Source organism: Budorcas taxicolor, chromosome 18 (genome assembly GCF_023091745.1).
Source record: "Budorcas taxicolor isolate Tak-1 chromosome 18, Takin1.1, whole genome shotgun sequence".
Lineage (NCBI taxonomy): Eukaryota > Metazoa > Chordata > Mammalia > Artiodactyla > Bovidae > Budorcas > Budorcas taxicolor.
Genome location: NC_068927.1, coordinates 41238017 through 41814732, shown reverse-complemented (window position 1 = coordinate 41814732; position 576716 = coordinate 41238017). Strand labels below are relative to the sequence as shown.

The 576716-nt window shown below is 43.4% G+C and overlaps 6 protein-coding genes across 6 annotated transcripts; 2 read left to right on the top strand and 4 right to left on the bottom strand.

Moving 5' to 3' along the window:
- The first annotated feature begins 25604 nt into the window (after positions 1-25604).
- C18H19orf12 (chromosome 18 C19orf12 homolog) lies at positions 25605-37655 on the top strand. The gene is made up of 3 exons (XM_052655945.1): positions 25605-25661; positions 30418-30603; positions 35235-37655. Exons 2-3 carry the CDS (start codon positions 30444-30446, stop codon positions 35498-35500), a joined length of 426 nt encoding a protein of 141 aa, XP_052511905.1. The 5' UTR covers positions 25605-25661; positions 30418-30443; the 3' UTR covers positions 35501-37655.
- A 20063-nt stretch (positions 37656-57718) lies between these two features.
- On the bottom strand, positions 57719-66651 carry PLEKHF1 (pleckstrin homology and FYVE domain containing 1). Its single transcript, XM_052656432.1, has 2 exons — positions 66563-66651; positions 57719-59283 (listed from the first exon to the last, which is right to left on the bottom strand). Exon 2 carries the CDS (start codon positions 59267-59269, stop codon positions 58430-58432), a length of 840 nt encoding a protein of 279 aa, XP_052512392.1. The 5' UTR covers positions 59270-59283; positions 66563-66651; the 3' UTR covers positions 57719-58429.
- Positions 66652-102729: 36078 nt separating this feature from the next.
- Positions 102730-111752, bottom strand: POP4 (POP4 homolog, ribonuclease P/MRP subunit). The gene is made up of 7 exons (XM_052656340.1): positions 111519-111752; positions 109499-109551; positions 107814-108037; positions 106149-106226; positions 105936-105997; positions 104170-104271; positions 102730-103233 (listed from the first exon to the last, which is right to left on the bottom strand). Exons 1-7 carry the CDS (start codon positions 111523-111525, stop codon positions 103097-103099), a joined length of 663 nt encoding a protein of 220 aa, XP_052512300.1. The 5' UTR covers positions 111526-111752; the 3' UTR covers positions 102730-103096.
- Positions 111753-164883: 53131 nt separating this feature from the next.
- On the bottom strand, positions 164884-482260 carry HYDIN (HYDIN axonemal central pair apparatus protein). The gene is given in 86 exon segments (XM_052656756.1): positions 164884-165366; positions 167102-167326; positions 169276-169506; positions 173551-173701; positions 174481-174644; positions 175725-175937; positions 177541-177760; positions 178552-178829; positions 179833-179988; positions 181727-181925; positions 185311-185480; positions 185954-186175; positions 186681-186888; positions 187584-187731; positions 190134-190299; positions 191339-191477; positions 191946-192158; positions 193418-193625; positions 194418-194515; positions 196762-196922; positions 199796-200014; positions 202444-202586; positions 204612-204890; positions 205116-205218; positions 206330-206519; positions 206631-206782; positions 209290-209525; positions 210256-210460; positions 212686-212803; positions 213903-214141; positions 214652-214820; positions 216398-216497; positions 217940-218039; positions 220110-220308; positions 220924-221096; positions 221201-221360; positions 224297-224416; positions 225251-225433; positions 225670-225890; positions 227992-228213; positions 229937-230472; positions 230475-230562; positions 232443-232605; positions 234421-234562; positions 237142-237325; positions 240577-240714; positions 241903-242120; positions 245115-245285; positions 247978-248151; positions 248594-248773; positions 250798-250966; positions 253372-253611; positions 257715-257864; positions 258193-258387; positions 258536-258663; positions 258892-259028; positions 259457-259584; positions 265081-265208; positions 266880-267057; positions 270268-270405; positions 272737-272946; positions 273193-273312; positions 275221-275302; positions 275998-276105; positions 300934-301247; positions 310685-310828; positions 318288-318431; positions 320559-320832; positions 325026-325264; positions 342402-342554; positions 343909-344073; positions 353186-353321; positions 355342-355442; positions 357892-358127; positions 364941-365008; positions 373863-374086; positions 378592-378710; positions 398096-398195; positions 419076-419259; positions 426564-426765; positions 444225-444349; positions 452363-452562; positions 468385-468519; positions 472019-472138; positions 477317-477442; positions 482126-482260. Coding segments are annotated over 86 exon segments (15333 nt in total).
- Positions 431630-432425, top strand: LOC128063123 (proteasome assembly chaperone 2-like). The gene has a single exon (XM_052655714.1). The coding sequence runs from the start codon at positions 431630-431632 to the stop codon at positions 432308-432310; it is 681 nt and encodes a 226-aa protein (XP_052511674.1). The 3' UTR covers positions 432311-432425.
- An 87672-nt stretch (positions 482261-569932) lies between the features above and the next one.
- On the bottom strand, positions 569933-572233 carry CMTR2 (cap methyltransferase 2). The gene has a single exon (XM_052656694.1). The coding sequence runs from the start codon at positions 572231-572233 to the stop codon at positions 569933-569935; it is 2301 nt and encodes a 766-aa protein (XP_052512654.1).
- Between the last annotated feature and the right edge of the window lie 4483 nt (positions 572234-576716).

The window sequence follows — 576716 nt, the reverse complement described above, 5'->3', positions numbered from 1 at the left end:
TTAATGTATTAATTTCTAGCTTATATTTTTAAATTGTCTCAAACTTACATAAAAATTGCAAAAATAAAACAAAGAATTCCTATATATTCTTCACTCAGATTCTCCAACTGTTTTCATACTTCCAAATTGTTTTGAAACAAAACATTCTCTCCTGATAGATAGATAGATAGATAGAAAATTTCCTTCCTGAAACACTTGAGAATAAATTGCAGATGGAATTCCCTTTCTTCTTTAACATTTCTGTGTATATTTCCTAAAAACAAGAACATTATCTTCCATGGAATTCTCCAGGCAAGAATATTGGAACGGGTAGCTATTCCCTTCTCCAGGGCATCTTTCCAATCCAGGGGTCAAACCCAGGTCTCCTGCATTGCAGTCAGATTCCTTAGCATCTGAGCCACCAGGAAAGCCCTTATTTTATACAACCACAGTTCAATTATCAAAATCAGGAAATAACCACTGATTTGGTACTATAATCTAATCTATGGGTCTTATTCAGATTTCACCATGAGTCGCTGTTCTTACCCTGTGGGAATCTACTTTACGTGGCAACTTGACTGATGTCTTGGGAAGAGTTCGAAGGAGATGGAATTCATTCATATGTTCATCTATCCATCCATCCAACATTTACTGACCCCTTGCCATGTGCCTGGAACTCTGTGTCAGTGGCGGGGTGGGTGGGGGGCGTAGCAAGGGGGCTCAGAAAGGATTCCTACATAGACCTTCTCCTTAAAATGACTATTTAAACCAAGAATCAAAATGTCATGTATGAAATAATACTTGTGTGCTCTTCATTGTAGTGTAGTCTGAACAGCACAGTGGTGCCCTATTATGACATGATGCCAAGAGGACCTGCTGAGTGCCGAGGAGAGCAGCAAGCACTGGAGGTCCTAGTGAGAAGCCACTTACATGCCAAGGGTAGAAAGTAAGCCTAGAAGCATTAAGGGTGCATCCACATTGGCAAGGTTTTCAGAGGTCCCACTGGTCTGGAACAAGCCAGATGTCTCTTCTAAGCTAAAGCACATGTAGCAGAAATGTTGTGTCATCTGCTACCAAGGAAGAAACACAGGGCTTGGTGCACCCAGCCCCTGTGACTTTAGGAGCAGCATACACTCCAATATTCTTGCCTGGAGAATCCCATGGACAGAGGAGCCTGGCGGGCTACAGTCCATGGGGTTGCAAAGAGTTGGACACTGAGCGACTAAATACAAATTTTTTCTTTTCTTCCGGGGAAGTCCACTGGGAACATACATACAAGTTATATGAACAGGTGGCCTAGACCCTCATGATCATTTATCTTTGCAGTGACGTTTCTCCCTCAGCTCACACTCAGGGCCTGCTATGTTCTGAATATCTGTGTCCTCCCAAATCCACACATTGAAATCCTAATGCCTAAAAGTGATGGTGTTAGTAGGTGGGGCCTTCTGGAGGTGGTTAAATCATGAGGGTGGAGCCCAACAAACCTCTAGAATGAGATTTGTTGCTTGTTTTTTAGCTGCTAACTCGTAACCAACTCTTTGCAGCCCCATGGACTGCAGCACACCAGGCTTCCCTGTCCTTCACTATCTTCCGCAGTTGGCTCAAACTCATGTCCATCCGATCACCTCAGCCTCTTTCGCACCCTTTTCCTCCTGCCGTCAAGCTTTCCCAGCACCAGGGTTTTTTCCAATGAGTCGGCTCTTCCCATCAGGTGGCCCAAGTATTGGAGCTTCAACTTCAGCATCAGTCCTTCCAATGAATATTCAGTGTGGTAAAGTGATGTCTCTGCTTTTGAATACACTGTCTAGGTTGGTCACAGATTTCCTTCCAAGGAGCAAATGTCTTTTAATTTCATGGCTACAGTCACAGTCTGCAGTGATTTTAGAGACCAAAAAATAAAACATGCTACTTTTTCCACTTGTACCCCATCTATTTGCCATGAAGTGATGAGACCAGATGCCATGGCTCCTTTTTTTTTTTTTTTTTACTGTTGAGTTTTAAGCCAGTTTTTTCACCTTCATCAAGAGATTCTTTGGTTTTTCTTCACTTTCTACTATTAGAATGGTATCATCTGCATATCTGAGGTTGTTGATATTTCTCTCAGCAATCTTGATTCCAGCCTGTGATTCATCCAGCCTGGCATTTCGCATGATATACTCTGCACATAAGTTAAATAAGCAGAGTGACAATATACAGCCTTGACATACTCCTTTCCTAATTTTAAACCAGTCAACTGTTCCATGTCCATTTCTAACTGTTGCTTCTTAATCTACAGTCAGGTTTCTCAAGGGGCAGGTTAGGTGGTCTGGTATTCCCATCTCTTTAAGAATTTTCCAGTTTGTTGTGATCCACACAGTCAAAGTCTTAATCATAGTCAATAAAGCAGAAGATGTCTTTTGGATTTCCCTTGCTTTTTCTATGATCCAGTGGATGTTGACAATTTGATCTCTGATTCCTCTGCCTTTTCTAAATTCAGCTTGTACATCTGGAAGTTCTTGGTTCATGTACTGTTGAAGCCTAGCTTGAAGGATTTTGAGCATTACCTTGCTAGCGTGTGAGATAGTTTGAACATTCTTTGGCATTGCCCTTCTTTGGGTTTAGAATCAAAACTGATCTTTTCAAGTCCTGTGGCCTTGCTGAGTTTTTCCAAATTTGCTGGCATATTGAATGAAGCACTTCAAGAGCATCATCTTTTAGGATTTGAAATAGCTCAGCTGGAATTCCATCACCTCCACTAGCTTTGTTCATAGTAATGCTTCCTAAGGCCCACTTGACTCACAGTCCAGGGTGTCTGGCTCTAGGTGAATGACCACACTATAGTGGTTATCCAGGTCACTAAGACCTTTTTTGTATAGTTCTTCTGTGTATTCTTGCCACCTCTTCTTAATCTCTTCTGCTTCTGTTAGGTCTATACCATTTCTGTCCTTTATTTTGGCCATCTTTGCAGGAAATATTCCCTTGGTATCTTCAGCTTTCTTGAAAAAAATCTCTAGTCTTTCCCATTCTATTGTTTTCCTTTATTTCTTTGCATTGTTCACTTAGGAAGGCTTTCTTATCTCTCCTTGATATTGTTTGGAACTCTGCATTCAGTTGGGTATATCCTCCCCTTTCTCCTTTGCTTTTTGCTTCTCTTCTTTTCTCAGCTATTTTTAAGGCCTCCTGAGACAACTACTTCGCCTTCTTGCATTTTTTTTTCTTTGGGATAGTTTTGGTTACCACCTCCTGTACAATGTTATGAACCTTCTCCATAGTTTCTCAAGGTCTCCTGAGGAGGCGTGGATCGGTGGTGGCCCGTTACAAGGACAGAGGCACTGGCAGCAGCAGTCCTGGGAGATGAGTGTTGGCATAAGTCTTTTCTGGAGATTGCCAGTAGCCCTACCATACGGCCTGTAGACTCCAGAAGTGGGTCACCTCAAGCCAAACAACAAACAGGGAGAGAGCATAGCCCACCAATCAGCAGACAATTGGATTAAAGATCTACTGAGCATAGTCCTGCCCACTGGAATGAGATCAGTGCTCTTTTTCTAAAAGACCCCTGAGAGCTCCCTAGCCCTTTCCCCTACGTGATAACACAGCGAAAGGCTGGCGGTCTGCAACCCCGAGAAGCACTGTCACCAGGCACCGAATGTGCCAGCGTCATGATACTAGACGTCCCAGCCTCCGGAACTGTGAGAAATAAACATCTGTTGTTTATAAAAGCCGCCTAGTTATAGCAGCCTGAAAGGACTAAGATGTGGCCTTATGGGCAGGGGAGGGGGAGAGGTGTCCCCATGCCCAGTGGAGTTAAGAATAACTGCTGCCCTCAGGGCGGGAACAATGGCAGGGCTCATCTTGGGTGAAAAATTTATCAGTAGTCAAGATAAAAAATATGTTAATATAATATTTAAAAAGTCAAAATTAATGCAAAAAATCCATGATGAGCAAAATATCAAAGTTTTAAATAAAGACAGCATCAGTAACAGTGCCATGCTGAGCCACACTGCAGCCTGAGGCAAAAGGAAAATCAGTGATACTCATCTGTGGAAAATGGGCACCTGCAGGCCAAACTTTTGGATTTATGCAAAGGCCCCCTAAAAAGCATCTCCTGCAGAGGAGACATTTAGTAGCTAGGTAGACAAGATGATTCATCCTATAGAGCCAGCATCAGTCACCTCATGCTTGGGCAATAAGTAGTCTCATGAATGGTGTAGCCATGGTGTCAAAGATCAGGCTGTGCGTGGGCCCAGCATCAGAGTTCTCTCTTATTAAGGATGATCTGGCCACTGCCACTGCCGAATACCTTACTTGCCATTAATATAGACCAATACTGTGTCCTTAATATGACGCCATTTCTTAAGGAGACCAGGCAGCCACTGGTGAGAAGTTAATAACATGAGATCCCTTCCACCATAGAGGACTCAGTGAGTGGTTCTCACCAGAACTGACACTTACTCTAGACAAGGAGTCCCTTCCCTACCATAGTGCCTCCACCAGCATAACTATCCAAGGACTTACACAGGCCTAGTTGATTGGCATGAGATCAAGGAACTTTACTGCAAGCCAAGAGATCTGCTTTGATTCACAGCAAAGGCAGTAGACAATGGGTTCATGACAACAAGATCCAGCCAAAAGCAGCTGGCCTTAGAGAACGCCAGAATGGCATATTTCAGGGCTGTGTGAAGGCAAAGCTTAGGGACAGTACCTTGTACAGTTGGGGTGCTACCCTCTAGACTATAGCCTGTGTGCTCTGCCACATATTGAGCCTCTGTTCCCAACAGCTGAACATATGGGTCTGGGCTCCTTTCCCCATCGCTCTCAGTGGCCCACTTGGGAAATGTGTGCTTTGTGCCCCTACTTGGGTTGGGTTCTGGCAAATTAGCAGTCTTGGGAGTGGAGGCAGCGGAAGGAAGGTGGACTATTCTACTAAGGGACGTCACAAATTCCACTGAACTTCAAAACATAACTACTGCATGGTCACCTTGAACTTCTCATGTAAGTGAGGCAGAAGGGAGGACAGAATAGGAGTGATTAGGACCACTGGGTTTCCACAAGCAGAAGAATTAAGAATTAATTATCTACCTCACACAATATACAAATTTTAACTCAAAATGGATCGATGGCCTGAACATGAGAGCTACAACCATACATGTCTTAGAAGAAAACATAGGGGTAAATCTTTATGGCCTTGGATCTGGCAATGGATTCTTAGATACAATGCCAAAAGCACGAGCAACAAAGGAAAAGATAAACTGAACTTCACCAAAATTTAAAACTATTCTGCATTAAAGGACATTATCAAGAAATTAAAAATATAACCTCAGGAAAGGCGAAAATATTTGCAACTCATATAGCTGGTAATAGTTTAACGCTGTTGTTCAGTCTCTAAGTCGTGTCCTGCTCTTTGTGACCCCATGGACTGCAGCACGCCAAGCCTCCCTGTCCCTTACCAGAGTTGTCCATGGAATTCTCCAGGCAAGCATACTGGAATAGGTAGTCATTCTCTTCTCCAGGGGATCTTCCTGTCCCAGGGAACAAACCCACGTCTCCTGCATTGCAGGCGGATTATTTACTCTCCAAGCCACCAGGGGAGCCCAATAGTTTAATACCCAGAATATATAAAGCACTCTTACAAAACAGCAACAAAGAGAATCAACTCAAACAATTGTCCGAAGCACATGAAAAGATGCTCAACATCACTAATCATGCTGCTGCTGCTGCTAAGTCGCTTCAGTCGTGTCCGACTCTGTGCGACCCCATAGATGGCAACCCACTAAGCTCCTCTGTCCCTGGGATTCTCCAGGCAAGAACACTGGAGTGGGTTGCCATTTCCTTCTCCAGTGCATGAGAGGGAAAAGTGAAAGTGAAGTCGCTCAGTCGTGCCTGACTTTTAGCAACCCCATGGACTGCAGCCCACCAGGCTCCTCCGTCCATGGGATTTTCCAGGCAAGAGTACTGGGGTGGATTGCCATTGCCCTCTTGCTCACTAATCATGAGGGAAGGACAAATCAAACCATTATGAGATACCACTTCTCACCTATTAGAATGACTACCACTGAACAGAAAAAAAAGAACAAGAGTTGGCAGGGATGTGGAGATATTGGAGCCCTTGTACAGTGTTGATGGTGGTGTAAAATGGTACAGTTGACATTGAAAATAAAGCATGGTGTCTCCTCAAAAAATTAAAAATAGAATTACTGTACAAACCAGCAATTTCATTCCCAGGCAAGAATACTGGATTTCCTTCTCCAGGGAATCTTCCTGATCCAGGGATCGAACATGCATCTCTTATGTCTTCTGCATTGGCAGGCAGGTTCTTTACCAGTAGCACCACCTGGGAACCCCCTCTGTTTCTGGGATCACCTCTTAAATAAGCTATGCTTGCTTCAAGTCTTTTTTTTCAAGCTCTGCTTTTGGGAAGGACCCAGGTTAAGACAGTGTCTGCAAACTCCAATTTGCCCTGGGAAAGAACTAAAATATGTAAGTGGGATTTTTGTTCATGAGCATAAAGTACTTAAAATACTTGGTGTTTATCATACAACCTCGGTTCTTTAATTTGGAGCCAGTATTGAAATTCCATGTAATCACAAGGGTACATAAATTTATCAAATTGAGAACATATAGAAAAATTTCATTGTAGCATAAATAGTGAAGACACAGGCCATTTCAGTGTACAGTTCTCACAAAGTGAAATGCTTAGTTTGTTAAGATGAAATTGGGTGCGTTTTGAGTTCTCCCCAGCCAACAGTTCCTGGATTTCCTGATCTCGAGCATCCCCTAGTGGTATCTTCAATTCATGTCCTGAGCTCTGCAATGAAGCCTGGAATTTGGCTTCTGCAAAAGCTGAATTAGTGGAAATTTGTTATAGGAAAAGCTGCTTTCACTGCCTTTTCTCTAAGGAGAGGTCATGAGGTGTTTGACTGTTTGGAGGATAAATCTGTCCCACCTCTATGTGTAAAATAAAGTGTCATGTTTTATGCTTTGCTTCTCCAGCAAATCAATGTTGTGGGTCTGTGTAGTTTGTAGAAGACACCATGACTGAATATGAGGTTTCAGCTGAAAATCCACCCCCTTCCTGGGATGAACAGTGAGGAAGGGTGCCAGACCAGTGTCCAAACAGGTGCTGCGGGGAGACAGATGCCGCTGTCTGCCTCAATTTCTCATCAGAATTCAGCATCCTACCTGGCTCAGGAACAGAAACAGGGAGCATATGCTCTCTTTACAGTTCCTCCCACAACTGATTTCAGTACATCTGTGCAAGGGGATGTGAACTATCTTAAATGTCTTATAAAATAAAAAGACACCTTTGCCTTAATCAGGGCTTAGCAGCTTTAAATGTAGTTAAGTTAAGGCTTTAGCACACTCCAATGGGGTTGATTCTTACACACTTTGGGTAATTCATATGCATGAGAAGACATCATCATTTTTTGGTGCAGTTCTGAAAGGAAGTATTAAGGGCGAGAATTTGATTTTAAGTGATGGGAAGAAAAAAAAGGTGTGAATTTAGCTCCAGACTCTGCAGAGGATGAAAGAAGATGTTATATTTCTGTTTGAGATGTTGCAAATCACTCAGGAATGCCCTCTGAACTTCTCCCTCAGTCCACCTGTCCACAGAATGTCTGGGATTCACTCAGTTCTGCCACTTCTCTGATAAACAGTGTTTGAGACCACACAATCTTTGAAAGCCCCTAAAGTCACTACATGGACAACAAATTGTTTTGCAAAATGACAGTATATAATAGCTCAAAAGATCTTAAAGAAACATAATTAGCAGTCTTGAGGGTATGTATGTGTATCTACATATAACCAGAATGAAAAATTGCTATTAAAAAAAAAAAACAGAAATATTGACTACAGTGATTGTGTCTTCCAAAGAGAAGCTGGCAGGGCAGGGGTGGGGATTTAATTCATTATGGGAACAGAGTAAACTGTTATACCCACTGCTTCTCTCCATTTAGAAGAAGGTTAGATATGAAGCCTAAAATTTTGGCCATGCTAAAGGCAAGGTCTCAGTTCAGAGCTTTGGACTCCCAGGACTGAGGCCCACATGAACATGTTAATGATACTGGCTATGGGAACAGGAACCCAGGCAGAGGGTGGGAGTGAGTTGATGTTGGCCCATCGGGAAGAGACTAGTAAGAGGCCCCCCCAAAAAAACTTAGGAGAGGCTTGCTGGGTCTCACTAACTTTAAAGAATCTGGGTAACTCAATATCCCCTCTCATGCTCCTTGATGGGTCACGTTATTCCATGGAAGTCTCTCTAGACACTGCAAGTCCGCAGCCAAAGTCTGCAGCACAAGGCATCTGTGTTAGAGATGCTTTGGGGAAGTGCCTGGGATGCTCTAGAGTTCCCCCATTCATTCAGTCCAGGCAGGCTGAGCCGGGAGAGGGTTGCTGATATAGGAGCTGGCAAGGGAGGCTAGGAGAGGAGCCAGGAAGTCAGGCTCCAGGGACTTCCTCTCAGGAGAAACGGAGTTTGTTTTCACTGCACCTATCAGCAGTCTCTGGGATTCAGTGCGGATGTTCTACTGTAAGTGGATTGAAAGCTTGAGTCACTTTCATTTATTAATGTTTAGGGTGACTTCCATTAAGCCTGAAAGACCTGGGGAACCAACTGGCTAATAGCTATTAAATAATCATTACTAACGGTAGTCATTAGTGAATGCCAGTTACATACTAGTCATTCTTTAGGCACTAGAGACCCAGGGGTAAATAAGACAGAGTTCCTCTCCTGTGGATATCACACTGTGGGAGGGAGAGTGTTGTATATAATAGGGGTGGTCCGTGAGGGCTGTGATTGTATCAAAAGTCCATTTTATCTAGGTTGTTATTCTCCTAAAAGGTTTAGCTGGCAGCCACCTTAATGTGATGCCGGGGTTATTGGAGATTTCCAATTTGGGGAGGATCAAAGTATACAGGGGCTTCCCTGGTAGCTCAGCAGTAAAGAATATGCCTGCCAATCCTTAGGAGAGGTGGGTTTGATCCCTAGGTCAGGAAGATTCCTTGGAGAAAGAAATAGCAGCTCACTCCAGTACTCTTGCCTGGGAAATCCCATGGAGAGAGGAGCCTGGCAGGCAACAGTCTACCAGGTCACAATGAGCTGGACATGACTGAGCAAGCACATGTGCACATGCTTCCATCTTGACAAATGCTAGACTACGTAATCAGTAGGATGTTGAGAAAGTGATGCTGTGTCACTTTCAAAGCTAGATCGTAAAGATATTGTGCTTCTGCTTTGTTTCTGGATCATGGGCTCTGAAGGAAGCCCACTGCTTAGTGATAAGGGTGGACAGGATAGGTGTGGATGTGGATAGGCAGATAGGCGCAGGTGTCAAGGAACCGAGGCCTTGGAAATGAACCCTCCTGTCCCAGTCAAGCTTTCAAATGACTGCAGCCTCATGAGATAATCCAAGCTAGAACTACCCAGATAAAGCACTCAAGAGTTTTGTGAGAGATGTTAGATGTTTACAGCTGTCTGAAACCACTAAGTTTTGGAGCAATTTGTTATGCAGCAATAATAACAAATACAGTGATGTTACCCTGTTCTTAAATCCAACTATTGACACTTCCTCAGTCTTGCACAAATTTTAGAAAGCAAGTTTTAGAAAATATTGTCTTTAAAAAAAAAATGCAACATAAAACCCTAGGAAACTTAGGGTGTGCTTAGTTTGCAAATTCAACTTTAAAAGAAGCTCTTTAACCCCCCAGCTCCTTCCTACAGCATTGTTCCCGGGAGCCCCTCCTACACTTAGATTTTTGGAGTTTCCACCGCAAGAAACTTAGGCTAAGACAGAAGAGGGCTGACGTTCTAGTTTATTCCCAGAGCCACTGGGGACAGCGGGAACAAACGACGGGCGTCCCAGGAATCAGCAATCCCGCTCAGCACACGGGAAGTTGAGATCTGGCCTGCGCGGGAGACCTTCCCTCTGGCCCACGGTGCACCTAGCTCGGGACAAATTATCTCAATAATAAAGGAAAGGAAGCCCTCATTTAATGCAAATAAAACAAAAACTCGGCCATAATTCATTTATTTTATTGAAATAGTATGCAAATTACTTGATGACACTGAGCAAAAGTCAGCCCAGAGGAAACAACAGGCATTGTTTGGAGCTCTTCCCATCGGTCTCAAACCCACACCTGACACTCCATCCGGTCCGCCCTGCTTCCCCACCGCACACCCTCCGGCTGCTGCGCCGTTTGTCTGGCTGCTCTGCTTGTTGCGCGTGGAGCCAGCAAAGCTCTCCACCCCCTCACCCTGCACCGCCCCCTCCTGCACGCCTCCCTTCCCCGACAGGCCTCCAGCCTTTGTTTTCCGGGAGAAGCCACGCCATGGGTGAGCCCGCACTCTGCCGACCTGGGCCCGCACGTAGACCTAGAGTGCCCCGCGACCCCGCGGCCCGCAGTCTGCCGCATTATCCGCATTATCCGAAGCCGCTTTGCTTGCATTGTGTGGGCGCTGTAATCTCTGAGGTTTCAGGAGCTACTTTAAGGAGCTTACTTAAGTGAAATCTCTTGGCTAGCTAGGATCACTCTCCACGAGTCGCTGGCACAGGTAAGGCCATCACCAAGTCATGGGTCTGTGATCCCAGCCCACCTGACTGCCTCCTGCCCTGAGCCACAACAGCAAAGCATGATGGCAGCTGAGAAAGGTGGCAGGGATTCAACCAAGGAGGGCGAGGGCCTAGGGCCTAATACCTGCTGGGGCCTTGGGCAAGTGGAGGGGGTCTCAGGTAGAAAGAGCTACTGGTGCCCTCTGCACCCCTGAAATCCTGTCCTACGGAAACTGCCAGAGACAATACATGCTTATCTCCCCAGACCATCACCCCAAAGTTTGCCTTATCAGGGCCTGAACACTGAGGTCAACGCAGCATCATTGACCTGAGGTCCACAGGTGGATAAGCATGGACAGAACAGGGGACAAGTCTCTGCTTTCCTAACAGGGATGTGGCCTGCAAAGGGGCCAAATGTGTACAAAGGAGATCCCTTTCCCCACCGGTGTCTTATCCTGAAGTCAGGACTGTGTTCCCACAAGGCAGTTGGCATTTTGCAGTGGACACAACACTGTGGGATAGGAGTGTGGGGAGGGGAGGAGGCAAGATCTTTGGATCCCATCTCCCAGTGCCTCTGAGCCTCAGAAGACTGCCTTGAATTCCAAAGTCCCCTCTCTTCTGGGAACTTCAAACTACCAAATTGCTTTCTATGTTGGAAGATTCCCTGAACAGTTCTCCTTTCCAATTTTTCCATATTTACTGTGTGTGTACGTTTATCCACCACCCTGCCAGTCTCCAAGGGGATGTTCAATGTTCAGCACCCCCACCCTCAGTACCCTCCAGGGTGTCCTCTCTTTCCTGCTGGAGACTGTGCTGTGGGAGGAAGAGAGGCTGGGAAGCCAAGAGGTTTGGACCATGATTCTGTTACTCAGTGTAACCATGGGAAGTCCCCTCCTCTCTGTTTCTTGGGAAACTTAAGAAATCGTTTGGAAACCTGAGTGCCTAGATAATTTGAGGTCTGTCTAGTTAAAGACTGACTGGGGATCCTCTGTTTTTCCCAGGGCACCTCCATCCGTAGTTCTGGACTCTAAGCTAGGGAGTGTGTTCTACCAGGGACACGTGGAAATAATGGCTAACCTTAGAGGCAGGTCCTGAGGGTGCTAGACCAGTGGGCAGATTTTGGGGGACCTTTCATGTAGACAGGTCCACTGGGCAAAATCACCTTTTCTCCTGAGGTGGGATCTTCCTATGGAAGAGTCAATAAACATGCTTCCAGACCCCAGTTGGGGTGCACTAGCTGAGGGGGTCTGAGGTCAGTGAATTAACCAAGAAAAACTCCAGCCCCTCCCTTCTCCCCCAGTGGGGCTACCTTATGAAATAGGATATTACCTAACCTAACTATGCTTGCAGTCTCAAGTTCCTTCTCAAAATATAGTTTATTAACTTTATTTAATACACGGGCTCTGGTAATGTCTTCCACAGTAATAATAAAATTTATGTAGTGTTATGGACTAAACTGTGTACCCTTTAATTCATATCAGTTCAGTTCAGTTGCTCAGTCATGTCCAACTCTTTGCGACCCCATGAACTGCAGCACACCAGAACTCTCTGTCCATCACCAACTCCTGGAGTTCACTCAAACTCATGTGCATCAAGTTGGTGATGCCATCCAGCCATCTCATCCTCAGTCGTCCCCTTCTCCTCCTGCCCCCAATCCCTCCCAGCATCAGAGTCTTTTCTAATGAGTCAACTCTTCGCATGAGGTGGCCAAAGTACTGGAGTTTCAGCTTTAGCATCATTCCTTCCAAAGAACACCCAGGGCTGATCTCCTTTAGAATGGACTGGTTGGATGTCCTTGCGGTCCAAGGGACTCTCAAGAGTCTTCTCCAACACCACAGTGCAAAAGCATCAATTCTTTGGCGCTCAGCTTTCTTCACAGTCCAACTCTCACATCCATACATGACTACTGGAAATACCATAGCCTTACCTAAATGGACCTTTGTTGGCAAAGTAATATCTCTGCTTTTGAATATGCTATCTAGGTTGGTCATCACTTTTCTTCCAAGAAGTAAGCGTCTTTTAATTTCATTACTGCAATCACCATCTGCCGTGATTTTGGAGCCCAAAAAAATCAAGTCTGACACTGTTTCCACTGTTTCCCCATCTATTTCCCATGAAGTGACGGGACCGGATGCCATGATCTTCATTTTCTGAATGTTGAGCTTTAAGCCAACTTTTTCACTCTCCTCTTTCACTTTCATCAAGAGGCTTTTTAGTTCCTCTTCACTTTCTGCCATAAGGGTGGTGTCATCTGCATACCTGAGGTGATTGATATTTCTCCTGGCAATCTTGATTCCAGCTTGTGCTTCTTGCAGCCCAGCGTTTCTCATGATGTACTCTGCATAGAAGTTAAATAAGCAGGGTGACAATATACAGCCTTGACGTACTCCTTTTCCTATTTGGAACCAGTCTGTTGTTCCATGTGCAGTTCTAACTGTTGCTTCCTGACCTGCATACAGGTTTCTCAAGAGGCAGGTCAGGTGGTCTGGTATCCCCATCTCTCTCAGAATTTCATGCTGAAGCCCTAATTCTCAAAGTGATTGTGTTTGGAGACGGGGCCAAAGGAGTTTATTGTTGTTGTTCAGTTGCTCAGTGTTCGGCTCTGTGCAACCCCATGGACTGCAGCAGGCCAGGCTTTCCTGTCTTTCACCATCTCCCAGAGCTTGCTCAAACTCATATCCATTGAGTCAATGATGTTATCCAACCATCTCTTCCTCTGTCTTCTCTTTCTCCTCCTGCTTTCAATCTTTCCCAGCATCAAGGTCTTTCCCAATGAGTTAGCCCTTCACATCATGTGGCCAGAGTACTGGAGCTTCAGCTTCAGCATCAGTCCCTCCAGTGAATATTCAGGATTGATTTGCTTTAGGATTGACTAGACCTAGTTTTACACACAGCCATTCTCTCCCACCAGGAAGCTTCCACAAGCCCCTTATCCTCATCCATCAGAGGGCAGACAGAATGAAAACCACAATCATAGAAAACTAACCAAACTGATCACATGGATCACAACCTTGTCTAACTCAGTGAAACTATGAGCCATGCCGTGTAGGGCCTCCCAAGATGGACAGGTCATGGTGCAGAGTTCTGACAAAAAGTGGTCCACTGGAGAAGGGAATGGCAAAACGCTTCAGTATTCTATCCTTGAGTACCCCATGAACAGTATGAAAACGCAAAAAGATATGACACTGAAAGATGAACTCTCCAGGTCAGTAGGTGCCCAATATGCTACTGCAGAAGAGCAGAAAAATAGCTCCAGAAGGAATGAAGAGGCTGAGCCAAAGTGGAAGCAACACCCAGTTGTGGATGTGTCTGGTGGTGAAAGTAAAGTCAGATGTTGTAAAGAACAATACTGCATAGGAATCTGGAATATTAGGTCCATGAATCAAGGTAAATTGGCAGTGGTCAACCAGGAAATGGCAAGAGTGAACACTGACATTTGGGAATCAATGAACTAAAATGGACTTGAATGAGTGGGTTAATTCAGATAACCATTATATCTACTATAATGGTCAAGAATCCCTTAGAAGAAATGGAATAGCCCTCATAGTCAACAAAAGAGTCTGAAATTCAGTACTTGGGTGCAATCTCAAAAGCGACTGAATGATCTGTTTACAAGACAAACAATTCAATATCACAGTAATCCAAGTTTATGCCCCAAGCAGTAATGCTGAAGAAGCTGAAGTTGAACAGTTCTATGAAGACCTATAAGACTTTCTAGAATTAACACCAAAAAAAGATGTCCTTTTCATTATAGGGGACTGGAATACAAAAGTAGGAAGTCAAGAGATACCTGGAGCAACAGGCAAGTTTGGCATTGGAACACAAAATGAAGCAGGGCAAAGGCTAACAGAGTTTTGCCAAGACACTGCACTGGTCATAGCAAACACCCTCTTCCAATGATACAAGAGATGACTCGACACATGGACATCATTAGATGATCAATACCAAAGTCAGATTGATTATATTCTTTGCAGTCAAAGATGAAGAAGCTCTATACAGTCAGCAAAAAAAAAAAAGACAATGATATGACCATGGCTCAGATCATGAACTCCTTATCGCCCAATTCAGACTTAAATTGAAGAAGGTAGGGAAAACCACTAGGTCATTCAGGTATGATCTGATTCAAATCCCTTACGATTACACAGTGGAAGTGACAAATAGATTCAAGGGATTAGACTTGATAGAGTGCCTGAAGAACTATGGACAGAGGTTCATGATGTTGTACAGGAGGCAGGGATCAAGACCATCCCCAGGAAAAAGAAATGCAAAAAGGCAAAACGGCTGTCTGAGGAGGCCTGACAAATAGCTGAGAAAAGAAAAGACACTAAAGGCAAAGGAGAAAAGGAAAGATACCCATCTGAATGCACTATTCCAAAGAACATCAAGGAGAGATAAGAAAGCCTTCCTCAGTGATCAATGCCAAGAAATAGAGGAAAACAATGAAATGGGAAAGACTAGAGATCTCTTCAAGAAAATTAGAGATATCAAGGGAACAATTCATGCAAAGATGGGCATAATGAAGGACAGAAATGGTATGGACCTAACAGAAGCAGAAGAGATTAAGAAGAGGTGGCAAGAATACACAGAAGAACTATACAAAAGATATCTTAATGACCCAGGTAACCATGATGGTGTGATCACTCACCTAGAGCCAGATATCTTGGAGTGCGAAGTAAAGTAGGCCTTAGGAAGCATCACTACAAAGGTAGTGGAGGTGATGGAATTCCAGCTGAGTTATTTCAAATCCTAAAAGATGATGCTGTTAAAGTGCTATACTCAATATGCCAGCAAGTTTGGAAAACTCAGCACTATCCACAGGACTGGAAAAGGTCAGTTTTCATTCCAATCCCAAAGAAAGGCAATGCCAAAGAATGTTCAAATTACTGTACAATTGCACTCACTTCACATGCTAGCAAAGTAATGCTCAAAATTCTCCAAGCCAGTACCTAAACTGAGAACTTCCAGATGTTCAAGCTGGATTTAGAAAAGGCAGAGGAACCAGAGATCAAAATGCCAACATCTGTTGGATCATAGGAAAAGCAAGAGAATTCCAGAAAAATATCTATTTCTGCTTCACTGACTACACTAGAGCCTTTGACTGTGTGGATCACAACAAAATGTGGAAAATTCTTAAAGAGATGGAAATATCAGTCCACCTTACCTGCCACCTGAGAAATCTGTATGCAGGTCAAGAAGCAACAGTTAGAACCAGACATGGAACAACAGACTGGTTCCAAATCAGGAAAGGAGTATGTCAAGGCTATATATTGTCACTCTGCTTATTTAACTTTATGCAGAGTATATCATGAGACATGCTGGGCTAGATGAAGCACAAGCTGGAATCAAGATTGCCGGGAGAAATATCAGTAACCTCAGATATGCAGATGACACCGCCCTTATGGCAGAAAGCAAAGAACTAAAGAGCCTCTTCGGAGAAGGCAATGGCACCCTACTCCAGTACTCTCACCTGGAAAATCCCATGGGCGGAGGAGCCTGGTAGGCTGCAGTCCATGGGGTCGCTAAGAGTCGGGCACAGCTGAGCGAATTCACTTTCACTTTTCACTTTCATGCATTGGAGAAGGAAATGGCAACCTACTCCAGTGTTCTTGCCTGGAGAATCCCAGAGACGGGGGAGCCTGGTGGGCTGCTATGGGGTTGCACAGAATTGGACACAACAGATGCGACTTAGCAGCAGCAAAGAGCCTCTTGATGAAAGTGAAAGAGGAGAGTGAAAATGCTTGCTTAAAACTTAACATCCAGAGGGGGCGGGCTCCCAATCCAATTCCATCCAGTTCTCCCACAGCCCATTCCCCTACCCCCCACCCACCGTGGGTCCCAGCAGCTCGGAAGAGAAGAGGAGAGGCAGTGGTCAGGCTATTCATCTTCTGGAAGGTTCTTGGCCTACCGTGGCTCTCAGGCACCCGGCTCTCACCCGTCCTGCCACCAGGATGCCCAAGAGGAAGGTCAGCTCTGCCGAGGGGGTGGTGAAGGAGGAGCCCAAGAGGAGATCTGTCAGCTAAACTGGCTCCTGCAAAAGTGGAAACCAAAAATGGTGATGGGAAAGGATACATCTTCAGGCAAAACAGTGCAAACAAAAGAGAAGAGAGGAGCAAAGGGAAAACAGGAGGAAATGGCCAACCAAAAGACTAAAGAAGACTTACCTGCAGAAAATGGAGAGACTAAAAATGGCCTCTGGTGTCGCAGAAGAGAAAGAAGCCAAGTTAGATTAATACTACACACCCAGTCCTATCAGTGGCCCCTGTTTCCCTTCTTGTACAGTTCAGAGGAAGATTTTTATCAACTATTTTGTAAATGCAAGTTTTTTAGTAGCTCTAGAAACATTTTTAAAAAGGAAGCCCATCTCATCCCATTTTTTAAGTGTAAATGCCTGTTTTTTAAGAGGTGAAGTAATGTGCTGGTTGTTTATTTTTTGGTACAACCAGAAAATAGTGGGATATTGAATATAGGAGGCTTTGACTGTCTTGGGTGCCAGCTTAACATTCCACAGATTGGGGGGGGGGGGGGTAGCGTTTATATCGTATAATACAAAAGCATACTAAAAGGCAATTTGGAGTCAGTTGTGCATTTAATGTCTTAAACACTTTAAAGTATTTCTCTTCCCATATTGTTTCGGTAGAATTATTTCCTACAGCAAACCATTCCTTGATCTTGGCTTCCCCGGTCAGAATTTTGTGCACTCCATTAACATCTTCGGTCATGGTAGCCCAGTTTTCCTATAACTTGGTTGATGTGCTGTGAATGATTGACAGTTTAAGTATGTAGTGTATATGATATTAAATTGTGAATCAGTGTGACTTATGATATAACAGCATATCAATATATGAGGATATTGATGCTTTCTAACCTGTTAAGGAAAATGTCCTCCAAATTTTAAGCTGGAAAGTCACTGGAATAACTGTTAAGAATCACAACTATGTGATTTTTTAGATTTTTCATATGTATGAAGAATTGTATACAAATTGGAATATCTTTGTAGAGATCCTCAAAACAATCAATAAAATCTCAATTATGAAAGAAAAAACAACAACATTCAAAAAACCAAGATCATGGTATCTGGTCTCATCACCCCATGGCAAATAGATGGGAAAGCAATGGAAACAATGACAGACTTTATTTCCTTCAGCTCCAAAATTACTGCAGATGGTGACTGCAGCCATGATATTAAAAGATTTTTGTAATGCTTGCTCCTTGGAAGAAAAGCTATGACAAACCTAGACAACTTATTTAAAAGCAGAGAAATTATTTTGATGACGTATGTCCATAGAGTCAAAACTATGGTTTTTCTAGTAGTCATGTATGGAACTGAGAGTTGGACCATAAAAAAGGCTGAGTGCTGAAGAATTGATGCTTTTGAACTGTGGTGTTGGAAAAGACTCTTGAGAGTCCCTTGGACTGCAAGGAGATCCAACCAGTCCATCCTAAAGGAGATCAGTCCTGAATATTCATTAGAGGGACTGATGCTGAAGCTCCGATACTTTGGCCACCTGATAGAAAGAGCTGACTCATTAGAAAAGACCCTGATGTTGGCAAAGACTGAAGGCAGGAGGAGAAGGGGATGACAGAGGATGAGATGGTTGGATGGCATCACTGACTCAATGGACATGAGTTTGAGCAAGCTCTGGGAGATGGTGAAGGACAGGGAGGCCTGGCGTGCTGACAGGACTCAGCGACTGAACAGCAACAGCAACAACAGGATTGACTGGCTGGCTCTCCTTGCGTCCAAAGGACTCCCAAGAGTCTTCTCCAGCACCACAGGTCAAAAGCATCAGCTCTTCAGCACTCAACCTTCTTTATGGTCCACATCTCACATCCATACATGACCACTGGAAAAACCATAGCCTTGACTAGACGGACCTTTGTCGGCAAAGTAATGTCTCAGCTTTTGAATACGCTGTCTAAGTTGGTCATAACTTTCCTTCCAAGGAGTAAGCGTCTTTTAATTTCAAGGCTGCAGTCACCATCTGCAGTGATTTTGGAGCCCCCCAAAATAAAGTTTGACACTGTTTCCACTGTTTCCCCATCTATTTCCCATGAAGTGACGGGACCAGATGCCATGATCTTCGTTTTCTGAATGTTGAGAGGCCTTAGTATGAAACCTATCCTTGCCATCACCATGCTCTTGGACTTTCAGTCTCCAGACCCTGAGAAATAGATTTCTGTTCTTTGAGCCACTCAGTCTATGGTATTTGCTATGGCAGCCTGAATAGGCTAGTGTATTCAGATATATTTAGAACAATCTAGATGGCATTAAAAACTATCCTGTGCACTACATGCCAAGAACAAACAAACAAACACCAGGGGTAACTTTTCAGGCACAGTATGTATTGGAGCAAAAGAAAACATTCTGCCATTGAACAAAGTCCCAAGCAGACCACAGTTTGAAAAATAAAAAACCAACAAAACCCAAAGCACTATTAAAGTAAAAACTACTTGGGAGAAAAAATTTCCATCCTATGAGCAATTTGAAATAAAAACTTCAGAATCATAATAGTGACTCTACTATAATTTTCTGTAATAAAACATCTATTATAACAGATATGGCAATACAATAAAAGTCCTATTGTTCCAGAAACTGTATTATAACTGAAACAGGATAATTATAGAAATACTTGCGTGAGAATTGCATGTTCAACAGAACCATTGAAAATCATTGTTCTCAGGCTGAAAATAAGTCTTCTGGGTACAGAAGAACTCTTCAGTGAGATCTGAAATGGAAGACAAGGTGGATTTTTTTTTTAAATCTTTTATAGCAGCATAACCTTCCAAAGCCTCCTCAGGGCCATCTGTAACATGTCTCCAAGGGCCCATCCAGCTCTGAGTTCCACACTTTATTTGGAATACTAAAATCTAATAGTAGATTTTGAAGTAGGGCATCTCTATATTCTTTCAACAAACAGATTTTAGGGTGAATCTCAGTTCTATCAAGTTCATTTTGTAAATTCTAACTTGGAATTTGTAGCTGTTTCGAACAGCTGACCCCTGGAACTTTCTGCAGAATCGAAACGTATGTTGAAGGCATGGCTGGTACTGCCACTCCCCCTGCTTGTGGTTTACAGAGCACTTTTCCACTCTGTTCCTCACGTAGTCTTCATAGTAATCCCAGGTTGTTGAGAGTGGGGGATCTCAGCCTGATTTTATAGTTGAGGAAATTGAGAGTACCTGGATGGAAGCGGGGGCAGGGAGATCTGACTGGAAACTTAAAATATTTGCACTGTAAACACACTCTTTTTACTTAGGTTGTCTATTTATTTGATGTAGCTTTGGGGAAACTGGCAAAAATGACAAAGGATTTTGGACCTGCAAGTCATCTCTTGTCACCACTACTGATTTCTAAAATTTCATGCCAAGGAACTTGGGACTTGAGAGGCTGGAGACCTGGAGGAAATTCACATAGCAATGATGGTGGCTATGGGACTAAGGGAGTGTGTCACGAGGAAATAATAATAATCATCATGACAATGAGGATAACACACACTCAACACCATGGCAAATATGTAGAGTGGTGCTAAGTGATGACTAAAGGGACATGATAACCATCTACAAATATTTGAAGGATGTAAACACTAAGGAAGAAGATGAATTAATTATTTAGAAGAACAACGAGGAAGCCCAGAAGGAGCTCATTACCAATCCCAAAGCCACCTCATCCCTCAACAACCTTTTTGGAATTAAGCTCTCCCAAGACTAAAAGCAGGCAGCTGGATGGCCCCCTGCACACATCAACCTCAACACAAGGCATGGCTGAGAATGGTATTTTTTTCTCTCTCTTTTAACAAATCTTCCTTTTTTAATTATCTGGTTGCACCGGGTCTTGGTTGCTGCATGAGAACTCTTGGTTGCAGCATGCGGGATCTAGTTCCCTGACCAGGGATAGACTCCAGGCCCCCTGCATTGGAAGCGAGGAGCCTTAGCCATTGGACCACCAGGGAAGGCCCTGAGAAAGGTATTTTTATCATGCTTGCAGGTCCCCATGTGCCTATTTGGATAATAATCATCATAGGTGGCATTTGCTGACTACCTGGTATTATGGATTCAATTGTGTCATCCCAAAATATATGTGAAAGTTTTGACTTCTCGTACTTATGAATATGACCTTATTCGGAAATAGGGTCCTTGCAGTTGTAATCAAGTTAAGATGATGTCATTAGGGTGAGCCCTTACTCCAATGAGATGGCAACTCGCTCCAATATTCCTGCCTGGAAAACCCATGGTCAGAGGAGCCTAGTGGGCTGCAGAGCACTGGGTCACAGAGAGTCGGACACGCCTGAGTGAGCACACACATTAGTCCAGTATGACTGGCGCCATATAATAAGAGGGACATTCGGACACACACAGACACAAGGGAGAACGTCATGAGACGAAAAAGGTAGAGATGCAGCTTCAAGCCATGGAATGCCAAGGACTGGTGACCACCACTAGAGGCTAGCTAGAACAGTCGAGGAAGGGTCCTCCCCTACAGGTTTTAGAGGGAGCGCTGCCTCCCAACCCCTTGGACTTCTTTTTTTAAAAAACCATTCACTTTTATGAATAAACATGTTAAGTACACATATAGTCTTAAGTAAAGCTTTTCACAATCCATCATATAATCCTCAATCAAAATTCAGATTACAAGAACTCAGAAACATTCTTTTTCTTCTATTATAATGATCTGAGAATTGTGATTTCTATGGTGTACATATTTAGTAAACAAAGATGTACATTATTGTTAGACAATAAATTTCTCTTTTGAGCCACACAGTTTGTGGGACTTTGTCATAGGGCCCTGCAAGCTAATACACCTGGTATGTGCCAAAAAGTGTGCTGAACACTTCACAGGTGAAGGTGAGTGCAACCTTGGGGGAAGGACTGGGAGATGAGGAGACTTCCTTTGCCTCCAGGGCTAAAGACTCAGGGGTTCTTAGGAAAAGTGCCGTGGACACAGCATGTACCTCTCCGGACCCAAAACCTTGGCTCAGTGAGTACCTTGGGATAAATGACTGTCTTCAAGGCTAGATCAAGATCCCCAGGCATCCCTAATCACCAGACAGACTATGGTGTCCTTAGTGAAAGTGTTAGTCACTCAGTCATGTCTGACTCTTTGCGATCCCATGGACTGTAACCCACCAGGCTCCTCTGTCCATGGAATTCTCCAGGCAAGAAAACTGGATTGGGCTGCCGTTCCCTTCTCCAAGGAATCTTTCCAACCCAGGGATTGAACCCAAGTTCCCTGCATTGCAAGCGGACTCTTTACTGTCTGAGCCACCAGGGATACCCAAGGAGGTAACTTAAAGAACACGATTTAGTTTTCAAAGTGACATCTGGTTTATATGTATGCTGTTATTAAGAGATTGCAGGAGTTTAGGTATGTGTGGATCATCCAGCCCCAGGTCTGGGTGGGTTTATCCTGAAAGAGTTGTGTAAGTTCGGAGCCCCTCACTCATCTTCTCAAAAAAGGGGAGGATGGGGTTGCTGGCCTCAGGGGATCCCACCTGAACTTTGACTCTGGCAGCCTCTCTGAACACAACCTAGCATCCTGGGACCATCAGGCAGAGGGTGCATTGTGAGGGCTGGGGTAGAATTGCATTTCTCACCACTCTGGGCATATGAGGCTCATACTGGGGAATCTGGACATTCATTTTCATAATTTATGATGTAATCAAGAATATTCTAGATTCCTACACATTATCTCCTTTGATCTTCAGAACAATTTTATGAGACAAGCACTATTATTACGGTCATTGGCCAAATGAGGAAACTGCGGCACAGAGAAGTTGAATAACTTTCCCAAGATCATCCAGCCAGACCTTAAGATCATAAGCACTATGAAAGCACTAAATGGATGCTTGGCCAGTGGAAAGTCACCACACCATGATGGAGACCCCACTGTGCTCCTCATTCATGGAACCCACTTTGCAGGAGGCTCGGCTGCTGTTATCATGTGGGACGGCGTGTTACATTTACGGGCTTTGGTATGTGCATATGACTTTATTCATATCAGAATGAAGGTCTGAAGTTGCTGATGGGTTGAATGTTTGCAGGACTTCTTATAGCTAACCTTCTCTAGCAGGCTCTGCCCTTGAAGTTTCTTTCCCTTCCAGCATTTTCCTCCAACCCTGTCCTTTCCTCACCATCTCTCCGGGAGTGAGAGGGCCCAGTTCCTTAATGTGCCACCAGAGGGAGCTGGCCTGCGGAGAAACAGGAGAATCTTATCCAGGCCCAAGCCTGGAGACACCCCAGGGAGTTGGGCTATTTTTCACCTTGGTTAATTTTCACTTTCAGTTTTGGAAAGTCACCCAAACTCATAAAGTTCCTGTTCAGGAACAAACGGAGTTATTTCAGGAGAACTTCTTTGTGGCAGGGGAACTCTGGTTAATGCTATAGGCCCTTTCTCACATTAGGGACAGAGTGGAAACAGAAGTAACAAAACAATAAAGAATACAAAGTTTCAGTTAACTAACTTCAGTTCAGTTCAGTTCAGTTCAGTCGCTCAGTCGCCTCGGACTCTTTGCGACCCCATGAATCGCAGCACGCCAGGCCTCCCTGTCCATCACCAACTCCCGGAGTTCACTCAGACTCACGTCCATCAAGTCCATGATGCCATCCAGCCATCCCATCCTCGGTCGTCCCTTCTCCTACTGCCCCCAATCCCTCCAAGCATCAGAGTCTTTTCCAATGAGTCAACTCTTCTCATGAGGTGGCCAAAGTACTGGAGTTTCAGCTTTAGCATCATTCCCTCCAAAGAAATCCCAGGGTTGATCTCCTTCAGAATGGACTGGTTGGATCTCCTTGGAGTCCAAGGGACTCTCCAGAGTCGTCTCCAACACCCACAGTTCAAAAGCATCAATTCTCTGGCGCTCAGCCTTCTTCACAGTCCAACTCTCACATCCATACATGACCACAGGAAAAACCATAGCCTTGACTAGATGGACCTTAGTCGGCAAAGTAATGTCCCTGCTTTTGAATATGCTATCTAGGTTGGTCATAACTTTTCTTCCAAGGAGTAAGCATCTTTTAATTTCATGGCTGCAGTCACCATCTGTGGTGATTTTGGAGCCCCAGAAAGTAAAGTCTGACACTGTTTCCACTGTTTCCCCATCTATTTCCCATGAAGTGATGGGGCCGGATGCCATGATCTTCATTTTCTGAATGTTGAGCTATAAGCCAACTTTTTCACTCTCCTCTTTCACTTTCATCAAGAGGCTTTTTAGCTCCTCTTCACTTTCTGCCACAAAGGTGGTGTCATCTGCATATCTGAGGTTATTGATATTTCTCCCGGCAATCTTGATTTCAGCTTGTGTTTCTTCCAGTCCAGCGTTTCTCATGATGTACTCTGCATATAAGTTAAATAAGCAGGGTGACAATACACAGCCTTGACGTACTCCTTTTCCTATTTGGAACCAGTCTGTTGTTCCATGTATTAACATATATAAATTCTAGAGATCTACTTGGAGAAGGCAATGGCACTCCACTCCAGTACTCTTGCCTGGAAAAGCCCATGGACCGAGGAGCCTGGTAGGCTGCAGTCCATGACGTCGCTAAGAGGCTGACACGACCTAGCGACTTCACTTTCACTTTTCACTTTCATGCATTGGAGAAGGAAATGGCAACCCACTCCAGTGTTCTTGCCTGGAGAATCCCAGGGACGGGGGAGCCTGGTGGGCTGCCGTCTATGGGGTTGCACAGAGTCAGACACGACTGAAACGACTTAGCAGCAGCAGCAGCAGAGATCTACTATACAGAATAGTATCTGTAGCTAACAATACTTATTGTACACTGAAGTGTGCTAAGAGGGTAGATCTTATGGTAAGTATTCTTACCACATCCCCCCACACAAAAGATAGTAATAATAAAGGAGGTGGAAGGAAACATCCAGAGGTGATGTATATACTTATGGCCTTGATGGTGGTGGTGATTTCACAGATATAAATTCATCCCTAAACTCAACTTTTGTATACATCAAATATGTACAGCTTCTTGTACGAAAATCATACTTCAGTAAAGTGAAATATCTATCTATGTATCTATAAGTGAAGTCGCTCAGTTGTGTCCAACTCTTTGCAACCCCATGGACTGTAGCCCGCCCCACTCCTCCGTTCATGGGATTCTCCAGGCAAGAATACTGGAGTGGGTTGCCACACCCAAAGGACTTTCCCATTCAGAAAACATTTTTTAAATTGTCTGGTAGTATGAAAGAGGTCGACTCTCTGCGTGCCCACAGCACTCAGGAAGGCAAGCCAGAGGGCAGGTTACAAGCGAGGCTTTGAGCCAAGTGGACCCAAGATGGAGTCTGGACCCTGACACTCCCTACCTTGGTGGCCTTGGGTAGATCACCCTCTTTGAGCCTTGGTGCCTCCTTTCTCCTGTCTGTGATATGGCAATGGGAACCAGGCCTACGGGGCAGGATTGAAGGAAATAGCCCACGGAAATCCCCCAGAAGCCTTTCTCAGCTTTGAGATGGTTCCAGGCCAGCCCTTGAATGTGGGGGTTGGAGGAGATGGGTAGAAGGCTCCTCCACGTGCTACTCTAAAGTATCCCCTGGCCCTTCTCTTACCTGCCTCCCAGGAGGCTCCCCAACCTCAGCTTTTCCCTGGAAGCTGGACCTTCTCTTTCCTTGGAACCCCAGGAGCAAAGGGGCGCAAGATCTTTTCAAACCCCCAGACCCAGAGACCGCCGGTGTCTGCACTGCGGCCGGCTGACGTTTGACTTTGCCGGGTACATTCACCGAATATTAACTCAGACCCCTCGCCGAGGCCGCGGTGTTCCCTCCGGAGCCGGGACCCGAGGGGTGGGGGAGTGTCTCGGTCCTGAGTGAAAGGCCAAAGCGAGAGAGGGCCTCCCAGGAGGCCCCCGGGCTTGAGCAAGAACTGAGGGAACTCCGACCTAGTACGGGTGTGAGCGGGTGGAGGGTAGGGCTGCGCGCGGCCTCGGGGCCCCAGCGGTCCCGCTCCAGGCGCCCCATCCTGGCAGGCGCTCGGAGAGCGGAGCCGGGGCCGCGAGCGCCGCGGCGGGGGCGGCGGCGGCGCTACCGGTGGGCGGCGCCCCGGAAGGCCCCGCGCGGACGAGCCGGAAGGCGGCGGGGTGGGGCCTGCGCGCCGGCGGGGAGGCCTGGTGTCCCCGCGCCTGCCGGCCTGTGACCTCGCGGCGCCGCCTCCGCAGGTAAAGGGCCCCGAGCCGCCGCCGGAGCCAAGGGCGCGCCCGGAGCAGCGCCAGGGCAGCCGGTCTTAGTCCATTTATTTTCCTTGTGCAGAAACGGGGGAACGAAGGGATGTGTGTGCTGTCTCCGCCCGCAGGAACTCCTGTGTGTGCGTGCGCGCGCGCGTGTCGCTTCCCGCAGGAACCGGGGTGCGCGTGTGGCGGGTGTTACATCCGCAGGGTGGGGCACTCCTGGCCTTGCCCTCTGGGGAGAGAATTTGGACGCCAGATTAGAGATGATGAGGAAGGGATGTTAGTGATTTAGGGGCGGGGAGATTAGCCTTGAGGGGACTGATAGCTTCTTTGTCCTTTTTTTTTTTTTGCCTGCACTGTGGGGCATGTGGGATCTTCGTTCCCCGACCCAGGATCAAGCCTGTGCCCCCTGCATTGGGAGCGGGGAGTTTTAACCGCTGGACCTCCAGGAAAGTCCCTCTTTATCCTTTTTGTTTGTTTGTTTAAAGAAATAGGAATAATTTGAGAGACTGTTGCTCAAGGGCCAAGTAGGCAGATAAGGTGTGCTCCAGTAGGACCCTGCTCAGCTCTGGCCTGGATTGCTGCAGAAGGCGGATCCTGTGTGCCTTGTACTTTTGATTTTTCAGGAGAATAAGAAATCTGAGGTGTTTGTGAAATCTCATGATTTTAAAATTATAGCAACTATTTTATTTATTTGGCCTCAATTCATGTGGGATCCTAGATCCCCCAGCAGGGATCCAACCCTCATCTCCTGCACGGAAAAGTGAAGTCTTAACCACTGGACTGCCAGAAAGTGACAGTGTCTCAGTGGTGTTTGACTCTTCCCACCCCATGGACTATACAGTCCATGAAATTCTCCAGGCCAGAATACTGGAGTGGGTAGCTGTTCCCTTCTCCAGGGGATCTTCCCAACCCAGGGATCGAACCCAGGGCTCCCACATTGCAGGCAGATTGTTCACCAGCTGAGCCACTAGGGAAGTCCCTAATTCATTTTTTAAAAGTCTAATCTGACTGTATTTGCTGATGGGATCCAGTGTCTGTACCGGGCATAGAGAGGTGGAAAGACATAGTTTATAGGAGCCAGAGGGCACACTGGAGCTTTATAATAAAGTTCACCAGAGAAGTAAAATGTACTGAGGATTGCAGGTGAACAACATCACTGAATCTTAAGAGGCCCTGCTTTTTTAATTTTTAAAAAGAGCTATGTGCATGGAGGTCTGTGTTAGCTCTGCAGCCTTCCTTTCCTCATCTCTCACAATCTGGTCCATCTCAGAAAGCCAGGCTGCAGTCCCAGGGCCAGGCTCATCTCCCTCTCCCCCAGATCTGTGCTATAATCAGCAGACCAGCCTGGGTGCTTGCAAGAAACCAGGGCTTCACGCTGGCATTTGCCTTCCCTGTGGCTGGCAGATGGACTTCCTGTGACCCGAGCCTGTTTCATGGACAAATCTGATTCTGAAATAGGTGTGATATGGTTGTGGAGGGGGCCACCCTCCCACCCCACTGAGGTCTGTCCCAACAGAATGCTGCTGCCTCGTCCTTCTTCACCCACTTCTCCGCCACTCACTGACTAAGGTAGCTGGAGTGGGAGAAGGAAAAACGGGACTGGCTTCCTTCCTCAATCAGGCAACCCTGGAGAAGTTGGGAGGCTGAGCTTTTTAGCAGGGGCTCAGGAGATGGTCGGAGAAGGCAATGGCACCCCACTCCAGTACTCTTGCCTGGAGAATCCCATGGATGGAGGAGCCTGGTGGGCTGCAGTCCATGGGGTGGCTTAGAGTCGTACACGACTGAGCGACTTCACTTTCACTTTCCACTTTCATGCATTGGAGAAGGAAATGGCAACCCACTCCAGTGTTCTTGCTTCCTGCCTGGAGACTCCCAGGGCCGGGGAAGCCTGGTCGGCTGCCGTCTATGGGGTCGCACAGAGTCGGACACGTGACTTAGCAGCAGCAGCAGCAGGAGATGGTGCTGCAAACTTTTCTTCCACAACAAGGATCTGTTGATGCTCCAGCTTCTGAAATGATTCTTACAAGGAAATTAAACCAGCAGTCTCTTGGATGGAGGCAGTCACAATGCCACTGGTCTACTCATGGTGTGGATCCATTGAACCCAGCTGGAGTTGGGCCACTTCTCCCTCCCTCCCACACACCATGACACCTGCTGGCCCGCTAGTCATACAGAGCTCTGGACTTGCACCTTGTGCTGGCTCAACTGGGCTAAGTGGAGGTTAAAAGTGGTGTTTGCACAATGATACCTCATTAGTCCCAGTGGGTTTTGACTTAAAGTCATTCAGAGGAGATTGGAAGCTGATTTTGGTTGTTTTTGTTTTGTTTTTAATAGACCATAGCGGGTGAAGTGGGTATATATCTCCAGCCCCTTTTACATGCCTTTTCTTGCTATGCAGAAACTGTTTGGATAATACAGATCTGTAATTCTGCAGAAAACCTGGCATATGGGCAGAATGTGCTGGCCTGGAAACCAGCCTTGCAGATCAAGCATGGCAAGGCTCAGGGTCTTCATGCCTCTGGGAATGCAAGGGGCCTTCCCAGGACCTGAGTTTCATCTCCCTTTTTTCTGCAAAACTGACAGATAAAAAAGCTAGATGTAAATCAGAGCTAAGCTAGAAGGTGATTAGGTATTTTACAGGGTGATTTTTAGGTTTTTAAAAGGTTTTATCATGAGATTAATTCCTTTGGTTATCTTAATAGGTATCTGAAATTAAACATTTTGTTTGCATAGCTTTACAAGCCCATGGCTATTGGGTAAATCAGGTTACTTCCTCCCTCCTCCCATCCCTAAGTGCAATTCCTTTCCTGTTATAATGCTATAATGCTATCTTGACGTTTGTGCCTGGAAAATTTTTGACTTCTGGAAGGGTGGAAGGGGGCTCTCTTGCAGGTAGGAGGGGGTTGGAGCACGTGCTATGCCTACACGTGGTCACCGCTGGTGAGCAGAAGGGCCTGGAAGCCAGGAGGCATTTTAGCAGATCCAGGACACCTGGGAGCCAGAGCAAGGACAAGCACACCTGAGTTTTCCTCTCATCCCTTGGGCAGCCCTGCAGGAGCCTCTTGCATTCTGAATTCAAGGACTGAGTAGCAGATATCAGACATCTCAAGTCATTCTGTCATAGAGTCTTGCTGTCCAAAAGTAAGGGCAGAATTTCAGCTGGAGGCTTGTAAATACAGAATCTCACCCTACCTGTATGGGTAGTATTTAACAAGGTCTTCAGTGACTCCTGTGTGCTGGTGGTGGAAAATCACTGATATCAAGAATATCAAAAGGAGGAACTTCCCTGATGGTCCAGTAGTTAAGAGTCTGAGCTCCCAATGCAAGGGGCTACAGGTTCAATCCCTGGTTGGGGATCTAAGATTCCCCATGCCACATGGCATGGGCCAAAAATAAAAAGAATATTAAAAGGAAACAGAGTGGAAATGTTCAGGGCCTGGAGAAGAGGATCCCACTGACCTCCCCTGGGTCTACGAAGAAGTTCTGACTGGTGTAGATCCACAAATTTGTTCTAAAGGCTCAGAGTTCTCTCTCAGAATTGGGAGGATAATTTTACATTAGGGTAATTCTGGATTTTCCTTGGGCTTAAAAACAACTCATATATCCAAAAGATATTGAACAATAGGTTCTGCTCCAAACTTCCATAATCAGATTCCTCGTAAATGTCTGTGTCTCACAGCCTTGATTGAAAAGGGAAGTGGTGGTGAGAGAGGAAGGTGCCCACCTAAGCCTTGGGTCCAGCCAAAGCTGGAAAAAGAAGCACCACTCACTGCTGTTTTGATTTTACTTCCTGTCCTGCCCTGTGGCCCATCAGTGCCAAGGTTCTCCATTCCCACCAACCTTGGGGTAGTTAGTGCTTGCCCTACCTCCACCCTTGCCCCTGCCTGTTTTTTGCCTCTAGTGTGGCAAACAGTTTCCTGACCCCAGAGAATTTTTCTAAAGGTCATTGTTCCAAAGTCTGTCCATCCATCTATCATCTGTTCATCCATATGGAATTGATTTCTTTTATTCTCTGGTCATTTCATCTTACCATATCATCCTGCCCCTGCCTTTAATATCCCATGAGTAGAACTGGATTGTCTCTGAGTGGTTGCTTGTTGAAGCCATTGGTATATGTTAGGAAGAGAATGTTCATTTAGAATCATCATGTCTGAGAGTCTGCCGTGTTAACAGTCTTGCTCCAGGTGAGACTTTGCATCCATTCTGCTTATACCTTGTAGGGATCCAGCCTGTAGGTGGTTTATCTTCATCTTACAGGTGAGAAACCTGCCACTCTGCTGGGTCATCCCGTGGCTACAAGGCTGTGTGGTTACAGAGTCCGTGCTTCCCCCTTCTCTAGCTTGGTGGGAGCTGAGGTACCCTGTCACACAGAAGTGGACTCAGCGCTCGGACTTGTGCACTCTGCCCAGCTTTGTGCGTGGGGATTGCCTGGGCTAGCTCAGAATTGCATCACTCGTGATGAACTGGTAGAGCATATGGGCAGGGTTGTTCATTAATCTGTCATAAATCTGAAGTTAGAGTGCAGAGAAGACCTTTCACCCACTCTGCTGATCCTGTCTAGTTAATAACTGAAGGCTGCCCTGCTTTCTGTTTGGCAAAGGATTTGCCACACGACTGGGGGTGCTGTCCATCCTGCACATGGCAGAGATCCTGTTCTCTACCAAAAATGGGGAACCTTCCTTAAAACTTTAGGAACAGTAGCTTTTGGGTGGAAAGGCCCTTCACTCATTGCAACTGTCCTTAGGAACTCTTACCCCGAGGTCTGCCGCGATGCCCGTTGCGGTGGAGGACATCATGAGGTTGCTGTGCTCCATCTCCGAGGAGAGGAAGATGAAGGCGGCCGTCAAGCACTCCGGGAGGGGCGCCCTAGTCACCGGGGCCGTGGCCTTCGTTGGTGGCTTGGTGGGCGGTCCACCAGGACTAGCCGTTGGTAAGTGCAGATGCCTCACAGGGACAGTGCAGTTGTTGGGAAAAGGCCTTTGAAACCACAGAGACATCATAAAAGCCTCTGTCCTGTGTAAGAAGTTTGTCGAGTTGAGGTCACTTCTGTGAAGCGATCTTTGGGCACATAATCAGTGCTGTTAACAACACCAGCTTCTGCGGGAATGTCTCAGAAGTGCAGGGCCAAAAGGCATCTGTGTCATAAAGGCTGGTGGACACCCTTCTCCTGGAATGTGTCCTAGAACCAGAGGATTTCAGGGTGTCCCGGGTTTTGGACAGTCTCCCTCCCCCCATCACTGTTAGACATCCAGAGAGGAAGCTGAGATTTGCCGCGCACCTACTGAGGGGTGAGGCTGTAGAGCCACTGGACATGAACTCATTCACAGAGTGCGTCCCTAGTCCAAAAGCAAGCAGTCCAGCTCAGGAAAGCAACAAGCTAGCTCCTAGCTGGTCATCATCCCTGCCCCTTCTGTTACCACCTGCTTCTCTTTGGGAACTTGTTTCTGGCAGTAAATGAAAGTTTGGCTGATCTTCCCATCATTCTCTGTAGCTAGAATGAAGCTTCTTCCTTTGGATTAGGAGCAGAAAGAATTCCTGTGTGGTCTGAACTGTGGGTTGGGGGTGTTATCAAAGAGCTGGCTGCTGTCCAGGCCTGACCTGTAGAGGGGCCAGATAAGGTTTCCCTTGAGGTGTGTCCGATGGACCCTGCAAAACAGGGCTAGGTCTGCTACCCTGGGCTCAGCAAATATTTGCTGAATGCCTCCTTTGTGCTGGGTAGCTTATGCTGGGGATACAGGGCCTGAGAAAGTTCACAGGCTGGTGGAAGCGCTTTCTATGTGGCTTGTAGTCTTCACATGAATACAGGCTAGAGAGATGACTGCTTTTCTTCTGAGGTTGGCTTCTGTGTCCCAGCTCACCAGAAAGGCTTCCCGTTCTCCTCTTCCCTCCTGGAGCAGGATTGACATTCGAGGACATTGTATCAAGCTGAGGCCACACTGAGGAGAAAAAAATCAGCTTGCGGGTGACCCTAGATCTCCCATCTGTTCATTTCCATTTCCAGACTCTGTGAGTTAGTGAGTCCTGTCTTCAGCTTCTTGCCATCCAGGAAGTATTCTCCTGGGGGAGGAGACAAAGCCGTTGCCACCTTCCTCAGTGACATCCTTTATATCTTTGTCCCACCCCATCTGATGTGCTCAAAAAGGGCTGCTGCTGCTGCTGCTAAGTCGCTTCAGTCGTGTCCAACTCTGTGCGACCCCAGAGACGGCAGCCCACCAGGCTCCCCCGTCCCAAAAGGGCTAGCTGGGATCATTTATCACATAGCTGTGCCCAGATGCCATTTTGGGAGCGCATATTTTGTTCAGATTGAGCAAAAGCTGGTAGAGGACAAGCTGTCAGCAAAGGGAACCCTGGGGATTGGCTACTTGCAGCCCCTAGGTCATGGGCAGGAGCATCATTTTACCCAGAAAACAAAGGAATTTTCTCCTCTCCAAAGAGTTGGTGATTTCTTGGTCGATACTTCCTGGCGACTTTTTGCATTAAGTGCTGCTCTAAATCAAATATTGATGTTCTCATAAAGGTTTAGTGCAGATGAGAGCAACTCTTGTCAGCACTAAGCGTTTCGCTGGTGTCGTGGGGGAAAGTTCACTGAAACTTGTAAGTGACTGACCCTCCCTCCCTGGAATGCTCCTGCCCTTCAGGGTGGGGGGAAGTCTGTCCAGGGCAGTGTTCAGCCTCCAAGACATCAAGCTGGCCAGTCCCCTGCATCTTAGGGGGTGTGCGCGACCCGGTGCTTCCACACTTGCTTTCCTGAAACGTTGCCAGATTTACTTCCTGATGGCTGCGTCCAGCCTGCAGATGGGTTCTCTCTGGCCCAGGCTGCATTCTTTTGGGTAAACTTTTTATTTTGGAATAATATTAGATTTACAGAGAAGTTACAAAGATAATGCCGAGAATTTCCACGTGTATCTCATCCAGTTTCAGTTCCCCTAATGTTCACATCTTATATTAACTACAGCACAAGTGTCAAAACTAAGAAACCCACGCTAACATTACTGTTAACTATTCTTCAGACTGCTTGGATTTTATCAGTTTCTGCGTCCAAGGTCATTTTCTGCCCCAGGTCTAGCTCAAGACAACTCATTGCACTTAATCCTCATGTCTCCTTAATCCTCTCCAGTTTTGTTATTATTTTTTCCACTCTTTATTTCCCCGCCATGTAGGCCATTACAGAGAATTGAGTTCCCCGTGCTATACACTAGTAGGTCCTTATGGTCTGTTTGGTAGAGAGTAGGGTATCTATGTCAGCCCCAGTCTGCCAGCTTATCCCTCTCTCTCCTCATCCTCTGGTAACCATAAGTTTCTTTTCTATTTCTGTAGTAGAAAACCCCCATAACTCTATTTCTGTTTTGTAGATAAGTTCTTTTGTACGTTTTTTTTTAAGACTCCACGTGTAAGCGGTATATGATGTGTGTCTTTCTCTGTCTGGCTGACTTCACTCAGTACGACAGTCTCGGTGCATCCGCGTTGCTGCAGATGGCATTGTTTTGTTCTCTCCTGTGGCTGAGTGATATCCCGCTGTATATAGCACCACATCTCCTTTATTCAGTCTTCTATTGATGGGCATTCAGATTGCTTCCATGTCCTGGCTATCGTAAATAGTGCTGCAGTGAACGTGGGGGGTGCATGTATCTTTTCAAATTATGGTTCTCTCCAGGTATATACCCAGGAGTGGGATTGCTGGATCATATGGTAACTCTGTTTTTAGTTTTTTAAGGGATATCCATGCTGTTCTCCACAGTGACTATTTGGCACAGTGGTAACTCACATCTCAGGGACACAAGAGATGCGAGTTCAATCCCTGGGTCGGGAGGATGCCCTGGAGAAGGAAATGACAACCTACTCTAGTATTCTTGGCCTGGAACATCCCATGAACAGAGGAGCCTGGCGGGCTATAGTCCATGGGGTCTCAAAGAATCAGACAGGACTGAGAGCAGCACACAGCACATCGTGGCTGTACCCGTTTGCGTTCCCACCAGCAGTGCAGGAGGGTCTCCTTTTCTCCACATCCTCTCCAGCGTTTATTGTTTGTAGATGTTTTGAGGATGGGCTTTCTGACCAATGTGCGGTGATCGCTCTTTGCAGTTTTAAATTTGCATTTCTCTAATAATTTGTGATATTGAGCACTTTTTCATGTGCTTTTTACCCATCTGTGTATCTTCTTTGGATAAATGCCTAGTTGGATCTTCCATCCACCTTTTGTTTGTTTGTTTGTTTTAATAATGAGCTGCATGAGCTGTTGGTATATGTTGGAGACGAATCCCTTGTCGGTTGCTTTCTCCCATTCTGAGGGTGTCGCTAGTCTTGCTTTCTGCTGCTTTGATACTTTTGAGGAATACTGGTCAGGTGTTTTGGAGAATTCCTCTCAGTTTGGGTTTGCCTGATGTCCCTCTCATGAGTAGACTGGGGATCTTTGGGCAGAATACCGTGGCGCTTCTCATCACACATTCCAGGGACACGCGGCATCACAGGACCTCCTCGAGATGCTCAAAGTGATCGCCTGACTAGTGGCGTGTCTGCCGGTTTTCTCCACTACAGAGTCACCGTTTCCCCTTTCCTACTCTTCTCTTTTGAAGAAAGTCACCAAGTCCAGCCAGCCTGCATTTTTTCAGTATCTGATCACCAATATTTAACTTGTAAGACTTCTAAAAGATACAAACGTGGTATTCCATGTGGCAGCAGTTGGCTGGCATGGGGTGGCCACTCCTTTAGCCACGTACCTAACTCTCCAGGTCACCCCAGTCCCACTCAGCCCACTTCACTCCTTTCAGTTACCTGCCTGGACCCTGTAGACACTTAAGTTTGAGACCCTTTCCCTAAGACATCTTCCTGTAGCAGGCTTCACCTGACCTGCTTAAATATAACTTTCCATTGAACTTGGGACTCTTCTGGTCCCAAGATAGCATGCTTTAACTTTGATAATAATAAATTTACATATAAAAGTAATGTTTGTGCCCTTTTGGGGTAGCAGAAAAAGAAATAGTTGAATACATTAAATTTGTTATTTATCATCATACAACTTTGGAAGGATTGTATGAAAAACATTGCTTCAAGAGAAGATGCCTTGTCATCTGTCGCTGTCCCCGCGGTCCTTGAACCTTGTGGTTCCACTAGAAATTTCAAAGCTCAGGGCTCAGGCACATGTTAGCCACCCAGTGGAGGAAACTCAGCCTCACCACTGAGATGGTTCTCCCTGAAAATGCATTTGCTTCTCAGCCTTCTCCTTTGAGATGAGAGAGATTTTTATGGAAGCATGGAAACCTTCAGCCCATGAAGAGGATTTTAGCTAGCATAGCTCTCAGGGGGTGAGATGCTTCATGTTGCACCATGAGCACAGAGCTTAGGAGAGGGCATGTGTGAGTGTCAATTATCTGAGCCAAATGGATCAAAGACCACGTAAACCTTTGCCCTCCGCCCTGCTGGTGGAGCAGACACAAAGCCGAGCCCGTCCTGACCCGCTCATGAATGTGCTCGCTCGTCATGACGGTGGACGTGTGCTCAGCGAGAACCTGTGGCCATCATTTATGAATAAGGCCGACTAATTGAGTCCTTCCTGTTTCCTAGGGGGGGCCGTCGGGGGTCTGTTAGGTGCGTGGATGACGAGTGGACAGTTTAAGCCAGTTCCTCAGATCATAATGGAGCTACCGCCTGCCGAGCAGCAGAAGCTCTTTAACGAAGCCACTGCCATCATCAGGCACCTGGAGTGGACGGATGCTGTGCAGCTGACCATGCTGGTCATGGGCAGTGAGGCCCTGCAGAAGCAACTGCTGGCGATGCTGGCCAACTACGTCACCAGGGAACTGCGGGCGGAAGTGCAGTATGACGACTAGGCCTCTGCCCTGGGAAGGGGGGGGTCTCTTTGGATGAGTCCCCCGACTCATGGGAGGTGACTGGGGAGCTACGGGAAGTCCGCATCATCAGAATGTCACCTAAACTGCAGCAGCACCTCCTGCTGAAGAGGCTGCTGCTGTGCTAGGTCACGTTGTGGAAATTATTGGAGAAGATGCTGCGCTTTATGGCCGTGTGCACCTGTGTGTCCTGACAGCCTTTGAAAGGGAGGCTGGTGAATAGCAAAGCTGTGCCTGCTGCCATGGGGTGGCAGTTTTTTGAATCCACACTTGCTCACACATGAGCCAGAAGAAGGTCATCACCTTCAGTCTCATCTCATCACAAGAAGATGACGCCTGTCCAGGCACCCATTTCAGGACCTCCCCCCACTCCACCCCGCCTCTTGGGACCTGGGGGGCTGGCCCCTGTTGGAATCCTGTTTGCCTCTTGATTATCCATTCACCACCCAGTGACTTCTGAGTGGCCTCAGGGAGGGGGCAGTCGGCCTGCTGAGTGAAGCCAAGAACGCCAGTGGCACTCAGTTCCTCCCCCACTAGCTGCCAGACTGGCTTCTCACCCTCCCAGGGGGCTTGCTTTCCCCAACTGAACAGTCACAGTAGTTCTTGTGTTCTGCTTTTTAAATTAAATATTTTCAGGAAAAGTATTTCTCTTTCTGAAGTGGTAGGATCATAAACTTACCTAGACACAGGAAATGTCTCCATCCTAAATTTCCCTAATACTGTTTTTGCTTTGCTTTCAGCACCACAACTTGACTGTCATCAGATTACAGTAAATGTTTTCTGAATAGTCCTTTTCTCCACCTATTTTGTGTAAAGGGTCTCTAAGATTCAAAGTCGTGTGCTTGGAACGTAAGGAAGAGAATGGATTTGTGGCTTTAAAGAGTGAATGAAAGCTGTGGATTTCTGGGCCCGACACCTGAGCCTCCAGGCTGCTGTGGTTCCCTGTGCTGCCAGTGTGTGCACACTGCCCGGGCCTCCCCTGGCAACCACAGGCATCCCCTGGGTCTCTCCAGGGAGCTGGAAGGAAGCTTCACTGGCCTCCCTGGGATACAGCGGAAGGCACTCACGTGGAGCAGAGATAGTATCCCGCACCTTCTTGTGGGTCAAGAAAACTTCAGGGCAAATTTGAACCCTTGGTGATTAAGGAAGGATCAGGCTGTTATCTCAGAAAAGTTGCTCTTTGTCTGGCCTCATCTATTACTCATCAGGTGCCCTTCACAGGTCAAATGCCTGGGGTTGATGAGGCCACTTGGTCATTTGCCCTGCTTGGGTTGATGAGGGAGCAGGGCAGGGCCCTTTTAGATGATTCTCCGACTCATAGAAGGTGATGCGGAGCTTGGGGGGATCTCACCCGCTCATTGCTTGTGTTGGGTCCTACTCTGCCAGGCTCAGGGGACACAGGTGGTCCCAGCTTAAAGGTTCTACACCAGTGTCCACTGGATCCCTCCCCTGGCCGGCCTGCCTTTACCCCCGGGGAAGCCACTCTGGGGAGATGGCCTGATTCCCAACCAGAGGTGTCAGATGAAGCAGGCCTTACAGAATGAAGTCACTGGCCTAGGCAGGTCCCAGGTGACTTGTGGTGGACTCTGGGCCCAAGAGGAGTCCAGACCTTGAGTCTCATCTCTCCCAGGAGCTGAAAGCACTTTCCTTGCTTTCCTTTCATGCTCTCCTCACAGTGACTGTGGCTTAGTATTTCTTCATCTTTTTTGACAATTTTTGACTTATTTATTTTTGAAACTTGGAAGACACCAGAAAGTATAAATGGAAAATGAAGGCATCCTCCTCTGCTGCCTGCTGCTCCAGCCCCTTTCCAGATGCAGCCACTTACCAATTTCTTCTGTATTCCTGTTTTTAGATAGTCTTTTGTGTGTCAGTGTTTATTGCTGAAAACAGAAAGACCCAGAAAAGTACAGTGAAATAAAAACCATTAAATTATCACCACCCCAATAAAACCTACTGTTAACACATTTGGCATACTTTGTGCAAACTTTGTAATGGTATGTATGCTTCTAACCTATTTACATCTTTACTGTTTAGACCCTTTGAACACTTTTACCAATTAACATTAAATAACACCTGTGATGTAATTTGAACTCCCTTGTGAACGTATGTAATGGTTTTATAATATTCCTTTGCATAAACCATATACTGGCTATAGTATCTTTTATAAGTCTTTACTATTATAGTATTAACATTTTTATGAACACTTTTGTGTTAATATTCTGTTCATATTTTAGATTACGATAGTCTGTAGGATAGATTCCTCAATGTGAAATTGTTGCATTTAAAAGTATGTAATATTTTTTACAATGGGTGGATAGCATCACTGACTCAATGGACATGAATTTGAGCAAACTCCAGAAGATAGTGAAGGACAGGGAAGCCTGGTGTTCTGCAGTCCATGGGGGTCTCAGAGAGCCGGACACAACTTAGCAACTGAACAACAACAACAATATTTTTAAGGCTGTTGTTATATTCAGCCAAAATTCTTTCAGAGAGGCAGTATCAATAATTTGTCCTTCCAACAGCAAGTTTTGGAGATGCCCATCTTACCACATCCTCACCAGGAAATAGAATGACAGTGTCTTAAAGCTTTATGAATGTGATGAGTGATTACTGACATCTTGGTTTGATTCATTTATCTTTGCATTATAAGTGAGGTGGACAAGGTTGGGGTGAGCTCCTGGGGGCTACCTGCCCAGGTGGTGCTGAGAGCTCCAGGACCCTGGAGCCCAGGCCTAGCAGAGGGTGAGGGGGTCCTGGTGTGAGCAGACAGCCGGCTGGGGCAGCGGCTGGCCAGGCAGTGGTCAGGAAACAGCAGGAGAGTGCCAGCAGGGTAAGGAGGCAGCTGAGGAGGAAGCCTTGGTGGGGGACCCAGTAATTATAAAAAGAAACCATCTGCTCTGGGCTGGTTATTAACCTGGTTCGAGTGTTGCTGTGACAGTGCCGGGCAAGATTTTTCTCAGGCAGATGGTATATTTTTAGCTAGAATGAACTTTTTTATTTATTTATTTTTATTTTTGAGATGTCTGGCTTGGAAGTAAACACTAGGGTGTGTTGCAATGCTGGAGGCTGGGAGGACCGGCGTGCGGGGTGTGGAGGGAGGGTCCTCTCCGCATTACTTATTGAGAGGCGCCATCTAGCGGGCAAGCGGGCACATCCTTTCTCCTCTTCCCTCAGCCGAGCCTAGAGAGCCTTCTTTGAGTACCCAGCCAGGCCAGGATGTTGCTCCGCAAGGATGCTGTTTTATGAGTTCCCCTCAGGACGGGGCTGCGGCCTTCCTGAGGTTTTAATAAGCTGTGAGCGAACATCAACCATGTCTCCTGCAACCTTTTTGCATATAAACCAGGGTGTCTCTCAATCCCAAACAATCAACATATGGCAATTAAGCAATGCCAGAATTCATCTAAACCACACAGGGGAAAGGGACTGTCTGATGTGTTTTCAGCTTGTTGGGAGGAGATAAATGACTTTATTAGCCGGAGGTGGCTTCTCAGACCATTCAGTAACAGTGGGTCAGGAGTCAAAGCTTGGGCCTGGCTCCCTGCATCGCAGGTTCAGGCAGCTATGGTACCACAAATGCTGGCAAGTGGAGGAAGTTGAGAAGTGTTTTTCTCAGCTGTTGAGGTGGTGGCTATTTCCTTAATTTTCGTGGGTTTTCAGGGGAGGACTTTACTCTCATTCGAATTAAACAAATACAAGGATAATATCTAGGAGATATCTATTACATGCCAATTAATTAGTATAAGTGAATACAAATGATCAAACCCAGAATGGGCAGGACTGTGGGTAAACAATGTATATACCTACACACATACACTCCACCAGAGGAAATACACAGTGATACAGTCTTTGGGGAGAGTGATTTGAAGGAAAAAAGTCATAGGTATCATAAAACTGTATATACTTTCCAGCCCACAAATTTCACTTCAGGGAAAACATTACAATAAAATAATTCACATGGCAAAAAGATAAATTCATAGCAGTGCTGTTTATGATAGCAAAAAAAAAAGGAAAGCAATCCCAATGTTGAACAACAGGGAAATATAAACTGTACATGGACAATATGATGAAATTGTTCAGTCGCTAAATCACGTCCGACTCTTTTCAACCACATGGACTACAGGGTGCCGGGCTCCTCTGTTCTTTATTATCTCCCAGAGTTTGCTCAAATTCATGTCCATTGAGTTGGTGATGCCATCCAACCTTCTCATTCTCTGTCATCCCCTTCTCCTGCCCTCAATCTTTCCCAGAATCAGGGTCTTTTCCAGTGCGTTAGCTCTTTGCATCAGGTGGCCAAAGTATTGGAGCTTCAGCTTCCACAACAGTCCTTCCAGTGAATATTCAGGATTGATTTCCTTTAGGGTTGACTGATTTGACCTCCTTGAAGTCCAAAGGACTCTCAAGAGTCTTCTCCAGCACCACAATTCAAAAGCACCAATTCTTAAGCACTCAGCCTTGTTTATGGTCCAGCTCTCCTATCCCTACATGACTACTGGAAAAACCATAGCTTTGACTATAAGGACCTTTGTCAGCAAAGTGATGTCTTTGCTTTTTAATATGCTGTCTAGGTTTATCATAGCTTTCCTACCAAGAAGCAAGTGTCTTTTAATTTCATGGCTGGAGTCACTATCCACAGTGATTTTGGAGCCCAAGAAAATAAAATCTGTCACTGTTTCCACATTTCCCCCTTCCATTTGCTGTGAAGTAAAGGGACTGAATGCCATGATCTTAGTTTTTTCAATGTTGAGTTTTAAGCCAGTTTTTTTAACTCTCCTCTTTCACCCTCTTCAAGAGGCACTTTAGTTCCTCTTCACTTTTTGCCATTAGAGTGGTATCATCTGCATATTTGAGGTTTTGATATTTCTCCAGGGCTTCCCTTGTGGCTCAGCTGGTAAAGAATTCAGCTGCAATGCAGGAGACCTGGATTCAGTCCCTGGGTTGGGAAGATGCCCTGGAGAAGGGAGAAGGCTACCCACCCTAGTATTCTGGCCTGGAGAGTTCCATAGACTGTATAGTCCTGAGGTCGCAAAGAGTCAGACACGACTGAGTGACTGTCACTGTCACTGTCGTATTTCTCCTGGCAATCTTGAGTCCAGCTTGTGGTTCATTCAGCCCAGTATTTTGCATGATATATTCTGCATAGAAGTTAAATAAGCAGGATGTCAATATACAGCCTTGATGTGCTCCTTTCCTAATTTTGAACCAATCCATTGTTCCATGTTCTAACTGTTGCTTCTTGAACTGCCTACAGGTTTCTCAGGAGACAGGTAAGGTGGTATTCCCATCTCTTTAAGAATTTTCCACAGTTTATTGTAATCTACAGCCAAAGGCTTTTGCGTAGTCAGTGAAGAAGAAGTAGATCTTTTTTTCTGGAATTCCCTTGCTTTATGATCCAACGGATGTTGGCAATTTGATCTCTGGTTCCTCTAACTTTCCTAAACCCAGCTTGTACATCTGGAAGTTCTTGGTTCATGTACTACTGAAGCCTAGCTTGAAGGAGTTTGTGCATTACTGTGCTAGCATGTGAAATGAGTGCAATTTTAATAAGTAGTAATTAGGGGTGGGTATATAAAAGTCAGTGGAATTTCTCCATATGCATTATTTGCCTTGTAGCAACTTCATATGTCTGTGCTTAGGGGGAAGTAAAGAAAAAGACAAGCTGTGCTAGTGCTGGCAATGATCCCAGGCCTTCTAGCGCCCCAAGGTTGTGGCTCACAGGAAGCAGCAGAGGTGCAGGAGAATCTGAGTGTGGGCATCTTGTGCCTGAGGGGAGTCTAGTGTTTAAACATGTGAATTAGATACCAGTCCAGAAACCAGACAAGAACCAGCCTGGTGCCCAGCTCCCTGGGGCTGTTGCTGCCAGCAACAGTTCAAGGCCACCTCACGAACCCACTGTGGAGCTGCCCCTCCAGAGGGGAGGTGCCACCAGAGCACAGGGTTCCAGAGCACAACCCCGAAGGGTGGTCCATCTGCCACTGACCAAGGCAGGAGGGCCAGCTGCGTGGGAGCTGTTTAGACATAGGGTCTTTTCTCTAAGGTCTGTCCAATAGAAATATAATACAAGCCACAAATATATTTTATTTTCTAGTAACTACATTTTTTAAAAGTAAGAAATAAATTTAGTAGTATACTTTAACTGCATATTATCATTTCAAATATAATCAATATAAAAGATTATTGAGATATTTTCCAATTTTTTGATGTTATCTCTTTGAAACTCAGTGTAGATGTTACACAACACATCTCAAATCTGTGTTTTGAGATTTGTCAAAAAGACACATGTCAAATCACGTGTGGCCAGTGGGGACCTCATCAGGCATCACCACTCCATAAGATACACAATAGAAAACAAAAAGATGAAAGATGTTTCTTTTCCACCTGGGTTGCCAGTGATACAGACACATCACTGTAAGGGCCAGCAACCTCTTTCGGTCCTTTCTCTGTTCTGAAGTTCAGCATCTGAACTTGTTTGGGGTCCTCATTAGAGGTCAGGGTCTGGATGATGCTATGGATGGAATTGTGTCTCCCCCAAATTCATATGTGGAAATCCTAACCCCCAATGTGATGGCATTTGGAAACGGAGTCTTTGTAAGGTAATTAGAGTCAGATGAGGCCCTGGTGGAGCAATCCCCCATGATGGGATTAGTGTCCTTACAAGAAGAAACAACAGAGAGCTTCCTCTCTGTCTGTCTCTCTCTTTGCCGTGTGAAGACCGAGAGGAGAGGGCCATCCAAAAGCCAAGAGCCCTCACCAGAACCTGGCAATGCCGGCACCCTAATCTTGGGCTTCCAGCCTCCACAGCTGTGAGCGATACATGGGTACGATTAAGCTGCCAGCCTGCAGCGCTTTGTTATGGCACACAGAGCAGACTGGGACAGGTGGGGAGCAGGGTGGGTGAGGGCTTACTGAATCCCTGAATTCTAACCTGATTTAGGGGCAACAACGTTTTTCTCCTGCCTGGAGATGACAAGTTGAACAGTGTGTGGGTGTAGACCCCCCTGGATGAAACTGAACATCCTCAGCCACTAAGAACCAGCCTTGACCTTCTGTCCCAGGTGCAGGTGGCCCTCAGAGGCCTCGGAGGATGGCACCCCTGAATCTCTACCCCCTGCCTGCCTGCACCTGCCGAGCTGGATGTGGCTAAAGAAAACACCTGCCCACGCTGCTGGTCTCACTCAGCATCGCTGTGTTTTCCCATCCACTTCCTCTCCCTCTGCCTCTTTTCAGCGGCCAACACTTCCTCCTCTGTCATCCCTCAGGTCACGACCTTAGTTCCTGTTTCCTTGAGAAAAGGGATTAACCGGAAGAGAATGTTCACTCCCTACAGACTGTGCCCACCTGTCCTCCTGCTGTTACAAACTGCCCTTGTTCTTGACTCAGGCCAGCCCCTCTACTGGACACTGGATCCCACCCCCTCCCTCCTGAGGGCACTGGTCCAGTCATTCTCCTTCCTCCTCTTCATCCCCACATCCCCGTCTGCACAGAACTTTCTCGTCCGTGGGCACAGGTGAATGGTTTCTTCCATATTAAAAACAACACAGATTTCAACAAGGATACCAGGAAAACTTGGTGGGAAAGAACTGTCTTAAATGGTGTAGGGACAACATGTAAAAAAAATGAACTTGGATAACCCCCTACCTTTTACCATATAAAACATTAACTTTAAATGGATCATACACCTAAACAGAGGAGCTAAAACTCTGAAACTCTCAGATGAAAACAGGAATAACTCTATGACCTTGGATTAGGCAATGGGTTCTTAGATAAGACACAAACTCATAAGTGACAAAAGAAAAATAGATAAATGGGAATTCATTAAGATTAAACACTTCTGCGCTTCAAGGTGTCAGGCGAGCGCACAGTCCTCTGTTCTGTGTCACAAAGGAGATTTGGAGTGATGGACATTAAAGCCCTCGGCGTGTCGCAGCTCTCAGGCCTTGGACAGTGTTATAGCTCTCAGGTCGGGAACGGACCGTGCTATAGCTCTTAGACAAGTCAGTGTTACAGCTCTATTTTATTTAGATAATAACAGGAAAATCCATCCTCGAGGGGTGAGGGCATGTCAACCTAAAGACGTGAAGAGGAGAGCGCCCCAGCGCGCGGTAGAGAGACCCAGCCCTTTGGCTCCTCTTTTGATATGTTCTTTTTTCTCTCTCTTTCCCCCTGGGCCTGCCCTATGTAAATTGGGTTAGCCAGGAGGTCCTCACTCAGGTCCTCAGACCTTTCTTTGTTCTATTTTCGAGGGCTTTTCTCTTCCTTATCTTTTAGCCACCATTCTGGACTCCTTTTCCCTATTTTAACTACCTAACAAAAGGGCGCCATCAAAAAAGAGAAAACACAAGCCACAGATTGGGAGAATGTAATTGCAAATCATGTATCTGACAGGGGATGAGTATCTGGACTACATAGCTTCAGGTTCAAGATGGCAGAGTAGAAGGATGTGCTCCCATCTCCTCCGTGAGAGCACCAAATTTGCAACTAGCTGTTGAACCACTATCGACAAGAGGATGTTAGAACCTACCCAAAAAAACATACCCCACACCCAAAGACGAAGAAGCTGCAGTGAGATGATCGCTCAGTCGTGTCCGACTCTTAGCAACCCCATGAACTGCAGCCTACCAGGCTCCTCCGTCCATGGGATTTTCCAGGCAAGAGTACTGGAGTGGGGTGCCATTGCCTTCTCCGAGTGAGATGGTAGGAGGGGCAAAATCACGACAAAATCAAATCCCATACCTGCCAGGTGGGTGACCCACAGATCAGAGAACAATAATACCAAAGAAGCTCTCCCACTGTTGTGAAGGTTCTAAACCCCGTGTCAGGCTACCCAGCCTGGTGATCCGACAAAGGGACTGGGAATCCCCTGGGAATCTGACCTTGAAGGCCAGTCCTTCCAGAGGACTGGGAGAAACAAGAGACTCCAGTCTTGGAGGGTGTGAACAAAATTTTGCATGCACCAAGATCCAGAAGAGAGGAGCAGTGACCCCATAGGAGACTGAACTAAAACTACCTGCTAGTGTTGGAGGGCCTCCAACAGTGGCTCACCACAGGGATAGGGGCACTGGAAGGTCTCCCTTAGTGATACTCTCTTGGAGTTTGCCATTAACCCTACCACACAGCCCTAGGCCCCAGGCCAAACAACTACCAGGGAGGGAATGCAACCCCACCCATCAGTAGATAATTGGATTAAAGTCTTACTGAGCAAGACCTGGCCCACCAGAGCAAGGCCCAGTTTTGCCCATTGCCAGTCCCTCCCATCAAGAAGCTACCACAAGCCTCTTAGCCTCACTCAGAGGGCAGACAGAAGAAGAAGCACAGTTGCACAAAAACCATATTACAGAAAGTTAATCACAATGAAAAAGCAGAAAGTTATGTCCCAGATGAAGGGACAAGATAAAATCCCAGAAAAACAATTAAATAAAGTGGAGATAGGCAACCCTCCAGAAAAAGAACTCAGAATAATGATAGTGAAGATAACCCAGGATCTCAGGGAAAAGTGGAAGCAAAGATTGAGAAGATGCAAGAAATGTTAACCAAAGACCTACAAGAACTAAAGAGCAAGTGAACAGAGATGAATAATACACTAGAAGGAATCAATAGAATATATAAAGAGCTCTCACAACTCAACGATAAAAAGGCAAATAACCCAATTTAAAATGAGTAAAGGATCTGAACAGAAATTTCTCCAAAGAAGATATTCGAATGGCCAATAAGCATGTGAGAAGATGCTCAACATCAGTAGTCTTCAGAATCACAGTGAGATACCACTTCTCCTCTACTCGGATAACAAAAATAAAGAAGACAATAACAAATGTTGATGAGATTGGGAAGAAATCGAGCCTTATATGCTGTTGCTGAGAATGTAAAATGGTACAGTCATTTTGGAAAAGTTTGAGAATTCCTCAATATATAAACATAAAGTTATCATATGATCCAGCAATTCCACTCCTAGGTATATACCCAAGAGAACTGAAAACATATGGCCACACAAAAACTTGTATATAAATGTTTATTGGCAGCATTTTTTATATTAGCTAAAAAGTGTTAACACCCCAAATGTTCATCACTTGGTGAATGGATAAAGAAAATGTGGCATATGTATTGTATATAGCATACAATGAAAGAAGAATATTTTGTGTATAATGATATATTTTGTATACGATACATGGATGAACTTAAAAAAAAAAATATGCTATGTGAAACAGCCAGTCACAAAATACGACATATTTGATGATTGAAGTGGCTTCCGTGATGGCGCAAACGGTAAAGAATCGTCTTGCAGTGCACAAGACCTGGGTTCGATACCTGGGTTGGGAAGATTCCCCTCGAGAAGGCAATGGCAACCCACTCCAGCATTCCTGCCTGGAAAATCCCATGGACGGAGGAGACTGGCAGGCTACATCCATTGGGTCGCAAACAGTTGGACACGACTGAGCGACTTCGCTAGCTAGCTAGCTGTTTCTTTGAAAGGTCTGGAGTAGGTAATTCCACAGGGACAGAAAATAGAGCAGTGATTCGGGGGCTGGGGGAAGGGAGGAATGGCTGCTCATGAACATGGGGTGTCTTTTTGGGGTGACAAGAATGTTCTGACTCTAGGTAATGGAGACGGTTGCACAATCTGGTGACTGCACTGAAACTACTGAATTGCATACTTTAAAGAGGGGGAGTGTCTTTTCTGGGGTGTGAATTATATTTCAATAAAGCTGTTGCAAGAATTCTCTGGCCCTGCTGCCCCATCTAGCCACTGCCCCGTTTCTCTCTTTCTCTTTGCAGTGGGATTCCTCCCAGGAGTTGTCCACACTCACCGTCAGCAGTTTGTTGCCCCTCATTCTAGCAGGCATCTGCCCCTACCCGCCTACGAAACGATCTCCTGCCAATCACTGTCTTCTATGTTACTAAGGCCAGCAGTCCTCATCTTACCTGACCCCTGAGCAGCCCTTGGCCCGATTGGCCTTCCCCTTCCCCACTTGGCCTCCTTCACCCTGTACTCTCCTGGCCTCCTCCGGCCTCCCTGGTGGCTCTTTCTTGATCTTTGCTGCTTCCACCCCCAGTCCTGGTTTGTAAACACTGAAATGTCTGAGGTTCATTTCCTGACCTCTCCCCCTCTCTATTGAGGTAACACTGGTATATAGCATTATATAAGGTTCAGGTATACAATATTATATTCAACATCTGTGTTCATTACAAAATGATCATCACCAAAAGTCTAGCTATCATCCATCACCTTACACTTGACTCCCTTCATCCATGTTTTGCTCACCTCCTCAACCCCCTTCCCCTCTGGAAACCACCAATATGTTTCCTGTGTCTATGAGTTTGTTTTGTTCTTTTATGTGTTCAGAGTCTTCAGAGTCTTGTGTGGTTTTTTTTTTTTTTTTCATTTTTGTTCTTAGATTCTATATACAAGCGATATTACACCATATGATTTTCTCTTTCACCTTCCAACTTTTTTCACTCAACATTTTATCCTCACAGTCCATCCATGTCGGATGTTGCAAATGGCAAGATCTCACTCCTTCTCGTGGCTGAGTAGTGTCTCATTGCATGTGTGCACCACATCTTTATCCATTCATCCATCAGCGGTCACTTAGATTGCTGCCATGTCTGCACTTACCCCTTTCCTTTTCTATCTGCATCACTCCCTCATGGCTCTCAACCTGTGCACAACTTGCTCACTCACTGAAGATTCCCAAGTGTTCGTGAGTTCAGAGTTTCTTCCTGCAATCTAGTCCGTTAAGTACAACTGCCCGCGCAGTCTTCCCAACTTTACATCCTGAAACGGAGTTCCCGATACCAGATTCCCCACTCCTCAAAAAACCCACAACTAGTAACAACAATGAACAGCTCCTCCTTCAGCCTTCTGGATCTCAGAAACCAGAGGCTTTATGCCTCTAGATGCTTTGATGTCTTTCTTTCTCTCACATTCCATATCCAGTCCATTAGCAAATTCTGTCTGTTGGTTCTTCCTTCAAATATATCTGTGATTTAGTCTCTTCTCAGCACCTCCACTTGGGCCCTGGACCAGACCACCATCATCTCCCCCTCCTCGATGGTCTCCCAGCTGCCCTCCCCACCCCTTTAGTCAGGCTTATTGTAGCCAGTGAGTCAGCATGTGCCACTTCTCAGCTGAAAGCCTTCCCATGACTCCCATTGTCCAGCTCTAGAGAGAAGCCAGTCTTTACAGTGCCTCCAGGCCCCTATTTCACCTCCCTTCCCCTTACCCCTTCTTCTCCTTCATCTCTTCATCTCTGGCCACTGGCTCTGGCCCAGCCACTCTGGTTTCCTCCATGCTCCTGGACCAGGCCAGGGACCTTCCCACCCCAAGGCATTTGCACTTGTTGCTTCCTTCTCCCGAACATCTGCCTCATTTCCTTCAAGTCTTGACTCAAATCCTACCTGGCCACTGGATCTGAAACTGTGGCTGCCCAGCCCTACCCTGCATTGCCCCTTTCTCTGTGCTATCATCGTCTGTAGCACTCAGTACCTATGAATTTACTCCATTACAGAGGTTCCTCCCCCACCCCCCACCAAGATGATCTATATCAAGAAGAGTGTTGAGATAATCTTTTCAAAAAACAAAAGAAAAAGTACATTAGCAGAACTGAATGAACAAGGGAACAGGCATGAGCATTTCCAAAGAGTGTGGCCCCTCTTGGCTGGAAATCACCTTAGTGCTGGAAAAGATATCAGAGATAGAGTGTAATGTACTTTTTAAAAGTTGTATTTGTCTCTTCACTGGAGGATGAACTCTGGGAGTGGGGGTGGGGGGGGGGCTTTTTGTCCAATTTGTTCACAGCTGTATTCCCAGCACTTATAGGTTCTCAATCAATACTTGCTGAATGAACAGATAAAAATTTAAAAGCTAGCAGGCAGATTTCCTCCTATTTCATTTTGCGTCCCATATGCAGACATTTTGCAGACCAGACCTAACTCCCACACCATGTCCATCTCACACTCCCACTCCATCTGAGGGTGAGAGAAAAGGCTGCCTCCTGTGTACCTGGGGATGCTGGCTCTAATGTCAGGACAGTGTCTGAGGCCTGCATGCAAGTAATCTTCCAGAAGGATTGCAGTGGGAAAGACAGACAACACCAACTGCTGGTGAAAACATGGAGCAACCAGAACTCTGATCTACTGCTGGTGGTTTGCCTCCTGCCAAAAGCTGCTGGGTAGCATCTGCTAGATACATACATCTATCCCATGGCCCAGCAATACCACTCCTAGTTCATGTCTAAGAGAAACGAGGGCTTATGTGCACCAACAGACATCGATAGGATTGGTTATGAATCTTCATTCATGATAACCCTAACTGCAAATGCCCAACAACAGAGTGAATAAACAACCGTGGAGAGTTCCCAGTGTTGTTGTTCAGTCACTAAGCCATGTCCAACTCTTTGCAACCCCATGTATTATAGCATGCTAGGCTTCCCTGTCCTTTGCTATCTCCCAGAGTTTGCTCAAATTCATGTCCATTGAGTTGCTGATGCTATCTAACCATCTCATCCTCTGCCGCCCACTTCTCCTTTGCCTTCAATCTTTCCTAGCAGCAGGGTCTTTTCCAATGAAGCGACTCTTTCCATAGGTGGCCAAAGCTTTGGAGCTTCAGCGTCAGCATCAGTCCTTCCAGTGAATATTCAGGGTTGATTTCCTTTAGGATTGACTGGTTTGATCTCCTTGCTGTCCAAAGGACTCTCAAGAGTCTTGAGCACCACAGTTCTACAGCAGTGTAGAATACTGCAATGAAAAACAACCACAAACACCCACAATGATAGGGAGGAATTTCACAGACACGATGTTGAGCAGAGAAACCTGAACAAAAAGATATGTACAGTGTGATTCTAGTTATATTGTCGACAAAAAATTAATCAGTCAATCTAAGAAAGAAAGTTTTATTTGAACCGAACAGGATTATAAACCGAGAACAGCCGTTTAGAAAGCTCTAAGAACTTTTCCGCTCATTAGAGATCAAAGCATATTTACACAAATTTTTGAGACAAAGGGCGTTAAATGAGGTATTATCGACAGTTTACACAATCCAGACCTGAGGACAAAGTGAGTAGAGGGTAATGGGTCATCATGGCCCCTTGCAAGATTAAGAAGGAAGATTATCTTCTAAAAAGTTGTGACCCTTGATGAAATTAAGGAGGAATGTTATCTCCTAAGGTGGTCTGGTTAATCCAGATGCAAAACTCACATTAAAGGGAGGAGGCTCAAATGGGCAGAGAACATTTTCATATTTCAATTTTTCTTGTCTTGCCATAAAATATGAATTTGATTTCATCAAATGAAGTTTAAAGAGATAGGAAAAAAATCTGTGGTGACATAAATTAGAACATCAGTTACCCTTGGAGGCAGGTACTGTTGGGAGGGACTGAGGGAGGCTTCTGGATGCTGGAGATGCTCCACCTGGGTGGTGTTAATAGGTGTGTGTGTGACAGTGTGCATAGTCTCACTGAGCTGCACATTTGAAATTTGTACACTTTTCTGAAGGGATGTTAGACATCAACAAGAAAGAAAGGGAGGAAGAAAGAAAGAAAAAAGAAACCGAAGTCCTAGGGTGGTAACCCAGACATCTGCTCTATCTATATACTGACCCTACGCTAATTTCCTCCTTGTAATGCTCTGGAGACTTGTTGATTTCCCTACCTGTGTGCTCCTTGACCTTTGGAGAGGAGGTCGATGTGCAAAAATGCCTTGGACCTAACCCTGGAAGACATGGTGCTTTCACAAAATACATCCTTGAAGAGCTTGGTCTCTGCATCATTACTCTCCTAACCTGAGGAGGGCTGGACAGGCCTTGTTGCCCAAAATCAGATTTTCATCTGAATTATGTTTGTTCCCCCACTCATGTGATCATCAGCTTGAGAGACAGCAAGACTGCCTGAGATGTTGCATTGTTTTTGACTTGAATAAAGGAAACAATCACTGTGAATGTTCTGTTTTCATATCTCGGAGCTGTTCATCATTGAGTGGATTTCTCCCTAATTGGATTGAAATCTGAACAATGTCTTGGCAACAGCATCATACTGGGTGTAAATCAGGGCCCCAAGACCCTCACCTAGCCCCTTTCCCTAGACTCCTTGGTCCTCTTCTCTTGGGCTGAGACCCCCTGTCACATGACTCCGGACCACTCTGCTCTCTGCAAAGGTAGAAGATGTGGCCGTGGACCCTCGAAACTCTCAGTAAGTCCCCTTAGTTAGTTCCACAGTTGCACTGGTTGTCCAGACCCTCGTACTATACCTGTTTCTAGAGCCAAGATGTGAGTGAGTCAGCTGTACCAAAATGTGTGGCTGAAGGTAAGGAATAGGGCTTCCCCAGGGGCAAGGGGAAACCACAGATTTCTTTACTCTCACGCTAATTCAACACGTGCATTTTTGACACCAGATGTGCGGGGGTTCCCACACATCGCACCAAGTAATTCTCTGCCACACCAACGGGAGGTCCTATGACTCAGTTCTGTTCTAGCACTAACTGATGCTTGTGCAGACCTTACAGGTCAAGGGCTCAGTCCCGAAGGCTGTCCCCAGTTCAGATGCCAACCCCAAGTCCCAAGTTGTCACCTGTGCTTCGGACAGACTGGCTATCAATGGAAGTTTCTCTGACCCTCCCCGTGGGTTTGATAATTTGCTAGAACAGCTCACAAAATTCAGGAAAATACTCGTCTGTTGGTTTATTATAAAGGATTTAATAAAGAACAGCCCGAGGAAGTGATGAGTGCAAAAAGAGGCGGAGCTCAGATGCCTTTCCCGGTCCATCACCTTCCTAGCACCTGTTTCAGAAATGCTTCTCTTAGTGCTCTTATCACTTGGGAAATTACAAAGGTTTTAGGAGCTCTGTGCCAGGAACCGGGGACAGAGACCAATATGTAATTTTTGTATTATTTCACACCAAGGAATACCAGAGAGTGACCACCCACAGAAGGAACACGCACTCAGGTGAGCCACAGGTACCCACCACCCCATGAACTCACTCCAGCAGTCGGGGGTAGGGAGCAGTGAGCAAACTGATGATCCAAGTGAGGACATAGCATGAGTGCAGAAATGAAAGCGTTGAGGAGACTGGGCCTCTCCTGGGGTGATGATCTGCACCCCAGCCCCACCCAGGGCTGGGCCCCCTGTGAGCCCTGCCTCTGCTGTGGCCCCCAGGCCCCACCCACCCCCACTGAGTGCCTTTGTTTCAACTCTGACTTCTATTCCAGTTCAGGTCTTGGGAAAGAACGTGTCAGCTAGTGGCTCGTCCTGGCCCAGGGCTGACTCGTTTCTCCCCTTCCTGGGTGCGGGCTGAGACTTGGTTGGGATACCAAGCAAGGCATTTGGCATTTTAGAATGTTGGTAATTTGCAAACTGCATAAAATCCGTGTGTGTGTTCCAGAATCCTGGAACCGCTGATTTCCACAGCCCTGGGCATTGCTGTGGGCATCTAGAGGACCCCTGGCACTGAGAAAGAATGGACAGCAAGGATGGGTGGCCTCTGACACCCATTGCCTCCCCAACCCCCCATAACCCCGCTTGGGAGCCACAGTGGGCAGGAACTAGTCTCTGGGAAGCCTCTTCTTCGGGGTCAGAATATCTGGCAGGATCCCTAAGCTGACATTCCAAGGATTGAAGTTTCCTCTTGTTTTTGCCCAGAAACATCTGGCTTGGTCTGCCCTCGCTCTGTCCTCCCCGCCCCCACCCCCCTGACCCCGCCTACCAGCCTGCCTTTCTGTCTTTACATTGGAACATTCTAGTAAGAGCTGGGCTCCGTGGTGTGGGGCAGCCAGCAGGAGATAGGATCTGGAGGACTCAGGACACTGCTTGGCCGCGGCTTCTCATGAGGCTTTTACCCTGATTCCTGAGTGCTGGGGATACACCTGCCCCCAGGGCCCGAGAAGGGAGAGGGAAGAGCTCTCAGAGCCTCCTGTGGGCTTCACTCTCCTCTCCTTCCCGGGTCCTCACTGTCTGTTCCTCCCTTCTAGATTGATCAAAAGCCAGCCTGAAGTTTTGAGATGAGGAGCCCAGAAGGGGGGAAGTGGGATGCAGAACAAGGGATGGATGGGTGTGGGGGAGAGGGCACAGCCTGGCCCACACTCACCCCCATGGCCTCGTGGGAACTGCTCCCTCCGTGGTCCTAAGAAAGCTCCTTCAGTGCCTTGGAGCATCAAAGGCCGCCCCCCAGCCCCCAGTTTGGACCTGGGTTGCCTGGATGGGCATAGGAGGGTGGGAGACAGGCAAGGGAAGGGCCCAGAGACACCTCGGTGTCTGGCTAGAAGGCCTGAGCGCAGGTGCCAATGGAGGCCAGACAAGCAGGTTACGCAAAGCCAATGGGGGCGGCTGTGGCCACAGGGGCTGTCCCTGCAAACCCAGCATCCTGCCAATGGCCCCCAGGAGCTAGGAGAGGTCAAGGCCATCTCCTCCTAGAAGAGAAGCATCTACAGAATGGGTAGTGGCACAGGGCCCAGGCTGGGAACTGTGGGGGGGCCACAGATGAATGATGACTGAGCTGCCCCTGACCTTGAGTGGCTCAGGCTTGAGGGCTGGCTCTGATGGGCACAAGCCCACACAGGCACCTCCTGGAGGGTGGGGAAGCTGGAGCAGGGCTGCAGGTGCTCTGGGAGCACAAATGGGACAGCCATGCTGATCTGGGGCATCCCAGGAAGGCAGCAGAGTGGAGGTGCAGCTGCACCGGGGGTTCACAGGGGAGCTAAGTCCATGGGCGGAGGTGGAATGGTGGGCACAGAGCCAGCAAGCCCCGAGAAGCCCAGAGCCTGGATCTGTTGGGCTTGGTGAGAGAGACCCCTCCCCCTCACCTCTGGCCCTATGTTCTGCCCTCTGAGCACAGGTCCCACTGAATCTGCTCAGGGCTGAGGCAGGGCGGGCATGGGGAGGGTGGGGACCCTTCACAGATGACGGCTCAGGTACCGGAAGAGGCAGGGCCAGCCTACAGGCTCTGAGGAGGGAGGCTTGGGGAACCCAGAGAGCCTGCTGATCAGATGGGAAAAGCCCCAGACACAGCCGGGGCCCTGCCCTGCCTGCAGTCCTCAGAAAGGCTACTTCCTGCAGGCCTGGGACAGAGGGGGACCGGCAGAAGTGACTGCTTTGCTTTGCGAGCGTGGCCTGAGAGACCCTGGGTTCTGGCTGGGTCAACCTCCCACTCACTCACACCCTGCCCAGCAGCTGAAGCCAAGAGAGGCCCTGGCCTCCCCTGCAGCCTCTTTCTGTCTGTGTCCCAGGGAACAGGCTGGGGCAGGAGAAAGACCAGGCCGCCAGAAATCCTCTGATGCCAACCTGGATGACACCCCTAGTGGAGCCACTGGACCTCTACAAACAGGTGTGATGACAGCTTTCCAGAAAGTTCTGCCTGGGTAGGGATGGGTGAGCACTTCCTGCCCTGCCTGAGAGGGCAACAGTCAGTGTCTTGGGGGACACTGGGCTAGTCCTGGGGGACACTGGGCTAGTCCTCAATCCTCCAGAAAGGGGCCAAGGTTCTCACCCAGAGCTTGACTGGAGGCTCCAGGAGTGAGACCCAATTCCCATTTCCTTGTCATCCCCTCTGCCCCAACGCCCCAGCCCATTTCTTACTTGATTCATTTATTCAATCAACAAATGTTTAATGCCAGGGACGAGGGTACGGTTAACAAAAAGACCCAGACTCCTAGACCTCATGGGGACTACCACCGTCTCTGATAAAGTCCTGCCCATCTCTGAGGTTCAACCCAACACCACCTCCTCCAGGAAGCCCTCCATGACCACACAGCTGTCCTGGGGCCTTGTGTGATTGGGTCTGCTTCCCTGGAACCAGTGCACAGGTGGGTCTCAATAAGTGGCAGCCCAGCTCCCATCAGCACCAGTACCCACCATCATCATCATCAATGAGAGATAATATTCCTTGGGTCTTGTCAATCCCTTGCCTGCCTGTGGCAGAGAGCACCCAAATGTTATCAGCACACATGCAGTGGGCCCTATTCAAGAAAACTCAGCTCTAAAAATCCCAACAGCCAAAACTTACAGGTAGAGGGCACAGGCTCACCCCCTGAGGAGGCCTCCCCTAATAGCTGAGTACTGCAGGAACATGGCACCTAGGGCTGTCAGTCCCCAAATGGCCTGAGGTCACCACTGCAAGTTCACTTTCCACCTGGAGCAACTTCCACCCGGGCTGCTTCCAGCAAGGGCGCTTCGGACAACACTAACGTGGTGGGGGCTCCAAGCCCTCTCAAATGCATGGGCCTGGTCCTCAGACCCTCATCCATCTTGCCCCTCTGAGGAGGAGGGGCAGGGCAGGCCCTCCCAGGGCTCAAAGCCTATTAGCATCCTTAGCTGCTGGCAAGGACACGGAGTCCATGCTCAGCTAAAGGGAAAGATTCCTGGGTGATGAACTGGAGCACTTGGCTGGCAGGACCGTTGGCTCTTGTGCCCTTGCCAGGCCTGTAAGTGAAGCCCCAGGAGAGAGTGTGAAGGCCTGGATGAGGCCCAGCAGACCCAGCCCTGCAGCCAGACTTAAGGCATCATCCTGGGGAGAGAACATCCATGAGCAGCAGGCACTGATTCGGCCTGAGAGCTCCTGACCTCTTCCTCCACTGGTGGCCAAGGGCAAGGCTCAGCTGTGTGATCCTGACTGAGGGCAGCTCGAGTCTTGGACGACACCTGCTACTGGGGAGACGGGTGAGGAAGGTACAGACCCCTGCGGCCTGGCTGGGCAGCAGGCCCCTCCTAAGAACAGTGGTGGGGGGTGGGCGGTGACGGATGGGGTGTGAAGCAGGGTGGAGCCAGGACCTGGCCTGACCCTTGACCCAAGTCAGGCTGATGAGGTTGTCTCTTTAGGGAAACAAAACTGAAAGGAGTCAGAGATGGGGTCTCCAAAGGTGGTGCCTTCCCTTCCTGGACCCACATTTTCCCTCTCCGGAGGTCCTGACTCCTCAGGTACATTCCTCTCCATGCTTCAGAGGCTGCGGCCGATCGCTGCTCCACCTTATGTGCTGACCCAGGGCAAGCATTCTGCCCAGGGATTTTACTTTGCTTCCAAGAGCACCATCTGTTATCATCAGAGCATCTTGCAGAACAGGGCATGGGCCAGCCCTTTGGGATAAGTTTAGGGCAACCAAGGCATGCCTTCTGCCATCTACTGTGGTAGGCAGATGTGGCTTTACAGAAGCCATGCCCACCCCTTGAGGACCTCAGGGGGAGCAGGAGTCTTCCCGGACACTCTCCCAACTCAGTCATCTGTATGCAGCCACCAGAGCAAGCTCCTGAAAGCAAACAGCAGATCTGCCACCCTGCTGAAGGCTCCCATAGCTTCCAGTGCATCCCACCTGGTCCCCCACCTCCGCCCCACTCTCTGGTTTCAGTCCAGCCAAGCTGCTCCAGAACACACAGGCTCCTCCCCTCCTCACGGCCTCTGCACTTGCTGTTCTGAACCTAATGGAGTCTGGAATGCCATCCCGGCTCCCTGGCCTCACTCACTCATCTCACCGTTCGGGGTGAGCTCACACCTGCCTCCTCCCACATGCTGCCTGCCCCAGTCCATGCCCCCCTCACAGTTCACACCAGAACCAATGCCTCCTCCTTCTGGACCTCTCGGTCTCCCCTGCCAGGCTGCACGTTCGTTGAGAGCTGAGAACTTGAGCCTTTCACTCAGGCTGTCTCCAGTCCCCGGTACAGCATATGCCCATGAGTGAGTCTGCGTGAATGAAGGCCCTCTAAATGCTATTACTGGCCACCCGAGCCTTTGGCTCCTTCCAGGACCTAACGGCTCAGGGCTCAGGGAAGCCACAGTCTAGTGGCTGGGGTCACAAGGGAAGCAGACCTGAGGGTGGAAGGCTGAGGGCCGAGCCAGCCCCTGCCCAGGGTGGTGAATAGGGCATGGCCTCACCTGCCCCAGTGCCCTGTATCCCTCTGGCAGGCAGCTATGAAAAGGCTGCTGGTACCTGGAATCAGCTGTGGAAATCTTCTCCTGTCCAAAGGAATGCTGTCCTGGTGCTTCTCCTCCCTGTTTACCAGGCCAGAGAGGTTCTCAGGGGGTGGGGCAGTGCCCAAGAGACTGGTGGCTGGAGCTGGGCACTCCCTGCCTGGGCACCGACTCTGGGTGAAGGGACAGAACTCCCTGGCCAGGCCTTCCAAGCTGATCCAGCTTTAGTTGCCCTGCACCCTGGAACCTGCCCTGAGCCCTCTGTCCAGGCAGAACTGCCTGAACCAGTTTGGGAGGCTCAGGGAGGCCAAGGGCTTGTAAATTCTTGGAAGCACTTCTGACCCTTCCTACCTGGTCCCTCTGCCCTGCGGGTCAGACCATAGGCAGGCCCTGGGTGCCTCACACTTTGCCTTTCCTGCTCTCCCTCACGGCAGTGGCTCCACTCAAGAGCCGGCTGGAGTGTTGCCACCCCTGGCAGCAGGCCTGGCCTGCTGAATCAGAGTTAGCACTTGAAGGAGATCTCCAGGGTTCTGTCTGCAAGTGAATGACTGAGAATGGGGCCAGAAGGACAACTGCTCACCCAGGGACTGGAGCCGATAGTGGGGTTTCAGGCACTGCACCGTGTGAGCTGGGGGAGCTTTCCTTCCCCCAAAGACACCACTTCTAGCTGACAGTGACCCCCTCTCTGCCACAGTGGCTAAGGCCAGCCAGGCTATGTGGGGAAGGGCTGGTACAGGAGACTTGTCTTGAAGGACCACAACTCCATGGCTGGGTGTGGGCCAGGCATCAGGAGGCTGCCATTCAAGCTCTAGCCCCAACACACATTTGCTGAGCAAGGCAGCTTGCTGCACTTGGGATTTCCCCACTCAATGGCACCATACCCAGGGGCAGGCCTGGGCAGGAGACCACATGGGAGAGCTTTAAACCTGGAAGGCTCATACAGAGCTGGCTCCTTTTCCTTACTTGCTGCCTGTCTGTTTAGATAACTCACACCAGGTGAACAGGGCTGCAGGTGCTAGGCCATAGTCACAGTGCCTGGATGTCCGGGGCTCCATTCCTGGGAACCAGCCATGGTGAGGTGCTAACATCTGAGCCCACTGGAACTGCCAGCCTTCTCAGGAATGCCCAGCGTGGCGGACTGTTGTTGACATTGGCCACTTAGCATGGTTTCAGTCCTTGATCACAGAGTTGCATCTGAAGTAAAAATACTCCTGGACTTTTCAACCACGAGTGAATAAACCTTCTTTTTATTATTAAGTCAGTCTGGATAGGGTTTCTGTCACTTGCAATAAGAGTCTTAACAGAAAACACTGCTTTCCCCAGCAGAGGGAGGGAGGAAAACAGGACTGAGAGGCATCAGATACCTAGAGGGAGCTCAGACTGGACCAGAGGCCTGGGCAGGCTGCCCTGGACCATGGAGAGCTCAGACTGCAGTCCCTGGGGCTGGCGGGCATGCACAGGATGGCAGTCTCCTGCCTTGCTCTGAGTGAGCTCACATGCCTGGCCTGACAAGGCCCAACCAGCCAGACAGGTGGGCATCAGCAAGGTGGGTGGGCAGATGCTGGTTTCCTGGAAGCCTCTCTGGACCCACAGTCTTCTCTGCAAGGGGGCAGGGCCAGGTGTGCTGGTTGAAGGCCTCAGAACAGAGACCTCACTCCAGTCCTACGTTCTCTCTTGTCCCTAAAGGTGCCTGGGATCGTCTAATTCTAGAGCTACAGCTCGAAGGGCTGAGAAAGGACATTTGTTCCCAAGAGGCCTAGGTATTTGGGGCTTGCTAAATGAAAAGGTAATTACCTTAAGTGGAACTAGAAAGATGCCAATATCCAAAAAGAGGCACTGGGGGTTCGGAGGAAAGAAGCCACTTCCGCTGTGCCCTCTACCCATGGGGTAGGGTCCCCTGGGGGTAGGGAGGGCCCTTCGGAAGGCTGGGCAGCTTGGGGAACTCTGCCCTCTCAGGGGTTCGGGCAGAGGCATCTGCTTGGACCGAAGTGACAAGGGAAGCCCTCCCTCATGGCTGCAGACCTGGGGTCAGCTGTGGAAGGATGACCAGGACACGCCCGAGGCGTAGAACTCCACGTGGCTGGGCCAGTCCCCATCTCCACTGCCCTCCCTGTCCTCGTCTGAGTCATCGTCGTCTCCACTGGACGCCCCGCAGACGGCCCCCGCCAGGTAGGCCGACGGCCCGGGGGACCCGAGGCCCTGCTCCTCCACGTCCTCCTTCCGCTTCTGGGCGGCCAGCTCGCGGAAGCAGAGGCTGCAGACGCGCAGGGGCTTGGGCGAGAGGCGCGGCAGGAGGAAGCGCTCGCGGGAGCACTCGGCGCAGACCACGAAGCCGCATTTGCGGCAGTGGTGCCGCCGCGTGAGCGCCGAGAAGCGCGTCTGCGTGCAGCGCATGCAGATATCCGTGGCCTTGTCGGGGATCCAGGGCGCCGCGTGCTCCGTGCTGGGCTGCAGGCCCGTGGCCAGCAGCTGCCGCCGCACGCACTCCTCAATGTGGCTGATCCACTCCTGGCGTTCCGTGGCGGAGGCGGCTGACACCACGAAGGACTTCTTGGCCGTCTTGATCATCCAGCGGTTCTTGGCCTGCAGAGTCTCCGGCAGCGTCTCCAATGTCACCTCCTCCAGCGGAATGATGTGCTGGCTGCGGTACTTGCGCTTGTTCAGCACGATGCTGCCGTACACCAGGATGTCGTTGAAGAGGAAGAAGATGCGCGGTTTGGCCTTCTTGCGGCACTCCTTGGTCAGCACGCCCTCACCCAGCAGCACTCGGCCTGGCAGGGCAAGTGGCTGCCCCGATGCCCCGAAGCAGCTCTCGACAGCCGCGATGCGCTGGCTGTTGATCTCCGTGTTTGCCAGGTAGTCCACCATCGTTGGCCACTCGGCTGTGGGAGGAGCGGCAGAGGAGGTGTCAGCTTGCTCTGACATAGCTTGGGGTCAAGACCACCCCCAACGCCCAGTTCCCCAGCCCATAGGCCAGACAACGCACTAATTACCCCCGCTGCAACCCAGGAGGCCCAGATGTGCCACTCAACCAAGGCAACTGGCTGCTCCAGAAGCCACCCCTTACACATGGAGTTACTGAGAGGTAAGGGGTGTGTGGAAGCCAGTCCAGGATGGGAAAGCAGTACTAAAGATGTGTGACTGAGTGCGGGCAGGGTGGTGGGGGCTCAACCCTTGGGGAGCCTTGGAAGACAGGGTAGAACAAGCCTCAACACCATCCACCGCCCAAGGGACAAGGACACTGAGCCCCAACTCCCATCAGGGGCTTCCGGGAGCACTAACTACCCAGTGCTTTGGGCCTGTCTCAGGCAGAAGGGTGCAGGAGCCTTCTGGGGAATGCCAGACAACGGAGTGCTGCAAACCCAAAGGTCACTGACTCCCCTATCTACCAAGCCAAAGCATCACAGACCCTGCAACCCACTCACTCAGCCCGTGGACCCATTCACGAGCCACTCAGGAAGCAACTACCGTGTGCCTAGCACCGTTCCATGCACTGGGGATACAGTGAATAAGAAAAGGCTCCTGTTCTGATGGAACACCACCGACACCAGCATCACAGGCACCACTGCAGAGTGCTTCCATGTCAATCAGGACTATCTCAACTTGTCCTCACACCAACCCTAGCTCGTAGAATTACCATTAACAGAAGGAAACTGAGGCTCTGTTAGGAATCAGGCAGCCCAGAGCCTGCACCGCTGGAGACCACACTGCCCAGAGCCCTCCCCCAAGGAGCAAGAGGCCTCTATCCTCCTCTGCCAAGCACTCCACATGGTAGCCCCAGCTCTCACCTGGGCCTCCTCTGCTCTGTCCACACCTACTCCTCTTGACTCACCAGACTCACAGCATTGAAGACACCCAAACACTGCTGACCCAGGTCAAGCCTGCAGTCCCAGCTCTCCTCTGAGCTGCCCCTGTGACCTCCCACCAGCTCCTCTTCTTTTCAGAAACAAACCACCATTCACCTAGCTGTGGAAGCCTGAAATCTAGGACTCATCCTTGAATCTCCTCTTTCCTGTACTCCCAACATTCAACCAATGAGCAAGCTCCATCATTTTTCTCTCTCACACTTGGCCCTAGTTTGCGCACTTCTCACCACGCAACTCCAGCAAGGCTATCTCCCTTTCCGAAAGAGTCTCTCTGACTCCAGCTCAGGCAGCTTCTCCCCCAACCCAGGAAAGGGTTGGCAAATCATGGCCTGAAGGTCAAATCTGGCCCACAGCCTGGTTTTGTGAATAAAGCTTTATTGGAACAGAGCCATGTCATTCATTTACAGTGGTCTCTGCTGCTTTCCTGCTGCAATAACAGCTGAGAGCTGTGATAGAGACCACATTTACTGTCTTTACAGAGAGCGTTTGCCAACCCCTTCTGTAGGATGTTACCCTATTTTGCTTTTTCTTCACAGGATTTATCAGGAGCTGATATTTTCTTGTCTATCCATCATTTGCTTCCATGTTTTCTATTTCCGTCACCCACTTCTAGATTCCATCAGAACAGGATTCTTTTCTTATTCACTGTATCCCCAATACCTGGAACAGTGCTAAGCACACAATAGGTGCTTCCTGAGAGGTTAGCAAATGACTGAACCAAAGCTCCCTCAGGCCCAGTATGGGAGGAATGAGCCTCCGCCTCCTGTCTCTGAAGAGGAAGCAGAAGAGAGCGGACCCCACAACCGCCGCCGCCACCACCACCACATGCATACAAGCAGAGAGCACGCCCCTGACCAAACCGATCACACTCATAGAGTTTCTAGGTCACCACACCACAGTTCCGTAAGTCTGGCCACCTGTGGGAGGCTGGAGTGGGGCCAATGCAGGGGCTGGATGTGTTACACAACAGGGGCGCTCAGCCCTGAGGCGCATATCGCTTGCTCCTCTCAGACCACAAGCTGTCCTGAGAAGAGCTGTCCACACCACCTTATGTAAGAACCACTGTTTTTAGGCTGCTGAACTGGGCTGCATGTTGCAAACCCAGCTGATTATCAGTGACAGCCCTGGGCCATCCTGTGAGGACCAGTCGCCACGCCCCTGTTGTGGACAGTCTGGCAACATTCCAGAGGCCACCCCCAGGATCCCTGGGACGGGCTAGATGAGGGTTCCGCTGGAGAAGCTCAGAGCAGAGCCAAAGGAGAGGCACCAAGAGCAGTGACTTTGGGACCCGTGGCAGCAACAACAGAGATTCTTGGCAGAGGGACAGGGCAGAACAAAGGGTGAGCTGGGTGCATTCACACAATGGGCTACTGTCAGCACCCAATCCACGTGGGTCAACATGGAGCGACAATAGACACCAAATGCTGAGTGGAAAAAGCGCCCTGCAGAACGATCTGACCCTGTGTATGCAGAAATTCTGCATTTAAGAAGTGTTCACAAACTCTATCTGTAAATAAAAGTGGACAGGATGGAGCCTTGCACCCATGAGGATGGCTGCTATATAAAAAAAACAAAAACAGGAAATAAGTGTTGGCAGGGGGACGTGGAAAAGTTAGAACCTTTCATGCACTGTGGGTGGGAATGTAAACTGGTGCAGTCACTGGGGAAAAAAGTATGGAGGTCCCTCTAAAAATTAAAAATAGAACTACCATATGATTCAGCAATCTACTTCTGATTATTTATCCAAAGAATTGAAAGCAGGATCTACAAATGGTATTTGCACACTCATCATAGCAACATTATTCACAACAGTCAAGCAGTGGAAGCAACCCAAGTGTCCACTGATGGATGAATGAATGGATAAATAGAATGTGGTATGGACACAATGGAATATTATTTGGCCTTAAAAAGAAATCCCATCACTCGCTACAATATGGATGGATCTTAAAGACATTATGCCAACTAATATAAGCTAGTCAGAAAAAGACAAATACCACGATTCCACTAAAATGATATATCTATAGTAGTCAAACTCATAGAAACAGAAAGTAGCAAGGTAGTTACCAGGGCTAGGGGTGGAGAAGGAGGAAGAGCAGGGGAGGAGGGGTGAGAGGGAGAGGAGAGTTGTTATTTAATGGGTTTAGCATTTCAGTTTTGCAAGATGGAAAGAATTCTGGAGATATTTCACACCAACAGGAGTATACTTAATACTACTGAACTGTAAGCTTAAAAATGATCAAGATGGTTTACAAAAAGAGATGGACACAAAGCAAGATCAGGAGAAAAACGGGCTAGGGGAGGACACCTGAATATCATTAGGCATGTTGGATCAAAGATTTCAGCTTTATCTACAATAGTTTATTTCTTTCATTAAAAAAAAAAAGGCAGCAGCATATGTGATAAAGTCCCAGTACCAATCAATTCTGGGAAGTGGGAACATGAGCTTTCTCTTTCTCTCTCTAAATATAAGGTCCTCAAAGAGGAAAGAATTACAGTATAATGTCTGGGTCAACAGCTGTAGGCTCTACTGGCCTTGCAGTGAGTGACCTGGCTGGGCCTCCCCTGAGCACACAGCAGCAGGGCCCAGGCTGCAGGACATGCTAGGATGAACATCTCAGGATGGAACACCACCTGTTCCCTCCAAAACTCCTGGGTGTCGCCACCTGGCAGAAGTGGGTGGAACCCCAATCTTGCAGCCACACACCGAGGCCTAACACACAGCGCCAAGCAGATGGACTTTATGTGGAGAGAAGAGCAGGTGTCCCCCCCCCACCACCCCCCCTCCCCGCCGCAACCCTGGCCTGGTGGGGTTGGTTGAGCTCTGGAGGCACACTTGCCCAGAATCCACCTCTGACTAGATGCTACCCTGGTGGGCGGCACCGAGGAAGTGAGGGGCAGTGCCCATGAAGGGGAGAGCTTTGGGCAGGGGAAGGCCTATAACACTGCCTCCCTGTCCCTTGTAGGAGGCCCCATGCTGCTGGGTCCCTCGTCAGTGGTTTACAGACCCCCTCCAGGCCCTGGTAGGCCCCGTTCAGCTGTTGGCAGCAAAACACGGCCCAGGAAGGATGGGGAGTACCTGGCGACCATGGACGGGGTCTGGTCTCTGAGCTGAGCCCACACACAGACGGGGTAGAGGGAGGGCCTCCTCCTCCATGTGCCTCCAGCAAGCAGCAGCTAGGGTGAGGGGCCAGCAGATGGCATCCTCCTGGGGAGCTCCCCGACATCCGCCCACCACAGCTGCCACCACAACCAGAACTTCACTTCACACCTGGTTTAACATGGCCTGGAGATTTGTTTTCTTGGCCATGTCAACAGCTTATTTCCCTGATCAGGGGTCCAACCTGCACCCCCCTGCAGTGGAAATGTGGAGTCTTAGCCACCAGACCCCCAGGGAAAGCCCCAGGAGATTATCTTGGTAAATGTGGCAGCAACCCCACCTCCCCATCCCCCACCCCTCCCAGCAGATGAGAAATCCTCCTTTTCTCACTAAAGAAGTGAACTACCCTCCCTTAGGACAGGGCGGAGGGAGAGCCGAGCCTGTGCCCGTTCCTTTTGTGGCTGCCTGCCCCAGGACAGCCTGTGCTGACCCCTGTGTGGTACCCCAAGTGCTGACAGAAGATGGACACTCATGAAGGGCCAGTGTCTGGGAGCAAAGAAGTAAAGAGGCCAGCTCTTTCTTGCATGTTTTTGAAGTGGGGCAGGCTCCAGGGCTGGCCTTCCTGAACACCAGGGATCCCACCATCTGAATTAGGCCAACGGCTCTCTCAGTGAGTAAGTCATGCTCCAGGTGTCACTGGGTGGCCAGGGTTCTATGCCTGACAGTTGAGGTGTCACACGTGACCTACACCAGAGGCAGCAAATCTACACCAGGTCCGAACCACTGCCAGCTTTTCCAAAAACAATTTATTGGAACATAGCCATATGCAACAGTGATTGGCCTGCAAAGCCTAGAGTATTCACCATTTGGCCCTTCACAGAAAAAGTGTGCAGACCCCTGATCTATACCACCCCCCCCCACACACTGTCAAATGCATAATGTGCCTGCTCCAGGGACACACCTGACATGGGGCCATGTCCTGATGGAGCTAGTCTCCTCCACTTGGACACAGCCTTTGAGATTCAAAGAGCTGTCTGGGGCCCCAACCTGGGAACCCTGTATAGTAGGACCTGGGAGGCACTCAGGTCCACCCTCCCATTAAGAGTTACAGTTGGGGACATTGCTTATCAGAGAGGACGTTACCTGGCCAAGGTCACAGAGGGAGTCAGGGTGTTGGCCCTTTGGACTACCCCTTGGCTTCCCCTTGGGGCAGGGCTGATTTATCACCTGACCTTCATTCCCTCCAGTCCCAACCCGGCCCACATAGTCTTCACGCCTACCTGACTTTACCTTCTAAATATTTACTAAAGTCCTACTATGTGCCTGGCACAGTTCTACTAGGCAGGACTAGGCACCAGGTTACAGCCGGGAGCTAGGGACCAGACCTTTCAGTGTCACACAGCCTGGTGCAACAGCCAGACTAGAAAGTATCACTAAATCAACACGGTGATTTCTGACTGTGAATGCCACAAAGAAAAGGGCTGATGTGCTGAGCAAGGCTAGGGTGAGGGTGGTAGTCAGGAAAGGCCTGGTGAGGAAGTGACCCTGCACCAGCCTGAATGTGAAGGATTTTAGCCATGCAAAGGCCTGAGGGGAAAAAGTTCTGGGCTGAGGGAACAGCTCAAAGACCTGACTATGGAGACAGGAGGAGTAACAGGTAAGGTTAAAGGTGCTGTAGGAGCCAGTCTTGCAGGTCCAGAGGCCAAGATGAGGATCTGAGTTTCTCTCCAAGTACAATCCAAGTGTCCTTTCCTTCCAGAGGGGCCACCCCTCAGGCTTGTCCAGTTCTATGCTTCCTGGAAAGCCCTCCTCCATGAAAAGAATAGTAATAAGGAAAATAAACCAGGGGTGCCATTAACTGAGAGCTTACAGCTTACAGGCACAACGGTAAGCACATTGCAAGTATTATCATGCCGACTCTTCACAAAAGCCCCAGGGGGGAAGGTGCCACCGCCATCATCCAAAGTCACTGCCCAACGTCCCAGCTCCAAGACAACCATGAGCTGCTGAAGACAGAATCTGAAATCCTCAGATTCAGAGGGCAGGGCTCCTCTCCAAATGCCTGATCTCCAACCCTCAACCCTCTCCACCCAGGTCAAGGGGTGGCCTGGGCATGTCCATTAGCTTGGCTGAGCTGCCCAGTCCCTTCCTTTCTTGTACCGGGCTGGGTTGCACAAGCCCCTTAGCTCAGCTGGGCTGCCTCAATTGCCCATCCTGGCAGCCCTAGGGGCTGATGTGTGCAGGGACACAGACTGAAGTCAGAGACAACCCCAGTGGAAACTGCAGGCCCAGGAACATGCCAGCATTAAGTGGAAATTCGCCAGCAATTATCCTCCCCTCTTCCCTGGCTTCTGACCTCCCTGGTGGTGAGATAACAATGCTGTTCAAATTCCAAACGAATATATATACCTGATCAAGTTACAAAGTGACTCAGGGAATCCACTTTCCTATCTGAAAAAGTGGCTGGATGACAACTCTCCCCTGCACAGCTCTTTAGGTGTTCAGGGAGAGAGAAAGGGAAGGAGATTCCGGGTGATTCCAGGCTGGGAATTGCCACCTCTTTCTGGGTCAGCCTCAGTACTTCCTCTGTGAAATTGGAGATTAAGCCTGGCCTTGTTTCCTTTGACAACTCCCACCAAAAGTCACAAACTCAGAGGCTTCAAGGGCCAGCGAGCACCCAGGCAACCGGGAAAGCGCTACCACCCTGCCTCTCCTCCCGGCTTCCCTGGGCCAAACTATCCCTGCCCACTGCTCCACACCCTGCAGACTGGGACCAAGAGTGGCGGCCCCCACGATGGCGTGAGTCAGGAATCCCCGAACCCTCCCCAGACAGCAGGAGCGCTGAGATCCTTGCTGTCCCGGGCTTCAACGTCCACAGGCGTCTCCAGACCGTTTCTGCTCTCACTTCGTGCATCCCCCCAGGCACCCTGCCTCGACATCGGAGACCCCCATACCTGTTTTCACCCCGCTGTCCTTGGAGCTCCTAGCAGCCCCCCGCCCCTCCTCCAACCCCACCAGCCAGCAATAAGCGCCTTGGTCCGTGCCTTTGCTCAGGGCCAGAGTCCGAGATGGCACCGGCCTCGCGACCGCCCCGCCCGAGTCCAGGGGCCACCTAGACGAGGAGCCCGGGGTAGCCGGGAGGCAGTCGCCAGGGAGCCCGCCTGCTCCGGGCGCCCCGGCCTGGCTGGTGACCCTTACCTCCTCAGCCGGGGGCCCTCGCGTCTCTCGCCCCACCAGGCAGCCGGCCAGACAGACCGCACTCGGCTGCCGCGTTCCGCTCGCCGGAGGGGGCCAACCCCCGCCGCCCAAGCCGCCGCGTTCCAACTCTCCTGGACACGCCCCCCTGCCCAGGCGGCTCCGCCTATCGGAGCCTGGGCGCGAGGCGGGGGCGGAGCCTGGACGCCAACTCTCGGAGTCCGAGTTCCAGAGAAATGTGAGCGTGCCGAGCGGAGTGCGTTTGGGTGTGTTGGCGCTGCAGGCGGTGCGGGCGGGGTGCTTCCTTGTCGCTCTCTCCCGGGACTGGCAACCCAGACTCAAGCCCCCCAGTCTCCCTTTCCGCCACCGCGCTCCGCACGCCGGACCCACAGAAGACTTCGAAATCACCCAACTGGGGCCTTCGGGCCAGGGAAGGGGCTGGGGAGGGAGGCGGTGGCATTACTGTGCCTTCCGCCGCCGCTGGTGGGACTCCCTGCTGCTGGCTGGCATAGTCCTGTCTCAGCAATCGAGAGATTGATAATCATAATATTAAAATTCTTTAGTATTTTATGTTTTATATTTTAAACTTGTATAGTGGAAACTTTCAAACATACACTGAAGGAAAGAGGCTAATGGACTCCAGGTATCCATCACCTAACTCCAACATTATCTACCGGTTTCGCCCTTTTTCTCCACCCTCCCCCACCCACTCAGCAACACTGAGCTGAAATGAAAGTCATCACTCCTGGAGGGTTGTCTTAACCTCCTTCTGGCCTCCCTCAACACTTCATTTCACACTACCTTCTTCTTCCTGTTCCTCAAAACCCCAAGGTTGTTCTCACCTCTGGGCCTTTGCACTTCCTTTTTGCCGCCAGATCTTCTCATGGCTGCATTTTTGGCATTGAGATCCAACTCAAACTGTCACCTCCTCAGAGGCTTCCCTGACCTCTGAGGTCACCCTCATCTGCCTCACTCCCGTTTTGTTATTTTGTAAACCACATCTCCCAACCTGAAGTCATCCAATTAGGTCGCTTGTTTACATGTTCATGGCTTGTCTGCCCCACCTAGACTGTGAGCCCTGTGGCTGAACTGTACCCATCTTGTTCATTCCTTTCTTCAGTGCTGAGTGTGGAGTTCAGCCTTTAGTAAATGTCTGTGGCACGGATGAGTTTGCCTTGCCAAATAGGGCAGAGCCAGGTAACTGTGAAGAGGGGCTGGCGCAGGCCAGGGCAGTGCCCGCTGGGCCAGGACCAACGCAGGAGGAAGCTCCAGGTGCCTGGGTCCAGACCTCAGACTCTGCCCAGGGCTGGGGCCTGGAGGGCTGGTGCTGGGAGGCATGAGCTGATAGGGGGTTGACCTGCTCTCCTGGGTGGTGTGGGCAGAGGCTGTGAGGTGGGGCCCAGTGCTGGGGATCTGTCTTTGCCAGCCAGAGTGGAGTGGGGCCAGGACATGGGCACATTCCCACAGGGGAAGGGGTTGGAGTGAGGGAGGAGAGAGCAGGGAGAGGCTAAGAGAAAGAGGGGAAGTGGAGGCGATTGATGGGCAAGTAAGAGGGCCACCACCTGTGACCTTGGAGAGTCCACGTACCCCACCACAGCATCCCCAACTCCACCACCTTCCCAGCTATTACCCTCACCTAATTGAAGCCACAGCCTCACAAAAGTACTTAAACACTTATAAAATATATTGCCAGCACTTCATCTTGAGAGATTACACAGAAATATCAGGATTTTCAGCTCCTCTTAAATCAGGATTTGAAAGACTTGGTCCCCTCTCTCCATTCAGGGCTGCCCCCTTTAAATGGGGCACGTGTTCTCCCACTCACCTCTGTCCCCACCATTCTCCATGGCTTCCCTCTCACCCCACTTTGCCCGCTTATGTACCTGCAATTGAATAGCATTTGAGTTTATGACTTCCGGTGGTGAAGTCAAGCCTCTGCACCAGACAGAGGAGGGAGAGACAAGGCCCCGAGATCCCAGAAACTGAGTTAGAACCAGGAAGGCCATTTGGGACATTGAGACACTGGGAAATCCCATACCAAGTGTGTACATGCTTGTCACCCCAGGGGGCAGGGATGGGGGCACCTGGAGGTTAGTTTTCAAGGCCATGTTGGTGACTTCCTCAGTGCTAGACCTGCCACCTCCCTTACTAGGGGGGGCTTCTCCAGGCAGGTGGGCCTGCCTGGGGTGGGGTGGCTGTAGGAATGGAACTGAAAAGCCCTGTGAACAGGTCTCTGGCATCTGACTGTACGCTTGGCACAGAGCAGGTGACCAGGAAAGGGAGGCCTTTATATGATTCTGGAAAACCAGAGGCAATATGTACAGCTGTTGGTTCTGGAGTCAGGAAAGCCCAACTAGCCTTTCTCACTGCTGGTGCAGGACCCACGGGGGCCCGTCTCCTCTTCTGTCTTTCCTTCTGGTGCTGACCTTCTACAGAACTGTGGGGAGCGCCAGGAAACCCCGGGAGGCAGCATGGACTCCAATCCTCTGGCTGTCTGCTGCTTCTCACCAGGGACGGGCTGTGGGTGGAGAAGACCGGGTGGAGGGCCGACTCCTCCAAATAAGAGGAAAAACTCGTGACTCAGGGAAAGGCAGAGGCTGAGTCAGCCAAGCCACAAGCTGTGGAAAAAATGAAGTCTGCCTGAAGGTTTTTCTGCACCTCGGGTAAGAAGCCCTTTCTCAGGGAAGGCTGGCTTCCAGACTTCAGGAACTAGGCTTTCAGGAGAGCACCAGGCTCAGATTAGGGGTTCTAGTAATCACTTCTGTGGAAAATGCCAGGAACTTTTTAATTGGAGCAATTCTTAAGTTCCATGTAAGTGTCAAGCAGTGTGTGCTAAACACTTCACATCCTATCTCTCCCCAGGCTGGACCTGTCATTCCCAGCTTTGGGCTAGAGAAAAGTGAGACAGAGGCCAAAGCTTGGAATGGTGAATTACTGAGATGAAGGTGCGAATGTCTCAGCAAGAGGGAGAGAAAACAGAAGGGGCAAATAGTAACAATTGATGACCTTTAGGTCAGAGGTCAGTAAAGGGTCAAATGGTAAACATTCTAAGCTTTGGGAGCCAGGATCCCTGTGGCAACTACCCTCCTCTGCCTTTGTCCAGGGGACAGGACATTGTGTACAAGCCCTCGGTAGACTTCACTTGTCTGGTTGTCATGTCATTTTCACGCGTCTTGAAAGTTTCTTCTGAGTTTTTTCCAACCACCTAAAGATATAAAACAAGCGACAGGCTGGAGTTTGCCGAGCCCTGACCTACAGCTGTTCATCATACTTTACCTGCAGCTCTTCCATTGGTTTGAAAATATTCAAAACAGAAACTGGGGGAAAACAAAGAAAAAAGGGAAACAGGGGCCATCCTACTTATAACAGGCAGATTTGGAATTAGTCAAATTTTCATGACTCTCCATGCTGTCTTCTTTGTCAGTGACAGCTGAGACTGAGTCTCAAGGCTGTGGAAATGTGGATATTGGGGGAAAATTTCTATTCGAATGGTTATGAAGATTGGTTTTAAGGAAGGACACCTGAGATATTAGGAAACTATGATTTCAAAGGAAAATATTTCAAAATGTTTGGATTTTGGATTGCTGAATTATTGGATTTGAAACCGCAACGACATCTATACTCTGCTAAACCAGGGAACTGGGACTGCAGCGGTTTCCCCTCCCCTCCCCCCGCTGCAGTGTCAATATTTATTCTGTTCTGTGTTTAAGTTTGCCCCGTGTTTGTCATTCCCAACCTGCACATCCTTTTCACGTTTGTGGGCATTTTTGTTCCTGTTTCTCATCATGGGTGTCTCCATGAGGCTCTGACTGGGCCAAACGGGAAAACAAGAAAGACGAAAAGAAACAATGCTCTTTGAAAAATGCTTCAGGTGACGGAAATATACGCGTTCACCTAAATATATTCTTCACAGTGATTTAGACACACCTAGCTCCTCAGATGGAGGAACGCTAAGAGGACTCTGCCAGTACTGGTTTAACAAGGTTCTAATGCATCATCCATTCATTCAACAAACAGTTATTGGATACTCTTTTTGTCACCCCAAGCAGCAGATGCCATGATGAATGAGGCGCTGTTTCTGCCCTTGAGGCACTCACAGTGAAGCAAGGGCAGACCTGTGAACACAGGCTTATCCTTGAGGAGTGAGAACTGCTCCGCCCCGAGCAGAGGGCAGAGGTCATCTCTGGTGAGAATGGTCTTGGTTGGATAACACATCTTGGAGCATTATTTTGGCATTAAAAAATTCAGCTTTTGGGGACTGGCTGGCAAAGAATTCTTCATCAGAAGCATTTGTGGCAAGAAGAATTTTAGGGATCAGGAGCAAGAAAGCTAGAGAGAGGAAAAGGCCTAGCTCAAGGTGCAAGAGAGGGCCAGGGGAAGCCCTCTGAGAAGTGCAACCAGAGAAAGTTTCAAACAGCAAGGATGGGTGATATTCCATTTTTTTCCTTCACTTTTTTTTTCTTTTTAAACTTTTTACTGTATATTGGAGTACAGCCAATTAACAGTGTTGTGATAGTTTCAAGTGAACAGGGAAGGGACTCAGCCACACATATACATGTATCCATTCTCCCCCAAAGTCCCCTCCCATCCAGGCTGCCACATAACATTGAGCAGAGTTCCCTGGGCTGTACAGTAGGGCCTTGTTGATTATCCATTTTAAATAAAGTAGTGTGTACATGACCACCTCAAGTTCCCTAACCTTCCCTTCCCTGCATTTTTCACCTCCCCCCCCTCCCCAGCAACCAGAACTTGTTCTTTAAGTCTGTGAGTCTCTTTCTGTTTTGCAAGTAAGTTCGTTTGTATAATTTCTTTTTAGATTCCACATGATGTTCCATTTTAATTACTTACTAAGCTGCCCAAGAGGTTCCACATTTTTGGCCATTACCCCTCTGCTGCTGCTGCTGCTAAGTCATTTCAGTCGTGTCTGACTCTGTACGACCCCATAGACAGCAACCTACCAGTCTCCCCTGTCCCTGGGATTCTCCAGGCAAGAACACTGGTGCTTCATAAAACCCACACTTTTGCTGGTGGGAAGGTTAGTTGTTCTAGCCAGCCTCCATGGACAGCAATGCAGCAGCAGCAGCTACCACTTGAAAGAGGTCAGGACCCTTCTGTCCAGCTAGTCTGGTCTAGACATGTACGTCTAATAAATTCTAGATATTTATTCTAGTGCAGAAGGACTTGTGCTCATTTATCCACTGCAGCTTTGATTTCAGCAGAGAAGCAGTGAGGATAACCCAGATGATAATCAATAGGAGAATGGTTAAACAAATTATGCATGCCATAGAATGGCTTATCACACTTAAAGGGAAAGAGGCAGGTCATTATGTCCTGATGTGGAAGGATTTCCAAGATACATTGAGTGAAAAAAGTAAGGTGCAAGAATAAGTGTGATTTCCTATGTGAGTATGAATGAAAAATATTGCTGGCAGAATTCACAGAAAACTGGTCCCAGGGGTTGACTGTGGAAGAGAGAATTAGTGACTCAAACCCATGAGAGGGAGACTCACATTTTATACCCTTGTGATGTTCACAGTCCACATTGGATAGTGTGAACCTATGAGCCTGTGTGACCAATAGGAAATGACAGTATGTGACTTTTCCAAAATATGTCATAAAAGACATAGTGTCTTCTGCCATGCTGTCTTGGATCACTGGCTCTGGGGAAAGGCAGCTGCTTAGTCATGAGGATGGTGAGCAGCCCTGTGCAAGGAATCCCGTGGTGAGAAACAGAGCCCTCCTGCCGACAGCTAGCACCAGCTTGCAAGTATGTGAGCAAGCCAGCCTGGAAGCAGAGCGTCCAGCCCCAAAGAAGCCCTGAGGTGGCTGCAGCCCAGGCTCTTATCTTAACTGCAACCTCCTGAGAGAACTTGAGGCAGGACCTTTCAGCTGAGCCACTTCCTAATTCCTGACCCACAGAAGTCATGTGGTATAATAAACGTTTATTGTTTCAAGCCAAAGAATTTTGAGTTAATTTATTATGTAGTACTAGATAACTAACAGGTCTTTTGAAATCTGCACCTTTTTCATTTGTGCATGTCCAAATAATGGTGGTGGTGATGATGACAATAATCATAATCATATTAATAACCTAATATACACCATGGACTTTGTGGGCAATAATTCAAGGATATTTCTGTTGGGTAGATTTGGGGTGGAGAGATGGGAACCACTGCCTGGGTGATGATCCCTGGACTACGAAGCGACTCCACCTGGATGCTCGGAGAACCTGACTTCCAGGTGTGTGTGTAAGGGATGGGGCAATGGAGAGCCCTTTGGGGCAGAGGTTTCATACTAGCTGCCTGCAGGCTCACAGACCCTTTTTGCTTGGCTAGCACATTGGATTTTGTCTTTTTAAATTAAAAAAAAAATTATTTATTTTTGGCTGTGCTAGGTCTTCGTTGCTGTGTGCAGGCTTTCTCTAGTTGTGGTGAGTAGGGCCTACTCTCTGCCATTAGAGAAATGGCAGAAAGTGAAGAGGAGCTAATGAACCTTTTGATGAGAGTGAAAGAAGAGAGTGAAAAAGCTGGCTTGAAACTCAACATTAAAAAAACTAAGATCAATACTTAATGTATAAACTGGAAGTGCAATTAAAAACCAGCTTCATTGTTAAAAAACAAAACAAAACTAAGATTATGGTATCTGGTCCCATCACTTTATGGCAAATAAGAAGGGAAAAAGTGGAAGCAATGACAGATTTTATTTTCTTGGGCTCCAAAGTCACTGCAGACATTGACTGCAACCATGAAATTAAAAGATGCTTGCTCTTTGGAAGGAAAGCTATGACAAAACCTAGACAGCATATTCAAAAGCAGAGACATCACTTTGCCAACAAAGGGACAAAGGTTCATTTGGTCAAAGCTATGATTTTTTCAGTAGTCATGTATGGATATTAGAGTTTGACCATAAAGAAGTCTGAGTGCTGAAGAACTGATGCTTTCAAACTGTGATGCAGAAGACTTTTGAGAGTCCCTTGGGCTGCAAGGAGATCAAACCTGTCAATCCTAAAGGAAACTAACCCTGAATATTCCTTGAAAGGACTGTTGATGAAGCTGAAGCTCCAATACCTTGGCCACCTGATGCAAAGAGCCGACTCACTGGAAAAGACTCTGATGCTGAGAAAGATTGAAGGCAAAAAGAGAAGGGGGCGGCAGAGGATGAGATGGTTAGATAGCATCACTGACTCAATGCACCTGAATTTGAGCAAACTCCGGGAGATACTGGAGGATAGAGGAGCCTGGTGTGCTATTGTGCATGGGGCTGCGAAGAGTCCAACACAACTTTATGACTGAACAACAGCAAGGGGTATTCTCTGGGTTGTGGTGCTCTGGATTCTCATTGCAGTGACTCGTTGCAGAGCACAGCCTCAGTAGTTGTGGCTTGCAGGATCAGGGAAGTCTGCATGCCATGGAGCAAGTAATCCCTTGTGCCAAAACTTCTGAAGTCCATGTGCCCTCGAGCCCATGCTCCACAACAAGAGAAGCCACCACAATAAGCCCTCACACTGCGATGAAGAGTAGCCCCCACTCACTGCAGCTGGAGACAACATGCATGCGGCAGTGAAGACCCAGCACAGCCAAAAATAAAGCAATAAATAATTGACAGATTAAAGGAAAGAATCGTCAGCTTTAAAAAAAAGTGCACAATGTGAGAGTTGGGAGTGACATTTTTATTTGGCACAAAATGAGGGCTGCAGCCTGGGAGACAGCACCTCAGATAGCTCTGAGAAACTCCTCCAAAGAGGCAAGGGGGAAAATTCAGTATATACGTGATTTTGGTGAAGGAGGAATGCATGCAACCAAGCACATATTTTTCCAAACCTTTCTACTACTCTTGTGAAGCTTTTGCTAGTCTAGAGGAATAATCATCACCATAAAGGAATTTAGTGCTTTTCTAGATATGGGAGATACAAGAATTGGGCTCATAAAATCTGCTCCTGAAAATATCTAACTATCTGAACACTTGTCTTGCCTTTTTTTTTTTTTCCCGAGCCTCATTTCTGCTCTCCACCTTGAAGGTGTTAAAGGTCAGCAGTTGCAGCAGCACATGATTTAATCCTTGGAGAGGTAGATGGCAAGTGCCCATGGCAAGCGCCAACTTGTGGTTGACAGAATGTTACAAGAACATTATTCATAATAGCTCCATAATGAATATAACTCATGTCCACCAACAGTAAATGGGTAATAGACAGTGGTGTATTCATATAATTGGATACTCCTCAACAGTAAGAAGACTCTGCATGTGTGTGTGTGTGTGTGTGTGTTAGTTGCTCAGTCATGTCTGAATCTTTGAGACACCATGGACTGTAGCCTGCCAGACTCCTCTATCCATGGAATTCTCCAGGTAAGAATACTGGAGTGGGTTGCCATGTCCTCCTCCAAGGAATAAAATTACTGCTATACAAAAGAAAATATGTATCTCATAGGGATGAATGTCCCAGACACTATCTGGATTTTGGTGATGATTCCACATGTGTACACACACCTAAGGGGCTTCCCTGGTGGCTCAAATGGTAAAGAATCTGCCTGCAAGGCAGGAGACCCGGGTTCAATCCCTGGATCAGGAAGATCCCCTGCAGAAGGGAATGGCAACCCACTCCAGTATTCTTGCCTGGAGAATTCCGTGGAGAGAGGAACCTGGAGGGCTATAGTCCATGAGATCGCAAAGAGTCGGACACGACTGAGTGACTAACACACGCAAACGCACGTGCCTATATAAACATTTATAAAACAATCCACTGAAGTTTGAACATAAATCTTAAGACTGATCCTCTGTATTACACATATGTTATACCACAATAAAGTGAAATAGATGTAGCTTTAAAAAATCTGCTCTGAGTGCTATTTGAGGGCATGCATCCCCCAGTCCAGCTCCTCCCCAGTGTTTGGACTCTGAAGACTGAGTGTGGTTCTCGCAGGATGTGCTGTCTAGGGTGTTTCCCAGTGCCTCTCCTGGAGCAGCACTGGAGTCTGTGCGGGGCAGCCAACTAGGGACAGAAGAGAGCAAGCAGTCTAACTGGGGCTTTCTCCCCTACGCTGTGCCCAGACAGTGAAGGCTGAATGAAAATGCACGTGACATGTGATATTGTGATTTACAAAAAATATGTATTTCGTCAGTCCCCTGTTTCTGGTACAGAGCTCCTAAAACTCTTGGTGTTTCCTAAGTGTCCAGAGCTATAAAAATGTCTCTTGTTATGTTAATGAGGTGGCCTTTGGGATGCACCTAGGTTTGGGGGCAGGTTGCTAAGAGAACCAACTGCTTTCACTTAGGCCCCTGGCAACCACTGTACTCTATCTATGAGATTTTTTTTCTTCTGGATTCCACATAAAAGTGAGATCATACAGTATTTGTCTTTCTTTGACTTATTTCACTTGGTTTAATGCCCTCTAGGCCCATCCATATTGTCACAAATAGCAAGATTTTTTTCTTTTTCTATGGGAGCATAATATATTCAACTTACATTTATACTGCGTCTTTGGGCTTACCAGGTGGTGCTAGTGGTAAAGAACCTGCCTTCCAATGCAGGAGACATAAGAGACATGGGTTCGATCCCTGGGTGGGGAAGATCCCCTGGAGGAGGGCATGGCAACCCATTCCAGTATTCTTGCCTAGAGAATCCCATGGACAGAGGAGCCTGGCTGGCTGTACTTCATAGGGTCACATAGAGCGGGACATGACTGAGGTGACTTAGCACATATTACATGTTCATTATTCATCTACCCATAGACACTTAAGTTGCTTCCACATCTTATCTATTATAAATAATATTTCAGTGAACATAAGGTGCATATATCTTTTCAAGTTAGTGTTTTCATTTCTTTTCAATAAACATCCAGAAGTAGAATTGCTAAACCATATGGTAATTCTATTTTTAATATTTTGAGGACTCTTCATACTGTTTTCCAAAGTGGCTGCACCAATTTACATTCCCACCAACAGTGCCAAAGTGTTTCCTTTTCTTCACATCCTCACCAACACTTGTTATTTCTTGTATTTTTGATAATAGCCATTTTAACAGTTATGAGGTGATAAATCATTGTGCCTTTGATATGGACTTCCCTGCTGGTTAGTGATATTGAACATCTTTTCATGTATCCACGGCCATCTGTATGTCTTCTTTGGTAACTTGTCTATTCAGATCCTCTGCCTATTTTAAAATCAGACTGTTTGTTTGCTATTGTGTTGCATGAGTTCTTTATATTTTTTGGATATTAACTCCTCAGCAGAAACATGGTCTGCAAATATTTTCTCCCATTAGACCTTTTCATGTTGCTGACAGTTTCCTTTGCTGTGCAGAAGCTTTTTAGTTAGATGCAGTCCCGTTTGTTTATTATTGTCTTTGTCACGTTTGCTTTCGATCTTAAGTTAAAAAGGTCATCACCAAGGCCTATGTCAAGGAGCTTACTACCTATGTTTCCCTCTAGGAGTTTTATGGTTTCAGGCCTTACATTTAAGTCTTTAATCTATTTTGAGTAAATTTTTGTGTATGGTGTGAGAAATTTTGTGTATCATATGTCCAGTTTTCCCAACACCATTTATTGCAGAGACTGTCCTTTCCCCATTGTATATTTTTGGCTCCTTTGTCCTAAATTGATTATATATTCATTAGTTTATTTTTGCACTCTCAATCCTGATTCACTAATCTTTGTGTCTGTTTTTATGCAAATGCTACAGTGGGTTTTGTTTGTTTTTTCTTTTTTTTCTCTTTTCATCCATGACTTGTGGGATCTTGATTCCCTGACCAGGGATTGAACCCAGGCCTTGGCAGAGAAAACACAGAATCCTAATCAGTGGACCTCCAGGGAATTCCCTGTAGTGGTTTTAGTCTTTGTTCGAGTATTTTTCATGTCTTTATTTACAATCCATATATATCCATTGGTAAAGCTTCTATCGGCAAATTTTGACTGCATTTTAATTGGGCTATTTCCTTTTTTGTTGAGTTTTGAGAATTCTTTATATATTTTGGATCTATATCCCTTTGTCAAGTATGTGATTTGTACGTATTTACCCCCTGTCTGTGGCTTTTCTTTTTATTTTAAAAGTGTCTTTTACAGAGAAAAAGTTTAATTTTGAAGAAGTGTAATTTATCATTTTTTCCTATGTGGATCATGATTTTGGTGTCTATCCTTTGCTTAACCCAAACTCACAGATTTTCTGTTTTCTTCTCAAAGTTTTATAATTTGACATTTTACATTAAGGTCAGCAGTCTATTATGAGTTAATATTTGTATAAGACATAGGTCAAGGTTCATTTCTTTGCTAGCTATTCCAGCATCATTTGTTGAAAACATTGTCCTTCTTCCTTCTTTTCTTTAAGGAGTCTAAGCAGGGCGTTTTCACGGGGCATTTATGAAGATGCTGCTGTAGTTTTTCTTAAGAAACAGCAACAGAATGCTCAACATCATTATACGTTAGGGAAACAATTGGATACCACTGCATACCTATCTGAATGTCTCTGAAAATCAAACCAGAACCAAAAAAAAAAAAAGCGAAATGGTAATACTGGGTGATGGTGAGAGTGAAGATCAATTGGACAGTCATACACTGCTACGAAGAATGCAAAATAGTGCAAAAGCTTGAGAAACAGTTTGACAATGTCTTAAGAAGGTAAACATACTCTCACCTGTGACCCAGCAACCTAATTCATAAATATTTCCTCAAGAGAAGCAAAGAGCCTTTGAGTCTGGGATTTTTTTTTTTTACTATGATGCATTTGAGATTCATCCTTGTTGCTGGGTCTACGATAGTTTTTATTCCCTATTTTGACTGAGTTCCTTTTCATTTAATTGTATTGATATACCATCCACCACATAAAGGATTTTTAGGCCATTTCCAGTTTCTTGTTTCTATTAATAAACCGGTTACAAGTATTTGTTAACGGATTTTTCTGTAAACAAAAGACTTCTCCTAAGAATTCTTCAGCTGTTTCCTGACTAGGAGCCCAGGAGTTAGAACTTCCGTTCCCTTTTCCAAAGTCACAGAAGGGAATTTTCCAGGTAAGAAGTCAGAATTTCCCTCTCTTGAATCTTAGCAAACAGAACACTGAATAAATAAAGATAAATCAGCAAAATCAAAATCAAAGACATACAGCAATAACAAAATGCACAAACCTCCCATATCAAATGAAATAAAGCACCACTAGATGAAACAAAAAGCAACCTAAGAATAGAAATGGTCTTGCAAAGCCCGGGGCAAAATATCCTGCCAAAAATGTTTCTACAGGAGCAACCAGGGACTTCCCTGGTGATTCTATGAGTAGGACTCCACCTGCCAACACAGGGGACATGGGCTTGACCCCTGGCTTGGGAACTAAGATCTCCTATGCCATGGGGCAATTAAGCCCATGTGCCACAACTACTGAGCCTGCCCAGGCGCTCTGGAGCCCCTACTGGGTAACAAGAGAGGCCACTGCAATGAGAAGCCAGGGAAACTGCAGCTAGAGAGTAGCCCCTGCTCGCCATAACTGGGGAAAACCTGAGCACAACCACCGAGAACCGGTGTAGCTAAACATCAATCAAGCAGTCTAAAAAAAAAAAAAGGGAGCAACCAGAGTTAAGAGAAACAAAATTTCAGAAATGAACCTAGTTCCTAACTCTTCCCTAACTCCTGGTCTCCAAACCTCAGAGCTATAAGGGAGAAGAGAGAGTGAGAGGACAAAATCCTAGCAGGACTACTGAGTAATACCTTCCAGTAGAGAAAACAAGACTGAAGCTGTCAGCAGGCATGACTCTGGGAAGAGACAGAAGTTATGACTGTCTTCCACACCCCTGCCATCCCCTGGATCTCAGTGTAGGAAGCCACCTGCTCTCCCTCCTCATTTTGACTTTTCCTGAGGGGCAGTGCAGTTAGAGATGGAGCACAATCATGTATCCATTGCTCTAATTTTCTCCAGCTACAGATTCCATAGGGATTCAGAAAATAGATGACTGCCAGCTGAAGAAAAATGTAGAAATATCTCCCCACCTAGAACTGCACTGTACTTTGATTTCTTTTAATTGCAATGAAGAAAAAAAATCTAGATCCCAGGGCAAAACTGCTCCTATTTCCTGTTTGAGTCAGTACTAAGCTTTGCACAAGGCCCATGAGCTGTTCCAGCCTGGGAGGGGGAATGAAGGGAGGGTTCGGTTAGTGTTTCTCCATGAGGGAAAGACACTGCCCATCTGTGCTAGCAGGCCTCTCGTCTCAACTGCTTTGCCGTCCAGAGTGAGTATTGTTTATTTGGTAACTAGGAAGCAGACCTCAAAGCTTTGCCTGTAGGAGCTATGGGCAACAGGTTGACTTAACCACCTAATGGAGAGACACTGACCCAACTCTCCCTTCATTCCCCCTCCCCGGAACAGCTCACAGGGCAGTTCTGAAAGCCTGGCATGAATAGAAGAAATTACCCAGAGAGTTTGACACGGCTAGTGTCAGCATTAGCCTTTGCATTGCTTAGTGAAATTAGAGTTAGTCCCTCAGTTGTGTTGGACTCTTTGCAACCCCAAGAACTGTAGCCTACCAGGCTCCTCTGTCCGTGGAATTCTCTAGACAAGAATACTGGAGTGGGTAGCGATTCCCTTCTCCAGGGCATCTTCCCAACCCACAGATCAAACCCAGGTCTCCTGCCTTGCAGGCTGATTCTTTACCACCTGAGTCATCAGGGAGGCCCTTGTGTTGTGTAAAGATCCTTGAAAGTGTGTGTGTGTGTGTGTGTTTCTGAAATGAAAATACTGCAAAACAACAATAACAACAACAAAAGAGTAATCCAAAATCCAAATGTTCTACCAAATTGAATTGCAAAGTTTAAAAATGAAAACAGCCCTGCACCCAAAGGTTTATCTTGATGTACCTCTTTCACATGTCCTACTCACCCCGACTCAGCCACTTTGAGCTCATTTAGGTATTTTCTCTCAGCCGTCTAGGCCTGGAGAAGGAAATGGCAACTCACTCAGTATTCTTGCCTGGAGAATCCCAAGGACAGAACAGCCTGACTGGCTCCGGCGATGGGGTCACAAAGAGACAGACACCACTGAGCACACACACTGACTGATGGTCAATCTCAGACTGGACTGAGGGCTCCCAAGTACCTGTTTCAAAATTAGGAGAGGAGTGTGTCAAGGCTGTATATTGTCACCCTGCTTATTTAACTTCTGTGCAGAGTACATCATGTGAAATGCTGGGCTGGATGGATCTCAAACTGGAATCAAGATTGCCAGGAGAAATATCAGTAACCTCAGATGTGCAGATGACCCCACTCTAATGTCAGAAAGTGAAGAGGAACTAAGGAGCCTCTTGATGAAGGTGAAAGAGGACAGTGGACAAAGCTGGCTTAAAACTCAGCATTCAAAAAACTAAGATCATGGCATCCTGTCCCATCACTTCATGCCAAATAGATGAGGAAACAATGGAAATAGTGACAGACTTTATTTTGAGGGGCTCCAAAATCACTGCAGATGGTGATTGCAGACATGAAGTTAAAAGACACTTTTTCCTTGAAAGAAAAGCTTTGACCAACCTAGACAGCATATTAGAAAGCAGAGACATTACTTTGCCAACAAAGGTCCATCTAGTCAAAGCTATGATTTTTCCAGTAGTCATGTATGGATGTGAGAGTTGGGCTATAAACAAAGCTGAGCGCTAAAGAATTGATGCTTTTGAACTGTGGTGTTGGAGAAGACTCTTGAGAGTCCCTTGGACTGCAAGGAGATCCAACCAGTCCATTCTAAAGGAAACCAGTCCTGAACATTCATTGGAAGGACTGATGCTGAAGCTGAAACTCCAATCCTTTGGTCACCTGATGGAAAGAGACAATTCATTAGAAAAGACCCTGATCCTGGGAAAGATTGAGGGACAGAGAAGGGAGCTACAGAGGATGAGATGGTTGGATGGCATCATCAATTCAATGGACATGAGTTTGAGCAAAACTCTGGGAGATTGTTATGGACAGAGAAGCCTGGCGGGTTGCAGTCCATGGGGTCGCAAATAGTCGGACACAACTGAGTGACTGAACAACAAGCACTTTGAGGCAGGGGACTGAGCGTGAAGTTAAGGACTGAATTTTCTGCTTCTTCAAGGTGGAGGTCATTCAAGTTCAGAGTGGGTGAACTGACACACAGGAAGTGTCTACAGCAGGGCAGGCATATAACAGGCTGTGTGTACGGATGAGCTATTTTTATGACTGCTTTCTGCATTGTGATCTGAGAGTGATTTGGGAATATCTATTTCCTCTTTAAGAAAGTAGGTCCCTTCTGCTTTTCATTCTCTGGTATTATGACTGCCCTGAACCTTCTGTTCCCTTCCTCCCTGCCAACATGAGCATCAGAGTCACATGGGCCTCTGGCTACAGTCAGTATCAAGATAGGGTTTCACCTGTCCAAAGCCTGTTTGAATTTCTGGAGTCCAAACCTTCTTATTCAATTTACCATTTCCTGAATTCATCGTGTAAAGCAAAAAACAGAATTTCCCAATCGGCAGTATGGCATCATTTTCCACTTTTCTTTGGTTTTGAGCATCCCCTAGTTCTGAACCCAGATGGGGTTTAATGGTCATTGCATACAGTTGGGAGGTTGGTCACTGCACAAAGATGCCCAGCAGAGATGAGAAGGCTGAAATCCAATCTTTACTTGCCACGCTGTGTCTTATAGGCTACGTGAGTCCAGAGAGGGCGCTTTTCTTAGGTTGTCAGTCTAGAAGGGGAGTTTGGAGGTTATTTTTTTAAATCTACTGCCCACAACACAATCCCCTTTGAATTTTATAGGACTTCTCATTGAGCAAAACAACCCTTCAGGCTTATATGAGCAAGTCAGGCCCCTGGGTCTCTTGAATGGCCTAAAGATGTTCCTCATGGATTTATGTCTAAAACCAATGGTGTTCAAGTGTGGATGGTTTTCCTCCCCAGAGGACACTGGGTAAGGTCTGTGAGCATTTCTGGTTGCCACAACTGGAGGGTAGCAGTTCCAGCTTCTAGACAGAGGCCAGGGATGCTGCTAAATACCCTACTATGCACAGGGTAGCCCTACAACAAATTATCTAGCCCCAATGTCTGCAGTGCCTCTGGAGAGAAACCTTATCCAAAGTGAATGGAACAAAGCTACCAAATAAAGTGGGTTAGATTTTCCTGTTGTAGTTCTGAGAGCCCAGCTTATCGCCAGCTCCATTGACTGTAGCCACGGCCACAGTGACTGCTGCTTTGCTTTTTTCTCTCTTGCTCCTGCCCAGCTTTGAGGAAGGTCTCGCAGCAGTGTGGGAGCCTTGGCCTGTGTCCATTCTCAGATCAGAGTGCAGTGGTTGACCAGGGCCCTTCTGGACTCTGCTCCTTTTCACAGAGGGGCGGCAGGAGGTGGTGAGGACCCTTGGGGAGGGGGACACGTGGACGGGAGCTGCAAGGCCCAGCTGCCTCTCCTGGGCTTCTCCACGGGTATCACCTTGGATATCCAGGTCTGACCACAGAAAGCTGGGGCTTCCACACATACTGGCAGCCATCTGAGGCTGCTTCTTCCTCAGCACTCAGAGGCTTGGACAACCAGAGATCTGACACTGGATATGGGGCGGTTCTTCTTCATGCGAGTTAATACCCAAGGCTTGGTTCTTCCCCAGGGTACAGACTGTCAGCGGCCCGGCTAGACGTGCTCAGCTGCCCTCTCACATCTCTGAATCTCCGCTGCTTCCTCTCCTGAAACACCCTTCACTCTGAGGTTCGCGTGGGAGACCCAGCCTTCAGGCCTCAGGTGGACCGTCCCTCCCGCTGCAGAGGCTTCCCCGACCCCTGCTCCAATTCCTCTCTCCACCGCGTCCTCGCTAATCCCTCTCACTGCTCTGCTGCCCAGCAGCGTGATCTGCGATTCTGCTTCCTTGGAGACTAAGACCCAGAGGACAAGTGACTTGGGTTCACTCCCCATGTGCACACCCATAACATGCAACGTTGTTCCTGTTGTGGTTGACTTGAGTCTCCCTTAGGAGCATGGCAGCCCACTCCAGTATTCTTGCCTGAAAAATCCCATGGACAGAGGAGCCTGGTGGGCTCCTCCAAACCAACACGACTCAACCTTCGTTCATCCTAAGTATGTTTGGGTAGTTGCAAGCATAACCCACGTTTTGTTAAATGGAAGCTAAACATTTTCATCCTTTTATTTCCTTGTCTGAGGGTCGTAAAAGAGTCAGACCCAACTGAAGTGACTTAGCATGCACACAAGCACGTAGGAGCACAGGCTAGAGTTAGGGAATGTACCAGAAATGTTCTGGCGCCAACATGTTGAGCTCTGCTTGAAGTTTCAGCCACACTCATTGCATTCATAACTTGTCTTCTTTAAGAGGGATCCCTCTTGACTGTTGGCATCACAATTGCTTGCATATGTCTACTATTTATGAGCATTCTTTCCCTTAGAAATTTTCTGATGGAGCATGAAATTTAACCTTAGAACACATCTGTACCTCTCTTCATTACACATGTCCTCATTATCTGAGGAGAACCACTATCAGAGAAAAGCCCCCGAAAGTGAGTCAGCTCAAATGGGGACACAATAAGAAAGAAAATTTAAAAAGAAAAAAGTGCCTTTGTGTTAAAAAAAAAAAAAGAAATAAAATTATGAAAGTGTTTAGCTTCCATTTAACAAAATGTGGGTTATGCTTGCAACTACCCAAACATGCTTAGAAAAAACAAAGGTTTGAGTCATGTTGGTTTGGAGGAGGCATATATCTTCAGACAAAATGTGATCACTTGATATGACATGCCCCTCTTCTGACTCTTTCTTGTGGGTGACAAGGGACAGTTTTGAAAAAAAATATATATATATATATTTAATTATTTTATCAGTTTTATTAACCCATTGACATTCAAATCATTCCCTTTTGAAGCAACTGTCCTGTCACTAATCTAGTGATTTTCTCCAACCGTTAACTGGTTTATTATATATATTTTTTTTTGATGAATTTTTTATCTTGTCAAAATGAAATATATTTTAAAAAACACTTAGAGAGAGATGAGAAATGAGAAACAGAGAGAGATGAGGATAGATGTTCGAAAATTCACAGACGTTAACACTTTTAGTCTCTGTAGCACTGGTGAGGTGCTCTGAGCTGCCCTGGGAGAGAGGACAGCTTGCTGCTCCTGGCAAGAGAGGAGAAAGTATCTTAAAGTGGTCTTTCCTTGTATCTCCCCCCCATTCCCCTGGCCCACTTCCCTGATGACATATCCTGTTTCCCATGTATAGGGACCCATTTGTTTTGAAAGATGTTCGCATCCATCCGGCTTGGTGGGTTCCGCCATTCGAGCAGGTGTGGTGAAGGAGGGGAGGCAGGGGCAGGCAGCTCAGGCCCTGAAGTCACCCTGACAGCTAGAATCGGCGCTTTCATCTTTTCCAAGCTGCAAAGGCACTCCTCTCCCCTCCTGCCAGCAGACTTTTTATAATAGCAATAAGACAACTCTGGGGAAGATCATCTCGTATTAACTCCGGGGAGTAATCATCTAATCACATTCCAGGCTGATTTGAGGCACTCATCTGGACCGAATGCCTCCCCACACCCCGGGAGCAGCTTTATGAGGCAGCAGCCAGGCCCCATCGAGCCTTATTGCTTAATTAAAAACAAATTCCGGAGTAATTTATTTTTTTGGGTTTTTATTATTTTTTTATTTTTTGTCTTCCCATAAAACCTCCAGCCGCACAAAGGGTGAGGGAGAGCCCAGGAGCTGGAAGAGGAAGCAGAGATTTATAGCTCTGGCTGCTGTGCTGGCCGCTGGCATTCAGGGTCGAGGCTAAACAGGAACATCCTGCGAGGCCGGTCTGCGGGCTGTGGAGGGTGACGGGCTGGGAGGCACGTGGGCGGGACACGTGGGTTATAAAACAAGAGCAACCCTCAGGCTTGACCCGGTGTTGGGATGACAGCCCTGTGCTCTGACAGACCCTCCAAAATGCCACAACCCCAGCTGGGGCCTTAACTTGCCTGCCCAGGGCTGCTGGAGGAGCCCTAAGAGCTGCCAGCCCTGCTCAGACCCTGCCCAGGGAACCCCAGTGGTTGGGGCCTGGCACCTGGAGCTCCCAGGATGCCTCTGGGCCGCTTGCTTTTTTCCTCTGGGTCTCAGTTTCTCCAAGTGAGCAGTTTCCCACCTGCCTTACAAGGTGATGAGGGGATCAGAGTGGATGGCGGTGCTGGAGAGGCTGGGGCCACCCTCTCACATGTGGGGAGTGAAGAAGACAGTGTGAGTGGTGGCTGGGCTTTAAAGGAGGAGATGAGGGATCCAGCACCCAGATGAGGCTGTGAGTGCAGAGCCTTCCCTCAATTGTCTGTGCCAGGACTCACCACAGTGTGGGAGAGAGGCTGCAGAAGGGATCGTGTGTGTGCTTGGGTGCACCGAAACACTGGAGGCATGTATGCATGTGTGTGGTGGGTGGGAGTGTGTCTGCAGAGGCCCAAGTGCCTCCCTATGATCTATCTGTGAATGGAGAATATCATTAAAGGGCCCATACTCTTAGGCTAAGCTGCCACAATTCAAATCCCAGCTCTACTTTGGGCTAGTGACTTAACCTCTCTAAACCTAAGTTTTCCTATTTGCAAAATGGGAATAATGATGGCATTGACCTCTTTGGGTTGTTGTGAAGCTTAAATTTGTTAATCCAAGCAACGCTGCCTGGCAATGCTTCATAAGCGTTCTGACATCTATAAGTGTGTGGATGTGACTTGTAAAAATTATATGTAATACAAATGTCTCCAACTTAAGCCACATTTCCCCATAGACTTTAATTTTTAAAATTAGGGACGAGACTTCTAGAAATAATTTTGTTCATATGATAAAATAAAATCACCAAAAATGTGGCTAATCTTTACAAGTCATGATTTTTACAGGAATGAGGATGGCTTAGATTGGAGTACTAACCAGGGAGAAGTTGAACCCCAGACTGAAAATAAAGTTATTTTCTCTATCTCACAATTCTGATTGACTGAAAAACTGCATCCTGAAATTGCAGTTCTGTAGGAGAGCTAAGCCCCAAATGCTTGTCTTCTCCTCACTCTCCTCTCCTCCCACCCCCATCATCACTTCAGAAATGAGCCAAGTGGCCAAAATCAGCTCTGGGAAGATTGCAATCAAGAGCGGAGATCTTCAACCACTTCAAAAAGAGGCAGACTTTCCTGGGAAATTTAAGGGTCATTCATTAGCATCTGCAGAAAAACATTCCTGAAAAGAGACTCTGGGAAGAGCGGCTATCACAGAAGGGGAGGCCTTGACTGTGATCACAGTGGGTGCAAAGAGAGCCCAGAATCAACCTAGAAAGTGACTATTGGTAAAGGCAGGCCCTTGAGGGTCTCTGAAGTGGCTGCTCAGTTTTCCTTCTCTGAGAAGTTGGCAGAGCCTGGTGGTGGCTTAAAATAACCCTGATGAATCTGTGGAGTCTATGGGGACAGTTTCCCTGGTGACTCAGATGGTAAGAATCTGCAATGTGGGAGACCTGGGTTCGATCCCTAGGTCAGGAAGATCTCCTGGAGAAGGGCAAGGAAACCCTCTCCAGTATTCTTGCCTGGAGAATCGCATGGACAGAGGAGCCTGGCAGGCTCCAATCCACGGGATCACAGAGAGTCGGACATGACTGAGTGACTACACTTTCTTCTTTCTTCTTCATGGGGACAGCATTGATCTCAGAGCCACACGTCCAGGATTCGAATATGTACCCTTTCATCTCACCAGCTGAGGGCCACTTTCTGAGGCTTTTCAGAGCACTTAGATGTTGAAAGTTGCCTCTCTGAGTTGTTGGTAGGATTTGAAGTGGTTACTTGTATAACAAACAGTGCTAGCCTAATCAACGTTAATTCTGTAACAGATACTTGGTGCCCACTTATACCCTGTAAATTGAAGGCCAACAACCAGTCTCTGGGTCTATTTACCAGAGCTCACTGGTAAATTCCAGGACAGAAAATCCACAGACATTCCAGGAATCAACCTGCTGTGACAGCCCTGACCGCTTTGGCGAATTAATACCCCAGCTTCCTCACACTTCAGGTAGGATGTCTGAGGTGGGGTCTTCCTGCAGTTGCTCACAGCTCCAGCATGCCTGGAAACCCTTTGTGGGCAGCCCTCTTTTACCTGTCTTACTTCCTCTCTCCCTTGCCAGTGTTTGTCTTTACCTCCCAAATAAACTACTTGCATTAAAAGCCTTGTCTCTGGCTTTTTCCTGGTGAACAGCAACTAACATCCCTGTCCTAGCCCAGCCTCCACATTAAAACCAAGTATACCAGGCCTACACAGACACCTTTATTCACTGTTTTCTTCTGCATGGCGTCCTCTCTCCCTTCTGGCAGAAATAGCCGTTTTCTTTGGGGAAACTAAGCCTTTCTCTCCCATCATTCTTTTCATTCCGAGAGGATTGACCCCAGTCTTGGCCTGGAGGTAGTTACAAGATGTAAGTCTGTGGACTAGACAGCTGTGTCCTCCACCTGCAGTTGGTTCAGGGATGTGCACCCGATCTGAGCCAGGCCAGGATCCGACTCAGTCCCGTTGCTATGCTCCTGAGAAAGAGCTGTCCTGACACTGGGAAGCTTATATCCAATCAGATATGACCAACATTCCCCAAGATCAGTTGACGCCAGTGAGAGTAAAGCTAACATGGAGGAAAACATGGTCGAGAGACGGGGAAAAGCATATTCCTAACAGAATCTTTGAGCCCTGAATCCAGCCATGTCTGAAGTTACAATGCCCCCATCCTTTTCAGTCACATAAACCAATTTTTTCTGCCCTCCACACTTTGTTTCCACAGGAGCCAATTCTGAGTTTGGTTTTGACACTTCCAACTGACTAATACATACTTTCATCCTTCTTAGCTTTCAGATCGGGAGGAGAGGGTATGTGGCTTTGAGAGTTTTCTCCTTTCTGGGTGTAGATGCTTCAAGGTAAAGCTGGTTTGAAACTAATCCCTTCAAAAGTTGCCTGAGGAAGAAGTGTGTCCACACCATTTATCAGCTGGGGTGTTTTTGCTTATTTATTTTTTAACTTTCTGTTTTTGTATTGGGGTATAGCCGATTAACGATGTGATAGTTTCAGGCAAACAGTGAAGGGACTCAGTGATACATATATATGGATCCATTCTCCCCCAGACTCCCTTCCCATCCAGGCTGCCACCTACCATTGAGAGAGTTCCAAGTGCTATACAGTTTTTCAGTCACTCAGTCACGTCTCACTCTGTGACCCCATGGACTGCAGCACGCCAGGCCTCCCTGTCCTTCACCATCTCCTAGAGCTTGCTCAAACTTAGGTCCATTGAGTTGGTGATGTCATCCAACCATCTTGCCCTCTGTCATCTTCTCCTCCTGCCTTCGATCTTTTCCAGCATCAGGGTCTTTTCTAATGAGTCGGCTCGTCACATCATGTGGCCAAAGTACTGGAACGTCAGCTTCAGCATCAGTCCTTCCAGTGAGTATTCAGGACTGATTTCCTTTAGGATTGACTGGTTTGGACTCCTTGCAGTCCAAGGGACTCTCAAGAGTCTTCTCCAATACTACAGTTCAAAAGCATCAATTCTTCAGTGCTCAGCTTTCTTTATGGTTCAACTCTCACATTCATACATGACTACTGGAAAAACCATAGCTTTTACTAGATAAACCTTTGTTGGCAAAGTAATGTCTCTGCTTTTATAAATACACTGTCTAGGTTGGTCATAGCTTTTCTTTCAAGGAGCAAGCATCTTTTAATTTCCTGGCTGCAGTCACCATCTGCTGTGATTTTGGAGCCCAAGAGAATAAAGTCTGTCACTGTTTCCATTGTTTCCTCATCTATTTGCCATGAAGTGATGGGATGGGATGCCATGATCTTAGGTTTTTGAATGTTGAGTTTTAAGGCAGCCTTTTCACTCTCCTCTTTCACCTTCATCAAGAGGCTCTTTAGTTCCTCTTTGCTTTCTGCCATAAGGGTGGTGTCATCTGCCTACCTGAGGTTGTTGATATTTCTCCCAGCAATCTTGATTCCAGCTTGTGCTTCCTCCAGCCTGACATTTTTCATGATGTACTCTGCATATACAGTAGAGGGCTATACAGTAAATCCTTGTCAGTTATCCATTTTAAATATAGCAGTGTGTACATGTCCATCCCAAACACCCTAACTGCACCTTCCCACTGGGGTGTTGCTGGATGCAAGTAGCAGAAACTCCAACTCCAACTGGCTTAAACAAGAAGGGATTTCATTACCTCTCATAACAGGAAGTTGAATGGTAAGAGAGTTTGCAGGGCTGTTTGACTCAGTGATTTGGCCACATCCATCAGGATCCTGTTTCTCTCAGTTCCTCAGCCGAGAGGTCTTCAGGGTGGTGGTTCCCTGTCAGGATGGAGGCTGAATTCCAGACTTCTCATCCCTACATAGCACCATCTAGAGGAACAAGAAGGGAGTATTGGCTTTCTTTCTACATGTACCTCATAGAAAGAAACACTGTCCCTGAGCCCCTAGTAGAATTTTGTCTCAAAGCAATAACAAAAAACCTCAAAGTGCTAGTGACTTAAAACTACAAAGTTTCATTTTCACTTATGTTGAGCGACAGAGCAGATCTGCAGAGGGCTGTCTCGCTGAAGTCTTTCAGACACCTGGCTGAGGGAATAGCCGCCATCTTGGATGTTGTTGGTTGCTGTGTGAAGGGCTCTCACCAGCAGTTAAATGCTGTGCCTCAGAAGGGACACACAGAGCTTTGCCTCATGACTCATTGGCTAAGGTTAGTTTGATCAGCCCACTTGACACAAGGAGACCAGGAAACAAATATTCCCCTGCCAGAAGTGGGAAGAACTGGAAACAGTGCTAACGATTGTCACAATTGCTCTTGTTGGCCAGAACAGGCCTGTTTATAAACCAGTCCCTGCCAAGGAGAGTTGGATGACTATGATTGACTTAAAGCCTTGTTTGGATGGGGCATGGGTTCTGGCTAGTTAACTGCAAAGACCTCTACCTCTATAAATGTATCTGCGACCACATTTATAGATAGTGAGATACACACAGTGAGGGCATTTTCATTGGCATAAGCCAGGGGAGGGAGGTGGCAGTGGCTGTGGGGGAGATATTCTTCACCCAGATGATCCTATATCCTGATGGGGTGACTCTAATACAGGTTTTCTACCAGGGCCAAAGCTTCTTCCAAGGACTTGCATGTCTAACTAAAGTGGGGTGACCCAGGAATCCTTGTAGGCAAAGGGGAGAAGGCTGCTCCCAGCATTGGTCCTATGTATCATTCATAAGCTCATCAGGATAATTTCAGAGCCAGAAGCTCAGACACTGTTGCGTCAGGGGTCCATCAGAGGAGCACAACCTCTGTGAGACTATATGTCATAAAGGATTTATTATAGGGACTTGACCTCATCCTCCTGTGGGAGTTGGTTAAACAGATAGCATGAGGCCATTACTTCTGTGTCTGATCCTGGAACCGGGAACCTGCAAGGCAGGTGACTGGGAAGGGATGATGCACACAACATGTGTGTGTGTGTGTTGGGGTGGGTGATGTAAGGATGAAATGGCCCTGGGAGGTTGGCACTGCATCAGGCCCTCACTGTGTCCCCACCTCCAGTTTCACCCATGAGGGTGTTCTGCAGGAGATGCTGGCATCCTCCTTAAAGGCACAGGACCAGAGAAGCTGGAGGAGGACCCAGCAGGAGCTGGAAGCTCCATAGACCTGGTTGCAAGCTGCACCAGTCCTGTGAGCCAGCAGATCCTGCCAATGTCAGCAACAGTGGCACCTCATGACCAGCACCAACCTCAGAGCTCTGAAGAGACGCGGCTGCTGTGCTTCCACCTCCAACTCTCAGGCAGAAGGCCTCTTGTGGCCTCTCACACTGAGACCATTCATGAAAGGGAATGCTGGGAAATGTAATTCCAGCTCAGCTGCACTGTTGCTACCAATCCATCCCAGAGCCCCTCATTGTGCTGCAACTGGTTCCTCCTTTAAGAGCTCAGTGGAGTGGGCATCTATTACTATTATCATTGACACCAGCATCCATCCTCCTTTCTTTTTAAAAACAACTCCTTGATGCCTTTCAAGGACCATCCCCTGTCCCATAATCCATTCAGGTGTTTCCAGGGCAGAAGCATGTGACCTAGGCCTGACCAATCAGTGCCTTGGATGCCCCAGCCACAGAATAGGGAGACAGAGACCTGATCTAAATGGTCAAATCAGGGTGAAGGAATCCTGGGATTGGAGGAAGGGCTACCAGAAAGAAACATTCCTTTTGTTTCTAGCTAGACCTCAGCTAGACTGAGAGAATGTGCGGATTGCTGCTGCTAGGAAGGGAGAATCTGTCTGAGCAAGCAGACAGCACAGAGCAAAGATATGACAAGAGAGAAAGGGATCTGAAGACATAGTTTCATTTGGATGAAACCATTCTTGAAGGCAGTTCTACTCCGACCTTCCAATTATGGGGTACAATAAATTCCCTTTTTGTTTCACCAGTTTGAGTTGGGTTTTCTGTTATTTTCAACCAAAACAGCCCCAGCTGACTCACTCAGTGGTCGAAGGCCAAAGTCAGTGATTCCTGGAACTGCAGCTCAGAGACCTTGTATGCATGGGACCAAAGTGGAGAAGACTCACCCACCTTAGTGCTCCCGAGCCAGAGTAGGTCACTGAGTTCCGCAGAGGAGTGGATGAATTAGGAGAATGGTAATGGAGCAAGAAACTGGAGCTGAAGTCCAGCTCCAGTCTTGATAATCTGTAATACCCTTCGCTTGACCCCTCACTCTTCTGAACACTATTTTCCTGTTTATACGCCGTCACTGTCCCTTGTACCAGGTGTTGGTGCAGAGCTCCCTACCATGGACCCAATTCAATGTTCCTTGTGCCTGGAGACCTCTATTTTCACATAGAACTAAACAAAATGTGAGGAAATAAAGTTTCCTGACTTTATTATAACGAAATGTGCAATTTGCTTTGGTATCTTATTCCATAATTTATTCTATTTTTTTGAAAGAGAAAAAAGAAAAAGAATGATTGTCACCACCTGCTAACATTGATTCACTGAAGTTTTTGGAATAGACTTTTTTTTTTAAAAAACATTTGCCCAAAGTGTCCTCTGCAAGGCATGCTTGGACATGTGCTGGCCTGCAGGTGGGTCACTGGGTGAAGTGTTCAAGAGAAGCTTCTCAGAAGCACGGTCCTGCCACAGAGATGGCTTTGAGATGATCCACGAGCACCTGGCTAAACGTGCTGTCAGTGCCCTAGCTGACACCACCCCCCCGCATTCACTCTCCAAGGACCTGCACGGAGCCTGCTTTGTGCTGAGCCCTGGGACTCAGAGTGGGTTTCTCAGAGCTCACAGTCAAGGAGGCAGGGGTGTGCTTATAACACCTGTAGAAGGGTCATGACAAATCCAGGCCCCTGCTATCTGGACTAAGGGGCACCTAGCCCAGTCTGTCGGACCTGGGTGGAGCTGTGGTCACCTTGGAGACCTGGGCCACATGTCTGCAGTGCCGAGGTGCAGCTAATTCCAAAGCCCCAGCTCTTGGACTGGTTCTTTTTTTTTTCCAGATTGGTTCTTGATGCTCACGAACTATCCATTCAGCGGCAGAAAGAGCCAGGACAGAGCAAATCTTAATGAGGCTTACTGTGCCTGGCCCTCTTCACTTTTTACAACACAGGGGAGACATTCCTGCTGTACGGAGAGGAAGTTCCGACTCTCAGAGGCCAGTCTCAGTTGGCATGTGAACCCAGATTTTTTTTACCACTGATTAAAAACATGCAGATGCCAGGGCCCTGCCCCTAAGGAATTCTGGCTTAATTTTGGGAAGGTGAGGTCTTGCCTTTGGAACTGTTCTGGAAGCTCCCTGGATGGTTGAAATGTGCAGCCAGGATAGAGCAGCCACTGACCTGGATACAGGTTCTTCTGAAGAGAGGCCAGCCCCAACCTGTCCTGTGTGCCAACCATGACTGGGGCAGGGAAGTGTGGGCAGCCACTGCAAGGCCCAGCCATCGTTGCAGGGTGGGGACAGACCTGTGGGCTTTGTTCCCTAGCACTGGGGGGAAGGGGATCAACTGAGGCAAGGTGGTCTGGGAAGGCCTTCCTGAGACGGTGGCATCTAGTGTGCTCCCTACCCCCAGGAGCTAAAAGGAGCCAGACAGTGAACAGGAAAGTCCATCCTGCTAGATTTGCTTGGGACTGCACAGTCTGGGCAAACTTGGACAAGTTGGTCCCCTAGTCTGGAGGTGGGGGTGATGTGAAGCTGGAGGGAGACAGGAATTTTAGGATTTCATTCTCTGTTCAGTGTTTCTGGGAGAAACATTCCTTGGTCTCCCTGCAGGAAGGCCTAGGAAATGTTGCCACTGGGTTTCAGGGAACAGTTGAGCCTCTGGGTCTGAGAAAAAAGAACCTTGGTGGGAGTGTCTCTCTCATCTGATCTGGGGCCTTGAGACTAAGTTCCCTCAGTTCTTGGGGCCCATTAGCCCTCTGTCTTCATTATTTAAGGCCATGACTTACCTGTTACTCCACAAAGTCAGAATGGGGCTGCCACCATAAATGCCCCTGGAATGGGGCCCGGGCGGCTGGCAGAGCCTCCTCCGAGAAACATCAGCCTCGGTGAGCGGACGGTAACTATCATTTACATTAATTAGGCAGCCGGATAATAGGATGTTCAATAGTTATTACAGCCTGTAAATTCTGCAGCAAACACTGCTAGGAGCCAGGAGCTGGCAGGGGCTCCTACTTTGTAAAAATCAGTCCTGTTCTTACCCTGGCAAGCAACACCAGGGCTTTAAATTCAGGGGGAAAGGGAGTCTTTATCAAATTCCAAAAGAATAGCTGATGTCGGGAGAAAGGCCTACCCACGTGATCCAGCCACCATTGTGCGATCCTGGGTGGATTAATCTCAAGTGTCCCTGGCCAGCAAACAGATGACCAGTGCCAAGGCCCCACCAAGAATGTAGTCCCAGAGAGGCAGCTTGGACAAGTGACAGCTCCTGTGTGTTTGAATGAAGAGACCATAGATTGTGGGAACTCTCCAAATTTGGGGGTGATATGCACAGTAAATGGAGTAGGAAATGGCAACCCACTTCAGTATTCTTGCCTGGAAAATGCCATGGACAGAGGAGTCTGTCGAGCTACAGTCCACGGGGTCGCGAAGTTAGTCAGACACAACTGAGTGACTCAGCACACTCAGCACACACACACACATACACAGTAAATCTTTAAAAATTATTTATTTGATTGTATTGGGTCTTCATTGAGGCATGTAGTCTCTTTGATGCAAAGTGTGGGCTTCTCTCCAGTTGTGGCGTGGAGGCTTAATTGCCCTGCAGCACGTGAATCTCAGTTCTCCAACCAGAGATCAAACCCACATCCCCTGCACTGGAAGGCTGATTCTTAGTCACTGGACCTCCAGGCAAGTCCCACAGAGTAAACCTTACTCACTGTGCTTTATTTGTGACACTTGTTTTACAGATGAGGGCACAGGCACTGCAGAGGTGGTGGCTTGCCTAAGCGACAGAGCCAGAGCAGGTGAGGACATCTCGGAAGTGTGCCCACACCACTCCCTGTTCTTGGCCCAGCTTTCCCATCTTCCTCTTCATTTCCTGCTGTCCCAGGTGTTCCTCCTTCATTCCCCACCTGCCCACTGGCCCTTTCTTGTCCGAGACAGCTCAACTGCAGCCTTCTCCCGCCTCCTTGGCCCTGCTGGCCGTGCTCCAGCCCCTCCGCTTACAGCCTGGCTGGCTGAGGCCACCCTCTGCTTATTGACCTTTAAGGCTCCACCTTACAGGCCACGAGGCTGTGAATGGAGACTCAGGTGGCGGCTCATGCGGGAGGAACACAAGGCCTTGTCCGTGGGGAGTGGCGTGCACCCTTCAAACCTGCTTATGTGTATCCCTGAGGCTGGCACTCTGCTCCCTCACAGGCACAGCCTCCTTGCTGGTCTTCCAGGCCTGGCCACGGCCAGCTCCAGCTCACCCGTCTCCTCTCCTCCCCCCGACCCTGGCTTCCCGCCGCCCTGCCCAGTGTCCAAAGCCTCCAGCTGCAGTCAGTACTCTTCCCCTACCCACGGCCCTCTGCCTGCCTCCAATTCCTCTGTAGGAGGTCTCTTTGCCTGCCTGGCTCCAGCTCAGCCCTCTGGCCTCATCTTAAGGTCAGGTCCCCAGGGAAACCTGCTCCACCTCCAGACCTACCAGCTTCCCCTGGTAGGTCCTGTTTCCCACCCCTGCCACCCCACTCTGCAGCCCTCATGATAACCGTTCCCACCACTCGCTGTCTGTCACACCCGCTAGAGCTTCTCATGGGTGCGGAAGAGGACGTCTGTGGTGATCACACCCTAGAAACAGCACTGCTGACTTCTTGGTCGTGGAGGTCCAGAGCAGGGAGCCAGAGCACATATTTTGAGAGGGAGGTGTTAAAACTGTAAAGCTGGTGACACACCACATTTCTCGGGACTTTGAGTTTCCTCGCTTTCAATCCATGATTCTTGAGCAAGAGCTGTTAGGGTAACCCAGCTACCATCAAGAAAACAAGATTTCCGGGAGATGTTTAACTTGCAGAAACATATATAGCACCCACATAATAGACTCACACACAGAAAGGACACAGATCCTAAATTCATAGCCCTGCAAGTTATCAGACAGCAAACGCCAATCATGTTTCCAGTCCCCAGACCGTGGTGTCCCATCTTCTGTGGGCTAGGCATCAGACAGCACTTCAGGCTCAAATCGTGTTGTCACGTCTCCTGCAGAGACAGGCCCTCCTCCCTCAAAAGGTCCTGCTCACAGGCCTGGAACTTATCACGGCCTCTCCTGCACACAAAGGAGCTGACTGGTGTTTTGGGTGGTGAGCTGGAAAATGGTGAACAAGCCCTGATTGGTAGTGTGGTCTAAATATTCCCACCATGGCTGATCTCGAGTTGCTGATGTGAATGGTATAGTGAAGCTGGGAAGAGAGGCACACGTCAACTCTCCCAGGCTGGGGAGCCCCTCCAGCACACCTCAGGCTTAGGGTCTGTGTTGCTGTGAACAGCACCACAGTCACACACTTTCTGGGGGGCAGAGGGCAGCTGAGGATGCTTTCCATTTCACACCACTGCAAGGCAAGCTTCCACTGAATGGGAGGGCAGGGCCACAGGCAGCTCCATCTGCAACATCATTTCTCTCCTTCCCTTTCTTTTGGCAGAGGATGCACGTTAATTTGTATAGATTAAATAAAACTACCATGAACACAGTTTTTTTTTTTTTTTTCACATCCTTTGTGGCTGAACCTGCAAGTGAAGAGTAAGTTGGACCTTGAGTTCGAATTTCCTGATTGATTACTGAACTTCTTGAGCTCAGCACCCTCTTGGGCCTGGTCACCTGCACCAGCCACACCTGCTCCCACTCACACCCTGGGCTCCAGCGTGTGAAGCTGGAAAGGACAGAGGAGCGCTGGCCACACACACTGCATGTCACAGCTATTCCTGAAGCGTAAGTGCATCTGGCTGAGTAGACAGAAGGGCAGGCCCAATGACACAGGGCATCGCTGCTGCCTGGGATGCCTGCCAGCGTGGAAGGTGTGGAGCCTCTGGGTCGCAGGACCCAGTTCTGCTCTGCTGTGGACAGGCTGTGGCAGTGATTGGTGGGGGTATTGTCTGGGCTGGAGGGGGTCATGGCCAGCGTCAAAGCTGCTGTGTGTCAACCCTTATCCATCATCAAGCCACACTCTTGGCTCCTTGTTTTTTTTTTTCGGTCAGACAGGAACTATTTAACTGAACACTTATGTACAACTTAATGTTCTATATTGCACTGAGGAAACAATGGTTATAATGGCAAACGAGACAGGCAAAGTCCAGGTGTTCCCGGGAGTCATATTCTAGTGGAAGAAGATGACAGTAAATAACAGGCAAGATTGTTAGATACTAAGAAACGCTACAGAAAACGGCAAGATGGAATCATACGAGAGGGGCTGGCATGGGGCTGCTCAGAGGAGGCCACTCCGAGGGAGGCCAGTTGCGGAGAGCTGAATACAGAGGAGAGGCTGCCTTGTGGTTGCAAGTCCAGGGGAAGAGCGTCCCAGGCTGAGTGACAGATGCCAGCACAGAGTAGGGCAGGGCTATGCAGAGGAGGCATGGGGGTGGGACACTGGGGAGGTGGGCTAGGCCAGGGCTGGAGAGGCCCCGATAACCCTGGTCAGAAGCTGGCTTTCATTCAAAGAGCACTGGGAAGTCTACCTGCGGGTTTGAGCACAAGGGCGAGAAGATCTGAGTCATGCTTCACAAAGGTCATGTCGGCTGTGGGCTGTGGCGGGGGCCCCACGTGGAGGTGGTGGAGGGGGGTGGGGCGGTAGGGAGGGGCTGTGGCTGTTGGCTGAGATGACAGCAGGTGGGAGGGAGCAGGGAGACAGCAAGGAGGGCTGGAAGTAGGGCCCTTTATGGAAGCACTTTATGGAAGACCAGTTGTGGGGCATGAATATAAGAGAGGATGATGCCTGGGTTTCTGGCTTAAGTAATGGGAGAGCCATGAGGCCATTCATTGAGGTGGGAGCAAAGCAGAGTCAGTAGTTCTGTGTACTGCCATATCAGGCTGGGGTGGGGTGGGGGCCAGGAGGTCTGCAGGTGCAGCTTTCAGCATGCACTTGCGTTCATTCCCTCGTGGAGCACCGGTTAGGGTTCAGACAGTGTTTCTACATCACTGGGGAGACAGCAGAGGTCAGTACAAAGTTGTCCGTCAGTAGTTCACACTGGAACGGGGCGGGGAGGCAGACAATACAGCTACAGATTGGGGTCTGGGGTTAGGAGGAAGCTAGGCTGCCGATATGATTTTGAGAGTCAAGTGTATTTGAAGTTGCGGATGAGACCAGCTACAGAGCAAATGCAGAGGAGTCCAAAGCTGGAGTTCAGGGCTTAGCCAACATTTCAAAGTTTGGAACAGGACAAGAAACCATGAAAGAACACTTGAGAAGGTGTGGCCAGGGAGGCAGGAGGAAAGTCAGGGAGTGTGGGGCTTCAGAGGTGTTTCAAGAGGCAGGGAATGGTTAGTCATGACAAAAGCTGATGAGAGATGAAGTAAGAGAGAACTGACTACTGATTTGGAAATCTATAGTTCATTTGAGTGGGAGCTGTTTAGAGGAGCAGTGGGGCCAAAAGTGATAGAATGTTTTCCTTTCGTCCCATTCACCCTATTCTGCCCACCCACTGCAGCCAGTCCTGCTCGCTAGAGTGTGCTGCCGCTCCTGATCCACGCAGCTACGGTATCTAGTGAGAATCTCTGGCTGAGTCCCTGGTTCCTCCATTTCCTTCCTGCAGCCAGGAGCTGGTCTGAAGGACCTGGTCAGCAAACGTTTTCTGTGAAAGGTATACGAAGTGGGCAGAGCAGGACTATGCTCCTGAGAACTGCCTCCGATGGCTGGACCCTCTTTGGGCAGAGCTGACCAGGACACAGAACGGTTGAGCCGTGCCTGGGGCCTTGTCCATTGCGGACCCCGCTGGGGATGAACAGAGCCAACACTCCATCTCTATGTCTGTCTACTTAGCAGTGCTTGTCCTTCACAGCTCAGGAAAAATCACCAAGAATGTTATTGACTCTAATTTTAATTTGTCTAGCACTCTTGTTAATGATGTCTATTTAAGACATCCATTAAAGGCCCGTGAGGTTAATTAAATGGACAATTCCAATACAGTTCTATTAGAACCCCCTCTATTAAATTAATATTATAGACATTTAACAGATGTCTTAATTAGACATTATAGTTAAGAAATGCAAACTAAATTAGAACTAAAGCCATTGTCCAGAAAGCAAGCTTTTTACCATAATTTATGGCTTTGGCGGGGAATGCTCATGTTTACTCTTCAGAACCTGAGAGATCAGTCATTTGACAATCTTTTCCAGCATTCAGAAAGCACCATCCCGAGAGGCCCAAATCTTAAATCACAGTCCAGATGTCAGAGCTGGAAAAGATTTCAGATACCATCTGGAGTCCAGCATCCTCAAATATCAACGACTGGAGGAACCAGCTGGGGTCTTAGAGAAACAGAAAGCTGTCTGGGCTCCACCCGTGGAGTCTGATCGCAGCCCAGGATCTGGCTGCATTTAACACGTATCCTGCAGATTCTTGCTCAGGTAGTGCCAGAATCCCACTTCAGGAAGCCCTGATCTAGTCTCAAGACCACACTTGACAGATGGTGACACAGAGGCCTTGGAAGACTTCAGAACTGGGTGACTGGATCAGCACATCTCCACAGCCTGCCCAATGCAGAACTTTTCTAGCAGCTCCCGCCATCTCTCCCCTCCTGCTGGGCATCTCCTGAGTTTGGTAGCCATAGCCCCACAGCCTTTCCTGTCTCTCCTCTGGTGGCCCCAGGCCCTCTGGGTAGGTGATTGCCTGGGTTCTCCACGTTGGCCCTGCAGGCCCCTGCCGAGCCCGTATGACCGCACTCTTATACATCCCACAACTGCCTGGATTCAGAGCCACCTCCAGGGGGCCGCCTTTGCCCACCCTGCCGACCTGTGTGTTCATTTCCTTTCCCAACCAGACTCTGCCTGGCCCCAACAAGAGGGCTTGGGAAGAGAGGCTGTTTGTAGAAATATAAGAGAAGCTGGAACCCTTTGAGCTCCTGGTATTGGAGGGAGGGAGCAGCTGAATCGAAGTTCCGGGGGCAAATCCTGGAATCCTGTGGTGATGGGAGCTCAGGGTCCAGCAGCTGGGTTGGATGAACTGGCTAATGGTCCGAGCACCCCATGGGGGTGTGGGAAGGCTGGGCCAGGCCAGTATCTGAGGATGTGGGTCAGGGTGCAGGGCACAATTAGTCTGTCCCAGCTGGGACATCTCCATGGCTGTTAATGGACTGAATCATGTTCCCTCCAGACTCCTCTGTTGAAGCCCTGGGCCTTGAAGGAGGTAATTAAAGTTAAATAAGCTTAGGAAGGTGGGGCTTTAATTCCGTAAGACTGGTGTCTTTATAAGAGGGAGACATCAGCGATCTCTCACCTCTCCCCGAGTGCACACAGGTGGTCATCTGAGGACACAGTGATGTGGCCAAGGAGAAAGCTCTTACCAGACAGCAACCCTGACGGCACCTTAATCTTGGACGCCCAACCTCCAGAACGAGAAAAGAAATGTCTGTCGATTAAGCTGACTCCCTGCAGTGTTGTTATCGCAGGCTGGGCTAATAAGGAATGGCCCACACTGCCCCTCACCCTCCAGGTGCTTCATCCTTTTCCTGCCTGAGGCGCTGGCCTGTCCTTGCAGGCCCCACACTGTGGCTGTGTCCTTCTCAGAACTGGCCCTAGAGGATGCAGAGGGCCTGGGGCCCGCTCGCTCTTGAGGGGGACAGTGGGTCACTGTACCCACGTCTCCTGTCTCGTCCCGTGGTGTTAACTGTTCTGTTGCTTCACAGGCCTCTCTTGGGGCACAGGGTTCTCCCCTGCCTGACGGCTTATACACAAGGCAAATTTCAGTCTCACAGGTAGCCTACGTGTCCAAGGCCTCAGCTCTGCTGGCGCTCTGCTCCCTGGGCAGCGGAGATGGGAGAGACTGGACTGCAAAGTACTACAGCGCTCTCCAAGACAAGCCCTGTGCTGCAGCCCTGGGGACACAGCCAGCCCTGTGTACCTGCCTGTGCAGTGTTTAGTATAGTTTCATTGGGATTGCTCACTCACAGTCAGCGCCCAGCCCGGCCTGGGGCCTCCTCACCCCCTCCTCTGCCTTTGAGGATGGCGTGGTCCATGGGGCACAGAGCCTCATGGCCCCTAGGGACAAAAGGGTCTTCCCGAAACAGGAAGCTCAGTAGCAGCTTCGTGGCAGGTGAGCGTTCTCACCAAGTCTCCTTGGGGAGGGGGAGAGAAGTATATAAACTAAACAGCCACTCACATGGAAACTTGAGTCTGCGCCAAATGAAAAACAGATTTCACATGGCAATTGGTTCCAACAACTTTTCTGGAAAGCAACTGTATATTTATACAACATTGGCCGCCTTTTACATTGCAGAGGGGTGGGTAAGAGCAGTGGGATTTAGGAAGTGATAGCACCTATGCTGTTACCAGTGTGGCACTTTCAGACAGCCGGAAGAACAGAAGCTGTATTATGGGAAAGACAAGAGATTCCCTCAGGAAGCAGGAACCCAGGTAATAAAGGATGCACTCTCGAGGTATCTTCCCATCCTAAAAGACATGGCTCTGGAGCCAGACTATAGGGTTCAAATCCCAGCTTCACCCCTCTCAGGTGGTGAGGCCCCAGGCAAGCCAGTGCTCTGAGTGTCTTTGTGGCCACACCCAATAGCTGTCACTGGGTCAGGATGCCCCGTCTGAGGTGGTGCTGGGAACTGTGCTCCAAACCACAGGCAGCAGTGGCTAGACTGCGGAGAACACCCCAGGAGACTCAGACCCTCCTGCTAAGTGAGGGACAGCACGTGCAGATGGAGGCGGGGTCGAGCCGCCAGGCATGAATGGCCGTGGGAGACTCTCGGTGGGCTCAGCCCTCAGGAGGCACAGCTAGGCCTTCTCGCTGTTCTCCAGTTGACGTGAAACCAGTGTTTACGCTCCCCTTGTCGTGTTTCTCGTCCCGTGAGGATACTGAGCGGGAAGTGCTGAGAAAGCAGAGCTCTGGCACTGCTGCTTCTCTTGGTGTGGAAGCAAAAGGCATGTGGATGTGCCCCCAGTTTGTCATCAGGAAGCTTCTGCCTTCACCTTGCTGACCGGCAAACACCTGCTGCTCAAAGGAAAGGGGTGACAGGGTCTTCTAAGCCACATGGCTTTTTTAATAGCAGACCTGGAAGGCTGGTCCCCACCCTGCTCTCGTTCGGCTGGTTTGTACTCAGGCCTGCGTAGAAGGACCCCAGCTACTGGCCCACGGGCACACTGCCCACAGGCCTGGGGTCAGACTGGAGAGCCATGCTTTTTGGCAGCAAAAATGGAACTAAGAGTCACCTAAGGCGGCACCATCGGGGACTCAGGCTTTCCTGCAGGTTAGACCCTGGCAAAGGCTGTAGTCTTACTTTCCCCTCAGTCCCCCTTTCTCTGGAGCCTAACAGACTCAGGAATTGAGAACACTCCATAGGCTTAAGCTCCCTGTACTGGAACTTTCTTCTGCTTTCTAGAAACAGCAAAGTAAACCGTGGTTAGGTCAGAGCTTGAGAGAAGGCATGATTTAAAGTGACGCGTCGAAGGTGCAGGGCACCTCTGAACTAGTGCACTCGGCGCCTCGTGGCACTGAGAGCAAAAGGCACAGGCCAGGGGCAGCCTCAGGCCTCTCTTCCCTTCCGTCCTGGCCGTGCTGCAGGAATCACTCCTGTGGCCTGTTCACGCCCACATGCATATTTTATTATCACACAAACTACTGATTTATCAAACAACATTCTGAAAACAGAAAAGTATGAAAAGAAAAACCAAATAAACTATTTAGGTCAACTTGTGTTAATCCTGGTGCTTTCTGCCAATCTTTTCTCTCCATGGGAGTAATATAAAAGCAAGAGCATCTATAAAGACACATCGCTCTGGTCCCTGAATTCTGTGCTCAGTACAGTGCTTCTTCCCAGATGACTCAATGTCCTTAACGCTGATTTAAACTGGCTGGAAGTGGTCTATGACCAGAACTGGCCTGACCATCTCTTCCCTGAAAGGTGGATGTTTCCAGTCTTTGGCTGGCATAAATAATCCCCTTAGGCAGCAACAGCTCACAGGTCAATTGTTCCCTTGGCTTTGAACTTTTTTGCAGACCGCTCACTTGACCGCAGCTGGAATTTGCTACCATAAATGTAGGAAATAAAGCCATCGATCTCCACGGTGAACACACAGTTTAGCTTGGGGATAACTGAAAAAAAGTGAGAGAAAAAGGATAAGGAAAAAAATCCTGGCAGTAAGTTCACTTTTACAGAAACTATTATTCCCAAGATGTTTGTATTAGACAATAAACAAAGCAAAACATTAGGAAATGCAGGAACCCACAAAGTTAACAATACCAGGATGAAGGTGATGATTCTACCAGGCAGCCAATTTACTCACATTTTAAATATAACTCAACACCTAGTTTTCAGGGTGAAAGGCTATGAACCAAACTTCCAGAATCAAAAGCTCCTAGAAAAACTGCCAGAAACAGGTCTTACCACATAACTTGCAGACAGACTCATGGGTTTATGCTTCTGGGGAAACCTGTACACCACTTTCTGAGGTTTAAAATGACAGCAGAGGAATATATAGGGAAATGGAAGCAAGCTGCAAGAAACCCAAGGGTCAAAAATTAAAGAACAACCCCCACTGTGGTTTTGAAATCTCTGGATTCGTGGGCAAGGCAGGGGTGTGGGAATCCTGACAGGCCAGGTGCTTTTCTGCCAGAGCGGTGAGCACAACAGACAGACGAGCGGGGACTCGCCTCCCTGGATCCCAGGGCGCGGGCTCTGGGGACTCCAGGGGCAGGCGCTGCCTTGGCTTCCTCCCTACTAGCTCTCTGGCTACAATCCTTTGGGAGGCAGCAGCCTTTGCAGGTGGAGGGTCCCAGTCCTGGAAACAGACCCAGGTGTCTGGAGGACAGCCAAGCAACCCTTCCTTTCCTTGATCATGTCTGGCCATGGCGGCTGGGCTGACGAGTGTCTCAGGGAGAGCCCGGGGTGCCAGGATGGTCTTTGTAGGCTTGACACGTACGATAGGCAGGGATCTGCTGACTCGAAAGGCCAAACTACCTTCAGAGTCCTGAGGAAAGCGCCAATGAGTTGGCTGGGGTGGCCACAGCCACGGCCATCCAGTCACGTACCTTTCAGGCGGTCTTCTTTAGTGATGATTTTGAAAACATGCTTTGTCTCTTGTAGAAGGATCCCTGTAACACCCACATAGGAGGGGCACTTGGATTTTGTAACTGCAAAGGAAAAGGGCAGTGCAGGGCTCAGGCCTCTGTGCTGTTAGCAGAGCCACAGGCAGCCAGGCCTGTCAGGGATGAGGGCTCTGTTCCCAACCTTGAACCAGCAGAGGAAGAAAGGCCACCAGGCGGGGTGTGGTGAGGGGCAGCACTCCAATCCTAAGTGTTGGCAACTCAGCTGGGCATGGACAAACCCAGGTTTCCCAGTCCCTTACTGGGGCGTTATAGCCTCTGTGCTGCTCTGGTAAGGTGTCCTTCAGAGGGCCTGCTGCCACAGGGGTCCTAGGCAGGATTTTGGAGCCAAGAGGTCACACATGTATCCAATACCACCAAGACCCACAGTTGGGTTGCTCTGGCAAGGCCAGGTCTCACTTATAGGACCTGAATGAACACCTGTTCACCATGGTCTTCCTATAACCTCCTACGCTCTGGCCAGAATGGGCGGCCACTCCAGGTCACCCAGCAGTGAGCTGCCACCACGGCAACAGGCCCCTCACCTCCTCCAACCCATCTCCCACGTAGCCAGTACATGGTCACGGAACACCTGCTGTGCGTCTGGCACTGTCCTAGGCAGGTGCTGGGCAGAGCAGTGGAAAGGGCAGTCCTGGGTCCTGCTCTCGGAGCTGTTGTTCTGATGGGGGAGGGGTAACAAATACAGATAGCTTTATTTTCTGACAGTGATGAGTGCTATGAAAAAAAACAAGGGCAGGGTAATGGGGGAGAGGGGTCATCTTTAGTAATGGTAGACCCCTGGGAAGTGACATCTGAACAGAGACCCAAATAACGAGAAAGAATTCTGTGAGCACAAAGAACTCCTGGGCAGAGGGAAGAAGCAAATGCTAAGACCCTGAGGCAGGGCCAGGCCTGGTGAGCAGAAAGCTGGTCAGTGTGGTTAGACCTGCTGCCCAAGGAGACTGCACAGGCCGTTTGGACCACAGTAAAGAGGCAGAAAGGACAGGACTTTTTCAATTAAAAAAATCCTCCCTCTGGCTGCCTGGTCAGGGGAGGAGCAGTGTGTTGGTAGGAAGAGGGTCAGGCGGCTTTGCAATAATCCAGGGGAGGAGCAGTGGCTTAGATTCGGATGTTAGGGTGTGCTCATGTCTTGGAGGTGGGGATGAGGAAAGAAATGTGGATGCCTCCGAGGTCTCCAGCCTGAACAACCAGGATGACTAGTGCGCTACGAACTGTGGCCCTCAGCAGTGCTCAGTGGCGTCACTGACACTGACCTCAGCGGCAACTGAGATGACAACCAGGGGGAGGGCTGATCTGAGCAGAGGCCCAGAGTTCTACTTTGGATGTGTAGAGTTTACAGCGTCTACTGCACATCTGGGTGGCTATATCCAGCAGACAGCTGAATTCAAAGAGTTCAAGGGGAAGGTCTGTGCTGGAGATGACAACTTGGGGACTGTCGGTCCAGAGCTGACATTTAGAACCACGGGACTGTTCAAGTTAGCAGGCTGTGTGTGAGTGCCAGCAGGGGTCTCTGTGTGGAGAAGGCACACAGAGACCATTTAAGAGTATCCAACAAGCGGCCAGAACTGACTAAGACGTCTATAGTCATCTCCTATCCTAAGTGCTGGTGATGTGGGGATACCAGCAGTGAAAGGAACCGTCACTGAAGGATGGCCTGGGCATCCGGAGGACGTGCTCTTTAGGCAAATTACCTGAAACAACAGCGCCGTGAAGGTCTGCCTTTAGAAGCTTGGCCTGAATCATCTGTGGCTGCCTAAGAGGTAAACAGAAGCCTTCAGTGTATACCATGATGATAAATTCTGAAAGGAGCAAACAGGTCTACAGACTTCTGCAGCCAGGCAATGCTGATAGCAGGGTCCCTCGGGTTCTGCTCCAAAGGGCAAGGCTTCAGAATTGTGACTCACGTGTCTGGTTTGAGGCCGTTACATAGATCCCGGATGTACTGTTTCCAGAGTTCATGTAGAGGGAGAAAAAGACTGTATCTGTGGCAAATTCAGATAGAGGTAAAAAGTCAGGCAATGTGACATTTATAATATATGACAATATAACATCCAAAGAGCACAGAGCTTGCTTGATGCCAAGGACCGTGACCTGGATCACTGGGGCCTGGGTGCAAATCCTAGTTCTACTTCCTGTAACCGCACTGAAATCTAGTACTTTCACCTCTCAAATCTTAGTTTCCTCTCTGGTAGAACACTCTCAAGGCTAAGTTCGTGCTAAGGAGAAGAGAAAGAGGTTGCCTTCCTTTGCCCCTTCATCCTTCCTGCTGGTCAGATGCAGCCGTGATGGTTGGAGCTCAAGCAGGCACCTTAGAGGAGACGGCACAGCAGCAAGGGTGCGCCCCAGGCTGCACTCCGGGTGTCTCATGGCTGTGGAGCTGCCTGTGCACCAGCCAGGACGGCATTCGACTGGGCTTTTCCCAAGAGAAAAGAAGCCACTGCTACTGGCTTATTGTTTAAGTAGCTGCTGTTTGGAGGTCTTCTGTTATAGGAAGCAGACCTTGATAAGCCCTCAGTAAACAGGAGAGGCTGGTTGTCATAAGTCCATGTGCAAGGTGACAAGGTCTGTCTGGAGGGTGAGAATGGTGGGGTGCAGGGGAGGAAGCAGGTGAGAGGACCCCGAATGGGCCTTCTTGATGCTTCATGAGGAATCTGCTTAACAAAGCTATTGGTTAGAGAAAGTGAGGACCTCAGGCTGAAACCCAAAGTGGACTCTATCGGTAGGGACATGGGCGAGGCACACCAGGGGCAGGCAGCAGCCCCTTCCTCCTCCCAAAACCCAGCTGATTTTGTGAGGGGGCCATGAACAAAGTTACAGATTCTGTCTTGTGGGATGTGGGAGGCTATTTGGCTACAGATCTTGGAGCCAAAGCATATGAACAATCCTAAGACATGCAAATGCAGAACTGTAGCCAAGGAGGGATGGAGTGTCAGCTGGAGGGAGGAACATGTCCTCCCACAGAGAGAAATGTCTCTCTCAAAACTTCTGAAACACATGGGCAGCACGTTCTTTGGCAACAAAACCCCAATGGGTGATTCTGTCTAGAGCTATTAAAAGCTACAGAGAGATATACGTTAAGAAGTATCAGTTCCTTTTGTTCTAAGAAAACCATCGTCCTGTTGTCATGGGCAACAGACTCACTTTTGGCACTGGCCTTAATAGTTAAGGATAGGACAGAAGCCAAATCCAAAAAGGTCTGAATTGGTAAAGGAAGGCTGCCCCCTTGTGGCAGAAATGGGAGAGGCTTTCTTAGCTAAAGCGGAGCAGGGGCTTTCTAGCTTCCCTAAGTGAAGTTGCTCAGCCGTGTCAGACTCTTTGCAACCCTATGGACTGCATAGCCCACCAGGCTCCTCCGTCCGTAGGATTTTCCAGGCGAGAATACTGGAGTGGGTTGCCATTTCCTTCTCCAGGGGATCTTCCCGACCCATGGATCGAACCCGGGCCTCCCGCGTTGCAGGCAGACTCTCTACGGTCTGAGCCACCAGGGAATCCCCTAGCTTTCCAAATCTGTACTTAGTACTAGGAAGATTACACTGCTCACGTGGAAAGGCAGGAAAAGCTCGCCATACCTCTGCTGCTCTGGTTTAATGTCAAAGAGCCGCAGCTCCCTCCTCTGCTTGGCAGAAAGGCCTTTAGATTTCTTTCTCTTTTCCTTTCGCTTCCGGTGAGTGAAGTACTCCAGGACAACGGCCTTGCGTTGCAGGTGGTCCTCTAGGGCTTGCTGGCTCATGCGGGGCATGCTCCGCTTCAGGAAGGCCCTCACAAAGGCCTTGGCCCGCTGGGCTCCCGGGTGCTGCTTGGGGACAAGATGGTGCGGGGCTGCTCTGGCTGGGGCCACCCAGGCCCCCGGGCCCTCCCACACCCACCGCAACAGCAGGTGGCCACCTTCGCCGACCCACCTGTCTACCCACCAAGGCCCACACAGCCTCTTGTTGGCCGAGTGTCCGCCAGCCCAGCTGGCCAGAAGTGAAAGCCACATTTAAATGTCAATTTGTGACTGCCACACAGATCACCTCAGACTCCAACTTCCTACTCTACTTCTTTGAGGTTAGTTAAGAACAAAAACAAAAAGCCACAGCAAAAACCCAAATGGACAAAAACACTGTATTTGGAAGAAAAGATTTCTCTCATCCTTGGAAGGGAGGAAAGCTTGAGAAACAATAAGGCAACAGTATTTAATCAATCATGAGCAAACGAAGGCAAGCGATGGCCTCAAAGGAAATGACCCTAACACTAGGGAAAAACAGCATCATCAAGAGCTCCAGGTTGGGCCCAGCCACAGCAATTTTGACACTGGCTGTATCATTAATACTCTATTGAGTCTTCAGCTGTGCAGACGTGGCTTGGTACTCTCCTAGCTGGTTCTGGCATTGCATGAAGAAACTGTCAGCACGCCTTAGCCCTGCACATTCACGCTTCTCCACACACAGCAGAGCATCATGTGGCTGTGACTGAGCGCCTGCACTTAGAGAGAGTTTCTGGGCAAAACAACTGTCATGACTGCGTGTGATTCTTGAAAGAACAGGCACTGCTGTCCCTCGAGTTGAAGTTCCACCAGTCTCTTCCTCATTCCAATGCCTTTGCCCAGATGTGTGCCACAGCCCTAGGGAGCACTGAGGTTCTACTCAGGCTCTCCCTCTTGGCAGGGCCATTTCCTGGACTTCTGTTGCACTAACTGGGCTGCAAACACCTTGGAGCTCAGGTGTTGATAGTAATCAAGCTCTCATTTCATGGAGCAGACATGGGCTTGGGGATGGGTGGGAGATGGGGATTAATGTGATACACACAATCTTCAAGGTTCCCCATAGTAAGGAGGGCAGTCAGCTTCAGCTCTGTACTTTTAAATGCTAAGTAAAAAGATTCACTATCATCACTATTATTATTGTAAGAGGACATTTGATTCTTTAAATACCTGAGTGGCCCACCTTTCATGCAGAAGCCAAATAAAGGTATATCAGTCTTTCAAGATCTTGATTTCCTAAGTAACTCCCTCCTTATGAGTTACCAGTGAAGCTTTTGCCAAACTGACAAAGTATGTCTGTAGCACCCAGATATGATCCATAAATTACACTTATGGAAGTCCCAGTTTACCAAACCTGACTCTGGGAAAGCAGGCCAGCAGAGCAACAGGCTTTGATTAACCCTAACATGCCTGCTGGAAACGTGACAGTAAACTGTGGGAAAGTTAAGGAGCCACGGAGCCATCTCTGCCATCACCTCTGTTGCTCCCAGACCCCCTGCCCAAGCACCGTACCTGAACGTCGAACTCTTTTGCCTCTTTCTGAGAAAAGGCATGGTAGGCCACACCTAGGGGAGTAAAACACACACACACACACACAAACATGGAAAGATCAATCCTGTTGGCTATGGCTATAAAACCTAAGACTTTTCTAACTGTGAAAAGCACTTTGCTTATTGAGGGACAGATGGGTGGTAAGCACAACAGCAAAGCTTACTCAGATGTCTAAGGCCCTACCCTCCAGCCACATCCGTCCATCCTAGCAGTCCCAGTGGTGTGCCTTAGAACAGAGCTTCTCAAACATGAATGTGTGTCAGAATCTCTGGAATCTGTTGCTCTAGAACTCTAATAATGTATCTCATTTAAAAGTTATGTGACAGGGCTTTTCAGGATGAAGATACTTGAAACTATTACATTTTGTTTACTGTTTGATATGTAAAAAAAGACTTCTCACATTTTAGTATCAATGAAGCTGAGATGTATCATACAACTGATGGCATCCTAAATTGATAAAATACCAGAGCTTTCTTCAAGCTCAAAATACATATTGCTCAACATGGTTTCAACCTTCAAAAATTTTCACACTCTTGTTTCTTAATTTCTTCTGAAGAAAACCACAGCATTGGGGACAGAATACGGGTATGAAGAGAATGAGACAAGGCCCGGTTTAAGGGCCAAAGGACTAGAAAATATGGTTCACACTACACTTTAAATTCCATCCCAGCTCTGTTGTGCGTCCCTGAATACATTTGAACAAACAAACCAAGGTGGTTACAAGTTTTATATACAGAGTATGATTCTCCCTCAACTGGAAGACAGGGATTGAAATCTGCTTGTATAAAGTAACTTGCAGGGTATGGAACCCCAGGAATGACTGCAACTGTCACAGGTGCCTAGCAATAAACCCAGAAGCCTTTTTTTTTTTCCTCCTATAACAGACATCTAACAGTTATTGAGCCCTCAATACTTGCCATGCCCAATTAAAAGCTACATATATTTTACCTCATACTTTCTGAGTGACCATTTTAAAGGTGTTATTATTGCTATTATATAGTCCCAAGGTGGCGCCAGTGGTAAAGAATTCGCCTGCCAATGCAGGAGACACAAGAGAAATGGGTTCAATCCCTGGGTTGGGAAGATCCCTTGGAGGAGGCAACCCACTCCAGTATTCTTGCCTGGAAAATCCCATGAACAGAGGAGCCTGGTGGGCTACAGTCCATGGGGTTGCAAAGAGTTGGCCATGACTAAGCACGCACACACACATTCCTATTATGCACTGAGAAAATTGGAAGTTCAAATGTGCTGAGACACTTAACTCGATCACATAGATTAAGAGGCAGAAGTGGAACTTAAAATCCAGTTTTAACGGTGTCACTCCCCCGCCTATATAAATTGCCTCGGGTGCCTGCTCACCTTCTCTATGCTCAAATTCTCAAAGCCTTGGGTTAGTGGTATTGTTCCCCAGCGCGCTCTCTGCGCTTTACACCAGAAAAGGGTCGTTCACAGAACGGGTCGCTGGTCAGGCACCATTATCAGTACCTTCCGTTCAGATCAGTCGCTCAGTCCTGTCCGACTCTTTGCGACCCCATGGACTGCAGCACACCAGGCTTCCCTGCCCATCACCAACTCCCGGAGCTTGCTCAAACTCATGTCCATTGAGTTGGTGATGCCATTCAACCGTTACAAAAGGGGAAACCGGGTTGTAGAGAGGAAAAGGGACCACGCCACCACGAGAGACAGCAGCCAAGTCAGACCAAGGCCTTGGGCCCTCCTCCAGCACCACTCACCAGGGAGCAGGGCAGCCCCCCTCCCCCTCCTCCGGCCCAGAGAACCCGACATCAGTTTCTAGTTCAGAGACTGCGCCAGGCCAATCGGGACTCCGGGCCACAGTTACACTTCTAGAAGGCGGAGCAATTCCCACGGCAGTTCTGTCCAGACTCCCCTGCAACCCTGTCATCCACCAATACCGAGACCTAGTCTCCGGCTCTCTAACACCCCACCCCTCTCCAGTTTCGCGGCCCTCAATCCGGCTTACTCGTCATTCTCGGACCGCTTCCGGTGCGCTGTGCTGACGTCTCCTTCAGGCGTCGCTCACTCTTCACCCGTCTCTACTTTCTTCAGCAGCCCTCGACCACTAGAGCCTCTCTCGTCCAAGTTTGTGGCGCTGACGTTCCTTGTGCCCGAAGTCGCGCGGGAAGCAGGTTGACAGGCGGACGACCGGCTACTCGGAGCTGGGGTTTCGAGTTCCTAGCTCGGGGATGGCGCCGCCCGTGACGTCACCGACGCGCGCCGACTTAGCCTGACGCCTGCGCCTCGGGGCGGACTCCCGCGCGCGGAGCACCGCGGGGTGACTGAGTATCTGTTTGGTGGGGATCTCTCAGTTTGTGTGTTTTGTAGGCGAGGGACTGCCAGAAGCAGTAGGGTTGGAGTTGGGGAGTGTGGAATGTTTGTGAAGTCCTGGAATACACCGAGACGAGTCGACTTGGAGAGGACGGAGGGAGGTTGGGGACGCGAGGAGGGTGGAAATGGGTTTGGGGATAGTGGTGGTGGTGGTGCAGGAAATGAGTTCTGTGCGATCCCTAATCAGTGCTCGCTACAGAGTCAGCGGAGGCACGGAAGTTGGGGCAGGAGGTTCTTGTTTTATCACTGCTGCTAGCTATCTGTGTGATCTCTCTTAAGGCACTTTCCATCTCGGGGCCTCACTTTTCCCGTGTGCTGTGAGTGGGGTTGGGCTTGAGGGTTAGGTTCTGACAATAAGGTAAAAGGCAAGGAATGGATTCTTACTGCCCTGGGGATGAGTTCAAGAAATGTGGCTGGAAGGCCTGGTGGAGATCTCTTACAAGTGACCCGATGGGACACAGAATCTTGCAGCCTGAATTTTTGCCAGTGCTGAGCCTGGGCTGGGTGCTGCTCTGGAAGGAAAAGCAGTATGACACTTGTCTTCTAAGCAGGTGGTTCTCAACTTTCAGTGCAGTACAGTATCAGTTCAGTTCAGTCCCTCAGTCGTGTCCGACTCTTTGTGACCCCATGAACTGCAGGACGCCAGGCCACCCTGTCCATCACCAACTCCCGGAGTTCACTCGAACTCGTCCATCGAGTCCGTGATGCCATCCAGCCATCTCATCCTCTGTCGTCCCCTTCTCCTCCTGCCCCCAATCCCTCCCAGCATCAGAGTCTTTTCCAATGAGTCAACTTCACAAGAGGTAGCCAAAGTACTGGAGTTTCAGCTTTAGCATCAGTCCTTCCAAAGAACACCCAGGACTGATCTCCTTTAGGATGGACTGGTTGAATCTCCTTGCAGTCCAAGGGACTCTCAAGAGTCTTCTCCAACACCACAGTTCAAAGCATCAATTCTTTGGTGCTCAGCTTTCTTCACAGTCCAACTCTTGCATCCATACATGACCACTGGAAAAACCATAGCCTTGACTAGACAGACCTTCGTTGGCAAAGTAATGTCTCTGCTTTTGAATATGCTATCTGCTGCTGCTGCTGCTAAGTCGCTTCAGTCATGTCCGACTCTGTGCAACCCCATAGACAGCAGCCCACCAGGCTCCCCTGTCCCTGGGAATCTCCAGGCAAGAACACTGGAGTGGGTTGCCATTTCCTTCTCCAATGCATGAAAGTGAAAAGTGAAAGTGAGGTCACTCAGTCGTGTCCAACTCCTAGTGACCCCATGGACTGCAGCCTACCAGGCTCCTCCATCCATGGGATTTTCCAGGCAAGAGTACTGGAGTGGAGTGCCACTGCCTTCTCTGGAATATGGTATCTAGGTTGGTCATGACTTTCCTTCCAAGGACTAAGCATCTTTTAATTCCATGGCTGCAATCACCATCTACAGTGATTTTGGAGCCCAAAAAATAAAGTCTGACACTGTTTCCCCATCTATTTCCCATAAAGTGATGGGACCAGATGCCATGATCTTCGTTTTCTGAATGTTTAGCTTTAAGCCAACTTTTGCGCTCTCCTCTTTCACCTTCATCAAGAGGCTCTTTAGTTCCTCTTCACTTTCTGCCATAAGGGTGGTGTCATCTGCATATCTGGGGTTATTAATATTTCTCCCAGCAATCTTGATTCCAGCTTGTGCTTCTTCCAGCCCAGAGTTTCTCATGATGTACTCTGCATACAAGTTAAATAAGCAGGGTGACAATATACAACCTTGACGTACTCCTTTTCCTATTTGGAACCAGTCTGTTGTTCCATGTCCAGTTCTAACTGTTGCTTCCTGACCTGCATACAGATTTCTCAAGAGGCAGGTCAGGTGGTCTGGTATTCCCATCTCTTTCATAATTTTCCACAGTTTATTGTGATCCACACAGTCAAAGGCTTTGGCATAGTCAATCAAGCAGAAATAGATGTTTTTCTGGAACTCTCTTGCTTTTTCTATGATCCAGGGGATGTTGGCAATTTGATCTCTGGTTTCTCTGCCTTTTCTAAAACCAGCTTGAACATCTGGAAGTTCAGGGTTCATGTGTTGCTGAAGCCTGGCTTGGAGAATTTTGAGGATTACTTTACTAGTGTGTGAGATGAGTGCAATTGTGCGGTAGTTTGAGCATTCTTTGGCATTGCCTTTCTTTGGGATTGGAATGAAAATTGACCTTTTCCAGTCCTGTGGCCACTGCTGAGTTTTCCAAATTTGCTGGCATATTGAGTATACCACTTTCACAGCATCATCTTTCAGGATTTGAAATAGCTCCACTGGAATTCCATCACCTCCACTAGCTTTCTTCGTAGCGATTCTTTCTAAGGCCCACTTGACTTCACATTCCAGGATGTCTGGCTCTAGATGAGTGATCACACCATCGTGAGTATCTTGGTTGTGCAGTTCTTCTGTGTATTCTTGCCACCTCTTCTTAATATCTTCTGCTTCTGTTAGGTCCATACCTTTTCTGTCCTTTATCGAGCCCATCTTTGCATGAAATATTCCCTTGGTATCTCTAATTTTCTTGAAGAGATCTCTAGTCTTTCCTATTCTGTTGTTTTCCTCTATTTCTTTTCATTGATCTGTGAGGAAGGCTTTCTTATCTCTCCTTGCTATTCTTTGGAACTCTGCATTCAGATGCTTATATCTTTCCTTTTCTCCTTGGCTTTTCACCTCTCTTCTTTTCACAGCGATTTGTAAGCCCACCCCAGGCAGCCATTTTGCTTTTTTGCATTTCTTTTCCATGGGGATGGTCTTGATCCCTGTCTCCTGTACAGTGTCATGAACCTCCATCCATAGTTCATCAGGCACTCTATCTATCAAATCTATTTCTCACTTCCACTGTATAATCATAAGGGATTTGAAGAAGGGGACGACAGAGGATGAGATGGTTGGATGGCATCACTGACTCGATGGATGCGAGTCTGAGTGAACTCCGGGAATTGGTGATGGACAGGGAGGCCTGGCTTGCTGTGATTCATGGGGTCGCAAAGAGTTGGACACGACTGAGCAACTGAACTGAACTGAACTGAACTGAATGGTCTAGTGGTTTTCCCTACTTTCTTCAATAAGTCTGAATTTGGCAGTAAGGAGTTCATGATCTGAGCCACAGTCAGCTCCCAGTCTTGTTTTTGCTGACTGTATAGAGCTTCTCCATCTTTGGCTGCAAAGAATATAATCAATCTGATTTCAGTGTTGACCATCTGGTGGTGTCCATGTGTAGAGTCTTCTCTTGTGTTGTTGGAAGATGGTGTTTGCTATGACCAGTGCGTTCTCTTGGCAGAACTCTATTAGCCTTTGCCCTGCTTCATTTCATATTCCAAGGCCAAATTTGCCTGTTACCCCAGGTGTTTCTTGACTTCCTACTTTTGCATTCCAGTCCCCTGTAATGAAAAGGACATCTTTTTTGGATGTTAGTCCTAGAAGGTCTTGTAGGTCTTCATAAAACCGTCCAGCTTCAGCTTCTTCAGCGTTACTGGTTGGGGCATAGACTTGGATTACTGTGATATTGAGTGGTTTGCCTTGGAAACGAACAGAGATCATTCTGTCGTTTTAGAGATTGCATCCAAGTACAGCATTTCGGACTCTTTTATTGACCATGATGGCTACTCCATTTTTTCTGAGGGATTCCTGCCTGCAGTAGTAGATATACTGGTCATCTGAGTTAAATTCACCCATTCCAGTCCATTTTAGTTCACTGATTCCTAGAATGCCAATGTTCACTCTTTCCATCTCCTGTTTGACCACTTCCAATTTGCCTTGATTCATGGACCTAATATTCCAGGTTCCTATGCAATATTGCTCTTTACAGCATCTGACCTTGCTTCTCTCACCAGTCACATCCACAGCTGGGTATTGTTTTTGCTTTGGCACCATCCCTCCATTCTTGCTGGAGTTATTTCTCCACTGATCTCCAGTAGCATATTGGGCACCTACCGACCTGGAGAGTTCCTCTTTCAGCATCCTATCAGTACGGTATAAACTCCCTTTAAAGGAAAAACTTTTCTCAAGGAACCCTGGGAGTATGTCCACACATCCTAGTTTTAGAAACATTGGCTTAAGTTTCTTTGAGTGGTGCCCTTGTATCATTTTGATATTAAACATAAGACTGCAGGCCCTGATATTGAGTGGCTTGTCTAGCATTTACCTTATATGTATATTACCACCAAAATGGAAACAGCATTGAAACCAAAATGTATTGCACTTGCAGACCCCTGAAAATACCTAGGAATCTCCGGGACTAAGTTTAAGAAACTGCTCTTGGGGTTAGTTATGTGAACTATCATCCCTTGTTGTTCAGTTGCTAAGTTGTGTCCAATTCTTTGCAACCCATGGACTGCAGCACATCAGGCTCCTCTGTTCTTCACTATCTCTTGGAGTTTGGTCAAATTCATGTCCTTTAAGTTGGTGATGCTATCTAACCATTTCATCCTCTGCCACCCCCTTGTCATTTTGCCTTCAGTCTTTCCCAGCATCACGGTCTTTCTCAGTGAGTTGGCTCTTCCCATCAGGTGGCCAAAGTATTGGAGCTTCAGCTTTAGCATCAGTTCTTCCAATGAATATTCAGGGTTGATTTCCTTTAGGATCGACTGGTCTGATCTCCTTGCTGTCCAAGGGACTCTCAAGAGTCTTCTCCAGCACCACAGTTTGAAAGAATTAATTCTTCATTGCTCAGCCTTCTTTATGGTCCAATTATCACTTCCATACGTGACTACTGGAGAAACTATAGCTTTGACTATACAGACCTTTGTTGACAAAGTGATGTCTCTGCTTTTGAATACACTGTCTAGGTTTGTCATGACTTTCCTTCCAAGGAGCAAGCATCTTTTAATTTCATAGTTGCAGTCACAGTCTGCAGTGATTTTGAAGCCCAAGAAAATAAAATCTGTCACTGCTTCCACTTTTTCCCCATCTATTTGCCATGAAGTGATGGGACCAGATACCATGATCTTCTGATTTTTTGAATGTTGAGTTTTCAGCCAGCTTTTTACTTTCCTCTTTCACCCTCCTCAAGAGGCTCTTTAGTTCCTTTTCACCTTCTGCCATTAGATTGGTATCATGTGCTTATCTGAGGTTGTTGATATTTTTCTCATCCGTCTTGATTCCAGCTTGTGATTCATGCAGCCCAGGATTTCACATGATATACTCTGCCTATAAGTTAAATAAGCAGGGTGACAATATGCCACCTTGACAAACCGCTTTCCCAATTTGGAACCAGTCCATTGTTTATGTCCAGTTCTAATTGTTGCTTCTTGATCCACATACAGGTTTCTCAGGAGACAAATAAGGATGTTCTGGTACTCCATCACTTTAAGAATTTTCTACACTTCGTTGTGATCCACATAAAGGGAACTAACATATCTGTATTTTAAAACAGCACACGACAGCAGAAGGTAGCAAGAGCCAATTTCAGTGCCATACTCAAGGAGGCCCTTTTGAGCAGGACCTTTGTGACTATAGAGATAAGGGAGAAGGCAGACCTCAGTCTTTTAAGAGTTTTCAAGGGTTGTTAGTAGTCTTAAGTTCCGGTTGACCCGAGATGAATCTCCCATAGAATTCTCTGATTGTGGTGGGGTGAGCACTCCCTGAACTGTAGTTATTCCATAGTCCCTGATTACTAAATTCTTTTTAAAAAGCAAAAAAACTACTTAACTGTCCTCAGGAAATAATTGTATACGTATGCAGAGAGATACCTGTCCTTACAGGTATGTTATTGTGATTGTCGCTTAGCAGAAATTTGAAAACTATTTGATGTTTGAAAATAAGGGATTAAACAAATGAAGTATGTACTAACTAATTAGACTTCCCTGGTGGCTCAGATGGTAAAAGCATGTGCTTACAATGCGGGAGACCTGGGTTCGATCCCTGGCTTGGGAAGATCCACTGGAGAAGGAAATGACAACCCACTCTGGTATTCTTGCCTGGAAAATCCCATGGACAGAGGAGCCTGGCAGGCTACACTCCACAGGGTCTTAAATGCATTATAATCGCAGGATAAGCCTCAAAAAGTCATATTCTTTGCCATCCCTGGAGATTCTTATTTAGTTGGTGGGTCCCAAAGAATTTTCCCAGGTGATTTTGTTGAATAAGTTTGGAAACTATAGTATGGTATGTTTATATAACTTATATCATGGAATACCATGCAGCTATTAATCAAATGACATTCTATTTTTTAAAAAGTGTTCAAAATATTAATGTATATAACCAAATAGTACAAATAGTATATACACAAAAGGATTGGAAAGAACTATAATGATATACTGAAAGTTTCTATACCTGTGTAACTGAACTTATGAGAGATTCTTTTTTTGTCCATTTTCTAAATTTTATTCAATGAAAATGAGACTTCTTTAATTTTTTTTTTAATAGCTGTCAGTGGTAAGCTTTCAAACATGGATACCCGTTTTCCCACTAGCAACCTTGCGAGCAATCCATGGGAAGTCAAGTTTTGTTAGTATCATGCAGGTGACTTTCCCCTATCCCTGAACAACTTATTGTAAAGAACTTCAAATATGCAGAAAAATGGAAAGAAGTCTATAGTGACTGTTCTTATGCTCTTAGATTATACATTTAACATTTTGTTATATTCGTACAAGTTTCTTTTGATTGCTGCTGTAAGACACTCAGGCTATTAGATTGAGCACTCAAGGGAAATTTCATATGTAAAGTCAAAAAGAGTAAGCCTCAGCTATTAAATAAGTGCATATGCATGAAAATTAGGACGCTCCTTGTAAATAAACACAACTAAATCAATAGAAATAATTTATCTAACAGCCTCTGACAATAAAGTGGAAAAATATTTTTTTTCTGCATTCCTTTTCCTCCACTTTTGGATTAAAGAAAGACGTCGTTACTAGTAGATTTTCTGCCATTCCTTTAAATGTGAGAAAAGGTAATGATCCTGAAGAAATACCAGCACACCTGCAGTGAGAGCATGGAAAGCTTTAATTTCAAGGAAAGTTGTAATCCTCAAAGTTCAAAAAGGTCAGCATGTTATTTTATATATTGCTCATACTTATATGGTGTATATACATAGGTACACATGTGTACACACATTTATGCATATATTTGTAAAGTTTTCTTCTGTGTTTCCTTTAAATGATTAAAGAGGGATAAGGCCTGTCTGTGCTGCTTTTCTATAACAGGAAGGCCTTGTCTGCAGTGGGTTGACAGCAGTACCTGCTTCCTAGGGTGTGTGTGAGCACCCAGTGACATGATGCCCATGTTCAATGGCGTGGCATAGATAGCACAGTTTGAGAAATGAGAGCTATCGTTATCTTCATCTCTACAAAGCTGAAAGTCCCTCAGGCTCAAGGTTATGAACATCCCCGGCCCTGCTTTGCCTCTGGTCTGTAAACTGGTCCAGATGTGGTATATGGGTGAGAGGAGCTGGGAATGGTGGTGGTGTCAGGGTGACCTGGACACAGTGGCACCGGTGACCATTCTTTAGGCTCACTGGTGTCACTACCCACTCTGGCAGAGTGAAGAGACTGGGCAGTAAGGTACTAGCGCTGACACTGGACATTTCTTTCAGGCAAACCCTCTCCTGCTGGGTAACTGGGTGTTTTAGCTACAAGAAGCAAAGAACTGACAAAGAGGATGCCATGTCAGTCTCTCTGGTCAAGAGGCAGTACCATGCTCTAAATCAATTTCAAATCAGCCATTTAGGTTTTTGAATAGCAAGGGCTATAACACACGTCATGTGTGGTCAAATTGCAGTGTCTGAAAGCCAGGTCACTCAGTCAACATCCAGGTGTCACACTTCACGGCTACCTTGATCCCACAGGTCTAAAATGCAACGCTTATAGATCTGCCCAGTTCCCTGAAGGATTTTCACTCTGAGCTGGACCCCCTGGGAAATGCTTGGTTTTTGTTTTCATGATGCAGTGTCTATATGGGATTCCCTGGTGGCTCAGCGGTAAAGATTTCCACCTGCAATGCCGGAGACCAGGTTTGGTCTCTGGGTCAGGAAGATCCCCTGGAGAAGGAAATGGCAACCCACTCCAGTGTCCTTGTCTGGGAAACCCCATGGAGAGAGGAACCTGGTGGGCTACAGTCCATGGGATCACAAAAGAGACACGACTGAGCAACTAAACAACAACCTCTGAATACACAGGAGGCTCTTTGGGGTCTTAAGAGGTCTCCTTCGGTGGACGTGTGGGTAACTCTTGAGGCACTTGAAGGATTTATAGGGAACCCGCTGTGGGCTTCCTGGGGCATGGTGCATGCAGCTCCTATTTCTCCTCACCTATGCTTAGCTTTGGGGAAGTTGTCATTGGCTCCTGGCTGAAGAGCTGTGTGTTTACATATGTCTGTGTCCAGGCTAGTTCAAAATGTGGGGAACCGGGAGGGAGAAGGAGCTGATGTAAAATCACCCCAAATGAATTGGGATGGACTGGAAAGTGAAGAGACCTGGTTTTGTATTGAGTCTCAAAGCCCTGTGGGAAGTAGGGGTGGTCTTCTCTCTTCTCTTCTGTTCTTTAATATACACCATACAGCTTAAGATGTAAAAAAAAAAAAAGAAAAAGAAAAAAAAAACACGGTATATAGGACACGCAGAAACTCTGACCATAATCAAGAGAAAAGAATGGCCACTACCAGAACCGTAGATGACCCAGATTTTTGAACTGAAAGACGCAGCCTTTAAAATACTATTATAGGACTTGCCTGGTGGGACAGTGGATAAGAATCCACTTGCCAGGGCAGGGGACACAGGTGCTATCCCTGATCTGGGGAAGCTTCCACATGCTGCGGAGCAGCTAAGCTCATGAGCTTCAACTACTGAAGCCTGTGCGCTCTAGGCCCACGAGCCACACCTGCCGAGCCCGCATGTGGCAACTATTGAAACCCACGCACCTAGAGCCAAGCCTGTGCTCAGCAGCAAGAGAAGCCGCCGCAGTGAGAAGCCCCTGTCTCTGAAGCTAGGGAAAGCCCGTGCACAGCAACCCAGCACGACCAAAGAAATGAGAGTAAAAACAAAATGGAATGCTATTACAAATACATCAAATAGCTTAGAGGAAAAGATGGGTGTAAAGATGAGGAATTTCAGCAGAGATGTGGGAATTCGGAGCTGAAAAAACACTTTCCGTGTTCCCTGTGATGGAACAATATTGCAGTTGCAAGCGTGTTCAAACTTAACATTTTCATAACTACTGAGAATGTGTTCCACGTTCACCCTTTTTAAATCACCTGATGAACATTTGTCTCGCATAAGCCCCAAGGTCTCTCTAGACCCTTGTATTTTGCTTGAAGGAGCCCTGGGGACTCTTCAGCTCTTGTGTAACCTGGCGCTGGAGGACTCGGGTCCTGGGAAAGGTCCTCTGTGTGCTCTCGGTTCCGAGGGTTGCTCTACCTGGGCAGGGGCCCCCTGAGCAGTCTCGGGCATCTGAAGCGCTGGGACGTGGAGCTTGCCAGCAGGGAGTGATTCAGGCTGGACTCTGAATTGTTTTCCATCTTCTGAGTATTACCCACATTCACGAAGCTGTCAGTGAAGTATTGGTGACCAGGCCCCCTTCATTCATGGCGCTGGTCTTTAGTTAGGGCTTGGGGGTTGGGTGCTGCAGCCCTCTTTGTGAGCTTGGAGTGGCTTCTGTCTCAGGCCTTTGGATTCGGTGGGGACCCCCAGCAGCTAGATGTATTGATGGAGGATACATCTTTAACACACACCTGGACGCCTGTTGATCTTTGCTTTTAGAGCATCAGTGACTATGAAGGAGGCCTCTACACTTTGCCCATAGGAGCCAAGAGGAGGGCTTCAGTCAGCCTGACACTGGGTTGGGCAGTACGAGAACCTGAGGTTGGGGGAGGCTCCAGGTGCCAAAGACAGGGCATATAAATATATAATATTTGTACATTGAATTTTTAATCTGTTCTATATTTCTTCTGCCCTGTGCTCATTGACTTAGGTATCAAAGAAACCTATGAAGTCCTCCTCAAGGAAAAAATTCCCCCCCACTGGGAAAAATGCCTTTTCGAGAAAGTTCACAATAAGTTCTACCAAGAAATGATAGTCAATGGTCTCAGCATACTTAAAGCTGTGTATAATCCTAGTAACGATACTGAAAGGACCAGAATGTGTTCCTGGTGGGAGAGAAGGCTGCTGGCAAAATGATGATTGTAAAGTAATGCTGTTACAGTGGACACACGGGGACTTCTGGGAAGGCGTCCTCTTATACATACTTCATCTCCCATCTCACAACATAGATCTGATGGCTGCGTGCAGCTTGGTTGAGCTGATTGCCAAGGACTGACCCAGTGGCCAGGCTCCCGTTGGATTCTGATCTTTGCTTTTTTGCTTTCCCATTCTGTCCGATCCCGGGACAACATGGAGACTGATCTGACCGTCGACCATGAATCTGCCTTGTGCGGTGGCAGCAGAAAGCAGGTGCCGCTGCCACTGCTCCTGTCCTATTTGTTGAAAAGAAAGATGGTGCCAGGCTCCTCATCCCTTGTCCCCTCCCGGCCCGAACATGAGGCGGCCAGGAGAGCGTTCACAAAGGAGAACAACGACTCCGTGACCCTGAAGTTCCCCAACGAAAAGAGGAGGAAGTACTTCACCTTATTCTTCAAGGACAGATGGAAGGCCCTGACCGCCCTCAGGCTGGTGCAAGAGAAGGACACGTTTGTGGACCTGTGCCACGTGTCCAGCTTATGCTGGGTCACTTGCATGGCCCTAAGTTGGCAGATGGAGACAGGGGATGATGGGAAATTCTCATGCCAAATGCTCACTGACTTATATGCCCGCTTTCTTGCCAACACACTGGCGTGGAAGGCTGCAGTTAGCGCCTGTCGGTGCCGCCGAGTCGTCCTGGAATGCCAGTGTTGGCTGGCTTTGGAAGGGTTGTCACTGTGGTGATGGGGACCTCAGGAATGTTGGGTTTACTCTTGCTGATGTCCCTGAGTTGAAGGCGCTGAAGATTCTTTTGCCCAGCAGCCACCATAAAGACCATCACATGTTCGTACACTTGAAAATCCAGGAGTTGTGCAGCCATAGCGAATATGATGATATTAACTGAGTGTCTGATTCCTTCCATCTGTAAGTTGTATAAAGAGAGAAGAGAAAGACACAATGACTTTAGCCCACTAATTACTTCTGTTTTCAGTCTTCTTAATGAGAAAAAATTTTGAGACAGCCTTTGACTATCCCCTCTTGACCGGAGGATTTAATTAGTACTTCCTAGAGAAAACGAAATAATTTGAGTGATAATCCAAAAGCAGCGGAGCGCCACATGCCTTTGTTCTGTTGTCTCGTTGAGAATCAGGGTGAATTTGTGAAACAGATAACGGGCTCTTTTTTAGAAGTTGCCATTTATATTCAAAAACGCAAAGATCTCTTGGTTTCATTATATTGTCTGGAGCGTGGCCATCTTCTCCAGAAAACTGAGTTGAGTATTCAGTACATCTTTAAAGACAAACAGCCAAAAAGGCTAACTTCCAGGTGAGTTTTCTTTTCTTTCTTTCTTTTAAAAAAATTTTTTTAAGGATTTTAATTATTACTTTGGCCACCTGATGCCAAGAGCTGACTCATTGGAAAAGACTCTGATGCTGGGAAAGATTGGGCAGGAGGAGAAGGGGACGACAGAGGATGAGATGGTCGGATGGCATCACCGACTCAATGGACATGGGTTTGGGTGGACTCCGGGAGTTGGTGATGGCCAGGGGGCCCCGGCGTGCTACAATTCATGGGGTCACAAAGATTCGGACACGACTGAGCGGCTGAACTGAACTGAATTATTACTTAAATATTTTAAATTTATTTTTAATTGGAGGATAATTGCTTTACAATGTTCTGTTGGTTTCTGCCATACAGCAACATGCATCAGCCATAGATACGTATATGTCCCCTCTCTCTTGAACCTCCCCCCACCCCCCGCCTCCTACCCCATCCCGCCTCTCTTGGTCATCACAGAGCATCGGATTTGAGCTCCCTGTGTCACACAGCAAATTCCCACTGGCTGTCTAATTCTCCACATGGTAACGTATGTCTCCATGCTGTTCTCTCAGTTCGTCCCACCCTCTTCTCCCCCTGCTGTGCGCACAGTCTGTTCTCTGTGTCTGCATCTTTCTTCCTGTTCTGCAAATAGGCTCATCAGTAGCATCTTTCTAGATCCATATATATGTGTTCATATATGATATTTGTTTTTTTTCTTTCTGACTTCACTGTCTAATAGCTCTAGGTTCATCCACCTCATTAGAACTGACTCAAACACATTCCTTTCTATGGCTGAGTAATATTCCATTGTATATATGACCACAACTTCTTTATCCATTCACCTGTCAATGGACATATAGGTTGCTTCCATGTCCTAGAATAATGCTGCGATGAACACTGGGGTACATGTGTCTGTGTGTCTGGGCACAGGTGGGGTCCTCTAAAAAAAGTTGCTCATTCCTGTATTCCTAAGGCCTGCCCATAATTCTACTGCTTGCTGACTATAACAAGAGACTGAAGTCCGTGAAGCAGTTTATCTAGTCTCTTATTGAACCAGTGATTTTAAAATCTCTCTACTTCTGTTTAACTCAGGGCTTCTGGATTAAACATCAATATTAATGACATTTTGAGCCAGATAATTCTTTGTGGTCGGGGACTGTCCTGTTCAGTAGTAACACTGACCTCTACCCACAAGAAAACACTAGAACTTATTCCCTCTCTCTGGAGGTGATAATAAAACATATCTTCAGACATTGCCAAGTGTCCAAAAGGTCCCTTCTTTAAGAATCACTGGTTTGACCTCCGCTTTTCAGTTGTGCAGATGAACTGAAGTCATGCTGACGAATTTCTTAGAGATGTTCACAGCTGTACGTAACATGCAACATTTGTCATCCATATCGATGTTTCCTAATAGTGAGCATGCTCACACTCAGAGACGCTGCCCTCCGTAAGTTGTATCTTGACTGCTTACAGACTCAGTGACTATTGATGCTTCTGTGGGTCTATCGTCTTTCACACTTCACCATACTTTATTTCTTCCAAGTATTAAGTCTGAGTCAGGTAACAGGCTCTCTCAAAAGATATTTTATTTGCTTTCTTATGTACTTACTTACTTACTTATTTTTTAAGATTTACGTATTTATTTTATTCTTGGCTGTGCGGGGTCTTTGCTGCTGTGCGGGCTTTCCTCCTCGTGGAGAGTGGGAGCCCCCTCTGGGTGCAGGGAGCGGCTTCTCTGGTTTCGGAGCGCAGGCTCTCGGGCGCTCAGGCTTCTGTGGTCGCAGCACTTGGGCTCAGTAGCTGTGGCTGCCGGGCTCTAGAGCGCAGGCTCAATAGCTGTGGTGCATGGGCTTTGTTGCTCTGCAGCATGTGGGATCTTCCTGGACCAGAGATTGAACTGATGTCACTTGCATTGCAAGGAGGATTATTAACCACTGGACCACCAGGGAAGGCCCCTTATTTATTTACTTACTTATCTGCCTGTCTGCAAGCCACACAACTTGTGGGATCTTAGTTCCCCAAGAAAGACTCTAACTCACACCCTCGGCAGTGAAAGTGCAGAGTCCTGACCACTGGCCCTCCAGAGAATTCCCTCAAAAGATACTTTAGAGTATGTGTTATATTTGAAATGGCTGGAGTTGAATTTGTTCCTCTAGAGAATGATGTTTTTCCTCCAAGTAGTAAAGTGAGGACCCTTGCCTTTTGGAGAGACCTCTGCAACCTACTGCACACTAAGGGGAGCCTCTGGGAGCTGGAAATCCATAACAGTGACCTTGATGACGTGTCAGAACGGATCCTGTGAGAGCTCTGAAACATCCCTGCTGTCCCCTTCAGATACTCTGGTAGCTGCTGGTTTACCCCACGTCAGATGTTCCCCCAGGAATAATAGTTACCCCCTTCCATCTCTGGGTTTCCCAGGTGGCTCAGTGGTAAAGAATCCGCCTGCCAATGCAGGAAGATGTGGGTTCCATCCCTGGGTCGGGAAGATCGCCTGGAGAAGGAAATGGCAATCCACTCCAGAATTCTTGCCTGGGAAACCCCATGGACAGAGGAGCCTTGTGAGCTGTAGTCCATGGGGTCACAAAGAGTAGGACATAACTGAGTGTCTGAGCATGCACGCATCTGTCCATCTGCACCAAGCCTTAGCTGCGGCATGCGAGCTCTTACTGATGGCATGTGGTTCCTAGATCCCTGACTGGGGACTGAACCTGGGCCCCCTGCATTGAGAGTGCAGTCTTAGCCACTGGACCACCAGGGAAGTCCCCATCTCCCCATATTTGAAAGGTTTCCTGTCAGAGCCTGGTATAGATCGAATAGAATATTCTTCATACATAGCTTATGTTACAAATGGTTATCTGAAGTTGAGATGATCAGCAGAGAAGTTCTTTTCCCCATTGGCATCGTTCAGTCACTCAGTCATGTCCGGCTCTTTGCAACCCCATGGACTATAGCACACCAGGCTTCCCTGTCCCTCACCATCTCCTGGAGTTTGCCCAAGTTCATGTCCATTGAATCAGCAATGGTATCCGACCATATTGTCCTCTGTCATCCCCTTCTCCTCCTGCCTTTAATCTTTCCCAGCGTCCAGGTCTTTTCCAATGAGTCAACTCTTTGTATCAGGTAACCAAAGTATTGGAGCGTCAGGCTTCAGCATCAGTCCTTCCAATGAATATTCAGGATTGATTTCCTTTAGGGTTAACTGATTTGATCTCCTTGCAATCCAAGAGATACATATCTATTCCTTTTCAAATTCTTTTTCCCGTTTAAGGTGATGCATAGTATTGAACAGAGTTCCGTGTGCTCTGCGGTAGGTCCTTGCACAACCTGACTTTGAAATTAACAGATATCCCCTGACCTGGCAGGGAGTCTGAGATGGAGAGCAGCATGTGATAAACACTGAGACTGTTTTGGTGTGAAGAGGGAAGGCAGGAAGAACGGCACAGAGAAGAGGCGCATACTCTGTGTGGGACCGAGGCTGCAGCTCTCCCGCCGTTTCGTCTTTCTGCAGGTTGACCTATGTCTCGGGGGGTACCCGGTTTGAAGACGTGTTCAAGTCTGTTGTTCACAAGCAGAATCTGATGTCCCTGAGCCTGGACTGTGTGCCCCGTTCCCTAGAGATGGCCTCACCTTTGGGTGAAGCCTCGGAGAATCCGATTCACAGCATACACAGCATCCGAGGTGAGTTATTCCCTGTTGGATGCTCACTGTGTGCAGGAGGGGGATGGCTGGATGTTGGTGGGCATAGGTACCCTTTCGATCATCCTTGTTTGTTGTTGAGTCGCTCAGTTGCATCCAGCTCTTTGCGACCCCGTGGACTGTACCCGCCAGGCTCCTCTGTCCATGGGGTTCTCCAGGCAAGAATACTGGAGTGGGTTGCCATTCCCTTCTCCAGGGGATCTTCCCAACCCAGAGATCAAACCCATGCCTCCTGCATTGGCAGGCGGATTCTTTACCATCTGAGCCACCAGGGAAGCCCCCCCTTTAGATAATACCACCTGATATTTCTCCTGGATGCCTCTCATTCCTTAAATATTTTAAGCATATGGCTTGTTTCTCTCCCACCAACACTTATTCCTGTCATTTTGGATGGTTTCGATTTCTACATGGATGATTTTCCTTTCTCTTTTTAATTGGAGGATAACTGCTTTACAATGTTGTGTTGGTTACTACTGTACATCATCGTGAATTAGCTGTAAGTATGCATTTGTCCCCTCTCTCCTGAGCCTCCCTCGCACGCATCCCTTCTAGGTCATCACAGAGCACCAGGCTGGGCTTCTTGTATTGTACAGCAGCTTCCCACCAGTTGTACATGGATGATCTTTTCTATAACTTGGCTTCTCATTTCTTTGACTTCTATGTCTCTAATCATTCTTGTCCCTCTGCCCATTCTCAGGCATAGAACACCCTGGTCAAACCTTAGAGCCTGGGGCTTCCCTGCAGGTTCAGTGGCTGGAACTCCATGCTTCCACTGTAGCAGGCACCAGTTTGATCCCTGGTTGGGGAACTGAGGTCCTGCTTTTCTATTTTGTGGCCAAACACAAAAAAATAAGTAAATAAATAATAAAGAAAAAAAAAACCTACCTTAGAGCCTGCCTATATATAAAGTAGCTAATCAATAAGAACCTACTGTATAGCACAGGGAACTCTACTCAATATTCTGTAATGACCTATATGGCAAAAGAACAGTTACATTTATATGCATAACTGAATCGTTTTGCTATATACCTGAAACAGAGCATTATAAATCAACTATACTCCATGCAGAAAGTGAAGAGGAACTAAAGAGCCTCTTGATGAAAGTGAAAGAGGAGAGTGAAAAAGTTGGCTTAAAGCTCAACATTCAGAAAACGAAGATCATGGCGTCTGGTCCCATTACTTCATGGGAAATAGATGGGGAAACGGTGGAAACAGTATCAGACTTTATTTTTCTGGGCTCCAAAATCACTGCAGATGGTGACTGCAGCCATGAAATTAAAAGACGCTTACTCCTTGGAAGGAAAGTTATGACCAACCTAGATCGCATATTCAAAAGCAAAGACATTACTTTGTCAACAAAGGTCCGTCTAGTCAAGGCTATGGTTTTTCCAGTGGTCATGTGTGGATGTGAGAGTTGGACTGTGAAGAAGGCTGAGTGCTGAAGAATTGATGCTTTTGAGCTGTGGTGTTGGAGAAGACTCTTGAGAGTCCCTTGGACTGCAAGGAGATCCAACCAGTCCATCCTAAAGAAGATCAGTCCTGGGTGTTCATTGGAAGGACTGATGTTGAAGCTGAAACTCCAGTACTTTGGCCACCTCATGCAAAGAGTTAACTCATTGGAAAAGACTTTGATGCTGGGAGGGATTGGGGGCAAGAGGAGAAGGGGACGACAGAGGATGAGATGGCTGGGTGGCATCACCAACTCGATGGACATGAGTTTGGGTAAACTCCGGGAGTTGGTGATAGACAGGGAGGCCTGGCGTGCTGCGATTCATGGGGTTGCAAAGAGTTGGATACGACTGAGCGACTGAACTGACTGACTGATGGGTATTTAATACTTCCCAGGCCTGAGGGGATGGATGTAAGGAAAAAACACGTGTCCTCAACAAAAGTCCTCAGGTAGGTCTGGGGAAAAAAAAATTCAAAAGAGGGCAGACAGTCAAGAGGCCAGTCTCCAGAGGTCAGTTCTTCTTACTGTCTCCTGTACAATGTCACGAACCTCCGTCCATAGTTCATCAGGCGCTCTGTCTATCAGGTCTAGTCCCTTAAATCTATTTCTCACTTCCACTGTATAATCATAAGGGATTTGATTTAGGTCATACCTGAATGGTCTAGCGGTTTTCCCGACTTTCTTTAAGTCTGAATTTGGCAATAAGGAGTTCATGATCTGAGCCACAGTTAGCTCCCTGTCTTTTTTTTGCTGTCTGTATAGAGCTTCTCCATCTTTGGCTGCCAAGAATATAATCAATCTGATTTTGGTGTTGACCATCTGGTCATGTCCATGTGTAGAGTCTTCTCTTGTGTTGTTGGAAGAGGGTGTTTGCTATGACCAGTGCATTTTCTTGGCAAAACTCTATTAGCCTTTGCCCTGCTTCATTCCACATTCCAAGGCCAAATTTGCCTGTAACTCCAGGTGTTTCTTGACTTCCTACTTTTGCATTCCAGTCCCCTATAATGAAAAGGACATCTTTTGGGGGTGTTAGTTCTAAAAGGTCTTGTAGGTCTTCATAGAACCATTCAGCTTCAGCTTCTTCAGCTTTACTGGTTGGGGCATAGGCTTGAATTACCATGATACTGAATGGTTTGCCTTGGGAGACGAACAGAGATCATTCTGTTGTTTTGAGATTGCATCCAAGTACTGCATTTCGGACTCTTTTGTTGACCATGATGGCTACTCCATTTCTTCTGAGGGATTCCTGCCCGCAGTAGTAGATATAATGGTCATCTGAGTTAAATTCAACCATTTCAGTCCATTTTAGTTCGCTGATTCCTAGACTGTTGAGTTCACTCCTGCCTTCTCCAGGTTTTTCAGTTGTTGTTATGAAACGTGGCCACAAGGCGGCAGCATTTCCCCGCAGTCTTTTTTTTTTTTTTCTGTTGAAGTAGATTTGATTTCTGTTGTGTTTGTTTCACAAGACAGGAACTTGATTCAGTTATACACAGATTATCTGTTCTTCTTCAGGGTCTTTCCCCACATAGGTTATTTATTTATTTTTTTTAAGGCACATATCTTTAAATTTTATTTATTTTTAAGAAATTTTTTATTTTATTACAGTGGGCCCAGTAGACTTCCCGGTGCTAACAGTAGGTCCTTTGGGATATTCTGTCTGCTAATAAGTAGTGTGTATATGTTAATCCCAACCTTTTAATGTCTTCCTTCTCCTGCCTTTTGATTTTAATAATCCTAAATTCATTTTCTAAGTCTATGAGTCTGTTTCTGTTTACAAATCAGTTTATTTGAATGAATTTATAGATTCCACTTGTAAGTGATGTGGTATTTCTCTTTCCCTCTCACTGACTTGACTCTTAAATCTCTCAGTCCATGCATGCTACTGCACTTTTTCCTGCTTGTTGATGGCTGAATGTATTCCAGTGTCTAGATGGACCAGTTACGCTTCACTTCTCTATGGATGGACGTTTTGGTTTATGTTCTGTCTTGGATATTGTGACTAGTGCCGCCCTGAAGATAAGGGTGCATGTTGCAGCCTGGCGGAGCAGAGACCAGAACCTGCCCGTGACTCGAGGGTGCGACAGACTGCGCCCTCGTGATTGCCCTGGTGAACATGCCAAACGGACTTTCTTGGGGCAGGACGTGCTCTGCTCCGCTTCACTGCCTACCCCTGCGTGCGTCCCCGTGGAAACAAAACAAGATGGTGCTGATCAACAGCAGAGCCTTAACTTCATGGGGCGCTGATCAAACTCCCCAGCATAGCTATTCCCTGATGACCTCGTGTCACCTCTGCCAATAACGTGCGGGCTGAAAGGAGCCGCTTTGTCTTCCTGCCACGCAGAGCAGGAGGGCCTCCTGACTGCCCGCTTGCCACATTACACGTGTCTGTCTTTTCATTACGCGCTCGCCCCGTTTCAGGTCTTTCTCACCCGCTGTGCTGGACACGGCAGGTGCACACCGTATCATTTAAGATTTTTACTGTCTCTGGATCTCAGTGGGCTTGCGAGAGGGGGCGGGAAGTCTGTGTTTACTCTTTGAAGGAATCTCCTTAGTGTTTCCTTTCTGCACCTACCCATTTACATCCCTGCCCGAAGTGTAGCAGGATTCCCTGGCCCCAGCGCACGCGGGCGGAGTGTAGTCTTTGTATATCTTTTGGAAGATGGTCGTTTTCAATGATGCGAGCAAATACCTGGTTGTTTCGATTTGCATTTCTCCAGTCTTTAGTGATTTCATGTGCTTTAAGGTATCTGAATGCATTCTTTGAAAAAAATGTCCATTTAGATCTTTGGCCCATTTTTCTGTTGTATTTTATTTTTTATTGAGCCGCATGTGCTGTTTTCTCGTTTTGCAGATGAATTACTTGCTGATATATTTGCTTGCAAACTTATTTTCTCCATTCTGAGGCTCGGAGGGCTGTCCTTTTGTTTATGTTTTCCCTTGCTGTGCAAGTGCTTTTAAGGTTAATGAGGTCCTTTTATTGAGGTTTTGTTTTGTTTTTCTATTTTTCATTATTCTAAGAGGTGGATCAAAAAAGAACTTGTTGCGATTTATGTCAAGGCTTGTTCTTCCTATGTTTTCCTCTAGAGGTGGGGCATAACTCTTCCTCCATTCAGTTCTTTAACCAATTTGGAATTATTTTTCTTTAAACAGTTATGGAGTGAGGTAATTTCATTCTCTTTTAGTTTGTTTAAGGACCCTCCACCCCATCCTCCATCCTGGCTGTTAAGTTTACCTTGCCAGCATCAGTGCAGGAGGATTCCCTTTTCTCCAGAATAGGCCATTCTGACCAGTGTGGGTGGTACCTCACTGTGTTTTAATTTGCATTTCTCTAAGATTTCACGATGTTGAAATCTTTTCATGTGATTGTTTCTTAAAACAGTGAGAGTAAAACTGACCTCTTGATATTGGCCTCCTGACCGTCTGCCCAGTTTTGACTCTTCTCCCAGGACCTACCCCAGGACATTTGTTGAGAACAGGTGTTTCCTCCTTACTTTCCACAGGCCTCGGAAGTAAGTGCCCATCAGCGCAGTTTTTAAGTTGTTACCAAAAGAGGCCACAAGGCAGCAGCATTTCTTCTCCCTCTTTTTTTTTTTTTTTTTTTTGTATTTTAATTTTTATTTTCTAATAGAGTTGATTTCCAAGGTTGTATTTGTTTAGGTTGTATTTGCATTAATTTATGCAAGGGAAAGCATAATCAAAAGGACAACCCTCAGAGCCTCAGAATGGAAAAAATAAGTTTGCAAGCAAATATATCAAGTAATTCATCTGCAAAACAAACGGCCCATGCAGCTCAATAAAAAATAAAACACAACAAAAATGGGCCAAGGGTCTAACGGGACATTTTTTTCAAATAGATATAGACGTATAATGGCATTTTTTCAAGCAGACATAGACATTTGTCTGTTCTTTTCCAGGGTCTTTTCTCATGAAGGTTATCCCAGTTTGTTCCATTGACTTCCTGTGCTATTCAGTTAGTCCTTTTAGATTACCTATTTGATATGTAGTAATGTGCAGCGGCCGGGAGGAGCAACCCCACGTCCAAGGAGCGGTGGCTGAGCGGGTGCAGGAGGGCCTATAGGAGCCATCCCACGTTTAAGGTCAGGAAGGGCAGCGGTGAGGAGATACCCCTCATCCTAGGTAAGGAGCAGTGGCTACGCTTTGCTGGAGCAGCCGTGAAGAGATACCCCACGCCCAAGGTAAGAGAAACCCAAGTAAAAGATGATAGGTGTTGCAAGAGGGCATCAGAGGGCAGACACACCGAAACCATACTCACAGAAAACTAGTCAGTCTAATCACACTAGGACCACAGCCTTGTCTAACTCAGTGAAACCAAGCCATGCCTGCGGGGCAACCTAAGACGGGGGGTCATGGTGGAGAGGTCTGACCGAATGTGGTCCACTGGAGAAGGGAATGGCAAACCACTTCAGTATTCTTGCCTTGAGAACCCCATGAACAGTATGGATAGGCAAAATGATAGGATACTGAAAGAGGAGCTCCCCAGGTCAGTAGGTGCCCAATATGCTACTGGAGATCAGTGGAGAAATAACTCCGGAAAGAATGAAGGGATGGAGCAAAAGCAAAAACAGTACTCAGCTGTGGATGTGACTGGTGATAGAAACAAGGTTCGATGCTGTAAAGAGTAATATTGCATAGGAACCTGGAATGTCAGGTCCATGAATCAAGGCAAATTGGAAGTGGTCAAACAAGAGATGGCAAGAGTGAACGTCGACATTCTAGGAATCAGTGAACTAAAATGGACTGGAATGGTTGAATTTAACTCAGATGACCATTATATCTACTACTGCAGGCAGGAATCCCTGAGAAGAAATGGAGTAGCCATCATGGTCAACAAAAGAGTCCGAAATGCAGTACTTGGATGCAATCTCAAAACAACAGAATGATCTCTGTTCGTCTCCAAGGCAAACCATTCAATATCATGGTAATCCAAGTCTATGCCCCAACCAGTAACACTGAAGAAGCTGAAGTTGAATGGTTCTATGAAGACCTACAAGACCTTTTAGAACTAACACCCAATAAAGATGTCCTTTTCATTATAGGGGAGTGGAATGCAAAAGTAGGAAGTCAAGAAACACCAGGAGTTACAGGCAAATTTGGCCTCGGAATGTGGAATGAAGCAGGGCAAAGGCTAATAGAGTTTTGCCAAGAAAATGCACTGGTCATAGCAAACACCCTCTTCCAACAACACAAGAGAAGACTCTACACATGGACATGACCAGATGGTCAATACCGTAATCAGATTGATTATATTCTTTGCAGCCAAAGATGGAGAAGCTCTATACAGTCAACAAAAACAAGACCAGGAGCTGACTGTGGCTCAGATCATGAGCTCCTTATTACCAAATTCAGGCTCAAATTGAAGAAAGTGGGGAAAACCGCTAGACCATTCAGGTATGACCTAAATCAAATCTCTTATGATTATACAATGGAAGTGAGAAATAGATTTAAGGGACTAGATCTGATAGACAGAGTGCCTGATGAACTATGGACGGAGGTTCATGACATTGGACAGGAGACAGGGATCAAGACCATCTCCATGGAAAAGAAATGCAAAAAAGCAAAATGGCTGCCTGGGGTGGCCTTACAAATAGCTGTGAAAAGAAGAGAAGTGAAAAGCAAAGGAGAAAAGGAAAGATATAAGCATCTGAATGCAGAATTCCAAAGAATAGCAAGAAGAGATAAGAACGCCTTCTTCAGCGATCAGTGCAAAGAAATAGAGGAAAAGAACAGAATGGGAAAGACTAGAGATCTCTTCAAGAAAATTAGAGATACCAAGGGAACATTTCATGCAAAGATGGGCTCGATAAAGGACAGAAACGGTATGGACCTAACAAAAGCAGAAGATATTAAGAAGAGGTGGCAAGAATACACAGAAGAACTGTACAAAAAAGATTTTCACAACCCGGATAATCAGGATGGTGTGATCACTCATCTAGAGTGAGACATCCTGGAATGTGAAGTCAAGAGGGCCTTAGAAAGCATCACTACGAACAAAGCTAGTGGAGGTGATGGAATTCCAGTGGAGCTATTTCAAATCCTGAAAGATGATGCTGTGAAAGTGCTGTACTCAATATGCCAGCAAATTTGGAAAACTCAGCAGTGGCCACAGGACTGGAAAAGGTCAGTTTTCATTCCAATCCCAAAGAAAGGCAATGCCAAAGAATGCTCAAATGACCGCACAATTGCACTCATCTCACATGCTAGTAAAGTAATGCTCAAAATTCTCCAAGCCAGGCTTCAGCAATACGTGAACCGTGAACTTCCTGATGTTCAAGCTAGTTTTAGAAAAGGCAGAGGAACCAGAGATCAAATTGCCAACATCCCCTGGATCATGGAAAAAGCAAGAGAGTTCCAGAAAAACATCTATTTCTGCTTTATTGACTATGCCAAAGCCTTTGACTGTGTGGATCACAATAAACTGTGGAAAATTATGAAAGAGATGGGAATACCAGACCACCTGACCTGCCTCTTGAGAAATCTGTATGCAGGTCAGGAAGCAACAGTCAGAATTGGACATGGAACAACAGACTGGTTCCAAATAGGAAAAGGAGTACGTCAAGGCTGTATATTGTCACCCTGCTTATTTAACTTCTATGCAGAGTACATCATGAGAAACGCTGGACTGGAAGAAACACAAGCTGGAATCAAGATTGCCGGGAGAAATATCAGTCACCTCAGGTATGCAGATGACACCACCCTTATGGCAGAAAGTGAAGAGGAACTAAAAAGCCTCTTGATGAAAGTGAAAGAGGAGAGTGAAAAAGTTGGCTTAAAGCTCAACATTCAGAAAATGTTGATCATGGCATCCGGTCCCATCACTTCATGGGAAATAGGTGGGGAAACAGTGCAAACAGTGTCAGACTTTATTTTGGGGGGCTCCAAAATCACTGCAGATGGTGACTGCAGCCATGAAATTAAAAGACGCTTACTCCTTGGAAGAAAAGTTATGACCAACCTAGATAGCATATTCAAAAGCAGAGATATTACTTTGCCGACTAAGGTCCGTCTAGTCAAGGCTATGGTTTTTCCTGTGGTCATGTATGGATGTGAGAGTTGGACTGTGAAGAAGGCTGAGCGACAGAGAATTGATGCTTTTGAACTGTGGTGTTAGAGAAGACTCTTGAGAGTCCCCTGGACTGCAAGGAGATCCAACCAGTGCATTCTGAAGGAGATCAGCCCCGGGATTTCTTTGGAAGGAATGATGCTAAAGCTGAAACTCCAGTACTTTGGCCACCTCATGCGAAGAGTTGACTCATTGGAAAAGACTGTGATGCTGGGAAGGATTGGGGGCAGGAGGAGAAGGGGACGACAGAGGATGAGATGGCTGGATGGCATCACGGACTCGATGGGCGTGCGTCTGAGTGAACTCTGGGAGATGGTGATGGACAGGGAGGCCTGGCGTGCTGCGATTCATGGGGTCGCAAAGAGTCGGACACGACTGAGCGACTGAGCTGAACTGAATGTGTACCTTTTAATCCCTCTTACTATCCCTCCCCACAATTAAAAAGAAAATCATGAGTTGGTTTTTTACCTTTCTGAGTCTGTTTCTATTTGCAAGTTACTTCATCTGCATGAACTTCTGTCTTCCACCTGTGAGTAATATTTAGGATATTTGTCTTGCTGTCTCTAACCTCACTTAGTCAGATACTTTCTTGGCCCATCCATGCTGCTGCCCATGGCGTTTTTCCTTCTCTCTCTTTTTTTTGATTCATGAGTGTATTCCAGTGTACGGATGGCCCAGTTAGTCTTCATTTATCTATTGATGGATATTTTGGTTAATGTTATATCTTGGCTATTGTGAATAGTGCTGCCCTAAAAATAGCGGTGCGCGTGTTCTCTTTGAGTTAGGATTTTTTCCAGGCCAAAGCAGGGAGTGGGGTTGCCCAAAAATGTGGTAGCTCTCTCCTTCGTGTTTTAAGGAGACTCCGAATATTCTCTTCGTGGCCGCACCTGCCCACTTGCAGCCCTGCCCACAGTGTATGACGGTTCTGTTCCCCTCACCCTCAGCAGCATTTAACCTTTGACGATCTCTTGAGGATGGCCATTCTGAGCCGTGTGAGGTGATACCGCATCCTGGTTTTAATTTGTATTTCTTTAATAATTATTGATGTTGAGTATCTTTCTGAGGGCTTTTTACCTTCTACCCTGTGAGTACAATTAACCTCACTGACTTCAAGTTAGCCTTGTTTTGAATTCTTTTCTGGTGATTTGTCCCAGGGCATTTCTTGAGGGCAGGTGTCATTTCCAGCCCTGCAGGCTTTGTGAGTATTAAGAGCCCATCAGCCCAGGTTTTCTTCCGAGAAGGCGATGGCACCCCACTCCAGTACTCTTGGCTGGAAAATCCCATGGACGGAGGAGCCTGGTGGGCTGCAGTCCATGGGGTCGCAAAGAGTCGGACACGGCTGAGCGACTTTCCTTTCACTTTTCACTTTCGCGCATTGGGGAAGGAAATAGCAACCCACTCCAGTATTCTTCCCTGGAGAATCCCAGGGACAGGGAAGCCTGGTGGGCTGCCGTCTCTGGGGTCGCACAGAGTCTTAGCACTTAGACTGAAGCGACTTAGCAGCAGCAGCTGCCCAGGTTTTCAGGTGGTTGCTACAAGGAATGGCCACAAGGCGGCAGCATTTCCTCATGCCCAACTCTAGTTACCGGGGCAACCAGAGACTTAGGGCAAGTCCAGTTCCTTGGTTGTCAACTAGAATGGAAACACTCAAGGCTTGTGTTACCTCGCTTCTTCCCCCATAGTCTTCATCCCCCGGACACATCCCAGCGATTGCCGCACCACTCTGCTGAGGATGGTGTCCTCCTCAAGTGGGCGACCCTGAGGAAGGAGGCTGGAGGTGGGGACCCTGCCAGCAGGAGACGGGGAGCCCAGGGGACTTTGCAAAGCTCTTCCAGGCCAGAGACTCCGCCATCCTTTGGGGCACTAGGCTTGGTTTTGCTGCAGCAGGGCCCCCTGGGTCTGGAGATTGTGGGCTCGTGCAGAGGGGAACAGGAAGTCCAGGTCCATGGAGGGTGGCAGGGGGCACATTGCCTGGACACCCTCCCCAGCTCCTGCAGCCCCACCACAGTCCAGCGTGGGGACCCAAGCCTGCTCAGGCTCCAGGGACGTGACTCCAGCCCAGGTACCCAAGGCCTGAGGGGAATGGAGTCAGCAGTTCTTTTTTTGTTTGTTTATTTTGAATTCCAGTCTATAGGTGATTTGCATTGTTATGGGTTTTTTTTTATTTGTGTGCTAATTAGGTTCAGTGTCTGTGTCCAACTCTGGGACCTGATGGACTGTAACTGACCAGGGTCCTCTGTCCATGGGCTTCTCCAGGCAAGAATACTGGAGTGAGTTGCCAGGCCCTCCTCCAGGGGATCTTCTGACCACAGAGATCGAACCCACAACTCTTATGTCTGCCTGCTTTCACTGGTGGGTTCTTAACCACTAGCACCATCTGGGAAGCCCCCTTTTCTCTTTTGTGTATAACAACTTAATTAATTTGTATGTAGATGTGTATACGTTCTTTTCGGGTGCGTTTCTCAGTGGCTCAGTCGTGTCCGACTCTTTGTGACCCCTTGGACTGCAGCGCTCCAGGCCTCCCTGTCCATCACCAACTCCTAGAGTTTGCTCAAACTCATGTCCGTTGAGTCAGCGACGCCATCCAGCCATCTCACCCTCTGTCGTCCCCTTCTCCTCCCGCCCCCAATAGGTTATTAAAGATTGCTGAGTAGGGTTCCTTGTGCTCTGCAGTGGGTCCTTGCGGACTATTTTGTAAATAGTAGTGTGTATGTTATTCTCAGCCTGCTAATTTCTCCCTGCCCCCACACCTTTCATTTTTGGTAACCATGAGTTTCTCTACTAAGTCTGTAAAGCTGTTTAATCTGTTTTGTAAAGAAGTTCATTGCACCCATGTTTAGATTCCACCTGGAGGGATAATGTGTGATGCTTGTCTTGTCTCAGTGAGCGATCATCTCTAGTTCTTCCTGCGGCTGGAAGTGGCCTTTCATCCTTTCTATGGCTGGGCAGCGCTGCCTTGTGTATGCGTGCCCCATCTTCTTTACCCATGCACGTGACCTTCTACACTTAGGTTTCTTTCGTATCTTGGATATTGTACCTGGTGTTGCCATGATTGTTGGCATGCAGTATCTTTTGAACACTTGGTTTTCTGAGGATCCACACCCAGGCGTGAGATGGCTGGGTCACTTGGTACTTTTTGGTTGAGTGTTTCACAGACCCTCCATACTGTTCTCCAGAGTGGATGCACTGATTCACTTTCCCACTCAGTGGAGGAGGGTTCCCTTCTCTCCACACCCCCTCCAGCATTTATTGTTGTCGAATTTTTGAAATGGCCATGCTGACTGGCGTGAAGTGATACGTCCTTGAACTTTTGATTTGCATTTCTCTAAAGATTAGGGATGCTGAGCATCTTTTCAGGTGCCTTATGGCCACCTGGATGCCTTCTCTGGAGAAATGTCCATTAGATCTTTGGCCCATTTTTCTGTTGGGTTGTTTTTTGATATTGAGCTGCATGAGGTGTTTGCCTGTTGTGGCTATCTCCATTTGCAAATACTTTTTTCCCCCATTCTGAGGGTTGTCTTTTTCTTTTATTTATGGTTTACCCTGCTGCTCTGGAGAAGAAATGGCAATCCACTCCAGTACTATTGCCTGGAAAATCCCATGGACAGAGGAGCCTGGTAGGCTGCAGTTCATGGGGTCGCAAAGAGTCGGACACGACTAAGCAACTTCACGGCTGCTCAAATACTTTTAAGGTCAATGAGGTCCCATTTGTTTGGTTCGGGTTTTCATTATTCTAAGAATGAATCTAAAGCAAACTGGCTGTGATTTATAGCAAAGCATGTTCTGCCTGTATTTTTCTCAAGAGGTTTATAGTATCCGTCCTTCATTTAGATCTTTAACTGATTTGGAGTATGTTTTTCTGCGTGAGTTTAGGGAGTGTCCTAATGGCATTCTCTTTCCACTTGTTTAAGGAACCTCCACCCTGTCCTCCATCCTGGCTGTTAACAATTTATCATGCCAGCATCGGTGTTGGAGGGCTCCCTTTTCTTCACACTCTCTCCAGTGTTTATGGTTTGTAGACTTTTTGCCAAAAGCCAGTCTGAGGTAGTTTGCAGTTTTGATTTGCATTTCTATAAGATTTAGAGATATAAAATCTTTTCATGTGATTATTTTTAAAGAGTGTGAGTAACACTTACCTCTCAAGTCACCGTGGGCTTCTTGACCTTCTGCTCCATTTTGAATACTTTTTCCAGGACCTGCCTGAGGAGATTTATTGAATGAAAGTGAAAAGTGAAAGTCACTCAGTCGTGTCCGACTCTTTGCCACCCTATGGACTATACAGTCCACGGAATTCTCCAGGCCAGAATACCGGAGTGGGTAGCCGTTCCCTTCTTCAGGGGATCTTCCCAACCCAGGGATCCAACCCAGGTCTCCCGCATTGCAGGCGGATTCTTTATGAGCTGAGCCATCATTGAAGCTGAGGAGAGCTGTTGAGGACAGGTGTTTTTTCCTTATATTCTCACAGTGAAGAGAAAGTTGCTCAGTCGTGCCCAACTCTGTGACCCCATGGACTATACAGTCCACGGAATTCTCCAGGCCAGAATACCGGAGTGGGTAGCCTTTCCCTTCTCCAGGGGATCTTCCCAACCGAGGGGCCAAACCCAGGTGTCCCACATCGCAGGCAGATTCTTTACCAGCTGAGCCACAGGGGAAGCCCTCGGAGACCTGGTGAAGAGTAAGTGCCCATCAGCAGCAGCCGCAGCACAGGCTTTTCAGGTGTTGTTACCAAAAGTGCCCACAAGGTGGCAGCATTTCTTCAGGCCCCCCCCCCCCCCCCCCCCCGTTTTTTTGGTAATTTTTTATTGTCTATTGGCGTAGACCTGATTTCCAACGTCATGTTTCTTTTTGGTGTACAGGAACTTGATTCAGTTATACACGGACATATGTCTATTCCTTTTTTCCGTATAGATTATCACAGTGTGTTCAGTTGACGTCCTGTGCTGTTCAGTAGGTCCTTTTTGTTTATCTATTTGATGTATAGCAGTGAGAGAAGAAAGTGGGAAAAGAACCAAGCTTCCCCTCTTCCTGCGTGTCCCCTATTCCTTCAGACCCTTCTGATCAACCTAAGACCCCAGCTGCCAGAGGGACAGTCCCTGCTGGGACAGCACTTTATCAGCCGGCCTGCTCCCGCTATTAGGGTCGAGCTGAGCGTGTTCGGTCTGTATGTTAGCTCTGCGACTAGGCCTACAGAAAGGAGAGATGACAGCTTCTGACCCTAGATGGCCGTGCTATTCTTTACAGGCCAGAGAAAATGGGTTAAAATGAAACTTCTTTTAAATTGCAAAACTGGTTCCTTCTGCATGTGCAGTTAGGAAAAGCTGGCTTGTTGAAATACTTTTCGTTTTTTTTCCCTAGAACTCTGACCCTGAGAAAATAAAAATATACCAAGAAAAAAGCCTGAAGCTTTTATCTTGACCGGGAGATACACAGCCCACTTTACCTGAGACTTCAGCCTTGGGTAAATTAGGAAATCAAGCCAAGAAAAAGAAAAGGGGCAAAAGACATTTTATAATAAATCTTAACCGGAAAACTAGGAGATCGCTGTCTGTCTCGCTTTATGTATGCCTCGGTGTGTCTCTGTCTTTGGATAATATTGCTGAGGTTAATTTGTAAGTGAGCTATATTTAACTGACTTAAAGAAAAGTAAGTACTTACAAATCACATAATTCTAATTACAAGAAAAAAAAACTAAGGCTATTTGGTCTTATTAGACACATCCCTTGTATTACACTGAGAAAAGAAATTGAACTTTGGAAAAACACGTTTTTAGAGGTTCTAAAATATGTTCCTGAGTTTGCTAATTAGAGAATGCCAATACGATAAAAAGTTCAGAATTGCTTTCTTCTTGGTTTTCACTAGGAGTTATGGTTTTTCAAAGGTTAAAAATTATAATATGGAATCAGAGCTACTAAAGTGACAAGGAAAAGATTTTGGTGCATAAAGTAAGATATGTGTTGTCAATGAGAGAAGATATAAAGACTGGAGATGTTTTTGTTGTAAAAAAGTAATGATAATAATTCTACTCTATAGTTGGTTGTTTATAAATGGGGAAAAATAGAAGAAATATAGATCTAGAAGGTGACAAAAAATGTGCATTAAAGGACCAAGGGGGATGCTTTGGTTTAAGTGTTAATAATACATCAAAACCAACTTAGATCAAACTAGACAACCGGCTACAAGCCTGCAAGTGTCCTTGAATGGGCATTGAAGCTTATTCTCCTGGAAATAAATGAGATCAATTTTGAATATTAATATTCAGGTTGTCACTTCTCCAACTACTTCTGAAGTTGAGTGGCCTGTCACACCTACATCAGTCACTCTGGGCTAATAAAAATGATGCCCAAAATATGTGAGACCACAACAGAAGGTCCTGTTCCCATGGGCAGGCACTGACTCTATATCTGCACCAGGACTGAAATTTGTAAAAAACATAACCTGGTTCTTACTCCTGCTTGGGCCTCTGGTCAAAATAATTCTTTTACTGATCTTTGGCTCCCGCCTTTTTAAATCTACTTGTTAAATTTGTCTCAGATTCCTACAGTTTCACATCAAGATGATGGTGATGCAGAGATTCCAGCGAATCCCCAGAACAGATCCTTCAGGAGTAGCCACAGAAGTCCCTCCGAGGCCCCTAAATGAGACAGGGCAAGAGCTCCATGGCCCAGCTAGGTAGGGCCTACGAGCCCCACGCCAGCTTGAAGAAACTACAGAAGACAGACCTGCACCCTTCCAATAAAGATTTCTGGGCTTCATGTCTCTCAGAGGGATTTGAGGTGGGAGATAGAGGGGCCTCTGGGCTGGACCGCTGGTGTTTGTCAAGTGGAGTGAAACTGAAGCTTTGTTTTCACCCAGACATTCAAGCTAATGGCAGAGGCTGAGCTCTGCCGGAATAAAGAGATCAGGTGCCTGCGCCTGAGGTCAAGGAAGACTTCCCTGTCTGCACAGGCGCAGGAAGGCTCCTTGGAGGCCAAAGAGGGAGGGGGTCCCACCCCATAATAAGTGTGGATGTGCACCCACAGGCTTCTACTGTGGGTCAATCTTAGCAAAAAGTCGTGCCCACAGCTCGGGCAGGGTCCTAGACGAGGCAGATGTGCGTGAAGAAAGAAACGAGACAGTTGGTGAGAGGTGACCACAGGCGCGGAAGGGCTGGCCCACGTGAGGGGCTCGCACCGCCTCTTCCTGTGCCCCTCAGATGCCCAGCGTCTCTCGGTTGTGTCTCTGTCCTGCTTCTGCCGTGAACTGGGCCCCCGGGTGCTCTACCACAGGTGGTGCTGTGTCTATAATAGTGGACTTCATATGTGTACTTACACCTCTCGCCTCCTTAAAAATAGCCTTGGCTTCAAATGCGGAAAAGTCGCAGGGTCACTTTGCTTCTAGCCTCTGGCCACTGGTGGTCTCAGGGTTGGAACCCTGGTGTTCATACAGGCTACCCAGGTTCAATTCCTGAGCAGGGAGCTAAGATTTCTCTTCAGAACCGCTCACTGCTGTCTCTCCAAGATCATGATCATATGATTTTCAGTTGCTGTGGCTGGAAAAGGCATTATTTGATCGTATTTTACGGCAGAATGACACTGCCTGTGTATCTGAACTGCCCCTTCTTTACCGTCACCTCTCCCCGTGCCGTAGGCTGCCTAGCCGTCTTGGTTACTGTTCCTCATGCTGCCAGCGCCATTCAGGTCCAGCTGTCTTCAGAGCAACAGTAGCTTTCTCCAGATCTCTCACTAGGCATGGAAGCTAAATAGATGACGCTGTGTATAGTCCTTTGTTGATAATAGCTTTGAAATTTTGTGATGGTTTTTCACTTACCTGCAGCCCACTGGTGATTTTAACTTATTTTTGAGTAGAGTTGATTTAGGATGTATAGGCCATAGAGAAGACGGACTCAGAGGCTGAGGGAGGGACAGACGAAGGCCTTCCTTTGTGAGGACCAGAGTTAGACCTGCCTTACGATGAGACAGGCCTTTGCTACAACCAGAGTCAGGTCTTGATGTGGACCAGAGTAAGACCTAAGACTAGAATCAGGCCTTAGTGTGGCCACAGTTAGGCCCAAGTGAGGACCAGAGTCAAGAATAAGTCAGGCCCAGGGTCAGGAATATGTGAGGACCAGAGTCAGGCCTGAGTGTTGGCCAGAGTCACATCTCAGTGTGGACCAGAGTCAGGGCTAGGGTGGACCAGCGTCAGGCCTACTGTGGGCCAGAGTCAGGCCTACTGTGGACCAGAGTCAGGCCTAAGGTGGACCAGAGTCAGGCCTAGGGGAGTGCCACAGTCAGGCCTTAGCGTGCCCCAGAGTGAGACCTTAGTGTGGCCCAGAGTCAGGCCTGAGTGTGGCCCAGAGTCAGGCCTGAGTACCGCAGTCAGGCTTAGTGTATATGAGGGTCAGGCCTTAGTGTACACCAGGGCCAGGCATTAGTGTGGCCCAGAGTCAGGCATTATGTAGACAAGAGTGAGGCCTTAGTGTTCACCAGGAGTCGGGCCTTAGTGTGGCCCAGAGTGAGGCCTAAGTGAGGACTGGACTCAGGCCTCAGTGATGAACCAGAGTCAGGCCTGAGTGTGGACCAGATCAGAGTCCAGCCTTTGTTTGGACCAAGGTGAGGTGTTAGTGTGGACCAGAGTGAGGCCTAAGTGAGGACTGGAGTCAGGCCTCAGTGTGTATAGATTCAGGACTCAACATGGGTGAGGGTCGGGCCTCTGTGGACCAAAGTGCAGCCTCAGTGTGGTCCACAGTCAGGCCTCAGTTTGACCAGAGCCAGGCCTGAGTGTGGACAAGAAACAGCCCTCTGTATGGACCAAAGGCAAGCCTGATTGTGGACCAGGGCCAGACCTGAGCGTGGACCAGAGTGAGGCCTCTGCGTGGACTAGAGTCAGGACTAAGAGAGTACCACAGTCAGCCTTTCAGTGTAGACCAGGGTCAGGCCCAGTTTAGACACAGTCAGGCCCCAGTGTGCATCGATTCAGGCCTCATTGTGGACCATCTATAGGCCTGAGTGTGGACCAGAGTCAGTCCTAAGTGAGTTCGAGTCAGGAGTCAGGACTCAGTGTGGACCAGAGTCAGGCCCGAGTGTGGCCCAGAGGCAGTCCGTAGTGTGGACAAGAGCCAGGCCTTACTGTGGAATACTGGCAGGCCTGAGTGTGGACGAGAGCCAGGCATGAGTGTGGACCACAGTCAGACCTCAGCGTGGACTGGAGTCAGTCCTCAAAGTGAAACAGAGTCAGGACTAAGTGAGTACCACAGTCAGCCTCCAGTGTGGACCAGGGTCAGGCCCAGTTTAGACACAGTCAGGCCTCAGTGTGGATGAGAGTCAGGCCTCGTGGTAGACCACATCAGGCCTCATGTATAGATTCAGGCCATAGTGTTGAGAAGACTCAGTCCTCAGTGGACCAGAGGCAGGCTTGTGTGGACCAGAGGCAGGCCAAAATGAGTGCCACATTCAGGGCAGACTCTGGTTTAAATTCAGGACTGATTTGAACAGAAAATAAAAATTACTCAAGAAGAAAACTCCCCAAACCAGCGTCTGCATTCTCCTCAGGTCTCAGACCCCTGTGCTGCTCTCTCATCCCTGGGCCTTAATGGGCTTGACTTCTGGGTCAAACTGAGGTCTTCATGGGGGAGCTGGAAAGATTGTGCCAGCCAAGGAGCACATTGATATCTTGACTGCCTGAGACCACCACCTTAAAATCCAAGTGGTCCCCTACACATAAAGCAAGCCTCTTGCACCTAGAAAATGGTGGACTCTCTGTGTTGGAAGAGGTTTGAAAAGTCACCCTGTCTTCCCCTCTTTTGCTCAGAGGGTTCCTACTTCCAGCCTCTCTCCCTAGAGAAGCTCCACCTGCCTAGGACAGCTGCCTCAGCATAAGACTTTGGCTGGGGATGGGATAGGTCTGGAGGAGAAGGGTAAGGGGCAGAAGGAATGACACCCTGGCCCTTTGTGTCTGTTCTGCCCTTTCCACAATAATTTCCAGCCCAGTTCAGTTCAGTTCAGTTCAGTCGCTCAGTCGTGTCCGACTCTTTGCGACCCCATGAATCGCAGCACGCCAGGCCTCCCTGTCCATCACCATCTCCCAGAGTTCACTCACACTCACGTCCATTGAGTCCGTGATGCCATCCAGCCATCTCATCCTCTGTCGTCCCCTTCTCCTCCTGCCCCTAATCCCTCCCAGCATCAGAGTCTTTTCCAATGAGTCAACTCTTCGCATGAGGTGGCCAAAGTACTGGAGTTTCAGCTTTAGCATCATTCCTTCCAAAGAAATCCCAGGGCTGATCTCCTTCAGAATGGACTGGTTGGATCTCCTTGCAGTCCAGGGGACTCTCAAGAGTCTTCTCCAACACCACAGTTCAAAAGCATTAATTCTTCGGCGCTCAGCCTTCTTCACAGTCCAACTCTCACATCCATACATGACCACAGGAAAAACCATAGCCTTGACTAGACGGACCTTAGTCGGCAAAGTAATGTCTCTGCTTTTGAATATACTATCTAGGTTGGTCATAACTTTTCTTCCAAGGAGTAAGCGTCTTTTAATTTCATGGCTGCAGTCACCATCTGCAGTGATTTTGGAGCACCAAAAAATAAAGTCTGACACTGTTTCCACTGTTTCCCCATCTATTTCCCATGAAGTGATGGGACCGGATGCCATGATCTTCATTTTCTGAATGTTGAGCTTTAAGCCAACTTTCTCACTCTCCTCTTTCACTTTCATCAAGAGGCTTTTTAGCTCCTCTTCACTTTCTGCCATAAGGGTGGTGTCATCTGCATGTCTGAGGTTATTGATACTTCTCCCGGCAATCTTGATTCCAGCTTGTGTTTCTTCCAGTCCAGCATTTCTCATGATGTACTCTGCATATAAGTTAAGTAAGCAGGGTGACAATATACAGCCTTGACGTACTCCTTTTCTTATTTGGAACCAGTCTGTTGTTCCATGTCCAGTTCTAACTGTTGCTTCCTGACCTGCATACAGATTTCTCAAGAGGCAGGTCAGGTGTTCTGGTATTCCCATCTCTTTCAGAATTTTCCACAGTTTATTAAGAAGAGGTGGCAAGAATACACAGAAGAAATGTACAAAAAAGATCTTCACGACCCAGATAACCATGATGATGTGATCACTAAACTAGAGCCAGACATCTTGGAATGTGAAGTCAAGTGGGCCTTAGAAAGCATCACTACGAACAAAGCTAGTGGAGGTGACGGAATTCCAGTGGAGCTGTTTCAAATCCTGTAAGATGATGCTGTGAAAGTGCTGTACTCAATATGCCAGCAAATTTGGAAAACTCAGCAGTGGCCACAGGACTGCAAAAGGTCAGTTTTCATTCCAATTCCAAAGAAAGGCAATGCCAAAGAATGCTCAAACTACTGCACAATTGCACTCATCTCACATGCTAGTAAAGTAATGCTCAAAATTCTCCAAGCCAGACTTCAGCAATACATGAACCGTGAACTTCCTGATGTTCAAGCTGGTTTTAGAAAAGGCAGAGGAACCAGAGATCAAATTGCCAACATCCCCTGGATCATGGAAAAAGCAAGAGAGTTCCAGAAAAACATCTATTTCTGCTTTATTGATTATGCCAAAGCCTTTGACTGTGTGGGTCACAATAAACTGTGGAAAATTCTGAAAGAGATGGGAATACCAGAACACCTGACCTGCCTCTTGAGAAATCTGTATGCAGGTCAGGAAGCAACAGTTAGAACTGGACATGGAACAACAGGCTGGTTCCAAATAGGAAAAGGAGTACGTCAAGGCTGTATATTGTCACCCTGCTTACTTAACTTATATGCAGAGTACATCATGAGAAATGCTGGACTGGAAGAAACACAAGCTGGAATCAAGATTGCCGGGAGAAGTATCAATAACCTCAGACATGCAGATGACACCACCCTTATGGCAGAAAGTGAAGAGGAGCTAAAAAGCCTCTTGATGAAAGTGAAAGAGGAGAGTGAGAAAGTTGGCTTAAAGCTCAACATTCAGAAAATGAAGATCATGGCATCCGGTCCCATCACTTCATGGGAAATAGATGGGGAAACAGTGGAAACAGTGTCTGACTTGTTTTGGGGGGGCTCCAAAATCACTGCAGATGGTGACTGCAGCCATGAAATTAAAAGACGCTTACTCCTTGGAAGAAAAGTTATGACCAACCTAGATAGTATATTCAAAAGCAGAGACATTACTTTGCCGACTAAGGTCCGTCTAGTCAAGGCTATGGTTTTTCCAGTGGTCATGTATGGATGTGAGAGTTGGACTGTGAAGAAGGCTGAGCACCGAAGAATTAATGCTTTTGAACTGTGGTGTTGGAGAAGACTCTTGAGAGTCCCCTGGACTGCAAGGAGATCCAACCAGTCCATTCTGAAGGAGATCAGCTCTGGGTATTCTTTGGAAGGAATGATGCTAAAGCTGAAACTCCAGTACTTTGGCCACCTCATGCGAAGAGTTGACTCATTGGAAAGGACTCTGATGCTGGGAGGGATTAGGGGCAGGAGGAGAAGGGGACGACAGAGGATGAGATGGCTGGATGGCATCACGGACTCGATGGACATGAGTCTAAGTGAACTCCGGGAGTTGGTGATGGACAGGGAGGCCTGGCGTGCTGCGATTCATGGGGTCGCAAAGAGTCAGACACAACTGAGCGACTGAACTGAACTGACTGATTGTGATCCACACACCCAAAGGCTTTGGCATAGTCAATAAAGCAGAAATAGATGTTTTTCTGGAACTCTCTTGCTTTTTCCATGATCCAGTGGATGTTGGCAATTTGATCTCTGGTTTCTCTGCCTTTTCTAAAACCAGCTTGAACATTAGGAAGTTTATGGTTCACATATTGCTGAAGTCTGGCTTGGAGAATTTTGAGCATTACTTTACTAGCATGTGAGATGAGTGCAATTGTGCAGTAGTTTGAGCATTCTTTGGCATTGCCTTTCTTTGGGATTGAAATGAAAACTGACCTTTTGCAGTCCTGTGGCCACTGCTGAGTTTTCCAAATTTGCTGGCCTATTGAGTGCAGCACTTTCACAGCATCATCTCTCAGGATTTGAAACAGCTCAACTGGAATTCCATCGCCTCCACTAGCTTTGTTCGTAGTGATGCCTCCTAAGGCTCACTTGACTTCACATTCCAGGATGTCTGGCTCTAGATGAGTGATCACATCATCATGATTCTGGGTCGTGAAGATCTTTTTTGTACATTTCTTCTGTGTATTCTTGCCACCTCTTCTTAATATCTTCTGCTTCTGTTAGGTCCATACCATTTCTGTCCTTTATCGAGCCCATCTTTGCATGAAATGTTCCCTTGGTATCTCTAATTTTCTTGAAGAGATCTCTAGTCTTTCCCATTCTGTTCTTTTCCTCTATTTCTTTGCATTGATCATTGAAGAAGGCTTTCTTATCTCTTCTTGCTATTCTCTGGAACTCTGCATTCAGATGCTTATATCTTTCCTTTTCTCCTTTGCTTTTGGCTTCTCTTCTTTTCATAGCTATTTGTAAGGCCTCCCCAGACAGCCATTTTGCTTTTTTGCATTTCTTTTCCATGGGGATGGTCTTGATCCCTGTCTCCTGTGCAATGTCATGAACCTCTGTCCATAGTTCATGAGGCACTCTATCAGCTCTAGACCCTTAAATCTATTTCTCACTTCCACTGTATAATCATAGGGATTTGATTTAGGTCATACCTGAATGGTCTAGCGGTTTTCCTTACTTTCTTCAGTTTGAGTCTGAATTTGGCAATAAGAAGTTCATGATCTGAGCCACAGTCAGCTCCTGGTCTTCCCAGGAACACACATTTGCCAGGGCTCAGGTTTCCCCATAAGCAGAGCGGGGCACGAATAAGTGCTGTCCCCTTGTGGCCGTTTTAGGAAACAACAACCCCAAATCTGGGACCTATGGGCATTTCATATTCACCAGAACTGCTCTGCTCTAAATGATCCCTTTGCTGGACAGATGACACGCAGGAGGCAGCAGAAAAAGAAATCAAAAGAAGGCCGACCTTCATGAGCCAATTTCAAATGGCAAATTTTGCTAACACTTAATAAAATAGGAAGGAAATCCAAATCCCTCTTCTGTGGAAATCCTGGGCCGCCCAAATGAAAGAGGAAGGCACACCAGGACTACAAGGAGCTCTGGTTAGTAGCACCTAGTGGAAAATGTACCAACAATAAATACTGTGGAAGGCCAGGAGACCAGGAAACACTCCTAGGCTGCGGCGGGGGATGCACTTGACAGCAGCCACTATGGACAAGGGCATGCAGGCTCCTTTAAAAACAAAAAGCAGCCCAGGGTGCTGCGATTTGCCTCTGGGGCCTAGACCCTAGGAAACGCACCCCTCCAGGACACACACGCATCCCCACGTTCTTCACGGTGCTGTTCACAACAGCCAAGGCACGCAAGCAACAAGAACCTCAAGCCACAGAGGAATGGAGGCTAGAGATGTGCCGCACACATTCATGGACTATGGCTGAAACACTCAAGAGAATGAAGTGGTGCCAGCTGCAGCAACTGAGATACGGACCCGGAGATGGTCACACTACGTCATCAGACAGAGAAAGACAAAAAGCACATGATATCACATACAGGTGAAATCTCATGATGGATACACATGAGCTCTTGGATCAAACAGAAACAGATGCTTAGAAAAGAAACTTTCCTTACCAAATGGGAAGGCCAGGTGGTTGTGGAGTGATAACTGAGAAGTTTGGGATTAACCCATATACTCTTCTATGTAGATAAATACACAGACAAGAGAAAAAGAATAATGAAAAAGGATGTGCTCTATAAACAAGAAACTGTACTCAATACCCTCTCAAACTCTATGGAAGAGAACCCTAAAAAGACAGGCACACGTATATGTTAACTGAATCAACTTGCTGTACAGCTGTGATTAACCCAACACACTAAATCAATATGTCCCAATAGAGAATAAAAATTCCACGATAGGAAGCCAAAAATGAATGTCTCCTCTACTCCCCTTAGGTGTCAGTCCCCGGGGCTGCTGTCTCACCCCTGCGGCCTGAGCAGTCTAGTCCCCAAGGCTGCCTTGTGTGTGTGGAGGGAGCTGGGGAGGATGTCCAAGCAAATGAGCCCCCTGAGGACCCTGTGTGCCTGCTTCCCACTAGTTGGACCACAGTCTTCACTTCCAGGCAGGCCCTCTACACCAAGCCTCTTTCACTCAAAAATGGAGGGCACTCTGTGCTGGAACAGCTCTCAAAAGTATATATTTCAATAAAATGAATTTTTTTAAAAAGAGCAAGAAACCCCTAAGTTACAAAACGAAGGGAATAGCAAAGCCAAGCTCACGTCAAAGAATGAAAGTAATGCCGACACTTTCACGAAAGTGGAAGAAAAAGAACATACAAAATATTTTTTAAAATTACCATGATCAAGGCCAAATCAACGAGGTCTGCCAGGACACAGCCCTGGGTTGCCCATCTGTGATGAAGCAATTCGTTGCGATCCTACAGCTGGTAAAGAACAGTGGTGGGTAGAATTCTGACTCATACTCGAGAAACTGTCTATGGCCATTTGGCAATAAATAGTTCTCCCTACTGAGGTGGTAGGTTCCAATGATCTAGGTCAAACTCAACTATTCAACCCTGATATGATCACAGAGCCCAGTGTTCCTGGCCCCCCACCCCACCTTCCCAGCAGGCAGCAATGCACCTCTCAGGAGCTCTAATCCTGCCCACCCTGTACCCGCCTGATGTCCTCAGGGCGTGTGGCCTGGGCACCCTCAAAAGCTTGCTAGGTTTTGGAACTCGAAGTTCAGGAACACCAGAGACTTGGCAGCGAGCCCACCCCCAGGTCACCACGAATGGCGTCATCTCCCTCAGCCTGCAGTTGGCGGCCTGTCACCGCAGTGCTGGGCACAATTCCCCGCTGCGGGACCACCCACTGCGCTGGGCAGAGTGCCTGCGGCATTTCTCCCCCGCTCGAAACTCTCCTGGAGAGCAGGGCCCAGGGTCTCACCAACCTTGTCCTCGGGATTGATCAGCAACTAGATCCCTTGAAACCGACAGCCCGAAGAACCTGCCACAGCCTTCTAAAACCTAAGCCTCAGGACCTTATCTTTGAGAAAGCTCCGTGGGCATGCCGGAGCCAGGACCGTGGGCTCTCAGCACCGTGCACAGTTGGCTCTTGAGATTCTAGACTCCGGGGTCCTTCCGACGAGCCAGACATCTGACTCTGTGTCTTCAGTGTGTCTGAGAGGCCTGCCACGAAGATAAAACTCCCTCGCCTTATTAGGAATTTTAATCTCTCACGCCAGCAGCTTACGCAGTACCAGCCCTGTCACCTGCACAGACGTTTGGACTCCAGGGTCTAGCCGTGAGACCGTAGGAAGATGAGCCAACCTCGAGGGGCCTCCGTTTCCTCATCTGTGAAATGAGGTGGCACTACCTAGCTCATCGGGCAGCTGCACAAGATAAACGAGATAAAGGGTGTGAGATGGCCAAGTCCTCCTCCCCTCAATTAAGGCAGGCAGCGTTTCACAATGATCACTTTTTAAAATGATCGATATTATGGACTAAATTGTGCCTCCCCTGCCCCCCAATTCATATAGCCCTGGTGGCAGTGTTTGGAGACAGGACCTAAAGGAAAGTAGTTAAGTCAGTCATAATGATGTTGCTCTGATCCAACAGGATCAGTGTCCTTATAAGCAGAGAGACCAGAAAACTCTCAGGTAAAGCTCGCGTTAAGTCCCTCTATTCCTGAAGAAGGCTACTAACAGTGCAGAGTCTTCTAGACCGGTGCTCTCCAATTCTATTGTACGCCCAGATCACCAGGGATGGTGTTAAAATGCAGATTCCGATCCACAGGCTTGGGGTGAGGCTGGGGAATCTGTCCCTAATGAGCCTCCAGGGGATCCGAATGCTGCTGGTCTGCTGACTATACTTTGGAGTAGCAAAGTCCTTAGACTACCATCTTATTTCCCCATGAAAAATATATGGTCATTTATTTATCTAGATGCCAACTGTCCAATGCTGTCAAGCACTGTGCCAAGTGCTGAGGGTTAATAAAACAGGGTCTCTGCTCTTAAGGAGTTCATAGTTCAGTTAAGGCCCTAAGGGGTTTCCCTGACTCCACGAGCCAAGGGCAATGTCAAATACAAAATGCATCCCAATGAAGACAACATCCTTCCAGAAGACCCTACATAGGATGTGCAGGAGGCAACAATCATGTTGAGATGAATCCCTCTATTTAGGGCTCAACTCAGGCTATGATGAAACCAGGTGTTTTTGAGACGCGGAGCTAGTGATGGACAAAACCAGGCGCCACTGTACCTTTAGCCAGTAAAACCACAGACACGGAGACAAGTCTATGCATCAGCTCTGGGCCTCCCACTCCTCAGAGCAATACTCTTCAGTGCAACTTGCTGGCATTGGCGAGAGGCAGGGTAACGACAAGCAGCGGTGGAGAAAGTCGGTACTCGAGAAGGCAGCACTTGGTGAGAGAAGCAGCTAGGTGTCTGGACACGCTGAATGTTAGAGCCGAATGGGAGGGTCCTCTGCTTATAGCAAAACCCCTGTTAGTCGATGATGAGACTAAACCCAAAGCAGTTAAGGCAGTGGTTCTCAACTGGGGTGACTATGCATCCCCAGGAGACAAACAGCAGTGTTGGGAGACAGTTTTGGTTACACGACTGCTGGAAAGCTATGACGCTTTGTGGACAGAGCACAGAGATGCTGCTAAAAGCAGGTCAAGATGGCCCACCATGGCCGAAGGCTACCTGTCCCCAAATGTCAACAGTGCTGAGGTTAAGAAACCCTCAGTTAAGGAATTTGCCCAAGTCAAAGAAGGTCACACCACGGACTAGCTTAGAGCATTCTGCAGTGATGGATACGTTCTTCACTCGACACTGTCCATCGTGGCAGCAGAGAGGTACATGTGAGATATGGGTGGTGTGACTGAAGAACTTGGTTTAAATTTCTTATTTGTCCTTGATAATGTAACTGTAAACAGCCACACATGGCCGGTGACTACTGTACTGGACAGGACAGAATTACTATTTCTATTTCCTGATACATAGACTGGCATTCTTTCAGTTTCACAGTCTGTCTCTTTCTACTTTTCTGAAACTGCCCACTCACCTGACTTTATCACAAAGGTTCGGCTGGAAAAAAATACAAATGTAAAATAACAGCAGAAGAATCTTAAAAAAAAAGGTTTGAAGTTAAATACCTTATCTTGCAGATTCTGAAAAAAGCAGAATGTCAGATCATGGTGATACATACAGTGGTCCCCCCAGCAACTGAGGTTTCAGTTACCAGTGGTCGACTACAGGTCCATAATATTAAATGGTAAACTTCAGAAATAAACGATTTGGAAGTTTAAAGCTATACACCATTCTGAGTGTTGAGATGAAATCGCGTGCTGTCCCACCAGGACTTGAACCACCCCTTCCTCCAGTATACTCATGCTGTACATGATACCTGCCCACCTGATAGCTGTCATACTGGACAGTCTGGGTTATCAGGTCGACTGTCCAGTATCGCAGTGCTTATTATGTTCAAGGAACCCTTGTGTTAGTCACTTAGTCGTGTCTGACTCTTTGAGACCCATGGACTCTAGCCCACCATGCTCTTCTGTTCATGGAATTCTCCAGGCAAGTAGACTGGAGCGGGTTGCCATTTCTTTCTCCAGGGGATCTTCCTGACCCAGGGGTTGAACCCAGGTCTCCCACATTGCAGGCAGATTCTTTACCATCTGAGCCACCAGGGAAGGCTATTATTTTACTTAATAACCATTCTAAAATGCAAGAGTAGTGATGCTGGCCATGAGGACATTCTCTTAATGTGTCTAGTTTATAAATTAAACTTTGGCCAAGACGGCAGAGTAGGGGGATGTGGAGTTTGCAGGTGTAGCAGGGTGCTTGGGGGAGGGTCTAGAGTGGTTCTTGCAGAGTGCCTGCTGGGCACCAGACAAAGATATCACACAGAAAGAAAATCACAGGCCAACATCGCTGATGAACATAGACACAGAGCTTCAACAAAATGCTAGCAAACAGAATCCAACAACACATTCAAAGCCTCACACACCACGATCAAGTGAGAGTTACCCCAGGGATGCAAACTGAAGAATAAAAACCAGATGATCAACTCAATCGATGCAGAAAAACCTTTTGACAAAATTCAACAATCATTTGTAATAAAAGCTCTTCAGAAAATGGACACAAAGGGAAACTACCTCACCGTAATAAAGGCCTTACGTGACAAGTCCACAGCAAGCATCGTTCTCACGGGTGACAAGCTGAAAGCACTTCCTCTAAGACCAGTAACAAAACAAGGATGGCCATTCTCACCACTATTATTCAACATAGTTTTGGAAGTGCTAGGCATGGCAATCAAAGATGAAAGAGGAATAAAAGAAATCCAAATTGAAAAAGAAGTTAAACTGTCAGTGTTTGCAGATAACATGACACTGTACATAGAAAATCCTAAAGATGCTACCAGAAAACTACTGGTGCTAGTCCATGAATCTGGCAAAGTTGCAGGATACAAAATTAAAGCACAGAAATCTCTTGCATCCCTGTACACTAGCAAGCAAAGATCAGAAAAAGAAATAAAGGAAACCCATTTACCACCGCAACAAAAAGAATAAAATACCTAGGAATAAACCTACCCAAGGAGGAAACAAGACCGGCACTCAGAAGACTATGATACTGATGAGAGAAATAAAAAAAACACACAAAGAGACGGAGAAATATGCCATGTCCTCAGATTGGGAGAATCAATATTGTGAAAATGACTATACTACCCAAAGCAACCTACAGATTCAGTGCAACCCCTATCAGATTACCAATGGCATTTTCACAGAATTAGAATAAAAAACGTTTACAGTTTATATGGAAACACAAAAGACACTGAATAGCCAAAGCAATCTTGAGAAAGAAAGATGAAGTTGGGGGAATCGGGCGCCCTGAGCTCAGATTCTGCTAAAAAGCTACAGGAATCCAGGCAGTGTGATGCTGGCACCAAACAGAAACACAGACCAAGCCCAGGCGCCAATGGTCACCTAACCTATGAGCAAGGAGGCAGAATACACAGCGGGGAAGAGACAGCCTCGTCAGTGGGTGGTGCTAGAAAACCGGACAGCTACCTGTAAAAGAATGAAACTAGAACACTCCCTAAAGAAATTCAAAACGGATTAAAGACCTAAATGTAAGGCCGGACACTATAAAACTCTTGGAGGAAAACAGGCAGAACACTCTGACATAAACTACAGCAAAACCTTTTTTGACCCACCTCCTAGAGTAATGAAAATAAAAATTAACAAATAGGACTCAGTGAATGTAAGGAAACCATAGAAGAACAGACATCCCTCAGAATGGGAGAAAATATTGCAAATGAAGCAACTGACAAGGGATTAATATGCAAAATATACAAACAGCTCATACCAAAGAAACAAACAGCCCAATCAAATACCAAAGAAACAAACAATCCAATCAGAAGATGGGTGGAAGACCTAAACAGACAACTCTCCAAAGAAGACATACACACAGACACATGAAAAGATGCTCAACATCACTAATGATTAGAGAAACGAAAATCAAAACTACAATGAGGTACCTCCTCACAGCAGTCAGGATGGCCATCATTAAAAAAATCTACAAACAGAAAATGCTGGATAGGGTGTAGAAAAAAGGGATCCCTCTTGCACTGTTGGTGGGAATGGAAACTGATACAGCCACTTTGGAGAACAGTATGCAGGTTCCTCAAAAATCTAAAAATAGCACTACCTTATGACCCAGCAATCCCACTACTGAGCATATACCCTGAGAAAACCATAATTCAGAACTACACACATCCCCCTGTGTTCATTGCAGCACTATTTACAGTAGCCAGGACACAGGAACAGCTTGAATGTCCAATGACAGAGGCATGGATTAAGAAGTTGTGGTAAACACATATGCAATGGAATATTACTCCCATCACTTCATGGTGAATAGAAGGTGAAAAAGTGGAGCAGTGACAGATTTTATTTTCTTGGGCTCCAAAATCACTGCAGATAGTGACTGCAGCCATGAAAGTAAAAGACACATGCTTGCTCCTTGGAAGGAAAGCTGTGATAAACCTAGACAGCATATTAACAAGCAGAGCTATCACTTTGCCAACAAAGGTGCACACTAGTCAAAGCTATGGATATTTTCCAGTAGTCACGTATGGACGTGAACGCTGGATCAAAAGAAGGCTGAATGCTGAAGAAGTGATGTCTTTGAACCATGGTGTTGGAGAAGACTCTTGAGAGTCCCTTGGACTGCAAGGAGATCAAACCAGTCCATTCTAAAGGAGATCAACCCTGAATATTCATTGGCAGGACTGATGCTAAAGCTGAAGCTCCAATACTTTGGCCACCCGATGCGAAGAACTGACTCCTTAGAAAAGACCCTGATTCTTAGAAAGACTGAAGGCAAAAGGAGAAGGGGGCAGCAGAGGATGAGATGGTTAGATAGCATCACTGACTCAATGGACATGAGTTTGAGCAAACTCTGGTAGGTAGCGGAGGACAGAGGAGCCTGGTGTGCTACAGTCCATGAGGTGAAAAAGAGTTGGACACAACTTAGCAACTGAACAACAGCAAATTACTCAGCCATAAAAAGAAATGAAATTGGATCAGTTATAGAGATGTGGATGGACCTAGAGTCTGTCATACAGAGTAAATCAGCAAACAGATATTGTGTATTAATGTATATATGTGGAATCTAGAAAAATGGTACAGATGAGCTCATTTCCGGGCAGGAAGAGACACAGATGTAGAGGGTGGGCATATGGACGCGGGGGTGGGGGGAGAGCCTGGGAGAGGGGAGGGTGAGACGAGTTGGGAGGTTAGGATTGACATATATGCACTGCTGCTGCTGCTAAGTTGCTCAGTCGCGTCCGACTCTGTGCGACCCCATAGACGGCAGCCCACCAGGCTTCCCTGTCCCTGGGATTCTCCAGGTAAGAACACTGGAGTGGGTTGCCATTTCCTTCTCCAATGCATGAAAGTGAAAGGTATAAGTGAAGTCACTCAGTCGTGTCCGACTCTAGCGACCCCATGGACTACAGCCCACCAGGCTCCTCTGTCCGTGGGGTTTTCCAGGCAAGAGTACTGGAGTGGGGTGCCATCACCTTCTCCAATATATATACACTAACTACCATGTGTGAAATAGCTAGTGGGGACCTGCTGTCTAGCACAGGGAACTCAGCTCAGGGTTCTGTGGTGGCCTAGCTGGGTGAGTGGGCACGGGAAGGAGGGAGGTCCAAGAGGGAAGATATACATATAGCCGATTCCCTTCATTGTACAGCAAAAGCTAACACAACATTGTAAAGCAATTATACTTCAATAAAAAAAATAGAATAAAATGAGTAACTAATGAGAACCTACTGTGTAGCACAGGAGGAAAGAGAAGGTACATATTAGCCACTTGTACTATTATTTAACAAGTACTTTCTTGAATCAGTTAACTTTTTAAAATCTTAAATTCCTATCTCAACCTTCAGTACAGTTCAGTCACTCAGTTGCATCTGACTCCTTGCAACCCCATGGACTGCAGCACGCCAGGCCTCTCCCTGTGCATCACCAACTCCTGCAGTCCACTCAAACTCATGTCCATTGAATCAGCGATGCCATCCAACCATCTCATCCTCTTTCATTGCCTTCTCCTCCTGCCCTCAATCTTTCCCAGCATCAGGGTCTTTTCCAATGAGTCAGCCCTTCACATCAGGTGAACAAAGTATTGAGTTTCAGCTTCAATATCAGTCCTTCCAATGAATACTCAGGACTGATCTCCTTTAGGATTGACTGGTTGGATCTCCTTGCAGTCCAAGGGACTCTCAAGAGTCTTCTCCAACACCACAGCTCAAAAGCATCAATTCTTCACTGGTTAGCTTTCTTTACAGTCTGACTCTCACATCCATACATGACCACTGGAAAAACCATAGCCTTGACTAGACGGACCTTTGTTGGCAAAGTAATGTCTCTGCTTTTTAATGTACTGTCTAGGTTGGTCATAACTTTCCTTCCGAAGGAGTAAGTATCTTTATTTCATGGCTGCAGTCACCATCTGCAGTGATTTTGGAGCCCCCAAAATAAAGTCAGACACTGTTTCCACTGTTTCCCCATCTATTTCCCATGAAGTGATGGGACCGGATGCCATGATCTTCGTTTTCTGAATGTTGAGCTTTAAGCCAACTTTTTCACTCTCCTCTTTCACCTTCATCAAGAGGCTCTTTAGTTTCTCTTCACTATCTGCCATAAGGGTGGTGTCATCTGCATATCTGAGGTTATTGATATTTCTCCCGGCAATCTTGATTCCAGCTTGTGCTTCTTCCAGCCCAGTGTTTCTCATGATGTACTCTGCATATAAGTTAAATAAGCAAGGTGACAGTATACACCCTGACGGACCCCTTTTCCTATTTGGAACCAGTCCATTGTTCCATGTCCAGTTCTAACTGTTGCTTCCTGACCTGCATACAGATTTCTCAAGAGGCAGGTCAAGTGGTCTGGTATTCCCATCTCTTTCAGAATTTTCCACAGTTTATTGTGATCCACACAGTCAAAGGCTTTGGAATAGTCAATAAAGCAGAAATAGATGTTTTTCTGGAACTCTCTTGTTTTTTCCGTGATCCAGGGGATGTTGGCAATTTGATCTCTGGTTCCTCTGCCTTTTCTAAAACCAGCTTGAACATCTGGATGTTCATGGTTCACATATTGCTGAAGCCTGACTTGGAGAATTTTGAGCATTACTTTACTAGCATGTGAGATGAGTGCAATTGTGTGGTAGTTTGAGTATTCTTTGACATTGCCTTTCTTTGGGATTAGAATGAAAACTGACCTTTTGCAGTCCTGTGGCCACTGCTGAGTTTTCCAAATTTGCTGGCATATTGAGTGCAGCACTTTCACAGCATCATCTTCTAGGATTTGAAATCACTCAGCTGGAGTTCCATCACCTCCACTAGCTTTGTTTGTAGTGATGCCTCCTAAGGCTCACTTGACTTCACATTCCAGGATGTCTGGCTCTAGGTGAGTGATCACACCAAGGTGATTATCTGGGTCATGAAGATCTTTTTTGTACATTTCTTCTGTGTATTCTTGCCACCTCTTCTTAATATCTTCTGCTTCTGTTAGGTCCATGCCATTTCTGTCCTTTATCGAGCCCATCTTTGCATGAAATATTCCCTTGGTATCTCTAATTTTCTTGAAGAGATCTCTAGTCTTTCCCATTCTGTTCTTTTCCTCTATTTCTTTGCATTGATCGCTGAAGAAGGCTTTATCTCTCCTTGCTATTCTTTGGAATTCTGTATTCAGATGCTTATATCTTTCCTTTTCTCCTTTGCTTTTTGCTTCTCTTCTTTCCCCAGACATTTGTAAGGCCTCCCCAGACAGCCATTTTGCTTTTTTGCATTTCTTTTTCTTGGGGATGGTCTTGGTCCCTGTCTCCTTTACAATGTCACAAACCTCTGTCCATAGTTCATCAGGCACTCTGTCTATCAGATCTAGTCCCTTAAATTTATCTCTTACTTCTACTGTATAATTGCAAGGGATTTGATTTAGGTCATTCCTGAGTGGTCTAGTGGTTTTCCCTACTTTCTTCAATTTAAGTCTGAATTTGGCATAAGGAGTTCACGATCTGAGCCACAGTCAGCTCCTGGTCTTGTTTTTGTTGACTGTATAGAGCTTCTCCATCTTTGGCTGCAAAGGATATAATCAATCTGATTTTGGTGTTTGCCATCTGGTGATGTCCATGTGTAGAGTCTTCTCTTGTGTTGTTGGAAGAGGGCATTTGCTATGACCAGTGCATTCTCTTGGCAAAACTCTATTAGCCTTTGCCCTGCTTCATTCTGTACTCCAAGGCCAAATTTGCCTGTTACTCCAGGTGTTTCTTGACTTCCTACTTTTGCATTCCAGTCCCCTATATGAAAAGAACATCTGCTTTGGGTGTTGGTTCTATAAGGTCTTGTAGGTCTTCATAGAACCGTTGCTTATGCCTTAAAATCATGGGCTTGAATAGTGATATACTTTTATAAAACATAAATTGTGCTTTCCTTTACTGGTGGGGTCTTCACAGCTTTTAAACTCCTGCCTATATAGCCTTACAAATAGAGGTGGGTGCAGCAACAATCGGAAAACAGCTCCAAGTGCAGACTCATCTCCAGAAGACAATGCATGTCTTAACAGCTTCCTCCCTGTGCCCTGACACCAAGTAGCACTGACAAGGGCATTTCTAAATGTCTTGTAAGGTTTATGTCTTTAGAATTTTGATGATGGTTGAAGTAAAACAATTTAAAAAAAATCAATGGGAACAATTGATGAGTGTGTGCTCATTTCCACGAAACCTATATCTAATATAATTTTCCATGTTTCTTTTGCTGTTTTGTTTGGCTTTTTCTTAAAGGTGAACTGAATTTCTCATGGGTCATAATGTGATAGAGTTTTTAAATAATTGAAACAATAAGGAGATGTGGTGTTTTCTTTTTTTTTTTTTTAACCAGAAGGAACTCTTTTCTTCTGAAATCACATTCCGGCCTAGGTTGCTAAGAAACCAGTTTTTTGCTCAAGGCCCAAATCAATGTTTTGTCCTACCTTTAATTCACAAGTTCCTGGAAATAACTGCTATTGTTGTTTTTCTGATATCTTGAAAAGTGTCGACTAGTTAAGTTCTCCACCCGTAATTTGGCAGGGATACTGAGAACAAAGCCCAAGGGCCTCCACTGCCTTCTCTGTGCACTCACTTCTCTGTCCATGGGGACCAGTCCTGGCCAGGCCTGCTGTGCTCAGACTTTTCCAGACTAGTGGATAATTAGTATGTCTGCTGGCAACCCACTCCAGTACTCTTGCCTGGAAAATCCCATGGATGGAGGAGCCTGGTGGGCTGCAGTCCATGGGGTTGCGAAAGTCGGACACGACTGAGCGACTTCACTTTCACTTCTCACTCTCATGCATTGGAGAAGGAACTGGCAACCCACTCCAGTGTTCTTGCCTGGAGAATCCCAGGGACAGGGGAGCCTCATGGGCTGCCGTCTATGGGGTCGCACAGAGTCGGACACAACTGAAGCGACTTAGCAGCAGCAGCAGCAGCTTACACATTGGCCATCATTTCACAGTTGCAACTCATCTGCACGTGTGTGATGACACTTGGTTAGTGACACATAACTTATGGGTATTATATAGCAAGAAGGGGCTTGTGAGACTGTAAGACACTGTCCCTGAATCTTGAACTGCACAAAGCAGCTTCTCCAACAGCAGTGTGATTTTACTGGAGTGTCAGGGCAATATGTTGAGGGTCTAAGAGGCTTGGGAAATCCCACATTTGGCATTTCTTAGTATCTGGCAGGCCCTAGTGATGTCACAATATAATCACCTCCGACCTGAGGCCCATCTAGCCCAGAGAAGTGTCTAAACTCACCAGGATGCCATACTCACCAGGGCCTCCGTGTAGAACGAATGGCGTCAGGGGCCGCGTTCACAATCGTTTTCCAAGCACCATGGTGTCTGGAACTGTGCCACCTGGGCCCTGATGTCTTCTCAGCACTCTTCAGTGAGACATCCCTTGGTCTGCTTTGCTGAGAAAGTGTTCTTTCAAATGCAGCTTCTACGAGCTTTTGTCAGGATGCTTGTTTTCACCACGCCTCCCCTCCACCCCTCTGTTGAGCTATTCTGCCATTCCAAACTTACCAATATGAAATGATTTTCATCATTGCCTTTTTTGAGGCCAAGGAAATGTAAGAACCACGTACAGGAAAGCAACGTACCCCATCTCAAGTCATCCCGGAAGCGGGTTCATGCTGGGGCAGGGTCTGGGCTGGGTGCTTGGTCCCAGGGAGGTGTGTCTCCAGGCCTATGAGGCTTGGGCCCTAGACTCAGTGGCTGGTGGGAGCAGGACGGGACTGAAGCAGGGGCGTTGCCCCTGGCCACCTAAAGGCACTGTTTCGCTGGTGGTGATACTGGGAAGTGACCGGTTTCTGTAGCAGCTAGTGTCTAGGGTGGTGGCTGGGAACCCCACAGCCTCAAGGGAACATAGCTGAGTCTTGACCCTCACATTTAGAGAAATCTTGAGTTTCACTGCACTCGGACCATGGATGTTTTAGCCAGCTTCTGCACAGCTTCCTCCCACTTTCCTGCAGTCTTAAGAACTGTTTATCATAGGGGGTTTAAAAGTGTTGAGAAGGTTTACCCTTTTAAAAGCAGCTGGTGGTGGGCCAATGGCTCCCCCCACCCCAGATCTGCCTCTGGGGAATGGGTGGGAGGGGGCACTTTGGGGGTGGGGAGGTGCCCATCTCACTCACTAGGCTGTAAGCAGAGCTGGTGAGATTCTCTCCAGGGCTCTAATGAAGAGCATTAGGGGCTGTGGGCTCAGCAAAGGCTTCAGCTCTCCTGGGGCCTGTACAGCCTCGATCTCCTCTGCACTGTGCCTAGGACCCCCCAGCCCCACCCAGGAGGGCATTAACGTGCAGATTCTGGCTCAGTACGTCCAGGCAGGCCTGAGAGTCTGCATTCCTAGGTGCCACTGATGTGAGGAGGCCCAGGCTTCAGAGCTGTGCTGACCACGTGGGAGCCTCACTCGGGCAGTGGTAGCGTCCCTCAGAACCTGGCAGAAATGCAAATTCTTGGGCCACCCAAACCTACTAATCAGGCCCTCTGAGGGTGGGGCCCGGCAGCCTGTGGTCAGTAAGTCCTCAGGGTCATTCTGGCCGATAGTGAGCTTGAGAACCATCGGTTTCTTCAGACTCTCTACTTGCTGGTTGGAGGGCGTGCTCCTTACTCTGGGCCCCTTGGCATGCTGCTCACTTAATCACTGGGAGTATCTGCCATCTTGTTCTTCAACTTTATTCCTCTCAGCACGGTCTTCAGGGGTCACAAAAATGAGCTCTCAGGCGTGTGTCTGCAGCCTCTTTAGGAGAGGCTCCATCTGGTATAGCTGTGTGTCAAGTGTAACGGGCTGAGGGCCAGAGGGAGGTACAAAGAGGTGGAAGAATCTCTGTCCATTAGAAAACACCTCCAGTAGCCATAAGGTCTTGTTAAAAACACAGGTTTCTGGGCCACACCCCTGGAGCTTCTGACTCAGTAGGTCTGGGGCTGGCCCTGAGAACTTGCATTTTTAATAAATTCCCAGGCGATCCTCAGGCTGTCGGTCCAGGGATCATTTCTGAGTGCCACCTCTTGGGCGCATCCATTCCCAAAAGGCCATGGAGGTTCTTTTATGCCCTCTTCTTCTCCTGCAGGTGGAGTGGATGAGGAGAGGGGAGGAGGTGGAGGCTGGGGACCCTCAGGCATAGGTGTGTGTGTGCATTTATGCAGAAGTCTGTTGGCCCTCCACTCCTATGCCCGAGGGCCAGTCTTCAACCACCTTTCCGTCAACAGGCGGTGCCAAGAGGTGAGTGGCTCTGTAAGACCACTGCAGGGCCCCGAAGAGAGTCCAGGGAGGCACTCTCCCCGGAGCTGGGGCCTCGATGGTGCCTTCCCTCTGAAGAAGGGCACCAACCAGACTATCACCCTTTGCGAGCACACAAGACAAGCTGCAGTTACAACATATCAACCTGAGACATGGTCCCCCTGGCAGCAGATTCCTGACTGGCTGCAGCATGCCTGGCCAGGTGGGTTTTGATCTGTAGCACTGCTTCTCAACTCTGCTATACAAGCTAAAAAGATGCCGGGTCCCTCCCTGGACTGATTAAATCAGTATTTGGGGAGGTGGGGTCTGGACCAGAATTAGGCAGAGACTCACTGCTCCACAAGCTGAGTGGGGTTGGGGACCTGGGGTCTCTATTAGCATCTCTTCAGGATCCGGCCTTCTGTGAGAACTTTCTATGGGAAATAGATCAGGGACCCAGAGATGGGGGAGCGTCCCAACTTCTGTCCCTGCAATAACTGCCTTGATGTATCTGCTCTTTGCTTTGAAAGTAGTGACTTGTTTGGCTTTCATATGAAAGCAGAATAAAATACAGTATCAAAACAGAGTCATGGCTAAGGGCTCTTGAAGCCATTGTGGGTTTTAAAAGAAATTGCGGGGCCCCAGAGTCATGTGCTGCTGAGTGCCGTGTGAGGGAAGGTCACCTTATTAAACGTGGGGATTATTACACAGGGCCTGGGCTTTGCAGGTTTATTAAGAAACCAAATTTAGAGACTTGCTCTTGCAAAGTAAAATATAGATCTGGTTTATATAGTTACCTTGTTAAACATGGAGTATCTGTATTTCATATAGCTATTTAGAATTCATATAATGTGGAAATAAGTGCCCTTATAATTGAATTGGAGATAGTACCTTTAGAGTTCTTATTGTTTTCTCTATTCTTTATGGGGCTTAGAACAACACAAAGGTCTTAACGGCTGATGAGATGGCTTTTTGATGGTGCTGCCAACCCTGCTTCTCACTACTGGGTGATCCCCTTCAGGTAGTAAACCCACTTAATCCCAGTGTCGCTGCCTTCGCCGGGCGGGCAGGTCACAATCAGCTTGCTGGTGATGGGCGTCTTGCTGCCGGATGGGTTTCCTTCGAAGTAGACTGTGATGTTGTTGATCTTCTTGGGCTTCACAGAGTCCGCGGCGCGGATGGAGAACGCGCTGTTCTCCACGAGGAAGGAGAAGGTGACCGGGCGGTAGAAGACGTTCTTGAAGGGGATGATGATGCTGTAGCCGGCTCGGATCAGGAAGGGGCCTTGCGGCTTGGGGGCCAGGGCCACCCCGAAGAGGGGGATGGTGTACTCGCCGCCCGCGAGCGACGACAGGGTCAGGATGCCCTTGCTCTCGCCCAGGTGGCTGGGCTCAAAGTACACCTCCACGCTGACCTCCGTGCCGCCCTGTGCCCCAGGCGCCGCGTAGATGACCTTTTCCGTGTGGAAGTCTGGACAGTCAGTCTGAAAGAGGAACACATGTGCTCGGCTCACCCTGGACCCTGAAGAGCAAGCCTGCAGCTCTGGGCCTCCCCAGCCCCCCACCCTGAGACATGAGCAGCCTAGGCTTGTGTGAGGCAGGGCAGGCTGTACAAAAGTCGAGTCCTGTGACTCTCTCAAAGAGTAGGTATTACTAGTTTATCCCTAGTTTACTAAGAAGAACCAAGGCCAAGAGAAACTGAGGCAGGGCGGTGTGGGCAGCGGCCCTTGGTGTTGCTCCCCTGAGCCTACACTCCTTCCCTTGCACAGGCGACAGGGACTGGATGTTCTGGCTCTGGGCAGGGCGGAAGAGGGGGGCGAGTTCTGGATAATAAGCTGAGAACAGAAGTGCAAGGCATCCCTTCCGTGCCGGAGTGTTCAGGGGCCAGTTCAGGCCCCTCTGGGGTCTCTCACCCCTTTGCTCCTATGACTGGAACACTTGAGATGGTGGGTGCCCTTTAGCCTGCATCTCTGAGTGGCTGGGGTGAGCAGAGTCCCCTGCGGACTGTGGCCACACAGAGAAGCGCTAAAGGAGACTTTGTTGTTTTAAAGCCACTGAGATACTGGGACTGTTTGTTACTGCAGCATAACTAGGCTTCTCCTGATGGATGGGATGACCAGGAGCCTATGCCTCTTTGAAAACTGTGAATCACTATCTTGTACACCTGAAACTTCTGTAAAATTGTACAACTATACCTCAATTAAAAAAAAAAAGAGCTTCTGCCTCGTGACCATAGCCATGGGACTTCAGTGTTAACTGAGCACATGGCCACCTACTGTAAGGCTATACTCCTAGTGCCCCTTGTTGCTGGGTGTGGTCATATCAAGTTTTCTTCAATAAGCATGAGTGGAAGTGAGGGCCACAGCTCCCTGCTTTCCCCATGGTAGCTGGCTGCAATGAGGATGTCACAGCAAACCATCTTGGTCCATGTGGACTGAAGCAACTCTCTAGAGAAGGAAGGGCATCAGGACAAAGGGGTCTGGGTGCCTGATGTCACGGTGCCTAACCCTGAGTCCACACTGCTATCTGAGAAAGGAATACATTTTATTTTGTTGGCTTTGGGGAGGTTCTGTTTCAGTAGTTCATCTTATATTCACACTGATGTAATAGGTAGCATATATGGAACGCTTGCTATGGGCCAGGCTGTTTTACATGCATATTTGAAAATCCTGACAGCCATCCTGTAAGAGTATTGGTAAGTTATTCATACAAAGAAGAAACAGTGAAGTGAGGATTCAGATCCAGGTCTGTTGGATTTCACAGCGTATACTCATGACCACTGAGCTCTCAGTAGAGCTTACCAATAACTTACCAATACTCTCACAGGATAGCTGTCAGGATTTTTAAAATATGCGTGTAAAACTGAGCCTGGCCCATAGCAAGTGTTCCATATATGCTACCTATTACATCAGTGTGAATACAGGGTTAACTACTGAAACAGAACCTCCCCAAAACCAACTGTCTCTGCATCGACTGCTGAGCAATGCTGCCCACCCCCCAACCCTCCAAGCCCCACCACACTCCAGCTTGTTAAACTAGAAAGCCTGTGAGGAAGAACCCAGACCTGATATTTTTTCTGATACTCTGTTTCTAGCTGGGAGTTTTCAACTAGATGAAGGCCCTGAGTAGGAGTTTCATATTTCTGCACCCCGGTGTCCTGCTCCCGTTCTGAGCCCAGGCTTCTGGAAAGCAGAGGGCAGAGGGTGGGGCCGGGCTTACCCTGCAGTAGTATTCCGTCTTCTGCCGAGTGTAATTGGTGAACTTGGCAAAGATGCTCTGGCCACTGCCAAGAACAGCCTGGAAGTGGACGGGCTTTTCAGGCAGTGCTGGCAAGGCTTTCAAATTGAGCTCATATGGGTAGTAACCCAGCTCGCTGTTGTGCAGTGTCAGTTTCCCGAAGGTTTCTCCAGCTTTCAGGGGCTGGAATTCAAATGTGAACGTTCCCTGCGAGAGAAGACAGAGGCTCCTGTGATGCTGAATGTCCGCCCCTCCTCTGCCCCTCTGGGGACCTCAGTGCAGGTTGGTGGTAGATGCTCATGCTCATCTTGAGCCTGGGGAACCTCTGTCCAAACCAGCCCACTTTTCCTCCCTGGAATTTTTCCCTAGTTGGGGTATTTCTGTATCTGGAATCTCTCTGAATATAAAAATAGGTACTGGATTCTCTCTTCAGAAGCATAATTACAGAGACAGGAGTGGGTAGGCTGGGGAAGCAGGAGGGCTAAAGGTCAGGCAGCTCCTTCTCTGCTCATGGACAACCTCCAACCAGCTTCTGGGGTTCTACCATCATTTAGGGGAGGCATTCTGCTTCCTCTATTGTCATCCAAAGCAAAACAAAACAAGAACCAGACAGTATTGCTTAGGAAAGCAAAATAAGGGCAATAATTCAAATGTATTAGCAGTAAAAGACTGGATAAATATATTATACTTTACTCACTTCAGTGGAATATTATGTAGCCATTAAAAAGGAAACACCAAAGCTCTAATAATTGAAATAAAAGGTGGTAATAATATTTTAAGTGGAAAAAAAGAAGATTCCAGAAATGTATATGAGTTCATTGTTGTGGAGAGGAATATGTCTACATGTATATAGAAAAGACACAGCAAGGCTATATTGAACTGTTACCGGTAACTGTCTTTGGGTGGGGGAAATGAGATTTTGGGGACTTTTCTATTCTTTTTTCTTTTGGCCATGCCAAGTGGCACGTAGCTTCTTAGTTCCCTGACCAGGGACTGTACCTGTGGTCCCTGCACTGCAAGCACGGAGTCTTAACCACGGGACCGCCAGGAAGTCCTGGGACTTTTATTTTCTGTTTCATGTGCATAGAGATAAATTAGTCTTTTTTGTCATGAACAGATATTGTTTCTTAAAAAACTGGGTCTTATTGAAAAATAAAGAGGATATCGTTAAAGTTGTTGTGGATGTTTAACAGAAAAAAATGCAGTGTTAAAATTTACATGATTTTACCACAATTAAAAAATTTAGATGAAAATGGACAAATGTGTAAACAATTATAACTTGCCACAACAGACTCAAAAAGATAAAGAAAACCCATATAGTCCTGTAACCATTAAAGATATTTAATCAATAGTAAAAAAAAAAAAAATTCCCTTAACAAAATTCCAGGATCACAAAGTCTTCTTTTTACCAATCTAATATTCCACAAATTTTCCCATAGAAAAGAATAGGAGGAAACCTACCTCAATGAACACAATCTGTACATCAGACTCCACCAAGGCTAATAGAAGAAAGGAAAACTGGATGCCAGTTTCCTTACTGAACATACATACAAAACAGCTAATAAAAATATTATCAACTGACCCAGCAACACTACCAAGTGTCCCTCGCTGTCCTTTTCACTCCATATATTCCATGTGACTTATATAATTAGGAAAAGTGAGAAAAATAATTTAAATTGAGCAGGGCAAACAAACATGTCACAGAGACAGCCAGTATTACTCGCTCAGTCATGACCAACTCTTTGCAACCCCATGGACTGTAGCCCACCAGGCTCCTCTGTTCATGGAATTCTCCAGGCAAGAATGCTGGAGTGGGTTGCCATTTCCTTCTCCAGGGGATCTTCCCGACCCAGGGATTTAACCTGGGTCTCCTGAAATGAGGGCAGATTTTTACTGTCTGAGCTACCAGGGAAGCCCCAGTGGCTAATAAATAATTTCCTTTAACATGCTTGAGCCAAAGCTCTATGTGGCCCTGGTTTATATGAGGACTTGGGCAGCAGGGGGAGGGAGAGAATAGGACAGTGATGGATCGGTTGTCTTCGGCCCTCCTGACCAGGCTGCCCCAACTCCAGGATGCAGAAGTGGGTCCAGAGGCCCCCTGGGCAGAGTCTCCATCACAGATATCCAGTGGGGAGCCCCCACAGGCAGGGCCATACCTCAGAGTTGGCCGGCACCACGAACTGGGAGGGCAGGCTGATGTCGGGCATCCTACACTCCGTGGAGAAGGTCACCATGTAAGGCAGGGGGTTTTCCACCTTGATGAAGGCCGAGGTGCTCTGCCGGACGGGGCTCACCATCTCAATGGTTTTGATGACGCCTGAAGGGATGACCCTGAAACTCAACGTGTAGTATAGGAACTCGTTGGTCACCTCGTTTCGGAAGATCACCTGGATTCACAGAGAGTGGGAGGAAGTGGGGCGGAGCAGAGGGGTTAGCTCGGGGTCTTCCACCATCGACGGGATCCTTCTCTCCATTAGCAATGCCGGGCATGTGAAGCATGGGCCCTCCCAGCCCACGTGAACCCCGCCACCCAGCCCTTCTCTTCAGGTGCTCTGCTCTGGCTCCTTCCAGGTGGGCAGGCATGGAGGACTGCCTCCATGGGTTGCTTTAGAAGAGGCAAGAGCAGCACGGTCTGGGGCTGAGGGGGAAGGTGTCCTCAGTGGGAACAGCGAGTGGTCTTGGAGAACAAGCAGGACCTCAAGAGGTTCATGCTGTGGTGGGTTTCACCCCTGCTCCTGCACTGCTGGAACAGTTAATGCATCCATACTACTACTACTACTAATGGCGTCTAACACTTAATGATTACTGTGTCCTAGGCACTGGAAGTTGGACCATAAAGAAGGCTGAGCGCCAAAGAATTGATGCTTTTGAATTGTGGTGCTGGAGAAGACTCTTGAGAGTCCCTTGGAAAGCAAGGAGATCAAATCAGTAAAGGAAATCAACTCTGAATCTTCACTGAAAGGACTGATGCTGAAGCTGAAGCTCCAATACTTTGGCCACCTGATGTGAAGAGCCGACTCACTGGAAAAGACCCTGATGCTGGGAAAGATTGAAGGCAGGAGCAGAAGAGGGTAGCAGAGAATGAGACGGTTAGAGAGCATCACCAACTCAATGGACATGAATCTGAGCAAACTCAGGGAGACAGTGAAGGACAGAGAAGCCTGGTGCTGCCATCCATGGGGTCGCAAAGGACTGGACACAACCGTGGTGTCGCAAAGGACCGGACACAACTTGGCAACTGAATGACAACAAGCACTGGAGGTACTTATTTAATTCACACAGCTTGTGGGCAACATTACTATTACCCTCACTGATTTTTCTAAAGATGAGGAAACTGAGGCTAAGGAAGTTATCTTGCCCAGGGTCTTGTGCAAAAAAGTATCAGAACCAGGATTTGAACCCAGGTTGGCTTGACTCCAGAGCTCACACTTGTAGCCCACATCTGACTTGTGGACAAGTTGCCCCCGTTTTGCAGTTCTTTTCCTGGATGTCTAATGACATTGAGCATCTTCTCCTGTGCTTCTTGCTCACTCAGACATTTAATTCTGTGAGGTAGAGGATTCCAGTTTTTTGTCCTTTTTGATAGCTTGAGTTGTTTATCTTGTTAGGAGATAATGGTTCCTTACATACCTGCCTTTTTACTTTTGACCTCTTCTTGTCTTTCGAGTGCTCTGACCTCCTCTGTGTTTTGATAGGAGTGTTGTTTTACTTTTAAAGCAATCATTTATACATTTAGGTTGAAGTCAGCCCTCTTGCTATTCCTTTCCACTTGTCTTTTATTATTTTAATTCCTTCGTTGCTACTTTTCTGCCTTCTTATGGCTCAATGTGAAATCTCTTGGAATGTATTTTATTTCCTCTATGGCTTCTTAGCTATATTTTTAAATAACATAGTTTTAGTAGTTGCTCTAGAACTGACAACTTATCAACATTTAATGCAGAGTTGGTATTTTATCACTTCCCACTTCGTAACTGACGCTTTGTTTCCGATCTCACACATCCTACTTCACAAATGCAATAATCTTACTGAGGTGTAATCTCACTTACCTACCCACCCCACCTTTCGGGCTTTTGCTGCCGTATCTTTTATGTCTACATGCATTCGTCCTCCTTACAATGTAATTATATTTACTATAAACTGCCAGTTGTCTTTTAAAGAAAGTTCTAAGAATAAAAATAGATATGTTTCATATTTATGCACTTATATGCTATTTTTAGAGCTCTTCTTCCCTTCCTGTGGATATCCACGTTCCCACCTAGCATCGGTGCCTTTTGACTGAAGAATATCCATTAGCATGTTTTGCAGCAAGGCCAGAGGGCCAGCAATGAATTCTCTCATCCTTTTTTGTTTAAATCTGAAAATGTCTATTTTACTGTCTGTTTTAAAGGATACTTTCAGTGAATAAAGATTTCCAGGTTGACAGTCTCTTCTTTCAGCACTGTTCAGAGGGCTGCTGGAAGAGCCACAGAAGAGGGGTCAGTGGCCATTCTTTATTGGTGTCCCCCTGTACATTATAGAACCTTTTTATCTGGTTGTTTTCTATTTATCTTTGGTTTTCAGCAGTTTTACTATGATGTGCACAGGCATGATTTTCTTTGTTTCTCCTGTTAAAACTCTACCAAGTTTCTTGGCTTTGTAAATGTTTTCTTAAAAAATAAAACCAGGGAAATTTCAACAATTATTATTTCAAACAATCTTCTTCCCTGTCCAACTGCCCCAACTGTTAACTTCCTCTTCCTCAGTTCGCCAAACCTGATATGCTTTGCTCAGACTAGCTCACTGCACTGCGATCAGGAAAGTGGCCCAAGGCAGAGAGGACAATCACAGGACTCATTTCATAAACTGGGCTTCTTCAACTAGAAGACTCAGACTTTGTCAAATAGCTCTGGATTTTTTTTTTTCAATCATTTTGAAGAGTATTTCTTCCCTTTATGATCGTGTTTTTCTGTTTCAGGCGCTTCTATAAGATGGGTATTAGAACTTCTTGATTTGTACTTTATGTCTCATATTTCCTTTCAGCTTTATTAAGATACAACTCACATGTTATAGAATCTACCCATTTACAGTGTACCATTTAGTGCTTTTTTAGTATATTCACAAAGTGGTCCAACCATCACCACTCATCTTCAGCGCCCTCAAAAGAACCCCTTTATCCAGTAACAATCATTCCCATGTCCCCCTAACCCATCGCCGCTAGTCCTAGGCACTGCTAGTCACTTTCTGTTCCCATAGACTTCCCTAGCCTGGACATTTCATATTAAAAAAGAATCACACAACATGCAGCTGTTCGTGGCCGGCTCTGTTCACATGGCGTGATGTTTGCAGGGCTCATGGCAGCACTGCCTGCGGCAGCGCTCGCTTCCTATCACTGTTTATTGCCCAAGAATATTCCATTGTATTCCTCGGTTCACCAGTGGGTGGAAATTAGGTTGTTTCCATTGTTTAGCTCTTATGAATAATGCTGCTATGAACGTTTATATATAGGCTTTTGTGTGGACATATGTTTTCATTTATCTGGGGAATAAATTGCTGAATTCTATGGTAACTCTATGTTTCTCCATCTGAGGAGCTGCCAGCCTGTCTTCCAAAGTAGCTTCACTATTTCACTCCCACCAGCAACATGTGAAAGACCCATCTTCCCCACACCCTCGCCAGTACTTGTCATTGTTTCCCTTCATTCTTGCCATTTCTTTGTGCTCATGTGCTGTTTTTTCACTTTAAAATCTCTCCCTAGGTGATTCCATCCTCCATCTTGGTGTCAAGCACTATCTGTAGGTGGACAATTCCTGTAAGTTCTCTTCAGCCCTGACCTCTCAGTGAGCCACTGAACCATGTACTCCTTTTCCTCAAAGCACTTACGCCGTTTGGAAATGACCCATTCAGAGTGCAGTTTCATGATGAACGCTCATCTCCTCCACTGGACTGTGTGTTCCGGGAGAACAGAGACTGCGCCTGTTTTTGATCACTGCTATGTTATCAGCACGTAGTATAGCATACGGCACATGTGCTCAAGAGATGCTTGTTGAACTGATGAACAAGTCAGGAGGAACAGTTCACGCGTGAAGGACCCTGTGGAGTCCTGGAGTCACTGGATCTGAGATGAATCCTGGCTCTGACGTCACTAGCTGTGTCGAGGGCTCAGCCTGATGCTGGGCGCTCTCTAAACCCTCAGAAAAGGGATCTTTCGCTCTTATTATTGTGGTCTGGTGTCTGATGCCCAGTGTTACCTACTGCTTCAGGGTTTTCATGATTCTGCCACCTTGAGGGCTTGTTATGGGCCTGCATGTTGGCTGGCTATCTAGTCTCATCTTAAAGGGTCTGGTCCCCCTAAATGGTCAGTCTTTCAGGATAAGGGAGGGTATATCTTCCCTCCCAACACCAGGATCATCAGCCTCAGGGCCAGACCTCCAGGGTCCCAGGGCAGTGGATACCTTTGCTGTGTACAGCCCCTCCTTGTAGGAGAAGAAGTTCAGCTTGTAGTCTTTCTTGGAGGAGGACAGCACATCAATGTAGTCAAGGCCCTTTAAGGTGACACTCATGTCAGGCTTCTCTGGCTTCAGTATCTCCACAATGACCCGGAATCTGCGGGAACACAGGGGTGCAAGAAGAGAGGGCGAAATGAGACAGTTTGCCCAAAGGAAAGAAGGCAAGGCACCCTTGTCCACTCTTGATTTCACAGGAAGCATGTGGGCCCAGGGTTCTAGCCTCCACACTGTCACTAGTAATAACAGGAACTACCCTTTAACAACTCCCTATTACGTGCCAGGCACTGAGTCCTGCTCCACATGGGTTACATTACAGGCTTTCAGTTGCCGCAGTGTCTGTAGGAGGTACATTTCGTTATCCTCTCTATTTTACTAGGGAAGAAGTTGAGGCGGAGAGAAGGAAGACGCCATGCTCAGGTAACAATGCCGAGTTATAGGCAGAACCAGCATTCAAATGTGGGTCTGGGCCTTTATCCACTATGCCGAGCAGGTAGCTGTCTTCTCCTAGCCTTTGGCTCCTTTTCCATAAAAGAAGGGGACTTGGCTGGCCTCCAGCTCCTCCAGCTTCTTTTCTCTCTGCAAGTACAAGATCCGAGGATCTGGCCAGTGGGCTGATGTGATACAACAGGGCTCTCAGTAATAACCACCACAATGATCATTTTGACAATAATAACAGCTAACATGTATTGAGCACTTATTTTGTGCCTGGCACTCTTCCAGGAGATTTACAAGGCATCAGCTGCTCACAGGCAGCCCTGAACAGGACACGCTCTGTGGGGCGCAGGTCAGGCAATGCCTGGCAGCAGCACCAAGGGCCAGACTCGACGCTGTGGGTCCTCCCTCCGTCCCCTCTTCACCCCCCACCTATTCTCTCACCTCTGGGGCTTGTTCAGCCAGTTGGTGACTGGCAGGAGCTCAGTGTAGGGTGTCTTACATGGCACTTCACGGTAGATATTGGCCACCGCCTTGGGGAGCTCGGAAGTCCCGTGCAGCATGTACAGCCAGCCAGTCCCATCTGGGAGGGGGAAGAAGAGGGTGCCCTAAGAGAAGAACAACTGTGGTGAGTGTGACACACAGGGTCCTTTATCAGCTACCTCTCAGGCATGGCAGCGACACGGGCTCAACGAAGTTATGCAAATAGGTTCAACACTTTTGGAAAGCAGCTTCGTAATATGTTTCCAAGAGTCATAAACATGTTCATGTGTATTTGAACCAGGAATCTCATCCCAAGGACCTTACTGACGAAAAATCCCTGCAGAGGAAAAAGTTATACATAAACGTGTGCCCTCAGTCACTTAGTCGTGACTGACTCTTTGTGACCCTTTGGACTGTAGCCCGCCAGGCTCCTCTCTCCAAGGGATTTTTCAAGCAGGGATATTGGAGTGGGTTGCCGTTTCCTCCTCCAGGGGACCTTCCCAACCCAGGGATCGAGCCAGCCTTTTGCGTCTCCTGCATTGCAGGCAGGTTCTTTGCCACTGAGCCGTCGGGGATACACGTGTATATTAGAATCGCTTCTATTGATGAAAATTTAGAGATAACTTAAACATCCAACAACTGGGGGAGTTAAATAAATTATAGAACTGTCATTCAATGAAATATTCGTCAATCAGTAAAAATGGTTATCATGAAGATTACACAGTTAAATAGACACATGCCCATGATGTGATGTAAAGGGAAAGTAAACAGGACGCAAAGCTGAGGATGCTATGACGGCAGCCATGGCTATCCTTGAGTAAGGACTGGGAAAGAAGACAGAAAGAAACAGTCCTTTTCTTGTGAGGGTAGTAGAAGATTGTGGCTTCTCTTTTTAATCTTTATCACAGTCACCTTGATGTTATTTATGCACTTAAATTAAGTGCTAATTGCATGATGCTTCATCCAGGACTTCATTTCAGAGATGAGCCTCTGGTTCCAAGAGAAGCCCCTCAACATGAAAATATATGGACGGAAAGGGAAGCCTTGGTCTTGATAAGCTTTGGACACAGTTCCCTGTGGTTTCCCCATTGTTTGTAAGGGAACCCCCCCCCCCCCCCCCCCCCCCCCGTCCTAACATTCTCTCTCCCACAGCTCCTTCATCCAACCATGCCAGGAAACCGATGCGGGAGGTGGGCTCGACCTACCTGATGTTTGCGGTTCTCCACGTTCATGGTGCGGGGCCGGTAGGTGATCTCGTAGGGCTTGTTTTGCTGGTGAGGCTCCAGGGTGATGAACTCGGGCCCCTCCCAGTGCTCGCCCTCAATGATGGGGTGCAGATTCCAGGTTTGGTTGGTGCGGTTTGAAAGCATGATGGTCTGTGTGTGCTTGGAGCGCACCTGGCAGGTGAAATTCACCACCTGGAAGAAGACGGATGCCTCAAGCAGGCAGCGGAATTTACAAGTCTGGGGTGCAAAGGAAAGTTTGCACACACACACACACACACACACACACGCATTTGGGAGCTGTCAGTATAGCAATTTTTTTTTTTTTTTTTAAGGCCAAGAAACTGGATGAGATCATCAAGAAGTAAGTGTATTTAGAAAAAAAGAAGGAATTTTAGAACCAATTCTTAAAATTCTACACACTCCAATGTTAAGAAAAATCAGACGGGGAGATGAGAGGCAGCAACTATTAAAGTGGGAGGAAAATGAGGAGAGGGCGGTATCCTGGAGGCCACATGATGAAGGAAGCGCTTGAAGGACGAGGGGCTTGTTCAAGGTGTTCAAATGCCATTGACAAGTCAAGTAAGATGAGCAATGAGAACTAGCCACCAAATCTAGCAATATGGACAATGTTGCGCTGGTATAAAGGGAATCAAAGAGTTCACCAAGAGGATGAGAATAGTACAGCAACAGACCCACACATACATGATCAATTGGTTTTTTACCAAAGTGCAAAGGCAATTTAGTGGAGAAAGGACAATCTATTAAGTAAATGGTTCTGGAACAACTGGATATCTGTGTACAAAAAATGGATTTTTTGAATTTTGATCCATAATCTTATACTACATACAAAAATGAACTCTAAACAGACTGAAGATATAAATTTAAAACTTATGTCCTGAATATACACAGAGCTCTCAAAACACAGTAAAATAAGAAAACAAACAACCCAAATGAAACTGACTTGAACAGATACTTCAGTAAAGAAGATAGATGGATGGCAATGAAGTACCTGAAAAGATGCTTGACACCATCAGTCATTAGGGAAATCCAAATTTAAAACCACAAGATATCATGTACCTATTAGAATGACTAAAATTTTAAAAACCCTGACCATATCGAGCCTTGGCAAGGATGTGGTGAAGTAGAAACGTCTGAGGTGGCTGATGGGGATGCAAGATGACACAACCACTTTGCAGAACAATTTGGTAAGCTCTTAAAAAGGCAAACGTGTACCTACCCTATGATCCAGCCATGTCACTCTTACATATTCATTCACCCAGGAAAATGAAAGTATATATTCTTGCCAAGACTTGTACATAGACATTTATAACATACTGCATGATTCCACGTGCAATAACATTGTTGAAACAGTGAGAGATGGAGAGCGGGTGTCATTATGACCGTAAGCAATGTTGCCAGGAACTATCAGAGCTCCACTGCTAGGGCTTCTAGCGACAGGGTGAGCAGAGGTTAACCCAGGTGTCACCCTTTACTTACAGAGCTTGTGACAGAATGTGATCTAGCCAGAGATGTCAGTATAACCTTTCTTGAGAATGAGATGCTTGGGTTGAGAGCTGAAGAATAAATAGGAATTAGCTAAAGGGCTAAAGGGAGAGGGGAAAAGGAGTATGTCAGCAATGGGAAGAGCACGTGCAGAGGCCCTGTGGTGGAGAGAGCAGGTCTGCAGGCCTGATGTGGGCACTGAGGACTGTTTGAACAGAGTCTGATTGAGTTCTCTTGTGGGGCTTGCTGGGCCACTCCACCATTGGTCCATCTGTTGGCAGCACCTACTGACCTCTTTTACTGAAGGTGGTCCCACGCATACTCCAGACAGGGTTAGGCTCAGAGAACTGCCTCCCTGGATGAAGCAGAGCAAGTTTTTGTGGAGAATCTCCTTGCCCACCTCGGTAGGATGGTAAGTCACTTCGAAAGAAACCTCCATGCCTGCAGTGATATAGCCCTCTTCTGGGCTGATGGAGAACAGAGGCTCAAGTTTTCTGGCATCCCATTTGAACCTTTTCCAAGACAGGAGACAAGGAGGACAGTTTATTAATATCCTGGTGGTGTCCTCAGTGCTGCTGAGAAGAGAGACTGAGTCTGGTTTTCAGATGGGAGGTTCATCCCCTGTGCCCTTCCTGGGACCTAGGAGAAGGAAGACTGCCAGGAAAAGCCGGGCTGTGGGACCAAGGCCAAATCATTCCTGGGTGCGACCTCTTCACTCTCCCTAGGGGCTGAGAAGGGTGGAAAGTGGTGCATCTTATCTTTCTGTCCACAAGTGACACCCACTGGGGGGACATGTGCATGAACACATTTAAATGGGTGCCTGAGGTCACACAGCTAGGATGTGGTCAGGCCAGGACTGGAACCCTCCCGAGCTGGTAGCCATGACCGATCCCTGCACTGCCTCTCGGGTCTGATCCAGGAGGGTGGAGATGATCCCTTCTCATGAGAGCTGCCCCTGATCCTGGTGGCCCTGGGGCCTGCTGGCCCTGTGGTCACGCCTCTGTGGTCTGGCCCTTGGTCCAGGCAGGATGGTGCAGACCAGTGCTTCCAGCGCCAAGGCTGCCACACCACAGCTTCAGGGCACTGTTCCACTGAGGTTGATGTGGATGGTGCCCCCTGCAGGTGGGCAGTGTGCGGCAGGCACAGCTGTGGTGATGTGCTGAATGGTGGTGACTGGGCAGGCACCTGCTGGTGGGCACCACTTTGAGCCTTAACTCCATCTGTGGCATGGGGACCACCAAGTACCCACTTTAGAGGGTCCTGGGATAGTTAATGGGAAACCAGGCCCAGGGGGCTCTCCTACCTTGCACCCACGTCACCCGTGTTCAACATGAGGATGCGACGCGTGGCTTGTGTCTGACACACTACTGGTCCAAAGGGAAGATGCTCCTGGTCCAGGGAGATCTCCAGGGCTTGGCAGCAGCCGTTGATGAGGAAAAGGGGCCGCAGGAGCCCCATGCACTCCATGAACACCTCCTCGGAGAAGGGAGGGACACGCTTTAGCGGGGCAAAGGTGACTTCCAGCTTCCGAACCTCTCTGGGCTTCAGAGTGATGTTGCGGAATGGTGACAAGGTGATGACCTGGATAAAACGACAAGTCTCAGCAGCTGAGAGTGGGGCACTCCTGGAGCTCCACTTCTGAGGTCCTGCTGCGAGGACGGGTTACTGAGTAAATGTAAGAATGAACTGAATGAAGGAATGGATACAGTCCATCCTCAAGATGAAATACATCTGGTCCCATTTCAAAGGGCCATCCAAACACTGTGAGAGGAAGCAGGCAGCCAGGGCTGTGGGTTCCCTATGCAGGAAGCCCGAGGACATGGATTTAGCAACAAGCATGTTTCTCTCACATGGCGGACTCCAGTGGAAAGAAGGACAGCCTTTCGGGGGCAGATGAATGATGTATATTGAAACACACTCTTCCTTTTGGTCCAAGAAGCCCACTTCTAGGAGTATATGCTCAGCAGAGAGTCATGGGTGCACACAAAGGTTTGTTTAAATGGATATTACAATGTTGCTTATAAAATAAAATTAAATTAAATAAAAAAACCAGGAACACCTGAAATGAGCAGAAATAGAGGCTTGGTTCATCTACATAATGAAGGTACAGATGAACAAATGAAACTGAATGTTTAGGAGTTACTGGTAGGAAGCAGGTTTCAAAACAATCTGAAAGTTGGTAATTTATTTTTAAAATGTGTAGGATAAGCAGGGGAAAGAAAAACAGCAATAATGTTAGGTGATTATTTCGGGACATGACATTATAGGCCAAATGTTTTTCTTCGTGATTTTCCATATTTTTCAAATTTCCTGTCATGAGGATGTACATATATTCATTTGCGCGCAGACCTTCCAGATCCTATCAAGGGCACTTCTGCGTGTCACTGTCGCCCTCTAGAGGAAGAGGCTCTCCAAGCTGTGGTTTCCCTACATGCAAAAGGAGAGTAACAGGGACTCCCCTGTACCGTTTCTTATGAAGGTGATCAGACAGGGAGAGCACTTGGAATGGCCTGGTACACCGAAGCTGCCTGAGAAGCGTGAGGTGCGGAGGCATGAAGACGCCACTGGGACCCTGATCACCAACCTTGGTTTCCTGGAGTTCCGCTGAGAACATGACTGACAGGTTAAATGTGAGCTGGGCTTGGCTGTTGTTCATGATGGAAACCATTTTTTTCACCACCTGCCCAGGTAGGATGGCTCCTAACTTCACAATCTTATTGGCTGGATCTAGGACTAAAATCTGTGGACAAGAAAGAGAGCAGGGGGGTTGGGAGGGAGGGGTCAGCAGTTAATGAGAAAGAGATATGGTGTGTGTATCCTAGTGAGGCAAGGGCGGTTCCCTCTCTTCCTGTGTCCTCCATTCTTCACGCTGGACGGGCCTTCGCCTTTGCTCACTCAACAAACATTTATGTGCATAAAGTGTGCACTAAACAACTTGTTGCGCAATTACGTACTTACAGGTGGGTTCAGAGACGTTAAAAGGAAAGGCTCAGGGTACAAAGGGTTGAGCCAGTCTGAGGGTGAGGAAGGCCTCCCTGAGGAAGGCGTGCTCACACGGGGAGCTGCTGGAGGGCAGCAGCTGGATTTAAGTCAGGGTGGCATGGGGCTGCACCCCGAAGGAGGAGACAAGCTGTGGCAAGGCGCTGAGCTGGAGGGAGTGGCCTGGTCAGGCCTGTGGCTGGGAGCAAGGCGGGGAACACAGGAAGGTAGTTTGGAGGGGGAGCGGGTGTTTTTCTGGGAGAAGTGGGAAGCCAGTGCAGCCTGGAGCAGTCCCCTCAGATGGGTATCTTGTGAATGTGCCCTGGCTCGCTCCTCTGTGGAGAGGGACTGGAAGAGGGCAGGAGACAGAGCCTTGAGAGAGAGAGATGACCACGGCAGTGGAGGGGGGAAAAGCAGATACACCTTCAAGTCCCCATCTAAAGCCCCGATCCAAGTGCTGGCCTGCATCAGGCTGAGATCAGGCTGGGCCTTGCCCCCGCGATGGTGTGACCCACATAAACAGCACCCATGGGTCACTGTCACTTGACCAGTTAATAAGCAGCACGCCTCCCCCTAATGGAAAGATGGGATCTGTCCATCCCGCCCACAGGTTTCCATGCTGTCTACAAAGGTAAGAGTCTGGCCCCAGCGTGTAAGCTCCTGGAGGGCAGAGAACACATTTGAGTCTCCTCAAAGCACCTGACGTGAGTGAATGAATGAACACGTGAAAGAAAGCACGACTTCAGAAGAGACCCCGCCACTGGCTTGGGTGAGACACACCAGGTGGCCTGATCCTGTGGATCCCCTGGATTGATGGGAAGGATGCCAGGAACACCCCCCTCCCACTTCCTCTTGGTTGCTGAAATGTCCCATGCATTGCTGAGGATTGCAGAAGGTCTTCAGTCTTCTAAAACTGCCTAATAAATGCAAAAACTCCCACCAGACACGTGAAATGTATACTGGACATGGAGAAGAAAGGATAAGCGGTGGAACCACACCATCCCCTTCCTGCCAGGAGCACCTGGTTAGAAAGAAGGCCCTCAGTCAGATGCGATCCTGGGAGTTGGGGCTGGCTGCAGAATGTCAGTCTATGTGGTCTTAGGGAAAGGTGTCTCATAACTGAAACTTATGTCTGCATACAGTGCTTCAAACAAACCTTGAGACTGTAATCTGAAAACACTACATGCTCTCATGTGGGAGGAAGAGGGCTTGCTTGGGATACTGCATCTGATAGTCTCAAACTTCTCCAAGAAAAAAGAAGGTTTCTGCAGCGCTTGTGGTTACTTATATCTTTTGATACAGTAATGTTTGGTACTGGCAAAATCTATGTGATTCTCTGGGGTCTGATCTGCCTTGATGGGACTGGCTGACCTCTGACAGAGCAGCCAGGGGGCAGGAGATATGGAGTCGGAGGAGTGTGGGCTCGGGTGGGCAAGGTGGCTGAGAAGGGCAAGAGGGGGGTGGTGCCAAGCCCGATGGTCCTCCCAGCTGTCGCTCACCTTCATTTCCGTTCCTTTCCCTTTGATTTCAATTACTTGCTGCGATAGCCCATTGATTTCAAAGGGGATGAGTTCTCGATAACTGATAGTTTCTCGAGGATAAAAGGTGATGGGGATCTCCAGTGTCTTTCCTGGCTTTATCACATCGACTCGGAAGTTCACCTCGAGGTGGCTGGTGTTGGTGTACAAACAATCCAAGCTGGAGGAAATCAGAAGGAAGCTGTGTGAGCTCTCGAATGGCTGACATAGAGGGAATGAGCCCCTTGCTTCTCTAAGCTGGACCCACTGCGGTCTGTCCTGCTGTGTTGTCCTGGGGTTGGAATTTCAGGGCTGGAAGGGACTGCAGCAGTGGTCCAGCCTACAGTCTCCTGGGCACGACTGAGTCACTTCCCCCAGATCACATCCCGAGACCTTGGCAGAACCAGGCCTCAAAGGCAGTCTCGTGACCTTTTACCCAGGGCTCCTTTCACTCTCTCACCCTCTCTTCCTTGAAGCTCATGGTGTAGTAGCTTCCTGGAAGAAGGGTGCGCTTCCTGGAGGAACTGGGTGGCAAAGCATGGTGGGGAGGAGGATGTGTCCAGAGTCAGACAAGAGTGTGGACCCAGGTTCCAGCCCCAACTTCCATGTGACCTAAGGACAGTTACTCAGCCTGTCTGGGTCCTTGTTGCCTCATCTGTAAAATGAGAGTAGCAACCTCTTTCTCATGAAGCTGTTGTGAGGATTAAACAAGATAAAGTGACTAAATCAGCCACTAAAGGCACAGAGGAAACATCCCTAAAGGTGAGCTATTGTTATTATTAATAGCTCACCTAGAAGGGACCTTCAAAGATCACGTCCACCCTCCTGCATCTGTGGATGGGAAGCAACTATACCTCCATTACAATCCCTCCTTGTCTGTCTTCCAAGTATGTAGAGAAGGACTCTAGCTAAGGCAGTAAATAGAGTATAATGCCTAAAACAAAGGAAGAGTCAGATTCAATTAAATTAGGCAGGAAGGAATATAGGCAGACAAGATTTTAAATTAGTATTTAAAATTACATGACACTCCTGTAATGTAACTTTCAGGAGAATCATCATCACCACCAGTATCACTGCCACAAAAGTAGCAGCAGATAAAAATATCTGAGCATTTCCTATGTTCCAGGCACTAAGTACTCTCTCTAAATGAGCTAATGAATCCTCCTAATAACCCTTGGGGAGGTACTATTATTATCCCCCACTGCAGGCAAGGAGAAGGAGGCACTGAGAGTTTATAAAGACCTAAATGCAAGGCTGGATGCTATAAAACTCTAGAGGAAAATACAGGAAGAACACTCTTTGACATGAACCATGGCAAGATCTTTTTTGACCCACCTCCTAGAGTAACGAAAATAAAACCAAAAATAAACAAATGGGACCTAATTAAACTTAAAAACTCTTGCACAGTAAATGAAACCCTAAATAAGATGAAAAGACAACCGTCAGAATGGGAGCATATATTCGCAAATTAAGCAACAGACAAGGGATTATTAGTCTCCAAAGTATACAAACAGCTCATGCAGTTCCATATAAAAAAAAGACCCAATCAAAAAATGGGTGGAAGACCTAAACAGATACTTCTCAAATAAGACATACAGATGGCCAACAACACATGAAAAGATGCTCAACATTACTAATTATTAGAGAAGTGCAAATCAAAACTACTATGAGGTATCACCCCACACTGGTCAGAATATCCATCATCAAAAAATAATACTAACAATAAATGCTGAAGAGGGTGTGGAGAAAAGGGAACTCTTACACTGTTGGTGGGAATGTAAATTTATACAGCCACTATGGAGAACAGAATAGAGGTTCCTTAAAAATCCAAAAATAGAACTACCCATATGACCCAGAAATGGGTCTACCATAGGACTCCTATGCATAGATACAGAGAAAACCATAATTCAGAGAGATAGGGACTTCCCTGGCAGTCCAGTGGTTAAAAGACTTCGCCTTCCAATGCAGGGGGTGCAGACTCCATTAGTGGCCAGGGAGCTAAGACCCCACATGTCTCATGGTCAAAAAACCGAAACATAAAACAGAAGCAATACTGTGAAAAACTCAATAAGGACTTAAAAAAACCAAATAGACACAAGCACCCCAACATTCAGAGCAGCACTACTTACAACAGCCAGGACATGGAAGCAACCTAAATGCCCATCAACGGAGGAATGGATAAAGAAGGTGCGATGGAATATTACTCAGTCGTAAAAAGGAACAAGACTGTGCCCTTTGCAGAAATGTGGATGGACCTAGAGACTGTCATACAGAAAGAGAAAAAAAAATCATATATTATGTGCGGAATCTAGAAAAATGATGCTGATGAACATTTTTCTGCAAAGTGGAAATAGAGACACAAATGTAGAGAACAAACGTATGGATACCAAAGGAGGAAAGGGTGGGTGGGATGAATCGGGAGCTTGAGACTGACATACAGACACTACTACATATAGAGCAGATAACCAATGAGAACCTTCTGTATAGCACAAGGAGCTGCATCAAATGCTCTGCAGGGATCTGAATGGGAAAGGAAATCCCCAAAAGAGGGGATGTATAAGTACATACAGTTGATTTACTTTGCTATACAGCAGAAACCAATACAACATTGTAAAACAACTATGCTCCAATAAAGATTAATTTAAAAAAAGAAGCAAAAAACATGTGCTTGAGGTCACATAGCTAGGGAAGAACTGGGATTTGAACCTGTGCTATTGGCCACTAGACATGTGGCTATTAAATTAAAATTAATTAAAATAACAAACCCTGTTCCTTGGTGGCATGAGGCACATTTCAAGGGCTCCATAGCCACATGTAGCTACAGGCCGCCATATTGGGCGCTGCAGATGGACAACTTTTCTGAAACTGAAGTTTCAGTTCAACTGCAGTGCACTGATCTAGAGAACTTTTAATAAACACAGGTCTCTGGGCCTGTCTCGGGAGATTCTGTTTTGTTAGGTCTAGAATAGGGCCCAGAAATCTGGATTAGAACATTCTACACAGGGATGGTACAGAGAGGCTGGACTTGAATCAGAGGGCTAAGGCTCAGTATGCTGCTGCTGCTGCTGCTAAGTCGCTTCAGTTGTGTCCGACTCTGTGTGACCCTATAGATGGCAGCCCACCAGGCTCCCCTGTCCCTGGGATTCTCCAGGCAAGAACACTGGAGTGGGTTGCCATTTCCTTCTCCAAGGCTCAGGATAGATCTGCTTTTTACTGCAAGGTCACTGGCCCAAGAAATTAACTTTTTAACTCTCCAAATCTGAGTTCCCACATTTATTACATGAGGAAAATAAATGCAATTCATCAAGCCTCTTGTCAGGTCACCTGGCATTGTCCTCCTCGCTTCCAGAAGAGGATTTTTTTTTTTTTTTTTTTAAGCAGAGTAGTTCATGGCTATCCAAATATCAGTATTAGCAGTGAGGAAAGGATACTCAGGATTCATGCCCATCTGTGCTAGAGGCTCTCTTATAATCCTTTCTCTCTCTTGGCAGGACCTCAGCTGTGTGGAGGCTGTAGGACCCACAGGAGTGGCAGAATCATCTGGAAGCTCTGGGAAGTCTGCTTACCTCATAGCTGTCTCCTCCTTGTTGGTGACAAGCAGGGTTTGCTTGTATGGGGGCATGCCAGCCTGGTAGATGAAGCAAGTGCCGAAGTTGTAGCTGGTGAAGGAGAAGTGGACAGCTGGGCTCACAGCACACCCTGAGATGATGCATGTAAATGTTGGACCATGGCTGATCTGTCGAGGAGAGAGTGTCCAGTGGAGATGACAGGAAGAAGTGAGACGAAAGGGTCCTTACACCCTCGGGTGAAGGGGGGAAGCAGTCAGGTGCTTTAAAAGAACTCAGGTCCCAGGACTCCATGTGCAGAATCTCTGCAGAGGTTCTGATTCAGAGATTCTGATTCAGGCTCTAAGTTTCTTTAAGGAAACCAAGGTGGATGACTCTGCAACCAGGCCCTATATTGGCTCTTGAATCATTGCAGCAATAATTCAGCTCAAAGGCAGAGGGATGTGCAGAGACCTGTCAGTTCCCACCCAACATCTGCTTCCTGGGGCTTCCTCATTAGCAGGACTCCGATTGGCTGCCAACTTGCCTGGGAAACATGTTTGACTTCCCATCCTGCCTTGCAGCTAAGGGTGGACATCAGACACAGTTCTCAAGACAGAATGCTGTGAGTGCGTTCAGTGTCAGACAATGTTAAATGCCTCACCTTAATTTTGAGTTCCAGACCCTTCAAGACACATTTCTTTAATGGCCGGAAAGACAGGGAGGCGTGTGCACTCTGCCCCACGTCCACACTGCCATTGGTGGGTGAAAATTCCAAGTACTGTAGCAGAGATCTGGGGCCGGACAGCTCCACCTGGAAGCTGAAGTTGAACTTTCCAGTGTTGATAAAGCTGAATTCACACTGGACACACTCATTCAATTCCACCTGAGGGAGAACAGAGCTGTATGTTGAGTGAGTACAAACTATGGTTCCCTTCTCTGGGGTCAGGGTATGTAACGTGTTGGGGGAAATACCCTTTGGGAAGCAGCGACAGCCCGTGATGTTAGTGAGCTGAGTGAGTATCATTAGCATAATGCAGCTACAAAGTGCTGGAGTCCTCCCTATCTGAAGAGGAAGGCGACAGCTGAATTCCTAGGGCTCACTTGGTAGCAAAACCTCCTTCCTGCATGTTTAAGATAAGCATTCTTCCCCTTCCCTACCATCTCTCTACCCCCTGAACAGTAAAGTAAGAAAATCTTCCTTATTATATCATGTGAAAAGCTTTCTTTTCACGTCAAAACCATACACATTCTGGGGATGGAGCTGCTGCTGGCTTGCTTCTGTTCTGATCTCCCTGGCATTTGAAACAGAGCTTCATCTAATGCTCACATGCACTGCTTTCCCCAGCCAGTGTGGAAGCAGAGAGAGCAGTGCCCTCTCACACCTTTACCTCATAGAAGTTGACAGTGGTAGTCTGGTTGGGGGTCAGGAGAGTGATGGAGCCGTTCCTGTCCTTGCATTTGACCTCCACATTCACAGAGTAGCCCTCAGCCTTGACATTTAAGGTCAGAGGGTGGGCTTTCTTTCTCACATTGCAGATCAAATTAAAGTTCACATCTCCTTCTTTCTTCGGTGTGAAGAAAATATCAATTGGGAACCTGGTTGCGGAAGACGACAGCAGATTGGGTAACTAGACCCATCTGTTAGAGAAGCTGAAGAAGATACGCCCCATGGGTCAACATGCACTGGACGGGGAAGGCAGCCCAACTCCAAATCAGGGTGAATTCTGACAGTTTGTCGGGCACGGCAGGCCACTGCTTTAGGGATTCACAAACACAGCGGACAGTGTGGAAAAGAATATGAGCATAAGAAGATACTGAGAAAAAGTACTTAAAGTTCTCAGTTGTTCTACGACTCATCATGAAACTTATCAACAGGGGATAAGCAGGACAGAGATGGAACAGTAATGTCTCAGTTTTAGAGTTGGCAGAGACTTCAGAGACGGGACACTCTGCTAAGCTGCTTCAGTAGTATCTGACTCTTTGTGACGCTATGGTCTATAGCCCTCCAGGCTCCTCTGTCTATGGGATTCTCCAGGCAAGAATACTGGAAAGGGTTGTCATGCCCTCCTCCAGGGGATCTTCTCGACCCAGGGATCAAGCCCACATCTCTTATGTCTCCTACACTGGCAAGTGGGTTCTTTACCACTAGCTTAACTGGGAAGCTCCAAATTTTAGAGCTGGGAGAGACTTCAGAGACGGGGCACTCTAAAGGAACCTGATTCTCCTGGCTAGTAGGCCTGGGACCCCTGCCACTGGGCAAGGGCAGTCCTGGGGGCTTCCTTTCTGTTTACCTGGACAGTGGGGGGACCCAGCCTTCCATGGGACATACAACCAGGCTGTTGCTGAAAGCTTCAGAATACCGGGAGGTGTCCTGGAAGGCAAAGTGGAACTCCTGCTCCTCCTTGTTGATGATCTTCACAGTCTCCCTGGCTTCTCTGCCTGAGGAGGAAACACCACCCTCAGAGGAGGCCTCGTGCCTGCTCCTGACGCACCTCAGCGGGCGAGAGGAAGCCTGCTTAGAAGGGACTCTCCAGCTTTTCTTCCCTCTGCCAAGCTCCTCAGCCTTTGGCTACTTCTCTTCCGTCTTTTTACTCTACAAGTGTTCTTCCTCTCAAGGCGCTCCTGCTCTTCCTTCTAGAACTGTACCCCACCAACGGTCTGTTCCTCGTAGGCGGCCACTCAGCCTGGGCCGCAGCTCTCCTGGGATCCTTCTTGCTCCTTTAGACTCAACGCCTTCCTGCCTTTGTTAATGGGGGTTTGTAGGCCCCTCCGTTCTGCCCGTATCTCTGCGAATCATCTGTGCATCGCACTCTTTTGAATTAGATTTCAGGTGTGTCACGGGTGTCCTGACAGGGCCCTGACTAACGTATCTCTTGTCACTAGTTTGCTTTTCCTTGCTTTCCTTGACTACTGTGGAGCATTTATTTTTCTACATAAACTTTAGAATCATTTTACCAAATTCTGCCCTCAGGTCAACCCTTTAGGACTAAGGTTGCCAGCTTTAGCAAACAATCTTTTTTAGTATAAGTATGTCCCAAATATCGCATGGGACACACTTATACTAAGCAATCGTTCCTTGTTATTTGAAATTCAAATTAAGCAGTGCATCCTGTGTTTTATTAGACAACACTAGCTGGGATTTTATTGAGAACTTGATTAAATTTGTATTTAATTCTTGGGAGGATGGATAAATGTTCAGATTTTGCTTGAGGGCATTTTAATAAGATTTTATAGTTTTATTCATATAGCTCCTGAGCTTCTCTTGTTACATTTATCCTTGGCTACTATATAGGTCTTATCAGTATTGAATGGAATTTTCTGTTTGTTTCTAGGTGCTTATTGCTAGAAGAAAGAGAAACCATTGATTTTTGCATACGATTTGCAAACAGCCACTTCCTAAATTATCCTGCTGATTCTAGAAGTTTGTTTTGCTTTTTTCTAGAGTCTCTTGAGTTTATCTATGTATGGTGTCATTAGCAATAGCATAATGAGACAATTTTGTCTCTTTTTTCCCCCAACGTTTATGCCGATTATTTACTTTTCTTATTTTATTGCACTTGCTAAAATCACTAACAAAGTGTCCAATAATGACAGGGACAATGTCCATTCTTGCCTAATTCCTGACTTTAATTGAAGTGACTTCAGTGGTCTATTACCAGGTAATATTTGCCTCTTGATTTCAGTTAATCTTTATTCAAGGTTTTTCCCTCTGTTCCTATTTTACTACTAGAGTTTTTGTTGAGAATGTCTGCTGAGTTTTTAGCAATGACTCTTTGGTATGCCAATACCGGGTTCTTCTTTAATCTGGTGATGCAATAATTATATTGAAATGCACCATCACTGCATTCCTAAATTGTCTTGTCATTATTCTTATGCTACATTGCCCACTTACTTGCTCAAAACCTGATTAAATGCCACAATCTCCTCCTATCTATTTTATGTATCAGTGTAAGAAATGTACGGAAATAATATACATCATACTGTTCACAATGGTTTCCTCTGATGGAAAGGGAAAAATGAGGGAGGCAGGCAGTGATTATTATATTTTTCCTTATACAACACCACATTGATTGACTTATAAAGAATGCTACTTTTATAACTAGCCTAATGAATTACTAAAACAAATCCTCTGACTTCAGTTGTATTTCTCACACACACACACACACATACACAAAACATCACATCCATGTGATAGAGTCACGGTGTTATAGGGGGACTTGCCCATCATTTCCTTTATTTCAAGTCTCTGCTCAAATGTCACCCTCCCACTGCCCACTGGCACTCCTTTTCCCCCTACCCTCGTTTATTCTTTGGAACACTTATCCACACCTGACACGCTACATATTTCACCTTTTCATTTCTTGGTAGCCTGCTTCCTGCTGCTAGAATGTAACCATCATGAAGATCAGGACATGGGCGTTGCCCTCTGCATTCCCAGCTCACAGGAGAGTGCCTGGCTCACATGTGGGGCTCAACAATATTTGCTGAACTGGACATGAGTGTGAAAGGATGGCAGAGGGATGTGGCCACCGTGGCCCACAGTCTGGGGGCACATGCAAGTAGGATGGGGCTAATGCGGGGCTCTGGGGTTAGACTAGGCAATCCAGACCCCAAAGGAATCTTCCGAGTAGGCTCTGCAGCAAGCTTCCTCAATGTTCTTAGGTTATTAGTGTGTGGGTTTAGAAGACGCTTGATGGAAATTAGAATGAGAGGTTAAATATTCTGTGGCCGTGTGACTAGCAAAAAGAGGCCCTCTGACATGCTTCTGGAAGATACCAGGAAGAGTTCCCCTGCTGGGGGGACACCCTCCCCCACAGGTCATGCCAGCAGGGCAGCCTTACCCATGAGGAGACAACTGAAGTTGATGTGTGACTTGTCCAAACTGATGAGAGGGTCAGTGGCTTTGCCTACCAGCAGGAAAGGGACTGTGATGTTGTGTTCGGGGATTAAGAAAGTCCAGAATGCCTCCGAGATGTCCAGATGGGAAGGTGTGAACTGGAAGATAACCTAAGAAGACAGTTTGGAGCACAGTGGTTAGAGGCACTTCGATGAGTTTGCTCCACGTACTTTAAAGGCATGCCAGCCCTGGGGCTGTGCCGGGTAACATTACCAGGTCATCACTTCCTTTCCCCTGTATTTGTAAGGGCACGTAAGTTTGGCTGTACCAGTAACATCCATGTCTGTTTGCCCAGTCCACCAGGTATTTCTAAGGGCTTCTGCCCCGCTCATTTCTACTTCTAAGGCTCTGCTGGCTAGGCTTCCATGTCTTGGGATGGCATGTAAAAATGGAACGATTCAGATAGAATTCGGAATTTTCCTGAAAAGTTCGGGAGAACTGGCAACCCTGGGCTCACTGCTCTGTGTGGTGATTTGTCCCCAGAGAAGCACTGTGGCCAGCCAACCCTGGTGCCCACCATTCCCTGTCATTGACCCTTGGCCTGTGCTCTCCATTTTTATGATCTTTCTGAAGACATCTCAATTCGTAATCTTTGTTTCATGGATTTATTTCTGCCCCCAATATTCTCTGTAGAATTTATAGGACACGGGGCCCACAGAGCTGCTCTGGGCAGCAAGTTTGTCTTTCTTTAAATCTGACCCTCAGCTCTAAATCACTGTGTGGACGTTAGGACTAAATTGTGGGACATGACTCTGCTGTTCTCTTTTGCCCTTTGGCCTGACCAAGTAAAGATCCATCTCTGTTCTTTCACGGCTGTCCCTGGACAAAAATAACGCGGCTCCTTGCTATTGTATGAGTCCTAGAGTCCCCAGGCACTGGTGTCCAGCTCTCTTTTCCTTGCTTTTAAAATATCAATTTTTAAAATTTCAAATACTAGAGCTCTCTGTTTCTCTATGGCCAACCAAGACAGCTCAGGTTTGTCCTGTTCATGACTGGCTAACACACGGTAACCACCCGAGAAACACTTGTCGACGGACACACCCTCAGGCTGCTCTCCCTAACTCTACCCACGCTCTGCAGCACACCTGCTCTGCAGAGGCGGATGGGATGAATAAAGCCCTGGGTCGAGCGGTCCCCATTCACACATACCTCAGCTTTCTTTTCAGGGAGGATGAGGCCCTTCTCTGTAAGGCATGTGAAGGCTGGAGGGTTCTGGAGACTTTCAATTTCTTCAGAGACCCAGGAGAAGGTGTAGGCACTGCTGGTCGGGTTTAATATTGTAAAGGTTCTGCCCAAGGGGAAGAAGCGACAGCAGAGAGTGAGAGAGGGGCCTGCGGATTGAGAGAAAACTTTCTAGGCTGTTCCCTAGCACAGTCCCCTTCTGTGGGGATCAGAACTGTTTTGGCCACTTTGTTACTGTAGAAACAAAAACCACATCTCACCTGGGGGTCCCAAGTGTGGCTCTAGTTCTGGACTTCGGAGTAATAACAACACCAAGGGCCCTTCTGTCCCGGTGATCCTCTGTGGTCTAGGTGGTGGTCAGGGATCGTGTTTTATGTCTTTCAAATTTCCTGAGTGTCAAAACTAAGGAGACAGAAATCTGCCTCCTCACCGGAGCAACTCTCTAAAGTCAACCCCTAGGACAGCAAGCGTGCTTCTAGGTGTCAGTCTAGCTTGCTTCTCTGATTTTTTTCCTCCAGGTTTTTAGAAACACGAATTGATATGAACTCAACTAGGGCAAACCCACACCACTCACCGGAGATTCTTCCCTCCTATGCCCACGCTGGTGAACTCAATCACCCGGGTGTTTGGATCCAGAGCCCCACCACTAGGCCCTCGGAGGTCTGGGTTGCGCCGACGACTGATGATGTAGTCTGAATCTTTCAGGTCAAAATGGCAGATGGGCAGGGAGCTCCGCCCTTTGGCTGACAGGACTGGGCCATGCTCTCCGGGTGGCAGGTTAGGAATCCTGAGAAAATAAGGTTATTTTGATCTATTTATAACTCTTTAATCAGTTAACTCTTTTAACTCTTTAAACATGATACATAGTAGGTATTTACTAATTAATTGTGACAGGGATAAATACATGCATGGGCTGAGTACAGGGAGCCTGAATTCTGGTTCCTTCTGGGTGCCTCAGAAAAGACCCTGATGCTGGGAAAGACTGAAGGCAGGAGAAGGGGACGACAGAGGACGAGATGGTTGGATGGCATCACTGACTCAATGGACATGAGTCTGAGCAAGCCCCAGGAGACGGTGAAGGATGCGGAAGCCTAGAGTGCCGCAATCCATGGGGTTGCAAAGAGTCGGACGTGACTGAGTGACTGAACAACAGCGTGCCTTATTTTGGCCTCAAGTTACTTCCTTTACCAATGGTGAGAAGACCTCCCTGCTATAAAGTCAGCACAGAGTCTTTCCCTCTGGGCTCTTTCATTGGCATCTAATGGGATACGAAAAAGGACCCAGGCATCCTTAAGAAAACAAAACAAAACAAAAAGCTACCCTGAGCTTCTTGGAGAAAGTGGACGAGATGTGAGCAGACCTCTATCCCCAGCACTGAGCTCAGGTGGCCCAGGTGTGGGAAGGGTCCCTGCAGTGTGACTGCACGTTTTCCACAGGTCTTATGGCTCACGGAGGTCTCACCCCACGCCATGGGTCACAGCCTTCCTCTAAGGCAGGTGACCTCCGTGGAGCCCCCAGGGACTTTCATTGCCAGATATTATTGGATCAGCCCTCCTCTAACTGGACCTGGACTCCACCTGCTCCTCTCTTCCTATGTTCCAGGCCCATCTCCTCTGTCGCCACTACCACCTGATGTTTAACTGTACTTGCTGTGCGCCGGGCACCGTTCTAAGCTCTTCACTTGAATTAGCTTGTTTAGTTTTCACAACAACTCTACAGAGTGGGTACTGTTATTTGCATTTTACATAGGAGGAAACTGAGCCTCAGAAAAGGTAAAAGAAAGCTTTTCCAAGGCCATGCTTGCCCAGGACGGGAGCCCAGCTGGCTACCCACCATTCTGGTGCCCCAGTGGGATCCTGTGTGTGGCCGGGGAGGGGGAGGTGGGCAGGAGGCAGGGTCCACAGAGGGCTGATGAACAATACAAAAGACCAGACTCCTCTTGTTCTCCAGAGGGAAATGTGCTAGTGTGGGGCTCTAGATGGGGCTGGGGTGAAAGAACAGTGGTTGTGGTGGGACGGAAGAGGGGTCAGGAGAGAGTCTCCTTACTGGCAGAAAAGATTGCTCTCGAAGTCTCCAACTTCCAATGGGGAGAATTTCACTTTGAGCTTCTGAGTCTTCCCCACCGGCACAATACCCGAGACGGGCTCCACAGAGAAGGGTGGCAGGGAAGTTTCGTTCCAGTGGTCCATGGCACTGTCCACTGTGCTGACTGTGTGCAGCGTGCCCTGGCTAAGCTGGTCTCTTTGGGAGAAACCTGCGGGCAGATAAGAGTGCCAGTGATGTTCTGCATTTGCAGTGGGAGGGCGGTGATGGCAGCCCACTCATATAGGTCCTTAGGCACCCTCTATGAGGTCTGTGGGCTCACCTCTCCTAGCCAGTATACTTAACTTTGGGACCCATGGGTGAGGAATTAGCTGTGTCTCACAGGAGATTCATGAAAAAGACTTCTATTAATTACATCAGGTTTTCAAGTGTTTTTCCTTTTTACTCAAGGGTATGGGTCAAGTAGATGTCTGTGGGTCAACTGTCTTAAGAATAATGGGTTGTGAAGTAATTTTTTGGAGAATCATTGCTTTAAAGCAGGGGTTCACAATCTGGGGGGTCCATGAAAAAGAGTCCATTGGAAAGAGTCCATGGGAATCTCCAAACTGAGAGAGTAGTATTGGACATTTGCCCACCAAGGGTTGGGTTCTCTTCACATGTACCAATGGCAAATTGGGCATGGGTGTGTGTTTTCTTGGGGAGTCAGTTCACAGATTTCATCAGCTTCTCCAAGAGTCTGTCATTTCTAGAAGGTTAAGATCTAAAAGAAAAGACTCCGAGGGGTCCGTGAGAGGGGGTACCAGCTTTGTGGGGCCCAGGGGGGCAGAATTCAGTTCTGGAGTTTCTTGGGCCCCTTTGGCTCTGCAGACACTAGGGGCCCTCTGCTCTGCTTCTTTGCTACCAAGGGGGTGGTTGGAGCAGTGCTTGCTTCTCCATGAACCAGACCCTTCTACTAACTGGGGACCCAGCTCAAGCCCTGGGTTTTACCTGTCACCTCACTTACCTTGGTTGTCTGGCATGGCAAAGCTGACAGCCTTTGCTGTCTCTTCTGAGATCCAGTTGAATTCCAGCTGCACATTTCCTGAGTTAATCAGTTCAAACCTGCAAACAGATCAGGGATCGGATGTGAGAAACACACTGAAGACGGTTTCTGTCCTGTCTGCACATCATCTGTACCATTAACTTTTTTTTAAAGTCAAGTCACTTTGTTTCCTAAACGTTTCTTCAAAGGCAATTTTATTTGAAATCAAGCATGTGATTTAAAATTAGAGTTCCTTTTAAAACACAAAAATATATACATAGCTATTACAAGCCAAAGAATCCAGATGTTTCATTTGTCTTGTGTACCCCTGGCACACTGTGCCTTGAGCTCTCAGCCTGCATCGTAGTCATCCTGAAAAATTCCCATGGGAGAAGACACAAAATCCATTCACAAGACAGTATCTCCCTCGGGTGCAAACTCCAAGGCCTCTCCCTTCCTGAATCACTTTCCCCCAGAAACAATGTCCTCATGGTCAGAAATCATTCGACCCCCGCCTGAAGTGTCTTCACTGGCTGAGATACTGACTTGTCTCAGATCCTGAATTAGCGGATCCCCGTCTTGCCTCAAGTTTTCCTGCTCTGTGGTAAGAATTGGGAGACAGAAGCTTTTTCTGGAGTCACTGTTAAACGTGATCACAGACAGTCACAGCAAGAGGATGATTCAAGGAAATTGTTGTGCAAGTGAGAGAAAAAAACACACATCCTTCCCAGTTTTAGGGGAGAAGTGGGAGCTGAGACTCGGGGGCAGAGGGAAGGGGTCCAAGGGAGGGGTTGAAGGATTAGATTCCCTATATCCAGTCCAGGTAGACTACGCAGCTGTGCGTGAAGTCAAGTGTTTTGGCCTCAGGGGCTTGTGTGAATTTATGAATTATGTGAATTTATGAGCAGTGGTCTTTAGGCTAAAGCAAATTTTTATGAAGGGGAGAAATCTCAGTGGCACAGGATACTTCCAGCAGAAGCACTCTTGGTTTAGGCCCAGGGGTGAACAGACGTTTCTGTAAAGGTCTTGGGCATCAGGAGCCAGAGGTCTCCGCAGTAGCTACTCCCTTTGCTGGGGAAGCAGCCTTGGATGATAATAGACAAACGAGCATGACTGTGTGCCCACACAACATACAGCACAACTGTACCTACAAAAATAAGCAGCTGCCGAGTTTGGACCATGGGCCAGAGTTTGGTGACCTCCACGGTAGGTGAAATGGGCACCAGCAGAAGATCCCACTTCCTGTCTCCTAGCTTTTGGTTCTATAATAATTTGAGAGGATACATTAAGGGCCAAAGTGCAGAATGAGTTGAACAATTAATTACCAATTTTTACAAAGTAGAAATGTCAGTGGTTTACACTTTTGTGTTTGTAATTCTCAAAGAAGAGTCACAGGCCTTCTCTCTGCCCAAAGGCCCTTTATCTCACTTCTTCACCTGGCCACCTCTTATTTGTCCTCCGAAGTTCAGCTGGTCCACCACTTTAGGAACTCTTCCCAGACACTTGTCTCTCCCCATATCTTGGTCTGCTCTTGGGACGCTTACTGCAAACCCAGAGCACTGGACTGTAACCATCAATTCAACCATTTTCACCCATTTCCCCAACACCCACTATGAGCTCTTTGAGAGCAGGACCCATGCATCCTTGTACAAACTGGGTGTGAATGAAGGGTTAACATAACCCCTTCTCCTTCTAAGCACAGTTTCGACTTTGAATCCGTTTTTGAGTTCTGTGTCCGTGGAAGCCTGATAAGAGAGAAGTATCATCTATGTTATGAGACAACTTTGTTTACAGTAAAAATGAGCCCTGATTGCTAACTTGCTTCCAGGCTGGGAGGAATCATGATACTTGGAGGGAAGACAGAGCACTGGGGTTCTCTGAGTGTAGGGACTCTTGTAGCCAGGCAGGTCCCTTGCAGGAATCCTGGAAGCTATGGCCCTGGAGTGCTTGTGAGAAATGTTGGCTTCTGTTGGTCACGGCCTTCCAAGCTAAGGTGAACCTTATGCCCACCAACATGGACACTGTCTGAGCTGTCACTTGGGGCAGAGGGGTGGGCAATAAGAATAGTTGTTGGGTGGTGATATGGACCATTGCAAGGACTGTTCCCACTGAAGCTGAATCAAGTCTACATCTTGATTTCAAGTGTGAACTTGAATAGTTTCGTGGGTCTGAGTGTTTCATTGGACCTACGAAGACCCTCTGGTGCATGCCACGCAGGTGTTATGTCTGGTCTGTGCTGTCATGGACACTGAATAAATGTTTGGGTGAGTGAATGATGGAATGAAAGGACTACTCTAAGAGTGCCAGGAGGCTTCTGATGACTCACTCAAACACTCGAGTCTGGTAAATCAGTGTTTCCTTAAAGTGCACGTCGGTAGTCTGGCACTTATATGAGGCGAAATTCACGTGGGCACTGATTTGCAGCTGCAGTTCTCGATAGTTCTCTTCTAGGACTGAGTAGGCCGGCTCGGGATCAGTCTCTATCACCTGCAACAAAGATGAGCCATGTCCTCAGTGATGCAGAGCCAGCTGCCTTAGGAATGATGGGGAGATGAGACAGTGCTTCATCCTACCCATGCAAGCGAGCACCAGCCCAAGAGCCCAAGTTCCAGGATACCTGATGAGGTCACACCTAAAAGGACTCATAAACGGGAAGGGAAGAAAGTGAATAACACACAATTACTGAGAGCATGACGACTGCACAGGCATGAGTTTTGGGGTCAGATACACTCCAAAAAAGGTTCAAAAAAAAAAAGGAATCATAAAGATAGGAACAGATATTAATAAAACAGAAAATAAATCTAAAACAGAGGATCAGTGAAACTAAAAGCTGTTTATTTGAAAAGATTGAGAAAAACTCTGGTGGGAATGATCAAGAAGAATAAAAGAAAGACAGAATAAAAATAACCAATATCAAATGAAAAAGGAGACATCACTGTCTACCCTACAGATACTTAAACATGATAAAAAATATTATGAATAATTTTATGAAGATACATATGGAAACTCAGTTGAAGGGAAAATTCCTAGAAAAATAATTTAATAAAACAGACTCAAGGGACTTCCCTGGTGGCCCAGTGGTTAAGAATCCACCTTGCAATGCAAGGGACGCAGGTTCGATCCCTGGTCAGGGAACTAAGGTCCCACATGCCACAGGCAGCTAAAGCCTATGCACGACAACTAGAGAGAAGCCCTCACCGGGCAATGATAGATTCCATAGAAAAGAGCCTGCGTGAGGCAGCTAAGACCCAGTGCAGCCAAATAAATAAATACTAAGAAAAGGACTCAAAAACAAACTTAAAAAATCCCAAAGAGTCTTATTAATATTAAAGAAACTGAGCAGTAGCCAAAAAGAAAAAAATCTTTAAAAAGACCTAAAGAGCGACTTTCACTTTCACTGTTTTGTATGGGCAGTGGGCTCCAAAATCACTGCAGATGGTGACTGCAGCCATGAAATTAAAAGACGCTTACTCCTTGGGAGGAAAGTTATGACCAACCTAGACAGCATATTCAAAAGCAGAGACATTACTTTGTCAACGAAGGTCTGTCTAGTCAAGGCTATGGTTTTTCCAGTGGTCATGTATGGATGTGAGAGTTGGACTGTGAAGAAAGCTGAGCATCAAAGAACTGATGCTTCTGAACTGTGGTGTTGGAGAAGACTCTTGGGAGTCCCTTGGACTGCAAGGAGATTCAACCAGTCCATCCTAAAAGAGATTAGTCCTGGGTGTTCATTGGAAGGACTGATGTTGAAGCTGAAACTCCAATACTTTGGCCACCTGATGAGAAGAGCTGACTCATTTGAAAAAACCCTGATGCTGGGAAAGGTTGAGGGCAGGAGAAGAAGGGGACGACAGGATAAGATGGTTGGATGGCATCACCGACTCAACAGACATGGGTTTGGGTGGACTCCGGCAGTTGGTGATGGACAGGGAGGCCTGGCGTGCTGTGGTTCATGAGGTCGCAAAGAATCGGACACAACTGAGTGACTAAACTGATACTGATATTGAAAGAGAGATATACCTTGATGAATAAATGTTATAAAATGATCAATTTTTCTTAAACTGATTTATAGATACAATCCAATTCCAATCAGGTTTCCATCAGGGTTTTAACAGTACTTGTTTAAATGGATTCAAAAATTATTTAGAAAAATAAAGGGCCAAGAATAATCAAAATACTTTAGAACAAAACAGTATGGAGATAATCATGAAAAGATACACTAAAGAAAGTGAAAAGATAAGGGATAAATATGGTGAGGATATTTCCCTCATAGCTCAGTAGGTAAAGAATCTGCCTGCAATGCAGGAGACCTGGGTTCGATTCCTGGGTTGGGAAGATCATCTGGAGAAGGAAATGGCAATCCACTCCAGTATTCTTGCCTGGAAAATCCCATGGACAGAGGAGGCTGGTGGGCTACAGTCCATGGGGTGGCAAAGAGTCGGACACGACTTAGCAACTAAACCATAAACCACCACCACAGGAACAAAAGAGCTTATCAAAATGAAAATAACTAATATCATGCTTTTCCAAGATACATTCTATGTTTTAGGAATATAAACTCTTGCAAAGGTACACCATGTGACCTGGACTATAATGCTCACAGAAATACTGTCCACGGTAGCAAACCTCATGTAGTTTTCAAAAGAAGAATGGGTAAATAATAATGTAATTCCTCATAGCAGTGACATGGGTGTGCTACGGCCAAATGCTGCAACACAGATGACCACACGCAATAACCTATAAAAAATAAAGTTCAAAACCACACTGAAACAACATGCAGAACACATAGGGTAATTTAAAAAAGAACTAAAAACAAAAATCAAGGGAATGAGCAAACAAGATCCTGGGATAGTGACCACCTCTTGGTTGGTGGGAGGGAATGGTTGAGAAGCACACAGGTAATCCTGGTTATACTTCCTGTGTTGGGTGTGGGTTCATCTCTGTTTATTATTTTACTAAAAAGAAACCAACTAAGGAATAATTAAAGGAGTGCCATGCATGGACCAAACAAGAGATTAACCTAATTCTGGACACTGAGGGAAAAAGGAAGCAGCTAAAAGACTAGTTGTCAGGTTTCTGATATAGAAAAAGGTGGGGGCCTTGCTCAGATAGAAACTATATACTGAGACGTACACAAAAGCTCTGCCAGTGAAGCTAGTGGTTTGTGTGGTATGTGTGGTGAGGATGGCAGGAGGCATGCTTGGAAGTTCAGTTTGCCGCTTTGGAAACCCAGGTCAGGTGATTGGGGACTGTTTCTTTTTTCCATGAAAGAAGGAAACGATGAGACGCTGAAGATGACAGCAGTAGGCATCTAAGCGTGGCAGGCCTGATCAGACTAGGGGCTTGGTGCCCCTACTCACTTTTCGCTTTGTAGTGAAAGTCCCGGGAGTGTTTCTGGGCATGTCCACCCACTTGACCGTCCGCATGCGGTCATCCCAGTCAGGTACTTGGTCTGCAGGGAGTGGAAACATGATCTTGGAGACCTTGCACTTGACCCCCATCTTCTTCAGGTTGATGGGCACGTCTGACTTCATGGTCACCACTACGTCCTTGGCACAGCCAGGGTGGAGGTGGCCCATCTGCAGAAGAGCCTTGTATTAGTATTTGGGGGAATTCAGTCTTGAGGACTCTTCGTGCCTGATGGTGCCATTCTAGGGGCAGAACCGAAGTCCTGGCAAAAATGAATCATTCAAGAACATATATGTAGATCATCTTAAATATGTACATGAGGTTCTTAGACATAGAATCATAAAAGCAAGAGCCGCTAGCTATATAGCACAGAGAGCTCAGCCCAGTGCTCTGTGATGACTTAAGAGGGGTGGCATGGTAGAGGGGGAGGAAACTCAAGAGGGAGGGGATGTAAGTATACATACAGCTGTGTCACTTCGTTGTACAGCAGTAACTCATACAACACTGCAAAGCAATTCTACTCCAATAAAAAAATGAACATTCATACAATGCAATACTATGAGAAATAAAAAGAAAACATGAGGAACTAATATTATCAAACTGCTACATGCTTCAGATACCATTCTAAACCTTTACAAAATTCTACGAACCCCCATGACAACCCTATAGATGTGCAGCTATAACCCCTATTTTATAGGCAAGGAAACTGGTAAGTTGCTCAAGGTCTTACCATTAATACTAGAATATCTGGATTCAGACCCAGGTAGGATGGTGCCAGATACCATCCTCTTAACCATCTGTACTTCTTAATCATATGATCCACACAAATTATGGACAGATGTACACAGTACCTTAGCAGTTGTCAAGTGTGATCTAGTGACACTTGGGGGCCCTGGGTCCTTTCCAGGAGTCAACAAGGTCAACACTATTTTCATCATACTACTAAGATGACATTTGATTTTTTCATTCTCATTTTCTCATGAGTATACAATGGAATACTCTCCACTGTATACTCAGAGACATGAGTATACACTCTATTCTCTTCCTACAGATTATATGAACTATGATATTGCATCAGACAGCATGCAGAAGCAAATATAAGAATCCAGCTATCTTCTACTAGACCAGATACTAAAGGGTCTTGTAAAAATGTAAAACAATGTCACTCTTCTCACATAATGTTTTGAAAATAAAGCCATTTTCAAAAAATATGGCATCATATTAACATGTAATAGGCTTGTTATATTTTAAGTGAATAAATACATATTTTTAAAGATTCTCTGTTGTAACTTCTAATATGACAGATGTAATCCATGTAAACAAAAGCTCTTTGAGGGTCTTCAATAATGTTTAAGCATATAAATGAGGGCTCACACCAAAAAGGTTGCGATTTCCTGAGGTATTCCAGATATATAGGAAATCCAATTTGGTCTGTAGAATAAAATCATTTGTGCTTTAGCATACATAAATTCAGATACATATATCCAAATGTATACTATATACAGTCCTATATATGTAGTTTTCTCATGTTTCCAATAAATTAAAAACTCTTTCTCCTCTGGGAAGTGAAGGGAGAAGAAAGCTTAATCCTTCCCAAGGCCATGGCTCGTGTGTGTGTGTGTGTGTGCGCACGTGCAGGTGCACACCAGGGTGTGTGTGTGTGGGTGGGTCATGAGAATGGATCATGGGAAGCTAATTCTGCCTACTTTGACTACCACTTTACATCTTTCCAGGAAGCAAAGCACTTCTTCCTGATAGCGCACTAATATTTAAAGTGATAGAGTGGGTCCCCAACCCTCCTCCACCCTCCTAGACTGCTGTGCTTAAATAGACTTGGTGGGGGAAACAAAGCAGGAGGCTGTGGACACATCCATAGTCCTGGGAACTCAGAAGTGGATTCTCTGTGGAAAGCAAGTGCTGGGGAACTCCCTGGCGGTCCAGTGCTTGGGATGCCACACGCTCACTGCTGAGGGTGCGGGTTTGATCCCTGGTTGTGGAACTAAGATCCCATAAGCCGTGCAGCAAGGCCAAAAAAAAAAAAGAGCAAGTGCTGGCCAGCGCTGAGGCGCTGCTGCCATGTCCTCAGCTTTATTCAGTGTCAAGATTTGCTCAGCAATCCATAACATGCGTGCTGTGAGATGCTAAAAAAAGAAATCCCAGGTAAAACAAAGTTGACTATGTTTTAATATGCTGAAGGAGACTGAGAATCTTTGGGAGAAAGATGTAACTTGTAATATTTTCTAAATCTCTGTTGTCCACAAAACCCACCACCCCCATTTTAGCTTTTGATGAACCACTTTTGCAGGATGAACACTCAAAAGAATACACACCGAGGGGGACACGGTCTATACTCAGGGATGGGAAGACTGGGGCCTGTCTTTATCCACGGAGGTCTCCATGGAATTCTCAACGTCGGCCTAGCCATCGACTTGGCTGACCTCACTCTCTTTTCTTAGTCCAGAGGGGACACTTCTGGCACTAACTGTGAGTGAGGGACACATCCCCCTCATCCCACGTATCTGTGGGCTGGGTCAACAGTCAAGTCAGGGTTGGTGTAGGCCTAAGGGAGTGTGGAAAACAAGGACTATCTTTCACTTACCTGTGGGGAGAAAGAAACGGTAGCCAAAAGTGGCCATTCAAACCGTATTACATTCGCTTGGCTGTGATTAGTGATGGTGAAGCTCGCATTATAGCTGGTTCCAATGTGGCAGTCCCCGAACTGGATATGATTCACCAGAGCAGCTAGGGAACAGAAGCAGGGGGCAGTGAGCCCCCCCTTGTCTCTGCAGGCTCGCTTCCCCTGAGGAGCCAGCACTTGAAAGACACTGTACCTCATCCTCATGCAACCCTACCCTCCTCGGATGGTCACCTCACCCTCATGCAACCCTACCCTCCTTGGACAGTCATCCGGCAAACACCTGGCGTCCCTGGGCAGCACGCTTCCTCTCCTATGGGAGCATCTATTTACCATCCAACCATCCACCCACCCATCCTGGCCCTCACCTCCATCTGTACAAAGGAAAACACAACCACCCCCTCAACTCCATTTGTTTGCTGAAACAGTACTATTAAGGTTTGGAGCTGCCACACGGAATGCAGGAGTCCCCACTGAATTTGAATTACAAATAAATGACGAGTAATTTTTAGTATAAGTAATGTCCGAGGCAAAATTTGGGGACATAAATATACTCAAAGTTATATATGGTTTACCTAAAATTCAAGTTTAATATCTAAAAATTCAATGGGGACTGCTGTATTCTGATTTTCCAAACCTGGTAACCCTATTAGAAGTAAGTGAAGTCACTCAGTCATGTCCGACTCTTTGCGACCCTGTGGACTGTAGGCCACCAGGCTCCTGCGTCCATGGGATTTCCCAGGCAAGAATAGTGGAGCGGGTTGCCATTTCCTTCTCCAGGGGATTTTCCCGACCCAGGGATCGAACCTGGGTCTCTCGCATTGCAGGCAGACGCTTTAACCTCTGAGCCACCAGGGAAGCCCATTAGAAGTAAAGGGAATCTGATTTCTGACCTAGGGTTCATGGCTGGCTTCTGCTTGACCCCTGATAAGAGAGATGCCACCCTGTAGCTGCAAACAGAGGTGAAAACACCAGCTACATGAGGAGCACTGATTTTAACCCATGCTGTAGGGACTGCCTGATGCTACATTCTGGGACTGGAATTAAGCTCCTAGAAAAACTGTGAGACTGTGTTTATAACTCACTTCACAGCAGTCAGCCACACAGTCAGGGTTTTAACGAATGCTTTTTGATAATAATGGTGAAGTACATTTTCTCCGGCCCAATGAATACAGTTAACCAAATGCAGCAGTGGTGCCTGGCAGAATACAGAGAGCACGTCTTCAGGTCTGATACACACACAGATCACCGAGGGATCTTGTTAAACTGCAAATTCTCACTCAATAGGTCTGAGGTGCTGGGGTGAGTCTGAAACCCCCATTTCTAGTGACTCCCAGGTGATGCCGATGCTGCAGGTTCTGACAGCATGCTTACTAGTGAGGCTGCAGGGAACAGTCTAGGGGAAGCACAAACTTACACATTCTCTAATCCAGCCAGCTGGCCATTTCCTTGAGAATGTCTAGGACACATGATACAGATGAAACAGACAATACCAACACAAGCCAGCTCGAAAATACAGACAGGGAAAACTCCAGAGATACACGTATTCACTTCTTAGCTAATCTGGAATTTAAATTTCACTTATTAACTAACTCAATTGGAATTTGAGCTCAAAGAAAAAGCTCCCTATAGGGTAGACTCTCTTATTAATTACTCTCTGGAACTCCAAGCACATGCACACGGATGCCCAACAGATGTTCCTTGAGGGAACACAGGGAGGGTGTGCAGACTGGGCCAGACGTGAGCGAGCAAACAGCAACAAGGAGGAGATGCCAGCCTAAACGCCCAGGAAGCTAGCCAACAAGGAGGAGACACCAGCCTAAACTCCCAGGAAGCTAGCCAACCTGTTACTTAAATTTCATTCTTATTTAAAATGACCCAAGGGGGACTTCCTTAGTGGTCCAGTGGTTGAGACTTCGCCTTTCAATGTAGGGGTTGAGGGTTCGATCCCTGGTCAGGGAACTAAGATCCCACACACCTCGTGGTCAAAAAATAAAACAGAGGCAATGTTGCAACAAATTCAATATAGACTTTAAAAATAGTCCACATCAAAAAAAAAATCTTAAAAAATAAAATAATAAAAATGACCCAAGGGCCAACAGTTGTCAATACCTCGTTGCTACTCCTCTCACCTGCCACCAAGTCTTCTATGCTGCTTTCCTCATTGGCCTCAGAGATATCTGAGGACTCCTGGCTGGAGGAAGCCAGCAGCCCGTGGATGTTGTCCAAGGTGATGTCATCCTCATAGCCCTCTCCCGCCATGTGGATGACTGTATCCTCGTACTGGTTGTTGATCACTGACAAGTGAAGGGTGCCTGCCATTCTCCCGACTTTCTTGGAGTGGAAAACAACATCAAATTCGGCTATTTCTCCAGGAGGAACAACCAGGGAAGCTGTGTGAGGTTTCTTTGCTGCAATGAGAAGTGAGAGACATGATCTAGAGTCAATTTAAAGGAATATGTATCTGTAAAGACCTGGACTCAAGAGAAAGCAGCCCTCGTGTGGGAAGGAGTCTTGCCTAGAGAGGCCATTGGTGACAAAGCTGAGCATCTGACTCGGGCTGAGTACACGTTAATTCCTAACAAAACAGCTACCGGCACCCATTGCTCTCCAGAAGCTATACTCACCCTACTTACCTTTTGCTTGTGGTTTGTTTTCCTCTGTGATGTAGATATAGGAGGTAGAGGGCTTCCCTTTCAGGGAGAAGACTCCTAGTTGGTCCTGTATATCAATGTGCAGCTGGCAGAAGGAAGGCAAGACAGAGTGTTACGCTTACAGGTTGCTCATGCGTTCTGAACTGAGTGAGAAACACTGTGCTGTTGGGGAAGTACCCCCTCTTAACCCCAGATCATTGTGCCTAGGGCTCACTTTTGTGAGTTTCTTATTAAGAGAGAGAGAATAAATATTATTCTTGGAAAGGAGAAATAAAAATTTTAGCTCAGCTCTTGCTATTCAAATAAGGAAGCAGAGGTCCAGAGAGTATGGAGACTTTCTGGAACACCCAGCTATGTAGTGTTAAAATGGGGCTGCCAAGCCCTCTGTTACGGACAAACCAGTTGTAAAATATACAGTAGACTAATAAAGTGGGAATGACAGCTTTCCTGGTGGCTCAGATGATAAAGAATCTGCCTGTGATACAGGAGACCCAGGGACACTCCCTGGGTTGGGAAGATCCCCTGGAGAAGGGAAAGGCCAGTATTCTCGCCTGGAGAATTCCATGGACAGTGGAGCCTGGTGGGCCGCAGTCCATGGGGGTCTCAAAGAGTTGGACACAACTAAGCAACTAATGCAACAACAAAAGTAAAACAGAAATGAATATTCATCACTTTATGAGGACTTGCATGAATGTGAGTTCCTAAAAACCAGTGTCTCCTAGATAGGAGTAGGTCATTTTCAAAAGTCCTACAGTTCTTTGAATAACACTTGCACGATTTATCACCTTTTTTGTAAAATAAAAACATAAGTGCTGAACCCAAAGTCCCTTCAGATGTTATCTCTCTCACCCCTGATGAAGTTTCTTTCATTTTTTTTCTTTATTGCAAACGCAGTGTTCATTACAGGAAAAAAAAAAAAAGTGAAAAAACACTCAGAACACCCACAATCCTATTCATTCAGCTTGGTGTATATTGCTGCTCACCGCCTTGCACCGTCATTTCCAGTGTGCCATGCATCGGCGTCCCAGTAATCAGACCAACCCTGGCTCCCTCTGCACACCCACGTCTTACCCATGTTCCCGTATAAGGAACGTGAAAGAAGTCCTCACAAGTTAGGGATGGCAGAGATCTCAACATCAAAAGTCTCGCTTCTGAAGACTCTCCCTTTTCACCCCATGCTCACCCTCCAGCAGTACCTTGGCGGGGATGGCACCGCTGTTCTTGAGGATAAGAGGCAGTGTCTCTGAACGACCAAGCAGAAGCCTCTTAAAGAGAAGTAAGAGGTTTCCGTACTGGTTGTAGAGAACTGGCCGCACAATGGTCACCCGAGGGAGGTTCCCCTCTCCAACGATATCAAACACAAGGCTTCGGTTCTTGGCCAGGTTGCTGCAGGGAATGGGAAGATAGAGGCCTGTCAGCCTAGCAAGGCAGGAAGGACATTCCACAGACAGCATGGCCTGCAGCCCTGCTGGAGGAGGGGAGCTGGGTAGCTGGTACCTGGGCAAGCCATCCAAGGTGGCCTCAAAGATGCACTGGTAGGTCTGCATGGTCTGTGGGGTGAAGGACACTGTGGCAAAGGCGTGTGAGCGGCTAGCAACACACATCTTGTTGGGTTCCACTTCAAAGATGTCGGTGATGCGGGCAAAGACCTGGAAAGGGGAAGGGGAGCAGGGACTGGTGTGTATGCCACTTGATGGTTGCACAGGGCTTGCTGCTCATCTCTACTGGCCCTGCTGTGACTTCCCTCCTCTAAGCTCTGTGCAGGCATGTCCCACTACTTGGACAATCCTGCTCCTGGAAGGTGTGGCCTGGGTTCTCGGGGACCCAACCCTAAGCATTAATTGGCTGGACTTGGCCAGACTTGTGGTCTTTGCAATTAGATGAACTAAACTGTATCTTGGATAGCAGATCCAACCCACCCCACCCCCACTTTTCTCTCTCTTTCACACACACATGCACACACACACAAATAAATTTAAAATGCCAGAGACTCCTGATGGTTACTGATGTGAAGCTTGGGCTAGAAGCCAGACGAGAGAAAGGAGCAATGGAGACACCATGTGTGAGAGACATGTGGCCTTTGGCAGATGATCTGAAAGTTTGATTTCAGGTGACAATTTCAGTCAGTCTTTCAGGCCTCTGGCTACAGGCTGTGTTCCATCCTGCATGTGAGGTCTCGGATTCACTGAAGCAAACCTTTTTATGGTGGGGTCATTCTGAGTGGGTTTCTGCTCTTTGCAGTTTTAAGAGTGCTAGTTAGAACCACCTCCTGCAGCACTTTATCTGCTCCTGTTTTGGAGCAATGTTTGGGGAAGACTGCGGGCACAACCTCAAAAGAACTTTTTATTCTCATGGGAGGCAGGTGGGATTCAAGACTGACTATTCCTTCTTGCTCTTAAGCTGACAGTATAATTTCTTCGCCCATTCCAAAGGATAATCTACAAATTAAGGAAGGACGACAGCATGCATTTGTCTGGAAAAGTGTGTGCCTCGGTCACTGGGCTCCTGAGGCCATGTGAGGGCAGATTCAGCTAGGGATGCACCCATCACCAAAGGTTAATACGGTGCAACCTCTGAAGCCTGGGCTAGAAGGTGAAGCACATCAGTGCCTACTGATTCATGGAATGAATGGAACTGCTCAAGAGGAGCTAGGCTTCTCTGTAGTCCATTTTCCCAAAGGGGTGAAAGAAATACAGAGGAACTGGTGCCTGGGTAACTAATTAGTTATATTGGGTAGACTGGAATGATAAGACTGGTTCCATCCCTTTATTTTTGAGTTACTCTAAAAGGTCTTGTAAGAGCCAGAAATTAAAATTTTGCTTCATGTAAAAAAAGAAAAAAACAGAGGAGGACAACAATATAATGTCCACCAATCCCTGGTAAAAACCTATCTTTGTTTAGAAGTCAGGCTCACTCGTTTCTTACGTTTTTAGTAATGGAACATGGAGAAAGCTGCCCTTTCCTGTCCCAAGAAGGCCAGAAAGCGATGACAGTCTCTCAACCCCTGGCCCTCTGCAGTGACGGTTGCCCAAGAACGCATACTGTCAGCTCTAGGCTAGGCCCATCCTCTAGGTCACCTCCCCACCACTGTTAGCTGTAAGAACTTACTCTCATGTGACTCTGGGGCACAAAGACCACCTGGGTCAAGACTCTACCTTTGGCTAGAGAACTGATGTGGCTGAGAGACACTAGGCAGCGTTTGCGGCACACTGATTGGAAATTAACAGGGAGTGAAACCCACTGACTCAGTCCTTTCTCTTGGTCTCCTGAATTTTCTGTTCCACGGCAAGGAAACAGTGTCTCAGTGTGGTCCAACCCAGAGAGGGAAGGCAGTTTTGGTCTGGCAGAGCCCAAGATAGGCACTTATTTTCTACCTGGTATTGACTCAGATGGTAAAGAATTTGCCTGCAATGCAGCAGACCTGGGTTCGATGCCTGGGTCGGGAAGATCCCCTGGAGAAGGGCATGGCAACCCACTCCAGTATTCTTGCCTGGAGAAACCCATGGACAGAGGAGCTCGGTGGGCTACAGTCCAGGGGGTCACAAAGGGTCAGACATGACCGAGCGATTCTCACTTCCGCTACTAAGTGGACGAAGCTTGGTGTTAAACCAAGCTATATATCCCTAGGCTCTGGGACCTAGGGGAAGAATGCAGCATTTCTGAGTCTCAATTTTCCTAACTATAAAATGGGGAGAAAATCTGATAATACAAGCTTCTGAGGGTGAAATGAGATAAATGAACAGCATCGCAGTGCTCAGAATACAGCAGGAGCTCAATGAATCCTACGCTTTATAGAGTGGCATCTCCCAGACCTCCTTTACCGCGCAGTGTGCCCCCTGAGCAGCCTGCCAGAGCTGGCACTACATCTGGCTCTCCCCACGCGCTCTGTCCCGTAGGCACGGCGAGTGTCTGATGCAGGAGTGTGCCGCTTTGTCATGTGACCCCGTTTATCGCAAGGTACCCAGAGAAACATCCACTGGGACAAACGTATGCCCCCTCACATAACTTCCAGGGAGGCTGGGAGCCAGAAAATTCCCACTAGAGATGCAGGCTCCACAGCAGGGGTTTCCAAGAGTGCCCGCCCTGGCTTTACGCCAACCACGGTGGACCAGGGCCACAGCGGATCAGTCCAGTCAAGTGGATGGGGGCTACCTGCCTTGCTGGAGATGGGCTTAACCACGAGGTTCACGTCACAGGCGATCTTTCCCACATTGCAGATCTTGAACCGAGCCTTGGCCTGATGGCCCACCAGGACGTTGCAGAAGATGAACTTGTTCTCATCCTCCACATACAACCCCCCGCTCTCTATGGTCTGCAGGATGCTGTTCAGGCTGGCGCTGCTACAGAGCTGGTGCTCCTCAAATATCAAGCTGTTGTTGTCAGTCACAAAGGCTGGGGAGTGGAGGGAAGACTGTGAGATGGAGCCCAAGTACCTGGTTTCTACTCTCTGTAATCCCTAACTTGGAGATTTAGACTCTGACAGAGAACAGTCACAGGGGAGAGACAGGGGGATTCACACAAGGCAGTGTGAGGGGTGGGACAAATTCTATCTTCTCTTCCTTTTTGGACTGCTTTTGCTGGTCTCCAGACTCCAACCACCTTCTCCTTCCAATAGAAAGGAGGAGGAGATCTGGGGTGAGCTGAGGAAAGGAGGCATTCAGCTCACTTTGCTGCGAGTTTGCTGGGGACCTGGAACCAGAGCAAGAGGAGCAGTCTCTGTGCTCCAGACTTGCTCTGTCACTGACCATTGTTCTCTGTGCACATTTGCACAGGGAGTGGCCTGGCCACTCGAACCCAGAAAGGTCTCAGATGAGCAGAATTCAGTATTCCTGGGTCACCCTGTGCCACACCCCATCACACCACGATTCCCAGATAACACTGTCCATCTGAGAATCCCGGACCAAACTCAGGAAGACCTGGGGTTTAAAGCTGCACATCCTCTTCTAGGTGTGCACATGCCCTATAATTCTTAAGGAAAAATATGGCTGAAGACACCACAGGAAGTTCTAAGGTCCCAAAGGAAGGAGCCTAGCAATGTCTATTAGGTGCCTGTGGGGGGGGGGGGGGTCTGTTATAGAGGAAGGTCTTTTAAGGGATGCTGCCCCATCTGAGCGCTCAGTACCTGGCTGACAGGCTTCAGCCAACAGGCTGTATGGGATGCCAGCAGGCTGGTCTCTTGGATCTCGGTCAGAGATATCAATTGCTATGAACTCTTCACATCTTCCCACGGGGTCAGCCACACAGTCAACAGTGATGACCTGCATCCCTCCGGAAGGGATGGTACCAAACCCAGGGTACACGGTGAACATCCCGTGGGTGAAGCGAGCCTGCAGGAAGGGCGGAGGCAGAGTAAGCAGAAAGGTCTGAGCCCTTCCACCAGAGTCATGAGATGGTGTCAAGAAGGACTGGGTGGCAGGCGTGGGAGGCCCTCCCCACAAGCTCTCTCTGGGCTCCAGCTGTGCTTCTGGAGGCAGGGAGGGCCTGGAGGGGGCAGTCCTTCAGGAACAGGCTCTCTCAGCACTTCTTTTTATACATATTCCTTCTGAACAATCATGGGTGGTGGTGGGGGTGGGGGGGTTTAAGGAAATAGACACATTTCACATAGTACAACACTTACCCAGATGGGAAGCTCCCAGCAGAGGGGCAGGGCTTAAGAGTATTGACCTTTGAGTCAGATAGCCCTGGGTTTGAATCACAGCCTTCAAACCCTCCTGTGTATTAACTGTTGGACCTTGGTCAAGTGACTTCTCTGAGTCTTAGCTTTATCCAGAAAATGGAGCTAAAGCCTTTACCCTGAGACCACCGGAGGCTTCAATGAAAGAATATGCAAGAAGCAGTTAACAAAGCAATGGGCACAGAATCTGCTCAAAGAATGGGATGTTATCACGTGCTCCTCCGGGTCTTAGGACCGTTCTTCCTTTTTTGCCCTATTGTAATCGTGTTTTGAAGCATTTTTCTGTTGGTTGCTTTACCATCTTTGTCATATGACTAACATTTTGCTCATCTCAGTGTTGGCATCTATTGCTTATCTATTTTCACTTAGTTTGAGATCTTCCAGGTTCTTGATATGCTGAGTGATTTTCAGTGGAAACCTGGACACTTAGGATATTATATTATGAGACTCTGGATTCTACTAAACTTCTCTTTGAGCTGGCTTTCTCTGACACCTCTTGGGTGGGGACAGGAGTCCAGATTCCACACTGGACTTCTTACTGCTGCCAGGCAAGGGTGGGAGTTCCAGTTCCCCACTAGTCTTAGACCAGTATCACCCTCAGGGCAGGGAGTGGGGAAGGGTAATATTGTCTCATTAATGTTCTGCTGATTCCACAAAGTAGGAGGTCCACTGGGGGGAGGGGAAGGGCAGCTCATTTCCACACGGTTGGAATGGGAGCCAAGGCTTCCCAATTGGTGTCGCTGTTGACAATGGCAGAGGTGGCGGTGGGTAATGAATGTCTGGCTCTCTGCTGAGTGTTCTTGGACATCACTTTGACCTCATTACAGCCTGAATTGAGTGGGAAGTCTAGGTTCCCTGTGGGTCTTTTCTTGAAATATGTGGTATAGGACCAGATTTCTCTGTCATGTTTGAGTATGACATTACAGCTCTTATTTGAACATTCCTGTCTTGCTGGACTACCCTTTTCCTGGTTCTTTGGCTAGTGAGAATAGGCTTTTGGCCTGTGCTTGTTGATGTTTCTGGATTGCTGGCTCCCTCAGTACCAAATCTGAGAAGTATGAAGTAAAAAGAAATCTCAGGGAACTCATCACTGTGATGTCTGTTGGGTCCCAGGAACCTTAGCTGGTGTGATGTTTTTTTCTCTCTGTCTCTCAGTCTTCTGTATTTGTTTTATACATAATGTTCATGGCTTTCAGTTGTACTTATTTGTAAGAATAGGGGAAAAATCATCTTCATATTACCAGAAGGAAAAGTCTTCAAATCTCCTTTTATTTAAGCCCATCTGAACGGGCTTTTGTTTTGTATCAACAAATGATCATCTCTGGCTGTGCTGTGTCTTCGTTGCTTTGTGTGAGCTTTCGCAAGGTGCAGTGAGCAGGGGCTGCTCTTGGTTGCAGCGTGCGGCTTTCTCGTTGCAGTGGCTTCAGTTACAGAGTGCAGGCTCTGGGTGCGTGGTCTTTGGCAGTTGTAGCGCACAAGCTCAGTGGTTGTGGCGCACAGGCCTAAGTGCTCTGCGGCATGTGGAATCTTCCTGTGGAATCTTCAGACCCTTGTCCCCTGCATTGGCAGGGGGATTCTTACCCACTGTACCACCAGGGAAGTCCAACAGAAGGTTCTTGATTAAAATACTTATGAAGAGTAGACACTAATTGTAAAGCAATGAGGAACCAATGAAGGTTTTAAAACAAAAGAGGATATCCAAATTAAGCCATAATTCTTTGATATAAAAGTGATAGTTTCATTATGACTAGTTAATGTTCCTGCCACAGTAGGAACATTCAAAATTCCAATCCTGGTATCCTAGGGAGTTACTGTTGGAAGAACTAGTTTGCAGGAAGCCTTACAGGGTTTCTGTTCAACAAAGAAAAGGGTGCTCACCTGGCTTGTGACGTTCATGTCCTTCTGAACAGAGTCAGAGAACTTGGTTGTTTTGGAAGGTCCAGTCTTGTAGAAGCTCTCGCTTTCCCGGGATCTTGCATGTCTAACATGGGTGGCTCTGATTAAAGAAGTGGGAATACACCCTCAGGGTGGGGTGATCATGAAATACCACCTACCTGCTTGCTTGCAAGGTCCCTTCTTCTTGGAATGGAGGAAAGGGCCTTTCCTTGCCCAGAGGGCATTAGGGAGCATGGTCAGCTTATTTATTAACAGCCAAACTCATTTAACAAGTGTGAGAAAAGTATGCAGAAATTATGCATATTAAATATGATTCATTAGGACATTAAAACTACTGTAAGTAAATAATAATTGTAAATGTTTGCCAAAATGGAAGAGGAGACCCACCAAAATATGAAATGATTACAAACAATGTAAAGCTGTGTGTCTGACTTAAAACAATTAATTAGAAAGTCAGTCTTAATTGACTGTTGAGAAAGTCAGTTCATTAGAAAGTCAAGAAAAAGTGCCTGGGAATTGGTAAAAATAGTCCCTAATTTGTCAAAAAAAAAAAAATATGACAATCAGATCAAAGCCAAAAGCACTCAAAAACATGAACTGTTTCGGTTAGTTGACTGACAATCACTTTGTGAAAATTACAGTTCTTTGTTGGAACAATTATTAAGTTAGTTATAGTGATTAAGTGTCTTCATGGGGACAAGGTAAAGATAGCCCCAGGAAGGTGGAGGCCTCACCAGGCTTTCTCTAGCCCAAATTTCTAGGGTACTCTTTGCCACCCCCTCATCATGAAACATCGTGATTTCTTTTGATTTAGCTTGCTGTTATAATCATCCCTTGATTTCTACAGAATGACAAACAGGAAGTGACTTACTGGTAAGCAACGTAGCATACTCGGAGCACCGAGGCAACAGACACAATCCCACACAAAAGACTTTACATTTATTCAATTAAAATGTATCGCATATTGGACAGCAGTTGAAAAGCATGTGAAATTTGGAGTCAGAGATGTGGGTTCAGAACTGAGAATCATTGGTGATTTTTTTGATAATCTTGGATGTGCCAGTTCTAAACCTTAGTAACCTCATCCATGAAGGGGGATTGGGTGGATGAGTTTAGATAAAATATATGAAAGCTCATGGGAGAATAAAAAGCACCAATTAACCAGGGGATGTTTTGAGTTAAGTAAATACTTGTCTTACACTTTCTTCTGATGAATGGGGCTCTCCCCTGTCAGCCTATACAGGGCATACTTGAAGTCGATCATGCCTTGATTTTCTATGGTGAAGAAGGCACTTTTACGAGTGCCGTAGATCAAAGCCCCGAAGTTGATGATGGAGGAGGGGCTGATGCTGTATTTGGAGAACACCGCAGTCACAGAAAACTTAATCGGGATGCTGGCAATCATTTCACCTCCTTCTGAGATATTAGGCTCAATAATCTAGAAAGGGAAGACAGATTGGGAAGACGCCAGCTACCAGAATAACAGTTGCCAGCATAGTTTCTATGGCTATCTGCTCCATTCCTTATTTTCTTCATTGACACGAAGCCACATTGTTTATTCTCTTTATATAATTGCATCAATAATACGAGCAAATGCTAAGGTGAAACTTACTGTGCACCAGCTATGGGTCAGCATGCACCAACCCTGCCTCCCATTCTCCCTTCCGCCTTCTCTTTTGCACTTGATGACTGAACTCAGCCTCCCTGTCTCTGGTCCGGTCTCTTCCAAAGACCGGGGGCCACCTTTCTTCTCTGGAGCTTCAATTTCTGATGACTCTGAACACCTCCCACCTGACCTATCTGTGCCTGTGAATCCCCAAGCCCTGGTGAATCCTTTCCGGTGGCCACCAAGTCAGCTCTCCCTTTCCCCCTCAGGGCATGGGTTAGACTACATAAGCTTCATTTTGGCACCTGCCACCGTGTGAGTCATCCTTTCAAGCTCTCTTACCTGACAGCGCAGAACTGGCTGGTTCTCGATTTTCACTTCCTTTTTTGCATGGAAGAGCACCTGGACATTTGTGGGCTTTTCTGTCATGGTCAGTGAGCCCTTCTTGGGTTGGACTGTGATCATGGAACTTATATTGGCTGCAGAAATCCCTAAGGAGTCCACAGAAAAGCTGAGTGACAAGAAGAAAAAGTCAGTTTTAGTCATTATCTAGGGAGCTCAAGACACCAGAGATGAGACTCTAGACTGGTTAAGTGCCTGCCACGTCCCCAGCCCTGTTTAACCACTATGCCTAGCAGTGTTCACTGTGCTCTATTCCATGACCACTCCTTAGCCAGGATTGACCAGGCCAGGCACTGAGGCTTGAGGCAAAGATAGCCATCTCCAGCCCGTGGTTAAGAGATGTCCTTGAAGGAGAGGAACATGTGATATTGGATAAGGACCAAATCAATTCATTTCTCCCTCTCCCTGCCTCTCTGTCTCCCCCTCTCTCTCTGTCTCCCTCCTTGCTCGGAGACTGGATGCAGTAGACATAGAGGGAACAGTGATGCAGAACCTGGGGGATCTAAGGAAGGACAGAAAGGCAGGGGCAGAAATCATGCAACCGAGGTATTCAGAAGCGCAGGCCTGGCCCAATGCAGGTGAGATGAGAGGCCGCAGAGAAAAGCTTGGGGACTAGAGCTGGAGCAAGAAACCTAAGCTGAGGCGACACGCGTGGAGTTGCCACAGGGACCCGCGTGTCATCCCCACACTCACTCCAGGAGATCTGGCCCTCCACTGCAGCGTGCATGCTGCCTGAGCTGCCTCACCTCCCTGCACATCCTTTCAGTGAACCCTGATCACCTGCTCCAACTTGAGGGAGGCTGTTCCACGCAGCCTAAAAGAGCAGGGGTAACACCTATCACAATCTATAAAATAAAACTCACAATGGGCAAGATTCCATTGAGCGCTAATTCCAAAGTGACTGTGGCTTTCTTCTAGGTTTGTTTAGCATTTATTTATATTAACTTATTTCATTTTCTAGTTCTAAGAAACAGTGGGACCTCTCTAGTTTCAGCATTCTTTGAACTGAAATGAAACACTCAGGAATATACGGAGTTCCTATTTAGTCTGTGTGGCGGGGGAAATCCCTTTATCAACTTCAAATTCTTCTGGGAGAAGGACGACCTTCCATAACATCGACCAGCTGCGGGTGCTGGCGCTGCCTGGGGACCTTGTCCCTCCCTGCCCCAGAGCCACTTCTTCCTCCTTGAGGAGCCTTCCTTATTTAGGGGTTTTATTTTTAATCTAAAGATGAGCACAAGCTGGAGCTATCTTCCACCAGGCTGTCATTTGGAATCTATAATATAATAGTTCTTAACATTAAGAAAGAAAAATAGACAATCCCTTCTTAACGTGAAATCTTACATAGACCATCAGCTTATGAAACAGAGAGGAGCTAGAAGGCGGGTAGGAGATGGCTTGAGGGCAGGGGCCCCATCTCCAGTCTCTCTCTCAACCCCTAAGACCTCCCCTTACCCCAGTATCTCCTCCTCCCAGCTCCCTGCCAGGCTTTTCCCCACCCCCAGGCCCCTGTGGCTCAACCTGCAGAGCAGCTGGGACTCTATTCATCTGAAGCTAAGAGAGGCTAACAGCAGAGATGGTTCTTAGAATTTCCTTGATCGACTTTTTAAACAAACTCTCTCAGGCAACACTCCTCTCGCCATGAGAGGACGTGGACGCCCGTACGCTCGATCATTTTTAGGTCACCTGAACATGACCTCATATTTCCCACGGTTCTTCAGCTGCAGGGGCTGCTTCACCTCATCCATGACCTTCACAATCCCAAAATCAAGGCCTCCTTCAGCTCCTGAAGAAGACAGGGGCCAGGGTGGGAAGGGATGAGTGAACATGGGAGCGAGAAGCAAGGGAACTTCCTATTGACGTTCACGTGGAAAACCCATGGCGACAATTTCAGAGGATCTCTTTTTTAAAAACACTGTGGCTTAGAAAAACTTCTTGGAATTGAGTCTTAGCAAACAAACAACAGACACTTCTCCTGTACTCGGTTCAGCTGGGTGGCTCCCTCTAGTTTCCACCCTAGGACAGCTGGTCTTCCTTTCATGTCTCTCATTAGCTAAAACTCCCAGGGTTTAAAAAAAATCTTTCGAATCACGTGTATAATGTACAGAGCTGGGACATAATGCATAAATTCATGTTGTTATACTTTGTATTACATCATAATCATTTTCCCATGTAACTAAAATCTCCCCATGTGGTATTAACGGCTGCACAATATACTATGATATGGCTATTTCATAATTTACAATATTATTCCTACAGTAATAATATTCCATTACAGATAGACACTTAGGGTATTCCTAATCTTCCATTATTATGAATAATGCTGTACGTAAGACCAATGACATCAAGGCAAACATGTAGCTCTAGCATTCTATGAGTCGTGCTGAGTAGGAGACCTATCAGAGAAAGGAGGGCCCTAACCTGGGAGTTGGGGCAGTGAGGTAGGCGGAATAAGGCCTGGCACCTCCCCCATCAAAGATGCCCATGTCCTAGCACCCAGAACCTGTAAATATTCCAGTTTATGTGGCAAAGGGGGATTAAGGCATTAGATGGAGTCAAGATTGGCAATCATCTGTCTTTAAAAAAAGGGAGAATTTCCTGGAGTCTCTGGGGGGACCCCAAGTAATCACAATGGTTCATACAGGCAGAAGGGAGAGATGGAAGTGGGAGAACCAGAGAGAGAGCAGAGTGAAAAGGACTGGACCCCACATTGCTGGCTTTGAAGAGTGAGGAAGGGGACTGTGAGCTGAGGAATGTCTGTGCCTCCCACAGGTAGAAAAAGCAAGGAAATGGGTTCTCTCCCAAAGGCTCCAGAAGGGACAGTAGCCCTGCAACACTCTGGTTTTAGCCAAGGGAGACCCATTTTGGACTGCTGACCTACAGAACTGTAAGATAATGGATCTGTATTGTTTTAAGCCACAAAGTTCATGGTAATTTGTTACGGTGGTGACAGAAAAGCAACATAAGCAGGCAGATAAGAACTCACTTTCAGATGACTGCTCAGAAAAGAACTCTTCAAATTTAAAATTTTGACCACCCATTATTGTCTCCAGTTGGAGAGATTAATATTTGTAGTAACACTGCTAACATCACTTGAATTTGCCTGCTCACTATTTACCTCAATTCCGCCTTTCTCTCCAATAATCACTGGTCTTTCTCTACACAGGAAACACACTGCCCTAAAAGATGTGACCTCTAAACACTCTTTCTTTGGCGGGGTCAACAGACCTTTGGGGAAGGTGATGTCTAAGGCAACGTCATAGGACTCGGCAAAGAGCAGGATGTTTTCAATCTGAACGACACCAATGAGGTTGTCTGCGTCCAAAACCTGTCAGGGTAAGAGATATTCTTTAGTGAGGGCAAGACCCACAGGGTTCTTGGGAGTCTGAAACTAAAGAACCTGTAGGAGGGGATCATTTAGAAGGGGCTACGGTAAGAAACATTTTTGCAATGTATTTAGTTTTTGTTTACTGAGCATTTGTGTAGGCTGAGTGTTCTTTGTAACATTCTTTGGGGGAGGGCTGGTATTCAGTTCAGTTCAGTCCCTCAGTTGTGTCTGAGTCTTTGAGACCCCATGAATCGCAGCACGCCAGGCCTCCCTGTCCATCACCGACTCCCGGAGTTCACACAAACTCACGTCCATCGAGTCGGTGATGCCATCCAGCCATCTCATCCTCTGTCGTCCCCTTTTCCTCCTGCCCCCAATCCCTCCCAGCATCACGGTCTTTTCCAATGAGTCAGCTCTTTGCATGAGGTGGCCAGAGTACCGGAGTTTCAGCTTTAGCATCATTCCTTCCAAAGAATACCCAGAGCTGATCTCCTTCAGGATGGACTGGTTGGATCTCCTTGCAGTCCAAGGGACTCTCAAGAGTCTTCTCCAACACCACAGTTCAAAAGCATCAATTCTTCAGCGCTCAGCTTTCTTCACAGTCCAACTCTCACATCCATACATGACCACTGGAAAAACCATAGCCTTGACTAGATGGACCTTTGTTGGCAAAGTAATGCCTCTGCTTTTCAATATGCCATCTAGGTTGGTCATAACTTTCCTTCCAGGGAGTAAGCTGGTGTGGGCAATCAGTAAAAGGTTGAGGAAGAGGGACTACATTTTCCATCTTGTCTTTTCACTGGGTTTCAATAATCTGTATCACTGGCATCACCTTACTGAAGTTTGGGTTGTGAGTACACACAGTAGGAAAGTCTTCTTTGAACTTTTAAGTCAAATAAACCTGAAGAGCATTTTTCTGACAGTTGAAATGAAAATCTTTTATATTCTAAATTGCTTTAATTCATTTTATAAATCTGAACTGCTTTGTTCTTTATTTCTGATTCAACTTATGATAAAAGTGTCAGATTGTTCATATTAAATGAGTGCTTAATGTCTCTCTTTTGGAAATTTCAGATAAAAAAATCACTACTATTAAAGCTGGAAAAGTTGAAAAAATAAGTAAAAGCAAGACTCCTAGCCTCCAGCTGACTTCTGTCCCCTCTGTTGTCCCTGATGGCGGTACCTCTCCTGATTGCTGTCCCCTCTGTGGTCATCTCTGATGGTGGCACCTCCCTCACTGTCCTGAGGATCATCCGAACTGCTGTCAGTCTTTAGCTGGATCTGATTGTTGACTCCTGAGACTGACGATGGGGCAGTAAAGGGTCTGTGTTTCAAGGGGAAGAGCCACTGGGCAGTGGGTATGGCTCTTTATATCTGCCTGGAGACCACTTGCCTCTCTGCTGAAGCCCCAAGCTGGAAAGCTAAGTGGCCAACTCCCCACGGCTGGTGTCTTATTAAGGGGCTGGGGGGACATCTGTAGCTGTCACCAAACTCAAGCTTTAATTCAGAGTTTCCATCTTTCCTTTCATCAAGCATTCTGACAATGTTTCATGAAACAAATTGGATTGCTTGAGTTTACCTTCTTTCTTGTGATGCTCAGCCTCTGATAGAGATGACAAGAAGGGCTGGCAGCAGGAGGGGAAGGTAAAACAAAGAACTTGGGTTGTCAGATCCAGAATTTATATAGTTCTTCTCTATTGATAGAGACTAAGTGCCCAGAGCATCCTCTTTCCTTTGCTACTCTACTGGATGGCAGGGAAATGAGGGGGGATTAAATTTTGTAATTGGGGAAAATAAGGACAATTTAAGAGATACAGAAATCAAATAAAGTTCACCAGAGTGCTTTTCAGAGTGACCAAAAACCAAGGCATTTCCTCGTGTGGATGTTGAAGGAATATAACCTGGGAAGAGAAGCAGAGCAGGGCGTTGTGGGTTGTCAAACATAGGTTAGAAGGGAACGTGTAACATGGAGAGTTGCCTTGGTGTGTCAGTGAGTTGGTAGTGTGGGTGTCAGTGAACCCAATGTGCACACATCTGGGTGACCAGGTCTGAAGACATATGAAGCCTCACCTCCAACCGGATTGCCTTCTTGACATTGACAGGTTTGGAGGGCTGGAACTGCACCTGAAGGCTATACTCAGACTTGGCAGCTATGATCCCCTGCATGGTGGACACGGTGAAGTCTTCGCCCAGGTGCTCCAGGCTGGTGATCCTCCAGGCCAGGGGCAGGAGTGTGATGTTGCGGAGAAGAACTGCCTTGGAGTCTTTTCTGCAGAGACCAAAGGAAATCCTGTCAGTTTCAAACAATTTTGATTTATTATGGCAAGTCAGAAAAAAAGTTCTGGTTATTTCAATTCATACTAGTTTGTTACTATTTATTGCAGGGATCGGGGCCTACCTGTGATGATTAGGGAACGCAGGATACACGAATCAATATACTCACCTAGCTGCCTCAGAAATAAACATTCTCTATTTAGAATAATACAATTTCCATGAATGATGTGTAAGTTCTAGGTCTGGTCTAGTGTTTTCTGCTTGTCCTCTAAATTTCTAGAGCCAAGATTCTTAACCTTTTAGGGTAATGGACTGAAAATCTGAAAAAAGCTAGCCCTTCTGAAAAACACAAACATGCACATACTTTGGCGGTTGATCTTAGACAAGTCCTTAAACAGCCTGCAGTCCATTCACTGAACCCAAGCCGACAACCTGTGAACTCAGAGGGTTATCACCCATCCTGATTTGCACAGGACCAGAAGTCTCCCAGATGGAGGACTTTCAACACTAAAACCAGGCAGGTCCCAAGCAGATCAGGATGAGTTGGTCACTTTAGAACTAAATGTTCTTTAAATTGCATTCCAGTCCTGGAATTATCTAGAACTCTGACCTGTGCAGCAAGAGCCGGTCAAAATGCAATTGTCTGGGATCCAGCTCCAGTTCTGGGCGGACACCCTGGCAGCTTAACTTGAAGACAGCTGGCTCGGGGTTCTCCTTGATGCAGCACACAATGCTGTCTTCAAAGACCCCGACTGCAGTAGGGTAGGCCCATACATTCAGCGTCTAATGGGAGAGTCAAAACAAAGAACACTTATATCCAGGATGCCAAGGCCTCAGGCTTCAAAGGAGAGCCTTGCCCTGGTAGACTTGTTTCCACGTGACTGTACCTGCTTCTCATTGGGTTTCAGAGTCATGTTGATGGGCTCCAGGAAGTAGGTGTTTGCTTTGATGTCATTCTGAAAACAGAAGAACACCTCCACGACCATTGGGGAGCTGTTCAGGATTGTCAGTGTCTCCATGTTGCCTGGGAACAAGGAGGACTTGTACCTGGAAGTGAACGAAAATTAGGGATGTGGATGTGAGGACTGGTTGAGAATTCAGGTGGAAAAGCAGACTGTGAGGCGCAAGGCGATTTCAAAGGATAAAGTGGCTACACAGAGGCAGTGGCATGAAGGCTACGAACAGAAACCTTATGGCGAAGACCTGCAGCTGTGACCTGACTACTCCCCCACAAACCCACCCCAAACCTTGGTCTCATCTTTAAGACGGGGTGATAAAAACTCTCAGGATTTCAAGTAGCAAATGAAATATCAAGAGTGTATTTGATACTCTGGATATCAAGATAGAACACCTAGTGCTCTGAGGGCAGCTGCAGATAACAAATGCCCAATAAATGGCAGTTGTTACTACGGCAAAGATTTCTAACTAAGACATCTGCAGCTCTATCCTTCCCAGTGCTTATGCTTTCAAGAGAGATAATCGTTTGAGTGACCTGTTATTTCATATCTTAGAGAAGACCTCATTTACCACCTTCTCCTACAGTCGCACAGGAGGCTACCGTTCCGACATAGATGCATTTGACACTGCTCACTGTTCAGGGCTGTTTCTGTTCCCTAGTACTTTAGGGAGAGACCCGCTGAATGGAGCACTGTAAGCACTGCAAACTGCCCAGTTAATGGTGCCGAACAGAAAAGCAGCCAGAGAAGGCACAGGGAACATCAACGGACACACACATCGCTGGAGGTGGTAGCACAGGTCAGGAGAGCACGGAGCCACTGTGCCCACAAACAGTCTGAGGAGCTCTGGACAGTCTGCAGCGGAGGAAGGAAGGAGAAGGCATGGCAGAGATTAATCCAAGAGACAGAGCTCTCTCTGTGTAACTGCCAGAGAGGTGGTGGCCTTCACATCTCACTGTTAATGATCACCAAGCACTTTGCTAAAAGTTACATGTGTACTCTGGTTTGGTCTTTCCAAAACTGTGCAGTGGGTGCTATTATTTTCCCGTTCTGCAGATGAGGATGTTGAGGCTCAGCAAGTCTTAAAAGATAAATGATACTCATTTAGGGACCACTGTAATTGCCCTCCTGGATCACGGCTGTCTGGCCTCATACCCTAGTTAATTCCAATGCTGCTCTGAACACAAACCTCTCTGAACTGGCCATCATTTCCCTGAATCCCACCTCCAGCTGCTGATGGGTGTACATCACATCCATCAACCTGACTCCCACCCCTTCTCTTGTCTAAGCCTTTCTACTGGGTCTTAAGGATCCTCTCCATCAACAGGCAACTCTCTTCAACTTCATTTTCTAGTCCAATATCTTAGGAAATAAATAGGAGATTATGAAAGGAATGGAGAACTAAATTGGCTCATTAATTTCACCAAGTAAGCATAGAAATAATCATTCACCACTTATCACAATAAATGCTAGATAGAATTAAGACATGGTTGAGATCCTAGTTCTGTTTTTGGTCTCACCTTCCTGCCTATATATATGACTTATCAGTTCAGTTCAGTTCAGTCGCTCAGTCGTGTCCGACTCTTTGCAACCCCATGAATCGCAGCACGCCAGGCCTCCCTGTTCATCACCATCTCCCGGACTTCACTCAGACTCACGTCCATCGAGTCCGTGATGCCATCCAGCCATCTCATCCTCAGTCGTCCCCTTCTCCTCCTGCCCCCAATCCCTCCCAGCATCAGAGTCTTTTCCAATGAGTCAACTCTTCTTATATATGACTAAAAAAAACTTGTGTCACTAAATATTTATGACCATTGACCTTAGCTGGGCCCCCAGTTCTGCCAGATATTCTTAATCTATTTCTCTAATATTCTCCCTCTCCTACTTTGCACAAAACCTGTTTTATACCTTCTCCATTTTCCCAACATTTTAAACTTCCTTCCACTTGCCTCACTGTTAGGGATGACCTCACATCATTCACTATGGAGAAAATGGTTGCATGGGAACCTCCTCACCATTCCAGCCAAATCTGTGACCCTACCTGCACCTGAAGCCATCTCACCTTCCTCTGATGTGATGCCGGTCCCTCTTCCTGGCAAAGCCAGCATCTCCACCTCTCGTGTTGTTTCAGGGAGCTGCACCACTCACCGCCCTGACTTTCTCTGGAAACTCTAGCTTCTTCCTCCCTACTTCCCCCCTTGACATCTAAACATCAAGAGCAACAGTAAACGAACAGCCTTCCCCACACTCCAGGTCTCCCTCCTGTCCTCAGCGGCCTCCATCTCCCTTTACAGTCAAGCTTTTCCAAAGAACCACCTCCACACTCTGTCCCTATTCTCTCACCTCCCACTCACTCCTCAACTCACTCTACTTGGGTTTCATCCTCAGAAAGCCCCTGAGAGGGTCCTATGACTTCCGTGTTGTTAAGCCCCAGGGACACTGATGTCATCACCTTTCCACCCTCCCTGCCACAGTCAACATGGGTGGCCACGCCCCCTTCTCATGGCTCCAGGACACCATGCTCCCCCGGTTTCCGCCAGTGGCCCCTGCCCTCTTATCTCTTGTGAGTGGTAGAATTCTTTAGGGCTTCATCCACGGTCCTCGCCTTCCTGTGTACTCTCATTTAGGTGATCTCATCAGACCCATGGCACTTTTTTTGTCTTGAAACAGACTCTCCTCTGAGAACCAAAACCATATAGACTACGCCTTGCTTTCTGCGGCTTCTAGCTATATCTCTCGAGCATCTCAAACTGAACACACCCCCAAGTAAACTCTACATTCTACCATTCCCCTACCCAAACTAGGTCTTCCTCCAGGCCACCCCATCTGGGAAAATAGCATCCTCAGTCACTTGAGAGCTTAGCAGAAACTTGGGGCACAAGAAGCCACTTCTCCTGATCTGTGGAGCAGGGCTGCCTGAGGCAATGTCAGTAAGATCTACTATTAACACACAGGCACCCTGGCTTGTACTCTTCATGGGTCCAACCCAGAAGTCTGAAATCTGCTTTGAAATAATGGAACACTTACTTATCTCTTGATTTCCCACAAAGCAGTGGTCCGAAGTGAAACCTCTCCATGCTCACAATATACTTCTTAAAGATGATCTCATTTGCCTTCATGTCCATCTTCCGCTGAGGGAATACCACCCTGAACACAGAGGAGGAAGAGGAGAGGAGAAGTGTCTGAATGCCTCCACATGATGTATACATGAACCCAACATTCCCTGTTCAGCTAAGGGTCCAGGAGTCTGGAGACAGAACAGCTCTTAATTTGAGGACATTTCTGGAATGACTCTTAATTTGAGGACATTTATGTAACCAACCCTGAGGGAAGACAGTACAGTTTGAACCTGAGAAAAAAAATATTCCCAGTAATGCCTTTCATAATGGGGCTGATGATGAAACTGAGCTGGACTTCCTGTTCTACTGTGCCTAGCTAGAAAAAGTCCTGAGAAACCCTAAGGAAATCTAGTTCTGGTGGATCTTAACCAGCTTCTGAGTTCCCTGTCCGACATGGCCCCTTGGTGAGAATGGCAGAAAAACTCCTCTAGGTGTACAAGCTATAAAAATTCCCCTGGCTTCCTCAAGCCAGGGACCTTTATGTGGTGCATAAGGGGCTCAGTGTTTGGTACTCAGGAAAAAAATCTGTCTGTGGAGATATATACATATACTGAGGTTACAGGATAAAAGTCCTATAGCAAATATAAAATCTGTTTATATTTGCTTAAAAGTTAAATAAACTAACTTGCCACAGGAAGACATCCCCTTGCCCTTCACATCTGCTAGCGTTCTATTATAGCCACATGGTACCATGTCATTTCTGTGACTCAATCAATGTCCATGGCTCTGGAGCCCAGTACAAGAGGGCCTGGGATGCTGCCCGGGTTCCACATTTCTATTAAGACACACCTTGGTCAAAGTCCCATGGGGGAAAACAAAAATGTATCTGCCAATCTTTTCTTTAAGAGCAAAATACACTTACTTTGGGTCTTGGCAAATGTATGGGTAAGTGCAGACACCTCGGCAGTAAAGCTGGTACTGGCGGTGAGTTCCAAGGATCTCAAAGTTAAATGTTTGGTCAAAGATCCCAAGATCGTTGGAAGAGAAGTGTAGGCGCAATGTCACCTCACCGTTGGCAGGCACGATCCACCGGAAATGATTCAGCCTGAAAATGACCACACATGCTTTTACTGTGAGGATGCTTCCTTTGGGCCAAGAGAAGACAGGACTGTTGCCTGGGAGAAGTCCGGTCCTGGTCCTGCTGCGGTTAGGCATGGCAGTCCTTGACCACCACGGAGGTCCTTATCAGTCAGGACAACCTGGTTCCCATCTGAGGCTGTGACAGCCACACCCTCATTTGGAGCTTCGGCCTTCCCCTCCCTGGGTGGTTCCGAGGCCCACCTGGTGAATTTCTCCTGCGAATGCTGCCCAGATAAGTTGTTTTGCTCTACGTCCGACAGTGGAGCAATGGTTCCGGAAGTTCCTGCAGAAAGGCCCTTCCTGTTGAAGGCCATTCGACGTTTCTCCTTCTGAGTCTCACGTGGCTGATCCGTTTTTTCTTTCTCTTTTTCTTTCGTTTTCTGTTTGCTCCCTTTAGATGAGGTGATTTGCTCCTCCTGGGTCTTAAATTGAAAATGAGCACAGGGTCTTAAACATTTATCCTACGACCACAGAAGCAGGAGACAGGAATGCCCATGACACTGCCTGCAGTTTGGGGTGAACTCGCCGCCTGCATTCTGGGGTGACCTCCTCAGGTTCAAGATGCTGTCAACTGCTGAGAATGGCAGGGCCCAGACTACGACACTACTGTAGGAGAGAAGTGTGGAGAGGAGTCTAGGGCTTTCCCTGGTACCCGATTCCCTGAAAGGAGGCCAAAGCTCCAGAGAAAGCTGGAAGCTGGTCTGGAATGTGTTCCCATACTGCATTTTGTTGTTGTGCTTCTTTAGTATTTTTTTTAAATCTAGATTTCTCATTTTCTCCCAATCACACTGATTTTTTTTCATAGACCAAATCTGCATCATGACAGAATATTCCATAGTCTGCAAATCTTTTGACTGTTCTCAGAGTGTCCCTTAAAACTTACTTATTTCCTGTATTTCATGTAAGCTGAAAAAAAGATTTAAAAACTTGATTAGATTCAGAGAGGATGCTGTGCACATCATACTCTGTTACAGTGGGAGACAAATGATGTCAGGTTGACTCATGATTACAGATCCAAAGGGTGTCTGTGTGGCTGCAGTGATGCTCGCAGATCTTGGCCATGGCAAAGCGGACTTCCCTCTCTGCAGCCAGCCAGCCACCCATGGGATGACGCTCCGGCTCAGAGTGTCTTGTTCTCCAGCAAACCAGCACTCCAGGAATCCCCTGGCACTCCTTAATCAAGTGCGTCATTGGGGATATCAGAATGGTGCCTTTCTAACTCTACCATTCTTTCTATGATTTCAGCTGTCGTTCTCCTAGAAAGAAGAGCTTTCCTTCATGTACTGGAGAGGAGCCTGAGTTCCTTCTAAAACTGTAAGTTAAAGAAAGCTAAACTCTTTCCCCTTAAGGTTCAATTTTCAGAAAAGAGGTTGGTGTAATAGTCACCTCTGATGATGGCAATATTTTCTTTTTTACCTTTTTATTGGACTCTGCCCAAGTAAGGCCTGCCCACCAGTGCTGAGACCTGATGTTGACTGTCTATTTACTTACCAAACTGAAGCTTGGGGCTCTCTGTTACCTAATTGAGGTGTCAGCAGGGCCTATAGAAAACTATTTGCTGCTGATTTTGTTTTTTGCTAACATGCATGGTTTATAGGAAGAAAGCTAGGAGGTGATTCAAATTTTGGCCCCCATACTCCTCTTTGGCCACCTGATGTGAAGAACCAACTCACTGGAAAAGATCCTGACGCTGAGAAAGATCCTGATGCTGAGAAAGATTGAAGGCGGGAAGAGAAGGGGACGACAGAGGGTGAGATGGTCGGATGGCATCACCAATGCTACGGACATGAGTTTAAGTAGGCTCTGGGAGTTGGTAATGGACAGGGAAGCCTGGTGTGCTGCAGTCCATGGGGTCACAAAGAGTTGGACATGACTGAGCGACTGAACTGAACTACTCCTCTGGGAACAGAAAGGCCCTCTGTAATTTTTAATATCCATGCATTCTTCATATTACTAGTCAAATCTAGTTTTCTTTTTTTATTTATTCCATTAACTGTATATGTAAAAATAAATTTTCTACTTTTACATGATTTCATTTTGATTCACTTATCCTTTTAATCTAGGTGGAATTACTGTTACTGCACTGTGTCAGGCAAGGAGATAAAAAGCAACTTTATCCAAAATATCCAATCTTCCCCATATAATTTCTTAATAGTCTTTTCTTTCTCTAATGGTGTGTGTTTCCTGTGTCTGTTAACTCTTGTATTCTTCTGCACCGTGTGAATTACCTTAGCTTCACAATACATTCTGCTACCTTTTTAAAAGAGCTAGTTTCACTTTTTTTTTTTTTTTGCAAATGGGCTTCAGAGTGAATCAACAAGTGCCATTTTCAGTCTCTTCTTGGGGGCACAGGAAGAGTCAGACCCAGGGAAGGTGCAGCTTAGGGAGGCTCGGGTGGAATCCCAAGCGAGTGGAGGCAAACACCCCAGTGAGCTTGACATCAACCCCGGGCTCAATTTTTGGCCACATGGAGGGTCCATGTGAAGTCTCACCAAGGTCAGGAGGATAAGTTTCTCCATTTACCTTCGAGGAGCCTGGGGTGGTTGAAAGCTCTGTTTCTGCTTCCACTTCTCTTTTCTCCTCAATCAGGGAGAAGTCTTCAGAGGGTGGAGTTACAAACACGAAATGCTTCAGGATTTCTGTCATGGCCAAAGGCTGTCGCTTCGCAGGGTAGGAGATGATTGAGTATAAAGCAGGTGGTGGGATAGGTGGTCCAGAGGAGCCCAGGCCCAAGATGTCTAGGATCTAAAGGAAAAGATCAAGATGAATTTCTGGTGCAGAGGGCACGCTACCCCTCACAGCCTCCTTGAAAGAGCACAGGACAGTGAGCCCCTTCCTCCTTTCTCTCACCTTTCTCAGGCGACGCCCTGACATAGGCATGTGTCAGGGATGGTGTGTAATGGGCCTCTGACACGGCTCTGCAGGTCTTTCCAGACCCCACACCTCCAGACCCAGCTGGGGCTCTTGCTATGGGCTTCAGGCTCCCTCTCTTATCATAACCTTGGTCACTTTATTATGATTGCTTGATGGTCTACCTCTGCAACTGGACTGTAACGCTCATTAGGACTGGAACTAGGCTGATACAGCACATGGCCTCGCGCACAGCTGGGGCTCAAACCTCTGTTTAAAGAGACCATCTCTTAAGATTCTGATGTCTATAGTGTAGAGCTGTTTCACTTATTTTCAGATCCCCTGTTAACAGCTCTTCCACCTTTAAGTGTTCTTCCTTTTCAAAGGTAAGAGAGAGTTAGGGCTAGAGCAGGTCATATACAGCAAAGAGAAAAGAGTGCATCAAAGTTCTGGGGATGCGGTGGGAGATGGGAATGAAGAGAGACGTTGAAAAAGAAAGGAGAGAGTCAACTTATTCCTGTAGCATTTCCCATTCTACTCCGATACATAATGAATGAGAGCCATCCAGAGCAGATGACTTGAAAATCTGGTAGCAATTTTCTCCTCAGCTTGTAAAACCTTCAGAAAAAGGATGCTATCCCTTGATTAATTGTTGCCGTCACAACCATGAGGCCACCTGAGTGGGCCAAACAGGCTATTAGCTCAAGCAAGTAGCTATCTTCACGTAATCCTGTGTTGCTAATTCTCTCCGTCAGAAAGTTGAAGATACTTCCTGACTAACATGTAGCTAGAGTTAACGCCCGGGATTCAGAATATCTGTGAGGAAAGGGATGAATAATTTGCATCCCCTAATTAAATTAATAGAGGCAGGAAGTTCTTTAAACAAGTCTAACTCGCGGTTCCTCTCAGGCTCTGCTCTCTGCTTTTAAGTTTGCATCTAGTTTCTGATAAATACGAAACTAAACCAGTGGGTAGACTGCGGCCCCCCTGTTCAAATTTGGCTTGCTACCTGCTTTTGTAAATCAAGCTGTATCTGAACAGAGTCATCTCCAGTCCTATCCATTGTTGGGGGTCGGTGTTCGGGATGGAGACTAAATGACCTGTAGCCTCAAATATTTGTTTTTGGTGTTTCACTGAAAAAGTCTGTCCCGGGATGAAAGGTTATAATAACCATCCCTCCAAATCACTGCCAAAGGGGTTTCTGAATATGATGCTTTTGTTTCTAGGAATAAGAAGCTGTCTGGTCGTATAATTTCTGTCATGGTGGGAAGCTTATGGGAAAGAAATATTAGAATAATTGAGCCATTTGCATCACCCCCGAAGTATACCTGCCTTGCCAACCTATAACACAGTATTGTCAATACTAAAGTTAACTTTATGCATGGCTTTTTATAAGGTTAGATGGAATAGTTTAGATCTGTGGAACTTCCTATGGATACTTCATCACATAGAAAAAGGTCCTTTTAGCCATTTTTGTTTTATATACAAAGGGATATCAGAGATGAATGGAATTAAGGGGATCTGGGATTTGTGTTAAAAACACATCTACAAGGACTAGCTCGGTACGGCTGCCTGGCTACCTGACCGTTACATCTCTGTCTTGGAGGAAAGTCTGTACCTGTTCCCCTTTAGGAAGCCTCTCATTTTCCAGGGCCTGCTTCCAGCTCGAGCCTTCCGAGTCAGGCGTCTGGATGTTTATGAACGGCACACCCAGATCCTTCTTCCCTTCGTGGTCCTCCTCCTCGCCCTCGCCTCCGTCGCTGCGCTCCTCCTGTGCACGGAGCTTCTCCAGCCGCTCCCTCTCGGCCCTCTCCCGCTCCAGGCGCTCCCTCTCGGCTCGCTCCTTCTCCGCGCGCTCCCGCTCCCGGTCCTTGCGGCCTCGGCGTCCGCCGGAGGGAACCTGGCGCTGGTCGGCCCCGTCCTCATGGCTCATGTCCTCAGCGCCGATGTGGTGCAGCAGAATCCCCTGCTTCCGGTCCCAGTACGTGAGGATGTTCTGGATGTCCTTCAGGGTCAGCTCGAAGGTCTTAAACTTCTGCGCCATGTTCTTGTCAGTGTCCTTCGGGAGGTCCCCCTCGTTGTCTTCTTGCTCCTGGACAAGAGGAAACCAAAGCATGTTGATATCTGACAAGAGGTTCCCCCTCCTCTCATCCATTCTTCCTTCTCCACTGCTACCTGGTCTCTGACGGACGCTTTTCTTTCTATTGCGTCAATCTTCACCTCTAGTTTGGAAAAAGTAAGAATCTAGAAGGCAAAAACACATAAAACATTCTTAAAACAGTTCTTTCAGGGAGAACAAATCGCAAAAGAAGGAGAAAGAGGGCATTCTGCTTTGTAAGATGGCTTCATAGGATTCCAGCCCCTCACATACACACCAGGGCTGTGCCTATGGGTTGTGTGGGGCCCTTTCTCAGGAGATTCACTCTGTGGCCCTTCCTTGTCATGGAGCTGGCTGGGGCCGGGCATTATGCCTAGCAGCTGTAATGTTCACTCCTGGTTGACAGCTGCTGCTCTGAAGGATCAACAGGAAAAGAGTCTCAAGACGAGCCTTTCCTCCGGAGAGGCCACTGAATTTAGAGGTCCAAACCTGGTCTCACAATTGTTAGCTGTGTGACCATGGGTGAGCAATCCACATCTTTGGCCCATCTGTATCGTGTTGACAGCGATATTAATAACTACCCTAGAGGCCCACTGAAAGTTAAATGTGTGAGAACATGTAAAAAGCTTATAACACAGTGTCTGTCACAGAGTAAAAGCTCTCGTAGTGCCAAGTTATTAAAATTATACAGATTATGTATACAGATTAATCAGTGCTGCTGGGGACAGACAGGGCTTCAGAATCTGGCTACACTCCAGCCTCTTAAACAAACCTGTATTTTATCTAATGAACCTTGCAGAGAGAAACCAACCTTATTCTTTTTCTTACTGCTTTGTGGGTTCTGATTTTCTCCCCTCCTGATGAAACCCTCCAGGAGGCTTCACAGGTCTGGGGGTTGTTCTTTGATGACATACAGTCCAGTTCAGCCCAGTGACATTCTTCTCTTGCCTAAGCTCAGGTGTGGAGGCATGAGAGGCCCAGGCTGGTTATCCCCTCTCTGCACTGCATCGGCTCCCCCCTTAAATGTCCGTCTCTACAGCCTGGAGAGGGCTGACATGATAGTACTGACAACACTGTCTCCTGGAGTGGGTGGATCACCTTATTTGTGTGGGGGAGGGAGGGCTGGGTGCCTGCTGTTATGTTCCCGTCTACAGAGTTCTGCCTAGATATCCTGTTCCAAGTGGAAGTGGACTGAGTGTGGAAGAAACACCTACTGAGGGGAGGGCTTGCATTTGGAAGGTTGCAGGAGCCTGTTTCTTATCCTTGTTTTGGTGCCTAAGTTTTAAGTGCTCAGATCTGCTCCTTCCTGAGCTCTACCTGATGGGGACTCCTGGACACTGATTCCTCTGCTCTTCCATCTGCCTCCTGGGACCAGTGCACCTCGTCTGGGAGTCTGGCTTTAGTTCTACCCTCAGAACTCTCGGGGCTGGAGTGGCCACTGTGCACCCCAGCTAGCCACCCCTCAGCCACTGGCGCCACCCTGCACGTTGCTCTGGCCAGTCTGCACGAAGCCTGGGTACCGTGTGTCACAGTGGGCAGGGACGTGACAGGCAGACTGATAACCATAAGGACAGCTTATGCTGGAGCACCTCCCTTGACTGCGGTCAAGGATCAGCTCCTGGTTGAACACACTGACTTGGTGGCTCACTGCAAACAGCTCTTCACCACCAGTTGATTTAACACCATCCAGGGGGCTGCAGGAGACAGCAGAAGGAGGCAGATCTGTGCACACATACAGCTGTCACAGCTCATCCTGTTAAATTCCGGATGGGGCTCACGTCTCTGAACCTCTGAGGAAGGACAGGATGTAACAGGACAGGATTATGGGAAGCACAAGAAAGTGCGGGACACACAGTCAGTGCTCAGAAAATGCTGATCCCTCTCCTCCTGCCTTTTGCTCCACCACAGAGTCTGCGCAGTCCTAGGCCAGCTCTCTGGAGGGGAGATGTGCTGGGCTGATATGCTAGCTGTGGTGGTGGGCCAGTCTGCACCTGCCTGCCGCTGAGGGGCCAGGGCGGGTTGCTACCTGCCGGCTTGGTATCTGAGATTTCTTCATGGATGGCTCCTCCTTCACGGGTCCCTGCTTTGGCTTTTTATTCTTCCGTTTTAGCTCATCTTCTTCCTTCTGTCGCTCAAGTTCCTGCTGTAGCTTCTTTTCCTGCATCTCCTTTGCCAGTCTCTCCAGCTCCCTTCATTAAGTCAGGCGGAGAAGAAAAGAGTTCAGAGGGCCCTGCCCGAGCCCCTCCCCTGCTGCAATCACCTGGTGGGGGAACATGGTGCAGAGCTTTCTGCAGCACAAAAACCAGGAAAGAACAAAAGAAAGCTAGATATTATAGGAAGGAAGGAAGATGGAAGGGAGAGAAGAAAAGAAGGGAAGAAAGGAGGAAAGGATGGCTCACATCTACCTTTGAATCGTCATTTAGTAAAACTGATAACTGAACCTCAACTAAGAGGAATTCTCAACTGATCTCTAACTCTATTCCAGTCTCCTTTCACAGGAGAGTGAGGCAAGGGCTGTAAATAAGCTGGATGTTATCACTCTTAAAAAACAACTTTCAAAGATTGTTCTGATATCAGTACAGATGAGGCCCAGCTTTCTACACTCATGTCTGAGGTTTAGACAAGAAGAAATGACGTTTTTCACAGCGGTCCCCACTGTGGCCCACTTGGAGCTGTGGTGCTACAGCTGAAGGCCACGTTCCTCTCCTTCTTTCTCTTTCTCTCCTTTCCAGCTATGGATTCAGCCGTGTCTCCCTGCTGCTAACAGCAGAGAGGGCACCAAGCCTGGGCACCATGTATAAACAAAGAGTGGAGGGGATGGCATTTCTGAAGATACGGAATCCATTTGTTTTCCTCTCTGGGAATCCCTGGTTGTTCCTGGCTGCTGTGGCTCTCTGCTCATTGAAGTTGACTCCTCATTACTTCATCACTTTGTGTGTGTGTGCATTACAAACAAGTCACTGCTGAGCTCTGAGAATCAGATTTGCATTTTCTAAGTCCACTGCGAGATGAATGCCTGAAAGTAAATGACCTGAATGAGAGGGGAAAAAAAAAAAGCGATTCGTTTGGAATCCCAAAGCTGGGATTCCTGAGGCCCAGGCATTTTGCAGTAGACCAGGCAGGAGATGTGGGTATGTATATATATACTGATGCTGTAGAGGACATAAAAGCTCTTTGGGGGCCAGTGGGAGGAGTCTGGAGGTAGGGGGAGAGGAGAAAAGGGGATTAAATTATAGGTAGCATCTTGCCCCCTCCCCCACCAGTGTTTGGAATCCTAGGGAGGGGTAAGCAGTAGACCCCCCTCCCTCCCTTGGCATGTCTGAAGATCTGAGGACAGGACACTGCCCACCTGTATCGGAGACAGCATGAAATCGTGGGCCATGTCTCGTGGGTGGTATGGAGGGGATTCAGTCAGTCCCGTGTGGTCCCCAGGGATGGGCACAGAAGGGGGCTGACAGCACTGGCCTGGGAGCCTGCCCAGGGTCTCTGCTGAACTGCCCAGGCCAGGAGCAAGTGGGAGTGGCAGTCAGACCTCGGGATGGTCGGCCCCACCAAAGGCCAAGACGCTGGCCAGGAAAGGAGGAGAAACGGCTAAGTTATGGAGGGCAACCACCATGCCCACGTCACAAGAGTGGCCCCCCGGGTCATCTGTGGACACCTGAGCACAGAGGCTGATGAGCCATAGCTCTCAGGGGAGCCAGCAGGAGTGCAGGGGCCAGAAGCCCCTCCTCTTTTTACGCTACAGCCTCTAGCCCTGGGTCCCGCAGGTCCCCCAGAAAGAAGGAAGGACCGGAGAATGGAGACCTGGGAAGGCTGCGGCAACCAGCACCCTGGCTGCGCAAGACACCTGTTTCTGCTCTCAGCAAGTCATCCTCCCAGGTCTCCCGTGACCATTGCTGCCTCCCCGCCGGCCCCGATGACCCTGGTCTCCAGGATGGGCCGTGCGCCTGACGGAAACTGCTCCTGGGGCAGTGCTTCCCTTCCGACCAGCCCTGGACACTGACCTCCTCTTCCTCTCCCGCAGGGCTTGCTGAACCTCTCGGTTGAAGGTTATCTTCTCCTCCTCTGTCAAGGCATCATATTCTTCCTCACCCATGCTTTGGAGACGCTCCTTCTCTCTCTTCTGCGCTTCCCTGCGTTTGTGCTCTGTGGGGAACAAACAGGAGGGTGGGAAAAACTCACTCACCAGCTTTGGCTGCGGGGACCCCAGTGGTTCAGCTCTTGCCTAAGCATGCTGTGGTGCGTGTGTGACAGGGAGAGGCAGCGGGTACCACAGGCGGCCTCCTAATCTCTGGTGGGCTTTCCCGCACTCACACAGTTCCCACAATGGTTTCCATCTGTGGTAGGCTGAACAGAGGCCCGAGAGAGGTCCACGTGCTAATGTCCAGAACCTGTGATATGTCACACTACCTGGCAGAAAGAACTTTTTGCAAATGTAATTAAATTAAAGGTCTTGAGTTGGGCGATTACCCTGGATTATCTGAGCGGGCGCAATATAATCACAGAGGTCCACCAGAGGCAGGCAGGAGGGTCAGGGTCAGAGAAGAAGAGGGGACAACGAGGCAGAGGTCAGAGAGTTGCGAGGTAGGACCCACGAGCCGAGGAACGCAGGGGCCTCTAGGAGCCAGAAAAGGCGAGGAGGATTCTCCCCTAGAGCCTCCAGAGGAGCATGGCTCTGCTGACACCTCAATTTTAGGACTTCTGACTCCCAGAACTGTCAGAGAACATATCTGTGGTGAGTCATCAAGTTTAAAGCAGTGTATTACTGGAGAAATAGAAAAGTAATATACCACCCGCTGACTTTACCCGTTACTAACACAAGCCACCAAAGTGCTCAGGTGACAGGACTGTCAGCTTCCACACCCTGCAGATTCCAGGTCCTGAAGTGTGGTTCACACTTGGCACGAAGGCTCTGGGCTGCTTCTGCACACGTCACAGGCACCACAGTCTTGCCTGATGCTTCCCTAAGTTTGAGCTTTGGGCTCAGAGACCTTCATCTTGAGTTCTTAGTCTCTAACACTTACCAGAGGATAGTAACAGATCAGAATAATAATTCTTCCTTCACAGGGCTGTTGTGGGGATCAAATAAGCAATCATGTAAGGCACCTAGCCCAGTGCCTGGCACATTCATAAATGTTCAATAACAACTAGATTCTAATATAATAATATTGTATGCTGCCTCAGGACTTTTAAAAATGATTAAGGGAATAGGAACCTATATTGCAACTATGAAAACTACAGGTAATTGAGAAAATGAAAAGAGATACTTTCTTTCAAAAGTTGATTGTTGTGGGGAAATGAGTTTTCTGGAAACTAGGAATCTGGAGGTTGAAATATTGCTGTGAGATGTCTGGTCAATCTCTGGACGAGAATAAAAGGAAGCAGTCTTTGAGTTCTGCTTTGATCCCTGGGTTGGGAAGATCCCCTGGAAAAGGGAAAGGCTACCCACTCCAGTATTCTGGCCTAGAGAATTCCATGGACTGCATAGTCCATGGGGTCGCAAAGAGTCAGATACAACTGAGCAACTTTCACTTCACTATGAACTAAGAGAGCTCAGTGTTTGTAAATATTTCCTTAAAAGGAAAAGCATTATGACTGGTGCAGACTGTTCTGGAAGACAGAGGCAAGGCTGAGTGAGGAAGGGCAGTGATATGGCCGGAGCTGAGGCTGAAGCAGGATTCTGCCTCTGAGGGGTAGCACCGTCCTCTCCCTTGGGGGCCGAGATCTGCTGGGTCTGCTTTTGTCTAAACTTGGAATTTAAGCTAACATTACTTTCTTTGTGTATGTGTGTATGTACTATTCAATCATTGAAAAATTTTCACAGGCCCCTGGAATGACAAAAAAGCAAAGAACTCAGAGTTACACAGCTCTTACTAATATGCTCTGTGATCTTACACAAAACTTTTGATATCTGTGAGCCTCGTTTTCCACATCTGTAGAATGGGGGCAATAATCTTTGTGAGGCCTAAATGACCCAAAGTGTCCTTTAAAGACATTTTCAGTGTACACAATCTGCTGCAGTGCCTGGTACACAATAGGCTAAAATGTAGAAACTGTTTCCTAAAGTTACAAGCTTTACTCTGGTCTTACAGGAAATTCTCAGTGGGCTTAAAACTGACAAGCTAATGAATGGGTCACCTGAGTAAGGATGGGGCCTGTGATGTGGTCCTCTCAGTCAGTGCTCAGTTGCTCAGCCATGTCTGACTTTTTGCAGCCACATGGACTGTAGCCAGCTAGGCTCCTCTGTCCATAGGATTTTTCCGGCAAGAATACTGGAGTGGGTTGCCATCCAGGAGACTGTCCCAACCCAGTGACTGAACCTCCGTCTCCTGTATCTTCTGCATGAGCAGGTGGATTCTTTACCACTGAACCACCTGGAAGCCCTGTGATACCCTCCGGTGGGCTGTAAATACAGAAGATGAAGGGATGTAATGTGATGTCAGGGGAAAGAGGAAGGTGCCTATGGTGAGAAGAGCTGGGTTCCATCCTTCCTTCTACAATCTCTCAGCAGGTCACTTGTGTCTCAATTTCCTCACATGCAAAGTAGAAATAAGAACTCCCAGCCACCCTCCAGGGCAGAGCTGGGGTGCCAGTGAGATGGCAGATGTAGCTGCACATAAGTCTAATGGGTGCTCACAGCAGGGAAGGACCCTAAAAGCCTAGAGCTCTGTTTAAAGGAAAGACCTATAGGGCTTGGAGGACAGCCCAGGAGGGTATGGCCTTACCTTCTTGCTCATTTTTGGCTTTCTCCCGGGCCTTCATGGCTGTGTAATCCTGGGCCATGTTGATGACATAGATGTGCTCCCGATTGCCAATGGCCTTCAGCAGGCAGAGGAGAGCGGTAGCCGCGTTCCGAGCAAAGAGTGTCTCCAGGCTGTCAAACACCACTCCTCGGTAGCAGTCACTCAGCTGAAACCAGAGCACAAACAAAAACTGTGGCCACAAGACCATCTGTTCTCCAAGAAGGAAGCTATTTTTTCTTTTGCTGCTGGTTTTACAGGTGCTGCCATTGGTTCTGCAGACCCAGAACCATTGGTTCTGGGCCCAGATGAAAGTTCCACTGCCTTGCCACCTGCCAGATTCAATGGGGCTATAATTAAACAAGAGAGAAAAATAAAAATGTTTCAGCAGTCATGAAAGATCTTTGCCATACATATCTGCAGAGTAAAGGATTTATTCTGTCTCTGTAGAAATCAAGAAAACAAATAATGTTAAGGTGAGAATCTGGGAAGACCCATGAAATACAGAGAAGGAAGATGTGTATAAAAGGTGTCCCTCTGCAACAAAGGCAGCAGTAGCAGCTGGGCCATTTTTATCCTAGTGGTTTTCCTGCCTTGGAGCGTAATGATTTTGGTAACAATAACTAATGTAGAACAGGCCTCGGCTGCGCTGCAGTGTTACTTAAAGTGTAGTGCAGAGACTGGCCACCATGGGCTAGAGAATGATTACTACCACTTTCTGATGAGACGAGAATCTGGGTCAGAAAATCAACTACTGCAATCAGTACATACACTGTTTAGTTTAGTTGCCATTTTTTTTTTCCTCATAGGGAAGACTTTGTCAATAAAGGAAGTAGCGCAAACTCTGTATCTCATCACAGGCCAGTACTATGAGCAGCGCAGCTCTCCTTGCTTACTTTGGGTTTTACCAGTGGTCTCAGCCTTTACTGTGGCTGTATGAAACACCTGCACACGTACTAGACCACTGTGTTCAAATGAGCTGAGAGCAATGGTACCTTTAATGCAGTAGTGAGTTCAAACCTTAACATGAATCATTTCTGGTGATTACATTCCTCCTCTTCTGGGAAACTCAAGTCTGATCTTTGTTTACTTAAATGTGCAATTAATACTGTGGCCCATTCTGGCAAACCAAAGCAAATACAGGTCTCTAGGACCTGGTAAGCAATTTAGTTTTCTGTAATCCATAAGGAGCAAACCCTCCCAAATTCTGATGATCTAGTTTTCTTTTCTTTATAAGTATAATACCTATTTGGAAAACTCAGCAGTGGCCACAGGACTGGAAAAGGTCAGCTTTCATCCCAATCCCACAGAAAGGTAACGCCAAAGAATGCTCAAACTACTGCACAATTGCACTCATCTCACACGTTAGTAAAGTAATGCTTCAAATTCTCTAAGCCAGGCTTCAGCAATATGTGAACCGTGAACTTCCAGATGTTCAAGCTGGTTTTAGAAAAGGCAGAGGAACTAGAGATCAAATTGCCAACATCCACTGGATCATGGAAAAAGCAAGAGAATTCCAGAAAAACAGCTATTTCTGCTTTATTGACTATGCTAAAGCCTTTGGCTGTGTGGATCACAATAAATTGTGGAAAATTCTGAAAGAGATGGGAATACCAGACCACCTGACCTGCCTCTTGAGAAACCTGTATGCAGGTCAGGAAGCAACAGTTAGAACTGGACGTGGAACAACAGACTGGTTCCAAATAGGAAAAGGGTACACCAAGGCTGTATATTGTCACCCTGCTTATTTAACTTCTATGCAGAGTACATCATGAGAAATGCTGGGCTGGATGAAGCACAAGCTGGAATCAAGATTGCCAGGAGAAATATCAATAACCTCAGGTATGCAGATGACACCACCCTTATGGCAGAAAGTGAAGAGGAACTAAAAAGCCTCTTGATGAATGTGAAAGAGGAGAGTGAAAAAGTTGGCTTAAAGCTCAACATTCAGAAATTTAAGATCATGGCATCCGGTCCCATCACTTCATGGCAAATAGATGGGGAAACAGTGGCTGACTTTATTCTTCTGGGCTCCAAAATCACTGCAGATGGTGATTGCAGCCATGAAATTAAGAGATATACTCCTTGGAAGGAAAGTTATGACCAACCTAGACAGCATTTTAAAAAGCAGAGACATTACTTTGCCAACAAAGGTCTGTCTAGTCAAGGTTATGGTTTTTCCAGTGGTCATGAATGGATGTAAGAGTTGGAGTATAAAGAAAGCTAAGCATCAAAGAATTGATGCTTTTGAACTATGGTGTTGGAGAAGACTCTTGAGAATCCCTTGGACTGCAAGGAGATCCAACCAGTCTGTCCTTAAGGAGATCAGTTCTGGGTGTTCATTGGAGGGACTGATGTTGAAGCTGAAACTCCAATACTTTGGTCACCTGATGCGAAGATCTGACTCATTGGAAAAGACCCTAATGCTGGGAAAGATTGAGGGCAGGAGGAGAAGGCGATGAAAGAGGATGAGATGGTTGGATGGCATCAATGACTCAATGGACATGGGTCTGGGTAGACTCTGGCAGGTGGTGATGGACAGGGAGGCCTGGTGTGCTGTGGTTCATGGGGTTGCAGAGTTAGACACAACTGAATGACTGAACTGAACAACACTAATGAAAAATCAAAACAAAAAGAAATAGTTACTGTGTTTCTGACTTTAAGAGCCATATATCATTATAAAATAATTCAGAAATGTATGAAGATTAAAAACCTATAATCTTGCTAGCCAAAGATAACCACAATTAACATGTGTTTTAAGGATTTTTATTATGTGTATGATACACATTTATAAATACTTTTAGAGAAATATAACTATGGTTTACATACTATTTAATAATCTGATTTTCTCAGTTAATAACATGGTGGTGGTAGCTTAGTCACATCTGACCCTTTGTGACCCCTGGACTGTAGCCTGCCAGTCTCCTCTCTTCATGGGGTTCTCCAGGCAAGAATACTGGAGTGGATTGCCATTTCCTCCTCCAGGGGATCTTCCCGGCCCAGGAACTCAACCTGGGTCTCCAGCACTGCAGGTAATTCTTTACCAATTGAGCTATGTAAACACTTATTTTTACCACAATTAACATCACTCCAAATTCTAACTTATCATGGCTCCATGCTATGATTTTTAACGTACTTCTGAGTGCTGTACCATGACTCTGTATATGTGTGTGTTTTGAATGTGCTACCTTCTGCTCACTGGTCCTTAAGGTGAGTGTGGTTTCAGCCAGCAGACAGCCAGGGTCAGAGACTGACGACGGCTATCAAAAGGACGAAAGAGGGTGAAGAAACCCATCTTTCCTCTCCAAGGCCCCTGGGTTCTGAGCTGCTGTGTGTGGGCAATGGCTCAGAACCTCAGCATTGCAGCAGGGGGACAGGCGTGTAAGCCCTGCATCTCCATGTAGGTAGGTGTGGACGTACCTGAATTCGGTCGGCCAGGATCTGAGTGAATAGCTCCTCAGGGAGCACGCAGCTCACGAGCCCAGTATCACCTCCAACACTGGCACTGACACTGAGTCGACGCTGCGTGGGCCCCGAGGGGAGAGGGCTGGAGGAAACCTGTTTCGAGAGAGAAGGATCAGGAATCAGAATCCAGAAGTCTGGTGTTTCAACAGCTTCTCCACTTAACAGGCCAGGTGACCTTGGGAAAATCATCTACTCTCTGGGTCTCATTTCCTCATCTATAAAATACAGGTTGTACTGTAAACTGGAAGATTCCTATCTCACTTGAATAACTGCTGTAAGTTTCAAGTAGGAACACTGTGGAAGATGCCTTGTATGTGTATTGAACAGCAAACATTTGTTCATTCATTCAAACATTTGTTCACTTTCACTCTCCACCCTGCTTCCCCCACAAGTAGCTGTATCTATTTGCACACCTTTACTGGCTCTAGAGGAAGATGGCACCAATTTCCTTCAGCTGTGCTTAATCCTGGTCTCCCCCGCCACATTTCCTTGGGATCTCTTTCGCTCTTGGGAAGATCATCACCTTATACTTCTCCAGGAGTTCCTATCTTCAGAGAACCTGCTTGTTCCTCTACCTCCGTTCACAGAAAGCACTCTCTTGACCCTGGGTTTGCTCCTCTAATGACTATTTGATCTTTTCTCCAAATATCTCAGAAGCGTGCACTCATCTGACTCTGGTTCCTACCAACAATCCACTGTGCCACCCACTCTCTCTGGCTTCAGCCCCTGCTATTCAGCCGAGATTGTTCTTGAAGTCCCTCGGCACATGACTCAAACTCTCTGACTTCTTTATGACTTTTCAAGACTCCCCTGCAGCCCTCCCACAATTTATATTAGCCCTCCCACAATTTATATTAACATTCCTTTAGAAGTAGGTTGAACCATATGAAGTTGTTGCAACAGAGGTCTCAAGTGGTTGAATACTATCAATTTCATATCAATTTTGGATGGTTTAACCTAATTCTTTTTACATACTTCTTTTGTCCTAATCTCATTTTATTGCAAATAAAATGTGTGGTGATCACCCTTATCAGGCTCTTAGTTCAGCCTGAGTGCAGGGTTTTGCTTTATTTATCTTCACTTTGCCAGGACCTGACCTGCTTCACACCAGGAGTGGTACAGGGCAGTACCCAGGCCTGCCTGGCCAGGGCACCTGTAGGAATGAGGTTGTGCTGACCCGATGTGAGATGCTAGGAGGAGGAGGGGTAGGAGAAGGAGGGGGATTAGGGGGAAGCAGGAGGGGGGATCCCAACCCTCCTTCTGGGGAGCCCTGATTTGTACCTGGGGCGTTTCGGACGCGTGCTGGTGATGCTGCTTCTGAGACCCAGAGCCGTGGCTCTCTGCCTTGCCCTTGGTGAGCAGCACACTCCCACGCACAGGCTTGGTAGGTTTCACTTCGGGAGTTAGCAGAGTGGATTCCGAAGTTAACTTGCCCAGGGTCTCACTGCTCAGTCGCAATTGTCCCACGGCATTTTGACTCACAGCAGCAGCTTCCTGGGCTACATGGAGAGAGTGGGTTTATATTGAAAATCACCTCAGGATAATAAGGAAATAATAGGGAGGATGGCAAGTTGAAACCTAGTGTGATTCTTCTGGGGATGGTGCAGCCACCTCCACCTGTGGCTGGCCCAGCAGGGCTGGGAGAAGGGGCTCCGCCACTGGGGGTGGGTGGTGATGATGGTGGGTGTGTGCCCAATCTGGGCTGGAGCCCCGGCCTACACTGTTCATCTACTCAGGGGATTCCACGAGACTCTGCCCCACCTTCTCTTCCAGCCCAGAAGGTAATCATTTGCGAAACTGCCTGCCCAGGAAATCTGACATGATTATTACTGTGCTATTTTACAGCCTTTTATTCTCACTAAATCTTCAAAATCCAGCACATATCATACACTTACAGCACATCTCAGTTTGGACTTGGCACATTTCAAGCAGCCAGCGGGTCCTGTGTGGGACCCATGGGTTTAGATTGGTCACTTCCACCTCAGTACAGCCAGCTGACTTCACAGCAAATAGCAAATGTAGCTTTGGGTTTAACCCTCACCATTGAAAGGGCTTTCTATGAAGTCACCAGTGACTTCTGAACTATGAACTATAGCTGTCCTCTTTATTCAATGTGAACTTTCAGCCATCTCTGATCATATTCACTTACTGATTTAATACATGTTTGTAAATATTTACTGTGTCTACTATGCACCAGGCACTGCTCTAGATGCCAGGAATACATTAGTGACAAAAACTAACACCAATCTCTGCCTCGGAAGCTCACATTCCTGTGGGGGTGGGGGGAAGACAGACAGTGGAGTAAGTAGGATAAATAGTATGTTAACTAGGGATAAGGGCTATGAGAAAAATAAAGCGGGAAGGGTCCCCCAGACTCCTAACTAGGGCTCTGGAGAGGCATGGAAGTCCTTCTGGCCCCCCTCCAGCAGCCCCCTGACTGCCCCTGCCTCTGACCCTCACTCTGCCTTCTCCACCTCCCTGGCTTCGCTGCCTCTGCCTCCTCCTGAAAGATAAGTGTTCTCCAAGGTCCCATCCTGCCCTGTGTCCATCTCTCTCTTCTCTTTCTGGAACTTTCTGAACTGATTTCCTATACTTCAGCAGCCACATCTCTCACTTTGTTGAGGAAGTCTCTCCCAATCATTAAGCCTTTAGCTTGACATTACTTTCTCAGGGAGTTCAAATTTACGATTTGTCAAGGGACATCAACACAGCTCCGAAGACCTCTGAGAAATGCACTTTGACAGAAAAGGAAATCAAAAAAAATCTAACAGAACTGGAATTATGATGCAGCTTGGGGTTCCCACTAAAGGGTGCCAGAATATGCCACCCCCAAAGAAAGACAATCGGAGCTCAGGATATGCCACCTCGAAACATGCTGCTGTGATATCCTGGCTATTCTAAGCTGTAGACACTCGAAAAAAGCAGTAAATGCAAGGAGTGGCTTTCTCTGACCTCCCCCCAGCCACTGGAAGACAGTCTCCCTAGGAAGCTCCACTGTCACAGATCCTGTCCAGGGAAGTTTCATCAACCAGGGAGATGGACTCTCATCGCAGAAGAAAGACTCAAGTCCACACTACACCCAGACCATCAGAAGTCATCATACCTCCCACCCATCCTTCTAAGGCCCCTTCATCTTTCCTAAAAACCACTGACCCTCCCCTAACAGGACCACAACCCCCTTTCCTTTCCCTGTTAGGTGGCATTTACTCCTGAATTCTAAAAGCCACTCATTTCCCCCCTGAGTATTGCCCATGGACACATGAAGCATCCATGTTAATAAACTTGTTCTTCTCTTGTTAATTTGCTTTTTATTACAGGGGCACTCAGTCAAGAAATCAGAAAAGTAGAGAGAAAATTATTTTTTTTCTTCCCTATACCACTAAAAAGCTGTTTCTCTCATCTTCCCAGCAAAGAATTTCCCATTTCTCCTAAAAGCCCCAGACAGGTCTACCAACTAGTAAGCGTGGGACACCATTAGGAATGACATCATGCTGTCCTAAGCATTCCTATTACAAGAATGAGCCTACTCTCAGCAGGCACTCAGCTTTATGGTCCATAGATTTTTGCACACTGAGCAGCTGCTCTCCTGCCCCGCACGTCTTTAGAGGATCTGAGGGAGTCAGGATTCTTAACCTCTGATGGGTAAGGCCATACTACTTAGTACTTAGCAGTAAGTACTACCACTATGGGGTTTAAAAACCTAATTTTCCTCTCCAGCAAACTTTCTCCTCCCCCATGTTCCCTGACTTGGTAAATGGCATAACTCTCTTTCTGGTTTCTGTGAGTGATCATCAAGTGTGGCCACCTTAAACGCCTCCCCCTCTTTCAAGTCCCTGCCATGCACGTCACTCTCAGCCCCACTCACATTCAGCTTCACTACTGCTTTATTTACAAGACACCACGAGAGTGCCTTTCCTCCTGTGACTTTCTGGCTATTTCTCCCACAGGGTGAAAAGTGCCCAATTCCTCTTTTCCTTCAAAATACAATCCAAATGCCTCATCTCAGCACTAAGGTCAACTGTGACTGCCTGCAACCTGTCTTCCCACCTCTAACTTACCGTCCCTGCTCTCTTGGTCTAGAATGTCCTTATCTTCATCTTTGCCTGTCAACATTCTCCTCCTTCAAGGCCCATTTCCCTGAAAACTTCCCCAAATGCTTGTTGGGACTCAATTATCTCAAACTTGGTCTGTTGCAGAAGCTGGCACTTCTGTTACATACTGTCCTCTGCTCTGCATGTCAGTCCCCGCTCCAGGGGTCGCCCACAAAGATGTGGGCCATATGCGCCCTGCTCGCTGTAGTGCCAAGCGCACTGGGCAGCCAGGACAGTGGATGTCTGTGGGAGAGAATTCTCTGGGCTGCTGATGGGCGACACGTTGTAAGTCAGCCTTTGATGGAGCTGTGGGAGAAAAGCCCAGGGAGGGGGGGTAAACTGAGCATCGCCAGTGGGATTAGGGCCAGTTGGCCACAAAGAGTCAGAGGAAATGGCTCTCACCAGACTCCTCCTCCTTCATGGACTGCTCTATAGCAGCCCGAATGCAGAGCTCCCGGGCGCGGATGCCTGCGACATTGCTGCTGTCAGAGATGGCTTCCAGCACAACAGAGTCAAGGTTCAGGCAGGCAGCGCTGTAGTACCTGGCCATGTTGACTGCGGTGGCTGACTTTCCTACAAAACAAGGGCAGAGGATTGAATTTCACAGCTCTCATTTGCTCATTGTTCTCAACAGAAGTTTCTAGGTCAGAGGCTCCTATAAAGTGGCCTCTCCAAGGTCCCGGCCTCTAAGTCTCTCATGCGGCAGCCAAGAAAAGAGGGAAGACTTGAGCAAGGAGTCATAACTGGGGGTTCTGGCCCTAATCCTGCCCCTGAATAGCCGTGTGTTACGGCAATCCACACTCCCTCTGGATTGTCTCCTCCGCTTAAAAAGTGATTCTAGAAGATGAACTTTAAAAATCTTGTAGCTCTTACTTCCCTCGTTCTACTGGGAAGAGACTTTTTTGGTTTAAAGAATAATTTGTGTTGATGTCTGTTTTTCTCATTAAAAATACCTGCTCATTAAAAAAAAAGAAAGCATAAAATTCAGAAATAACAGAAGAAAAAAAGATCCATAATTTACTCATCCAGAGAGATTATAGTTAACATATGGCTGCTATTTATGCATCTGTAACTATTTCATTTACATTTCTTATTAAAAAAAAAAGTAGTGGGCTAGGTGGTAGACTGAATAATCCCCCCCGCTAAGATGTCCACATCCTGATCCCTGAAGCCTGTGATGTGCTGTGCTCCGTCGCTCAGTCGTGTCTGACTCTTGGTGACCCCATGGACTGCAGCCCACCAGGCTCCTCTGTCCATGGAGATTTTCCAGGCAGGAATACAGGACTGGGTAGCCTTTCCCTCCTCCGGGGGATCTTCCCAACACAGGGATCGAACCCAGGTATTCCACACTGCAGGCAGATTCTTTACTGTCTGAGCCACCAGGGAAGCCCAGAGCCTGTAACATGGTGCCTTACATGGTAAAGGGACTTTGCAGGTGTGATTAAATTAAGGGTCTTGATGTGGGGGAGGGCTCTGGGTTATCTGGGTGGGCCCAGTGTAATAAGGGTCCTCACAAGAGAAGCAGGGTGGTCAGAGTGAGAACAGGTGATGTGATGATGAAAACAGAGAGACAGAAACAGACAGACTAGAAGATGCTCTGAGGCTGGTTTTGAAGATGGAGGAAGAGGCCATGAGCCAAGGAATGCAGATAACTTTTCTAGAAACAAGAAAAGGCAAGGAAATGGATTCTTCCCCCTATAGCTTCGAGAAAGGATGCACCCGTGTTGACCCATTTTAGACTTCTGATCTCCAGAACTCTTAAGAAAGTTTTAAGTCACTAAATTTGTGGTTATTTGTTACAGTAGCAAGAGGAAATGAACAGAGATTACAAATTGTAAGCATGACTTTTTTTCCACTTAAAACGATATATCATGAACCTTTTTCTATTCATTTAATGCACTTCAATGGTACTTTTAAAAATTGTCATAATATACATACAAAATTTACCATTTTAACTGTTTTTAAGTGCACAGCTTAAAAAGCTAAGTATATTCCCAATGTTGTGCAACCATCACCACCATCCATCTCCCACATTTTTCATCTTTACAAACTGAAATTCTGTACCAATAAATAATAAGCTCTCATTCCTCCCTTTGCTCAGCCTCTGGAAATCACCATCCTATTTTATGTCTCTATAAATACAATGACTCTAGGGTCCTTATATAAATGGAATCAAACAGTAATTGCTATTTCACATCTTGCTTATTTCACTTAGCATAGTGTCTTCAAGGTTCATCTATGTTTTAGCGTGTGTGAGAATTTCCCTCCTTTGATGGGTGAATGATATCCCACTGTACCACCTTTAGTTTATCCACTCATCCATCAATGGACAGCTGGGCTGTGTCTACCTTGTGGCTATTGTGAGTAATGCTGCCATGAAAATGGGTGTACAGGACACTGTTTTTAAAGGTGATATAATTCACTACATGAATGCATGCATGCACGCGTATGAAGCCACTTCAGTCATCTCCTAGAGAACATACTATGGTTTAATTAACTAGTCCCCCATACTAGTATACCGTATACTTCATACTGTGTACTTCAACTGCTCCCAAATTTTTAGTATGGCCGACAATGTTGCAGAGAACACCGAACGTAGTTAGTCTTTGTCCATATGATTACTTCCCTAAGATAAATTTTTAGAAATAATACTGCAAGGTCAAAGAGTTTGTGGGGAAGGCAACGGCACCCCACTCCAGTACTCTTGCCTGGAAAATCCCATGGACGGAGGAGCCTGGTGGGCTGCAGTCCATGGGGTCATTAAGAGTCGGACACAACTGAGCGACTTCCCTTTAACTTTTCACTTTCATGCACTGGAAAAGGAAATGGCAACCCACTCCAGTGTTCTTGCCTGGAGAATCCCAGGGACGGGGGAGCCTGGTGGGCTGCCGTCTATGGGGTCTCACAGAGTCGGACACGACTGAAGCGACTTAGCAGCAGCAGCAGCAGCAAAGAGTTTGCACATATTTCCCCCACCACTCTTCTTAAATGATTTAATGTCTTGGATTTTTCTTTAATATTTTAATGCTATTAAATTATTGAAAGAATACAAGCTCTAACAATTCAGAGATATATTAATTAAAAATGAGATGTCCCTGCCTTTTCTCTAACTTTGTATCTTTAAAGTTGGCAATGTAACAATTTAGGGATAATCCTTTGTTACCTAAATCTCAAACAGAAGAGTATTTTATTGCTTCAAAAACTGCACATGCAAATTTCACTGTAAATTTATCCCAAAGGGGAAACTCTTTAGGCCTGTGCATACCTGACAAGGGCGTCCCATGGATGATGATGGCGATGCCTTTCCGGTTCTTGGCCATGCGGCCTTCTGCAGAGATGTCAATGCCCAGGTAGCGAGCAATGGCCTTGCTCACTGGGTTGTTCTCTACTTCTCCAACCTCCTCCGCAGAGTGGCTGTCAATACTCTGAATCTTGTCAGCTACAAATTAAAAATACACGTGCGCATATGCGTGCATGTGGATACACCCACAATTCACACGGGTTCTGATGAAAATGGGGTGGCTTTTCTTAACCTATATGTTATTTTAAAATGACCAGCACAATCTGCTGCAGATGTTGCTGCCAGCGTCACTCACCTCAGCGGACGAAAGCACCCTTTTTGGCTAATAATTTGTCCTTAGCTACTAGAATTGAAAACACAGATTACTCTCTGATTCTTAATCCCATTTGGGGGAATCTCTCCTGCTTAAAAATAACACTGGAAACTAGTGTTTGCAATCGTAAGGGACACGGCTAAATAAATGATGGCCTACTCAAACTGTAGAATTAACGCATGACTGTGCTAGTTAAATGTGTTTTATGGAGAAAGGTGAAAGGCGCTTAGAAGGAACTGGTACCCGAACATTAAAATGCATGATTACTTTGCAACATGAGTTTTTCCAGGCTATCCTCATCCTCCTCTTCCTCCGGGTAGGTCTTGGACTCGACCATTGGGATGTGCCGCTCTTCCAGGTTGGATGTCACAGAGATCCCTCGGCTGAGCGAGGTCCTCTTTGTGCTTGCCGAAGTGCCCTGCTCTGACAAGGGACCGTCGTCCTCTTCTGCTGAGGGAAAAGAGAGGAAGCACACAGGAAGAGTCAGGAAGAGGACCGGGGAGATGGTTGTCATTGTTCAAGGTCTGCTCTGCCCTGGAGCTAAGACATCCTCTGTTTAATTTTGGATTTGAGTCAGAGAGGTTGTAGCTCTCCTGGGAATGGCAGCAGTGCAGTTTGGAGCTGCTAGCCTTCCCTGGACATGGTCTGGAAGCAGAAGAGGACGGACCCTCTCTGTGACAGCAGAGTGAGCAGGAGCTCAGAGAAGTGCTGGGGAGGAGCAGGGCGAGCGCTTCCCTGGACTCTTGCTGGCCCTCAGGTCGCAGCTCCAGACCAACTTTCCATGGGCCAAATGGAAAGGTGTGGAGGATGGGGATGAGAGCAACAAGGCCCTTCCTGACCCTCACTAAATCCTCTCTGTCCTAAAAGCTCAGGGCTCTCTGCCTCGGGCCACCAGGCAATTCTGGGTCCATCCCCCAACCCTTCCTGACTGTGAGCTCTGGAAGGCAGGGACTGGATTCATTGATCTCCCTTCCAGCACGTCAGCTCAGTGCTCAGAACACAATGGGTGTTTGTTATGGACTTAACTAGTTTCCATAAAATTCATTTGCTGAAGTCCTAAGCCCCCCACCCCCACCCCGGTATGTCAGAATGTGACTACTTGAAGACACAGCCTTTAACAGGTAATTAAGTTAAAATGAGGTCATGTGAGTGTCCCAATCCATCCACAGCCCAACACGACTGGTGTTCTTACAGGAAGAGATTGGGACACAGACACACAGGGGGAAGTCCTTGTGAACACAGAGTGGGAAGACAGCCATCTACAAGCGAAGAGGGGAGGGTCATAGAAAACAACTCCACCAGCACCTTAAGCTTGGATCTCTAGCCTCCAGAATCATGAGAAAATAAGTTTCATTTGCTTAAGCCCCCCAGTTTGTGGTATCTGCACTGGCAGTTCTGGAGAACAATATGCTCAGTGAATACAACCAGGAGACTAGGTGGACAGGCAGCCTTCTTCTCTCCTCTCCTTTTAGAGCAAACTAATGTTCTCCAACTAGCTTCTGTCTCCCTGAGAGACAGTAAGCCAGCTTTAAGGGCAGGAGAAATGGGCTTCATTCATTCGCTTTAACAGCACACATTTATCGGGCACTGCGATGTATCAGGTGCTGGTTCATGCACTGGGTTTACACTGGGGAATACATGGTCACTGCCTTTAGGGGGCTTCTTGTCTAGAGGGGGAGATGGGTGTGAAGAAAATACACATGATGACGATTATGCAAAAGAAAGAATGGAGAAGGTGAATTTCCAGGATGAGGGCACAGGGAAGAAGGGAAGACAAGCAAGCACCCCAACAAGCTACATGATCCTACAGGTCACCCTGCAGGTCACCCTGGAACCTTGATGTTCAAGTGTACACAAGGGGGCCCCTGGGCAGATGACGGATAGCTTGGGGATGCTGGGCAAGAAAGGGCAAGTTTATAAGAGTACAGTCTAGCTTTGTGATAGAGGTTATGATCATGGAGGGTCCTTCCTCATGTGAACTCCCACCCCTACCTCTCGTAGGGCACTAATGTGTGCCCTGTGTGACGGATCACCTTGCATCACCTAGGCACACACTTGGAGGCTGTGGAGTAGAGTGGTTACTGTCGTGGACTCCAGAGTCACAGACATCTGGGCTTGAGTGCTGGTTCTGCCACTTAAAACTGTGGGCCTGGCGTTTCAGTGCTTCCTCTCTCATTTGTATGTGTGAAGCCCTCGGCACAGAGCTTGCAAGCATCTAGCAAGCATCCTTCTATGTCTGCATTAGCTGTTTTTAAGCCTTGACTCCCCACCAGACTCCAGTGAGAGCAGAAAGTGTCCCAGCGTGCGCATCCATACAATGGGGACAACAGGGCCATTCTGTAAGGGTTAGAAAGGAAATCCCCAGGACACCTGAAGCCTGCCTGGCACCTGGAGGGTGCTCAGTAAATGGTTCATCTCCCAATAGAGATATCTTAAAGAAGCCAGGGGCTCCAGAGCCGTTGAGTTCTCACCGTTCTCCTGCGCCAGACTCTCCAGATATTTCACCTTCATCTGCTCCTCTTTGGACCGCTTTATCTCCCTGAAGTACTCATACACCTCTGGGGGCAGCTTCTCCCCCGGAAGGCGAGGAGGCAGCAGCAGAGAGTTGTAGGAATCATAGCCCTTCAGTGTTCGCAAGATCTGCGCAAGGAGAATGGGAGTTGCTGTTGGTCTGACTGGAAGCTTCCTCCCCACAGCCCCAGGTGGGCCTGCCATCCATCTCATGAAAGCCCTACTTCTACCCAAGGTTGGGGTGTGTACAAATACTTTCTGGACTTCAAAGGGCAGAGTCCTCTGCAGAGGTCTAAATTGTAAGGTTGAGTCCTGGATATGGGGGATATAGATAGGGGATATAGGGGGTTTTGTGTCTGGGTATTTCCCCTGTGGAAAAGAATTTTCTCCTTGTTTTAAAAACATTTACTGTTTTTCTTCCCCCCCCTCCCCATTGACAAAAGTAAGGAACTCAATTATCCACTTTGAGTGACATGTTATTAAAAAAAATGGTTGTCTCATAAATAGAGGATATAGAGAAAAACAGGTACAATGGCATTAGGTATGTATGTGTATACGTGTGTGTGTGTGTATGTGTGTGCATGTATGTTTGAGAGAGAAACACAGAGACAGATGTATATTAGGGTTGTCAGATGAAGCATAAGATGCCTAGTTAAATTTGAATTACAGATAAAAAACTGATAATTTTTAAAGTATGAATCTGTCCCACATTGTTTATCTGGAAGTCAAGTTTAATTGCGGCAACCTGTTTTTCTTTCTACTAAATCCAGCTACTCTAGGGTATATGTATATTTCGTATAGAAGACAGTAAAGTCAACTCCTAGAAAGCAATTACTTCCTAAGTTACTGGTGTGAAAAATCAGTTAGGTAACCATTCTCCAAGATCACCAAATTTAGTTGCTTGAAAATCAATATTAAATGAGCTTATTCTAAAATTTACATGGAAGAACAGAGGGCTAAGGATAGTTAAAACGCTAATGAAGAAAAACAGAGAGGACTGTCCTACCAGATATCAGGACTTATGAAGCTGGAGCAACAGACTGGGAGGTATAGATGTCGGGACAGACAAACTGAGATAGAGGAGAGAGCTCAGAATAGACCCATGTCTATGCAGAGCTTTGACACAAGACAGAGATGGCACAGCAGATCAGTGGGGAAAGGAAGGATGGTCCAAAGACTGGCCGACATAGAGACACAAAGGCCCGGGCAACTTGCTTCAACCAGGCCAGCGTTACAGAGCCAGCCCAGGTGCACAGTGTCCTGTGGGATCAGCTGAACTCCCTGCGCCACGTCGTCACAGTTTATCTTCTCATCTACCCAGGCCTACGGTCCTTGTTCTTCACAGCATCATCCCTGAGACCGCTCCCTGATAAACCTTCTGCATGCAAATCTCAGAGCCTCAGATTCTGCTTCCCCCAGACCCTGGCCCACACTGAAGGCTGCCATGCCAACACAAGCCATTGAACACTTAATATTACCTAATGGAGAAGCTTGTTTCCAGAGGGACAGAGTCCCACTTGGAGGAAAATTTCTGGATACAGAATCCAACTTGGGCAGAGCATAAACACTGGATGTAAAGACAATGTTCAAAGCCCAAGTTGGTGCAGAGTCCAGAGGAGGCAGATCTTAAATGCATACTACTAAGTGAACATATGTCTACATATGATACGATTCCACCTATATGGCATCCTGGAAAAGGCAGAACTACACAGACAGGAAAAAGGTCAATGGTTACCAGGGGTTGGGAAGAGGGGGGATGAGCAGGTGGAGCACAGAGGATATTTAGGACAATAAAAATACTTCATATGACACTGTAATGATGGATACTTGCACATTTGTCTATATCCCTAAACTGTACCAAAAGTGGACTGTAAACTATGGACTCTGGGTGGTTAGGATGTCACACAAGTTCATCAATAGTAACAAATGTACCATTCTAGTGAGAGAGGTTGATAATAAGGGAGGCTATGCCTGTGTCGGGGGAGGGTAGATATGAGACATCTCTGCACCTTCCCCTCAATTTTGCTGAGAATCTAAAACTGCTCTAAAAAAATTAAGTTTAAAAAAATGGACAAAGCAGAAAAATTGTAAAATATGCAGCCCAGAACCAACTGGGGGGAAAAAGGCAGACTTAAGTCCTAACGTGATTACATTAAATATAATGTAATATATAAATACCCCAATTTAGACACTGCCAGAGTATATTAAAAAGATGACCTAAATATATGCTGTCCACAAGAACCTCACTTCAGATACAATGACTGTGGCATATGTTCTTTACTGTTTTAACTATAAGCATGAATTAGTCTTTCAATTAGTTGTTTAAAATGTATAATGAGATCACAAAGAAGCAATGAATTCTCTCAAGGCAAGGGAAGTAGGTCAGGAAAGACTGTGAAGTGGTCTTTAAATTGACAGGGAAGGGTTCATAGGAAGAAACAGCAAGGGTCAGGAGTTGTCCAAGCAGATAGAAGAGTACCTGGCAGGGCACAGCATGTGTAGGAAAATGGAGTTTGGTTTCAGTCTGTGCTCACCTTCTCTTCTACAAGATATTGCTGGTCAAATTCTAAGGAGTAAAACTCAATGGGAAAGCTGCAGGGATTTTTCACCACCACCTCGGCCTCATCTCCAGCTGCGTAGGGCAGCAGGGGCCCCAGCTCCAGAACTGAGGGACTAAATTCCAAGCGAGGTTCTAGACCTTGCCCCTCCGCCAGCAGAGTAAGCTTTTGAGTGCTCTGGGAAATCTGGAACACCAAGGTTTGGCTGTAGAATTTCTGGGAAACAAAAAAACAAAACAAGCCTCTGAATCTGTTTCTGTTGTATGTCATGTAAAAACTGATAACCACTGGAGAACAAAATGGATTTTGTTTATAGATTAAGAAAGAAAACTTTTCTTATAAAACATCATGATAGCAATTTAGGTTAGAGTGTTAATGCTGGGAATCTAGCACCGTACCAGTGCTTTATCACAGTCCTCAGAATGTTGTTCTCATACCCTTCAGAACCTCCAATGTGCTCAGATGTCCCACTGACATTATCTGCACCTCTGGGCTCTCCTTTCATGGGCCCTGCATCCCATAAGTATAGGGCAGGGCAGGGCAGAAATGCCGGAGAAATAACACCTTCTGGGAACAATCCTCAATCAACGATTCCCGGGAGTTACTGTATGAAGACCTGAGCTCCCTCACTCCTGGGGAAGGAAAATTCTGAAATGTGCATTTTGTATATATTCTCTGAGTTTCCAGTGGGATTAAGATCCAGTGTCCAAGGTAGTGCTAGATTCCCAGCATTAACACTCTAATCTAAATTGCTCTCATGATGTTTTATAAGAAAAGTTTTCTTTCTTAATCTAAACAGAATCCATTTTGTTCTCCAGTGGTTATCAGTTTTACACGACACACAACAGAAACAGATTCAGATGCTTGTTTTGTTTGGCTCACTCTCACACCCTATTAGCTGCCTTCCTTTTCCTGATCACTTTCTACTTCTCTATTAGTATCCCTTACACTTCCTACTAGTCAAGGCTATGGTTTTTCCAGTGGTCATGTATGGATGTGAGAGTTGGACTGTGAAGAAAGCTGAGCGCTGAAGAATTGATGCTTTTGAACTGTGGTGTTGGAGAAGACTCTTGAGAGTCCCTTGGACTGCAAGGAGATTCAACCAGTCCATCCTGAAGGAGATCAGCCCTGGGATTTCTTTGGAAGGAATGATGCTAAAGCTGAAACTCCAGTACTTTGGCCACCTCATGCGAAGAGTTGACTCATTAGGAAAGACTCTGATGCTGGGAGGGATTGGGGGCAGGAGGAAAAGGGGACGACAGAGGATGAGATGGCTGGATGGCATCACCAACTCGATGGACGTGAGTCTGAGTGAACTCTGGGAGCTGGTGATGGACAGGGAGGCCTGGCGTGCTGCGATTCATGGGGTCACAAAGAGTCGGACATGACTGAGTGACTGAACTGGACTTAACTGAACACTTCCTACAGCTTACACTCAAATTCTTGACTCCAAGTCTGTTTCTTAGGGAATCTGAACGATCATACTTCTATTATTTGAAGACACAGTTAAGCAACTGTACAGAGATGATCAGCTAGGGCAATCAATTCATCTCATACAATTACAATCCAAATACCAGGTGACAGTGACACCAGTTACCCTAATCTGGTTTCACTGAGAAATCTATTAAAATGCATATTCGCAGGCCCATTCCTACAGACCTTGACTTGGCAGAGAAAGGATGGGAATTCTGCACTTTTAACCAGATGCCCAGGTTATTGTGAAACTTGGGCCCATGGCTTGGGCTTGAAAGGCATGATTGACTGAGCACTTTGGGGAGCTTTTGAATACCTTAGTTTAAAGGGGAAAATCAGATGGATGGAATGTGTAAGGACGTAGATACAAGTTCAAAAAATATCTATTGTTGGAGAGAGTAAGAAAACGAATTATTGGCTATGAAGCTTTTCTATTTAATTATGGGTTTAGCATCTTATGTGATCCAAACTTCTATATTTTAACTGCTTTTTAGGGAAATATTTCTAAAACATTTCATTCATCTCCTTGTATTCAGAACACGTTATAATGTCTAGGAGTTGTTAGTGAGGATATCAATAATTTCTCTGTGCTCCCAGTGCTGGTACAGATAAAGGTGTGGATCGTATGGATTCCAAGGCTAACAAGTTCCTGAAGCTTAGTCACTTCAGTCGTGTCTGATTCTTTGTGATCATATAGACTGTAGCCTGCCAGGCTCTTCTGTCCATGGGACTTTCCAGGCAAAAATACTGGAGTGGGTTACCATTTCCTTCTCCAGGGGATCTTCTGACCCAGGGATTGAATCTGCCTCTCTTATGTCTCCTGTATTGACAGGTGGGTTCTTTACCACTAGCTCCACCTGGGAAAGCCCTTGTACACAGCCAATAAATTCCTCTCCCAACTCTAATTTGAAAAGATGCATTCCAATGTTCATAACAGCACTGTTCACAATAGTCAAGACATGGAAGCAACCTAAACATCCATCAAAAGATGAATGGATAAAGACGATGGGGTATCTATGTACAATGGAATTTAAAAAATTAAATACCACTATTAGCAAGCAACATGGATGAACCTAGAGATACTAAGTGAAGTAAGCCAAAGGCAAATATCATATGTTATCACATATGTGGAATCTAAAAAAGTGGTACAAATGAACTCATTTACAAAGCAGAAATAAACCCAGCCACAGCAAACAAATTCATGATTACCAAAAGGGATAGTGGGGCAAAGATAAAACCTTTCGGGTTAACATATACAATCTACTATTAGCAGAACAGGTAAATAACAAGGACCTATTGTATAGAACAGTAAACTCTACTCAATACCTTTTAATAACCTATAATAGACAAGAGTCTGAAAAAGAATATATATATATATATTTATATATAACTGAATCACCTTGCTGTGCACTTGAAACTATCACAACATTGTATACTGTAAGTTAGCTATACTTTAATAAAAATGATGCTTAAAAACTTCCTCTCCCATTTGGTGGAAATACTTTATTAATTTTGATCAATTCTAATTCAGCATCTGTGGAATTGTGCAAACAAATTATGTTTTTTACTATATTTACTGATAATTCTCTCATTCAGTAAGACATCCAAAATCTTGAGTAACCTCGCTGATGGTCTTAGGACTTCCTAAGAATGACAAACACGTTAGTTTTCTTTTCTTTTAAAGGATCAGAGAGATTTTGACAATGATAGAAACAGGGACTCTATTTTAGAATCAGATATGAAACCATTCACTTTTCTTTCTTCTCACTAGATTCTTAAGCATCTCATCAGAGCTGTTACCTGGAAAACAGGAGTTAACTATAGGTGTTTTATAAAACTCACATCCATTTCTTCTTTTATAAGAATAGAGGAAAAACACCTTCCAAATGCCTTAGGCTTCAAGCAAAAGTCTTTACAGTGTAACCTCTTGAGATCCTCTCTGGTTCTAGGGTTTTATTATTTTTCACTGTGTTCTTTGTCAGGAGTAGCTTTGTGTTGATGGTGTTTGCAAAAGAGACATTTGTGAGGCCCAGGGAGTATGTTTATCAGGAAGTACTTATTATTGTCACAACTACTGATGATAATAGTAAGTAGATATTGAGCCAGTACATGTAGAGCAAAATGCTGTGCCTTTTATTTACATTCATTCATTTCCTCTTCAAAATGACCCTTGGAGGTAGCTATTGCAGGTCAATAATGTCTTACCTGAAACCCTAGGGGCCAGATGCTTTAAAAATTCAGGTTTTTAAAAAGGTAAACATACCACATGCCCTATGTTATAAAGTATCCTCTGCAGGGTCCCCTGGCATCAAGCACATTATTATTTCTGTGGCTATAGTGTTTGAGTCTGCAAACCAAGGCGGGTAAATAAAGGTTAAGTAGTTTCATGTCAGTTCAGATTAGGTTTTTCTGCCAAATGAATTTGGGTCTGAAACTTATGAAATTCCTCCCTGCCCCGCCCCCGTTTTTAGATCTTATTGGATTTTGAAACTGCAATAAGGGATTTGGGGACATATGATATTATTATTTTTCATTTTATCTGTGAGCAAACTGAGGTCTAGTGAGGCTGAGTAATTTGTCCAAAATCATGCTCCCTCCAAGCACAAAGGAAGAAGGCTACTAAGCCATGTCTACTGATAGATGTCAGGGTGTTAGATAGGAATCGGCAGCAGCGGTGCTCCTAACCACCAGGACAACAGCTCCTATATGAACCAGAGTACTGGATGTCATACTCAGAACAATGAGGGACAGATCACTCAAAGCTTCCCTGGAGATCAATTAAGTATGGACTTTGAGTAAATCTCAAAGAGATCTGGGGAGTCTGATTACATTTCTTTAAAGCTTACCTCCTCTTTGGGCATGAATTTCACTTGCACGTTGGACCTCTCACCAGGATCCAAGACCCCAGAAGTGGGCTGAATCTCAAAGATCCGTGTCTTTGGCTTTAATTCAGCACATAGTTTGCGTCTTAAGTATTTTGGCATGTGTTTCTCCAGCTGGTGAAGTAATGTCAGACAATTAGATCATTTTCTTTGGAAAATGATTCCATTTCCATTCACTCAACCTGTGTTTACTGATTACCTCCCAGGTGTCAGGGGATGTGTGGAACCAGGGACACCAAGATAAATAAGATATTCACCAGATAGCATGACCTGATAGGCCCTTGAGTGTTGGGCTGAGGGCCGACATTTTATTCAGGAGGCAGTGGTTGTCACTGAAAGTTTTTGAGCAGGAGGGTGAAACGAAGAGAGTGAAAGTCTAGAATTATAAAACTGGCATAAATGGAGATGGAAAAAATGCGACAATGGGCCAAAACTCACTTACCTTGCTAACAACTTGCTTATGGCTCTGGACAAACCATTCACAAGGGACTTGGAGATGATTGGAAAGCTGAATAGTTTGCACAAGGCACTGTCCACACTGAATTGTGGCAAACTCCACTTTTCCACAAGACAGTGTCATACTGGGAACGGTCACCTTGGCTTGGAGACAGATGTGAACTGGTGGCCCTCCAACCACCTAGAGTGGGCATAAAATCACTGTTACCACATAGCACAGGCTCGGAGGAAGACTCATGGCTTTGAAATAGCTGTGGATCATCACAGGGTGGTCAGCAAGCAGGGTTGGAAGCTGGGGAGGATCAGCTGGACCCAGTGGCGCGTCTTACCTTGATGGGCAGAATGACCTCTTTGTTGCCAACAGAAACGTTGCCCCCTTGTGTGTCGAATCGCACTTCAAATGTTTCTGTTTCACAGTAAGGCAGATTCTTCACACGATCTAGCTCAATACTAAAGCCTGGACCAAGACAAACAAAACTTCTTGGTGGGAAGGAAAAGTAGCAATCAAGAGCTGCTCTAGAGAGAGCCCATTTGAGGCAGGACAATCCTTCAAAGTATTGACTAATAGCCCAACACTTCTTTCAGTTGACCCCGGAAGAAACATAACCACCTCTCCAGGACAGTACAGATGGGCAACTTGTCAGAAATGACAGCGTACAATAGGAAGGGTCTCCAGCCTGGTCACCTGTGTCATGAAGGACACGCTTCTCTGCATGGAAGGACACTGGAAAGTGACTGGTGTTGGTGATCTTGATGATGTGGGTTTGGACGTCACCGAGGATGATGTAGCCAAAGTCCAGGATGTATTCTGGTAGCTGGACTCTGAAACAGTGAACAAGCTCTCCTTACCACTCGTGTTTCCATATGTGAGACAGTGTGAGGCTCTCGTCTGTTTCCTCTGCAGAAGTCCCTGCTGTGGGGACTTCTGGGAGAACCACCACTCTCCAGAATGGAGGCCAGGGATGAGACACCTCCCCCAGGAGACCACACTTCTGCTTTAGCCCTCATCTTGAAATGCAGTCAGTGCTGGTCCTTAAGAACCTGAAGCCCAGCCTGTCTATTACATAAAGTGGGAGGTTTCTAAGAGGCAGAGACCTGCCTGGCTGGCTGGCTGCTGGAGAACAGCAGATATGTGAAGTGAGTGGATTTCATCCCAACATGATCAACCATTAATTCAAGGAGCACTCTGGTGGAGGACATCATCAGCTCTGCTACATTCTGAAACAAACATGACAGGGAAGGTCGCTTACTTGATTGGTTTACGGCGACTCCGATGGTAGAAGTCATCCACGGAAGCAGGGACAATTGATTTCTGATGTTCTATGGCATAGTCTTGGACTATAAGTCGCTCTACTTCCATCTGGAGGTGAGCATTTAACTGGAGCAAGAGAGAAGAGCAAGTGAATAAACTCTTAGAATATGCATTCTCAGTGGGGGCAATATCACCCCAAGGGGGCAAAAACTTCTGTGTGGAGGGAAAGTCAGAAAATCTTAGATATTACAATGGCTTGTGGCCCTCCAAGGGGTTAGAGTACATAAATAGATATACAGTATAACTATGGGGTTAAATTTTTTATTGTAGGATAGAGTGGGCTAAACAAACTGTGCATCTATGCCATGGACTATTACTCAGCAATGAAGTAAGGAATGAGCTATTTATGTGAATGGTTCTCAAGGGCATTATGCTGAATGAAAAAAAATCTCCAAAGGTTGCATATTGTATGATTCCATTTATATAACTTCTATGCTCATATCAAGAGTACAGAGATGGAGAAATACAGTGGTTGCCAAGTGAAAGGGGTGGGGAGCCTGGGGATGGCTACATCAATGTAAGCATGTAAGGGCAAAAACAAATTAAAAATAAGAGGCGCAAGGGAGTTCACGGTTGCTTAGTGGTTAGTATTCTGGACTTCCACTGTTGCGGTCCAGGTTTAATCTGGGAACTGAGATTCCACAAGTTGTGCAGCACAGCCAAAAAAATACAGAGGTTCAATTCTCCCTGATAAAAATAAGGGTGGAGACTTATTCCAGCTTCAATTTTCTTGAGCATTTACTTAAGAAAACTTGCAAGTTCTTTCTTTGTCTCTTAGAAATATATATATAAGTAGTTCTAGTGGGTAAGCTTTGCGCAGGCGGCTGCGAGAGCCGGAGCACTAAGCGCGGCCGAGAGGAGCTACCCCACGTCTGAGGTCAGGGGCAGCAGCCTAGAGTGCCAGGCTGCGACGGCGCAGGAACGGCCGAGAGGAGCTACCCCGCGTCCAAAGTCAGTGGCGGCTGGGAGGAGACACCCCGCGTCCGAGGTCAGGGTGGAAGCCGAGAGGAGCTACCCCGCGTCCGAGGTCGGCGGGGGGCAGCCGGGAGGAGCTATTCTGCATCCGAGGTCAGGGGAGGCCGGGAGGAGACACCCCGCGTCCGAGCCCGAGGCCAAGGGCGGGGGCTGGAAGGAGACACCTCACGCCCGAGGCCAGGGGCGGTGACCCTGAGGAGCCACCTCAAGCCCAAGGCCAGGGGCGGCAGCTGGGAAGAGCCACCCACCCCCAGGCCAGGGCCAGCGGCCGCGAGGAGCATCCCAAGGAGCAGTGGTTGCGCAGGCGCAGGAGGACCTAAAGGAGCTATCCCACGTTGAAGGTCACGAAGGGTGGCAGTAAAGAGATACCCCTCGTCCAAGGTAAGGAGCAGCAGCTGTGCTTTGCTGGAGCAGCTGTGAAGAGATACCCCACGCCCAAGGTAAGAGAAACCCAAGTAAGATGGTAGGTGTTGCAAGAGGGCATCAGAGGGCAGACACACTGAAACCATACTCACAGAAAACTAGTCAATCTAATCACACTAGGACCACAGCCTTGTCTAACTCAATGAAACCAAGCCATGCCTGCGGGGCAACCCAAGACCGGCAGGTCATGGTGGAGAGGTCTGACAGAGTGTGGTCCATTGGAGAAGGGAATGGCAAACCACTTCAGTATTCTTGCCTTGAGAACCCCATGAAGAGTATGGAAAGGCAAAATGATAGGATACCAAAAGAGGAACTCCCCAGGTCATTAGGTGCCCAATATGCTACTGGAATCAGTGGAGAAATAACTCCAGAAAGAATGAAGGGATGGCGCCAAAGCAAAAACAATACCCAGTTGTGGATGTGACTGGTGATAGAAGCAAGATCCAATGCTATAAAGAGCAATATTGCATAGGAACCTGGAATGTCAGGTCCATGAATCAAGGCAAATTGGAAGTGGTCAAACAAGAGATGGCAAGGGTGAATGTTGACATTCTAGGAATCAGTGAACTAAAATGGACTGGAATGGTTGAATTTAACTCAGATGACCATTATATCTACTACTGCAGGCAGGAATCCCTCAGAAGAAATGGAGTAGCCATCATGGTCAATAAAAGAGTCCGAAATGCAGTACTTGAATGCAATCTCAAAAATGACAGAATGATCTCTGTTCATCTCCAAGGCAAACCATTCAATATCACAGTTATCCAAGTCTATGCCCCAACCAGTAACACTGAAGAAGCTGAAGTTGAACGGTTTTATGAATACCTACAAGACCTTTTAGAACTAACACCCAAAAAAGATGTCCTTTTCATTATAGGGGACTGGAATGCAAAAGTAGGAAGTCAAGAAACACCTGGAGTAACAGGCAAATTTGGCTTTGGAATGCGGAATGAAGCAGGGCAAAGACTAATAGAGTTTTGCCAAGAAAATGCACTGGTCATAGCAAACACCCTCTTCCAACAACACAAGAGAAGACTCTACACATGGACATCACCAGATGGTCAACACTGAAATCAGATTGATTATATTCTCTGCAGCCAAAGATGGAGAAGCTCTATACAGTCAACAAAAACAAGACCAGGAGCTGACTGTGGCTCAGATCATGAAGTCCTTATTGCCAAATTCAGACTTAAATTGAAGAAAGTAGGGAAAACCACTAGACCATTCAGGTATGACCTAAATCAAACCCCTTATGATTATACAGTGGAAGTGAGAAATAGATTTAAGGGCCTAGATCTGATAGATAGAGTGCCTGATGAACTATGGAATGAAGTTCGTGACATTGTACAGGAGACAGGGATCAAGACCATCTCCATGGAAAAGAAATGCAAAAAAGCAAAATGGCTGTCTGGGGAGAACTTACAAATAGCTGTGAAAAGAAGAGAGGCGAAAAGCAAAGGAGAAAAAGAAAGATATAAGCATCTGAATGCAGAGTTCCAAAGAATAGCAAGAAGAGATAAGAAAGCCTTCTTCAGTGGTCAATGCAAAGAAATAGAGGAAAACAACAGAATGGGAAAGACTAGAGATCTCTCCAAGAAAATTAGAGATACCAAGGGAACATTTCATGCAAAGATGGGCTCGATAAAGGACAGAAATGGTCTGGACCTAACAGAAGCAGAAGATATTAAGAAGAGGTGGCAAGAATACACAGAAGAACTGTACAAAAAAGATCTTCACGACCCAGAAAATCATGATGATGTGATCACTAATCTAGGGCCAGACATCTTGGAAATTGAAATCAAGTGGGCCTTAAAAAGCATCACTACGAACAAAGCTAGTGGAGGTGATGGAATTCCAGTTGAGCTGTTTCAAATCCTGAAAGATGATGCTATGAAAGTGCTGCACTCAATATGCCAGCAAATTTGGAAAACTCAGCAGTGGCCACAGGACTGGAAAAAGGTCAGTTTTCATTCCAATTCCAAAGAAAGGAAGTGCCAAAGAATGCTCAAACTACTGCACAATTGCACTCATCTCACATGCTAGTAAAGTAATGCTCAAAATTCTCCAAGCCAGGCTTCAGCAGTACATGAACCGTGAATTCCCTGATGTTCAAGCTGGTCTTAGAAAAGGCAGAGGAACCAGAGATCAAATTGCCAACATCCACTGGATCATGGAAAAAGCAAGAGAGTTCCAGGAAAATATCTATTTCTGCTTTATTGACTATGCCAAAGCCTTTGACTGTGTGGATCACAATAAACTGTGGAAAATTCTGAAAGAGATGGGAATACCAGACCACCTAACCTGCCTCTTGAGAAATCTGTATGCAGGTCAGGAAGCAACAGTTAGAACTGGACATGGAACAACAGACTGGTTCCAAGTAGGAAAAGGAGTACGTCAAGGCTGTATATTGTCACCCTGCTTATTTAACTCATATGCAGAGTACATCATGAGAAACGCTGGACTGGAAGAAACACAAGCTGGAATCAAGATTGCCAGGAGAAATATCAATGACCTCAGGTATGCAGATGACACCACCCTTATGGCAGAAAGTGAAGAGGAGCTAAAAAGCCTCTTGATGAAAGTGAAAGAGGAGAGTGAAAAAGTTGGCTTAAAGCTCAACATTCACAAAACAAAGATCATGGCATCCGGTCCCATCACTTCATGGGAAATAGATGGGGAAACAGTGGAAAAGTGTCAGACTGTATTTTTTTGGGCTCCAAAATCACTGCAGATGGTGACTGCAGCCATGAAATTAAAAGACACTTACTCCTTGGAAGAAAAGTCATGACCAACCTAGATAGTATATTCAAAAGCAGAGACATTACTTTGCCGACTAAGGTCTGTCTAGTCAAGGCTGTGGTTTTTCCAGTGGTCATGTATGGATGTGAGAGTTGGACTGTGAAGAAGGCTGAGCGCCAAAGAATTGATGCTTTTGAACTGTGGTGTTGGAGAAGACTCTTGAGAGTCCCTTGGACTGCAAGGAGATCCAACCAGTCCATTCTGAAGGAGATCAACCCTGGGATTCCTTTGGAAGGAATAATGCTAAAGCGGAAACTCCAGTACTTTGGCCACCTCATGCGAAGAGTTGACTCATTGTAAAAGACTCTGATGCTGGGAGGGATTGGGAGCAGGAGGAGAAGGGGACGACCAAGGATGAGATGGCTGGATGGCATCACAGACTCGATGGACGTGAGTCTGAGTGAACTCCGGGAAATGGTGATGAACAGGGAGGCCTGGCGTGCTGCGATTCATGGGGTTGCAAAGAGTCGGACACGACTGAGCGACTGATCTGAACTGAAGCTTTTTGTCAGCTTCATAACCCAGGAATGTGTTTCTCAAGGACCTGGGAACTATCTCTTTGACATGGTTTGACATCTCTGTGTCACCATCAAGGAATACAGAGCCTCATCTCCCAGTTTCCATGGGGGGACAGAGTCCAACTTCAGAGGACTCTATCATGAAAACACAAGAGGTTTGTTTTTCCTTTGGGTAAAGCCAATTAGCTAACACAGATGGTCATTCCAATTACCACGTGTTCAGCATGAACTAAGTGTGACAAATGGTACTGCCTAGTCCTCTTACCCGAGGATTAGTTATAGTTCTTAAGGACTAGTTACTGTTTACTTTGAGAACATGCATATAATGGGTTATATATAGTGGGATTGTATCTGCTTGGCTCCATGAAAGACTGAGATTTCTTTCTGTCTTTGCAATCTCTTAGCAGACTAGCAGAAACATGGAGCACTTTCTACTTTTATCAATAATAAAGTTGGATTCTTTCTTTGTGGAGAGATTTTGTGGGTTGGAAAGAGAGTTTGTTTGTATTTCTATTTTCCCTTAACAAGCACAAGGGATACTTAGGAGGAGAAACACTTCTGTGTTTTAATTGTGGTGGTGTTTACACAAAGCTATACATGGAAAAAGTGGGTAGAATCACACACACATACAGATATGCACACACATGTAGACATGCAGACAGACAGACACACGAGTACAGATAAAATGGATGAGACCTGAATAAGCTCTGTGGCTTGTACCAATGTCAGTTTTCTAGTTTCTGTATGGTTCTATAGTTACATAAGATGTCACCATTGGGAAAAACTTTTTTTTTTCCTTGCAGCTTCCTGGGAATCTAGTTCCTGCGCCGAGTGAGGCCAGTCTTACCTCAGAAGAATCATCGTCAGGCACGTTCTCCTCTGGTGTCTCCAAGTGATAAAGCGTTTCACGTTTAGTGCACTCTTTCTCTAGGTTTTTTCTGGCCTGATTTAAGAAGATTTTATATTTTTCACATCCTGTGGGGATTGGAATTAGAAGTAAATCTGGATGGCTAGAAATATATGAATTATGCCTAAAACATAGATTCTAAGCTCGGGGTCAATAAAATGAGAAGGGAAGTGAACTTTGTGATACCTCGCCTACCACGTTTTCTCTGCTTCAGAGGATATTTTGTACCAGAGACCTCACTGAAGTTTATAACGTTATGCTTTAGTGAGCTACCGTCTAGTTCTCAAGAACTTTATGCCAGTAACATCCCGAGTCAGTTGTGGGGTGACCAACTGGATCCCAGCTTACTTGATATTTTTCCAGTTTAAGCACAGACGGCTGTACCACTTGGGAAACCTCTCCATGTTGGACAAACCCAGATGGATGGTCACCCTTAGGTTGGTCTTCATGTTTGTTGATTATCTATTAACTAAAAGAATATATTTGATTCAAGGTGCTTTAACTACAACTAAATAAGCTACAGTCCCCCCCTTGAATCAGGGAGGTTGGGCAATGGCCGGAGAAATGTCAGACACCCAAGTTCACCAGTAACCCAGTACAAATTCAAATGCCCAAGTAGACAAAGTAATTAAAGTACCTTCTGTGAAATCATAGGAAGTGCTGAGGCTGTGGTGAACTGGAGCAGAGAAAACCCAACTAACACTCAGATTGAAATTATTTTAAAGCTCTGTATTGGTTAAACATGTGTACTGCCATAAAGAGGACAGATTGGCATCCAGTTTTCAGCCATGAGGCAAAGGATTTCCTTCTTGAAATTGTATGTGGAGCTGGACTAACCTATGCCTGGTTGGAACTCTAGATGGTAGAGAGTAACATGGTCTTAGATTTACTAATATTTGTGTTCATATTTTCAGGAAGCAGACAATCGGAATATAATGAATCAACATGTGAGTTAGTGACTTTGGGGAGTGGGGTAGGAGGAAAGGCTAAGGTGGGAGAGAGCTTAGTCTGAAGCTGCTTAGGTAATGTGGGTTTCAAGGAGCTTGAAGACTGAGAAGTTTCTCTTGACTCCTCACCCTGCAGCCCATGTCAGGAAGAAAGAGCCAGAGTCAGTCCATGGCTCAAAAAGCTGCTTAGTTGAGCTTCAGAATCTGCTAAGACAGAAATACTCTGGTACAGAGTGATGGCTCCAGGAGCTGGATGTTGCCCAGAAAAGCCTTGGCTAGCTAGGGATGTGGGCAGACAATTGATAACAGTATAAAAATAAATAAATAAACAACAGTCTAAATTAACCCAAATTGAGTAATGCCAGCATAAGGGGTGGGAACGTTGGTTGCTTCTCTTTACAGTTTATATTTTGAGAATTGTACTCCTTGCAGTAAAATTAGCCATAGCCTTCTCAATGGCCAACCATGAGTGACAACTCAGGGAGAGAGTGCAGCTGGAAGGAACGTGCCATGGAAGAAAAGGCATTTGGAAGCACGAAGTCCTGATCACTCTGTAATTTAATGATGGCGAAATTGGCCGAATGTCTTAATTTGGGACTATCATGGACATATCTTGGTGCACTCATCTCAGGTCATCCAGTCAATTTCCACTCTTGATGTGTTTTGCAACTGAGGAATAACACAAAAGGGAGGACTGCCAAACAAATAATGCAGACTGCCAGCACTCTTTTAATAAGCAGCTAAAATGCATCTTGTCATCCAGTGGGGAAATATTACAGGGGGTAGAAGTACCTTTGAGGTTCCTGGGGAGATCGAGGCAGATTCGGGGAAAGATTCCCTCTCCACTCAGAGTAATATTTTCTGGGTCCAAGTGGGCAATCTGTATCTGGAAACTTCTTTGAAAGATCTCAGGCACTCCAGGTAAGTAATAAACCTTCAATACTCGCTCTTTATGGGAACTGATAAAACCCTATGCGGCAGAAAGATCAGAGAGAGCTTTAAGTAAAATTTACAATAGACTCTTGCTTCCAGCAGTTTGATGCACTGAATAATCCCAAGGGCTTAGTGTACGCCATAGTGCCCACTCACACTCCTCTCCCAAGATCCATTCCTATGCAGACGTGAGAGAAGGACAGACAGTAGAAAAATAGGAAGCATATACGGCCAGGCACTTCATGAAAGAGGAAAGCGGAACAGCAAGTCAGCACAGTGAAAGCTGCTTATTCGCATAAGTAATCAGAGAAATGAAAATTAAGATCATAATGAAAAAAATTTTAACCATAAGATTGGCAAACTTTGCCAAATTTCAGTGAGACTATGAACCAAAAGAAACTCATTTACATCTGGTGGGAAATCACCAGATCTTTCACAGGAAAAATCACCATGAAAACTGTATTAGCACCTCCTTATAAAGTTGAACAAATGCATAGCCTATGACCTCAAAATTTCGCTCCTAGGAGAATTTTCTGTGAAAACTCTCCCACCTGTTGGCTGGGACACGGGTACAAGAGTATCTGCAGCAGAATTATTTAACAGCGAAACTTGGGGGGAAATCCCCAAATGTATTTTGACAGGGAAAAGGAAAACTACTTTCCATTTGTAGTTACAAAATGAGTATTGCACATTAGTGAAAATAAATGAACTATAGCTACATGCAACAATGTCTGCTAAGTCGCTTCAGTCATGTCCGACTCTGTGCGACCCCAGAGACGGCAGCCCACCAGGCTCCCTCGTCCCTGGGAGTCTCCAGGCAAGAACACTGGAATGGGTTGCCATTTCCTTCTCCAATGCATGAAAGTGAAAAGTGAAAGTGAAGTCGCTCAGTCGTGTCCGACTCTTAGCGACCCCATGGACTGCAGCCTACCAGGCTCCTCTGTCCTTGGGATTTTCCAGGCAAGAGTACTGGAGTGGGGTGCCATTGCCCTCTCCAATGCAACAATGTAGACTAGCCTTAAACACAAAATATTAGGGGGAAAAACTGCACAAATTACAGGTACTGATGACATTTTTATAAAGCTCAAGATAAAGCAAAATCCCATAAAATGAAATCTCCGTGAGGGCAGGTATATCTGTACGTTTTGTTTACTATTCGACTACAAGTTCTAGAAAAATACCTGGTCATTGCAGGTGCTTAGAAGTTTTGATAAATTAATAAGCTAAAAGTACTTGATATAAAGATGCTACATAAGTAATAAAACTGCATTTTACAAAGAGAGTGACAAGCATGAAATTCAGACTAGCGGTTGCTGGCCCGGGGGTAGCCGGAAGGAGTATGAGAGACAGAAAGAGCCTGGGTAGACTGTAGTACGTTGAACCGCATGCACCAACACACAAGTGACTTCAAATGTATTAGTGATGTTCTGAGTTTGAAGATGGGTGGTAGGTGGGGTATTCATTTTTTTATTATGCTCTGTAAGTCAAACACATGTGATATGGATATCTTCTACATATATCAAATTTCATATAATAAATCTTAAAAATTGTGAATAAGGTCACAAAATAAAAACTCTATGTCAGTAATCAGAAAATAAAAGTGGGAGAATTTTATGGTAAAAAACTATCAGAAAAGGCAAATCAGCCTAGAATAGAAACCAGGGAAAATGCTATTATAGAATCAAGTCATTTAGAAGTGCTTTAAAAGTCATCTGTGAAGGGGCCTCTAATAATTTTTAAACACATAAAATGTGTTTTTCTGATGTTGTCTTTTGATGTTACAACTGATGTATATTCTTTGAGGAAAAATTAGAGAATGAAGATAAGAAAAAGCCTGAGTCGTGCAAACTTATGGAGTCTTAATGTACACTGACAGATCACTGTGGTTAATCCAGGTCAAAATATTAACTCAAAATCTGACCCACTTTGAGCTACCTGGCAAAAACAAGGGCAACACTATTGGCAGCGTCACATTACAATCCAGGGTGAATGAGGCTCTCCCAGAGAGAACACGCGCAGCTAAAGATGACCCCAAGTCAAACATTACAAATCATACAGGGAAAGCATTGATAGTGAAAGAGAGTCAACAGTCACATAAATAGGAATAATAGTAACTCAGTTAGAAAAATTTAAAAGAATGTACAAAATGATTAGTGATAAGTGAAGAAATTAAAATCCCAAGTGAAAGTGGTGAATCAGATGGAATTTCTGAAATTAAGAAAGTAGGGTTAAACAGTAGATTATACTCAATTGAAAAGAAAATTAGGTAACTGAAAGAGCTGAAGTAGTTATCCAGAAAACAGTATAGAGAGATAAAGAGTAAAGAGACACACAAGTGAAATATAGGTTAAGAAACATGGACAGAGTGAGAAGGTCCAGCATATGTCTAACACTTGCTTTAGCAGACTAGAGAAAGACTAGAGAAAGTAGGATAGAAGCAACACGTGAAGAGATAAGAAATGAAAGATACAGGTCCTCAGAATGAAGGTGTGCTGTGAGCTTAGTCGCTCAGTCATGCCTGCCTCTTTGCAACCACATGGACTGTAACCCACCAGGCTCCTCTCTCCACAGGGATTCTCCAGGTAAGAATACTGGAGCCTGCCAAGCTCCTCTGTCCATGGGGATTCTCCAGGCAAGAATATTGGAATGGGTTGCCAAGCCCTCCTCCAGGGGATCTTCCCAACCCAGGGACCGAAGCCAGGTCTCCCGCACTACAGGCAGATTCTTTACTGTCTGAGCCACCATGGAAACCCAAGAACACTGGAGTGGGTAGCCTATCCCTTCTCCAAGGGATCTTCCCAACCTAGGAATCAAACCAGGGTCTCCTGCATTGCAAGCCAGAATGATGGAATGAACATATAACCAAGAAAAAGATACACTCATGATTACCATAAAATGTATAGAAGCAAATCACAGTAAGAACAACATACCAAACCTTGTGAAAGACAGCTACTATGCTACTTCAAAAGATGCAATATTAATATTGTGAATTAATATTAATAAAGAAGAATTCAAAGTAAAAAGCATTAAAAGGGAAGAAAGTGGTTATTTAAAATAGATAAAATATACAGTCCAGGAAGAACACTTAGTAGTCATTAAATCTTATGTCTTAAATAACACAGAAATAAAAATGTATAAAATGAAACTTTATATATTGTTATATACCATTGTATATACTCTAGGGTGTGGCTTACAGGTTTGAGTTTGGGCCCCTCCTCCCATGATCAGTGGCTTGTAGGCTACTTACTGAGAGAGGCTGGATGAGTGGTACTCCTGGTAGAAGGTTGTCTGGTGAAGACTGGGGGTCAGTCAGAACCCTGAACTCAAAGCCAACTTTCCCAGTGTTCTTCAGAGTGATTTCATTCTCTGTGACAAGGTCGAACAGCTCGAGAGGAGAAAAAGGAGACAAGTGACTCCCCTGCCACCCACCCTCCGAGATTCTGCCATCATTCTGACCAAGGTGGATAGACACGCATGCCTCACATACACGTATTTCATTTTCCATGAGGTGTGTGCTGTGTACGAAGTTGGTTCAGTTGTGTCTGACTCTTTGAGATCACATGGACTGTAGCCCGCCAGGCTGCTCTGTCCAGGGGATTCTCCAGGCAAGAATACTGGAGCAGGTTGCCATGCCCTCCTCCATGGGGCAGATGTGGGCCAATCCACATTTTAGTATCACAGCCAGGTGCCTCCTGGGTGGGAGGCGCACTGGACCCTGGAGTCCGGCTCTAGTCCTGGGTCTTCTAGCAACTAACTTAGTTTAGTACAGCTGTGGGGTAACCTCCTTAGACCTCTGTCTCTTCACCACAAGGAATTCATATTAGAGGATCTTAAAGTAAGCTTTTTTACATTAAGAAGATTTGGATAAGATTTGAGTTCAGAATTTTCTAGAGTGAATGTTTCTATTTTTACAGAGAGACATGGGAATAATAGGCCAGACATGTTTTTTTTTTTTCCCCCTGAGATTTTGCTAACACAATCCAAAAGTTCCAATAATCACAAACTTAAGCCACTTAAGGGGCTCTTAGAATAAACTAGGGCAAGAACTAGCTGGTTCAAAGGAAGTACTCTGAGCTGAGCCAGAACCAATCGCCCAGAAGACCTTGGAGATAAGGAGTGAAAGAGAATTCTATTTAGTCAACATGATACCCAAAGTTTCAATAGGTATTGGGTGAATTTGATTTTTAGCACAGTCTTTAACTTATTAATATACATGTACACACGCAATTCAGTAATAATACATGCAGTGGCTATATAATGGGGAGTCTAATCCCCATTAAAATTTGGTAGGAGATACAGTATCTGAGTATATAACACTAATTCTAATTGGGAAGAGAAGCTGTACAGACATAGAATTGACAATTATTCCAAAGTAAGATTTAGAAAGTACATTATATTAATATATTATGGCTATACTTAAGTATAGCCAAGAGAATGTAGTATAGGAGGAAGGTAACAGAGGGATGGAGCTGAGCTGGGTCTTACAGTAGGTGTGAGTTTGGAGTTGGCAGAGTGGAGGATGAAAGGGATAATACAACAGGAAAGATGGAGGCAGGAAGGGCTGGGGTGCCTTAGGGCTAGCAGGTAAACCAGTCTGACTATAAATGAAGAAATGGTCTATAATGGGAAATCATGAGAAATGAAGTTCAATATGTAGGGAGCATCAGTTACTAGAGGGACTTAGGATAACCTTACCCAGGCGGAGGAACCTGGCTCTGATCCACAGTGACTCATGATTAAATGCATTCTCTGATCCAGGCACAGTACTGACCAGACACTAAAGAAACCATAACCACGTGGTGAATCAGGAATTGCTACCCCATTCCCATTTTATAGGTGAGGGATGCTGAGACTTTGAGAGGTTAGGTGACAGTCACAGTCAGTAGGAAGTAAAAGTAAGATGATCTCCCAATTCTTCTGACCACAAAACAATGTTTTCTTCTCTATGCTGCTTTTCCAAATGCCACTGGGGTTAACTGTTCAGGGATTGATGGCATGAAAATGTAATCTGGGGGAAATCTATCTGACTGTGATATTTAGATGGGTTATAGGTAGAAACCAGGAATGCACTGTAATCCCTTGTCTCCATGGGTCCGTGGACCAGCAGCGTCGACATCACCTGGGAGCTTGTTAGAAATGCAGAGTCTCAGGCTCCATCATGGACCTACTGAATCAGAATTTGCCCTTGAATAGGACTCCAGGTGATTCGTATACACATCATAGTCTGAGTAGTAATTTAGGCATAGCTTGATGAGATCCTGGAGTGTGATAACTGCATTGGTGATGGGAAAGGAAAACCAGCTCAGAAGAATTACGCTTGATGAAGGAACAAACCCTGGAGGGTGTAAGGATGTGGGGAGGTGAGGGACAGAGTGCAGTGGAAAATTCCATAGAGGGCGTAAAGTCAAGGGGCTGAGAAAGGAGAAGTCTTACTGAAAGAAATAGCCTGGAATGGGCTTTTGGATTGAGAATAAAGATACAAATTTTAGGGTCTAACATGCAGAATTTGAGGATACAATAAGAAAAGCAAGTGAAAATGTCTGGCACGTGGTTGGCAGTAGAAGGATAATCAGGGTTAGGAAGCAGATTAGGGATCAAGGACAGGGGTGATGGTGAGACTATGAAGACTGCAGGTTCCAGGAGAGATGAGAGCACAAGGACTTTGACCAATATTGAAGGCAAACCCAGAAAATCTCCTCCCAATGACTGGCAATACCTGTAATCCATAGTTAATATCCTTGGTGTCAAAGGAGTAGTTGACCAGGGAGGCCTCTCCCCTCAGTATGATCTCATAGGTGGGGCCTCCTTCCACTTCGCACAGAGCCTTAGCCTGTGCAATGATGTCACAGTGTCCATAGAAGGTGAATGATATCTGGTGGCTACTGTGTGGCTGCAGCACTCCATAGAGGGGCAAAATATCAAACACCTGCAGAGAAAGCCAATCCACAGGAAGGTCTGCAAAGGGTAGGCTAAAGTTCAGCCAACTTACAGACTGACTCCTCACTTTACCTTGCTTGATTCTATGAAAGGCGACTAACTCAGCACTCTGAAATTACATGATGATAAGGCAGTAATGGTGCTTGGGAAATTTTCAATTTCTAACTTGGGGGCAGGTGCTCAGTAAGAAGAGTTAATATCAGATGACTTTAGGGCCCATGAGGTGTTAACTTACTTCTTCTACGCCAATGGAAAACATTTCATCCCGCTCAAAGCTCCACGGGGATTCCTGAAACTCCCTGTGGCTCTGGTTCACGTCTATTCTTTCTGTTTCAGCAGAGTTCATTTTCAATCCCTAGGGATTCGAGATGTGAGGAAAAACTTGTAAGCATTCATAATTTGTCATCAATGTGCTCCTCCCCTTCACTGACAGAAAAATGAAGTAGGTTGCATATATTTTAAAAATAGCACCTTTCCCTTCCCACCCGCCCCCTGCCCCCCACCCGCCCGCTGCCCCCTGCCCCCCATCCCGAGATAACTGGGCAAGTGTCCAAGATGTATGTACAAGGATGTTTACTTCAGTGTTATTTGTAATAGCAAAACTCTGGAAGTAAACTAAATGCCTATCACTAGGCAGGTAGGGGGGCTTGCTTTAAGTGAAGTGTGTGTGGTACCTCTATCTGCGGAGGATGATGCAGTGTGCATTTGTGGACCAAGGATGACGTGCATTACTGATATCATCAGTTAAAAAGCAGTTCCATTTACGTAATATTTAGTTCAGCTCAGTCACTCAGTCGTGTCCGACTCTTTGAGACCTCATGGACTGCAGCATGCCAGGCTTCCCTGTCCATCACCAACTCCCGGAGCTAACTCAAGCTCATTCCATCGAGCTGGTGATGCCATTACACCATTTCATCTCATATGTGTGATATTACAGATGCCTATGTATCACACCTGCAACTGTGAGTGTGTATAAATTAACTCAGATTTTCACATGCAAATAGAGATATCTGGGAAGGTAAATGCTAAAATTTTTCTATGAATGGTGGGGTTTTGAAAATTTTTGCTTTCATTTTCCTATATTCTTAAATTTTCTATGACATCTTAAAAACACATAGAAAGGTTAAAAGATCAAAATACAAATCAATCATTAGGTTATTCTGTAGATTTATATATATATGTGTGTGTGCATAGTGTGAGTATATACAAATACATTTATATTCTGATTTTTCAGTTAACATTATAGCATGACTGACACCTTCCCATATGACTAAATATTCTTTACAAGTGTAATTTAAAATACTTTGAAAAACAGAACATGTAGTATTTTTACTTAATGTTATCAGGGATTGCTCCAAATCAGTAAAAAGAAAAAAAAGCTCTCATTTTCTAAAAAAAAAGGACTTCAATATATTCAAACAGTCTCTCATTGGGAGAATTAAATTGTTTCCAATTTTTCTTCCTTTTTCCAATAAAGCTGCTATGTACAAGGATAGTTATGTGTCATTATGTAAACCTAAAAGTGTATGTGTAGAATAGTACTGTAGTGGAGGAACTGTGTATTTTAAATTTTGATGTGCTCAGTCGCTAAGTGATGTCCGACTCTTTGCAACCCCATGGTGTATCCCGCCAGGCTTCTCCGTCCATGGGATTTTCCAGGTGAGAATACTGGAGTGGATTGCCATTTCCTTGTCCACTAAATTTTGATACATCTGCAACACTGCCTGTCATAAAGGCTCCACTAATTTACACCCCTACCTACAAAGTGTGAAAATACTTTCTTCCCCCCACTCTGCCACTATAGAGACAAATCCTATTTTAAAAGATTGCAGATCATCATGGACACAAAGCAATTTATTTTCTCAAATTTTTTTGCTATTTCTAAAGTGTTTTAATATACGTCTATGTACATACAATACACATATTGTACTGTATAATATAATAAGCATTCCTGATTATTTCCTTAGGCCATCGTTCTAGAAGGAGAATTTAAGAGTATGAATTTATAAACTCTCTGGCTCTTTTTTTCTTTTTCTTTTTTTTTTACCATGTAAGACAGTTCTCCTTTTGTAGCCTCTATCTGGGGGCTGGGAAGAATGCATGATGGCCAAGGTCAGGGGTAACTGGCTCTTCTGTTACAGAGAAAATCTATGTGCTGAGGTGTCTGGGTTGTCACTGAGGTGATGGTTCTGTGGGTGTTTGGTTGAGAAGTGACCCGGGAAAAGATTCATAGCCCACTCGCCCCAGAGAAAGGAAACCGTACGTCTGAGATGGCCAGGGCGGGCACTTGTGCTTTTTTGTTTTCTCTTTCTTCAGATCCAACATCTTCATCCACAACAACAGTCCTAGGGAGTTTAGTGAAATGTGGAGAATCACTCGTTCAGCCACCATCACAACGCAGTCTTCAGCTGCATGATGGCCCTGTCTTCCTCTCTCGTCTGCTGCACCCCAAATAAGTGAGGTTCTCCCTCAAGAGACACTTTTCTCAAGCTGGTCAGTGCTCTGCTACTCCCTGTCCCCAGACACGCAGGCTACGGCATCAAACTGGCCAATTTCCCAGAGGCCCTAACCCTTCTTTCCTGGCCTATGGAGCCCTTATCTGACTTACAGAAGTTCTCAAAAGCTCAGGCAACCCTTCAGACAATTTGGATGTGCCCCTGAGTGCTCAGTGTTAAGCTTCATCATTTATTGGAACATTTTTATTGTGAGACTACCAGGTTTGGCCAATTGTCACATCCTTCTCTGCCTTCTAAATAAACTTGACCTGATCCTGGCTGCAGACCTTGGGCAGATGGAGAAGGCAACGTGACAGGGAGGGCTCAGTCCCTCGGGAATCAGGCGGCTACACTCTCTGAGAGCAGAGATGATTTTTAACTCTGGATCCCAGATGCCCAGCAAAGGGACTGACACAGAGGAGGCACTCATTCAACTGCTGGAAGAATAAATGAAGGATATGAAGAATGAGTTTGAGAATAGAATTCAGTGTAGAGAAAAGAACGCTATTTAAAGAAACACACTGTGGCTCTGAGTTTGCACTTACTTAACAAAATCACTTAGGTCGATCTCGGGGGACTCTACTGCTGGGACCGCAGCCGAGCTGACAGATGCCAGGGTTACTGGGGTGGACTCCCCCTGGGACAGCGCAAACCTACAAAAACATAGGGTGGATGGGGGAACACAGTCACATCAGCTGTTGCAGGTCAATGCCTGGTGGGTTCTTTCTTGGAGGCCAAACTCTAACTCCTAGACCAGGTAGGTTGAGACTGAACTGCCCCACCCCTCTCTTGGACTGACCTTCCTCACTTCATAACTGAGGTTTCACTTTCTCCAAAAGTTTGCTGATCAGCCCCTTCCGGTATGGGTCAAGTGTCCTTTCCTTGAGAACCCGTGGCCCCCGGGCTTCCCCTGACACACTGTTCTCCCCCTTCCTGCTAGACTGTGAGCTCGCTGGGGACTTGTATCTAATACGACCTCTAACACAGTGCGTGGCCTGCAGGGGCATGCAGGCACAGCTAGGAATTAATGAGTCACTCGGGCTCCTGCTCCCAGCTTAGCAGAAAGCAGGGAAAGGTTGCGACGCACACACTCTCAGGTCCTGTTAATGAGGGATTAGCCCTTGTGGGACCCTGCCTCCCATCATGCTTGCTCTGGGTGGCTTGACTGCCTCACCCTGGTCCTGGCCTGGCCAGTTTGCTTTGTCACCACTCAAGTTCTCAGAGCCCCCAAGGGCCGAGGGGGAAAGCGGGTGGCTGTACCAGCTGGTACTAAAGGCCTTATGTCCAGGTCTTATGTTCAGTTTTCACAGAATGGACCTCATAAAGGCCAAAGTGGTGGGGTCACCCCCATTCTTACTGTTTTCCCAGGGTGTAGGGGCTTTTTTAAGGATACCTCCCCTCTCCCATCTCAGGCCCCTGATATTAATTTCAACCTAATTTCACTTAGATATTCATTCTGACCCCATGTGCTGTCTACTTTTTCTCAAGAGGTTCAGGAGAAATGTTATCTGTTTTATGAAGCTCCTACTACTTCCCATCTTCCTCTGAAGTTTCACAGCATTTCACATGCACACTTTTTAGGATACTGTCCACTTCACCTGAGTGCCATTTCCTAAACTTCAGATGTTCCACTGCCCTCCGAATTCATGATTTCTGCCTTGTTGAGTATCACCTAATAAATCCATTTTATTGAGATATAGCTAACATTCACAATGCACTCACTTTAAACATACAGTTTCATGAATTTTTGCATATATATATATACACACACACCTTCCCAGTATAATCATTACCATATTAATGTACACAGCACTTAAAACGTTCTTCATCTTAAGAAGTTCCCTTGTGCCTCTGCCCAGTCAACCCCCAACCCTGGCTCCAGATGAACACTCCTCAGCTTTCTACCACTGTAAATTAAGCTGTGCCTACAGTTTCATGTAAGTGAAATCCTAAATATGTACTCTTTTGTGTCTGACTTCTTCTGCTCAGCATAGTGGTTTTGAGAATCATCTATACTGTAGCATGGGGCAGTAGTCTCTTCTTTTTCATCACTGAGCAGTATTCCACAGTATGTGTGATGACCAGAGTGTTTATCCATCATCTTATTGATAAGATTCCTTGGCTTTTTCCAGCTTTTAATACTATAAATAAAGTTGCTAAGAACAAATGAGTACATGTCTTTCTGTGGACATTATGTTTTCATTCCTCTCAGGTAAATTCCAAGAAAGGGAACTGCTGAGTTGTATGGAATATGTATGTTTAAAATTATAGGAAAGTGCTCATTTTCCAAGGTGATTTTACATCAATTTACATTACCACCCACAGTGATGAGAGTTCTGGTTAACCCACATCTTCACCCATACTTGGTATTCAGTATTTTAAATTGTAACTATTCAAATGAGTATTAAGTGAAGGCACATTGTGGTATTAATCAGTAGGCTTATTTTCAAGGAAAACCTTGTATCATTACAGCAAATTAAAAACTAGTTTTATCTACCACATTGAGAAAAATCAGCATGATGGGAAAAACTAATGTCATTACTTTCTTGCCTGGTGAAGACTTGAGCTGACTCCCGCTTGCTCTTTTCAAGAAGAGAGACCAGTTCGGTTTCCTCTTGGGGAAACTGGGCCAGCACCACCCAAGCACTGTGAGCTCTTGGAGGGCAGGGTTCAAGGTCTTTCCTCTTCACCACTCACAAAGCCCAGGGTCTTAGACACAGGGCGTGAGCTCAGTACAGGTCTGATTGGATGGCTGGACGGATGGATGGTTGAACAAGAACAGGTAGGCAGCGTGCAGCGTGACTTGGCTCTTCTGCACCTGCACCTCCACCCCCATCCCCATCCAGGACGGCCTCCTAAGAGCGTGGAAAAGCTCTTTTCATCTGCCACAGGTTTCCATTTGGCTCCCTTCAGGTCAGGTGTCTCTGGCTGACATTATCTTGGGCTGAAATCATACCATTCTAGGCAAAGGACAGAGGGACTGGGTGCTGGGAGGCTCATTAGACTCCGGAACCTCATCCTTGGATAAATTCTGATTCTTCCGGTCTCAGTAGGGCCCAGGAGTTAGATGTTTAATGTCTTCCCAATTTGATTCTAATGTAGAGCCAAATTTAGGACCCATCGTGGGTAGGAAAGGCCAGAGGACAGTGAAGGGCTGGAGCTGATAATTAATGTGGGGCTGTCACTCAGCCTAACCAGCTCGGGACAGTGAAGACCAGCAGAGGGTGATTCGGAGCATTTATTAAATCACCCCAGGGCAGCAGACTCTCTGGGGAGACTCTGCAGGTCCCTGCCCCACATAACAGCATTCTCATCCAAAATTTGCACCCCCCTGGGATGTGGTTTGGATGGGGGAAAAAAGCATATGGGAATATCTGAAAAGTAAAAATACAAAGCTATAGAGTGTCTGAAGACCTGAGGGAAAACAACACCTCAGCTGACAATGCTACCTGGAAATCGGGGAAGCAAGAGGTCTTTTGGAAACAAACAAAGGAGACTAGTAAAGCTGCCCCACTGCTAACAGGCAGCAGACAGAGAAAGCTTCATCATAATGAAGGCTTTAACTTATCATTAAAGTGGAAAACCTGCTTCAAAGAATTGAAATAGAATGTTGGGAGAGTTTTTTGGATCAAATTTCATTTTGCTCTCAGGAACAGATGATTACGTTCCTGTTATGCTGACCCAAACAGGATTAGATTCAGTTATTTTTAAAAGAGAATGCGTGGCAAACAAGGAAAATCAATACTGCTCCAGTTGCAGAGCTGCCCATATCAGGATTGCCGGAGGAGCCAGCAAAGAAACCCTCCCCTCAGCTGTGACAGGGCTGTGTGAATGTCAGACACACTGTCCCTCAGCCACGCTGGTCTGGGCTCAGCGATTTCCCTTCTCATATATTATTTTCAATTCATGTGCAAGTTACGATCGATTGCAATCTTTTGTGTTACAAATTAAAAGAAGTCCACCTCTCTTCTTTCCTGGTCTCCCTTCACCGGATGCAGTGTTCCATACAAACAAAACCCCAAAGGACAGGCTGGTGTTTCAGGTAATGCTGTGTATTGTGGTTTAGACCACATTTGGAGATGGAATGGTGTACGTTGCACAGCCACTGAAGTCTCTGTAGTGTAGACAAGGCCTTGAAAAAGAGGGGTACCCTTGTAGTAGACAGTGACTTTTAATTTGCTGATTCATCGAAACTTGGATTCTGGGAGCATCCATATAAGAGGGTGAAAATGGCCACTGGCTGGATAAAAAGGTCCTGCAGCTATGTTTTGTTTGGCTTGTGTTTAATATTTTTTGAAGTTACTGACAGCAGCAGACGCTAGTGGTGCACAGGCTAGGTGCGCTAGGATGACGCACCCACCCCTGGGGGCTGTGGGTGCTGGTTACACCTTCCTCTGCAGCACTGCCCTGGCTCAGTGGGAGCTGCCTCACCTGCCCTGAGCTGCCGAGGAGGTGATGCTTTTCATCCCCTCCAGTCTCAACTATGCAGTTGTGTCCCACCTCAGCACGGGTGGCCAGTGGGAACCTGCCTTCTGGGCCACAATGGAGGGCTAGGGCAAGCTGTCTTCCCTGTGTGCATGTCTGCAGTCCGCCTCTCCTGCTCGTGTGGCAGCGTGAGTGCCGATGGGGAAGGTGCTGAGCAAACCCCATCTGTTTCGTCTGTCGTTTGCTTCCCAATGTGGAAAGATCAGCAAGCGTAAGACCACAAAGCCGGGCAATAAATATGGAAATGTGGCTGAGGCTTTGTGTTTGTGCTCAGAGAGGCTCCGAAATTTGCCTACTTTTAATGTGATATAAAGTGATGATTATAATCTGCTCCCTTTAGAAGCAGGAATGGGGGGGGGGGTGCCTATCTAATCTAGGGCAGTTTGTGAGGTGCAGTGTTGGAGGAAGGGCAGGAAGGAAGGAAAGAGAGAGGGTGGTTTAAGAAATTGAGAGAAGCGTAGGTCAGATAGCTGAGAGGAAGAATGGGAATGTAAAAAACTACCTGATAAGATCTAACAAGTAAAGATGTATGGTTTGCTTAATGTAGCACAGATTATAAATTAAAACAATGGAAATAGAAGGTATAATTGTAGGAGAAAACACCTCGACAATGAAATCAGTCTTGTTGAACAGCACGCATTCACAATCTTGAGTTGCTGGAACTCCAACTGGACCTCCAAACCGTGCTAGGAGCACTGATGGGACACCAGTGACTGCTGTGGGTCATTTTCTCATTTTGTTTTCAAAATAAGGGGAGGGTGGGGAGCAGAAGGCTTGACCCTGAAGGGCCTTGTAAGTCTCACTAAGAAGCTGACTTTATCCTCAGGAAAATGGGGAGTCTTCTAAAACATTTTAAATGGGGAAGTGAAACGATCAGTAAGTTCATCTGGGCTGTAGAAAGGGGCAGGGATTTGAAGGGAACAGCCCTAGCACGACCAAACCTGTGAACCATGCCGTAAACCGTGATGGAAAATATAACCCAATGGGATGTTCTCTGTATTTATATGATTTTCTTTTTTTTTTTTTTTTTTTTTACAAAATAAGAATCAGGAAGCCCACACAGAAAACAGTGTTAGACATTTAGACAAAAGACAATGGCGGCCTTGGTCAAGGAGGTGAAGATGGAGATGGAGATGGAGCGGGACGCAGATTAGGAGGTGGGATGGCAGGATCATGGCCCTGGGGTGAGGAGCTCATCCTGCAGACCGCAGCCCAAGGTCCAGCCCCACTGCTGCCGCCTCCCCAGCCTGTCCACGAGCAAGGCTGAGTGGCTGGCTAGATAGAGGGGGTGGAAATAGGAGAACAGTGGAGGAGGCCAGAGGGGCCGGACTACAATCACCTATGTTCCCCTCACATTTGGCAACTTTCCCTGCCCAATACCGAGAGGAAGAGGCAAGTGAAGAGGCAAGTCAGGCAGCAGGAGGACGAGCACCTCTCCCGCCGCTGCGGCTGCTATCCCCGCTCTCCTGTCATGCGTGCCTCCACTGTGGCAGCCCTGACTCCCAGCTCATTGCTGCTCTAGTCTCCATCACTGTCATCACCATCATCTACTTCCATCTGGCACCTGCACACTTTCTCACGTGGAAAGCAGCCTGCCTGAGCCCTTTGTTATGTCCCAGAATGCTTCCAACTGGCCTATCTGTTCTAAGGTGGAAGTTGGGGAGACACAACGGAACAGCTGAGACCTCACGTTACTCATACTGTGCTTTTAAAGGTTCTCGAGAGGAGCTGCTGCTTCCAGAACAGTGGATCTCCCTGCAGCTATCCACCAAATCACCCGTGGTTCTTTAAGAACAACTTGCCTGCCCAAAACTGTAAGAAATACATGTCTGTTGTTTTAAGCCACCCAGTCTGCGGTAGTTGTTTTAGCAGCCTGAATGGACTAAGACAGGCCCTAAAAAGGAACTGTAGCCAACAATTAGCACCTCTTACTCTCTCTCAACTATTATATTAAGCACTTTCTAAGGACTGCCCATGTTTTATTTGCTCAGTTGTGTCTGACTGTTTGGAACCCCATGAACTTAAGCCCACCAGACTCCTCTGTCCATGGAATTCTCCAGTCAAGAATACTGGAGTGGGTAGCCATTCCCTTCTCTAGGGGATCTTCCTGACCCAGGTGGCTCAGGTGATACAGAATCTTCCTGAAATGCAGGAGATTTGGGTTTGATCCCTGGGTTGGGAAGATCCCCTGGAGAAGGGAATGGCTATCCACTCCAGAATTCTTGCCTAGAGAAGTCCATGGACAGAGAAGCTTGGTGGGCTACAGTCCATGGGATGGCAATGAGTCGGACATGACTGAATGACTAATACTTTCACTTTCTTTTCAAGGGGTACCTAGTTAAATTCTCACAAAAGGTTGATGAGGTAGGTATGATGATGGTCTTTAGTCTTCAGATGACAAAACTCCGAGAGTAAGTCAGTGGCTGAGCAAAGTCAGCCTGGCTCCAAAGCTGATGCTCTTCACACTTCACTGGACAACAGGAGAAGGCTCCTCCTTGGTTTACATGCCAGGCCATGCCCAAGGCAGTGACTCATAAAGTAGGCTTTTTTTTTTTTTCATTGTAAAAGTAATTGGAATCTACCACATAAGGAACGTACCGTGCATTGTCTAAAAGCTTTCTCTGGAAGAGGAGGGACCCATTCTGACTGTATCTAAATACGGAAAGCAAGATACAGTTGACCCTGCCCCTGAAGTGACTTCCTACAGTTTTGCTGGAAGGTAAGAGTAGAGGGGTGTGCCCAGAGTCTACCTTGAAGCTCTCCAGAGGGATTTCTGTGATAAATGACCACTTCTATAAAAGCTCCAGAAGGTGTCTCCACTGCTACATGCTGCCGAACAGGTGGGCTGTGAAATCTCCCTTACAATCAGCTTCAGAAATGTCTCCAAAACAGGACAGCTTTTAAAGTCAATTTCTTCTTTTAAAAAATTTTAAGTTTTTTATTTTGTATTAGGGTATAGCCAATTAACAACATTGTGATAGTTTTAGGTGAACAACAAAATGACTTGACCATACATATACATGTATCCCTTCTCCCCTAAACTCTCCTTCTGTCCAGGTTGCCATATAACATTGAACACAGTTCCTTGTGATCTGATTTATCCACGTTTGTATTAATTAAGATTTCCCAACTCCCCCAAAGCTAGCTATATCTACTAAGAGCCAAACATTTGAATGTCTGTGCATTTGAATGTCTGGCTCTTAGTAGATATAGCTAGCTTTGGGGGAGTTGGGAAATCTTAATTAATACAAACGTGGATAAATCAGGTCACTGTATGAAGCAAGCAGATGTCATCCTAACCCAGGTTCAGATGTGCACCTATAACTTTCCACTGATTCCTTTAGAAGCCAGGCTAGTTCACACTGAATATCTAAAAGCCTGACGCCCTCCACTGAATTTGAGACACTGAGAAGATGCCTTAAAAAGAATGAATCTAAAATAAGGCAACTAGAATTCTTCTATAATAACATAAAAACAGTACTAGAAGTTTCATAACACTCGAAATGAAAAGGCAGCCGAATTCATTTCCCTATGGGGTAACGTATCTCAGGAAATTGGACTAAATTAAACTGCAAACAGAAGCAGACTGCATGATTCCTCACATGGTGATCACTTTTAAGTTAAATACGAAGAGTGAAAAGTCGCCCTTTTCTTGGACTGGAGTCACTTGCAGGTTGACTACAAAGGCAGGAAATTATTTCTGGAAGCTCAGACTTGAAACATGGTGTGAAACCCTCCCATTAGTCCCAGAGGCAAATTTGATCCCCTGTTTTTAGCTGGCCCATCATAGCAGGAGAGGAGATTCTAGATAAATGGGCTATGGGAGGCCTGGGGGGCTTCCAGGGGCATCAGCATGGAGGATAAGCAGGACGGCTGGGGGCTGGCCTCACATTGTTCTCTTTCATCAGGGGCTTCAGATTTACCAATGGTGTTGTATTTATGATGAAGGTAGTAAGATGTAAGTGTTGAATTCATTATTATTCTTAAGCTATGTGCATGTGTTATACATGCTTTTGCCTACCGGATGTAATTTCACAATAAAACAAGAGTGAATGCCAAGGAACATTGTGGAGTGAGAAAGGGCTTCAACTGGGTTGGAAATCATTACTGACCTAGAGAGGCAGTTTCAGTTAAGCGACGGGCCAAGAGCCAGCTTAAATCGAACCCGGGAGTGAAAGGTGTGACTAGTGTACTGTTTTCCTCTGGCTCCTCATACAGAGATGGTGGTTGACACAAGAGGATTAAGAGGAGGGCTTTTCAAGCTGTGGAGCCCTTGTGCTGAGGGCAGAAAGCTAGAGGCCAAAAATCTCTCTCTCTCTGGTAAGAGAGAGATTACTGATGGAGAGAAGCACAGATGGAAAGTCTGGCCTTGAAAAGCAACAGATGTCGGGAGAAGGAAATGAGATGATGAAAGCGGTAGCCTGAAGAAAAGCAATATGTGGTGTGGGCTAGAGGGAAGCAAGCTGTCTAGCAGTGTGGTGGGAACCTGGAAGGAGGGATGCCTGAGTAAGAGGGTGGCTGGGAGCTAAAAGGAAGGACCGATCCAGGAAACACTTTTGAGGAAAAACTGATGGCACGTACTGACCAACTGGGCTGAGGACAGAAGCAGAACCAAAGAAAGATGGTACAAAACCAGATTGGCATAGCCTTGGGAATGTTCAGGATCAATGCTCAGTGAGTGACATGTTGCCTTCCGAAGTAATTGTGTTGGTTTACATGCCTATTATCAACACATGTGCTTCTAACCTCCACACCCTCAACAACATTCAGTACGGTCATACTGCATTTAATATGGTGGGTGTGCAATGGTGCCCAGCTGTTGTTTTAATTTCCATTTTCAAGATTACTAATAAGATGGAACATCTTTTGATATGCTTACTGGCCATTCAGATCTCTTCTGTGAAATACCTGTTCATTTCCTCTCTTTTAAAATTGAATTACATGTTTTTTCCTTCAAAGGCATGCTTTATGTATTATGTACTCTAATAATCTAAAGCTAATGTGTATGCCGAAACCTTTTTCAGTTTGTAACTTGTCTTTCATTCTCTTCTATCGTGTAAAAAGGAATAAAAGTTCTCAAATTTAAGGCAGAAACCATGAAAAGTTTCTTTACGGTTCTGTGCTTTTTGTTATCTTGTTTAAGAAATTCCCCTTTATTCAGAGATCATCAAGGCATCACCCACATTTTTTTCATATTTAAAGTTCAGACTTTTATGTCTTTAACCCATATGGAATTAGCTTTTTGAATAGTGTGAGTTTAGGGATGCATTTAGACTTTTTTTCCTCCATAGATCGTGGATTGTCCCTAGATTATTCACTGAATATACCATTCCTTCTCCTTTGTTTTATGATTTCAACTTATTCCGGGAGCCAGCACGGGAGATCCTACCCAGGACAAGGTCATGCAGAAAGGCCTAATGGGCAAGGCGAGTCAGGTCTCAAGGGGTCCTCGGTCTGAGCATATACCCCGAAACCAAAATCTGTCTGCTTACTGTCTGCTATACTATAATCTTCTGACATTACCACCTTTCTCTGGAAAAAGTTAACTTAGAGCTCCAACAGTCTCCTGCACATAGAAAGAATGTCTCGGTTTAAACCCCTTTGATGGGTTTCTAACTTATCTGACCGGTCTGCCCGGACTTTTACAACTTTTGGATTGTTTACAGCCCCCAACCATGAGAGGCACAAAGCTTAAAACATCTTAAAGATATACAGCGTTTTAGAGCTAAGGATTAGTTTGGTGAAGGGTTCCATTGTTGAGTTAATGTTTGCCGCCAGGCCTCCATATCCTTTATCTTTTAGGCACCTGGGAGGATATTAATGCAATCGGGATGCAGAAATAGGAATATAGTAGTTTTGATGTTAGCAACACTAGACTTTTGAGTTAATTAATTTTCTCTTTGTTATAAATCACTGTACTCCTTTTTGTTTGTTATAAATTGTTGTGTCCTTGCTATGTAAGAATGTAACTTTATTTAGTGCTTTCTGAGAGTGGCACCAGACTTTGGGAAGAACAACACTATTACCCTTATCAGGAAAGGGCTGTAAAATGCTAATTGGCCTTCTGGCCAGAAGATGATGTAAGTCACCTAAGACTTGTGTATACAACTAGGTATGCAGAGAGAAAGCCTGGTCTCGATAAGAGTCAGGGCTGTTGACACTGCATAATTTTATATTATCCATTGATCTCTATGTACAAGAAAAGGTATAAAAAGCCTTTATGAACAATAAAGGATGGACCAGTTTCTCAGACCAGCTTCTCGAACTGGTTTCTTGGAAATCTGGCTCCCCCCATGTCTAATCTCTCTCTCTCTTTCTCCCTCTCCCTCCCTCTCCTTTTCAGGCTGAATTCCCATCTGGAGCGGGGAGGCTCACCATGTCTACTTACTTGCCCTGGCTTCTAAGACCCACAAGAGAGGGAGCCTAAGACGGGGCACCCTCCGCTATTCAAACAGGTGCCGGTGGCCTAACGTAGACGGTGCAAACATCTTGTCTTGAGGTTTTATTAGTTTTCTACGTAAACCAAGTTATTCAGCCTCTTTTCTCCACTAATTTTCCTACTACACTATTCTTTCCTAATCTCTCTTTTATATTTCTAAATAAGTAAGTTTTTCCTCGCTATGCTGTCCCCCCTTCGAATTACCCTGGATCCACCGGGGCTGGACCCCGGCAAACTTAGTTATGCTTCCATACATTTATGGGTTTGTTTCTGGACTCTATTCTGTTCTTTAGTCCATTTGCCTATCTGTGCACCAATACCACACTATTAAAATCACTATATTTTCATACTAATGTGTTATCCAGTAGAGAAAGACCTCCCACTTTGGAGGGACTTGACTAATCTTGTCCCTTTGCTCTTGCATATATATTAATATTTTAGAATCAACCTGTTGGGATTTTGATTATAAGTGCATTGAAACTATAATTTTGGGGAGAAATATAACATCTTTAACAAACTGAGTCTGTTAAAGCAAAGATCATAGTATGTCTCACCTTGTATTTATGTCTTTGAAAATGAGTTTTAATAAAGTTATTTTATATATAGAGATATTTGCAATTTTTGTTAAGTTTATTCCTACATTTAAAAATTTGCATTCTCTTTTTTATTTGCTGCTGGTACACAGAAATGAATTTGGCTTTTATAACTCATACCCATCCATCATCCTCACTAAATTCTTTTCCTAACTCTAATAATCTGCTATGGATTATTTTGAGTTTTTTATATAAGTAATCATAACATGGCAGTTTCATTTCTTTCTTTCCAAATCTAGCCCCTTTTGTTTATTTTTGTATCTTCTTGCACAGGCCAGGCTCTTTAGTAAATTACTGAATAGAAATGCAGCTTTGTCTTGTTTGTGATATTAAAGGAAATAATTTTAACATATTATTGTTTTTCAAGTTCTCCTTGATTGAGTTGAGGAATTTTCCCATGAACAGTTGTTTAGCTTTATTAAATGGTTTCTCTTTAATCTATTGAAAGGACCATATTTTTTTAAAATAGTAAAGTGATGAATGTTTAGATTTTTCATATCTTGACTCAACCTTGCATTCCTGGAATAAGCCCAACTTGGTCATGATAGTCCATCTTTTTATCCTGCTGGATTCAATTTGCTAACATTTTGGTGGATTTTTGCATTCACATTTTTAAATTAATGAGTGATAATGACATGAAATATTTATGTCTCTGATCTGGCTTAATTGGTTTTGGCTACTTTAGTTTCAAAAAATGACAAGTAATATTTTCTCTTTTATTTCTCAAGAGTTATGTAAGTTTGTGAGTTGTGTAAACAAAGGAAGCCATCAACAAAATGAAAAGACGTACTAAATGGAAGAAAAAATACTTGCAAATGATATCACCAATAAGGGGTTAATACCCAAAATATATAAACAGCTCATACAACTCAACATCAGAAAAACAAACAATTTGATTTAAAAATGGGCAGACTACCTGAATAGACATTTTTCCAAAGAGGACATGCAGATGTCCCATAGGCACACAAAGAGATGTTCAACATCATTAATTATCAGACAAATGCAAATTTTTGAAACTATAATGAGCTATCACTGCACACCTATCAGAAGAGTTATAAAAAGGGACATAAATAACAAATGCTGGAAAGGATGTGAAGAAAAGGGAATCCTCAAATACTGCTGATGGAAACATAAGTTGATGCAGTCACTGTAAAAAACAGTATGGAGGTTTCTCAAGAAACTAAAAATAGAATTATAGTAGGACCTGCCAATTCCATTCCTAGGTATATATTGGAAAAAAACCCCAAAACATGAATTTGAAAAGATACATGTACCTCAGTGTTCATAGCATCATTATCTACAATTGCCAAGATACAGAAGCAACCTAAGTGTCGATCAACAAATGAAGGGATAAAGATGTGGTGTGTATATGTGTGTGTGTGTGTGTGTATGTGTATGTGTGTATATATGTGTGTGTGTGTGTGTGTGTGTGTGTGTGTGTGTGTGTGTGTGTATAATGGAATACTTCTCAGCCATAAAAGAAGGAAATTTTGCCATTTCCAACAACATGGATGAATAACAACATTATTCTAACTGAAATAAGTCACACAGAGAAAGACAAATACTATATGATATCATATTTGAGGAATCTACAAAATACAACAAACATGAATATAACAGAAAAGAAACAGAGTCACAGATATAGAGAACAAAATAGTGGTTATGAGTGGGGAGAGGGAAGATGGGATGGACAATATTGGGGCAGGGAAGTAAAACATATAAAATAAACTACAAGGACATACTGTTTAACATAGAAAACATAGCTAATATTTTATAATAACTATTAGTGGAGTATAAACTTTAAAACTGTGAATCACTATATTATAAACCTGTAATTTATACAATATTATACATCAACTGTACTTCAATAAAAAAATAATATAGAAAATAATTTGTGTAAGTTTGGAATTATTTGTTCCTTGAATGCTTAGAAAAACTTGCTTTTGTCTATCAAGACTAGTGTTTTATTATAGAAAAGCTTGAAACTATTCAATTTCCTCAATGATTAAAAGACCATTTGGATTTCTTTTTTTTTAATATAAATGTATTTATTTTAATTGGAGGTTAATTACTTTACAATATTATATTGGTTTTGCCATACATCAACATGAATCCACCACAGGTATACACGTGTTCCCCATCCTGAACCCCCCTCCCACCTCCCTCCCCATACCATCCCTCTGAGTCGTCCCAGTGCACCAGCCCCAAGCATCCAGTATCATGCATTGAACCTGGACTGGCGATTCGTTTCATATATGATATTATACATGTTTCAATGCCATTCTCCCAAATCATCCCACCCTCTCCCTCTCCCACAGAGTCCAAAAGATTGTTCTAAACATCTGTGTCTCTTTTGCTGTCTCACATACAGGATTATTGTTACCATCTTTCTAAATTCCATATATATGCGTTAATATACTGTATAATAGGCACCAGTTTTATCCACCTCATTAGAACTGATTCAAATGTATTCTTTTTAATGACTGAGTAATACTCCATTGTGTATATGTACCACAGCTTTCTTATCCATTCATCTGCTGATGGACATCTAGGTTGCTTCCACATCCTGGCTATTATAAACAGTGCTGCAATGAACATTGGGGTACACGTGTCTCTTTCAATTCTGGTTTCCTCGGTGTGTATGCCCAGCAGTGGGATTGCTGGGTCATAAGGCAGTTCTATTTCCAGTTTTTTAAGGAATCTCCATACTGTTCTCCATCGTGGCTGTACTAGTTTGCATTCCCACCAACAGGGTAAGAGGGTTCCCTTTTCTCCACACCCTCTCCAGCATTTATTGCTTGTAGACTTTTGGATCGCAGCCATTCTGACTGGCGTGAAATGGTGGATTTCTTTTTTTAAAGTTAGTTTTCAAAAGTTTTATTTTTCTAGGAATTTATCCATTTTATCCAAATTTTCAAAATTTTCCATAAAGTTACTCATGAAAATTTCAGCTTTTTAATATCTGCTACAGTTGTAGTTATGTCACTTGTGTATTCCCAGCAATCGTTGTGTCTTTCTTTTTTTTTTTTTGGTTAGTCTTGTTTGAATCTATCAATTTTATTGATAGTCTCTTCAAATAGCCAACTCCTGGCTTTGTTGATTCTTTGTATTTTATTTAATTTTCTCTTTCATTAGTTTCTGGTCATACATTTAGTGTTTCCTTCTGTCTATTCTCTCTGACTTTATTTATTATCTGTTGATCCAACTTCTAAAGGTGTAAATGTTCAACTTAATTTCCAGCCTCCCTTCTTTTGTAACATAAGCATCTAAAGTAGAGTTTGTCAATGGAAGCACTATCAATATTTTGAATAGATAATTCTTTGTTGCTGGGGGCTGTCCTGTGTATTCAAAAATGCTGAGCAGCATGCCTGGCCTGTCCCCACAGAATGGGTGAAAATATTTGCAAACAAAGTGACTGACTGACAAGGGATTAATTGCCAAAATATACAAACAGCTCATGCAGTTCTACATCAAAAAAACAAACAACCTAATCAAAAATGAGGAGGAGATCTAAATAGACATTTCTCCAAAGAAGATATACAGATGGCCAAAAAGCATATGAAAAAATTTTCAACATCACTAATTATCACTAGAAATGCAAATCAAAAGTACGAGGTATAACCTTACACGAGTCAAAATGTCCATCATCAAAAAAATCTACAAACAGTAAGTGCTGAAGAGGGTGTGGAGAAAAAGCGACCCTCCTACACTGCTTGTGGGAATGTAACCTGGTACAACCGCTATAGAGAATAGTATGGAGAACTATCATATGATTCAACAGTCTCACTCCCAAGCATATGTATCTGAATGAAACCATACTTCGAAAAGATACATGCACCCCAATGCTCACTGCAGCACTATTCACAGTAGCTGAGACATGGAAGTTACCTACATGTCCATCAACAGAGGAACAGACAAAGACGATGTGCTACATACATGTAATGGAATATTCACTCAGTCACAAAAGAACAAATGCCATTCGTAGCAAAATGGATGCACCGAGAGATGATCACACTAAAGACAGCAAAAGATAAATACCATATGATATCACTCATATGTGGAATCTAAGTTTTTAAAATGATACTAATAAACTTATTTATAAAACAAACAAGACTTACAGATACTGAAAACCAAAGGGGAAGCATGGGGAGGTCAGGGGACAAATCAGAAGTTCGGGATTAACATACATATACTACTATATAATGGAGAAGGAAATGGCAACCCACTCCAGTATTCTTGCCTGGAAAATCCCATGGACAGAGGAGCCTGGCAGGCTATAGTCCATGGCGTCACAAGAGTTGGACATGACTTAGCGACTAAACCACCAACCACCACTACTATATAAAAGATAGATAACCAACAAGGACCTACTGTATAGCCATAAGAAACTCTACTCAAATTCTGTGAGAGGATGAAAAAGAATGAATATATGTATACACATAACTGAATCATCTGAAACTAACACAACATTGTAAATCAACTATAATCCAATAAAAAATTTTTAACTACACTTTAGCTTTTATTACCACTCTTTTTTTCCAATCTCATTCAATCTCTTGTTCTTGTTTATTTACTAAATTGTGTCTGACTCTTTGTGACCCCATGGACTAGAGCCCACTAGGCACCTCTGACCATGGGGTTTTCCCGGCAAGAATACTGGAGTGGGTTGTGATTTCCTTCTCCAGAGGCTCTTCCCAACCCAGGGATCAAACGTACATCTTCTGCATTGCAGGTGGATTCTTTACCGCTGAGCCACCAGGGAAGCCCGTCATTCAATCTAAGTATTTAGTAAATTTCATTGTGATTTTTTTCACCCCAGATTATTCAGAAATGTCTAAGCCTATGTACTTGTAAATATCTATTTGTTATCGATTTATAACATATTGATTTAAGCCCTCAGTTCAGTTCAGTTCTGTCGCTCAGTTGTGTCCGACTCTTTGTGACCCCATGAATCGCAGCACGCCAGGCTTCCCTGTCCATCACCAACTCCCGGAGTTCACTCAGATTCACGTCCATCGAGTCAGTGATTCCATCCAGCCATCTCATCCTCGGTCGTCCCCTTCTCCTCCTGCCCCCAATCCCTCTCAGCATCAGAGTCTTTTCCAATGAGTCAACTCTTTGCATGAGGTGGCCAAAGTACTGGAGTTTCAGCTTCAGCATCATTCCTTCCAAAGAAATCCCAGGGCTGATCTCCTTCAGAAAGGACTGGTTGGATCTCCTTGCAGTCCAAGGGACTCAAGAGTCTTCTCCAACACCACAGTTCAAAAGCATCAATTCTTCGGTGCTCTGCCTTCTTCAATATGGTAATTTTTTACAAATGTTCCATAGGGCTGGAAGAGTTTTTTCTTAGTGGGATGTTCAACATTTATCAATTATATTGAGCCTGTTAATTGTGTTCAAGTTGTCTGTAAGCAGAGTTGTCTAACAAAACTTTCTGCAGTGATGAAATGTTGTCTATCTTTGGTATTAAATACAATAACCACTAAACCACATGTGGTTATCAGCGCTTAAAATGTGGCGAGTGTGACTAAGGAGCTGCATTTTTAATTAAAATTTTTTTAATTTAAATAGCTACATGAGCCTTGGTGGCTACTCCATGGGGCAATGCAAACTATATAGTCTTGCTGATTTTCTGTCTGCTTGAGAGGATGTTATTAAAGACAGTGGATTTGTCTGCTTCTACTTGTGGTCCTCTGAGTATCTGCTTTAAGTATTTTGAAGTTATGTTTTGAGACATGGGGAGTTTAGATTTATTATATCTTTCGGGTGAATTGAAGTTTTAAAAAATGACCTAGTAACTTTCTTGATCTCTAGCAATGCTTTTTTTTTGTTTTAAAGTCTATTTTTACAGTTGCCAGGGCGGGAGTGGGGGAAAGCAGGGAGGAGGGGAGGGATACACTGGGATATTGGGATCGACATATACACACTGCTGGTGCTGCTGCTAAGTCGCTTCAGTCATGTCCGACTCTGTGTGACCCCATAGACGGCAGCCCACCAGGCTCCCCCGTCCCTGGGATTCTCCAGGCAAGAACACTGGAGTGGGTTGCCATTAGAAAAGAGATAACTAATAAGGACCTATTTTATAGCACAGGGAACTCTACTCAATACTCTGTAATGACCTATATGGAAAAAGAATCTAAAGTTTTCAAGAGTGGATATATGTATGTGTATAACTGATTCACTTTGCTGTGCAACAGAAACAACATTGTAAACCAACTATTCACCAATGAAAATTTAAAAAATGATAATACAAAATTAAGAATATTTTAACCGACGTGTCATAGGTTTGTCAGAACTCCCCCTCAAGATATGCCTGTTTTATCTTTTCCCATCCTTTTACATTACCATGTCCTTATTTTTCAGATATCTCTTTTTAAAATAATTGTGAGTAAAATCCAGATGCATGGCCATTTTCTTAGCTAGTTTAATTTACATTGATTTCAATTACTGATACATTTGGATTTATCATTTTATTTTGTAATTAAAAAAAATTTTCTCTGTATCTTCTCCATGTCACCCCTTCTCCTAATTTTTAAATTTATCTTTGGATTGATTGTAATTGTCCCCTTTACTTTTTCCCTCTTCTGGAACAATTCAAAGACCTAAAATCTTTGATTTCTCCTCTTTCATAGTGAACAGTATTTCAGTCCTATATTGATATGATATTTATCCCCCAGATTTTGCATTACTATTATCATTTTATGTAGTTAATGGAGTTAAAGTTTGCCCATAATGTACCATTTTCTTAGTTCAGAAATCTTTCTTGAATCTTAGACATTATATCAGATAATTTTCCTAAGTATACCCATAAAAGTGTCTTTAACGAGTCTGTCCCTCCTTTAATGGGCCTGCTGATAATGACCTCTTGCAGTTACAGTTATTCTAAGGACTGCTGTTTCTGGTTCACAGTAGCCCATGTCACACTCTTACTTTAAACCCTTCCATAGATTTTCACTACATTTTGAAAAAAAATCAAATTTCTTAGCATGACCTGACTGGCCCTACAGAACCTTCCAGTCGTATTGTTAACATTTCCCTGGCTCATGAGCTTGTGATATCATCACCTTTTTACTCTTTGAATGTTTACTCATACATTTGCTGATTTAAATTTTTTTAATTAAAAACTGTTATGAGCTAAATTCAAGGTCCCCCTTGAAATACTATGTTGAAGTTCTAACCCCCAGTACTCTGCCCCACTGCTCAGGGGATATTCTTAGGTCAACTGCCCCTCAACCCTCAGCCATACATGACTCAGGACAGGTCACAGGACATCCTGCAACTGGTGAGGGAGGTCACGGAGGTTCTGTTAGGAGTCTCACCCCCTATCCCTTCAGGCCTCCACGCTCTTTCTTAACCTCATCTAGACTAATCCTTCAGGTGTGCTGTCTACTTCCTGCCAGCATCAGCTTATGGTGGTTTGTTACAGCAGCAGAAGGAAACTAATACAGGTGAAGGGTTAGTCCCTGTTGGCCCTGAATTCATTCTTTGGGCTGTAAAATAATCATTCTGGCTCAAGTACAAGCAGGGGGAGAATTAGGGCAAAAAGGGGGGATAGGAGGGGCTTAAGAGCTTGACTTGGCACTTTGCCTGAAGCCATCTGTGGCCACTTCTGTTCCCTTTTCTGGCCTTCTTGCTCCCTCAACAGAGCTGCTTGCCCTCTAGCCCTCAGGCTCCATAATTTCTTTTACAAACTTCCCTGGAAGGTGGCAAAGAAGAAACCATGACTGCAGAAGTTTAAAGGATTCTGAGAGGCTCAGGGCCTCGGGGGAAGAGACAGGGTTACTTATGAAAGGGATAAATGCTCAGGCCAGCAAGCGATAACCTGTGGCCCTCAGGCTCTGTAGCTTCTGACTGATTTCAGGAGAAGGGATCTCCAAGCCAACTCTGGGACGCTGCTTCTCAAATAGGTCCTGTGTTTGCACTGGGGTGCCAATCCACTGATTCCCTCAATAAAGGAATAACACCTGACACTTCCTGATCATTTATTATGTGATGGGCAAAGATCTACGCTCTGAGTAGGGGTGGAGTCAAGCCTCACCACGTCCATATGTGGGAGCTGCCATTACAATCGCCCTCGTTTCAGATGAGGAAGCTGAGGCTCAGGGACTGTCAGCCATCCACCAAGTCAGGTGGGGCAGGTGGCTGAGTGGGAGGCTGCACAGAGTCCAGGCTCTCAGCATAGTGAGCAGCCCTGGAAGGCTGGGGTGCAAGGATACCCAGTGCCTGCCCCAGGGGACTCAATAAAATTGTTTTTGTTCTGAAAGAAAAATAAAGCCTCGTTTTATTTTCCCCCTAAACATTTTTGTTTTCTTGATTGGGCCCTTGGGCAAAGCAAGGGCCTGTCCTTGACTGTGAGTTTGGGCTTACCTGGCTGTGGAGAGGAGTGGTGGGGAGGACAGGGAGGCATGCTGGGCCTGGCCATCCTGCCCACACTCGGCCTGTGGCCTGTGAAGGCTCGGCTTCAGCCTTGGTGAATGTGGCCTGGTACAGGGAAGTGAGTTTCTACCCTTTAGAAGGAAAAGGGGTCTGAGTCCATTATCTTGGTGTCTAAAGATCCTGTGGTTCTAACGCTTAGGGTCCTGGGGAGGGTTTCGCTTAGCAGCCCTTGGTGGGAAGGAACAGAGACGAAGGAACCTTCTGAGACCTGAAAACAGCCACCAATTGCAGATTTTTCTTTCGAGTGTCATCTTGGAGACACATGCACTTCATGAGCATTTAGTGCTCACAACAACTCTTTTCAGTTTCTGCATCACCCTCTTTCACAGGTAAGTAAACCAGGGCACAGGGTCACACATTTAGGAGGACAGACCTAGGAGGACATACCCAGCCAGGTCCAATTCCACAGCCCAGGACCTCAGCTACCATTGACTCCGTGTCTTTAAAAAGTTCCACTTCCAAGGCAAGACAGAGTGAGGGGTGATGAAGAAACAGACAGAAGCCTCCAGGCAATGAGCATCTCTCTATCGTGTTTCCAGCCATTCCACTCTCCTCTTACAATCACAATATTGGATAAACGACGCTCACCACAGAAAAATCAGTGTGAGAACAATACATGTTCTTTTGCTGTCAGGCTGGGCTCCCTTAGGCTCTTGTATTTGATTTATTTATAATCTGATTTGGAAATGAAAAGGCAAAGCTGTCCTTGGGGACCATGTGGCCCACATGCTCGAAGTTCTAACATCGCGTCAGCCTGCAGCTCTTAGTCTGGGCATGGATGCCAGCTGAGCCAGCATCTGCTTGGCTCTCTCTGGTCTCTTCAGAGCAAAGCCTGGTTTGAGTGTGGGTGTTCCTTTGCTCTCCTTCTACATGGATGCCATGAAACATCATGTTCTTATCCAGCTGAGCAGTCAGGCCAAAGAAAGGGTACATTCCTATAGCACTGGTCAGGCCAGCAGCCGTGCCCAGCCCTGATGTTACCCCAGCTTCCTCACTACACATGAGCAACTGGACTGTCATCTACCAGAGTCAGCCTAGAACCCTGTCATGCACAAGGACTCACCTAGATGAATGGGTTTCAGACAATGGCAGGCTTACAGAGTGCTTACCAAACACACTTGCCCACTTCACATCTTTGTTTTTATGTGTGATATGAGATGGAAAAATTTTTGGAACAAAAATTATGCTCAAACAAGAGAAATGCTTTGAATGTGTGAGTCAGAATTGCCTACAAAATCTCACACATATACATAAACTCCCAAATGCACAGACACATGACTGCACACATGTACACACACACACACACACTCCCTTGGGTATGATATATGTGTGCTGTGATAGGCAGGAATATTTACAGTGTCGAGGTCTCCTCATATCCTGTCTAATAAAAAAGAAAATCCTCTTTTAAGCTTTTGTTTCTTTTATTAGTTGTGAGGGTTAGAGGAATTCTGATTGGAAATGAAAGGTTTGTGTTGGTATATCTGATAAAAGCGACCTTTAGTCAATGAGTGGTTCATGTTTTCCTGACGGGCTGTCCAGACAGAGACTGTCTGGATAGCAAGTGGCATTTTTTTCTATGCAAGGTAACATTTATGCCTTGAACCTCCATTTGGCAGGTGCCAGGAAGCTGACAGAAAAGAATGTTAAACCAGTCATGAAATGACTCTCCTCTCACTACAAACACCAGGGGCAGGGAGAGAAGTTGATTAATTACAAAATATTCTTTGAGGACTCACTCTGTGCTATGGACTGTGCTGGGCCCAGGGATAAAGAGGCCACAGGTCAGATGTGCTTCCTAGTCTCACAGGGATTAAGAGCCAGCAGGGGAGTTGAACCTTAGCCAGAGTTCAAATGTGATGAGTCATGGAGGAGACGGGCTACCGGTGCCTATGACAGGGACCCTCCAGTAGGGAAGGGTCTTAGAGAAGGCTTCTCAGGGAAGGAAGTTTAAGCTGAGACTTGACGAGGCAGCAGGGCTAGCTAGGTGCGCAGGTAGAGCTTCCAGCAGAGAGAAGGCGTGAGGCAACAACAGCACTGGGCAGGAAAGAGGCTGGCATGTGAGCAAACAGAACGAAGTCAAGGTGGTAGCGGACAGCAAAGTGAGGAAAACGGAGAGGAATGCAGAGGTGGTACATGTTGAGCCTTGAAGAACACAGTGAGTATTTGTACTTAATCTCAAAAAGCATGGGTGTCCTCAAAGGCTGAAAACCATGGCAGTGACGTGCTCATCACTGGCTGCAGAGGGGGTGATGGACTGTGGCACAGGAGTGGAGACAGAGAGCCCGGTCAGAGGCTATCACAACAGTCCAGGGAAGAGGCAAAGGTACCTTCAATTAGTGTAACAACCATGGACATGGGAATGAGAGGTTTTTAGAAGGTGGAGTAGGTAGAATTTGGTGATCGATTTGATGGGGTACATGGGACAAGAAAGAGGAAGAAATCTGGATGCCTCCCAGGAGGACAGTGGGGTCATTTACTGGAACAGGGGCCCTGGAGGAGAAGCAGGGAGGGGGTGGAGCCTGAGTTTGGAGTGGGGTACAGTGGACATGAGCCACCTATTAAACAGCCAAGGGAGATGTCAAGAAGGCAAACTTGCAGCTCCGAGGGTTCTAGGAGGAGATACACATTCGGAAGCCTCTGTTACAGGAGCTAAGTGAAGCTGTGGGTGGGGCGGCTCCAGGAGGAGCAGAAGGCCTAGGAGGAGCCCTGTGTCCCCACAACTCCAGCTGTTGCTGGCCAAGAGCTGCGGTAGTCAGTCGAGGGGACGAGAGGGAAAGCAGGAGAGTATGGTGCTATTCAAGACATGAAAGGCATTATGTTTCAGGAAGGAAGGGTTAGACAACTGTGCTGAATGCTGCTAAGGGTTATTTTTCCAAGAAAACCTGTCTCTATCACTCTCCTGATTACAAATCTCAGCAGTGCCTCCAAGAAAGAGTCTAAGGTCCTTATCATAGAATCCCAGGCCTCTCACGTGCTTCCGCCAGTCTACCTGCCCAGACTCCTCTCCCCGACTGCCCCGTACCGATGAAGTCTGTGCTGTGGCCCCTGTGGACACTGACAAGTGTGTACCATCTGCTTTTCCTGCATTCCTCCCCCTAGATTGCAGCTTTTGTCTGGAGATGTGCCCCACTCCCACACTTTCAGTCCACGTGGTTCTGAGTCACCAGTGCAGCCCTTGGCATGGGGCACACAATCAGGTCAACGCTAATCAAGTGCTTCACCCTCTCCCGACAGGGACTGGTGAGGGGAGGGGACAGGAGAGGTGATTTAAGGTGGTCCCATCAGGGTGAATCTCCTGGAGGTTCTGGGACCAAGGCTCATCTTCCTTTCCAGTGGCTCAGAATCGCACAGACATGGCCCCAGCACTAAGAACATGGCTAACGCGTGAAGGAGAGCAGAGCTGAGACAGGGAGACTGGCACCAGGGACATTCTTTGAGTCTTTCCTTTAAGCCAGGCCAGAAGCCAAAATGAACTTGGAATTCTGAGCTGTGGCAACCAGTGAATGAACTCTGTTTTTTGTTTTCACATAGAGCCAGGTTTCCTGTCACTTGCGGCAGAATCCATGAATCCTAACTTCTATACCTGCTATTTCTGTAACTGAGAATGTTTCTGGGCTTCTCTGACTAGAGCATTTACTGTGCTTCACAGCGCAGTCTTCTCTGACTCCTGTGAGCACTCATCCCCATGGCCACTCATAGAGCCTGGCACCACTACGTGCCCACCATGGTTTACACACCTGCTTCCCCAACAGCCTCAGTCCAGGGATCATGTCTTACTTCTGTATCTCTGATGCCTCACAAAGTATTTGGTGTGTAAGAGTCACTTATCAAATGGTTTCTGAGAGACTCTCTGAATGAACAAATGAAATATAAGCAAGAGACTCAACAACAAGATATTGGAAGACAAAGAAGAAAGGGAAATAAAGGTCAAATGAGTGCTTAAGCCAATGAAAAATCAAGTGTATCACCTCTAGTACTGGCCAAGTACATTTTCAAAATGTCATCATTTTAAATTATGGAAATGGCTTCTCGAAAACAAAAAAATAAATAAAGCATGTCCCCTGCTCCCAGATGGAATAAATTCATTTAGCTGTGTTGCATCAGAATAACTTCTACGATCTGGTAGTCGAAACTCATTAGATCAGGTTGACTGATTTTTCCATAATTATTTTAAATGTTCACCATCTACAAAATTTTGTCCCAAACCTGAACAGTCAGTCGTTGACACCTAAATGAGTAGGCTCCATCAACTCAGGCTCTGAACTGGCTTCAGTGCTACACTGGGTTATCATCAGATGTTTATGGAAGACATCCAGAGCAAGCCATAGTTACCATGGAAACAGGCATGCTAAAGGAAAGGATGGCTGTCATACACAAGATGAGGACTGTGTATAGGAAGCATCAACTAGCCAAGAAACAACATGAGATATTCCCAGTTAAGAATGGCTGTTCATATTCAGGTGTTGAAAACTGAGCTGTCCAAACATCCAACAGGGAAACATGCAGAAGCCCATTCATCCTGGCCACCAATGTGGCTTTTGACCCAGATGAAACTGTTACTAAAAGGCCTGAATGAAATAGGCTGTTTCCATTTCTGTAAAGGGGTGTTTTTCAAATTAAGTTGGATTTAGCTTCTAAGTGAAAAGGAGAGACACTTTTAAACCTAAATATTGTGAAGACAGCTTTTCCCTTTCAGTGCTTTCCATCTCTCACATACACTCCCACGTATGAGTATATGTCTATACATATAATGTACATTTACGGGTCAGAACAAAACCCACTGAAACATGCAGAAGATAGAATTCAGGGGAGCACACGCCTCATGTATTGTCCTACTCGGTTTGTGCTTTGAGTTTGAAATGCTTATTAAGGAAACTTGACAAAGAGTATTTTCAGTGATAAATCTCTAATGATCCAACCATTAGATTCAAAATTAGAGCAGGCTTAGGGATATCACTTTGTTCATCTAGTGGCAATTGGGGCTTTCAAGAATATTTTTTCTGCTTTTCCTGTGAAACTGAGGATGGACCATGGCTCTTTGTTCCTCTGTCAGTGATTAGTTGTGGAACTTTATCTCAACTGAAAGCATTATTGAGGGCTTCCCTGGTGGTCCAGCAGTTAAGAATCCACCAGCCAATGCAGGCTACACTGGTTCAGTCCTGGTTTGGGAAGATTCCACGTGCCGCGGAACAACTAAGCTCATAAACCACAACCACTGAAGCCTGTGCTCTAGAACCAGGAGCTGCAACAACTGAAGGACCACACACCCCGGAGCCTGCGCTCCGCAACAAGAGAAGCCACCACAGTGAGAAATCCAGGCGTTGCCACTGAACAGTAGCCCTGCTTGTTGCAACTAGAGAAAGCTCGCATGCAGCAAAGCCAGAGATAAATAAACAGAAGTTAAAAAAGGAGAATATTCATGGAAGACCGGGACTCAGAATACAGGAAACTCAGTGCAAAGTCCAAAGGAGATTTAAAAAAAATGAAAGCACAGGAGAGCTCTGCAGGATTGCCCTGCTGATTGGTACCTTATCTGATTTTCCTCATCGTCCACCAGGAAGAACCAGCGAAACTTCACAACCAGGGGGCTGCAGTTGGTGATCGTGACGTAGCGGATCACCTCAGTGTCATTCAAGATACAGCCAAAATCCAGCTCCATGGTCTCAAAGGTGAGGTTGGGGTAATTCACTTCTCCACGCAGGTGCAGGATGTCCACTTGAGGGTGCTCCACATACTTGATGGCTAAAACTTCTTCGGCCACCCAGTTGTTCAGATCATTTTTGTAGGAAGGGTCAAATCTGACCAGCAGGTCTTTTACTTCACCGACTTCCAGTTTAACAGGCTACAAAAAAAAAAAAAAAAAAGAAAGATAATGGGGAGTTACCAATCTCTACACTATGCATTTACAACCTGATATATGAAATAGGGCAACCAAAGTTATTTCACGTGAGGGCTGTATATTGTGACCCTGCTTATTTAACTTATATGCAGAGTACATCATGAGAAATGCCAGGCTGGATGAAGCACAAGCTGGAATCAAGATTGCTGGGAGAAATATCAATAACCTCAGATAGACAGATGACATCACCCTTATGGCAGAAAGTGAAGAAGAACTAAAGAGCCTCTTGATGAAAGTGAAAGAGGAGAGTGAAAAAGTTGGCTTAAAGCTCAACATTCAGAAATTTAAGATCATGGCATCCAGTCCCATCACTTCATAGGAAATAGATGGGGAAACACTGCAAACAGGGTCAGACTTTATTTTGGGGGGCTCCAAAATCACTGCAGATGGTGATTGCAGCCATGAAATTAAAAGACACTTACTCCTTGGAAGAAAAGTTATGACCAACCTAGATAGCATATTGAAAAGCAGAGATATTACTTTGCCAACAAAGGTCCGTCAAGTCAAGGCTATGGTTTTTCCAGTGGTCATGTACGGATATGAAAGTTGGACTGTGAAGAAAGCTGAGCACCGAAGAATTGATGCTTTTGAGCTGTGGTGTTGGAGAAGACTCTTGAGAGTCCCTTGGACTGCAAGGAGATCCAACCAGTCCATTCTAAAGGAGATCACTCCTGGGTGTTCATTGGAAGGAATGATGCTAAAGCTGAAACTCCAGTACTTTGGCCACCTCATGCGAAGAGTTGACTCATTGGAAAAGACCCTGATGCTGGGAGGGATTGGGGGCAGGAGGAGAAGGGGACAACAGAGGATGAGATGGCTGGATGGCATCACCGACTCGATGGAGATGAGTTTGAGTGAACTCCAGGAGTTGATGACAGACAGGGAGGCCTGGTGTGCTGTAATTCATGGGGTCGCAAAGAGTCGGACACGACTGAGCAACTGAACTGAACTGACTGATGTGCACACACATACATATACATACATATAGACACACACATTAGCAAGAAACACATACATACACACATATATGTATATATATATATACATACACACACACACACACTTTAACCATAACCATGCATCCACAGTTTACATAAACAGCTGACATACTGATAGCAATATCTATATGTATCCATCTCCATCTCAATCTCTATGCACACACATATTTTTCAATAGTTGAAAATGAAAGCAAGAAAAATTTGGAGAAAAATCATTTGAAAGAAGAGATTTTGATAAATGTTGTGAGGTTCTAAGGATTGAGGAGTTGTGAAAGGAAAGTCTGCAATGAATGGCTAATATAAAATATTCTGAAAATAATATAAAAACTGAAAATAAATTAGATTGCAAAACACTCTTCCTAGATAAGTGGGAAATGTTCTTTGCTTAAGAAAATTTTTAAAAAGGCTTTCTAAAGGACTGGGGGAGGGGTTTTGTAGACAGTGACCCAGAAAGGGATAGATTAGGTAATTTAATTTCTTTTCTAACGTTTGCAATTCTAACACTTCGCACAGTGTTATTCACTTTCCGCTGTTTTCTATTCAACTTAAAATGACACTCCAGAGCTGTACAGAGTTTGTTCGGGAGATTGTGTTTGTTCTCTTCTCTGATTCAAATCCCCATGTGTTCCTTGATACCAAGGCCACAGAAACACCTCCCCATAGAAAGCCTGGCCCTGAGTTCGCTTTTTTAGGAATCCCTTAATCCTCACATTTAATCAGCATGAAAGCCACCTCCTGGTTTTGTAAAAAGTGCCCTGAGGAAGTCAGGAAGAATACAGCACAGGAACAATCTGTTTACAGAGCACTTTCCTCTCCACTGAGTTTTAAGGTTCAGGTATTTAACCATGTACTTCACTGACATGATCAGATGGCTTCAGTGGATAAAGCCAATTACCCGATTGAAGAGTCAGAGAGAGGGTAATGACTCCCCAGTTGGCTAATCTCCTCTGAGAGCCTTGCCAGCTACTTGGCACAGGTGGCTTGGCACAGTTTAGAAGCCATTTTTGTAGACCATGGCACCTGCAGCACTAGGCATTGTAATGCTTAGTGTTTAAATACGAAAGCACAAAGAAGAAGCCACAAACTTATCTAAAATTTCACCAGATATTATTTCTCAGAGATCATATTTGGTAAAACATTAGTCCAGACATGATGAATGGATAAGTAAAATTTTACAAAAATGGAATTAGACTAATTTAAAAATCACGTGTGCACTTTAAAAATTATGAAAAATTCTTATATAAGGGATATTAATTGGAGCCAGACTGCTTGGGTTCAAATTCTGGCTATGTCAGTTAGTTACTCTGTGAACTTGGGCGAAGTTGCTTGCCTTTCCTAGCCTTTAGCTTCTCCATCTGTAAAACAGGAGCAGTAATAGTACCTAACTCTTTTCTAAGAGGATGAAATGAGTTAATATTATTGGTGATATGTTCACAGCAGTGCCTGGCACATAGTGTAGGGTATATAAATGCCAGTTATTACATGTCAGTGAACATCAACATTTTAGGAATCAGTGAACTAAAATGGACTGGAAAGGGGGACTTTAACTCAGATGACCATTATATCTACTACTGTGGGCAAGAATCCCTTAGAAGAAATGGAGTAGCCATCATAGTCAACAGAGTCTCAAATGCAGTACTTGGATGGAATCTCAGAAACAACAGAACGATCTCCATTCGTTTCCAAGGCAAACCACTCAATATCACAGTAATCCAAGTCTATGCCCCAACCAATAATGCTAAAGAAGCTGAAGTTGAATGGTTCTATGAAGACCTACAAGACCTAGAACTAACACCCCAAAGAGATGTCCTTTTCATTATAGGGGACTGGAATGCAAAAGTAGGAAGTCAAGAGATACCTGGAGTTACAGGCAAATTGGCCTTGGGGTACAGAATGAAGCAGGGCAAATGCTAATAGAGTTTTGCCAAGAGAATGCACTGGTCATAGCAAACACCCTCTTCCAATAACACAAGAGAAGACTCTACACACGGACATCACCAGATGGTCAATACCAAAATCAGGTTGATTATATTCTTTGCAGCCAAAGATGGAGAAACTCAATACAGTCAGCCAAAAAAAGACCGGGAGCTGACTGTGGCTCAGATCATGAGCTCCTTATTGCCAAATTCAGACTTAAATTGAAGAAAGTAGGGAAAACCGCTAGCCCATTCAGGTATGACCTAAATAAAATCCCTTATGATTATACAGTGGAAGTGAGAAATAGATTCAAGGGATTAGATCTGATAGACAGAGTGCCTGAAGAACTATGGACAGAGTTTTGTGACATTGTACAGGAGGCAGGAATCAAGACCATCCCGAAGAAAAAAAAATGCAAAAAGGCAAAATGGTTGCCTGAGGAGGCCTTACAAATAGCTGGGAAAGGAAGAAAAGTTAAAGGTTAGGAGAAAAGGAAAGATATACCCATTTGAATGCAGAGTTACAAAGAAAAGCAAAGAGAGATAAGAAAACCTTCCTCAGCGATCATTGCAAAGAAATAGAGGAAAACAATAGAATGGGAAAGACTAGAGATCTCTTCAAGAAAATCAGAGATACCAAGCAAGGGAACATTTCATGCAAAATGAGAAAGAAAGTGAAGTTGCTCAGTCATGTCCGACTCTTTGCAATCCCAAGGACTGTAGCCTACCAGGCTCCACCGTCCATGGAATTTTCCAGGCAAGAGTACTGGAGTGGGTTGCCATTTCCTTCTCCAGGGGATCTTCCTGACCCAGGGATAGAACCCGGGTCTCCTGCATTGCAGGCAGACGCTGAGCCACCAGGGAAGCCCCAAAAGGAATTTGAAAAGAGAGGCCCCTTGCTGTACCATTGTTGCCACAATGCCAGGACTCAGATTTGAACCGAGGTTGCTGCGGCCACAACACAGAGTACTAACCACTGTACAATCACAGCCAGCTACCGGAGATCTATGTGACCCCATAGACTATACAGTCCAGGGAATTCTCTAGGCTAGAATACTGCAGTGGGTAGCCTTTCCCTTCTTCAGGGGATCTTCCCAACCCAGGGATGGAACCCAGGTCTCCTACATTGCAGGCAGATTCTTTACCAGCTGAGCTACAAGGGAAGCCCTCTTCATGCAAAGATGGGCTCAATAGACAGAAATGCTATGGACCTAACAGAAGCAGAAGATATTAAGAAGAGATGGCAAGAATACACAGAAGAACTATACAAAAAAGATCTTTATGACTCGGATAACTCTGATGGTGTGATCACTCACCTAGAGCCAGACATCCTAGAGTGTGAAGTCAAGTTGGCCTTAGGAAACATCACTATGAACAAAGCTAGTGGAGGTGATGGAATTCCAGCTGAGCGATTTCAAATCCTAAAAGATGATGTGGTGAAAGTGCTGCACTCAATATGCCAGCAAATTTGGAAAACTCGTCAGTAGCCACAGGATGGGAAAGGGTCAGTTTTCATTCCAATCCCAAAGAAAGGCAATGCCAAAGAATGCTCAAACTACCGCACGATTGCACTCATCTCACACACTAGCATGGAGAACGCAATGGCACCCTACTCCAGTACTCTTGCCTGGAAAATCCCATGGATGGAGGAGCCTGGTAGGCTGCAGTCCATGGGGTCACCAAGAGTTGGACACAACTGAGCAACTTCACTTTCACTTTTTACTTTCATGCATTGGAGAAGGAAATGGCAACCCACTCCAGTGTTCTTGCCTGGAGAATCCCAGGGACAAGGGACCTTGGTGGGCTGCTGTCTATGGGGTTGCACAGAGTCAGACACGACTGAAGTGACTTAGCAGCAGCAGCAGCAGCACACACAAGCAAGTTCAGTTCAGTTCAGTTCAGTGGCTCAGTCATGTCTAACTCTTCGAGACCCCATGAATTGCAGAATGCCAGGCCTCCCTGTCCATCACCAACTCCCGGAGTTCACTCAAACTCATCTCCATTGAGTCGGTGATGCCATCCAGCCATCTCATCCTTGGTCGTCCCCTTCTCCTCTTTCTCCCAATCCCTCTCAGCATCAGAGTCTTTTCCAATGAGTCAACTCTTCGCATGAGGTGGCCAAAGTACTGGAGTTTCAGCTTTAGCATCATTCCTTCCAAAGAAACCCCGGGGCTGATCTCCTTCAGAATGGACTGGTTGGATCTCCTTGCAGTCCAAGGGACTCTCAAGAGTCTTCTCCAACATCACAGTTCAAAACCATCAATTCTTCGGTGCTCAGCCTTCTTCACAGTCCAATTCTCACATCCATACATGACCACTGGAAAAACCATAGCCTTGACTAGACAGAACTTTGTTGGCAAAGTAATGTCTCTGTTTTTTAATATGCTATCTAGGTTGGTAGATACTAGGAAAGTAATGCTCAAAATTCTCCATGCCAGGCTTCAACAGTAAGTGAACCATTAACTTTCAGATATTCAAACTGGATTTAGAAAAGGCAGAGGAACCAGGGATCAAATTGCCAACATTCGTTGGATCATAGAAAAAGTAAGAGAGTTCCAGAAAAATGTCTACTTCTGCTTTATTGACTATGCCAAAGCCTTTGACTGTGTGGATCACAACAAAGTGTGGAAAATTCTTCAAGAGATGGGAATATCAGACCACTTTATCTGCCTCCTGAGAAATCTGTATTCAGGTTATGAAGCAACAGTTAGAACTTGACATGGAACAACAGACTGGTTTCAAATACAAAAAGGAGTACATCAAGGCTATGTATTGTCACCCTGCTTACTTAAATTTTATACAGAATACATCATACAAAATGCCAGGCTGGATGAAGGACAAGCTGGAATCAAGATTGCCAGGAGAAATATCAATAACCTCAGATATGCAGATGACACCACCCTTATGGCAGAAAAGTGAAGAAGAACTAAAGAGCCTCTTGATGAAAGTGAAAGAGGAGAGTGAAAAAGTTGGCTTAAAGCTCAACATTCAGAAAACTAAGATCATGGCATCTGGCCCCATTCCTTCATAGCAAATAGATAGGGAAACAATGGAAACAGTGACAGACTTTATTTTCTTGGGCTCCAAAATTACTGCAGATGGTGACTGCATCTATGAAATTAAAAGACGCTTGCTCCTGGAAGAAAAGCTATGACCAATCTAGACAGCATGTTAAAAAGCAGGGACATTACTTTGCTGACAAAGGTCTGTCTAGTGAAAGCTATGGTTTATCCAGTAGTCTTGTATGGATGTGAGATTTGGACCATAAAGAAAGCTGAGCCCCGAAGAACTGATGCTTTTGAACTGTGGTGTTGGAGGAGACTCTTGAGAGCCCCTTGGACTGCAAGGAGATCAAACCAGTGAGTCCTAAAAATCAGTCCTGAATGTTCATTGGAAGGACTGATGCTGAAGCTGAAACTCCAATACTTTGGCCACTTGATGCAAAGAACTGACTCATTTGAAAAGACCCTGATGCTGAGAAAGATTGAAGGTGGGAGAAGAAGGGGACGACAGAGGGTGAGATGGTGGGATGGCATCATCAACTCAACAGACATGAGTTTGAGTAAGCTTCGGGAGTTGGCGATGGACAGGGAGGTCTGGCATGCTGCAGTCCATGGGGTCGCAAAGAGTCAGACATGACTGAGTGATTGAACTGAATTGACTGTCATCCTTTTATGATCAACAGAATTGATCCGAAAGTGTGGAAAAGTCTAAGGTAAGTCTGAAATCTTTCCTTGGTGGGTCTCCTCTCTTTAGAAGCCATAGAATTCTTTGGTCAATTGTAAGACTGGTCATTTCACTAAGACATATCTCCCTGTTGAATATTCTACATCATTTTGTTCCAGGACCAAGTGTGGCCTTATTTTTTTTTTAACCTTAAAACAATATTTCATTTTTATTTTCGAACAGATAGGACAATGAAAACCATGTTATGTGCCATCTCCCCTCCTGTCACTCAAGTGAACTCTTTCCCTCCCCTGAGGCGATTATGATTACACAAGTGTCTTATCTGTCCCTGTATGAACGTAAAGCTATTACATGAATATAAAATGACATGTATTCCTTTATTTTTTATGTATGTGATAGCGTACTATGTGCTCCTGCTCTGCACCTTGCTTTTTTCCCTGGGGGAATCACTCATCGGTGCATACAGGGCTGCCTCACTCTTTTTCAATAGCTGCATTTTATTCCAGCATAAAATTCTGCCATCATTTTCTAAGCAATTTCCTATTGACAGATATTGACTCCCAGTCTTTTGTTCTTATAATCAATGTTGCAATGAATATCCTTGTATATATATTCTCTCTACGTCTGTAGGATAAATTCCTAGGAGTAGAATGACGAGGTCAGAGGGCATGGGCATTTAAAATGCTGATAGCGAGAGCTCTACTGTCTTCCACTGTATACTTCCCCAACACAGTGCCTGTTTCTACATGCCCCCTAACATAGAGCATCATCCAATATTTGCTCTTTATCAATCTGATAGGAAAAAATGTGTTTTATAGTCATTGTAACTTGCATTTCTTCTAACATGAGTGAAGTGGGACATACTTTCATATATTTAAAAGCTTTTTTCTTTTTGTGAACTCTGTTCATTTCTTTTGCCTGTTTTTCCACTGGGTTGTTGGTACTTTTCCTGTTGATTTGTAGCAGTTATTTCTAAAATTTTATGTATGCTTTTATTAAAGTTACATGTGCAAGTAATATACAAGGTCGAACTGTACTACACCATTTATTACAAGAAACAATCATTCCTGACCCACTCTGGCATTCCAACAGTCCCGAGGCTACCATTTCTCAATTCTGGTAGCAGGATGGGTCTATGGAAGAGCTTTTCTGGTCAGAGAGGGGATGATCAGGAGTTGTACACAACTCAGACACCAGGGATTATTCTGATGTATCGACATTGACACAGGGCACATTAAATTCCCGGAACATTATGAGTTTTTCTGCTGAAGAGCATTTATCTTTACGTCTTGGGATGAAAGCCCGCTGCCCACGTCTTCTGAGTGGAGTTGGTCAGGACAGCTGGCTGGTGCACACAAGGTCCCTTGTGTTCACAGCTGGTGCCTCTCAGCCCAGGCTACCTGAGCTGAAGGACTCAACACTGCCTTGCCTCACTGGAGAATTTCCTATGCTTTACATCTTTGCCTTTTTGTCTACCCACTCCCCTCCTCATTCTATCTTATAGAATTTGTTTAAATCTCTCATTAATTGGTTCACCCACCCTCTTCTCCTTTCATTTTACTGGTCTGGGTGGCTTTCCTTTAGAACATTTCTACTTTTATCTTATTAAGATTTCAGGAGGGACAAGATGGGGTCTGACCGAAGGCAGAGAAAACTGCTTGTTCCTGGATTTTCATTTTCTCATCCGCTTGTTTCCCTCTGCTCTTCAGTTCACTCTTGGTCTCCTCTTTGAACACTTGTTATCTTGTCCTTGAGCTCTTTTTAAACACAGGCTATATCATCTGTCATTTCTCTGAGACTGTAGAAAACTCCTGTTTGTACTTTGTGTTTTTCTCCTTTGCACAGGTTCCCTCGCAGGAGGTTTTCATCTGCCTCTTGCTTATAATCATCTTCTCCTTTTATTTTTCTGTGCAAAGACCTTAGCTGTTTTCCCCCTCCCAGCAGTCACGCTTGAATGAGACCCTCAAGAATCAGTGAGGAGGGCAGGGCAGGGGAGGGCGGCGGCGCAGTACTGTCTGCAATACCCTCTCCTCCAGTGGCTCACCCCCATCTCCCACGAACACCTGTCTCCCCGAGCATGTCTCCACGTCCCGGTCATCTCCACTCATGTTCCACAGCAAACATCCTTCAGTCACAGGCTCCCTCTGCCCTGCCTGCCCTTCCTGCCTCCTCCGTCTCATCTCTCCATTAGCTGTCCCCCTGAGAGACTGAACACCATGAAGTGTGGGGCTGCTCTCTCCTTCAACCCTCTTCTCTCTGCAGCACCACCTGCTGCAGGGCCCAGTCATTCCCTCTGGTGTCCGCACGTCCAGCCAAGGATGGATGATCTCGTGGGACTGTTCAGGGAACACCGCATCCAGCCCCAGACGGTGGGCCAGGGGAGCTCACAGCCTCCTCCTGTGGCCTGGTTCCCATTTCTCAGTATCTGGAGATGGGCTGGCTGGTTCAGGGCCTGGGCTTTGAGTTTTGGTCAAGTTTGAGGGACATTAAGATCTTTCCTCTCATTGCTGGGAAGTCACTGTTTTCCAAAGATCAGCTTCATCATCACAGGCAGGAAAGGAAGAATCAAAACAGAGAGTGAGAAGTTCTTACCTCATTAATCATAGCTTTCTTACCAACTGAAACCTAAATTTGACTCATTTTAGAGTTTTCCTCTCTGTTTCCAAGATTCTTTACACTTTTTTCTGGACTGAAACTTGGCAGTGCACTGATATTGTTCTCTTTCTTTATCACACACATGGCTTCCTGCTGGGAGTTAGGACATCCTCTGTCTAGTTACCTCAGGAGTTGAAGGCAGTAGGGATTTATCAGTCTCGCAGATAAAGAAGGGTCCACCTGTGGAGAGCAACACATTCACAGGCAGTGTGGAAATGTTCTTTATGGCCAAGGGCTGGTATTCAGGTTCTAGGATAGTGTTAGGTTTCTGCAAAAAAAAGAAGAGGAAACAAACCACAGTAAGCCTTTAGCAACAAAGGTCTGATATTCATTGTTAACAGCTGATTTAGCCTTCTCTCTGTTTATACCTATGGATGTATGGATTTATATTATCTCCATCTATCCACCCATCTATCTAAATATAGGTAACATGTATCTATATATTACATAGATTCATGTCTCAATGGTCTACCATACATTAACAAGGGATTGATATAGATGAAAATACAGGTATAGAATTGTCTATGTATGTATGTATGTATCTATCTGTCTCACTAGAAATGATCCTACATTAAGCCAGAAAATACAGATTAGATTGTCTTACTTCCTTGTTACCTGGTTAAAAAAAACCCTATATAAGCCATGCCTCTGAATAGAACTACTACTACTGAAGCTTCCACAGCATCATAAAACAAAAGTTTAAAATTTAGTGGTATCTTAAGGAAGAATCCATGCACCACTATCATGAATAAAACATTTTTTCCTTACACAATATTTTTTTTAATACTTAAAACACCCAACTTGCAAATATACTCACTTTGCTATATCAGAAATGCTCATAACTGTTTTCTATAAATTTTCCTGATAACACTGGGAGAGGTGATTTAGAAGCACCTTTCACTCTGTTAGATCAAATTTCATTTTTCAACTCGAGAAAGCATCAGAAACGGATCTTGAACTGGAAGTTTCTGTTCAGACTGAAGTTTTCTCCTTCTGACTCTGGGATCCATATTATTCCTTGCACATCTTGGAAAGGGGGTCCTTTAATATCAGTAGGAGGGGACTGGAAACCTCAGTCTCTGGCCTCCAACAACAAGCTCCCTTTCACTCCCTGTCTCCTCCAACAACTCCAGCTTATTTTTCCCAGGCCTCAATGTTTTGATTTGCTTTTTCTCCTTGTTCGAATTTAAGGTAAATTCCCCCGAATCCATGCTTTTCTCTGTTTCTGCTCCTTTGCCCAGCATAGTCTTTCCTCTACTGGGCTTTCTGAGGGAGCCAGGGTGACCAGTGTCCACGATGTCTTAGTCAGTTCAGGCTGCTGGAATGAATATCACAGACTGGGTGGTTTAAGTCAGCAGCCATTGATGTCTAATAGTTCTGGAGGCTAGCCAGGCCAAGATCAAGGTGCCAGCACACCCAGTGTCTGGAGGGAGCCCATTTCTCGGTTTGCAGGCAGCCGTCTCCTCACGGGGTCCTCCCATGGCTGAGAGCGAGATCGTCCCCCTTGTCTCTTCTTATGAGGGCACTAATTCCACTCACGAGGGCTCCACCTCCACGATCTTATACCCCCAAAGCCCACTTACAACACTACATAAGGAATTAGGCTATCAACATATGAATTTTGGGGGGACACAATGTTCAGTCCATAAAGTTGGCTTGAGCCTTCTGCCTCAATTGCACCCCACTAGCCCTTTGCGGATGCCCGACATTCCTTTAGTGTTCAAACCTCCCAAGAGAAGCTGCCACCGTTTCTCTCCCTCTAACATGGTGACATAGGTCCTGGGTTCACTGTGCACTCGCAGACTGCATATTACAAGTTGGGGAGGGATGGAGCAGCACCTTCGACCTTCCCCCCGGCCTGCTGTGTCACTGCAGGTAGCTTTGAAGAGAAAAAGCCATACTCGGTTGTTTTGGCAAGAGGCCATTTAGAGGACAGTGATGAGAAAGAGTCGATGCACGGAGAACCTGCTCTATTTTAAAATGACCCTTTCTGGCTTGTTTGTCTCGCCAGATATCAGCAGACAGGATTTGCTGCTGGACTTCATGAAGCAAACTGACTGCTAGTTTCAAATGACCTTTTCAATTCCACAGAGATGTGGTGTCATCTCTGTGGCTTATGAACAGTACAACAGTTACACAGTAGATCAAAACTGAGGAAACGGTTATAGAAAAATTCTTCTCATAGGCAGGCTTGGTATCATTATAGTCTAATGGACTAAATCAGATACACTGCCTTGAGCCAAAAACAAGGAGACAAGAATGGATAACTGGGTATTACGCAATTCAACCTGAATACCAAGACCTAACAGGTCTTCTGCACATCCTGGGTAATGAAGTCACATTTCTTCATTGCCCCTGATATGGATTCAATGTGAGCAGGAAATGAACAATGAAAAATCCAGTAGTAGGGCAGATTGCAAACTTGTGACATTTGGGAGGAAGTAGACAAAGGCAAAAACGAACAGGGCCTTATGACTCAATTCATTTCTTAGTTCAACAAGTTCCTGTCACATTCAAAATATTTGCTGTTTTATTCCAGTGATAAATCTAAACAAAAGACATTTAAACAGGAATATGCATTAACTAAAAACAAGGCTTAAGGAAATAAAGAAAAGGAACACTATCCACACATGTTTATGCACTTTGGAAAAAATAATCTAATAAGAAACTAAGCTGCATACACTGCAATGTCTTGCACAGAATAACTATTCAATAAATCTTCACTGAATTTTCTCTGAATGGCTACATTTAGAGAAAATATGATGCCACCAAATTTGGCGCAGCTGTCACCAGTAAATATCCTTCCTGATTACTTTAAAACAGGAAGAATTTAAAACAGCAATGAAAACTTGATAGCTGCAGCAGGAATTCTTGTAGTATTTTCTTTGTGTCTCAGGGAGACTGTCAAGTCAGTTTTAGTTCAGCTCAGTCGCTCAGTCGTATCTGACTCTTTGCGACCCCGTGGACCGACTCTTTGCAACACCATGGACCCACTCTTTGCGACCCCGTGGACTGTAGCACGCCAGGCTTCCCTGTCCATCACCATCTCCTGTTCCTTGCCCAAACTCCAGTCCATCGAGTCCGTGATGCCATCAAACCATCTCATCCTCTGTCATCACCCTCTTCTCCTGCCTTCAATCTTTCCCAGCATCAAGGTCTTTTCCAATGAGTCAGTTCTTCACACCAGGTGGCCAAAGTATTGAAACTTCAGCATCAGTCTCTCCAATAAATATTCAGGACTGATTTCTTTTAGGATTGACTGGTTTGACCACCCTTTAGTCCAAGGGACTCTCCAGAGTCTTCTCCAACACCACAGTTCAAAAGCATCAATTCTTCAGCGCTCAGCTTTCTTTATGGTCCAGCTCTAACATTCATACATGACCACTGGAAAAACCATAGCTTTGACTAGATGGACCTTGGTCAGCAAAGTAATGCTCCTGCTTTTTAATACACTCTCTAGGTTGGTCATAGCTTTCCTTCCAAGGAGCAAGCATCTTTTAATTTCATGGCTGTAGTCACCATCTGCAGTGATTTTGGGGCCCAAGAAAATAAAGTCACTCACTGTTTCCATTGCTTCCCCATCTATTTGCCATGAAGTGATGGGACCAGATGCCATGATCTTAAGTTTTCTGAATGTTGAGTTTTAAGCCACCTTTTTCACTCTCCTCTTTCACTTTCAACAAGAGGCTCTTTAGTTTCTCTTTGCTTTCTGTCCTAAGGGTGGTGTCATCTGCATATCTGAGGTTATTGATATTTTTCGGGCAATTTTGATTCCAGCTTGTCCTTCATCCAGCCTGGCATTTTGCATGATCTACTCTGCATATAAGTTAAATAAGCAGGGTGACAATACATAGCCTTGATGTACTCCTTTCCCAATTTGGAACCAGTCTGTTGTTCCATGTCAGGTTCTAACTGTTGCTTCTTGACCTGCATATAGATTTCTCAGGAGGCAGATAAAGTGGTCTGGTATTCCCATCTCTTGAAGAATTTTCCACAATTTGTTGTAATCCACACAGTCAAAGGCTTTGGCATAGTCAATAAAGCAGATGTTTTTCTGGAACTCTCTTACTTTTTCTATGATCCAACAGATGTTGGCAATTTAATCTCTGGTTCTGCCTTTTCTAAACCCAGCTTGAATATCTGACAGTTCTAGATTCACATACTGTTGAAGCCTAGCTTGGAGAAATTTGAACATTACTTTGCTAGCATGTAAGATAAGTGCAATTGTGCAGTAGTTTGAACATTCCTTGGCATTACCTTTCTTTGGGATTGGAATGAAAACCGACCTTTTCCAGTCCTGTGGCCACTGCTGAGTTTTCCAAATTTGCTGGCATTTTGAGTGCAGCACTTTCACAGCATCATCTTTTAGAATTTGAAATAGCTCAGCTGGAATTCTACCACCTCCACTAGCTTTGTTCATAGTGATGCTTCCTAAGACCCACTTGACTTTGCACTCCAGGATATCTGGCTCTAGGTGAGTGATCGTACCATCGTGGTTATCTGGGTCATAAAGATCTTTTTTGTATAGTTCTGTGTATTCTTGCCACCTCTTCTTAATATCTTCTGCTTCTGTTAGGTCCATAGCATTTCTGTCCTTTATTGTGTCCATCTTTGCATGAAATGTTCCCTTGCTTGGTATCTCTGATTTTCTTGAAGAGATCTCTAGTCTTTCCTAATCTTTTGTTTTCCTCTATTTCTTTCACTTAGGGAGGCTTTCTTATCTCTCATTGCTATTTTTTGGAACCTTGCATTCAAATGCGTGTATGTTTCCTTTTCTCCTTTGCCTTGTGCTTCTTTGCTCAGCTATTTGTAAGGCTTCCTCAGACAACCATTTTGCCTTTTTGCATTTCTTTTTCTTGGGGATACACAGCCTCCTGTACAATGTCACGAACCTCCGCCCACAGTTCTTTAGGCACTCTGTCTGTCAGAACTAATCCCTTGAATCTATTTGTCACTTCCACTATATAATCATTAGGGATTTGATTTAGGTCATATCTGAATGGTCTAGTAGTTTTCCCTACTTTTTTCAATTTAAGTCTGAATTTGGCAATAATGAGTTCATGATCTGAGCCACAGTCAGCTTCCAGTCTTGTTTTTGCTAACTGTATAGAGCTTTTCCATTTCTGGCTGCAAAGAATATAATCAGTCTGATTTTGGTATTGACTATCTGGTGATGTCCACACATAGAATCATCTCTTGTGTTGTTGGAAGACGGTGTTTGCTTTGAACAGGGCATTCTCTTGGCAAAACTCTGTTAGCCTTTTCCCTACTTCATTTTGTATTCCAAGGCCAAACTTGCCTGTTATTTCAGGTATCTCTTGATACCAAGTCAGTTTAGGATCCGGTAGCTGAAACCGCAATCCTACTTCTTCTTCATTCTCCACCAGTCTGTGAAATGTTAAGAGTTTTTGCTTGTGTCTAAGTGCTGACACATGATTTGTTGACTTGAATTGAATTGTGTTAATACATCTCATCGTGCATACTAGCCAATAAGCTCTCTTATTCACCTCCTGGCAGAGCACCTTATCCATGGTGGGTGTTCCAACAGCTATTTATTTAATATGAACAATCTTACAGAGCACACTACTAGAACAAATGATTCTGAACACTCTCCTTCAAGCCTCTGTTAATAAAAGGAATCCCGGTTGGTTCCCTCACGACCTGGGTAGACACTGCCACACCCAGACCTTTTGTGTGACAGCACAGATCATACATGTGGGATCTTCCTTCAGGCTTGGTCTTCCCTGTTGACTGTGAGGTTCATCAGGGAGGGACTACTCACTGTTGTATTTCTATGACCCAACACAGGGGCTGGCACACAGTAGGTCTGGATACATATTCCACTCAGCGGCCTGTTTCAATGAATACATCTGACCATATCAATCCCTTCCCCAAAGCCCTCCAATGGTCACCCGGAGCAAAACCCAAAGTTCACAACGCATGTCCCAGTCGTGCCCCACACATCTGGCCCCTGGCCCACTTCTCCAGATGGACTTCATTGTCATTCTTGGCATAATTTTGGGGGGCTCCAAAATCACTGCAGATGGTGATTGCAGCCATGAAATTAAAAGACGCTTACTCCTTGGAAGAAAAGTTATGACCAACCTAGGTAGCATATTCAAAAGCAGAGACATTACTTTGCCGACTAAGGTCCGTCTAGTCAAGGCTATGGTTTTTCCAGTGGTCATGTATGGATGTGAGAATTGGACTGTGAAGAAGGCTGAGCGCCGAAGAATTGATGCTTTTGAACTGTGGTGCTGGAGAAGACTCTTGAGAGTCCCTTGGACTGCAAGGAGATCCAACCAGTCCATTCTGAAGGAGATCAACCCTGGGATTCCTTTGGAAGGAATGATGCTAAAGCGGAAACTCCAGTACTTTGGCCACCTCATGCGAAGAGTTGACTCATTGTAAAAGACTCTGATGCTGGGAGGGATTGGGGGCAGGAGGAGAAGGGGGCGACCAAGGATGAGATGGCTAGATGGCATCACGGAGTCGATGAACACAAGTCTGAGAGTTGGTGATGGACAGGGAGGCCTGGCGTGCTGCGATTCATGGGGTCGCAAAGAGTCGGATATGACTGAGTGACTGAACTGAACTGAACTGAAGCTCTTTTATGTTGACCAAGCTCTTTCCTGACTCAGGCCCTTCGCATGTGCTCTTCCTTACAATTCTCTCCCCCTCTCTCATCAGCAGACTGCTGTTTTTCAAGTTCTAACTTGAGGTGTTTGCTCAAGGAAGTCATCTGTGACCTCATGCACAAATAAGGTCATGTCTCCTGACACATGCTCTCACTGCACCTTGTGTCTTTTCTTCATAGTACTGTTTGGGACTGCCATTTAAACAATTACATTTTCATAGTTTGTTTACAGTCTGTAACCTCAACCAGGGTCTCAGCTTTGACTATGTCAGATTTTCAGCACCAACACAGCCCTCGACTCAGAGATGCTCCACACATACCTGTTTTGAATAGTAAATAATTTTCTGCGGGAAACCTGCCTAGGAGTAGGCTGAGTCCTGCTGTGATATCTCCTTCTCCTCCCAACCATGCCTGCCCCCTGTCCTGAGCAGCAATCTCTTTCTTGTCGTGGGCCTCCTCCACTTACTGCTCACTCTTAATGGCACATGAAGTCTTACACAGGTATAAGCACATGAATTAAAGAATGTGAATCAAATAGTTTAAGTCAGTGATTTTCAAGCAGTATTAGGTGATCGATAAAAGAGCTTGTCTCTCAGTTTCCTCCTGTATATCACAGGAAAGATATCAGACCTTCCCACATCGATTGTTGTGAGGGACAACTGGGAAATGTGTGTAATGAATGGCTCGATGCCCAGTACATACCAATCAAAAATGGGTAGCTATTCTAACTGGTTACTGTAATTATCAAAAATTCTTCTCCAACCATTTCTGTACTATGATGTCAATTTTACCTATGTAGAATAAATGATGGACTGAAATGCATTTTCAGTGCACAGAATATCCCTTCATTTTGGTCTTCTACATCAGAAATGATGGAAATAGAATTTCCATGGCAATTCACCTTTCAAAGGAATGTAGGCTTAGATTAGGAATTTTTAGTTGAATGTGTACTGGCCTCTGAAGTTGGAAAAACACTTGTGGGGTGTGGGTCTAACAGGATTCCCATTGATTTAGCTTCCTAAATGAAAGTGTGAACATGCGGACCCCTGGCTGGAGAGTGCCCGGCCCTCCGCTGCACAGCCTCACTGACCTTCTCCAGTCGGTAAATGAGCTGCTTGGTGGAGAGCTGGATGAACGGCGCCACAAACTCACAGATGATGTTCACGGTCATCACCAGGCTCTTCCCCTTTTGTGTCCCAATGATGGTGTGGCACACCAGCTTTTCTTTGACTACCTGTGGACAAAATATACCAGCCTTTGTGGACCCTCCATAGTTCAGGAAACTTAATTCTCAACCATCAGCTGCGGCTACTGCTAAGTCACTTACTTCAGTGGTGTCCGACTCTGTGTGACCCCACAGACGGCAGCCCACCAGGCTCCGCCGTCCCTGGGATTCTCCAGGCAAGAACACTGGAGTGGGTTGCCGTTTCCTTCTCCAATGCATGAAAGTGAAAAGTGAAAGTGAAGTCACTCAGTCGTGTCCGACTCTTAGCGACCCCATGGACTGCAGCCTACCAGGCTCCTCTGTCCATGGGATTTTCTAGGCAAGAGTACTGGAGTGGGGTGCCATTGCCTTCTCCAACCATCAGCAAACATTCTCAACTACTTGCCTGGGGACACCAGGGAAGAGCAGTTTTCTGAGCAGTGCATGTCAGGGAGGGGTCTCTCACAGTTAAAATCTCATTGGTTAGATACGGCCAGGGTGGATCCTGTGTCTACTTCTGACTGTCCCTGAGGGCACAATCAATTTACATCCAGTTCATCCAGTATGTTTATGGAAGATCTATTATGCGTTGGGGCTGTTAGGGACTGGATACACAAAACAGTGATGGACGAGGCTGATAAAGATCCTTCACGGGCTATCACTGTACTGTACACCTGAAGCTAACACAACATTGTAAATCAACTATACTTCAGTTAAAAAAAAAATCTTCACAGGCTTAGAGTTCAACGGTAGTTACACAATTTCTTACCAAGCTAGCTGGAAACTGACTGGAAGAATTTTGCCTTACCTATTTGAATATTTAAAAATCATATATGGTAACTAATACTTCTTTGGACCCAAGAAGCCTAGATTTTTATAAAGTAGAAAGGAATTTGTGTCATGAATAGCCTTTATTGAAGACTGGCTAAGGTTTCAGATGTTAATGAATTCAAGACTCATCTCACTTATGTAGCAGAACTTGGAAGAACATTCAGCGAAGCTTTTCGTAAGGCTATACCTGAATTTAGAACCCCAGTAGCTCAGATTTAATGGCTTTAAAAAGAGTCAGCTCCTGATAATGACACTGTAAACCTGTTCCTGCAATGGGCCGTCAGTATTGAGCTGAGGGGCTGCATTCTATTCATCTTTGCATCCCCAGTGCCTACTGTGGTGTCTGTCGTGTGTACATACTCAGTGAAAGGTGGCTGAATTCCTCAATAACAGAGAGAAAGGACACATTATACATGCCACCATGGGAAATAACTGTCTTTTAAAAATTGAAGATGTGTTTTACCTGAAAATATTCTGTGAAGAAGCAATTTAAGTGAAACAAAGTGACCTTGTGACCCCACAGGAGCTAAGCAGTGGACCAGATTTCCCACCTCATCTGCTAGGAGACAACTTATTACTGTTTCCTTTTCCATGAGGAGAAGGTTCAGCGTCACATCCTAATTTGGTAACATGAGCAGAAGCTCAGGTAACCACCGTTTCTCATTCACAAAGTCCGTCTTTGTGAAGAGGCTTATAAATGATTTCAGATTTTTATGTTTTTGATGGTTTCTAACCTCCATGAGGTGATAAGAATAAACAGATACATGGTTCGATCTGCCTAAATGTCTTTAGCAGAATGGTGATAATGTGAATAATAGCAGAACATCAGAGCTGAAGATAAATGCGGCTGTTTTATCCTTACATAAAAGGTGATGATTATAAATGTGAATCTTTCAACTCAGGCTGAGAGGAAAGGAAGTGAAGACATTCCAGTACCTGGGTAGGAGAGGCAGCCAAGAGTGACTATAAAAACATTTTTAAAAATAAATATTAAGTGAATACTGCTAAGTGTTAATAAGGGGCTTAGCTTTGGCTGAACGCTGGTTGTCCTTCTACCAGAGACCTACTGGCTTTGTTGACTCTGGGGATGAGAACCTGCTTTAAATGGTATTTTAAGATTGGGTTCACGGCAGCTGCAGAAACAAACGGAAAACTCCACAGTGCTGAACCTTGAACGGAATGGGTGCTGCCATGGTAACACAGTGCTGCATGCAGTCCTTGAGAAACCATAGCCTTCCTTCAGATAAATGTCAAGAGACTTACCTAAGAAACAGAGCAAAGATTTATTTAGGAGCATAACAGCTTCCTAACACGGCGCCCTCTTACCCTGGGAGTGGCAGAATAGCCTTCGAGTATCACGTCGATCGTCTGGCCTGGGGACAGCTCCATCCTGACGGGGTGGAGCTGAAACACGGGGCCATGAGGCTCCCTGGGTGCCTGGCAGCACTGGACCTGGGGCTGGCTCTTAGCACGATCCTTCTTGGCCCGTTTCCTCTTGCTCAACTTTTCTTGGGGACAGAAATCTTCATTCATCCAGAACAACTGTTGGGCCCGACGCCCCTTGTTGGTCAACTTGAAGCGGTAGTAATAGGTGTCCAGGCTGGAAAAGAGAAGGGAGGGATTCACAGGACTTCCCTGTGGGTTGCTCTGTTCAGCTCGACACCCTTGGGATTTATCCCTCTAGAAGTACTTAAAAAGTGAGCAAAAAAATAGACATCAGTATGTTTTTTTTTTTTTTGGTAACGTAGAAAGGCTAAGTTCAGTTGCTCAGTCGTGTCCGACTCTTTGCGACCCCATGAATCGCAGCACGCCAGGCCTCCCTGTCCATCACCAACTCCCGGAGTTCACTCAGACTCACGTCCATTGAGTCCGCGATGCCATCCAGCCATCTCATCCTCTGTCGTCCCCTTCTCCTCCTGCCCCCAATCCCTCCCAGCATCAGAGTCTTTTCCAATGAGTCAACTCTTCGCATGAGGAGGCCAAAGTACTGGAGTTTCAGCTTTAGCATCAGTTCTTCCAAAGAAAGGCTAACCAGTGATGCTGTTAGGAGCTGCCACAGTAGCAGGACGATGCAGCACCTACTCATAGGGTCATTAGTAGTCCCTGAGTTGCCATCACCAGGGAAGGGGTTGTGGGAAAGTGGCTCCGTCCTCAGTCTTTCTCATCAGGAGAAGCCACCACAGAACACAAAGACACAGATCATGTGGAAACCACTTTCATCTGCAAGAAACCGTTCTCAGGAGTGAAAGTAAAATACCTCCTGGAGGAGAAGCTTATTTCAAATTGTGTTGAGAAAACTTCTAGTGACCAGTAAAATGCCTTGTGATGGACTCAATTTGAAGGGAAGTTCAAAGAGAAAAAAAACATGCTCTAAGCCTTACAGTCAAGGAGATTGTAATAGATTAGAACACCAGCCAGCCTGGTCATTTTTCTTAGACTCACATGCTTTAAAGATGCTACTGTTCCATTCACTTATTCATTCATCTGCTCCACAAATAAAGTACCTCTTTATTGTCTGGTTTTTTTGCGAGCTACAGGGATTTATAAGATCTTGGAGGTGGTTTATATGTGTTTTTGAGTGTTTTTTTTTTTAAACTGATTATAAGCTTATTTTAAAATATTCTTTTCAGGCAAAAACTCATCTCAGGACTTTTTAAATTTATTTTTAATTTTGAGGGACTTTCAGTTTTCATCTCATCTGTCCCTTCTTTGGAAAGATGTCATATCTAATAAGCAAGCTGAACCTTGATAAAAAATGAGTGCCAGTTGTCAGGTACAACCATTTTTACCTAAATATATGTCCAAGAGGGCTTCCTCATTGGAGTCTTTACTTTGTAGTTAGACTTCATGGCTAATAACAAGTAATAAATACTATAAACTAGGTAGGGTCTCTGTCACTTATTCACAGTATATCTTTTAACCATCACAGCAACCCCGTAATAATAAGTATATTTACTCCCATTTTATTGACGAAGAAACAGAAGCTCTGAAAACTGAAAGTTGTTGTTCAAAAATACACCATCAGAAAAGGTGGCATCTGGGTATTTCTTTAGATCTCAAGCCCCAAAAGTTGGCAAATGTTTCCAGTAAGGGACTGAATAATAAATATTTTAGACCTTTTGGGCCTTGTGGGCCATTACAACTACTCTACTCTCCACTGCAGTGTCAAAGAAGCCGTAGAAGATACATGTATATGAATAGCTATGGCTGTGTTCCAATAACACTATTTTTTTTAATTTATTTTAATCTGAGGATAATTGCTTTACAATGTTATGTTGGTTTCTACTATATAACAACACGCATCAGCCACAGTATACATATGTCCCCTCCCTCCTGAGCCTCCCTCTCAGCCCCCACCCCATCCCATCCCACTAGGTGGTCACAGAGCACTGGGGTGAGCTTCCTGCATTGTACAGCATCTTCCCACTAGCCAGCCGTCTCACATATGGTATTGAATGTGTTTCAATACTACTCTTCCACTTTGTCCCACCCTCTCCTTCTCCCACTATGTCCACAAGTCTGTTCTCTATATCTGCTTCTCTATTTCTGCCCTGAAAATACGTCCAATGACACTTTATTTATAGAAACAGGCAATGGGCTGTAGTTTTCCCACCTTTGCTTTTGATGACTCTTCTGCTGGCATCAAGATTTTATGTCAAAAAGAAGGACAGTAGAGTTTAGGCAGAGCAGAAATTGGCACTTAAAAGCTACAGGTTGCTTCTGTTTTCATAGAAAACTATCAGCTAACCCTCCAATTCTAGGCAAGTGTCAGAATATCTTTTGGGGCTCAGTTCATTTCAGTCACTCAGTCATGTCCAACTCCTTGCAACTCCATGGACTACAGCATGCCAGGCTTCCCTGTCCTTCACCAGCTCCCAGAGGTTGCTCAAACTCATGTCCACCGAGTTGGTGACACCATTCAACCATCTCATTCTCTGTCATCCCCTTCTTCCACCTTCAATCTTTCCCAGCATCAGGGTCTTTTCCAATGAGTCAGTTCTTTGCATCAGGTGGCCAAAGTACTGGGTTTCAGCTTCAGCATCAGTTCTTCCAATGAATATTCAGGACTGATTTCCTTTAGGATGGAATGGTTGGATCTCCTTGCAGTCCAAGGGACTCTCAGGAGTCTTCTCCAACACCACAGTTCAAAAGCATCAATTCTTCGGCGCTCAGCTTTCTTTATAGTCCAACTCTCACGTCTATACATAACTACTGTAAAAACCATAGCTTTGACTAGACAGATCTTTGTCAGCCAAGTAATGTCTCTGCTTTTTAATGTGCTGTCTAGGTTGGTCATAGTTTTTCTTCTAAGAAGCAAGCGTTTTTCTACTTCATGGCTGCAATTACCATCTGCAGTGATTTTGGAGCCCAAGAAACTAAAGTTGTCACTGTTTCCATTGTTTCCCCATCTATTTGCCATGAAGTGATGGGACCGGATGCCATGATCTTAGGTTTTTGAATGTTGAGTTTTAAGCCACCATTTTCACTCTCCTCTTTCACTTTCATCAAGAGGCTCTTTAGTTCCTCTTTGTTTTCTGCCATAAGGGTGGTGTCATCTGTGTATCTGAGGTTATTGATATTTCTCGCAGTAATATTGATTCCAGCTTGTGCTTCATCCAGTCTGGCATTTCTTGTGATGTACTCTGCATATAAGTTAAATAAGTAGGGTGACAATATACAGCTTTGATGTACTCCTTTCCCAATTTGGAACCAGTCTGTTGTTCCATGTCTGGTTCTAACTGTTGTTTCTTGACCTGCATACAGATTTCTCAGGTATTTGACACTATTTGTTGATTAAGGAGAACATGTAATTAAGTCTGGTTTGCAGTATAATATTTTCTATAATTATATCTGAATGCACTTAACAAAGAAATCTGGAAACAGAGGCATGGTACGCAATGACAAAATGCCCTGGCTTATGGTTAATGGACAGGAGGAGATGGCTCCTAATATTATTTTGTCAGGTACACCTTCTCTTAACGCAGTGTGTCCATCTTGGTTTCAGGGCATCAGACCAAAAGGCAAGAGCATCCCTTTGACATCTGTTCACAGTATTGAAACAAACAGACACCAATTTAGCTGGCTCCTGAGAGTCAACTAGTGACAACGTGTGACTCTTGTGAGAAACCATGAACAAATTCCCACACACACCCTCCATGGTTAATATTCAAACCCCACACATTTTAAGAGTTACATTTACATCATTCTGCTCAGAGGTATCTATATGGTACCACCTGTTGTTTAAATATCTAGGCTCTCCAGCTTTTCCTGAGTGATCAGGTGAAGCCAACCACAATCATTTCGATTGCTGGTGCTATGGTAAGGAGGCAAGCAGAGGACATGACACAGGAAAAAAATCACTGGCTTTGCAATACCTGAAAAGATACATTTGCAATATATTTTTACCTTCCTAGTTATATTCTATTTATGTTATCACTAGGTTGCATCTTTATTTTCTACTTTCATGAAGAGAAGTTAGCAATGTATTGAAATCAAGGAAGAGAAATCATGGTTGAGATTCTAAATCTGTCACAGAGAATCTACTCTAAGTTTTAGAGAAGAACACCCTTCCTATGAACCATCTCTTCTCTAGCGCAGAGGGACACAGCTTGCAGTAACCAAACTAAGACTGGAAAAGGTCTCCTTGTAGCTGATGAACCACCTGGAGGAAGGAAAGTGAAGATGAGGAGGCTAGTTCTATTTACTTAAAAATAAGTTTCCAAAGTAGAAGTAGTGCTCAGCTTATGCAATATATATGATATGTATAAAAATTGGTCCATGACATTTCTTTACCTAAAGTGTGCTCCCAAATTGAGTTCTGGTGCAAAGGGCTTATCTGAAACAATGGTGGAGCCAACTCCTGAAGCCTGGACAGGAATTCGGTAGGTGTTGCTATTCTCAATGTCCAAAACGACTGTGTCTTTGAATGTCAGTATGTCGTTCAGGTTGGCAGTCAATGTCAGTTTGACATCACTTTCCGGGGGAACCATGCCTTCCTTGGGCTCAATGGTCCAAAGGGACTTTTTGTGTGCCTGTAAAACAAGACTACAAGTTAACTGTGAAGATATTCTTGGCTTTTCATTCTGCACATGTCAAAGCCCTCCATACTTCAGATGCCTGGCGCTGCAGAATTCAACATCAGAGACAAACATTATTTTTTTGAATCAAAGCAGCTGGGTGTTTGTTGGCTTTTCTTTTTTTCAAAAAGCAATATGATTCTGAAGAGCAAACCTACAATTCTACTTTTGAATGCTCTGTGAAGATTCTTTACATCTTTTTCATAAGATGACAGCTCAGCTCTCTAACAAACTTATACTAATTATCTGCTCTAATCTTCAAATTCTGAGACACCAACAGAAGGTACAAAATCCTTCCTGGAATTTGGAATTTTTAAAAGAGATGTTTTTCAAGTGCAAAGTTTCTGTGATTTTCTAGTAGGGGTGAACAGCTTTCATTAATAAAAACAATGTAAAAATCATCTTGGTTTCTATTATTTCAAAATAATCAATAGAATTTCAAACTTATTTTAAAACATGTTACAGGACTAAATAATAGAGTTGGAAGTGACTCCCACCAATGTATTCCCTTTCGCTGCTTAGATCTTCATAGCTCAGTCTCTCTCCTCCCCAAGGTCTTTGACTGAACAACACTTTGCAATGAAGCTTACGCTTACCGTCACATTTTAAGTTGAGAACCTTCCCCCTCCAGTACTCCTTATACTTTTACCCTGCTCCATTTTTTACCATCTTCTAACATAGGGCATGGCTGACTTATCATTATCCTGCTGTCTTTGCACTACAATATACACCCTCTGTATAAGGGGTTTTCGTCTCTTTTGTTATAGTTATTCTTGTATCTATAATTATGCGTGGTACATAGTAGATGCTTAATAAATATTTGTTAGATGAACTCATATATCTGCCTTTTAATCATATCCTTTGATGTTAGAGAACTCATTTATCAGCTAAGGTAATGTATCCCTGTTTTTTAACAATCCATAATATCTGGCATGTCTTCCTTACACTAAGCGGAGACCTGTTTATTTTTGACCTTCCATATACTGGTATTTGGTCCACTCCCTTGGAGCTAAATAGGACAAATTGAATCTCCCTCTTTTGTTTAACAGCCCTTCAAATTACATCTCCAACTTAAGAAGAAAACCTCTTATGGCTCCAAAGTAAGTTGAAAATTTGGCTAACGTGTCAAATAATAATAATTTAAAAAATGACTCAAGCTATAAGCATCTTATTTAAAAATATAAACTCTGTGTCTTTAGTGTTAATCTACCTTCCTAAGCTGCTTTTAAGACTTTTCTCCTTGCATTTGATTAATTATGGTGCAGTTTCACCACAGTGTGTCCAGTTATGAGTTTATTTGTATATCCTGCTTGGAATTTGCTACCCTTCCAGAATCTGAGGTTTGGTATCTTTATTTCTGAAAAATTCTCAGCAATTATGTGTTTAAATACAGTTTCTGACTCATTCTTTCTTCTTTCTTTATTTTACTCCATTATATGTGGGTATGACTTTCCTAGTGTGTCCTCACAGGCTTCATCTGCATTTTCCAGCCTTTCTCTCCCTATGCTTCATTTTGGATGATTTCCTCTGAGCTGTCTTCCAGTTCAATAATTCCTTCTTCAGCTGCATATAATTCACTGCTAAACACATCTAGCATATTTTAATTTCAGTGTTTTTTGAATTCAGTTTTATTATTTACTTTTCTTTTTATACATTTTTCAGCCTTTTGAGATCTTTTAAAATTCTGATTATGACATTCAACTTATTAGCTACTTTTCCTCATCCTTCCCAGTCATCTGCAAATTTGATAAGCAAATTGTTTTCTGTGTACTTAAAAGCAAATACTTTTAAAGTGCATACAGCAAATGCATGCTCAGTGGTTCTGAGGTCCAGATATTGTTCAGTTCAGTCGCTCAGTCGTGTCCGACTCTTTGCGGCACAAAAGTGTCCAAAAGCACAGTTTCTGCCCCCAGGAAGCTGATAATAATGACATTCAGAGAGACAACCATGCAAAACAAAAAAATGCAAGTCAGAAGGAGGCTACGGTGAAAGTGTCTCAGGGAAATATAAAGAACAAGCTGCATTTTTGGAGCAGAAGATATTGAAATTCTTTGTATGATAAATTTCCAGACACATTTTCTTTTCTGTTTACATATGAAATTGAGCTTAATTATCAGAGACTGTGATCCTTAACTATATTATGCCATTGCTTAATAAATTTCAATTTGTTCTACTCTCATTTTACATGTAAACAGTATCTCAAAATTAATACAAAGCACCATATCCCTATTTTGATTGTTATATTATTTAAATTAATTCTAACAGTACTGTTTTGTTTTGAGAAAAAAGTTACTCAGAAATATTTATATGCATAAATATTCATAGAAAATATTTAACAATGACTAACAATGCATTGGGAAAAGGCTGAAAACAGAAAAGATGTAGAGATCATTTCAAAACTTCCAGGATAATAATGGAGTGGCAAAATCAAGCTTTCCACTCCATTGAAGAAGAGTCTGATTATCCCCTCATGAATCTTCCTTGGCTCCCTGTACTCTTCTGAGTAAGGAAGCTCAGAATAAGCTCTCTTTTAACAAAGCAGACAGAAGAAAACAACAATTTAAAAACAAATGTAAACTATACTCTATGGGCTGGATTTGAGAGAGCATTCCAGTCCAAAGTTATCCTTCCTCTATTTAATGTCTATGGTGTATTTCTCTTACCAAAAGGAAAAAGAGAAATGTTAAAACACATGTAGCTCCATGAGGGCTGAGGCTCAATGTTAAGTTACAGATTAGAAATCTCCTGGGTCTGGAATAGAGTTGTACTGATTGATGTTCATTGTAAATAAGAAGAATGTATTTTGCAATTTGCAGGCAAGAGTTAGAAATTTCAGTAGGCAGAATCTTGTAGGATGACAGTGCCTTGGAATGTCACCATAATCCACGTCTAGCCCCAGTGTGAACTCAGAGACTGGATTTGGTCAGTGGGCCCTGAATGGTCACCCTCTTGGGAACAGGGTCACAGGTACTTAAATAAGGAGAATCTAATATTTAAACCCAAATGCCAACTTCCCAATTAACAGCTGAGGAAAATCCTATTTCACAGATCAGAATGCTAATTAAATCTTCTCTTGGCTTGAAAGTGTGCATGGGAACTAATAAATTGCATTTAAAAATTCAAATAAATTAAATGAAGCAAAGAAGAACAGTTCTCAAGATTATAAATTGTTTATAAAGATGATGTAGATGAATGATGAGAAAATTTTAATTTTAGTATTAATGGAGATTATAGATTTAACTCTAAGTCATGAGTCCTATTATTATTTGTAACCTTTTAATATGGGACATCTCTAAAGACATAGGTAGAAAAGAAAACAAACATTAAATACCACACTAGATAAACTACTAAGAAAAGATATTTGTACACTAATTATCTCTATTCAGAACACTTGCCAAAAGAAATGCTGATGTTTGTATGACAAACTATTTCTCCAAAATTTTTAAACTTTTCTCCTCATAGTAAATTAGCCCCAGTGAAATACTTTTAATATTAAGAAAACAGTAAGCAAAGTCTGTCTTTCCATAAAATTGACTTGTACTTTTACATAATTTTATCTGAAAATATTAGTAACAAAAATAATAATTCTCATAAATTTAATTTTGGAGATTATAGATCAATTATTACTGGTAAGATAAACTACATGATTGAATATCACTATATTTTGCTCATGTTTAGGCTCAAAGAAATAACTTCTTTGCAACTTCTTAATTTATCCATTTTTCAAAAAACAGCGTCTGATAGCCCAGTCACAGCAATGTAGGCTTATTCTAGCATGAACTTCAAAACTCTTACATGTATAACTGATTTACTATGCTGTACAGCAGAAGCTACACAAGATTATAAATCAATTACACTCCAATAAAATTTTTTTTTAAAGAGATAACCAAAAAGGACCTACTGCATAGCGCAGGGAACTATACTCAATGTTATGCGATAATCTATAAAGGAAAAGAATCTAAAATAGAATACACATACACAAACATACACACTTCAATAAAAAATTTAAGAAAACAAAACAAAACAAAAAACTCATAGCTTCAATCCATTTCCCAGTTCCAAAACCACAGTCATATTTGTAGGTATTTGTTACAGCAGCACTCCATTCTCAGCATCAGTATCTGCCTTAGTCAGCTGGGGCTGCTATAACAAAGTAGATTGACTGGGTGGTTTACAAACCACCGAAATTTATTTCTCACAATTCCAAAGACTAAATCCAAGATCAGGGTGCCAGTGTGGTTGAGTTCTCCGGAGAGCCTTCTTCCAGACTGAAGACTGTTGGCTTTTCCCTTGTGTCCTCACACAGTGGAGAGAGAGCAGAGGAAGTAGCTCTCTTTTGACCCTTATTAGGGGACTAATCAGGAGAAGGCGATGGCACCCCACTCCAGTACTCTTGCCTAGAATATCCCATGGATGGAGGAGCCGGGTAGGCTGCAGTCCATGGGGTCACTAAGAGTCGGACACGACTGAGTGACTTCCCTTTCACTTTTCACTTTCATGCATTGGAGAAGGAAATGGCAACCCACTCCAGTGTTCTTGCCTGGAGAATCCCAGGGACGGGGGAGCCTGGTGGGCTGCTGTCTATGGGGTTGCACAGAGTTGGACACGACTGAAGTGACTTAGCAGCAGCAGCAGCAGCAGGGGACTAATCCCGTCCTGAAGACTCTCATGATCTCATCTAATCCTAATTACCTCCCAAAGGCCTCACCTCCTAACACCATCACATCAGAGGAGAAAGTTTCAAATATGAATTTTGGAGGAGCACGAACATCCAGTCTCTGACATTCTGCCCCAGAGCCCCCGAACCCATGCTGTTCTCATATGCACAATATATCCATTTCATCTAAATAGCCCCCAAAGCACTTGCTTGGTTAACTTGTTTGGTTTCAGAGGTGCACAGCTAGAGAGGAATTTTACCTTAGGATGAATGTACTCTGAGTCTTATTCATACCTGATTTAGTTGATAGTTAGATAAGACTCTGGACCTTAGAGGTGATACTAGAACAAGTTAAGGCTGTTGGGATGGAATGAACTTATTTTTCATGTGAAAAGGACATCAGTTTGGAGGAGCCAAGATGGAATGTTATGAACTGAATATTTTGTGTTTCCCCCTAAATTAATGTTGAGACCCTCTCCTCAGTATGATGGTATCAGGAGGTGGGGCTCATGAACGAGATTACTGTCATCCTTAGAGTCACGAACCCTGGAGGAGGGCGTGGCAATCCACTCCAGTATTCTTGCCTGGAGAATCCCAATGGACAGAGGAGCCTAGTGGGCTACAGTCCATGGGGTTGCAGAGTCAGACATGACTGAGCAATTAAGCACAGCACAGCACAAGAGTCGTGAAAGATTTACTTTGTCTCCTCCACTCTGAGGATACAGTGACAAGTTATGAGTCCCTGGGGTGGAAGAGGGCCCTTGGCAGAACTCAACCACGCTACAGAAATAAATTTTGGTAGTTTATAAGCCATCCAGCCTACTGGTACTTTGTTATAGTAGCCTGAACTAAGACACAGTCCCAAAGTGCAAATACTAATACCTTCTAACCTATTGGGCTTCTCTGGTGGCTCAAATGGTAAAGAATCTGCCTGCAATGTGGGAGACCTGGGTTCAATTCCTGGGTTGGGAATATCCCCGGAGAAGGGAAACCTACTCCAGTATTCTGGCCAGGAGAGTTCCATGGACTGTATAGTCCATGGGGTTGCACAGAGTTGGACATGACTGAGCGACTTTCACTTCTAACATATTAACCATAGGAAATAACACAAAAGTGAGTGCTAAAGAGCTATAAATGCAGAGAGATGCTTTTAAATGAGTCATTATAGCTTCATTTCATTGGAGTTTTTATTATTGTACATAGGAATCTTTGACATATCATTTTCAGTCTGATGTACACAATCAACCAGCTCTTCTCCTTACTTAGAACTACTTGTTTTACTTTCAGTCTTTTGATTCTAGGCTTTTATTTTATTTTGTCAAAGATTTCTTTATCTCTTTAATGAGAAAATTAGTAAAATAATACAGCTGGTTCCAAAGAGAATACAGGGACTTGTTTATATAGCCAGTGAAAGGAAAAATTGCTGAAATACAATTGCTATTAAGTTAGATATTTAATTGCTTGATCTCCTATAGAACAATAAAAAGACAACATTTGACATAATCTTTCACATTTCTAGAGGTCTTTCAGAATTTTAATGTCCAGATTGACTTTGAAAGACACACAGTAATCTGTTTAGGTGATTATTTTAGATAAAGTAATGTCAACTGCTATAAGGGAAAGACCCTTGATACTCAATGGCTTAAAAAAAAAGCCATTTATTTTATTATTATTCCTGTTCACATGCATTTCAGTTGCTGGCAGGAGTGAGGATGGGTTTCTGTTCCATTCAGGCATTCAAGAGCCCCAGCTAAATAGACAACGTCATGTTTAATTCACGGCTTCTTTGGCAGTCTGGACACTGACTGACATCTGCCCAGCCAATAAGAAACAAAGAGAATAGAGGGTCATAGGCCAAGATTTTATGTACCAAGCCTCGAAGTGGCACAGATCACTTCTGCTCACTTCCACTGGCCAGAGCTCCATCATGCAGCCACACTTAACTCCAGAAGAGGCTGGGAAACATCACCTGCTCTGGTTCAAGAGGAAAGGAGGACAGGCATAGTGAACTATAAGCCACTCTCTGCTACAACGATCTTGTGGGTTCAGCCTACTATCATATTCTTAGGTCTTCCCCAACTGCCTTAGATCGTAGATTTTGGAAGGTGAAGAGTTCACTCCACCAGAACACAGAAGTAGAAGCATCACATTTCAACTTCTCTGGGAATTTCATGCCTGGAGTTCATATCTATCTGCTGTTAGGACAAATGCAGGAGCAGCTAGGAGATAAAATAAAAAATGTTCTAGGCAGGATCATCTCACTCTGATGGCCCTTCTCCCCAAATATGTGGCCTTTGAGCACTCTATTTAGTTTGAGGCTTAGCTTACAATTAAAATATAAATCAATGCCATTTTTGTTCTTCTTTTATCAAAAAAACAAATGCCTTTCAGAAGAGGGCATTGTGAATGTCAGCTTTCGTGTTCTAACCATTTATTTTCCTCCCCTATCTAGTAACACAGGTCAACCCTCTGTCCACAGTAAAGAGAGGGTGTCACCAGCATAAGCGCTGTTTCAAGTCAGGGGACATTAGTTTTAGATGGATGGGTACCATTTCTATTCTGATTCCTGCTGACACAGGTTGGCTGCTCTGGAAAGAAGACCTGACGTTGCTCTCCAGGGCTGAAGTGGTGAGTTTTCTTTTTGATGAAGCTTATTAATCAATGTTTGGCATAAAACCAGGCAGCAAAGTACATCCTGGAATCCAAGAACAAGTCACAATAAAATGCCTGCTGCTAAGGTATTGGACTGTCCTTATCAAAAGTCAGCCTCTAAACCATGCTCATCTTGTGTCTCTTTGGTATTTGGCTCTTAGGGGTGTCCTTTGTTTTTAGGGAGGACTTGGTCTATGTGACATTTTCTGTTATTAGATGGCAAATCTGACTAAAGAGGGAACTGATGAATGATAATCTTGGCTATGGAGGACACTCTGTAACCCTTTTAAAGGTTCCGACGGTTACAAAGGAGGGTTCTAAAGGAAGAGAGACAATTGTGGTTTGAGTCCCAGGTCTGCCACTTGCCAGCTCTCACACATTGGGCACGTCTCTTCACTGTGTCCAGCCTCAGTTATCCCACCTGTAGTTCATGATACTGATGACAACTTCTGCAAAGAGTTGATGATTAAATGAGGTGATGCACATACAACTCAGAACATTGTCTCACACATAGTAAACCCCTGTAAGTAACAGCTACTGTCATCATTTTACCAAGAGCTGAAATGCTCCACATGACATATAATTATGGGCTCAGTAGTATTTCCCATGACATGTATTACCAAACTCATAAGACAAGGATAGATGCTAAGAAGCATTTAACACACAATACTCTTGTCAGAAGAGAAGCATCTCATAAGGGTTCACAGTAGGTGGACATCTAAGATGGCCCCAAGATCTCCATCTGCTGGTGTCCAGTTATCTTCTCCTAGTTATTCAATCAAACACCAATCTTGGCGCTACTGTGAAAGGTCCTGAGTCACTTGATGTTAAGGAGGAGAGATTACCCTGTTGGGCCTGACTTAATCAGGAGAGCCCTTAGAAGGGATGGGGTCTTCCTAATGAGGAGATTCTAAGCAGGAGAGGGTCTGTAGGGGCCTCAACAGCTGACAGTGGTCCTTGACTGATAGCCAGCAAGAAAATGGGGCCTCAGTCATTCAACTGCAAGAAAAGAAACTCTGCCAAATCTGAGGGGGCCCAGAACGGATCTTTCCCTCGTCAAACCTCCAGAAGTGAATGCAGATCAGCCAGCAACTCCATCTCAGCCTTCTGAGATCCTAGGAGGAGGATCCAGCCAAGTCATGCCTGGATTTCTGACCCATGGAAACTGAGGTAATACATCTGTGTTGTATTAAGCCACTAAGTCTGTAGTAATTATTTACTTAGCAATAGAAAACTAATACAGAGTTTCAAATATTTGTTCCTAAGATGATTTAAAAAAAAAATGCTTTCCTAAGGCTTCTACCAAAATTTCAGCAATAGTTGCCTCTGTTTCTTCCATGAATTGGGGCTAAAATGCTTCAGTCATTACAGTAGCTCATGGTTGGTATCATATATGCATATGATTGTGCAGAACACAAAAAGTTGTGATCTTTTACATTTCAGAATTCCAGGCCCACTGGTGAGGAGTGTTAATCCCTGCTCCCTGAGGTTACACATAACTAAGGCTAACATATGCTTTTTATTTGACAACAGGGCATTAGCACACTTCTTAGCCAACACTCAGGTCCCAAGGTAAAGCAGCCAGTGCTTTTATAAGTTACCCTATCGTGTATTTAATATTTTCCACAAAAGACAGAAGTGTTTGCACATGTCGTTTTATCAATAAATGAACGCGCATACACTCAGGCAGACCTTCTATCCTGCAGAGCTAATGACTAGGAAGCTTGAAGTAAACAGCACTGTGCACTTGTCTCCAGAATGACTCGCTTGCCAGTTGAAACCTGCAGGAATTTCCTTCCACGGGATGATAGGACACAAATAACAACAGGAACCAAAGTGCAGAGTGAGGGATTTCTTTGGATTTATACCATTATCTCAGCAGATGATCAATTCTTTGTGGAACAAAACAATGAACAGTCACCGAGGCCTTTCTCTTTTTTTGTCCTCTAAATGGTATCTCTAGCCACATGGTACTCTGCCCTGAAGTGAGTCACTTTGCTGCTTAAAATAATTAACTGAACGTTAGGAAATGAAATACAAAAGCAATGATGACAGAGTTTTATAAGAGAGGCACAGAGGGTCATGATTAAAAAAGAGGGCTTTAGAGTCACATGGAGACCGATAGGTAAACTGCAGACTCTGCCAGTTTGTAGCCAGGAGACTCCGTACTAATTTTTAATAAAATGGATGCAGGCACTTTGTCTACCACAGAATAAATACTCAGTAACTTGTGGTTATTAGAGGGTTATCATTCAAAATTTCATGTCCAGTCCTCCTTCCTGTTTGTGCCCCGCCCCCACCCCCCAATCTAACTTGTTGACAGGACTCTCTTTCACAGACCTGATCCTGTGCCTCTCCTACTGGAGATTCCAGATGGCTCTCCAACATCTGGACTAGTAGTGCTGATTTTTCCCCACTTTGGGAAAACTAGGCTTCCCTGGTGGCTCAGATGGTAAAGCGTCTGCCTACAATGCGGGAGACCCGGGTTCAATCCCTGGGTTGGGAAGCTCTCCTGGAGAAGGAAATGACAACCCACTCCAGTACTCTTGCCTGGAAAATCCCATGGACGGAGGAGCCAGGTAGGCTACAGTCCATGGGGTCGCAAAGAGTCGGACACAACTGAGTGACTTCACTTTCACTTTGGGAAAACTATGGAATCTCTTCGGAGAAAAATGTGTGCATGCACACACACACCTCCCACATACAAACATACTCTAAATACATATCCCAAACTTTACATATAATTTCCAGGGCTCAAGGACCTCCAAACATGGTGGATATTTGTCATCTTTCCTGTTTGAAACAAAGGCACTGTGTGCTAAGTCGCTTCAGTCATGTCTGATTCTTCGCAACCCTATGGACTGCAGCCCACAAGGCTCCTCTGTCCATGGGATTCTCCAGGCAAGAACACTGGAGTGGGTTGCCATTCCCTCCTCCAGGGGATCTTCCTGACCCAGGGACTGAACTCAGATCTCCTGTATTTGCAGGCCATCTCAGCCACCAGAGAAGTCCAATTTGTTTGAAACAAACGCAGCCTGCAATCAAGACTGGCACATCAGATAGGAGCCTCTGGTATGGAGGATCTGTTTCAAATTCTTTGTTAAGGAGCACTTTTGTAGGCTTACTTCCCAGGCGCTGTCAGTTTTCAACAGGCATCCTTGGCGTCAGCCACACTGGATCTCCCCAGAGGTGCTGCACACCATCACTGCATTTAACTGTGCTGCTCTTTGGAAATGTACACCCCATTTCCCTGTCCTCCTCCTCCTTATCCCTCAACTCTCCACTCGAATGTGTCCATCTATAAACATTTTTAATTTTGTGGGAGAATTAGCTACTTCTTACAGGCTTCCTTGATAGCTCAGTTGGTAAAACATCTGCCTGCAATGCAGGAGATCCTGGTTCGGGAAGATCCGCTGGAGAAGGGAAAGGCTACCCACTTCAGTATTCTTGCCTGGAGAATATAGTCCATGGGGTCGCAAAGAGTTGAACACAACTGAGTGGCTTTCACTTTACTCACTCACTAGCCACATCTTACGCTGTGCTTATATATAACATTGCACACTGTAATACTGTGTTGTTTTTGTAGTCATTTCTTTTTTTGAGATTGCAAATTCTTTGAAGAAAGAGATCATTCTTATGATCTTATGAACTAAGAGATCATTTTTATGTCTCTCCCCTCAGTGAGCACAATTAGTCCCAGGCATGGGGAAGATACTAAGAAATACTTGTTAGTCAATAAGTATATGAAAAATGTTCAGTATCACCAGTAAGCCAAAGAAACACAAATTTAACTAGCAATATGTTTTTTTTTTTTTCTCATCTACCAGATTTAGCAAACAAAATGACAGCAAGGGTCTGGGACAGGGTAACCTTCTTCAACGCTGAGGGGGGTAGGATATAAACTGGTACAAATTTTCTAGGAGATAATTTCAAAAGACTTACCAAGACTTAGTTACATTTATGTCATTTGATCCAGCAATTGCATTTCTAGGAATTTAGTCTAAGGAAACAGTTAAAGATGGGAATGGCAATTAGGATGTGAACACTGATTACAGTGGTGAAAAGCTGGAAACCACCTATTGGTAGGCGATTAGCCAAGTCAACTGTGGTGAAGCCAAATGATGCAATAAAGTCAGTCACTGTAAATGATCTGTGTAGGAATATTCCTTAATAATTCATGTCAGAAACTGACTATACCACACTGTTGGATGAAAATAGCTGGTAATGAAATAGTATTGATGGTGGGGGATAGGAATACACAGACAGACACACATAGTACAGTTTTGGAAGATGTACACCAAAATTTGGTGGTTATTGATAGGGTGGCATATAAGTGACTTTTATTAACTTCTGTTTGTTCTATAAGGATGCTAATTTGTGTAACAGGGAAGACACACTTTCGTGTCTTGAATAAATTACTCATCCTAAAAGGATATGATCACCCTTCTCTTTCAGTTCAGTTCAGTCGCTCAGTTGTGTCCGACTCTTTGCGACCCCCTGAATTGCAGGGCGCCAGGGCTCCCTGTCCACCACCAACTCCCAGAGTTCACTCAGACTCACGTCCATTGAGTCAGTGATGCCATCCAGCCATCTCATCCTCTGTCATCCCCTTCTCCTGCCCCCAATCCCTCCCAGCATCAGGGTCTTTTCCAATGAGTCAACTCTTCTCATGAGGTGGCCAAAGTACTGGAGTTTCAGCTTTAGAGCCCATTTAATTTTAACTCTGCTTATTCTTCTTAGTTTCATTCCCAGTTTCTTTCTTTCTTAGAAGCTTTTTCTTGAAAAAATAAATAATGCATATCCCAGTGTTGAATTCAAATGGATTCTAACGAGTCTTTCTCTCTCATGCACAGGACCACTAGTTACCATTCCCAGAGGCACCCATTGTTTCCAGTTTTCTGCCTGTCTTTTCAGAGAAACTTTATAAACAAAACTAAAAAATATACATATTTATATTTTTTCTTACATACTTTTTCTCGCATAAATGGTAGCATACTTCTACGTACTGTCTTGCAGCATGATTTAAATTTTTTAATCTTATTTTTATGAGATATATGCATTACACAATTTACAGAGTTAAATGGTTCTAGAAAAGGCATTTTTGTGAAAAACAGAAGTCTCTTGCACCCACCGTCCCACCCTTGCCAACCCCACTGTTGCTCATTAATGAGGGCAACCACTGTCTATTTTCAGCATTTTCTTTTGCTGTTCACCTTCTCATCTATAATCTACTGTTACGTCTTGCCTTGGCAGTTTGAGCCTTATTCATTTGCTTCTGTGGAAGGTAATGACAGCTTTTTTCCCTTTCCCCCTCTCTCTGAGTTTGTCTGTTTCACCAACTCTTCTACATTTTCATTTCGGGTAGTTCCTTCTGAACTTTCACTTCCACGGTTCTTGATTCATCTGTATGTAATGTGCAGTTAAACTCATCTACTGAGTTCCAGTGGTCATGTATGGATGTGAGAGTTGGACTGTGAAGAAGGCTGAGCGCCGAAGAATTGATGCATTTGAACTGTGGTGTTGGAGAAGACTCTTGAGAGTCCCTTGGACTGTAAGGAGATCCAACCAGTCCATTCTAAAGAAGATCAGCCCTGGGATTTCTTTGGAAGAATGATGCTAAAGCTGAAACTCCAGTACTTTGGCCACCTCATGCGAAGAGTTGACTCATTGCAAAAGACTGATGCTGGGAGGGATTGGGAGCAGGAGGAGAAGGGGATGACAGAGGATGAGATGGTTGGATGGCATCACCGACTCAATGGACGTGAGTTTGAGTGAACTCCGAGAGATGGTGATGGACAGGGAGGCCTGGCGTGCTGCGATTCATGCGGTCGCAAAGAGTCGGACATGACTGAGCAACTGAACTGAACTGAACTGAGTTCCTAATTTCAATTGCGTTTTTCAGGTTTTTAATTCCCATTTGTTCTCTTTTTCACTTTCTAGATCTCTACCAAAATTCTAAATTGGGCCTTTTATTTCCTTGAGTATATTAAGCACATTGTAGTTTTATGTTAATTTGTATCCTATGCTTGGTAATTTTAAAATTAACTGTTTGACATTGTATATGAAAACTGTAGAGATATTTTGAGGCTGAGAATCATGTTGTTGTCTTCTGGTAAGAACATATATTTGCTTCTAGAAAAGATGTGGAGGGAACTAGGAATCCTGGAACTCCTTCATCCAGGCAGAGATTATGAGGTCTGCATTAGGTCACTTTTATTTCCAGAATATAGCTTTTCCTAGTCGGAACCAAAAGTCTGAGAGTTTTACCAAGTTTATTCTTCTCCAGCTTTTATGTCTCTAGCCTGTCTTGATTCCAGTGTCTATCTTCTTAGATCAACAAGTTTCCTGAAAGCTCCTTTTAGTTTTCAACCTCTTTTGGTACTATATAGAAAAAGCAGTCATAAGGCTGGGTTTAAATTTCTTAACTTCCTTTTTCTTCTGGGCTGTTGTCACTGGCATTGTTGCTCCATCATTCCCTTAAACTTGTGATTTTTCATATTGTGCCCAGATTTTCTCCCTGTTCTTAGAGGGAAGGAATTTAGAATCACAGATTGATTGAAAGGGCTTGGTCACTGAGATGCTGAGAGTTCCTATTGGTCAAGCAACTGTCCTACTTCTTAATTTCCCCCCTTGCAGGGAGTAGGGGGTAGGGGGAAGTTTGTGAGAATTTTAAGGCCAGCAGAGTTTGACTATATGAGGGAAGCCGGTTTCTGTAACTTACACAGCTCTTACGATTACACAGCTCTTAAGATTACCAAGAATCTTTTAAGGCTACAAGGAGGTACCTTTCTACAGGGACAATAATGTTCTTTCTGAAAATCACTGCTTTCTCAAGACTCAGTCAAAGGTGTTCAATCAAACACAAGGCATGAAGACAGTTAAATAAAAGGAACTAGGACTGCTCTGAGCACACAGACATGATTTACATGGTGCCAGGAAGCATCTGCACAAATACAGGAATAAATAAACTCTGAGAATCAGAAAGATAATGAACCTAAAATTTCTAAAGTAAGTTATTTGTTCATAAATCTCTTTTCTTTGGTGTAGAAGAACACATATGGATTCATTAATAAAAATGTTTTATATTTTATAAGCCGGCTTCACTGTCAAAAATTACAGAAACAAATGAAGTGTAAGAAAAAAGGCAGTAATAGTGCTCCCATCTGATAGAGCACTATACTGTGTGGATCAGTTAACTTTGAAATCTTAAGGCCTCTCTGAGTATGCCTTATTTCTTTTTCTTTCTTACCTAAGAAATATAAAAAAATCTTAAAATATAGTGTCAAAAAAATAAAAAGTCTTTCCATAAGCCATTTCACCTAGATCTTTTTGTCTGTCAACATTAATAATCAAAACTACCATTTATTGAATGCTGATGTTTATTTTTCACCAGGCTCTTTCTACGTAATTATCATGTTTAATCTTTTAGATGCCATTATTAGTTCCACTGAAAGAGAAGGAACCAAAGCCTCAGAAAGATTAAACAATGTGCCCAGAATTAGCACACGCAGAGTTAGGGCTTGATTCCAGATGTGTCTGACTAGAACCCATACCGTTGATAGTACAGAATATTACTGCAGCTCTCAGATACTCAACCACTGTTTGCTGAGTGACTACTATATGTAAGACAACTGTGCAAGGGGTATGACCATGCCCACCCTCAGATAAATGTTGCCCTTCTTTCCCAGGCTCATTTCAATTTAATATCCTAACATCCCAGAGGAGGATTTTTTTCCTTCCAAAGCATGAAACAATGCTGCATACAATTTCATCACAACCAACATTTTAAAAAATATCCCAAATGCCATTCTACAGAGAGCTCTACCATGTTACAGATGCCTCTCCAGTCTCTTTCCTTCCACTTGTGACAGAGAAGATAAACTGGCACTGAGGAAGAATATGACTTGCTCCCCGATCAACTTCATCTGATCTTTATGTATGCGTGTCAGGATTTCATACCATTAATAAACCTTTACACCATGCTCCTTAATGCATCTGTCTTTTCTCATTACATAAAAGTGTGTTTCATTTTGTACTAGCTTATTATTGAGGATGACTGTCTACTGTCAGGGCACAAACAGGCAGAATAAATTCTTTAGTTTATAATGACAATGACAGGGGTCCCTTAAGAGTAACATGAGTTGGCGTCTTAGTCAATGTAGACTGCTATAACAGAATACTATACTGGCTGGTTTGCAAACAACAGAAATTTATTTCTCACTGTTCTGGTTAGTAGTCTGAGATTAGAGTGTCAATATAGTCAGGTTCTGGTGTGAGGTCTCTTCCAGGTTGTAGACAGCCATTTTTTTCTTTGTATCCTTAAGTGATGGAGAGGGTGAGTGAGCTCTCTGGGGTCTCTTTTGTGAGGGCACTAATCTCATTCATGACGACTCTATCCTCATGACCTATTTACCTCCCCCAAACTTCACCTCCTAATACCATCACACTGAGGGTTAGGATTTCAATACATGAATTGGTGGTGCTGGGGGTGGGGGGTGGCACAGGACACAAACACAGTCCACTGCAGTTCTGCTGATGGTGATGCTGGCGATGGGGAAGAAGTTATAGATTTGTATGGAGGAGGGAAAGGAGAACTTGAAATAAAAAAGCCACATTTGGTCCATATGAAGGAACTTTTGCCTTAATCTCCCTCTGTGGTGACAAGTATTAAGTGTATGCCTGAATAATAACTAATTAGCAAAAACAACTGGCTAAAGCTAATTAAGAGCTGGAATAGGCAGAATGAAGATGGAAAGGCTTATAAAGCATGCAGGAGACCAATGTATTTTTCTTTTATTTTCTGGCTAGCTCTTTCATGACAAAGAAATCAAGCCTCCTTTCATTCTGGCTTGAGCTTATACTTGAACTAATCATATTTAATCAGTAGAGCTGTCACTCTATATTCAGGGAAGGTGCTGACCCATCGTGTAATCAACAGCTTTCCTTCTCCTGGAGTAGTTTAAAATCAGTGTGATCTACTGGACTCTGTCTTATGAGTTTCACATTTAGTTATGCCAAAGTAAAGAAAGTCTCAAGTGAGGGTCGGCATGAGGGGCTTACAGTTGTCTGCCAAGTACAAACCTTTGCTTCTGGAAGTCTCTTGACATCACTGCCATTGGTATCCTCTTGTGACTGAAAGAGTCACTTGGTAAGGCTTAGGAAGAGCATGGTCCATTTTGGAATGGCTATGACTTTTACATGGTAAGAGACAAGATGCCCATCTTGATAAATTAGGATGTTATTCTCTTATTCCTTATTCCTATGAGTTTAGTCTATAGATTTTGTTCACAGTTAAGGCTAAGACGTAAGAACTCTGCTCTCTCATAAAGATACATTTTAGTGGTCTTTTGTCAGTGCTCACTGGTAATATATCAAACATTATAAAAAATAGTTAAGAGGTTTGACTATAAATCAATGAGTTTAAGTGTTAAAACATGTCTTTTACTTTAATACACAGAAAAAAGATAATACTTTGAAAACATGAAAAGCCAGGCATAGTTGTCTCCATGTCTTAGCAATTGTCAATAATGCTGCTATAAACATAGGAGTGAGTGTGTCTTTTTTAATTAGTGTTTTTTTTTTTTTTAAGAGACATACTCAGGAGTGGGTTATAATAAAGAGGAACTAGGGATGAGAATAACACAGTTTAATGCAATTGAACTCTGCAATTAAATCTCTGCTTCTGTAGATAATTTTCAAAGACATGTTGCTGAAATAAGGCCACTGCCTCCAAGATACAGCAAAGCTGTGTTTTCGCCATGTGACAGCGCACAATGTACTCACCATGTGTGCCTTGAATAATGCAGGGATGAAAGACTGGTTAGACAAGTTGAGAACCCTGAGGGAGTCCTTCAGGACGTAGATATTGCCAAAGTCAACTTGACTAGGATGTACATAGATAACTGGGCCTTCTCCGATGCTCTTTAAGTGACATACCTGCAGTCCATGCAAGAGAAACAATACAGGAATGGCTGAAATGGTGGGCCTTTAAAATCAAATTGAAATGGAACCTTCTAAGCATCCCTTTATAAAAAGCAGGGACATAAAAGGTTGCTATTAGAATTGACAGTCCTTCTCCCTGATATTCTGTAGTGAAGGGTCACAGGGATGGCCCCTCTGATCAGACCTGAGAATCTAGCATGGAATTCCTCCCTTAAAATAAAGCTTTGCTTCCCTGGGTCAGCCCAGAGCCGTGCACTGATGGGAAACCAGAATAACAGTTCAGTATGTGCCACCAGAACTCCAGTCTCAGGAGCACTGAGGGGTTAAGGACCAGCACTTCAGGGCTGGATGTGGCTGTTTGCTGTACTAGCAATACGACAGGGGCACCCACCATGCAAAGCTGTGCAGGCTGGGGACTGAAATTCACCTTGCTCTCCCTCCTTTCCGCTATGCTCTCGGCCAGGCACTCTGTCTGCCCAAGGAAGGGGGTCTTTTTCTTTCATAAAATGTTTCCTGCTCAGCAAGGTACATCTGTGCTGCATCTGTGCAGGGCAGGCGTGTAGGCTAGCAGGTTACCTGGACTGTGGCACCTTTCAGCTGGCCTGCCTTAATGACGCTGCTTTATGTCAGATGGCTTATCTACATGATCTTATATGGAAGAGATAAAAGCAAAACCCTAGTTTATTATACTCTCTGAGCAATCAGAATCACTTCAAACAAACGCATGTTGACACCACCCAGCTTCCAAGTAAATCCGATGTCTAGAAATTAATAGCCTATTGGGTAACTTCCTTCAAGATTCGTCCTTTGATTCAGCTCAAGCAGCAGAGAGCTTTCTATGTCTCCCTTTTCTCAGGCTTGGAGTAATTAAGGTTAATCGGTGATATAAGTCCAAGAATATAATAGGATATGCTGTAGCATATAGTTGTGTATACATATCCAATAATCTACAGGAAAAGACCTGGTGAGCGGTGAAGGAAATCAATCTCAGAGACCACATGTAGCAAGCTAGGGATACCCAGCTTTGTAGTAGGAACAATTAAGAAGGGGTGTGCTGGTCCTCTGTCCTCAGAGATTCTGGTTTCATGGGTCTGGAGAGAGGTCAGGTGTGTCTGTATGTGTGAGGAAAAATAAATTGCTATAAAGCACCATTTTCAGAGACATCCACAAAACAGATTCCTGAAGTACCAGCCCTGGTATTTTACCACTGCAGAGAGAAAATGGAAGACTCTAGAAGACCAACAACTAGAGGATATGCAAATATGGTGAGTACCTTACAGGTAAAGGTTAGAATGTCCCCACAAGAAGTACGGTGCTTAGAACTGCAATTCTGAAAACAGGCACTCACCATCGGGGGATCCTGGCTCCCAAAGGTTGAGATGTAAATTGTGGACCTGTATTCCCCAGGGACTTGGGTCTCCAGGGTCAGAGGTATGTGAACTGTGCTGTGCGGGGGGATGATCCCACAGGGCGTGGGACTAGAGAGCAGCACAGCGGGCACATCCTGATATACCTGGTGGGGGAGAGAAGCTAGAAGGATAAGCAAGCCTCCGGTTCAGTATGAAGCCAGTAGCACGTTACATTATTTTGAAACAAGCATTGTCCTGAATCCACAGAGGATGTTATAATGTACTGTTGTTAGGGCAAGTAAATGGGGATGACCACCTCAATTCAGCCAAAAGGAACTCTGGCTAAGAGAGGTGCACAAGCCCCAAATCCAAAATGTGTGACCCAGAAAACTGCAGAACCATCCACAAAGTGAGTTAGCTCAGGACAACGGCTTCCCATGGCCAAATTCCTTGAACAGGGCTTTTGCACCTTCACGCTTTAATCCCTGTCCACTTCACCCTTGTACACTACATCAGTAGAGGCCACTGGCATTTCCTGAACACATGATACTGCTTTCACCTCCAACCCTTTGCACTTCTGGTTACTCCTTCTGCAATGCCCATACCCTCTGACCTGCCCCTCACTCATCCTGAAACCCCAAGGGGTGTCTGGGCCCTAAAGTCCAGGCACTTCCTTTGTTCTCAGGGAGCATCCCTCAGTCCCTTTCCTCAGCCTGCACTATCAACATGTCCATCTTCTCCAAGGGCTATAAATATCTTTAGGGCATGACCTGGGCCTCTCTCCTCAATACCTGCCCACTTTCTGGCCCAAAACACATGCTCAGAATATGTTTTTTAAATGGAAAAACAGGTAGGTGAATGAATGAACGTTGTCCATTGTTTACTAGTGTGTGTTCCTAAGAACCCTGTTCTGCAGCACATTACTAAGTTTTTATGTAACACAAATAAAACTTTAAAAATCCCATTGCTGGGAGCCCTCACCCAAGCCACGGCCTGGGGTGCCCAGTCATCCACCTGGACACCAAAGCAGGCTGCCAAGCCACCACCGTAGTTGTTCAGGTTTGAAAGAAGCCACAACATACAATTCTAAGCCACAGACATACAAGAGGGATATTTCCTTAAACAAGAATCACCCCTGAATGAGATCAAGCCTGAGCCTTTGGAGTGGGAGCACTGACTCTAAGACCCTAGACTACCAGAGAACTAACCCTGCTGCTGCTGCTGCTGCTGCTGCTAGTCACTTCAGTCGTGTCCAACTCTGTGCGACCCCAGAGACGGCAGCCCACCAGGCTCCCCCGTCCCTGGGATTCTCCAGGCAAGAACACTGGAGTGGGTTGCCATTTCCTTCTCCAATGCATGAAAGTGAAAAGTGAAAGTGAAGTCGCTCAGTCATGTCCGACTCTTAGCAACCCCATGGACTGCAGCCCACCAGAACTAACCCTAGGAGGTATCAAATAGTGAGAATTCACACAAAGGAAACCACCTGAATACAAGACCTGGCATCATTCAACCACCAGTAGCACCCTGGGCAGGATGCCTCATCCAAACAACAAAACTACAAACCCAATCATCAGCAGACAGGATTACCACCTCACTCAGCCTTGCCCATCAGAGGAAAAACAAACAAAAACTCAGCACAAATCTCACCCTATAAGAAGCTTATACAAACCACTAGACCAACCTTAGGAGGGCAGAATCAAAAGGAAGAAAGAATTCAACCTTGAAGCCTAGAAAAAGGAGACCTCAAACACAATAAGTTAAAAAAAAAATAATGAAAAGGCAGAGTAATACTACACAAATGAAGGAACAAACTAGAAACACAGAAGTCCAAATAAATGAAGAGGAACTAGGCAAACTACCTGAAAAAGGATTCAGAATAATGATAGTAAAGATGATCAAAAACCTTGAAAACAAAATGGAGAAAGTGCAAGAATCAATTAACAAAGACCTAGAAGAATTAAAGAATAAACATGCAGAGACAAACAACACAACTACTGAAATTAAAAATACTCTTGAAGGAATCAATAGCAGAATATCCGAAGCAGAAGAACGAATCAGTGAGCTGGAAGATAAAATGGTGGAAATAACTTCTGAAGAGCAGTATAAAGTTAAAAGAATGAAAAGAACTGAGGACAGTCTCAGAGACCTCTGAGACAATATCAAATGCACCAACATTCGAATTACAGGGGTCCCAGAAGAAGAAGAGAATCCCAGGGACAGAAGAGCCTGGTGGGCTGCCATCTCTGGGGTCGCACAGAGTTAGACACGACTGAAGTGACTTAGCAGCAGCAGAAGAAGAAGAAGAGAAAAAGAAAGGATATGAGAAAATTTTGAAGAGATTATAGTTGAAAATTTCCCCAACATTGAAAAGGAAATAGTCAATCAAGTCCAACAGGCACAAAGAGTCCCATCACAGGATAAACCTAAGGAGAAACATGCCAAGCCACATACTAATCAAACTAACAAAGACTAAACACAAAGAAAGAATATTAAAAGCAGCAAGAGAGAAGCAACAAGTAACATACAAGAGAAACCCCATACGTTTAACAGCTGATCTCTCAGCAGAAACTCTGAAGGCCAAAAGGGAATGGCAGGATATATTTAAAGTACTCAAAGGGAAAAATCTACAACCAAGATTACTGTATCCAGGAAGGATCTCATTCAAAACTGAGGGAGAAATAAAAAGCTTTTCAGACAAGCAAAAGTTAAGAGAATTCAGTACCACCAAATCAGCTTTACAAAAAATGTTAAAGGGACTTATATAGTTAAGAAATATGAGAAGAAAAAAGATCTACAAAATCAACCCCAAACATTTAAGAAAACAGCAATAGGAATATATATAACAATAATTAATTTAACTCTAAATGGATTAAATGCTCCAACCAAAAGACACAGACTGGCTGAATGGATACAAAAACAAGACCCATATATATATGCTGTCTACAAGAAACCCACTTCAGACCTAAAGATACATATAGACTGAAAGTGAGAGGATGGAAAAATATATTCCATGCAAATGTGAAGCAAAAGAAAGCTGGAGTAGCAATCTTCATATCAGACAAAACAGACCTTAAAATAAAGAAGATTACAAGAGATAAGGAAGGACACTACATAATGATCAAGGGATCAATCCAAGAGGAAGACATAACAATTGTAAATATCTATGCACCCAACATAGGAGCATCTCAATACATAAGACAAACACTAACATACATGAAAGGAGAAACTGACAGTAACACAATAATAGTAGGAGACTTTAACATCCCACTCACACCAATGGACAGATCATCAAAAGAGAAAATTAATAAGGAAACACAAGGCTTAAATGATACATTAGATGAGATGGATCTCATTGATATCTTCAGGACATTTCATCCAAATGCAGAAGAATACACCTTCTTCTCAAGTGCACATGGAACATTCTCCAGGACAGACCATATCTTGGGTCACAAATCAAACCTCAGTAAATTTAAGAAAATTGAAATCATATCAAACATCTTCTCCGACCACAACACTATGAGACTAGATATCAATTACAAGAAAAAAACTGTAAGAAACACAAACACATGGAGATTAAACAACACATTTCCAAATAACCAAGAGGTTACTGAAGAAATCAAAAGGGAAATCAAAAAATTTCTAGAAACAAATGACAATGAAAACACAACTCAAAACCTATGTGATGCAGCAAAAGCAGTTCTAAGAGGGAAGTTTCTAGCCATACAATCCTACCTCAAGACACAAGAAAAACATCAAATAGACAGCCTAACTTTACACCTAAAACAACTGGAAAAATGAATTTTAAAAACCCTCACAATTAGTACAAGGAAAGAAATTATAAAGATCTGAGCAGAAATAAATGAAAAAGAAATGAAAGAAACAACAGTAAAGATTAATAAAATTAAAAGATGGTTCTTCGAGAAGATAAACAAAATTGACAAGGCTTTAGCCAGACTCATTAAGAAAAAAGAGAGAAGAATCAAATCAACAAAATTAGAAATGAAAAAGGAGAGGTTACAACAGACAATGAAGAAATACAAAGGATTATAAGAGACTATTATGAACAACTATATGGCAATAAAATGGATAACCTGGAAGAAATGCAAAGATTCTTAGAAAAGTTCAAGTGTCCAAGACTGAACCAGAAAGAAATAGAAATTATGAACAACCCAATTACAAGCACTGAAATGGAAGCTGTGATCAAAAATCTCCCCCAAAACAAAGGCCCAGGACCAGATGGCTTCACAGGAGAATTCTATCAAACATTTAGAGAAGACCTAATGCCTATCCTTCTAAAACTCTTTCAAAAAATTACAGAAGAAGGAACACTTCCAAATTCATTCTACAAGGCCACCATCACCCTGACACCAAAACCAGACAAAGACAACACAAAAAAAGAAAACTACAGGCCAGCATCACTGATGAACATAGATGCAAAAATCCTCAATAAAATTTTAGCAAACAGAATTCAGCAACACATCAAAAAGCTCATACACCATGGTCAAGTTGGGTTTATTCCAGGAATGCAAGGATTCTTCAATATACCCAAATCAATCAATGTGATACACCATATTAAGAAATTGAAAGATCAAAAACCAAATGATAAAGCTCAACATTCAGAAACCTAAGATCATGGCATCCAGTCCCATCACTTCATGGCAAATACATGGGGAAATAGTGGAAACAGTGGCTGACTTTATTTTTCTGGGCTCCAAAATCACTGCAGATGGTGACTGCAGCTATGAAATTAAAAGAGTCTTACTCCTTGGAAGGAAAGTTATGACCAACCTAGACAGCATTTTAAAAAGCAGACACATTAACTTTGCCAACAAAGGTCCATCTAGTCAAGGCTATGGTTTTTCCAGTGGTCATGTATGGATATGAGAGTTGGACTGTGAAGAAAGCTGAGCACCAAAGAATTGATGCTTTTGAACTGTGGTGTTGGAGAAGACTCTTGAGAGTCCCTTGGACTGCAAGGAGATCCAATCAGTCCATCCTAAAGGAGATCGGTCCTGGGTGTTCATTGGTAGGACTGATTTTGAAGCTAAAACTCCAATATTTTGGCCACCTGATGCAAAGAGCTGACTCATTTGAAAAGACCCTGATGCTGGGAAAGATTGAGGGCAGGAGGAGAAGGGGACAACAGAGGATGAGATGGTTGGATGGCATCACCGACTCAGTGGACATGGGTTTGGGTAGACTCTGGGAGTTGGTTATGGACAGGGAAGCCTGGCGTGCTGCGATTCATGGAGTCACAAAGAGTTGGTCACGACTGAGCAACAGAACTGAACTGAACTGATAATCTGAACAGATGCAGAAGAAGCCGTTGACAAAATTTAGCACCATTTATGATTAAAACTCTTCAAAAAATGGGCATAGAAGGAACCTACCTCAACAAACTAAAGGCCATATATAGGCCTACAGCAAACATTATTCTCAATAGTGAGAAACTGAAAGCATTCCCCCTAAGATCAGGAACAAGACAAGGGTGTCCACTCTCACCAGGATTATTCAACATAGTTCTGGAAGTACTAGCTACAGCAGTCAGAGAAGAAAAAAAAATAAAAGGGATCCAGATTGGAAAAGAAGAAGTAAAGCTCTCACTGTTTGCAGATGACATGATATTGTACATAGAAAACCCTAAATATAGTATCAGAAAATCACTAGAGCTAATCAGTGAATTTAGCAAAGTTTCAGGATACAAAATCAATACACAGATATTACTTGCATTTCTATATACTAACAATGAAATATCAGAAAGAGAAATTAAGGAATCTATCCCATTCATCATTGCAACAAAAAGAATTAAATACCTAGGAATAAACTTACCTAAGGAGACAAAAGAACTGTACACAGAAAATTATAAGACACTGATGAAAGAAATCAAAGATGGAGAGATATTCCATGTTCCTGGGTAGGAAGAATCAACATTGTGAAAATGACTATACTACCAAATGCAATCTACAGATTCAATGTGATCCCTATCAAATTACTAGTGGCATTTTTCACAGAATTAGAACAAAAAATTCCACAATTCATATGAAAACACAAAAGACCCCAAATAGCCAAAGCAGTCTTGAGAAAGAAGAATGGAGCTGGAGGAATGAACCTTCCCAACTTCAGATTTTACTACAAAGCTACAGTCATCAAGACAGAATGGTACCAGCACAAAAACAGACATATAGACCAATGGAACAAGATAGAAAACCCATAAATAAACCCATGCACCTATGGGTACCTTATTTTTGACAAAGGAGGAAAGAATATACAATGGGGCAAAGACAGTCTCTTCAATAAATGGTGCTGGGAAAACTGGACAGCTATGTGTAAAAGAATGAAATTAGGACACTTCCTAAAACCACACACAAAGATAAACTCCAAATGGATTAAAGACCTAAATGTAAGACCAGAAACTCTAAAACTCTTAGAGGAATACTAATAGGCAGAATACTTGATGACATAAATCAAAGCAAGATCCTCTATAACCCACCTCCTAGAGTAATGGAAATAAAACCAAAAGTAAACAAGTGGGACCTGATTAACCTTAAAAGCTTTTGCACAGCAAAGGAAACTATAAGCAAGGTGAAAAGACAATCCTCAGAATGGGAGTAAATAACAGCAAATGAAACAACTGACAAAAGATTAATTTCCAAAATATACAAGCAGTTCATACAACTCAATGCCAGAAAAACAAACAGCTCAAACAAAAAGTGGGAAAAGACCTAAAAAGACATACAGATGGCTAACAAACACATGAAAAGATGTTCAACATCACTCAATATTAGAGAAATGCAAATCAAAACCACAATGAGATATCACCTCACAGCAGTCAGAATGGCCATCATCAAAAAGTCTACAAACAATAAATATTGGAGAGGGTGTGGAGAAAAAGGAATGTTTTTGCACTGTTGGTGGGAATGTAAATTGATACAGCCACTATGGAAAATGGTATGGAGATTCCTTAAAAAACAAGGAATAAAACCACCATATGACCCAGCAATCCCACTCCTAGGCATATACCCTGAGGAAACCAAAATTGGAAAAGACACATGTATCCCACTGTTCATTGCAGCACTATTTACAATAGCTAGAATATGAAAGCAACCTAGATGTCCATCGACGGATGAATGGATAAAGAAGCTGTGGTATATATACACAATGGAATATTATTCAGCCACAAAAAGGTACACATTTGAGTCAGTTCTGATGAGGTGGATAAACCTAGAACCTATTATACGGAGTGAAGTGAGTCAGAGAGAGAATGATAAACATTGTATTCTAATGCACATATACATAATCTAGAAAAATGGTTCTGAAGAACAGGGCAGCAATGGAGAAACAGACATAGAGAACACACCTATGGACATGGGGAGAGGGGAGGAGAGGGTGAGATGTATGGGAAGAGTAACATGGAAACTTACATTACCATATGTAAAATAGATAGCCAACGAGAATTTGCTATATGGCTCAGGAAACTCAAACAGGGGCTCTGCATCAACCTAAAGGGGTGAGATGGGGAGGGAGATGGGAGGGAGGTTCAAGAGGGAGGGGACATATGTATACCTATGGTTGATTCATGTTGAGGTTTGACAGGAAATAACAAAATTCTGTAAAGCAATTATCCTTCAATAAAAAATTAAAAAAAAAACAATTCCCACAGTCAAATAGGTTTGAATAATTCAGGGAAACACTTTTCAGAGCCCCCACTTCTGGAAGGAAGGACAGATGGTGCCAGTTTCACCTGCCTGGAGTGCCCCATGGTTTTTCTGTACCTGGTCTGGTTCAACTTGACCTAATCATAACTCAACATCCTTCTGTGGCAATGATCTGCCTAGCCTTCCTGGACCCTGAAGCCAAAGGAAAATCAGTAACACTGATTCCACCTTTACCAAATGTTTTGATATCTTATTTATCGTGGACTTCTTGAGATACTTTTGATTTCTTCAAGCGCAGCATGAAAACACTGTCTATCTTGATTACTGTTTTGGTCCCCCTGAGGCTGGTGTCTCACCCTTCCCAGCCCAGCTGTGCAGTAACAGCTTCCCCATCACTCTATGTGACTCAGGCTCTGTTCTGAGCTCTGCAGGTGATCATGCGGTGTGAGTGGCCAGCCTGTTCTGCTGTTGAACACCTGAAAGCTAGAAAAGGTGTCTCCTGTCACCCCCATTCTTAGCTTCTGGTTTTTTCTCAGAGAAGCCCACAGAATAATTTGAATTCCCTTTTTTATACAGTAGTCCTTTGACTAGGGGTAGCTATTTCATTCCAGTTAATCATCTGTTCCAGGTTAGACGCTGTGCCTGCTCCTCAGATGACGTGGGTCGACCTTCTGGTTACTCTGAACATGATTCTCTATTTTTCAAGCTTCCATTAAAAAAACATCCTGTCAAGAGCTGAAGACAGCACTCCAGCACTGCTTTGACGGGTGGCCCTCTCCTTCCTTCAGCTGTGGAGTACTGTGTTTCTCTGATGCAGCCTAAACCTGCCTTGGTTTTGTGGCCCCAACACTGGTCTTTTGGAAGCCCAGTGCACTATTCATTGCACCATGGAGTCACCTCACTGGTTTTTTATTTTGTACTTGTAGCCAAATAAAACTATTTGATTTTCTGCATGAATTTTTATTAGAGTTGTACCTATAGAATTGAGTTTTAAATCCAAACACTTCCCTGGTAAACTGTATCTCATTAGTCACTTTCCATTTACTCGAGTCTATACAGATATTTTTGAATCATTTTCCCAAGTGTGTTTAAATGCTTAGTCTCCCACCTAGATAGGTATAATGGGATGTGGATAGATCCATTTCATAAAACATTAAGGATCAGTTCCTCCTTTCTCCTTCATATATTATCTCTAGCTTTCTGGTACAAAAAGTTCATTTATAAATACTATATTAGCATATTTTAGTGATTCTGTTCAAGTCACAGCCATAGACATAAACGAAAACTCCCAGTTCTGCCTTATTTCCCATGCATGGTGAATTCACAGGCAATAATTTGCAGGTGCAACTTCTGCATGTTGGCCTAATTGACCCTTCCCCCTCTTTATCAAAGGCAATTTCCCTCAGAAATTAACAACTGTTTCCACCTGCAGCTGCTCACTCATACAGGGGGCAATCCAGCTGTGGCTTTATAACCCCACCTCCAGGTTATCCCACAGTTAAAAATCAGAATTACATAGATCATGTGGTCAGGAATATGGCTCTTTCAAAGGACTTCTCTTTCTCACTGAAGGAATTCAACTGAATGAAAAGCAACCCTGAAAATGGATAGAGTAACTCGCCTGAGGCAGGACCCGGTAGCATCCTGGGAGGTTGTCGTCATTGACAAGCTGGATCGTTTTCTTATATGGATACTTCAGGAAGCAACGCCCGAAGTCCACCTCTGTATTAACCACGTGGAGGGTAGGCACAATACACCTGCTCGAGGGAAGGAGCCCATTAGAGAATTCAAAAGGATGAAGGCAGCACTTGTTTACACATGGAGGACACAGAGTCCCAAGCTAAACACATTTGTCATTGTCACACAGTAGTTTTCCTCTAATAACTACATTAATCATTTTCACGTCTTCTCTCCTGTCATCCCTCTCTCCAAGCCCCTAATAACCACTTTTTAATCAAAAAAGGGCTAGAAGCAGGACACCTTAAACACTGTCTTCTGTGGGTAATGACTAACATTTCCATTGCTTTTCATATTTGGCCTTTTCTCTGGCAAGGAGCCCCCAAAGCACAAGTTCCTTAGGATAGTGGATCTGTTTCCATGACAAACAGGGCCCGTGCCACCAGCATGGGGTCCTGACTTGCTATGACACTTTGGACCAGTCAGAGTCCCCTGAGGACCAGCAACAAACAGCTCGCACCATCTAAATAATGGTAATAATTCTAATTTCCACGTGGAACAGCTGCCTCGGATCAGTGGGCTCAGGCAGCTGCTCGACCCAGAACTGGCACTGTGACAGTGGTGCTCAGTGTGAAGGGGGTGTTGTGGGGGAGAGGAGGGAGGCATGGAAGGCCTGTGTGTGCAGACTGGCCTATTATTAGGTGACCTGGGTTTTATTTTGCGTCTGTAAAGTCCCCGGGTCTGCCCTGCCCTGCTGCACTTTCACAACATAGTGTCATGGCGAGGAGTGCCGGCGTGTAATCAGTCAGAGCCAGGTTCAGATACTGACCTCACCAAGCGCAACCTGGAGCCAGCTACTCTCCCTTCCAGAGTCCCATTTTTGCTCATAGGTAGAAAGAAGATAATTCGAGGGACTGACATAGCATCAGCTCTTCCTGGGGATGCACAGGAAGTTGTCAGTTGACCCAGTGATTTTGGTAAAGCTTATCCTTTACTACCTGAAACATCTGGGGCTGACAGGACTCATAGCATTTGATTTGGTCACAGAGTATACATGCTAGAAAACTGATAGCCTCCTAGAACCCATCCCCCACCTTTTTAAAATTCAGGATTTTCTACTTAGAGCGGCAGGGAAAAGGCATCGGAAAGTATCAGAATAAAAGAAAAATAGAAAAGAAATGCAAGCCTAGACAAAAGGTCAAGCTTTGGGATAGAGAAGACCAAACAAAAAAGAGTTTTTCCACTGTTCTTGAACAAATGATTAGTGAAGTCTCTGGAGGGAATATTAAGCACATTGTGGCATGAACTTGACCTTCAAGTTATTTTAGGGCTGCCCCCTGACTTCACTCAAGCCCAAGACAGAGGAAATGGTGCTGGTTATGATGACCCCACCAACCAGCATACCTGTACCTTCTTTGAGGTGCATCTTCCTAAGATTCATGAAGGTCCTACATTCTAGGTGCTGGAACACTGCCTGTTTCCTTCAGATGGTATTTTCATACACACTCTCAGGCCCCAGACCTGGACACTTGTTTACTTTGGCAAGAGCATGGCCCATGATTTTATTTAGGACCATGGTCAGCATCAGTAGGTGACACACTACGCTGAGAAAGGCTGTAAATTTGGTGAAGGAGACACAGTCAACAAATGTCAGAGCCAGGATCTTAACCTGACTCCGGACGTTTTGGGGGGCCACTTGCAGCCTGCCTTTAAGTCTTACTGACAATGTCCTGGAGCAGGGCTATGAGCACCACTCTTTCTGCTGCAGAACTCTGGAGTACTATCTTGAAAGATAAAAATAAAAACCAGCAACTGCTCATCTCTTGCTGATAAAACCCTGTCAAGTATATACACGGAAAATCAGGCCCATTAAAGAGCACTATTATACTTAACACCTAACATACACATCCCTCCTCATATCTCCACCAATGGTGCGTTTTCTCATATAAAACTTGTCACTCCAATATCAGATTCTTCTTCCTTTCTCAGGAGAGGCAGTGAACTGGATGTTTGCCCCTGTGCTGCCTTCCTTCCCGAGGGCCAGCCCACTGCTGGTGGCTTAGGGGAGACTGGGAAAGAGAGAGCAGGCAAGCGTGATACCTTGCTGTAATTAGGAGCGCCAGCACTTCCTCCCCGATGCCCTCCACATCTACCACCAGGGCCAGCTCGTATTTCTGCACAGTGTTGGAACATAAGGTCACCTGGAAAGAAAAAGGTAAAAAGCTGCTCTTCTAAAAGGCCAGCTCTCCCCCTGCACAGGGGAGAAGGGGGCCAGGAGAGGACCACACAGATGAGTGTAGTTTCTAAGTACTTTATTAGAGGATGTATGGCATTTAACATTATTAGTTAAACAGGTTCCGTTTCAGGGTCAGGGCATGCTGAGTTGTTTCAAAGGCCAGGTTAGAGTCTAACAAATGGCTTTTGGTATAATAGGTCTGCTGAATTCTGAGGGGGTACTATCAAAGGAGCCACAGATCTGGTATGAGGGAAAACCAGGCCCTGAAGGACATCAACATCAAACTTTAATTACTGCAATTTAAAGTGTTCCCTATGCCTCTGGGCTATATAAATTCTGAAAATTCAGTACACCAATAAAACACTACAGTTAGATTTCACTTATGGCAAAATAAATGAATATAACCAAGTCAGTGATAGAAATGGTATGAGAAATAAACTAGTCTTTTTTTTTTTAACCAAAACCTTGTCGTTCCTCCCCACCTCCTGTATTCACTATTAGAGCAGAAAATAGGAAACTCTGAAGAAAGGTTAATCCAAGGACAGTATCTGACCAATATATTTTACCCTATATTTGTATTTATTGTTGTGAAACTCGACATTTAGGCTTTTGAAGCCTTGTCACAATTTTTAATTGCTTTAAATGACTTGTATTGGAAGGGATACTTGTAAGTGTAGAAACAGCTTCTGGCATAGGTTATGGCTCTTCTATCTATAAATTATGCATCAGGTACTAATTAAAATTTTTTCAGTTGGAAAGGGAATTGTTGGATGCAAATTTGAATCCAGACAGACGTGATTAAAGTGCAGATCAGGTGGGAAAACTGAGGCTTGGAGAAAGCTTTCTGAAATACAAAGGAAAAAAAAAAGCAAAGAGGGAGTTGCTGATTTGGAAGGAAAACTTGGCAGCTTTGGAGAGAAGCAGCCACTACAGCGTCCAGATTCCTGGACTGGCTCTAACCCTGACTTTTGTCTCTGAGCTCTGGTTAGAGGAAGTGGTTCTGGCAGAAACCTGCTGGATAGATGCTGTCTTCTAGAATCTTCCTGAACTACACGGGAGAAGATCCACAAAAGGCGGGGAATGGCAGGTAATATGTAGGCTAAGCACTACTCTGTAAAAAAAAATTCATTCATTACAGCTGCACCTCTCCTTGGGCAAGTCACAATTAGCAACTGCTCTGATCTGAATGCTGATCTCCCCACCTCCCCCCCCCAAATGTATACGCTGAAATCCTTTCTCAACATGCTGATTATTAGGAGGTTATGAGGTCATGAGGGTGGAGCCCTCTTGAGCAGGATGAGTGCCCCTCTAAGGGACCCCAGAGAGCTCCCTCGTCCCTTCACCAGGTGAGGGTACAGGAGACATCAGCAGTGTGAAATCTGAAAAATGGCCTTCACCAGAACCCTACCATGCTGGTACTCTGACCTCAGACTTCCAGCCTCCAGATTTTAAGAATAAATTTCTGATGTTTATAAGCCACCCTGTCTCTGGTATTTTGTAATAGGAGCCCAAATGGGAAGTTACAACAATATGTGATATCAAACCTCACTGTATCCCTGAAGAAGCCCTTAGAAAAGCTGAAACCTCCTAGAATAGATTTAGGATGAATAAATTCATGGTGAGATATTATGAAGCATTTAAAGCAAATTTGGGGGGGGGGGTAAAACTCACAGCTGAATTAAATATTGAAAGATAATGACTAAAGAGAATATTATCACCTTAGCTATGAAGTCATTTTTTTTTCTTTTCCAGAAAAGAAAAACTCATTTAAATTCAGCAGCCTTCAGTGTTGCTAGACCTAACTGCTTCAAGAAGCAAAAGTAAGTGATGGGAAACAGCGAGAACCTTTCTCAGTTAGCTTTGGAACAATTCTGCTGCTGGCACTGAGGCCATAAGCCAAGCATCACACTGTGGACCTTAAAGCACTGCTGGGAACATCACGTCCACATTCACCAGGAAGCTCAGATTCAGGTTAAAAATTTGAATAAACTGGATATCATCTGGGGCATAAACCTGGATACTTACTAGCATAAATGATTTGAGTCTAATGGAGGACCTGATTGTCAATGAGCCCTTAAATATTTTTATATTAGTATTGATGAGTGAATTATTAGGCACAGAGCAGTGATTTCAGCAGAAATTGCTAAAATCCACTGCTCTGACACAGGCAATGCATTCAGACTGATGGAAACCTCCTGAAGCAGTGTCAGTTCTTTGGCCCAATCTATTTGTATCTGGTTTCTTTTGCCACAGTAGTTTACTTCCTTGTAGAAATAGACCCACTTTTCCATGTGAATTAGAGGCACTCCCTCTCATTGACACTGGGGATATAAAGCAAACGCTAGATGTGGTCTCAGTATCTATTTGACAGTTCAGCTGTATGACTACATGAGCTGGAAGGCTGAGCACTTTACCCTGATAGCAGCAAATCCCTGGGAGCGAATGGTGCCGCAGCTGGGGGTTATGGTGAATTCTTTTGGTCTTATTACAGGTAATTCATCCTTGTTCCAAAATGGTTTTTGGTTGTCTGAATACTGCTCACAACTTAAAATGCTTTGCTGGCCAACGCCATCCCCAGGGACACGCAGTTTGAAGGTCATGGGGACCAAGGAGGTATTATTGAGGGAACATATCAAGGTATGAGGAAACCCTGGAAAACAAAATATAAGGTGAGAAATAAATGCCCTATGATAGCTTCCCTTTAACTTCAACCTCCCCTCTCAGTGCCAAACCTCTTAAATGAATTGGACAGGCAGTTCACCACTGCTATTTATTTCCAACTCTTCCCAGTATTATTTTCAATTGCACAACCAATAAATACATTTCACTCATTCATTCAATGAGGACTTATTATGTACGTACTATGTAACAACAATAGACATTAAACAAACCACTCTGTCATCATCCAGACCCCTCTCCAGAGGCAGTCTCTATAATCAGTTCGTTGAGTAATCTTCTAGAAGCACATTGTGCATTTGATTTTTACATAGAAATACAATTTCCCCCAAAGAATAGCAGTCTATTTGCTCTTTGTATCTGCTGGTGTGTGAAAGGAGAAGCCCACGCAGTTTTGCTTGCTGTGTGACCCACAGCCTGCCAACACATTATATAATTCATCCTAGACTTGTCTGAGGCTCTTGCTCTTAGGGTGGATGACACAAAATCGAATAATAGCCTCTCCTGAGAGAGACTTTACGGTCTGCTTTTGAGCTGGCCAAAGCTTTCACCTCCCTGAGACGAAACTGCTTTTCAGTGTTATTTCTAGCCCTCCTACATTCAGTTCAGGGAGACTCGTGCTCCTTCCCTAAGAGCTGTGGCTCCTCCTTGCCTGGTAAGCAATAAACCAAACTCTGATTTTGGATTCCCTGGGTGGTCATTGTATCTGCTACCATTTTCAGAACAAGAATGATCTAAAACCACAAGAGAATAAACATGCATATTTCTACGGGATGTAAACACTTCTCTTTCTATGTTGAAACCTACTGTGATAAAATACAACTGGTCTCCTGGAGTAACTGCTGCAGTACTGCTGGGGATATTTTGAACTGATCTACTTCTCCCTGTCCAAGCCTTTGTCTACACATTAGGACTACTGGAGGAAGCACATCCACGTCTCCCTTATAATTTCGCACCTCCTTGGAAGAGACATTTTATGGAAGAATTGTGTGATTAAGGGTACTTGAAAGATTATTCTTGGAAATTCCAGAGATACTGCTAGAAAGTCATTTTCACAATCATATAATTGCTTCATCTGACTTCTCTGAACTTTTTCAAAATGACTCTTAAAACTACAGATTCTTCCTTATTTTACCTTATCATTTATAGGATAAACACTCTTCAAATGTATGGTGTAATTTGGAAGTGGATCCTATAAAGGTTCGCATGTATCTTTCCAAACCACTGCCCAGACTATGTTCCTGAATCTGTAAGTTTTTCTGAGAATAAAGTCAATTAAAACCTTCTAGCTAGAACAATTCCTTGTACAACTACTTGTAATAACCTGTATTGCTTGTGTAGAAGCCCCCCAAAAGAGGATATTGCTTTATTAAAGATCAAACATTCATTAATATAAAAGTTATTCCTAGGTTTCTGGCTGTATCAAATCTGAATTACTATTCTATTGTCCATCTGAATGCAAGTACTTTACATCTAATACATTTTAAAAAATCAACATCTATGTGCCTTTTCTTCAAATAATTAACAACACACTTGGCCAGAATGCCTCAAAGACTCAAAGAGACACCTTCATATCTCTCCCAGTACTTAAATAATGATTTAAAAGATTGAAGTCTTAGGAGGTTTGATTCTCATTCAAGATGTGCATTTTCATCTGACATAGAAAGCCCCAAAGAAGAAACTTAAGGAAACTAGGGGCAAAAGATCACAAGGCTGCAAAAGGAAAATTTTCAGTTCTGACAGCTGGAGATCATAAGTGGAAATCTGCTAAAATAAACTTTCAGAAATCAGTGACCTTCAGCAATAGATTGCTATTCTAAGATCCTCAGAAGCAGCAGACTCTACATGAAGTTGAAAGATTCTGCTCGTGAGTGACAGAACAAGATTTTGCAACATACCTGGTATTACTGAGTTTTACACTTTACCTTGTATACTTTCGTTCTTATCATTCTGCCATATTATTCTCTATTGCTACCTTAAGATCATATTAATCCTTAATCCTTCTGATATCTGCCGTTGTGTTTCCCTTTACTGCTAATGATCCCTTACTCAAATCTAGGCTTTGCTTATGCCTACTATAATCTCTTCTGCCAATCTTTCTAAGAACTTCCTATGATCACGACAATTAAGCTTTGCCCATAATGCTCTACTTTACACCTTCCTAAAGTTAACTTAAACACTTCTCCTTGAGTAAAATACTGCTAGTTCATACTAGGCCATGTGTATTCTTTGATGCTTATATGTATTTATCCCAACAACTCTGCCCTCAAACCCTAACTTCTCTGTCTAAATTATCTAATGGTCAAGTCCACTGAGAACCCAGAGCCTTCCAAATTTCTTATTCTCATTCAGCAAGTTCTTGTACCTCCTGAAAAATAGTGACTTTGCACATACTTGTCCTGCCCCATTTGCTCTATCGCCTGGCATACCACTGATGATTTGGTCCATTTCATTCCTTGATCAATCTGAGGAGTTATCAATGCCCCAGTGTTCCTTCAGGGACAGTCACTACCCAAATTCTATGATTTAACTCTCTCAATACTGTAGTGTTTGTCAAACTAATTAATTATTAGATATGCCATCCAGCATCCAATCCTACCATCACAATCTCCAGCAGTTCAGTTCAGTCGCTCAGTCATGTCGGACTCTTTGCAACTCCATGGACTGCAGCATGCCAGGCCTCCCTGTCCATCACCAACTCCCAGTTTACCCAAACTCATCTCCATTGAGTAGGCAATGCCATCCAATCATCTCATCCTCTGTCGTTGCCTTCTCCCGCCTTCAGTCTTTCCCAGCACCAGGGTCTTTTCCAATGAGTCAGCTCTTCGCATCAGGTGAACAAAGTATTGGAGTTTCAGCTTCAACATCAGTCCTTCCAAAGAACACTCAGGACTGATCTTTAGGCTGGACTGGTTAGATCTCATTGCAGTCCAAGGGGCTCTCAAGAGTCTTCTCCAACACCACAGTTCAAAAGTATCAATTCTTCAGTTCTCAGCTTTCTTTATAGTCCAACTCTCACATCCATATATGATTACTGGAAAAACCATACCCTTGTGACTAGATGGACATTACAGCAAAATAATATCTCTGCTTTTTAATATGCTATCTAATTTGGTCATAGCTTTTTTCCAAGGAGCGTCTTTTAATTTCATGGCTGCAGTCACCATCTGCAGTGATTTTGGAGCCCCCAAAAATAAAGTCTAACACTGTTTCCACTGTTTCCCCATCTATTTCCCATGAAGTGATGGGACCAGATGCCATGATCTTAGTTTTCTGAATGTTGAGCTTTAAGCAACGTTTTCACTCTCCTCTTTCACTTTCATCAAGAGGCTCTTTAGTTCTTTTTCTCTTTCTGCTGTAAGGGTGGGGTCATCTGCATATCTGAGGTTATTGATATTTCTCCTAGCAATCTTGATTCCAGCTTGTGCTTCATCCTGCCTGGCATTTCACATGATGTACTCTGCATAGAAGTTAAATAAGCAGGGTGACAATATACAGCCTTAACATACTCCTTTTCCTATTTGGAACCAGTCTGTTGTTTCCATATCCAGTTCTAACTGTTGCTTCTTGACTTGCACACAGACTTCTCAAGAGGCAGGTCAGGTGGTCTGGTACTCCCATCTCTTTCAGAATTTTCCACAGTTTGTTGTGATCCACACAGTCAAAGGCTTTGGCATAGTCAATAAAGCAGAAATAGATGTTCTTTTGGAACTCTTTTGCTTTTTCGATGATCCAGCAGATATTGGCAATTTGATCTCTGGTTCTTCTGCCTTTTCTAAAGCCAGCTTGAACATCTGGAAGTTGACGGTTCATGTACTGTTGAAGCCTGGCTTGGAGAATTTTGAGCATTACTTTACTAACATGTGAGATGAGTGCAACTGTGCAGTAGTTTGAACATTCTTTGGCATTGCCTTTCTTTGGGATTGGAATGAAGACTGATCTTTTCCAGTCTTGTGGCCACTGCTGACTTTTCCAAATTTGCTGGCATATTGAGTGCAGCACTTTCACAGCATCATCTTTTAGGATTTGAAATCACTCAACTGGAATTCATCCCCTCCACTAGCTTTGTTCGTAGTGATGCTTTCCAAGGCCCACTTGACTTCACATGCCAGGATGTCTGGCTCTAGGTGAGTGATCACACCATCATGATTATCTGGGTCATGAAGATCTTTTTTGTACAGTTCTTCTGTGTATTCTTGCCATCTCTTCTTAAGATCTTCTGTTTCTGTTAGGTCCATACCATTCCTGTCTTTTACTGAGCCCATCTTTGCATGAAACGTTCCCTTGGTATCTCTAACTTTCTTCAAGAGAGCTCTAGTCTTTCCCATTCTATTGTTTTCCTCTATTTCTTTGCACTGATCACTGAGGAAGGCTTTCTTATCTCTCCTTGCTATAGCCATACTTTAAATATTTTAGATGCCAACCAATAGTACTATTACCTCTTACCTACTTTATGGTAATTACACTGTCCTAATATCATCAGTACCAGCAGACCCTGTGATGCCAAATCTAGATCTTTATCTGTAACCAGTAAACGCCATGTCTCCACCACTAGTCCGTAACTGATGCCTCTTCAAGAATGGGCCTTAGTGCCCATAAGGGGATGATATTATCAACTTCAGTTACCCTAATGTACTACCCAGCCCTACTACAATCCCTGCAGACCATGCTTAACTCCACACAATATATCTGTCATCCTGAAATAATTTAAGAAGTCCTCCAATGTCTGGCTGGCTTCTGTAACAGTTCTTTTCTCTCTTGCATCTGGAACTACCAATGTACACCTCGATTAGTCTTTCATCCCTGAGCCAGTAACATGCTTTATTTTATCTCTCTCATCAAAGCCCTACCTGCATAGGTGGGGTAATAATTAGAGAGCTTCAAATAAATAATTCTCCAATGAACCATGTTTCCTTGTGGTAGGAGGCCAATCTACCTGGAGAAATACATGATACCTGATATTGGAGTCATGAAGACTCTAGTTCCAATTCTGGAATTTGAAAATATTATCACAAGATAATTTTGAAAGATTGTTACAAAACTGTTCCTAACTTTGGTCATTACAGTGCAGAATCCAGAAGCACAGAAAAGTAGCTTAAATTCACTGACCCAAGTGTTATGAAAATCAAACAGCCTTAGATTTCCCGTTGGCAAGAAAAAAGAGTATGCTACTGTTAACCTTTCTTGTCATAACAGAGAGAAGATTAAGGAATTCGTCTCCAAACTCAAAGAAAAGGCAACTTGGGTTTCGAAGGTGGACCCAGGAGAGAAAGTTCTCAGATCTCAGACTTGGGCAGCCTTGGGTCTGTAGCATCGTCTAGCCTCTCACATCGCAAGGGTCTTGCTTCTGTATTGCCTCTTATTGTGCCTCTGTCAGTTACCCTTCACGGTTACCCTTCAAGTTGTAGGTCACTTTTATTTTCCTTCAAAGGAGTCTATCATTCAAATATGCCCTACAGATTTGTAAACATCTGTCTAGCCATTTTCACATGCTACATGAAGAGTCATTCAACTTCATTTATGTAAACTTTCTTACGGTATGTGGCTTACCCAATATAACATAGGTCAGGGTGGGAGCATTGTATAAATACATGTGCTCTGAATTTTCAAAAACTTTTACAACACCCACATGTTAAAGCATATTATAAAGGCATTACGATTTTTCTTAAGAACTATTTTTCCCCAAGTTAGATGGGCCAACTTGAAATGAAGTAAAAGAATTAAAAGTCAAAATGGAAACCAATAGAGCAAAATGGAAATAATTAAGGAATAAAGATTCAGACTATGGTTTCTCAATTTAAAAAAAAAATTATCACCTCCTAAAAAGAACCTTTGTGATAAACTAATTTTATATCATCAAATCAGTTAATTAAACATGATTTAAATTAGACTCAATTCTCTCCAACAAGAGAAATAAATACCAAGGAAAAAGATTCTGTTGGGTAGGGTGGACCTTTGGACACAAACCATTGTTATATCTAAGTTTTCTCAACCCCTAGGAATCAATGTTTGCTTCTCTAGGTGCAACTGTCAACACCCAAGTTGACAAAATATGATTTAGATAGATCTCAATTGAAATACTAATTCTGCTACTGCTGTGTGACCTTTGGGAGTTATTTAACTATTCCTGTGCTCAGGTCTTCTATGTTTAAAATGGGGACCTTAAAGAGAGCCTCCCCCTAGGACTGCTAAAGTGTTTAAATGTCATATTTCATATTATTACTTAGAAGCAATTGGAATACATGAAAGAACCAATTAATAAGTAAATTTGCTTCCACTGTTGTTATCATTTGTATTATTAGGGAAGTTCAGATGGGAGAAAATGAGTCAGGGAAGCAAGTGAGTAAAAAGTCTATACAACAATAAAGAAGAGTCTTCAATTTGAAGTGATAAAACACCTGACTTAAACCACCATAGAGTTCACTTTAAATTTGAGAGCATCTCTGTTGACAGGCTGTGTAGCCAAAGTGGCAAGTCAAAATCTGCATAAAAAGAGTGTTCAGAATGTTCAGATAGTGGAGTGAAACATAAAGCATTCTGTTGTTCTATTGCAGGAAGTGGGGTGGACACTCATGGCCTGACAACTACCAGTGTCCAGCACATGGCTAAAATGTTCACCTAAAAACTAGGAAATGGCACCAAAGTGCTCGAGAGGAAGAACAATTCTAGAACCTCTTAGAATATAGCCCCCACAAAATGGTAAGAGAAATTCTTTGTAAATCTCCCTCCCACGTAGAGGGAAAAGGAATTTTTCTCGATATCTAATTTAAAATGGAAAAGTACTCACCAAAGGAAACATCACCAAAATGCAGAGCAGGAACATTAAAATGGAAGGTAGGTCCAATGACACAGCCTCTGGAAGTAAGAATATACATTGAGGGAATGGAAAGAGAACCCAGTGAATTCAAGGTAACAATCAAGAAGGGGGGAGAGAGTGAGCACTGAAAACCATAATTTGGCATTTAATCAATTACAGCAGCATCTAGGACTCACAGAAACTGTGAGATGATGGTCAATCACAATGGTGCTTAAAATTCCTTTACAACTCTCAAACCTTTGGGTTTTAGCAAATGATGTTATGGTTAACTTACCACCATATTCCTACCAGTGATGAGGCAGAGAAGACACATCACTGAACTAATGGCACAAAATGTTAACGTGGATGAGATACACAACATGAAAAGTTATTAACTCAGACAAGAAAAAATTATAGGTCTAATCCAGGTACAGACATCAAGGACTATCAATGATACCAGCATTCCTTGGCCCACACTTTTATAAATCTGTTTTAACCCAGTTCCTACCACCAACTAGCTGTGATCTTGGTCAACCACTTTACCTCTGCAGGTCTCAGTTTTTTTCCTAACACAGAAGAGAGAAGATGGGAATAGGTGGGCTTCAGGGACTCTTTAGCTATTGATTTTCTGTTTCCCTCTCATGTAAGGCTCTTAGATCTTGGAGTGATGCTCTAGCTTAAAATAAATAACAGAGATTCCATAGCTTCTAGCTGACTTCAGGTGTGGTAGATTGTATAATGGTCCCCAAAGATGTCTATGTGCTAACAACCCCCAAAATCTATGAATACACTAGGTTATATGGCAAAGAGTAATTAAGGTAGCAGAAGGAATTGAAATTGCTAATTAACTGAACTTAAAATAAGGAAACTGGGCTCACCAGGTGATGCTACTGGTAAAGAACCTGCCTACCAATGTAAGAGATACAAGAGATGTAAGAGATGCGGGTTCAGCCTCTAGGTCAGGAAGATCCCCTGGAGGAGGGCATGGCAATCCACTCCAGTATTCTTGCATGGAGAACCCCATGGACTGAGGAGCCTGGAAGGCTACAATCCATAGGGTTGCAGAGAGTTGGACACGACATAAGTGACTTAGCAGGCATGCATGCAAGATATGCACATTAGCCTGAATTATCTAGTTGGGTTCAATGTAATCACTGGGGTCTTTAAAATCAGAACATGGAGGCAGAAGACAAGGCAGGAGCGAGGCAATGTGAGAAGGACCCGGCCAGCTTTTGCTAGGTTTGAAGATGGAGGAGGGAGACCATGAGCTAAAGACTGGGCAGCATCAAGGAGCCGAACAAGGTTAGGAAACGAATGCTCCCCAAGAGCTACTATAAACAAACACAGCCCTGGCAAATACTTTGATTTTAGCTCAGTAAGACCTGTGTTGGACTTAGAATAATATATGTGTATTGCTTTAAGCTACTGAGTTTGTGGTTAATTTGTTACAGCAGCAATAGAAAACTAATATATCAGGTATTTGCTTATTCTTGCCTTTTCCCATGGTCCATGTCCCTAAAATCTCTAGACCAAAGGTAAGAACTGAAATAATTCCCCATTTGTGTGCCAGGCTTTCAAAAGTTAGAGACACACAAATACCAGAAATCCCACTAAGCCTGAGTCTTCTAATCCACCCAGACCCAGATGTTGGTGATGTAGGTGTGTCATACCACGCTGAATGCACTTGGTGCCCCAGTGATACTTCCGGCTGCTAGAGATCTGACTATAATATGTTGAGACGCTCCTGCAAGCCTGGGAGGAGAGATGACAACAAAGACTCAGTGCAGGAAGTTTCGATTCTAAAAGCCTTTCCCAGGACCATCTATTCTATTTCATGTTAATAATCCAAAGTGGTTTCAAAAGGAGCCGCTGGTACTCAGGAGGAATTAGGATCCAGCTGAGAATGAAGTCAAATGAGCCTACAGATCAGATACTTGACTTGTAAAAAAAGTTTTTGGGAGGCCAAAGTAACAAATAGATCAAAAGTGTCTGCGGTGCACAAAAGCATAAAGAAATAGGAAAGAAGATCACAAAATTGCACAATGCAGTCGTTTAATCAGTGAAGCAGAAAAAAACCAGAGTTAAATTGCATTTGTTCAAAGGCACATGTAACTAAGGGAACGGCAGCTGAATACCAACTGGGCTTAGACACTGTCACATCCATTCAAACAGGGATTCTGAATATTAGGACAGTCTCTGCCAAGATGGTACCCAACACCAATGCAGTGGTCTCTTAAGATTAGAATTTTAAAGACTAAGAGATAGAGTGATTGAATTATTATGATGTGATGTAAAACAGACTAAATGAAAAATATGCTACAGTTAAACTTCATAAAGTCACATACATAAAAATAGGAGAGTACAAAATTGCTTATAGGTAATTTTAAAAAATCACTCCAATTTTACAGTGTTGTTTATCCAACCACTTTAAGCACTATGTCATGCAGCTGGAGAAATAAACAGAAATAGAAAAAAGTTCAGCAATAGTTTTGATAACTTTCGAGGTATACCAGCAAAAATTATGTGATATTGAGGAAAGAAGATTACCTGACGGTAAAAGAATAAGAAATAAAATTTCAGATCCACAAAGTCAACTTTATAGAGACTTCCTGGGCTATAAGGCCCAAGAGAGTATCCCTGGCAAAGTCATAAGTAAAATGAGTATTACTGTGTGGAACCAAAAATGAATAATAAATTATACACATATTTCAACCTTTATCATTAGACATTTATCTGTGACACCAGATATTTACCAAGTTTTCAAAATTACTGTTTGTGGTATGACATGCTAGAACAATTCTGGACAAATGCAATTTAGACAAGAATATTTCTCTTAGCAATTTGTAATTAGTTTTAGGATGAAATAAACATTCCACAGTCAGATTTTCCTTTCCTTTGCAAGAAACAAGGAGTGAACATGCAAAAAAAAAAAAAGAAGCGTGGGAGCTGGTATGAATGGTAAGGTCCAGAGACTTAAGAGACCTAACCTTCACAGAATACCTGGAGTATTAACTAGCCCAAACTTACTTGTGAGAAGGTTCCTAGAAGATTTCTAAACTCTGTTATTCACAGTGGAAAACCCAAGCACATTCTGATCTATTCAGACATTGCTGCTGCTGCTGCTGCTAAGTCACTTCAGTCGTGTCCGACTCTGTGCGACCCCATAGACGGCAGCCCACCAGGCTCCTCTGTCCCTGGGATTCTCCAGGCAAGAACACTGGAGTGGGTTGCCATTTCCTTCTCCAATGCATGAAAGTGAAAAGTGAAAGTGAAGTCGCTCAGTCGTGTCTGACTCTTTGAGACTCCACGGACTACAGCCCACCAGGCTCCTCCGTCCATGGGATTCTCCAGGAGAGTGCTGGAGTGGGGTGCCATCGCCTTCTCCTAGTGACATGCAACACTACACAGTGCATGCTTGGGATCTTTAGGAGAAGAGAGGAGAGATTTAAAAAACTCACCCATGAAATGACAGAACTATTATTCAATATTACAGGCTCTTGGAAATAAAAAAAAAAAATAACAGCCTCATTCAAATATAATTCATATGCTATAAAATCACCCATTTAACAGGTACCATGTTGCAGCAGGTACATCCTTCTTTCTTTTCTCATTTCTTTTTATGGTCTCAATAACATTCCATTGTGTGAATAGACCACGTTTTATTTATCCATTCATCAGCTGGGAGACACCTGGATTATTTCCACCTTTTGGCTACTAACAATAATGCAGTGTTAAACATTCACATGCAAGTTTTTGTGTGGATTTCAATTTTCATTTTTCTTGGGTAGGTATCTAGGAATGGATTGCTAAATTATAAGGTAATTCAAAGCCTACCTCTTCGAAAATCTGTCAGACTGTTCCAAAGTGGCTGCAAATTTTACATTCCCACCATCAGTGTATGAGGCTTCTTATTTCTCTACATTCTCTACCACACTTGCTATTTTCTATTTTTAAGTTATAGCCATCCACACAGGTACGAAGTTGTATCTCAATGTGGTTTCTATTTGCATCTCCTTGATGATTAATGATGCTGAGAGTCTATTCATATGGTATTAGTTATGGTACTAGTTTTTTAGAGAAAAGTCTGCTCAGAGGGTTGCCCATTTTTAACTGGGTTGTCTTTTTGTTATTGAGTGTTAGTGTTCTGTATATATCTTAGGCAGATGCCTCTTTTCAGATATATGACTTACAAATATTTTTTCCCATTTTGTAGTTTGCTTTTTTCATTTTCTTAATACTGTCCTTTGAAGCACAAAATTTTAAATTCTGATGAAGTCTAATTTACTTACTTTTCCTTTGATTGCTTATACTTAGGCGTCATATTTAAGAAATCTTTGCCTAATCCAGTCATGCATATTTGCACCTATGTTTTATTTTAAAAGTTTTATAATTTAGTTGTTACATTTAGGTCTTTGGTCTATGTGTGTGTTAGTTGCTCAGTCATGTCTGACTCTTTTGTGACCCCACGGACTATACCCCGCCAGGCTCCTCTGTCCATGGGATTATCTGAGTAAGAATACTGGGGTGGGTTGCCATTCCCTTCTCCAGGGTATCTTCTTGACCCAGGGACTGAACCCAGGTCTCCTGCATTGCAGGCAGATTCTTTACTGTCTGAGCCACCAGAGAAGTCCATATTAATTCTGTATATGGTATGAGATGGAGGGGGGTTCCATGGAGTTTTATTCTTTTAAATGTAGATATCCAGATGCTCTAGCATCATTTGTTGAAAATACTACCCTTTTTCCCATTGAATTTTCTTGATACTCTTGATAAAAATGAACTGACCATAACCATATGAATTTATTTTTGGAATCTCAATTCTGTGCCATTGATCTACATGTTTATCTTAATACAAGTATAACACATTCTTGATTACTGCATCAAAACTGTAGTATGTTTTGAAATAGGATATAGAAGTTCTCCAAATTTAGGGTTTTTTAAAGATTATTTTGGCTATTCTGGATTTCTTGCCTTTCCATATAAACTTTAATATCAGCTCATCAATTACTGCAAAAAGGACAGCTGGAATTTTGATAGAATCACGTTGAATCTATACATCACTTTGTCAAATTTTGCCATCTTAGGTTAATATTAAGTCTTCTAATCTATGTCACTTATTTAGGTCTTCTTTTAAATTCATTTTGATGAGGTTTTGTAGTTTTCAATGTGCAAGTCTAACACTTTTTTTTGTTACATTTATTCCCAACTAAACCTATATGCAGGTCAGGAAGCAACAGTTAGAACTGGACATGGAACAACAGACTGGTTCCGAATAGGAAAAGGAGTACATCAAGGCTGTATATTGTCACCCTACTTATTTAACTTATATGCAGAGTACATCATGAGAAATGCCAGGCTGGATGAAGCACAAGCTGGAATCAAGATTGCCGGGAGAAATATCAATCACCTCAGGTATGCAGATGACACCACCCTTATGGCAGAAAGTGAAGAGGAACTCAAAAGCCTCTTGATGAAAGTGAAAGAGGAGAGTGAAAAAGTTTGATTAAAGCTCAACATTCAGAAAACTAAGATCATGGCATCCAGTCCCATCACTTCATGGCAAATAGATGGGGAAACAGAGGAAACAGTGTCAGACTTTATATTTTTGGGCTCCAAAATCACTGCACATGGTGATTGCAGCCATGAAATTAAAAGATGCTTACTCCTTGGAAGGAAAGTTATGACCAACCTAGATAGCATATTCAAAAGCAGAGACATTACTTTGCCAACTAAGGTCCGTCTAGTCAAGGCTATGGTTTTTCCAGTGGTCATGTATGGATATGAGAGTTGGACTGTGAAGAAGGCTGAGCGCCGAAGAATTGATGCTTTTGAACTGTGGTGTTGGAGAAGACTCTTGAGAGCCCCTTGGACTGCAAGGAGATCCAACCAGTCCATCCTAAAGGAGATAAGTCCTGGGTGTTCACTGGAAGGACTGATTCTGAGGCTGAAACTCCAGTACTTTGGCCACCTCATGCAAAGAGTTGACTCATTGGAAAAGACCCTGATGCTGGGAGGGATTGGGGGCAGGAGAAGGGGAGACAGAGGATGAGATGGCTGGATAGCATCACTGACTCATGAGTTTGGGTAAACTCCAGGAGTTGGTGATGGACAGGGTGGCCTGGCATGCTGCGATTCATGGGGTCACAAAGAGTCGGACACGACTGAGCGACTGCACTGAACTGAACTGAACTGATATCATTCTTTTAACTATTGTAAGAGGAATTTTCTTAATTTCATTTTTGAATTTTCATTGCTACCTCCAGAAATACAATTGATTTTTGTATATGAGCCTATATTGTGTAATTTTTCCGAACTCAATTGCTAGTTCTATAGCTTTTTGGTGGAATCCTTAGAATATTCTACATATAAAATACATCATCTGCAAAGAGAGATAGTTTTACTTCTTCCTTTCCAATCTGAAAGTCTTTTATTTCTTTTTCTTGCCTAATTGCCTTGGATAGAACTTTCAATACAATGTTAAACAAAAACAACTTTCAGTTTTATTTTTTCTCTATTGTTTTTCTTTTTTATTTCATTAATTTCCACTCTAATCTTTATTATTTCCTTCCTTGTGCTTGCTTTGGATTTAGTTAGCTCTTCTTTTTCAAGTTTTATAAGGTAGAAATTTAGGTTATTGATTTGAGATCTTTCTTCTTTTTAAATACAGGCACTCACAGCTATCAATTTCCCTCAAAGCACTACTTTTACCACATCTCATAAGTTTTGCTACTCTGTTCTGCTTTCATTTATCTCAAAGTATTTTGTAATTTCTTTCTTTGACCTATTGGTAATTTAGGAGTGTTTTTTAATTTCCACATATTTGTAAATTCTCTACATTTTCTTCCACTTTTGATTTTTCATTTTATTCCTTTCTAGTTGAAGAACACACTCTGCATGACTCAAATTATTTAAAATTTATTGAGAGTTGCTTTATGGCTTCATGCATGGTCTGTTCTGGAAAACGCTCCAAGTGTACCTGTTGGGTGGCGAGTTCTACAGGTGTCTGTTAGGTCTAGTTGGTTTACGGTATTATTCAACTCTTCTATTAAGATATTCTGGCGAGCTGTTCTATCCATTATTGAAAGTAGGGTAGTGACATCTCCATTTATTACTGTTCAGTTACCTTTTCTCTCTTCCATTATGTAAGCTTCTGCTTCATGTATTTTTGTGCTCTGTTGTTAAGTGTGTCTATATTTATTTCCTCATAGTTCTGTGGGCTGGAAGTCCAAGATCAACACGTTGGCAGGGTTGCTTTCTTATGAGGAACTTTCTCTTTCGCTCACAAATGGGTACCTTCTTCCTGTGTCTTCCCACAGTCTTTTCCTATTTGTGTATCTGTCCTAATGTCCTCTTCTGACAAGGACATCATTCATATTAGATTAAGGCCCAGCCATATGACCTCATTTTTCCTTAATTAGTTCTTTAAAAGTTTTATCTCCAAGTGCAGTCACATCGTAAAGTACTGGGTGTTAGGACTTCAACATATGAATTTTGAGAGAATGTAATTCACCCTATAACAGAGATAGTTAGGTGAAAGAATTGAGAAGAAATGGTAATCACCTTCGAGTCAATCTTAAGATTCTACATTTTCAGTAAATATCTTAAGATCAGTAAGTTTTTCTAGGATCATTCAAGCCTCAGAAATGTGCCTGTCTCTTTTCTATGTCATCTCTAGACCCCAAGGGAGATACCTCAGCTGTAGATGGAGTGAGGTCCTGCTAGGCTGCTGCTGCTGCTAAGTCACTTCAGTCATGTCCAACTCTGTGCAGCCCCATAGACTGCAGCCCACCAGGTTCCCCTGTCTCTGGGATTCTACAGGTAAGAACACTGGAGTGGGTTGCCATTTCCTTCTCCAAGGCATGAAAGTGAAAAGTGAAAGTGAAGTCACTCAGTCATGTCCGACTCTTAGTGACCCCATGGACTGCAGCCTACCAGGCTCCTCCATCCATGGGATTTTCCAGGCAAGAGTACTGGAGTGGGGCGCCATTGCCTTCTCCCTGCTAGGCTACTGAGCCAAAATAAGAGAGACTATCGACTAATTAACAACCTGCTGCTGTAGGAATCCAAATGGAATCTGCAATCTATTCTGAAGACATGAACTTCTAAAGCACCAGGAACCAAAGTTATAGGTCTGCCAATGGGGCTGGTCACAGAAAACTTCTTAAAGCCTGACGACAAAGAGAGCAGCCAGGGAAGGCATCAAAAGATGTCTAGCACCAAAGCTGCAAGTGTCTAGCGCTGACTGACTGATACTGTGAGTAGACTTTTACAATTCCTGGCGGCATTAGGCATAAGACCATTCAAATAATTTCCTTAAAATAAAAACAAAAGATGGGGAAAAACAAAAGATGAAAGTTTAGAGAAACTATTAATAGGGTAACAGCCAAAGCTTAGTCATAGAAGATGATTTTATCCAGGCGTTAGTAACTTACTTTCCCTAAACATACTAAAACAGAGAGAGTAAGCAGAAACTAATTTAAGTCTTTATTTTATAAGGCTGTAATTTAAAGAAAAACTAGATTCCAAAAGGGCAACTGCATCCGTGTTACAAGAAGTTATACATGTCCACTACAGAAACACTGCTAGAAACTTAAAACACCCTTATATATTGACGTATTCATATCAACAAAGACAGATATGGATATTCAAGACATGATCTAGTTCTGGTTTTTAAAATAATTTTATGAGAGGATTTTATTTTTACATTTTATGTTTGTGCCTGGATGTTAAAAAGTAATCAGTAGGGAGTCATATTGTTATTTTCATATAGGTATCAATAGTGTTATTAACAAAAAATAAACATTCTGTCAACCTAGTAATTCTCCATTAATGTGTGAAGCGATCTAGTTTTGAAGTTTAAGAAAGCAGTAGGTAAAAACTTCAGTTTCCATATTACTTGTAGAAGCAACTTACCTAATGGTCAGTTTCACAGGCTCAGGTGACCCATTCACATTGACCAGGAACTCTTCTTCAAAGTGCCCTAGGATAGCAGAACTGAAGGAGATCTGGACAGCCTGGACTCCGCTTGGTTTGATGATGCCTTCTCTGGGACTGAAAACAAAGCAGGCCCCCAGAGGTGAAACTGGAGGGATCACATTGAAGAGGGCATCAATGCTGCCTTTGTTGGATAGCACTGCCTGTATCAAACAGACAAGAATGGAAAAAGTAGGCAACGGGACTCTGATTTATTTTCATATAAGCACCAACACAGAGACAGCTGCAGGAAGACAGCTCCAAAGAAAAACTTCAGGGGAAAAATGAACGGTGTTCTGTTTAAAGACAGGAGTCCCAAGCCAGAAAATAATTTTGTGTTTTTATCTCCTCTTTAAAATGGAGTTAGTCATATGTATTATACTTATGCTATAAAGACTGATCATAATCACATCTACTGAAAGAAGAACCTTAAAATACCTTTTATTCTATCCATGAAATTATCAAGGGAAGGTAGGTCTTTCTCTTATACACATGAGAAGGCTGGGATTAAGTGACATGCTGGAAAGTAAAAATCAAGTCAGAATAGAGGAGCAAGAACTATCTAGGCCTATCTTTATAATGTAGCTTGAATAATGTAGATGAGATATAATTGTGGATTCCAGATTGCAAAGATTCTCTTTGTTGCACCATGAGATTTCATTCTATTGTGATATTTTCATCTCAAACTCTAATGGAGGGATAACTGTTTGGGGATGGTTATGCAAGCTACTGTTTTACTACAGAGAAGTTTTATTCCTATATATCAGTTTCTGGAACCAATTTGCCCATAGTTGATTGCACACTCGGTGTGTGTGCAGAAAGCTCATGCTTGGCATGTAGAGGCCTCTACGCTGGCTCTGGCTACTGCTCCTGCTGCCATGTGCCACAGGTGCTGCCGTGAACCTGTAGTATTGCCACACAGTCCTACTCCTGGACTTCTAGAACACAGTCTCCATTCCTTGCCAATGTTTACACCTGAACAAGTGAACAGCCATTCTCTCTATGTAGAAAGTGCCCTCAACCTACACTCAAACACGAGGGAAAAAAAAAGAGGAGATAATGAAGAGAGCTTCAAAAAGGTATGTGAGGCATGTCAGGAACTAGGCAAGCCACGAGAGAATTTCCAAAAGAGGCTGAATGTGGACAGAGGTCAAGGAGAATAAGCTTTGAGAAAATGCTACAGATATTTTATTTTTAATTAGGCCATCCCTGCCCTCAAAGAAGAAAGTAATTCCAAAAGAGCGTGATTGTGGAATCCAGAGCACAAATGTTTAGGGAGTGCGCAGGTGCAGAGGAAATAGTGGCTGACTGTTCCAGATTGCTGTTTTGACAATATTAGTGGTAAAAGAGGAAATGGGGATGGCAAAGCTGTAGGAAGGTATGGTAGGGAGATCTAGTCTATTTATATCATTAAATGAGATAATGCACTCAAGGCCCAGACTAGATGTTTGATGTTGTGATAAGAAAAGGGGACTAGGTAACCAAGGTAATCGGGTTAGGTGGGTGCAGGGGGTCCACTAGATTAGGTTGCCTCCTGAGGAGCAGAGAAGAAGGAATCAAGAGCATAAGTAGGATAGAGACAGAAGCTCTTGCAAAGGAAGAAACTGCCCCTGCCAAGAGAAGATGGATAATTCACCAAAAGATACCTGTTACTTGATGTTACTCATTTATTTCCCATTTCCCTTGTTCTAAGTTCCTTGGTCATAGGAACCACATTTTATTCTTTACTCCTTTTAAAAAGACCATGTAGAAAAGTGATTATGACCATGGTCTCAGAAGTCAAATGCCTGGGTTCAAATCCCAGCTTTTCCACTGACTTTATAAGCTGTATGATCGTGTAGAACCTGCTTAGCGTCTCTGTGCCTATTTCCCTACCTGTAAAATATAATACTACTAACTTCTCAGATTGCTATGAAAATGAAATTTATTAACTTACTTTTAGACTAGTGAGTGGCAATGAGTGTTCACAAAGGACAGTGATTGATATTCATATACCCATTGTTAAGCCGAATGGGTTTAAGATTTATCTGTGCTTAAGATGCAACTGATATGTATTTGAAGTGGTAACTTAAAGGCAACTCAAAGATACTGGTGGTAACTTGAAGGACCATTGTTCTCCTCTCTGAGCTGGTGCAAGGACTGCCTTTTCTGTTGTCTTACTCAGATTTTCTATATGGGGCCAACTCAATTTTAAAGAATATGCATTTCATTCTTCTCCCCCCGACAAATCAGAAACTATTTATGTACAGGGAATCCAGGAAATTGTTTGGCAGCACAATTCTGACATCTTCTGTTTACTAGTAATGCTCTTACCCTGTAGTCCAACTCCTTGGAGAGGGGGACATTTATAGAAGAACTTCGCCTCTCATCTGTTTTTCTTCTAATTACACTGGGGAACAGTGTATACTCTTGGGGATTATTCTTTATGTATCTGCTAAGCTCAGCAATGACTAAGAGCAATAGCTAGTTATTCAAATTTGTCTCAGGTAGGTAATGTAATAAATTGAAACAGAGATGCAATGAGGCATCAGCATTAAATACGCAGTGTGTGCAAAATATTCCTATAAGAAGCACCTTACCATGACCTTCTCTGGCACTGCACAGTTCTCAAAACTGTCCAGTCTAATGCTACACTTCATTTAACACATATTTAGCTGGCTGTGGTTTGTTACTGTTCAAATGTGGGAGGGTGGGAAGTGATGGGCTCAAATACACTTCTCTTAAAATTTGTAAGAAATTATTATTATATTCAGGCAAACCCTATCCATTTTGCATCAGAACTAAATGCTCTTTTCTGCTGTATTATCTATAAGACACAGTCTGTAAGGTATAAGTGGAATTTATTCTGGATAAATTACAGGCAGAATATCAACTCAATAAGAATTCATACCTATTTCCCTCTAAGTGACTATTTTTTTCAGAATGCAATACAGCACAACGCAACATGGTGGGTGTGTGCACTTTTCATTTTATGACAGTCACGCCACTGATCACTTCACTTAAAGTGTGCTCTTAGGTATATTCCGCATCAACATGACATTAACATCTCTATTTACCTTTCAAATCATCCCATTTGGGCTATCCTTAACTCTGATGAATGTGATGACAAATGACACAGCAGGAAGCTCTCAACATCAGCTGGGACTTACCTTCCATGCCAAGTTAGGCTGGGCTGAGAGGTGAGTTGCCTGTTGACTGGATTTGTCCACAATGAGATGCCAAGGGACGGACAAGCCAGCCAAGGGCCTTCTCTTCCCCCAGGATGTAGGGCCCTAGTCACTCACTGCTCACTAACATTTCCAAGCTATGTGACCTTGCCAAGTTACTTAACAAATGTGGCAGAGTCAAGTTGGCTGCTCACTGGACCTATATCCTCTTTTTCCTGTGCCTACAGCTAGACTACATTTCCCAGTCACCCTTGCAGTCACAGACCCTAATAGAATGTGATACGTGCCACTGCTGGTGCTGCCTCCTGTAAAAACCTCTTGTGCGCATCCCTCCATGCTTTTTCTTCTACTGTCAGTGTGATACACGTGAGACCGCAATCTTGCAAGTCACATGTGAGGGGTAAGGGGGGCCAGAGCCATGAGATAGAAGGAGGCTGAGTTCCTGATCCTCTGCAGGAGGAGAGCCCTCTGCTGATGAGCAAGCTTGTCTGGGACTTTATGTTAGGAACAAAATAGATATGTGATTGTATTTGTTTGTTATAGTATGCAGCATTACCTTATCTACCTTCCTCAGCTATAAAATGGGAACAGTCATTGTATCTACTTCATATGGGTTTTGTGAGGACCAAGAGAACTAATACATGTGGTCCACACACTTGATGGGCGAGAATGTTGAATTAATTGCTATGCCTCATATTTCTCATTTATAAAATAGGTACATAAAAATTGGAAATGACATATGAATATGTAGGCATGTACACATAATAAAGCATGGAACCTGGTGCCTGTTTGTCTCTCACTAAATGAAGGCTTTCGTTTTTACATCTATAGACATGGAAACACAATTTAGGAGTCTTTCTACAATAACCTTTCTAGGTTATAGTTTTATATAGTGTAAGCAAATGTCCTAGACAAGAATTTAATGATGAAGTGACGCTGCAGTAATTTTGATCCTCATGAACCCATGGGAACACCATGGAAAAAAATCATTTTCTATTTAATTGGAAAGATAACACAGGGAGATTGCTTCCAGGAATCAGGATGATTGGTTTTTAAATCAGAGAAAATTAAATTAAAATTTTAAATTAGAGAAAACTCTGAAGTGTGAAAACAGCTATCCTCATTAGGACATTCTGGAAAATGTAAAAGGTCCTCCATTCTCTGATCTGTAGAATTTATGTTGTCAGAGAACAAGAATTAAACAGATAGGAAGATGTATAATATTTATGGTGTTCCCCCTTTGCAATTCATAAAATGATGCTGATAAAATCAATAAAATTATGAATTTGATGCCTTTTGTAAAGTTAGAAGGGCTGAAAGGGATGGAAAAAGTTGCTTCCTTCAGTAAGACTGGATGGAGGAAGAGGAGTTTGATCATTTGGGGTCCAAACAGATGTAACAGTAAAAAATATGATGGCAAAAATTTCCTATCAATAAAAACACATAAAATCAAACAAAAACAGCACATACTTTTGAGTCTCAGTGAACAATCCTATGTTTACCTCATAACAATGTACAGATCCAATAAAAACTTTTCCAATATCCAGCAACTCAAAGTTGAAATGAATCTTTGGTCCCATTCCTTCCCCTTTGATTCGGAGGGGCAGACGGATCTCTCGACCTGCAAAAACAATTCAGATTTTATTACCCTAAATGATGCTCTATTACCCTAGATCAACCATAACTTCTTATTAGCAAAAACAGTCAAGATTATTGCAACAGCTCCCTGCAATGGACTGAGGGAATGTAATTTAACCAATGCTAAATAATTAGCTTATCTTTGAGAAACAAAAATACTATTACTTTCTTAACTTTAGAGAACAGCTTATATTGCAAGTGAGACTGAACTTTAAGCAGAAAAAAAACTTAAAAAAAAATTTAACCCAATATCTTAACTGTATCCTTAAATTTCTTATAAAGGAAAATAATATCTCTAAATCAAAGAGAAATGGTCTCTAACATATGACCATAAGATGAGAGTCGACATGGGGCTCCAAGAGACTTGTTCACACTGATCTTTCCTAGATTTAGGAGGAGTCAGGGCATTAACAGATCTGAGTCCAGGAGTCTAATCTGACCCTCACTTTGCACCTTCTTTCATGTAGAGGAAATGGAATCCAGACTTTATTTTCTTGGGCTCCAAAATCACTGCAGATGGTGACGGCAGCCATGAAATTAAAAGATGCTTGCTCCCTGGAAAAAAAGCTATGACCAACCCAGACAGCATATTAAAAAGCAGAGACATTACTTTGCCTACAAAGGTCCAAAAAAGCTATGGTTTTTCCAGTAGTCATGTATGGATGTGAGAGTTGGACCATAAAGAAGGCTGAGTGCTGAATTGATGCTTTTGTACTGTGGTGTTGGAGAAGACTGTTGAGAGCCCCTTGGACTGCAAGGAGATCAAACCAGTTAATCCGAAATAAAATCAGTCCTGAATATTCACTGGCAGGACTAATGCTGAAGCTGAAACTCCAATACTTTGGCCACCTGATGTGAAGAACTGACTCATTGGAAAAGACCCTGATGCTGGGAAAGATTTAAGGCGGGAAGAGAAGGAGATGACCGAGGATGAGATGGTTGGATGGCATCACTGACTCAATGGGCATGAGTCTGAGAAAGCTCTGGGAGTTGGTGATGGACAGGGATGCCTGGCATGCTGCAGTCCATGGGGTTGCAAAGAGTTGGACACGACTGAGCGACCGAACTGAACTGACTGAATACATCTGGAACATTTTTACATATCATCACCTAAAGATGTACTAAATACTTTTAACCAGTCCCTTCTGTGGATATTTAAGTGGTTTCCAACTTCTCATTCCAACATATAGTATAATTAATGTCACTGAATACATTTATGATCAGTTTCCTGTATATTTTCTTTAAGCACTTTGAAGACATCAAGCTATTCTTTCTTGTCTTCTACCATTTCTATTGAGAATTCAGTTGACTGTCTTATTGCTCATTTGAGATAATATGTCTTTTCTATGACCACTTCAAGATTTTCTTTGTTTTTCTGCAGTTTGACTGTAACATTCTTGTAGTTAGGATTTATCCTTTGTGAGATTTACTGCATTTCTTGAATCTATGGATAAATATCTTTCAACAATTCGGAGAATTTTAAAGTCATTATCTCTTCAAATACTGCTTATGCTCCATTTTCCCATTTCTTTATACACACACACACACACACACACACACACACACACACACAAGCTTTTTGCCCCATTCCCCTCAGTTCTTATGCTCTTTTCTGCATTATGTCCTCACATGCTTTAGTGTACTGGTTATTTTATTTAATTTCCAGTTTACAAAATCTACCTCTGGCTGTACCTAACAGGCTATTAAATTCATCTACTGAGTTCTTAATTTGTCATCATAGCTTTTCAGTGCAAGACTTCCTATTGGATTTTTTGTAGTTCCCAGGCCTCTGCTCAATGTTTTCACTGAGAACATTTTAAAAAATCTGTGTCTGAAAAATTCTATTACTTGGCTCTCTATAGGTTTGCTCTCACTGTTTATCTTAATATTCCATCAGATTGTAGTATCTCCTTATATACTTGGTTATTTTTGATGGAGGGCTGGCTGGTCAGTGTACATAAGAAAATGTAGATATAATCTGAAACCCTATTAAGATGTTATCTTCCTCCAGGAACTGGGTGGTAACTAGGGGATATTAGTGATCCCAGATAACCGAATCTAACCACTGGCAGCCAAGAGTCTGTGACAGAATTAAGCCCTGCACCAAATCACTGAGGTGACTATTTTCTCCGTTCTACCAAGAAGGGTATGTAGTGAGGACCAACCATCCTACATACAGAAGAGAAGTTAAATTTCTCATATATAAAAGATACCTTAGAACATTCAGGTTCAGTTCAGTTCAGTTCAGTTCAGTTGCTCAGTCGTGTCTGACTCTTTGCAACCCCATGAACTGCAGCACGCCAGGCCTCCCTGTCTATCACCAAGTCCTGGAGTCTACCCAAACCCATGTCCATTGTGTTGGTGATGCCATCCAACCATCTCATCATCTGTCGTCGCCATCTCCTCCTACCCTCAATCTTTCCTAGCATCAGGGTCTGGCACAAAGACAGAAATATAGATCAATGGAACAAAATAGAAAGCCCAGAGATAAATCCACACACATATGGACACCTTATCTTTGACAAAGGAGGCAAGAATATACAATGGAGTAAAGACAATCTCTTTAACAAGTGGTGGTGGGAAAACTGAATACAACCACTTGTAAAAGAATGAAACTAGATCACTTTCTAACACCACATACAAAAATAAACTCAAAATGGATTAAAGATCTAAATGTAAGACCAGAAACTATAAAACTCCTAGAGGAGAACATAGGCAAAACACTCTCCGACATAAATCACAGCAGGATCCTCTATGATCCACCTCCCAGAATTCTGGAAATAAAAGCAAAAATAAACAAATGGGATCTAGTTAAAATTCAAAGCTTCTGCACAACAAAGGAAAATATAAGCAAGGTGAAAAGACAGCCTTCTGAATGGGAGAAAATAATAGCAAATGAAGCAACTGACAAACAACTAATCTCAAAAATATGCAAGCAACTTATGCAGCTCAATTCCAGAAAAATAAACGACCCAATCAAAAAATGGGCCAAAGAACTAAATTGACATTTCTCCAAAGAAGACATACGGATGGCTAACAAACACATGAAAAGATGCTCAACATCACATTATCAGAGAAATGCAAATCAAAACCACAATGAGGTACCACTTCACACCAGTCAGAATGTCTGCAATCCAAAAGTCTGCAAGCAATAAATGCTGGAGAGGGTGTGGAGAAAAGGGAACCCTCCTATACTGTTGGTGGGAATGCAAACTAGTACAGCCACTATGGAGAACAGTGTGGAGATTCCTTAAAAAATTGCAAATAGAACTGCCTTATGACCCAGCAATCCCACTGCTGGGCATACACACCGAGGAAACCAGAACTGAAAGAGACACATGTACCCCAATGTTCATCGTAGCAGTTTATAATAGCCAGGACATGGAAACAACCTAGAGGTCCATCAGCAGATGAATGGATAAGAAAGCTGTGGTACATATACACAATGGAGTATTACTCAGCCATTAAAAAGAATACATTTGAATCAGTTCTAATGAGATGGATGAAACTGGAGCCGATTATACAGAGTGAAGTAAGCCAGAAAGAAAAACACCAATATAGTAACTAACACATATATATGGAATTTAGAAAGATGGTAATGATGACCCTGTATGCGAGACAGCAAAAGAGACACAGATGTGTAGAGTGGACTTTTGGACTCAGAAGGAGAGGGAGAGGGTGGGATGATTTGGGAGAGTGGCATTGTAACATGTATACTATCATGTAAGAAATGAATCGCCAGTCTATGTCCGATGCAGGATACAGCATGCTTGGGGCTGGTGCACGGGGATGACCCAGAGGGATGTTATGGGGAGGGAGGTGGGAGGGGGGTTCATGTTTGGGAAGGCATGTACACCCATGGTGAATTCATGTCAATGTATGGCAAAACCAATACAGTACTGTAAAGTAAAATAAAGTAAAAATAAAAATTAAAAAAAAATAGTAAAAATGAAATGTTAAAAAATATATATATCTATATTTTCTTGTTCTTTTATTCTTTTAGTTGCTCTGAGATTGTGTGCATGTGAGAGAGAGACTGAGGAAGTTAATCTAAATTACCCAGCTCACCGCAATTGGAAGTATAATGCCAGAACAAAAGGATGCACATTTGATAGTTTGACAGCTATGGCTATATTATCTTCCAGAATGGTTGCATTAATTTACACATAAACATCAATAGTATTAACAGTGTTGAATAGTTTCTGTCTCTCCATGTTCTCCCTCAAAAATCAATGCTCTAAATATTTGATAATTTAATAGGTTCTCCTTATACCATTATAATCTCAAGCTATTTAAGGAAAAACTATGTATTTGCTCTGCGTGTAACATTTTAAACATCTGAGATAATTTTGATGCTACATTAGATGTAATTTTCAGTATTGCAGCAAATACATTTTGAACAACCAAGTGATATTACTGGTTATTAACTAAATGTCATCATTATAACTCCTTGTGATATTTTATGTTGCACTGTCTTCTATTGCTACTTAGGTTCTGTATCTTTAGTACCTTCTCTCCCTGACTATCCTTTTAAAAACAAGGATTTTTGTCTCTGAGCTTCCCAGGTGGCACAGTGGTAAAGAATCCTCCTGCCAATGCAGGAGCCACAGGAGACACGGGTTCCATCCCTGGGTCAGGAAGACCCCCTAGAGAAGGAAATGGAAACCCACTCCAGTATTCTTGCCTGGGAAATCCCATGGACAGAAGAGTCTGGAGGGCTACAGTCCATGGGGTCGCAAGGAGTCAGACACAACTAAGCATACACACAGGCACACACACACTCGTCTCTGTCCCCTCTAGCGCTTGGCAACACAGTGGTCATCAGGCAAGGACTGCTTTGATTACAACAAACAAGAGCAACCTTTGTAATGTTTGGGACAGTTGATTTATTCAAAGGGTTCCCCCAATCCATGGGATCCCTGGAAGTACAGATCAGGTGCTAGCTTGACAACACTCAAGAACATCATTAAAATTTTCAGAGAGCCCAAACGTTATTACCCTACTTCAGTATTTTAGAGTTTTAATCTTCAAACCTGTTGTGAAGGCAGTGATTCATACTCCCTGGTCAAGAGAAAAGTATTTTGACAGAGATCCAACTTTCAGAATGGCAAAGAAAGAGAATTGCAAATGTACTGTGGAATAAACTGCAAGCCTATTCATTATTGTCAGGCTTAAAGCTTTCGCAATCTGTTACATTGTCTGCCTTCCTTAAAAAAAAAAAAAAAAAAAAAGAGGAGAGGTATTATAATAAAGCATGAGCCAATGTTTCTTTGGGAATTATTAATTACTTCAAAGGTAACTGTCTTATTTGTAACTAGCCATTTCCCTAACCCAGAGCAGAACAGGAGTAAAGTAATACCCAGACTTGCATTTGCAGGGGTTAATTTAAATTTTAGTGTTACATTACAAATGCTACATTTCCACAAGATTTTCAAAGCAGGGATTTTTCTTGTTTTGGCAAAAGGCAGCAAGGTTGAAAAGCCTGCAGGAACTAGAAAGCTCTAAGGATAGATTCCGTAACAGAAGATCAAACTATTACAATATTTTTAAAATAGGGAAGCTTCTCATTTATGATTATAGTGTCCTGGTTTCACAGGTAAGAAGCACGGAGATGTGCTGTAAAACCTCTTTCCCTGCCCTAAAATCTGTGAATGTACTAGACTACATTGTATCAAAGACCAGAAAATGTAACCATGGGCTTTCAAAAACCTGCCATCTAAGATATACTAGATGTTCAATATGATACTTGAGCTCCATTCTTGCGCAATGAGACAAGAAAAAGGGGGAAAATGTATAAATAGAAAGAACAAACCGTCATTACTCACATTTTAGGATGATCTTATCTGAAAAATCCTAAAGAATCTATAAACATTTTTTAAAATTAATAAGACACAGTAAGATTGATGGTTATTAAATTAAAATACAAAAATCAACTGCATTTCTATAGAGGGCAACAGTCAAAAATTAACTTTCAAGATATTGTTTAAAATAGCAACAAAAATATAAAGTACCTAGGAATAAATCTAATAAAATATACATAAGACCTTCAAGGAACAAATTATAAAACTTTACTGAAAGATATTAAGAAAGATCTAAATAAATGGAGAACTAGGTTATGTTTTGAAGAGAAGACTCAATGTTATAAAACTGTCAAATTTTCTCCAACTGATCTAAATCTATAATTTTAATGTGCTACTAAACAAAATGCCAGCAGGTATAATTTGATGGTTCTTTATAAAATTTAAGTGTAAAAATTAAAGGGCCAATATTAACCAAGACATTTCTAAAGAAACACCAAGTAAGGGGACTTGCCCTTTCATATACTAAAATCTATTATAAATACATTGTAATTAAGAGACTGTGGTATTGGGCAAAAAGTGCAAAATAACTGAGGCGACAGAATACAAAACAGAATAAATGCACACATATATGTAAACTTGACTTTTGACACAGCAGCTGCTGAGAATCAGTAGGAAAGATGGACTCCATAGTATAAAGAGCTAAAACAACTGGGCACCAACACAGGGTCTGTGGTAGGCCAAATAATGGCCCCAAAGATAACCACGTCCTAATTCCTGGAACCTATAAATATTACCTCCTACCACAAAAGGGTGAATACTCTTACATGACAAAAGACGTGATTAAGAATTTTGAGATGGGGATATTATCCTGGATTATCTTGACTGTGTGTATGCTCAGTCACTTACGCATGGCCAACTCTTTGCGACCCCATGGACTGTAACCCACCAGGGTCAGTCAGTCCATGGAATTTTAAAGACAAGAATACTGGTTGTTATTTCCTCCTTCAGAGAATCTTCCCAACCCAGGGATCAAACTTGTGTCTACTGTGCATCCTGTATTGGCAGGTGGATTCTTTACCACTGAGCCACCTAGGAAGTCTCTATCTTGATTATCATAGCTTAGAGTTGTCTTGAAATCAAGTCATAGTAGCCTTTCAATTTTATTCTTCTATCCCAAAGTTGTTTTGGTACAATTCTAAATTCTTTGCATTTCCATATGAATTTGAGAATAAGTTTGTCAATTTCTATCAAAAAAAAAAAAAAAGCAACTTGGATCTTAATTTGAATTGTATTGAATCCATAAATGAATTTTGGAGAAAAATGACATCTTAGTATTTCATTTACCTATATTAACAAGGTACAGTTCTTCAATCAATTTTGTCTTTAATTTCTCTCAGCAATGTTTTATAGTTTTCCACATCTTTTGTCAAGTTTATCTTTAAGTAATTTGTATTTCTTAATGCTTTTGTAAGTAATATTGCTTTTTTTTAAAATTCAATTTCCCATTGTTCTCTGTCTAGAAACACAATTGATTTCTCTCTATATAAATCATTTCCTGCAACTTTGCTACACACTTACTTTTTAGTCCACAATAAAACAGATGCTTTCTAGCACCATCTCCAGATTTTGATGCAATAAAACATAGATGAAACCCAAGAACCCACATTTTTAATGAGCAGCCAGTGACTCAATGCAGATTCTCTAAGAACGCTACCCCAAGAAATATATAAACACTGTTAACTACATTAACTTCTGACACGAGGGCAGAGAAAGCTGACTCAGCACATCCTTTCACTTTAAATACAAAAAGAACTTATTAAAAGTATGACAGACATGTAGCTTTAATACTTATCCAAGTCTAAAAAAAAGAAAGAAGAATTCATCAGGTGCTAGAAATAAAAAATTCATGTGCCAAGCAGGAGACCTGGGTTTGATCCCTGGGTTAGGAAGATCCCCTGGAAAAGGAATGGTAACCCACTTCAGTATTCTTGCCTGGGAAATCCCACAGACAGAGGAGCCTGGCAGGCTACAGTTTATGGGGTCATCAAAGAGTCGGACATGACTTAGTGACCAATTTTCATTTTCACTTTCAGAAATTAAAAAAAGAACTCAGAGATTTGTGAAGTATATACAATCTTATGATGTAATGGCTTCAGTTTAACTACTCTCCAGAAACAGGGCATATGGCTATGCTCCTATCTGGGAATGAGGAACTGAACTTAGATTCTGCATAAGTCCAGGATCTTGGAAAGGATGCCTCTTTCCAAAAAGGGAACTAGAAAAATTCTACCTATAGGGCTAGGGAGGCAGTGATGAAGCCTGTCTTCTACCCTGCACTCTGAATAAGGGAAAGACACCCCTGCTAGAAATCAAAGTCTCATGTATAGGTACAGGATCCAAATCTACACTTTATTATAGATGAAAGGACTGATGCTGAAGCTGAAATTCTAATACTTCGGCCACTGGATGTGAAGAACTGATTCATTTGAAAAGACCCTGATGATGGGAAAGATTGAAGGTGGGAGGAGAAGGGGACAACAGAGGATGAGATGATTGGATGGCAACACCAACTCGATGGACATAAGTTTGAGTAACCCTCAGAGTTGGTGATGGACAGGGAAGCCTGGCGTGCTGCAGTCCATGGGGTAGCAAAGAGTTGGACATGACTGACCAACTGAACTGAACTGATAGGTGAAAGATTGAGTGCAGAAGGAGAAGAGGGCATCAGAGGATGAGATGGCTGGATGGCATCACCAATGCAATGGACATGGACTTGGGCAAACTTCGGAAGATGGAGAGGGACAGAGGGGCCCGGTGTGCCATGGGGCTGCAGAGTTGGACACAGCTGGGCAACCAAACAGCAACATAAGTGAAAGAATTAGAAGCTGAGAAGATACAAGTTGCAAGGTCTTGAAGAAATAAAAAATTGTTCTGAAGGACCATTCATGATCTTGTACTTATGCTGTGCTAAGTTTGTTTGGGTTGCCATAATAAAATACCATAGACTATGAGGATTAAACAACAAACACTTATTTCTCACAGTTCTGGAGGCTGGGAAGTCCAAGATCAAGGTACTGGCAGATTCAGCGTATGGGGAGAGCTTGCTTCCTGGTTCACAGACACTATTTTCTCACTCACATGGAAGAAGGGACAAGGGAGCTTTATGGGGTCTCTTTTATAAGGAGCACTAACCACAGTCATGAAGAGTTTGCCCTCATGTCCTAATCACATCCAAAGGTACTACCCTCCAATTACCATCACATTGAGTACTATATTTCAAAATATGAATTTGGGAGTGAGGGGGTAGGGACACAAACATTCATTCCACAGCACATGCTAAAGATGAGCTAACAACACCTATGTTTCAAGTCATCTGAAGAATCAATTCAATATGAGGAAAATCAGTGGTTACCACAAACATGTAAATTTGTATTCCAAAAGTTTGAGATAATAGAAAAGTCTAACATGTGGCATTCTCAAAATCCTTAAAGATGTAGATGAAGAAATAGAAACCATGTGAAGGAGATTAATGAAAGTATTGAAACCAAATAGAACTTCTAAAACTGAAAAGCCAAACTGATGAAATACAAACTAAATAAATGGAGTAGAAACAGCTGAAGAGTCAACTGGAAGAAAAATCTTAGAGAAAACCCAGAATGTATCATACAAGGGAAAAATGTAAAGGAGGGACTTCCCTGATGATCCAGTGGTTAAAACTCTGTGCTTTCATTGCAGGGGGTGAAAAGAAAAAAAATATAAAGGAGAAATGAAAAGATTTTTTTGATTCCATGGGAAAGACATATATATATATAAAAGAATTTCCAGAAGGAGAAAACAGATGAGATGAAAACACTGAAGAAATAACTGCTGAGAATTTTCCAGAATTGATGAAAGGTACTTATATTAAAGAAGCATATCAAGTTTAAAGTGGGATAAATAAAGGTAAATCCATTTAGGTGAAATTGTAGAACACCAAAGCATAAAGTAATTCTTAATATTAATCTGATGAAAAAGAGATAACCAAAAGAAATGACAATTAGACTGCAGGAGATTTCTCATCTCAACAACTGAGTCCACTGTTCACCTCACAAGGAAGCAAGCAGCCACATGGAGAAGCCACAATAGGGCTTGCAGCAAACAGAACCTGGTGAGGGCCCTGCCAACAACTAGGATCAAGTGCTGGATATGGATGAGCTAAAAAATGCTATCAGCCTCTACTTTCAAGCTTGCCTAGTTGTCCTTATGTGGAGCAAATAGTGCTGCCCTTGCTGAATCCTAAATCACAGATCTATGAGCAAAATAAGTGATTGCTAGTTGTTTTAAACCACTAAATTGAGGGTAGTCTGTTATGTATCAAAAGATAAAAGAGCAAAGTGACTTAAGCAAATGAGGGTTTTTATTTTGCTCACATAGGACACTGGGACATATGGATTTGGGGGAGGATAGGATTTTAGGGGATTAGGACATGCTGCTGTTACTGATGATGATTAATAAGGATGAAAATAAAAATAAACATTGATTTGATGGTTACTTTCTCTTCATGTTCATGAACCATACAATTGTATTTACTATAGGTTTTTAATGGAGAAGGCAATGGCACCCCACTCCAGTACTCTTGCCTGGAAAATCCCATGGGTGGAGGAGCCTGGTAGGCTGCAGTCCATGGGGTCGCTGAGAGTTGGACATGACTCAGTGACTTCAATTTCACTTTTCACTTTCATGCATTGGAGAAGGAAATGGCAACCCACTCCAGTGTTCATAAGTTTCAATGTATAGTGTAGCTAGTTCTCCCACATTATTCTTGTAGAATTTTCTAGGCAATCAGGAATTTATTTCTTCCCTAAAGGAGTTTTAGAATGAACCTAATTTAAAAACAAAAACAACAACAAAAAAAACACCTTACTGATATTATCACTGGGATCACACTGCATTTACAGGGAGAACTGACTTATTTATAATTTTGATTTTCCTGATCAAAATCATGGGCATTTCTATTTGTTCAAGCTTTCTTAAATTTGGGTTAAGTATAAAAGATGATACTGGTATATTATTCTCCGTGTTTTTCTTTATGTTTGAAATATTTAATAGCTGAGAATGTAATTTAAAGTAGCTGATTAAGAAAATAATTTCACATTCATAGGAATAACGCACCTTATATTATCATCAGGGTGCAATCTGATGAGTTTTGAGAAAGCCACCTTACAACTATGTAGCATATCACTCATATGAAAGCGAAAGTGAAAGTGTTAGCCGCTCAGTCATGTTCGACTCTTTCACACCCCCCTGGACTATAGCCCACCAGGCTCCTCTATCCATGGGATTTTCCAGGCAAGAATACTGGAGTGAGTTGCCATTTCCTTCTCCAGGGGATCTTCCTGTCACAGGGTTCGAACCTATGCCTCCTGCATTGGCGGGTGGATTCCTTATCACTGAGCCACCAATACTCTGAAGAGCCCCAAACATTTTTAATGACTTGAGTAATTTTCACTGAGCCACCAATACTCTGAAGAGCCCCAAACATTTTTAATGACTTGAGTAATTTAACTTTCTTTTTCCTAAACCTCCATTCTTTAGTTTAATTAGGATAAACCTCAAAAGTCTCAAATTGTGCTAAAAACTCAGATGCTTCTCTTGAGATGCACAGAGTGAAAACGGACAATGAGGTTTCACTGTAATTGGGCCTTTCAAGGAAGTGGGTACTTCTGGAGTCACTTCCACCATGTTGCTTTTCTGAATTTGACTCTGAAGCACCCATTAACCATGTTCTCTAACAATATATTTCACAGTTTAAATCAGGAAGTATTACTTCCTTTGAAGTTCTCATATGGTGATTCAAACCAAATATGTGTGGTTTCCCTTTGAGTTTTTTTTTTAAGGGTAATCTTTAAATTAGGTACTTTCACATTCCACAGGAAAGTCAAGATGGATGAAAGATCAGCTTTGAGACCTAGATCAAACCACCAGCAAGTATTTATAAATATCTAATATACAGGTTTAACCACTTCTAAGAAAATCTGAAAATTTTAAATGAAAAAAATTCAGTATCAAATTAACTGAAAAGGTTTTAATGATCTTATATTTGCCATATTCAGGTCTGAGCCCTTCAGGGATTCCCTGCTCCCTGAGGATGAAGTCTGAGCTTCTTAGTTGGCCAGTCAAGGGCAGGCCTCTGAGAACTGGTTCCCACCTACTATACACCAGCCTACAGCTTCATTTCCGGCCCCTGCCTGTCCCCTCCCAAGTTTCAGTTTCTCTCTGATTCACGCCCTAAGAACTTACAATTCTTTGTCATTTCATGCTCGTCATATTTTTACATAGTGTTTCTCTGTGTTTTCACAAGTAGTTTCCCTGCCTGTCATGCCGAGGCCCTCCTTTTTTTTCCACTTGACTAACAAATATTTCAAGGGTCACTTTCTCTGGGACCTTCCATGCAAACTGCAAGACAGAGCGATTCTTTTCAATAATTTTCACTCATTCACTGTATGGCATTACATAACTGTTAGTTTCTATGTCAGTTCCCCCCACTCCATTCTATGCTTTCTGAGGGCAGGAGCTATGCTTTTGTGCATCTTTGTACTCATGCTGCCCAGTTATAGAAGCTTTCAAACGAAGAAAAAGTTGCAGCTGGAGATGGGGGTTAAATTTCACGCGTTCCAAGAGGCCTCCCTCAAGACCAATGACATCGGCCTTCCCTGCTACTTCCTGTCTCTGAACACACATTCACATAATGGAATACTTCACAACAATGAAGATGAAACGCAACTAGAGCTACAAGCAGCAATGTGGATGAGACACGTGGATTGATTCCAATTATGTACATTCCAAAAGCAGGCAGTACTAAATTGTAATATTTAGCTACCATACACAGGAATATAAACTATAAGTGAAAGCAAGGAGATAATGATTGTGAAGGAGAAAATGACGATTACGTAGAGGGAAGTTGGAGCGAAGGGAGTCTGACGGGGAAGGAACACACAGGAGCCTAATGAAGGTTCGAAATATTCTATTATTGATCTTGGTGGCAATTACATAATGTATGCTCTGTGACTATTTGTTACACTGTACTTGCATGTATATGAGTTCTCTAATGCTGCTACAACAAACTACCACAGACTTAGAGGCTTAACACATAAACTTCTTCTATTAAAAGTTTGGTAGGTCCAAATCCAAAATGGGTCTCACCTGGCTTAAAATCAAGGCGTTGGCAGGGCTGTGTTCCTCTCTAGAGGGTCTAAAAGAAAACAACTTTTCTTGCCTTACCTATTTCCTAGAGGCTGCCTGAATTCTTTGGCCTTTCTAGCTTCAAAGCCAGAAATGGCTGGTATAATCTTTCATGCAGGGCAACATTTTGACACTGAGCCTGATATTTCAGCCTCCCTCTTGAACATTTAAGGACCCTTGTGACTATTATTGATTGAGTCACCCAGGATATTTTCTGTACCTTAAGGTTAGCTCATTAGTAACCTAAATTCCATTTTCTACCTTAATTCCCCTTTGCCATGCAATGTAAAATATCCATAGATACTGGGGACATGGACATCTTGGGGAGGCCATTACTCTGGCTACCACAGCACACAATATGTACAGTTCTGAATCTGTGTTCTATTTCTCAGTGACAAAAGGTTAAAAGTAAAACTTGGTATATAAATTCAAAGAATTCCTATACATCCATGAAAAAGAATGACCCTTTTAAACTTGTTAGTGTTGTGGAATACTCTCTAAGAAGCATTTAAAAAGTAGTGTTAGAACTACTGTGTAAAGTATGCTGTCATTTCTGCAAAACAGTATGAGGAAAAGCATATCTGCATGTTTCTCCTTTTATGTGCTCAAACCACGTATGAAAACAAAATTAAAGCAAGGGAAGGAGCTTTTCTATTTGCCTAAGAAGTATTTCTCAGTGACCTAAAATCAGGAGGTTTCACCAACCCTTTGAAGATAATACTAAGGAATCAGTACCAGCCCTTGAAAAGACACACAGAATTGCATGGAATTTACAGAGAAGATAATATGGAATTACTATGCAAACAAAACCCTTTCCTGGCAATCATATCTTTAAATAAATCACTAACAAAATAAAAAAGAATGTCATGCAGATGGAAAATTACACCATTCACTTTACCCAGGATGTGAATTCTGTGGCAGAATTCAGGATTGCAAAGAAAACAATAGATAAATACAATTAGTTATGTAATGTTTGGGAACCTCCTGGAGAGCAGCCAGCCCCCTGGAATAAGGCCAAGCACGACGACATCCCAGGGGAGCCATCGATGGGAGGGAGATCCCAGCACCTGTGATGTGGGGGCCACTGGACCATTTCCAGCCTATGTCTGCACACTGATGTACCAACATTTCCTCCAGATCCACTAAGAGGTCTGGGGTAGATGATGCTGCTCTGAAGCGTGGAAACAGGTCAGTCCAGAAATTTGTAGCATTCTACATTAATCCTAGTGCTGTCTTGAGAATCCTGCGTCCATGCGCAAGGGAGAGATCCGGTCAAACTAGGATTCATTCACTCATTCATTCATTTTTTCTCACTTACCTGCTCATTCATTTAATCAGTATTTACTGAGTGGCTTTATCTTTCAAGTACTAACAGTGTAAGACACAAAATTTTTTAAAATGGGTAAAACTATACTGTTTTGCTTAGGAATGAAAACATAGGTGGTAATACACGAAAACAAGAAAATGACTATCATAAAAGTCAAGGTGATGGCTACATCCAGGGGAGGTGAGGGAAATATCATCAGGAAAGGACACACACCTCGGGTAAGTGGAAAATGGCACAGTCTTGGGTTGGGCAGCCCACATTCTAAACTGCCTGACCCCTCTACACAAAGAGAAGAGTGACTGTATAGATATGGACTGGAAACATGCTGGCAATAACAGAATGGTGGGATTTTTGCACTTGGGGATACTAATGATTGTGCACTCTTATTACTCTCCCTCCAAGTTTAAAATCACCACCACAGCCATATTCCTGGGAGACCTACAAAGAGGTAAGTAGCACAAGCTATCCTGAAAACTAAGCCCATTTTCTTATTCTTATATACAAATAGACAATCACAGACCAGAAAACACTGGAAGGAGTCCTATGAATGCAAGATACAAGCTACCTGGATTTTTCTGACTAATAAATGTCAGAAATGTACTTCTCTAGGGATCCTTATTTAATAGCTTTAAATGGTGTTTAATATCATTTACTATTCATGTTTGAGGATTGAAATCTTGTTCTTTGACAAAAGATGATCAATTCTGTATGTTTACCTTTGGAACATTAAAATTTCCAAAAGAATAAAATGAAAAAGATGGAAGAAAGTATGTTAAAAAAAATTCCCAGAGCTGAAGTAACATACAAGTAATCAGACTTGGCCCATAGAAAGCTGAGGAGAATGAACTAGAAAAACTCACTCTTGGACATACCTTCACAACATTTCAGATCCCAAATACAGAAAGAAAACCCTTGAAAATATGAGAGAGAAATACCAGGCCACCTATAAAAGAATGAGAACTGAGTGACTTCAAGCTTCTGAATTTTTATAATAAATTTGGCACAAGGTCTTCAAAGTTCTGAGGAGAAATTATTTTGAACCTAGAATTCTATAGTCAGCTGAACTATCAAGTGGGTGCATGCGTGCATGCTAAGCCGCTATAGTTGTGTCCGACTCTTTGCAACCCTATGGACCATAGCCTGCCAGGCTCCTCTGTCCATAGGATTCTCCAGGCAAGAATACTGGAGTGGTTTGCTGCCCTCCTCCAGGGGATCTTCCTGACCCAGGGATTGAACCCGTGTTTCTTAAGTCTCCTGCACTGGCAGACAGGTTCTTTATCTGTAGCACAACCTGAAAAGCCCATCAAGTGGGTATGGAGGGAGAATAAGACATTTTCTTGCATGCAAGGATCAAAGTTTCCCATCTAGGTACCCCTTCTGAGGAAATTACTTGAGTAAAATGAGAGTCAAAAGATATAATGGAATGCACATGGAAATAAAAAAAAAAACAACTCCTGCATATAAACTGTGCAGGAAGTAAATGATCTAAGTTAGAACAGAGAGCTGATGGGCTCTGAGGAAATATCTTCAAGGAGAAGAAGAGCATGAACCCTAAATTTAGATACAAATTTTAAAAATGAGGAATTAGAAACCACAGGGGAAAAAATACCAAAAAGTGTATGGAAGAGTCAATTCAATTATGAAGTGAGTTAAAATGAGATATAGTTGTGAGAAGGTGGTGGACAGTCAAGAAAGAGAATCTACAAGATTCAGACCTTAGGGACATTCTTTGAGTGACTTAAGGTCAGAACACTCAACCAATAGAGGATAAAATGTAATCCCAGAGTACAGTTTGGCCCCCCAGTGTATAAAATTTATGTAGACAAAACAGACTTGACTGTGGTTATCAACCATGACAACACAAAAGCAGAACAGCTCACAGAAGAGGGAGAATTATAGTGGGCAGACAGCTCATGCAAGGATATTGTAGGGCTGATGGACACAAATTTATGGTTTTAAACATATAAGTAAAGGCTATTTAAGACCATAAACCTCATAAAATAAAATAAATATAATAAAAGTAATTGAGTTACCAGGGATTAAGGTGTGGGATAGAACTGTCTGCAAAGGGGGGCATGAGGAAATTTTACTGGGTGGTGGAGATATTCTATGCTTGCTTTTGGTGGTGACTACATCACTGTTTACATTTGCCAAAGTTCACAGAACTGTATATCCAAAAAGCGTGAATTTTACTGCATGTAAATTATAATCTATTAAGTCCAGGAAGGGGTAGAGAAGATAGAAGTGAACTAAATCTTCATTTTTTATATTGAGGACTCAAAAGTAGTATGTGAAGTTGATAAATCAACAAATAACCATATAAGCAGGAAACAGCTAAAAGTACTTCTTGGAAAGCAGTACTGAAGAAATAAGACTATTATTTAGCTTTATAATCTTACTAAATGTATTTTTACTTATTTATTGATATCAGCTTTTTTAAAGTTCTGAAACATTTTTAAAATACATAAAACTCTCCTTAGTAGTACAAAGAACTTCTATATATTCCTTTGCTCTCAATAATCTCCTTTGTAGCAAAAGATCCAACCCAGGCTTACATGTTGCACCCAGATGGCATCATGTTTTGTCCTTCAACTTGGGTTAGTCTGAGGCTTCCTTGTGATTAGACCCAAGTAAGTATTTAACATCACTGAAGAGATGCTGTGTTTCCACAGCATCCTAGCAGGTGCTATATGAGGTTGATATGCTCTATTACTGCTGGTATTAACTAAGATGACATCTACCATTCCATTCCAATAACAAAGGGCTCATCTTAGGCTTCCTCCTTCCCATATCTCTATTTCCCTTCTCTGAGTGAAAATTACTAGCTCTTGTTATCCTCAATATACTTACTTTTTTGCTTAATTCTTCTATATGTATCCAATCTCCTGAAGCCATCAGGTTGCCACCCTACCAGTACACCCTCTTTGTGGCTCTGGCCACTGCCAGGCTACCTTCCCATCTCACTTGGCATGCATTATTCTGATAAAAACTTAAAAAGGAAAAAAATTAACTATCCAATTACTATAAAAAGAATAAAACATAACATTGTGAGAATTTGTGTCAGTAATATTCTTACTCTAGGACTTCCCTGAAGCTCAGATAGTAAAGAATCTGCCTGCAATGCAGGAGACCTGGGTTCAATCCCTGGGTCAAGCAGATCCTCTGGAGAAGGATGTGGCAACCCACCCCAGCATTCTTGCCTGGAGAATCCCATACACAGAGCAGTCTGGAGGGCTACATTTCATGGGGTCACAAAGAGTCAGATATGACTGAGCAACTAATACTATTACTACTGAGCAAATACTACTGTTACTACTAATATTCTTCAGTTCAGTCACTCAGTCATGTCCAACTCTGTGCGACCCCATAGACAGGCTTCCCTATCCATCACCAACTCCTGGAGTTTGCTCAAACTCAGGCTCAACAAGTTGGTGATGCCATCCAATCATCTCACCCTCTGTCATCCCCTTCTCTCCTGTCCTCAATCTTTCCCAGCATCAGGGTCTTTTCAAATGAGTTAGTTCTTTGCATCAGGTGGCCAAAGTATTGGAGCTTCAATCTCAGCATCAGTCCTTCCAATGAATATTCAGGACAGATTTCCTTTAGGGTTGACTGGTTTGCTCTCCTTGCAGTCCAAGGGATTCTCAAGAGTCTCCTTCAACAACACAGTTCAAAACCATCAATTCTTCAGTGCTCAGCTTTTGTTATGGTCCAACTCTCACATCCATGCATGACTACTGGAAAAACCATAGCCTTGACCAGACAGACCTTTGTTGGCAAAGAAATGTCTCTGCTTTTGAATATGCTGTCTAGGTTGGTCATAGCTTTTCTTCCAACGAGGAAGCATCTTTTAATTCCATGGCTGCAGTCACCATCTGCAGTGATTTTGGAGCCCCCCAAAATAAAGTTTCTCACTGTTTCCACTGTTTCCCCATCTATTTCCCATGAAATGATGGGACCAGATGCCATGATCTTCGTTTACTGAATGTTGAGCTTTAAGCCAACTTTTTCACTCTCCTCTTTCACTTTCATCAAGAGGCTCTTTAGTTCCTCTTTGCTTTCTGCCCTAAGGGTGGTGTCATCTGCATATCTGAGGTTACTGATATTCTCCTGGCAATCTTGAGTCCAGCTTGTGCTTCATCCAGCCCAGCATTTCTCATGATGTACTTTGCGTATAAGTTAAATAAACAAGGTGACAATATACAGCCTTGACGTACTCCTTTCCCAATTTGGACCAATCCACTGTTCCATGTCCGGTTCTAACTGTTGCTTCTTGACCTGCATACAGATTTCTCAGGAGGCAGGTAAGGTGTTCTGGTATTCCCATCTCTTGAAGAATTTTCCAATTTGTTGTGATCCACACAATGAAAGGCTTTAGCAAACCCCATGGATGGAGGAGCTTGGTAGGCTGCAGTCCATGGGGTCGCGAAGTCAGACACAACTGAGCAACTTCACTTTCACTTTTCACTTTCATGCATTGGAGAAGGAAATGGCAACCCACTCCAGTGTTCTTGCCTGGAGAATCCCAGGGACGGGGAAGCCTGGTGGGCTGCCGTCTATGGGGTCGTACAGAGTCGTACACGACTGAAGCAACTCAGCAGCAGCAGCAGCAGCAGCATAGTGAAGCAGAAATAGATGTTTTTCTGGAATTCTCTTGCTTTTTCTATGATCCGAATTATTCTTTGATTTATAGAGCAATAAGAATATTAGTTGGAATTCTCTTGCTTGGATCATAGAAAAAGCAAGAGAATTCCAACTAATATTCTTACTGCTCTAAAAATGAAGGGGTAACCTAGATCCGTGGTCTTCCATCCTCACCCACCACACCACAATTGTAAGGTGCTTCAAAGTTTGATCTGTTCTAGAAAGAAGTATGAAGTACATAACTTGCCTCTATTATTCTCCTCCTGATATCATGTACTGCACGTAAACCCCAATATTCTCACACACACAGCACTTTATCACTTTATGCTCTGGGCACTTGGTAACCTGAATTTACCACATGAAGGACGTCTTTACCTGAAATGTCACAGTAGATGGTCTGCTGGTAGAGCTTGGCTTCCCGGGGATTAAAGTACACAGTGATTTCAGCTGATGAATTGGGCCAGACGTCGCCTTCCTAAAAACATGAAAGAATCGTTAAAAAACAATATGATGAAGGGAAGACCCTGCTTTTAAATGCTGTTAATATAACTCTAGGAAATTTGAAGGAAATATTTTGACAAAAAATAAAAGAAAGCACAGCTTTACCCAATAGATAGGAAATTTCTATTACTTGTCAAGAGGTGACAAAAGCTGGGAAAAAAAGCTTCAAAGATCATTTCAGTGAGTAAATGGATTTATAGTTACTTACTAAAGGAAGCTAGAGTACTTAGGGCATTTTCTAAAGTTTGTAGATTCAACTAACATTCATTGTATGCCAATACGCGTACAGCATTGGGCTTCAGAGATTAAGAAAGGCAAGGTCTAAGATTGCATGGAGCTCATCTCTTAGAGGGATGATAAAAATGTACACAAATATCTTAAAATATAGTGATAAGTGCTATCTGTTCTTTAGCTACATATCCAGATACTGCTTTTCACATGCAAAGAAGTATCTAATTCACTTGACGGAGAAACCACATTCCGAACCTTTGGGTGACAGCGTAAGGAAATACTCTTATTTTGTGAAAATAGCAATGGTCTGAGGCAGAGTGATTCTGCCTCAGAACTCTGGTTCTGATCCTGTGTGATATTATTTCTCATTTTAACTCAAACTACTCAAAAGTCGTCATAAGAAGACTGAGGTTTGAAACTGTAACGCAACATACGACAAAATCAGAATCCCCTTGAGATACCCTTTTTGAAAAATATTTTCTACTAACCATGTAACCTCTCAGGGCTGTAAAAGGACATGTTATAGCAGCTGCCTCAAAGGGTTTCCATGATGAGGGATCATGAGGTCAAATGCTTTTGACCCACATTTAAGTACACAGTAAGAGCTGTGCAAATAACGGCTTGCTATGATTGATGTTATTCTTTTGCCACTTGGAATGACCAAGATGAAAATATGAGAAAAATTAGGGAAGAGAATGTGTTTTTTTCTATGGTTTTTATAAATAAGGCCAAGTAGAGTATCAGTGATAAGCACATCCAAAAATGTATAAACAGTCCTACCAACTAAATAAAAAACTAAGGAAGGTGACGATAAATAATCAGGATCCAGTTTCAGACAATCTCACATGCATGTTCTATTCCTGTTTTGACTTGACATGAACATCATGCTGGAATAAAGAATTAAGCAGACACGAAAGTGGTTTAAAATGCAGATATCAAATAAGAGGGCAAGGAAGAGAAAGGTAGAGTCAATTTGTGTTTGCTTTTGAAGGTAACTGTCTGGTGAGTGTGCTTCTCAGGCTGTATGCCCCTGCTTCAGGAGAATAAAGGGTACAGAGACTCCAAGAAGGAGCAGTGAGGGCTGTGGGGGTCACGTGGGTCCTGGGAGCTCTCACATCCCTTCAACCCACTAGGATGCAGGCTCCGTGAGGGTGGGTGCTAGTCTATCTCCAGCACCTAAACCAGAGGTGGCTCATAGTACGTGTTCAACATATCTATTGAATTGGTTGTATCCATTCAGTTTGCACAATGTGTAGTTATTGGCAGTTGCCTATTCATCTTTGCAACCTATTTCTGCCACTTTCACCTCAGCTGGAACCCAAAAGTCATACAGTTTTAGATCTGACAGGGACTTTTGAGATCATGCAGGGAACAGGGAAGTCCTAAGCACTTTCGCTTATTTGGGCATCTCACTGTAGCCCTTTTCCAAACTTGTAACTGGTATCTGCTCTCTTTTGATAGATAGTTAATACCTGGCCCATTTTGATTTGTGGGGATTCTGGTGATACGGGGTGCTGGGAACGTTTGTGGCTAGAATGAGCAGAGAGGCCAAGCAGAAAAGACGGTTCACCCATTCAGTGGTATATCAGTAGGTAGTCCATCTTAGAATGGTTGAAGTCCTGGGCTTACTCCTAACCCACAAGACAAATGCATTCCCCTGGAGGGATCAGGCTCTGCTTTGTTTGGAAGTGTAGAATGGATACAGCTAACCTGTTCCCATTCGAACTGCTTGACCACAGAGGCCATCTTGGATCCCTATAAAATCTCTACTGGAAAAGCCTCACCAAAATGGTAGGATATGCCCCAAAAAGGATATGCTAGAAGACAGATAAGCTCAGCATCTGTGGATAAATTCAAGTCTTATGGTTTGGACTGGTCTGAACCACTTTCAAAAACATTATTCAAGCAAGACAATCCAGGGCCCATGTGCACACAAGAAGGGAATACACTTAAGTATTACCCCAGAGGCACTTCTGCACACCCCGTCTTCAAAGAAGTCTGATTATCAGACTGTGCTTACTCATTCAGTCATGTCTGACTCTTTGCTACCCCATGGACTAGAGTCTGCCAGCCTTCTCTGCCCAGGGGGATTCTCCAGGCAAGAATATTGGAGTGGGCTGCCATGCCTTCCTCCAACGGGTGAGTTGGGAAAAGGTGGGACAGACATGCTCCAGAGAGGATATCAGAATCTCCCACAGGAAGGAGCAGTAACATCTGGATGTGATCCAGGAGCAGACTGTCTGATATGGATGGCTTGGAGGCTGAGAAAGCCTTCTGCATGGCGAGGGAAGACCAATACAAGAGAATCTGAGCCCACCAGGTGTTCAGACTGGGCGAATGTGACTGTGGGTACCTTGCTTTCTTATCTTAGGCTGCAGTGGTTTTATTGTGTCTATGACATCTGCTAGTAATTTACAGCTTTTACTGAGCCCCAGGAGATAATTCAAGGACAAATCCTATTCTAAAGCCTCTCCTGATAGAATGCCATTCTCCCAAATCATCCCACCCTCTCCATGTATACTATCATGTAAGAATTGAATCGCCAGTCTATGTCTGATGGGATGACCCACAGAGATGTTATGGGGAGGGAGGTGGGAGGGGGGTTCATGTTTGGGAACACATGTAAGAATTAAAGATTTTAAAATTAAAAAAATAAAAAAATTAAAAAAAAAAAAAAAGCCTCTCCTGGGCGTGTAGCAGCTAATGTGCATTAAGAGTGCTGAGTCTATCTGTAAAAACAGACGTCTGGTCATTCAGTTTTCTGTCACAGAGGGATGCTTCTCACACAAGGTCATATCAAGGAGTTAGGAACATGTAGAAGGACACTTCTATTTTTCAGCTGGAATTAAAAGTTAAAGAACTTAATTTTTTTTTTTTTAACAGCAAAACTCACCACAGCATTTCCTACCAAATCAGAGTGCGAATACCAGAAACAGGTCATTAGCCTAAGATGATCCCATTTTTACTTATGTATCTTTGATACATTTCATATTACTTTTCAGACATTTCTGAAGTTAACTACCATGTCATTTATGTCATCTCTGAAAAGAACTTTTCTTTCTTTATTGCTCAGTTCTAAAGTTTCTTTCTGAGAGCCAAAACATTCAGAATGTTCCCCTCTGGCTCTGACATCAGTATCGTTTCCTCCCAGGCCTGTGAAACCAGCCTCATCACCCAGAACCCCCTGCTGTTCCCCTTTGCCTTCCACAAATGACTCCTTTCCCATCGTTGTCCATTTTCCTGCTCCAAATGAGAGACTGAGAATGTAGAATATAATCTGCAGAAGCCCATTATCTCGTTTGTTGAAAATAATTGGCAAAATGGCCTTCAGTTTTACTGTAATGATCTTCCTTCTTGGTCTTAATCTTTTGTTTTCCCCTCAGAACCACCACTACATTTCACTTATCAATCAAGTGACCTGCTAGAAAAAATCACCTTCGAATTTTCAACTTTAAAGTTAATTTGCTATGTTTGTGTTTTTGGCCCAAATATTAAATATTTCTGAGAATGGAACTTCTGGGACAAGAACAACCAAGTGTCTTGACAGGGACAGTTTAGAGATGTTTTGAAAGCTATTTATGAACATACAGCCACTGGTTCATGATAAGCAAGTAATACGATCATGAGAAGGCTATCCCATTAAAATGATCTCCTTAAAAAATGATATTGGCAATGATTAAATAGGACCTTTAAAAATTCTCTATGATGTCTCTATGATGACCTACAAGACCTTCAAGAACTTACACCAAAAAAAGATGTTCTTTTCATCACAGGGGACTGGAATGCAAAATAGGAAGTCAAGAGATACCTGGAGTTACAGGCAAATTAGGCCTTGGAGTACAAAATGAAGCAGGGAAAAGACTAACAGAGTTTTGCCAAGAGAACATGTTGGTCACAGAAAACACCCTCTTCCAACAACACAAGAGATGACTCTATACACGGACATCAACAGATGGTCAATACCAAAATCAGATTGATTGTATTCTTTGCAGCTGAAGAGAGAGAAGCTCTATACAGCCAGCAAAAACAAGACTGGGAGCTGACTGTGGCTCAGATCGTGAGTTCCTTATTGCAAAATTCAGACTTAAATTGAATAAAGGGAAAACCATTAGACCATCCAGGTATGACCTAAGTCAAATCCCTTACAATTGTACAGTGGAAGTGACAAATAGATTCAACAGATTAGATCTGGTAGACACAGTGCCTGAAGAACTGTGGACAGAGGTTCATGACATTGTACAGAAGACGAGGAACAAGACCACCCCAAGAAAAAGAAATGCAAAAAGGCAAAATGGTTGTCTGAGGAGGCCTTACAAACAGCTGAGAAAAGAAGAGAAGCCAAAGACAAAGGAGAAAAGGAAAGATATACCCATCTGAATGCAGAGTTCCAAAGAATGGAAAGGAACGATAAGAGAGCCTTCGTAGTGATCAGTGAAAAGAAAAAGAGGAAAGCAATAGAATGGGAAAGACTAGAGATCCTTCAAGAAAATTAGACATACCAAGGGAATATTTCATGCAAGTTCAGTTCAGTTCACTCAATCAAGTCTGACTCTTCGCAACCCCATGGACTGCAGCATGCCCGGCTTCCCTGTCCATCACCAACTCCCAGAGTCTGCTCGAACTCATGTTCATCGAGTTGGTGATGCCAACCATCTCATCCTCTGTTGTCCCCTTCTCCTCCTGCTTTCAATATTGCCCAGCATCACAGTCTTATCCAATGAGTCAGTTCTTGGCATCAAGTGGTCAAAGTATTGCAGCTTCAACATCAGTCCTTCTAGTGAATATTTGGGACTGATTTCCTTTAGGATGGATTGGTTGGATCTCCTTGTAGTCCGAGGGACTCTCAAAGTCTTCTCCAACACCACAGTTCAAAAGCATCAATTCTTCAGTGCTCTGCTCTCGTTATGGTCCAGCTCTCACATCCATACATGACCACTGGAAAAACCATAGCTTTGACTAGATAGACCTTTGTCGGCAAAGTAATGTCTCTGCTTTTCAATATGCTGTCTGGGTTGGTTATAGCTTTTCTTCCAAGAAGCAAGTGTCTTTTAATTTCATGGCTGCAGTCACCATCTGCAGTGATTTTGGAGCCCCCAAAAATAAAGTCTGTCACTGTTTCCATTGTTTCCCCATATATTTGCATGAAGTGATTGGATGCTATGAGCTTAGTTTTTTTAATGTTGAGTTTTAAGCCAGCTTTTTCACTCTCCTCTTAGATGGGCACAATAAAGGACAGAAATGGTACAGACCTAACAGTAGCAGAAGATATTAAGAAGAGGTGGCAAGAATACACAAAAGAACTATACAAAAAAGATCTTCATGACCCAGATAACCAGAACGGTGTGATCCCTCACCTTAGAGCCAGACATCCTGGAATGCGAAGTCAAGTGGCCTTAGGAAGCATCACTATGAACAAAGCTAGTGGAGGTGGTGGAACTCCAGCTGAGCTATTTCAATCCGTAAAACATGATGCTGCACTCAAGAAGCCAGCAAATTTGGAACACTCAGCAGTGGCCACAGGACTGGAAAAAGGTTAGTTTTCACTCCAATCCCAAAGAAAGGCAATGCCAAAGAATGTTCAAAATACTGCAAAATTGCACTCATCTCACACACTAGTAGAGTAATGCTCAAAATTCTCTAAGCTGGGCTTCAACAGTACCTGAAGTGAGAATTTCCAGATGTTCAAGCTGGATTTAGAAAGGGCAGAGAAAACAGAGATCATACTGCCAACATCCGGTGCATTATTGAAAAAGCAAGAGAGTTCCAGAAAAACATCTACTTCTGCTTTATTGACTATGCCAAAGCCTTTGAATGTGTGGATCACAACAAACTGGAAAATTCTTCAAGAGATGGGAATACCAGAACACTTTACCTGCCTCCTGAGAAATCTGTATGTAGGTCAAGAAACAACAGTTAGAACTAGACATGAAACAGCAGATTGGTTCCAAATTGGGAAAGGAGTACATCAAGGCTGTATATTGTCACCCTGCTTATTTAATTTATATGCAGAGTATATCATGCAAAATCCCAGACTGGATGAAACTCAAGTTGGAATCAAGATGGCCAGGAGAAATATTAATAATGGCCAGGAGAAATATCAATAACCTCAGATATGCAGATGACACCACCCTTATGGCAGAAAGCAAAGAGGAACTAAAGAGCCTCTTGATGAAAGTGAAAGAGGAGAGTGAAAAAGTTGGCTTAAAACTCAACATTATTAAACTAAGATCATGGCATCTGGTCCTATCACTTCATGGGAAATAGATGGGGAAACAATTGAAACCATGACAGACTTTATTTTTGGGGGCTCCAAAATCACTGCAGATGGTGATTGCAGCCATGAAATTAAAAGACACTTGCTCCTTGGAAGAAAAGCTATAACCAACCTAGACAGCATATTGAAAAGCAGAGATATTACTCTGCTAACAAAGGTGCGTCTCTTCAAAGCTTCCTTTTCCCAGTAGTCATATATGGATGTGAGAGCTGGACAATAAAGAAAGCTGAGTGCCAAAGAATTGATGCTTTTGAACTGTGGTGTTGGAGAAGACTCTTGAGAGTCCCTTGGAGACTCCTTGGAACAAGGAGATCAAACTAGCCAATCCTAAAGGAAATCAGTCCTGAATATTCACTGGAAGGACTGATGCTAAAGCTGCGATACTTTGGCCATATGATGCCAAGAACTGACTCATTGGAAAAGACCCTGATGCTGGGCAATATTGAAAGCAGGAGGAGAAGGGGATGACAGAGGATGAGATGATTGGATGACATCACCTACTTGACAGACATGAGTTTGAGCAGACTCTGGGAGTTGGTGATGGGCAGGGAAGCCTGGTGTGCTGCAGTCCATGGGTTCACAAAGAGTTGGACATGACTGAGTGACTGAACTGACTTAAAAATTCTCTACTGAAAATCTTTAGATGAAAATAAAATACTTTAAAATCACCTTTTCCCCTCCTATTACCCATCTCTTTCCTTCCTTCTTTCCAATGAAGAATTATTTCTTCAAAAATTTTGAAAATCAAAGCCAAAAGTACAAGAATGGGCTGTAACTCACTCCAGTATTCCTCCCTGGAAAATCCCATGGACAGACGAGCCTGGTGTACTGTAGTGCATAGGGTTGCAAAGAGTTGGACATCACTGAGCAACTGAGCTTACATACATACATACATACATACATACATACATACATGGATACATTGTTTTATCTGGAAAGTAGTTTATAATATGACTCTGCCTATATTTATCATAAAATAGCTGCATTTTAATTCCCAACTTACATTTAGAAAAATAATCCAAACACTTGCCCACTCAAATGTTAAACTTTCCAATCATACTCTCTAATCTGGCAAGAGCTTAGACACAACTTAAGAGTGAGTTGTATTTAACTTCAAACCATTATATTTGCTATTAAGTGAGAGCTCATGTTCCCAGTACTGTGTTAAGTGCTGATATACCCTATCTAGTTCAGTCTTTACAACCTTGTGAAGTAGTATTATCCCCATTTTAAACATGTGAAAGCCAAGGCAAGGAGAAGTTAAGTATCTCACCTAAGGCTGCATCAACAGTTAAGTGGCAGAGCTGGGATTCTGTAGTACTTTTTTCTTTAATTTCCTGAACCCTGCTGCAATCATAACAAAACGTGAGGCCTCTGCTTTTAAAAACTGCCAGGAGAAATTTTAAAACACTACAACCAACAATCAGGCTTAATTGAAGCCAGTGGGACCTGGTGTTCGTCCAGTGGACATAGTAGGACATGCTGCATACTCAAACATTCAGGTACTTTGGAAGGTGACTTGCAGGAGGTTCCTATGAATGACACAGTCAACATTAGCATGGTGCAGCTCTTGAGAAGTGCACTGGAGGATCTTCACCAAGCTGTCCTGGTTGGGTCAGGCTACAGCCAATTCAGAACAAGGTTACTGAATAATGACTCTAAGAGCAGCTATAATGTGCCATGAATTTCATAAGGTTCTACCAAAATGGAAATATTCTTTTGGTAGAATGGTTTCTGCTATCTTATCATATTTAAGAAAAATTTAAAGAATTTCTCTTGGGAAATAAAAATATCCCCTTAAAGTCAAATTTCTATTAGACAATAAGAGAAAAAATAGAAGCACTGATTAGCAACTATAATCCACAATGACCTTGTTAGAACCTTCCAGATCAATGGAAGGTTCTCTTTATTGTCACCTGGGGCAAATATTAATAGAAGTGTCTCAAAGAGAATAAGAAAAAATAGAAGCTAAAAACTAAAGGTAAACTATTCTAATTATCATTGAAAGAAAAGACTGAATTGGCACATGGCATGCAAAGAGATTTTTCTCTTTCAGTATATCTCCTAGGAGAGGAAACTGTGAATTTAGGCAAGTTTTGATTCTGACCAGAAAAGTTTTTAAGACAAGGTTTTAAGATCTGGCTATCCTGGGGAGATGTCCCTGGAGGTCCAGTGGTTAAGACTTTACCTTCCAACACAGGGGGTGTGGGGTCCATCCCTGGTCAAGGACCTAAGATCCCACATGCCTTGTAGCCAAAAAACCAGAACATAAAACAAACAATATTGTGAGAAATTCAATAAAGACTTTAAAAAATGATCCACCACATCTAAAAAAAAAAAAGATTTGGCCATCTCTCAGAGAATGTTTCACAAAAGATCACTCTTGGGTGAGATACTCCAACCCATGTACAGCAAAAACTCCAGTGGGATTTTGTGGAGCTGAGGTAGCTGTGGGTGATGTTCCTGCATTCCTCTGGAAAGAGCCAGAACTGCGTCACTTTCAACAAAGAAGGATCTTAATTTATTTAACAAGCCATGAGGAACCTTGATGGTTCTAAGACTTCCCTAAGACTTTCTACCTCCACTGGTTCTCAAATACAACAGTGAATATACCAGCACAAATGGAAAAGATTTAGCTGAGCACAAAGATCTGAGAGGATGAACAATAATAAAGGGAGGGTGAAGAATGCGAAAACCACGCTGATGGAAGAGCCATGACTTGTCAAGGACAGTTTGTTCTCAGCACATCCCTGTCCTCTTTTCTCCTTTCCGGTGTCCATTTCCAAGAAGTCAGCGCCCACATGTTTGCAATGTGACTCACGACTAATAGTACAAGAAGTGGAAGGGGTTTGCAGTAAAAAGCTCGATCCTTCCTCTTTGCTAGCCATCTGGGCTCCCACCCAACCTAGTTCTGCTGAGCTCACATGCTATGCCAATTCGAGAAAAATAAAGTAAACTAAATTTGAGCTGTGCTTTCAAAGTCTGAATTGCTGAATCCCCTGTTTTCTGCAGGCTTAGGTGACGACAAAGCATGGTTTACTGTTTCTTACATGGTAATAAAGAAATTATCAAGTTTCTCTCCCTTTAAAAGACTTAGTTAAATTAAGCTGAAGCTTCCTAGGAATACTGGATGAAGTCTGCTTTGATGGAAGACACTTGCTAAAAGAAGCAGAAGTGTTTTCCCTGATGTCAGTCAGTCAATCAGTTTGAGCCAGTTTGGGCAAATATCTTTAAATTCTCAGACATTTCTTTTTGAGAAAATATCTAGTGTTCAACATTCAGAAAATTGCTGCATTTTAAAAGTGTGACCTGAGCTAGCAGTACCAGAGTTCAGAAGCAAGGCTACCACACCTATGCTGTGATTTCTCAGAGGACTCCTAGATGCCCATGGAAATCCAAAGCTTAATTCTCTCTTTCTGCCCTGTAATATTCTTCTGCCTCTCAATTCTCAGAATTGTGTTTTTTGTCTTTAAATCTCTCTCACTCAGGGTACTCAAGAGACATAAGCAAAGGAAATTAGAGAATAAGGCTGTCAAAATTCTGTACAGCTAGAGTCCATCTAGTAAAATAGAATATTACATTTCTGAAAGTAGTCCATTTCACTTGTTTTTCTGGAAGGCACAAAACTTGCATAATAGACTCAATTTTGTGATTCTTTCCCAAAGGGGAAAGAAACCTGTGTGGATGCAGGTGGCTTGAGGAATGATCAGTATTCTACAGAACCTAGTGCCTTCCCTAGGTAAGGAATAAAGGGAAATTTTAGGTTAAGTACATTAGTATTTAGAGACATTATCAAAAGAACTGGCATGAGGAACTTGATATAAATAGCAGTAATACACAACATGTTTTAATGACTAGAACAACAATTTTTGTTACTATTAGAATATCAGTGATTACTATTAGAATATCAATAAATTACAAACTAAGTTGAAAAAAATCCCTTCCATCCAGTTTTCATGTATTTGCCCAAAACTGCCTACTTCTTGTGTTTTTGCCCATACCCTTCTTCCACCAATGAACATATCTGGGGTCTCTCAAAAGACAAACTTCCACTTCTACACTCTGTGACCACACCAGATCCAAAGATGCCCAGGCATAACTCCCCAGGATTCTGCCAACAGACCCTACAGCAATGATATTCAATGAGCATGATGAGCAGAAAATGAATTGAGACAGTGGACCCAAACAGTTGTCAAGTGGTGAAAAGGTTATAGTGTAAGAACCTGTAGTTCCAGAGTTCTGGATCATTCTTACAGCACTGAGTCAAACTACTTCTCACAAGATCATATAAACAAAATGTGATTTAAATTCAAACCCTCACCACCTTTTGACAATTTATGGACAATGATTTATCTCTTAATCTTGAATCTACTTGCTTTAAATTGAAAGAGCCTCTAAAATAGGAACAATGTTCCCATAAAACACTCAATATGCAAGGAACACAATAAGGGCTAAACTAACCTCTATTTTAGCTGATGCATTTAAAGAACCAGACAAAGGTCTGAGAAAATGGGCATATCATTTCTTACTTATTTTCAGACCCTAAAGTACATTTTTTTTTTCTTTTTGGTTTTTAAACTTATTTTTTAAGTTTACCTCATTTGAAGAAAATATCCTTCCTTAGTGGACAAAGAGGCTGAAGGACCTAACAGAAAGCAAGGTAGTCTCTAAACCCCTACATCAATCTTTAACTTTATTTTTTAAACAGGCCATCAATTAGAGACTGACTGTTAGATCAGTAGGTGACACTGCTTGGTTTTAATCATCTCCGCTTCTATTGTGAACTCAGACCATATCAAGAAACTAATTAAAAAGAATCACATCCTAATAAAGAAAACTAATCACTGATGCATAGCTCAACTGTCAGAAATTAAATAGTGGCCATTTGGCACAACTAATCTTATACATGAGCAATATTCAGAAGATCCTTCAGTAGAAAATGGTGATGGACAAGGCATAATAGGGTAGAAAGACATGCAGGATGGCCTGATGAGTTCTCAGTCAGCTGATTCTCCTCTTGGCCTTCCTTCTCTGTGAATTAACAGCCTCTCCCCTCTTTGCAGGGCCTCTAAAGGTGAGCACCTGGGGGCTATCTTAGGCCTGCTGCAAATTTCTTTCTGTGCTGTTCTTATTTTGGAATTTTCATCCGCTCTTCATCCCTTCTGTGAAGACCTCCAAAGGATACTCACAAAGCTTGCCTCCAGACCTGATTCCTATCCCACAAATTAAGTACTGTATTTTCAAAATTATTTGGACATCTAGTGTCATCTCAAATTCAGCCTGTTCAGAACCAAATTCATCATCATAAATTGATTTCCATTTGTTCATTTGTTCATTTGTTCCTTCATCCACCCATTAACTGGTACTGTGCTATGCATGGGGTACAGATAAGGATAAGGCACTTCTTGATTTTAAGGAGCACAGAGTCTGTCAGACTAGAGAATCATAACCTACTAGCCAAAAAGGATCAACATGCCCTACCCAAACATCCTTATCCGGTATATGAGGCAACTGATGCCACAGGAGATGAAATGGCTTGCTTAAGGTCACATTTGCTATTGGCAAAGCTAGGAGTAAAGCCCAGGACTTCTGGCTTGCCAGTTCCTATTAAAGGCATAATCCTCCCAGTCACTCTAGTTCAGATCTGAGAAGACATGTGATTCTTCACCATGTCTCACCCTCAATGGCCAGTCTACCAAAAAGCACTTTGGTGTCTTTCTTTCGAGCATCTCTCACATCTGCCATTTCCATTGCTTTCCGACTGTCACCCGGCTGTTTCAGGTCAGCATCACCCTCACACAGCACACCTTCCACTTGTCAGCAGATGTTCAGTTTCCTGACCTTCCCTGCATTAGCGAATTTCCCCTGCCTGACCTGCACTACCCATCCCACCTCTGTGCATCCTCCTCCAACTTGATCCACAAGTGGATGCTAAGATAATCTTTCTGAAACACCCTGAACACACCCTGTGCCTGATCCAAAACTGAACTGAGTCTCAGAAACCCTCAGTACCACTTACCAAACCGGGATCCATAGAACACTGACTCCAGTATAGATTTTGTGGGAAAAGGGGTCTCTGGTCATGGGGAAATACTGTTTGCACTTTGCCTTTTGAGAGTCACAGTCTCTTGAACCAGTATTTCCCAAAATTATTTGACTGCAAAATTCCCTTTTTGCAGGGAACATACACTGCCACCTGTCAGATCCAATGTTTACAGAAACACACTGTAGGAGACAGTCAGCCGTAGCATAACAGGTTGCCAGGGCAGCCCAGACATGCCAACTCTCCTTCTCAATCTCAGTTCTTATATTCTCCATGACCACCAGCTCCAGACAAACTGATCGTTTCATTGCTATTTAATATGCTATGAACCTAAACACTTTCTCTTTTGTTTTCATAACTTTACCAATTGGAAACATTCTTCTTCCTTTCTTAAATTTTACCCTTCCTCCAACATTCAGGTCAGATCTCATCTCTTCCATAAATCTTTTACCAGCTCCCTCATAGAATTCATTTACCTATAATCATAAAACCAAAATCTCAACGGTGCAAAATACTCATAGCTCACATCTGAGTCAAGAAGCTAATGCTATAAAATTTTCCCATCAAATAACTTCAAAAGTAATTTACAAGGTAAGATTGCATTACACTCACAAGAACTGTATTTCTATAAAACTATCAGGGTCTCTAAGTAGGAAAAAAGGAAATTTAATATCAATAAATAATTCACTATAACAGATACTGAGTTCTGCTCTTTCTACCAGAAAAACACTAAGGAAGACATTAGGAAAAATTCATGACTTCATTTTTCAATTTGCAAAAATTATCAAGAATCAGCTAATAAATACTATCATGAGAAGAAAACCTAAATACTGTACAGAAAAGATAAAATCATTACAGATGCTATAAGCATCATTTATATACTACGCAAATATTGTCCCCTTCCTGGAGATTTTTTTCATACAACATAAACAAAATTAGTCTCATTTATTTAAAAGATATCATATCTGTGTATCACTATCTTACAAAGTGGTTTCCTTCCTAACAGTAAAAATATGCCTTGTGCCCAATTCAGTTCCTATTTTAGAATTCAAAAATAATCATATTAAATGCCACATATTAACACATTTAACATCTGCAATGAGAAGCTTTTGGTTTTGTGCATGAAGAAAAGAAAATCTGAGGTTAAGCCTAGTCTTTTTACTTCTGAACTTAATATGTACAAGCCTTACCTGTGGGCCTCCCACCTCCTTTTGACCATCAATCTTTGCCATCCCAGAGTCACCCATTCCCAGAAGGCTATGAGAAAAGGACAGCAGTCATCAGCCTGGATTCTCTGTACCAGCTGGGAAAAGTCCTGGACTGCCCACACTCTGGGCCTTGCCAGCCATGTCTAAGATTGCCCTGACTGATTGCTCCTCCCTGCCTCTGTCCCACTCAGCAACTTACATGCTTGGGATTTGTAATGCCTTCTTGAGCTTCTCACATCTTTGGGTATGGCTTACTTTTACAGGTACATGTCCTGTCCTTCCAAGACTATATTTTCACCTTGACTTAACCTCTTTCTGGTCTAACTCATTATATCTGAAGATCCCTTGGCTCAGTTGAACCCTAGATGGTCTTCTGACATGAGAGAAGATTCAGCCTCAATCCACATCTCCAACCTTATTTTCCTACATGAACCCTTTTCTTCAAGCCAAACTGAACCATTAATGGAGCTCTAAACGAACCACGCCTTGAATGAAACCCCAATTTTGTTTTCCAAAAGTTCCATTCTGCAAGATCCAACTCAAGGCTCTGCTCTCAAAAAGCCTACTCTAACTTTGTAGCCTATGATAATCACCTCAGCCTCTGAATTAGTGTCCTGACAATCTTTACCAGTGATTCACATAGCCAATTCTACTAAATGTTAGTTCTAAAGGATATCTCCAAGGGGAAGGCTCCCTCTTAGCTATTTATAATGCTCATTATCATATGAAAGACTTTTAGCCATCTAACAGCAAAATAAACCTTTCAAACAATATGGAACCCAGTGTTTCTCAAACTTACTTAGCCATGGAATACCTTTTCTATGTTATATCTTATAAGCATAATTTCAAGGTACAGATAAAAGGAAGACTGCTGTATATAAGTCAGTGGCATTTCTCACAAATGACTTTTTATTCTAATGTGTCCTTGTGCCCAACAGGTCTGAATGGTAACAATCCAGCCACTCTAACTAGTTGTGGGCTTTCTTAACTCCTATTATTGTCTTTATCCTCACATCACTCTATGCTTGCTAAGTTTAAAATAACATATAGTGCCTAGCACATATAGAAGATGCTGGTTATTCATTTTGAGGCAGTAGGGCAGAGTGGTCAGGAGTTTGTTCTGTGATATAAAAGCATAAAACATATTAACAGACATAAAGGGAGGAATTTACAATAATATAATAATCGTAGTGGACTTCAACATCTCACTTACATCAGTGGACCAATCATCGAGACAGAAAATCAATAAAGAAACTCTGACCTTAAATGACATATCAGACTAGCTGTACTTCATAGACATCTACAGGACGTTCCATTCGAAAGCAGCACAATATACATTCTTTCCAAGTACACATGCAACATTCTCCAGAACAGATCACATGCTAAGTCACAAAACAAGTCTAAACAAATTTAAGAGATGGAAATTATATCAAGCATCATGTCCAACTGCAACAGTATGAAAGTAGAAATCAATTACAGGAAGAAAAATGGATAAAATACAAACACATGGAGACTAAACATGCTACTAAAAATCAATGGGTCACTGAAGAAACCAAAAAAGAAAGCATCAAAATAAATGACAATTAAAACACAGCTTTCCAAAATCTGTGGGATACAGCAAAAGCAGTTCTAAGAGAGATATTTATAGCAATATAATAGAGTACCTCAAGAAACAAGAAAAATTTCAAATAAACAATATAACTTATTACCTAGATGAATTAGAAAAAGAAGACCAAACAAAGCCTCAAATCAGTAGAAGGAAAAAAAAAATATAAGAGAGGAACTAAATAAAATAGAGAACAACAAAAAAAAATCAGTGACACCAAGATAAATAAAATTGATAAGCCTTTAGCCAGGGTCATTAAGAGAAAAAGAGGGAGAATGCAAATAAACAAAACAAGAAATGAAAGAGGAGAAATTACAACTGATATCACAGAAATACAAACAATTGTAAGAGAACACTATTAATGGTCATATGCTAACATATTAGACAACCTAGAAGAAATGGGTAAATTCCCAGAAATATACCATCTTTTAAGATTGAATCAGGAAAAGAATAGATAATCTGAAAGATTGATTACTAGTGTCAAAATTGAATTAGTAATCAAAAAAATTTTAAGAGAAAAAAAGTCCCAGACTGCATGGCTTCACAGGGAATTCTATCAAACATATAAAGAAGAGTCTATCAAACATACCTATCCATCTCAAACTAATCCAAAAAATTAAACAGGAGGGAACACTCCCAACCTCATCTTATGAGTCCATTACCCTGATACAAAAGCCAGAGAAAGGTACTGTCAAAAAAACAAAACAAAACCAGGAGACTATTACAGGCCAATATCTATGAAGGACACACATACAAAAACCATCAACAAAATATTAGCAAGCCAAATTTAACAATATATAAAAGGTACCATTTATCAAGATCAAGTGGGATTGTTCCAGGGATGAAGGGACGATTCAATATAGACAAATAAATCACTGTGATATGCCACATTAACAAAACAAAGCTTAAAACCCCACATGATCGCTTCTCAAATGGTTCAGAAAAGCATTCAACAAAATTCGATTGCCATTCATGATAAAAACTCTGAACAAAGTTGGTATAGAGGGAACATATCTCAACACATTAAAGCCCATTTACAATAAATACACAGCTAATATAATACTCAGTGGTAAAAAGCTAAAAGCTGTTTCTCTAAAATCAGGAATAAGACAAGGATGCCCATGCTTGACAATTCTATGTAACACAGTATTACAAGTTCCAGCCTCAGAAATCAGATAAGAAAAAGAAACAAAAGGAATCTAAATTGGAAGAGAAGAAATGAAACTGTCAGTATTTGCAAATGACATGATACTATATAAAAAGAATCCTAAAATCTCTTCCATAAAACTACTCAAACTAATAAATGAATTTGGTAACATTATAGAATATAAGATTAACATATAGAAATCTGTAGCTTTTCTATACACTAATAATGAACAATTTAAAAAGAAATCAAGAAAACAATTCCATTTATAATTGCATTAAAAAGATTAAAATACCTAGGAATAAACTTAATGAAAAAATTGAAAGACCTATCCTCTGAAAACTAAAGACAAAGATGAAGAAATAGAAAATGATACAAATAAGTAGAAACGTATCCTGTATTCATGGATTGGAAGAATTAACGTTAAAAAGCCCATATTATCCAAAACAATCTACAGATTTAATATAATCCCTGTTAAAATACCCATGACACTTCTCAAAGAACTAGAACAAGTAAACCTAAAACTTATTTGGGACCAAAAAAACCCCAAATAACCAAAGCAATCTCAAGAAAAAGGAACAAAGCTCAAAGTCACTCCCTGACTTCAGACCATACTAAAAAGCTAATCAAAAGAGTGTGGTACCAGCACATAGATCAATAAAACTGAATATAAATCAGACATATAGATCAATGGAACAGAATAGAGAGCCCAGATATAAACCCACACACATATGGTCAATTAACCTACGACAATCTAATTCCATCAACAGACAAACAGATAAAGAAGATGTGGTGTGGTGTGGCGTGTAAAACAGTTCAGTTCAGTCCCACAGTCATGTCTGACTCTTTGCTGCAGCACGCCAGGCTTCCCTGTCCATCACCAACAACGGAGTTTACTCAAACTCATGTCCACCGAGTCGGTGATGCCATCCAACCATCTCATCCTCTGCCATCCCCCTCTCCTCTTGCCTTCAATCTTTCCCAGTATCAGGGTCTTTTCCAATGAGTCAGTTCTTTGCATCAGGTGACCAAAGTATTGGAGCTTCAGCTTCAGCATCAATCCTTCCAGTGAATATTCAGGACTGATTTCCTTTAGGATGGACTGGTTGGATCTCCTTGCAGTCCAAGGGACTCTCAAGAGTCTTCTCCAACACCACAGTTCAAAAGCATCAATTTTTCAGCACTTAGTTTTCTTTATGGTACAGCTCTCACACCCATACATGACTACTGGAAAAACGATAGCTTTGACTAGACAGATCTTTGTCAGCCAAGTAATGTCTCTGCTTTTTAATATGCTGTCCAGGTTGGTCATAGCTTTTCTTCCAAGGAGCAAGTGTCTTTTAATTTCATGGCTGCAGTCACCATCTGCAGTGCTTTTGGAGCCCAAGAAAATAAAGTCTGTCACGGTTTTCATTGTTTCCCCATATATTTGCCATGAAGTGATGGGACCGGATGCTATGATCTTAGTTTTCTGAATGTTGAGTTTAAGCCAGCTTTTTCACTCTCCTCTTTCACTTTCAACAAGAGGCTCTTTAGCTCCTCTTTTCTTTCTGCCATAAGGGTGGTGTCATCTGCGTTATCTGAGGTTATTGATATTTCCTGTGGTAATATTAATTCCAGCTTGTGTTTCATCCAGTCTGGCATTTCGCATGATGTACTCTGCATATAAGTTAAATAAGTAGGGTGACAATATACAGCCTTGATGTATTCCTTTCCCAATTTGGAACCAGACTGTTGCTCCACATCCAGTTCTAACTGTTGCTTCTTGACCTACATACAGATTTCTCAGGAGGCAGGTAAGGTGGTCTGGTATTCCCATCTCTTTAAGAATTTTCCACAGTTTATTGTGATCCACACAGTCAAAGACTTTGGCATAGTCAATGAAGCAGAATTAGATGTTTTTCTGGAACTCTCTTGCTTTTTCTATGATCCAACAGTTGTTGGAAATTTGATCTCTGGTTCCTCTGCCTTTTCTAAATCCAGCTTGAACATCTGGAAGTTCACGGTTCACATACTGTTGAAGCCTAACTTGGAGAATTTTCAGCATTACTTTGCTAGCGTGTTCAGTTCAGTCGCTCAGTCATGTCCGACTCTTTGCGACCCCATGAATCACAGCACGCCAGGCCTCCCTGTCCATCACCAACTCCCGGAGTTCACTCAGACTCACGTCCATCGAGTCAGTGATGCCATCCAGCCATCTCATCCTCTGTCATCCCCTTCTCCTCCTGCCCCCAATCCCTCCCAGCATCAGAGTCTTTTCCAATGAGTCAATTCTTCTCATGAGGGGGCCAAAGTACTGGAGTTTCAGCTTTAGCATCATTCCTTCCAAAGAAATCCCAGGGCTGATCTCCTTCAGAATGGACTTGTTGGATCTCCTTGCAGTCCAAGGGACTCTCAAGAGTCTTCTCCAACACCACAGTTCAAAAGCATCAATTCTTCGGCGCTCAGCCTTCTTTACAGTCCAACTCTCACATCCATACATGACCACTGGAAAAACCATAGCTTTGACTAGATGGACCTTAGTCGGCAAAGCAATGTCTCTGCTTTTGAATGTGCTATCTAGGTTGGTCATAACTTTTCTTCCAAGGAGTAAGCGTCTTTTAATTTCATGGCTGCAGTCACCATCTGCAGTGATTTTGGAGCCCAAAAAAATAAAGTCTGACACTGTTTCCACTGTTTCTCCATCTATTTCCCATGAAGTGATGGGACCAGATGCTAGCGTGTAGATGAGTGCAATTGTGCAGTAGTTTGAACATTCTTTAGCATTGTCTTTCTCTGGAATTGGAATGAAAACTGACCTTTTCCAGTCCTGTGGCCACTGCTGAGTTTTCCAAATTTGCTGGCATATTGAGTACAGCACTTTCACAGAATCATATTTTAGGATTTGAAATAGCTCAACTGGAATTCCATCACCTCCACTAGCTTTGCCCGTAGTAATTCTTCCTAAGGCCCATGTGACTTCAGGCTCCAGGATGTCTGGCTCTAGGTGAGTGATCACACCGTCACAGTTATCTGGGTCATGAAGATCTTTTTCATATAGTTCTTCTGTATTCTTGCCACCTCTTCTTAATATCTTCTGCTTCTGTTAGGTCCAGAACATTTCTGTCCTCTACTGTACCCATCTTTGCATGAAGTTCTCCTTTGGGATCTGTAATTTTCTTGAAGAGATCTCTAGTGTTTCCCATTCTACTGTTTTCCTCAGCCATAAAAAAAAAGAATGAAATTCTGCATTTGCAACAAGTGGGTAGACCAAGAAAGTATTATGATTAGTGAAATAAGTCAGATGGGGATGACAAATACTATGTTATCACTTACATGTGGAACCTGAAAAATAAAACAAATATATACAGCAGCATAGAAACAGACTCACAGGTATAGAAAACAAGTTAGTGGATACCAGTAGGAAGAGGGAGTGGGGAAGGGCAAGATAGCAGTATGGAATTAAGAGATACAAACTACCGTGTATAAAAAAGATAAGGAACAAGGATATACTGCACAGCACAGGAAATTATAGTCATTATTTTGCAATAACTTTAAATGGAGCACCATCTATAAAAATATCAATTCACTACATTGCATACCTTAAAAAAAGGGGGAATTTAGTCTGTGGAATCAGACAGATTCTGTTCTAACTCTAGCTCAGGTCTCAGTAGTTAGACAGTGAGGTCAAGGACTATGTCTGTTTTGTTCATCAATGCCCAGTACGCAGTGCCTGGTACAGAACATGCAGTCAATAAGTATTTATTGAATGAATTAAGAACAAAACAGTTTTCCACTCAAATGATTGTGCCCACCAGAGGACATCTGACATCTGGATGGAGCTTTGATTCTTGCAACTAGCATCCAAGGGGTAAAAGTCAGAGCTGCTATTAAAATATCCTACAGTATACAGGACAAAGAATTATCCAGCCCCAAATGTCAATAGTGAAGACACTGAGAAACCCTGCTCTAGAGTGAGGCCAATCAGGGATAAATTTCTAACTACTAACACTAATTGCTTGACCTTGAGTAAGTTATCAAATTTCTCTAATTCTTAATTTCCTCATCTATAGAATGGGAGACAAATTATAACTGATAATAATATATATATAAATGAGATAAAGTAGGTATCATGTATGAAGTGCTTATCAGCAACTGGTGCATAGAGTGTGACCTCTATAAATGTCACCTCTGAGTGTTCTAACCATTAACCTTCATTCACTGGCACATAATGACAATGAGGTCCCTCAGATGGAATCTTTATGCTCTTGAATCACACCGTTACCAGTCTCAGAGTGAGTACTCATATCACATTAAGCCCTCTTCCCCACTACGTTTATTGCAAGGTTTACGGTATTTATGTGCTTACCAGAGGCTCAATAGTGAAAATGGTATTCAAGAAGAGCATGCTGTCTGCCTGAACCAGCTTTCTCTGATTCTCAAAAGTTCGGGAGAGAATGGAAAGACGTTGTCGAAGAGAAAGATCAATAATGCACTCCTCAAGAAACTCATCAGTCTCACTCTTTTCCTTTTTGCTAAGATCATCACAGACCCTAAAAAAAAAAGAAGAAGAAACATGAGATTTATTCTGGTACTTTCATGAAGTAAAGGGCTCCCCTCCAGCCCATCCTCTTGTGAAGTCTCACCCATGATCTTGGGGTGGTCCTTCCTTGCCTGAGACTCTAATCTACCAGTTGAGAGACCTTATACCTTATCCTCTTGAGAACTTCAGTTTGTTTCCTTCAAGAAATCCCCCAGGCTTCCTATCCTACTCAATGCTCATTTGCTTACTCCTGATCCCTTATAGATATTTGCACAAATATTTTCCTTTAGGTAATTGTGTTTTCCAGGATGCTTTTTCAATATTTAACATCTACCCTGCCTCTGATACTTCAAGGGCAATTTTTTGTTTCTTCTAAACTTGCTTAGCTTGAAATCTTTCCTAGTCATTATTACCTACAGAACAGAATCTGGAGCCAGCAGACTAGGTTTTGACACTAATTCCACTCTCTGTTTACTCACTGTATGACTTCAGGAGCTACTTAAACCCTCTAAGCCTCAGTGCCTTCATCAACCAAATGGAAAGAATAGGAGATCCTCCATCATAAAGATGTGTTGAGAATTAAATATGATCAAGGACATGGGGTAATTCTTGGAACAAAGCAGTTGCTCAGGAAATGCCAGTTTTCTCCCTATATGAACAGCAGGCAGTTGCCAAGCTGTCAAGTTATAAAACACTCAGACTACAAGTGGAGACACGTCCTTTCTCTCTCTCTCTCTCTATAGATCTTCACATCCCTTATGAAAAAGCAGCCTTCACGACCGTCTACTCATTACTGAAGGTATGCTCACATAACTACTTGCGTCTGTGACTTGATCTGAAGACTGAATTTCAAGTCCTGCCAGGATACATGACCATTTTCCCAGCATTTTTCTGGTATTACCAGTGGTGAGAGACATTATTTAGTAATGTGAATACTGAGTGTGAAGATAGGGTCACTTAAATCCAGTCCCAGCCCCAATTATTTTGTAACTGACCTCATGCAAACCATATGCTCAGCAATGTCAAATAACTCTTTTTAAAATAAATTCAGTGTCCAGGGTCCTTCAGTCACACAGCATAAAGAAGTCGAAGAAGTGGGTTCAGTGTGTTCTGGCCCCAATGAAGAAAGCATTGTGTGCTCCCTTTTTCTTGCTTGATGGGACACAAGGTAACCAAAGCAGCCATCATTCTATACTGCTGGGCAGGTCAAGGCAAATTAAAGGCAGCTCAGTCCACAAGAAGAAAGGAATCATGTATTCCTCCAGGTGTAATTTATTAATACATATCTATGGAAAATTCTGAGAGAGATGGGAACACCAGACCACCTGACCTGCCTCTTGAGAAATCTGTATGCAAGTCTGGAAGCAACAGTTAGAACTGGACATGGAACAACAGACTGGTTCCAAATAGGAAAAGGAGTACGTCAAGGCTGTATATTGTCACCCTGCTTATTTAACTTCTATGCAGAGTACATCATGAGAAACACTGGACTGGAAGAAACACAAGCTGGAATCAATCAATAACCTCAGATATGCAGATGACATCACCCTTAGGGCAGAAAGTGAAGAGGAACTAAAAAGCTTCTTGATGAAAGTGAAAGTGGAGAGTGAAAAAGTTGGCTTAAAGCTCAACATTCAGAAAATGAAGATCATGGCATCTGGTCCCATCACTTCATGGGAAATAGATGGGGAAACAGTGGAAACAGTGTCAGACTTTATTTTGGGGGGTTCCAAAGTCACTGCAGATGGTGACTGCAGCCATGAAATTAAAAGATGCTTACTCCTTGGAAGAAAAGTTATGACCAACCTAGATAGCATATTCAAAAGCAGAGACATTACTTTGCCAACTAAGGTCCATCTAGTCAAAGCTATGGTTTTTCCTGTGGTCATGTATGGATGTGAGAGTTGGACTGTGAAGAAGGCTGAGCGCCGAAGAATTGATGCTTTTGAACTGTGGTGTTGGAGAAGACTCTTGAGAGTCCCTTGGACTGCAAGGAGATCCAACAAGTCCATTCTGAAGGAGATCAGCCCTGGGATTTCTTTGGAAGGAATGATGCTAAAGCTGAAACTCCAGTACTTTGGCCCCCTCATGAGAAGAGTTGACTCATTGGAAAAGACTATGATGCTGGGAAGGATTGGGGGCAGGTGGAGAAGAGGACGACAGAGGATGAGATGGCTGGATGGCATCACTGACTCGATGGACGTGAGTCTGAGTGAACTCCGGGAGTTGGTGATGGACAGGGAGGCCTGGTGTGCTGCGATTCACGAGGTTGCAAACAGTCGGACACGACTGAGTGACTGAACTGAGCTGATTCCTTAGGAACAAATCTTAAAGAAACAATCATGAATGTAAATAAAGAGCAACAAAGAGGTTCACCAAAGTACTTGTAATAACACAAAAAATGTGAGTAAATTTGATGTACCAGATTGAAGTATTGGTTAAACAAATAATGGGACTCAGACATTACATTTATATATGAGGGTTAATGGGAGTGGGGTGTGGACCAAAGATGATAATGCTTTATGAATTGAGGAGGATGATGGACTCAACCCTTACACCAGGAAACAAAGGAAGATGCTTTCCTCCCACGCTGCTGGGACTCTTGAGTCAGTGACAGCTGTATAATGAGAAGTGGGGGTGTGGGGTGAGGACACCAGATGTCATCCTCTCTGCCATCTATGCAGAATTACAGCCATGACTGGATGTAAGAAGGGAGTGTGGCATACCACTGAGAGCTGGCTTGACTCCAACAAGGACTTCTGTATCCCTCAGTCTATTGTTATGCCATCTTGTCTGGCTGATACTCATTGGCTCCTGCACTCAGAGGAGTTCAGTTTTTCAGATGAAGATGCCTCTCATCACAGAACGTAACAATACACTAGCCTTCTCTTCCAGTAAAATCATGGATTTAATCATTTTGCAAATGGTCTGGTAGCCCAAATATCCATCACCTTCAGGCATCAACTACAGTTCAGTCAGTGGCCTATACTCAGTGGGGAGTACAGTATGTCTCAAGTACAGTAGTGTTGAACCAGTACCGCCCTCTCATCTTGGGTTCCTAGAGACCTGCACTCTGATCCTTTGCAGCATCCCAACAGGTGGTAATTGAATGCCGAGATTAAAAACTAAGAACCTCAGCCATCATGGCTGGCAGAAATATTCCCCTCCACAGCCGGTATGGAAAGGATGGAGCCATCCAACTTCAAATGGACTGGGTGATACTGGACAGAGAGTATTAATAACTCTGTGATGCCTGTCATAAATGAAGTACTAGAGGTCCTCTTCCTGTTTACCAAGTACCACTCAAGTCTTTAGGTTCTTATATGACTAGGAAAGGGAGCGTTGTGCTAGGTCGTTTCAGTCGTGTCTGACTGTGTGACCCCATGGACTATAGCCCTCCAGGCTCCTCTGTCCATGGGACTCTCCAGGCAAGAATACTGGAGTGGGTTGTCATTTCCTTCTCCCGGGGATCTTCCTGACCCAGGATCGAACCGGAGTCTCTTATGTCTAATCTGTATTGGCAGGCAGGTTCTTTACCACTAGCGCCACCTGGAAGAGCTCCCCAAACACAACTGAGATTAAATTTATTACTACCTGGGTGGTAGGCTGAAAGCCAAAATACAACTGATTTATTTACAGAAATGTGTCATCTCCAACACTGTAATGCTTTGGAACACATCCATGCTAATCACTTTCAGGGCGGGGGGCTCCACTGAGGATTCTGTGTTCTTGTACACAGTGAATCCAGAACGAGAGCAGCTGTTATTGAGAGAATGGCCATGACCTTGATGGAGAAATGGGGAGCAGAAATCCTCAAAAGCCCATGCTGTGTCTCTGGAAATAATAAACTGTGATAAGAATGAGGATGGAAGTATCTTGTAGGATATTTTATAATCCCTCAGGCCAAGATAGAGGAAGTAAGGAGGAATGAGTTCAGTCCCAATTTTTGAAGGGATTAATTTTCTGTAACTCCTAGAAAAATGTCAGAAAAGAGAGAGAACCAAAAGATCATTTTCAAAGGTTCTATATCTGATTCCTAAGGTTCAAAAAAATGGAAAAAAAAAAAATAAGCTCAGAACTTCTTCCTAAGGGAAATGATATCACCACTGTCAGAGTCTGGAGCCTGAGATTAGCCTGAGGTCCCCAAATCTTAATGTATGTCCTAAGATTCACACCAACATGCTTTGGAAGGCAGGGAGGAAGACTTCCTTTGTAGAATGGAAGTGATGAACTGCCAGAAAGGCAGAGGGCTCAGGTGTGCCTTTGCTCAGGCACAGCATCAAGATGCAGAGAACAAGAAACTATGATGGCTGGACTAGGGCCTTGAGGATGTCCATAATACTAAACGGATTAGAATTCTCAAAGTGATCACGCAGCAAGTTTCAGCCCCTTAGATGAATGCCTTGGCATGAGTTTTAAGCCATGTTATAACTGGAAAGCAGTGAGAAGACTCTTGAATTCACCTAAAATCTACACTGAAGTTTTAAAATCTTAAGTTACTGGGATGCTGCAAAGGGAAACGCGAATCTCCTGAAGTATGCCTAAGGCCCATTTAGACCACCTGTGTCGCAAGTTCAGGACAGAAGTCAAGCTTTCTCTCTACGCCTTAACTACAGAAGTTACTGAAGGAAGAGGAGAAAAAAAAGCTCGCTCACCACTAGGAGTAGCAGAGTCAAACATAAAAAGATTATTCCAGGGATTCTTGCACTGTTCTTCCTGGAGAGCTCAAGAGAGAATTTATGCCAGAAGCTAAAGATCTCACTCCTGTTTCTTAGGGACAAGCAAACCTTGGCCCATAAGCAAGCTATCCAAGAACATTGTGCTTGATCTGCTGCTGATGTGAGCCTAAAAGACAAGCTGAGGGTTTGTTACACGGAGGAGGAGAGGATCTACACTCAAAGCAAGAGCACAGCCACCCATGAAAGGGGCACCTATCCAAAGATATGAACCAGATGTTCAGTAAAGAATAGCCTCTTTCTTTGCTTTTTGAGATGATGGGCATTTTGTTGCTCGTTAGTCTAGGACAAGAATCCATGGCTAATAATATGAAACTTGGTGGCATGCTTGGGAATGTATCAAGGAACAAGAGAGGCATGGGAGAGAAGAGATACCTGGTCAAATAAGAGATAAGGCATTTTACCCTAATTGAAAGGTAGGAAGAAGGGATGGGGCAGAAAATTCAACACATTCTTCACTTAGATCAACCAGTCCAGTTTGTAGCAGTAAGTTATGTTTCTCTGTGTCACCCACACACAGCAAAGCATTCTTATTTAGCCATCTGAAGCCACTTTTCAAGTTCATTGTTTAAGGGAGGGGTATGTCTGTGGGGTCCCACAGAGTCGGACACGACTGAAGTGACTTAGCATAGCATGATCCAAGATGATAAATTTGGGCTTCCAATTGTGATGGTTAAAATGCTCTATTATATTGTTTCCTTGCTACAAAAAAAAAGCAAACAAACAAAACAAAACAAAAACAGCCAGGAGGATCTAACAGAAAGAGCAAGAGAGACAATGCAAAAGAAAAGGAATAATGAGACTCAAAGATAGTATTACAGATAGGGCCATGAGTGTCTGGGGGGGCAAGAAGTGTGGGGGAGGGGAGAAATGTCCATTCACGTGTGGTTAAAATTATAATCTCTTAGAATTCCTGACAGCAATTGGTTTGAATTTTTCCTGAGTTTCACTGTTGAATAACTTCCTTACATATCTTTTGGACATAGGCATGGCATCAGTCATGTCCTATACATTTGGTCAAACACAAAGACATAGTTGAAATTAAAGCTGGCTTTCCCTCTGATGATTTTCCCTGCTGGCCCAGACAGTAAAGAATCTGCCTGCAATGCAGGAGACCCAGGTTTGATCCCTGAGTTGGGAAGATCCCCTGGAGAAGGGAATGGCAACCCACTCCAGTATTCTTGCCTAGAGAATCCCATGGACATGGAAACCTGGTGGGCTACAGTCCATGGGGTCGCAAAGAGTCAGACATGACTGAGCCACCAACTGACACTTTCTCTCTGATAGCGCATACTCTTTTCTCCCCCAAAGATTATGCCCACAGTACAAGGAGGGTACTGAACCACTACTTTACTGCTGTTTCTGCATTTGTACCTGCTCTGTTTTTATCTTTGAACATACCTAGACCATTCTGATTGTTGGTACATACATGTCAGCTGAAGAATCAGGACCGATGAAGCAATGGACGAGAGGTCTCCTCTTGCCTTTTTAAACTACTGGTGTTTCTATGCTGTGAGGCAACATGAAGTTTTTAGGCAGGAAAGGCTTTTCTTTTCCCACTTCTTAAAGGTGGCGCAGTGGCAATGCGGTGATTAAAGCTCACTGTCTGGATGACAAAGCCTCTGGTCCGCGGTGTCCTATCACTGTCACCGCCCCTTCTGATTCAATTAGGGACAGCTCGCTGGGGGGTTTCTGCCTGGTCTCCACAGACCTAAGACCTTTTATTTTTATCACATGCTAACTTGGTGTTAAACAGAGCTTTGAAGCTTCGTGGGGCTAATCTTTAATGAAAATGGAGAGGCAAATAAAAAAGATTGAAATAAATTCCAATGAAAGCGGCAAAAGTGCTAATTCAGGGAGGATGGAGGAAGCTAAAATTGCAAATGGAGTTTAAAAGAGTCAATGATAGATTCAGTAAAAAAAGAGAAATATTAAAAATTTAACAGTGATGAGATTAATTAAAAGTTTGGCTTTCCATTTTATTAATTTTCTCCACTGCCTGAAGTATCATTTTGAAAAGCAGCAGATTAAAATACCAACAAGAAACCTCTATTAAATTATACAGTTAGTGAGGATTGAACAATGCTACTAAAACTGAAGTTATTAAAGCCATTATATCTAAGCCTTCATTTCCCCCATTCTTTGTCTTTTCTGAAAGTTTCTTTTCACTGGGAAAAAAGTAGTCCACGACGATCCCAATCCAAAAGAGATGACTTTTAGAAACCCTATAAAGACTGATTGATCTGGTTAGGGTTATGAAAAGAAATAAAGACATGTAGATTTGTTTTGAGAGAATAGTGAAGAATGATGTATTTGGTCGTTAAAATTCAGGAAACCAGCTACTGATAAATTATTAACATAAGCAGGATAAGATTAACTGAGGACAGACAATGTTGTGTTCCACATAGTTCAGTCTAGGTTCTTTAAATGAAACAAGGGGCATTGTATACTGGACCCAAATGATAATATATCTGACATTGTTTGAGTCGGTTAGAAACTTACCACAAAAGCCACAGAATTTTCATAACTAAGTTTCATGTTCCTTCAAATTATATGGATAGTGATTTTTCTTACAAACCTGTACTTTTCTTGGTCTTCCTCTACCTGGGTAGCAAATATCTTCCACTGGAAATGGGCAATGATGCTACTGTGGTTGTGAATAGTTACAGTTCGCTGATTGGCCAGAGATATGTAAGTTTTCTCAAGGATCAAGGAATTCTTGTCCAACCTTATGTTCATGTCTACGGCAGCTCCATACAGAGATACAAACACCTTTTCACCTAGAATATTAAGAAAGTGTAAATGCCCTTTTAGATTTACTCTAGGACTACGCTACTAAGTTATTCTCCCCCCCTGGTGAAGTCAGGGGATACTGCACAAGCATTAGACACTTCGTTCTCCCCTCTTCCCCGTCAGTCAGAGACAAGATGCGATCAGAAATCTGAAATGTTATGTTTGGTACAATTATAGAGAAATAAACTATGTTTCTTGATTACTGTAAAAAGAATACATAAAATATGAATTGTGGTAAGTGCTACCAATTTTTTACTTCTTTGTAATAGTTTAAAATCCAACAACCTGACCACGAGGGCACCTGAGTTCTAGAATTATAACTATTAGCCTCATCTTTATTCCAAGCATAGCGTGGATTTCTTAAATTAACTGCACCAAGTACATCTGGGAAGAGCTGCTCAGCATGAGAGGATCTAAGTCCAAACAAAGGGGATCAGAAAGGCAGCATTAATGACTTCATTAACAGAAAACTGACTATTTAAAAGGAACCACATTCCTAACAACAGTCATTATAACAAAACAAAAATGGAATGAAACACAGATGCACATACATACATACTATGGCTGGATAGTGATTACATGAAAAGGAAAAAATAGAAAGACAAAAGTACTGGTTAAAACTTAAAATGTTTTAATGCTAAGAACACCTTTATTCAGCATGGTAATTTAAGTTTTGATTGCATTCAGGATGCATCCACTGCATATGAATATCCTTAGGCTTCCAAGAAGACACAAGTTACAAACTTTTATCTGATCTCTGCAATGTCACAGCAAGTACCTTACTCTGACATCAAGGTAGAAAAAGGAAATCCTTAAATATCATGAATGTCTGTTGATATGTGCTGCTACCATTTTAATTAGAACTCAGAAGGTCTAATCACTTGGACTTTTTTTCAGCAAATATTTCTGCTACATTCACAACTATATGAACTGAACAGGTATTTAGTAAACTGATAGCCCTTTATATAGTGCTAACATTTTTTAGGCCCTATTACTTTGACCACATCAAAACGTTTCCCAAAGTTTAAAGAAAAAGTTAAGTATCTAGGCATTTGCCTCTAAAATGTTACATTTTTATTTAAAAAATATAGCAGTTCAGTTCAGTTCATTTCAGTCGCTCAGTCGTGTCCAACTCTTTGTGACCCCATGAATCGCAGCACGCCAGGCCTCCCTGTCCATCACCAACTCCTGGAGTTCACTCAGACTCATGTCCATCGAGTCAGTGATGCCATCCAGCGATCTCATCCTCTGTCGTCCCCTTCTCCTCCTGCCCTCAATTCCTCCCAGCATCATAGTCTTTTCCAATGAGTCAACTCTTCGCATGAGAAATATATACATGAGGTTAAAAATTTAAGTACTAAACAGCACATACCATGAAAAGAACACATCTTCCCCTCCTTTACTCAACCATAGGCCTGCTTTTTAGAGGAAAGAACTACTAATATTTTCATGTACTTCCTTTCCAAATAAAGATATGCATTCTTGTCAACTTTTAAGCTTTTTGATTAGTTAAATTTAACATTCTGATGAGTGGAAATTTGTTGCTTTAATTTGCATACTCTTAATTATGGATCAAAATAAATTGTGGAAAATTCTGAAAGAGATGGGAATACCAGACCACCTGACCTGCCTCTTGAGAAATCTGTATGCAGGTCAGGAAGCAACAGTTAGAACTGGACATGGAACAACAGACTGGTTCCAAATAGGAAAAGGAGTACGTCAAGGCTATATATTGTCACCCTACTTATTTAACTTATATGCAGAGTACATCATGAGAAATGCTGGGTTGAGTAAAGTAATTAGCCTTCAATTAAAATAAATAAATTAAAAAAAAAAAGAAATGCTGGGCTGGAAGAAGCACAAGCTGGAATCACGATTGCTGGGAGAAATATCAATAACCTCAGATATGCAGGTGACATCACTCTTACGGCAGAAAGTGAAGAAGAACTAAAGAGCCTTTGATGAAAGTGAAAGAGGAGAGCGAAAAAGTTGGCTTAAAGCTCAACATTCAGAAAACTAGGATCATGGCATTAGTCCCATCACTTCATGGCAATTAGATGGGGAAACAGTGGAAACAGTAGCTGACTTTATTTGGGGGGCTCCAAAATCACTGCAGATGGTGATTGCTGCCATGAAATTAAAAGATGCTTACTCCTTGGAAGGAAAGTTATGACCAACCTAGATAGCATATTCAAAAGCAGAGACATTACTTTGCCAACAAAGGTCTGTCTAGTCAAGGCTATGGTTTTTCCAGTGGTCATGTATGGATGTGAGAGTTGGACTATAAAGAAAGCTGAGTGCAGAAGAATTGATGCTTTTGAACTGTGGTGCTGGAGAAGACTCTTGAGAGTCCCTTGGACTGCAAAGAGATCCAACCAGTCCATCCTAAAGGAGATCAGTCCTGGGTGTTCATTGGAAGCACTGATGTTGAAGCTGAAACTCCAATACTTTGGCCACCTGATACAAAGAACTGACTCATTTGAAAAGACCCTGATGCTGGGAAAGATTGAGGGCAGGAGGAGAAGGGGACGACAGAAGATACGGTGGTTGGATGGCATCACCGACACAGTGGACATGGGTTTGGGTGGACTCCGGGAGTTGGTGATGAACAGGGAGGCCTGGTGTGCTGCAGTTCACGGGGTCACAAAGAGTCAGACACGACTGAGCAACTGAATAACTAATTATAGATGATGTTGAACGTCTTTTCATGTATTGATTTTATATACACACAGATATACTTGTGTGTTATATCATTCTTTCATCATTCATCAAAGAAGATATCATTCTGAAGGGGGCAAGAGACATAGAAATCCAAGTCCTAAGCCTACTGAAGGGAGAGGTTAACACACACACAAAGTATTATGGTGGAACTGCCTATGTCTTCTAGAGGACTTTAAACTTTGATTTTGGTTGTTATGAACTGGTTTTGCCCTCAGAAACCTGGATAAAAGAACTCATTTCTCTTTAAAGTACCTGATCTAATGTTTCAAATTGTTCAACATTTTTTTTAAAAAAGCCAAACATAACCAGACATGCAAAGAAACAATACTTTGTAAGTTAAAAACAGCATACACAACAAAAATAGAAGCAGACTCACAAAGAATCAAAGAACCAAACTACAAAACTATCCTATAGCCCACTTCTAGAAATTTATCCTACAGATAATTCAGAACACGATGAAGAGTATTCCTTACAGTATTGTTCCTTATAACAACAGAGTGGGAAAAAAACAGAGCATTCATCAAGAGAAGGCTAGTTAAAAAAATCTGTGTTACACCTAAAAGTGGAATATTGTGCAGGTATTAAAAAGTACCTAGTGAAAAGAAAAGAGCTCCAAGATATACAATTAAGTGGAAAAATCAAGGTTTAGAACAATATACATATTGGTTTGGCCAAAAGGTTCATTCATTTTTTTCATAACATATTACACAGAAAAACTTGAATGAACATTTTGGCCAACCCAATAGTATGTTATTTTTGTGTAAGGTGGGAAAATAAGAATATGAATTCAAGTTTGCATCTATTTGTATAAAAACACTGGAAGGATATACAAGAAACCATTAAAATGAAAGAAGGGTCAAGTGAATGTGGTAGGATGGAAATAGTACTTTTCAATATATACTTTTCAAATATTGCTTTATTTTTTGGCTATCTGATTACATACATTACACGTTCAAAACTCTGATGTAAAAAAAGGACTACAGGGCATCCAGGAAACATTTAAATGTGCTAGACAGCACTAGTAATAAGAAAAATATAAAAGAAAAAAAGAAGATACCATTTCATAACCATTAGATTAACAAAAATCAAACCATTTGACAATGCTGTTTGTCAGTATATTAACAAGTAGGTAGAAAAACAAGAATTTTCATATACTGCTGATAGAAATACAGATTGGTACAACCACTTGACCAATAAATTTCATATCCAGTAAAGCTCAAGATGAGTTTGAGTAAACTCCGGGAGTTGGTGATGGACAGGGAGGCCTGGCGTGCTGCAGTCCATGGGGTTGCAAAGAGTCAGACATGACTGAGCAAATGAACTGAACTGAACTGAAAGTTCAAGACACATTTGCCCTGTAACTCAGCAATCTCACTTCTAGTTATTTATCCCTAAGGATAATCTCACACAGCTGCATAAGACGTATACAAAGACACTCATTGCAGCATTGTTTATAATAGCAAAAAAACTAGGAATATTCTAATATTCAATAGGCGTACAGATAAACTATAGTATTTTCACATGCTGAAGCATGCTGCATTAGTTAAAATGAATCAGAGCTATATATCTGTGTTTAAATCTTTAAAATATAATGTTGAAGGACCTCCCTGGTGGTCCAATGGCTGAGACCCCACACTCCCAATGTAGGGGGCCAGGGTTCAATCCCTGGTCAGGGAACTAAAGATCCCTGCAGGCTGCAGCTAAGACTCAGCACAGCCAAATAAATTTAAAAAGTATTTCAACAAACAAAAAACCCCATAATATTGAATGAAAAAGTCAAGTTGGGAAATGGTATATACAACATAATACCATTTACAAGAAGTTTGAAATTACTCAAGACAATGGTTTATGAATAAGTAATATGCAGGAATGGCATTAATATGCACCCAGTATGGCTCCTCTGAGGACTAAGACATGAGAGTTAGATTAGAAAAGAGTAACAAAGCAACTGCACATCTATAATCAGTTTAGTTATCCATAAAACATCTGAAAGAAAAGCATATGACAAAGTGTTGAGATATGTTAAATATAATGGCCATTGATTACAGTATTTCTGTGCTTTTGCACTTACTTGAAATATTTCATTGTTTAAAAATCTAACCGAGCCTTCCTTGTGCCGCCAGCGAAACTATGTTTGTCCCCTCTGGGGACTCGGTCCCCGACCTCACGGGGTGTACCCTCCTAATGCCAGCAGTATCTGTTGGAAATGTTGGCCAGCTTGCAATAGATCTGATTATTTCCACACTGAATATGCATAAGATCGGTTACTTCTATACTGACTGTCTTGAGCCAATGGTTGGAAACAATCCATATGCAACTGCAGAAGAGAATTCAGCGGAGCTCAGTATAAATGCTGAAGTATATGCATTGCCTTCAAAGAAACTAGTGGCTCTTCAGTTAAGATCCATTTTTATTAAGTATAAATCAAAGTCATTCTGTGAAAAACTGCTTTCCTGGGTGAAAAGCAGCGGCTGCGCCAAAGTGGTGGTTCTTTCTAGCAGCCACTCGTATCACCGTAATGACCTCCAGCTGCGCCGTACCCCCTTCAGGTACATTCTTACCCCTTCCATGCAAAAAAGTGTTCAGAATAAAATACAGAGCCTCAACTGGGAAGAAATGGAAAAAAACCCATGCATTCCTGAAATAGACGATTCTGAGTTTTGTGTCCGTGTTCCTGGAGGAGGGATCACAAAGCTGCTCTATGATGAAGGCTGTTCTAAAGAAATCCCAATCGCAATTCTGCTGAAGTTCGTTTCAGAAGGAGACAACATCCCAGATGCTCTGGGTCTGGTTGAATATCTTAATGAATAGCTTCAGATAATCAAACCACATTGTGAGGACCCCACAGCATCTTCCCTCCCCTGGAAAATGCCAAGTTCCTGGAGGTTACTCTTCGGCAGTGGTCTTCCCCCTGCGCTCTTCTGATCTGTTCAGTTTTATACCTTACTTCCCAAGATGCTTACTACCAACACAACTGGTAAACAACTGTATAAAAAGAATGTATTAGGAAATCTTTACTTTCCACAGAAAAATCTCCAGGAAAAATGGATTAACACAAGGTTGTTTTTACCATGTTTTCCATCATCTACAACAAATGTAAATTTTGTGCAATAAATTGTTTTCTAAGTTAAAAAAAAAAAATCTAACCGAGGAAAAAGATTCCAGGGCTTACTTATTTCATCCAAATCTAGGGGTCAGACAGACTAATGTCATCAGTTTAAGTTGCTCACTGCCAAACGTTCCTTCCCAGAAATATAACAAAAGCCACTGTATTCTTTTCAAGAGCCATCTAATATTGATTTTTTTCACTACTATCTTCCAGAAGTCATCAGATCACAAAGGGAAGGAAGCAATAACTCTTGTCTTGCTTCCATAGCTGTTGAAGAACTTGCTATTCACATCTACTTTCATGAAAACAACCATAAATAGGGTCCTTCTCCCCAGCTAGACGATTAATAGGAAAGATGGCAAGGGTGTTAAGCCTGGGAGAACGGTTACGGTTGCTGTATCTCACTATCGGTATTTTTTGTGCCCTTGAGTGCCTGTTATCACTATAGTTTCTTATCAGTTTCAGGGGTTGAATTCTGCAGTCACTGTAGATGAGGTTAGCCACACTCATTTATTATGTCCTAGTAAAGATGTATTTTGTGGAAGGTCTCATTACTTCTTGCATGTTTCGCTGCTATCAATCAAGCAAAATCAAACATGAGCAAAACTAATTTTGCCCCCAAAATGTGAAGCCAGCTATATCCACAATACATTTCATTCTGTGGTTTCAGTTACTTTCAGACAATGGAGGACAGTAAATAAAATATATGAGCGGAGCCATAGATTCTCTAGGGAACCAGCAAGTTGATAGAAAGAGTGTTTCTCATCTCCTGGTCACGGCAAGGTCAAATTCACCTCTCAAGTGAACTGCTGAATCAAACATCTTCAGAAGTGCTCCTTCTCTGAAGGGTTCAGGAAACAAATTATGCAACTTGATCTGGGCTAACCCAGCACACCAGTGTCAATGGCAATGCCAAAATCAGTATTCTTAATCTGCACAGAAGGCAGTGTGCAGATTATTAGTAGTATTACAGTATACTATAATACTACAGTATTACGGTCTTGTTTTTGCTGTTCAGTCGCTCAGTTGTGTCCGACTCTTTGTGACCCCATGGACTGCAACACACGAGGCTTCCCTGTCCATTAACCATCTCCTGGAGCTTGCTCAAACTCATGTCCATCAAGTTGGTGATGCCATCCAACCATCTCATCTTCTGTCATCTCCTTCTCCTCCCGCCTTCAATCTTTCCCAGCATCAGGGTCTTTCCAAATGAGTCAGCTCTTCACATCAGGTAGCCAAAGTATTAGAGCTTCAGCTTCAGCATCAGTCCTTCCAATGAATACTTGGGACTGATTTCCTTTAGGATGGACTGGTTTGATCTCCTTGCAGTCCAAGGGAGTCTCAAGAGTCTTCAGCATCACAGTTCAGAAGCATCAATTCTTCAACACTCAGCCTTTTTTATGGTCCAACTTTCACATCCATACACAAGTACTGGAAAATCCATAGCTTTGACTACATGGACCTTTGTTGGCAAAGTAATATCTCTGCTTTTTAATATGCTGTCTAGGTTGGTCATAGCTTTTCTTCCAAGGAGCAAGCATGTTTGAATTTCATGGCTGCAGTCACCATCTGCCATGACTGTGGAACGCAAGAAAATAAAGTCTGTCACTGTTTCCATTGCGACCCCATCTATTTGCCACGAAGCGATGGGACTGGATGCCATGATCTTCGTTTTTTGAATGTTGAGTTTTAAGCCAGGTTTTTCACTCTCATCTTTCACCTTCATCAAAAGGCTCTTTAGTTTCTCTTTACTTTCTGCCATAAGCATGGTGTCATTTGCTTATCTGAGGTTACTGATGTTTCTCCCAGCCATCTTGATTCAGCTTGTGCTTCATCCAGCCCAGCATTTTGCATGATGGACTTTGCACCTAAACAAGCAGGGTGACAATATACAGCCTTGATGCACTGCTTTCCCGATTTGGAACCAGTCCGTTGTTCCATGTCCAGTTCTGTTGCTTCTTGACCTGCATACAGGTTTCTCAGGAGGCAGGTATGGCAGTCCGGTATTTCCATCTCTTTAAGAACTTTCCAGTTTGTTGTGATCTACACAGTCAAAGGCTTTAACGTAGTCAATGAAGCAGAAGTAGATGTTTTTACGGAATTCTCTTGTTTTTTCTAAGATTCAGTGGACGTTAGCAATTTGATCTGCAATTTAATACTATAGTATTATAGAAAGTATTATAGCATTATAGAAAATTTGCTGGCCTCAAGGGAACCAAAGAGCTGGTTCAAGTTCAAACTTTACTTAGATGTACCTTCACTTAATGCCTCTGGGCCTCAGTTTGTTGTTTGTTAGTTAAGTCGTGTCTGACTCTTTTGTGACTCCATGGACTGTAGGTTGCCAGGCTCCTTTCTCCATGGGATTTCCCAGGCAAGAATACTGGAGTGAGTTGCCATTTCCTTCTCCAGGGGCTCTTGCCAACCCAGGGAACAAACCCATGCCTCCTACATTGGCCAGCAGATTATTTACTACTGGGGCACCAGAGAAGCCCAGGCCTCAGTTTTCTCACCTTTAAAAAGAAGGCAGTTACAGAGATGTTCTCTGTAAGCACTGACATCTAATGATTTGAGACTTTTCACTTGCTATGTAATTTTCAAAAACATTCCACTTATCTAAACAATCTCTAACCATCTAATCCCTGCCATTCCCTATCCTAAACTGTGGAAAGAGGCAAAGAAAACAGAACTGTGACAAAAATATAGACAAAAAAAATATTCCTGGCATTCTAACATGTATACTATCATGTAAGAATCGAATGGCCAGTCTATGTCTGACGCAGGATACAGCATGCTTGGGGCTGGTGCATGGGGATGACCCAGAGAGATGTTATGGGGAGGGTGGTGGGAGGGGGGTTCATGTTTGGGAACGCATGTAAGAATTAAAGATTTTAAAATTTAAAAAAAAAAAAATTAAAATTAAAATTAAAAAAATAAAAAAATAAATCCTAGTCACTGAAAAAAAAAAAAAACAAAAAAATATTCCTAGGTCAAGGAATATTTGCACTGATTCTAAAGCCATGTTAAAACATTTCCTTTTTTTTTAAATAGTAATGATGTTTTGCTAGATTTCCTAATTCTATGTTTATAGAATGTTTATAATTCATTATAATAATTGCACAATTGACACAAAGCTCATACAGGTAAATCTACATGAGTATAGTCAGTTAGCAGGGTTTTTTATTTTTTATCTTTTTGGCCTAACCTGGCAGCATGCAGGAAATCTTATTTCCCTGACTAGAGATCAAATCCAGGCCCTTTGCTGTGGAAGCTCAGTGTTCTAAACACTGGACCACCAGTGAATTCTCTATGGCTATGTTAGGGGAAGCACACTGATTGAAACCGCCCACCCTGGCCAGGCACCATAGTAACCATTTGCATGAGTTGTTTTATGACAGGAGATCCTGATAAGGAATATGGAACTAATAAGCCACCACCAACCGGAAGAGTTCGGGAAAGGTCAAAAGGAGACACCGCGTGTCCATCCACTTCCCAGAATCCCTCTGGCTAGCATCCATCTTGGCTGAGTGATGCATGTGCCACCAGGAAAGACCCTGAATTAGAGTGATTGGCCAAAGACCACCCGGAAACTAATCCCATCACCATAAAACCTGAGACTGCAAGCCACGCGGCAGAGCATTTCTCCTGGGTTCCCTTACCCTACTGCTCTCCACCCAGGTGCCCTTTCCCAATAAAATCTCTTGTTTTGTCAGCACATGTGTCTCCTCGGACAATTCATTTCCAAGTGTTAGACAAGAGCCCAGTTTCGGGCCCTGCAAGGGGTCCCCCTTCCTGCAACAGTTATATTCAGATGTATATTATTTAGCAGTTTTAACTGCAAGATAGCATATCACACTCAATTACTGTATCATAATTTGGTACTCATTTATTAGCTTTTAGGAGGAAAAAAATAATTTCTTCATGGTTTATTAGAGTAAAATATATAACTGTTCATAAAGCTGCTCTGTGAGGTATTAATATGATTGCTTATATATTTAATAATACATCATCACACCTTTGGGGAAAAGAGCCTATTTGCCAACTTCTGATCCCTGAATTGAACTATCTCTACTTTAGTAAAAGACATAACATTTTCAAAAATGCTGAATAAGTGTATTAGCTCTGTTTCCTATTTATACCAGTAATGTCAGCTCTAAGTTATAGCAACATTACCAGGCATTAAAGAAAAAAACACTGCTATGCTCTGACTTCTAATGCTCATTCAAGTAACCAAAATCTTAGAACCTATGTCTTTTTTAAGCCTATTCTGAATACTGATACTTCTTTGAATCCTTAGATTATATAAAGTTTCTCAATACCCAGTTGAAAAGTGTGAAAGTTAAGCAATTATTTCTTTGTCTCCTGTGCATGTGTGCATGCATGCTCAATTGGGTCCTACTCTTTGCAAGCCCATGGACTACAGCCCTTGAGGCCCTTCAGTCCATGAATTTGCCAGGCAAGAATACTGAAATAGGTTGCCATTTCCTACTGCAGCTATTTGTCTCCCAAGAGTCAACATTTTCACTTCTCAGTTTCAATGAAATGATAGAATTCATTTATTAGTTGTTCTGGTTTTGTTTTAGTTTGGTTTTTGTTCTGTTTCACTGTTATTAATGTAGCTTTGAGAAACTGTATTCCTAATTCTCTTCTGGAGGTTTGTAGTTTGTAAAAACCACAAGTTACTTCATTTCTTTCTTAGTTTTTGACTATAATAAAAATATAACTAAATCATCCCTGAGGTATCAATTGTTTGAACAAACTTGATTTCACTATGGAAGGGCATACACAGGAGGAAAGGAGGCGAGAGATATGATTCAGGAAAATGATAATGAGTAAAATATTAGATATTGCTAAAATTTACACTTGACCACCATAATTGCTAGAGCACTGGTTCAAGCTCTAGATGTCAAGAAAACAACATGTCCTAGCTGTATTTAATCAATAATTAAATCCAGTGGAGGACCAGCAGTGGAAGGGCATAAACACAACTGTTAGAAAAGTGATTGAGTACTTCCTGCTGAGGAGTATCACTGCTTCTCCTTCTGGAACATTGTTTGAAGAAGTATGAAGAAAAAATGATGCTAAATTTCCCTCCTCAAATCAATTCATACTTCAAACAGCTGCAGAAAGTTCAATCAGATGCTTATTTAGTGAGATGACAAGCCAATGTGATCAAGGCTGCTTGGAAAAGCTCTGTGATTAATTGTGTTTAGGTAGTCATTACTGTTTTTCACTAATGAAGGGTTGTAAGTCCTGGTCATTGATAACCCACAATAAAGATGAAAGCATATTCTTATCAGCAGTTCTTTTCATGTAAGGAAAATGCTACAAGACAGTTTATCTCTGTCTCCAATCTTTAGAAAATGACTTTATTCAAAAATCAAAGCTGACACCAGAACCTCAGTGTACAGAAATCAACTTTTCTATGCATGACTAAATTTTAATATACAAATATTCACTTTCTTTAGCAAGAGACTATAAATGTAAGTATGTGTGTCAAATCCAAATACTTACATAAAAGTAAAATCCAGATTGAGGACTGCTAGGAGAATGTACAGATAGCTGCATTTTAAAGTCAACAGATTAAGGGAGTAAAAATGTGTATGTAGTAATATAAGAGATTAGGGAGATGATCCACTATGGAGGAAAAAGCACCGCGTGAGAGTTGAGAGTCTGAGTTTCGGTTCTAACTGTGCTTCTGACTACTTATATGAGCTACAGGCAAGCCACTTAATTTCTTAGGATGTCAGTTTTCCACATGCAAACAAAGCTAGGGACTAGATTAGATTCTCACTGAAGTCTTCTGTCAAGTTTTGATTCTACTGATGATGTATGGGCAATCTAACTCCTGTATAAATACAGCTGTTTATAATGTGAAAAAAGACATACATTAGAGTCAGTTTTAAGCAGCATATTAAACTAGAGATTGAAATAACTAAAATACTCAATAAAACATTTTTCAAACTACTTTAAAATTGATCACTAACCTGATAGGAAAATAAGGACATTAAAGCAAAATGAAGAATATCAGGAAATAATCTAGTGCCAAGGCTGTCTTTTGCCCTACCAGCCTTTGTTATCTTGTGAACTTCTGTTTGGCTTTGACTGTGTGGATCACAATAAACTGGAAAATTCTTAAAGAGATGGGAATACCAGACCACCTGACCTGCCTCTTGAGAAACCTATATGCAGGTCAGGAAGCAACAGTTAGAACCGGACATGGAACAACAGACTGGTTCCAAATAGGAAAAGGAGTACCTCAAGGCTGTATATTGTCACCCTGCTTACTTAACTTCTATGCAGAGTACATCATGAGAAACGCTGGGCTGGAAGAAGCACAAGCTGGAATCAAGATTGCCAGGAGAAATATCAATAACCTCAGATATGCAGATTTTATTTTGGGGGGCTCCAAAATCACTGCAGATGGTGATTGCAGCCATGAAATTAAAAGAGTTTTACTCCTTGGAAGGAAAGTTATGACCAACCTAGATAGCATATTGAAAAGCAGAGATATTACTTTGCCAACAAAGGTCCATCTAGTCAAGGCTATGGTTTTTCTAGTGGTCATGTATGGATGTGAGAGTTGGACTGTGAAGAAAGCTGAGCGCCAAAGAATTGATGCTTTTGAACTGTGGTGTTGGAGAAGACTCTTGAGAGTCCCTTGGACTGCAAGGAGATCCAACCAGTCCATCCTAAAGGAGACCAGTCCTGGGTGTTCATTGGAAGGACTGATGCTGAGGCTGAAGCTCCAATACTTTGGCCACCTCATGCGAAGAGTTGACTCATTGGAAAAGAGCCTGATGCTGGGAGGGATTGAGGGCAGGAGGAGAAGGGGACGACAGAGAATGAGATGGTTGGATGGCATCACTGACTCAATGCACATGAGCTTGGGTGAACTCTGGGAGTTGCGCTGCGATTCATGGGGTTGCAAGGAGTCGGACATGACTGAGCAACTGAACTGAACTGAACTGAATTGAACTTCTATTTTAACTATCACATTGGCTGCCTAAGACAGGACATAAAGTCCAGGACCTGCCCAAAGTGATGACACTAAATCCAAAAATTATAAAACAGAAAGAGGCATAAGATATGATGAGATCCATAACATACTACCACAAAACAAGGCACCTTGACATATTAAATATATCAAATTGAAGGAATATAAGAAATGGCAGGTGCAATAGGGACTTTGTTAACCTCCCCTGAAGCAGGTAATAAGATCCCCTATGTGAGAGGTGCCTTTCAATACCGGGTAAAAAAAGTATGTTTACCTTCAAATACAGAAGGATACCAAGAGGAATCTGAATCAACAGGCCTTACTGTCTCCCTCAATTTACTATGTTTAGTTCAAACACTGTTTGGTCCTGTCACATTTTCCCACAATTTTCCACCCTGAAGGGCAAACCTAGTGTAAAGAAATTCAGATTTTACTACTTCTTCAGATCATTTCTTTATGAAGGCTCAAGTAAGTTGCAAGTGAAAGTTGCTCAGTTGGGTCCGACACTTTGCAACCCCATGGACTATACATATACAGCCATGGAACTCTCTAGGCCAGAATACTGGAGTGGTGGTCTTTCCCTTCTCCAGGGGATGTTCCCAAACCAAGGATCAAACCCTGGTCTCCCTCATTGTAGGTGAATTATTTACCAGCTGCTCACATATCACATAAACCTTATATTAAAAACATTTTTATGTTCTTCTCTTGTTAATCTGTCCTTTGTTACAGGGGCCACATCTTAAAAAACAAAACAGAGGACGAAAGACATATTTCCTCCTCTACCAGATACCATGATAGAAAACCATAAGGAACAGCAAACAACAAAATAAACAAATAAATAAATAGATGAGCAGACTTAGTATGTCTGAATTACCAAATATACAATATAACTATATTTATTATATTAAAGAAATAAAAGGGAAACATGAAAAATAAGAGTAGAGAGCAATCAGATTTGACAGAATGAAATAAGCTTTCAGTAATTAAAATAATTATAAATAATTGAAAAATTAAAATTCAGCAGATGAGTATTCACTGAAGAAGAAATTACTGAATGGGACAATGCATAGGAAGCATTCAGAGAAGTCCACAAAAAAATGGGAAACATAAAATACAGGTTAAAAAGGAATAAATAATAGACAAATAGTAGAATATGTAAGAGAATAATATAGTAAGTAGTTGTGGAATTTCAGAATAATAGAAAGGAGATCGGCTGATAACCCACAGGGTAAAAATAAATAAAGAAGCACGGTCTGCACCTGACACATATGCAAAAATGAAATAAAAGATAAACCATTAACTTAAACAAAGCAGCCAAAACTACTGCCCTTATAAAAGTGGACATAAGAGAACATATTCATGATCCTGGAAAAGGTAGCGATTTCTTGGCAAGCAGGCAAAAAGCATTAATCTTAAAAGAAAAAAAAAATTATAACAGAGATTTCATCAAAATTAAAAATGTCAGCTTGTCAAGAAATATCATCAGGGAAATGAAAAGGCAATCTACAGAATGGAACAGAAGATTAGTAATACATAGACTTGACAGATGACTAGTATTCAGAATAACAAGTTGTAAAGTACTCTTACAAATTAATGATAAAAGGAAAAACAATAAAAATGAGCAAAAGACTTGGAACAATTTTAAAAGATAAATTGAAAGCCAGCAAGCACATGAAAAGGTGCCCAACATCATTAATCATTAGAGAAATAAAAACTAAAACCTCTAGAAGACATCAATTTATATATCCAGTATGCCTAAAATGAACAGTACAACACTGTGGGCAGGCAAGGGTCTGAAGCAAACGGAACTCCCATGCTTTGTCAGTGGGACACTAAAATGGCACTGCTTTGAAACACTGACTTCCATGATGGTTTCTGTACTCTGCTCTTAATCTTTCACCGTTGGGTTACCAGGGCTGAAACTTCTGCCTTCTGCTTAAGCTAAGTCCAGGCTAGATCTGTCTTGCTAGCAGCCAGTGAACTGTGGACACATTCAGTTCAGTTCAGTTCAGTCACTCAGTCGTGTCCAACTCTTTGTGACCCCATGAACCGCAGCATGCTAGGCCTCCCTGTCCATCACCAACTCCCGGAGTCCACCCAAACCCATGTCCATTGTGTCGGTGATGCCATCCAACCACCGTATCTTCTGTCGTCCCCTTCTCCTCCTGCCCTCAATCTTTCCCAGCATCAGGGTCTTTTCAAATGAGTCAGCTCTTCACATCAGGTGGCCAAAGTATTGGAGTTTCAGCTTCAACATCAGTCCTTCCAATGAACACCCAGGACTGGTCTCCTTTAGGATGGACTGGCTGGCTCTCCTTGCAGTCCAAGGGACTCTCAAGAGTCTTCTCCAACACCACAGTGGTCTAGTGGTGTTCTCCACTTTCTTCAATTTAAGTCTGAATTTGGCAATAAGGAGTTCATGATTTGAGCCACAGTCAGCTCCTGGTCTTGTTTTTGTTGACTGTATAGAGCTTCTCCATCTTTGGCTGCAAAGAATATAATCAATCTGATTTTGGTGTTGACCATCTGGTGATGTCCATGTGTAGAGTCTTCTCTTGTGTTGTTGAAAGAGGATGTTTGCTATGACCAGTGCGTTCTCTTGGAAGAACTCTGTTAGCCTTTGCCCTGCTTCATTCTGTACTCTAAGGCCAAATTTGCCTATTATTCCAGGTATTTCTTGACTTCCTACTTTTGCATTCCAGTCCCCTATCATGAAAAGGACATCTGTTTTGGGTGTTAGTTCCAAAAGGTCTTGTAGGTCTTAATAGAACCGTTTAACTTCAGCTTCTTCAGCGTTACTGGTCGGGGCATAGACTTGGATTACTGTGATATTGAATGGTTTGCCTTGGAAACAAACAGAGATCATTCTGTCATTTTTGAGATTGCATCCAAGTACTGTATTTTGGACTATTTTGTTGACCATGATGGCTACTCCATTTCTTCTGAGGGATTCCTGCCCACAGTAGTAGATATAATGGCCATCTGAGTTAAATTCACCCGTTCCAGTCCATCTTAGTTCACTGATTCCCAGAATGTTGGTGCTCACTCTTGCCATCTCCTTTTGACCACCTCCAATTTGCCTTGACTCATGGATCTATCATTGCAGGTTCCTATGCAATATTGCTCTTTACAGCATCGAATCTTGCTTCTATCACCAGTCCCATCCGCAACTGGGTGTTGTTTTTGCTTTGGTTCCATCCCTTCATTCTTTCTGGAGTTACTTCTCCACTGATCTCCAGTAGCATATTGGGCACCTACTGACCTGAGGAGTTCATCTTTCAGTGTCTTATCTTTTTGCCTTTTCATACTGTTCATGGGGTTCTCAAGGCAAGAATACTGAAGTGTCTTGCCATTCCCTTCTCCAGTGGACCACATTCTGTCAGACCTCTCCACCATGACCCGTCCATCTTGGGTGGCCCCACACAGCATGGATTAGTTTCACTGAGTTAGACAAGGCTGTGGTCTGTGTGATCAGATTGGCTAGTTGTATGAGATTGTGGTTTCAGTCTGTCTGCCCTCTGATGCCCCCTCTAAGCGCCTACCGTCTCACTTGTGTTTCTCTTACCTTAGACGTGGGGTATCTCTTCATGGCTGCTCCAGCAAAGTGCAGCCACCACTCCTTAAAGATAAATATAGACTGTACGACTGGTTATGAGATGCTGTTATGTTGGGCTCTGTGGAGCCAGGACCACTTACCCACAGGTCCTTAAGCAAGGGCTTGATTGGTCTTGCTCAGACACACATCCACAAAGCCAGCAATTCTGAACTGTGACCTAGATGTTATTTGCTGATTTTTCCCTGACTGTGCACTATTTTCTCCCTACAATGCCCTTCTGATGCAGACAATCTGGGTCAATCAACATAAATGGGTAAAGAAGACATGAGAAAAAGTGAGAAAAATCATGAAATAATAAATAATAGGACAGAGGAGCCTGGTGGGCTACAGTCCATGGGGTCGCAAAAGAGTCAGATGCAACTCAGCAACTGAACAACAACAACAAGATAACATATATTAATTTGCAAACCAATTTTGGAGACTGGCATAATGTACATGCAATCTACATGAACACAGAGCAAATAGCTGCTAAAACAGTAAGTGAATATTCGTTATTATGCAGGGCAGGGCCTCTAAGAAAACGCTAGCAGCAACAAAGCCCCAGATTTAAGTAAGATGCTAAGTAAGATATTTGCATATTCTAAGGATTAAATAACCAGATCTTACACAGACTAGAGGGCATGCAGAAGAACATTTTGAACTTGAGTTTATATTTTTTAAATGTTAGACAAAGGCAGCAGTAAATTGAAAGCCCAAGGAATATTAAGTTAATTTCAAGTTTGCATTTACATATAAATAACCTCAGTAACTTCTGGGTAACTGGTTCCTTCCCTTTCTTCTGAGCCCTGTATTTCTCAGGCTTTCAAGCATTGGAGAAACTGGTAGGTGGGATTTATATGTGGCTCAACATTATTTCTGCTGGAGGCATTTACTCTTTAGTTCTTTACCTTGTGGGTCTTAGCTTTAATCTAATGCATTCAAAATAACCATTTCCTATTTTGCTTAATCATGTTCTCCATCCAACCATTCATAACAGGTAGAACTTTTACCAAGGAATAATGCATACCTGTGTCATAATGCACAATAAGTCTTTCACTGTGATTGCCCACAGTCTGTGGTTCAAAATCCACTTCCAGTTGCATGGACTCTCCTACATTAAGAGTTCCAACAGATGGCTCTACAGAGAAGGGCCTGCAACACACATGGAGACACACACCATCAGAACACACTGCTGACTAGTGTGAGGGGAAGGGGAGAGGAAATGTGAGTTCCAGGTCTGCAGAGAGAGCACACTCTATACCACAATTCAGTGATTCAGAATTATACTTTCTCCTTAATGTAGAAAAGCTTTATATTAATATTAAAATAACAGATATAGAACAACAAATATAAGAAAAACTGAAATGGTGCATAATAGTCTTGTTTGTATCCTTGCCATTTAGCCATTCTTTGAACATTCACTGACTGATTCCAGTGAAGAATGGACTTATAACATGTATGCAAATACTGTAATTTGCAAAAGAACAGTACCTTCAAAGAGATAAAAACCAAGTTTGGGGAAGAGTTCAGAGAAGAGAAGGTTTGACAATGGAAAAACCATATCAAAGTCTCAAAAGGAAAATTATCACACAATTGCATGAGGATGAGATGAGCGCAGTTTAACAAAGGGTCTATTTATAATAAAAGGGTGAAGGGATATAGGGAAACTACAAGAGACGATATGATCACCCCGGATTATTAATAGTAGAACGCTTACCAAAGAGCACAAATACCCAAAGAGCCAAGAAGGAGGAGTGGTTTTGAAACCCACCAGTGGCCTAAGAGAAGGCTCCAAGGGCTTTAGTCAAGAGTTACAGTCATTCCAGGGGGCCTCACACATACGACTCTAGGGTGAAAAGTGTCTTGACCTTATATCCTTTGTCTGATTGCCTGCTGGGGCTCCCACTGACTGACCCCAACCAAAAGCCAAAGGCATAGAAGCCTACTGACCTCTTAAATTGGTCAGCCTCCTGGGTGAGAATAAGCTGGAAAAGGATGGAGAGCATTTGGAAAGGGGAGATCTGTCTCTTGAAAATAGAATTTAGGCAAGGAGACCTTATGAGGAGGTAGGGTAGATCTGGGAACAGGAAATAATTGAGTTTAATTGCCCTGGAAAGGAGCAGTAAGAGAGAAGTTGGATCTGATCGTGATGTACCTTAAATAACTTAGAGAGCTCTTCCTTTTAAACAGGAAACCCAGCCCATTTAATTCTTCCCATGGTCCACTTCACTCCTTTAAATTGCTTATTTTTCAAAGTAATGTGCCAGACAATGTATCTGGCAGGCTAAGCTGTTTCTGATTATTTACTTCAATGCAAGCATTTTTAGAGTCTTCATTCCTTAAAATCTTCCCTTAGATAATGAACTTAATTTCAGAAAACCTAACGTTTCTTCTTTGAGGGTACGGAGCTTACAGTCTGGGTAGCACTTGGTGGTACCTCAGATTATCACTGCAGGATCTCAAGTGCTTCCTAGCGTGGACAATTGTTAATTTTCTCTGGTGCTCTCTACTTGGATTGCCCTTTTCTTTCACTACTTTCCCATTGCTTTGTCTGTCCTTTTCCTGTACCTTCAGCACCAATCCTCCGATGAGCTCCAGGCACTGCTGTGGGGGTACCATAAGGTAGTAGTTACTAGCCTGGAGTCAACTGAATAAGTTCAAAACCCAGATCAGTCATGAGTTTGGGTAAGTTACTCAACCTTCAGTCTCCTCATCTGCAAAATGAGGTCATGACAGCACCTATTTCACAGGATTGTAGTGAGAATTAAAGGAGCTGACATAGGTAAAGTGCTTAGAATAAATTTGGCATGTAGGAAGAGCTAAACAGATGTTTGTCATTATTTTTGTTATTGCTACTGTTATCTGCCTCACTGGCAGCCCTTAGATGGAAAAGGAGACAGAGGATGATCTTCAGAATTCAGATAAGATCAGGTATTTATTATTGTCCTTTCAATCCTTCACTCTGCCCCAGAGACATTGTGAAAAACACACAGAGGACATAACACCTCGTTCAAACACCTTCAGTGGCCCCCGTAATTTATGTGATAAAGTTCAAAGTCCTAGACATTTAAAGTCCCAAGAAATCTGTTTCCACCCAGTTTTGGCTTTCTCATGAAACAGATACATCTGTCCAAATGTCCTGTATACCTGTCACATTTCACATCAGGCTGGGGTGCACAGGATGGGAGAGCTTTAGTCTCTTCACCCATAACCCTCCCCAGCACTGCATCTCCTCTTCCTTCCAGCCAGGCAGTGTCCCCTACATACACATTCCAGAACTGCTTGAGTTGTATAGGAACATTCACTGTTTTCCCAATCATACTCCTTCCAAAGTCACCCATCAGAGCCCACAGTCAGAGTTACCTCTTAAATTGAATCTTTCCAGATTCTTCCTCTTATTAATAAAGTCTTCTTCCTCTCAGGGGAAGCTGTAACTTTATTTTTACTTTTTACTTTGTACTATAATAAGTTTTCATGCCTGTCTCTCTCAATAGCTAGAGACTTTTGAAAGGAAAGAGAAAGCAAACAAAATTTCAAAAGCATGTACTCTATGCTGAATACTACAGTAGGCATTTCATATATGTCAATTCTTTTAGTCCTCAAAAACCTTGAGAAAGCAGGTCCTGTTATTTGCATTTTAGACATGAGAAATGTTTGCTCTAAAAGCACATGCAACCAGCCCAAAGCTACCCAACTAGTGAGTGGTACAGCAGGGATGGAAGCTTGCCCTCAAGTTCAAGTTCTCCCTATGTCCCCAGACTATCCCTGAATGTGGAAACCACCTGGTTAGATTTATCTTTGTGTCTCTCACCAGCCCATGCACAGTTATTTACTCAAAAGAGCCTCTCAAAACATGTTGAATTGAATTATAATCAACTTTTAAAGGGAAATATATCTAATTTTTACTTACTCTTTCTACCATTTTGGTGGAATACAGAAGGAGCAGACTTCTGGTATCTCAAGAATTTCTACTTGATGGGAGATGAAGGTGAGTCTTATTGTCTTTAAAGTTCTTTCCTTTCTTAAAGGCTCAGAAAGAATCAAGAACTGGCCCCAGCTTCCTGGCTTTGAGAAAAACACTGTAGTATTTTCTTCTATCTCTGCTTTCCTAGTTCCTAATATTTTTCTTCCTACACTGCGTTTTCATTATCTTTTCAAACATTTCTCAGTAGCAAAATAACAGTTTTGGAATGAATTAGTATTACATTACAGAACCTAAGTTAATTTTCTATGGACAAAGGGACTCTTCTTAGGACCTCTAGAAATTCTAATTCTAAAGAGTGGTAATAGTTTCTTCCTTTTTGTGCTAATTGTTGGGCTTATATTACACTAAACTTCTTCAGTGGTTAGAAAGTCACCTGGGAGAGCCATTGCTACTTAGAGCTGCCTAAGCTTCTTCAATAAATCAGGCATTAATTGGAGAGAGCGTGTTAAGTTCTGGTGTTTAAACATGTCTATAATTTGATTCTGTACTTCATTTTACTAAAGGCAGACAGACTGAAAAGGCTAGAGAATACCAAGTACCAGAAAATGATCTTACAAAGAGGTAAAATGTGCTGTTCCTCCAGGGTATAAGGCTGGCTCTGTCTACCAGAATGTCTGGTTTTGATATCACATCCTCATTAATACTGCATACTTGATCAGGGAGGGAATTCAGGTTTGTGAAAAATCATGAGCCATGAGAAAGATTTTGAGTTTTTTGTTCAATTCACTAGGAACTGCTCGTAAGAACTAAAATGATCCCATCCAAATGATTCAATATTTTAGCAGAAGACTAAATATTGATTGTATTATATTAAACACTGAATATAAAATTAGTATTTTTTTCCTTTAGAGAATCTTATTAATTGATTCCTAAATTGAGATTTTAGATTTTTAAATTGCTTCTTCATTCTTTCTATTTCACCTTCCAAAATTAATCCTACTTTAATAGTCAAACTTATTCTGGTACCTACAAGAGTTTTAGGTCCAATCTGTAATAAAGTTGAAAAGTTATTGTTTGTGTTCTCTGTATATTTTACAGCACATTGAGGCTCCTTTTATAGTGTAAAAAAACATTATGCCTCTTTTATTGTACTTGGCGCATGTTTTTCATTTTAAGTTATTGTAGAGGTTTATAGTTGTAGCTCTGTTGTGATATACTGTTGGTTAGGCATCCTATAAACATTTATTGAGCACTTATTTATTCTAGACACTTTGCTAGATGCTGGGGACATACAAATGAAAAGAGATAAAATCCTTGCTTTTGAGACGCTCATATGCTAATGGGAGCAGCAGACACATAAAGAGAGTTTTATTTTTTGTTATTTATATGAACCTCTTTATAAACTTAGCCATTAATTAAACTATTATTTCAATGAAAATAATATGATTTGCTTTTTTAAAACAATTCCCTGAGAGATATTTCTAACTGTATAATGACCATAAAAGAAGCAAGACTTTTTGACTTCCCAAACTATTACTGCTCCACTATGTCTGATGAGAATCATGTTGTCAATGAAAGAGGGGTCCTCAGTCCTGCCTGGGCAACATAATCACCTACACATTTTTTAGGATAGTCATCAGAGGATCTCCCCAGACATTCGGATTTAATACAATGTGACCACAAAATCAGCTGCATTCTTCAGAAACCAATTCTGGCTAACTTAGACAGAAAGGGGATTTATTGGAAGGATTTGGAAGTAACTCACAGAATCGACATCATGGTTGTAATACACACATTTAGAGGAAAGAACATTAAAGTACCATTTGGTGCAGAATCTACACAGGAAAACAAAAATGAATAGGAAATTCAACTGAAAGATTTGATTATATAGAAGATGGAAGCTATGAAAAGCCCAACTTAAGATGGTAAACTAGCTCAGGGATTGGTAAGAGCAGTAAGCCACTTCCATCACTGGGCTGGAGACAAAAGGAGTGGAGGAAGTGTTAGCAGATCCTGGGGACCGGGTAGAAGTTAGAACCATGGCAGGTCTGTCTGACAGGAGCTAGAACAGTAGAGGAGATGCAGCTGCTTTGCTGGGGACTCTACCGAAGTCAGAAAGGGAGAAAGAGAAATACTGTGACTTCTTCCCACTCTCCAACCTCCTCCTAGTTCCCACCCCCCTGGACAAACACAGCTGGCATCCAGCAGGTCTGCAGGCGAGGGGGGCTAACACAGCCCAACATTGATGTTGAACAAAGTCTGGAAGGGCGAGGAATGGATCTTAAGGTAAACAAGGCCAGAACTGGCCCATGTTGGTTTTTAACCCAAGTTTTATTATTAACTTACTGGGAGAACTTGAATAAGTCATTTTCCTTCTCAGACCTTACTTCTTTCATCTGTAAAATTAAAATGTGGGACTCTGAGCTTCTAATGTCATTATGATTCCTGGCTAGTCCTTGAGTTAGCTCACCATGTTACCTTAGAAGTGCTTCTATATCATGATTCACTTTCAGTTGTATGAATACAAAAGTTTTAGATCTTTTCCTGCAACTTCATACTATTAAATCTGTGATTTCGTTTTACTTTATATGAATGTATTGCCATTTACGTGTAGTTGTGAAGATCCAGCCAAACAATTCAGGAAGATATGCTGCCTGTGTTTGTTTTTCCACCTTATGTGGATTCTCTCTTTCACTGGAACATTATCAATGTAACAGGAAGTTTTTAACATGTATTATGGATGGCGGTTATGAAGGGTCTTTTTTCTTAATGTAAAGAGATTGGTTCTTTCTAGGTGACAGTGAGCCAGTTGAACAACTTGCTCCCTTCATTCAATCAAAATATGAGTCTTACCACAAAATGCAAACAAAAGCTTTATAAGTACTTTGACAACCTGAGCAGACACTGATTTACAAGAGTTTTTCCTTTGCTTCTGCTGACTGATTTATCTAAAGTAGGTCAGAGTCCTGCTTCCACCCAGGAGGAAGAAAGCTTGAAAGAGTGTTTCTCCTACACTAACAATGAAAAAAAACAGATAAACTACAAAATCACAATTTTTCTCAAACCCATTAGAGAGCTGACATTGCAGGGCAAACAAAAATGGGCAATGCTCTGCTCCTAATTAAGAAGAGACATGTGCCGAGGAGTTCACCTGTGGCAGATAGAACATTCCTACAAGCAGAAGAAATGATGAAAGAGGATGGAGCAAAAGACATATTTGAAGAGATAATAGCTGATATTTCCCAAAAATAGTGAAAGATCCAAGAAGCTCAGAAAATGTCATGCAGGATTAAAACCAAAACAAAATAAAAGCAAAATAAAATTCTTAAAACAAAAAATAACCAAAAACAAAATCCACACCTAGATTCATCACATTTAAACTGCTTAAAACCAAATATCTTCAGAAATCTTGAAGGTAGCCCAAGACAAAGATATAATTACCTGTAGACCTATAGATGAACAAAGCTAGAAATCTCTAAAATCTCATTAGAAAAATGTAAGCCAAAAGTCAATAAAGTGACATCTTTCCAGTACTAAAAAATGTATATATAATTCAATATTCATCAAATGTATACATAATTCACAATTCTATAGAGAAAAAATCTTTCAAAAATGAAGACAATATGCTTTTTCTTCAGGTAGACAAAAACTGATAGAATATCCACTAGATTTGTGCTACAAGAAATATTAAAGTAGATTTCAGCCAGGAACAAATGATACCAGACAGAAACTTGAATCCACATGAACTGGTTTACAGATAGTGATGCTCCTGGGACACATGTAAGAATAAGCACAAATCCCCTCCTGTGGGATATGCCTCAACCTATATTATGGCATCCCTGCTACCAAGTAACCTGAAAACTCTCCCACCAGAAAATACCTAGGAAGTCTGGATAAAAAAAATAACTTATGTAAGTGTAGCTAAGCGTGTAAAAAAAAAAGAAAGAAAAGGCAAATCCACAGGATTCAAATCCTCAGGAAAATAAGAACCAGAGCAGTAGGCTACTGAGCCCTTGAAGCCTGGGTTTTAACAGCCTGCCAAAGCAGGAGACAAGGTCTTGGGATGGTGAAGTCAGGGGCGCTGGTAACAAAATCCCCATATAAACCTGAGAAACGTCAAAGGCTACCAAAACATTAGCACAAGGGAAAATGTCTACCTTGGTTCCGCGGGAGGGAAAGAGGGACACCAGGGAATTCATATTGGACGTGTGTCTTCTACAGGTTTGGGGTTTGGACATACATGCTCAGTCCAGGAAACCCTAAGCCAAGAAATTCCCAGAAAGGCAGTCTACGTGGTCTAACCAGGCAGAAGTAAATGCCTGAAGAGATGTATCCTTAAACTAGCAAAGGATTCCACAGATAAAGCCCTTATGAAAATGAATTCATGATTCAGCCCAGGATCTGCACTATTTTTTAAAAAGCCACAGAAAAGAACTTGACCTTCTGTCTCCTGTCTTCCCAAGCTGGCCACTCTTATTATGGTCCTGCTAATCAGCTAGCAAGGAGATCCAACCAGTCCATTCTGAAGGAGATCAGCCCTGGGATTTCTTTGGAAGGAATGATGCTAAAGCTGAAACTCCAGTACTTTGGCAACCTCATGCGAAGAGTTGACTCATTGGAAAAGACTTTGATGATGGGAGGGATGGGGGCAGGAGGAGAAGGGGACGACAGAGGATGAGATGGCTGGATGGCATCACTGACTCGATGGACGTGAATCTGAGTGAACTCCGGGAGTTGGTGATGGACAGGGAGGCCTGGCGTGCTGCGATTCATGGGGTTGCAAAGAGTCGGACATGACTGAGCGACTGAACTGAACTGAATCCGCCAGCATTTTCATGTCCCATAACAACTGTTCTTTCCTGCCTTATAAGAGAGGTCCTTGAAGGCCATATTTGTACTGTCTCACTGTCTACTACACTGTAGCTACCAAATAAATAAACAGATTAACATTGAACACCTTCACTTCCTAGCTGTGCGCTCTTGAGCAAGTTATACAATCTCTCTATTGCTCAGTCTCTTATCCAGAATTTCAGAAAACCACCTTAACCAAACAGGTAATCTTGAATTTTGGTTTTCTCATGGGATGAAGAGGAAGTCTGCCCCATATCAAGGAGGTCTTCCATCCTTGCAACTGAAGATTATAATAAGCAGTTGCATCTTGACTGCTACTCTGGGAAATTACATGTGTGGACTAGATTTAGCTAGAGTCAATCAAAACCAAGAGCTGCAGGAATGCATACCTATGAGTTTTGATGTGAAACACAGAATCTTTGTTGCCAATGTTTCGTACCAGCAGGATCTTCTGAGTGCTGTATTTGACAGGGCAAGTGGAAAAATTCAGCTTGTCAGGAAAATCTATGATGGCTCGTGCACCTCTAGCTTTGATGGGCACAATAAACTTTTCTCTTTCAGTAACACAGGTCAACATATGGGCATAATCCTACAAGAGAAGGAGACAATCATTACTTGTGAAAACACCAACATGATCAAGATAACTACAAGAAATATGGCTGTATGCCAAGCATCTTGGAAAACAGTGTAGTGTATATGTATATATATATTTTATGAAACCTTCTCAAGAAAGATATACTTTCAATGAGATTAATTAAAATTCAATGAGATTAATTAAAACCTGCAAGCCAATAGAGAAGCTTATACTTCTTGTGTTTCTCAGACATTAGGGAGGTGGGATGCAGGATAGTTGAGGTGCATTCTTCTTTAGACCAGAGGAGGTTCACACCAGTAACTTCATGTCCTCCTTCTAAACCCTACCTACTTCTCCTTCAAGCCATCTATTAGACTGATAGCTCCAATTAATGGTCTCTAACCACACTCTTGCAATATGACTGTACAGCTTCTCCATCATGAGTGGAGTCTATTTCTTCAACTGTGTTCTGACCAGTGGAATTTGGTAGAAGGTATGCTATGCCAGGTCCAGGTTAAAGCCTCAAGAAGTTTTGGGCATTTCCGGTCTAGCTCTTGAAATCATGCCATATAAGTAAGTCTGGTCTAGCCTACTGCAGGATGGCAGCCCAGTTATTCCAGCCAGGGCCATGCTAGACCAGACTGAGGCACCAGGTATGTGAGAGAGCCCAGCCAAGTTAAGCAGTTGCTTACTCAACTCATGATTGGATCCCATCAAGTTTAGCTAAACAATAGTCTTATGAGCCTTAACACTCGAATTTGGGAGTGGTCTGTCATTATATAACAATAGATAAGAACACAGAGCCATTTCAAAACTCACCTCATGTGCAAAGCCATTACTGACCATTCCAAATAAAAATGCTGAGGTCTTGGGCATCTATCTTCCCCTGTCTTAAGTTTAAATGCATAAATGCAACAGAAGTACTGAATTAAGTCACCCTTTACCTCCTCTCATAAAATTGGAATTCTTACCCTCAATGTACCAAAGTTAAAAGTAAACGCTCACCAACAAGCAAACCTAAACGTGGAAGCGAAGTGTTAACAGTCCCCTCAAGAACAGGCCAGAAGCTCAGAACCACGGTGAAAGGAATTTTCTATCCAAACCAGGATCATTTTCCTTCAAGTTTCCCCATCATTTTAGCATGTGTTTTTGGCTGCAAGGCCATCCTGATTAAGTATTATGGCCTCTTAGAACTCAAGTTTCCTTTTGGTATTCACATAACAAATGGATTTCAGTGGTGAGGGTTTTAAAACCTCTTTGGACTTGAAGTACTGAGTAGAAAACGGGAATGTCTGACAAACTGACAGTTAGACTCTAAGGCCATGCACTCAATTTCATGAAACCCACAGGACCAGTGGAAAGCAGTGGTACTCCCAATTAGTGTATTCATCCAACCACGTTAATCAGTGTTCGGGTGCCAGGCACTGAGCTGAGTCTGGGTGTACAACTGAGTAGTAAACACAGACACAGATCACCTCGAGCTTACACAGTGATGGCAGAGACAATGAATGAGTAAACGAAGAATATCTAATGTACAATGTGATACATACACAAATATATAAAAAATATAAAGATAAAACAGCTAGGAGTGGTCTCATGCTGCTGCTGCTGCTGCTAAGTCGCTTCAGTCGTGTCCGGCTCTGTGCGACCCCATAGACGGCAGCCCACCAGGCTCCCCGGTCCCTGGGATTCTCCAGGCAAGAACACTGGAGTGGGTTGCCTTTTCCGTCTCCAATGCATGAAAGTGAAAAGTGAAAGTGAAGTCACTCAGTTGTGTCCGACTCTTCGCAAACGACCCCATGGAAGACACAGCCTTAAATCTGCCTCCCTGAACTCCAAACTCACACCCAGCAGCCCCAGCAGCATCTCAATGGCTACAAACTTACCATGGCCCAGAGCAAAGTCCCTGACTAATACCATTGCCTACAACTGTGCACAGAGGGGCCCTGCCAAGGAAAAGAACGGGGCCTGAAATCCAGTTCACTCTGACAGTGCCTACTGAATCAGTCTATAGGAGCAGCCTTTTCTCATGCTCACAAGAGCTCCACAATGCTGACTGAGGTCCTGATCATGACCTTCTTTCCACTTTAAATCTGTCCCTTTACTGCCTCCCCATCTCGGTACTGGCATCCACATCCTTCCAGAGGCCTGGATTTAATATCTTGGCGTGAGACATCTTTGATTGCTCTATTTCTCAATTTCTTAGTAAACATATAGGACTGACCTTCAAAATAAATCTAGACCACAATTAGGTCTCACTATCTCTACTCTGCAATCCTGACCACACTCTACCCTCTCCAATCTTTTCAGGGTTAACTGGACCCTTTATTTCAAACCTTGCTCCCCTAAAGTCTATTTTCCACACAAGGGTCAGACATGTCAGCTCAGGAAGTTCCTCTGTTCAAAATCTCCCAAACAGACAGGTGGGGTGCGCTGAGTGCTATTATCCGGCACCTCTGTCATTTCTCTAGCCATACCTCCCTCCCACACGGACTCCTGTCCTCCAGCTACAGCCTTCCCTGCTGCTCCTTGAGTATTTTAGACATGCTCTCCCTTCAGGGCCTTCAAATTCAATGTTCCTTCCATGCAGAACATGCTTCCATGTAGTTATTCACATTGCTCACGCCCTCACTTTTTTCAGGACTTTGCAGAATGTCCACTGTCTCCCCTAGGCCTCCCCCAACTGCCCTACTGTAAACTTGACTCTCCCTCCCCTGTCCCATCAACCTGAGCCTTTCGTTTGCTTTAGCTTTCCCAAAGTGACCTTACATGCTTCCTATTTATTTGCTCTATTTTATGCCTACCCCATATCTCCATGCCGACAGGGATTCTGCCCATTGTACTGACTTCACATACCCCGTGTCGAGAACAGGACCTGGTATTTAGTAAACACTCAACAGGTATTTACTGAAGACAGACAAATGAGTAATATGATGCAGAGTGAAGAGAAATGAGGTATAAGTGAGTGGGGAAAAGCCTCTATGAGAAGGTGACATTTCAGCAGAAACCTAAGTGAAGGGAGAAATGACACCATGGGGGTGGGTGGTAATTTGAGCAAAGGATAATTCAGAGACCGTGGCCAGAGGGGAAAAAGGCAAGGAGAGGTTAGAGATACAGCAAGGAAGCGGTGGGAGGCCAGATGACACAGGAGCTTGTAAGCGACTTGGAGAACCTGAGGACGGCCAAAAACCTGAATGATGCTAAAAGCTGATCGTGATGCACCTGACTTGTGTTTTAGAAGAATGACTAGCTACTATGTAGGCAATGAACCATAAGGAAGCTAAGATGAAAAAAGGGTGGCCAGTTAGAAAGCCACTGCAGCAGTCCAAGCAAGAGATGACACTGACCTGGCTTAGTACAATAAATGCTTAACCTAGTGCTTGGTGAGTAGTAAATATTCAATGAATGTTAGCTGTCATTACAAAAATGTTGCATAAAACACAATGGTTTGCATAAGGCATGTAGAAAAAACTCAATTTGTGTACACTTGTTAGGATAATAATGGTAATCCTGGTAATTAATGATGATAATAATTAGAACAGGATAATTTTGGAAAACAACAAGGACTTCAAAGAAAATAAAATGGTGAAATGACAATACAGGAAGGGGCTGCTTTAGGTCAGAACAGCCAAGGCCTCCCTGAGGACGTGACCTCTGAATGGAGACCTGAATAGGAAAACATCCAGTCACGTAAGATCTAGAAATGCAGTGCTCCTGGTGAGGGGAGTTACAAACATACCAGTCCTAAGGTAGGAGCAAGTCATGAAAATTAGTGGGAACTATTCATAAAATGTATTTAAATTTCATGAATTGGACTCTTAGTTCTTCAATTGATTCTGGTTTCTGCACAGTAATAGCAGGCTCAAAAATTATGCCATTCAGATATAAGAAAGTACAAGTCACATGAAGCATACTTGATCCTAGAAAACTCCACAGAATTCAACAATGAAACAGTCTAGTCTGATTACATCAGAATCCTAACGAGATAAGTACTGTTTTCACTTTTTCTTAGGAGATCAAACCCAGCAAGCAAAGGTTTTGTTGGGAATTAGAAACTGGAAAGCTGCTGGCATATGTGGAAACTTAATATCAACCGAGGCTTTGACAGAGAGAACAGAAGATGCTGCTGAATCCTCGAAGAGAGGTGATCCACAAGTAATGTTTTCTTTATTTACATAATTCTCTGTCTTGTTCTATAAGGAACTGAAGATAGCTGAAAATAGTAGAGGAGGCTAGTTGAAATATTCACAGGGATATGTTCAAATCTTTTCAAATTTCCTAATGAAGAAGATTTGAAATTTTATCAGGATTATATACTTTTTCATAATCAATTCACATAAAAGAATATGAAGAAATTCTTCACACAACTCCTTAAAAATGTGTTCTAATCGCTAAAGTTCTATATTTAAGATGACTATATTAGATTATATAATATACAATTATATATTGCTCTGTTGGCTTAAAATTAATCCATGTGTTGTGACTTGGGAGGATTTGTCAGCCTGCAAGCTAAGCAACTGCTTTAGCTGATGTACTTCCTTCCACTGTACTTAAATTCAGAGCAACCAGGTCACCATTCAGAACCAAAATATTTATTCCACACTCTTTCTCCTCTACTATGAGAGACTTAGTCATGAATTACTTTACATCCTAAAAATGCTAAATGGTCTCCAGATGGAATTTCCAATCCAGTTTTTTGTCCATTAGCCTTCCTTCCAACATGCCTATCCTCCAAACTTAGGGGAAAAAAAAAAGCAGTGGAATACGAAAGTGGCAGATTTGACTCGGAGAAGTGGAAAGAATGAATCTTGATTTTATATTAGTTCCATGACAGAAGGCAAATGTGGCAATAATTCTGTCCTTTAATGTCTTAGGCAAAGAAAAATGATGTCTTCTACTGCAGCAAACAACTCCCCAGGCATTCAAGAGTGAGCTCAGCCCGTGGTTAAGCCCTCACAATCCTCTTTCTGCCTTTTCTCCACTCCTAAACTTGAGGTGGAATGGCTAACACAGTAAAACCAGGTATGATTAGGACTCAGCCCATCTAATACTCACTGTCCTTGAAAAACATTATAAATTTCCTATCTAGTTAAAACTACTTTATAGTATATTTTTAATCTGAAATTCACCTTTCTAAAGGGAAGAATCAGTTCTCAAGTCCCAATCAGTTTAAAAACAAGACTAATCAGGTCTCATGAGCCTTATTCTCTATCACTCTTGAGTCTTCATATGATTTAGCTGAGGTCCCAGCTTCCTAGGGGCACCTACACTTTTCCATCTATTAAAAGGGAATAACCTCTGACCTTTGGCTTGTGAAGTCACCCAAGGAATTTCAAATTTATTTTGATCACTTTTATCATTAGTATATAACAATAATGTGGTTACCTCATGATTCATGTACAAATCATCCATTTAAGGTAATTATATCCTCTTGAGCTTTTTTGCTAAGTTGCCTTAAATCTACCAGTCTTCCTGTATCTAAGTCCGTATACTCGGCCTTCACTCCTGTTTTTATCTAAGATCGACTTCTTGCCTCGAATACTAGATCAACCTTCTTACTCACCTCAGGATTTCCCCAAAGCAGCAGTTTTCCCTCTTCATTGAATATTCACAGCTTATAACAATGCTTAAATCGCTTAAACATCAGCTTACAACAATGCTTAAATAGCCTCACCTTAAATATTAAATAAACAACCCTCAATTTCAACACCCACCTCTAGCTACTGCCCCATTTTCCAATTACTCTTTATAGCAAAACTCCTCAACGGTGTTATTTATACTCAGTATCACCACCTCCTCATTTTCCATTCTTTCTTCTATCCACCACATCAGGCTTCTGTACCCAACATTCCACAGAAACTGTTCTCACCAAGGTCACTAATGACTTTGCCAAACCCAAAGGCTAAATCCACATCCTTGCTTTATTCTATTTTTAATAGCTTTGGGCATAGTGGATTACTTATTTTTTTCATAATAAATTGATTTTATAGAAGTACAGTTGACTTACAATATTTCAGGTACACAGCAAGGTGATTCAGTTATACATATATACATACATTATTTTTCAGGTTATTTTACATTATAGGTTATTAGGGATCAAGACCATCCCCAAGAAAAAGAAATGCAAAAAAGCAAAACAGCTGTCTGAGGAAGCCCTACAAATAGCTGTGAAAAGAAGAGAGGCAAAAAGCAAAGGAGAAAAGGAAAGATTTGCCCATTTGAATGCAGAGTTCCAAAGAACAGCAAGGAGAGATAAGAAAGCCTTCTTCAGCAATCAATGCAAAGAAATAGAGGAAAACAATAGAATACGAAAGACTAGAGATCTCTTCAAGAAAATTAGAGATACCAAGGGAACATTTCATGCAGATATGGACTCAATAAAGGACAGAAATGATATGGACGTAACAGAAGCAGAAGATATAAAGAAGAGGTGGCAAGAATACATGGAAGAACTGTACAAAAAAGATCTTCACGACCAAGATAATCACGATGGTGTGATCACTCACCTAGAGCCAGACATCCTGGAATGTGAAGTCAAGTGGGCCTTAGAAAGCATCACTACAAACAAAGCTAGTGGAGGTGATGGAATTCCAGTTGAGCTATTTCAAATCCTAAAAGATGATGCTGTGAAAGTGCTGCACTCAATATGCCAGCAAATATGGAAAACTCAGCAGTGGCCACAGGACTGCAAAAGGTCAGTTTTCATTCCAATCCCAAAGAAAGGCAATGCCAAAGAATGCTCAAACTACTGCACAATTGCACTCATCTCACATGCTAGTAAAGTAACACTCAAAATTCTCCAAGCCAGGCTTCAGCAATATGTGAATTGTGAACTTCCAGATGTTCAAGCTGGTTTTAGAAAAGGCAGAGGAACCAGAAATCAAATTGCCAACATCCACTGGATCATGGAAAAAGCAAGAGAGTTCCAGAAAAACATCTATTTCTGCTTTATTGACTATGCTAAAGCCTTTGACTGTGTGGATCACAATAAACTGGAAAATTTTGAAAGAGATGGGAATACCAGACCACCTGACCTGCCTCTTGAGAAATCTGTATGCATGTCAGGAAGCAACAGTTAGAACTGGACATGGAACAACAGACTGGTTCCAAAGAGGAAAAGGAGTACGTCAAGGCTGTATATTGTCACCCTGCTTATTTAACTTATATGCAGAGTACATCATGAGAAATGCTGGGCTGGATGAAGCACAAGCTGGAATCAAGATTGCTGGGAGAAATATCAATAACCTCAGATATGCAGGTGACATCACTCTTATGGCAGAAAGTGAAGAAGAACTAAAGAGCCTTTGATGAAAGTGAAAGAGGAGAGCGAAAATGTTGGCTTAAAGCTCAACATTCAGAAAACTAAGGTCATAGCATCCGGTCCCATCACTTCATGGCAGTTAGATGGGGAAACAGTGGAAATAGTGGCTGGCTTTATTTTGGGGGGCTTCAAAATCACTGCAGATGGTGATTGTAGCCATGAAATTAAAAGACACTTAGTGCTTGGAAGGAAAGTTATGACCAACCTAGAGAGCATTTTAAAAAGCAGAGAAATTACTTTGTCAACAAAGGTCCATCTAGTCAAGGCTATGGTTTTTCCAGTAGTCATGTATGGATGTGAGAGTTGGACTGTGAAGAAAGCTGAGTGCAGAAGAATTGATGCTTTTGAACTGTGGTGTTCAAACTGGAGAAGACTCTTGAGAGTCCCTTGGACTGCAAGGAGATCCAACCAGTCCATCCTAAAGGAAATCAGTCCTGGGTGTTCATTGGAAGGACTGATGTTGAAGCTGAAACTCCAATATTTTGGCCACCTGATGCAAAGAGCTGACTCATTTGAGGAAAGATTGAAGGCAGGAGGAGAAGGGGACAACAGAGGATGAGATGGTTAGTTGGCATCACCAACTCAATGGACATAAGTTTGGGTAAACTCCAGGAGTTGGTGATGGACAGGGAGGCCTGGCGTGCTGCAGTTCATGGGGTCACAAAGAGTCAGATACGACTGTGCTACTGAACTGAACTGATAGGTTATTACAAAATCTTGATTACAGTTCCCTGTGCTATAGAGTAAATCTTTGTTGCTTGTTGCATATCTATTGTTTTAATTAGAAATCTAGCATTCTAATCATAGTAAGTCAAACAAGTGGAGTCAAGATGTCATAAATATTTTAGTGCTTCTTTTTTAATATACTTTATCTATTGACTACACTAAGGCCTCTGGCTGTGTGGATCACAATAAACTGTAAAAAATTCTTAAAGACAGGGGAATAACAGACCACCTATCTCCTGAGAATCCTGTGTGCAGGTCAAGAAGCAACAGTTAGAACCTAACATGGAACAATGGACTGGTTCGAATTGGGAAAGGAGTACAAGAAGGCTGTATATTGTTACCCTGCTTATTTAACTTCTATGCAGAGGACGTTGTATGAAACGTCAGGCTGGATGAATCACAAGCTGAAATCAAGACTGCTGGGAGAGGTACCAATAACTTCAGATATGTAGATGATACCACGTTACTGGCAGAAAGTAAAGAGGAACTAAAGAGTCTCTTCATAAGGGTGAGGGAGGAGAGTGAAAAAGCTGGCTTGAAACTCAACATTCATAAAACTAAGATCATGGCATCTGGTCCCTTCACTTCAAGGCAAAAAGAAGGTGAAAAAGTGAAGCAGTGGTAAAGTTTATTTGGGGGGCTCCAAAATCACTGTGAATGGTGACTGCAGCCATGAAATTAAAAGATGCTGCTCCTTGGAAGGAAAGCTATGACAAACCTAGACAGCATATTAAAAAGCAGAGATATTACTTTGCTGACAAAGGTCTGTGTAGTCAAAACTATGATTTTTCTAGTATGTACAGATGTGAGAGCTGGACATTAAAGAAGGCTGAACACTGAAGAACTGATGCTTTTGAACTGTTGTGCTGGAGAAGGCTCTTGAGAGTCCCTTGGACAGTAAGGAGATCAAACCAGTCGATCCTAAAGGAAATCAACCCCAAAAATTCATTGGAAGGACTGTTGCTAAAACTGAAGCTCCAATATTTTGGCCACCTGATGTGAAGAGCTGACTCATTGGAAAAGACCCTCCTGCTGGGAAAGACTGAAGGCAAAAGGAGAAGGGGTGGAGGAAGAGATAGATAGCATCAGCAACTCGATGGACACGAATGTGAGCAAACTCTGGGATATAGTGGAGAAGAGAGGAGCCTGGTGGGCTTACAGTCCATTGAGTTGCAAAAGTTAGACACAACTCAGTGACTAAAAAACAACAATTCATCTGGACTATGAAGCACTGCAGTCTCTGGGTTTCCCTCCTACTTCACAACTACCTCTTCTTAGCATCATACTCTGCTGACCACCAAGGGTGATACTTACATTTATGACTTATGATTTCTAAATGTTTGCCTGTAGCCCCAACACTTCCCCTTTACTGAAGACCACTGTGTCCAACTGCTCCCTTGATATTTCTACTTGGATGTCTAAAGGGAAATTTAAACTTAACTTATAAAACTGAGTTCCTGGTTTCCTTCCTCACGCCTCCCACTGGGTCGGCTTCCATCAAGTACACGTGTTGGAAGTGCTGCTCATGTCACTGGCCAACACGTAGACACAGCAGCTACAAAGAAGGCTGGGGAAGTGCAACCTTTTATCTCTGGCAGGTATGAATCCGATCAAAATTTGTGATTCTCTTACCAATGAGGAAAGAGAAAAATAGATGCCAAGGGTACACAGCTAGCCATTACGCCTCACACCCTCTTCAGTCTATTCTCCACAGAGCAACCAGAGTGATCTTAAAATGTAAGTCTGATATGTAATTCCTAATCAAAACTCACCATGGTAGATAAAGGGGAAGAACCAAGCATTTATTCTACCTTTCCTGTATGAACTGTACCTCAGGAAGTTCACCATGTCATTACAAAAATAAAGCATAACAACAGACATTCTGTGCCTTGATGTGGTGCAATAGGACATACCACATCAGCCAAGAATTCTGGCCCCTCAAAAATCAAACATGAATCCAACCAAACCTCTAGATCTAACTACTGGTCTATAGGAAACAGGGGGGATGGAGGACCACTCTACGGAATCTGGTGAAGATGCACTTAGTACCTTGTTTGGATCCCAATTTAAGAAAATGAACTTAAAAGATAAACATATACATATATACAAATCTACATATACAATACACACATCTACATCTACAAAAAATAAACATATACATATACATCGTATACATACGTATATTACTCAACTGGGCAGATCTGAATACTGACCAGATATTTGATGATATTAAGGAGCGACTGTCAATTTTTTACATGTGATAAATATACTGTGATTTAACTTTTAAAGAGGACCTTATCACTTAGAGACAAACAATGAAGTATAATGAAATGATGTATGGGACTTGTTGCAAAATCCTCTGGGGCAGGGGACAGGATGATGAAGCAAGATGGTCATATGCTGACAGCTTGAAAATCTGGGTGATGACAATTCACTATTCCATTCTCTATACTTCTGCATATGGGGAAAGCTTCCATAATAAACAATAGCTTAAGTATTTTATGATGGCTTCCTATTCTACTCTGTATGACTTCTAAGATTCCTCATGGTCTCACCCTCTACAAACCTTGTCTCCTACCATTTTCTGAGAAGTTTCCTCTCCTCCAGTCACACTGCCCATCCACTTCCCTGACCTGCTGCCAGACATGCTTCTGTCAAAGGGCCTCCATGAGTGAGGCTCTGCTCCCAGACAACAATATCTGCCCAGTTCAGCTCTCTACCCAAAAGTTACCTCATTGAAGAAGTCTCTCCTCACCTTCCTACTGAAAGGAAACAGTCTCCATTCTCTACCACTTTCTGTTCTCTATCATGTCACTATCTGATATTAAATGATATGTCTGTTTATTCATTGTGGAATGAATAAGGCCCAGAAAGGCCAGGCTTCTGCTATTCTCCACTGGATCCTGGCTTATAGCACTGAGCCTGGTGTACAGTGAGTGAAATAATATTCATATTAATATCATTATTTGGATACTACACTATCAAGAGTTCTTAATAAAGAGAATACCTGAGAGCCTCATTAGCCATATTAAAAAATGACATTTATCAAATCCAGAAAGCCAGAAAATAGTGATGTGATTCACTACGAAAATATGGAACCAAGTGGGGAGAAACACTTTTAAAGAAGACTTCTTAGACATCTTTCTCCTGGTTGAAAAGACAGGGGAAAAGTCAACATCTAATATATTGACACATCTAATACTTTGCTGACAGAGGTCTGTCTAGTCAAAGCTATGGTTTTTCCAGTAGTCATGTATGGATATGAGAGTGGACCATAAAGAAAGCTGAGCATCGAAGAATTGATGCTTTTGAACGGTAGTGTTCAAGAAGATTCTTGAGAGTCCCTGGGACGGCAAAGAGATCAAACCAGTCCATCCTAGAGGAAATCAGTCCTGAATATTCATTGGAAGGACTGATGCTGAAGCTGAAATTCCAATACTTTGGCCACCTGATGCAAAGAATTGACTCACTGGAAAAGACCCTGATGCTGGGAAGATTGAAGGCAGGAGGAGAAGGGGACAACAGAGGATGATAGTTGGATGGCATCACCGACTTGATGGACATGAGTCTGGGAAAGTTCCAGGAGCTGATGATGGACAGAGAGGCCTGGCATGCTGCAGTCCATGGGGTCACAAAGAGTCAGACATGACTGAGCAACTGAACTGAACTGAATACATTGACGGCACAAAAAGATATTTGTGCCCTCTTTTCTTATGCCTTTGCTTTTATCATCTCTAGGCCATCCTCAAGTTGAAGAAACTACCTTTTATTTTCTTGAGATGAACTTACTTATCTCACTTTTCAAATATGTATCACAATTTCCTATATGTTAGGCCCTATGCTAAGCACCTGGATTACAGAGGAACCTAGACAGAACCAGGGAGGGCGAATTCCAGGCAGGAAGAAAACTGAATCCCTATCATTATTTTTGTCAACAATAATTGCTGAATGCGGCAAATCTTATATTTTAATATTTTATATTTATATTAAAATATATTTAATTTTTAAAATATCTATATTTTAATTCAAAATGCTAGCCCTATAGTATACTATGGCTGATTTGCATTGCTGTATGGCAGAAACCAACACAACATTGTGAAGTAATTATTCTCCAATTAAAAATGTTAAAACTTTTTCAAAAAATATGTACACCTGAATAACAAATTATTGTACTGTTTTTCTATTCTTCTTGGGTCATGTTCTTTAAATTTCATAGTAACAAACCAAGAAAACTATTTTGACAACAAGCTAGGCATTTTCTTAAAACACAACTGAGCAAAAAAAAAAAAACAGATAGATCACTTCATATTTTCTTTAAACCACTGCTGCCATTTTCATATGCCAATACTATTGCAAACTGATGCTGTCTTAAGTCCAAGGATGTACCCTGTTTTGCTTTACTACAAAAGCCTAGTATTTCTTATATTCTTTTTAATAGAAAAGATACAAATTTAAGAGGTCAAGAAAAATGCAAGGCTCCAGAATTTTACAGTGTTATAACATTGACTACTATATTTCTACTTTCCATGACATGTACACTAGGATTATTAGATAAATAACATATCCAATCTTTTTTTTTCAAGTCCATGTGAAAAAAGATAAGGAAAGCTGAAACGAATTTGCTGCACCTGTTATCTGGGTATTTGGCATCCTTAACAAGTTAAATCTCCAGGAAGCTAGATTAATAGATGACAGGGGAAAAAAATGTATACTGCATTATAATCTTCGACATGCTAATATACAAACGGGGCTGAAAATCCAATTGAAAGAGGACTGGCTTATTAAACTGTGGCATGCTGCAATTTACATATCTCACCCTCCAGATGTGAGGAGGGTAAATGAGAATGAAGTGTGTTCAGATCAGCAGGGGATAGGAAGAAAAACACATATGCACTTTGGCTATCAATTGGGCCAAGTGGAGAAAAAGCGACACAGTGAGAAGATTGACTTTTATTCTTCCTAAAATAAATCTGGTCTTGCTACCGCTCTGCTACATTATGGATCAGCACTGAAGACAGCAGGACTAACCCTAGCTGGTTGTTCTGTGTACACCCTGTTGGTTTTCCAACAGTAAGAGTGAATGTAGATGGCCAGACAGCTAGAAAAACTACTGCAATGGGGCCCTGCTGGTGGTGCAGGCTGGCAGGATCTTTGTGGAAAAATGGGGACCAAAACTAGCAGCAGGTGCTTCCCCAAATAGCCACCATTAGTCTTAGACAGTCAGTAAAAGGAGAAATCACCACATCCTCAGAAACACATATTATGTCAATTATTTCACAGCTTAGAGCCCAATCCAACACAAAATCCTAATGTACTGAAAAATGGTATCAATTTCTCATAGTCAGCCACTACTCTCAGCCTGTCTCCTCTCACACATGCATGTAACCCTTGATAACTTTCAAATACTTAGAAGAAATACTAAAGCAACATTTAATTGATTTGTTTTTAATTAGGGCTTTCCCAATAGACCACACGCAATGTTGGTGAAATGGAATGGTAAGAGGGAATAAAGAGCTAGGAGTAAGAAGGAGCAGCCACAAAATACAGCCATGGAGTAATCCTCGGTGGGAATGCTGGCATTTCATATTTATAAAGTGGGTACAAACTCACTTAAAATATGTTATTTGCTGTATAGATAAGTAGTTCTAAAAATCTCTCCCTTTGCTTTTAGGTTTTGATGAGGGGAAATTAAAAACATTTATAAATAAAACAGAAGAGTATAACAAACCCCATGTACTCATCACCCAGATTCAACAGAAACTAACGTTCTGTCCTTCGGGCTTCATCTGCCTCTATCCATTCGCCGTTCTATTGCTATGATTACATTTTTAAGTTTTTAAGGTAAAAGTTAGATATTTAGAAAGCATAAATACTGAGTGTACAACTTTGACAAATGAATTCATCCATGGAAACCACACACCTATGATGACACAGTACATTCCACCTCTTCAGAAAGTTCTGTGTATCCCTTTCTCAGTCAGACTGCCTGCAGGTAGAATAATACTTATTCAACAGAAGACATTTTTTTTTCCCCCTCTGGCACAGAAAAAAAATTAAGGAAAGCCAACCCCTCGAATGCAGCAAGCTTTACATTTCAAGCAGCATAAAGGCTTACTATAGCCAGTTTTTATAATAAAATGACAGTGTAGGAATTTGACCCCCCAAACTAAATCCAACCATTCTCTTCACAGATAATATTCAGATATAGAACCTGGAGAAAAAAAAATCAGGACTTAATAATGTACAGCAAAAAGCACTACTTCTGGAGCTATTTATCTTTTTGGTTATTTCAGTAACACCCCAAACAAAATGAAAAGTTCATAAAAACAATCCAAGAAACAAACAGTAATACTACAAAGTGGAAAATTAATAACAGCAGTATTATATAATGAAATTTCTAACCACTCACTACAGTGATCCATGCTTGGCAGGTCACATTAAATCCTCTATCCCTGCTCTCTAGAAAAGTACAAACAATAGCAACAGCAGCAGGAACACCACTAATGACATTTACAGCAGCTAAAAAGTATTAGTGATAGAGAAGAAAGGATTCAAAGCTAGCTCACTCTCTCCATTATGTTCTTCTGATTCCATCTGCAATGGCACAGCACAGATAAGCATACACACTGTTAACATTACATATAAACTGACATTTTGTTATGCCTATTTTAGCCTTGGTGTGGGTTTTTTGTTTTTTGGTTTTTTTTGTCCTTGTTCCTTCAGTCATACTGGCAAAATCCTTTTTTTTTTTTTTTTTTGTTCCTCATATTTTATTTTATTTTTTTTAATTTTATTTTTACTTTATTTTACTTTACAATACCGTATTGGTTTTGCCATACATTGACATGAATCCACCACGGGTGTATATGAGCTCCCAATCCTTTTCTCTTCCACACAAGTCCCCACTTTGCCCCTTACAGAGGAAAACTCAACCTGCAATCTTGCACTATTGGAGAAGGGGTGAGGAGAAGCCACCCTCCCTCAGTCCCTCAAGCTAGTTCTTCCTTCCAGAAGTAACTGGAATTTACACAACTGAGGAGAGAGGAGAGAGAGCCTGAAAATGAGCCTGACGGCTGTGGTGGTGCTGGGCGGAAATGGCTTCTTTTTGAACTCAGGCTCTGTGCAGACAGGGGTAAGAAGACAAGGCAGGCCTCTGCTTTCGGCTCTAGCTTCCCGACTTGCGCTTGGGCGGAGCTACTGGTGAGGTGAGCCCTTCCCCGAGGACTGGTTACCCACCGTCACTAGGGAGCAAAGGAGGCCTTCTCTGGGCCTCAGGTCCTGGTCACATTCTTTGCCATTACTGAGACTGATACTGTGATCAGCATTTGAATCTTAGGTCTCTCTCCTAAACTAGTTACAAGGTGGGGAGGAAGGATGTAACTAACTAGGATCCCAAACTCCCCAGAAGCCGTGATCTCTACCTTTGTCTCAGCTCACGACGCCTGGACCACATCTTTCCCTTTTTGGCGCCTCTCCAGCTGCACTGTCCAACATGAATATGCTGAGGTGGGTGCCAGGGAAGCATCCAGAAGGCTACCCTTCTTTACAGTCTGGCTACCTGCAGCTCATATAAGCCCTCATCGCTGTTTGACAGTTCTTTCCTATTCCCAGTGGTGCACCATGCCCTCCTCTCCTCCGCCCTGACCATTCCTCTCACCACCACCACCAGCAGTACCATCAATGACGCCATCGACAGCACCACTGCCACCGCCACCACCTCCGCGAACGTTCAGAATTGCCAACTGCCAGCGACAAGCATCCAACCACCGTCTTGCCAGCGCTGCTGTTACCTTGTTTTCCTCGGGAGTAAAGAGGATTCGGAACACGGATGGCACTCCTGGAGCGACTTTGTGGCTGATATCTTTGGGGCTGATTACTTTAAAGTAAGGTGAACTTTCCTCAACAACTTTCACCATCCTTGGAATCTGCAAGAAAAACCCAATAACGGGCACTGTTATTGAAAATTTTTATTTTATTATTTAAATGTGACTATTTTTTGAAAACTAACTGCTTAATCATCTAAAACCCCACCTACACTGGGGAGCTGCACTGGACTTTACATCTGAGAGCTGCTCCGGGAGAAGAAATCACACCGCACTCCTGCTGTGGCTCAGCCACTGCACACAGGGCACCACTTGACCCTCACAATAACCTCTGAGCTTCACTACAATTCATTCTTCAGATGAGGAAACAGACACTTGCCCTAAGAGTTACAGCTTCACCAAGCGATGGTGTTCAGAGTCAAATCCTGCCCTACCTCTACCTTCCTTCCCTACAGGATTGCCCACCCAACACTACTGTGAAGCAAGAACATAGAGGGCAGTAGAATATCCGCAAGGCCAGTCTCGGAGCAGGTTCAAACAGTTCCATCCTTTTATTTATTTTATTTTTTTGCAAATCACAGAATGAGAAAAGACATCTTTAATATATATACCAACATATATACCCATCAAAGGACTTGTATCCAGAATATATACAGAACTCCTACAAGTCAGTAGCAATAGGTTACAGAAAAATCTGTCAAATCAAATACAAAAAAATCCTTTTCAAGAGTATGTTGAGCTGCACTGTCAATATTAAAAGGTGCTAAAATTTGTTTCTTGACTATGCAGGCAGTTTGCAAGATCTTATTTCCCTGCTGCTGCTGCTAAGTCACTTCAGTCGTGTCTGACTCTGTGCGACCCCAGAGACGGCAGCCCACCAGGCTCCCCCATCCCTGGGATTCTCCAGGCAAGAACACTGGAGTGGGTTGCCATTTCCTTCTCCAGTTCCATCCTTTTAAAGTCTTATTTTTCTGCCCTGCTTGCCTCACCCGGAGTACATACACCTATCTTGGACAGCCCCCAGCAATAAAGGAAACGTAACTGTGAGAAGAGGGGTGGTCAGAGGTAGAGGTTCTAGGGACACAGGAACCCGAGAGGATTGTTTTTTAAAGAAAAAAAAAAAAAAAAGATTTAAAGGCAGCAGAAGAAAGTTAACTGTAGCTAAGTCCGTCCTAGGAGTCTCAGGTAGAAAATGAGGAAACAAGAACCCCACAGCCTCTCAAAGCTGGAGCCCAGATGTGGAAAGGAAGAAGAAATGCAGAGAGAATTCAGACAGATCTTAAGACTAGAGACTGGGGAGGTAAGAAAGAAATGTGTGCGTATCTGATAGGAATAGAACTGGCTTTGCTGTTAGGAGAAAAGTTCAATGGCATTCGTGATGTGTTAAATGATGTCATATAAGCTTGTTGGGAATACTTTTAGTAAGATCATAACTGTGGATTAAAAACTAGAAAGGAAAACAACAGCAACACTAGTAATAATACTAACACTGCTTTAATGCTTACTAATGACAGGCACTGAGCTGAATACTTTACATCCATTATCTCTTTTAATATTCCAAACAATCTATTGAAATGGGTGCAATTATTATCCCCATAGCTTGGAGAAGTGAAGTGACTTGCCCAAAGTCTACAGCTAGGAGAGCACCCACCTGGAATCTGATCCCAGATTAATCTGACTCTGGAGTCTGGGTGCTTATAATTGTACCCCAAGTGAATTGCATTGTGGCTCGTAGAGTGTTCATGGCTTACTTTCAACTTGTGTGTTCAAGAGAGAGAGAAGAACAACAACCAGGCTCTGTCTTTGGCATTCCAAGCCAGTGAGGAAGCCAAAGGTGAGTGACACAGAGAGCATTTTTCAGTGTCCTAAATTTATCTCAGTGGTTCCTTCATAAAACAGGAAGGAGAGAAGCAGGCTTACATCAGCCACCTCGTACAAGGGTCCTGGGATTAACTTACCAAGAACAAGCCTGCCTGGCCTAGAGAACCTGTTTGCTTGTTGGCAGCTGAACTTCCTCGGATAAGAACCTTCTTTTCATGGGGTCCAATACTCCAATAGCATCTGACCAAGAGGTGTGGGTTTTATCCACAAGAACTGAGTGTGCTTTGGTAGACAAGGCTAACACATGCCTCTTATTCTTGACATGCTCACTACACCCACTGACAATCTTTTCTTGTTGATGGCCAGGGAGGAGTGCCTTTTGTTCTAGGTCCTCTTTGACTTTAATAGCCTAAAAAAACTTGAACAAGAGTCAAAAAGCAGTGGAGAAAGGGAAAAAGAGAACTGAAAGTGAGAAACTAAACTGGTTGGCAGCCCTGTGTAACTGATCTCTTCTTGAGATATATGAACAGAAGTATAAACATCACGGGTTCTTCTTCTTCCCTCTGCCTACCCTTTAGCTTCCATCCCATGAGCTTCTCTTGCTAACTCTCCTGCAGTGAAGAACTAAATGTTCCATCTTTCAAAGTCTGACTTTGCTGTCACTAAATAACCTCATTGATCTCTGAAAGGCATCACTGATTCCTTTAATCAGTTACTGTAGCAAATATAACTGCAAGTCTTCCCATTTGCCTTGAATTCTTACATAGTCTTCACTTAATTTCCCACTTTTATTATACCAAAATTTTTGTCTCAATGTTCTAAGTCTCCTATAAGTATTTCTACTTGTCCTTAACACCTGTTATTTAGCATCTCCCTAACGCCTTCCTCCCTATCTGATTACTTTTCATGCTTAACTGTGCTTCATGCTGACATTCTGTATTATTCTTTCTTTCATCATTGTTATATGTCAAGAAAATCTTTGGTCATCTAATACTCTTTCTTGAAATAAAGCCTAATTTATCTCTGAAAGGAAAAGGCATCATGATGGAGAAGAAATCCTCAGTTGCAACCACAAAGAAGGAACAGACAGTGGGAGAAGCCATCCAAATCTATATGTAGACAAATTCTGAAGGCTCTCTGAGGTAGAAGGGGGGAGATGAAAAAGAGAAAACAGGAACTTCCTTTTTTGAAGTTTTCTCTAATATAATTTGCATAATCTAAACGCATTGGCTCAACAACTGCAATTCATATGAGTAGACTTGATACCTTCTCTGAAAGGCATCACTGATTCCTTTAATGAGCTACTGTAGTGAATATAACTGCAAGTCTTCCCATTTGCCTTTAATTCTTACAGAGACTTCACTTAATTCCCCTCCTTTATTACAGCTAGAATTTGTGGCTATAATAGTGGGAAATAGTGGCTCTACTGTGGAGTATGTAAACATGAATAGTAATGGCACTGTCTTAAATGAAAACCTCTCCCAAATGGTCACTGGTGAGAATTTCATGACACTCGTCCAGCTAATCTTTTATTCAACAGAATACTTAGTGCACATGGGAGCTTACCATGGCGGGTACTGCCCTGGGACTGAGCATTCAGCAACAAACCAACCAGTATAGTCCTGACTTCATCAAGCTCATAATCAAAGGGCATGTCTTCATCTATTTTCCTAGGTCTATCAAATTAAAGAGCTTATCTAAGATCTTATGGGATCCCATTCTATCTAATCCCTTCTTATATATCCATAAAAGGTACAGCCATCCCAGCAAACATACTCACTGTGTCATTGTTCCTCAAAACCAGTGGGACCTCATAGACTTCACAGGGTGTGTAGTTCTGAAATATGATTTCTGATGGAAAAGGCTGGAATAATGCCTGATCCAGGTCAATTCCTGGAAACTACAGTTGAAAAAATAAATTAATCGTATAGTCACAAAGTGGCAGAAATGACTGGAAAAGATAAGAAATTACTACACATACTTATAAATATTAACACTAAGAACCAAGGAAATACTTTAAAAGGAGTAACAGAATGACAAATACTGCATATTAATGCACATATGTGGGATTTAGAAAGATGGTACCGATGATCCCACACGCAGAGCGGCAAAGGAGACACAGATGTAAAGAACAGACTTTTGGATTCAGTAGGAGAAAGCGAGGGTGGGATGATCTGAGAGAACAGCACTCAAACATATACATTATCATATGTAAAACAGATGACCAGTACAAGTTCGATGCATGAAGCAGGGCACCCAAAGCTGGTGCTCTGGGACAACCCAGAAAGATAGAGTGGGGAGGGAGGTGGGAGGGGGGTTCAGGATGAGGGGGACACATGTATACCTGTGGCTGATTCATGTTGATGTATGACAAAAAACCATCACAATATTGTAAAGTAATTATCCTCCAATTAAAATTGATTAATTTTAAAAAATTCAAAATAACCCATAAATTAGAATTGATAAGTGACTTATCAAGGTCACTGAATAAAAGGTCAACATAAATCAATTATATTTCTTTGTACTAGCAATGAACATTTAGGAATGAAATTTATAAACAGTACCATTTAAAACCACATTCTAAAACATAAAATACATAGGAATAAATCCAATGGAAGATGTGTAAGACCTTTATCTGGAAAATCTACAAACCATTATTGAGAGAAACTAAAGAAACTCTATGGACTCCCCTAATGGGAAGAAATGCACGATCACTTTATTTTAAAAGAAAGAAAAAGAAAATCTACACTGAACCACTGGCAGGTGTGTGGAAAATACACTAATATGCATATTTATAGGAAGAGCCCATCGTTTAGACAGGCTGGAAGACTCATAGCTGAGGAACTCTATAGGGAAGAAAAGGCTAACACAATCCTGTCACATCTCCCTTCTTCTCATCCCCCTTCCAAATGAACACACACATACAATCCTCTTTCATAAAGAGCTGCCCCTAGAATCATGGCGAATTCCTATTGGACTTCAATAGTACCAGCCCTGCCTCAACATTAACTACCTGAAAACAGCAAGTCCAGGAAGAATTCCCTTCCTTATTTCAAAGATGAGTGATAATAATAATCACAATGACAAACAAGCCAGGATCTATACAAAAACACTCACCAAAAAAAGAAAAAGAGAAGCAAAGAAAACGTCAAATGAATATTCACTTTTCTGGTTGCCATGAAAATAATAAGAATCTTAACTACACCACTTCATCATAAGCTCAAAGAACATAATAGAAAAAAATCAGAGAGCACAAAGCAAATATTCAAGAGTTCCAGGGAAGATTAAGCAATCAAAAGTGATGAAAAATTCAAGCGCTAATTCAATAAATGCTAATTGAATTTCTAATGCTTTCCATATGTCGAGCATACAGTAGTGAACAAAGCCAATAAAACCACTGCCTCATGAAGATAAAATTCTTGAGGAAATGGATAAAAAATAAAAATACATAAAACAAGGTCGAGCAGTGTTAAAGCTATAAAGAAAGCCGAAGCAGGACAAGGAGACGGCATGAATGGGGATAGGCAGTCAAGGGATGGACTCTCTATGGAAATGATTTGAATTGAAGTAAGTCATGCAAAGATCTGAGAAAACAGCATTCCAGTTAGAAGGAATAACAAGTGCAAAGACCCTGGGGTAAGAAGTATCTGTGAGTGTTTGAAGAGCAGCAAAAGGAGGTGCAGTGAGAGGAGAGTGAGCTGCGGAAGAGACAAAGGAAAAGACTGCGAAGGATGCAGGCTCAGATGCTGCAGGACTTTCCCATTATGAGGGTAACAGGAAGCTTCTAGGCAGTTTTCAACACGGAAGCAACATGTTCTGGTTCACATTTTTTTAAAAAGCCACTCTTCTTTGTGGAGAACTGATAATGGGGTGACCGGAGGGAGGCAGGGAGGCTGTTTTAGAGGTCTAGATGATGACGGGTTGGACGGGATGGTGGTGGCAGCGGTGGGGAGAAGTGTTTTGATTATAGAGATGTATTTGTGATCACTAGCGCTTGTTGGATTTCACATAAGATGTGAGAAAAACAGAGGCATGAGAGATAACACCAAGGTTTTTGGCCTGGAAAAAACAGATCAACGGAGGTATTACATGGTGGAGGGAGGAAAGATCATGACTTTAGGGAAAGAATGTAATGCAAAAATTAGATCTTCAAGATTTTAAGTTTGAGCTGCCAGTCATACACTGAGCTGAATATATGATCCAGAGTTCAGGAGCTAGACCACAGTAGGAGATATAATTATGAAAGTAATCATTTAAAAGGTGAAATTAAAAACCTCGTTCCTAGAAGGGGCCACCTAAGGAGTGAGTGCAGAAGGGAAAGAAGTTTAAAGAGCAAGTACTGGGGAGCTCCAATGTTTAGTGATTAGGAAAAGGAGAAAGAGCCAACAAATAGGAAAAAAACTACCAGTGAAGTAGGAAGAAAGCCAAAGGAGTGTGATATCTGAGACACAACTGAATTAAAAGGTACAAAAAAGACACTGACTATGTAAAATGCTGAGATGACCCAACTGTGTTGAACTGATCAAGCTTAAGAATGAATTTTAAGACACACGCACACCTCAAAGAAGGGATACAAAGGATGCTGACAAATGTAATTACAATGAAATGGGAATGAACAAAGTTTACAATGGATTAGAGAGGAAATACAAGGTGAAGAAGGGCAAAGAAGATATAGCATCTTCACTACTGATATTTCTAAAGGAAAAAAAAAATGGCATGAATACTTGATAATCCAAGAAAAGCTTTCTAGCAAAAAAATAACAGACATCATATTTTAGGAAAAATTTAGTCACATCCTAATAATATTGTGCATGCTGCATGCATGCTAAGTTTGACTCTGTGCAACCCAATGGACCGTAGGCCACAAGGTTCCTCTGTCCTTGGGATTTCTCAGACAAGAACACTGGAGTGAGTTGTCATCTCCTCCTCCAGGGGATCTTCCTGACCCAGGGATTGAACCCACATCTCTTACATCTCCTGCACTGGCAGGCAGGTTCTTTACCACCAGCGCCACCTGGGAAGCCTCCCTAATAAAATCACTGGATATCAAACAAGAATAAACAATCTTTGGGCACACAAGTTAATATTATAGCTCAGCTAGTAAAGAATCCACCTGCAATGCAGGAGACCCCGGTTTGATTCCTGGGTCAGGAAGATCCACTGGAGAAGGGATAGGCTACCCACTCCAGTATTCTTGGGCTTCGCTTGTGGCTCAGCTGGTAAAGAATCCATCCCCAATGCGGGAGACCTGGGTTCGATCCCTGGGTTGGGAAGATCCCCTGCGGAAGGGAAAGGCTACCCACTCCAGTATTCTGGCCTAGAGAATTCCACGGACTAGGTCTACGGGGTTGCAAAGAGTCAGACACAACTGAGCAACTTTCACTTTCACTGTTTCCTCATATCATCATTTAAAACCAGAAGGTAGTGAAGAAAATGCCTGCAAAGCTCTTATAGGGAAAACATGTGGCCCAAGAACTGTACATCCACCAGGTCTACAGTTCACCGCTAAAAGCAATAAGCAAACATTGTCAAACATATAAAATAAAGGACATACAGTTCCCATAATCTCTTCTTGAGGAAATGAGAAGGGTATGACTCTCATTTAAATAAGAAACAAACGAAACTCAGGAAAATAAAGTAAAAAAAAATAACTGACCAAGTTAACAGAAGATGAAAGAAGATGAGATGTGGTACACTAAGAGCCTCAATCAAAATACATTAAAACACATACACAAGCAGTAACACACACAGCAATACACACAGTCTGGTTTTAGTTATGCTCTAGGAATGAAGCAGATAGCCCTTAATAATGATAAACTAGCTTTGGAAGAAGCTGTGTTCCCTGCCTTGAAGTTAGAGGGTGGCTATGGAGAAGGAAATGGCAACCCACTCCAGTGTTCTTGCCTGGAGAATCCCAGGGACGGGGGAGCCTGGTGGGCTGCCGTCTATGGGGTCGCACAGTCGGACGCGACTGACAGGACTTAGCAGCAGCAGCAGCATCGGAAAAAGAAGAAGCAATGAATAACTAAAGCTGGCAGGGCTCAGAAAAAGAGTAAATTGTATGCATATCTTAGACAGGAGAAGCAATGGCATGCCAAGGAGAGCAAAACAGCCTGAGGCAATCACTCCTCTTGAGGGAAATCACTCTGAAAACCCCTCAGGAATAGCTAAGAACCCTTTGAGTGGGAGCTAGTCTCCAGGAGTTCAACTAAGGGAGGCTCATACCATAATTTGTACATAAAAACTGAAGCATATAATTCAAGAAATTAATTTAAAAATAGGAAATAAGTCCCATGCTAAAAACATGTTCCTAAAGCCTGGAATATATAGTTTACATTCAAAAACAGAAACATCAAAATAGCTATTCTTTACAGACTAAAAGGATGTATTTGTTATTGGAAATGAGCCAGAACAGACAAAAATGCCTGTTTTAATAAACAATTCCTCCTTCTTCCTTTCTAGTAATGACAGCTCAGTTAAGCAGGGACTTCTTTTGCTAGAAAGATAACCTAACTGGGCTTAACTAATATAATTCTCAGGATTACTCTTACTCTGTAAACCATAGTGTTCAGAAGTAGCTAAGGAAGAAATGTAACTAATCAACAGTTACTTATACTCTGCAATTCTTGGTATCAAATTATAGATACCAACATCAACAGAGGTAGAAAAAGAATATATAAAACAAATCCAATATGAAATTGCTAAGTCACTTCAGTCATGTCCGACTCTGTGTGACCCCATAGATGGCAGCCCACCAGGCTCCCCCGTCCCTGGGATTCTCCAGGCAAGAACACTGGAGTGGGTTGCCATTTCCTTCTCCAATGCATGAAAGTGAAAAGTGAAAGTGAAGTCGCTCAGTTGTGTCCAACTCTCAGCGACCCCATGGACTGCAGCCCACCAGGCTCCTCCATCCATGGGATTTTCCAGGCAAGAGTACTAGAGTGGGGTGCCATTGCCTTCTCCAAATAAGGGATTAGTTAGCCCCCAACCAATAAGTGCTGCTTAGTTCTTACTGTTTTAGAACAGTCACATTATTCCAGGATCTACCTGATACACAAATACAACAGAAAGCAGCTACCTTTTGATGTGTTGTTTCCCTCATATCTAAAAGTTCAATGATCTGCGGTCGGCACATCACACGGGTGTTGGCCAGTCTCTGCTCTGTGGTGAGGGACATTTCCTTCAGGAACTCCGAGGGTGTCAGCTAGAATTGAAAACAACAGGAGCTGAAGATTCATAAGTGGTAATACTGAAAAAGTGTTTTCGTAAGGGCCTGTAATGAATAATTTGTGTTTATAGCTTTCATGATAATTCTGGAATGCCACTAAGTTCCCTTATAAAACATTTAAAATAACTAAATAATACAAACAAGAGAAAGACCCATGCACTTCTGAGCTTTTTGCACAATAATTTGAAATGACATATGGTTGCCGTTTCCTTATGATTTTAAAGGAATCTCACAAAAGAAGATGGGGTTGGGGAGAGGAAGGCCAAGAAACTGCACAGGAGCATGTCCAGTGAGCTTAACATTTATGCTCAGAAGAGCATAAAACTCTAGGTTTCTAAAATCACTTAAGGGCTTCAGTGCGGGGGACCGCCCGTAAAGGGTTAAGTCTTGGGAGCTGCTCAGCAGATATGCAGAGCCTTAGGCACGTTCCTAAGCTCCCTGTCCCGCCACCCTCAAGAATTTTTATAGCCCTTAAAGCCCCAAGATGTCTTGTTTCTGCAACATGTAAGATAGATAATCTTATAGTGCTCTGTACACAATGGTAAGGGTCTGGTGATTGTATCCTGAGGTTAAAAAATAATCCTGTGCATGTCTTAAGTCACGTATTTTATCCTATAAATATTGTAGCCTAATAAAGAAAGGCATCAGCCATTTGTGGTCTGATCCTCTCAACCCCATCTTTTGTCTCTATCTCTTATTTTTCTTAGCGGGGACGCTCCGTTCTCTCCCTGTGCAGGTGCAACTCTTGCTTGTGCTGGCCGCGGCAGGTGGCGCCCAACGTGGGGCAGATCGACAGTTTTCCTCGCCACTACTCTTATTAAGCTGAAAAGAGTGAGTATATAAGTATACAAGTGATTTAAATTAAGGAGGAGTAGTAAGGTATATAGTTGAGAGTATAAATATGGGACAGACGCATAGTCGTCAATTGTTTGCACATATGTTATCTGTAATGTTAAAACACCGGGGAATTACTATTTCCAAACCTAAATTAATCAATTTTCTTTCATTTATTGAAGAAGTCTGCCCTTGGTTCCCCAGAGAAGGCACAGTAAGTTTAGAGACGTGGAAAAAGGTAGGGGAACAAATTCGGACTCATTATACTTTACATGGCCCTGAAAAGGTTCCTGTAGAAACTTTATCTTTTTGGACACTAATTCGTGATTGCTTGGACTTTGATAATGATGAATTAAAACGTTTAGGAAATTTTTTAAAACAGGAAGAAAATCCTCTTCATGTTCCTGATTCGGAGCCCAAGTATGCTGTTCCCGAGGGAATTAAAGGTGACCCTCCATTTTGTAACTTATCGCGTCCTTCGGATAATGATGATTCACTTTCCTCCACAGATGAGGCGGAATTAGACGAAGGGGCTGCTAAATACCATCAAGAAGACTGGGGTTTTTTAGCACAAGAAAAGGGGGCGTTAACATCTAAAGATGAATTGGTTGAATGTTTAAAAAATCTCACTGTTGCTTTACAGAACTCAGGAATTAAGTTTCCTAATAACAATTTAAAATTCGCTTCTGCTCCACTTCTTCCCCCTGCCTATGCTCCTTCTGTTGTTGCGGGTCTTGATCCCCCTCCGGGGCCTCCTCCTCCTCCGCCATCTGAAATTGTGTCTCCGCTACAAAAGGCATTAAGACAAGCACAACGACTTGGTGAGGTTGTCTCCGATTTTTCTCTTGCTTTTCCTGTCTTTGAACATAACAACCAGCGTTTCTATGAAGCGCTGCCTTTCAAACAATTAAAAGAGTTAAAGATTGCTTGCTCACAATACGGTCCTACCGCTCCATTCACTGTTGCTATGATAAAAAATTTGGGTACTCAGAATCTACCCCCAAATGATTAAAAACAAATAGCTAGAGCTCGTCTTTCGGGGGGAGATTATTTATTGTGAAAATCTAAAAATGTTAAACAGTGTGCTCATATAGCCGATGTTAATCGGCAGCAAGGTATACAAACCTCCAGTGACACCTACAAATATATTGATCATGTTATTATTATTGTTACAGCAGATACAAAACGGAGAGGCTACGGCTTTTTGGGCATACATTCCTGACCCGCCTATGATTCAATCATTAGGATGGGATAAAGAAATAGTACCTGTCTATGTCAACGACACAAGTCTTTTAAGAAGAAAATCAGACACTCATATTTCCCCTCAGCAAGCCAATATCTCCTTTTATGGTCTTACTACGCAATATCCTATATGCTTTTCTTATCAATTACAACATCCTCACTGTATACAGGTGTCAGCTGATATATCCTATCCTCGAGTGACTATTTCTGGCATTGATGAAAAAACCGGAAAAAGATCGCACCGTGACGGAACTGGACCTCTCGACATTCCGTTTTGTGACAAACATCTAAGCATCCGCATAGGAATAGACACTCCTTGGACTTTATGTCGAGCCCGGTTGCGTCGGTGTACAACATCAACAATGCAAATACCACCTTTTTGTGGGATTGGGCACCTGGGGGAAAACCTGATTTTCCTGAGAATCGAGGACAGCATCCACCCATTCTCTCTGTAAACACTGCTAATGTATATCAAACAGAACTGTGGAAACTTTTGGCTGCCTTTGGTCATGGTAATAGTCTATATTTGCAACCCAATATCAGTGGGAGTAAATATGGTAATGTAGGAGTTACGGGGTTTTTATATCCCCGAGCTTGTGTCCCTTACCCATTCATGTTGATACAAGGCCATATAGAAATAACATTGTCATTGAATATTTATCATTTAAATTGTTCTAATTGCATACTTACCAATTGCATAAGAGGTGTTAAAAAAGGAGAACAAGTTATAATAGTAAAACAACCTGCTTTTGTAATGTTACCAGTTAAAATAACTGAAGCTTGGTATGACGAGACTGCTTTAAAATTGCTACAACGCATTAACACGGCTCTTAGCCGCCCTAAAAGAAGTGTAAGCCTGATTGTTCTGGGTATAGTATCTTTAATCACCCTTATAGCAACTGCTGTTACCGCTTCTGTATCTCTAGCACAATCCATTCAAGCTGCTCATACTATAGATTCCTTGTCATATAACGTTACTAAAGTAATGGGAACACAAAAAGATATAGATAAAAAAATAAAAGATAGATTATCAGCTTTATATGATGTGGTTAGAGTTCTAGGGGAACAAGTTCAGAGCATTAACTTTCGTATGAAAATTCAATGTCATGCTAATTATAAATGGATTTGTGTTACTAAAAAGGCCTATAATGCATCTGACTTTCCGTGGGATAAGGTGAAGAAACATCTACAAGAAATTTGGTTTAATACTAATGTTTCTCTAGATCTATTGCAATTACATAATGAAATCCTTAATATTGAAAATTCTCCTAAGGCTACTTTAAATATAGCTGATACTGTCAACAATTTTTTACAAAATTTATTTTCTAACTTCCCTAGCCTGCATTCACTGTGGCAAAGCATAATTGCTGTGGGCGTGGTTTTGACTGTTGTACTTATCGTGATTTGTTTGGCTCCTTGTTTTATTCGTAGTATTGTTAAAGAATTTTTACATGTAAAAATTCTGATACATAAAAACATGTTGCAACACCGACATCTTATGGAACTTTTAAAAAAATAATAAAGAGAGGGGAGCTGCGGGGGACCGCCCGTAAAGGGTTAAGTCTTGGGAGCTGCTCAGCAGATATGCAGAGCCTTAGGCACGTTCCTAAGCTCCCTGTCCCGCCACCCTCAAGAATTTTTATAGCCCTTAAAGCCCCAAGATGTCTTGTTTCTGCAACATGTAAGATAGATAATCTTATAGTGCTCTGTACACAATGGTAAGGGTCTGGTGATTGTATCCTGAGGTTAAAAAATAATCCTGTGCATGTCTTAAGTCACGTATTTTATCCTATAAATATTGTAGCCTAATAAAGAAAGGCATCAGCCATTTGTGGTCTGATCCTCTCAACCCCATCTTTTGTCTCTATCTCTTATTTTTCTTAGCGGGGACGCTCCGTTCTCTCCCTGTGCAGGTGCAACTCTTGCTTGTGCTGGCCGCGGCACTTCAGAGCTAAAGAGTCTGAGACATTTCTATTTCTCAACTGAAGTTACAACATGCAAGCAAAGCTTTTGGGTGTTTATCATGTTATACCTGGTTAAAGAGAAGTCTTAGAAAATGTAAAGGATCTGGGAAGTGTGACTGTGCTGCTTAGGAATGAGTTTGAACTTTTTAGAAATCCTAAGAGCACATTCATATCTTGTTTCCAAAGAGCTTTCAGCTGATCATCAGATACAATAGCCAGTCACATCCACTTACCCAAATAAGAACATAAAATGCTTTAACACTTTCTAATCTTATGAGAAAAAATGTTACTTATCATTTAAATAACCCAGCAAGGGCTTACCCAAGACCAACTACTATTCATTGCTTTGTCTGTATAGTCTTACTTCAACTGATTAATGTAAGCAATTTAAGCCTCTACTTTGATGTATGTAATTTCAAAAACTTCCCAGGCTTTAAAAGGTATCTATGCTCTGTAGCAAGCTACCATGTTAACTAAACTGAGAATATCTGATATTCTGTTCGATATTCTGAGAATGCCAGGCAGCCATTGTCATTCTCCAGAGGAGAAAGCTATTTTTCTGAGAGATACTTCTCCTCTCAGAGGAGATACTTTACTCTGAAATTCTCTGATACATTACCATTCGATTTACTTCATCTTCTGCAACCACCTTTGGACTCAGGGGTGGTAAAATCTTGCTTTGGAATCCTTTAAGTGTTCTGACTAACCCCATATGAACAGCCCCCATGGACTCCTCAATACTTCTGCTTGTCATTTTTAGCTATTTCCTCTGTTTACCTAAGAAGGAAAAACAAAAAGTTTTAGAACAAATGCAGTTAATTTCTGAATATAGGTCACATTTTTTGAAGCTTTCTCAAATACAAGAAGGTTTAGAAAATACTGATCTTTAAAAATATATCCAGTACTTGGAACCAATGCCTTAACTGTAGGAGTCTATTCCATGAGCCAGTCTAGAGTTAGCCTTATCCCAAACTCTGGGGCCCCTTTTAGACAAAACAAGTGATTCTGGACTAAGCCCAGGGAAGACATGAAAACGCAAGCAGCTCTTACATTTTGGTACTTTTATCTTCCCCAGATAAACAAAAACTGCTCAATAAATATACTTCATAGTTTGCGACTTTATCTGCTTATTTGACAATTCTCTCTCATGACACCCTTCAAACAGAATAAATATAAGGCTTCAGGCCTTCGCAGCTGGCAGAGAATTGAAAAAGGCAGCATGAGATGATATGGGGAAGAAGTTTCTGAAAATGTTCTGAAGTTTATAGTAATAAATAAGGCATTAATCAGCCACCCAATACCTCCAAATCAAAGAAATATGACATTTCCCCATTCCATATATTTCCTTATACTTCTACCAGGGCATTTGCAACTTTGGGAATCCATTTATGACTAAGTAGGGGCTTCCCTTGTGGCTCAGCTGGTAAAGAAGCTGCCTGCAATGCAGGAGACCTGGGTTCGATCCTTGGATTGGGAAGATCCCCTGGAGAAGGGAAGGGCTACCCACTCCAGTATTCTGGCCTGGAGAATTCCATGGACTGTATAGTCAGTCCACAGGATCACAAAGAGTTGGACACGACTGAATGAATTTCACTTTCACTTGTGACTAAGTAGGAATTTCTGTTTTTAGTAATAGCAGGCTAGATTCTTTAACCACGTGGGGGAGAAATACTGGATATAACATCAAATAAAAAAGCCTTAAAATCATTAAAAGTTCAAAAGACAATAAGGCATTACCAGACCAAACTGGAAGGGAAAGTGGTACATGAAGGAAAATAGGTACGAATGAAAATGTAATAAGGTTCACTGAAATAAAGCAATAAAACACCCAAAGAAATGAATATGAAATTTTAAAATAAGAAAAACAATTTAAAAAAAGATGACTGAAACAGAAAACAGCCAAAAAGTTCTAACATGCTCTAACTGGAGACAATGAAGAAAAATAAGGTACTGGAGGAGGAGAACTAATATTTAAAACTATAATCCAAGAAAATTTTCCATAAAAAAACAAGCAAAAGGGATTGGTGGTTACCCAGGAAGATTGACCCAAAATGATCAACTCTGAGTCATATCTTGGAAGAACTACTAGAGTTTAAAGAATTTTTAAAATTAGCATCCAGACAAAAAGTCAAAATAATGTATGAAAGCAAGAGAACTGGATGTCGATACCCTTTGTGAAAGCAATCCATGAAATGGGCAAACAGAGGAGGAATATTTTCCAAAAACTTTAAAAAGCTTGAGCCAGAGATTTTACAAGCAACCAAGCTCTCCTTCCATCATCACGGCTACAGAAAAGGAGTTTTGAACATGCCAAAGACCAGGGAATATTACAAACATGTTCCCCTCCTGACGAATATACTAGAGGATGGGCTCATCCAACCAAAAGGACACAATTTTACATGAAAATTAAGAAAAGAAAGCTGAAAAGTAGATTAAGATTAATAGTAGTTGTATAAGAGGTAGGAATCAAACCATTTAATGAGACAGAATAAAGAAGAATTAAGGGATTTGTGGTAGAAAGCCCCAATGATGGCAGCAATGATACCTGTTTCTAAGCATTCAGGTACTTATATAATCCTTCTCCCCTTGCGTATGGGCTGTACTTAGGTATTGTAACAAATATAAAACAGCACAAGTGATGGATGTCACATGTGAGATCAATTATAAAGAGAACTGGTTCCATCTTGGGCCCTGTCTGGCTCTCTCTCGGATCCCAGTTACTACACTGTAAGGACACTGAGAAACCTACAGAGAGCCCATGTGGTGAGGAACCAAGGCCTGCCAGCAGTGACATGAGTGGGCTTGGCAGTGGATCTTCTAAGGCCTGCCAACAACCATGGGAATGAAGGCAGAGTTGCCAGCCCCAGTTGAGCCTTGAGATGACTGCAGTCTGGGCCAACAGCTTGACTGGGGATGCACGAGAGACCCTAAGTAGGAATCACCCAGCTAAGCATCTTCTAGACTCCTGACCTACAGAAACTGGGAAAACAAATATTGTTTTAACCTATTAATCTGGGGTAATTTGTTATACAGCAATAGATAAAAATATAGGCACTATAAAAGGGTTTACATACAAACAAAACTACTGAACATAAAGATTAATGTTCCTAAATACCAAAAGTAATTTTAGAAAAAGCAAAGATGACATACTAAATAAAGACTAACAATAAATCACATACAATATACATAATTATTATAAATGGGAAGTGTGATATTACCAACATGGTAGAATAGGTAGTCGCCAACTTCAGTCCCACTCACAAAAAGACCATCTATTAACAGCAATTATCCATAGACAAGACACTTTTGTGAAAATCCCAGAACCGAGGGTGAGACTGAACCACTCCCTTGGATCACAGAGGCTTGGAAAAACCTCAAAAACATTTTGTTAAGTAAAATGAGCCAGTCACACACACACAAAAATATATATCATGTGAGTCCATTCACATGAAGTGACCAGAACAGGACAATCTCTATAGAGAAAAAGTAGGTTAGTCATTGCAAAGGTCTGGGAGGAATGAAGGGATAGAAGAGTGATAACTAAAAGGTATGGGATTTCTTTTTGAAATGAAAATGTTTACAACTGACTATGGTAATAATTACACATGTTTGTGAATATACTAAAAACTGTGAATTGTATGTACACTTTAAATGGATGAATTGCATCCTGAATTGAATGTGAACTATTATATCTCAATAAAGCTGTTAAAATATATTTTAAAACATTTAAAAAAATCAACCCTTAAAAGTTGAAAAGTGAATAGAAAGAGACACATGTACCCCAATGTTCATCGCAGCACTGTTTATAATAGCCAGGACATGGAAGCAACCTAGATGTCCATCAGCAGATGAATGGATAAGAAAGCTGTGGTACATATACACAATGGAGTATTACTCAGCCATTAAAAAGAATACATTTGAATCAGTTCTAATAAGATGGATGAAACTGGAGCCGATGATACAGAGTGAAGTAAGCCAGAAAGAAAAACACCAATACAGTATACTAACACATATATATGGAATTTAGAAAGATGGTAATGATGACCCTGTACGGGAGACAGCAAAAGAGACACAGATGTGTAGAGCGGACTTTTGGACTCTGAGGGAGAGGGAGAGGGTGGGATGATTTGGGAGAATGGCTTTGAAACATGTATACTATCATGTAAGAAACGAATCGCCAGTCTATGTTCAATGCAGGATACAGGATGCTTGGGGCTGGTGCACGGGGATGACCCAGAGAGATGGTATGGGGAAGGAGGTGGGAGGGGGGTTCATGTTTGGGAACTCATGTACACCCGTGGTGGATTCATGTCAATGTATGGCAAAACCAATACAGTACTGTAAAGTAAAATAAAGTAAAAATAAAAATTAAAAAAAAAATTAAAAAAATAATAATAAAGTCATATAATCCTAAAAAAAAAAAGTTGAAAAGTGAAACAAATAAACCTTGCTGTATATCAAGTTGGTGTCATAACTACAAAGAGAAAACAATTATTCTAAACAACCTTAAAACATGATTTTTGACTATATATCATCATTGGATAGTAGTCTTATTGTCATAATATTACTAATAATATTTTAAAAACAAGTAGCAATATCAATATTGTTAGGAATCAAGCATTTCAACATTAAAAAAATAAAACCATAAAAGTTCTTATATTAAGAAATACTATAATCTTAAATTTAAATTGCAAATATGAGTTTCAGCTCATGTTATTTTCTCCTTTTAAATAACTTGCCTACTGAAAGACCCTAGAAGCAATGAAAGCTCAGTAAGTGATGACAGTCCCAGGACGTAATGTGGTCTTTAAATACTACTTCCCACTAAAAGAAACCATACTCCTTAGAGAAATGAGTAACTCAAGGTCTGGGGCATGAAATGTATAAGATGAACTTGGGACATTCTACTATACTGAAAAACAAAGATGTTATCAAAGGCTTACTTGAGTCTAAGGAGCCCAGAGCAACTTGAAGGAGTTTTCATTCAGCAAAGACAGGACAATTTGGGAAAACAAAAAGTGCAATGGATTCATCTTTAAAACTCTGAGTTCAAAAAAGATACTAAAAAAAAAAAAATCATGGGTCACCTTTGGAAGTTGCTAGGACACAAAACTAATTATTTTGGAAATAATAACAGGGAAGAATCAACCATTTATCCTGTCCCTTTCTGTACAAATTACACCATAAGTTATCCAAATAGTTTATGAGAGAAAATTATTCTTCATAGACAAACTCCAGCTAATAAATGCAGAAGAAATGACAGAAAAATAATCACCATTTTCAGCCTCTAATGAAACGAAGGATCATCAATGCCAGAACCATTAGGAAGAATGTTGTTAAAGAACTTTATAATGGCTCAAACAGGCTAACAACACCTGAGCCCTCTACATCAATCTTAACACTAAAAGAGTGAAAACCAGACATATTATGTGCCTCCTGACGTGATGTAGTACACAGCACCACCTGTGCAGCACTATTAACAAAAATCTTAACCTAAATCTAATTAATCTCTAGATCTACCAGCTAGGGTACAGGAGTTCAGAAAATGGAGGAACATGTGTAAAAACATAATTAAGCTGTATCAAGAATGCAGAAAATGTTACAGGAAAATGACCCACTTCACTAAACTAGTAAATAGTGCTTGTGTGCAAACATGGGCACGTGAGAGGGGATGGAGACGACAGTTATGAATTAAGAGAATCGCTTCAACAATAATGACATACATAGATTATAAGCAAAAGGAGGGAAGAGGTATATCATGCAAATGTTGGACAAAAGAAAGAAAGAAGGGCTATAGTAATATTAGATAAAGTTGACTTCAAATCAAAGAAAATGACCAGGAACAAAAACGGACATTACGTAATGTCAAAGGGTGAATCTACCAAAAAGACACAACAATCATAATTATAAATGCACCAGACAACTTTTAAAATATATGACTTGAACCAAGCTTCAAAATATATGATGCAAAAAATTAAAACAACTATACAAATCCACAATTGTAGTTGGAGACTTCAACATTCCTTTCTCAACAATTAATGTAAGTATTAAGCAGAAAGTTAACAAGATATAGGGGAACTTAACATAACCAACATGATTTAATCAATACTTATGGAACAGTCTGCCCAACAGCAGCAGAAATGTATATGCTTTTCTGTATCCAAGCAACATATACAAAGATAGATAATTTTCCAGGCCACAAAATAAAATTCAACAAAGTTAAAAGAACTGGAATCATACAGAGGGTGCTGGTTAACCACTGTGAAATCAAATTAGAAACACACAACAGAAAGATAACGCAAAATCTCCAAATACTTAGAAACTAAACAACACATTTCTAAATAAACATAAATCAAAGAAGGAAAATTAAAAGTATGTTGAATTGAATGAAAATGAAAACCCAACAGTTCAAAATTTGGAGGAGGTTGAAAGTTTTTTTTTTTCATCCTCAGACCTTAGACTTTATTTTTTTATTATTATTATTTTTTTCTTTTTTACTTTACAATATTGTATTGGTTTTGCCATACATCAACATGAATCCACCACGGGTGTACATGTGTCCCCAATCCTGAACCCCCCTCCCACCTCCCTTCCCATACCATCCCTCTGGGTCATCCCAGTACACCAGCCCCAAGCATCCTGTATCCTGCATCGAACCAGTGCAGTCACTCAGTCGTGTCCGACTCTTTGCGACCCCATGAATTGCAGCACGCCAGGCTTCCCTGTCCATCACCAATGCCCGGAGTTCACTCAGACTCACATCCATCGAGTCAGTGATGCCATCCAGCTATCTCATCCTCTCTCCTCATCCCTTCTCCTCCTGCCTCCAATCCCTCCCAGCATCAGGGTCTTTTCCAGTGAGTCAACTCTTCACATGAGGTGGCCAAAATATTGGAGTTTCAGCCTCAACATCACTCTTTCCAATGAACACCCAGGACTGGTCTCCTTTAGGACTGGCTGGATCTCCTTGCAGTCCAAGGGACTCTAAAGAGTCTTCCCCAGCACCACAGTTCAAAAGCATCAATTCTTCAGCACTCAGCTTTCTTCACAGTCCAACTCTCGCATCCATACATGACCACTGGAAAAACCAAAGCCTTGACTAGACAGACCTTTGTTGGCAAAGTAATATCTCTGCTTTTTGATATGCTATCTAGGTTGGTTATAACTTTCCTTCCAAGGAGTAAGCACCTTTTAATTTCATTAAATTAAAATGATGGCTGCAATCACCATCTGCAGTGATTTTGGAGCCCCCAAAAATAAAGTCTGACACTGTTTCCACTGTTTCCCCATCTATCTCCCATGAAGTGATGGAACCAGATGCCATGATCTCAGTTTTTTGAATGTTGAGCTTTAAGCCAGCTTTTTCACTCTCCTCTTTCACTTTCATCAAGAGGCTTTTTAGATTAGAAAACAGTAGAAGTCAATTATGTCATCTAAGCACCTAAATCCAGAAAAAGAAAAAGATGACCAAATAAAACAAAAGCAAACAAGAGCAAATAATAAAGATAAGAACAGAAATCAGTAAAATTAAAAACAGAAACGCAATAGAGAAAATTAATCAAAGATCTGATTCTCTGGAGGAACCAATAATACTGACAAACCTCCAGCAAAGAAAGAAGACACAAATTACCAATATTAGGAATTTAATAAAAAAGGACAAACCATATAGATATCAGAATAATAAGAAAACACTATAAACAACTGCACACTCATAAATACGACAGCTTAGATATATTGCTTCAATTTCTCAAAGAACATACTACCACAACTTAATATGAACAGATAATCTGAATAACTCAAAGTATTATAAAAAAGAATTCATAATTTTATAACTCAAAAAAAAAAAAAAGAAATATCTAGGCATAGATGGTTTCACTGGAGAATTATAGGAAACATTTCAAGAAGAATTAACACCAATACTACCAATCTTTTTCAGAAAATGGAAAAGAAGGGAACATTTTACAATTCATTTTATGAGGCCTAAGACAAAACCAGACAAAGAAAGTAATACCCAAAAAATACCTAAAAACCAGTATGTGTCATGAATATGTGAAAAAAAAGTTTAACAAATATTATCAAAATCTTAACAAGTTATTTAGCAATATGAAAACTAATTATATGCCATCACCAAATAGTTTAATTCCAGGAATATAAGTCTAGTTCAACACTCAAATTTCAATGTAATCCATCACATTAGCAGTCTAAAGAAGAAACATCATATGATCATATCAATTTATGTAGTAAAAGCATCTGACAAAATTCAACAACATTCATGATAAAAAAAAAACCTCCCAGACAACTAGGAATATAGAGGAACATAATAAAGAAAATATACAAAAAACTTTACAGCTGACATCCTGTTGCTGATTAGTCACTAAGTCATATCCAACTCCTTTGCAACACCATGGGCTGTAGCATGCCAGGCTCTTCTGTCCATGGGATTTCCCAGGCAAGAATACTGGAGTGGGTAGCCATTCCCTTCTCTGGGATCAAACCCCCAACTCCTGCACTGGCAGGAAGATTCTTTACCACTGAGCCACCTGGGAAGCCCAGTTGACATCATCCTGAATGGTAAAAGACTGCATGCTTTCCCTGTAAAGACTGAGAACAAGGCAAGGAGATCCACTCTAACCATGGCTATCAGGCATAGTATTGGAAGTTCTAGTCAGTGCTAGAAGAAGGGAAAAAAAGAAATAAAAAACATATAGAGCAGAAAACAAGAAAGAAAACTCGCCTTTGATGCAGATGGCATAACTGTCTGCATAGATATTCCCAGAGAATATACAACAAACCTCCTAAAACTAACAAGTGAGTATAAACACACAAACATCATTCATATTTCTATATACTAACAATAAAGATGTATACGATACCATTTGTAACTGTGATTCCTTCAAAAACTAAGTGTAAGTTGAACAAAACATATACAAGATCTGTATATTAAAAATGACAAAGAGCCAATTCAAAAAATCAGAGAGTATCTAAGTAAAAGGAGATCTATGTTCATGGACTGGAAGACTCAACATGGACATGCTACTGCTAAGTCACTTCAGTCGTGTCCGACTCTGTGCGACCCCATAGACGGCAGCCCACCAGGCTCCCCCATCTCTGGGATTCTCCAGGCAAGAACACTGGAGTAGGTTGCCATTTCCTTCTCCAATGCATGAAAGTGAAAAGTGAAAGGGAAGTCGCTCAGTCATATCTGACTCTTAGCAACCCCATGGACTGCAGCCTACCAGGCTCCTTCATTCACAGGATTTTCCAGGCAAGAGTACTGGAGTGGGGTGCCATTGCCTTCTCCCAACATGGACATACTTGGTGGAAAAGTGACATTATTCTACCTAACACACAATCCAATTGGAAAATGGACAAAGGACCAATACAATATCGTAAAGTAATTAACCACCAATTAAAATAAATAAATTTAAAAAGAAAAAAGAAAATGGATAAAGGACATGGAGACATTTCATTGAAGATGTATCAAGCGCAAAAAGCATATGAAAGCTGTTCAACATCACCAGACATCAGGAAAACACAAATTAATACCATGATTAAATAATACCACATACCTATCAGTCACCTGTGTATCACTACAACAACCCAGATGTGGGTGCTATTAGTCTCCCCATATCCCAGATAAGGAAACAGAGGCACAGAGGAGGTAAGTAACCTGCCCCAGTTCCCACACTAGGAAAGGGGAGAGCTACAAGGAGAAGAGTCATTCTGGTTCCAGAGTCCACACTCTCAAGGGTGACACTATTCTGCCTCTACCCTGAGATTCTATCCCCTAATATCTCACAAATTCACCTATGCCTTCTCATCCCTGCTGCCTTCCTTTGTTAATGTTACTTTCATGGCTTGTCTGGATGACTGCAACAGCTTAACTGACCTCCCTGCCTCCAGAGTTGGGTCTCTACTCCCACTCCACCCCCACAGCCTAGTCACTCTATACATTGCAGCTACAGTGACTATTCTAAAGGGAAAACCAGGTAATGCCATTTCCCTGCCTAAAATCCTTTAGTCCAGAATACTCCATAAGGTTCTCAGCATGACATCCATTCCAGGAACCTGCCTTTCTTGCACTTTATGCTCAACTCACAATTCACAAAGTCTCAGGGGCTCACACACCTCCAGAATTATACGTAACACCTGGAATGCCTTTCTTCTCCCCTACACCCCTCCTCTCTCCAGTTAAATCCAACTTGTCTTTCTGGAATCAAGATGTGACCTCTTTCAGAAAGGCTTCCCTGACTATCCAGGGCGGCCACTTGTTTACTGACCTCACAGGTTCTCATGCTCCCCCTATCATAGCCATCTATTCATCTCCTTTTCTGCCCTGAGACTGTTAAGTTTCTTGAGTTCAAAGATTTTCTGTTTCTTATCACTGCGTTCCCAGAATCCAGCACAGTGCCTCATACACACGCTTATTTAATAAATGTGTTTAATCAATGAAATGGCTTTCACAATCCCCAAATGTGCCAGGCTATTTCATACCTCTATACCTTTATATAGACTCATCCTTTCTTTTCACATTCATATCCCTGTCTGCCTTGTGAACTCCTATTCATCCTATAAAACTTACCTCAAGGGTCCCCAGAAGTAAGGCTTTCCCTAACACATTCAAAGAATGCCAATCGCTTTGTCCTTTGCACATGACTCTTACTGAATGTAATACATTGTACTACAACTATCTGCTCACAAGCCTCAAGAATATAAGCTCCTTCATTGTACAGACCATGTGTGACTGCCACAAAGGGGCTCAGTTAATATTTGTTGAATTGAATTTAATATTAAATCATACTCATTAAAAGAGAATTTTTACTAGGCCAAAACATTTTACAGAGGAACAATTTCCCTCTTTTTCCTTAATTTAAGCATCAACTTCCAGCTCCTTCCAGGGTTTCTACCTAACAGTCTAGTTGCATAAATGTTCAGTATGCATGACACAGTATATTCTTTAAGAGAAAACAGAAAAAAATGCATTCTCATCCAGCTTAGGAAATAGAACCTGGCTTGGAGTCTCTGAGGAGGATGCAAAGATGGTAGCAAGGGTTGCAGTCATCTGAGGCTTGACTAGGGCTGGAAAACCCACTTTCAAGGTGGCTCACTCAACACAGCTAGCATGTTGCTCCTGGCTGTTGGTTTCAGTCCCTTCCCTCATGGGCCTCTCAACAGGGATGATTAAGTGTCCTCATGGCACGATGACTGACTGCTTCCACAGAGAGTAGTCCCAGAGACAATGGGAGAAGCTGCACTGTGTCCTCTGTGGCCCAGAGGTCATACACTCTCATTTAGGCGAGATCTATTAGTCACACAGATCAGCCCTATTCCATATGAGAGAGGCCACACAGGGACATAAGTACCAGAAAGTAAGGGTCACTGGGAGCCATCTTGAAAGCCATCTTCCACATCTATCTCATATGTTTATTCAGTTCAGTTCAGTTCAGTCGCTCAGTCATGTCCAACTCTTTGCGACCCCATGAATTGCAGCACGCCAGGCCTCCCTGTCCATCACCAACTCCCGCAGAGGATTAAATGACATAATAACTGTATGTCACTGTGTACAGTACTTGGCATATAATTGTTCTTAATGTTATTAGCAGAAAGTTTGGTTTAAAAAAACAGAAAAGATGGAAATTCCATTTAATTAAACATTGCTTGCTAAAAATAAGTAAGAGCATCTTATGAAACTGCTCACGTGTCTTCAAGTTCTGCTACTGCTAAAGTGAGGACAGGGGCCATTACATACTCTGGGATGCTGATAAACATTTCTTTACCCTCAAAGTACCATTTTAGCAGGAAAATATCAAAGAAAAAAATGCAGAAAATGCTCAAGTAAATGCAACATGACTTGTTTCCAGTGAGGGGTTCTCTAGGCACTTGGAGTAAAAGGATTAATTTTCATATTTTAATCCTACTGCTTCTTCTGGTTTTCTTATGTTTCTAAAGCTGCTATGCTTCTTGGTTTCTTATGTGTCAGATCTCTTTTAAATTGGATTTCTGCAGTTTCATAGGTTTCACATTGGGCTTTGCTCTTTTCCCCTGAAATACGTCCTGAAAACAATCTGTCTCTGCAGGATGTGTGGCTTATAGCCTAGGCAGATAAAAGAGAGACAAATTTCAGAAAGAATCCTCTTATTTGACCAGGCTGAAGAAAAGAAAAATAGAGATGTATTTTGTATTTTGTTCTGGTCACCGATTCCAACATGCATGTGTGTTTGTGTGTGTGGCGTGGCAGGGGCAGGAGGGGTGTTCCCCACAACAGCAAGTAATTTATCTACATAGAGATGGCATCAAATCCCACAGGTTAAGTCTTAGTCCTATAGACTGCTCCCATACTTCAGACACTAGTCGCAAGCCCAGCGTGTGTGCTTCTGACCCACTGACTGTAAATCAGAAGTTTCCACAACCCCAGCCTCAGGTTCAATTAGTTTGCTACAGTGGCCCTTAGAACTCAGAGAAACATTTTACTTTCTAGATCACTGGTTTATTACAAAAGGATAGTCCCTGGGTTGCTGTTGCCCTTGGACATGGCCTGATAACTTCACTATTTGTTAACCTTCTAGTGAACTGAAGCAGGCCTTTGTTTATAATCTGTCCACTTTTTCCAGTCACCCTCAGCAGGCGGGTGGGCCTGTATTACCTAGTCTACCATTCTTAGAAGCAGAAATCCTCATTCACTAAGTGTAGATGGTACAAGGGGAGAAATCCTAACCCACACCTAAAGAATTTTCCAATACTCCAACTTTTTTGAAACTTTGAAGATAAAATATAAAATAAGCACAACACAAATAGCACCCAGGACAAGTAGATGTCTACTTAGAGGCTTGATGTCTGAAATTACCTGGATATCCCATTCATGCCACTTATCCAAGATATACAGAGCTGATATCTTGACATCTTGATTGTGTCATTTCAGGTAAAAGTGGAGATACAATTACCATGAGATGCACACTTAGTGAGATGCACACTTAGTGTGCTAACACTGAATAGCTACTTGCAGAATTTAAGTGCCCAAAAGTAAACATTTTTAATTTGTCTATCAAGCAGCCAAAGGCATGTTTTTCTAACTCCTTCTCACCTTAAGAACTCCCAAAAGCAAAAATCTTTGAACAGGTATATTAAAATCGAGACTCTACAAGCTTTGTTGTTATTCAGTCGCTCAGTCGTGTCGGACTCTTTGTGACCCCATGGATCGCAGCACGCCAGGCTTCCCTGTCCATCTCCAACTCCTGGAGCTTGCTCAAACTCATGTCTCTTGAATCGGTGATGATCTCGTCCTCTGTCATCTTTGCCTTCAATCCTTCCCAGCATCTGGGTCTTTTCTAATGAGTTGGCTCTTAGCATCAGGTGGCCAAAGTATTGGAGCTTCAGCATCAGTCCTTCCAATGAACATTCAGGACTGATTTCCTTTAGGGTTGACTGGTTTGATCTCCTTGCAGTCCAAGAGACTCTCAAGAGTCTTCTCCAACACCACAGTTCAAAAGCATCAATTCTTCAGCACTCAGTCCTCTTTATGGTCCAACTCTCACATCCGTACATGACTACTGGAAAAACCACACCTTTGACTAGACGGGCCTTTGTCTTTCAAAAAGAGTCTTATCCATGTATGGATCTGGATTATGAGACTCACTTATCACAGACACCCTCAGATGACACGGTGAAATGCACTGTTCTCATCTCTGGAATATCCAGCCTCTTCTACCAAGTCCATTAGCCCTACTGGTACACTCTGTCCCCATTTTCACTAGGTTCTCAGGCTTCTCCATTTCCCCTGCTCCAACTATAGGGTTACTTAGGGATGAAAACTTCTGAAACTCTCTCCTCCCATTCTATACCCTTTCCCCTGCTTAGACTCATCCTAAAGGTCTCAGCTGAAACATCACTGCCTCTAGAAAGCCTTCCCTGACCACCCTGAAGGGCCCATGTTATATGTTCCCAGGTAATTGCACTTCTCATATAATGAATAAACTGCCTGTGTAACTAGATTTTTACATCTGTCTTCACCAGAGGGCAAGTTCTCTGAGTTCAGACACCTCAACTATTGTGCTCACCACTAGTATATATGCCTAATATATTAACAGTGCCAGGCATGGAGTCAATAAATATTTGTTTAATGATTAATGGGCAGTTGAATCATTTATTGTTTTCTTTGTCAATGATCAATCCAGTTCAGTTCAGTCACTCAGTCGTGTCCAACTCTTTGCAACCCCATGGACTGCAGCATGCCAGGCTTCCCTGTCCATCACCAACTCCTGGAGCTTACTCAAACTGATGTTCATTGAGTCGATGATGCCATCCAACCATCTCATCCTCTGTCGTCCCCTTCTCCCCCTGCCTTCAATCTTTCCCAGCATCAGGGTCTTTTCAAATGAGTCAGTTCTTCACACCAGATGGCCAAAAAATTGGAGTTTCAGCTTCAGCATCAGTCTTTTCAATGAATATTCAGGACTGATTTTCTTTGGGATGGACTGGTTGGATCACCTCGCAGTCCAAAGGGCTCTCAAGCATCTTCTCCAGCACCACAGTTCAAAAGCATCAATTCCTCGGTGCTCAGCTTTCTTTATAGTCCAACTCTCACATCCATATATGACTACTGGAAAAACCATAGCTCTGACTAGATGAACCTTTGTTGGCAAAGTAATGTCTCTGCTTTGGAATATGCTGTTTAGGTTGGTCATAACTTTTCTTCCAAGGAGTAAGCGTCTTTTAATTTCATGGCTGCAGTCACCATCTGCAGTGATTTTGGAGAACAAAAATATAAAGTCTGTCATGGTTTCCATTGTTTCCCCATCTATTTGCAATGAGTGATGGGACCAGATGCCATGATCTTAGTTTTCTGAATGTTGAGCTTTAAGCCAACATTTTCACTCTCCTCTTTCACTTTCATCAAGATGCTCTTTAGTTCTTCTTCACTTTCTGCCATAAGGGTGGTGTCATCTGCATATCTCAGGTTATTGATATTTCTCCCAGCAATCTTGATTCCAGCTTTTGCTTCATCCAACCCAACATTTCTCATGATGTACCCTTCATATAAGTTAAACAAGCAGGGTGACAACATATGTACTCCTTTCCTAATTTGGAACCAGTCTGTTGTTCCATGTCCAGTTCTAACTGCTGCTTCCTGATCTGCATACAGATGTCTCAAGAGGCAGTTCAGGTGGTCTGGTATTCCCATGCTTTAAGAATTTTCCACAGTTTATTGTGATCCACACAGTCAAAAGCTTTTGGCATAGTCAGTAAAGCAAAAGTAGATGTTTTTCTGGAACTCTTTCGCTTTTTCAATGATCCAACAGATGTTGGCAATTTGGTCTCTGGTTCCTCTGCCTTTTCTAAATCCAGCTTGAACATCTGGAAGTTCACAGTTCATGTGCTGTTGAAGCCTGGCTTGGAGAATTTTGAGCATTACTTTATTAGTGTGTGAGGTGAGTGCAACTGTGTGGTAGTCTGAGCATTCTTTGGCATTGTCTTTCTTTGGGATTGGTATGAAGACCAACATTTTCCCAGCCTATGGCCACTGCTGAGTTTTCCACATTTGTTGGCATATTGAGTGCAGCACTTTCACAGCATCATATTTTAGGATTTGAAATTGCTCAGTTGGAATTCCTAGCTTTGTTCATAGTGATGCTTCCTAAGGCCCACTTGACTTTGCATTCCAGGATGTCTGGCTCTAGGTGAGTGATCACACCATCATGATTATCTGAGTCGTAAAGATATGTTTTATATAGTTCTTCCGTGTATTCTTGCCACCTCTTCTTAATATCTTCTGCTTCTGTTAGGTCCATACCATTTCTGTCCTTTATTGTGCCCATCTCTGCATGAAATGTTCCCTTGGTATCTCTAATTTTCTTGAAGAGATCTCTAGTCTTTCCCACTCTATTGTTTTCCTCTATTTCTTTGCACTGATCACTGAGGAAAGCTTTCTTATCTCTCTTTGCTATTCTTTGGAACTCTGCATTCAATTGGGTATATCTTTCCTTTTCCTCCTGGCCTTTCACTTCTCTTCTTTTCATAGCTTTTTGTAAGCCCTCCTCAGACAACCTTTTTGCCTTTTTTGCATTTCCTTTTCTTGGGGATGGTCTTGATCCCTGCCTCCTGTACAACGTCATGAACCTCTGTCCACAGTTCTTCAGGCACTCTGTCTATCAGGTCTAATCCCTTGAATCTATTTGTCACTTCCACTGTATAGTCATAAGGGATTTGATTTAGGTCATACCTGAATGGTCTAGTGGTTTTCCCTACTGTCTTCAGTTAATTACTGTAATGTATTACTATAGCATAAATAACTTGAGAGTTATGGTTCCAGACCATAACATGTAAAAGCAGTTTTTGACAGACTTGTTCATTTTGTCAAATATACTAATTTAAACATGGCAAACAAGCTATTTTCAATCCATGTTTGCTTTACTAAAATAAAATAACTGCTAATTTATATGCCATTGATTCTGTTACCACCAGAGTCTAAAAACCAGTAGGCTTACAAAAGCACATTGAGAATGCCTTTGGTTTCACGAAACACATGATGAATGTTCATTTGGAGAATTTGCTTCAATCCACATACAAATGCACATCGCTCAAAAGTAATCTATTTTATATGCTTACGAATGCTAGGCAATCATATTATTTTCATTGCAGAAAATTCATAAACAGATGCATATTTATTTATGAATTTGTTGCAGCGAAGAAGAGATTTTGAAATTATCATTTACTGATAACTAAAACCCCTTTTTGGATCTAACCATTACATCAATGAAGACTTATTTTGATAATAACAGATGAAATGGCACTCCTGCTGGTTTAGCAAAAAAAAAAATAATTTAAAAATAAGCTACAGTCTATGATCTCTTAATAACTTCTTTGTGAAAGAAATCTAGCTAAGCAAAGGAAAATCTTGGGTGTATTAATTTCTTTTCCTAACCAAAAAAAAAAATCCCTAATTCAAGTGTTCTCTCCTCCAGTGTGCTGTATCAATTCCTCTATAGAATTTTTCTAACATGAGAAAATATCTTCTCATATGATACGACAACGGGTTTAGTGGATCATTTTCTCAAACCTGCTTATGTTACTTAGATTCAAGAACGCATACTCAGTAAGGAATACTTTTAAACAGTATTTAATGCTTTTTAACAATCTATTTTTGTAAAGGATTTGAGTTGTCCAGTATTAAGTTCCCCCTCCCATTCTTGTTCCTTCTATAAGAACCCACTGCCCTGTCCAGAGGCAGAGGCAGACCTGGCCCATCATGGTAACCTGTTCTCCTATGCTCTGATTGTTCCTGAGTGTGAGCAATGCAACCCTAATAATGTCAACTGGAATCTTCTCTTGAGTGATAGTTGAACACTGGGAAAGAGAAGTTCTTTCTTTGGACCTTCTGGGCTGAAAATAAATTTAAAGATATCAGCAGGCATCTTCTCCACTACATGGAGAAAGTTTTCTGCAGGTCAATGCCATGTAGATAAAAGCTGAAATGTCAGCAGGATGGATGGATGACAGGCGGGAACAAAGATGAATATAAGTGAATCACAACCATATTGAAAGCAGTTCTAACCTTTGAGGCCCTGGTATCTACAGCTCATCTTTTGATCTTACGAGCCATCCTAGTGTCTTAGTGTCCCAACTACACAAACTAATAAATTTCTTATTTTGTTTGAGCAGTACTGAAACTTGAAGGAAGATTCTGTCACTTGAAATTTGACACTCTCTAGTGATAGCTGTTATATTTTTAGGACTTTTACATTTACCTGAAAATTACTCCTGGCAATTAGAAGGATGATTTTATAAATAACTACTATGCAAAGGCATGGGTTTTATTTCCAAAACCAGTAGAAAATGCCTCACTTCTATTAGGTTAAGAGAGAGTAAGTTTATACAATTTGTATTTACATATACTATATAGGTTAATTCATTTGTACCATCAGATGTACTCTCCAGGATGCCTAGAAATCTGGAAATCATTAAAAATCATCAGATATGGGATTATAAAACCCAGGACAGGAATTCTATATATAAATTACTCTGCTCTTACCAAGCCCATATTTGAATATGACTGGCATGTAACAAGGTCTCTGCAGAAGCTCACATGGATCCAAATATTCTGGTCATCCAGAATGTGTGAGTCCAGAAGAAAGAACAAAAATTATTTCATTTTCACACTTTGAAGGATGAAAGTCTATAGAGGGCTACACAGAAAAATCCTTTACAGAAAATTGATACATTTTACATCATTTTCTCCAAGTAAACAACCTAGAGTTATTTGCAATGTTATTTAAAAGTGATCTTATTTGTTAACCAAATTCTCTGACAAAAATAATGCCTGGGAATCAGATTTCCTTCACAGAGTCTCCTTAATGAAAGCCAGCCATTCACATAAGAGCAAATCTGGATTTCCTCAGTGACCCTTCCATGGTTTCAACAAACATGAGTGAAGAAAGGGACCAATGCTTTCATCAATCTCCACTGGCCATTAAGGATGTGGTGAACCCCAGAAGAAAGTGAACAGCAAGCGTGCCTGACTCGGCTCAAGAGTGCTTTCCACACTGATCACTGTCTCATACACCCTCACAAGCAGCTACTTGTTAAACGCTGCATGTCCACCTTTTATTAAAATGTCAAATGGAGTTCTTTTAATTCATATTGGGTGGCTGTCATAAGAGAATTCAGTAATGAAAACCAATGACAGAGATTGGTTACAAACTAAAACACTATACTTAAGCTGTCTAGTGTACTACGGGGCCATTTTTCTTCTTTCAGTTATCACAATGCTACATATTGACTAGAAAATTCTGAGTGTGGTGCTTTCAAAGGGCTTGGCCAAATCGATTCCCATTAACAGTGTGAAAAATATCTGTATCCAGCCTATATCTCTAATAAGAACAACTATAAACTTTCTTCTAAAACTAAACAGGACCTCCATTTCCAGTAACGGCAGGTAACAGGTGAGCCAACAAGTCCTATGAACACAACTAAAAATTCCTTCTCCAGGGGATCTGCCTGACCCAAGAATCAAACCCAGGTCTCCTGCACTGCAGGCAGATTGTTCACCGACTGAGCTATGAGGGAATCTTTAAAAAAAAAAAAATTCAATCTCCTTTAAAGTATTAGAGTTTCCAATATAGTCAACAATTTCCAGACCAAAATCTGAAGGAAATCAAACACCAGAGAAGTGAGCAAAGCATTAGAACTCATACCAACTTTTGCCCTAGGGCATTTGCTAATCCAGATAAATTTGGGCTTTGGTTTTATTGGTCTTGCTGGGCAATAACATGTGAAACAATGATCACACTCCACTCAAGATGGGAAGTATAATGAAAGCGCTTTTTCACCTTAGCTTGGGGCCCACAACGAAAACTGACGACTCCATCACCACCCCCAGAAAGCCACAATAAAATCTACCATGGTGCTAAAAAGAAAAAGAGAATAAAAAGAAAAACAAGGGGGAAAAATATCCATAAAGGTGGGGTCACTTCTGACTCAAATTTGCAGTCCAGGTCATAGCACTTAAGTTGTTCACAGAACTTCAAGTCATGTGCTAGGTTCAGGGTCGTCCCAAACTAACAAATCCTGAGGTGCCTGGCAGAAGCAAATACAAATCTCCTATGGAGGAAGGCACCATCCTATCAGACGCTAAAAAACTAAAATCCCTACAAATAATATTTCAAGGACAATGAAGAAAAAAAAAACAAGACCTCACATAGGAAAACAAGACACCATGAGCAAAATTAACAGAAACTACAGACGGTAGAAGATAGAAGCAGAATATAGAAGGTAACAGAAGCAGAAGATATTAAGAAGAGGTGGCAAGAATACACAGAAGAACTATACAAAACTGATCTTCACGACCCAGATAATCATGATGGTGTGATCACTCACCTAGAGCCAGACATCCTGGAATGCAAAGTCAAGTGGGCCTTAGGAAGCATCACTATGAACAAAACTAATGGAGGTGATGGAATTCCAACTGAGAGATTTCAAATCCTAAAAGATGATGCTGTGAAAGTGCTGCACTCAATATGCCAGCAAATTTGGAAAACTCAGCAGTGGCCATAGGCCGGGAAAGTGTTGGTCTTCATTCCAATCCCAAAGAAAGACAATGCCAAAGAAAGCTCAAACTACCACACAGTTGCACTCATCTCACATACTAGTAAAGTAATGCTCAAAATTCTCCAAGCCAGGCTTCAACAGCACATGAACTGTGAACTTCCAGATGTTCAAACTGGATTTAGAAAAGGCAGAGGAACCAGAGACCAAAACATCTGTTGGATCATTGAAAAGGCAAGAGAGTTCCAGAAAAACACCTATTTTTGCTTTATTGACTATGCTAAAGCCTTTGACTGTGTGGATCACTACAAACTGTGGAAAATTCTTAAAGCATGGGAATACCAGACCACCTGACCTGCCTCTTGAGACATCTGTATGCAGGTCAGGAAGCAGCAGTTAGAACTGGACATGGAACAACAGACTGGTTCCAAATTAGGAAAGGAGTACATCAAGGCTGTATATTGTCACCCTGCTTGTTTAACTTATATGCAGAGAACATCATGAGAAATGTTGGGCTGGATGAAGCACAAGCTGGAATCAAGATTGCCAGGAGAAATATCAATAACCTCAGATATGCAGATGACACCACCCTTATGGCAGAAAGTGAAGAAGAACTAAAGAGGCTCTTGATGAAAGTGAAAGAGAGGGAAAAAGTTGGCTTAAAGCTCAACATTCAGAAAACTAAGATCATGGCATCTAGTCCCATCACTTCATGGCAAATAGATGGGGAAACAGTGGAAATAGTGACAGATTTTATATTTTGGGGCTCCAAAATCACTCCAGATGGTGACTGCAGCCATGAAATTAAAAGATGCTTGCTCCTTGGAAGAAAAGTTATGACCAACCTAGATAGCATATTGAAGAGCAGAGACATTACTTTGCCAACAAAGGTCCATCTAGTCAAAGCTATGGTTTTTCCAGTAGTCATATATGGATGTGAGAGTTGGACTATAAAGAAAGCTGAGCACCAAAGAATTGATGCTTTTGAACTGTGGTGTTGGAGAAGACTCTTGAGAGTCCCTTGGACTGCAAGGAGATCCAACCAGTCCATCCTAAAGGAAATCAGTCCTAAATATTCACTGGAAGGACTGATGCTGAAACTCCAGTACTTCGGCCACATGATGTGAAAAACTGACTCATTTGAAAAGACCCTGATGCTGGGAAAGATTGAAGGAGGGAAGAGAATGGGACAACAGAGGATGAGATGGTTGGATGGCATCATCAACTCAATGAACATAATTTTGAGTAAACTCCCGGAGCTGGTGATGGACAGGGAGGCCTGGTGTGCTGCAGTCCATGGGGTTGCAAAGAGTTAGACACAACTGAGCAACTGAACTGAACTGAACAGACAGTAGATCATCAAAGACTTCATAGAGGGTACTTAATGGATACAGACTATGAAATAACTATATTACTGGGTCTGAAGTACTAACAGATAAGCCTGAAGATCTCTTTAGGACATAGGAATCTATAACCAAAATGATACAACAATTCTGTGAAAACAAATGGACTCTTCAAACATGTTAATATTCTAAATAGCAAAAACCAACACCGTCCCCCTGCCCCCCTCCAATACATCAGGGGAACTATTCTACACTAAGGAGACTAAAAACCTTAAAAACTCAATGAAGCACAAGACCTTTGACTGAATCCTGAATTTAATTTAAAAATAAAAAGGAAACACTATTGAAAATTGGAGGGGAAATGAAAACAGAATTTATTAACACTGTATTAATTTTAAGCTTATGGACTGTGATAACAATATTGTGATTACCTGAAAGAATTTTGCTCTTCTTAGAAAGTATCTGTTCATGTATTTAAAGGAGCAATGGGAAAGGACACAAAAGCAAATGTGGCAGAATGTTAACAACTAATGAGCCTAAGTAAAGGGCATTTAGGTACTATTATTTCAAGTTTTCTTTAGATTCGGAAACTTTTAAGAACAAAACATTGTAGGGGGAAGTTGTTGGGGGAAGTTGTAGAGAAGATTTCATAAGATCCAAATAGAACATCTAACAGTGAGAGGTATAGTAGCTAAATGTAGAAGTTTCTTAAGTATACAAGTGAAGTTAAGAGACATGGAAGAGAAAGATCTGATATCATTGGAGCCTTGAGAGCAAAGAGATGAGTCAGAGGCAATATCTAAGAAAATGATAGCTGAGGATTCTACCGAAATGTTGAAAAAGACCAGTATGTAGATTCAAGAAGTCCACTAAATCCCAAGCTAGATAGATGGGAGAAAATCCATACCTAGAATCATCTTAGAGATGGTAAAGAAAACTAAAAATAGATAAATCATTTAAAAGGCCAATAAAAAAAGACAAATTATGTTCAAAGAGGCCATGGTTCGATTGAGAGCTAATTTCCCAATATAATGGAAGACAGAAAATGGTAGAATTATGCAAACAAATTTACTGGAAGAAAAAACTGCCATATTTTAATTCTATAGCCAGCAAAAGTATCTTTCAAGAGTAAATTAAAGACAATTTTGGATAAACAAATGTGGGAAGATTCCCCATAGCAGATCTACTTCAAACTTAGTTAATTGGTATTGACTGCAACTTTAACCTACACTGATATTTTATATTCTGCTCTCTAGCATTCTACTGTTCTCTCAAACAATCCATCCAATAAGTTACAAGAAAAATGAACAACTATTGCTGAAAATGATTTTGAAATACACAAATCATTCCATTTGAAGTCCCAATGAATGATCCAAGTTGTCATTCATACAAGTTCATTAATACTTGTAAATCCAAACTAATGAACAACTTTTCCAAAGTGAGAAACCAAAATAATTTGAACTCAGCAGCAATATCATTTGTGCCTGACTCATAACAGAAGTCTGTCCTATGGCTCTGTATTCATTACTTACCAAATATTACCCGTATATAAATTTCTCTTCTAAACAAAACAAAACAAACCCATGAGTGGTGACCTCAAACTGAACTAGTTAAATTTAGGGACTTATTTGTAAAGGTCATTGTCCTTTGATGAAAATTCACTTTTTATGGAGATGAGAAGTTTAACCTGCCCTACAAGTGCCAGGCATAATTAGCCAGCTGCACACTCATAATAAGGTGCGGATGGTTAATTAAACCAGCAAATAACTGCTTACTTGTGGGCACAAAAGCCGTACCTAAAAATCATTAAATGTATACTTGGGCCTATCTATGCTCATGCAAACAAAACACTTATTTCCAAGGTTTCACCTGTGAGCAAATCACCACAGGCTCCAACTCCATCTCTCTGGGGGAGACCCATTAACACTGCTGAGGTCTGGTTCAAGGAAGGGGCACTAGCCGCAAAGCCATACATCAGTGAGCGAAATATTTCATGGGGTGCTGAGTCCTTGTTGAAAAATCTCCTGAAGTTACTTTGTTGTAACAGAAACCTAAGGTAGAATTTGTTTTCCCTAGAACCCAAAGTAAATTCTGTCTTCTTTAGATGAAAAACTCTAAGGAATTTTTTTTTTCACAAGCAAAAGTCAACATTTTGTTCTCTGACAAAGAAAAAAATACAATTTTTCCTGTGCCCCTGAGAAATTTCACTGGCTAGCTGAGCTTTCAGAATTTAGAAAGCCGTATCAGAAACAATACATCCAATGGTTGTTAGGTTGTTCCAAAGATCCCACTTAAAAACAAACTCTACTAATCCCCATATGGTGAGAATAGGACTTGGGAAGAAAGCAGAGAGGGCTCGCTACTTTCTAAGACCCAAGTTTGGAAGTTCTCTGCCAGCTTCACCGTTCTCAACTTGCAGGGCTTAAAATGTCAGGGCTGGGGAAGAGAATGCTCATCTACTTGAATCTGCACAGAACCTTTACTCAGAGGAATCCACAGGATGTGTGATTCTATTCAGTTTAATTGTATGTTGGGGAAGAGGAAAAGCTTCCTGCCATGATTTTAATTGCTAAGAGCACACGATCTTTTTAGGAACCATCTGTTTAATTGTAATTACAAATAGCGATGCAAAAACACAAATGATTAACAAGTACAAAACTTCCCTACCACTAACAGTTTTAACATAACAAGCCATATAGTGAGAGAGTGTGTTGCCTTTTTCCTCTCTGCAATATTTCATGATTTAGCAACTGGCAGTCTACTATTTATTACAGAATCTCATTCTGGTGGTGCTAAAGTTATTAATCAGTATTCTTGGATTATATTTCTCTGTTACTCCTTTTTATTAAACTTTAATTCCCTCTGAGAGTGACAGGGATTATATCAGAAATGAAATACCTAAGGCTCCTGTTTTCTACTTCCTGTTCAAATCTTTGTGTTTTCATATAATACACATCACCTATAATTAATTACCTGGGACATTCCCAAGTATTGCAAGACTAATTTTTTGGCTTTCATAAACATAAATTTCAGCCTTCTTGGTTTTGAAATATGCTTACCACACTGTTATTATTCTAAAAGCCACAAGTATTGGTGATTGTTTCTAGGCATGAATAAAAATAGCTTAACCTTGAAATTTATTTTAATTAAGGATTTTTCAAAGTCATTGCCACAAACCTGGTGGATTGTTTATAATAAAAACAAGCATCAACAACATAGTTATACAGAACACAAAATTAGGGGCGAAGTTTTTTAACTTGGGTTTATAAGAGTAGTTTAAAAAAATAAAAAGAGATAAATGATGTGAGATCATAATGTTAATAGAGCAACCCTATATTTAGGACATTTTAGATAGCCTATTAAAGCAAGAAGATGCCACTTAAAAATAAAATTCAGGAGAGATTTATGAACTGACAGTGTAATTACATGAGATTTTTTTCTTAGTCATGTCACACTAATTTTTCCTCAAAGTAAGACGAGTTCACTTTTTGGTATTCATTTTAAGATGAAGATCACCGCTTAAACAATACCATACACTTTCTGACAAGTCTTTCAGAGACGAAAGACTTTTAAAAAGCCCTCTCTCCTCCACCACTGTAACAGATAAATATGACCCTTTAAAAATCAGAGAACTAAAGCACTTTAAATCCTCAAAGATGTAAAAAGACTGACTGCACAGCTTTTGAAGTTAAATTGCGGTAGAGGCATTATGCGATATGTCAATTCCTCACTTTTGCTGTGTCCAACTCGAATTCTTGTAGTCATGATCCTACAATGATTTTTGCCTTATTTCAAGCCTGGCTTCCCCTTGCAAGACATTTTATATGAAGAGCAGCCAAATGCTAAGCTCCTTTGCAACTGTTGATGAGGAAATAGATCTTGGGAGAAAATATATGAAAGAAAAAAATCTGCCCTCGGAAACAGCTGCTTCTTCGCTTTTAACAACAGCAGCTGTGATGGAGCGTGTCACTGTGCCCTGCATTCTGAAACGTGCTCTCCTAAACCAGTGATCTTTAACCTCCGAGGTTCAAATCCCACTGGGGATCAGTTAAAAGCTGTGAACACTGTTCTCCGAAAGATGAAAATAAACATAAAATCTAAACTAAACATAAACCTAAGATAACAACTAGAGCCATATGGGAGGACTCCAGCCATACCAACTCAAAACAAGCAGTCGTCCTGCCCCTGGGGCCCCTAGGTCAGGCATCCAGAAATGCTTACTCCCTGACAGGCAGGGTCGACGCAGCACTTCAGTAACTACTCAGCACTGAAGCAGCTGCAGAAGACTGTCAACTTTCTGTTCCCCAAAAGATAATGGGAGTAAAATCTCTGAAGGGAGAATGAGGTGGGAAAGTGGGCAGGGTACAACCTTTAAAAGAATGACCTAGCCTGAGGGTACAACCAACTGAGTAGAGACAACAGGGAGAAGGCGATGGCACCCCACTCCAGTCCTCTCGCCTGGAAAACCCCATGGACAGAGAGGCCTGGCACGCTGCAGACCATGGGGTCGCTAAGAGTCGGACACAACTGAGCCACTTCACTTTCACTTTTCACTTTCATGCATTGGAGAAGGAAATGGCAACCCACTCCAGTGTTCTTGCCTGGAGAATCCCAGGGACAGGGGAGCCTGGTGGGCTGCCGTCTATGGGGTCACACGGTCGGACACAACTGAAGCGACTTAGCAGCAGCAGCAGAGACAACAAGGTCCAGGATGACAGACAAGTTGTCTTCCACTAGACCTTGAGTCTCAGCATACACTCACTGAAACACATCAGCATGCTAAATGACACACCCACAGGCACCATGACCATAAAGGTCAAAAAGTGGGCAGTGGCCCAATTCCTGGAAGTCCCCATCCTTTCCCCAGAAGAGCTGGAATACTCCTCCCACTCATTAGCCTATGAAATTACCCATCCCTATAAAAATTGACAACCGCATAACCTGGTGCCTCTAATGCCTCTCTTGCCTTCTGAGATGGCTCAAAATCTGTTTATGGAGTGTGTTTCCTCCCTGAAAAAACTTTCACCTCAAAACAAACAACAAACAAACCTATTAACATAAATCCAGAGTCAAGCATCTCTACTCTATGCAGATCCCAGTTAGCAGTTTAAACATAGGTTCAATACTCACTCATAGGCTATGTCGGTTCTCTCACACTTGATGTGAGTTTTCCTCTTCTAAATATTTTTTGAGGTTAACATATAAAAACATTCTCAAAGCTACTGTGAAGCTTGTAAAACTATACCACTAATTAATAATAAATAATAACTTCCCCTATCCTGTGTGATCACATGAATCACTCTCCCACACAAGCCAGAGGGACTGTTGGGCCTTCCCCTAAATAATTCTAAATTTGCTCATATACAAAACATGAAATAAAATGTAAAACTAAATCAATACAACTTCAAGAAAAAAACACAGAAGAAAATCTGTGTTATTTTGGGTTAGGTGAAGAATTTTAGATAACATAATACATAATAGAAAAAACAGTAAACTGGACTTCATCACAATTTAAAACTTTTGACTCCAAAAGGCAACTCAATAAGAAGACAAGTGAATAAGACATGGGCAAAAGATACGAACACAAACGTCACCAAAGAAGAGATAAAATAATCGATAAACTCATGTTGTTCAACATCATTAGGTATCACGGAAATGCAAATTTGAAACAATGAAAAACCACTACACATCTACAAAAATGATTAAAATGAACAAGACTGTCACTAGATGTCATGGATGTGGAGCAGATGACACTTTCATACTATGCTGATAGAAATGCAAAATTCTACAGTTAATTTGGAAAATAGTTTCTTATAAAATTAAACATATACTTACCATAGAACCTAGTAATCACATTCCCAGGTATTTATCCAAAAATTATAATAACATATGTTGATACAAAGACTTTTCTGGGAATGACTACAACCAGCAACAAGAGAACTTCCTGAGTTAACAGAATCATTCTATATATTTACATGCATACATAAAAATTTTTCAAAATCCACAGAACTCTACAGTTCAGTTCACTTCAGTCGCTCAGTCGTGTCCAACGCTTTGCGACCCCATGAATCGCAGCATGCCAGGCCTCTCTGTCCATCACCAACTCCTGGAGTTCATTCAGATTCACGTCCATCGAGTCAGTGATGCCATCCAGCCATCTCATCCTCTGTCATCCCCTTCTCCTCCTGCCCACAACCCCTCCCAGCATCAAAGTCCTGAGGTGGCCAAAGCACTGGAGTTTCAGCTTTAGCATCATTCCTTCCAAAGAAATCCCAGGGCTGATCTCCTTCAGAATGGACTGGTTGGATCTCCTCGCTGTCCAAGGGACTCTCAAGAGTCTTCTCCAACACCACAGTTCAAAAGCATCAATTCTTCGGTGCTCAGCTTTCTTCACAGTCCAACTCTCACATCCATAAATGCTGCTGCTGCTGCTAAGTCGCTTCAGTCGTGTCCGTACATGACTACTGGAAAAACCATAGCCTTGACTAGACGGACCTTAGTCGGCAAAGTAATGTCTCTGCTTTTGAATATGCTATCTAGGTTGGTCATAACTTTTCTTCCAAGGAGTAAGCGTCTTTTAATTTCATGGCTGCAGTCACCATCTGCAGTGATTTTGGAGCCCAAAAAAATAAAGTCTGACACTGTTTCTGCTGTTTCCCCATCCATTTCCCGTGAAGTGATGGAACCAGATGCCATGATCTTAGTTTTCTGAATGTTGAGCTTTAAGCCAACTTTTTCACTCTCCTCTTTCACCTTCATCAAGAGGCTTTTTAGTTCCTCTTCAATTTCTGCCATAAGGGTGGTGTCATCTGCATATCTGAGGTTATTGATATTTCTCCCAGCAGTCTTGATTCCAGCTTGTGCTTCTTCCAGTCCAGCGTTTCTCATGATGTACTCTGCATACAAGTTAAATAAGCAGGGTGACAATATACAGCCTTGGCGTACTCCTTTTCCTATTTGGAACCAGTCTGTTGTTCCATGTCCAGTTCTAACTGTTGCTTCCTGACCTGCATACCGATTTCTTAAGAGGCAGGTCAGGTGGTCTGGTATTCCCATCTCTTTCAGAATTTTCCACAGTTTATTGTGATCCACACAGTCAAAGGCTTTGGCATAGTCAATAAAGCAGAAATAGATGTTTTTCTCTTCTTTTTCCATGATCCAGTGGATGTTGGCAATTTGATCTCTGGTTCCTCTGCCTTTTCTAAATCCAGCTTGAACATCTGGAAGTTCACGGTTCACATATTGCTGAAGCCTGGCTTGGAGAATTTTGAGTGTTACTTTACTAGCATGTGAGATGAGTGCAATTTGTGCGGTAGTTTGAGCATTCTTTGGCATTGCCTTTCTTTGGGATTGGAATGAAAACTGACCTTTTCCAGTCCTGTGGCCACTGCTGAGTTTTCCAAATTTGCTGGCATATTGAGTGCAGCACTTTCAGAGCATCATCTTTCAGGATTTGAAATAGCTCAACTGGAATGCCATCACCTCCACTAGCTTTGTTCATAGTGATGCTTTCTAAGGCCCACTTGACTTCACATCCCAGGATGTCTGGCTCTAGGTGAGTGATCACACCATCGTGATTATCTGGGTCGTGAAGATCTTTTTTGTACAGTTCTTCTGTGTATTCTTGCCACCTCTTAAGATCTTCTGCTTCTGTTAGGTCCAGACCATTTCTGTCCTTTATCGAGTCCATGAAATGTTCCCTTGGTATCTCTCATTTTCTTGAAGAGATCTCTAGTCTTTCCCATTCTGTTCTTTTCCTCTGTTTCTTTGCACTGATCGCTGAAGAAGGCTTTCTTATCTTTCTTGCTATTCTTTGGAATTCTGCATTCAGATGCTTATATCTTTCCTTTTCTCCTTTGCTTTTCTCTTCTCTTCTTTTCACAGCTATTTGTAAGGCCTCCCCAGACAGCCATTTTGCTTTTTTGCATTTCTTTTCCATGGGGATGGTCTTGATCCCTGTCTCCTGTACAATGTCATGAACCTCATTCCATAGTTCATCAGGCATTCTATCTATCAGATCTAGGCCCTTAAATCTATTTCTCACTTCCACTGTATAATCACAAAGGATTTGATCTTTTATTCTAAAAGGAATAAATTTTGGAAAAGGGTCTATTCAGATCCTCTGCCCATTTTTATTGGGTCTTTTGCTTTTTTGATGTTGAACTGTATGATTTCTTTGTATATTTTAATATTAGTCCCTTATCAGACATAGCATTTCAAAATATCTTCTCCCAGTCTGTAAGTGGCCTTTTGTCAGTTTCCTTCACTGTGCAAAAGCTTTTTAGTTTGAAGTATTCCCATTTGTTTATTTGTGCTTTTGTTTCCCTTGCCTGAGGAGACATGGCCAGAAAATATTTCCAAGATCATTTTCAGAGTATACTGCTTATGTTTTCTTCTAGAAGTTTTATGGTTACAGGTCTTATATTTTAGTCTTTATTTCATTTTGAATTTATTTCTGTGCATAGTATGAGAGAGTAGTACAGTTTGATTCTTTTGGATGTAGCTGTCCAGTTTTCTAAACACTGTGTACTGAAGGAGCTGTCTTTTCCCCATGATATATTTTTGCCTCCTTTGTCATGGATTAATTGCCCATATAAGTGTGAATTCATTTCTGGGTTCTTTATAGATGATCGACAGGTACACGAAAAGACACTCAAGATCACTAATCAGAGAAATGCAAATCAAAACCACAATGAGATATCACCTCACACCTCTCAGAAGAGCTATGATCCAAAAGACAACAAATAAGTTTTGGTGAGGATGTGGAGGAAAGGAAACCCTTGTGCACTGTTGGTGGGAATGTAAATTGATGCAGCCACTATGGAAAGCAGTGTGGAGATTCCTCAAAAAACTAAAACTAGACCTATAATGTGGCTTAGCAATTCCACTCCTTGGTATTTATCCAAGGAAAACAAAAACACTAAATAGAAAAGACACCTGCACCCCAATGTTCACCGCATTATTACAATAGCCAATATGTGGAAGCAACCCAAATGTCCATCAATAGGAAAATGGATAAAGAAGATGTGGTATATGCACACAGTGGAGTATTACTCAGCCGTAAAGAAGAATGAAATCTTGCCATTTGGCACAACATGGATGGATCTAGAGGGTTTTGCGCTAAGTGAAGTAAGCCAGACAGAGAATACTAAAAGTAATCACTTATATGTGAAATCAAATGAGTAAACATAACACAACAGAGACAGTCGTAGACCCAGAGAACAAACTGTATGGTTTTTTTCTGGTGGTTGCCAGAGGGGAGGAAGTGAAGGGAGGAGAGCAATCAGTAACAGAGATTAAGAGGCACAAATTTCCAGTTGCAAAATAAGAGAGTCATGGGTATTAAACATACAGTGTGGGGAATGTATTCAATAATTATATATCCTTGAGTGATGACAGATAACTAGATTTATTGTAGTGATCATTTTTAAAGGCATAGAAATATTCAATCACGATGTTGTGTAACAGGAACTAACAGTGTTGGAGGTCAATTATACTCCAAAAACAAGCAAACTCATAGAAAAAGAGATCAGGTTACCAGTAGTAATGGGTTGAGGGAGGGGGAACCGGATGAAGGCAGTCAAAAGGTACAAACTTCCAGTTATAAGATAAATAAGTACCAGGAATGTAATGTACACGATATATACAATTAACTCTGCTACATGTTATACATGAAAGTTGTTAAGAAAATAAACCCTAAAGAGTTCTCATCACAAGTAAAATTGTTTCTATTTCTTTAATTTTGTATCTATATGAGATAATGGATGATGACTAAACTTACTGTGATAATCATTTCATCCTTAATATAGGTCCAATCATTATGCTGTTCAGCTTAAATTTACACAGTGCTGTATGTCAATTATATCTCAATAAAACTAGAAGAAAAAATAGAGTTGAATTTTACAGTATGTAAATTATGCATAATAAATCTGACTTTTTAAAACAGCTGTGAACATACTGGGATAAAATTAGCATCAATATCTCAAAGTATCAATACCAACGGTATGTAAAATACCCCAACAGATCAATATAAAAAGGACACTCAGATTTAAATTGGACAAAGATAAAGAGTGAAAACCCAGAGAAGATCAATTATCAGTAGTAAATAGTCATAAACTGCTTTATCTCACTAGTAAGCCAGCAAATGTAAATCACAACAAAGTGGTAAACATCATTTTCCCATAAGAAAGACAAAGTTTTAAAAGACTGATAATATCAAGTGTTGACGCCTATGCAGGGCACATACAATCTCTACAACAAGACTTCAAAAGAGTTATATCAATGGGGATGATGGAAATTCAATTTATTCAAATTCAGCTAAATAAAAAGACAAAAAAATAACCTTTATAATAGCTGGGTGATTGTCTTTGCTGTTTAGTCAGTGGGCTGTAGAATGAGGTGAGATGGTCATTAGTTCTGAGAATACTTGTGTCAATTTCATCAGTCAACGCTCAACAGTCAGTCCAGTGCAGACTGAGGAGAGCCCAGAAGGATGCATGAATGATTCTAAGGCTTTAGCAGCCCACCAAGCAGAGTGATGTCCAGGTAGCCACATGAATGGCAACAGCCTCCTCAATGTTCTCAAGGAAGAAGCTGAAGAATGAAATGAAGGCTACAGCAAAATTTAGAAGAACAAAGACATAATGGAACAGGGACTTCCCTGGTGGTCCAGCAGTTAAGAATCCACCTGCCAGTGCGTGGGACACCGGCTCAATCTCTGGTCCGGGAAGATCCTACATGCCCTAGAGCGGCTAAGCCCACAATTACTGAAGCCTGTGCGTCTAGAGCTGGTGCTCTGCAACAGAAGAAGCCACAGCAATGAGAAGCCCACGTACCTCAACTACAGAGTAGCCTGCAACTCGAGAAAGCCCAAGTGCAGCAACGAAGGTGTTCCTTCAACGCTGACTTTAGCATACCCAACCTAATACAGGAGTAAAACATGACTCTACTAAATAAGCTCATCAAGAGCACAAATCCTGTCTTTTTTTCCTGCAAAACATCTAGGTTACTACTAAACATTAAGTAGGATCTCAATTACTTTAAGGAGTAAAGCAAAGGAGAGTGGGGAAGAATCATCTAGATAAAATACATACTGGTTGAAGTATTCTGAAGAGAAAAAGTCAAGACTCTATAGAGGCAGGGAGCAAGAAATCTAAGGTAAAACAAGTGAGGACACGTAGAGAACGGGACAGCAGGTGGTTAAGAGTCACACCGACAGCTCTAAACACGGGGCACTCTATGAACCCAGACTGCAGAACTGTGAAGGGCGGTTAATCATTAGTCATTTCACAGGCGCAGCTATGCAGTGAGACCACACAGGTAAATCATATCAGGGTATACCGGGAATGCATTTGATCCTCAGAGTCATCCCGAGAAGAAGGGAGGAGGGGGCATGGCCCCCCATTTTCCCGTTAAGGAAATATAGAAAATGACTTGCCCAAGGCCGAGCTAAATAGAAGTTAGAAGCAAGGTGAACTTCTAACTCTGTCCTTCGGGCTGATGTCTGCTCCTCGTGCACACAGGTAGTCTGGGGAACCAGCAGAAACTGGAGGCTCCACTATTGAAGCGAGAGGGGGTGAGGAGAAAGAGCGTGAGGAGGCTGGGGAGAGATGGGATCTGGAAAGCTTAGGGAACCCCTGGGACAAAGAGCTGGAAGTCGAGGGGATGCCCCAGCCAGTCCTCATACCCCTCATATTGAGACCCCACGACCATTGCGAGGGCCTTCGACCCTGGTGACCTCCACCCTCTGTCAATTCTGCGCCCCATTCCTCACCAAGACCCCGCGTCCAACTCACAGACGCTGTAGCAAGGGCTTCCCAACCCGGCTCCAAGCAGCTGGCTCTCCTCCTGTGCCGCCTGGTAGCGGAGCTGTTACCACCGTTGCCACAGCAACCACGCAGCGCCGCACAGCTTAGCAAGCCGCTCGATGATTGGAGAAGGCAAGCGTCCATAGCAACCGCCAGGCAGCGATATTTGCACTCCATGGTCTGTAGCCTACCAGGATCCTCAGTCCATGGGATTTTCCAGGCAAGAAAACTGGAGTGGGTTGCCATTTCCTTTCCATCAGACACCTCTCCCCAAAGGCACCCTCTCTCACCAGACACTTGTCCTAGTTCTTTAAAAGTGCATCATGCATTATCTTACTTAACGCCTGTCTGCCGGTGTTGCAGCGAGGTTCTTCATCTCTCCATAAATTTTTAAGGGTTCTTTTCCCTCTTCAGGAGGTCTGTGAACCCTTAAGTTATCTGCAAAAATTTATGTCCCTGTACGAAGTAGGATGATCCATAACTATCGAGTCTTAAAGGAGCCAGAAACAGAACCCATGCTGCCAGATGCCCAGGAAAGTCCAGGAGAATAACTACTCTATGTATTTACCCCCATCTTTCTTCTCAGAGAATGCAGATAAAAATACAGTACGGTTTTTCCCAGATTCCACTTAGACTGTGGCCTCATTCAAATCCTGCCTTGAGACACCTCCCAGAGACTCTAACTCTTGACTTTTATTCATTCATTGAATAAATTATCTATTGATCACTAATTATGGGTTGTACATTTACCACAGAGACACTTTTCTAGCCCCTGGAAGATACCAATCATTGAGACAGCGTCCCTAATTTCTTAGAGTTCTCCTTATGGTGTGGGACACAACAGATGAATAGACAAGATCACTTTACAATGCAGTAATAAAATATGGTGATACGATGGAGATGTCTAAGACAATGAGCCCTTAAGACACGATGGTTAGGGAAGTTAACATTGAGGAGATGGTATTTGAGCTGAGACACGAGAAGACAACACTTCCCTGGTAGTTCAGCTGGTAAAGAATCTGCCTGCAATGCAGGAGACCCCGGTTCAATTTCTGGGTTTGGAAGATTCCCTGGAGGAGGGCATGGCAACCCACCCCAGTATTGTTGCCTGGAGAATCACCATGGACAGAGAAGCCTGGCAGGAGGCAGGCGGCTGCAATCCATGGGGTCACTAAGAGTCAGACATGTCTGAGCAACTAAGCATGCATGAGAAGACAATACCTACACAAGAGCAGACAGTAACACGTGAAGTGCGTAAGAGGGGCAGGAGTGGGTGATTAAGGAAGAATTGTTCAAAGAGCTGTAAGCCCCACTTCCTAACCTCTAGTCCACAAAATGAGGTTTGGGGGACCACTAGATAAGTTTAACATATTAAGAGGCACAGTGGGCTTGTGTCTGAATCCTACCTAATTGTTCTAAAGAGCAAGAGTTGCGCGGACTAGTGGGCAGAGACCAGAGCAAAGGAAGAACTGCTTGGTTGGGAACAAACCATCACCTTCCCCTAGGGCTTATTAAGGGTAAAAACATGTATGAGTGCTTTCTCTGGTGCTACAGATTCCTCTTAAGAAATGTGTATGGTTATTTGGGGTCCTTTCTAAGAGCGAAATTGGTGAGACAAGGATGCCTCAGCACAGGGAAGCTAAGGGTACTGTCAGGTTCTTTGGACCAAGGAAAAGCAAAGAACCAGCCAAAACAGAAATGAGTTTGACCCCCACCAAGAGAAATGCAGGGTACAGATGCCCAGTAACGAGGGTGAGTTTTCTGACTCTTGAAAGTGCCCCACAAGAGGAAGTATCAACCTAATCAAGCAGGATCAGACAAGTGACGATTTCCTTGATGCCTTCTCTATTCCCTCCTTCTGATCTAATCTCAGAGGAGCCAGAAAAAAGTGACTCAACCGGAGGCACAGGTACAGTGGCTGGTGATGAACCCAAGTAGAAAACACCAGGAAAAAAAGCAGAAAGTGACCACTCTCTCATTCCCCACCTGCACGTCTCCTGTTTGCATCAGGGCCAAACTGAAAAAGAAAGAAGCCATCATTTCAAGTTAAAAGTTTTGATTATCCCTTTAGACAAACAGATTGAGGCTGTGTTTTGACCCCCAAGAGTGTCCATAAAAGTCTTGGCATCCGACTGAGTTCACCCAAAAGCAGGAAAACAGTTTGTCCCACAGACCATTTTAAAGGGAGACTAGAAGAAAAAAGTTAAGCAGCTTTATGACTGTGACCCACAAGTCATGCTTGCTTAACTTTAGGGTTACCTAAGATATATGAGACAGGCTATAATATAGGCAGCAACATGGGTTATACCTGAAGTGTATGGGACAGTAGATGAAAAAAGTTAAGGGTTAAAGTGTATACTATTACGGGAAGGAAAACATTTATGCAGTCTACACAGAACCTCTGCATCAGACCTGAGACTATATAAGCCCCCATCCCCAGAGGCCTTGCCAGGGCTGCTGAGAGCTGTGGCCAGTGACCACGGCCTCCTCCATAGGGCCCCGCTGCAGCCACTGCACGACGACAGAAGCCTGGGTGGCCTCAGTGCCAGAGAGATGGAGGGGCAGGCAAACACTAGGGAAAACCAACACAAACAAGAAACATATGCAGAAGTGGATATCCAGCTGAATGCTAATTATGGTATTAAAAAGTAGATCAGATTTAGGAATCATTTTTGCTAACCTACACTTCTCTTTAACCAAAAAGGCTAACAGGAAGTGTAAAGAGTTCTCCATTTGTCTTAAGCTGCCTGACCCCTCAAGGAAACTTACATTTTGATCAAGTGAGAGAGATGAGGCTAGGGCCTTGTTCTTTCTAAGTTGTGAGCAAATAATTAGGTCAGCGAGCAGACAAGATTATGAAGACAGAGGCTTTTTCAGACTTCAGAGCAAAATAGGACAGTAACCCTGAGGACCTCAAGACACCAAGCCCACTCAAGCAGTCCTGGCCCACGGAACTCGTGCAGAGGAGGACCCTGGGTAAGAACCTGCAGAAATCACTGACTTGTCATTATAAAAGGCCTTAGAGCAAAATGTGTATAAGACTCAGAACACAGTAGTTGCTCATACATAAGCAGTGATTTTTCTTACTATTATAAGATGACTCCAGCTCTGAATTTATTCCTTATGTGCAGTTTGCTGCTTAACCTCTCTGTGCTTATGTAGCTCCCACATCTATCAAATAGGGCCAAGCACCCAACAGGTGCTTGTTGAAGATTAAATAAGACAAGTTTGCTCCTTGGTAGAAAAGCTATGGCAAATCTAGATAGCATATTAAAAAGCAGAGACATGACATTACCAACAAAGGTCCATATAGTCAAAGCTATGTTTTTTCCAGTAGTCATGTATGGATGTGAGAATTGGACCGTAATGAAAGCTGAGAGCCGAAGAATTGATACTTTCGAACTGTGGTGTTGGAGAAGACTCTTGAGAGTTCCCTGGACTTCAAGGAGATCAAACCAGCCAATCCTAAGGAAATCAATCCTGAATCTTCATTGGAAGGGCTAATGTTGAAGCTGAAGCTCCAGTACTTTGGCCACCTGATGCAAAGAACTGACTCATTGGAAAAGACCCTGATGCTTGGAAAGATTAAAGGCAGGAAGAGAAGGGGACAACAGAGGATGAGATTGTTGGTGGCATCACCGACTCGATGGACATGAGTTTGAGCGAGCTCTGGGAGTTGGTGATGGACAGGGAAGCCTGGCATGCTGCAGTTCATGGGGTTGCAAAGAGTCGGACACAGCTGAACGACTGAACTGAACTGAACAATCACCAAGTGAACCAAAAATAGAAAGTGAAGCTAAAGTAAGCCTGGTTCCTCTGTCTACATATTTCTCTCTGGACCCAAATGTCCCTTTGTTTCTGCTTCTCTATGTATGTCATTTTTCTCCTTTACCTTAGATTTGTCTTTCCCTACTTTTCTACCCAAATCTTACAAAACAGTCAACCCAGTGCCCCACATACCCATACTCTCAGTTCACATTCATCTCTGTCTCTAAGTGTAGTGGGTTAAACGCTAACTCTAAAAGGATGTGCCTGTGTCCTAAAATCCAGACCCTGTGGATGATATCTTATTTAGAAAAAGTCTCTGCAGTTGTAATTAAGTAAAGCGTCTCAAGATGAGATTATCCTCAATTACCCAGGTGGACCCTTAAATCCACTGACTTTGTAAGACAGAGAATAGGAGAAGACACAGACACATAAAGGGGAAACAGCAGTGAGACCACAAAGGCAAAGCCTGAAGAAATGTGGTCGAGGAAGCCAACGACCACCAACAGCCATCAGAAACTGGAAGGAGCAAGGAAGGATTCTCTCCAGAGCTGCCAAAGCAAGTGCAGCCCTGTCTATGCCTTGACTTCAGACTTCCGGCCTCCAGCCTGTGAGAGAATTATTTCTATTGCAGGAAGCCACCTGGTTATTGGTGGTTTGTTGCAGCAGCCATAAGAAATAACTGCACTAAGTTTTCATTCCACATCCCTGGGAGAGAAAATCTAACTGGTTTAGGCTAACTCACATACAACAACATGTCCACTGAGCCCATTCACTTCTGCCAGAGAGATGGATCACACTGGATGAACATGACTGCCAGGGCCACTCCTGTGTGGAGGGTGGCTGTCAGTTCTCCAGGAAGTGAGGGTGGGCTGGGCAGAAAGCCATCTACTACATACGAGTTCTCCAAACCAGGTGCCAGACTTCATTTTTCAAATCATTTTCCCCTTCATCTCCACATCTTGTTCATTCACCATTTTTGGACCAGCTCTCCTTGCCTTCAGTTTTTCAGTTCTACCTCTCTGCAAATCTTCCTGCTTCTTTCTAACTCCCCTGCCACCACTCTGTCTCAAGCCAGTATCATATCTTGCCTGGTTTGCTGCCACAGTACTTGCTGGGTTTCAAGTCAACTCAGAAAGCATATACTGAGGCACCTCAGGTGCCACCATCAACTCAGAGGGGTGTCTCAGGTTATTTTAAATCGTCATGGAAATCATAGCAACATCTGTCAGAAACTGCTAACTTGAGGTGAAGGTGAAAGTGAAGTTGGTCAGTCATGTCTGACTCTTTGCGATCCCATGGACTATAGCCTACCAGGCTGCTCAGTCCATGGAATTTTCCAGGCAAGAGTACTGGAGTGGGGTGCCATTGCCTTCTCCAGGGGATTTTTCCAATGCAGGGATCGAACCAGGGTCTCCTGCACTGCAGGCAGACGTTTTACCATCTGAGCCACCAGGGAAGCCAGTGCTTGAGGTAGTTCAGTTTTGATAATAGTTTATTTTACTGTTCCCAAAGACCAAATCTTTTCAAAGATGGTTTTAGTAATTGCTGTGATGAAAGCAAGCACCACTTGAAAATCAGTGTGTAGCAGAAAATAAGACTGGTGGTGGCTGACATGATTCTAAGGCTTGAGAAGGTGTGCAGTGTTCAACAAGCACTAAATTGTTAGAACAGGAGTGCGTATTAAGCTATTTTGACGTGTTTACTTAATAAATGGAGTTGTTAGTTATTCCTTTTGGCCCAGTCATGTTGTGAAACAATTACTAAGACACTAAAATATTGCTCACTTTTCATTCTTATTTTACCAAGAGTAGGAGATGGAACCAACTCCCATTTCAAAGATGAGCCAAGCATCATTAATGCCCCTGGAGAAGGTTAGCTGGATTCTTCTGAATAGACTGACTTTCTGAGACTATCTATTGGTCACTTAGGAAGTATTTGTTTCCTCTTGTAGGAATGTCTAGTATGTTCAAGTCAACTCAGAAAGCATATAATGAGCATTAAGAAAAAAACCACAAGACTGAGGAAACCTAGGTTTCAGACTCAGTTCTATCATCTATCACCTTCATGTCCTGAGGCCAGCAGCTTCATCTTTCTGAACCTCAGTTTCTACAACTATTAAAGGGTGTAATGTAGTCACTCAAAGGAAGAAAAAAAAAGGTATTCATGAGCCTACTCTGTGTTCATCATTGTTCTATACTGTGAAGCAATGTTCTCAACCTTTTATTTCATTATGCTCCTCTAAGTGAAAGTAAAAGTCGCTCAGTCATGTCTGACTCTTTGCCATCCCATGGACTGTACAGTCCAGGGAATACTCTAGGCCAGAATACTGAAGTGGGTAGCCTTTCCCTTCTCCATGGGATCTTCCCAACCCAGAGATCGAATCCAGGTCTCCCGCAGGTGGATTCTTTACCAGCTGAGCCACAAGGGAAGCCCATGCTCCTCCTAAGGAGACTTTTTTGGTCCTAATTCTGCCTCTTAGATTTGAATGCCATATATATACTGCATATTTGTTTGTGTACTACACATAAATCTGTGCTATATACATAAGAAGAGTGAGATAATTGACTCCTCAAGAGTGAGATAATTTTGCCCCCTGGGGATAATATCATCCCTGTTGAGAATGTACACCCTAAGGGAAGAGAGGATATTTCTGCTCTCACAAAACCTGTATTCTAGCATGAGACGTTGGATAAGAAATAAACAAACAAATAAATGTATCAGATGTGAAAAGTACTTGAAACAGTACAACAGGGCGCTCTGCTGGAGAATGACTTAGGGGATGAGCCAGAGGCCTCTCTGAAGAGGCGACTCCAGGGGTAAGATCTGAATGACGACAGGGGCAGCCGGGCATCTCCACAGGAGGAGCCTCTAGTGTGTGGTCCTCCGCTGGGCTCCAGCTGGGTGAGCGGCAGCAGAAGGGCGGAGAACACCAGGGACTGGTTTTCAAGACTGAGTTATACAGCAGAGAAAAACATTTTGGAAATAGTAAATTGCTGAATGAATGGGAGGGATGATTATGTGCAAAGGGATGCTTTTAGGCATTATTTAGGCAGAAAATGACTAAGCCCTGGCCCCTGCTATCAAGAGTTGTTTTTGATAAACAGCTGAAGAAGTTGGGTTCCGGTAAAAGGTTTAAACAACCAAAGATATGAGAGATATATCTATCTAGATATATAGAACCAGAAGAGACAGAAACATTAGAAGTAAATAAATGGTACCTAACATTTCAGAAGTGCTTACTATGTGCTTCTGTGCAGAGTGCTTTATACACAAATTCTCACAATCCCATGGGGTTATTCTATTTCATTTCACAAGTGAGGAACAGAAGCTCACAAAGCGTAAGTGACTTGCCCCAAATCACACAGGTAGTAAGTGGCAGGACTTAGGTCTGTCCGACTTGGGTCTAAAGTCTTAACCAAGATGACACAACTCCCAGTTTCCCCTCTGGTTCTTCGTGGCATGCCATCTCCCATGCCTGCCCCTTTAATATTAGTGATTTATAGTTATTCAGTTAGTAGAACGGAACTTTTCCTGCTAGAACATCAGACTCAGCTCAACAGTTAAAAGACCAATTACAAAGTTATTACAGGGCCTTGGAATAAAAAACTGTCCACACCATGTTTAATTACCCACTGTTTTTTGCTTGTAGGAGAGAAATATATCTTACCTCAGGTCCTGAGGATGACTTCATGTCTTTAGTCAATACAGTAAATGTCTGGATTAGAAGCAAATTTAAAATCAGATTTTATTCTAACTTGGACTTCCTAAAACTGCAAATCCAAGAACGGTCAACAGAAATATACTGCTAGTGATCAACTGTCAAGAGAAGACCCAGAGACCAACACTTGTTAAGAGAAGACAGCAGACACTTGCTGTGTCTGTAGGCCATGAGACATAACTGAAGAAATAATAGATGAGAAATCCCAGGATCTAGGATTGATTCATGATATGTAAGTGTCCTGTGGCTCTGGAAAAGTGTGCGGTAGAGAAGATCTATAGTTTCAAAGAGGTGCAGCCAGAGCTAGTCGGTGAAAGATTCCTCCTATCATTGGGCATGGACAATCCATTGTAAGCAGAGCTTTTGCTTCTTGTCAATATCCTGGCAAAGTAAAAATCATCCCCTATTAGGAAAACAGTTGATAATGCAGTTACACAATTAGAGATGCAGTATTTTTTTCCCTTTCTTTGATGAAAATCTCACAAAATAGAATTCCTGTCTTTGTAGGATCCAGGGGTATAGCAAGCAGTACAACAAAGAGTGAATATGTCTGCATGTGAGATAGCACACATAGATATGTAAGCAACTATCAATAGTAAACATACCAGTTTACATTAGTCATGCCAGAGGGGGGAAAAAAACAACTGTCTATTCTCTCTAGAAAATTATACTATAAAATCACTGGGAGAGAAGGGACACAGACAAGCAAATATTAGTGTACAACACATCATAAAATAAATAGCACTGTAAAATTCTATAACAACATTCAACAAACACAAGAGTGGTTAAGAAGAGCATGACGATGGTTGGCTGTAGTTGTCATGGAAGTGTTAAGAGAGGTTGAATTTAAAGTGGCCGTTGAAAGACAAGTAAAATTCTGATTCACTTACTAATAGGTCCTTTGATGGATTCATCAAACATTGTATTGAATCCTCACTCTAGAACAGATCATGCCTAAAGCAACCTAAAATGTCCATTAACAACAGAATGGATATATTATACAACAGAATATTACTCAGCTATAAAAAGGGATGAAATTGTGCCATTTGCAGAGATGTGGATGGACCTAGAGATTGTCATACAGAGTGAAGTAAGTCAGAAAGAGAAAAATACCATATATTAATAATATCACTTATATGTGGAATCTAGAAAAATGGTAATGATGAACTTATTTTCAAAGCAGGAACAGACACACATGTAGAGAACAAAGATATGGATATCAAGGGGAGAAGGGGAGGTGGGATGAATTGGGAGACTGGGATTTGACATACATCCATTACTATGTATAAAATAGATTACTAATGAGAACCTACTATATAGCATGGGGAACTCCACTCAGTGCTCTGTGGTGACCTAAATGGGAAGGAAATCCAAAAAAGAGGGGATATATGTATACATACAATGATTCACTTCATTGTACTGTAAAGGCCATTACACTCCAATAGAAATTCTTTAAAAGTTTTGTTCTGATAATGATATCCTTTTACAGAATAGAAAGGAATATATAAGAACTCATACATTCATTCATTTAAGCCCAAATTTCTCAAACACCTAGGTATCCAAGACTGTATTAATTGTGTCTGATACTAGGGACAAGAGAGGAAAATTCTCAGGGGTTAATTTTCCAGCTAGACTAAACATCAAAGGGTACAGCCTTCAGGCTAATGACAAGAAGGGAAAGGAGCCAGAAGGGGGCAGACACTGAGCCAGTGGTCTTTCATTAGCTGTCCAGGCTAACTCTTCGGAAGAAACAAGACAAGAAGGTCCAGTTTAAAAGTACCCATTGCCCTTGTCTTCTCATTAGACGAACCCTGAGGCTTCAGAGAGCCCTTAGCCCCAGGCCTCATTAGGAAAGCAGATGGCCATATCAGAGAGGTTAATAGCAGCCAAGGATGACCCTGACATGACTTGGTCCTAGCTGCTGACCGTCTGGAGATGGTTATGACTTTGAAAACTGAGGACAACAACTTTAGGTGGGGAATAAACAACAAGGTAAAATCTAAAATTATGCTAGAATTTAAGAAAATAATCCACCGACAGAAACAGGAGAAACAGAAATTTAGAAGAGTAGTAGCAACATGGCTGACCATTTGTATAATCAAATATTGCGCACCTACACTAACAAAGGTAGTCATGGCATGGATAATACACCAAAAATTAGTATTTGGAAATATCCTTAGCTATTCTACTAATGTGGACAAAACCTAGTAGAGGAACATGACTGACATATACATGGTGGATAGTGCTGTGTGTGTTGTGTGTTTCTTGAAAGCCAAAATGAAGATGAGGACATAGAGACTAGGTCTGCATGGATTAAGTGAAATTATTAATAAATGGTGTGTTCTATGTATTTTTCCTGTTTCTCACCAGCTGTCTAGGCCTGTCAGTGTCTGCACACCACCACCTAAACTCTTAATAAACAGCCCTTACCTCTGTTGCTGGCGACACAGTTATCAAAAGCATGTGAGACTGAAGGACTCTATACTGTGGACAAATGGGATCCCCAAAGAGTGCAGAAACACTGGTGGTTTGGTTACAGTCACTGCTCTTATCAGGTGAGCTGCGGTTGTTTTCCATCCCAGAATCACAGTTTTTGTTCCACTCTCATAAAACAGTTTCATTATTTAGGAGATCAGGAAATGAAAAGTTTCCAAACCAGTGGTGACAATTTCTGCACAATCTCTGCCTTTCCCCACAACAGAGCTGCAAACAGCTCAATATGCCTAAATATGCAAAAACAGCAATGGCCTTCCTGATTGACTAATCCAAGGACTTATCCAAAGTCTTGGGGGTGAGCACTCTCAGAGCCATGGCCCCTGCTTTCCCCATTCTTGTTTCTGCATCTCTGTTAGCCCTTCTCTGTCTAGCATTGGGCACAAAAGTGGTCCCTGACCCAGATGGCCTTACGCATTCCTCAGCAGACTGCCCAAGAGACTTTCACAAATTCCTTATGCACTTTAAATTTTAATAATGAAGACTGTAGACTTACATAAATAATTTGCAAACGGAATTGAAAGCTAATTTCTTTTGCTCATTAAAATTTAGGATAGCCATATTATACAATCAAGCATAATAGACTCAGTTCACATCTTGTGACATGGATAACCGGCTCTCCCAGGCAGGGAAGAATTTAATTTACATTTAAACACCATTCCCACAGTGTGACAAAAGCTCTCTGTGGTAAAGAAGTTTGAAGTAGTTGAAGTTTAGTCAGTGAATTTAGAAAGGGTTTGTGACTGAAGTGCAAAACAAAGAGTAGAGACGCTAATACCTTGAGTACAGCCCTGGGAGAAACCCCGAACCACTCCTGCCCCACATAAACTGAGACGACAGATGCTGTGGTTTTCAGCCACAAAAAAACAGAAAAGGAAAATGAGTGGGTGCTTTGTTAACCACCCACATACACTTCTGGAAAAGGGTATTTTCTCCTCACCTTATTTTCCCCCCTCATCTTTTCTAACTTGATACAAACTATGCAGCAAATGAACTGGTCCTCTTCATTCTAGACTTGAAGCCATGTACATAGCTCTTTCTCCCAGCTAAAGTCATGACCGGAAGAGGTACACACACCCAGGGAGGTGTGCACATCACTTGTGCATGCACACACATACACACACATATCATTTCATTTATTTCTGTGGGGGGGGCGGATTTAAGAAAACACCCATTTATTTCTGAGATAAATAAATTCTCCAAAACCATTAAATACAGAGTAAGGGAACTAATATTTAATATAGGAAATGAGGTCATTTGGAGCTAGCCCCAGAAGAGCCTTGAATTCCACATCAAGAAATTTAAACATTATTACATTGGTAAAGCCACTATGGAAAACAGTATGGAGATTCCTTAAAAAACTAGGAATAAAACCACCAGATGACCCAGAAATCTGACTCCTAGGCATATACCCTGCTGCTGCTGCTGCTAAGTCACTTCAGTCGTGTCCGACTCTGTGTGACCCCGTAGACTCCCGTCCCTGGGATTCTCCAGGCAAGAACACTGGAGTGGGTTGCCATTTCCTTCTCCAATGCATGAAGGAGAAAAGTGAACATGAAGTCGTTCAGTCGTGTCCGACTCTTCGCGACCCCATGGACTGCAGCCTACCAGGCTCCTCCATCCATGGGATTTTCCAGGCAAGATTACTGGAGTGGGGTGCCATTGCTTTCTCCGGCATATACCCTGAGGAAACCAAAACTGAAAAAGACACATGTATTCCACTGTTCATTGCAGCACTATTTACAATACCTAGAACATGGAAGCAACCTAGATGTCCACTGACAGATGAATAAAGAAGTTATGGTACATATACACAATGGAATATTATTCACCCATAAAAAGGAATGCATTTGAGTCCGTTCTAATGAGGTAGATGAACCTAGAGCCTATTATACAGAGTGAAGTAAGTCAGAAACAGAAAAATAATTATCATATACTAACACATATATATAGAATTTAGAAAGATGGTACTGAAGAATTTGTTTGCAGGGCAGCAGTGAAGAAACAGACACAGAGAACACAACTATGGATATGGGACAGGGGAGGAGAGGGTGAGATATATGGAAAGAGTAACATGGAAACTTACATTACCATATGTAAAATAGATAGCCAATGGGAATTTGCTGTATGGCTCAGGAAACTCAAACAGGAGCTCTGTATCAACCTAGAGGGGTGGGATGGGGAGGGAGATGGGAGGGAGGTTCAAGAGGGAGGGGATATATGTATACCTATGACTGATTCATGTTGAGGTTTGACAGAAAACAACAAAATTCTGTAATGCAATAATCCTTCAATTTAAAAATAAATAAATTTTTTTAAAAAGAAATTTAAACATAGTATGTGTATGTGATGGAATATCATTTTGAAATTTCTTAAGATGGAGTTGATGTTGAACCAACAGTTAACTGATAGGAAGAAGGAAGTGGAGAGGAAAGGAAATGCAATCAGAGAGACTAGTTAGGGAACTGTGGTTACAGTTTATGGAAAAAAATAAGTTAACTAGAGATCGCTTGAATCAGATAAGGGGGGAAGTACAGAGCTACTGAGGTAGAAGCACCTTAGTAACTGATGGCTAGTCAGATGGAAAATGGAGAAGAAACAGTACATACAGTTTCCAGTCTTTGTGTGTGTGATGATGGCATTAATTGTGTTAGGAAATACAGAAGAGAACACAAGTTTGAGGAGAAGGAAGGGTAATTATATGCTCACATTTTTAAAAGTTTGTTTATACTACTGGTATGACATGATGAAAATGACACTTTACCTGTGATCTTCCTCCTCAAATTCTGTAACTCCAGTCTAAAGATGAGGAAAACATCAGATAAATTCCAGTTTAGGGACATCCTACAATATATATGGCCATTTGTGAATGGTCAGCATCTCAGTCATATTCAATTCTTTGCAACCTCCATGGACTGTAGCCCACTAGTCTCCTCTGTCCATGGAATCTTCCAGGCAAGAATACTGGAGCAGGTTGCCATTTCTGCCCCATATACATGGCCAGGGTTTCTCAAAACCATCAAGATCATCTAAAACAAAGCCTGAGAAACTGTCGCAGCAGAGAGAAGCCCACGTAAACAGGATTACTCAATTTAATGGGCTGCGTGCTGGAACAGAAAAGGACATTAGGTAAACACTAAGGCAATCTGAGTAAGTGACACACTTTAGCTTATTGTTCTAGCAAATAAAATTTGTTCAAAGTTTGCTTATTAAACTTTGATTAAAGTTCAGTTCAGTCCAGTTCAGTTACTCAGTCATGTCCGACTCTTTGCGACCCCATGAATCGCAGCACGCCAGGCCTCCCTGTCCATCACCAACTCCCGGAGTTCACTCAGACTCACATCCATCAAGTCAGTGATGCCATCCAGCCATCTCATCCTCTGTCATCCCCTTCTCCTCCTGCCCCCAATCCCTCCGAGCATCAGTCTTTTCCAATGAGTCAACTCTTCGCATGAGGTGATTAAAGTTAGCATTTGATATTTGCTAACCCATCATGGGTCCATACCATTTCTGTCCTTTATCGAGCCCATCTTTGCATGAAATGTTCCCTTGGTATCTCTCATTTTCTTGAAGAGATCTCTAGTCTTCCCCATTCTGTTGTTTTCCTCTATTTCTTTGCATTGATCACTAAGGAAGGCTTTCTTATCTCTTCTTGCTGTTCTTTGGAACTCTGCATTCATATGCTTATATCTTTCCTTTTCTCCTTTGCTTTTCACTTCTCTTCTTTTCACAGCTATTTGTAAGGCCTCCCCAGACAGCCATTTTGCTTTTTTGCATTTCTTTTCCATGGGGATGGTCTTGATCCCTGTCTCCTGTACAATGTCACGAACCTCAGTCCATAAGAATTGATGCTTTTGAGCTGTGGTGTTGGAGAAGACTCGAGAGTCCCTTGGACTACAAGGAGATCCAACCAGTCTATTCTAAAGGAGATCAGCGCTGGGTGTTCTTTGGAAGGAATGATGCTAAAGCTGAAACTCCAGTACTTTGGCCACCTCATGCGAAGAGTTGACTCATTGGAAAAGACTCTGATGCTGGGAGGGATTGGGGGCAGGAGGAAAAGGGGACAACAGAGAATGAGATGGCTGGATGGCATCACTGACTCAATGGACGTGAGTTTGAGTGAACTCCGGGAGTTGGTGATGGACAGGGAGGCCTGGTGTGCTGCAGTTCATGGGGTCGCAAAGAGTCAGACACGACTGAGCAACTGAACTGGACTGAACTAAACCCATCATGGGAGCTAGCGGAGAAGGCAATGGCACCCCACTCCAGTACTCTTGCCTGGAAAATCCCATGGGTGGAGGAGCCTGGTAGGCTGCAGTCCATGGGGTCGCTGCGAGTCAGACACGACTGAGCAACTTCACTTTCACTTTTCACTTTCACGCACTGGAGAAGGAAATGGCAACCCACTCCAGTGTTCTTGCCTGGAGAATCCCAGGGAGTGGGGAGCCTGGTGGGCTGCCATCTATGGGGTCACACAGAGTCAGACACGACTGAAGCGACTTAGCAGCAGCAGCAGCAGCAGCAAGGGAGCTAGGGGCCCAGGGAAACAGTAAGTTCTTGTTCCCCACCCACAAATACTTGATTACATTAGATCTCATCCCTGATAACTCTGTCACCTCTCCCACCACCCACCTGAATGAGAAAACTGAGATGGAGGAAAGAAACTCATCACCTACCCTTAGACTTACAGTGTGCTCAGTCTTGTTGAACTCTTTGCAATCCCATGAACTGCAGCCTGCCAGGTTCCTCTATCCATGAGACTTCCCAGGCAAGAATACTGGACTGGGTTGACATTTCCTTCTCCAGGGAATCTTCCCCACCCAGGGATCAAACCCACATCTCTAGCATCTCCTGCACTGCCAAGCAGATTCTTTACCACTGTGCTAAGACTTTCTAGTACTAATGCTGAAATTCAGAAGGGGTATATATGGGTGAGATAGCAATGTGACAAGAGAGGGCAAAGCTGGCCAGAGAAGAGCACTTCATTTTCCAGTGGCTGTGTTCGGGTTGCAAACACACCATGATGACATACTTTAAACCTCTGTGCTTTTGGATTTCATCCAACAGACATTTACTGAGTGGTTAGACAGGCTGTGTACTGTTAGGTGTGAGCCATATGGGGAGGAATATGCCACAGCTCCTGCCTGTAAGATGACCACAGTCTATACCAGAGATAGAATGGCAAATGATGATAGTACATTGTCAGAACAGGGATGTTAAAATTGGGAAGAAAAATCATTCGGGGAGTGGATGAGGAGTTAACAGTGAATTTTACCTAGGAGATGGTAAGGAAGAATCACACCAAAGACAGAGCTTAATACTGGGGCTTCAGAGATAAGCAGGCTCATGTCACATCAAGTGAGAGGATTCAGCATTTGCAAAGACATGGCCACATTCAACTGCATGGTGTACTTGAGGAAGTGGCAGCCAGGATTTCAGATACGGACTTTCTCCCTGTGATCTGTGAGAAAGGTCAATCAGGGAGGAGAAGGGCTGGACTTAGAGAGACCAGGTAAGAAGCTACTGTAATGGTTCCAGCTGGAGATGAAGAAATTCTACAACCAGGAAGAAATATCAAAACGTCCTCAACCCTCCTACTTCTCATTCTTCTAGCAACCTTCAAGCAAAAGAACCTGAGTCCCTGATGTCTTCTGCTCTTGGCAATGCAGGAAGGCCTGATATTTGTTTCTCGAGCAGCTTGTGGCTAGAGGTTGGCCTTCTCTCATTAGAGAACCCTGAGGTGTAGGCCCATGCCTGTTTTAGAATTCACCAAGGAACTCCACACACACCCCACCATCTGCTAAGTAACCTCCCTTTCTGCTCAGTACTAGTCCTCTCAGCTCTGGCTGTTAGAAGGCGGCCATGCTTACAGTATGCCGGGGAGCAATTTGGAAAAGCTTCAAAAACTGCAGAGATCTCCATCTCTCTCTTTTGTTTCTAGGAAGATGTGGTCAAGGCCATGGAAATGCAGGCTTCTTTTTCCCTTGAAGGTGGGTGAAGATAACCTGTGGCAGACACTTTAGTTAGAAGTCACATGGCCTCATGAAACCTCAAGTTTGGTCTTAAATTTTTGGTTTTTGTCAGTTGATATAGCTCAAAGACCTTAAGCTCTGTGACCAGAAGTGGTGGCTCCTGTTAGGATGTAGGCCCTGCAGCTTTGCTTTCCTGGTGCTGATGAGAGGCACATGGTGGGACAATGAAGGGCACAGAATCTGTAGCACACAGACTTGGCTTGGAATCCTAATTCCATCACATGCCCATGACATGACCTCAGACAACCAGTTAACCTCCATATCTGTCTCCCCACTTGTAATAATGAACACAAGAAGAGTACACACTACAAGGGCTGTTGTGAGGATTATACTCTAGATGGAGTGCCTATACACAGCCTGTGAAATGGTGACCAAAATTAGCTGGTAGATGCCTTTTGCAGGGCCCACTTGCACCAGTTCCACCCTGTGCCTCTGGGTGTGTTATACTGAAGCAGCACACACATCAAGTACCTGCTGATTACACAGCCAGAGGTTGGGGGTAGTGGCGTGTAGTGGTTAAGGGTTGGAACTCAATTGCCAGGGTCTGAATCCCAGTTACTCCACTTCCGAATTGTGTGGACCTTAGGCAATAACTTAACTCTGTGTGCTCAGTTCTCTCACCTGTAAAATGGAATTAACAATAACTACCTCATAAAATTACTTTGAGGAGCAAATGAGATTCATCCACTGTGCTGCACATAGAGTTCATTCACTCTCGTTGCTGTATACTAAACCACTTTGCAAATATTCTATGACTTATTTACCCTTCTACTCTTGATGGAGATTTCAGCTGTTTCCATTTGGGGGCTATCATAAATAGGACTGCTACAAAAATTCTTGTACATATCTTTTGGTGAAACCATGCATACACTTCTGGTTCAAGTGGAATTTCTGGGTCAAAGGGTATCAGTTTTAGCAGATATCGCCAATCAGTTTTCCAAAGTGGCTGTTCCAATTTAAATCCCTCTAGCAGTGTATGAGAGTTCAGTCGCTTCACATCCTCACTAACAATTTTGTGACATTTTCATTTCAGACGTTCTAGTGGATTTACAGCTCTATCACACTATAGTTTCAATTTGCATTTTCCAGGTTATATACCTTCCCATGTGGGCATTAAACACCAAGGCATGGGTGGAGGAGCCTGGCGGTCTACAGTCCTCGGGGTTGCAAACAGTCACACATGACTTAGTGACTAAACAACAACAACTCGCATATAGCAAGCATGCAATAAATGCTAGCTATCATTGCTATTATTATTATTATTATTCTGTGGTCTCCAAAGCACAACTTTTCAAACAGGGATACTGGCACAGACTTGTAGAAGTTTCTAGACATTTTATACTCTCTTGACCCATTGTTTATCTTCCATGGGTGCCTTGCCCCATGCCTCCCACTTCTCTTGACTAACTTCTCTAACAGTAACACCCCTTGTTTCTCCCTCTGTCCAGACATACAGAGTAGGAGGAACTGGAGACCAAGTGAGACTTCTGACCTCTGATATACACAGGTTCCCATCCCTGCTCAGGTGTGTCAATTCCAAGAAGACCAAAAAGAACCTTTAACTCAGAGGCTCCAGGCCACCCAGAGTCTCATCCATCTGACCTCACTTCCCTCTAGCTCCTTCCTGATGAATGGTTTTGACAACTTTCTTATGATCACGTCCAAGTCAGAAGTGAATCTTTAATGCCTACTGTTAAGATGCATCACTTGCTTCTAAGTTGCACACTTGATTCTCCTCGCATAGCCAGGATACTGAGGGGTTTGTTAATGCATAAAGCCACATACCTCAGGGGAAAATTCCATAATGTCCCTAAAACAAGAAGATAGTTAAGCTCTACCCTCAGTTTAGGCTTTACTGGTAAGCTCCAGGAGAGAAGGAAAAAATGACATTGTATAATTGGGGGCGGAGTTGCATCTTAACAAGATTTTAGGAAAGAGTAAAAAAGGAAGGAGCTTAATAATTTCCAAATCAGGTCAAAATTTTTTGCTTATGTTCATATAAAATATTCTTCAATCTGTAACATAATGGACACGATTTTATTCTCTAAATAGCTGGGTAAGAGGCTTCCTCTTAGATGAGACTCACTTTTCTTGGTGTATCCTATGGAATAAAAGGTGGGACCTGTGCCTCCAAGGACCTTGTGAGGCAGAAATACTCTGAGTAAAATAAGAGAATAAATTTGCTACTTTGTTGAAAGGAACAGAAAGAAAGAGAAAGATGCTAAAACACCAAAAAACAACAACAACAACAACAAAAAAAAATGGTTAGAGGCTGTTCATTGGAATAAGTCTTCAGGAAAGGTGCTTACTTCATTAAATTCATAGTGCCAAGTGAATCTTCTGTGGAAATCCATGAAGGAACTGAGATTTGTATGCAGGTCCTCCTGGGACAGAACTGAGAAAGCCTCTATACAAGAATCACAACAAGGTAGAAGAAAAAATTAAGCAAGGGCTCTGGACTCAGTCAAGCTCAGAATAACCAACTTGTTGATTTGTGTAGGACTTCTCCAGTGTTAGCACTGGAAAGCTCCCATTCCAGGAACTCCCTCTCTCCCAGGCAAACTCTAACCAGGCTGGAAAACTGAGGATTTGAATTAAGTTTACCTAAATTTCCTAAGGCCAGGGAGGTCCCAGTTCATTTAGAATGAATTAGCACGTATACTGTTCAGCTTTTGCCTTCTAAGTATGATCTCTTGCTATACAAAAACATATGCACAAGAACACAAACACCGAAAGTACATGCTAAAATTAAAATCAACAACTCCTAACAAGATAAATCCCCCATTCTGATCAATAATTTAAGTCTCTCACCATGTTACTTACGAGTTTGCACTTCGTTGTGCATGGAGAAAGATCCACCACTTTGCCTCAGCTCCTGCTTTAAACACCCTAAATCAGCGGCCTTCCCTTTAGAAGACCTTCATTCTGATCCCATACTTTTGATAGGAAGAGAACAGCAACAGAGCAAGAGCCTCCCTCTGGAATTCCTCTTATCCCCTTTTTTCTTCCCCCAACACGTATGCATGCAATATGGAAAAACTGACCTAGGAAGGACTTGTTTTCAAGAGGCTAGGCACAATGATCTCCTGAGCTAAAATTGATTATGTTTTCGATAAGTTTAACTCAGACTTTCAATTTTTGTAGTCTTAGAAACCAGGAGAAAGAATTTATTAAGAATGTGATCTCATGTCTAAATACCACTCCTCACCTAGAGTACAAATTCTAAGAGTCAAATCAGAACCACATTTCAGGCTAGTGGGATCAGAATAAGGCAGGATAATCGAGGTGCATTTTAAAGCAAGGTGTGCCTGGATTTTAATTACAAACCTGGCAGTAACGGGCATCTAGCCTCCATCCTATCCTCTGTGAATGAGGGGTATGAGAGAATAAGAATAAACAACAATTTGGACCTGAACATTTGCAGCAATCTGGATGGACCTAGAGATTATCATACTGCTGCTAAATCACTTCAGTCGTGTCCGACTCTGTGCGCCCCCATAGACAGCAGCCCACCAGGCTCCCCCGTCCCTGGGATTCTCCAGGCAAGAACACTGAAGTGTTGCCATTTCCTTCTCCAATGCATGATAGTGAAAAGTCAAAGTGAAGTCGCTCAGTCGTGTCCAACTCTTAGCGACCCCAGGCTCCTCCATCCATGGGATTCATACTAAATGAAGTTAAATCAGACAGAGAAAGACAAGTAACAGATGATAACACTTCCAACTCTTTGCGACCCCATAGACTGTAGCCTACAACACTCCTCTGTCCATGGGATTTTCCAGGCAAGAGTACTAGAGTGGGTTGCCATTTCCTTCTCCAGAGGGTCTTCCCAACCCAGGGATCGAACCTAGGTCTCCCACATTGTAGGCAGATGCTTTACCATCTGAGCCACCAGGGAAGTTCATAAAATATGACAAATGGACTTACTTACAAAATAGAAACAGACTCACAGACATAGAAAACAACCTTATGTTTGCCAAAGGGGAAAGCGAGCAAAGGGATAAATTAGGAGTTTAGGATTAACAGATACAATCTACTATATATAAAATAGATAAACATGGTCCCACTGTACAGCATAGATAACTGTATAACTATCTTACAATAAAGTATAGTGGAAAAGAATGTGAAATAGAATATATATGTATAATTGGATCACTCACCTGTACACCAGAAACAAAATACTGAAAGTTAACTGTACCTTAATTTAAAAAAGAAAGAACTTGGCCTTGAAAAACTAAAAGGATGAGGGAGTGGCCAAGTGAGATGGCTATAGGCAGAGCAAGTTTAGGAGGAGAGATCAAGAGTTCCATACAGGATATGTCAAGGAGAGAGTTCTAAACTGGAAATAGAAGTTTAGGAGTTACTGATATACAGGCAGTATCTGAAGCTGTGACCAAACAACATCACCAAGGAAGTGATGGCAGAGACAGAAATGTCTGTCTGTCCATGGGTATGCCACAGGGATGGGCGGACCAGTATCGCCTCCACGCTCCCTCTCCCCCTGCACCTATGCTCAGTCAGTTCACACAGCAGCAGGTGCTCTTCCATGAGAAGCCAGTACTGCTGTCGGCCAAAGAATTTCAGGCTTGGAGATAAAAGATGGACTCAAGCCCAGATCTGCCACCCAAAGGTACTACCTTAGGCAAATCACTTGATTTTGATGAGCTTGTTTCTTCACCTGTAAATTGAGAGACAACACTATCTCCCTATAGAATATCTGTGAGTGTTAAGTTGAATAAAAATACTCTGTGAAATGCTTTACACTCTGCAAATTAACATTATTTATCTCATAATCTCTGATAACTGAAGGGAGAAAATGCTGTGCTTCTATTAGTGATTATATTTAAAGTTTAGGATGGTATACATCAATGTTTAAAACCCATAACTCTTTAAAACATATATTTCATCCTCAGCAACATTCAAAATACACATACCCTTTGATGCAGCAGTTCCAACTGTCCTACAGAATATAGCTGCACAAGGATAAAGATAAATGTGTTAGGTGCTGGAAATAATAATAAGATATTGGAATTACCATGTATCATTAATGGGTCGTGTAAATAAATCATTGTACATTCATACAGTAGAATATCAGGTGTTAAAGGTAAGGAGAAAATATATGTGTACTGACATGAAAAGATGCCCATGACATTTATGTAAAATAATAGCAAGCAAGTTGCAGACAATATGTATAGTATTAATCCAATTTGTTTTGCATTTTTATGTATTCATATTGCACATTTTGATACGTGCATAGTAAAAAGCTAGAAGGATACAAGCCGCACTGTTGAGAGCGGTCACTCGGGTCACTGTGTGTGGCTGAGGAGATCATGGCCCTCTGAGGAATGTGACTGGCACAGCAGAGAATTATTTTCACTTTCTCCTTTTGATACTTTCGAACTCTTTGAAGTTAAAAACAAACGCTGTTTTAAAGACATACCACAAACCAATCCTGGCACCCCGAGGTCCTTAGGAGGGTGACTGCATACATTCAAGACCAGAAGGTCTCTGTTGGGTTACTTACTGGTCATATTTCAATTTAGCAGGCCATAGCTTTCCATCCCACCAATGCATGGGGCACCAGTGGAAGCAGTACACTGAAAGGAAAACACTGGAAACAACATAGGGCCATTTTGGAAAGGAAAAAGGAAATGCAAATATATTCTGAAAACAGATGGTGTCTGGAAGATAAAGTGTGTTTTGGCAACAAGAAAGGAAAATCACAGGGGGAAGAGAGAAAAGGAGTAAAAGAGAAACAGCCAAAGGAGGTGGTAATTAAGTGCGAAGCTGAAGATTTCTAAGGGATTTTTCAGCTTTGGCAAAAGCGGGCCTCTGGACAATTCTGCTGAAGTGCATAGACACCATTTTATATTTCTTTTATTTATTAGAAGTATTCCAAGAGAGCAGTAAGCCTGAACCATGATATCCTGACACTAGTTTGTCCCCAGTGTTTCCAGTATTAAAGTTTTCAAATAATGTACTTCTCAGTTACAGTTTTAAAAGGAGACCCAAAGTTAGCTCTCACTCAGTATCATTCTAATATACTTCATATAGTGTGAGACAAAGTCTTGAGTCACTGCCAGTATTGAGGGGGTTGTGTATGATCCACAGGCTACCTACTTGGGCCACCTGATGCGAAGTGTCAACTCAGTGGAAAAGACTCTGATGCTGGAAAGATTGAGGGCAGGAGAAGAAGGGGATGACAGAGGATGAGATGGTTGGACGGCATTGCCAACTCAATGGACATGAGTTTGAGCAAACTCCAGGAGATAGCGAAGGACAGGGAAGCCTGGTGTGCTGCAGTCCATGGGGTCAAAAGTGTCAGACACAACTTAGCGAATGAACCACAACAATCTGTCTCACCAACTCCTAACACCGTTGCTATTCTTCTCTGGGCTCTGGAGGTCCCCATGGGTCACTGGTTGGGCAGGGGGACAACCACCCATTGAGAGCTGCGTGACAATCAGGAGTCATGCCACATCCCACCTCATTTATAGTATGAACAAAGGCACAAGCATCTCAAATGTCCAATAACAAAGAGATTAATTGATGGATTATTCTGCACTAAATTGCTTGATGTCACAGCTGCTCAGGATATCAAAGGGCACCCAGCAACTATGACTGTTCTAGCAGGGAACAGCTGTGAGGGCCAGAGGCCAGCTCCCCTACGTAGTGAGGGAAGGAAGTCCTTATGTCTGCATTGACCCCTCCTGCTATACCACTGACAGTTCACAGACAGGATTACAAAGAAGAGGTTTTGCAGTTGCTCCCAAATAATCTTTTAATGTCACAAAAAGCTGAGCCAAAGCCAAGAATACATTCAGTTCAGTTCAGTTGCTCAGTCGTGTCAGACTCTTTGAGACCCCATGGGCTGCAGCACACCAGGCCTCCCTGTCCATCACCAACTCCTGGAGCTTGCTCAAACTCATGTCCATTGAGTCAGTGATGCCATCCAACCATCTCATCCTCTGTCATCCCCTTCTCCTCCTGCCTTCAATCTTTTCCAGTATCTGAGTCTTTCCAAATGAGTCAGTTCTTCACATCAGGTGGCCAAAGTACTGGAGCTTCAGCTTAAGCATTAGTCCTTCCAATGAATATTCAGGACTGATTTCGTTTAGGATGGACTGGTTGGATCTCCTTGTAGTCCAGAGGACTCTTAAGAGTCTTCTCCAACACCACAGTTCAAAAGCATCAATTTTTTGGCACTCAGATTTCTTTATAGTCCAAGTCTCACACATATACATGACCACTGGAAAAACCATAGCTTTGACTACGTGGACCTTTGTGACAAAGTAATGTCTCTGCTTTGTAATATGCTGTCTAGGTTGGTCATAGCTTTTCTTCCAAGGAGCAAGCATCTTAAAATTTCATAACTGCAGTCACCATCTGCAGTGATTTTGGAGCCCCCAAAAATGAAGTCTCTCACTGTTTTATCTATTTGCCATGAAGTGATGGGACTGGATGCCATGATCTTAGTTTCTGAATGTTGAGCTTTAAGTCAGCTTTTTCACTCTCCTCTTTCACTTTCATCAAGAGGCTCTTTAGTTCTTCTTCACTTTCTGACATAAGGGTGGTGTCATCTGCATATCTGAGGTTATTGATATTTCTCCCAGCAATCTTCATTCCAGCTTGTATTTCATCCAGTCCAGCATTTCTCATGATGTACTCTGCATATAAGTTAAATAAGTAGGGTGACAATATACAGCCTTGACGTACTCCTTTTCCTATTTGAAACCAGTCTGTTGTTCCATGTCCAGTTCTAACTGCTGCTTCTTGACCTACATACAGGTTTCTCAGAACGAAGGTCAGGTGGTCTGGTATTCCCATCTCTTGAAGAATTTTCCACAGTTTGTTGTAATCCACACAGTCAAAGGCTTTGGCATAGTCAATAAAACAGAAATAGATGTTTTTCTGGAACTCGCTTGCTTTTTCAATGATCCAGTGGATGTTGGCAATTTGATCTCTGGTTCCTCTGCCTTTTCTAAATCCAGCTTGAACATCTGGAAGTTCACAGTTCACGTATTGCTGAAGCCTGGCTTGGAGAATTTTGAGCATTACTTTGCTAGCATGCAAAATGAGTGCAATTGTGCAGTAGTTTGATATTCTTTGGCATTGCCTTTCTTTGGGATTGGAATGAAAACTGACCTTTTCCAGTCCTGTGGCCACTGCTGAGTTTTCCCAATTTGCTGGCATATTGAGTGCAGCAGGATTTGAAATCACTCAACTGGAATTCTATCACCTCCAATAGATTTGTTCGTAGTGATGCTTCCTAAGGCCCACGTGACTTTGCATCCCAGGATATTTGGCTCTAGGTGAGTGATCACACCATCATGATTATCTGGGTTGTGAAGATCTGTTTTGTATAGTTCTTTTATATATTCTTGCCACCTCTTCTTAATATCTTCTGCTTCTGTTAGGTCATACCATTTCTGTCCTTTATTGAGCCCATCTTTGCATGAAATGTTCCCTTGGTATCTCTAATTTTCTTGAAGAGATCTCTAGTCTTTACCACTCTATTGTTTTCCTATATTTCTTTGCACTGATTGCTGAGGAAAGCTTTCTTGTCTCTCCTTGCTATTCTTTGGAACTCTGCATTCAGATGGGCATATCTTTCCCTTTCTCCATTGCCTTTCGCTTCTCTTCTTTTCATAGTTATTTGTACAGCCTCCTCAGACAACCATTTTGCCTTTTTGCATTTCCTTTTCTTGGGGATGTTCTTAATCCCTGCCTCCTGTACAATGTCATGAACCTCCATCCATAGTTCATCAGGCACTCTGTCTATCAGATCTAGTCCCTTAAATCTATTTCTCACTTCAACTGTATAGTCATAGCGGATTTGATTTAGGTCATACCTGAATGGCCTAGTGGTTTTCCCCACTTTCTTCAATTTAAGTCTGAATTTGGCAATAAGAAGTTCATGATCTGAGCCATAGTCAGCTCCCAGTCCTGTTTTTTCTGACTGTATAGAGCCTCTCCATCTTTGGTTGCAAAGAATATAATCAATTTGATTTCAGGATTGACCATCTGGTGATGTCCATGTGTAGTCTTCTCTTGTGTTGTTGGAACAGGGTGCTTGCTATGACCAGTACGTTCTCTTGGCAGAATTCTATTAGCCTTTGCCCTGCTTCATTTTGTACTCCAAGGCCAAATTTGCCTGTTACTCCAGGTATTTCTTGACTTCGTACTTTTGCACTCAAGTCCCCTATAATGAAAAGGACATCTTTTATGTGTGTAAGTTCTAGAAGGTCCTGTAGTTCTTCATAGAACCATTCAACCTCAGCTTCTTGAGTGTTACTGGTCGAGGCATAGACTTAGATTACTGTGATACTGAATGGTTTGCCTTGGAAATGAACAGAGATCATTCTGTAGTTTTTGAGATTCCATCCAAGTGCTGCATTTCGGACTCTTTTATTGACTATGATGGCTACTCCATCTCTTCTGAGGGATTCCTGCCCGCAGTAGCTGAGTGGCACCGGAGCTGCAGTTGCACAGCGCTGGAGCAACTGTAAGGAGATAACCCACATCCAAGGCCAGAGAAGCCCCAGCTAGACGGTAGGTACTGGCGTGGTGACTATGCAGGGCTAGAGCGACTTTGAGGAGATACTATATGTCCAAGGGCTAAGGAGAAGCCCCAGCAAGATGGTAGGAGGGGCGAAATCACGTTTAGAACCAAACCCCTTACCCGCCAGAGACACTCAGAGGACTCAAACATACCTTGTACGCACCAGGTCCCAGAGACCTCAAAGAGACTGAGACAGAACTGTGTTGAGTGTCTCCTGAGGAGGTACGGGTCAGCAGTGTACTGCTGCAGGGGCAGGGGCTCTGGGTGCAGCAGACCTGGGTATGGCATAAGCCCTCTCGGAGGAGGTCGCCATTAACCCCACCATAGAGCCACCAGAATTTACACAGGTGGGAAACAAACTCTTGGCGGGCACAAACAGAACCTTGTGTGCACCAGGACCCAGGAGAAAGGAGCAGTGACCCCGCAAGAGACTGACCCAGACTTGCCTGGGAGTGTCCAGGAGTCGGTGGTGGCCTGCTGCAGGGTTGGGGGCACTGAGTGTAGCAATGTATGCATGGGATCTTTAGAAGGAGATCGCCATTATCTTCATTACCTCCACCATAGTTTGGCCCCAGGTCAAATAACAGGGAGAGAACACAGCCCCACCCATCAACAGAAAATTGGATTAAAGATTTATTTAGCACGGCCCCTCCATCAGAACAAGACCCAGTTTCCCCTGTCAGTCTCTCCCATCAGGAAGCTTCCATAAGCCTCTTATCCTTGTCCATCAGAGGGCAGGCAGACTGAAAACCACAATCACAGAAAACTAACCAATCTGATCACATGGACCACAGATTTGTCTAATTCAATGAAACTATGAGCCATGCCCTGTAGGGCCACCCAAGATGGACAGGTCATGGTGGAGAGTTCTGACAAAACATGGTCCACTGGAGAAGGGAATGGCAAACCACTTCAGTATTCTTGCCTTGAGAACCCCATGAACAGTATGAGAAGGCAAAAAGATACAAGACTGAAAGATGAACTCTCCAGGTCGGTAGATGCCCAATATGCTACTAGACAACAGTGAAAAAATAACTCCAGAAAGAATGAAGAGACGGAGCCAAAGCAAAATGATGGAAGTAAAGTCCGATGCTGTAAAGAGCAATATTACATAGGAACCTGGAACGTTAGGTCCATGAATCAAGGCAAATTGGAAGTGGCCAAACAGGAGATGGCAAGAGTGAACATCGACATTTTAGGAATCAGTGAAGTAAAATGGACTGGAATGGGTGAATTTAACTCAGATGACCATTATATCTACTACTGTGGGCAAGAATCCCTTAGAATAAATGGAATAGCCATCATAGTCAACAAAAGAATACATTATGAAGTCTCCAATTATCAGTTCTACCTTTGGGATAAGATGTATACCATGCACCAAAATGAAGGTCAAGAGACAAATCTTTTCAAACATATATATATATGTACAAGTTTTTTTCTTATATACACACATAAATATATATGTATGGTGTATGTGTATGTGTGTTGCTTGGGGCTCAGTTCTGGACAAATAGCTTTGAAATGTCTATTAAACATCCAAACATAGATGTCAAGTAGGTGGCTGAATATATGGTCTTAAGAGTTAAGGAGAATGGTCTAGGCTGGAGACATTTATTTGGACACTGCAGTAAGCAGCACAATGTTCTTACAAAGATGTCTATGACCTAATCCTCAAAACTTGTGAAAATATTGTCTTACGTGGCAAAAAAAGATTTTGCAAATGTGGTTAGGGTATGGACCTTGGGGTGGGGAGATTATCCTGGATTATGTGAGTGGACCCAATCTTATCAGATGGGACCTTAAAAGCAGAGAATTCTTCTCAGCTGTGGTGAGAGAGAGCTGACAAAGGAAGAAGGTTCAGAGATATAAGATTCTGATACAGAATAAAACAAGCTAAGGAATGTAGATTCCATCCTGAAGGAAATCAGTCCTGAATGTTCATTGAAAGGACTGATGCTGAAGCTGAAACTCCAATACTTTGGCTACCTGTTGCAAAGAACTGACTCATTGGAAAAGACCCTGATGCTGGGAAAGATTGAAGGTGGGAAGAGAAGGGGACGACAGAAGATGAGATGGTTGGATGGTAGCACGAACTCAATGGGCATGAGTTTGAGTAAGCTCCAGGAGCTGGTGATGGACAGGGAGGCCTGGCATGCTGCAGTCCATGGGGCCGCAAAGAGTTAAACACGACTGAGTGACTGAACTGAACTGAACTGAAGGAATGTAGAAGGCCTCTAGAAGATGGAAGACAAAGAAATGGATTCTCCCTTGGCAACTCAAGAAAGGAACACAGCTCTGTTGACAAGTTACTGTAGCCCAGTGAGACTGTGTCAAACTTCTAACATAAAAAGCTGTAAAATAATAGATCAGTGTTGTTTTAAGCCACTAAGTTTGTGGTAATTTGTTACAGCAGCAATGGAAAACTAATGCCAGCATCATCAATATATAGATGTATTTAAATCCACAGAATGGGAAAAATAGAGACAGAAAAGAGAAGAGGTCTTGGGACTGAGTTTTGGTAAGTTTGAATATTAAGTCAGGGAAATGAGAAAGACCCAACTGAGCATGAGGTAGAAGAAACCATAAGAAAGGGGTATTCTAGAAGCCGAACGAACAGTTGGTGTCACCTGTGGCTGAAAGGCCAGGTGAAATGACAGCAGAAGTAGGAAACCAGACAGAAGAGGGAGAGCACATGTGCCCAGGCCAGCTGACACACAGAAGGAAAAGAGTGGACCCCAGTCCTCACCACCCAAGCCACAATGATGAGACACACACAAATGGCACCCACTCAAGAGTGACTTCTTCACACACAGGGACTCCAGTTACCAGCACACATGGCCCAGCCAGAATCCTAGAACATTTCCGAAAGATCAGCACTCTTTCCCATTGTGGGAGGGAAGGTGTGAACGTCAGCAGCAAGAAGAGAGAGGAACAGGAAGACTTTCAACTTTGGCTTACAGACCTACACTGTTGTCTCTCCTTTTACCATACGATATAGTCTGAGACGTCCAAGGCCCTAACTTGTGAAATGGCACATACTCCAAGTCCAAGAAAGTTACCATTTTATCTCAAGAGCAGTAAAAAGTGTTTCCTTAGGAAAAAATTTGAGGTCATCAAAATAAAAATGCACAACCTTCCAGGACCTGACATTCCATGTCAATCATAGCCTCAGAACAACCTTTTATGTTTTCCTTCCTTTGCCCCAAAATTCATGTTAGTTACAGAACTACAAAAGAATGAATGAAATCATGTATGAAGGACCCTTGTGGCCTGTGACAAATATAGCCCATGTAACACTGCCTCATGCTGACTCATAAAGACTTGTTCAGCTGTTGATCTTCTCCACTGGACTGAGAAGTCCTCAAAGAGGTGAGACTGTGCCCTTTCATCACTGAAGAGTAAAAACAATAATCCATTAACTTCCCATTCATTGAACTAGTAATACGTGTCAGACACAATGCTAATTGTTTCCAGGCATTTAACCCTGACTTCCCTGGTGGCTCAGTCGGTAAAGCATCTCCCTATGATGCAGGAGACCCGGGTTCAATCCCTGGGTCAGAAAGATCTCTTGGAGAAGGAAATGGCAACCCACTCCAGTATTCTTGCCTGGAAAATCCCATGGACGGAAGAGCCTGATAGGCTACAGTTCATGGGGTCGCAAAGAGTCGGACACAACTGAGTGACTTCACTTTTACTTTCAACCTTCACGCAAACCTAGGAGATGGTACTATTTACTTATTTCTCAAAAAGAAACTTGAGATTCAGAAACATTAAGAAACTCACGTAATAGTCAAACTAACTGAGAGAGTGACAGAGTTATCCAGTGCCAAATTCTGTGCTGAATAAGGCCACCTCCAAATACACTCACATCCTAATTCCTGGAATGCATGAATTACCTTCTATTAAAAATATGATTTTGCAGGTATGAATAAGGATTTTAAGGTGAGGAGATTATGCTGGACTATCCAGGGCTCAATGTAATCACAGGAATCCTTGTAAGAGGGAAAGAGGAGATCATATTGAATAGCAGATGTGACAACAGAAACAGGAGGTGAAGTGACTGGAGGAAGGAGCCATGAACCAGGGAATGCAGGCAGCCTCTAGAAACAGGACAAGACGAAGAAACAGACTTTTCCCTAGAGCCTTGAGAAGGACACACCTGCCAACACCTTGCTTTTAGATTTCTGACCTCCAGAACAGGAAGATAGTAAATCTGTGCTTACGACACTAAGACCCTGGTTACAGTAGCCATAGGAAACTGACACAGCGCTCTGTGCCTCTGTCCTTGTACGTCCCATCATCCTCATGACCTAAGGGAGTCAAAGGATGTTTGCTAAGTCAATTACGAATGAGAAAGAGATCTTCCTCTAAGATTTCTCCCACCTGGCCCAAGCCAAACTCCTGACCAGGAGAATAAAGCCTTCCTCAAACAGAGGCAGGTGGAAGCAGCCCAAGTATGTCTGGGGTGATACTATGTGGTTTTCTAATTGCTAAGTTGAATGGGTAAGCTAGTTACAGTCTGAAGCTCATGCTATGCCAGTCAGAGTGCCCTTGGAAGACATGACAAAATGCAACCCTAATTTACAGCTATAATTTAAAGCCATGGGGGCTGGAGGGAGGTAGGAGATGAGGGGAACTGGGTATTTTTATGTTCTACTTCCTGCAACAGTGCATTAAACATCACAATGATTCAGCTAAAATTATAAGCAGCATTTGTAAAAAGATGAAATCATATTTTACAATCTAATTCCTTTATAAAAATTATTTCACATCAAATTAGAACAATGAATACACTTGTACATACAGCAAATGCACATAATCCTACCTTCCTATTTCTCTGAGATCACTATGGTCCATTGTTCTTTTTTTTTTTTTCCTGTAATAATTGCCAGTTTTATTCCTCTGGCTAAGAGATCCAGAGGTATTTTGAGGTTGACATTTTTTAATAGTTCTATCATCAAGAGTTTAGGTGCCCCCATTGAGCTTATAAGCTGGCTGCAAATTATTTGATTGACTCTTATTTAATTAAAAAAAAAACTTTCTCTTTGTGTGTGCGATGGGTTCATTAAAAAATGCATATAAGCAAAAAGAAAAAAAAATCACACAAAAAAGCACAGTTAAATTTCTGATATATGCATGTATGTATACACACGTGCATACACACACAATTTGAGTCTTTGTCCACTGCGACGGCACATGAGCGTGGCCAAGAGGAGCTACCCTGCGCCCAAGGGCAGGGGCGGCAGCCGAGAGGAGCTACCCCGCATCAAAGGTAAGGAGCAGCGGCTGCGCTTTGCTGGAGAAGCCGCGAAGAGAGACTCCACATCCAAGGTAAAAGAAACCCAAGTAAGACAGTAGACACTGAGAGAGGGGATCAGAGGGCAGATAGACTGAAACTACAATCACAGACAACTAGCCAATCTGATCACACGGACCACAGCCTTATCTAACTCAGTGAAACTAAGCCATGCCAAAGGCTGGGTCATGGTGGAGAGGTCTGACAGAATGTGGTCCACTGGAGAAGGGAATGGCAAACCACTTCAGTATTCTTGCCTTGAGAACCCCATGAACAGTATGAAAAGGCAAAAAGATAGGACACTGAAATATGAACTCCCCAGGTCAGTAGGTGCCCAATATGCTACTTGAGATCAGTGGAGAAAAACTCCAGGAAGAATGAAGGGATGGAACCAAAGCAAAAACAACACCTAGTTGTGAATGAGACTGGTGACGGAAGCAGGGTTCGATGCTGTAAAGAGCAATATTGCATAGGAACCTGGAATGTTAGATCCATGAATCAAGGCAAATTGGAGGTGGTCAAACAGGAGATGACAAGAGTGAACATCGACATTCTAGGAATCAGTGAACTAAGATGGACTGGAATGAGTCAATTTAACTCAGATGACCATTATATCTACCACTGTGGGCAGGAATCGGAGAAGGCAATGGCACCCCATTCCAGTACTCTTGCCTGGAAAATCCCATGGACAGAGGAACCTGGTAGGCTACAGTCCATGGGGTCACTAAGAGTCGGATACAACTGAGCGACTTCACTTTCACTTTTCACTTTCATGCATTGGAGAAGGAAATGGCAACCCACTCCAGTGTTCTTGCCTGGACAATCCCGGGGATGGGGGAGCCTGGTGGGCTTCCATCTATGGGGTCGCACAGAGTCGGACACGACTGAAGCGACTCAGCAGCAGCAGCAGTGGGCAGGAATCCCTTAGAAGAAATGGAGTAGCCATCATATTCAACAAAAGAATCCAAAATGCAGTACTTGGATGCAATCTCAAAAACGACAGAATGATCTCTGTTTCCAAGGCAAACCATTCAATATCACAGTAATTCAAGTCTATGCCCTGACCAGCAACACTGAAGAAGCTGAAGTTGAACAGTTCTATGAAGACCTACAAGACCTTCTAGAACTTACACACAAAAAATATGTCCTTTTTGTTATAGGGGACTGGAATGCAAAAGTAGGAAGTCAAGAAACACCTGGAGTAACAGGCAAGTTTGGCCTTGGAGTACAGAATGAAGCAGGGCAAAGGCTAATAGAGTTCTGCCAAGAGAACGCACTGGTCATAGCAAACACGCTCTTCCAACAACACAAGAGAAGACTCTACACATGGACATCACCAGATGGTCCACACCGAAATCAGATTGATTATATCCTTTGCAGCCCAAGATGGAGAAGCTCTATACAGTCAGCAAAAAAAGACTGGGCTCAAATCATGAATTCCTTATTGCCAAATTCAGACTTAAATTGAAGAAAGTGGAGAAAAACCACTAGACCATTCAGGTATATGAATATACCTGAATATGCTGCTGAACATGCTGCTTTGTAACCTGCTATGTTGGAATGAACATATTTTCATGCATATGTGTGAAATTTCCCAGTCGAAACATAGACCTAGAGAATGTGTCAAAATACAAAATGCAGATGCTGATAACAAGGAAAACTACCTAAAACAAAACTCCACCAGATGATTAAAAATAAAGCAAAAGTCAAAGATACATCAGGAAATGCTAACAGAAAGCAGGGGCCAGATTTTAATATTGGACAAAAAAAAAGAATCCAAGGCCTAAAGCACATGGGATAAGGACGGCTGCATGATGTCCTTGCTTCCAATGCATCATCACAAACTTGCTTCTTGTTCTTCTTATCTCTTCCCTAAGCCTTTCCAACTCATCTGTTCCTCTTATCATTTCTTCCGGGTCTAAATGCTTGACAGGAGCGTCCTCTTTATACCCCTAACCAGGCTAAGTCAGCCCTCCTCTAAGGTTTCCTTCTGCTTCCTGGCTTACACCTTCTTCAGAAGGTTGAGGATTTCTTTCTGCTTCCTGTGGTACAGCTTCCAAAGGGCGGTCTTCCTCAGCCTGTGGCATGTTCTGTGGTTTTCCTTTATTTTCCTCACAAGACTTTTGCATGTTGAGTATTTTTCAATTTCCTTTTTGAATAAATTAACCCTGCAGGGATCCAGGGAATTTTCCTCCATCTTCCCTCAGTCAATTTGCGTGGCTCCCCAAAGACCAAGAGTCTGGTTCCCTTCAAGCAGGGAGTAGGTGACTCAAGTTATTTCTAAATTGTTTCTGTGTCTCTCTTGGGATCCTCAACTAGCTCTAGCCCATTCTTTAAACAAAGAAGATGGCATCTTCTCTACTGGTATTGTAAGGAGGCGGTTTTCCAAATTAATAAATTCAATGTACCTCATAGTTTAGCTCCTTTAGAAACAAAGAGCTGGAAGTCTGAACACTTGAGGCTTCACAAGTGATTCATTGTGCCATGAAGGATTATTTTCCCTTCCTGTATCCCAGTTTCTCTAGTCAGGTTAAAATCCTACACTTAGTAAAAAATCTCAAAACAGTTTTTGAGCTTTTAAGAACAAGTATTAACATAAGCGAGGGCTTCCCTGGTGGCTCAGACGGTAAAGAATCCACCTGTAAGGCAAGTGACCTGGGTTCAATCCCTGGGTCGGGAAGATCCCTTGGAGAAGGAAATGGCAACCCACTCCAGTATTCCTGCTGGAGAATCCCACGGACAGAGGAGCCTGGCGGGCTATAGTCCATGGGGTCACAAAGAGTTGGACATGACTGAGTGACTATACAATATACAACAATTAACATAAACAGAGCTAAAGCAATCGTTTAGAACTGAATCTCAAATTCACAAAGGTTTGTATTCCATAATCTATTTGTAGCTGACACAGAAGGTAAAATAAATTATTGGGTAAATCTAAGGTAAAATCAGTCACTGCCTTTGGTCTGATCTTCTGACTGGACTGGCAATCACCCATAATGTTCCCAGCTTGCCTGGTTTTGCAACCCAGATCCCCAGGGGTCCTGAGTGGCTTTAGAATCAGAATAAATCACACATTCTAAGGGTCCATTGAGACCACCAGAAACTCAATTTATTTTTGACCTCAGATAAGATTTTATTGCTTCTCAGATTAACAGTTAAAAATGGTTTGCTTTTCTGCCTCAGGGGTGTTAGTTTGATATATAAGGCAGGGAGATTATTAAATCTTTGGTGCCTTCCAAAGATGTAAATTAAACCACAGCATCTCCTTAGCCGCCTCCCCTGTATGAGCTGGAGACCTATTATTAACTTGTCACTCTCGCATGCTCATCAAAACAAGCAGCACCATGATTAATTACACCTGTTTATTTAAGGGTACCTGTCATTTCAGCTTTCTGTAGACAGGATATTACAGTCTCTTGATTTCTTGGCTGAACTAGAGCTAAGGACTTTTACAGGGGAAGAGAGAATTACTGTCCTCTCCTAATCATTCCCATAAATATATTTGAAAGAAAGGTGGTCTATATGCAACTGCACAATGTTGTTTTCATTTTAAATGAAGCTGACATAAATCACCCATTGCTTATTAAATGCTTTTCATGTACAGTAATGGTACTAGGTATACCTAGTTCAAAGCAGTAAATAGTCCTTGCCCCCATGGAGTTTATAGCCTTGATAGCCCCTTCCCAAGGCATTTGTCTCTCCATATTATGAAAACAGGGGAGAATAGAGCAACACTGAGAAATTGGATAAAAGGAAAGCAAAGCAAATCATACCCCTTCTAAGGTAAGCTTACACAAAGTGAAGTGAAAGTCGCTCAGTTGTGTCCACCTCTTTGCAACCCCATGGATTTGGCCTGCCAGCAGGCTCCTCTGTCCATGGAATTCTCCAGGCCAGAATACTGCAATGAGTAGCTGTTTCCTTCTCCAGAAGCTCTTCCCAACCTAGAGATCAAACCCAGGTCTCCCATATTGCCGGAGGATTCTTTACCGTCTGAGCCACCAGGGAAGCTCAAGTTTGCACAAAATTGAACCAGGATTAATAAGACACCTGCAAGGTTCATTCCCTCCTCTGGGTCCAGTGTAGGTCTGCAGGACTGAACTACATTAAAACCATGGCATTTCACCTCTTTTTTTCCCCCTCCCTATACCTGTAATATCACTCCAGTACTCTTGCCTGGAAAATCCCATGGATGGAGGAGCCTGGTAGGCTGCAGTCCATGGGGTCGCAAAGAGTCGGACATGACTGAGTGACTTCACTTTCACTTTTCACTTTCCTGCATTAGAGAAGGAAATGGCAACTCACTCCAGTGTTCTTGCCTGGAGAATCCCAGGGATGGGGGAGCCTGGTGGGCTGCCATCTATGGGGCCACACAGAGTCAGACATGACTGAAGAGACCTAGCAGCAGCTGTAGCAGCAGCATACCTGTAATATAACATATTATCTGATTACCTGAATACCCACTGAAGCACAGGAAGCTTTCAAATGAGATATAAGGCAGGGTTGCCTGACCTCTGATCTGCCACAAGAAAACTTCACCTTTACCACTTTAAATTTTAGGATAGAAAGTGTGAAAGAAAGTGAAGTCTCTCAGTCATGTCTGACTCTTTGCGACCCTATGGACTGTAGCCTACCAGGCTCCTCAGTCCATGGACATTTTCCAGGCAAGAGTACTAGAGTGGGTTGCCATTTCCTTCTCCAGGGGATCTTCCTGACCCAGGGAATGAACTCAGGTCTCCTGCATTGCAGGCAGACACTTTACCATCTGAGCCACCAGGGAAGCCCAATTTTGGGATAATTACCTTCAAAAAAAAGAGATTCTTGATTATATTTCTGTTTCTCTTTTTTAAAGTATTTATTATGAAAGTTGACAAAAACTACAATAAAGATGAGATAATAAAATAATTACCTATTATCTAGCTTCAGTAATTATCGATATTTTGTCATTCTTGTTTTTACCTATCAAATTTCTCTCTCCCTTCACCTTCAGTTTTATTTTTGAGCATTTTTAAATAAATTCCTACTATCATAATTCACCTCCAAATACATCAGAATTTATAACAAATAATATTTTTTAAAAATAACTATAATGTCTTTGTAATACTTAACCAAATAACAATATTTTTATAATGTCTAATACCTAAGTCCATGTTCAAATGCTCCTGATTGTGTAAAAATAATTATTTTGGGCTAAAACAGGACCCAAACAAAGTCTACACATTGGATTTGGTCGATGTGTCTTTCATTTACACCTTTTCTCTCCATGTCCTTTTGAATATAGCCAAAATGACCTTCAATGTTTGATTTTTATCCAAGATAAACAAATTCATCAAAAGTCAACATATGTTCCCAGTGAAACCTCATTATGTAATATTTTCAAGGACAGGGTGATCACACAATTTACGATTCAAATGAAGAAAACTCTTGAGTGAAAGGGGGACTATACTGGTGTAAACCAGGACAAAGAGTCATCCTACCAGTAGAGATATGGGGGTGGGGGGTGAGTGGGCTAAAAAGAAGGAGTAAGTTTGGGGTTTCTGGTTTCTACTTGGGTATTAATAGCTGGAAAAAGACCTTACAATTGAAAAAAAACATTCAACAAACTGCAAGTCAATGACCTTTCCTGAATCAAAGAGCTAAAGTTGAAGAAATGTCAACTAGCCCCAAATCTGAGAGGCAAATGCCTACAGGGAGGTGGGAAATGCAAGCATTTGTTTATTTGGGGCATTTGAATACCATGTATGGATGGGAGAGTTGGACTGTGAAGAAAGCTGAGCGCCGAAGAATTGATGCTTTTGAACTGTGATGTTGGAGAAGACTCTTGAGAGTCCCTTGGACTGCAAGGAGATCCAACTAGTTCATTCTAAAGATCAGTTCTGGGTGTTCTTTGGAAGGAATGATGCTAAAGCTGAAACTCCAGTACTTTGGCCACCTCATGCGAAGAGTTGACTCTTGGAAAAGACTCTGATGCTGGGAGGGATTGGGGGCAGGAGGAGAAGGGGACGACAGAGGATGAGATGGCTGGATGGCATCACCGACTCGATGGACGTGAGTTTGAGTGAACTCCAGGAGTTGGTGATGGACAGGGAGGCCTGGGGTGCTGCGATTTATGGGGTCGCAAAGCATCAGACACGACTGAGCGACTGAGCTGAACTGAACTGAAGAAGAATTCACCTAGAATTGTATTGGTAGAGGTTAAGTACTGGCTGGTGACAGAATTTGGAGCTCTAAAGGCTGCAAATAAAGGGGACTTCACACCCCTCTTTCAACAGATTTCAATGGGTACTCACACAAAAATTATGACAGGAGTCCTGAGAAGGCAGTCCTCATGGTACAGGCTTAGGGGAGGGCAAGGGCAGCTGTGCCGGAAGGCTATGGAGCCCTGCATAGATCCTTCTTCTCTATCTCCCCTATTTAAAAAATAATAATACCACTTATGTAATAATACCACTTACATGATATTCAAACAAGCAAGAGAAAGAACCCACAATGCCAAGAGACAAAACAATTAAGAGAACCAGACTCACATATGACACTGATATTGGGACTATCAGATAGGGAATTTAAAATAACTATGAAAAATACGGCAAAGGCTCTGGTGGAAAAAGTAGACAATGCTCATTGTCAAATGAGTCATTTCAGCAGAAAGGGAAACTATAAGGAAAAAAAAAAATGAGAGACTAGAAATACAAACACAGTAATAGAGATCAAGACTGTTACTGACAGACTCTTCGGTAGACTTAACAAAGCTTAATCAGCAAATTTGAAAAATATACAAACTGAACAAAGAAAAAAACATTTAAAAATAAAAACAGTGTATAGCATCCAAGAACTGTAAGACAACAAATGATCTAATAGATGTGCAATTACAACTCCGGAAGGAAAAAAGACAGAGAATGGGATAGAATAAATATTTTAAGGGATAATGGCTAAGAATTTCCAAAATTAATGGCATATATCAAACTATAGATCTAAACTACCAACCAAGATAAATACCCAAGCCAGATGTATACATATTAAAATTCAACCTCTGAAAACACAAAATAAAGAGAAAATCTTTAAAGTAGTTAAAGGAGGAAAAAAGACATATTAATTACTAAAGAGAAATAAATGTATTAATAACAATTACAACAGCCATCTCGTTAGAAATCATGCACCTAAAAAACAACAGTGTGACATTTTTAAAGGACTGAACAAGAGTGACTTCATCAAGACTGTGGAGTAGGAAACACCCCCACCAAAGGGCAACAATTAGACACCTATCCATGAATGAAAATAGTTCTGGGATAGCTCAGGAGTCCACTAAAGAAGTGTTAGCAACTCAGCTCAGTTCAGTTGCTCAGTTGTGCCAACTCTTTGTGACCCCCTGGACTGCAGCACACTCAGCAACACGATGGAGCCAAAAAATTGAAAATAACCACACAAAAAAGATAGGAAGGATAGTTTCATTTTGTCTGCATCATTGCCATCCTGCAGGCTGGCCCTGCTCAGTGCTAAGAGGAAACTCCTCAGCCTGAGAAAGCTTCCTTCATCAATAACAGGAACCAGCTTCCCCAGCCTTCAAAAAATTAAAAATAAAACTGTCATGTAATCCAGTAATGTCCCTTCAGGGTATATACCCAAAGAAAACAAAAACACTAATTCAAATATATAAATATATATATATATATGCACTTCCCTCATAGCTCAGTTGGTAAAGAATCCACCTGCAATGTGGGAGACCTGGGCTCGATCCCTGGGTTGGGAAGATCCCCTGGAGAAGGAAAGCCTACCCACTCCAGTATTCTGGCCTGGAGAATTTCATGGACTGTATAGTCCATGGGGTTTCAGAGTCAGACACGACTAAGCAACTTTCACTTTCATGTTCAATGCTCACTGCAGCATTAAATTTAGAATGGCCAAGATATGGAAGCAAGCTATCCCTCAACAGATGAGTGGATGAAGGATATGTGGCATATATACAATGGATTACTCAGTCATAAAAAAAAAATAATTTTGCCATTTGAGACAACATGGTTGGATCTAAACGGTATTATGTTAAGTGAAATAATAAGTCAGAGAAAGACAAATAATCTATGATTTCACTTATATGTAGAATATACAAAATTTAAAATGTAAAAGCGAGGTCCCATGACCTATACAGGGAATATAGGTCCCAGGTCCCATGATCTATACAGAGAATAGCTTGGTGGTTGCCAGAGATGGAGGTTACAGCTGACCCTTGAACAAGTCAGGAATTGGGGCACCAACCCTCCGTGCAGTCGGAAATTCAAGTATAACATTACAGTCAGCCTTCCATATACATAGTTCCACAACCACGAATTCAAACAACTGTGGAGAGTGTAGTGTATGTATATAACATGTATTTAGTGAAAGAAATCCACATATAAGCAGACCCACACAGTTCAAATCCATGTTGGTCAAGAGTCAACTGTCTGTAGTTAATACTATAATCTTGAAAGTTGCCAAGAAAGTAGATCTTCAAAGTTCTCACTGTGAGAAAAAGAAAACTTGTAACTTATGTATGATGACATATGCTAACTAGTGGTGGTGGTCATTTTGCAATATATACATATACTGAATCACTATGCTGCACACTTGAAATAATGTTATATATAAACTATACCTCAATTTAAAAATTTAAGCAGAAATTAATGAGTTAGAAAACAGAAATAAACAGTAAGTAAACCAAAAAAGCTGGTTCTCTCAAAATTAATCAACAAAATAGAGTTAACCTGATTTTTAAAAGAGAGTATAAGCACACAATAGAAAAACTCAACACAGCAACTTTTTTTTAATTATGAGACTACTCTATACAATTCTACAAGAGAAAATGTTTGAGAAAATTTAGATGAAATAAACATAACTCTAGGTAAATATATCAAAACTAACACTAAGAAACAGAGGCTGTAAACAAATGAATTTTGTAAAAAGAAACGTGTGCATGCACACATGCTCAGTCGAGTCTGACTCTTTGCAAATCCATGGTCCTCTGTCCATGGGATTTCCCACTCAAGTATACTAGAGTGGACTGCCAGTTCTTCTCCAAGGGATCTTCCCAACTCAGGTATCGAACCTGCATCTCTTATGTCTCCTGCATTGGCAGGCATATGCTTTACCACTAGAGTCCACCTGGGAAAAAGAAATATAGGAAATCGTAAGAGTTCCCCTGCCAAAAACATACCAAGCTAAGCTTGTTTCACAAAGAAGTCTACTAAACTTCAAAGATGATGCAAATGCTATTTAAACTACTTCAGAGAGTTGGGGGAAAAAGAAAACATCCAAATTATTTTTATAAAGCAAATATAATATTGATTACAAAACCAGAAAAATACTGCTCAATAAGACAAAGATACAAACCAATCTCATTTGTAAATATTAAAGCAAATATTATAAGGCAAACAGAACCCAATAATCCATCAAGATAAAGCAGTGCTTATTTCAGAAATGTAATAAGAGTTCACTATTAGGAAATCCATTAATACAATTAATCATATTAGTAGAGCCAAAGAGAAAAATATGCCATATGCTAATCTTCACAGATTTTAAAAAATGGAAAAATCAAACACTCATTTATGCTTTTAAAAGCCTCAAAAATAGGAACCACTACCTCATTAATATAAATAAAAATAAAATTTTAAAATCTCAGCAGCTGACATAATGGGGAAAAGAGCCCCAGTTCTCAAAGTGTGGTGTGTGGACCCAAACCAAGACATTATTTATTTCCCTTTTTCACTATGTTAACAGTAAATGTGATACAAAAGCAACGAGCAAAATTGCTGGTGTCAGCATAAATCACCATAGTGGCAACTATACTAGTCTTTCTTCATCACCATATTATAGTGGGGGGAGGAGAAGCCATTTTTACTTAAGAGTACCTTTGATATAACACATATATATGGAATCTAGAAAAATGGTACTGATGAACTTATTTGCAGGGCAGGAATACACACGCAGCCATAGAAAACAAACTTGTGGACACAGCAGGGGGAAGGAGAAAGCGGAACAAACTGAGAGCGGCACTGACATATATACACTTTTACCCACTCAGTTCAGTTGCTCAGTCGTGCCCGACTCTTTGCAACCCCATGGACTGCAGCACGCCAGGCCTCCCTGTCCATCACTAACTATACACACTACCGCGTGTAAAACAGATAAATAGTGAGCAGCTGCTATATATAACATAGGGAACCCAGGCCGGCACTCTGTGGCAACCCAGAGGGGTTGCATTGGTGGGGATTCCAAGATGGAGGGGATATATACATACTTATGGCCGATTCACACTGTGGTACAGCAGAAACCAACACAACATTGTAAAACAACTATCCTTCAATTATAAATAAATAAACAAAATTAAATATTTGTAAAAAAAGAATATCTTTGAAGAAGTAATAAACATGATGAATTTTATTAAGTCTCGATCCCTAAGCACACGTCTTAAATATTCTAGGAGAAGAAATGGGAACTATACACAAAGCACTTCTGCTGCATATCCAAGCATGAAGGCTGTCTTCAGGAAAAGCATTTGTGAAACCGAGTTGTAAATTGAAGCTTTACACTTTTCATGGAATACCATTTGTACTTTAAAAGACAACCAGCAGATAAACTGTAGTTATTCAGACGTATTTTTGACAGATATTTTCTCAAAAATTGATAAAGTGAGCTATCACTTCAAGGAAAACAACTGACAATATTTGCTGCCATAACATTCAAGCACACAAGTGAAAATCAGAATCTAAGAAAAATTTTGTTCACCATCGTGAGCATGACAGTTTCTCAGTAGTTAGATTACATTGGAGACATTAGTTGAGATGTTTAAAAATGTGATTCTTTTTTGATACTATATAATCAGATGTGTCAACATATGCAAGATCTGCAAAACTCAAGGAACTGGTATTTTCCAAAGGACAAATTCATGGCATTACAAAACCACAGGTAAGGGACCCACTCAAAGCTCAAGACAGACCAATGGATATTAGTGTAACAGAGTATAAAAGGTCATTAATTTAGTTTAACATTGTTCATTGCAACTGAATTTTAAGAAACTATCATCTGTCAGATTCTGGAGTGGCATCAAAGAACATTCCTAACTACCTAAAGGGGTTGTTTAATATTCCTCCCTTTCCAACCACATAGCTATGTGAGGCCAGATTTTAAGTACTTCAACAAAACAAAAAGTGTGTTGCGACAGACTGAATGTAAGAACAGGTATGAGAACCTAGCAGTCTTCTATTAAAACACATAAACAAAAAACGATTTGGGAAAAAGGTAAACAATGCCATGCTTCTCACTGACTTTTGTTTTGAAAATTATTTTTCATAAAAAAATATTTGTTAACATAAAAGTTTTATCATTATTTTTGAATTAATAAAATGTTTCTCAGTTTAAATTTCTGATATGGAAAATATCAACAAATATAACTCCCATAAACTAAAGTTCTTTGGATTCCTCAATAATTTTTAAAAGGGTAAAAGGGTCTTGAGACTAAGTTTGAGAACCACAGTACTACAGACATTCCCACTAAGGTCGGGATGGTAGCAGGTATGGGCAGAAAATATAAAAGGTGGAACTGAGTTGTGCCAGAAAGTATGGAAACTATCAGAGACTGAATTATGTAAAAAATGACCTAGTATCAACTTGAAGGATCCTCTCTCTGACCCACCCATGCCAATTAGGATAACTTGAGCATCGAGTGAAAACAATAACTGTAATTCATTAAGATACATCTAAATAAGCACCAGAAGTTTCTAAACATAATTTTTTTAAAAACTATAAAAAATTTTCACTGGTTACCCCCAGAAGTTACTAAGACACCATCTTACTTATCTGAAAACTGATAAAGTATTTTTTAAATTAAATATTTATAAGACCAGAAACTATAAAATTCCTAGAAGAAAACACAGGCAGAACACTTCGACATATATTGTAGCAATGTATTTTTGGATCTGTCTTCTACTACAAAGGAAACAAAAGCACAAATAAACGGGACCAAATTAAAAGCTTTTACACAACAACAACAACAACAACAAATCCCATCAACAAGAAAAAAAGTTCTACTGAATGGGAGAAGATATTTGCAAATGATATGACTGTGGAAAATTCTTCAAGAGATGGGAATACCAGACCACCTTACCTGTCTCCTGAGAAATCTGTATCCAGCTCAAGAAGCAACAGTTAGAACTGGACATGGAACAACAGACTGGTTCCAAATTGGGAAAGGAGTACGTCAAGACTGTATATTGTCACCCTGCTTATTTAACTTATATGCAGAGTACGTTATGAGAAATGCCAGACTGGATGAAACACAAGCTGCAATCAAGATTACTGGGAGAAATATCAATTACCTCAGATATGCAGATGACCCCACCCTTATGGCAGAAAACAAAAAGAGCCTCTTGTTGAAAGTGAAAGAGGAGAGTGAAAAAGCTGGCTTAAAACTCAACATTCAAAAGATTAAGATCATGGCATCCGGTCCCATCACTTCATGGCAAATAGATAGGGAAATGGAAACAGTGAGAGACTTTATTTTCTTGGGCTCCAAAATCACTGTAGATGGTGACTGCAGCCATGAGATTAAAAGATGCTTGCTCCTTGGAAGAAAAGCTATGACAAACCTAGACAGCATATTAAAAAGCAGAGACATTACTTTGCCAATAAAGGTCCATCTAGTCAAAGCAATGGTTTTTCCAGTAGTCATGTATGGATAAAGAAAGCTGAGCACTAAAGAATTGATGCTTTTGAACTGTGGTGTTGGAGAAGACTCTTGAGAGTCCCTTGGACTCCAAGGAGATCCAACCAGTCCCTTCTGAAGGAGATCAGCCCTGGGATTTCTTTGGAAGGAATGATGCTAAAGCTGAAACTCCAGTACTTTGGCCACCTCATGCGAAGAGTTGACTCATTGGAAAAGACTCTGATGCTGGGAGGGATTGGGGGCAGGAGGAGAAGGGGACGACTGAGGATGAGATGGCTGGATGGCATCACTGACTCGACGGACGTGAGTCTGAGTGAACTCTGGGAGTTGGTGATGGACAGGGAGGCCTGGCGTGCTGCGATTCATGGGGTTGCAAAGAGTCTGAGCAACTGAACTGAACTGAACAGGCACATGGAAAGATGCTCACTATCACTAATCATCAGAGAAATGCTAATCAAATCCACAATGAGATCTCACCTCACCCAATCAGAATGGCTGTCTTCAAAATGATCACATATAACATGTTGGCAATGATGTGAAGAAAAGGGAACCCTTGAATGTTGTTGGTGGGACAGTAAATTGGTGCAGCCACTAAGAAAAACAGTATGGAGGCTCCTCAAAAAATTAAATATAGAACTACCATATGATCCAGCAATTCCACTCCTAGGTATTTATCTAAAGAAAACAAAAACACTAGTTCAAAAATATACATGCACCCCAAAGTTCATAGCAGCATTATATACAACAGACAAGATATGGGAACAACCTAAGTGTCCATCAATAAATGGGTAGACAAAGAAGATGTGGTATATATACACAATGGAATTCTACTCAGCCATAAAAAAGAACGAAATTTTGCTATTTCTAGCAACATGGATGAACCTAGAGAATATTAAGTTTAGTGAAATATGTTAGAAAGACAAATACTATATGTTATGTTGTATGTGGACTCTAAAAATTAAACTAGTGAATATAACAAAAAAGAAACTGACAGGGACTTCCCTGGTGGTCCAACAACTAGGACTCTGCATTCCCAATGCAGCAGGCCAGGGGGTTTGACACCGCTCATGAAATCAGATCCCACATGCCACAACTAAGACCCTGAGCAGCTAAATAAATTTAAAAAATTATTTTTAAAAACAGAAACTGACTGACAGATATAGAGAACAAACTAGTGGTTACCAGTGGGGGACAAATGCAGGGAGGGAAAAAGAGGGGTAGGGAATTAAGAGGTAACAGACTACTATGTATAAATTAAATAAGCTATACAGCATAGTGAATACAGCCAATATTTTTAAACTACAAATGGAGTATAAACCACAAAAATTTTGAATCACTATGTTGTATACTTGAAACTAATATTGTATATCAACTAACCTCAATTTTAAAAATTAAAAATTCCTAAAGGACCTAACAGAAGCAGAAGAGATTAAGAAGAGGTGGGCAAGAATACACAGAACTATACAAAAAAAAAGTCTTAATGACCCGGATCACCACTATGCTGTGGTCACTCACCTACAGGCAGACATCCTGAAGTCTGAAGTGTGAACGGAAGTGGGCCTTAGGAAGCATTACTACGAACAAAGTGCTAGAAGTGACGGAATTCCAGATGAGCGATTTCAAATCCTAAAAGATGATACTGTTAAAGTGCTTCAATGTGCCAGCAAATTTGGAAAACCTGGCAGTGGCCACAGGACTAGAAAAGGTCAGTTTTCATTCCAATCCCAAAAGAAAGACAATGCCAAAGAATGTTCAAACCACCGCACAATTGCATTCATTTCACATGCTAGCAAGGTCATGCTTAAAATCTTTCAAGCTAGGCTTCAACAATATCTGAACTAAGAACTTTCAGATGTACAGCTGGATTTAGAAAGGACAAAGGAACCAGCTATCAAATTGCCAACATCCACTGAATCATAGACAAGGCAAGGGAATTCCAGCAAAACATCTACTTCTGCTTCCTTGACTACATGAAAGCCTTTGACTGTATTGATCACAACAAACTGTGGAAAATTATTCAAAAGATGGGAATACCAGACCACGTTACCTGTCTCCTGAGAAGCCTGTAAACAGAACAAGAAGCAACAGCTGGAACTGGATGTGGAACAACAGAGTGGTTCAAAATTGGGAAAGGAGTACGTCGATGCTGTATATTGTAACCCTGCTTATTCAACTTATATGCAGAGTATATCATGCTAAATGCCAGGCTAGATGACTCACAAGCTGAAATCAAGATTGTCTGGAGAAATATCAATACTCTCAGATATTCAGATGGCATCACTCTTATGGCAGAAAGCAAAGAGGAACTAAAGAGCCTCCTGATGAAGGTGAAAGAAGAGTGGAAAAGTTGGCTTAAAACTCAACATTCAAAAAACTAAGATTAAAAAAGGGGCCAAAAAACTCATTAAGAAAAAAAAAAGGATGAGATGTTTGGATGGTATCACCGACTCCACAGACATGAGTCAGAGGAAACTCTAGGAGATAGTGAAGGACAGGGAAGCCTCGCATGATGCAGTTCATGGGGGTCGCAAAGAGTCGGACACAACTGAGCAAGTGAACAACAGCAAGCATTTCTCCAACTTCTCCACAACAAACTATTCAGGAAAAAAACAGCTGATTTCAAGAACATATTATGAAGTCCAGTTACTACATAATACGGTTAGAAACCACTAATTTGGAATTTTAGCTTTAGCAGAGCTAAAAACCAACATTCAATAGAAGCTAATGCTATCAAGTGAAAGACTGATAGAAAACTTAGTAGTGTAGAAATAAAATTGGTATCTGAATCTCTAATCCTAACATCACTGAGACAGGGCAATCAGTCATTTCGTGCTTTGTGACATGATAAAAAAAAGTACACAACATTGCTTACGAAGTACCGGGGCCACAAGCAATCAATTCTCTAGATTTAACTATCAATTCACAGAAAATGTGTGGCATAGAGATACAAGTTAAAAGACAAAATAATTAGCCAAATCCAGAATGTACAAAATTATAGCACAGTTAAATTGGCATGGAGAAGAAAATGCTGCGAGAGGGACTCAACAGTTGGAGAGACTCTGGAGACATACTAAGTAAATGCAACATCTGGGCTTTATTTGGATCCTTATTTGAATCAACTGAATAAGCCATTTTTGAGACAAACTGTAATAATTAAACACAGACTTAAGTATTGGGTGACTATTAATTTTGTCAGGTGTGGTATGTTACAGATATTTCATGAATTTGTTTTAAAACAGTCTAAGAAAACAAAGTGGAAGAATAAAACAAGTTTTAACAAAATATGGATAGTTATTGAAGCTGGGTGAAGGTACATGGGAGGGTTATCTAGTTTTAATGTTGCATATGTTTTAAAGTTTTATGTAATTTTAAAAAATCACATATATTCTGTAGACATCTATATTGACAATATGAGATATAAAATCAGCATATCATTGTGCCTTGCCCTTGAGTTTGTAATTTTGGTAAAAATGAAAGAATGGAGAAAATAAAGAAAGAACAATGTAAGTACCACTCAAATGGAATATCATCTTTACAAATTGAGAACTAGTAAGTTATGTTCCTAAAATTTATATAATACTGTACATCAACTAGCCTTCCTCAGTGATCAGTGCAAATAGAAGAAAATAGCATGAGAAAGACTAGAGATCTCTTAAAGAGATTTAGAGATACCAAGGCAACATTTCATGCAAAGATGGGCTCGATAAAGGACAGAAATGGTATGGACCTAACAGAAGTAGAAGATATTAAGAAGAGGTGGCAAGAATACACAGAAGAACTGAACAAAAAAGATCTTCACGACCCAGATAATCACAAAGCTGTGATCACTCACCTAAAGCCAGACATCCTGGAATGTGAAGTCAAGTGGGCCTTATGAAGCATCACTACAAACAAAGCTAGTAGAGGTGATGGAATTCCAGTTGAGTGATTTCAAATCCTAAATGATGATGCTGTGAAAGTGCTGCACTCAATATGCCAGCAAATTTGGAAAACTCAGCAGTGGCCACAGGCCTGGAAAAGGTCGGTTTCATTCCAATCCCAAAGAAAGGCAATACCAAAGAATGCTCAAACTACCACACAGTTGCACTCATCTCACACACTAGTAAAGTAATGCTCAAAATTCTCCAAGCCAGGTTTCAACAATACGTGAACCATGAACTTACAGATGTTCAAGCTGGTCTTAAAAAAGGCAGAGGAACAAGAGTACAAATTGCCAACATCCACTGGGTCGTCCAAACAGCAACAGAGTTCCAGAAAAACATCTATTTGCTTTATTGACTATGCCAAAAACTTTGACTGTGTGGATCACAATAAACTATGGAAAATTCTGAAACAAATGGGAATACCAGACCATCTGACCTGCCTCCTGAGAAATCTATATGCAGTTCAGGAAGCAACAGTTAGAACTGGACATGAAACAACAGACTGGTTCCAAATAGGAAAAGGAGTACATCACGGCTATATATTGTCACCCTACTTATTTAACTTATATGCAGAGTACATCATGAGAAATGTTGGGCTGGATGAAGCACAAGCTGGAATCAAGACTGCTGGGAGAAATATCAATAACTTCAGATATGCAGATGACCCCACCCTTACAGCAGAAAGAGAACTCAAGAGCCTCTTGATAAAAGAGGAGAGTGAAAAAGTTGGCTTAAAGCTCAACTTTCAGAAAACTAAAATCATGGCATCCAGTCCCATCACTTTATGGCAAATAGATGGGGAAACAGATAAAACAGTGAAAGACTTTATTTTGGGGGGCTCCAAAATCACTGCTGACGGTGATTGCAGCCATGAAATTAAAAGACACTTGCTCCTTGGAAGGGAAAGTTATGACCAACCTAGACAGCATATAAAAAGCAGAGGTATTACTTTGCCTACAAAGGTCCATCTAGTCAAAGCTATGGTTTTTCCAGTGGTCATGTACAGATGTGAGAGTTGGACTAAAAAGAAAGCTGAGTACCAAAGAATTTATGATTTTGAACTGTGGTGTTGGAGAAGACTCTTAAGAGTCCCTTGGACTGCAAGGAGATCCAACCAGTCCATCCTAAAGGAGATCAGTCCTGGGTGTTCATTGGAAGGACCAATGTTGAAGCTGAAACTCTTTGGCCACCTGATGCAAAGAGCTAACTCATTTGAAAAGACCCTGATGCTGGGAAAGATTGAAGGCGGGAGCAGAGGGGATGACAACAGAGGATGAGATGGTTGGATGGCATCACTGACTCAATGGACATGAGTTTGAGTAAGCTCCAGGAGTTGGTGATGGACAGGGAGGCCTGGCATGCTGCAGTCCATGGGGTTGCTGAGTCAGACACGACTGAGCGACTGAACTGAACTGTACATCAACTATACCTCAATAGTGTCTGTTAGTCATTCAGTTGTGTCTGACTCTTTGCAACTGTGTGGACTATTAGTTCACCAGGCTCCTCTGTCCATGGGATTCTCCAAGTAAGAATACTGGAGTAAGTAGCTATACCCTCTCCAAAGGATCTTTCTGACTCAGGGATCAAAACCAGGTCTACTGAATTGCAGGCAAAATTCTTTACCATCTGAACCACCAGGGAAGCCCTATACTTCATTAAAATATATATAATACTACAAATAAAATGTTTTAGAGAATAGAAAAATCAATCAATTTCAAACTGAACAACCCAAAATGTATGTGCAATAAAAATAGCTCCAGGAACAGATTAACATTACTAAAGTTATTAAATAGTTGCAGAAATAATGTTTACTCTAGGAAAAAAAAAGGAAATTTATTAGGATGTTTGTGCTTGTTTTGAATTTCCTCACCTAGCCTAATACAAAGACTAATTTTTCAGCCCTGGAGTTCACTGGAAACAGAATAGAAACTCCCAAAAGTCTAGACAATAAAAGCACATCTGTCTTGCCCAGTAAATTAATTAGGTGTTGACATACAATCTTAAAGAGGAAAACGACGTAGATATACATGTAAACAAAATGGGTTTATCCTCAAAGCTACGAAGACTTTTTAAAATGAAAGTATCTTCTCAGCATAGTGTACATAAATAGTTTAGAGAAAAAAAACGATCTCTACAAATGTGTTTCTTAACTATGTCATAACAAATTTAAGCCACAAACCAACAATGTGGCTGCAATATTCAGTTCAGTTGCTCGGTCTTGTCCGACTCTTTGCAACCCCATAGACTGCAGAATGTCAGGCTTCCCTGTCCACCACCAACTCCCAGAGCTTACTCAAACACATGTCCATTCAGTCAGTGATACCATCCAACCATCTCATTCTCTGTCATCCCCTTCTCCTCCTGCCTTCAATCTTTCCTAGCATCAGGGTCTTTTCCAGTGAGCGGGTTCTTTGCATCAGGTGGCATGATAGAGACATCACGGGTCATGGTGAAGAGTTCTGACAAGTGCAGTCCACTGGAGAAGGGAATGGCAAACCACTTCAGTATTCTTGCCTTGAGAACCCCATGAACAGTATGAAAAGGCAAAAAGATAGAACACTGAAAGATGAACTCCCCAGGTCGGTAGGTGTCCAATATGCTACAGTGAAGAAGTAACTCCAGAAAGAATGAAGAGACAGAGCCAAAGCAAACACAACACCCAGTTGTGGATGTCTGGTGATGGAAGTCAAGTCTGATGCTGTAAAGAGCAATATTGCATAGGAACCTGGAATGTTAGATCCATGAATCAAGGCAAATTGGAAGTGGTCAAACAGGAGATGACAAGAATAAACATCAACATCTTAGGAATCAGCGAACTAAAATGGACTGGAATGAATGAATTTAACTCAGATGACCATTATATCTATGTGGGCAATAATCCCTTAGAAGAAATGGAGTAACCATAATAGTCAATAGAACAGTCTCAAATGCAGTTCTTGGGTACAACCTCAAAAACGACAGATTGATCTCTGCTCGATTCCAAGGCAAACCATTCAGTATCACAGTAATCCAAGTCTATGCCCCAGCCAGTAATGCTGAAGAAGTGAATGGTTCTATGAAGACCTATAAGACCTTCTAGAACTAACACCAAAAAAAGACATCCTTTTCATAATAGGGGACTTGAAAGCAAAAGTAGAAAGTCAAGAGACACCTGGAATAACAGGCAAATTTGGCCTTGGAGTACAAAATGAAGCAGAGCAAAGGATAACAGAATTTTGCCAAGAGAATGCTCTGGTCATAGCAAATACTCTTTTCCAACAAAACAAGAGAAGACTCTACAGATGGACATCACCAGATGGCTGCAATATTAAATATTATTAAATCCCTGGTAACAGGTTAAACTCATGCCCCTGCACTTGGTGTAAGTGAACACAGAATGACGACACCTAGGTAATCTATTAGGCCGCTATAAAGACACGACAATCAAGATCTTGAGAAAATTAGAGAAACACTGTATTTGTAATTGAGTATATAACCTATTGGGCTTCCCAAGTGGCACTAGTGGTAAAAAAACCTGCCTGCCAATGCAGGAGACTTAAGAGACACAGGTTTGATCCCTGAGTCGGGAAGATCCCCTGGAAGCAGGCACGGCAACCCACGCCAGTATTCTTGCCTGGAGAATCCCCATAGACATGGGAGACTGGAGGGCTGAAATCCATAGGGTCAGAGTTGGACAGGGCTGAAGCGACTTAGCAACACACGCACATACAACCTTTATGTGAACATAAGCAGATTACACTTGTACAGAAAATTTTCGGTGAATGAAACCAAATGCTAACCTATGCTCAGTGACTGGTAATTTCCAAATATTTTCACTAAAATATTTCATATTCATAAAGAAAAGTTGGTATCTTCCATATTTGTGGTTATAAATCAAAATGTTCCAATATAAACTTGTGCTTATCTAAAGATAAGTTACCTTCATTTTCTGTATTGGCCAAAACTAAGAAAAAACAACAGAATGAGGAGAAAAATTCCTTCTTATTAAAAACTTTAATATAAACTGTTTTATATAAAGTGTGCACTTATTAGAAATACAAAATCATAAATTTATTGAGGATTATTGTTTTAATCACATGCCCTAAAACATACCAAGATATTATAAGCGACTATACCCAGTATCGAGCTTTTAGCTTTTTGGTACTTGGCCATTAGGCCAATCAGAAAAGCATTTACTATCCAAACAGAAATTTATTCGGGAACCTTGAAATTTTTGTTCTATAGTTAATTCTGCTAAGATCAGCCAGAAATGAGTTTTAATCTAACTTAAGGAAAAAAAAAAAAAGGTGGGGAGGCCTATTACCAAATAATTGAGTCTCTTTGCAGTAGTAACTATGTGCAAACAAATATTCAGCTAGGCCCTGCAAATCTATAGTACCATCTATGTATAATAATTTTTCATCATTTTAATAAAGGATATACTAGATATTACTACATTAAATCTAAGTTTTGTTCAAATGTATTAAAACAGATTATAAAGGGAATTTAAGACCTAATTATAACTGTAATTAATGGCTTTATTTCTTTATTAGGCTTCTCCAGTGACTCAGCAGTAAAGAATCTGCCTCCTACAATACAGGCGACGTGGCAGGAGCCACGGGTTCGATCTCTGGGTCAGGAAGATCCCCAGGAGAAGAAATCCACTGCGGTATTCTTGCCCGGAAAACCCCCTGGACACAGGAGCCTGGAGGGCTATAGAACATAAAAATTAACAGAAAATCTCTCATGCTTCAGTTAAAATCTTTATAAGCATGTACTGGTTTCATAAAAAGTAATAATCATATATTGCTTAAAAGACTCAAAAAAATGAAACAAAACTAAAACACCTCCTTTTTGTTACTTTCATCTTAAAAAGCAAAAATACACTGAACAAAATACATTGCCCTTTCTAAAGAATCAATGAAAAATATTAAGTATTTAAACAAGAAAAATAAGAACTTAATTGGGTTTATAATCAACACTTTCATTCTAAAAAAGTGAGGTATTAAAAAAAAAGTGAGGTATTTCATATACTCATACCACAGTACCTTAACAAATGTTAAAAATATTCAATTAAATATCTGGAAATAAAAGATGAGGTTTAAATGTTTAAAAGGACGTGTATTCTCATCAAAGATTAAATAAAATAACAAAAGCATAAAGATTTTTTTTCAACTCTAGTAACTTGTTACTTTTGTTCCACTTAGATATCTTCAGAGCAGAAAAAAACTTTTAATGCAAATCTTTTTAAACAAAATAATGACTGTAAAGATGAAGAAAGTCCACAAATTTGGATTTTACATTGACTCAGAAATTTTCAAAACTTTGACATGAGCATGATATATAAAAGCTCCCACTAAAATACAAAACTGACTTTTCTCTTGGAAAACATAAAACAGTATTGAAGAAATTAAGTGTATTTTAAGACCGCTTTCTCTGAGTTTGTCAGGAAACACAACTGTGATGTTCAAATCTTCTGGCTGTTAAAAATTCTTTTCAAAAAACATCACAATTAAGTCAAAAATTTCAAGACCCTCCCCTAAAAAAATTTTTACAGGGAGGCCTGGCGTGCTGCAATTCATGGGGTCACAAAGGGTCAGACACGACTGAGCGACTAAACTGAACTGAACTACCTTGATGACCTACACGTATCATCTCATCTTATGGTCTTCCTCTACTTTCTTATTCATTTCTCAGACATTATTTTTCCTTCCCTTTTTCTCAGAGCAATTTCTACAAATCACTGGTACCTGTCAGCTACACCCCGTTCAATTTGAATCTTCCTTGAGTTCTATCTCACCTCTAGAGCAACTCTGAATTCAATAAGTCAGATGAAAAGCAACTGATCCCAAACACTGACTAAAAACCAAATACATTCTAGTATATACCAGTATGTTACATATCTCAACACAGGTTAACAGTAAAAACAACTAAGCATTCAGTACTTATCTGAGGGGCTTAAATTAAAAAGTTTTACTGTCAGAACCTGGCCCTAAGCTTTCAACTTCGTTCTAATCAAATAGTTAAAACAGGTAAAAAAAAACTGAGTCACTGTATTGGACCACATTAACCAAGGCATAAAGTCTATTTAAGTGCAAAATGGTTTCCCAAGAGTGGTTTTTAATTCTCTCTTGGTAACCAATTTTCTATCAGATGTCTACCGAGTGAAGTCGCTCAGTCGTGTCCGACTCTTTGCGACCCCACGGACTGTAACCCACCAGGCTCCTCCATCCATGTCTACCATTACACAACTCTAACAGCTTTCATAAAGTCACCAGTAGGAAATCACATTTCTTTCAGAAATCTACCTCCAACACTCACATCCTCCCTGTCAAGAACTAAATATAACCTCTTCCTCTGTCCCTTAAGTATTCCATTTCTTTCCTGAAGTAGAGCGTCTGTAAATATTGCAACATTAAGGAATAAATTTTAATGAATACAAATCAGAGAAAATGAAGGAACATTAACTTCCATTAAAGCTTTCCTTAAAAAAAAAAGTGTTTCCAAGTTATATTTTTAAATTCCCCCATGATTCTCTTTATGATTCTCTTTAAAAGAATGAACACAAAATTTCTCTGCTAATGACTTTATTCATGAGTTTATAATGGAACTCAAAATAGCAAAGAACACGAAAAACTTCAGGTTAATATTTATCAACAAAATACATCAAAGAATATTTTTTAATATAACAAAAATCTCTATAAAATGTACATGTGAAAATACAAATATTCTTCACCTTGTGAAATTTCAAAGTAACAAAGATCTACTTAAAATAGCTGGCCATAATAGCCTGATTATACTGACAGATACATTTAATGCAGAAGAAATCAAACATAACTGAAAAATAAACATCACATGGTTAATCTTTTGATAAAGTGCTACTTTCATTATGGAAAATACGATTTGTGAAGATTAAAAAAATGTTCATGCTATACCATCAAAATTTCTCAGTATTCACTACGTTCATCACATTTGTGTGTCCCCAATATGAGACCATAAACATTATTTTGCAATTTAAAAAAATCTTTCTGTTCACACATTATTTCCTGGAAGCTAAAAATCACTACTCTATTGCTAAATGAAACTTTTCACCCATATAAGACTGTTTTAGACACAATAATTCGTCCTTGTTTTAAATATGATCTTTGGTTTAAAGCTGTCCTGACAGCCTTCCTAGTTGGACTTTAGTTAGTAAAATATTTATAAAACAGCACAGTAGCTTCATTTGAACCACACAAGTAAATTGGATCAGTGGCCTAAATGCAATGAATGGCACATATCAAGATATCTAGAATGATGAGTTCCCCAAATTAGTAACTGACATGGTCAATATTAAAGTAAATTAATGTTGCTCAGAAGTGGCTCATCTCTTTTCATCAAAGACCTCTATCAATTCATAACAGTATTAGCCATTGAAAGAAAATTAGTTGGAAAAAAATCTAACCTGAAGGCACACAGGTGCAAATCTTAAGCAGATAAATAAAACCAACTAAACTGCATATGCACGCATGGGTATGTCCAAGCATATACACACTTCTCTGTGTGAGGCTGAATACCATCATTACGTATCTCCTACCATATAGGAAGCTCTATGCCTGTATGTGTATATACACTATGGGTCAGACTAGCCGATGGGTTTTCCAGAAAAAAATGAGACTTTAAATGATGCAAAACTTAGCCTTTCTTCAAAATAGAAGGTTTTAAATTAATAGCAAAAGAATGCAATAACAATGGAAACTGTAAGAAGCCATCAAGTTAAATCTCAGAAAGGAGGAGATCAACTTCATAACTGAAGGCTGCCGATGATTTCTTCTCTCTCTTCTTGAATAATCAAATGCAAATACCTTTTAGCAATGGCAGCATTCAAATCCCACAAAAAATCAAGTAGTGCGCCCTTAAGGAGCACCTCCATTGGCACAAACTGTAAAACCTGTTGGGGTGCCTCAGTGTTAACCAAATCTCTCAACAATTCACTCACATTTTGCAGATACTGGAAAACTGGGTTTGGAAGATCCTGATAACCAACACAAAGCAGGACTGCACAAGTCTTCAGGGGCTCAGAGGATATGGGACAAGAAAATGTGATCAATCTAAAACAGCTGTGGAGTACAAAGATCAAACCAGCCATAAACCTTGTAAAACAAGAAAGTATAGGCAAAATCATAACATCTCCTGTATGAAGCTGCTGCAATGAATGTAGTACGCAGTCCAGAAATAATTGCTGGTAAGTGGGGTCTCCATCATGAAGCAATGAACAGCTGAAAGTCATGAGTGCAGCTGATTCCAAGAGTCGAACTTCCAATGGTATGTGCATCTTGATATTATGGAGAGCTGGGAAACCCACTAGTAGGCACTTTATCTGGGTGCTGGGTTCTTCATCCTGATGATCCTGAAGGCACTTGGTAAGGCTAAACAACTCAGAAAATATCAATTCTTCAGAAAAAACATGACAAGAACAACAATGCTGCTGTTTTGGCCTAAACTTAAGATCAAAATTCAAGGCTCCTCCTAATGACTTTTCAACTGCTTCATTAAGAGCCTTTAAAATCTCACCATCACAGAAAGGAGAACACTTTACCTTTGGCAGTTTCTTTCCCTGTAAAACCTGCCATAAGTGACACTCAAGATTGAAAGCTGTCCCTTCCAAAAGAGAACTTTGCCCAGGATGATATGTAGCATGATCTTCAGCCCAACTGTTAAAGTACCCTTTGGCCACCTTATCTTTCCAGGAAAGGGTTTCCAGCATTTTCCTTTCATTGTAGGTTTTAAAATATCTGTTTCTATGCCCAAACCATTTTGTATTTGTACTACAGCCAATATTAGATTTTTTCACTAGCCAGTTATTTCTGGAAAGAGGCTTCAATTGAAACTTTTGCATGAAATACTGAACAGCATAGTCCCTTAAGCTATTCAGCTTTGCTTGTTCCCCCTTTCCCATACACTCAAACAGACGAATGTTCTCAGAAATAGTCTCTAGTTGGTATTTATGAAAGAACATGCAACATTCTTCATGTTTTCTAAGAAAAGATTCTGGAATCATGTGATGGGGAAAAAGAGCTTTCTTGGTCATTTCAGACCCAAAATTCAGCACCATCTTAGATAAAAGAGGATAGATTGTCTCTCTTCCCTTATAGTAGAGACATACCACATAGACTTCTGAGTTTCCTGCCTTGCTAGTAGCTGGTTTGAAAACATGAACTTGATCAAAAGAACAGTTTAGTAGGTACATAAGATTTATGGAACAATGTTCAAACAAAGTAAACATCTTCAGAACAAAAGAGCCACCATTTCCAAGAGTCATCAGAGCAGTGACAGCTTCACAGTAATGCAAACAAGAGACTAAAGCTTCTTGTTCACCTGGGTTTCCTTGGCAATCAAAACTTCCATCTGCAGTGATCAAGTGAATGGTACCCATACTGTTTATGAAATTCTGAAGTCCAGTCAGATATTTCAAGGTCATGATATCACCAGTGTTATCTGGACCAAAGTACCAGCAATGCAAGGTATTTGCAATAAGTCGGTCATCCATAATCATCGTAAGATTGTCATTTGCCTCATGGTAAGGATTCAGAGTATTAGCTACCCAATTCCAATCACAGGGGAATCGATGGGATTTTAAGTAGTGATTGAGACTAGCTATAAAAGCTCCAGGAGCTTCACAAAGGTGTAGAGAATTCAGTTTTCTATTCTGAAAAGCTTCCTGTGGAATAAGTGGAAAGCTGCACAAAATTTCATGAAACTTACACCATGCCTGAGTACAAAGTTCAGCATTTACAGATTTTCTCACATGAGAAATTATTTTCCCAGCTTTGTTAGTGAAAGCCGTATGCTCATGCCACTCATCCAATTTCTTATCACTCAGTAGGTTTTTCACTTCATTTAAGGAGTTCTTCAAATCAAGGAATGCACTGAATTCCGTGTGGTCACAGGTGAAAATCTCACTGGGATCTGGTAACTGCCACTCATTATTAAGTGGTTTGCCATAAAAAAAGTTCTTGGCAAAGAGTTCAATAATGTCAGTAGGAACATCTGGGCTGAATGTCTCAGGACTTGAACCCAGTGGTTGCTTTCTGCACTTACTCATTTTCAAATCAAATTAAAATCTAGAAAAAGAAAACACACAATTAAGTGAATCAAATTTTATTAGTAACTGAAATCTAATCCACAGCAAACTGGATCACAATCATGACAAATCACATATAATAGGTAGATAATGTGAGTACAATTCATTACATATTGAGGCAATTTGGAATAAAGAAAGAATAAAAGCACTGATGTCCAATAAACCTAGGCTCAAATTCCAGTACTGTTATTTACAGCTTAGTAAAATGGCCATGGGTAAATAATTTACATCAGTTCTTTAAAAACTTGAGGTATTATTTTTTAAGATGAGGATGAAACGCGTTAGCATACACAAAAGAACATTCATCAGTGAATGGCAGCTCCTATTACTAAAGTAACCCACCTGGTTCCTCCCCAAAGTTCTGCACCCATGGCTGAGACCACCACCCACAGCGACCCAAACACATGCTTAGAGGAAGATTTATCCTTTTGCTCAAACTATTAACAAGTGACTTTTAGCTCTGTTTTTTAGCTCCTCCAAATCTCACTTCCTTCCAGGAGACTCCAGCACCTGAACCCAGCACCAGTCCTGCTATGACCTCTCTGTCCCCACCCACTTAAACTCACCTATGAGAACTGCCAAATATGTCCTCTGTCCAGGTTTGACTCCTGCTAAGTCACGCACTTTGGTGGTACCAAATGACCTTTACAGGCCACCCACCGGCAAACACCCGTCACCATACTACTTGTCAACTGTGGTGAACTTGACAGGTTAGCTTCTTGCTCAACACTGAAACTGACCTATAGTTCACCCTAGTGTATCTCTAAACTTCAGATTCCTGCCTCATATGGTCGGTCAGATAGCTCCATGTTTATATTATAAAATATTATCTTTTTATAGCCACAAACACTTAATATACTTTGATAGAATAATTTTAAATAGAAGAGATATCCTTAATGAATATACAAATTACAAACAGTCACTCTACATTCTGTGCTCTAATACTGCCTAAGAAACCAAAAACATCTGTCCACTGGAAACGGAAAGGGGTGCAAGGAAGCAAGGCTTAACAGCATAGTGTTGGAAACGTTCTAAATTCCAGCAGAGACAGCAATGAGCATTACATGGTACTTGCTGGCAACAGGTGCTTCAGTTCATGACTTCTGCATTTACTTAGCATATTCAATACATTCCACATCAGTATGAAGATTAAAACAGGAGATAAAAGATGAGTGAGCACCACAATAAACAGTAACAGAAGAAGGCTGTATTAGCATTTACTTTGTACTCAGAATACTTTTCCACCCTTTTATATTTTGTTTAAATTACTTACAAGTCTGTCTGTGCCATTCTATGCTTAGTCGTTCAGTTGTGTCTGACTCTTTGCGACACCATGGACTGTAGCCCACCAGGCTCCTCTGTCCATGGCGAGTCTCCAGGCAAGAATACTGGAGTGGGTTGCCATGCCCTCCTCCAGGGGATCGTTCAAACCCAGGGATTGAACCCAGGTACCCTGCACTGCAAGCAGATTCTTTACTGTCTGAGCCACCAGGAAAGCCCACGAGCTTGCAAACTGAAGTAACAATTATCTTAGTCATTTCTGTTTGCCATGGTATATTTACCCCAAAATTGTGGATAACAGTCACAATTACCTATTAATCTATTTTTCTTACCTTAGATCTATTTTTTTTAACTGTTAAAATATTTAGACAAATTTCTGAAAGAAGGCAAAAAGGAAGCATTTTCACATTCACTAAAATTTTAATTAAAAGTAAATGCACGAGTACTACAACAAGTTATTCTATCCTAATTCACACTTTGCTTACTGGAAACTACAACTTTTAGATTTCAACTATATTCTATTTTGGAAAAAGTCTGACTTTAGTCATTAACTTCCCATATCAATTAATGGCTGTAAGTAAGCTCTGAAATCTTACCTAAGCTAGTAAGTAATTACTTTCACAGGAGAGCAACTAAAGTGACTCAAACACTCCACTGTTCTTCCCACCTATACCTGTGGAACATGGACCAAAATTATATATCATATATTTATATATAAACTGTATATCATGTTGAAAAATGTTCAGGTTGATAACACACAACTCATCCAAACACTGTTTCCTACTACCAAATTCCCAGAATCCAACTGCTTCTCACTCACTCCAGCTACCAACCTTCTGATTAGAAACACTTGTCAACTCTCTTCTGAACTACTGCCACAGCCTCCTCACTCCTCTCTCTGCTTCTACCCTTTCCTCCGCCATTCTATTCTGAAACACACCCATCAGAGTAACTCTGAAAAACCTAAGTTAGATTGTATGGCTGCTCTGCTCAAAACTGTGCTGCCATGGCTTCTCGTTTCACTCAAAGTGAGTAAGTGCCAAAGCCTTTACAATAGCCTACAAGGCCCTTGAAGATGTCTGTTCTCCAGCCCCACCCCATGTCTAACCTAACTTTCTCCCACTACTCCTCTTTCTCATTGTGTTCCAGCCCCACAGGCTCTCTTGCTGTTCACTTAAAAGCCCAGACACACAGCAAGGGGAGTCTTTGGACAGTCAGTCCCTCCACCTGGAATACTCTTCCCTTCCCTAATCTCCTTCAAGAACTTACAGAAGTGTCATTTTTTCTATGAAGCCTACGTTGACATTCTAATTTAAAATTGCATCTTCCATTAACAATGGTAAAGGTAAGAACTTTGCTGTTTTTTCCTATGACACTCTTTTCCTTCTAACATATGAAAGTGAAAGTGAAAAACTGAACGTGAAGTCACTCAGTCGTGTCCAACTCTTTGCGACCCCCATGGACTGTGGAGGCTCCACAGTCCATGGAAATTTTCCAGGGAAGAGTACTGGAGTGGGTTGCCATTTCCTTCTCCAGGGGATCTTCCCGACCCAGGAAATGAACCCGGGTCTCCGGGATTGCAGGCAGACGCTTTACCGTCTGAGCCACCAGGGAATTTACTTATTTATGTTTACTATTTTTTATGTCTTCCCAAAACTACAACCTAAGCTGCAATGGGCAGGGATCTTTGTTTTCTTTACTCACTTATTACGAAGTTAGAACTATGTTCAGTACACAGAAAGCATTCTAAGTATTCTTAACTAGAGGGATATCAGACTAGCCCAAAAGGCGTGCCTCTGATCAGGTTCTGAATATAAGTCTTAGCTAAGGACTTCAACGTCACTCTAGCACCTCACACAAAACAAAAACAAAAATGCATATGGTTTACGAGATACAAGGAAAAAGTTTTCAGTATGATCCTCTGGAAAGGTTCCTCTGTCCCTCTTATGAAGCACTCCATAGAGCTTTGTGGCATCATCATTTTGCTACGAGGGTCAGTCAGTTTTATCATTGCTGTTTTGCAGAATTGAGTAGGAAGTCATGTAGCCCCAGCCCAAAGCCACTAAGGGAATACCCGCAAAATTCACCGGCCTAACACAAAGTTTCATTAATAGTTGTTACTCCTCCAGTTAACACTTGCAAAGGAATTTTAAGAAGAGGTGCCAACAGCTCCACCTCCTCACAGCAACAGCGAAAATAATGCCTCGTGTGTATCCAGCGCCTTACTTTGCGCCAGGGGCACTCCAAACCTCGTTTCCTCTAGGTGGAAATGAGTCTCAAGTTCCATTCGAGCGGCCCAGCCCCTGACCCAGCCCAAGCCTCTGCCTAATCCACTGGAAAGTCGAAGGAAGACTCGGGTTCAGAAAGTGGCCCTGGATTACCTTCGCTCACGCCCACCTCAGCCCCCAGAGTCTAGAGAGGCTGCGCTTCACTCTCTCTCCTCACTCAAGGAGGGCATTCTCCACTTCCACTCCTGGGGATGATTCCCAAGAGCATCGCTACTTCAGGTCTTCCGAGCCCCTGGCACAGGGATGGGAGGTGGCGCGCCGGAAAGTCGAGAAGGAGGCAGGATCCGCCCTAAGAACACGCAGACCGGAAGCACAACTCCAGTCCGCTCCCCCGCGAGACGCCGGCGGACGGAGGCCCAAAGGCCCTAACACACGCACTGCGCGTGCGCCTCAAGGCTGAGCTGGCGTCTTACGTCAACGTTGCGCACGTCGGCGATGCTCGTAAGAGACCTCTGCTCTCTCGGTTTCGTTTCTCCGCTGGGTGCTGAAGCTGGGAAGCGCCAGCCTCCCGCCCAACGGCCGCTATGGCAACTGCGCGCTCAGACCGGGCGTCCTTTGGCCCCGCCCCCCGAAGGTGGAGGCGTGGAATGGGGCGAGGACAACCTGTCCTAGACACGCTGGCCCCGCCCACCTGGGCCCTGGACGCCCGAGGTTCTCTCGCTTTGTGGTAGCGTTTAGCTCTTAGCACTGGCTGTTAAAACTGGTGCTCAGAAGAACAGGAGGTTAAAAGGCCACACTAGGGACACTACAAAAACACTATCATAACATACATATATTTATAAATGAATAAGACAACCTCCCCGGAGAACGAAATGGCAACCCACTCCAGTACCCTTACCTAGAAAAATCCCATGGACAGAGGAGCCCGGTAGGCT

Bases quoted from the DNA above. Each gene is read 5' to 3' on its own strand.
- PLEKHF1 (XM_052656432.1), bottom strand. From the start codon at position 59,269: ATGGTGGACTACCTGGCAAACACGGAGATCAACAGCCAGCGCATCGCG.
- C18H19orf12 (XM_052655945.1), top strand. From the start codon at position 30,444: ATGCCCGTTGCGGTGGAGGACATCATGAGGTTGCTGTGCTCCATCTCC. The intron at 30,604-35,234 runs GTAAGTGCAGAT...CCTGTTTCCTAG, and splicing joins TCCACCAGGACTAGCCGTTG to GGGGGGCCGTCGGGGGTCTG.
- LOC128063123 (XM_052655714.1), top strand. From the start codon at position 431,630: ATGTTTGTCCCCTCTGGGGACTCGGTCCCCGACCTCACGGGGTGTACC.
- CMTR2 (XM_052656694.1), bottom strand. From the start codon at position 572,233: ATGAGTAAGTGCAGAAAGCAACCACTGGGTTCAAGTCCTGAGACATTC.
- POP4 (XM_052656340.1), bottom strand. The intron at 108,038-109,498 runs GTACGGTGCTTG...GTCCCCAAGCAG, and splicing joins CAAAAGAGTTCGACGTTCAG to CACCCGGGAGCCCAGCGGGC. The intron at 105,998-106,148 runs GTGAGTCACAAT...TTTACCTCTTAG, and splicing joins AACGGCCTCAAACCAGACAC to GCAGCCACAGATGATTCAGG.